General features: G+C 37.4%; 1 protein-coding gene across 1 annotated transcript; it reads left to right on the plus strand.

Annotated features, from left to right (window-relative positions):
- Positions 1 to 122,986: 122,986 nt before the first annotated feature.
- TLL1 (tolloid like 1) lies at positions 122,987 to 458,835 on the plus strand. Its single transcript, NM_001193114.3, has 21 exons — positions 122,987 to 123,155; positions 293,972 to 294,082; positions 298,500 to 298,580; positions 300,078 to 300,230; positions 300,747 to 300,864; positions 314,335 to 314,513; positions 321,467 to 321,572; positions 326,596 to 326,720; positions 337,957 to 338,072; positions 382,898 to 383,000; positions 386,746 to 386,862; positions 388,056 to 388,201; positions 399,467 to 399,662; positions 401,534 to 401,659; positions 403,622 to 403,782; positions 406,845 to 407,025; positions 414,704 to 414,829; positions 417,646 to 417,773; positions 442,882 to 443,095; positions 457,294 to 457,544; positions 458,701 to 458,835. The coding sequence occupies exons 1-21, from the start codon at positions 122,987 to 122,989 to the stop codon at positions 458,833 to 458,835; spliced, it is 3,042 nt and encodes a 1,013-aa protein (NP_001180043.1).
- The last annotated feature ends 80,330 nt before the right edge of the window (positions 458,836 to 539,165 follow it).

Below are 539,165 nucleotides of genomic sequence, written 5' to 3' on the forward strand. Positions count from 1 at the left end.
CATGTGCATTGAGTCGGTGATGCCATCCAACCATCTCATTCTCTGTCTTCCCTTTCTCCTCCTAGCCTCAATCTTTCCCAGCATCAGGGTCTTTTCAAATGAGTCAGCTCTTCTCATCAGGTGGCCAAAGTATTGCAGTTTCAGCTTTAACATCAGTCCTACCAATGACCACCCAGGACTGATCTCCTTTAGAATGAATTGGTTGGATCTCCTTGCAGTCCAAGTGACTCTCAAGAGTTTTCTCCAACACCACAGTTCAAAAGCATCAATTCTTTGGCACTCAGCTTCCTTTATAGTTCAACTCTCACATCGGTCCTATCACTTCATGGCAAATAGATGGGGAAACAGTGGAAACAGTGGCTGACTTTACTTTTTTAGGCTCCCAAATCACTGCAGGAGGTGATTGCAGCCATGAAATTAGAAGACGCTTACTCCTTGGAAGGAAAGTTATGAGCAACCTAGACAGCATGTTAAAAAGCAGAGACATTACTTTGTCAACAAAGGTCCATCTAGTCAAGGCTATGGTTTTTCCAGTAGTCATATATGGATGTGAGAGTTGGACTATAAAGAAAGTTAATTGCAGAATTGATGCTTTTGAACTGTAGTATTGGAGAAGACTCTTTAGAGTCCCTTGGACTGCAAGGAGATCCAACCAGTCCATCCTAAAGGAGATCAGTCCTGGGTGTTCATTGGAAACACTGATGTTGAAGCTGAAACTCCAATATTTTGGCCACCTGATGCAAAGAACTGACTCATTTGAAAAGACTCTGATGTTGGGAAAGATTGAAGGCAGGAGGAGAAGGGGACGACAGAGGGTGAGATGGTTGGATGGCATCACCGACTCAATGGACATGAGTTTGGGTAACCTCCGGGAGTTGATGATGTATAGGGAGCCCTGACGTGCTACATTCCACGGGGTCACAAAGAGTCAGACATGACTATGCGACTGAACTGAACTAAACTGAATGATGCTGAGCATTTAAAGTTTTATGTTTGTTTGTTGGTTGGTTTTTTGTACCTTTCCATTCTTCCTTTTCTTTACCTGCCCTGCAGGGACACTTGTTATGTGTCACCATACTGGCCTCCACAGTGGCTCATCAGTACAGTCATGTCTTAGCCTCTAAAGTCATTCCTTTTGCCTACAAAATTCCTTTAAAATTTGTTTTATTCATCTAGCTTTTCTTTGGGGAAGGTCTATATTTGCAGGAGGGAATAATATCTGATTTACTCAAAAGACTGGAAAATTCATCCTTTTCTTGAAGTGTCTTAACATCAGGAAGCATGATCCAAAGGAATGAATATCCAAGAGCTGAACCACAAGTGACTTGATTTCTGAATTGATAGGACAGTTTCTTTGTAGGGCATCCTTTCCTTCGGCCCTCAGATCATTATAAAGACCAAGCCTAGTCTAGATTTCCAAAAGTGTGATGGCACATCTTTGCTATATATTAGCTCAGTACTTTTGTGTGCTCAGAGAGACTAGAAGTCTTGTGTGTCTGTAAAGTCAGACTAGTGAACTTCTATTAACAACAAGTTTCATCTAGTTTAACTCATTGAGCAATATAAACATATTCAATATATTTCTCAATTCTAATTTTTACAGAATATACATAACATAAAAATTACCATTTTAACTACATTTAAGTGTACAATTCATTTGCATTAATTGCATTCACATTATTAAATGTACTTATTCTTTTCTCCCCTAGCTTCTGGAAGCTATCATTCTGCTTTCTATCTCTATGAACTTGAATTTGAGTATTCGAGGTATCTCAGATGGACTTCCCAGTTGGCTCAGTGGTAAAGAATCCACCTGCAATACAGCATACTTGGATTTGATTCCTGGATCAGGAAGATGCCCTGGAGGAGGGCATGGTAACCCACTTCAGTATTCTTGCCTGGAGAATCCCATGGACAGAGGAGCCTGGTGGGCTACAGTACATAGGGTTGCAAAGGATCAGACATAACTGAAGCAGCTGAATACAGATGCATGCAGGAGGTACCTTAGAGAAGTTGAATATTTGTCTTTTTGTGTCTGGCTTATTTCATTTGTGGAGAAGGCAATGGCACCCCACTCCAGTACTCTTGCCTGGAAAATCCCATGGATGGAGGAGCCTGGTAGGCTGCAGTCCATGGGGTCACTAAGAGTCAGACATGACTGAGCGACTTCACTTTGACTTTTCACTTTCATATATTGGAGAAGGAAATGGCAACCCACTCTAGTATTCTTGCCTAGAGAATCCCAGGGATGGGGGAGCCTGGTGGGCTGCCGTCTATGGGGTCACACAGAGTTGGAGTATTTCATTTGACTTAATGTCTTCTACGTTTATTCATTTCATGGCATGTATTAGAATTTCATTCCTTTTTAGGGTTGAATAACACTCCATCACATGTTTATGCCACATTTTGTTTATCCTTCTATAGACACTTTGTTCTCACCTTGTAGAAGTAGTGAGTAATCTGTCTGAGTATTGGTATAAAAATACCTGTTCAAGTTTCTGCTTTGTATCTTTTTTTTTTTTTTAATTATATACCCTAAAGAGGAATTATTGGCAATTCTTTGTTTACTTTCTTTTTTGAGGAATCACCATACTATTTTTAATAGTGACTGCATCATTTTGCATTTTCATCAGCAATATACAGGCTTCTAATTTATCCATATGTTCACCAACACTTCTTTTCTCTCTTTTTTTTTTAATTAAGGTATAATTTGTATACAAAAAAAAAAAAGCTGTATGTAATTAGTGTGCACTATTGTCTAAGTTTGGACTTAAGTATACACTTGTATTATTAGGCGAGTTGTGAATCATAAAATAGTTGGAAAGCCCTGGCTTATTCTAGTCATCTATTTAAAGGCCAAGCTAAAATATGTGTTAATGGGCAAGAAGAAGAAAAAGGATTTTAGTTCTGATAAAGCTTCAAAAAAGAACTTTGAGTTTGATCTTAAAGACTAAGTTGAGTCTCAGACACAGGGAGGCAGAAACTATCTTCCAGGAATTGTGAAAAAATAGGTTGGCAAACTTCTTAAATAGACCAATAGTAAATATTGTAAGCTTAACAAGCAATAATGTCACAACTTCTCAACTACAAATTGAATTGTCTGGATTTCCCAAAAGGAAACTAGAAAATGCACAAATGATGAGGTGTTAAACAAAATTCTTCTTTATTCCAAAGTTATAGCAATATTCTCCTGTACTACTTTGAATTTTTTCTTAGATTTATCTTTTTAATTTAGGCCTTGAATTCACCTGAGACTTATTTCTCTGTATAATGAAAAGAACAGAAACATCAAACATATATTTCCAACCAAAGTTGGAGGAAGCAAATTTTTAATGAAACCATAAGTCAATATAACATAATTTTTTTTAATTTAAATTATACCTAGAGCTAATTATTTGAAACCTTTCCCAGATGGCTCAGTATTAAAGAATCTACAGTGTTAAAGAATCTAAAGTGTTAATGCATCTGAGTGTCTGACATGTCTTAACAAATCTCTCTCTCTCTCTTTTTTTTTTGGTTTAAGAATTACTGAGGGAGATTTTTGAAATTTCATTATGATGGTTGTTTTACAAATTTTCCACTTATGTTAATTTATGCTTTAAATATTTGGTCCTATAGCATTTATTAAAAGGTCTAGAATAGCTTTATAACTATTAATTAAATATTTTAGATGGTTATATGTGTCTAGTAGTGTTTTTTGACTTGAAGTTCAGTTAATATTATATTAATGTAATTTCAAGAGTTTTTTTTTCAATATTTGCTTATTCCACAATTTTTAATGTTTAAACAGTAATTTAAAGCAAAACATAAAAGATAATAGGCAAACATATTCTTTAGGTTTTAATCTTATATATGTCCTTTTAAATTTTTTTCACAATTTTATTGAGGTATAACGGTCAAAAATATATGCATTTGAGATATATAACATAATTTATGTGTACATTGTGTAGTACATGTATGTTATGAAATTATTACCACAAACAAGTAAATGAGCACATCCAATATTTCATATAGTTACCATTGGGGGGAAAAAAAACAACATTTTTTTCTAATTTTTTGTCTTTGATTTTTCTTTCCCTGTTCAGTTTGAATAGTTCTTTCAATGAAAGAACTAATGTAATACATTATGCTTACTTAAATAATTGAATTTATTTCTACCATTTTTATTTTTCAAACGTTGTATTTGTCCTAGTTTTTATGTTTATTTTAATTTCTCCTTATTTACCCTCTTTTGGATTTTTCCCCCCATTGGTACTTTTTATTCCTATATTCCTCCTGATGAGGGTTAAAGAGGAAAGTGAAAAAGCTGGCTTAAAACTCAATATTCAAAATCTAAAATCATGGCATCTGGTCCCATCACTTCATGGCAAATAAAAGGGGGAAAAGTGGAAACAGTAGCAAATTTTGTTTTCTTGGGCTCCAAAATTAAAAATTAAAAATTACTGCAGATGATGACTGCAGCCATGTAATTAAAAGACACTTGTTCCTTGGAAGTAAAGTTATGACAAAACAAGACTGTGAATTAAAAGGCAGAGACATCATTTTGCCAACAAAAGTCTATATAGTCAAAGCCCTGGTTTCTCCAATAGTCACGCATGGATGTGAGAGTTAGACAATAAAGAAGACGGAGCATGAAGAATTGATGTTTCAAATTGTGCTGAAGAAGACTCTTGTGAGTCCCTTAGATTGCAAGGAGATCAAATAACAATCCTATAGGGAATCAACCCGAATATTCACTGGAAAGACTGATGAGGAGCTGAAGCTGAAGCTCCAATATTTTTGCCACCTGATGCAAAGAGCTGACTAATTGGAAAAGTCCCTGATGGTGGGAAAGATTGAAGGCAGGAGAAGGGGGCAGTAGAGATGAGATGGTTGGATAATGTCACTGACTCAATGGACACAAGTTTGAGAAAACTCTGGGAGATAATGGAAAACAGGGAAGCCTGGTGTGTTTCAGTCTATGGGATCAAAAAGAGTTGGACAAAACTTAGTGACTGAACAAGAACAACAAAGAAATTTGAAAGTTTAAGAGTTTATTTTTTATCTCTTTCAGCATTTATTATAAAATTTAGCATTCATTCTTTTTAAAAGTTTAATGTTACTAATTTATCATAATCTTAGATATTATAAGGAAATTTAGAAATTTGACTCTCATTATTCCCGTCTATCATGCATGTTAGTCTTATTTATATTTAATTTTATATTTAAGTCATTAAATTAAACATTATGTCATGTTTTTATAGAAATTTTCAACTTACAATTTACCCCCATATTTACCAAACTCTGATTACCATTCTTTTATGAATTTCAGGCTATCTCCTTGGGATTACATTTGCTTTCTTAGAGTCATTCTTAAAGCTTCCTCTTAATAAGGAAGGCATCCAATGTTCTGTTCGTTTGAAGCAGTTTTATTATGACTGAAAGGCAATTTCACTATTTGATCAACAATTGAACTACCTCTGTCCTTTGAGGAGATTAGTACATTATCTTCTGTTTTCAATAGTTGTTGATACAAATATCAGTCAATACATTATTATTTTGCAGCAAATTTACTATTTGTCTCTGGCACATCTTTAGATCTTTTCTTTGTCTTTGATATTTTGCAGTTCACCATGATATGCTTATGTAAGGATTTGTTTAACTTTGCTGTTTAACAGATTTCTGAGTGTGAATCTGTTGTCTTTCAACAATTTAGGAAACCCCTCCATCATTATATTTTCAAAATTGTGGCAGAGGGGCCAAGTCAAAATGGCAGAATAAAAGGACATGGAGTTTACCTCTTTTCAGAAGTACATCAAGAATATATCCACAAGGTGGGAGGGAGACTCAAGAGGTGGGGAATATATGCATACATATAGACGATTCACTGTGTTGTGCAGCAGAAACCAGCACAACATTGTAAAGCAATTATACTCCAATTAAAAAAGGAATAGAATAGAATCAAACCCCACATCTGCCAGAGATGCTCAGAGGACTCAGACAAAACCTTGTGGGCACCAGGATCCAAAGACTGACCCCAGGATCCAGACCCCACAAAGACTGAGCCAGACCTGCCTGTGAGTGTTTGAGTGTCTCCTGTGGAGGCACAGGTCAGCAATGGCCTGCCGTCGGGACATGGGCTCTTGCTGTAGCAGACCTGGGACATGACGCATGTGGCATAAGCTCTCTTGGGAGGAGGTTTCCTTTAGCCCCACCACAGAGCCACCAAACAGACAACCCACAAACTGTAGAACAGTTATACCAAATAAATTCTCACACTGTTAAGAAAGTTCTAGGACCCAAGCAGATTTCCTAACCTGAGGATGCGGGAAAGGGACTGAGAACCCCCAGGAATTTGCCTTTGGAGGCCATTGGGAATTGATTACAAAACTTCCACAAAACTGGGGAAACAGACTCTTGGAGGGCACAAAGAAAACCTTGTGCACACCAGGACCCAGGAGAAAGGAGCAGTGTTTTCACAAAAGACTGAACCAGATTTGCCTGTGAGAGTCCAGGAGTCTCTAGTGGACGCATGTGTCGACAGTGGACTGGTGCGATGTCAGGGACATCGAATACAACAGTTCTGGCAAAAATCCTTTTGAAGGAGGTTGCTATTACCACCATTATCCTTACCATAGTTTGGCCTCAGGCCAAACTAGAGAGAGGGAACACAGATCTGCCCATCAACAGAAATTGGATTAAAGATTTATGAGCATGCCAACCCCCTTCAGAACAAGACCCAGATTCCCCCATAGTCAGTCTCTTTCATCAGGAAGTTTCCACAGCCTCTTATCTTTATCCATCAGAGAGCAAATAGAATGAAATACACAATCATATAAAACTAACCAAACTGATCACATGGATCACAGCTTTTTCTAACTCAAAGAAACTATAAGCCATGCCATGTAGGGCCTCCCAAGACAGACTGGTCATGGTGGAAAGTTTTGACAAAACAAAATGTGGTCCACTGGAGAAGGGAATGGCAAACAACTTCAGTATTCTTGCCTTGAGAATGCCATGAACGGTATGAAAAGGCAAAAAGATATGACACTGAAAGATGAACTCCCCAGCTCAGTAGGTGCCCAATACACTACTGGAGAAGAGTGGAAGAATAATTCCAGAAAGAACTAAGAGATGGAGCCAAAGTGAAAACAACAGCCAGTTGTGGATATGATGGGATGAAAGTAAAGTCTGATAGTATAAAGAACATTATTGCATAGGAACCTGGAATGTTAGGCCCATGAATCAAGGTAAATTGGAAGTGGTCAAACAGGAGATAGCAAGAGTGAACATAGACATTTTAGGAATCATTGAAAAAAAAAAAAATGGACCAGAATGGGCAAATTTAATGTACATGACTATTATATCTACTACTGTGGGGAAGAATCCCTTAGGAAACATGGAGTAACCTTCATAGTCAACAAAACAGACCAAAATGCAGAAATTGGGTGCAATCTCCAAAATGACAGAATGATCTTTGTTTCCAAGGCAAACCATTCAATATCACAGTAATCCAAGTCTATGCTCCAACCTCTAATGCCACAGAAGCTGAAGTTGAATGGTTCTATGATGACCTACATGACCTCCTAGAACTAACACTAAAAAAAAAAAAAAAAAAAAAAGCCCTTTTCATCACAGGGATTGGAATTCAAAAGTAGGAAGTCAAGAGATACCTGGAGTAACAGGCAAGTTTGGCCTTGGAGTACAAAATGAAGCAGGGCAAAAGCTAACACAGTTTTGCCAAGAGAACTCATTGGTCATAGCAAACACCCTCTTCCAACAACACACAAGATGACTCTAAACATGGGCATCACCATCACCAGATGGTCAATATGGAAATCAGATTGATTATATTCTTTGCAACCAAAGATGAAGAAGCTCTTTACAGTGAACAAGAACAAGACAGGAACTGACTGTGGCTCAGATCATGAACTCCTTATTGCAAAATTCAATGAATTTCATTCATTGAAAAAAGTAAGAAAAACCACTAGAACATTCAAGTATGACCTAAATAAAATCCCTTAAATTATACTGTGGAAGTAACAAATAGATTTAAAGGGTTAGATCTGATAGAGTGCCTGAAGAATTATGGACAGAGATTTGTGACGTTATACAGGAAGCAGTGCCCAAGACCATCCCCAGGAAAAAGAAATGCAAAAAGACAAAATGGTTGTCTGAGCAGGCCTTACAAATAGCTGAGAAAAAAAGAGAAGTGAAAGTCAAAGAAGGAAAGTAAAGACATACCCATCTGAATACAGAGTTCCAAGCATACCAAGGAGAGATAAGAAAACCTTCCTCAGCGATCAGTCCAGAGAAATAGAAGGAAACAATAGAATGGGAAAGACTAGAGATCTCAGGAAATTAGAGATACTGAGGGTAAATTCATACAAAAATGGGCACAATAAAGGACAGAAGTGGTATGGACCTAACAGAAGCAGAAGATATTAAGAAGAGGTGGCAGGAATATACAGAAAAGAGCTTAATGATGCTGTAGCCATGATGATGTGATCACTAACCTAGAGCCAAACATCATGGAACGAGAAGTCAAATGGGCTTTAGGAAGGATCACTATGAACAAAGCTAGTGGAGGTGATGGAATTCCAGTCAAGCTATTTCAAATGCTAAAAGATGATGTCATAAAAGTGCTGCACTCAATATGCCAGTAAATTTGGAAATGGCCACAGGACTGGAAAAGTTCAGTTTTCATTCCAATCCCAAAGAAAGGCAATGCCAAAGAATGTTCAAACTTCCACACATTCACACTCATCTCACATGCTAGCAAAGAAATGCTCAAAATTCTCCAAACTAGAATTCAACAGTACATGAACTGAGAACATCCAGATGTTCAAGTTGGATTTAGAAAAGGTAGAGAAACCAGAGATCAAATTGCCAAATCCATTGGATTATAGAAAAAGCAAGGGAGTTCCAGAAAAACATCTACTTCTTATTTATTGACTATGCCAAAACCTTTAACTGTGTGGATCACAACAAACTGTGGAAAATTCTTTAAGAGATGAGAAAAAGTGGAAAATTCTTCAAGAGATAAGAATAGCAGACCCCATTAGAACTGATTCAAATGTATTCTTTTTAATGGCTGAGTAATACTCCATTGTGTATATGTACCATAGCTTTCTTATCCATTCATCTGCTGATGGACATCTAGGTTGCTTCCATGTCCTGGCTATTATAAACAGTGCTGCGATGAACATTGGTTCTAATGAGGTGGGTGAAACTGGAGCCTATTATACAGAGTGAAGTAAGCCAGAAAGAAAAACACCAATACAGTATACTAACACATATATATGGAATTTAGAAAGATGGTAACAATAACCCTGTATACGAGACAGCAAAAGAGACACTGATGTATAGAACAGTCTTATGGACTCTGTGGGAGAGGGAGAGGGTGGGAAGATTTGGGAGAATGGCATTGAAACATGTATAATATCATGTATGAAACGAGTCGCCAGTCCAGGTTCAATGCACGATACTGGATGCTTGGGGCTGGTGCACTGGGACGACCCAGAGGGATGGTATGGGGAGGGAGGAGGGTTCAGGATGGGGAGGACATGTATACCTATGGTTGATTCATTTCGATATTTGGCAAAATCAACACAATATTGTAAAGTTTAAAAAGAAAATAAAAAAGAAAAAAGAATAGCAGACCCCTTACCTGCCTTCTGAGAAATCTGTATCCAAGTCAAGAAGCAACAGTTAGAACCGGACATGGAGCAACACACTGGTTCTAAATTGGGGAAGTATATCAAGGCTGTGTATTGTCACCCTGCTTATTTAACTTATATGCAGAGTACCTTATGCAAAATACTACCCTGGATGAAGCACAAGCTGGAATCAAAACTGTCAGGAGAAATATCAATAAGTTCAGATATTCAGATGACACCATTCTTATGGCAGAGGGTGAAGAGGAACGAAAGAGCCTCTTTATGAAAGTGAAAGAGGAGAGTGAAAAAGCTAGCTTAAAACTCAGCATTCAATTTTGTTTTCCTCAGGTATATGCCTAGGAGTGAGATTATTGGGTTATATGATGGTTTTATTCCTTCTTTTTTAAGGAATCTCCATACGTCTTCCATAGTGGCTGTATCAATTTACATTTCCACCAATAGTGCAAGAGTGTTCCCTTTTCTCCACACTCTTTCCAGCATTTATTGTTTGTAGACTTTTTTGACGATGGCAATTCTGACAGGTGTGTGGGCTCCAAAATCACTGCAGATGGTGACCGCAGTCATGAAATTAAGAGAGGCTTTCTCCTTGGAAGATAAGCTATGACCATTCTAGACAGCATATTACAAAGCAGAGACATCACTTTGCCAACACAGGTCTATCTAGTCAAGGCTATGGTTTTTCCAGTAGTCATGCATGGATGTGAAAGTTGGACTATAAAGAAAGCTGAGTGCCAAAGAATTGATGGTTTTGAACTGTGGTGTTGGAGAAGACTCTTGAGAGTCCCTTGAGCTGCAAGAAGATCCAACAAGGCAATCCTACAGGAAATCATTCCTGAATATTAATTGGAAGGACTGATGTTGAAGCTGAAACTCCAATACTTTGGCCACCTGAAGAGAAGAACTGACTCATTAGAGAAGACCCTTACTGGGGAAAGATTGAAGGCAGGAGAAGAAGGGGATGACAAAGGATGAGATATTTGGATCACATTACTGACTTGGTGGACATTAGTTTGAGCAAATTCTGGGAGTTTGTGATGGACAGGTAAGCCTGGTATACTGCATCAGTTTGGTCACAAAGAGTCAGAGACGACTGATTGACTGACCTGAACTGAACTACAAAAAAAGAATATATCACAAATGGGACAGTTCTTACCGAGAACCTACTGAACACTAGCAGACGACTACAAATACTTAAAAGGGAAAGAAAAATCCCTACACCACTGGGCAGGATGAAAGAAATGAAGAAAAAGAGGAAACAGGGTGGGACCTATGCCTCTAGTGGGGAGATGTAACAGAGGAGAGGTCTCAGCACTAAGTGAAGCCCCCTCACAGGTGGACAGACCAGCTTGCACAGAAAGGGAGCTTAAGGCTTGGAGGGGAGTGCAACTGGTTTGTGAAATGCAAAAGGTGATGGTCCACACTTCAGCCCTGTATGCCCCAGCCTGAGATGTGTGTCTTTTGGTACTGAGTGGGGCTGGGTGCTGGAACATAGGGTTTGGAGAGCAGACCCAGAGAAACAACAGCTGATGGCTGCAAAGAGACTATCTGAAGGAATGGGAATGAGGAGCTTCACAAGTGGGAAAATTTGTGAAAGAACTCTGGACCACCATCAAAGCAGCACACCATTGTTAAGTGGTGCAGAAGGGGCAGGACCACCATTGCAGACTCATTCCCCATGTACTAGTGCCTGCCTCCATGGGCCTAAGAGTGATGCCCACCTGAATAGGCTCACCCATCCCTCCCACCCAGGCCTGCAACAGTCCCACCAATGCTGGTAGGCTTTCTTGCCAGTCCTGCCAAACTGCATCATGTTCATCACCACATCTGTCCCTGCCCACCAAGGTGGAAATATATCCTCTGGGGCAGCCTTGGAAGCAGATAAAGGTGGGAAAAATACACACAAAGATGGTGCTAAAACCACAGTGGGTGGCTGTGCAACTAAGGAAGAAAAGATAAAAGCTCTCCCCGTGACTGCAGGAACCTTGAATTCAAACCTCATTCTGCAGGCTTTGTAAACTCAATGCCTGTGGAAAGGCTGAAACAATGTGCTCCTGCAGCTGAGATGGGTCTACTTTAGCAGCTGTGGACTCTGTGGAAATCACACACAGGTAGTGGACCAAGTAAGAATCTGAGCTGCCTCCATAGGTACCACAGTAGGTGCAGTATATGATTACTGCAGTCCTAAGACTTGACTTTGTTGGATCTATGCTGGTAGCCTTGTGAAAACAGTGCTTGGGTGATACCAGGGCCTACTGCTGGCATACCCATTATTAAGGTGGTGGGTGCTGAGTGCATTTCCAAGAAAGGTGTAATTTGTGAGCCAGCATGATGGGTAAAAAGTGACACAGCAAATTACACTTACAGGTGAACAATTCCAGAAGTAGAAAAGGCCATGGCTTCTCTCCTAGTGGGAATGATCCAATCCTGCCTATCTCACAGCTCAGAAACAGATTCAGAAGTGTCTACTCCAAACAACTAGGGAGAAAACCCTGCCCCTGACAGGGCAATAAGAAGCACAGAGCAAAGGGGAGACCCTACTCAATATCCAGGCATGTGCATGTTATCACAATACCAATCAATTCCCTATCAAGAAGATAACAACCAGCATACATTGAGGAAAGAGGTGGCAGATATTCATGCTAAAAACATCCTTGCACAAAAAAAGCATTAAACATACAGAAATTACACTGGGACATTCCCACATAAAAATAGTCTTTCAAGACAGTCTGAGGGTCAGTCATTGGGAGGAAGAATCCTTAGAGCATTTGGCTTTAAAGTCCAGTGGGGCCTAAGTGCAGAGTCTCCACAAGGCATGGAGAAAAAGAGACTCCACTTTTGGAAGGTGCATAAAAGACATCACATGCTTTGGGACCCAGAACAAAGCTGACCTCCATAAAAACAACTTGGAGTTTGGGAGAGTCTTCTGGGGAGGCAGAGGTTAGCTGTAGCTCACTGTATGGGCAAGAGCACTGGTGACAAAGGACCCATAGAATATTGATCAGTGTGAGCTCTCCTGGAGGCTCCCTATTTCAGCACCTAGACCTGGCCTCACCCAAAAGTGTACAGTCACCAGAGTTGGAACATATAGGAAGAACAACCAGCAAGCTAGGAATATAGCCCCACTCTTCAGCAGACAAGCTACCTAAAGTTGTATTGTACTCACTGTTTCCTCAAAACACATCTTTTGATATTAGAAAGACAAGACCCACCTACACCTACCAGAGGGTAGGGACCCTCCCACAAGGAAGCCTGCAAGAACCCCAAGATCAACCACTCACACTAGGGCAGACATCGTGTAGGCAAAAGGACCTACAATCTTGCAGCCTGTGGAAAGAAGACCAAAAATACACAACGGTAGACAAGAGGAAATGATAGAGAAATATGTTATACATGAAGGAACAATATAAAAAAGTACAAGAACAACTAAATGAAGTGGAGATAGGCAATCTATCTGAAAAAGAATTCAGAGTAATGATAGTAAAGATGATCTAAAATCTCAGAAAATGAATAGAGGCAAAGATTGAGAAGATATAAGAAATGTTTAACAAGGAGCTAGAAGATTTAAAGAACAAACAGAGTTGAACAATGAAATAATTGAAATGAAAAATACACTAGAAACAAGCAGTAGTAGAAGAACTGAAGCAGAGGAGCAAATAACTGACCTGGAAGAAAGAGTGGTGAAAATCATTGCCACAGAACAGAATAAAGAAAAAAGAAACAAAAGAAATGAGGACAGTTTCAGAGCCATCTGGGGACAACATTAAATGCACAAACATTTGAATTATGAGGAGTCCAGAAAAAAAGAAGAAAAACAGGAAAAAAGAAAAAAAGAAAAAACCAAAAACATTTCTAACTTGAGAAATAAAACAGTCACTCAAGTACAGGAAGTGCAGAGAATTCCACAGAAGATTGAACACAAGGAGGAATATGCAGAGACTAATACAAATCAAACTAACAAAAACTAAATACAAAGAAAAAATATTAAAAACATTAAGGGAAAAAGCAACAAGAAATATATACAGGCAACTCATAAGGTTATCAATTGATTTTTCAGCAAAAACTCTGCAGGCCACGTGAGTGCATGATATATTTAAAGTGATGAAAAGGAAAAATCTACAATCAAGAATACACAGAAAGGCTCTAATAGAGATGCTAGGGAGATGTCAAAAGCTTTAAGACATATAAAAGCTAAGAGAATTCAGTATCAGGAAACCAGATTTACATGAAATGTTAAAGGAACTTGCATGGGAGAGAAAAAACCAGCAAGTGAAAACAATGTTGTACACATATAGACTACTTAGTTTGGTTTAGTTGCTCAGTAGTGTCTGACTCTTTGCAAGCCCATGGATTGCAGCACTCCAGGCTTCCCTGTCCATCACAAACTCCTGGAACTTGCTCAAACTCATGTCCATCAAGTCAGGGATGCCATCCAACCATCTCATTCTCTGTCGTCCCCTTCTATCCCTGCCTTCAATCTTACCCAGCATCAGGGTATTTTCCAATAAGTCAGTCCTTAGCATCAGATGGCCAAAGTATTGGAGCCTCAGCTTCAGCAGCCATCCTTCCCATGAATATTCAGGACTGATTTCCTTTAGGATTGCTGGTTGGATCTCCTTGCAGTCCAAGGGACTCTCAAGAGTCTTCTCCAACAACGCAGTTCAAAAACATCAATTCTTTGACCCTCAGTTTTCTTTATGCTCCAACTCTCTTTATGGTCCAACTGTATGCTCCAATTCCCATACATAACTATTGGAAAAACCATAGCTTTGACTAGATGGGCCTTTGTTGGCAAAGTGATGTCTCTGCTTTTTAATATGCTATCTAGGTTGATCATAGCTTTTCTTCCAAGGAGCATGCGTCTTTTCATTTCATGGCTGCAGTCATCATTTTCAGTTATTTTAGAGCCCCACAAAATAAAGTGTGTCACTGTTTCCATTGTTTCCCCATCTATTTGTCATGAAGTGATGGGACCAGATGCCATGATCTTAGTTTTTTGAATGTTGAGTTTTAAGGCAGCTTTTTCAGTCTCCTCTTTCTGTTGCATAAAGAGGCTCTTTAGTTTCTCCTTGCCTTCTGCCATAAGGGTGATGCCATCTGCATATCTGAGGTTACTGATAATTCTCCTGGCAATCTTGACTCCACCTTGTGCTTCATCCAGCCCAGCATTTCACATGACATATCCTGCATATAAATTAAATAAGCAGGGTGACAATATACAGCCTTGACATACTCCTTTCCCAATTTGGAACCAGTCTGTTGTTTCATGTCCAGTTCTAACTGTTGCTTCTTGACCTGTATACAGATTTCTCATGAGGCAGGTAAGGTGGTCTGGTATTCTCATCTCATGACAAATTTTCCACAATACATTGTCATCCACACAGTCAAAGGCTTTGGAGTAGTCAATAAAGCGGAAGTAGATGTTTTTCTGGAAGTCTCTTGCTTTTTTGATGATCCAGCAGATGTTGGCAATTTAATCTCTGGCTCCTCTGCCTTTTCTAAATCCAGCTTGAACATCTGGAAGGTCTTGGTTAATGTACTGTTGAAACCTCACTTGAAGAATTTTGAACATTGCTTTGCTAGCCTGTGAGATGAATGCAAATATGCAGTAGTTTGAACATTCTTTGATATTGCCAATCTTTGGGATTGGAATGAAAACTGACCTTTTCCAGTCCTGTGGCCACTGCTGAGTTTCCCAAATTTGTTGGCATATTGAGCGTAGTGGTTTCACAGCATCATCTTTTAGGATTTGAAATAGCTCAGCTGGAATTCCGTCACCTCTATTAGTTTTGTTTGTAGTGATGCTTTCTAAGGCCCACCTGACTTCGGACTCCAGGATGTCTGACTCTAGTTTAGTAATCACGTCATCATGGTTGTCTGGGTCATTAAGATCTTTCTTGTATAGTTCTGTATATTCTTGCCACGTCTTCTTAATATATTCTTCTTTTGTTGGTCCATACTGGTTTTGTCCTTTATTGTGCACATCTTTGCATTTAATGTTCCCTTGACATCTGTAATTTTCTTGAAGAGATCTCTAGTCTTTCCCATTCTGTTGTTTTCTTCAATTTCTTTGCATTTATCACTGAGGAAGGCTTTCTTATCTTTCCTTGGTAATCTTGGATCTCTGCTTTCAGATGGGTATATCTTTCCTTTTCCCTTTTGCCTTTCAATTCTCTTCTTTTCTTAGCTTTTTGTAAGCCCTCCTCAGACAACTATTTTGGCTTTTAGCATTTCTTTTTCTTAAGAATGTTCTTGATCACTACCTTTGTTCAATTTCTTGAACTTCCATCCATAGTTCTTAAGGCAATCTGTCTATTGGATCTAATCCCTTGGATCTATTTGTCACTTCCACTGTATAATCATAAGGGATTTAATTTAGGTCATACCTGAAAGGTCTATTGGTTTTCCCTACTTTCTTCAATTTAAGTCTGAATTTTGCCATGAGACGTTCATGATCTGAGCCACTGTCACTCCCAGTCTTGTTTTTGCTCACTGTATAGAGCTTCTTAATTTTTGGCTGCAAAGTATATAATCAGTCTGATTTCATTTGGTATTGACTATCTGGTGATGTCCATGTGTAGAATCTTCTCTTGTGTTGTTGGAATTGTTGTGCTATGACCAGTGTGATTCATTGGCAAAACTGTGTTAGCCTTTGCCCTGTTTCAAGGCCAAACTTGCCTGATACTCCAGCTATCTGTCGACATCTTACTTTTGTATTCCAATCCCCTATGATGAAAAGGACTTCTTTTCTTTGGTGTTAGTTCTAGGAGGTCATGTAAGTCATCATAAAACTGTTCAACTTCAGTTTCTTTGGCTTTAGAGGTTGCGTCATAGACTTGGATTATTGTGATACTGAGTGGTTTGCTTTGGAAACCAAGATCATTCTATCATTTTGGAGATTGCACCCAAGTATTGCATTTCAGACTCTTGTTGATATAGACTACTAGTGGGTATAGACCTCAAGTAGTTGATATAGACTACTATTTCATTGGAAATACAAACCAAAAAACTACAATATATACACACACACACAAACAGATAAAACAGCTCAAACACAACACCAAAGATAGTCATCAAATTACAAGAGAAGAAAAGTAGATTAAAAAAAAAAATTCAAAGGCAAATCCAAAACAATTTTTAAAAATGTCCATAGGAACATACATACCAATAATCACCTTAAATATAAATGGATTTAATGCTCAAACCAAAAGAAATAAACTGCTTGAATGAATATAAAAATAATACCCAAATATATGCTATCTACAAGAGACCCACTTCAGATCTAGGTACATGTACTGAACGTAACAGAATGGAAAAAGCTATTCTATGTGAATGGAATCTAAAATAAAGCTGGAGTAGCAATACTCAAACCAGAAAAAGAAAAATAAGAAAAAATAAAAGTTAAAATAAAGGCTTACAAGAGTGAAGGAAGAACACTACATAATGATGATGATCAATGGATCAATTCAAAACTGGAAATATAATGCACCCAACACAGGAATACTACATATATAACACAACTGCTAACAGCCATAAAAGAGGAAATCAACAGTAACACAGAAGTATTGGAGGTGTTAAACATCCCATGTACTCCAATAGACAGATCATACAGATAGAAAATCAATACAGAAACACAAGGCTTAAATGACACATGAGACCAGATAGACTTAATTGATATTCATAAAGCATTCCATCCAAAAGCAGCAGAATACACTTCTTCTCAAGTGCATACAGGATATCATCAAGGAGAGATAACTTCTTGGGTCATAAATCAAGCCTCAATACGTTTAAGAAAATTTAAATGATAACAAGCAAACTTTTCTTACTACAACATTATCAGATTAGAAATCAATTACTGGGGAAATCCTGTTTAAAAAAAAGAAAAAAACACAAACATATAGATGCTAAAGAATATGTTATTAAAAGACCAGGGATCACTGAAGAAATAAAAGAAGAAATTTTAAAAAGTTAAAAACATAGAGGAAAACAACAACAACAACAACAAAAAACAGTTCACAACCCATAAGATTCACTGAAAATAATTCTAAAAGGAAAGTTTATAGCAATATGAACTTAGAAAACAAACAGAAGAATCTCAAATTAAAAGACTATCCTTATAAATAAAACAATTAGAGAAAGAACAAACAAAACTCAAAGTTAGTAAAAAAGAAAAAATCAGAAAGATCAAAGCAGAAATAAATGAAACAGAGGCAAAGAAAATTATAGCAAAAGTTAATGAAACTAAAAGCTGGTACTTTGTGAGCATGAACAAAATTGATAAATCTTCAGCCAGACTCAGCAAGAAAAAAAAGAGGAACTGAGCTCAAATCAATGAAATTACAAACTAAAAGAGGAGAGGTTACAATGGACTCCACAGTAATACAAAGGATCATAAGATGCTACTAAGAAACTACACACCAATTAAAAGGAAAACCTAGAAGAAATGGAAAGATTGTTTGAAAAATACAAGCTTCCAAGACTAAACCAGGAAGAAATAGAAAATACTAACAGAGCAATCACAAGTAATGAAATCTAAACTCTGATTAAACATCTTTCAGCAAACAAAGTCCAGGACCAGATGGATTCACAGGTGAATTCCATCAAATATTTAGAGAACAGTTAAGAATAGTCTTTCTGAAACTTTCCAGAAAATTTCAGAGGAAGAAACACTTCAAAGTTCATTCTAAAAGGCCATCATCACACTGATAACAAAACCAGACAAAGATATTACAAAAAAAGAAAATTATAGATCAATATTGCTGATGCACACAGATGCAAAAATCCTTAACAAAATACTAGCAAACCAAAGATAACAACTCATTAAAAGAATCGCACACCATGATCAAGTGGGGTTCATCCCAGTAAATTCTTCCATATAAGCAAGTCAATCAACGTGATACATGATACTAACAAGTTGAAGAAGAAAAATAATATGATCATCTCAATAGATGCAGAAAAAGCTTTTAACAAAATTGAACACCAATTTATGATAATTCTCCATAAAATGGGTGTAGAGTGCAGCAACCTCAACATAACAAAGACTATATATGACAAACCAACAGCTAAGATCATTCTCAATGCTGTAAAACTGAAAATATTTCCTTTAAAATCAGGAACAAGACAATGATTTCCACTCTTACCACTTTTATTATTTTTATTTTATTTTATTTTTTAACTTTACAATATTGTATTGGTTTTGCCATACATCAAAATGAATCCGCCACAGGTATTCATGTGTTCCCCATCCTGAACCCTCCTCCCTCCCCTGTACCATCCCCCCGGGTCGTCCCGGTGCACCAGCCTCAAGCATCCAGTATCGTGCATCGAACCTGGACTGGCGACTCGTTTCATATATGATATTATACATGTTTCAATGCCATTCTCCCAAATCATCCCACCCTCTCCCTCTCCCATAGAGTCCAAAAGACTGTTCTATACATCAGTGTCTCTTTTGCTGTCTCGTATACAGGGTTATTGTTACCATCTTTCTAAATTCCATATATATGCATTAGTATACTGTATTGGTGTTTTTCTTTCTGGCTTGCTTTACTCTGTATAATAGGCTTCAGTTTTATCCACCTCATTATAACTTTTATTCAACATAGTTTTGGAAGTCCTATCCATGGCAATCAGAAAAGAAAAAGAAATCCAAATTTGAAAATAAGAAGTAAAACTCTCTGCTTGCAAATGGCAGTATACATTGAAAATTCTAAAGACTCTACCAGAAAACTATTCAATACTAGAGTTTATGAATTAATCTAGTAGTTTCAGGATACAAAATTAATACACAGAAATATCTTGCATTCCCATACACTAACAACAAAAGATCAGAAAGACAGATTAAGGAAACAATCACATTACAACCACATCAAAAATAATAAAATACCTAGGAATAAACCCCTACCTAAGGGGGAAATGCCTGCGCTTAGAAAACTTTAAGATGCTGATGAACAGAACCAAAGATGACACAAACAGATAGAGAGCTATATCATGTTCTTAGATTGGAAGACTCAATATTATCAAAACGACTATACTATGCAATGCAATCTACAGTTTCAATGAAATTCCTATCAAATTACCAGTGGAGTTGTTCAAAAAATTAGAAAAAATAAATCACAATTTGTATGGAAACACTAAAGACCACAAATAGCCAATGCAATCTTGAGAAAGAAAAACAGAGTTGGAGAAATCAATTTCCCTAACTTCAGACTACACTACAAAGCTACAGTAATCAGGACAGTATAGTACTGGCACAAAAAACAGAAATATAGATAAATAGAATAGGATAGAAGCCCAGAGATAAATCCACACAACTACTGTCACCTACTCTATGACAAAGGAGGCAAGAATATACCTTGGAATGAAATAAATGGATATAAAATAAATAAATATATCAATGGAAGAAATAAATAAGTGGTGCTTGGAAAACTGGACAGCTACATGTAAAAGAACCAAATTGGAACACTCCCAAACACTATACACAAAAATAAACTAAAAATAGATTAAAGACCTACATGTAAGGCCAGACACTATAAAACTCTTAGGGGAAAACATATGAAGAACATTTTCTGACATAAATCACAGCAAAATATTTTCTGACTCACCCCCTAGAGCAATGAAAATAAAAACAATAAGCAAATGAGAACTAATTAAACTTAAAGCTTTTGCACAGCAAAGGAAATCATAACAAAACAAAAAAAGAACCCACAGAATGAGAGAAAATATTTGCAAATGAAGCAACTAACAAGGAATTAATTTCCAAAATATACAAGCAGCTCATGCAACTCAAGAACAACAACCAATTAAAAACCCAATCAATAAATGAGCAGATTGTCTAAATAGATATTTCACTGACGAAACCATACAGATGGCTATAAAGCACATGAAAAGGTGTTCAGCACCACTAATTATTAGTGAAATACAAATCAAATCTACAGTGAGTTATCACCTCATGTGATTCAGAATGACCATCGCTAAAGGAGAGGACTTAGGTATACCTATGGCTGATTCATGTTGATATTTGGTAGAAACCAACACAATATTGCAGAGAAGGCAATGGCACCCCACTCCAGTACTCTTGCCTGGAAAATCCCATGGTGGAGGAGCCTGGTAGGCTGTAGTCCACGGGGTCACTAAGAGTCTGACATGACTGAGTGACTTCACTTTCACTTTTCACTTTTATGCATTAGAAAAGGAAATGGCAACCCACTCCAGTGTTCTTGCCTGGAGAATCCCAGGGACAGGGGAGCCTGGTGGGCTTCCTTCTATGGGGTCACACAGAGTCGGACACGACTGAAGCGACTTAACAGTAGCAGCAACACAATATTGTAAAGCAATTATCATTTAATTAAAATTAAATAAACAATTTTAAAAATCTACAAGCAATAAATATTGGATAGGGTGTGGAGAAAATGGAACCCTTCTATACTGTTGGTGGGAATGTAAATTAGTACAGACACTATGGAGGACAGTATGAATGTTCCTTTAAAAAAAAATACCAAAAATAGAATTAACATATATATGTCCCAGCAATCCTTTCTTGGGCATATATCTGAAGGAAAAGCATAATTCTAAAAGCTACATGCACCTCAGTGTTCACTGTGGCACTATTTACAATAGCCAGGACATGTAAGCAATCACGATGTCCATCAATAGAGGAATGGATAAAGGAATATCCATTCCAGTGATAGATAAATATCATTCAGCCATTAAAAAGAATGAAATAATTCCATATGCAGCAACATGGATGGATCTAAAGATTGCCATACTAAGTGAAGTCAGATAGAGAATGGAAGATGTCATATGATATTGCTTGTATGTGGAATATAAAAAAGAGGTACAAATGATATTGTTTATAAAACAGAAAGGTTACAGATCTAGAAAATAGTCTTATAATTAATATGGGGAAAAGGGAGAGAGAGGATAAACTGGGATATTGGGATTGACATATTCACACTATTATATATAAAATAGACAACTAATAAGGACTGACAGCCTACTCTATAACACAGTAGTGGATATATGTCTATGTATAACTAAATCAATTTTCTGTATATCTAAATTAGCACAACATTGTAAATCAACTATACTTCAATAAAAATTGAAACAACTCCCCCAAATCACTTTTCTCTTATTTTTTCTCTTCTCTTTTCACTTTGTGGCTTTTTAATCCACATTTCATATTTCATAATTCTTTGCCTCTCCATTTCACACAAGTTTTTTCTGAGAAGATTGTATTTATTTATACCAGGCATTTGAGGTCACTTTCAACTCAAGTCTGAGAAAATTCTCAAATTGAAGTTTTGAAGACTTGCTACTGATTTCTGGCCTCAAACGCAGGCAAAACTCAGTTTATAGCTTTTAACTATCAGAATACTTTTTTCTTTTTATTCAGACAACACAGGCATATATTCTTGCTGTATATTTCTGTTCTTAGCTTTATTTTGGGGTTTTCTTTATACTAAATGCATGAATTTTTACATTCCTCACTTTTGTTAAGTGTTTCTATTGGCCTTCCTGTCACCCAGGAAAGCCCGTAGATTTTGCTTTCTTAGCTTCTGACATATTCAACTGACTGAAAAAAGAATTGAAAATTTGGTGAATGCCCTCATGTTAGAAGCTACCTTCAGTATTAACTTACCTCTCTGGATTTCTGCTTTTATTGTGTTTTTGTCCTCTTAAATTTCTTTCTGTTAGCTCCACAATGAATTTAAAACATTTAAATGTAATTAATAGCAAGCCTAACCTAAACAAGAAAAAAAAGAAGAAAGAAAATAAAAGGGAAATACTAGAGGCAAATTTCCATTCCAAAGAAGAATTTACCCAGAGAAGGAAAATGAGAAAGTACTGAAGGAAAGAAAATGTGTTTGGTTACCATTACTATGACTTTACCTATGGCATCTCAGTTCTTGTGTTCTGTAATCTGTCCCACTTCACAGTCAAGGAATATTCTTCATAAGGGTGGCATTGATCTGCTTCTCCTAACATTCTTTTTTTCCACCGATACCACTTGGTTATCTGTCACTGCTTTCCTACTTGTACCTGGGACACATCTCTAGGGGCCATGACAAAGCCTGTATCCCTTCTACCACCCCACCATTCCCACCTACCTAGTCAGCCATGTACCACTGGATCTGCCAAGGTAGAGGAAGGATGGTGAGGGTAGGGGTGGAGATGGAGATGCTAATACAGGAGAAAACATTTCATGGAAGTTTTAAGCCTCTGTACTGTGTTTATAACTTTAATCTTCTCTTGCCTACCCTCACCCCATATACTTTCAGATGTGTAGCTCCAGGAATTACTCTCTTGCCTAGATTTCAATTTAAACCCATTTTACCAGATCTAATCCAGCTGGAAGAATACAGCCTGCTTAAAACAAACAAAGAAACAAAAAAATCTATCACAGTCTTTGTTTCTGTTTCCTATCATGTTTTATAACTTTGTAGTTGCAATTTATAATGAAATAAGAAAGGAATACAGTGACATCTGTACCAGTTTACATTACCTCTATACTTCTTTTCTATTTTCAGTTTTATTTATATAGATATGCACTGTTTAACAAATGGCTTCTCAGGTGGCACTAGTGGTAAAGAACCCACCTGCCAATGCAGGAGACATAAGAGAACTGGTTCAATCCCTGGACATCAGGGAGATTCCCTGGAGAAGGGAATGGCAACCCACTCCAGTATTCTTGCCTGGAAGATCTCACAGACAGAGGAGCTAGGTGGGCTACAGCCCATGGGGTTGCAAAGAGTTGGACACAACTGAAGTGACTTAGTATGTACCCTTTAACAAATATATGAACTATATTTATTCCTTTAAAAAAATTCTATGTGTTAATTTTAGGTGTTTTGCTGACAAGATTTGCAGAAACTCTAATTCTGCCTATTGTGAAAATCAAAGGTCTCTTCTAAGTTTTTCTCAAAGTAACAGTTTTGATCTCCCTAAAGAATTGCCTCCCCGAAATGTGGTTTTGATAAATGATTTATATTACAAGGAGCCTGCTGCTGCTGCTGCTAAGTTGCTTCAGTCATTTCCAACTCTGCGCGACCCCATAGACACCAGCCCACTAGGCTCCTCTTTCCCTAGGATTCTCCAGGCAAGAGTACTGGATTGGGTTGCCATTTCCTTCTGCAATGCATGAAAGTGAAAAGTGAAAGTGAAGTCACTGAGTCGTGTCTGACTCTTCACGACCCCATGGACTGCAGCCCACCAGGCTCCTTCATCCATGGGATTCTCCAGGCAAGATTACTGGAGTGAGGTGCCATTGCCTTCTCCATACAAGGAGCCTAGCAGTTGGCAAATAATAAAGATATCACTCCTGAAAACACTGATTCAAACAATTTAACTTGGCATTTTTTCTAATTACTTGGCAGTTGATCATGACTTAGAAAAGCCCATGATAGGTCCAGTTCTATGGAAGTCTTACTGTATATCTGAGTTTCCCATTAGAAACAAGAATGCCCTGAAACCAGCTGGGAGTTCTGAGGAGGCAGAACTGTATAATGACAAAAACAGTGGGCTAAGAAGCAAAGAAAGTTAAAAATCAGTTTACCTTTGTTTCTTCATTTGTATCACAGAGTTGTTATAGGGAGCAAACAAACAAACAAAAAAAATAGATTAACAGCACACTGGGCAGGGGAAAAGTGACACAGACATGCAAAATTTGTTAGAACTGTAAGTGGGATCCCTTTGTTGTAGGAAAATGTAGGGCATAAGGTGGTTGTGTGCCAGGTCTGCAGTGAGTTCCTGGGACAGGCTGCCAAATGTGGATCCTTGGCTTGGCACAGGAGAAAATTTAAGAGTGAGCTATAGTAAAGTGAAAGCAGGTTTACTAGAGAGATAAACATTAAAGAGACAGAATAAAAAGGTCAGTTGTGTCTGACTCTGTGACCCCATGGACTGTAGCCCACCAGGCTCCTCTGTCCATGGAATTCTCCAGGCAATAATAGTGGAGTGGGTTGCCATGCCCTTCTCCAGGGGTCTTCCTGACTTAGGGATGGAACCCAAGTCTCCCACATTGCAGGCAGATTCTTTACTGCTTGAGCTACCCAGGAAAATACAGATAGAATGAAGACTGTCTCAAAAGGTAAGAGTGCCCTGAGGTGTGAGGCTAATTAGTTTTTATGGGCTGCATAATTTTATAGGCTTACAAGTGGAAGAAATGGAGAAGTGGTTGAGATTTTCAGGAATTGGGACACAGCCCACTTTTTGTTTTTTTAGGGTCAGCCTTGGAACTGTCATGGGGCCTGTGGGTGTGTCACTTAGCAAGCTGCTGTATTACAATGAGCATATAATGAGGCTCAAGGTCAAATGGAAGTCAAATCTTTCATCATTTTGGGCCTGAAAGTGAAAGCTGCTCAATTGTGTCCGATTCTTTGTGACCCCATGGACCCATACAGTCCATGGAATTCTCCAGGCCAGAATACTGGAGCGGGTAGCCTATTCCTTCTCCAGTAATCTTCCCAACCCAGGGATCAAACCCAGTTCTCCCTCATTGCAGGCAGATTCTTTGCCAGCTGAGCCACAAGGGAAGCCCAAGAATACTGGAGTTGGTAGCCTATCCATTGTCCAGTGGATCTTCCTGACCCAGGAATCAAACCGGGGTCTCCTGCATTGCAGGCAGATTCTTTATCAACTGAGCTATGTAGTTTCTAACTGATATTTGTCATATCCTATTCATTAAGGTTGTGTCACTGGAAGAAACACAAACTGGAATCAAGATTGCTGGGAGAAATATCAATAACCTCAGATATGCAGATGACACCACCCTTATGGCAGAAAGTGAAGAGGAACTTAAAAGCCTCTTGATGAAAGTGAAAGTGGAGAGTGAAAAAGTTGGCTTAAAGCTCAACATTCAAAAAACGAAGATCGTGACATCTGGTCCCATCACTTCATGGGAAATATATGGGGAAACAGTGAAAACAGTGTCAGACTTTATTTTTCTGGGCTCCAAAATCACTACAGATGGTGACTACAGCCATGAAATTAAAAGATGCTTACTCCTTGGAAGGAAAGTTATGACCAACCTAGATAGCATATTCAAAAGCAGAGACATTACTTTGCCAACAAAGGTTCGTCTAGTCAAGGCTATGGTTTTTCCTGTGGTCATGTATGGATGTGAGAGTTGGACTGTGAAGAAGGCTGAGCACCGAAGAATTGATGCTTTTGAACTGTGGTGTTGGAGAAGACTCTTTAGAGTCCCTTGGACTGCAAAGAGTTCCAACCAGTCCATTCTGAAGGAGATCAGTCCTGGGTATTCTTTGGAAGGAATGATGCTAAAGCTGAAACTCCAGTCCTTTGGCCACCTCATGCAAAGAGTTGACTCATTGGAAAAGACTCTGATGCTGGGAGGGATTGGGGGCAGGAGGAGAAGGGGACGACAGAGGATGAGAAGGCTGGATGGCATCGCTGACTGGATGGACGTGAGTCTGAGTGAACTCTGGGAGTTGGTGATGGACAGGGAGGCCTGGCCTGCTGGGATTCATGGGGTCGCAAAGAGTCAGACACCACTGAGTGACTGATCTGATCTGACTCTTTTAATATTTGTGTCCTGTCCCTTTCTTTCCTGTCTCACCTTGAGACTATTCTTTTTCCAGCTTCATTGTCCTGAATTATGTAAGTCACTGTAGGAACCTGAAGAATTTGACTAGCACTAGAGTAACTGGGAACTTTGCTAGGGCAATAGTTCCCCTCAGCAGTCTCCAGTGCTTCCAGTCTCCCTTGTTTTTGTTTGTTGTTGTTGTTATTGTTGACTTTTCTGGTGAACTGGAAATGTTAGGCTGAATAAGTTTGAGTTAATTCCTAAAAATGGTAAAAACAAAGGAATGACTACTATTTATTCTTCAACAAATGAAATAGTGCCATTTAATGTCTTTTTCTCCATTCTTTTCCCATGATTGTCCAAGATGGCCCTCTAACAAGCACAATGTGACAAGAACATTTTCAGAGCACTTCCCAGAAGATACCCTTGTGTGACAATTGCCGCTTAATGATTCTAGATTAAAAAAAAAAAAGAAAAACTCTGATTTTCGAAAACATTCAACTAGCTAATAATCCTGTTTATATTCAGTTACTGTGTGTATAGATATAGAAAGAATAAGAAAAAACATGGACTGAAGAAGGGGATGCTTTCCTAATAGTGAGGAAATTGCCAATAATTCACAAAGGTAGAGCCACAAAAAGTTGAAGAGGTCCCTCTCCCAGCTGTGACAACAGTAGGTATTTGTTTTATATAGGACTTATGTTTTTATTGTTATCTGTTTTATGCTATCTGTTTAAGTCATTTTCAGAGAAGGCAATGGCACCCCACTCCAGTAGTCTTGCCTGAAAAATCCCATGGATGGAGGAGCCTGGAAGGCTGCAGTCCATGTGGTCGCTGAGGGTCGAACATGACTGAGCAACTTCACTTTCACTTTTCACTTTCATGCATTGGAGAAGGAAATGGCAACCCACTCCAGTGTTCTTGCCTGGAGAATCCCAGGAATGAGGAAGCCTGGTGGGCTGCCATCTATGGGGTCACACAGAGTCGGACACGACTGAAGTGACTTAGCAATAGCAATAAGTCACTTTAATCTGTGTTACTTCTTAAAGAAAATTATCTATTTTACACTCATTTCCTATTATGATGTCATCAATGTTTATATTTTTTATTATGTTAAAATTCCAGTGTAATTTTAATAGACCACTTTTGAAACTAGAATTTTTACTTGTGATATTCTGATATGATATATGAATCTTAAGGCAATGTTGAAAGTTTTGTGAAACCAGATTTTAAGAGTAGGGAAATTTAACTCTTATATGAATCAAACAGAAATAGCAACTTTTCATTGTGGTTACTGTTAAAGTATTAAATTATTAATTCAATTATGATTTAAACTGATAAAAGTAGCACAGTGGAATTTAACACCAAAAAAAGCCTTAAATATCATGTCTGGCAAAAAGTCACTTACTGTGAAACACAGAATTCTTTATTATATGATGGTATCTATAAAGAGTTGTTATTAATTTAGAAAGTTTCTGATTTGAGGAGGGTCAAATAGCCCTTTGAAGAACAGTGTGTAATATGTAGATTTGATTATTTTCATTACCAAAAAGTGAAGCTGAAAAATAATACAAATGTATTCTTTTTAATGGCTTAGTAACATTCCATTGTGTATATGTAAAAATTAATATAAATAAATTAAAAAAAAAAGAATACAAGAGAGATGTAGCTCTCCTATAATAATTATTTTCTCTGGATGGGATCTATAAATCATTTCTAATGCATCATGAATGAAACATGTGTTACAAGGGCCACTTGACTAGGATTTACCACAATACACAATCAGGCAGAGCTTCCCTGGTGGCTTAGAGGGTAAAGGATCTGCCTGTGATGCAGGAGACCAGTGTTCAATTCCTGGGTCGGGAAGATGCCCTGGAGAAGGAAATGGCAACCCATTCCAGTATTCTTGCCTGGAAAATCCCATGGACAGAGGAGCCTGGTAGGCTACAGTCCATGGAGCCGCAAAGAGTCAGACACGACTGAGCAACTTCACTTCACCTCACATTAAGGCAAGTACAAACACATTTCCTTTCTGGAAGTAGGAAGGTATTGCCTCAATTGCTTCTTTCAGAAACAGCTGATAGAAATTAGGTAGTCTCTTCATATGTTTTAAGAATAAATAAATCATAGGTAATGTTTTGTTATTCATACCATCTGTCTATTTCTGCCTATTCTCCACCTTCTTCTTCTTTGTATGTCAATTAATCTACTCGCCTGACTCTTATTGTGAATAATATTTCTCCAGCAAATATTCTGGCCAAGTACCACATTATTTGGCATCCTCTGACAAAGCATTTGAAAATGCTTTCAGAGCTATCAATTCTTTTGAGTTGAATTAATTAGAATTATTGTTTAAATGCTCACTTTCTTTTCTTTGATAGAGCAGTCACAACATATTGTTCACTAGACCATGAGTGAAAAATCATGTGATTTCTGGTACAATTATGATTTTTTCACATACTATGTTTAATGGAAACAGTGACAGACTTTATTTTCTTGGACTCCAAAATCACTGCAGATGGTGACTGCAGCCATGAAATTAAAAGATGCTTGCTCCTTGGAAGAAAATCTATGATCAACCTAGACAGTATATTAAAAAGCAGAGACATTACTTTGCAGACAACGGTCCATCTAGTCAAAGCTATGGTTTTTCCAGTAGTCACGTATGGATGTGAAAGTTGGACTATAGAGAAAGCTGAGTGCCAAAGAACTGATGATTTTGAATTGTGGTGTTGAAGACTCTTGAGAGTCCCTTGGACTGCAAGGAGATCCAACCAGTTCATCGTAAAGGAAATCAGTCCTAAATATTCTTTGGAAGGACTGATACTGCAGCTGAAACTCCAATAGTTTGGCCACCTGATTGGAAGAACTGACTCCTTCGAAAAGACCTTGATGCTGGAAAAGATTGAAGGCAGAAGGAGAAGGGGACACCAGAGGATGAGATGGTTGGATGGCATCACCAACTCGATGGACATGAGTTTGAGCAAGCTCTGGGAATTGGTGATGGACAGGGAAGCCTGGTGTGCTGCAGTCCATGGGGGTCACAAAGAGTCGGACACACTGAATGACTGAACTGAATCTGATGTTCAATGCTGTTTAAGGTTGGTGCAGCTTAATCAAGTGGTGCAGCTCCAAACACTTTCTTTTCTTTCTTACCTTATTATATCTTAAAACTTTCTTCCAAGCAAACTATGAATATGCTGAAAATTTGGCCAAGTTTTAATAACACCCAGTGATAATAAGGTAGTATGATCATTATTATTATAGTTCTTTTTTGTGTGTTTTGAAATCCCTTGCCTTTATAAGTAGATTCTATTACAAAGTTTACAATATGTATGAATATATATGAGTAGATATATGTGCTTGAGAAAGAAATGAAGAGAAATGCTAATAGCATTTAAATACTCACTCTTTGAATTAAATCAATACAAGACACCCTAATAAGTCTGAAATAAAAATGAGAAGAAAAATAATATATTATAATGTTTTAACAGAATCTCTATTTACTTGTTAAAAATGAGTATTTACTTACTAAAAATGAGTATCACCTATCTTTGTCCTTCTTCATTGGCTTTGCTTAGTTTACTTTGTCCAGGCAAAATTCATACATGCAACTTGAAGTAAATTGTTTGACAAAAAAATACCAGAAGAAAGAAACTTGAATTACTGATTAGATACTATTAGCCAAACCTAAATCTAACAATATAAGTGATTGTTTCTGTTGGTATTACTTGTTCCAGGTCAGTTTGTGAGGGCAGACAAAACAGAAATGAAATATTTATTGATAATAATAATAAAGTGTTTTATCTGAAAAGCAGAGGCAAATGGAAGACTAAAAAGAGCACTCTATTTCAAGTGACTGGATTATCAGACCAAGTTACACTGCTGTGCTGTCATCCGCAAGAAGATAAGGTCCCCATCGTCTGTTCCCTGGAGGTTCTGAGTTTAAATCTCAGTGGGAGACTATTGAAGGATATCAGGGGAAACAGAAAGGTAATTTGTAAATTGGTCCTTACTTATTCCAATGAAATAATGATTCTGCATATATTTGTTGTTGAGAAGGGATAGCATTTCACCCATACACTAATATTATAGTGACTACCATCAAATAAAAACTCAAAATCCTTTTCCACTTACCCTATATATTTCAATTTTAGCTTATAATGCTTGGGACATATGATACAAATAAAAAAGTTGTTAACAATATTACCTGTTGTTTGGTTTGTCTAATCATTAATGCTGTTGGATTTTAACATTGCTTAAATTGGAGTTGGCTGATGAACTTTAGAAGTATTTAAAAATTTCATCAAATATAATCCTGTATTTTTATCTAATTCTGGAAATACAGTAAATTAAAAGTTTACTTCAGGTTGAAGTTGCTATAGTATTGAGAAGAAACAAAACAAGCATACTTTTAGATGTATGCTTGCATGTTTGAAGGGCTTCCTTGGTGGCTCAGAGGTTAAAACGTCTGTCTCCAATGCAGGAGGCCCAGGTTCGATCCCTGAGTCAGGAAGATCCCCTGGAGAAGGAAATGGTAACCCACTCCAGTATTCTTGTCTGGAGAATCCCATGGACAGAGAAGCCTGGTAGGCTACAGTCCACAGGGTCGCAAAGAATCGGACACGAATGAGCAACTTCACTTTCTTTACTTTCTTTCTTTCTTTGCATTTTTGAAAACAACCCAGGAGATGTTGGCAATTGGTGCTAACTAAACTGGACCATAATACAGCTGAAGATAACCGGTTGACCAGTTGTTACAGGTACTCAAAAGAAGAAGGGTCATTCATATCTATAAATATATCAGGGTTTTTGTATCATGTCTACTTCAGTTTCCTGTAATTTCTCCTGATCTTCCAGACAGACAACAATTATAACTCAAAAAATCTTTAACATTGAAACCAAAACATTTATACAAAATATAACATTTTCTTTTCTTAAAACAGCTTATGTCCAAAGATACAAAAGCTACTTTTCCATTTCTTTCCTTTTCCTGCTCACATCCACCCACATGTTATTCTCTTTTCTCCATGTTACATGTAGTAAAGAAATTATGTCCAGAAAACAAAACAACAAAAAAAACACATTGGGTATTTTAAAGGAAGTATTTATTGTCTGTATAATCTAACACACAATTTCACCCCTTACTTAAGGACTGTAAAGGAAAAGTCTGATCTTTACTTTCTTCTGGATGCTACAGCCAAAACAGGCTTGATATCACTCTAGTATATGACACCTTGGTCAGAGACTTCCTTGCCCACTGCCTGCCTGAGGAAGTACAGACATTCAAAGACCTTCACAACTTGGCTTCTATTTCTTTTATTCTTTTTTTTCTTGATTTTTTTCATATACTTCCCTTCATCTAACCACCCACTATTATTGTACCAAATCACGCCTTTTCCTGGCTTTGTGTTTTTGTTCAAATTTGTCCTTCCAAGAACATTTTTGGAAACTTTCTATCGTTCTATTAATTGATTTTCTAACCATTTTTCAAAATCCCTGGGCCAAATGTCTCCTCATTCATGAAGACTTTCTAGATACAACCAGTAAGAAATAATTTCTCTCTTCTCAGCATTTTGTAACTATCTTTTAACAAACATCTTATTTTAATGATATTAATGAAAACTATACATAACTAATTACATTAAAGCAGAAGCTATGTCATTCATCTTAACAAACCATTTTCTCCAAATTATCTTGCATACTCTCTGAAAGTACTTAATAACTACTGAATTGAATTTGGTATATGCCAAAAAGATGTTGCTTAATGAAGATCTAAATTCTAAAGTTGTATAGAGTAGTCCTTGTTGTTTCTTATCCTGGTTTTTACTCAAGTATTCATCTAATAAGTGTGTATCTAGTGCCTGTCTGCCACTTTGTAAAGTGGTATGGATGTAAGAAGTAACAAAACAGAGAGGTGATTTATCTCTCATGAGTCACTCTCTGATTTTATGGTGTTTATGAGATTTTAACTTTCTTATTTCTAAAATGAAAGGTTTGTGTGTGTGTATGTGTGTGTGGGGGGGTGTTGTTTAGTCATTCAGTCATGTCTGACTCTTTGGGACCCTACAGACTGTAGGCCACCAGGCTCCTCTGTCTATGGGATTTTTTCTGGGCAAGAATACTGGAGTGGGTTGCCATTTTACTCCTCCAGAGACTCTTTCCAACAGGAATGGAACCCATGTCTCCTGTGTCTTCTGCACTGCGGGTGGATTCTTTACCACTGAGCCATTGGGAAGCCCCATATAATCTCATAACCTCCTTCCAAATTTAAAACTATGAAGATTTATAAGCAGAATATGCATGTAATTTTTAAATTTTTATTTTATATTGTTGTACAGTTGATTTACAATGTTGTGTTATTTCAGGTGTACAGCAAAGTGATTCAGTTATACAAATACCCACTCTTTTTTGGATTTTTTCCCAATTTAATTTATTACAATATATTGAGTAGAGTTCCCTGTGCTCTACATTAGGTTCTTATTGATTATATATTTTATATATAGTAGTATGTATATGTCAATCCCAAATGCCTAATTTATCCTCTACACCCCACACCTTTTGCCTCTGGTAACAATAAGTTTGTTTTCAAAGTCTGTGAGTCTGTGTCTGCTTTGTAAATAAATTGACTGGTATCATTGTTTTAGATTCCACATGTAAGTGATATCATATGATATTTGTCTTTCTCTAATTACTTCACTTAGTATGATAATCTCTAGGTCCATCCATATTGCTGCAAATGGCATTATTTTATTTTTTATGTATATGCACTATATATTTTATAAGATTAAATATCTACTTTAGAAACATGAACAAACATGCATTATATATTTATAAATAGAATCCATATTTTTTTCATAGATCCTATGTCATAAAAACATGATAGTCATATTATGAAATGTTGGATTTGGGGGAGGTAGAAAACTAATTATTTCTACTAATTGTTTCACTTGCTAATTAGATGTGATAATCAAAGAAGTTATCTGATAATTCCTCTAAATTTTTGAGATTTTAGATAAAAATATTGTCCTTCCTCATTTTAGGAATCAGGAATTAAGATGATGTTAGGAGACATGGATATTTGTAATTATATACATTTTTTTGCTGTTATTTGTAACCTTTCTGCATATCAAATTTATCCATACTAAATTCTCACCTTTTCTAATATGTATTTTACAAGTAGCCCTGGAAATATTTCCAATAGAAAATATGGCAATATTCTTTACATAAAGGGGTCTGGATGAATTAGTTCTTAAATCATGTATTTTAGTTACATATGCAACCAAGTCTTCAATCTGAGGAAATTATAAATTGTCTTCAGATGCCCTTTTACAGAAAATAGTGACTACCATGAACATGGTTAGAAACAGCTTTGCAGCAATGAGATGTTCTTTAACCAATTAAATCTGACTGCATAATATAATGACAGTTAATCCTTTTAAATCTTTTAAAGCACTAATGAAAAGTCAGTGTATTTCCAGCTATGTACTAATGCTGATTATCCCTGTTGTTCAAAACTTTTAGATGACTCCATTATGTAAAAATGAGTAAAATACTCTTTTGTGAGGTCTGTATTCTTTGGGCCAGGTAAGATGAAGAACTAAAGTCCAGAAATGTGATATCCTGAACATTTGATCCTCTACTAGGGGATGTCTTTGGGGAAAACTATGCTTACTTTTGATGGGATAATCTGGACACAGCACATTCTCAGTAAAAGGGATAAAGTGAGTAGAGTAGAAAAGTGGAAAGGGTAAAGTGGAGGAATAACTCAAAATCAAATAAGATCAAGATAATAATTACATTGTTTTCATTTAAACATAACTTTTATTCTATTATGAGAAACTATTAGACTCAGTGTAAGAGGTGAATCTATGTGTTTACAGATGTGAAACTGATGTCCAGGTTCATTATTCCATCATGATTTGGTGAAATCATATTCTCAAAGGAGAGTGATTTGTATATTTGTGAACAGGTGGCAGCTTCAGAGACCAATTATGTAAAGCAGCATGGAAATAGCCAGGGTGCCAATGCTGACAGAGAGAGAGGCTGGAGAGACAGGGAAGAGCAAATTTGCAGCATGTTAAAAAGGAATGGATTTCACATGATTGAGGGAGTTATTTCCCTGGATAATTAAAAACAAATAAGCAAACAAAAGCCCTTTCTTGTTAAAAAAAAAAAAATAATCCTTATTCCTTTTTGAAAGTGAGAGCAACTAACACTTTCATTTTCAAAAAGGAATAAAGATTAAAAATTTTTTTTAACTAGAAAGGGCTTTTGTTTGCTTATTTGTTTTTAACTATCCAGGGAAAACACTCCCTCGATCATATGAAATTCATCTGGATAAGTGGTATTGATTCTATTAGTGCATGTAGTAGGAACAAAACTTACCTCTATTATAACATATTTCAATGGTATTTTGCTTTAGAATATGCTGGATAGGCAGACTAAATGTTAGAATTTGAAAAATATTGAAAAATTTGACAAATATCGCAACCCCAGAGAGCTGGCTGCAGATACCATCCTTTTGAGTTAAAACATTGCCTACCAAATCTACTATAAACATGCAAATATATCTGTTCAGTACAGATCTGCTTATTGAATTAACTAGTTATCTCCTGGAAATGTAGAGAGAAGATCCTTAAAGAAATGGGGAAGGTTTGGTTAATTTTGAAAAAGGTTAAATGATCAGAAAAGTTGTTGGAAGATTGAAAGTTTCTAGAAACCAGAGATAGCATGAATGAATAGGACTTCTAGGGAGTAAAGCTGCCTCTAGGAGGAAATAGAAGCCAATTGTTTTTCAGAGTTACCAGTGACTGCGTCTGCTAACAATTTAAAAAATGTTTTTCTCCAATACTTCTTGGTAAAGACCTTCTGTACTAAAGCTTGCAAGTTTTGGTGGGGGATTAATTTATTTTATTGCTCAATGGCAATTCTCACAAGCCCAAGATGAGTTGAGGAAAACCCATTATTCCTTAAGCCTAGAAATGACTTAGATGATGGTAAGCATGTTAGGAATGTAAAGATTTTTAGATAATTGAGATTTAATCACATTTTTTGTTTTATGTATGGTGAAGTTTGTCTTCAAGAAATGAAAATATTATAATTAATCAAAAATGCTGTATTGGTGTGAGCATTAGGGAAACAATGAAATCTCTGCTTCAAAATAAGAATTTTCTTCAATATTTATTTGGAATTCAACTCTTTTGCTAAATATATTGATTTGGTAGAATAAGCATCACTAGATTTTGGCCAACCAGATACAAGTATGTGAGATATTTAAAATGTATTGGGAACCACTCTGACTGAGCTCATCTTGATTTTATAACTATATTATATGAATAATGAATATCTTAGGTTTGGGGAAAATTGAGCTTCTGAAGATTTTCTTGTGAAATATTTTAAAGTCCTCTCAGATGGCATGCTGTTTATTTTGTTGTTTGGGAATGTGACACAGCTAAGAATAGGAATAAACTTCCAGCAGCACCTATCTAAATACATAATTATTCCACCTGAGAGACCTTTTCAGTGTAATCAGCATTAGATGGTTGTTTTGGGTTTATAGATGATGTTGACTCTCTTTTTAATGTCTTATGTAAATTTAAACTTAGGCTAATAAGTAACTAATAAAAGTTCCATTACTGTATAGATGTTTACACATAATTTAGATTACAGCCTACAGCCAAGTATAATATATATCTTTCTGAATGAATCAAAATTTCTATCTATAGTTGGGTTTAACTTAGATAAATTTTTGTATCTTCCTTTGTTTTAGATGTGTTTGTTTTTCCATAGTATTCTGATTGGCTATTTCTACATAATGGGATGAATTCCCAAGATCTATTAGAGATATGGGTGAGTAAATCTACAGAATTGAGAATGTAGTGGGAATAAAAGTTTCTCAGTTTTTAGAAATATGTTGAGTCAAATATGAATGATTAAAATAGCCCCTTTAATCTGTCTGCAGCAAGATTTGGAAAGGTAAAGTAGCAGCAAACCTTGAGAATTTCAACACTTCTTACTTAAGTATTATTTATGACTATTATTATGTTGTGTATCTTTTAAGCTAGATTTAAGTAAAATTAGGTTATTCTTATTCCTCTGGCCACACCTAATCATGTTTCATGCTTCATTCCTTCCTCTAAGTCTTTCATTCTGGTTTTATCCCATCATTAATATTCTAAATAATTTGCCTTCATTTTTTCCCAAGTCTCTTCATCTTTTCATTAAGTGTAATTTTAAATAATTAATGCTAATCTCCAGTCTTCCAGTTTGTTATTATAATTTATATAATTCTATTCACAATAGAAAATGATTCTGAATGTGAAAAAACCTAGAAACAAATACATGTTAGAGATATTTTGTGTCTATAATACCAGAGCAAAAGACTTATGCTTCTATAGAATATTTTTAAAGTAAAATGATCACAAGTATTAAAATATTTTAAATATTTTAAGTTTCTATTAGCTGCTAACTTTTCTTTTGCAGATACTTTGTGTGTGTGGATGAGCATTGTATATAAAGGGAAAAGGAGAGGAAATCTTTTAGGTACAACTATCGTTCCTGTATCTGGCTGACCCATTGAACTGTTTTAGTGTCTCATGAAGTGTGTTCAAGGCCACTCGGTTTCTAATAGTTGGGGTCTGTGATGGGCATAACTGCTTAGATTTAACAATTTTTTTTTCCCAGTAAATACAGAGAATGGTAACAGGCATGCTAATAAATGAAACACTTGCTTAGCTTTTCATGCACATTCATGATTGAATGGAGAGTATTTCAAACATTTTTAATTATCTTCAAATAAATTTATACATACACATGACATTTTCCTAGAATTCCCTAAATGAGAAGGATTTCTTTCCTAATATCATGATTCCTTTTCTCTATAAGAGTTACATAATTGCATGGAAAGCCTGTGAGCATGTTTGTTACTTATTTCATATGAATGGAATATAAAAATATATATATAGGATTTTATATCAGGACAATTTCTACATTGGAAAACAACAAACTGAAGAATCTCAGTTATCAAACAACACAGAATCTAATCAAACATGAACTAAACATAGAGATGTCTACATATTCAGTAATTAAATCTACCTAGAAAGCACGTAGTGTTTAAAATAACATTCTAGATGACATCTAGGATCATTCAGTACACCATAACTTCATAAAGATATGGACTAAAGTTCACTTTCCTATTCAATCTCACATGTAAGCTGTCTTTCAAGTAGAAAGATTACCTGAATTTCATCATCAGCTCACTCCTAATTATCCATATCTGCAGATATGGCACGGCACTATTTCCAAAGTCCTATTTTCAGCAATTTATGTTCAGCCTATTCTTCAACTTCCATCTTTCCAGCAAAGTACTGTGGTTGTATTGTGGTTGTACACAAAGTATTGTGTAGTATTGTGGTTGCTGTTATTCAGTTGTGAAGTCATGTCTGACTCTTTGGCACCCCATGGACTGTAGCCCACCAGGCTCCTGTCTCCATTTGGTTTTTGAGGCAAAAATACTGCCCACTGGAGTGGGTTGCCATTTCCATCTCCAGGGGATTTTCCCAATCCAGGGATCAGACCTGTGTCTCCCTGTTTCCTGAATTAGCAGGCTGATTCTTTAGCACTGAACCACCAGGGAAGCCCAGTATAGTGTAATATATTGATACATATGTGTATGTGCGCCTATACACACATACCCCCCACACATGCACAATGTTCTAGGGTGCTTCTACTCAGTTTGTGTGTGTGTGTGTGTGTTTCTTGCCCTCTTTCTCAATAGACATCTAAAACTCTCCAGAAAACAAAATCTGATTAACAACTTACTATTTACTGTACACTGGAGAACCATCACATATGAAACCCACTTTCAGTTCCTTTAAATGAGAAAATTGCTTTACTCAGTCTGGAGAGGATGTACTGTAATGGCAGGCAGCCAGTTGATTCTGCCAGAGAATTCTATCTCTACAGTCATTGGAAATTTCTCACATAGTGGTACTAGTATCTCTAGTGAGGACAGTGATGACCTGGCCTTTAAAAAATGCTATCAATGATCAGTCAGATTTGGACTATATCAAGCTGTTTACAAATTGTTCTACTAATACATCTTCCATGAGTATAATTGGGAAGGAAGTTACGCAGGTTAATAGAAGTTTTCAGGATTTCCCTGTTCTCTTTGTTTGGCGTAAACCTCCATATTTATTTTTCTTTTGTTGCTCTGACACCTGCTTAGATTTCTTTTAAAGTTTATTTTTAAATTCTCAGTTTAAAAATATTAGATTGATAGATTTGCTTCTATTCACTTCTCTTTGTCAAATTACAATTATAGTTCACTGTATTTATGAAGTCTATTTCATTATCAACTTAGGATTTATCCTCATACAGTCTTCTGTAGTTTAAGATGATTTTATTTCTGATTTCCAAATTCTGCCACTTTTTTTGTCCCCAATATAGGCTTTTTCTTAAATTGCTCATGAAATAATCACTAACCCTTTAATATTATCACATTAATAGCAACAATTTATATTTCTGGAATATTTAATAGGTATAATGCTAAATGCTTTGAAGTTAGTTTATTAGATCTTATTAACAACACTTTCATGTGGGTAACATTTTGAAGATGAGAAAACTGAGGCATCAAGAACAAGTAATCCACTCCATATTTTCAGCTGCTCTCTAGTTCATCCATTCATTGATTAGATTAGTGTCAAAGTTTTCTTTTAAACAGTGATTCTTAACCTCTGCAGCCTTCAGCATTTCCTTTTCTTTTGCTGGCTCCCTTCTACATTTTTCTTGCACTGACTTTTCCTGATATGATTCTATATTTGGACTTGGTTCTTTCCCAATCATTTCATTTAAATTGTGAGGCCTTTTTCACCTCGTAATTCCCTAAGCATTATCTGAGAGTCAGGAGTAAATCGGAGAGTACACAAGGCCCTTGTTACAGGTTTGCTCTTAGATGAAAATATAACTGGGAGCTAGGAGATTAGTCATAATGAGTGTTTTTGTTAGTAGAGGGCAGGAACACATACTCCCTCAGTCATGTATATTAGCATTTTCACGATAATTGTCTGGAGTTCTTACTGGGATACATAACAAAAAATAATAACTTGATATTTGATTTATCTGCTTGGCAAACCAAAATTTTATTCCATTAAAAACGTTTGTTATATATGAGTCTTCTCTGTTTGACAAAGAATGGGAATGAGGTGAAGAGAGGGGAAATATATTCACTTTGCTAAATTTCTCTTTAAATCTGATGTGAAATTCCACTTGGCATACTTTCTAAAATTTGGCCTGAGTAGCACATAGAATGATACACAGTGTATACAGGAAACAACATTCAACAGAGTACCTTTGGCTACCACCCATGCTTACACAAAAGAGGAAGTGAGCCATTATCCCACTCTCTACTTGCTGAACTTTGGCTACCATTGCTTTTAGGACAATATTTATCTTCATCTCACTTCATTCAAACTACTGTATTGTTTTCAAGGCTCAGTATGAGGCAACAGGAAAAAAAATTCAAGCAAAACAAATTCTTACCTAACGTAGCCAGGCAGCTAATAAGTTAGAGAAAATAACTTTACAAAATTGGGTAGACTAAAAATTAGTGATATTTGGATATAAGTTAGTTTATAGTGTAGGAGTGGGTAAAATACCAAGATTTACTCTCTTGAGGGCCTTTAAAATTCTTGAAATCATAGAATTTATAAGTGGAAAGGACATTGGGGGCTGTTTAATTCATAGACAATTTACCAGTTTTTTTTTTTTTTTTTTGAAAGATATTTCTTTTTGAAGGATGTTTTTATTGAAGAATAATTGTTTTACAGAATTTTGTTGTTTTCTGTCAAACCTCAACATGAATCAGCCATAGGTATACATATATCCCCTCCCTTTTGTTCCAGTTTTACAGATATTCAAAATACAGATATACAAAAGTTCAAAATCAAAAGGAATAAACTCATTACTTGGTGTGAAATAGCTAATAAGAGACAATTTGAAGGCATCAGTTCTTTGGTGCTCCACTTTCTTTATGGTCCATCTCTCACAACCACACATGACAACTGGGAAAACCCATAGCCTTGAATATACTGACTTTTATTGACAGAATAATGTCTCTTCTTTTCAACTCACTCTCTAGGTTTGTCATAGCTTTCCTGCCTTGGTGGCTGAGACAGTAAAGACAATATATGATATTAGTATGCAAATAATAATATATTATTAGTATTTTATTATAATATTATTTCAAAACTTTCAAAATAATGAGCCTCTTGAAAAGGATGAAAGAGGAGAGTGAAAAAGCTGGCTTAAAACTCAACATTCAAAAATTTAAGATCATGGCATCTGGTTCCGTTATTTCATGGTTAACAGAGAGGGAAGAAGTAAAAACAGTGGCAGATTTTATTTTCTTGGGCTCCAAAATCACTGTGGCTAGTGACTGAAGCCACAAAATTAAACTGTGCTTGCTCCTTGAAAGAAAAGCTGTGACAAACCTAGACATCATATTAAAAAGTAGAGACATAAGTTTGACGACAAAGGTCCAAAGAGTCAAAGTTCTTGACAAAGGACTTTTTCCAGTAGTCCAACTTTTTCATAGTAGTACTTTTTCCAGTAATCCATACTCTTTCCAGTATGGACCAACTCCAGATGTGCGAGTTGGTCCATAAAAAAGCCTGAGCACCGAAGAATTGATGCTTTCAATTTGCGGTGCTGGAGAAGACTCTTGAGAGTCTCTTGGATAGCAAGGAGATCAAGCCAGTCAATCCTAAAGGAAGTCAATCCTGATTATTCATTGGAAGGACTGATGCTGAAGCTGAAGCTCCAATACTTTGGCCACCTGCTGCAAAGAGCTGACTCATTGGAAAAGACTCTGATGCTGGGAAAAATTGAAAGCAAAATAAGGGCCAACAGAGGATGAGATGGTTGGATGGTATCACTAACTCAATGGACATGAGTTTGAACAAACTTCGGGAGAGAGTGAAGAACGGGGGAAACCTGAAGTGCTGCAGGCCATGGGGCTGTAAAGAGTCAGGCACAACTTAGCAACTGAACATCACTATTACTTCATTGTAACTAAATGCTATAATTATTGTACCCCTTCAAACAAAGTACAGAGGGATTATTTCTGTTTGGAGAAATTAGGAAAGCTCTCACAGAGTGCTTTTAGCTCAGGATTCAAGAAGTGATGAGGTTTACTAGAATAGGAAAGATGGAAGCATGGCTTGAGTCAATAGTTTGTGTGCTTAGCACCTAGGACAATGTCTGGTTCATTGTAGGTGTTAAATGGGAAAAGGCAGGGCTGTAAAAAACTAACTCACTGGAGAGACTGAGAGAGGAAAAAGAGGGAAATGGGGGAGATAGAGAAATAGACATAGATGTGAAAGGGAGAGTAGAGAGATGAAGAAGTGGCGGTGGGAGGGAGAAGAAGAAAGAGGAGGAAAAGGTAGAGAGAAGGGGAAGGAGGAAGAAAGGGAGAGAGAAACAGAAAAGGAAATAAAAAGAAAACCCAGAACACTGTGACAGAAGGAAGAAAAAAGCTATTTAAATAATTGGTGACAGAGTAATTCTTAGTGAGAAAATCTCTTTGTTTGTTAGTATATTTGTGTATTATTTAACATGTTTTTGTTTAAAAAAAAATTTTTTTTGGAGTATAGTTTCTTTACAATGTTCTCTTAGTTTCTGCTGTACAGCAAAGTGAATCAGTTTTATGTAAACAAATATCCCCTCTTTTTGGTACTTCCTTCCTATTTAGATAACCACAGTAAAGTTCCCTGAGCTCTACAAAAGTTTCTCATTAGTTATCTATTTTATAAATAGTAGTATATATATGTCAATCCTAATTTCTCAATTCATCCCATGCTTCCTTTTCCCCCTTGGTGTTCATAAATCTATTCTCGCTGTCTGTATTTCTGCTTTGCAAATAGGTTCATCTGTACCATGTCTCTAGAATCTAAAAATAGGCATCAAAATACAATGTTTGTTATCTGACTTACTTCACTCTGTATGAAAGTCTGTCTAAGTCCATCTATATCTCTGCAAATCGCTCAGTTTCATTCTTTTTTATGGCTGACTAATATTTGATTGTATATATGTACCACATCATCATTATCCATTCCTCAGATGATGGATATTTAGGTTGCTTCCATGTCCTGGCTATTGTAAATAGTCCTGCAATGAACAATGAGTTGCATGTATATTTTGATATGGTTTCTTCCAGTTATATGCCCAGGAGTGGGATTGCTAGGTCATATAGTAATTCTATTTTTGTTTTGCAAGGAACTTCCATATTGTTTTCCACAGTGGCTACATCAATTTACTTTCCTACCAACAGCGTAAGAGAATTAAATTTTCTACATACCCTGTCCATAATTTATTGTTTATTGATTTTTGATGAAGGCTATTTTGACTGGTGTGAATTGATACCTCATTGTAGTTTTATCTGCATTTCTCTAGTAATTGGTGATGTTGACTATCTTTTCATGTGCTATTTGGCCATATACATGTCTTCTTTCAAGAAACATCTATTTAGGACTTCTGCCCAATTTGTGATTAGGTTTTTTTGTTTTTCTTTTTGTTTTGTTTTGATATTTAGTTGCAGAAGCGGTTTATATATTTTGGAAATCAATTTACCTTTTTTGTCCTTTCACTTGAAAATATTTCTTCCCATTCTAAATGTTGTCTTTTCATCTTGCTTATGGTTTCCTTTGCTGTGCAAAATCTTTTAGGTTTGTTTGAATCTAAATTGTTTATTTTTGTTTTTATTTTCATTACTATAGGTTAAAAAAAAAAGATCTTGCTGTGATTCATGTCAAAGGTGTTCTCTCTATGTTTCCCTCTAAGAGTTTTATAGTATCTAGCCTTATATTTACTTCTTTAATCCATTTTAAGTTTATTTTTGTGTAAAGTGTTAGAGAGTGTTTTAATTTCTTTTACATGTAGTTTTCTAATTGTCTCAGCATCATTCATTTAAGGATTATCTTTTATCCATTGTATATCCATGCCTCCTTTGTCATAGATTAGGTGACAGTTGGTGACTAGATTTGTCTCTGGACTTTGTAACCTGTTCCATTAATCTATATTTGTTTTTATGTGCAAGTACCATACTGACTTGATTACTGTTACTTTGTAGTGGAGTCAAAAATCATGGAACATGATTCCTCTGGCTCCACTTTTCTTTCTCAAGGTTGCTCTGGCTATTTGTGGTCTTTTGAGATTTCATAAAAGTTGTAAGATTTCTAATACTGTAAAGAATATCATTGGTAATTTTATAGGGATTGCACTGAATCTGTAGATTGCTTTGGGTAGTACAGTCATTGTTACAGTATTGATTCTTTCAATAAAGTTCAGTTCAGTCCTTCAGTCGTGGCCAACTCTTTGTGACCCCATGGACTGTCGCATCCAACACCAACTCCTGGAGCCTACTGAAAATCCTGTCCATCACAATGGTGATGCCATCCAACCATCTCATCCTCTGTCATCACCTCCTCCTGCCTTCAATATTTTCCAATATCAGGGTCTTTTCCAATGTGTCAGTGCTTAGCATCAACTGGCCAAGTATTGGAGTTTCAGCTGCAGCATCAGCCCTTCCAGGGAATATTCAGGACTGATTTCCTTTAGGATGGACTGGTTGCATCTCCTTGCCGTCCAAGAGACTTTCAAAAGTCTTCTTCAACACCACAGTTCAAAAGCATCAATTCTTCAGTGTTCAGCTTTCTTTATAGTCCAACTCTCACATCCATACATGAGTACTGGAAAAACCACAACTTTGACAAGTTGGAACTTTGTTGATAATGTCTTTGCTTTTAAATAGCTGTTTAGTTTGGTCATAGCTTTTCTTCCAAGGAGAAAGCATCTTTTAATTTCATGGCTGCAGTCACCATCATCATTTATTTTGGAGCCCCCAAATATAAAGTCTCTCACTATTTCCATTATTTCCCCATCTATTTGCCATGAAATGATGTGGCCAGATGCCATAATCTTAGTTTTCTGAATGTTGAGCTTTAAGTCAACTTTTTCACTCTTCTTTTTCACTTTTATCAAGATGCTCCTTAGTCTTCTTCACTTTATGCTGTAAGTGCAGTGTCATCTGCGTATTTGAAGTTATGGATATTTATCCTGGCAATCTTTATTCCACCTTGTGCTTCATACAATACAGCATTTCACAATATGTACTCTGCATATAAGTTAAATAAGCAGGGTGACAATATACAGCCATGACAAACTCCTGTCCTGAGATGGAACCAGTCTATTGTTTCATGTCCAGTTCTAACTGTTGCTTCTTGACCTGCCTACAGATTTCTTAGGAGGCAGGTCAGGAGTTCTGGTGTTCCTATCTCTTTATGAATTTTCCACAGTTTATTATCATCCACACAGTCAAAAGCTTTGATGTAGTCAATAAAGCAGAAGTAGATGTTTTTCTGGCACACTCTTGCTTTTTCAATGACCCAGCAGATGTTGGCAATTTGATCTCTGGTTCCTCTGCCTTTTCTAAATCCACCTTAAAAATCTGGAAGTACATGGTTCACATACTGTTGAAGCCTGACTTGGAAAATTTTGAGTATTACTTTGCTAGTGTGTGAGATGAGTGCAATTGTGTGATACTTTGAATATTCTTTTGCATTGCCTTTCTTTGGGATTGGGATGAAAGCAGAACTTTCTCAGCCCTGTGGCCACTGCTGAGTTTTCCAAATTTGCTGGCATATTGAGTGCAGCACTTTCACAGCATCATCTTTTAGGATTTGAAATAGCTCAACTGGAATTCCATCACCTCCATTAGCTTTGTTTGTAGTGATGCTTCCTAAGGCCTACTTGATTTCAAATTCCAGGGTTTCTGGCTCTAGGTAGGTTATCACACCATCATGGTTATCTGGGTCATGAAGGTCTTTTTTGTATAGTTCTTCTTTGTATTCTTGCCATCTCTTAATATTTTCTGCTTCTGTTAAGTCTATACATTTTCTGTCCTTTATTGTGATCATCTTTGCTTGAAATGTTCCCTTGGTATCTCTAATTTTCTTGAAGAGATCTCTAGTCTTTCTCATTCTATTGTTTTCCACTTTTTCCTTGCATCGATCGCTGAGAAAGGCTTTCTTATCTCTCTTTGCAATTCTTTGGAACTCTGCATTAAATGGGTATATCTCTCCTTTTCTGCTTTGACTTTAGTTTCTCTTATTTTCTCAGCAATTTTAAGGCCTCCTCAGCCAACACTTTTTCCTTTTTGCCTTTCTTTTTCTTTGTGATGGTCTTGATCACTTGATACAATGTCATGAACCTCCATCCATAGATCTTCAGGCACTCTATCAGATCTAATCCCCTGAATCTGTCACTTCCACTGTCTAGCCATAAGGGATTTGTTTTAGGTCATACCTGAATGGTCTAGTGGTTTTCCCTACTTTCTTCAATTTAAGTCTGAATTTGGTAATAAAGTGTTCATGATCTGAGCCACAGTCAGTTTCCAGTCTTGTTTTTGCTGACTGTGTTGAGCTTCTGCATCTTTGGCTGCAAAGAATACATTCAATCTGATATCAGTATTAACCATCTGGTGATGTCTATGTATACAGTTTTCTCTTGTGTTGTTGGAAGAGAGTGTTTGCTATGACCAGCATGTTCTCTTGGCAAAACTCTGTTATCCTTTGACCTGCTTTGTTTTGTACTCCAAGAGCAAATTTGCCTGTTACTCCAGGTGTTTCTTGATTTCCTACTTTTGCATTCTAGTCCCCTATAATGAAGAGGACATATTTTGGGGCTGTTAGTTCTAGAAGGTGTTTTAGGTCTTCACAGAACCCTTCAACTTCAGCTTCTTCAGCATTACTGGTTAGGGCCTAGATTTGGATTACTCTGATATTGAATGGATTGCCAATCCAAGAACATGGGTCTATCTCTCCATCCATTCTGTCTTGTTTTGATTTCTTTCATTTGTATCTTATTGTTTTCTTAGTACTGGTATTATCCCTCCTTAAGAAGTTTTATTCATAGGTATTTTATACTTTCTGTTGCAATGATCATTAGTGTATACAAGAGATTTTTGTGTATACATTTTAAATTCTGCACCTTTATCAAATTCATTCGTTAGGACCAGTAATTTTCTGCTGAAATCTTAATTCCAGCTGAGCTATTTAAAACTCTAAATGCATTAGTATACTATATTGGTGTTTTTCTTTCTGGCTTACTTTGCTCTGTATAGAACAGTCTTTTGGACTCTGTGGGGGGAGGGATGATTTGGGAGAATGACATTGAAACATGTATAATATCATATAAGGAATGAATCGCCAGTCTAGGTTCGATGCAGGATACAGGAAGCTTGGGGCTGGTGCACTGGGATGACCCAGAGAGATGGTATGGGGAGGGAGGTGGGAGAGGGGTTCAGGATTGGGAACACGTGTACACTTGTGGTGGATTCATGTTGATGTATGGCAAAACCAATATAATATTTAAAGTAATTAGCCTCTAATTAAAATAAATAAATTTTCAAAAAATAAAAGAAAATTCTAAATGATGATACTTTTATAGTGCTGCACTCAATATGCCAAACAAATTGGAAAGCCCAGGAGTGGCCAGAGGACTGGAAACAGTAGGCTTTTATTCCAATCCCAAAGAAAGGCAACACCAAAGAAAGATCAAACTACTGCACAATTGCACTCATTTCACATGTGAGCAAGATCATAATCAAAATCCTCCAAGATAGGCTTCAACAGTATGTGAACCAAGAACTACCAGATTTTCAAGCTGGATTTAGAAAAGGCAGAGGAACCAGAGATCAAATTGCCAACATTCACTGGATCATTGAAAAGGCAAAAGAATTCTGGGGAAAAAAAGTACAACATCTATTTCTGCTTCATTGACTATGCTAAAGCCTTTGACTGTGTGGATCACAACAAACTGGAAAATTCTTCAAGAGATTGGAATACTCGACCACGTGACCTGCCTCCTAAGAAATCTGTATGCAGATTAAGAAGCTATAATTAGAACCAAACATAGAACAACAGACTGATTTAAAATTGGGAAATGAGTGCATCAAGGCTGTATATTGTTGCCCTGTCTTATATAATTTATATGCAGAGTACATCATGTGAAATGTTGGGCTGGGTGAATGACAAGTTGGCATCAAGATTGCCAGGAGAAATATCAATAACTTCAGATATGTAGATAACACCACCTTTGTAGCAGTAAGCAAAGAGGATCTAAAGAGCCTCTTGATGAAAGTGAAAGGAGATTGAGAAAGTTAGCTTAAAACTCATCATTAAAAAAATGAGGATCATGGCATCTGGCCCCATCACTTCATGGCAAGTAGATGAGGAAACAATGGAAACAGTGACAGACTTTATTTTCTTGGGCTCCAAAATCAATGCTGATGGTGACTGCAGCCATGAAATTAAAAGATGCTTTTGGAAGAAAATTTATGACAAACCTAGATAGCATGTTAAAAAGCAGAGATATTACTCTGCCAACATAGTCCATATAGTCAAAGCTATGTTTTTTTCAGTAGTTATGTATGGATATGAGAGTTGGAACATAAAGAAGGCTAAGTGCCAAAGAATTTATTTTTTTGAACTGTGGTATTAGAACTTGAGAGTCCCTTGTACTGCAAGGAGATCCAACCATTCAATCCTAAAGGAAAGCAGTCTTGAATATTCATTGGAAGGACTGACGCTGAAGCTTCAATATTTTGACACCTGATGTAAAGAACTGACTCATTGGAAAAGACCCTGATGCTGGGAAAGGTTGAAAGCAGGGGGAGAAGTGGACGACAGAGGATGAGATGGTTGCAAGGCATCACTGACTTAATGGACTTAAGTTTGAGGAGTCTCCATGATGTTGAAGAACAGGGAAGTCTGTCATGCTCAGTCCATGAGGTGGTAAAAAGTCAGACATGAATGACTAAATGAACAATCACGTGTCATCTGCAAACAGTGACAGTTTTACTTCTTTTCCAATTTGGATTTCTTTTTTTATTTCTTTTCTTCTCTGACTGCCATAAGTAGGACTTACAAAACTTTGTTCAATAATACTGGTTAGAGTGAACATTATTGATGTTCCTGATCTTGGAAGAAATGCTTTCAGTGTTTCACCATTGAGAATGATATTTGTTGAGTATTTGTTTTATATGGTCTTTATTATGCTGGGGTAGGTTCCTCAGCAGAAGGAAATGGCAACCCACTCCAATGTTCTTGCCTGGAGAATCCCAGGGATGGGGGAGCCTGGTGGGCTGCCGTCTATGGGGTCGCACAGAGTCGGGCATGACTGAAGTGACTTAGCAGCAGCAGTAGCAGCAGGTTCCTCTATGCTCAGTTTTTTGAGAGTTTTTGTCATAAATAGGTGTTGAATTTTGTGAAATGCTTTTTCTGCTTCTGTTGAGGGGATCATGTGGTTTTTGTTCTTCAGTTAATGTGTATCATTGCAATTGTTTCCTTCATTTCTCTTTCATTTATTTCTCCTATGATCTTTTTGATTTTTTTTTCTTTCTGTAAACTCTGGGTTTGGGTTGTTCTTTTTTTCTCTAGTTGATTTAGATGTGAGGTTAGGTTGTTTATTTTAGATTTTGTGTATAGTGAAAAAAATCCTTGCACCCCTGGGATAAATCCCACTAGATCATGATCTACGGCCTTTTTAATGTGTTGTTGGATTAGGATCGCTTATAATTTGTTCAGGATTTTTGCATCTGTGTTCATTATTGATATAGACCAGAAATATTATTTTTTTGTGATATCTTTGGTTTTGGTTTCAGTGTGATGATGACCTCATAGAATGAGTTTGGGAGTGTTCCTTCTTCTGTAATATTTTGGAAGAGTTTGAGAAGGATTGGTGGTAGCTCTTTGCTAGATGCTTGACAGAATTTACCTGTCAAGCCATCTGGTCCTGGACTTTTGTTTGAAGATGTTGAATCAGAGTTTCAACTTCATTATGTGTTATTGGTTTGTTCATATTTTCTATTTCTTCTTAGTTTAGTCTTGTAGGGCTTCCCTGGTGGCTCAGTGGATTAGGTTATTCTTTATTAAGAAGTTGTCCATTTCTTCCAGGTTGTCTTTTTTATTGGAATGAGGTTGCTTTTACTAGTCTCTTATGATCCTCTGTATTTCTGTAGTGTCAGCCTTAAATTCTTTTTCATTTCTAATTTTATTAACTCCTCTTTTTTGTTTCTTGATGAGTTTGGCAAAAGGCTTATCAAGTTTATTTATCTTTTCAAAGAAATAGCTTTTAGTTTCTCTAATCATTGCAATTGTTTCCTTCATTTATCTTTCACTCATTTCTTCTATGATCTTTGTGATTTTTTTCCTTTCTGCAAACTTTGGGTTTTTGTTGTTCTTTTTACCTCTAGCTGCTTTAGATGTGAGGTTAGGTTGTTTATTTTAGATTTTCCTTGTTTCTTGAGTAGGACTGTATTGCTAGAAACGTCCCTCTTAGTACTGCTTTTCCTACATTCCCTAAGTTTTCTGTATATTTTTTTATTTTCCCTTTGATTTCTTCAGTGACTTTTTGGTTATTAAGTGACATATTGTTTAATTTCCACATGTTTGTGTTTTTTACAGTTTTTATTGTATTTGATTCTAATCTCTAACATTGTTGTCAGAAAAGGTGATTGATATTATTTCAATTTTCTTTAATTTATTAAACCTTGATTTGTGACCCAAGATGTGATTTATCCTTGAGAATGTTCAGTGTGCACTTGAGAAGAAAGTATATTCTGCTCCTTTGGGATGCAATATCCTATAAATATCAATAAGTCTTTCTGGTCAAAATTGTCATTTAAAGCTTGCTTCCTTCTTAATTTTCTTTCTGGATGATCTGTCCATTTGCATAGTGGGATGTTAATGTCTTCCATTTTTATTGTGTTACTGTTGATTTACCCTTTTATGGCTGTTAGGATTTGCTTTATGTATTGATGTGTTTCTATGGTGGTTCTATAACTATTTACAATTGTTATATCTTCTTGGATTATTCCCTTGATCATTAGATAGTATCCTTCTTTGCCTCTTATAAGAGTCTTTATTTTAAAGTCTATTTTGTCTGATATGAGGATTACTACTCCAGATTTCCTTTAATTTCCATTTGCATGTAATGTCTTTTCTCACCACCCTCTTTTTCAGTCTGTGTCTCTAGGTCTGAAGTGGATCTCTTGTAGACAAGATATACATGGGTTTTGATTTCATATCCATTCAGCCAGTTTGTTTCTTCTGATTGGAGCATTCAATCCACCTTCATTTAAGGTAGTTCCTGTTACCATTTTCTTCATTGTATTTTTAGATGTGTTTTGTAGGTCTTTTTTTTTTCCTCATGTTTTCTGCCTGGAGAAGTCCTCTAGCATTTGTTGTAAAACTAGTTTGATTGTATTGAATTCTCTGAGCTTTTGCTTGTCTGTACAGAATTTATTTTTTTGCCATTTTAAAAAGATGAATTTATATTCTTCTTTTACACATATATAAGAATAAATTTGAAATGGATCACATTTCTTTTTTTTTATCAGTCCCATTTTTATTTTCTTTCTTTATTTATTGTTATTGTTTTTACTTTACAATATTGTATTGGTTTTGCCATACATCAACATGCATCTGCCACTGGTGTACACATGTTCCCACATCTTGAACCCCCCTCCCACCTCCCTCCCCATACCGTCCCTCTGGGTCATCCCAGTGCACCAGCCCCAAGCTTCCTGTATCCTGCATCAAACCTGGAGTGTACAGCATTTAAATTCTCCATTGAATCTGAATTTGATACTTGCTGGGTAGACTAATCTTGTTTATAGGTTTTTCCCTTTCATCACTTTATTTTTTTTTTCTACTTTCATCACTTTAAATATATCCTAACACTTCCTGCTACCTTCAGGTTTTCTGCTGAAAAATCCATTTATAACCTTATGAGACCTCCCATGTTTGTTAGTTTTTGCTTTTTCTTTGCTGCTATTAATATTTTTATTTGCATTTAATTTTTCTTAGATTGATTAATATATGTCTCTGTACACAAGCTGAAATCAAGATTGCTGGGAGAAATATCAATAACCTCAGATATGCAGATGACACCACCCTTATGGCAGAAAGTGAGAAGGAACTCAAAAGCCTCTTGATGAAAGTGAAAGAGGAGAGTGAAAAAGTTGGCTTAAAGTTCAACATTCAGAAAATGAGGATCATGGCATTCAGTCCCATCACTTCATGGGAAATAGATGAGGAAACAGTGGAAACAGTGTCAGATTTTATTTTGGGGGGCTACAAAATCACTGCACATAGTGACCGCAACCATGAAATTAAAAGACACTTACTCCTTGGAAGGAAAGTTATGTCCACCCTAGATAGCATATTCAAAAGCAGAGACATTACTTTGCCAATAAAAGTCCGTCTAGTCAAGGCTATGGTTTTTCCTATGGTCATGTATGGATGTGAGAGTTGGACTGTGAAGAAGGCTGAGCACCGAAGAATTGATGCTTTTGAAGTGTGGTGTTGGAGAAGACTCTTGAGAGTCCCTTGGACTGCAAGGAGATCCAACCAGTCCATTCGGAAGGAGATCAGCCCTGGGATTTCTTTGGAAGGAATGATGCTAAAGCTGAAACTCCAGTACTTTGGCCACCTCATGCGAAGAGTTGACTCATTGGAAAAGACTCTGCTGCTGGGAGGGATTGGGGGCAGGAGGAGAAGGGGAGGACAGAGGATGAGATGGCTGGATGGCATCACTGACTCGATGGGCGTGAGTCTGAGTGAACTCCGGGAGTTGGTGATGGACAGGGAGGCCTGGCGTGCTGCGATTCATGGGGTCGCAAAGATTTGGACACGACTGGGCGACTGAACTGAACTGAACTGTGCATTTCTTCTTGGGTTTATCCTGTATGGGATTCTCTGTGCTCCCTGGACATGAGTGGTTGCATCATTTCCCATAGTAGGGAAGTTTGCAGCAGAATCTCTTGAAATATTTTCTCAGATTGTTTCCATTTTCTTTCTCTATTACTCCTATAGTACAAATGCTGCTGCATTTAATGTTGTCAAAGAGGTGCTTGAGCCTGTTCTCATTTCTTTTTATTCTTGTTTTCTTTATTCTGTTCTGTGGCAATTACTTTCACCATTCTATCTTTCAACTGACTTATTCTTCTTCCTCTGTTATTCTGCTATTGATTCCTTGCAATGTATTTCTCATTTCACTTATTATGCTTGCCCTCACTATTTGTTTTTTCTTTAGTACTTCTAGGTCCTTGTTAAACTTCTTTTCTTGATCTGTGTGCATTCATTCTAGTTCTGAAATATTGGATCATCTTTACTATCATTTCTCTGAATTTTTTTTTTCAGAAAGATTGTCTGTTTACTCCTCATTTATATGGTCTTTAGGTTTTTACCTTGTTCTTTAATCTATAACATATTTCTCTATCATCTCATTTTCATTGATAGTGGAAACTGTGTTTCTGTCTTGCTGGTTGCTTGGCCTGAGCCATACAGCACTGGATCTTGCAGGCAGTTGGGTGGAGTTAGGTCTTGGTGCCAAGATAACGACCAGTGGGGAAAGCTCACATTGATTAATATTACCTGGGGCCTGAAGTCCTTTGATTGCCCTGAAGCTTGGACCTGGCACTCCCACTACAGTGGCCTAGGCTCAACCCCCAGCCTGGGACCCAAGACCCATGAAGATGTGCACAGTGGAAAAACAAAACAAAAGGCAAAAAATAAACAAAGCCCATGACAAAAAATTAAAAACAAGCACACAAATGTAAAATAATAATATAAAAGGAAACAGATGAATAAAACCCAGGAGAAATAACAGATAAGCAAATAAAAAACAAACCAACAAGGAAAAAACAAAGAAAGCAAAAATAGAAGATACCCAAACAAACAGAAGACCCCAAAAACCAAAACCAATAAAAAACAAAGTACCTAAACATGAAACAAAAAATTAAACTTAAAAAAAAAAAGACTGAAAGAAACCCTAAGAGAACAAAGGACAAACACTGAAAAATAACAAAAAATAATAATAAATAAAAGAAGGAATAAACAAAACAAAATAAGTAGAAAGCAAAAATAATAAACTAACAATAACAACAAAAAAAGAATAGAATAGTAACAACTAATAAAAATAAAATAAAATTATAGAAATAAAAAATATATTTGAAAAGTGAAACAAAAAAAGCGAACAGCAGCAGCAAAAAATAAATAGAATAAATTAAAGATAAAAGTAAAAATAAAACAAAAATAATAATTCCCTGGTGCCTCTGCTATTAGTGTCCTTTCTCCATTATTGAGCTACAGCCATCTGCGGCCTCTTTAGGGGCATCTACATAGGTCTACATAAGACTAGACATCTCTTCAAGAAAATTAGAGATGGCAAGGGAACATTTCATGCAAAGATATGCTTAATAAAAGGCAGAAATTGTATGGACCTAACAGAAGCAGAAGATATTAAGAAGAAGTGGCAAGAATACATAGAAGAACTGTACAAAAAAGATCTTCATGACCCAGATAATCATGATGGTGTGATGACTTACCTTGAGCCAGACATACTGGAATGTGAAGTCAAGTGGGCCTTAGGAAGCATCACCACAAACAAAGCTAGTGGAGGTGATGGAATTCCAGTTGAGCTATTTCAAATCCTAAAAGATGATGCTGTGAAAGTGCTGCACTCAATATACCAGTAAATTTGGAAAACTCAGCAATAGCCACAGGCCTGGAAAAGGTTGGTTTTCATTCCAATCCCAAAGAAAGGCAGTGACAAGGAATGCTCAAACTATCACACAATTGCACTCATCTCACACACTAGTTAAGTAATGCTCAAAATTCTCCAACCCAGGCTTCAACAATATGTGGACCGTGAACTTCCAGATGTTCAAGCTGGATTTAGAAAAGGCAGAGGAGCCAGAGATCAAATTGCCAACATCTGCTGGATCATCAAAAAAGCAAGAGAGTTCCAGAAAAACATCTATTTCTGCTTTATTGACTATGCCAAAGACTTTGTCTGTATGGATCACAATAAACTGTGGAAAAATCTGAAAGCGATGGGAATGCCAGACTGCTGACCTGCCCACTGAGAAATCTGTATGCAGGTCAGGAAGCAACAGTTAAAACTGGACATAGAACAGACTGGTTACAAATAGGAAAAGGAGTACATCAAGGCTGTATATTGTCACCCTACTTACTTAACTTATATTTTGAGTACATTATGAGAAACACTGGGCTGAAGAAGCACAAGCTGGAATCAAGATTGCTGGGAGAAATACCAATAACCTCAGATATGCAGATGCCACTACCTTTATGGCATAAAGTGAAGAACTAAAGAGGCTCTTGATGAAAGTAAAAGAGGAGAGTGAAAAGTTGGCTTAAAGCTCAACATTCAGAAAAGTAAGAGCATGGCACCTGGTCCCATCACTTAATGGCAAATAGATGGGGAAACAGTGGAAACAGTAGCAGACTTTATTTTGGGGGGCTTCCAAATCACTGCAGATGGTGACTGCAGCCATGAAATTAAGACACTTAGTTCTTGGCAGGAAAGTTATGACCAACCTAGACAGCATATTAAAAGCAGAGACATTACTTTGTCAACTAAGGTCCATCTAGTAAAGGCTATTTTTTTTCCAGTAGTCATGTATGGATGTGGGAGTTGGATTATAAAGAAAGCTGAGCACTAAATAATTGATGCTTTTGAATTGTGGTGTTGGAGAAGACTTTTGAGAGTCCCTTGGACTGGAAGGAGATCCAACCAGTCCATCCTAAAGGAGATGAGTCCTGAGTGTTCATTGGAAGGACAGATGTTGAAGCTGAAACTTCAATACTTTGGCCACCCGATGTGAAGAACTGACTCATTTGAAAAGACCCTGATGCTGGAAAGATTGAAGGCAGGAGGAGAAGGGGATGACAGAGGATGAGACGGTTGGGTGGCATCACTGACTCAGTGGACATGAGTTGGATAAACTCTGGGAGTTAGTGATGGACAGAGAGGCCTGGTGGCTGCAATCCATGGGATTGCAAAGATTCAGACACGACTGAGCAACTGAACTGATCTGAACTGAACATAGGTCTTTTGATCTTCCATGTCAGCCCCACCTCTGCATGTGTTGCTTTTACCAACATGTGCTTTTGATGTTGACGCAGAGCTCACATGCTCATGTATACCAACTGGAGTGCAGGCTTCCATGGGTGTGTCCACAAGGGTGGGCACAATTGGAAGTGGCTTTGGAGGTGGGTTGCAGTCAGCTAGCTGGGACCTGTGCGAGCAGTGGAGGCATTAGGGTACAGTGCTTGGGTCTACAAGGACCCAAGGAGCCTTTTGGAGTGTTCAGGGCTCAGACCTGGGGCTGAAAGGTATAATGGATCATTTAAGCATGACATAGATTCTGGAAGAAGCTGGAATCACAATATATTAAAAGTAGTTGCAATTGATTTCATTTAAAAAGTGAAGAAACACAAAATGTATATAAAAAAAGACAAAACCTTGGAAGAATCTGATTTTTAATTTACACAATGTCAGCGGCTGAAATAGACATTTACAAAACAGTAGTTTTGCAGTGATATTTTAGTTCTGCTTATTAATCTAGCAAAATTACTTGATAAGTTAAAAACATTCTTATCCAATCAACCTTATTTAAATAACCATTTAGCCAAAAATATTGAAATCATCCATTTAAGTCAGATATTTAGCTTCCACCTAGCATTAGACTGTATAAAACTTTCTTCACATACTTAACACTTATTCTGTTGAGTCATAATTAGAGCATGTCACTTCATGGTGGCCTGTAAACAGCAAACATTTATGTCTATGGGCTTGTACAATATGACACAGTGGAGAAAATCTTTGAAATTCATCAGGTGGATTTTCATAGAAAAATTTTTAATTTAAAACAGTGTGACACAGTACAAACAACTTAACCTTTTCTATAATAAGCCTTAGATTATTTGACTATAAAATGGAGATTATAATCCTCATAGCTTTCTTTTTTGTGGATCAAATAATTAAGATATGGGAAACATGTATCACAATGCTGATATACATAGGATGTACTTAAGTATAAGTTTTCTTTACACTTGCCTGTCTAGTCTAATAATTGATACTCATTTTTATCCTACAGGAAATCAATCCTGAATATTCATTGATAGGACTGATGCTGAAGCTGTAGCTCCTATACTTTGGTCACCTGATGTGAAGAGCCAACTCATTAGAAAAGACCCTGATGCTGGGTAAGATTGAAGGCAAGAGGAGAAGGGAATGATAAAGGATGAGGTGGTTGGATGGCATCACTGACTCAATGGGCATGAGTTTGAACAAGCTCTGGAAGATGGTGAAGGACAAGGAAGCCCGGGGTGCTGCAGTCCATGGGGTCGCAAAGAGTCAGACACAACTGAGTGACTGAACAACAACATACCTTAGGGAGGAAAACATAATTCAGAAGACAGGAAATTGAGTTAACTAGTAAATTTGGGCTGGAGAAGTTTATCTCAATTTTTAAGGTAATTTAATTTTTTCTGCTAATAGAAAAAATTAGCTGCCTAATACCCAGCCTCCTGAGAAATTTGTATGCAGGTCAGGAAGCAACAGTTAGAACTGGACATGGAACCACAGACTGGTTCTAAATAGGAAAAGGAGTTCGTCAAGGCTGTATATTGTCACCCTGTTTATTTGACTTCTATGCAGAGTACATCATGAGAAACACTGGACTGGAAGAAACACAAGCTGGAATCAAGATTGCCGGGAGAAATATCAATAACCTCAGATATGCAGATGACACCACCCTTATGGCAGAAAGTGAAGAGGAACTCAAAAGCCTCTTGATGAAAGTGAAAGTGGAGAGTGAAAAAGTTGGCTTAAAGCTCAACATTCAGAAAACGAAGATCATGGCATCCGGTCACACCACTTCATGGGAAATAGGGAAACAGTGGAAACAGTGTCAGACTTTATTTTTCTGGGCTCCAAAATCACTGCAGATGGTGACTGCAACCATGAAATTAAAAGACGCTTACTCCTTGGAAGGAAAGTTATGACCAACCTAGACAGCATATTCAAAAGTAGAGACATTACTTTACCAACAAAGGTTCGTCTAGTCAAGGCTATGGTTTTTCCTGTATGGATGTGAGAGTTGGACTGTGAAGAAGGCTGAGCACTGAAGAATTGATGCTTTTGAATGGTGGTGTTGGAGAAGACTCTTGAAAATCCCTTGAACTGCAAGGGGATCCAACCAGTCCACTCTGAAGGAGATCAGCCCTGGGATTTCTTTGGAAGAAATGATGCTGAAGCTGAAACTCCAGTCCTTTGGCCACCTCATGTGAAGAGTTGACTCATTGGAAAAGACTCTGATGCTGGGAGGGATTGGGGGCAGGAGGAGAAGGGGACGCAGAGGATGAGATGGCTGGATGGCATCACTGACTCGATGGACGTGAGTCTGAGTGAACTCCGGGAGCTGGTGATGGACAGGGAGGCCTGGCGTGCTGCGATTCATGGGGTCGTAAAGAGTCGGACATTAATGAGCAACTCATCTGATCTGATCTGATCTGAATACCCAGCTAACTTTGTGCTGAATAAATACTTAGATTGTTTCTCCAGACAATTCTGAAATCAATGGACACTTTTTCAACTTTCTTTGTGAATAAGAAATCTTGTCCCTGAATAATGCATGTTGTCTTTGTAAGCATTAGAAGGAGAGCCCTCCTCGTAACATGATATCTGTGCCACTTACAGCATGTCTGCTATCATCCAGGACATTCTGTATCCTCCGTGTTCCCTTACCTGTATTGTCTGGATCACACAATACTAGTGACAGCTTACAGTTAATGGTGTCGGATTCGTGATCTCCAAAGGAGACAATTTCGCTTCAGGACCAAAGATGCAGCTTCAGTCACTCAGAGCTTTGTGCAGCAAAAGTTTTGTTACAGTGAAAAAGTGAGAGAAAGTGTCTGACATGCGCATCACAAGGGGGCAGAGAGTGCCCTGCTCACTAGTCTTATCAAGGCCTTATATACTTTTTCCATTGGTTACTAACAATAGAAATGTACCAGACCCACTCTCACAACATATATTTTAAGATAACAGAATTAGTCAGAAAGTCCTTAAGAAGGAGAAACATGTCCTTCAGCAGGACATATTGTTGTTATATAATCATTAGTACAGAGTTTAAGGAAAAACATTCATTTGAGCAAGATGCCTTGTTTTGTGTGTGTGTGTGTAATCATTAGCTCTGGGCTTAAAGAAAGTTAGTCTTAGAAGAAATAGATTGTTTCCATAACAACTCAGAGCTTAAGAAAAAAAAAAAAAGTCTTAAGTGACAAAGACAAAGGAATGTAGGAAAAACAAACAAACTCTGAATAAAACCATGCTTGATCCTGTACTGAAATTAATGAAGTTTGCTTTCCTACTAGGTTTCTATCAGTGCCCCAGGGGGAATCAGAGTCAAATTTCGAAGTCTGGTTGCTTACTGGGTAGCCTTGGTTGTTCATGAAGTTGCTCATACACACCCATGTACACACTGACTCACTCAGCTAACAGCATCAGAAAATGTGAGTTAAAAGTCATCCTTCTAGAACAGTTTCATTGCAAATGGAAATTTCTTCTTGTTGCTCTTCAAATCCTTCCCTTTAAATTATATTTAAACACAAAACTTGCTTAATTTCTCTTGAGCTTCCATGCCTGATCATAGGCGAGACTAACCACTCTCAGTATGTCTTCTCTCACTTATCCAGATGTTTTTGGTTTTTTTTTTTTTAAAGAATAATTTTGAACTGTAGGTTAATTTAAAATCTTCTTACAGTGAGGATAATACACAATATAGGGCTGTGGTAATGAGTGCAGGCTCTGGGATGGATAAGATGGGATAATGATTCAATCATTTATAGCTATATGACTAGACTATTAATCCTCCATTTTCATATCTAGAGAATGGAAAGATCTTAGTACCCACCTGTCATATAGATTAACTGTTATAGAGATTTCAGAGAAGGCAATGGCACCCCACTCCAGTACTCTTGCCTGGAGAATCCCATGGATGGAGGAGCCTAGTGGGCTGCAGTCCATGGGGTTGCCAAGAGTCGGACACGACTGAGCGACTCCACTTTCACTTTTCACTTTCATGCATTGGAGAAGGAAGTGGCAACCCACTCCAGTATTCTTGCGTGGAGAATCCCAGGGATGGGGGAGCCTTATGGGCTGCTGTCTATGGGGTGGCACAAAGTCCGACACGACTGAAGAGACTTAGCAGCAGCAGCAGGCTTGAATACATGGACCTTTGTCATCAAAGTGATGTCTTTGTTTTTTAACACAATGTCTAATTTGTCATAGCTTTCCTGCCAAGAAGCAGTCATCTTCTAATTTCATGAATGCAGTCAACATCCACAGTGATTTTAGAGCCTAAGAAGAGGAAATCTGTCAGTGCTTCCAACTTTTCCCCTTTACTGGCCATGAAGTGATGGGACTGGATTCCATGATCTTAGTTTTTTTAATATTTAATTTTAAGCTGGCTTTTTCACTCTTTTCCTTCACCCTCAACAAGAGGTTCAATTAGTTCCTCTTAATTTTCTGCCATTAGAGTGATATCCTCTGCTTATGTGAGGTTGTTGATAGTTCTGCAGGAAATCTTGATTCTGCCTGTAACTCATGCAGCCCAGCATTTCTCATGATGTGCTCTGCATATAAGTTAAATAAACAGGGTGACAATAAACAGCTTTGTCATACTCCATTCTCAACCCTGAACCAGTCAGTTGTTCCATACAAGGAACAATTTGCTTCTTGACCTACATACACGTTTCTCAGGAGACAGGTAAGTTGGTCCGGTAGTCCCATCTCTCAAAGAATTTTCCACAGTTTGTTGTGATACACACAATCAAGGACTTTAGTGTAGTCAATGAATCAGAAGTAGATGTTTTTCTGGAATTCTCATGCTTTTTCTGTCATCCAACGGATGTTGGCAATTTGATCTCTGGTTCCTCTGATTTTTCTAAATCCAGCTTGAACAACTGGAATTTCTTGGTTCACACATGATTGAATTCTAGCTTGGAGAATTTGGGGCATTACTTTGTTAGTTTGTGAGATGAGTGTAATTGTGTAGTAGTCTGTTCATTCTTTGGCATTGCCTTTCTTTGGGATTGGAATGAAAACTGACCTTTTCTGGCCCTATGGCCACTGCTGAGTTTTCCTAATTTGCTGGCATAGTGAGTGCAGCACTTTCACCATAAAATTCTATTTTAGTATACTATTCAACTTATTTGCAGCATAGTAGTTTAATGCAAAAGACATATGGAATATATTCACCAATAATTGCCTAATTGTCTAGAAAATTTAGGCTTAAAGCACTCACTTAGGGGAGAATTCTAAAAAGAGTCACCTCAACCCCCAAGTTCCTAGTATTTTGTTGTCATTGTTGAGTCCTCTCCAACTCTTTGCAAGCCCATGGACTTCAGTACAAAAGTTTCCTCTGTTCTGTACTATCTCCTTAAATTTGCTCAAATTCATGTCCATTTAGTTAGTGATACTATCTAGCCATGTCATCCTCTATCACCGCCTTCTAGTTTTGCCTTCAATCTGTCAACATCAGGGTCTTTTCCAATGAGTTGGCTCTTCACATCAAAGTATTTGAGTTTCAGCTTCAATGCTTCCAATGAATATTCAGAGTTGATTTCCCTTAGGATTGACTGGTTTGAACTTGCAATCCAAGGGACTCACTCTCAAGATTCCTCTCCAGCACCACAATTCAATTGTGTCAATTCTTTTAAATTCAGACTTTTTTACTGTCCAACTCTCACATCTGGACATGACTACTGGAAAAACCATAGTTTTGACTATACAGATTTTTGTCGACAAAGTGATGTCTCTGCTTTTTAAAACAGTCCCAGGTTTGTCATAGCTTTTCTTCCAAGGAGCAAGCATCTTTTAATTTCACTGTCTTCAGTGATTTGGGAGCTCAAGAAAATAAAATCTTCCACTGCTTCCACCTTCTATTTGTCATGAATCGATGGGACATTTAGTGATCTTAGTTGTTTTTTTTTTTTTTTTTCTTTAACGTTTTGCTTTAAGCCAGCTTTTTCACTCTTCTCTTTCACTGTCATCAAGAGGCTCTTTTGTTCCTCTTCATTCTCTGTCATTAGAGTGGTATCATCTACACATCTGAGGATATTGATATTTCTCCTGACAATTCTGATTCCATCTTGTGATTCATCTAGCCCATTTCACATGATGTGTGTGTGTGTGTGTGTGTGTGTGTGTGCTCTCAGTCATATCTGACTCTTTTGCAATCATGGACTGTAGCCTGCCAGGATCCTCTGTTGGAATTTTTCAGCAAGAATCTTGGATCTGGTTGTCATTTCCTACTTCAGAGTATAGTCTTAACCCAGGGATTGAACCTACATCCCCTGTGTCTCCTGCATTATCAAGTGAATTCTTTACCACTGTGCCACCTGGGAAACCCACTCTGCATAGAAGTTAAATAAGCAGGGTGACAATATATAGCCTTGCCATACTCCTTTCCCAATTTTGAACCAGTCAGTTGTTCCATTTCCAGGTCTAACTGTTGATTATTAACCTGGGTACAGGTTTCTCAGGTGATAGTCAAGGGGGTCTGGTACTCCCACCTCTTTACAATTTTTCCACAGTTTGTTGTGATCCATACAATCAAAGGCTTTAGCATAGTCAATGAAGCAGAAGTAGATGTTTTTCTGGAATTCCTTTGCTTTCTCCATGATCCAGCAAATTTTGGCAATTTGATCTCTCGTTCCTCTGCTTTTTTGTAAACTCAGCTTTTACATCTGGACATTCTCAGTTCAAATACTGTTGAAGTCTAGCTTTAAGGATTTTGAGCATAGCCTTGCTAGCATGCAGAATGAATGCAATCATATAGTAGGTGGAACTTTCTTTGGCATTATCCTTCTTTGGGATTAGAATGAAAACTGACTTTTTCCAATCCTGTAGTTACTGCTGAGTTTTCCAAATTTCCTGATATATTTAATGCAACATTTTAACAGAATCATCTTTTAGGATTTGAGATTGGTCAACTCAAATTCTGTCATCTCCACTAGTTTTGTTCATATTAGTCCCTGCTAAGGCCCACTTGACTTCACACTCCAGGATGTCTGTCTCTAGGTGAGTGACCACACCATCATCATTATCTGTCATTAAGACCTTCATTTTATACTTATTCTGTGTGTTCTTTCCACGTCTTCTTAATCTCTTCTGCTTCTCTAGGTCCTTCCCATAGTATTTACTTCTGAGCTAAGCAATGACTTGTTCTCAACAGCTCCAGATCATCAGAGGATGTCACTCTTTAAGAGGCCCAGAAAAAAGGTAAAAATGATGACATGCTTTCTATCTATGGCCTAGTGAGAGCCTGAGGCCCACTGTTGAAAGGTCTAGCACCCAGACTAGAAGAGGAAGCTTTACTTGTGTGAAGCTTCACTTGTGTGAAACTCAGTAACTCAAGATGAAGGCTGATTTTGCCTGATCTCTGGTGTGTCAAGACTCCCTACATCCAAAGGAGACCAAATGTGTATGTGTTTTTAAAATATTTTAAAAGAATAATAATGATATTAATTATATTATCAAGATAGTTTTAATATAGCTACTACTCAATAAAATTTTAGTGTCAGAATAATGTTATCTTAATTGTTTTTGTACTTTATTTAATCTGGATGTAGCCAGACCATATTTTGCTCTTTAATATTAATATTCATTTTTATGATTTGGATTAAAATTTAAAAACTTCATCAGATTTTAAGAATAATGAACATAGTGTAAGCCCAAAACTGGGCAACAATTTCAAAATAGGCTACACTAGCAAGATGCCAGGTCATTTTTCTGTTGCCGTAATTTCTGGGCCAAACAGTGAAGGTAATATCACAGACCATATTTTTGCTTGTTTATTTTATTTTCATTTACTTTTTATAAGTTTATTTATTTTTAATTGAAAGATAATTTATTTACACTATTGTGTTGGTTTCTGACATACATCATCATGAATCAGCCATAGGTATACATATGGCCCTTCCCTCTTGAACCTCCTTCCACCTCCCACCCCTCTAGGTTATCACAGAGCCCTGGTTTGAGTTCCCTGCATCATACAACAAATTGCCACTGGCTACCTATTTTACATATGGTAATGTATATGTTTCCACACTATTCTCCCCATTTGGCTCACTCCCTTCTCACCCCTAGTCCACAAGTCTGTTCTCTATGTCTGCATCTCCACTGTGGCCCTGCAAATAAGTTCATCAGTATCATCTTTCTAGATTCCATATATACCCATTCAGATGAGATCAGTCACTCAGTCGTGTCCAACTCTTTGCGACCCCATGAATCGCAGCACGCCAGGCCTCCCTGTCCATCACCAACTCCTACAGTTCACTCAGACTCACGTCCATCAAGTCAGTGATGCTATCCAGCCATCTCATCCTCTGTCGTCCCCTTCTCCTCCTGCCCCCAATCCCTCCCAGCATCAGAGTCTTTTCCAATGAGTCAACTCTTCGCGTGAGGTGGCCAAAGTACTGAGTTTCAGCTTTAGCATCATTCCTTCCAAAGAAATCCCAGGGCTGGTCTTCCGAATGGACTGGTTGGATCTCCTTGCAGTCCAAGGGACTCTCAAGAGTCTTCTCCAACACCACACTTCAAAAGCATCAATTCTTCGGTGCTCAGCCTTCTTCACAGTCCAACTCTCACATCCATACATGACCACAGGAAAAACCATAGCCTTGACTAGACGAAACTTAGTTGGCAAAGTAATCTCTCTATACGATATTTGTTTTTCTTTTTCTAACTTACTTCCCTCTGTATGATAGACTCTGGTTCATTCACCTCATTAGAACTGACTCAAATGCATTCTTTTTTATGGCTGTGTAATATTCCACTGCATATATGTACCATAGCTTCTTTATTCATTCATCTGTCAATGGATATTTAAGTTGCTTCCATCTCCTAGCTATTGTAAAGAGTGCTGCAATGAAGACTGCAGTATATGTGTCATTTTCAACTATTGTTTTATCAGAGTATATGCCCAGTAGTGGGATTGTTGGGTTATATGGTAGTTTTCTTCCTAGTTTGTTGAGGAATCTCCATGCTGTCTACCATGTTAGCTGTATCAATTTACATTCCCACTGACAAAGCAAGTGGGTTCTCTTATGTCTACACTTTCTCCAGCATTTATTGTTTGTAGATTTTTTTGATGCTGGCAATTCTGCCTGGTGTGAGGTGATATCTCATTGTAGTTTGATTTGCATTTCTCTAATAATGAGTGACCTTGAACATCTTTTTCATGTGTTTTTCAGCCATCTCGATGTCTTCTTTGGAGCAATATCTGTTAAGGTTTTCTACCCACTTTTTGACTGGATTCTTTGCTTATCTGATATTGAGTTGCATGAGTTGCTTGTATATTTGTAATTTAATCTTTTGTCAATTGTTTCATTTCCTATTACTTTCACCCATTCTTGGGGAGAATTGCCTGTTTATAGTTTTCATCACTGTGCAAAAGCTTTTAAGTTTAATTAGGTACCACTTATTTATTTTTGCTTCTATTTCCATCACTGTAAAAGGTTTGTCATAGAGGATCTTGCTGTGATTTATGTCTTAGAGGGTTCTTCCTATGTATTCCTCTAAAAGTTTTATAGTCTCTGATCTTACATTTTGGTCTATAATCCATTTTGAGTTTATGATTGTGTATGGTGTTAGGACGTGTTCTAATTTCATTCTTTTACATGTAGCTGTCTAATTTTCCCAGTATCACTTTTTGAAGAGGCTGTCTTTTCTCCACTGTATATTCTTAACTTTTTTGTCAAAAATAAGTGCACATAGATGTGTGAGTTTATCTCTGGGCTTTCTATCTTGTTCCATTGGTGTATATTTCTGTTTTGTGCCAGTACTATATTCTCTCTTGGTGACTGTAGCTTTGTAGTATATTCTAAAATCAGGAAGGCTGATTGCTCCAGCTCTATTCTTCTTTCTGAAGATTGTTTTGGCTATTCAGGGTCCTTTGTGTTGCCATAAAATTGTGAAATGCTTTCTTCTAGTTCTCTGAAAATTACCATTGGTAATTTGTTAGGGATTACACTGAATCTGTAGATTGCATTTGGTAGTACAGACATTTTCACAATATTGATTCTACCAACCCAGAAACATGGAATATGTATCCATCTGTTTATGTCATCTTTGATTTTTTTCATTAGTGTCTTACAGTTTTCTATATATAGCTCTTTTGTGTCCTTAGGTAGATTTATTCCTAGATATTTTATTCTTTTTGTTGCAATGGTAAATGGGATTGATTTCTTAATTTCTGTTATTGATTTTTCATTGCTAGTGTACAGGAAAGCAAGTGGTTTCTGTGTATTGATTGTCAATCCTGTACTTTACTAACTTTACTGATAAGCTCTAGTAATTTTCTGATAGAAAATTCTGGTACTGCATATATTGAAGTATCTTTAGGGTTTTCTATGTATAGTATCATGTCATTTGCAAATAGTGAGAGTTTTACTACTTCTTTACCAATTCCTTTTCTTTTTCTTTTTTTTTTTTCCTTCTCTGATTGCTATAGCTAAGACTTTAAAAATTATGTTGAATAATGGTGACAAGAGTGGGCACCCTTTTCTTGTTCCTGATATTCAGGGAAATGCTTACAGTTTTTCATCATTGAGAATAATGTTTGCTATTGGAAGTGGTCAAACAAGAGATGGCAAGAGTGAATGTCGATATTCTAGGAATCAGCAAATTAAAATGACTGGAATGTGTGAATTTAATTCAGATGACCATTATATCTACTACTGAGGGCAGGAATCCCTCAGAAGAAATGGAGTAGCCATCATGGTCCACAAAAGAGTCCAAAATGCAGTATTTGGATGCAATCTCAAAAATGACAGAATGATCTCTGTTCATTTCCAAGGCAAATCATTCAATATCACAGTAATCTAAGTCCATGCCCCAACCAGTAATGCTGAAGAAGCTGAAGTTGAACGGTTCTATGAAGACCTAGCAGACCTTTTAGAACTAACACCCAAAAAAGATGTTCTTTTCATTACAGGGGACTGGAATGCAAAAATAGGAAGTCAAGAAACACCTGGAGTAACAGGCAAATTTGGCCTTGGAGGACGGAATGAAGCAGGGCAAAGACTAACAGAGTTTTGTCAAGAAAATGCACTGGTCATAACAAACACCCTCTTCCAACAACACAAGAGAAGACTCTATACATGGACATCACCAGATGGTCAACATCGAAATCAGATTGATTATATTCTTTGCAGCCAAAGATGGAGAAGCTCTATACAGTCAGCAAAAACAAGACCAGGAGCTGACTGTGGCTCAGACCATGAACTCCTTATTGCCAAATTCAGACTGAAATTGAAGAAAGTAGGGAAAACTACTAGACCATTCAGGTAAGACCTAAATCAAATCCCTTATGATTATACAGTGGAAGTGAGAAATAGATTTAAGGGCCTAGATCTGATAGATAGAGTGCCTGATGAACTATGGACTGAGGTTCGTGACATTGTACAGGAGACAGGGATCAATGCCATCCCCATGGAAAAGAAATACAAAAAAGCAAAATTGGCTGTCTGAGGAGGCCTTACAAAAGGCTGTGAAAAGAAGAGAAGTGAAAAGCAAAGGAGAAAAGGAAAGATATAAACATCTGAATGCAGAGTTCCAAAGAATATCAAGAAGAGATAAGAAAGCCTTCTTCAGTGATCAATGCAAAGAAATAGAGGAAAACAACAGAATGGGAAAGACTAGAGATCTCTTCAAGGAAATCAGAGATACCAAAGGAACATTTCATGCAAAGATGGGCTCGATAAAGGACAGAAATGGTATGGACCTAACTAACAGAAGCAGAAGATATTAAGAAGAGATGGCAAGACTACACAGAAGAACTGTACAAAAAAAGATCTTCACGACCCAGATAATCACGATGGTGTGATCACTCACCTAGAGCCAGACATCCTGGAATGTGAAGTCAAGTGGGCCTTAGAAAGCATCAGTACGAACAAAGCTAGTGGAGGTGACAGCACTCCAGTTGAGCTATTCCAAGTCCTGAAAGATGATGTTGTGAAATTGCTGCACTCAATATGCCAGCAAATTTGGAAAACTCAGCAGTGGTCACAGGACTGGAAAAGGTCAGTTTTCATTCCAATCCCAAAGAAAGGCAATGCCAAAGAATGCTCAAAGTACTGCACAATTGCACTCATCTTACACGCTAGTAAAGTAATGCTCAAAATTCTCCAAGCCAGGCTTCAGCAATATGCGAACCATGAACTTCCAGATGTTCAAGCTGGTTTTAGAAAAGGAAGAGGAACCAGAGATCAAATTGCCAACATCTGCTGGATCATGGAAAAAGCAAGAGAGTTCCAGAAAAACATCTATTTCTGCTTTATTGACTATGCCAAAGCCTTTGACTGTGTGGATCACAATAAACTGTGGAAAATTCTGAAAGACATGGGAATACCAGACCACCTGACCTGTATGCAGGTCAGGCAGCAACAGTTAGAACTGGGCATGGAACCACAGACTGGTTCCAAATAGGAAAAGGAGTTTGTCAAGGCTGTATATTGTCACCCTGTTTATATGTTATATGCAGAGTACATCATGAGAAACGCTGGACTGGAAGAAACACAAGCTGGAATCAAGATTGCTGGGAGAAATATCAATAACCTCAGATATGCAGATGACACCACCCTTATGGCAGAAAGTCAAGAGGAACTCAAAAGCCTCTTGATGAAAGTGAAAGTGGAGAGTGAAAAAGTTGGCTTAAAGCACAATATTCAGAAAATGAAGATCATGGCATCCGGTGCCATCACTTCATGGGAAATAGATGGGGAAATAGTGGAATCAGTGTCAGACTTTATTTTTCTGGGCTCCAAAATCACTGCAGTTGGTGACTGCAGCCATGAAATTAAAAGACGCTTACTCCTTGGAAGGAAAGTTATGACCAACCTAGATAGCATATTCAAAAGCAGAGACATTACTTTGCCAACAAAGGTTCGTCTAGTCAAGGCTATGGTTTTCCCTGTGGTCATGTATGGATGTGAATGTTGGATTGTGAATAAGGCTGAGCACCGAAGAATTGATGCTTTTGAAGTGTGGTGTTGGAGAAGACTCTTGAGAGTCCCTTGGACTGCAAGGAGATCCAACCAATCCATTCTGAAGGAGATCAGCCCTGGGATTTCTTTGGAAGGAATGATGCTAAAGCTGAAACTCCAGTCCTTTGGCCACTTCATGCGAAGAGTTGACTCATTGGAAAAGACTCATGCTGGGAGGGATTGGGGGCAAGAGGAGAAGGGCACGACAAAGGATGAGATGGCTGGATGGCATGAAATGCCATCCAGCAACTATGGACATTGGACTGAGTCTGGACTGATGGATGTGAGTCTGAGTGAACTCCAGGAGTTGGTGATGGACAGGGAGGCCTGGCGGGCTGCGATTCATGGGGTGGAAAAGAGTCGGACACGACTGAGGGACTGATCTGATCTAATCTGATCTGATGGGTTTATTACGTATGGCCTTTATTATGTTAAAGTAGTTTCCTTCTATGCTCATTTTTTGAAGAGTTTTTATTTTAAATGGATGCTGAATTTTGTAAAAAGCTTTCTTTACAATATTGAGATTATTATATGACTTTCAGTCTTTCAATTTTTTAATATGGTGTATCACATTGATTGATTTGCATATATCGAAAAAGCCTTGCATTCCTGGGATAAAACCAATTTTATCATGGTGTAATGTGTTGTTGAATTCTGTTTGCTAGAATTTTGTTGAGGATTTTTGCATCTATCCTCATCAGTTATCTTGGTCAGTAACTTTCTTTTCTTGTGATGGCTTCATTTGGTTTTGGTATCGGGGTGATGGTGGCCTCATAATTAGAATTTGGGAGTATCTCTTCCGCTGCATTTTTTGGGGAAAAGTTTCAGAAGGATAGGCATTTTGTCTTCTCTAAATGTTTTATAGAATTTACCTGCAAAGCCATCTGGCCCTGGGATTTGTTTTTTTGCAAGATTTTTGATTGTGGTTTCTGTGCTTGTGATTGGCTTATTCATAGTTTTTATTTCTTCCTGGTTCAGTCTCAAAAGGTTGAACTTTTTAAAGAATCTGTCCATTTCTTCCAGATTTTTTCAATTTATTAGCATACAGTTGCTTGTAATAATCTCTTATGATCATTTTTATTTCTGCATTATTTACTTTAACCTCTCCTTCATTTCCAATTTTGTTGATTTGTTTCCTCTCTCATTTTTTCTTGATGTGTTTGGCTAATAGTTTGTCAATTTTCTCAAAGAACCAGCTTTTAGTTTTATAAATCTTTACTATTGTTTACTTCATTTTTTATTCATTTATTTCTGCTCTGATTTTTATTATTTTTTTTCTTCAGCTAACTTTGGGGTTTTTGTTTTTCTTTTTACATCTGTTTTATGTGTAAATTTAGGTTTGATGTTTTTCTTGTTTCCTGAGGTAAGATTGTATTGCTATAAATTTTCACCTTAGATATGCTTCTGCTGCATCTCACAGGTTTTGAGTCATTGTGTCTTCATTATCATTTGTTCTAGGAATTTTTTTGATTTCCCATTTGATTTATTCAGTAACCTGTTCATTATTTAGAAATGTGCTGTTTGATCTCCATGTGTTTATGGTTTTTACAGTTTTTTCCCACAACTCTCATAGCATTGTGGTCAAAAAAGATGCTTGATATGATTTCAATTTTCTTAAATTTGTTGAGGCTTGATTTGTGATCCAAGATGTTGTCTGTCCTAGAGAATGCCCCATATGCACTTGAGAAGAAAATGTATTCTGAATTTTGATGGAAAATCCTGAAGATATCAATTAGGTTAATTTGGTATAGTGTGTCATGTAAGGCTCTTGTTTCCTTATTATCTTTCTGTTTTAATGATCTGTTCATTGGTGTAAGTGGGTGTTAAAGTTCCACACTATTATTGTGGTACTGTCAATTTACCCTTTTATGTTGTGTTTGCCTTATGTATTGAGGTGTTCCTATGTTGGATGCATAATTATTTATTATCATTATGTCTTCTTGGATTGATCACTTGATCATCATGTAGCTTTCTTCCTTATCTCTTATAATATTCTTTATTTTAAGGTCTATTTTGTCTGATATAAGAATTACTACTCCAGCTTTATTTTGATTTTCATTTGCATGGAATATCTTTTCCCATCCTCTCACTTTAGGTCAGTGTGTGTTTTGAAATCTAAATTTGGTCTCCTACAGACAGGGCATATATGGGTCTTGTTTTTGTATACATTCAGCCAGTCTGTGTTTTTTGGTTAATTCATTTAAAGTAATTGTTAGCATATATGTTCTTATTTGTATTTTCTTATTTGTTTTGTGTTTGTTGTGTAGGTCTTTTCTTCTCTTGTGTTTCCTGCCTATCAAAGTCCCTTTAATATTTGTCACAAAAGTGGTTTGGTGGTGCTAAATTCTCTTAACTTTTGCTTGTCTGTAAAGCTTTTGATTTTTCCATCAATTTTGAATGAGATCCTTGTGTGGTAGAGTAATCTTGATTATAGATTTTTCCTTTCAATTCTTTAAATATATCCTGTCATTCCGTTTTGGCCTGTAGAGATTCTGTGAAAGATCAACTGTTACGGGGTTTCCCTTGTGTTACTTGTCGCTTTTCTGGTGCTCCTGTAATAGTTTTTTCTTTGTTTTTAACCTTTGTTAGCTTGATTACTATTGTCTAGGTGTGTTTCTCCTTGGGTTTATCCTTTATAGGACTCTCTGTGCTTCTTGGACTTGATTGACTGTTTCCTCTCCCATGTTAGGGAAGTTTTCAACAATAACCTCTTCAAAAATTTTCTTATTTTCTTCTTCTTCTGAGACCCCTACAATTTTTATATTGGTGTGTTTAATGTTGTCCCAGAAGTCTCTGAGACTATTCTCAATATTTTTCATTCTTTTTTGTTTATTCTGCTCTTCAGCAGTTATTTCCACTATTCTATCTTCCAGCTTAGTTATTTGTTCTTCTGCCTAAGTTATTCTGTAATTGATTCCTGCAGGAGATATAAGAGATAAAGATTCAGTCCCTGGGTTGGGAAGATCGCCTGGAGAAGGGCATGGCTACCCACTCCAGTATTCTTGCTTGGAGAATCCCATGGACAGAGGAGCCTGGTGGGCTATAGTCCATAGGGTCACAAAGAGTCAGACATGACTGAAGTGATTTACCAAAGCACACAGTATTTTTAATTTCAGTTATTTTGTTATTCATCTCTTGCTTATTTATTCTTTATTTCTCTTGGTCTTTGTTAAATGTATTAATTGATTCTTGTATTTTCTCCATTCTATTTTCAAGGTTTTGTATCATCTTTACTATTTGCCTATTCCTCTTCATTTATTTGGTTTTGTGAGTTTTTACCTTCTTTTTTCATTTGCACAATATTTCTCTCTCTCTCTCTCTTTTTTTCTAACTTACTGTTTTTGAAATCTCCTTTTCCCAGGCTTTAGGGTCATATCCCTTCTTCCTTTTGGTTTCTGCCCTCTGTGGGTGAGGTTGGTTCTGTGGCTTGTGTAGGCTTTGTGTTGGGAGGGGCTTGTGCCTGAATTCTGGTGGGAGGAAGAGTTTTTTTTCCCCCCTCTGATGGGCAGTGTTCCATGAAGTGGTATGTTTTGGGGTGTCAATGGGAAGCTTTTTTGCTGATGAATGAGTTTGTGTTTTTTCTTGCGTATTGTTTGGGCTTCCTTCGTGGCTCAGACAGTAAAAAATCTGTTTGCAATGTGGGAGACCTAGGTTTGATCCCTGAGTTGGGAAGATGCCCTGGAGTAGGACATGGCAACCCACTCGAATATTCTTGTCTGGAGAATCCCCATGGACAGAGGAGCCTGGCAGGCTACAGTCCATGGGGTTACAAAGAGTCAGACATAACTGAGTGACTAAGCACAGCACATTGTTTGGGTCAGGAATCCTCCTTAGTGTACTGCCAGCAATTGGGTGATGCTGGGTCTTGCATGTAAGTTGAGGACTTCATGGGAGTTCTCACTAATTAATATTCCCTGTGGTCAGGAATTCTCTGGGACTCTAGTGTCCTGGACTCAGCACTCCCACTCCAAAGGCTCAGGCCCAATCTCTGGCCAGGTATCTGAGATTCCACAACCTATTTATTTTGGCATTAAAGGGGATTAAAAAATAACAACAACAACATACAAAAGTATGAAACAGAATAAGTAACAAAAGGCAAACCCCAGACAAATGGTAAATACAAAATCAGACAAATAATAACAACAAAAAAGAGTATACACAAATATGCACACTAATGACCAAAATACCCCAAAGAAAACAAAGTACAAGACAGTGACCCAGAAAGCAAAGGAGGCCAAAAATGATACTGATCAATTAAAAACAAAGCTAACTAAAACACAAACAGTTAAAGAAAATCATCACAGAGTGCCAACAGGGGAATAAAGAAAAGAAAACAAAACAAACTAGCAAACATGTGAAATAAAGAAAGAAAAGGAAGCAAAGAAAAATAAAATAGAAAAGCAAAGTTACATAGAAGCATATTAAAAATTATATACGTTAAATGATAACTACAGTAGGATAAGAACAAAAAGAAAAACAAAACAAAAATCAGAAAATCAAATTAAAAGGAAAACCACACAGAACCACAAAAAGCCAATGTAGATGTATAAATATATAAAGGAAATAAAAACTATGATAAAAAAATTTCTCAAAAGCTTAGTTAATAGTAATAATAAAATCAACAACTGCAGTAACAAAAAATAAAAAATAAAAATCCAGAACCAACTACAGAACAAGTCAAAATATAAGAATAATAATAAATATTTTTCTCAGGTCTCAGCTGTCATCTTCCTTTCCCTAGCTGAGAGTCGCGGTCCACCTCTGATTCCCTAGGATGCCCTCAAATACTGGGTTGGTCTCTGGACTTTCTGTGAGGACAGGTCAGACTCTGATCTGGCCCTACTCCTGAATGTTCTTGCCTCCGATGCACACAGCTGCCTGAGCTAGTACCTTTTGTGGGAATTCTCATTGTCCTTTGATATATTTAATACACACAGAATCTTTCTAGATGTGTGAATTTAATCTGTAGCTTATAGAGCTGGTGGGAAGTTTTTTGATCCTCTTCCTTAGCCATATTGCCCCTGGGTTTCAATTGTGGTTTTATCCCCACCTCTTCATGTATGTCATCCACAGGAATTTGCTCCTGAGGCTGTCCTTTAGGACTTGGGTCTGCTCCAGCAAGGACCATGTACAGAGGTGGTACAGTTCCTTGGATCACAGGGACCCTGGTAGCATCGGATATGCAGGGGAATCGGTGGCCACTGGAGCAGGAGATATGATGCTCTTATGGATTTTTCCTAGCCTCTGGCAGTTCTGCCCCAGCGGGGATCATGCATGGAAGTGGCACAACTGCTTGGATTATGGGATTGGATTGGAGAGTCAGGTACATAGAGGAACCAGCTGTCATGGCCACAGGAGATATGATGCTATTAGGATTTTTTCTAGCCTCTGGCATTTCTGCTTTAGTGAGGATCATGTGTGGAGTTGGCACTGCTATTTGGATCACAGGCACCCTGGTGGCATCAAGTGTGAAGGGATGTTGGCAGCCTCAGGCACAAGAAAACTGGCACTGCTAGAGTCCTGCATTGCAAGTGGATTCTTTACCAGCTGAACTATCAGGGAATCTCAGTCTTTTTCTATCCTCTGGCAATTGACATTGAAAGGGCTTCCCTGACTGGTCCTTCTCACTTGCTCTGGGTAGCAGGCATTCAAAGGCACCTTCAGCTGGGGTCTTTATTGCTCCAGGCATCATGCACTTAAAGGGCCACTGTCTCTGGAGTCTCACTATTGATCTATTGCCTGTGCCACTGTGTGGTTAGAGAGGCTACATCAATGGCTCCACCCCCAACACATGACTCAATAGTGTCACCTTGCTTCCATGGCTGCCAAGCTTTTCTCCAAAGGTATTCCCCACTGCAGTCTCCTCCCTCACATCTCCATGTGCCATCTCCCCATAGTCAACAGCAGACCTCACCTTGGGATTGCTTTCTAATCCCTTTGCTCCAGCTCCCAGGCACTGCATGTTCCAGGGGACTTGTGTCCCTATGCAGAGTACATAGGCCTGTGGCAAGGATGGTCTGTGTGGCTCTCACTCAATTCAGACTCTCAAAGATCAGCTGCTGCATGCTCCAATAGCCTCAAATGTTTCCCCTCTGTCCAAATAATTGCCCCAATGTAGGGGTCTAGCCCTTGGTTCAGTAGCAGCTCCTGTCCTGCTCACTCTCCTCTTTTTCCCTTCCTTCCCTCATCCTACTGAATATCGTGTGGATCTATATATTTCTTTTCTGATGGTCAGACTCCTGCCCACTCTCAGCCAATGTTCTGTGAGATCTTCTGCATCTGAAGTTGTATTCCTGATGCATCCATGGAGATATGTATTCCACTTCCACCTACTCCTCTGCCATTTTGTCTGTCTGTTTCTTTTTTAATCTTCTCATTTTCATCTTTGAACTTAAGGAGGCTGGATCTCAACATTATTATTTTTTTTTCTGGTGTCATTTTTTAATTTTATTTTATTTTTTAACTTTACAATATTGTATTGGTTTTGCCATATATCAACATGAATCCACCACAGGTATACACGTGTTAAGCTGTGAAATCTAACAGGCTCATATCCTCATTTCATCTCTAATTTTCACTTATTCATGTGGTCTCTAGTGTTTGACATTTGCTCTAACTGGACAAAGAGTTGGTATTTTGCTTATAACACAGTTTTAATTACGAGGAATTTAATTTTATTATATTTCCAATTGAACTCTGGAAGCTGTGGGCCTCTAAATAATCCTTTTGGGTTGAATTAACTTCAATTCAGTTCAGTTCAGTAGCTCAGTCATGTCTGACTCTTTGCAACCCCATGAATCACAGCATGCCAGGCCCCCTGTCCATCACCAACTCCTGGAGTTCACTTAGACTCACGTCCATTGAGTCAGTGATGCCATCCAGCCATCATATCCTCTGTCATCCCCTTCTCCTCTTGCCCCCAATCCCTCCCAGCATGAGTCTTTTCCAATGAGTCGACTCTTCGCATGAGGTGGCCAAAGGACTGGAGTTTCAGCTTTAGCATCATTCCTTCCAAAGAAATCCCAGGGCTGATCTCCTTCAGAATGGACTGGTTGGATCTCCTTGCAGTCCAAGGGACTCTCAAGAGTCTTCTCCAACACCACACTTCAAAAGCATCAATTCTTCAGTGCTCAGCCTTCTTCACAGTCCAACTCTCACACCCATACATGACCACAGGGAAAACCATAGCCTTGACTAGACAGACCTTTGTTGGCAAAGTAATGTCTCTGCTTTTGAATATGCTATCTAGGTTGGTCATAACTTTCCTTTCAAGGAGTAAGCGTCTTTTAATTTCATGGCTGCAGTCACCATCTGTAGTGATTTTGGAGCCCCCCAAAATAAAGTCTGACCCTGTTTCCACTGTTTACCCATCTATTTCCCATGAAGTGATGGGACCGGATGCCATGATCTTCGTTTTCTGAATGTTGACCTTTAAACCAACTTTTTCACTCTCCATTTTCACTTTCATCAAGAGGCTTTTTAGTTCCTCTTCACTTTCTGCCATAAGGGTGGTGTCATCTGCATATCTGAGGTTATTGATATTTTTCCTGGCAATCTTGATTCTGGCTTGTGCTTCTTCCAGCCCAGCATTTCTCATGATGTACTCTGCATAGAAGTTAAATAAGCAGGGTGACAATATACAGCCTTGACGTACTCCTTTTCCTATTTGAAACCAATCTGTTGTCCATGTCCAGTTCTAACTGTTGCTTCCTGACCTGCACACAGATTTCTTAAGAGGCAGGTCAGGTGGTCTGGTACATCTCTTTCAGAATTTTCCACAGTTTATTGTGATCCACACAGTCAAAGGCTTTGGCATAGTCAATAAAGCAGAAATAGATGTTTTTCTGGAACTCTCTTGCTTTTTTGATGATCCAGCGGATGTTGGCAATTTGATCTCTGGTTCCTCTGCCTTTTCCAAAACCAGATTGAACATCAGGAAGTTCACGGTTCACATATTGCTGAAGCCTGGCTTGGAGAACTTTGAGCATTAGTTTACTAGCATGTGAGATGAGTGCAATTGTGCGGTAGTTTGAGCATTCTTTGGCATTCCAGTCAAATGAAATGTTTTAATTTTTGAATTTTCTTAACATAAAAAATTACTCTTTGATTTTTTTTTCTTAGCTAAGGATATATACCCAAGTATTGCTATATGTTACTTTAACAATTGAACTGGATTAATTTCCTCTGTCATAAGCTTTGTGTCTTCCCGTTTCAAAGGGATTTTTTTTTTCCTTTTAAATCATTTTTGCCTGTGAGCTGCCATGGTGGTTAAGTTAGCAAGAACCATTCCAGAGAGATGAATGTGGTTAAAAACTGCTTTTTCTTTCTCTCCCTTTCCCATATGCATATAACCACACACAGCCACAAACTAAACACACCCACCACACATCACACACACACAGAAAAACACTATTAATCTGTAATAATTCAAGGGAATTCTCAGTATAAAAGTATTTGTTTTGCCCATAGAAAAATGAATTTTTATTCATGATCTTTTGTGCCAGGACTACTGTAAGTGCTAAAATGTGCAATGCCTCTTTGCCAGAACTCAGCAAGTTAATAAGAGTATCAGAAATATTACCAGAAGTCATATAATATACAGGAGCAATAAAGATTTCATTTTTTCTCTCTTAAATTGAGAATAAGCCAGTTTATGATTGTGTAAGTGATATAAATTATTTTTAACCATCAACCTTGATTATATCAAAACTACATGTTAAATAATTCAAGATTGATTATAAGCTCAAGGAATTGGTTATGTAAAATTAAAATTTATTAATTTTTAAATATTCTTGACACAGAGGCTAATGAAGACAAAGTATTCTACCTCTGTACTGTCTGAAGGCTCTGGCCAAAGTTTGAAAGCTCTTTCAGCTCCAAACCTCCTTAGATGCTCTTTTATGACAAGAAAAAGGAGGAAGGAGGACAACTATGTTTTGTGTGATTAAAGAAGGTTAGAAATCATGGCATATAGATTTTTAGATAGAGTTACAACTTTTTAGAGAGAAAAGATAAGGATTCTTAGCAACATTGACCTTCCAAATATGAGAGTTGTTAAGGCAAAATTGAGGCCTTGTGGAGCAAATAACATGCTAACCCTCAAAACGGCTTCTTGTGACCATGAAAAATATGGAGCAATTGGACAGAGGACATGAGGGATTTAGTTTTAATTATAGCAGTAAATTCAGGTTCACATACCAAACTCTAAGCAGTTTCCCCAATATTTTATCATTTTTTGTATACTAGGAGGACAGTTTTACTGTAGTTATTTTGCTTGTATCATTGCTATAGTAAGCATAAAAAATTGTCACCTAAACTAAGATAGTTTTGGAAGTGACAGGAATACTATTAGTCTTTTGGAGCTACAGGCAAAAACTAGGACTGAGTGGGAGAAAGAAGGAAATGAGAATACATGGTCACCCTAGGAATATATTTGTGATGAAGAGATTTTAATTGTCAAAGAATATGCACTATGTGCACCTTTTAGAAACTTGATAGTAGCTTCTAATTATTTGTGACACAATCTAAAAAGAAAGTAATTCAACTTGTGAAATTTGGTCAGCAATGAGATTTATTAGCAGAAAGAAAAAGTGATAGAGTTTCACCTAAGTTTTAAACACAACACTTTAAAAGATGCATTCAAAACACTATAATATTATGGACTAGTAAATATCAGAAATAGAGCCCAATGAATGAGTTGCAAATATGATAATGTTGTTATAAGTTGTTCTTTCAATGGAATATTCCTAAAATATAGTTTTAGATTTAACTACCTGTAGAATAATAGGGAAATACAAATAAAAATACATGTATGGCTTATCAGACAGAAATTCCATTATGCTCTGTTTTATGAAAGGATGTTTATATTTAACATCTAGTCTACAGACTGGAGTAGTCACAACTAATAATACTGAGAAATTCATAGTATGACAATACACGTAGTACGAAGGATTAGACTATTTATTTCCCTCAATGGTGGTGGTGTTTAGACACTAAGTCATGTCCAACTCTTTAAAACTCCAGGAACTGCAGCACACTAGGCTTCCCTGTCCTTCACTATCTCCCAGAGTTTGCTCAAATTCATGTCCATTGAGTCAGTGATGTCTCATCTCTGACCATCTCTGGTGTCTCATATCTAACCATCTCATCCACTTCTGACCTCATCTCTCTTGCCCTCAATCTTTCCCAGTATCAGGGTCTTTTCCAATGAGTTGGCTCTTCGCATCAGGTGGCCAAAGTATTGGAAATTCAGCTTCAGCATTAGTCCTTCCAATGAATATTCAGAGTTGATTTCCTTTAGGATTGACTGGTTTGGTCTCCTTGCTGTCCAAGGGACTCTCAAGTGTTTTCTCTGGAACCACAATTCAAAAGCATCAATTCTTTGGCGCTCAGGCTTCTTGATGGTCCAACTCTCACATCTGTACATGACTACTGAAAAAATCATAGCTTTAACTATATGGACCTTTGTTGGCAAACTGGTGTCTCTAATTTTTAACACACTGTTTAGGTTTGTCATAGCTTTCTTCCAAGGAGCAAGCATCTTCTGATTCTGTGGTTGTAATCACGTCCACAGTGATTTTGCAGCCCAAGAAAATAAAATCTGTCACTGTTTCCACTTTTTACTCATCTATTTGCCATGAAATGATGGGATCAGATGCCATGATCTTTGTTTTTGGAATGTTGAGTTTTGTTTTGTTTTGGTTTTAAGTCTTTTTATTTTTTTAAATTTAAATTTATTTATTTTAATTAGAAGCTGATTACTTTACAATATTGTATTGGTTTTGCCATACATCAACATGAATCTGCCACGAGTGTATACGTGTTCCCAATCCTGAACCCCCTCCCTTTTTCACTCTCTCTTTTCACCTTCATCAAGAGGCTCTTTAGCTCCTCCTCTCTTTCTGCCACTAGAGTAGTATCATCTGCATAACTGAGGTTGTTGGTATTTCTCCCAGCAATCTTGATTCCAGCTTGTAATTCATCTAGCCAGGCTTTTCACACTATGTACTTTGTATATAAGTTAAATAAGCAGGTGACAATATACTGCCTAGATGTAGTCCTTTCTCAATTTGGAACCAGTCAGTTGTTCCATGTCCATTTCTAATTGTTGCTTCTTGGCCTGCATATAGGTTTCTCAGAAGACAGGTAGGGTGGTCTGGAATTTCCATCTCTTTAAGAATTTTCCAATGTTTCTTGTGATCCTAGGACTTCCCTGGTGTATCAGCTGGTGGAGAATCCACGTGCCAATGCAGGAGACACAAGAGACCACAGGTTTGAACCCTGGGTTGGGAAGATTCCCTAAAGAAGGAAAAGATAGCCTGCTCCAGTATCCTTGCCTAGAAAATCCTATGGACAGAGAAGCCTGGTCCATGGGGTCTCAAAGAGTTGGACATGACTGAGCATTTATGCACACACACACACACACACACACACACAGTCAAAGGCTTTAGCATAGTCAGTGAAACAGAAGTAGCTTTTTTCTTTTTTTTTCTAATTACCTTGCTTTTTCAATGATCCAGTAGATGTTGGCAATTTAATTTCTGGCTCCTCTGCCTTTTCTAAACACAGCTTGTACATCTGGAGGGTCTCAGTCATATTCTGCTAAAGCCTAGCCAAAAGGATTTTGAGCATAACCTTACTAGCATGAGAAATGAGTTCAATTATCCACTGTTTGAATATTCTTTGGCATTGTCTTTCTTTGGGATGGAGTGAAAACTGACCTTTTACCATCTTGTGGCCACTTCTGAGTTTCCCAAATCTGCTGACATATGGAGTACAGCCCTTTAATGGCATCATGTTTTAGGATTTGAAATAGCTCAGCTAGAATTCCATCACCTCCACTAGCTTTATTCCTAGTAATGCTTCTTAAGATCCACTTGACTTCACATTCCAGAATGTCTGGGTCTAGGTGAGTGATCACACAACTGTGGTTATCTGAGTCATTAAGATCTTTTTTTTTTTTTTTTTGTATAGTTCTTCCGTATATTCTTGCCAGCTCTTCTTAACCTCTTCTGCTTCTGTTAGGTCCCTGCTGTTTCTGTCCTTTATTATGCCCATCTTTATATCAAATATTCCCTTGGTATCTCCAATTTTCTTGCAGAGATCTCTAGTTTCCCCATGCTATTGTTTTCCTCTATTTCTTTGCATTGTTCACTTAAGAAGGCTTTCTTATCTCTCCTTGCTATTCTCTGAAACTCTCCATTCGGATGGGTGTATCTTTCCTTTTCTCCTTTGCCTTTCACTTCTTTTCTTTACTCAGTAAGACCTCCTCAGATAATCATTTTACCTTGTTTCATTTATTTTTCTTGGGGATGGTTTTGATTATTGCCTCCTGTACAATGTTGCAAACCTCTGTCCATAGTTCTTCAGGCACTCTGTCTACTAGATCTAATCCCTTGAATCTATTGGTCACTTCCACTGTATAATCATAAGGGATTTTATTTAGGCCATGCTTAAATGGTCCAGTAGTGTTCCCTACTTTGTTCAATTTAAGTCTGAATTTGGTAATAAGAAGTTCATGATCTAAGCTAAAGTCAGCTCTGGTCTTGTTTTTGCTGACTGTGTAGAGCCTCTCCATCTTCAGCTGCAAATATTAATCAACCTGATTTCGATATTGACCATATGGTGATGTCCATGTGTATACTTGTCTCTTGTGTTGTTGGAAGAGGGTGTCTGCCATGACCAGTGTGCTCTCTTAGCAAAACTCTGTTAGCTTTTGCCCTGTTTAATTTTGTACTCCAAGGTCAAACTTGCCTGTTACTCCAGGTATCTTTTGACTTCCTAGTTTTGCATTCCAATCCCCTATGATGAAAAGGAAATCTTTTTTTGGTATTAGTTCTAGAAGGTCATCATAAAATTGTTCAATTTTAACTTCTTCAGCATTAGTGGTGGGGGCGTAGGCTTGGATTACTGTCATATTGAATGGTTTGCCTTGGAAACAAACAGATCATTCTGCTGGTTTTGAGATTACATCCAAGTTATGCATTTCAAACTCTTTTGTTGACTCTAGTCCATTTCTTCTAAGGGATTCTTGCCCACAGTAGTAGATATAATGGTCACCTGAATTAAATTCTCCCATTCTCATACATTTTAGTTCACTGATTCCTAAAATGTTGATGTTCACTCTTGCCGTCTCCCGCTTAACCACGTCAACTTACCCTGATTCATGGACCTAACATTCCAAGTTTCTATGCAATATTGCTCTTTAAAGCATTGGACTTTATCTTGATTACCAGGCACATTCACAACTAAGCATTGTTTCTACTTTGTCCCAGGCTTTTTATTCTTTCTGGAGTTATTTCTCGCTTGTCTTCAGTGGCATACTGAACACCTACTGACCCTGGGGGTTCATCTTCCATTGACATATCTTTTCGCCCTTTCATACTGTTCATGAGGTTTTCAAGGCAAGAATATTGAAGTGGTTTGCCATTCTCTTATCCAGTGGACCACATTTTGTCAGAACTCTCCACCATGACTCATCTGTCTTGGGTGGCTCTCCACAGCATGGCTCATAGCTCCATTGAGTTACAGAAGGCTGTGATACATGTTATCATTTTGGTTATATTTCTGGGATTGGGGTTTTCATTTTGGAGATTGTGAGTCTTCTGCATTAGCCCATAGTAAAGTAGTGACAAAGTACACGGAGGATAAAAACCTGCCATTCCAGTCATTTTAAAGTGCACACCTCAGTGGCCCAAAGGGGACTCTGGCCCTCTAGCAACACTGCTTGGTTCCACAGGATGAGCCACCCTCAGCTCTCCTGCTATGGGGCACCCATCCTTTCCCTCAACTGACCACCTTAATTTTTTAAGCCTCCTTTTATGTGAAATTATGGTATTTGACTGAGCGACTTCACTTTCACTTTTCACTTTCATGCATTGGAGAAGGAAATGGCAACCCACTCCACTGTTCTTGCCTGGAGACCCCTGAGGATGGGAGAGCCTGGTGGGCTGCCATCTATGGGGTTGCATAGAGTCGGACACAACTGAAGTAATTTAGCAGCAGCAGCATGGTATTTGAATTAAATGTAAAATTTTCCAAAGTCAGCTTATTTTACCTAGGACAACTATATTTATATAATAAACAAATATATTTATTTTGAATTATAATTAAATAAGTTCATTTAAAAACTTGAACAAGCTGTGGCACAATCAGATTCTGTTTAGACATTACAAGTGCAAAATCAATCTGTAGGTTTCATGGACCAAAGAAAGAATGCTGAGATCACAATGAGGAATTTTGGCTTGGTGGGACTGGTCCTGAGTGACTGGGTGAATGATGAAACCTTCCTGAACCTCAGTTTTCTCATCTATAATAATGAAACAACTGGATTAGATTGCACATATATTCCTTTCCAGCTCCAGCATTTTGAACTTTTGTCCCATATACTCAAACCATCAAAACCAATTTTGCTATCATTTGGTTATTAATTTTACTAACTTTGTAAGTATGTATGTATGGGAATGATTTCCACTGAAATCCATAAAAAATTAACTTTATTTAAATGAATAATGACAGGAAAAAATTACTTTGGATGTTTAATCTCTAAGAGGTATACTTTTCTATTGGTTTCCCTCCAAATAGCTTCATGTTGGCAATAAGCTGCACATAGTGGTGCTCTCTAGGTAGTGTGTTTCAGATGGACTTTATTTCACTTTTACATGATAAAATAATCAACGTTGGTTCATAAGGATTTACTTTCTGGAGAGATTTGGAGGAAATTTCTGATATTTCTGATATTTTTCTAAAGCTACAAGTGAGATTCTATATGTTGTGTAGAATTTAAAGAGAAACTGGTTTTGATTCTTTTTAACAACTGAACTGTCCTATTTGAGATGTTCTAAAAAATGTCTGCCTAAAAAGGAGCTGAAAAATGATTATAAAATTATTTTGGTATCATTTACTGGAGACAAATGTATAACATTGTCTAACATTAACATGCCAGCATATATTAAAAAAAACTTGCAAAATTGCTGGTTACTAGAATATCATTTAAAGCAACTGATTTTAGAATCTAAAGAAAATAAAACAAATACACCATGACAGAAATAGACTTACAGAGAACACATTAGTGGTTACCAGAAGGGAGAGCAGTGGGGAGAGGGATTAAATACACAAACAGGATTAAGAGGTACAAATTACTATATATATAATAAATTAATTAAAAGGAATATATCGTACAGCACAGGGAATATAATCAATATTTTATAACTATGTATGGAATATTATTAATAAAATAATATTGAATCACTATGTTGTACACCTGACTAATATAATACTGTAAGTAACATATATTTCAATGAAAAATAAAAAGGTTATTATAAGATATTACTTTGCTGTACAAATGAAATGTTTTAAATTAATGTATAGTTAAATTTAAGAAAAATAAACCTGCAATAAATAAATAAAGCAAGCAATGAATGAATAGAAAGATTTGTCTTTTTCTTGCTTGAAATGACTTCCACACTGACTTCCACACCTGGCTATGTACTTTCTAAGATCCTGAGTTTTCTCTGGAATACATTACGGTTTACAATATGCAATCACTTACAATTATAAGTGCATGTAATCTCGGATTTGTGATCACAAACTTGAACATAATTCAAGTGATTTGGTCTCTTTTAAGTGTTACACTCTCCTTAGTAACATTAACAATGCAATAGAGAATGAGAACTGTGTAGACACTAAATAAGTCCCTACTGAGAGAGGCTATGTGTAGCAGGACTGCTTGTGGGTGCAAGTTCAGATATACAAAGCATTTATTAAACCAGATTCCATCACTTCAAGATGTTACTGAATTTTCAAAGCTTTGAATATAGTAAGCATTAACAAAGTATAGATAGATAGATAGAAGCATAGATAATGAGAACTGCCTCTAGAATAGATACCCTCTTGGTGTGAATGTGTACATCTCTCCTTTTAAAAATAATTGCTCTTGGATTGTCGACCTCATTAGAAATTACTCAAACACATTGCTTTTTATGGCTGAGTAATATTAATATTCCATTGTATTAATATATATGTATCACAGTTCTTTATCCATTCATCTGTTGATAGACATCTAGGTGGCTTCCATGTTCTAGCTATTGTAGACAGGTTCAATGAACATTGGGGTACGTGAGTCTATTATACAAAGTAAGTAAGTCAGAAAGAGAAAAACAGATATTGTATATTAATGCATTTGTATGGAATCTAGAAAGGTGGTCCTGATGAACCTATCTGCAGGACAGCAGTGGAGATGCAGACGTAGAGAACGGATTTGTGGACACAGTAGAGGAAGGAGAGGGAAGGACAAATTGAAAGAGTAATACTGAGACATGTGCAAACGAGGCAGCCAGTGAAAATTTGCTGCATGATACAGGGAACTCAAACTTGGTGCTCTGTGACAACCTAGACGGGTGGGATGGAGTGGGAGGTGAGTTGGAGGTTCAGGAGGGAGGGGACATATGTATACCTATGACTGATTCATGTGACATACGGCAGAAACTAACAAAATACTATAAAGCAATTTTCTTCCTATTTTTAAACGTAACAACAAAAATATTCAAAATAAATTAGAAAACGTTTCTGAGCTATATAAAAAAGTTTGTTTAAACACATTGAATTATTGCATTTCATGAAAGACTAATCAAGAGGTACATTTTTGAAAAAAAAACCTTGAATTACAAGAATAAAGAAAAATATTTTAAAAAATAAATAAAGTAAGTCCTCTTTAGACTGAATTCTAATAACCCAATCCAGTGAAAAAATCTTAACATAATTGGTCCACATTATTTCCTGCTATATAATTTTATATATATTTTCTTTAGTTGTGGCTATTTTTATACTACTAATGGAAAGGGCTTTGCTTGTTATAGCATCTTCTGCATCATATTCTAAGATCTTTTTTTTTTCTGGAAACTTAAGGAAAACGAAATGTACATAATGATGCAGTCATATCTGCCATTTGAATCACTCTGAAGAATGCTACATTAACTGTTCTCTCCACAATAAATAATGGAATAGTTATTTCTAATAAAATATTTCACAATAAATTATTGTGCTAATAAATTACTTATAAATTATTTATAAAGTATCATGATAATAAATTACTTATAAATAAATTATATATTTCACAGTAAATTATTTCTAAGTATTCCAAATACAATTAGGTTCTAAGAATATTACAGAATATATTTTCAAAGCATTTTTTTAAATTCAGAGAATGCCATTCAAAACTTTGAAAATACTCATTCTTGCCTAAAGCAGAAACATAAACATACTTTAAAAAAAAAAAAAAACTACCTGGAATTTAATCATTCAGTCACAATTCATTATGTTAAAAAATAAAGAATAGTTTGGGAGATGTTCTAAAGCCTTGGATTGACTCTTCTGAGTTTTTAGGTCTGAATTGAACATAAAAATTATATCCTGTGACATGATGAAAACACAGTTCTGTATGTGTAACTGTTATAAAGCAATGCTGACACCTACAGAGAATGTATGCAAATATCCAGGTTTAATTGCTGTGTACTTCATTGACTGGTATTAATACTTTGAATTCCAGTTATCCTGATATGCAAAAATGAAACATCTTAAGTTTGATTGTTGCCTTTAAAAAGGATATTTGATTTAAATTAAAAGGATATTTTATTGTCTGTTCAAGAAACCTAATTGTTTAAACATTATTATTTGAGTGTCAAATCGAAATGATTTGGTTATTTTAACAGTCAAGGGTGCAATTTATCTTACCTGCCTCATTGCTGTGGGTCCATCTGCTGATGTCAGCTGATGACCTGTGTGAAATATACTCACAGTGAAAAATAAATAAACATGTTTATTCTTTTTCCTCCTGCATTTTGTGTAGTATTTCTAGGCAGGAGGAGAGCTAGTTTCCTCTTTCTGGGAGAATTAAGACAGGATGTTTCCAAATCTATTGCTGGAGGCCAGGGAGAAGTATAAACTACCTTTATCCAATATTTTTTCTATCAGCCCTTCAATTCTGTGTTGTAGAACTAGTCCCCACAAATTAAAGCACATATGAAGTCAATCCAAAGAATACTTTTTTTTTATGTAAACAAAACTCACTACTTTCTTTAATGAGCATTAATGAAAGGAAGGCAAAATAACAAATTCTTTATTAAACAAATATTTGAAAGCCTACTTGTCTTGGGGAAAAAATCAGGCTCCTAGAGTGGGCTGGAGGAAGCACAAGTTGGAATCAAGATTGCCAGGAGAAATACCTCAGATATGCATATGACATCACCCTTACGGCAGAAAGTGAAGAAGAACGAAAGAGCCTCTTGATGAAAGTGAAAGAGGAAAGTGAAAAAGTTGGCTTAAAGTTCAACATTCAGAAAACTAAGATCATAGCATCTGGTCCTATCACTTCATGGCAAATAGATGGGGAAAAAGTGGAAACAGTGGCTGACTTCATTTTTCTGGGCTCCAAAATCACTGCAGATGGTGACTGCAGCTATGAAATTAAAAGACGCTTGCTCCTCAGAAGGAAAGTTATGAGCAACTGGACAGCATGTTAAAAAGCAGAGACATTACTTTGCCAACAAAGGTCCGTCTAGTCAAGGTTATTGTTTTTCCAGTGGTCATGTATGCATGTGAGAGTTGGACTATAAACAAAGCTGAGCACAGAAGAATTGATTCTTTTGAACTGTGGTGTTGGAGAAGACTCTTGAGAGTCCCTTGGACTGCAAGGAGATCCAACCACTCCATCCTAAAGGAGATAAGTCCTCTGTGTTCATTGGAGGGACTGATGTTGAAGCTGAAACTCCAATACTTTGGTCACCTGATGCAAAGAGCTAACTCATTTGAAAAGACCTTGATGCTGGGAAAGATTGGGTGCAGGAGGAGAAGGGGATGACAGAGGATGAGATGGTTGGATGGCATCACTGATACAATGGACAAGGGTTTGGGTGAACTCCAGGAGTTGGTGATGGCGAGGCCTGGTGTACGGCAGTTCATGGGGTTGCAGAGAGTCAGACACAATTGAGCTACTAAACTGAACTGAACTGAAGAGTGATGACTAATCAGAGTCCACTGATTCTCATTTAAAGCTCAACATCCAACTAGCTACTCTGATAGATAATGTCCTATTTATTTGCAATAAAAACAACAAAAAATGATTTTTTTTAATGAAAGTCCAGCAGCTTTATAAAGAAAATGTAGAAAACTTTATTGAGAGACAATAAAGTTGACTTAAATGAATGTGAGAAACATGTTCCTGAAAACTTAGATTAGTATAGAGATGTCAATTACCTCTTAATTAATTTGTAGATTTTATGTAATTATAAAAAAAATTTTGGTGGAGTTTTATTTGCTTAGATCTGTTAGAAATGGTGGAAATCAGGGTTTTCCAGAGAAGCCAAACTAATAGGAGACATATACATAAATCTCTGGGACCCACCCACATTGGGGAAGGCAAATTCCTTACTCAGTCTGTTGATTCAGATGTTTATCTTATTCAGAAATAATCTCACAAATACACCCAGACTATGGTCCAGTCCATAAGATTAGCCACTACAGAAGTTCGTGGGTAAAACTAGCAAAGAGAATTTTGCTAACAAAGACTCAGGACACTGTTAGCAAATAATTATATGCCTAAAGAAATGTGTATTCCATAATATAAATTATATAGCATAATAAATATCAGTCAGTTCAGTTGCTCAGTCATGTGCGATCTTTGCAACCCCATGAATCTCAGCACGCCAGGCCTCCCTGTCCATCACCAACTCCAGGAGTTACCCAACTCATGTCCATCGAGTCAGTGATGCCATCCAGTCATCTCATCCTCTGTTGTTCGCTTCTCCTCTGGCCCTCAATCCACCCCAGCATCAGGGTCTTTTCCAATGAGTCAACACTTCTCATGAGGTGGCCAAAGTATTGGAGTTTCAGCATCAGTCCTTCCAATGAACACCCAGGACTGATCTCCTTTAGGATGGACTGGGTGGATCTGCTTACAGTCGAAAGGACTCTCAAGAGTTGTCTCCAACGCCACAGTTCAAAAGCATCAATTCTTCAGTGTTCAGCTTTCTTCACAGTCCATCTCTCACATCCATACATGACCACTGGAAAAACCATAGCCTTGACTAGATGGACACTTGTTGCCAAAGTAATGTCTCTGCTTTTTAATATGCTGTCTAGGTTGGTCATAACTTTGCTTCCAAGGAGTAAGCATCTTTGAATTTTATGGCTACAATCACCATCTGCAGTGATTTTGGAGCCCCAAAAAATAAAGCCTGACACTGTTACCACTGTTTCCCCATCTATTTGCCATGAAGTGATGAGACCAGATGCCATGATATAGTTTTCTGAATGTTGAGCTTTAAGCCAACTTTTTCACTCTCCTCTTTCACTTTCATCAAGAGGCTTTTTAGTTCCTCCTCACTTTCTGCCATAAGGGTGGTTTCATCTGCATATCTGAGGTTATTGATATTTCTCCCGGCAATCTTAATTCCACCTTGTGGTTCTTCCAGGCCAGCGTTTCTCATGATGTACTCTGCATAGAAGTTAAATAAGCAGGATGACAATATACAGCCTTGATGTACTTTTTCCTATTTGGAACTAGTCTGTTGTTCCATGTCCAGTTTTAACTGTTGCTTCCTGACCTGCATATAGATTTCTCAAGAGGCAGGGCAGGTGGTCTGGTATTCCCATCTCTTTCAGAATTTTCCAGTTTATTGTGATCCACACAGTCAAAGGCTTTACCAAGGTCAATAAAGCATAAATAGATGTTTTTCTGGAACTCTCTTGCTGTTTTGATGATCCAGTGGATGTTGGCAATTTGATCTCTGGTTCCTCTGCCTTTTCTAAAACCAGCTTGAACATCTGGAAGTTCATGGTTCATGTATTGCTGAAGCCTGGCTTGGAGAATTTTGAGCATTACTTTACTAGCGTGTGAGATGAGTGCAATTGTGCAGTAGGTCAAGCATTCTTTGGCATTACCTTTCTTTGGGATTGGAATGAAAACTGACCATTTCCAGTCCTGTGGCCACTGCTGAGTTTCCAAATTTGCTGGCGTATTGAGTGCAGCACTTTCACAACATCATCTTTCAGGATTTGTAAGAGCTCAACTGGAATTCCCTCACCTCCACTAGCTTTGTTTGTAATGATGATTTCTAAGGCCCACTTGACTTCACATTCCAGGATGTCTGGCTCTAGGTGAGTGATCATACCATTGTGATTATCTGGGTGGTGAAGATCTTTTTTGTACAATTCTTCTGTGTATGCTTGCCACCTTTTCTTAATATCTTCTGCTTCTGTTAGGACCATACCATTTCTGTCCTTTATTGTGCCCATCTTTGCATGAAATATTCCCTTGGTATGTCTAATTTTCTTGAAGAGACTCCAGTCTTTCCCATTCTGTTGTTTTCCTCTGTTTCCTTGCACTGATCACAGAGGAAGGATTTCTTATCTCTCCTTGCTGTTCTTTGAAACTCTGCATTCAAATGCTTATATCTTTCCTTTTCTCCTTTGCTTTTTGCTTCTCTTCTTTTCACAGCTATTTGTAAGACCTCCTCAGACAGCCATTTTGCTCTTTTTCATTTCTTTTCCATGGGAATGGTTTTATCCCTGTCTCCTCTACAATGTCATGAACCTCAGACCATAGTTTATCAAGCACTCTGTCTATCAGATCTAGTCCTTTAAATCTATTTCTCACTTCTACTGTGTAATCATAAGGGATTTGACTTAGGGCATACCTGAATGGTCTAGTGGTTTTCCCTACTTTCTTCAACTTAAGTCTGATTTTTGCAATAAGGAGTTCATGATCTGAGCCACAGTCAGCTCCCGGTCTTGTTTTTGCATACTGTATAGAGCTTCTTTGGCTGCAAAGAATATAATCAATCTGATTTCGGAGTTGACCATCTGGTGATGTCCATATGTAGAGTCTTCTCTTGTGTTGTTGAAAGAGGATGTTTGCTAAGACCTGTGTGTTCTCTTGGCAAAACTATTAGCCTTTCCCTGCTTCATTCCGTATTCCAAGGCCAAATTTGCCTGTTACTCCAGGTGTTTCTTGATTTCCTACTTTTGCATTCCAGTCCCCTATAATGAAAAGGACATCTTTTTTGAGTGTTAGTTCTAAAAGGTCTTGTAAGTCTTCGTAGAACCATTCAACTCCAGCTTCTTCAGCATTACTGGTTTTGGCATAGGCTTGGATTACTGTCCTATTGAATGGTTTGCCTTGGAAACGAACAGAGATCATTCTGTCATTTTTGAGATTGCATCCAAGTACTGCATTTCAGACTCTTTTGTTGGCCATGATGGCTACTCCATTTCTTCTGAGGGATTCCTGCCCACAGTAGTCTATATAATGGTCATCTGAGTTAAATTCACCCATTCCAGTCCATTTTAGTTCACTGATTCCTAGAATGTCGACAATCATTCTTGCCATCTCCTGTTTCCCACTTCCAATTTACCTTGATTCATGGACCTGACATTCCATGTTCCTATGCAATATTGCTCTTTACAGCATTGGACCTTGCTGCTATCACCAGTCACATCCACAGCTGGGTACTGTTTTTGCTTTGGCTCCATCTCTTCATTCTTTCTGGAGTTATTTCTCCACTGATCTCCAGTAGCATATTTGACACTTACCTACCTGGGGAGTTTCTCTTTCAGTATCCTATCATTTTGCCTTTTCATACTCTTCATGGGGTTCTCAATGCAAGAATACTGAAGTGGTTTGCCATTCCCTTCTCCAATGGACCACATGAATTGAAAATAATAATTAGAATAATGTAGCACTATATAGGCAGACACTTAAAAAGAATAGAATCTATAGTTTGTGAGTAGATTCCCATATCACAAACTATTGTGAAAGGAAGAATCAGTCAGTAAAATGGTGTTAAAATTGATTTCCTAGTATATTAAACCAGGGAAAATACAGATAAAAATGCAGAACCTAAATTGCAGGTATCATCTTATCTTTATATATGAATGTGTGTGCCATATGCTCAGTTGCATCCTACTATTTGTGACCCCATGGACTATAGTTCAACAGGCTCCTCTTTCCATGGAATTTTTTAGGCAAGAATACCTGAGTGGGTTGCCATTTCCTTCTCCAAGGGATCTTCCTAAGCCAGTCTGTGGCTCCTGTGTATCCATGATTGCAAGAAGATCCTTTACCTCTGAGCTATCATTAGATATGAATGATAATATTATAAAACAAAATGAAATTAAAAAGTAAAGAGTGATTGAATTAAGCCCCCACCTAAAGTGGAAATTTCTATGTATCATATATGCCATATATATTAAAAAGAAAATATCAAAATTTAGCAAAAGGTTTACAGTGATTATAAAAAAAAAACAAAAACCTATAAGGAAAATACAAAATGGCCAATTGAAAACTAGGCAAGGATTATAAAAAGGTCATTTTCAAAAAAAATAATACAAATATTTAATAGATAAAAGAAAAATTGTTCAACATCACTAGTATATAATCAGATAAATTCTAGTTAATGTTATAGTTTTTTGGAAATTAAAGTTGTGAAAGATGAAAATAGATTATATTCAGTACTGAGTCAGTATTGAGTAGGTATATGAGAGTGTATATGTTAAAAATACACAGTCTCATATATTGCTGATAGACTATTAACATAGTAAATCCCTCTGAAAACATAATGGATGAGATTAATTATCATACTTTTTGACATTAATTTCACTATATGCTTTTATCTTATGGAATTATGCTAAGAAACATATTCTAAGAAAATTACAAAAGTAGCCTAAGATATTAATACATTAGTACATTTACTGAAGCAACACAAAATTGGGCATTGTCTAAATGTTCAACAATTGAGGAGAACACGTGTACAACCATGGTGGATGCATGTTGATGTATGGCAAAACCAATACAATATTGTAAAGTAAAAAAAATAATAATAATTAAAAAAGAGAAATCAGGAAGGTGATTTTGCTACTTCCATGAGATAGAATATTATGTAGCTATTAAGAAAATATTTTCAAAGAAATTTTAATATATAAGAAAGAAAATTCACCAAGATAAGAAATATGGCTATTGTGTGGGGTAAAGTCAGGATGGAAAGATCAATTTGAGTGAAGAAATTAACTTGGATGTGTTGAATTTCAACTGAATATGAAGTAGCCAGACAAAGAATGGCAATTGAATACATGAGACTCGAGCACAGAGGAGATGTTGCTGTTGTTGTTGTTGTTATTGTTGTTGTTGTTGAGTCACTCAGTCATGTCCAATTCTTTGCAACTCCATGGACTGAAGCATCCAGGTTTGCCTGTTCTTCACCATGTCCTGGAGTTTGCTCAAATTCATGTCCATTGAGTCGGTGATGCCATTCAATCATCTTGTCCTCTGTTGTCCCCATCTTCTCCTGACTTCAATTTTTCCCAACATCAAGGTCTTTTCCAATGAGTTGGCTTTTTGCATCAGATGGCCTAAGTGTTGGAGCTTCAGCTTCAGCATCAGTCCTTCCAGTGAATATTCAGGATTCATTTCCTTTAGGATTGACTGGTTTGATCTCCTTACAGTCCAAGGTACTCTCCAAAATTTTCTGCAACATCATGGTTTGAAACCATCTATTCTTCAGTTCTCAGCCTTCTTGATGGTCCAATTCTCACATCTGTACATGACTACTTGAAAAAAACCATAGCTTTGACTAGATGGACCTTTGTCAGCAAAGGAATGTCTCTGCTTTTTAATACTCTGTCTAGATTTGTCATATCTTTTTGCTTTTTCATACTGTTTATGGGGTTCCCAAGGTAAGAGTGCTGAAGTGGTTTGTAATTCCCTTCTCCACTGGACCACGTTTTGTCAGACTCCACGATGACCCATCAACCTTGGGTGGCCCTACATGGCATAATTCACAGTTTAATTGAGTTAGACAAGGCTGTGGTCCCTGTGATCAGTTTCATTTGTTTTCTGTGATTGTGGTTTTCATTTGGTCTGCCCTCTGAGGGATAAGGATAAGAAGCTTATGGAAGCTTCCTGATGGAAGAGACTGACTGTGGAGGAAACTGGATCTTGTTCTGATGGGTGAGGCCATACTGAGTAAATCTTTAATTCAATTTTCCGTTGATGGACAGGGCTGTGTTCCCTCTCCTTTGACCTGAGGCCAAACTATGGTGGAGGTAATGAAGATATTGGTGACCTCCTTCAAAAGGTCTCATGCAAGAGTACAGAAGAACTATACAAAAATGGTCTTCATAACTCAATAACCACAATGGTGTGATCACTCACCTAGAGCCAGAATCCTGGAATTGAAGTCAAGTGAGCCTTAGGAAGCATCATTACAAACAAAGCTAGTGGAAGTGATGGAATTTCAGTTGAGCTATTTTTCAAAACCTAAAAGATGATGCTGTGAAAGTGCTACACTCAATATGCCAGCAAATTTGGAAAGCTCAGCAGTGGCCACAGGACTGGAGAAAGTCCATTTTCATTCCAATCCCAAAAGAAAAGCAATGCCAAAGAATGTTCAAATTACTGCACAATTGCACTCATCTCACAGGCTAGCAAAGTAATGCTCAAAATTCTCAAGCCTGGCTTCAACAGTATGTGAATGGTGAACTTCCAGATGTTCAAGTTGGATTTAGAAAAGTCAGAATGAGAAATCAAATTGCCAACATACATGGACAACTGAAAGCACAAGAGAGTTTCAGAAAAACATCTATTTCTGCTTTATTGGCTATGCCAGAGCCTTTGACCGTGTGCATCACAACAGACTGTGGAAAATTCTTAAAGAGTTGAAAACACCAGACCACCTAACTTGCCTCTGGAGAAATGTATATGCTGGTCAAGAAGCAACAGTTAGAAATGAACATGAAAAAACAGACTGGTTCCAAATTGGGAAAAGAGTATATCAAGGCTGTGCATTGTCAACCTGCCTATTTATCTTATATGTTCAGTTCTGTTCAGTCGCTCAATCGTGTCTGACTCTTTGTGATCCCATGGATTGGAGCATGCAAGGGCCTCCCTGTCCATCACCAACTCCTGGAGTTTACTCAAACTCATGCCCATTGAGTAAGTGATGCCATCCAACCATCTCATCCTCTGTCATCCCCTTCTCCTCCTTCCTTCGATCTTTCCAGCATCAGGGTCTTTTCAAATCAGTCAGTTCTTCCCATCAGGTGGCCAAAGTATTGGAGTTTCAGCTTCAGCATCAGTCCTTCCAATGAACACCCAGGACTGATTTCCTTTAGGATGGACTGGTTGGATCTTCTTACTGTCCAAGAGACTCTCAAGAGTCTTCTCCAACACCACAGTTCAAAAGCATCAATTCTTCAGTGCTCAGCTTTCTTTATAGTCCAACTCTCACATGCATACATGACAATTGAAAAACTATAGCCTTGAATAGACAGACTTTTGTTGGCAAAGTAATGTCTCTTATTTTTAATACACTGTCTAGTTTGGTCATAAGTTTTATTCCAAGGAACAAGCATCATTTAATTTCATGGGTGCAGTCACCATCTGCAGTGATTTTGAGCCCAGAAAAATAAAGTCAACCACTATTTCCCCATGTATATACCATAAACTGATGGGACCAGGTGCAATGATCTTAGTTTTGTGAATGTTTAGTTTGTTTTTTTTTTTTCTTTTTTTAAATATAAATTTCTTTATTTTAATTTGAGGCTAAATACTTTACAATATTGCATTGGTTTTGCCATACATCAACATGAATCTACCATGGGTGTACACGTGTTCCCCATCCTGAACCCCCCTCCCACCTCCCTCCCCATACCATCCCTCTGGGTCATCCCAGTGTACCAGCCCCAAGTATCCTGTATCATGCATGGAACCTAGACTTGCAATTCATTTCATATATGATTTAAGCCTACTTTTTCACACTCCTCTTTCACTTTCATCAAGAGCCTCTTTAGTTCTTCTTTGTTTCCTGCCATAAGTGTAGTGTCATCTGCATTTCTGAGGTTATTGATATTTTGACTGGCAATCTTGATTCCACCTTGTGCTTCATACAGTCCAGTGTTTCTCATGATGTACTCTGTATATAAGTTAAATAATCAGTGTGACAATATACAGCCTTAACACACTCCTTTCCTGATTTGGAAACAGTCTTTTTTTTTTTTTTTTTCCCATGTCCAGTTCCAGCTGTTACTTCTTGACTTGTATACAGATTTCTCTGGAGGCAGGTCAGGTGGTCTGGTGTTCCCATATCTTTCAGAACTTTCTACAGTTTGTTGTGATGCACACAGTCAAAGACTTTGGCAGTCAATAAAGCAGAAGCAGATGATTTTCTGGAACTCTCTTGCTTTTTGAATGATCCAGCAGATGTTGGCAATTTGATCTCTGGTTCGTCTGCCTTTTCTAAATCCAGCTTGAACATCTGGCATTTCATGGTTCACATACTGTTGAAGCCTGGCTTGGAGAATTTTGAGCATTACCTTGCTAGCATGTGAGATGAGTGCAACTGTGTAGTAGTTTGAGCATTCTTTGGCATTACCTTTCTTTGGGATTGGAATGAAAATGCCACTTCCAGTCCTGTGGCCACTGTTGAGTTTTCCAAATTTGTTAGTATATTGAGTGTAGCACTTTCACAGCATCATCTTTTAGGATTTGAAATAGCTCAACTGGAATTCCATCACCTTCACTAGCTTTGCTCATAATGATGTTTCCTAAGGCCCACTTGACTTTTCATTCCCACATGTCTGGCTTTAGGTGAGTGATCACACCATCATGATTATCTGGGTCGTGAGGATCTTTTTTGTATAGTTCTTCTGTGTTTTCTTGCCACCTGTTCTTAATATTTTCTACTTCTGTTAGGTCCATACTATTTCTGTTTTTATTGTGTCCATCTTTGTATGAAAATTTCCCTTGGTATCTCTAATTTTCTTGAAGAGATCTCTAGTCTTTCCCATTCTATTATTTTCTTCTATTTCTTTGCATTGATATCTAAGGAAGGTTTCTTATCTCTCCTTGCTATTGTTTGGAACTCTGCATTCAAATGGGTATATCTTTCCTTCATGCCGGGCTAGATGAAGCAAAAGCTGGAATCAAGATTGCCGGGAGAAATATCAATAACCTCAGATACACAGATGACACCACACTTATGGCAGAAAGTGAAGAAAAACTAAAAAGCCTCTTGATGAAAGTGAAAGAAGAGTGTGAAAAAGTAGGCTTAAAACTCAACACTCAGAAAACTAAGATCATGGCATCTGGTCCCATCACTCATGGCAAATAGATGTGGAAACAATGAAAACAGTGAGAGACTTTATTTTTTCTGGGCTCCAAAATCACTGCACATGGTGACAGCAGCCTTGAAATTAAAACATGCTTGCTCCTTGGAAGAAAAGTTATGACCAACCTAGACAGCATATTAAAAAGCAGAGACATCACTTTGCCAACAATGGTCCATCTAGTCAAAACTATGGTTTTTCCAGTAGTCATGTATGGATGTGAGGGACTTTAAAGATAGGTGAACGCTGAAGAATTAATGGTTTTGAACTGTGGTATTGGAGAAGACTCTTGAGAATCCCTTGGATGCAAGGAGATCCGATCAGTCAATCCTAAAGGAAACCAGTCCTGAATACTCATTGGAGGGACTGATGCTGAAGCTGAAACTCCAATACTTTGGCCAGCTGATGGGAAGAACTGACTGATTTGAAAAGACCCTGATGCTGGGAAAGATTGAAGGCAGGAGGAGAAGGAGATGCCAGAGGATGAGATGGTTGGATGGCATCACTGACTCCATGGAGATGAGTTTGAGCAAGCTCTGGGAGTTGGTGATGGACAGGGAAGTCTCTGTGCTGCAGTCCATGGGGTCACAAAGAGTCAGACACGACTGAGCTACTAAACTGACTGACTCATTGCTGCCATTGCTTCCCCATCCCATGAAGTGATGGGACCAGATGCCATGATCTTAGTTTTTTGTATGTTAAATTTTAAGCCACGTTTTTCACTCTTTCACTTTCCTCAAGGGACTGTTTATTTCCTCTTCACTTTCTGCCGTTAGGTGGTGTCATCTTCATATCCGAGGTTATTGATATTTTTCCTGGAAATCTTGACTCCAGCTTATGCCTGTGCTTCATCCAGCCTGGCATTTCGCATGATGTACTCTGCATATGAGTTAAATAAGCAGGGTGATGATATCAGCCTTGATGTGCTCCTTTCCCAGTTTTGAGGCAGTTAGTTCCATGCTTGATTCTGTTGCTTCCCGACCTGCATAGTTTTTTCAGGAGACAAGTAAGGTGGTCTGGTATTCCCATCTCTTGAAGAATTTTCCAATTTGTTGTGATCCAGTTTGTTGTGATCCACAGTCAACGACTTTAGCAGTGAACGCATTAAAGGCATCAGCAATGAAACAAACGTTTTTCTCTGGAACTCTCTTGCTTCATCTATGATCCAATGAATATTGACAATTTGATATGTGGTTCCTCTGCCTTTTCTAAATCTAGCTTGTACATCTGGAAGTTCTCAGTTCATGTATTGTTGAAGCGTAGCTTGAAGGGTTTGAATATTACCTTGCTAGCATGTGAAATGAGTGCAATTATGTGGTAGTTTGAACATTCTTTGGCATTACCCTTCTTTGGGATTTGAATGAAAACCGACCTTTCCAGTCCTGTGACCACTGTGGAGTTTTCCAAATTTGCTGGTGTACTGAGTGTAGCACTTTCACAGCATCATATTTTGGGATTCGAAATAGCTCAGCTCGAATATCATCACCTCCATTAGCTAGTGATGCTTCCTAAGGCCCACGTGACTTTTCTCTCCAGGATGCCTGGTCTAGGTGAGTTATTACACCTCATGGTTATCCAGATCTTTAAGTCTTTTTTTGTTTGTTTTTGGTGTAGTTCTTCTCTGTATTCTTGCCACCTCTTCTTAATATCTTCTACTTCTGTTAGGTTCATACTGTTTCTGTCCTTTATTTTGCCCATCTTTGCATGAAATGTTCCCTTGGTATCTCTGATTTTCTTGAAGAGATCTCTAGTTTCCCCATTCTACTCTTTTCCTCTGTTTCTCTGCATTGATCCCTGAGGAAGGCTTTCTTATCTCTCCTTTCTATTCTTTGAAACCCTGCATTCACTACTGATATATTTTTCCTTTTCTCCTTTGCCTTTCACTTCTCTTCTTTTCTCAGCTATTTGTAAGGCCTACTCAGACAACCATTTTACCTTTTTGCATTTCTTTTTCTTGGGGATGATTTTGATCACCACCTCTTATACAATGTTACAAACCTCCATCCATAGTTCTTCAGGCAATCTATCAAATCTAATCCCTTGGTATAAACTGGGGAGTTAACACATCTTTCCCTGTTTCTAACATCTCTGGTCATTCTGGTAAAACTCTTTGTGTAGGGATTGACTCTCCTTTTCCTTACACTGTCTTTTTCTCCTGAGAAAATTTCATCTCCTTCACCAAGTTCTATGAATATTTCCTTCATATTAATACATTTACTTGATGGAGTAATTTATATTCCATTTAGTGGGCTAACATTTTCTCTCTCATGACTGACACAAACTGTGGCAATATATTCCTCCACATCTCTAACAAAAACATAAACTTTATTATGTCTCTCTGTTTCTCAAAATCTTGAATGTTTCCTCATTGCTTATAATGTTAACAATCTCCCATTAGCTTTAACAAACATTTACTGTATCATCACACAACCAACCCCAGGTAGTTTGTTTCCATGGGATGTAATCTCTGTCTCTCTTCTATAATCCCAGTCCTATTCATATGTAAAGAGTCACATAAAGTGTCTTATTCTATATTATATCTTTATTCAAAGTCCCAGGCAAAATGTTTACTCACACTGAACTTTCCATGGTTCCTGTTTTTACCTTTTAGATTACACATATCTTGTACTAGCCTATGTTTTTCTCTTTTGTTAAATGTTTTACTTCATCTATTAATTCTGTCAGTTTTAGCAAAATTGGGGACTTTTAAACATTCCTGTTTTACAATATCTGGGCTTAAAACAAAATACAACAACAATAATAAAACAAAATCAAGGGAGTGACATTTTAACTAATGCAAATAAAGAGATTAACACATCCTAATTAGTGTCATGTTACAAAAGAGAAAACCTGATCCTTTTCCAAGTCTATGGGGCTTTTGCAAAGCAGTTTTATTTTGGCCACACACAAAAAAACCTTAACACATTCCTAACACCAAAAAGACCATAAAGAAGGTTGAGCACTGAAGATTTGATACCTTCAAACTGTGGTACTGGAGAAAACTCCTGAGAGTCCCTTAGACAGCAAGGAGATAAAACTAGTCATCTTAAAGGAAGTCAATCCTGAACACTCATTGGAAGGACTGATGCAGAAGCTGATGCAAACAGCTGACTCATTGGAAAAGACCCTGATGCTGGAAAAGATTGAGGGCAGAAGGAGAAGAAGGCATCACAGGATGAGATGGCTGGATGGCATCTCCGGTGCAATGGCCGTGAACTTGGGCAAACCTGGGAGATGGTGAGGGACAGAGAGGCCTGGCTGTCCATGGGATTGCAAAGAGTAGGACAAGACTGGGCAACTGAACAACAAACAGCAAAAAAAAAAATGTGCAAGATCACTTTCTTGGATCACAATATTAAAAAATAAAAGGAAATAAAAATAAACTGGAAATTAAAGACATAAATTTTCTAATTAATTTTCAAGTGAAATTTAATGAAATTAGAATAAAGCTACATAGTATCTAAAAGCATTACAGTGAGAAAAATAAATTTTAAACTATGAGATATTGCCTAAGTTCTTCACTAAAAATACTTCATGTGAAAGATATAATGCCTTAACTTGCTGAATATACATTTCAACTTTCAATCAGGGTGGCTTTGAGAATGACAGGAACTGAGAAGCTAAAACCTACTTTTACATGACTTCCTCACAACTAGAATTTTGGATTTGAGATTGGTTCCTCCAAGAGCACACTCTTGTGAGTTTGTTTTCAAAAGAAATTTAATCTGAGACACATATACTTTGCTAACTCTTCTAGTAGGCACATCACAAAAAGTAAAAAGAAACAAATGAAGTTAATTTTTAGTAATGCATTTGACTTTATCCAATATATTCAAAATATTGTTTTTGCAACATATAATCAATATTTAAAAGCTACAATGTTTTACATTGTAAAAATGTGCAAGATCCCATTTTAGTCTTCCCATTTAGTTTTCGCATTTAGTCTTTGAAATCTTGTTTGTATTTTAAACTTAGAGCACATTTCCATGTGAATTAACTATGCGTCAAATATTTAGCAACAGAATTATCTAATAACTGCCATGTTGGATAGCAGAGCTCTAAATGGTGAAAATGGGGAGAAGAAGTTTCCTATTACAGTTTTTTTCTGGTAGACACTGTGGTAGAGAAGTTGGGTTTTCTGCATCAGAAATAGATGCAGTGGTGGTGACTTGCTGATTCCTAGATCAAAGTTAAGGAGTGCATTCATGAAGTCAACATTTCTAGCAATGACATCCATCCCAATTTTTCTCTTTCTGATTGTATCAAATATGAAACCTCCCCTACAGGCTGGTTCTATGGTTTTGTTGGGTCATTCCTGATGGATCAGAAACAAGCTTGCTTTTTCAAACTTCCAAGATCTCCCTAAGTGTGCAATTCCATCAAATTTATTTTTGCTTAAAACAGAATTTTGGACACACACACAATTTTGCTTAAAATAGAAAAATCAGCTTCAATATAATGAGTATGAAGTGTAAAAGAAATCAATAAGAAAAACATAAATTAACTAAAAAACTTTTTTAATTTAAATTTATTTATTTTAATTAGAGGGTGATTACTTTACAATATGTATTGGTTTTGCCATACATCAACATGAATCCACCACGGATGTACACGTGTTCTCAATCCTGAACCCCCCTCCCACCTCCCTCCCCATACCATCCCTCTGGGTCATCCCAGTGCACCAGCCCCAAGCTTCCTGTATCCTGCACCAAACCTGGACTGGTGATTCGTTTCTTATATGATATTATACAACCAAGGAAACCAGAATTGAAAGAGACACGTGTACCCCAATGTTCATCACAGCACTGTTTATAATAGCCAGGACATGGAAACAACCTAGATGTCCATCAGCAGATGAATGGATAAAAAAGCTTTGGTACATATACAGAATGGAATATTACTCAGCCATTAAAAAAAATACATTTGAATCAGTTCTAATGAGGTGGATGAAACTGGAGCCGATTATACAGAGTGAAGTAAGCCAGAAAGAAAAACACCAATACAGTATGCTGCTGCTGCTGCTAAGTCGCTTCAGTCGTGTCCAACTCTGTGAGACCCCATAGATGGCAGGCCACCAGGCTTCCCCGTCCCTGGGATTCTCCTGGCAAGAACACTGGAGTGAGTTGCCATTTCCTTCTCCAATGTATGAAAGTGGAAAGTGAAAGTGAAGTCGCTCAGCCGTGTCCAACTCCTAGCGACCCCATGGACTGCAGCCTACAGGCTCCTCTGTCCATAGGATTTTCTAGGCAAGAGTACCGGAGTGGGGTGCCATTGCCTTCTCCGCCAATACAGTATAATAATGCATATATATGGAATTTAGAAAGATGGTAACGATAACCCTGTATGCGAGACAGCAAAAGAGACACAGATGTATAGAACAGTCTTTTGGACTCTGTGGGAGAGGGAGGGGGAGGATGATTTGGGAGAATGGCATTAAAAAATATTTTTGATCAATCTAATAAATAAATAAAATCTAAACTGGAAAAGTATAAAATTGAAAATGAAAAGAACACTAACATGAAAACTATATAATAAAAATCTAGAAAATCATAATAAAACATTGTTTATATAGGTGTTTATAAATTTTAAAATCTTAAACAAATGAAATGGAGGTCATAATGTTCTAAGAATAATGAAATTGTCAAATTTGATTAAAGATACAGTAAAAATCTGAGTATCCATGAAAGAATCAAGTATCTCAGAAGATTGAATATCATCTTTCTAAAAAGGAACTACTAATGGAAAAGTCACTCTCATCTTTGTACCAATGCACCAGTTGGAAATTTTTTTTAAAAAATGAAAAAGACAGCTGAGTAGAATCTATATTTTTTAGTTTGTATGCTCCAAAGTTTAGAGCATGCAGCACTCAGAAATATTCTTAAATGCTAGTGGGGAAGGTCTGAACATATGATTTATCTTACAGCAGACTGAGTATTGATACAGAAAACACAGTCAAAGCTTATTGCAATGGATGACAGTTTCAGTTCAGTTGCTCGGTCATGTCCAACTCTTTGCTACCCCATGGACTGCAGCACCCCAGACTTTCCTTGTCCATCACCAACTCCCAGAGCTTGCTCAAACTCATGTCCATTGAGTCAGTAGTGCCATCCAACCATCTCATCCTCTGTCATCCCCTTCTCTTCCCACGTTCAATCTTTCCCAGCATCATGGTCTTTTCAAATGATTCAGTTCTTTCAGGTGGCCAAAGTATTGGAGCTTCATCATCAGTCCTTCCAGTGAATATTCAGGACTGATTTCCTTTAGAATTGACTGATTGAGTCTCCTCGAAGTCCAAGGGACTCTTTTTTTTTTTTTTTTTTAAGCTTTTTTATTTTTTTTTAAATTTTATTTTATTTTTAAACTTTACACAATTGTATTAGTTTTGCCAAATATCAAAATGAATCCACCACAGGTATACATGTGTTCCCCATCCTGAACCCTCCTCCCTCCTCCCTCCCCATACCATCCCTCTGGGTCATCCCAGTGCACTAGCCCCAAGCATCCAGTATCGTGCATCGAACCTGGACTGGCATCTCGTTTCAGACATGATATTTTACATGTTTCAATGCTATTCTCCCAAATCTTCCCACCCTCTCCCTCTCCCTCAGAGTCCATAAGACTGTTCTATACATCACTGTCTCTTTTGCTGTCTCGCACACAGGGTTATTGTTACCATCTTTCTAAATTCCATATATATGCGTTAGTATACTGTATTGGTGTTTTTCCTTCTGGCTTACTTCACTCTGTATAATAGGTTCCAGTTTCATCCACCTCATTAGAACTGATTCAAATGAATTCTTTTTAATGGCTGAGTAATACTCCATTGTGTATATGTACCACTGCTTTCTTATCCATTCATCTTCTGATGGACATCTAGGTTGCTTCCATGTCCTGGCTATTATAAACAGTGCTGCGATGAACACTGGGGTACACGTGTCTCTTTCCCTTCTGGTTTCCTCAGTGTGTATGCCCAGCAGTGGGATTGCTGGATCATAAGGCAGTTCTATGTCCAGTTTTTTAAGGAATCTCCACACTGTTCTCCATAGTGGCTGTACTAGTTTGCATTCCCACCAACAGTGTAAGAGGGTTCCCTTTTCTCCACACCCTCTCCAGCATTTATTACTTGTACACTTTTGGATCGCAGCCATTCTGACTGGTGTGAAATGGTACCTCATAATGGTCTTGATTTGCATTTCTCTGATAATGAGTGATGTTGAGCATCTTTTCATGTGTTTGTTAGCCATCTGTATGTCTTCTTTGGAGAAATATCTATTTAGTTCTTTGGCCCATTTTTTGATTGGGTCATTTATTTTTCTGGAGTTGAGCTGTAGGAGTTGCTTGTATATTTTTGAGATTAGTTGTTTGTCAGTTGCTTCATTTGCTATTATTTTCTCCCATTCTGAAGGCTGTCTTTTCACCTTGCTGATAGTTTCCTTTGATGTGCAGAAGCTTTTAAGGTTAATTAGGTCCCATTTGTTTATTTTTGCTTTTATTTCTAATATTCTGGGAGGTGGGTCATAGAGGATCCTGCTGTGATGTATGTCAGAGAGTGTTTTGCCTATGTTCTCCTCTAAGAGTTTTATAGTTTCTGGTCTTACGTTTAGATCTTTAATCCATTTTGAGTTTATTTTTGTGTATGGTGTTAGAAAGTGTTCTAGTTTCATTCTTTTACAAGTGGTTGACCAGATTTCCCAGCACCACTTGTTAAAGAGATTGTCTTTAATCCATTGTATATTCTTGCCTCCTTTGTCAAAGATAAGGTGTCCATATGTGCGTGGATTTATCTCTGGGCTTTCTATTTTGTTCCATTGATCTATATTTCTGTCTTTGTGCCAGTACCACACTGTCTTGATAACTGTGGCTTTGTAGTAGAGCCTGAAGTCAGGTAAGTTGATTCCTCCAGTTCCATTCTTCTTTCTCAGGATTGCTTTGGCTATTCGAGGTTTTTTGTATTTCCATACAAATTGTGAAATTATTTGTTCTAGCTCTGTGAAGAATACCCGTTGGTAGCTTGAGAGGGATTGCATTGAATCTATAAATTGCTTTGGGTAGTGTACTCATTTTCACTATATTGATTCTTCCAATCCATGAACATGGTATATTTCTCCATCTATTAGTGTCCTCTTTGATTTCTTTCACCAGTGTTTTATAGTTTTCTATATATAGGTCTTTAGTTTCTTTAGGTAGATATATTCCTAAGTATTTTATTCTTTCCATTGCAATGGTGAATGGAATTGTTTCCTTAATTTCTCTTTCTGTTTTCTCATTATTAGTGTATAGGAATGCAAGGGATTTCTGTGTGTTGATTTTATATCCTGCAAATTTACTATAGTCATTGATTAGTTCTAGTAATTTTCTGGTGGAGTCTTTAGGGTTTTCTATGTAGAGGATCATGTCATCTGCAAATACTGAGAGTTTTACTTCTTCTTTTCCAATTTGGATTCCTTTTATTTCTTTTTCTGCTCTGATTGCTGTGGCCAAAACTTCCAAAACTATGTTGACAATAATGGTGAAAGTGGGCACCCTTGTCTTGTTCCTGACTTTAGAGGAAATGCTTTCAATTTTTCACCATTGAGGATAATGTTTGCTGTGGGTTTGTCATATATAGCTTTTATTATGTTGAGGTATGTTCCTTCTATTCCTGCTTTCTGGAGAGTTTTTATCATAAATGGGTGTTGAATTTTGTCAAAGGCTTTCTCTGCATCTATTGAGATAATCATATGGTTTTTATTTTTCAATTTGTTAATGTGGTGTATTACATTGATTGATTTGCAGATATTGAAGAATCCTTGCATCCCTGGGATAAAGCCCACTTGGTCATGGTGTATGATCTTTTAAGAGTCTTCTCCAACAGCACAGTTCAAAACCATTAATTCTTCAGGGCTCAGCTTTCTTTATAGTCCAACTCTCACATTCATACATGACTATGGAAAAAACCATAACTTTGACTAGATGGACCTTTGTCAGCAAAGTAATGTCTCTGCTTTTAATATGCTGTCTAGTTTGGTCATAGCTTTTCTTCCAAGAAGCAAGCATCTTTTAATTTCATGGCTGCAGTCACCATCTGCAGTGATTTTGGAGCCCAGAAAAATAAAGTCTCATGCTGTTTCCATTGTTTTCCCATCTATTTGCCATGAAGTGATGGGACCAAATGCCATTATCTTAGTTTTCTGAATTTTTAGTTTTAAGCCTACTTTTTCACTCTTCTCTTTTGCTTTCATCAGGAGTCTCTTCAGTTCTTCTTCACTTTCTGCCATAAGTGTGGAGTCATCTGCATATCTGAGGTTACTGATATTTCTCCTGGCAATCTTGATTCCAGCGTGTGTGTCTTCTAACCTGGCATTTTGCATGATGTACTGCACATATAAGTTAAATAAACAGGGTGACAATATACATCCTTGACATACTCCTTTCCCAAGAAAGAAGCAAATCTTCCTCCAATTTAACTGCCATCATCAAAATGAGTGCACCTTTTAATTCAGCTAACCAACAAAGTAAATGATAAAAATATCACAAAGATAGATAGGCTATCTAGCATGTAGCTTATAAATTAAAAATTAATGTTTTACTCAACACTACCAGCAACAAATTCTAACATATATATTCTTTGAATATTCAATTAACTCATTACTAATTTATCTCTGAGTAATTTAGAGAGCTTCTGAGTGCCCCCACCTGTGGATGGTGTAAGATAATGGCCAAGAGAGTATAAGAAGAGTGATCCAAATGTTTTCAAGAAAGGTAAAAATGAAACTAAAACCAAAAATAAAGATTTATGCAGTGTATGGGGAAGGCACTGGACTAATTGAGCATGCCAAAAATTATTTGTGAAGTTTTATGCTGGAGATTTCTCGCTGGATGATGCCCCATGTTTGGGTAGACCAGTTGAAGCTGACAGTGATCAAATCAAGACATTAATTGAGAACAATGAATGTTATACCATGCAGAAGATAACTGACATACTCAAAATATCCAAAGTACTGAAACTAATTTGTACTATCTTAGTTATGTTAATTGCTTTGATGTTTGGGTTCCATATAAAGTAAAGGAAAAAAACCTTCTTGACCATATTTCCACATGCAATTCTCTACTTAAATGTAATGAAAACATTTGACTTTTAAAACAAGTTGTGACAGGTGATGAAAAGTGGATACTGTACAATAATGTGGAGTGTTTGAGATCATGGAGCAAGTGAAATGAACCGCTACCCACAACACCAAACTTCATAATTCCACCTTCCCCAAACTTTTAATCTTTTTGAGCAAAGAAGGCTCAGTTGTTTTTCATTCAAAGAAGGTGATGTGTATATGGTGGGATTGGAAGGGAGTCCTCTATTTATGAGCTCCTTATGAGAAATCAAATGATTAATTTCAACAAGTACTGCTCCCAGTTTAACCAACTGAAACCAGCACTTGACAAAAAGTGTCTGGAATTAGTCAGCAGAAAATGCATAATCTTACATCAGGATAATACAAGACAGCATGTTTCATTGATGACCAGGCAACCAGTTTGAGAGGGAAGTTGATTCATCTGCCATATTCACTAGACATGGAACGTTTGAATTCCTATTTATTTTGATCTTCATAAAATTCTCTTTTTTTTAGTTTATTTTTATTTTTTTAATATAAATTTATTTATTTTAATTGGAGGTTAATTACTTTACAATATTGTATTGGTTTTGCCATACATCAACATGAATCCACCACAGGTATCCACATGTTCCTCATCCTGAACCCCACTCCCTTGTCCCTCTCCATACCATCCCTCTGGGTCGTCCCAGTGCACCAGCCCCAAGCATCCAGTATCATGCATCAAACCTGGACTGGTGATTCGATTCATATATGATATTATACATGCTTCAATGCCATTCTCCCAAATCATCCCAACCTCTCCCTCTCCCACAGAGTCCAAAAGACTGTTCTTTACATCTGTGTCTCTTTTGCTGTCTCGCATACAGGGTTATTGTTACCATCTTTCTAAATTCCATATATAAGTGTTAGTATACTGTATTGGTATTTTTCTTTCTGGCTTACTTCACTGTATATAATAGGCTCCAGTTTCATCCACCTCATTAGAACTGATTCAAATGTATTCTTTTTAATGGCTGAATAATACTCCATTGTGTATATGTACCACAGCTTTCTTATCCATTCATCTGCTGGTGGACATCTAGGTTGCTTCCATGTCCTGACTATTATAAACAGTGCTGTGATGAACACTGGGGTACACGTGTCTCTTTCAATTCTGGTTTCCTCGGTGTGTATGCCCAGCAGTGGAATTGCTGGATCATAAGGCAGTTCTATGTCCAGTTTTTTAAGGAATCTCCACACTGTTCTCCATAGTGGCTGTACTAGTTTGCATTCCCACCAACAGTGTAACTAATCTCAAAAATATACAAGCAACTCCTGCAGCTCAATTCCAGAAAAAATAAACGACCCAATCAAAAAATGGGCCAAAGAAATAAATAGACATTTCTCCAAAGAAAGCATACAGATGGCTAACAAACACATGAAAAGATGCTCAACATCACTCATTATCAGAGAAATGCAAATCAAAACCACAGTGAGATACTATTTCATGCCAGTCAGAATGGCTGTGATCCAAAAGTCTGCAAGCAATAAAAGCTGGAAAGGGTGTGAAGAAAAGGGAATCCTCTTATAAAATCCTCTTAATGAAAAAAAAAAAATTCAATTCTGTGGAAGACTGTAAAAGGCACCTGGAACAGTGCCTTTTTTGCTCAAAAAGATTAAAAGTTTGGGGAAGATGGAATTATGAAGTTTTTTGAAAAACAAGGTAGAAAATGTTAGTGGAACAAAACAGTGAGTATGTTGCTCAATAAAGTTCTTTGTGAAAATGAAAATGGATATTTTATTTTTACTTGAAAACTGAAGGAATCATCTGGCCAACCCAATGGAAGAAATTGCCTTTATCCATATCCTTTTGTCTGTGTAGACATAGCTAAGCAATGCTGCTCCCAGTGGCTGACTTAAAAGAACCTCAGGTACTTTCTAAAGCACAGACACTCACAAACACTTCAAAGAATGTGAGCCAACTGAAAACTCAATCATCTGACTCAAAGCCTAAATCAGAAACTGAAAGAAATAATTCAGACTAAACCCAAATTAAATGAATAGAGCCAAGAGTCTCACTGGGTTTCCCTGGTGACTCAAATGGCAAAAAATCTGCTTGCAATGCAGGAAACCTGGGTTCGATGCCTAGGTTGGGAAGATTCCCTGGAGGAGGACACGGCAACTCACTCCATTATTCTTGTCTGAAGAATCCCCATGGACAGAGGATCCTGGCGGGCTACAGTCCACAGGGTCAGAAAGATTGGGACACAACTGAGCAGCTAAGCACAATAACAGCAAAGAATCTTACTGGCTACCTGATACTCATCATATCTCCAAGATAACAAGAACTTCAATTATTTTAAAAATGAAAAAGTTGTACATGACCTATGATCATTTTAATTGCTATGATTTGACAATCCATGACAACAAAACTTCATTAAAAGATTCTAAGAGCTGATGTCTTAAAAATTAAAATAAAGTTTCTGACTTTCACCTCATTCCATACATTTGTTTAGTTTAATTATCAATACATTGATTAATTAATTGAATTACATCCTCAAAATTACGTTTTCTAAGTTAGCAATCACAAAACTTGAAACTACCCCAGTATTACCAATTATGATGTGGGAAAATATCATGTAAGCCTCCTATTTTTTCTTATGATTTTTTTAATTTGTAAACCAATTTATAAGAATTTTAGGAAGCTAGATTCATAAGAATAGATCTAGAACTAGTTAGACTAACATAATTAAACAGCTATTTCCTAAAAGAAAAGAAGAGAAAAAATAATCATAGCAAACACACAATATGGCCAAATATAATCAATTTTGTGCTCGATTGATTAAATGAGAAAATATTTTATAGTCAATTATCCAATATTTTTGTATAATAACAGATGGTAACTAGATTTATCATGACAATCATTTTGAAATGTATAGAAATATCAAATCACTGTATTGTGTAACAGGAACTAACATAGTGTTACAGGTCAATTATACCACAATAACAAATAAACAAACAGATAGAAAAAGAGATCAGATTTGTGGTTACCACAGCCAGTTGTGGGGTAGGGTAAATTGGATAAGGTAATCTAAAGGCACAAACTTCTAGTTGTAAGATAAGTAAATACTAGGGATATAACTTACAACATGATTAATATAATTAACACTGCTTTATGTTGTATATTAAAGTTGCCAAGAGAGTAAATCCTAAGAGTTCTCATCACTAGGGAGAAATGTTCTTTTCTATTTCTTTAAGTTTATATCCGTGTGAGTGATCACTGTTCCCTAAACTTATTGTGGTCATCATTTCATGATATGTAAGTCAAATCAGTATGCTGCACATTTCAAACTTACACAGTGCTGCATGTCAATTATGACTCAATAAAGCTGGGAAGAAAATAAAAAGCTTTTTAAATGTTTTAAAAATAAAATACATCATTATTTTCTGGGTAGAGTTTATCCAATGGAATCTTCGGGACATAATGAGAATCATTCTTACACTCAAATCTCAGCAAACTTACATGTGAAAGAATAACTCTAAGTCTTAAGAGACTGTCCAAAAAAGTTTGGGTCCAAATAATATACTTATTTAGTCTACAGCATACAAATTTTATAAAATGGGTAAAACATAAATATATAAAATATATACCAATAAAATATTTATTTGATCACAGAAACTTGCTCTTTTTTTGAAAAAGGATTTTTGATGTAATTTACATTTCTTGAAACATTTTTAAATGTTAGAGCACTAAGGAGGTACAGAGCACTCTAGTTTTTCTAAATGAGGATGAATTTTATAATTTCCAAAACAACTATAGTCCCAAAACATTGAATAACATATAAATGTTAAGTGTAAAACCCATTTGAAATGTGTTTTGTTTATACCAAATACTCTGATGTAAACAATGCATTAATATATTCACTGTTATTAATAACAGAAAGATTAAAATATACAAAGTTATAACATATATGCAAAATATTTAAAAAAATAGAAGGTTATTACCCAATGTAAGATATAAAGAGATAATATTTTTATAAATAAGGCCAAGTAAGATAAACAGGATTTAGCACCAAAGAAAGCAGAGAGGTGCTTGATTTTTCCTCTTTCATTCTCCCTCATATTCTCTATTAAGGTCAAACACCCCCATGAACACTCTCCCTTCATTCCCTAAAGTGAAAGCAATCACTTTTTCTTTAATAATTATATTTATTTATCTTTAATTGATTGATGATTGATTTACAATGTTGGTTTAATTTCTGTTATACATAAACAAGAATTAACCATAGGTGTACATATGTCTGCTCCCTCTTGAAACTCCCTCCCACCTCTTACTCTTTCTCATTCCTCTGGGTTATTACAGAGCCTCAGTTTGAGTTCACTGAGTCATACAGAAAATTTCCATTGGCTAACTATTTTATATATGTTAGTGTATATGCTTCCATGCTACTGTCTCTATTCTCATCCTCTCCTTCCTATCCCCTGCCCTTGTCCATAAGTCTATTTTCTATGTCTGCATCTTCATTGCTTCCCTGTGAATAAGTTTATCAGTATCATCTTTCTAGATCCCATATATATGCATTAGTAAATGATATTTGTTTTTCTCTTTCTGACTTACTTCACTTTTTATATTAGGCTTTAGGTCATCCACCTCATTAGGACTGACTCAAATGTGTTCCTTTTTATGGTTGAGTAGATGGTGATTGCAGCCATGAAATTAAAAGATGCTTACTCTTTGGAAGGAAAGTTATGACCAACCTTGATAGCATATTCAAAAGCAGAGACATTACTTTGCCAACAAAGGTCCATCTAGTCAACAATATGGTTTTTCCAGTAGTCATGTATGGATGTGAGAGTTGGACTATAAAGAAGGCTGAGTGCCAAAGAATTGATGCTTTTGAACTGTGGTGTTGGAGAAGACTCTTGAGAGTCCCTTGGACTGCAAGGAGATCCAACCAGTCCATTCTAAAGGAGATCAGTCCTGAGTGTTCATTGGAAGGACTGATGTTGAAGCTGAAACTCCAATACTTTGGCCACCTGAAGGGATGAGCTGACTCATTGGAAAAGACCCTGACCCTGGGAAAAATTGAGAGCAGGAGGAGAAGGGGACGATAGAGGATAAGATGGTTAGATTGCATCACTGACTCGATGGACATGGGTTTGGGTGGACTCCTGGAGTTGGTGATGGACAGGGAAGCCTGGCGTGCTGCAGTTCATGGGGTTGCAAAGAGTCGGACATGACTGAGTGACTGAACTGAAACTGAACTAAGTATTCTATTGCATATATGTACCACAGCTTCTTTATCCATTCATCTGTTGATGGATATCTAGGTTGCTTCCATATCCAAGATATTATAAACAGTGCTGCAATGAACATCAGGGTACATGTGTCTTTTTCAGTTTTGGTTTCCTTGGGGTAAATGCCTAGAAGTGGTATTGCTGGGTCTTACGGTGGTTTTATTCTTAATTTTGTAAGGAACCTCCACACTGTCTTCCATAGTGACTGTATCAATTTACATTCCCACCAGCAGTGCAAGAGTGTTGCCTTTTCTCCACATCCTCTCCAGCACTAGTTATCTGTGGATTTTTGGATGCTGGTCATTCTGACTGGTGTGAGGTGGTACCTCATTGTAGTTTTGATTTGCATTTCTCTAATAATAAGTGATGTTGGGTATTTCTTCATGTGTTTGTTAGCCATCTGTATGTCTTCTTTGGAAAAATGCCTATTTAGTTATTTTGCCTGCTTGTGGATTGGATTGTTCGTTTTTCTGGTATTGAGTTGTATGAGCTGCTTATATGTTTTGGAAATTAATCCTTTGTCAATTGTTTCATTTGCTATTATTTTCTCCCATTCTGAAGGTTGTCTTTTTACCTTATTTATAGTTTCCTTTGCTGTGCAAAAGCAAAATGATCACTTTTAATGGAATATCTATAAGCTTTCATTTGTTTATTATGCAAGGTATTTATCATATTTGATCATTATTCCTGACATCCACTCTACTAGATGAGACATCCACTCATTCAGAGTGTGACCATATGTCACTCATCCTTCTATGCCTATGTTATCCCATTAATATATAATAATCTTAATCAACTAGACATCATTATAAAAGTTATAGATGTTACAACTAAATTTATCAGAATATCAAGGGCTGTGCTATGTGCTTTGAGAGTTAAGGCCATGATATTCTCATTCATGCCCTACGTATTTATTTATACATTTACATTTGGCATTGAAATACACTTAATTATTTAATATCTTAATTTCAGGAACTAACACTATGCTTTATAGAGTTAATTCAAAATATAGTAAAGTTGTATCATTCTAAACTTTGAATATATATTTTCTAAAAAAAGTTGTTGAAAACAAATAACTGTCCAGTTTTACTTGTAATATATAGAAAAGTCATTTTACTTTCTTTTTTTTGTTTGATACTTAACTTATGTTATCATTAAGCTTTTCACACTTTTCCTGTTGTTTGTATAAATTTTAATTTTCTTAGAGTAGTAATTGACTGCAATGAAACTTCTAAAAAAATTGAGGTCATTTTTCTAAAGATATATATATATATATATATATATGTATATATATTTAATATTTTCATCCTCTCAAGCTTGAATTTATGCTGTGATCTGAAAAAAAGAAAAAAACATTCTATTCTTACTGAGGTTCTTTTCTGTCTTTTTCCGTAGTTTCTATAGGGACTGCAATTGGACAAGGAAATTTATGTTGGCTAACAGCTTTTGGTTCTCACTAGAGGTTGCCAGATGTCAAATTAACTGACCAGCCAACAGGGATACAGTTGCTAAATGTAGTCTGCATAAGGCCTCCTCTTTGTACAATCTGGGTAATGCTTCGCACAGCATGCCAATTAGAACACCATACACTAAAACACATTAAGGCAATTAGTGCCTGACTCCTGTACTGTTTCTGTCTTTGAAACTAAGAATTTCAATGTTATGTGGCATTTGAACACTTGGCAGAAAAACAAGATCTGAAGGACTGGTATTACATTCTTCAGAGCAATACATCAATATAGTTAAGGCTATCTGATGACTTAGATTATTATTGTATTTTCTTTCTTTTATGAGGTGCCAGACACATTTAATTAAATCATAATCAATGTTATAAATTTGACTCTTACAAACTCAGTAATTCTTTAAGAGTTTTAGTCATGTTGCTAGGAAAGAATGTGATATCATCATGTCCTTTACTCAACACAGTTCCTCTTGTGATCTTAATTTTCAAATTTCATCATATAGAGTACTTTCAATATTCAAATTCTGATGCAGAGCTTATAGTTTTGATTTTTTGCCCATTGTATTAACTAGAACACTAATTTTTTTAAAAATGTTTAAAATATATACAAAAATATCTCACAATTGTGGTACAAAAATATAAATTATAAATCCTCAGGAGAACTTTTAAATGGAGAAATCATTCAAATAATGCACACAGAAATGAGTGACATGGTTGAAGGATTGATCTTCTGGAAAACACATCATGACAACTGGAGAAAAGCAGATTTCATGTTTGAAATTCAAAATTAGCAATTTAAAAAATTAAAAAGCTACAGAAAATCTTTCAGATCAAAAAAGTCATCACTTCAGCCTATAGTACTAACTTGACATGTGAAAGAAACAACTAATTATGCAATAAGATTAGTTCTTTTGAGCTAAATGAAAACTTATCATCACATTATGCACTTTAATGTTTATTATTTGGGGAAAGTATTTTTTAAAAGTAACTCAAATAACAGGTCAAAACAGTAAATGTAGATTTAGCTAGGGGCAAGTAAGTTTTGTGGGTAAGAAGAACACAATTTAGTAACTGGTTTGCTCTGACATTGTTTTTGTATAATAAAGATCATCAACTGAAAGAAAAATACAAAGAGCTATTGTTTTATGATCATTTTATTTATTCTTTGAGAGCATGTCCTGTGAACTGAGGCATTTATATACTGGGTTATTAGAATAAAATGGCTAATAAAAGATCTTACTACATATTGAATTAATTGCTCTTCTAATTGTTTTCTGGTTTTACTAATAATTAAGAGCAAACAGTTCAGGTTCTCTGCATGTGGCCTGATGATTTCAACAGAGAAAGTCATACGCTTTACACTGATTTTAAAGTCAAACACGTGGAAATTTCCATTTTTCATAGCAATTGTTTTCAGATATTAAGAAAATAAAGGAGAATAGCTCATTTTTACTGTTTTAAGACATGTTTAAATCTGTTGTTATTTTAAAATTATTAAAGCAGTGTAATTACTTATTTGTTTTTGAAATTATTAAAGCATTTTAATTACTTTTATTTTGATGTTGGAACCTATATGGATGAGGAGACTTTCCTTGTCCTTCTGAATAAAAGTGAAGAAGAGAAAATGGATAGCAATCCACTATATTTATTACTGCAGAGTACTTAAAAGGATTCAATACTAAGCACAGCCTTACAAATGAACTGTGACCTCAGTCACCAATGGTGTTTTTAGAGCACTCATAGTAATTTGGAAAGCACTAAGTATAACCTTCTATCAAATACACTCCAACTAAAGTAGAAGAAGGAGGAAATTATGCAGAAATGTCAGCACTTTTCCAGTAGCAAAAAATGAAAGCACCACACCCATTTTCATCTGAAATAGCTAGATAATTGAGGGTAAGGGGTGCTTTCAAAAAACCTTGTCTGAGTGATTAGCTTTCGATAACTCATCTCTCCTCAATACCCTGGGAAAGCAATGTGATTAATTCAGTGCTCTACTGACCTGAAGAAACTAGAGTCCATGGTGCAGACATTTGATATTTTTGGCCCAGCTGTGCTCTGCTCTATTGAAAAAAATTTTTTTTCTTTTTAGTTTTGGTTGTCAGACATAGTGTAAGTCTGAATAAAAACTTTTTCTGGAAAGTGAGGAAGAGATAAAACTTGAAGGACGTTGTCCCCTCTGAGTTGTAGCCACTTCAGCATGTTATGGTTGTAGAGTTGGTGTTGCTAGTTTCAAACAAACCATGATCACTTATTTTAAGGACCATCAGTAAATGTCGTTAAAGGGCTTCAAAGATGAAAAGCAATAAATATATAAATAAACACACCTCAGATGCTTCATATTGATTGGGGGTTGGTTTTACAGCGCAAAACTATTGCTTTAGTGGTTGGAAAAGTGATCCAAAGTGAGTTATCATGCTTGAAGCTGAAGGCCAAGATCATTAATTATTGCCACCTGAGCAGTGCAGCTTAAAAAATATATCTGGCCTGGCCTCAAAACCAGACCCAGAGCATGATGGAGAGTTTAGAAATATTCACAGGAAAAACCAGTGTTCAAGTGCAGCTGCAAGTTGTGAATAGAGTTAAGTTATAAAATAACTTGGTGATTTTACAATGCATCGTAAAAACTGATGTCAAACAAGTCTTGGTGTATACCAATCAACTACCCAGAAATGATTTTTCCAATTTTACTCAAAGATGTTTGCTTTGATAAATCTAGGCTGTCAGAAATTTTTTGTGAGAAGGTAATTTAATCAAGTTAGTTGTGGGATATTACTGCTATTTAGACATTTAGTTGCTTACAGATAGAGATGAAAGGAGAGATAAAGCCTAAAGCCCCTGAGTGCTGTTATGAATATATGCATTCTTCCTTTCCAGACTCCCTTTGGATTCTCTTTTTACCTCTGTAGGAATATCTTGTATTTCCCAACCATTTTGTAAATACTTATTGCAAGTTTCTTTTCAGGGTGTCTGATTTGACTGTGATCTCACAGATATTTGTTCTTTGTGGGTGGGGGAAGGTGAGGACCCAAGTGCCTATTCTGTTCTTGGAGCAGCCATGGATGTCCTGTCAAATACCATGCTCCATGCCTAAGTAATTATACAGGATGTGTCTGCACCACAAGATAATGACATCAGGTAATCACTTCATTTTAAAGGTGAGAAAAATCAAGCTAAGAATGTGTCCAAAGATATTTAACAAGTAGAGCAAGGATTTAATGACACTTTCTAATCCTAAATTTTGTTTTTATATTAAATGTATAGATTTTTAAAATTAATTTTCACATTTATTTCAGTGTTAAATATTTCCAGTGATGACCTATATCACTTGGATTGCTATATTAATTGGATAGACTCAAATCTCTTTCTCAGCTAAAAATTTATTTTGCACTAGTACATATGTACATGCACAACATATGCTTTATGGGATTCATGCCTAGAGACGATGTGGTCTCAATGAGAAACACTGACTTGGATGCAGGTAGAGTTGGCACTTTCGTCTAGGATATAGTCTGGGGAGTCATGAAGGAACGTTGTAAAGTGAGGTTTCACCAAAGGCCAAAAGAATAATGGGCTCTCCCAGGGGCTAGAGGCTCTTGGCTCTTGGCTTCTGTCACACATGCAGCTCTCCACTGCCCAGCACTAGTCCACTGGATCAGCAGAACTTCAGGCCCCCAAAGAACTGCCAGTTAAAGACTCACTGGAGGGTCAGAGGTTATGTGAAAGTCATTCAGTCGTGTCCAGCTCTTTAAGACTCCATGGACAATGGAATTCTCCAGCCCAGAATACTGGAGCGGGTAGCCTTTCCCTTCTCCAGGGGATCTTCCCAACCCAGGGATTGAACCCAGGTCTCCGGCATTGCAGGAGGATTCTTTACCAGCTGAGCCACAAGGGGTTATGAGGTGACAGTAATATATTCACTCAGACATTCTAACTATTATTCCCTATCTTCAAAGGAGCAGAGGATCAGAAAAAAGTTTGTAAGTGATTGATCCAGATAATATGCCTTACAGTTTCTTTCTCACAAGAGGCTGGTACTACTTCATTATTTTATTTTTAAGTTATTCTCAGTGAGTTGACAGTGTATAGTATGTTTTATGGAAAACTTCAATGTGTGGTTTCTAATCTTCATGAGAAAAGTAAGATGAAATGTACAAATTTTATTTGTACTTCAAATAATGCTCACAATATCAAGATACAAACATATTAGACCATATGCTATATGCTATATGCATATTAGACCATTAGCATATATGCTAAATCAAGGGGACAGAAAATGGCTAGATGAAAAACATTCAGTCACAGAAGTAAATATATTGACTGAGAGACTTATAAGCAACAGCAGCAACATCACCTAAATTTTTATTTCAATTTGATAGGTTTTATATTATTGGAATTTTTCAAATAAAACTGTCCTAGGTTATTTAATTTGTAACCAGGTTTGTGTGTGTGCTGAATTTCTTGTCTGACAGAGGAAATGATCTTCTTCCCCATAAATCACTAGGAAAGGGCTAACTAATAGTTATAACCACTCTTTATAATGTATTTACCCCTACTAGAAAGTACATTATATGTATAATCTTCCTTAATTCTTTAGTTCTAAGCTTTTGGGTATCTCATTCTTGTGTCAAAAATCAGGAAAGTGAAGCTAGAGAAGGAACTTGCCCAAGGCCAAACAGCTCCTCACTGGCAAAGTCAGACTTAGAACTTCTGTTAATGAAGCTTATGTTTTTAATCAGCTAGTCCACTGCTTCTCTCCAACATAACTGTCAATGGGTCACTTTGTCTTTACAAATAATATGTTTAGAAGAGCTAGAAATAGTTTGACTTTTCTACAACTTATGTACAATGACTATAGTAAACATATACCAGAAGTGCACTCTATAGTAGTTAGCACAGCACATACATAAACTAATAATCCTTATAACAACTTTGTGAAATATTATGAAATAATAAGATTATCCATTTTATCATGAGGAAACTGAAGGCACATGAGATTAAAAATATGGGTCCAAGGTTATCAAGCTGTTAAGAAGAAAACTGGAATTTAGATTGAGAGACTAATTCTAAGTGACACTCTTGTACCTCCCCAGCTGGGTGCTCAGGGGACACAGTGAAGATGCAGTACAGGCACAGATTTTACCAACTGAATATGCATGGTTGACAAACCGATCAGTCTCACGAGGTAGGAAGTGATATGACCCCTTCTTACTCCATTCCATTCCCTCTATTTCCTTTTGGCAAAGTGGATGCCTGAATAAAGAATACAATAATTTCTAGATCTCATTAGGTGACAATACATGGTTTCTGAACATACAAGTTAGTGGCTCTTCTTGAGATTTCTACAGCAAATAATGCCTAAATATGAGAACAAACCAAAAGTGCTGACAGCAAATATATGCCACTGCTGTGGCCAAACATAATCTTATTGCAATGTGTTACCAGAAATGAGAATGAGCCATAAGCAGGGCTTCCTCCGGGCGCCAGTGGTAAAGAACCCACGTGCCAGTGCAGGAGATGTACGGATGCTAGTTCGCTCCCTGGGTCAGGAAGATCCCCTGGAGGAGGGCATGGCAACGCACTCCAGTATTCTTTCCTGGAGAATCCCATGGACGGAGGACCCTGGCAGGCTACAGTCCATTGGGTCACAGAGTTGGACATGACTGAAGCCTCTTAACACACACACATGATAAGCAGGTAAGAGAAGGAATAAACTGCAGTTCAGGTGCAATTAATTTAGCTCCTATGTACCCCTATCCATAAACAGCATCCAGCTGGCAGACACAGGAACTGAATTAGATCAGCTAAGTTTCATGGGCTGCCTATATCATTCACTTAATTTCATAAAGCAGCTAACTTTTAAAATCTAAGCAGCATGTGTGTGTGCAGTTGCTGGCTCTTTGAGACCCTACAGACTGTGGCCCAACAGGCTCCTCTGTCCATGGAATTTTCCCAGCAACAATACAGGAGCAGGTTGCCATTTCATCCTCCAGGGTATCTTCCCCACCCAGGAATCGCACACTACATCTCCTGCATTGCAGGTGGATTCTTTACTGCTGAGCCACTGGGCAAGCCTATAAGACACGCATATGCCCCCACAAATTTGTTGGTAATTTTTTCTATTATACACACATGTGTAAATCTTAAAAATGTTTTATCATCCAACATGATTTCACATAGCATCAATTGCATTTGGGACTCTGAATTAAAAATTAGAGATGCTTTGAAGAATTGCTCAAGGCTGAGAGAGAGAACCTTAGAAGAAAGAAGGTAAAATAAGTCTTACATGTGCTGGAGAGGGTCCCATAAGAATGGGGTGAAAAGGAGAGTTAAAAGGTCTAGAGTAGCTAAAAGCCATAAAAAACAGTGTCTCCCAATTTCATGGAGCCAAAATATATGCACACTATTTAATTAGAAGGTTGACACAGTTCCCAGGGGTGAAACCAAGGGAGAGAGGGAGACACATTTTCTTCCATATATGTCTGAGTTATCTTTTTGACAAGGAACATGAAGGGAAATATTCATGTTACTTGGTTTCATAGCAAACAACAATCACAACTAGCTAATAATAAATTGACTTGATTAGAAAATAGACATTTCTAACGGAAGTTGTCTACAAGACAAGTTTAACTACTGTGATATCAAACAAAATAGACAAGCAGCATAGAGAATACCTCTTGCTGCTGCTGCTGCTGCTGCTGCTAAGTCGCTTCAGTCATGTCCAACTCTGTGCGACCCCACAGACGGCAGTCCACCAGGCTCCCCCATCCCTGGGATTCTCCAGGCAAGAATACTGGAGTGGGTTGCCATTTCCTTCTCCAATGCATGAAAGTGAAAAGTGAAAGTGAAGTTGCTCAGTCGTGTCCGACTCTCAGCGACCCCATGGACTGCAGCCTACCAGGCTCCTCCATCCATGGGATTTTCCAGGCAAGAGTACTGGAGTGGGGTGCCATTGCCTTCTCCCAGAGAACACCTCTTACTTCAGTTATTTTGGGTGGCTTCCTCCCTAGGATTGCTGGGGCCAATGGGATTCTGCTGCAAGTGGCAAGGGTGGTCAGAGGCACCTGCCAATTAGAAGCCAAGGTTTCTTTAGGATGTCTTACTAAAGGATCAATCTCCTCTTTTATCTTCCCAGGAGACTGGATTCATATAAGGCACAAATATATGGCTAGTGCTTCTGACAGAACACTCAACTCCTTTCTCACATTCATATTCTTTTTTTTTTTTTTATGTTTTCTTAGAAATTCTTACCAGTTTATATTTTTCAGGGGCAAGGCAAAATCTATTTTTGTTTACAATCATAGTAACTGTAGAAATAAAACTTAAAAGTAGGTATTTTATTACGAAAAACAGAATTAGATTTAATACATATTTAAAAATAAATCAGGGGTTTGAGGTCTAGGATATAGTGGTGTAAGTAAGAATTCTCTGCAAGTATTTTAGCTATAAAGAAACACTTCTATATTTTGATTTGAGCTTCTACTATGTCATTCATTGTAATTCCAGATTACAAATTTATAAAATTGTAAAACTGAGCAATGATATATTCTGTACAGAAAACATAATAGGCAGATGTCCCTATCTGATAATATTTTATTCAGGACAAATGAATGAAACAGTTATTACTGCAAAGTAAGTGATGTTTAGTCGAACTCCAGGTAGAAACTTTTACAAATTCACATATGATTAAATAGTCTAGGGAGATGTTTGTAAGTCATTTAGATTAACAAGGGACATTTTAAAGGTCTGGCAGTAGGGAGGAGGGAGTCAGCAGTTTAAGAGGATCCTCTAAAGGAAAGTTGTATTTCCTAGGCTTTCAAATAGGCTAAGCAAAATGCATTCTTCTTTAGCCTTGCACTAGAGGAATACCATTATTAATTATGCAAACATTTTTTGATGTAAAAGAATTTGAGAATGACTCAGCAAGAGATTTCAAAACCAAATACTTCTACTTGCTTATCGAACATGTTCTTTCCAGAACTGTTCTCTGTTCTATGACCTGGGGTGAGAAGATTGAGATCTACGGAGGAGAGGTTCCATCACTGTAGCAGCTTTTGAGAAAACCCCAGTTTTGCCAGGAACATGGACTCATTCAGTTCTACCCAATCTTCCCATCATTTTTACTCTAAGTTGAAAGTAACTGATAGCTTTTCTAAGTTTAGCCTCTAATTTTTCTTTAATAAGCATAAAACAGAGTCCAATCTCCTAACCAAAGACTGGGTCTACCTGTCAAAAGTGCGTGTGTGTGTGTGTGTGTGTGTGTGCACATGGGTGTGGTTTTCTTCACATTTTCCTCTAGAGGAGCGTGTATGTTGATGGTAACTCAGAAAAGGGGGGACATTTAAATCTTAAGATATAAAGGCAACAGAAGATTTTTTATAAATCCCTGAGAAAGTAATAATTCAAGATTTAGTTGGAGAAGGCAAGGCTCCCAATCATGAGTCCTTTGGAAATTTGGGGAAGAAGTCCTCTCACCTATTTTGGAAACTACTTGCAGATGTAGGGATTGCTCACAACAGGGGCTTTGCAGAGATTTCCTCTGATTTTTTTTTTCTCCCCAATTTCCCACAGCCTGTGTTTGTCCTATGTCTGCTAGGCTGACATGTGGTTTACCTCGCTAATCCTGCTGCCAGGTTTTACACACTCTCCTCCGAAGTAAAACTGAAGCCAGAGGATACTGAGCAACTCTGGGCATGGGCGCCAGAGCTGTCACAGAAAATTTGCTTCCCAAGTGTTCCTTCCAACTTCCCTTCCTGAGCCCGCGTGAGCCACAGCGCAGCCCTTGGCTAGGTCTTCGCGTTTCCTGCTGCTGCAATCTGTAACTGGATTTTGGATTTTTTTTTAACTGCAGTTCTGAGGATCTCAGTTCTTAGGAAAACTTTGCTGGTTGTGGGACTTTGAAAGCAGTCAGTTTCTTTACCTCGGTCGCGGAGGCCCATTTTTCCTCCCCTCGGGCTGTACCGAGGCAAAGGCGGCAAAGGGGAGACGCAAACTGCTTGTGTTGGGGAGGAAGTGGAGGTTTGAGCCAAGTTGTCAGCATCCCTGGCCCACCCCCGGTCTGGCGCTCTCGGCTGGCACGTACATCATCTATTAACTGCTGTTCGTGGACGCAGTGCATGATATATTCATTTTTATCTTTAGTAAATTACAAATGGAATTCTCGGCGCACTCGTGTCTGTCTGCTCCTACAGGGCTACCGAAAGGAGGCGGAGAGGAGGCTGTGGCCCGGATCCTGACCCTGATTGTATGAATAAGTAAGCAGGATGCAAGTGATTGGGTTAGATGCCGTGAAGATTTTTTTTTTTTTTTTTTTTCAAGTTAGGAAGAGGGTAAAGAGACAGCCTTGGGGGGAAAGACAAACAGTGCATCCCCAAATCCTCCCACTTTAGCTCTTCTCGCAGTCTTGCTTTGCTGCTTCTGCGGCTTTTAAGGTCTGGCGGCAAAGGAATGTCTGCTCCCCACCCGCGACCACGGTCCCCCACTTTCAGCTCAGACGCGCTGATGTGAAGACTGGTCTTGTCTTTCCAGAGCGGCATCGGGTCCGGGTGCGGGGTACACGCGGGATCTGAGCCCGAGAACCTGAGCCTGGGGCAGCCGAGCCGTTGAGTAGCTGAAAGGACGGCCGCCGGGAGGCAGCCTGGCCGCGCGCCCGCCCGGACCCGCTCCCTACCTGCCCCCGCCCGCCACCTCGCCCGCGCCGGGGGACAGGTCGCCCTGCCCTCTCTCCGCCCGGCGGCGCCCCATGTCCCCGGACACCTGAGCGCCGGGCCGCGCCGAGGAGCCTTCCGCGGGGACAGGAACCGGTGCCCTTCCTCGAGAGGAAGATGGGGCTGGAGAGGCTTTCCCCGGGGATGCTCGCGTGGCTGGCGGCCACCGGGGCTGTCCTCTGCGCGGAACTACGGGTCTGCGCTGGCCTCGACTATGACTACACTTTTGGTGGCTACGGAGAGGATGAAGCGGAGGCGCTGGACTACAAGGACCCGTGCAAAGCCGGTGAGTGCCCTCTCAGGGCAGGACGGCGGGGGCAAGGCTGGCGCTGGGAGGGCGCCGGGTCTCACCTGTCTCCTTCCTACCCCCTCCCCACCCCGAGGGGCCGCGCGGCCCCCGCAGCCGCAGGTCTGCACCGGCGGGACTGGGTGCGGAGCGTGGTCTCCAAGTTTGGAACCTCCGGTAGTTCCTCCGCCCCACCCCCGCCCCGGCGCGGCGTGACGAGCTGCGGACGCAGCCGCTAGGGCTCAGAGCCCGGCGCCTGCGGCCCTGCGCTCCGCGGGCGGCGCCGCCCTGGTGCCCGGGCGGGCGGGCTTAGAGTCGGGACACCTTCGCCCCCTCTCGGCCAGGGTCCTGTGGGCGTTCCAGGCACAGAAGGCATGGGATGCCCTCGAAAGCTCCCCAGCTGGATGGATTTAACCGCGCGTTTGCCCATTTCAGGAAACCTTAAAAAACACTTCCAAGTTGCCGTCCCATTCAAGCTTGTTTCTCTCTCCCTCAATCCCGGTCCTGCGGTGGGACCCGGACACTCCGCCCGGCCCTCCTCCTGCAGCCTAAAGTCTGAGACACATGCCCTGTTCCCGGGCCCTAATCTGCTGAGTTGAGGCCAAGGTGACCAGGGGTTGGTGGACCAACCATTCTCTTGCGAGGAAAGTGGTCACGAGGTTGCTGGGCCCGATTCAGTGAAAGTCTGTGAGCAGACAGCACGTTTTGCCCCATCTCAAGAGGAAGGGGGAGGCAAAATCCCCAAAGTAGATTCTATGCGGGTGGTCTGCATGTGACTCCACACCTCTTTTGACCTCTTTTGAGCCTGAAGTTAAGAAAGATGTACGCAAATGAAGGAAAATGCTGGAAATTCCCCTGTTAATTTGCATCTTTGATGACACATTGTCCTAACAAGGAGAGTATGTTAATGACAAGCAGTATATGGGTTCAGGTTATCAGATCTTTCTCAGTTCACTCTTACTTCACGTACTTCTTCAAAACTTGGAGTAGCTTAGCAGAAACATGTCAGTCTGGAATTTCGAGTTCTGATTTAATTCAATTTTGCTTATGTTTCCTCATCACCTTTAACCCTCAGCCTATCCCACCAGAAGTTTCCTGGGCCTTCCTTGATGGTTTAGAGGACCAAGACACCTTTCGGCTGTGGTGGATTGCTAGAGGCTGGGCTGCCAGAACTCAATACTATACATCTCCCTAAACCTACCTTTTATTGAGAAATTTGTTTTGAATAATGTTTGCGACTGGGTGAAAATTGAAAATTTTCTTGTTTTAGGTAAGGTAAAAGTGAAGTATATTATTTCTCAAACTTGTCTAGGAAAACATCTATTCGCTGATGCTCGGTTGTGTGAAAGATTCAGCCAATTTTGGTCTTATTTCAGGAAAATAAATATAGTTTTCTCTGAATGTTAAAGTAAAAGCTTATGCTTTTAAAAATCATTAACTTAAAATATGAATATGCTGCTGCTGCTGCTAAGTCACTTCAGTCATGTCCAACTCTGTGCGACCCTATGGACAGCAGCCCTCCAGATTCCTCTGTCCACAGGATTCTCCAGGCAAGAACGCTGGAGTGGATTGCCATTTCCTTCTCCGAAATATGAATATAAGACATGTCAAAAGTTAACTAATTCATTTTCAGAAGTTCCATTGTTTCAGACTTAACTTTAGAAATTGCTCAAAAGAGTCTGTGAACCTGTGTTCTTTTTGTCTAAAGAGTGTTTGAAGTTTTACAGTTTACTTGTACTAAGTATATTGAAACACATCTCAAGCATAAATGTACATTTTCCTCAGCACATAAACATTCAGGCAAGAAAAAAAAAAAAAAAACAACTTTAAGAGTATTTACTTTTATTTTTCCTTTGCTGTTGCTGTTCAGTTGCTAAGTCGTGTCCAACTCTTTGCAACCACTTGGACTGCAGCATGCCAGACTTCCCTGTTCTTCACTGTCTTCTGGAGTTTGCTCAAACTCATGTCTACTGAGTCGATAATGCCATCCAGTCATCTCATCCTCTGTTGCTCCTTCTCCTCCTGCCTTCAATCCTTCCCAGCATCAGGGTCTTTTCCAGTGAGTTGGGCTCTTTGCATCAGGTGGCCAAAATATTGGAGCGTCAGCTTCAACATCACTCCTTCCAATGAATATTCAGAGTTGAGACTGACTGTTTTGAGCTCCTTGGAGTCCAAGGAACTCAAGAGTCTTCTCCAACACCACAACTCGAAAGCATCAATTATTCTGCACTCAGCCTTCTCTATGGTCCAACTCTCATATTTGTACATGACTACTGGAAAAACCATAGCTTAGCCTCTATAGACCTTTTTCTGCAAAGTGAGGTCTCTGCTTTTTAATACGCTCTCCAGGTTTGTCATAGCTTTCCTTTCCAGGAGCAAGTATTTTTAATTTCATGGCTGCAGTCACTGTTTGCAGTGATTTTGGAGCCCAAGAAAATAAAATTTGTCACTGTTTCCACTTTTTCACCATCTATTAGCCATGGAGTAATGAGACCGGTTGCCATGATCTTAGTTCTTTGAGTATTGAGTTTTAGGCCAGCTTTTTCACTCTCTTCTTTCACCCTCAGCAAGATGCTCTTTAGTTCCTCTTCACTTTCTTCCGTTAGAGTGGCGTCATCTGCATATCTGAGGTTGTTGATTTTTCTCCTGGCAATCTTAATTTCAGTTTGTGAGTCATCCAGCCTGTCATTTTGCATGATGTACTCTGCATATAAGTTAAATAAGCAGGGTCACAATATACAGCCTTGACATATTCCTTTCCCAATTTGAACCAATCCATTGTTCCTTTACTAATGGTTTGTTTTTGAACAGAGCTATTGAAGATAAAACAAAAATAAAACTAAATTTGAATGGATTATTACTCTAACTTTATTTCTTCCCTATTTTTGTGTACAAGAGCTAAACCTATACATGTGTGCAGTAAAAGAGAAATAAGAATGGTCCAAGTGGAAGATTGAGAAGCACAGCCACAAACTGAGATACTTTCAAATGATTATCATTGCTTTTTTAACTTGGTGAAGTGAAAGGCTTTAATTTATTATCTTGGCTAAAGTGTAGCAAAATCTTAGTGCCACCTTTTGGTACTATATAAGAGAAATAAAAGTAATAACAGGGAAAATTCATAGTACATTGAAATCCCAGTCAAAGAAGGCCACTAAAATAAGAAAGATGAAGACAAATATGTGAAAGATAACCAAAAAGCAAGAGAGGATGCTCTCCAGATACCAGGGTACCTTTGATCTGCCCTTCCCCAAGAGGTGAGTGGAGGTTATGGCCCATTGAAAAATAAGTGCCCTTCTGTTTAGAAAGAAACAAGGGTCCTAAGTTTCCTGAAACTATGTGGTGGTTTGATGTCATAGTGATAGCATAGCTTTATAGTTTCAGAGCACTTGAGTACATTATTTCAGCTCAATACAACACTCCAAATGGTGGAATTTGTTAATGCCACCATTACCCAGATAGAAAAACAGATGCTCCATGAAGTCAAACAATTTGTTAAGATTACCCAGAACTTGATTTCAAGACTCCTGGCTGTAAAGTTCACTTGTTTTAAACAATTACACTCCATTCTTAATTGGCCTTTTGGAGAACTTCCTTGAAATGCGAAGAGTAGAACTTTGTCCAGGTTTATCTGAGTCTAGACTAATAGAAATGCATTTGCTTTATCTGACATTAATGAAATGACTAAGAACAGTTTCACTTTGCTAAATATAGTGAGAATATAAAGTCCTTGAGGACAGAGATCATAACTGATTTTTAATGTTTATCACAGGAATGGATTAACATTGTTAGATATCTGGAAAATTCTCAATACCTCCTCATATCTATAGACTATTAATATTGATCTTCATCCCTCATCTACATCTCATTCTAACAAGATCAAGTGGTATCTAAGAAGAAATACTCTTCACTATAACTTGTTAGAGTTGTGCCATTCTTAGTATATTTGTGAAGCGATATAACTTGTATACCTTTCAGAACTCTGATTTCAAGTTCATGAAACTATAGGACAGAAAGGAAGACTTTTGTTAATTTAACTTTGATTTAGAAATATATTTTTGATATAAGTAAAAGTAGATAGGGGCTTCCTTGGTGGCTCAGTGGTAAAGAATCTGCCTGCCAATGCAGGAAAAACTGGTTTAATCCCTGGATCTGGAAGATCCCAAGGAGAAGTAAATGGCAACATACTCCGGTATTCTTTTTTTTTTTTTTTAATATAAATTTATTTATTTTAATTGAAGGTTAATTATTTTACAATATTGTACTGGTTTTCTTGCCTGGGAAATCCCATAGATAGAGGAGGCTACAGTCCATGGGGTCCCAAAAGGGTTGGACTCGATGTAGGGACTACATAACAGAATTAGGTAAGTCAGTGTAGCACAACCTCAGATGTATTTGTATAGCCAAATCTGTTAGACCAGAAAATAGATAATTTACCTCTCTATATAAACAGACACAAAGATGCAGATAATTCAAAAGAATGTCTATCTTTCACATTAAGATGTCAGCACAACACATAGTTATCTATATTTGCAATCAGATTTATCTTACTTTCTCTAGTTCAGAAGGGTCCTGAGAGATGCTGGAAAGCTGATACTGCAGGAAGTCATTCCAGAACAGAGACTAAGGTGTCCTGTTTCATGGTTGTGCTGTACCAATAGGTGTTAATCTGAGTGTCTGTGAATATCTGTGAAGAGTCTGGGCAAATCTGGGGTGCAAATTAATCTCTCATATTTGTCCAGAGATTACCTGGAAAAGATTACGTGCAAAACCAACTCTGTATTCTCTCTCTACCCTCTTCCTTCCTTCCTTCCTCCCTCCCTCCCCTACCCCCTCCATCCTTTCCTCCCTTTTCTCTTTTTGTATTTAAGGAGATGTCAGGAAATCACAGACAATTGAAAATATAATATCTAAAGAGGGAGACTGAAGAAATTAGAATTTTGAATGATGAGTGGAGGCTGATAAGACTAATTAGCAAGGTTATCTTTATCCTCTTAAACAAATGTGAATACCCTGAAAACAAGACTTTCCTACCTTTAATCTTCTGAGTAAATGGTTTCTTTTTCTTGAAAAAATCCGAGCATGATTAAAGGTCAGTGACTTGCAAGGCTGAATTTGTCCTTAGAGTGGCTTGTTTATTAGAAATAGGCATTTGGCATTTGGCATTGTAAAGGGTTATTCTTTTTTGCTTTTCTTCATAACCAGTGTTCTAGTATACTAATTCTAAGGGAAATTTTCATAAATTTATCATCTCTCAGTAAGATCTTATCACTTTTTGGCTCTTAATATTATACTTTCCAGCTTCCTTGGCAGCCTCCTAAGTATGGCATTTTAGAATTTGATGTTCAACTCTATGCCTTAATATAATATTAAATATCCAAACATGTATTTATTGCTTGGCATCACTTTAGGTGGCCAAACTCTCATGTTAAAAATGCATTTTATAGAGCTGCTTCTCTTAAACAATCTCTTCTGTTTTAGTTTTCATTCCCCAGGTCTTGATTGTTTTTCTCCTCCTGCCTCTGCTGCCCACTCAGAAATGATCAAAATACAGTGTTTGCAAAAGGGATAGATAAGAATTCTATATAGTTGAATTCTATTCATCATTTGCCAGTAGTAGTTCTTTAGCTCTTGTCCTGAGGGCCACACTGATTTTTTTCTTTTTCTTTTTCTTTTGGCTCACCACTGGCAGTTACTGATAATAATTAGGAATAAGATAGATTGTTTTATTCTTAAATATGTCCTCTCAGACTAATACAGCTCTAAAGCTCCTTTTTGCTTGCATTTTACAGTCTCCTGAGATCTTCCCACTTTTTATCTCTGAAGAGGGTAGTGTGCTTTGCAAATTTAAAATTTAACTTGCATCCATTCTCTGAGGTAGTTTGTGTAATAATTCATGGAACCTTTATGGTTTCCATTCAAGTAGATGGTCTTTGAGGCTTCCTTTCTCTGTTTGGGCCTCCTTAGACCATAGTGGAATATTTAAAAGTGTGTAGGGTCCATAACTTTTACTCTTGCCCTCATAACGGCACATTTTTCTACAAATGTCTAATATATACCATGTATAATTTCTTCTACAAAAACCATATAACCCCCCATTGTATATGTATGAATACTATTTTGTATGTTTTAGCAACTTTCCCTGATTTAAAATTTAGACTAATTTGCCTGTAATTCCACCACCGTATTCTTTGTATACTTTAAGGAGATTAGTCACATTAATGATCCTTTAGGTCTCTCAATCAGTGAATGTACTGGACAGAGATTAATCCTTAAATGTTCCTAGAACTCAGGTAGATAGTATCAAATGCTAGTGATTTACTATCATTAATATATATTTTTTTCTTTTTAAACTATTACCTATTGTTTCTAATAGCATATCAGCACATATGCTTAAAATATTTAAAACTAGGACCTTCCCTAAGCTTTTCTAAGAATGCTTAGAAAAGATAGAAGGGAATAATCCATTTAAAATGCAACCTTGCACATCCTGCTGGGAACATCTGGGACCATGCTGGGACCATTCTGGGGACGTGGAAGAAGGGGGTTGTTCTCCCCCGAACTGTAGGGACACCCTCTCCTGCCACAGCATTTTGAGCCCATGAGATATGCCTGGGGTAGGCTGGGGCTCAGGTGCCTGGCAAGATTCCTAGGGATGTGACATTTCCTATACTAGGGAAATTTTGAGGATTCTTACACTTCTTTCATATTCCAAGATATGGAATTAATTAATTGTGGACTTATCATTCCTAAATTAAGGAGAAAGAGTCCTTTCCCCAACCCTGGATACAATAGAGTGATTTAGCAATGTGATTTCAGTGGTTTATTTCCTTTAGTTATCTATTAAAAAATGATATGAGAGGAACATTTTAAAAAAATACAGTGTCAAAGCTATGGAATGAATTGCATAAAATGTCTTCTTTCTCAGAAATCAGAAACAGGCCTCCTTGTTTATTTATTTAGTTCTTGTTATCATTAGCCCTGAAAATGGGATATTGACTACTAAATTTTGAGATATTATGAGCTGGCTAATGGAATACTTCTTTTGTCAGCTCCTTACAAAATGCATGCTAATCCAGTCAGGCTACATTTGTATTAAGAAGTATGGTAAATTAAGTGTTAATTGAGATTCAGAAAGTGAGCCACTGAGGTGTTTGTCTTAATCAGCTCTTCTCCTGAAATTTATATTTATAGTTTAACCTAAAATATTTGCCATTGACCATATTAAAACAAAACAAAACAAAATTTCTCAAATGGTAGTAGTTCTAAAAAGTTGAAACCATGATGATCAGAAGTGCTTCCAAATATAGTATTTTTTTCAAAACAAAATCTAATTTTATGTATTAATATGCTACTAAAGCATTCATCTTAATGTTTAAGAATGACATTTCAACAATTTCTAACACATTGCACCATTTTACAAATCAGGGAGTTATTAAGGAGGTGGAGACACAAACCTTATATTTACTATCATCACCTGGTGTTCTTCTGTGTTGACGAACTTCCTATGTTTAGTTTGTGTGATGGGTGGGGAAGAGGTAGAATAGTTTTTGTATTCCTTACATTTCTCACTTATGTTAAATTGTCAGCACTTGGATTGTGCGCCACAGCAGCAACTCGAGCGGACCCTGGCTTGGCAGCTGTTATGAGCAAGCTCAGAATTCTCTTTGACCATGAATGTATTTAAAATGTTTATTAAGCAGCATTAGAATTACCTTGACATCAGTTCACTGGACTGACTATTCTGAAAGGATGGAGCTCCATCCCTCTTCCCATGATCTATCTGACCTAAGTGCCTCTAGTTGAAGTTTATAGTTTGTGTTTTGCACTCAGGTTATTGTGTTACTAAGTATCTTTCATTGCATAAAAGTTAAACCTTTAAGATACCCCAGGGAAAAGCATCAAACATAATTAGAAAAGAGCTAGATTGTTCTTTTGCTAGATAATAAATTGCTGCTGCTGCTGTTGCTAAGTCACTTCAGTCGTGTCCAACTCTGTGCGACCCCATGGACTGCAGCCTACCAGGCTTCTCCGTCCATGGGATTCTCCAGGCAAGAACTCTGGAGTGGGTTGCCATTTCCTTCTCCAATGCATGAAAGTGGAAAGTGAAAGTGAAGTCGCTCAGTCGTGTCTGACTCTTAGCGACCCCATGGACTGCAGCCTATCAGACTCCTCCATCCATGGGATTTTCTGGGCAACAGTACTGGAGTGGGGTGCCATTGCCTTCTCCCAATAAATATTTGGACCCTATTATACCTCACATATCTAGGAATTGCCTTCATGACTCATGTCAAAGTAACACAGCTCATATTTTTACATTGTAAAATGTCTCTTCTCTTCACTATATCCCTATCAATTAACATGATTTTTAACCCTTTTGGACACATGAAGAAACTGAAACACAGAAGGATCCAGTGGCTGGGCTGTCATCCCAGTTGATAAGTAGTGAGAACTTGACCCTAGGTTTGATATTTGATGCCTTTCGTCTTAAGAATCACCTTCACTGGCTCTCCCATCAGCACAAAAGTATTAAGACTGACAATTGAAATGATAGTATTTGTGTCATGATTGTTCATCATAGTAGTTTTTTTTCAGTGAGAATACATCTTGCCTTCAACATTCTTGCATTTGATAAGCCACATGAGTGAGTGATGTCGCTCAGTCATGTCCAACTTTTTGCGACCCCATGGACTGTAGCCTACCACACTCCTCTGTCCAGGGGATTTTCCAGGCAAGAGTACTGGAGTGAGTTGCCATTTCCTTCTCCAGAGGATCTTCCCAACCCAGGGATTGAACCCCGTCTTCCTCATTGTAGGCAGACGCTTTACCGTCTGAGCCACCATGGAAGTCCATTAAACAACTATAAGCCACATACTGCTGCTGCTACTGCTGCTAAGTCACTTCAGTCGTGTCCGACTCTGCGACCCCATAGACGGCAGCCCACCAGACTTCCCCATCCCTGGGATTTTCCCAGGCAAGAACACTGGAGCGGGTTGCCATTTCCTTCTCCAATGCATGAAAGTGAAAAGTGAAAGTGAAGTTACTCAGTGTGTCCGACTCTTCGCAACCCCATGGACTGCAGCCTACCAGGCTCCTCCATCCATGGGATTTTCTAGGCAAAAGTACTGGAGTGGGGTGCCCTTCTATATTGTTAAAGTCAGGCCAATACTTTCAATCGTGTGGAGTATTGGGCAGATGCTACTCCCTTTCAAGAGAGTATTTTCTAAGTGTAGAGTCACAAATGAAATACCCCAACTGTGTAAAAGACAAATGAAAATGAATATGACTAATTCTAATAGAGATATATTTGAGTGCAAAGTATTGTAGGGGAAAAACTACTATATGTTGCCCCAGGTATATAAATTGTGATAGCAGGCTTTCCATGTTGTTTAAGGGAGGAGTTGGATTTGAGTAGAATTCAGTCGTTAATGTCTGGTTCTTGGCACAGGACCTGCATTTTGTGTGGTACCATTAAATTGTTTCACGATTTAGATTGTTTTCTGAGTATTCATTGAACTCTTGCTTATGACCCCATAAAGAATGTGAAGAACATCCTTTCAAATGCAGGTTGTTCAGGAAAGTGGTTTACAGTGTACATTATGTATGTAAATGATGTGTGAATGCTTTTGAGAAAACAAACATGCTGTGAGAAAGAACTTTATCTTTTCAATCCCAACTTGGCTAAAAGCCCTCAGGTCAAAAACCTGAAAGCTTTGAAGGCTCATAGGGTTAACTAAACTTGACTCCAGTCTGGTTTACTAAGAGTAGGAAGTCAGTCACATTTAAAATACATACTATGTGTAATATTGACTACATAATAATTCTTATAAGAAAATAGATTGCTGTTAGCAAATTATCATGTTTTCTAGGAAGAAGATTTTCTGCTTGTACCTTTTCTCTAACGAAGGAGTGAGAACAACACTGATAAAACTTGTTTTAAACCTAAGAATGAGGGGAAGTTCTCCTTTCATGTTTAGTTTTTAGTCCCAAGAGAAGAATGGAGTGTGGCCCACAGGCAGTCATCAAGGGAAGAATAATTAGGATTTGCCATCTGGAATGGGTAACAGAAGTAATGACCTAAAAATCAAGGGCCTCATGTTGCATTATGTTTCTATGGGTAAAAAGATTGTGAGCAGTTTACTAGGGATATAAGGGAACAAGAGTTAAATACAGAAAGAAGATACTGATTATAGACTAAATATCCAGTGTGTTGCAGGATTTAAATGTTTACAAAAAGAAAAGATTTCTAGAGTATGTGAGGGTGGAATGGAGCATCTTAAACAAAACCATATGCTTCATAAACAAGTACCCCTTAATACCCTTATTTCTGTGTTGAATGGTACCTGTAGCTTAGGGCATTATAATAACATGTGTTCTGTCACACAGTAATAGAATCAGATTTTGAATCTAGAATTCTGAATTCCATGTGTTGCCATGATGTTTCTTCCTTTTTCTTCTATCTCTTCTTCTATCTCTTCCTTTCTTCCTCCTCCTTCTTCTTTTGGTATGAGTACGTTTTTGCAACTTGGGGCTAAGCTTCAAAAATTATATTCTTTAAAAGATTTCAGGGCAGCCAGAATAGTGCATCTATTAAAAACTTAGACTTTGGAGTGACATGGACATGAATTCTGATATTGTACCCACCACATAGTAACTGTTTGTGGCTTTTGGCAAGTTATTTAACAGCTTTATGTTTCAGTTTTCTGATCTATAAAATGGGAATGACATTATGATTCTCATGGTTAGAATTAAATGAATGTGAAGTGAAAACCACTCTGGAACATAGTAAACTGTGTAATTTTTATTCATAGTAGCATAAATATGTAGGAGTAGAGAATTTTTTAAAAAATTGCAGCTGCTTACATGTAATAAAACAATCTTTATAAAAAACATTTGTGGGATAAAGTTCTTTTTTCTTGTCATATATGAAAAATGTATTCATATCTCAAGTCCTCTAAATGTAAAATTGAGAGGTTAATACCCCAGACAGACATTTTTCTTTGGTAAGGTATCAGAGATAAGCAATAGAAACATCCTTCATGCTTTGTTCTCCTGGCTATTTGCTCAGATGCTTAAAACACTTAATCTATTGATAATTTTAAATTCTTTTTGCCTAATGTGTGAAGAGAATCCTGACTAGTCCTTCAGTAATTTCTAGTTCAGGTTTCATTTGTCATGTGAATTAACTTAAAGAGCTTACATACTCACAACCCTATGTTTACACAGAGCTAAGTTTACAGATGATTCTAAGCTACAAATATTCATCAATTCACCAAAACTTTATTGAACAGTTACTGTGAATACATACTTATAGAAATATGAAAAATGATACAATGACTGACTGACCTAGTGTAGTCTTAATTTTATCATTTGTAAGTAAATGATAGTTAATGTATAGTTTTTTGTTTTGTTTTGTTTTTTAATTTTATTTTATTTTTAAACTTTACAATATTGTATTAGTTTTGCCAAATATCGAAATGAATCCACCACAGGTATACCTGTGTTCCCCATCCTGAACCCTCCTCCCTCCTCCCTCCCCATACCCTCCCTCTGCGTTGTCCCAGTGCACCAGCCCCAAGCATCCAGTATCGTGCATCAAACCTGGACTGGCGACTCGTTTCATACATGATATTATACATGTTTCAATGCCGTTCTGCCAAATCTCCTCACCCTCTCCCTCTCCCACAGAGTCCATAAGACTGTTCTATACATCAGTGTCTCTTTCGCTGTCTCGTACACAGGGTTATTGTTACCATCTTTCTAAATTCCATATATATGCGTTAGTATACTGTATTGGTGTTTTTCTTTCTGTCTTACTTCACTCTGTATAATAGGTTCCAGTTTCATCCATCTCATTAGAACTGATTCAAATGTATTCTTTTTAATGGCTGAGTAATACTCCATTGTGCATATGTACCACAGCTTTCTTATCCATTCCTCTGCTGATGGGCATCTAGGTTGCTTCCATGTCCTGGCTATTATAAACAGTGCTGTGATGAACATTGGGGTACACGTGTCTCTTTCCCTTCTGGTTTCCTCAGTTTTTATGTTTATTAATCATATGTTTGTATGTCAAAGTAATTTTAATTTACCATTTGAAAATGGATACTATTGTAAATTATGATAATCAGAATATATATTCTTGTAAATTTTTCCTGAAATTTTCTTTACTCATGATATATGAGGATAAAGCTTTGTGGAAAGCATAACAACTTTTAAGTAGTTTGTAGACTTTGTTATTTTCCAATGTGCTAGGATGAAATATAAGCTATTAGGTTGGTACAAAAGTAATTGGCTTTAGAGACACGGATTTGATCCCTAGGTCAGGAAAATCCGCTGGAGTACGGCACGGCAACCACTCCAGGTTTCTTGCCTGAAGAATCCTATGGACAGAGGAGCCTAGTGAGCTAGAGACCACAGGATCATGCAGAGTCGAGCACATCTGAAGCAATTTAGCACAACACACACAGCACAAAAATAATTGCGGTTTCAGAACATGAATTTTAAATCACTCTAAGTTCAAACAAACAAACAAAAAAGAGCCCTCTTGATGAAAGTGAAAGAGGAGAGTGAAAAGTTGGCTTAAAACTCTACATTCAAAAAACTAAGATCATGGCATCCAGTCCCATCACTTCATGGCAAATAGATGGGAAAACAATGGAAACAGTGAGAGACTATTTTGGGGGGGGGCTCCAAAATCACTACAGATGGTGACTGCAGCCATGAAATTAAAAGATGCTTGCTCCTTGGAAAAAAAGCTATGACCAACCTAGACAGCATATTAAAAAGCAGAGACATTACTTTGCTGACAAAGCTCCATCTAGTCAAAGCTATGGTTTTTCCATAGTCATGTATCGATGTGAGAGTTGGACACCAAAGAATTGATGCTTTTGAACTGTGGTGTTAGAGAAGATTCTTGAGAGTCCCTTGGACTGCAAGGAGATCCAATCAGTCAATTCTAAAGGAAATCAGTCCTGAATATTCATTCGAAGGACTGATGCCAAAGCTGAAACTCCAATATTTTGGTCACCTGATGTGAAGAACTGAATCACTGAAAAAGACCATGATGCTGGGAAAGATTGAAGGCAGGGAGAGAAGGGGACACCAGAGGATTAGATGGTTGGATGGCATCATTGACTTGATGGACATGGGTTTGAGCAAGTTCCAGGAGTTGGTAATGGACAGGGAAGCCTGGTGTGCTGCAGTCCATGGGGTCCCAAAGAATCAGACATGACTGAGCAGCTGAACTGAACTGATGCTCAAACACATCTTTATTAATTGAAATAGGAACAATTACAATCAACACATTTTTGCCAATGAAAAATGTGTTTGTTTATTCCTGTAGCATAAGAATCCATGCTTCAGGATTTGGCGAACTCTTGGAAGGCATGTTCTGCCTCCTGCTGGTTGTGGAAGCTTTTTACCTACAAAAAGTTGTCAAGATGCTTGACGAAGTGATATTCAGTTGGTGAGAGGTCAGGTGAATATGGTGGATGAGGCAAAACTTTGTAGCACAATTTGTTCAACTTTGGAAGCATTGGTTGTAAAACATCTGATCAGTTGTTATGGAGAAAAATTGGGCTTATTCTGTTGACCAGTGCCAGCTCCAGGCATTACAGTTTTTGGTGCATCTCATTGACTTGCTGTTCATACTTCTCAGATGTAATGGTCTCACCAGGATTCAGAAAGCTGTAGTGGATCAGGGGTCAGGGGCAGCAGACCACCAACCAGTAACCATGACCTTTTTTTTTTGGTGCAAGTTTGGTTTTAGGAAGTGCTTTGGAGCTTCTTTACCATTTAATCCACCAGGGAAGCAAAGAAAATTAAAAAAATAAAAAACATAGTCGCTTAGTCATGTCCAACTCTATGCAACCCTGTGGTCTGTAGTCTGCCAGGCTCCTCTGTCTGTGGAATTCTCCAGGCAAGAATACTGGAGTAGGTAGCCATTCCCTTCTCCAGGGATCTTCCTGACCCAGGGCTTCCTGACCGGAGTTCGATCCCTGGGTTGGGAAGATCCCCTGAAGAAAAGAATGGTCACCCACTCCAGTATTCTTGCCTGGAGAATTCCACAGACAGAGGAGCCTGGCTATCTACAGTCCATGGTGACAGAGTCAGACAAAACTGAGTGACTAGCACACTTTGGAGTTCCTTCTCGGTCCAACCCCTGAGATGGTCATCGCTGGTGGTCGTATAAAATCCACTTTTTGTCGCACATCACAATCAGATTGAGAAATGATTTGTTGTTATTGCATAAAGTAAGAGAATAGGACATTTCAAAATGACAGTTTTTTGATTTGTGATCAGCTCATGAGGCAAGCACTTATCGAGCTTCTTCACCTTTCCAAGTTGGTTCAAATGCCAAATGATCATAGAATGGTCAATGTTCAGTTCTTCTGCAACTTCTCAAGTAGTTGTAAGAAGATCAGCTTTGATGATGGCTCTCAGTTGGTCATTGTCAATTTTGAATGGCCAACTACTAAGCTCCTTATCTTCAAGGGTCTCATCTTCTTTGCAGAACTTCTTGAACCACCACTGCACTGTACGTTCATTAGCAGTTCCTGGGCCAAATGCGTTGTTGATGTTGTGAGTTGTCTTCATTGCTTTATGATACATTTGAATTTGAATTAAAAAATTGCTTGAATTTTCTTTTTGTCTAATATCATTTCTACAGTCTAATATAAATATAAAATAAACAGCAAATAATAAGTCATTAACAAAAAAACACAAAGTGAGAAATGCACATTAAAATGATGTATAACATAACCACGTTTATTTAAGACTATATCCTGCAATCAAATGGCAAAATTCAATAATGTAAAACCACAATTACTTTTACACCAACCTAATATTATTAGGAGACAATCATGCTTTCCATTTATTCTTTTCTCAAATATCTTGATTTAGGATTTTCAACTTTTTTTGGTCATATTTTCCCACATTAGCTACCAGAGTACATTTCTCTCCCCCACACTATAACCTTATTCTTAAATACATTGAAATGTATGTAGTTAACTTTGTTTACAAATTAGGAGAAGCAAAAACAAATGATAAAATAGATAAATACATAGTCTTTTTACTTACACTATTCTACTGTGATTTCAAAAAGCAAATGTAAGTTTTACTTTCCTTATTTAATTATATGTGGGTAGTGGTATGGCCTTTCCCTGGTGGTTCAGAGGGTAAATTGTCTGCCTGCAATGCAAGAGACCTGGGTTCGATCCCTGGGTCAGGAAGATCCCCTGGAGAAGGAAATGGCAACCCACTCCAGTACTCTTGCCTGGAAAATCCCATGGACAGAGAAGCCTGGTAGACTACAGTCCATGGGATTGCAAAGAGTCAGACACTACTGAGCGACTTCACTTCATTCCTAGTGGTATGGCAACTGGAAAACAAATGGACTGGTAGACAAGAAATGTAATTTCTATTACTGGCTTTGCTGTTGTATTTCTGTGTAAATTTGAAGACATCTCTTGATTTTCCTTGCCCTCAGTCTCTGAGACAGAAACTCCGAGCCTGTTCAAGTCCAAGAGCTTACAGAACCCTGGTGTCTTTGACATCAGAGCAAGAGCTCCTTTTTATTCCAGGAAGTCACAGAGGCAATGACCTACACTCTACATGGAGAGGAAGGGAAAAAATTTTGCACCTCTTCAGTGGTCAGTCTTGATAAAGCCTGAGGTTTCTCATGGTTCCAATCAAATCATGGCAGCCACCAGGTTGCAGCTGTGATGGCCTGTGCAGTTCACTGACTTTGACTTGACTTTGCCAAAATTAGTGTTGGAATCAATTTATTAATAATTTCCCCTCCCTCTTTTCCAATCTCAATCAATCAGTAAAAGTCTGCCAAAACAGTGACAAGTTATATGGGCATCACATACATACTTATCAGAGCATGTTAATCTCACATAAGCATCAGAATTGAGTGTTGTTCAGTCAGATTTTGTATGTTGGATGAGTGGAACAAGGTCACCGGATGGGAAAAGTCCAATTCTTTCAAGTTTGAGGTCAGTATTAATAATTGAAAGAACAAGAAATTTAGGCAAGGAAATGTCAGAAAAGTTTTTATGGCTTTAAGCATTTTACTGAATACATGACACATCAAAATATACATTCTATTAATCACATGTCTATCCTTGAAAACATTCTGCTTGGCATAAGAACATGATGATAATTATCTTTGCAAAATCAAACTTCATAAACTTCCAATTTACTGAATTGTCTAGTAAGGAACTATTCTCTTCATCATAAGTTAACTTATTTTATGCATAGTTCATTTATTTTTAACTGTGATGGGCCTTCATTGCTGTGGGGGCGACTCTGTAGTTGTGCATGGCTTCTCCTTGCGGTGGCTTCTGTTCTTACAGAGCATCGGCTCCAGTGCACATGGGCTTCAGCAGTTGTGGCTCACAGGCTGTTTCCTCATGACATGTGCAGTCTTCCCAGGCCAAGGATTGAATCCATATCCCCTGCAGTGGCAGGTGGATTCTTTACTACTGGACAATCAGAGAGGTCCCTGTTTATAGTCTCCCCTCCCTCCCCTCCCCCCCCGCCACTGCAATAACGGGTTTCAAATTCTCAACCAAGTCTTTACCAAAGGAAGTTTTCATTCTTGAACTTTCATAATAGTAAATAGTGAGATATGATAGAAATTAATAACATGAATCTAGATAATGATGTTTAAAGAGCACTGGATATTGTGTCAGGAGACCTAGACGTAAGTCTTAGCTCTTCTGTGTTTAAGTATGTTATCTCGGTCTACTTACTGAATATCTCTGAACTTAAATTCTCTCAATTACAACATGGGGGTAGTGATACTTAGTCCATAAAACATGATAGGATAAAACACACAAGGTCTTGGTAAGCTCTGATGCCCTACACAGATGTAAGTTAACACGAGTATTTTGCACCTGATATGTTCCAAGAAGATGCTTGGGGTACATACATAAGATGTTTTCCTGTACTCTAAGGGTTTCATTATCTTCCAGGAAAAAAGCAACATATGTTTCAGTTATCAATATGGAAGTGTGATAAAACAAAATACTGCAAACAAAATACTGTGTGGTATTCTGTTACTCTGTGGTAACACAGAGGATAGAATTATGTTTGGAATAGAGAAAGCTTGTAAGGGAAGGTGGCATTTGAGCTGAATCTTGAAGTGTCATAGTATTTTTCCTGGAGAATATGTAGTGCAAAACTTTAGAGTGAAATAACTAAGATAAAAACAAATTCTGAAGATTCATTGACTTTTATGAAAGTACAGGAAATTGTAAATAATCTACTGTGGGCAGATGACAAGGTATGTAAGGGTTTGGGCTTTGACAAGAAATGATTCTGTCAGGTGCAATGTTTAATGCCTAGCTGAGGCTGTGAATTTATTTGATCCTCTTGGCAGTGGGAAGGGGACTTACTGAAGTTTAAAACAGATCATTGGGTTGATAACAGCCATATTTTATAAAGAAAAGTGAGGATGTGAAAGATTGTCCGATATATTTGCTGTAGAAAGTAAGAAGCAAATAGGAGCAAGGAAACTTGTTAGAGGAAAGGTAGAGGCAGATGAATGCATAAGGAAGTTGTGGTACATATACACAATGGAATATTACTCAGCTATAAAAAGGAATGCATTTGAGTCAGTTCTCATGGGGTGGATGGATCTAGAGCCTATTATATAGAGTGAAGTAAGTAGAAAGAGAAAGACAAATATATTATATTAATGCATCTATATGGAATCTAGAAAGATACTACTGACAATCCTACATGCAGGGCAGCAAAGGAGACATAGACACAAAGAACAGATTTTTGGACACAGTGGAAGAAGGAGAGGGTGGGATGATTTGAGAGAATAACATTGAAACATATATATATATATATATACACACACACACATACATAAACATATATGTATGTATATGTAAAACAGATAACCAGTTGGAGTTTGATATGTGACACAGGGAACCCAAAGCTGGTAACGACCTGGAGGGATGGGGTGGGGAGGAAGGTGTAAGGGGGGTGCAGGAGGAAGGAGTCATATGTATGCCTATGGCCAATCCATATTGGTGTATGGCAGAGGCCATCACAATACTGTAAAGTAATTATCCTCCAATTTAAATTAAACAAAAGAGTAGAAGGATATGTGCTTGCATCTGCACAGTGTCAGCAGTTGTAAAAAAGAGGAGTTCTATTTAAAAGACGAGTCAGTAACTGGAGGGCCTTGGGGTGGAGGTCGGGAGATACAGCAGAAAAGGAAGAGTTCTAGATGATGTCTCCATGGCTGGCTACTGAGTGGTGTGAGAAACTGGTACAGATAAACCAAGGATGAAACAGGATGAAAAGTACATTTTGTTTTTTGTAAAGCAAAACAAGGTTGAATCTCTGAGTTGCACAAAATATTGGATGTTATGCAAGTCTTGGCATGGTTTTGTTCTTCAGGAGTACATTGGGCTTTTGTAATCTATATTAACTTTGAAGTCAACTCATCATGTCCCACTGTATAAATTTAAGTTAGAATTTCATTGAATCTATAGGTTACTTTATAGAGAATTATTTTATGATATTGAGTCTTCTAACCCATGAACATGGTATGGATCTGAATTTTGGGGCCTTCTTTAAAACTGTTTTAATATTTTTTTATCTCTAAAGATTTTTCTGCATGTTTTGACAGATTTACTTGTATATATTTTCTATTTCTGATCACATTTTGATGTACCATTTTATAAAATTTCTCTTTTAAGTCATTTGATGTTGTTGTGTAGAAATGTATTTGATCTTTGATGTAGTTACTTTATATTCAACGTCTTTTCCAATCTCTCATTAATTGTAATAATTTATTGTATATTTTTCACATAAGTAATTAAACCATCTGCAATAAAAATATAATTTTGTTTTTTCATGTATAATTCCTATGCTTTTACTTTTATCTTGTCTTATGTGCTGATATCTTCCAGTGGTTCATAGAAGTGATAACTGAGGACTGGCTTACCCTGTTCTCAGTTTTCAAGAGAATGTTTTCAATTATTTATCAATTATGCTACTGCTGCTACTGCTGCTAAGTCGCTTCAGTCATGTCCAACACTGTGCGACCCCATAGACGAAAGCCCACCAGGCTCCCCATCCCTGTGATTCTCCAGGCAAGAACACTGGATTGGGTTGCCATTTCCTTCTCCAATGCATGAAAGTAAAAAGTGAAAGTTAAGTCGCTCAGTCGTGTCCAACTCTTAGCGACCCCATGGACTGCAGCCCAGCAGGCTCCTCCGTCCATGGGATTTTCCAGGCAAGAGTACTGGAGTGAGTTGCCATTGCCTTCTCTGATCAATTATGCTACTTGGTGTCTATTTTACAGAATAGATGCTGTTTAATCAGATTAAGGAATTCTGCCTTTCCTGAGATGATATAATTATCTTTATTTCACCTTTTCAGTTCAGTTCAGTCACTCAGTCATGTCTGACTCTTTGCGACTCCATGAACCACAGCAAGCCAGGCCTCCCTGCCCATCACCAAATCCCGGAGTCCACCCAAACCTATGTCCATGAGGTCGGTCATGCCATCCAACCATCTCATCCTCTGTTGTCCCTTTCACCTCCTGCCCGCAATCTTTCCCAGAATCAGGGTCTTTTCAAATGAGTCAGCTCTTCGCATTAGGTGCCCAAAGTATTGGAGTTTCAGCTTCGGCATCAGTCCTTACAATGAATATTCAGGACTGATCTCCTTTAGGATGGACTGGTTGGATCTCCTTGCAGTCCAAGGGATTCTCAAGAATCTTTTCCAACACCACAGTTCAAAAGCATCAATTCTTCGGTGCTCAGCTTCCTTCACAGTCCAACTCTCACATCCATACATGACCACTGGAAAAACCATAGCCTCGACTAGACAGGGCTTTGTTGACAAAGTAATGTCTCTGCTTTTCAATATGCTGTCTAGGCTGGTCATAACTTTCCTCCCAAGGTGTAAGTGTCTTTTAATTTCATGGCTGTAATCACCATCTGCAGTGATTTTGGAGCCCAGAAAAATAACGTCAGTCACGGTTTCCACTGTTTCTCCATCTATTTGCCATGAAGTGATGGGACTGCATGCCATGATCTTAGTTTTCTTTTCTGAATGGTGAGTTTAAGCCAATTTTTTCACTCTCCTCTTTCACTTTCATCAAGAAGCTTTTTAGTTCCTCTTCACTTTCTGCCATAAGGGTGGTGTCATCTGCATATCTGAGGTTATTGATATTTCTCCCGGCAATCTGGATTCCAGCTTGTGCTTCCTCCAGCCCAGTGTTTCTCATGTTGTTCACTGCATATAAGTTAAGTAAGCAGGGTGATAATATACAGCCTTGACGTACTCCTTTTCCTATTTGGAACCAGTCTGTTGTTCCATGTCCAGTTCTAACTGTTGCTTCCTGACCTGCATACAGGTTTCTCAGGAGGCAGGTCAGGTGATCTAGTATCCCCATCTCTTTCAGAATTTTCCACAGTTTATTGTGATCCACACTGTCAAAGGTTTTGGTATAGTCAATAAAGCAGAAATAGATGTTTTTCTGGAACTCTTTTGCTTTTTCAGTGATCCAGAGGATGTTGGCAATTTGATCTCTGATCTTTTCTAAAACCAGCTTGAACATCTGGAAGTTTATGGTTCACGTATTGCTGAAGCCTGGCTTGGAGAATTTTGAGCGTTACTTTACTAGCATGTGAAATGAGTGCAATTGTACAGTAGTTTGAGCATTCTTTGGCATTGCCCTTCTTTGGGATTGGAATGAAAACTGACCTTTTCCAGTCCTGTGGCCACTGCTGAGTTTTCCACATTTGCTGGCATATTGAGTGCAGCACTTTCACAGCATCATCTTTCAGGATTTGAAATAGCTCAACTGGATTCCATCACCTCCACTAGCTTTGTTCATATTGATGCTTCCTAAGGCCCATTTGACTTCATATTCCAGGACATCTGGCTCTAGGTGAGTGATCACACCATCGTGATTATCTGGGACGTGAAGATCTTTTTTGCACAGCTATTCTGTGTATTCTTGCCACCTGTTCTTAATATCTTCTGCTTCTGTTAGGTCCCTACATTAGAATAACTGGTCTACTAATATTAACTGACTTTGTATTTTTGGGATGAACCCAATTTGAACACAATCTATTATTATTATTATATCCTTATATTCAGTTTATCGATAAGTAGTTTGAAATGTTTGTTTTTATGCTCAATAGTTAAGTTGGCTTCAAATTTTCTTCTTTTATTGTTCTTGTTTGTTTTTTTGCCTTATAAACACACTGGAATAATTTGTGGAAGATTGGCATTATTTGTTCCTTTAATGAATCAAAGATTTTTTCTTTGTTTCTGTTGAGTGTCTTGGAGTAGTAACAGTTTTGAACAAGTTTAAACTAAATTTTCTGCTTAAGTTTATTGGACCACCATGGTAATATAAATTTATAATTCAGAGATACTTTAGAGAAAATTTTTGCTTATGAGACTTCAGAGGATATTAACTTTTTTCCCCTCTACTTAGGTTCAAGCTTTCTGAAAATCAGTTTTTGTGAAATTACCTGTGGTGGTATGAATCCCAAATTTGGGAATCTCAGATTTTTGAGGAGTTATTCTACTTTCCAGTTTGCCTAAACTTTGGATTGGGTCTTCTGTTCTCTGAGCTCTGCTTGACAACAAATTTCAGTAGCCATGTCAACCAAGCTTGGCACATGCCCTAAATTGAAGACTGGTTTTATTTAGACTCCTGCTTATCTGTCTAGATTCCCGCCTTTGCTTGGCAGTGAAAATGCTTTACTCATGCTTTCACAAGTTTAGGGAGATTTTGAATCGCATTTTATCTAGAATGTTTAGTTATGTAGGAAGCTCAGTCCTACAGTACCTAGTTTGTCATTTTGGCAGAATGAGTAGTCTTTAAAATAGACTCTAAATGTTAAAAAGAACTATAAAGTGTTAAGTGTCATCAGGTCATTTCCTTCTAGATCTTAAAAATTATGATTAAATGACTTTATTTAAAACATTTATCATCATTTATTAAGTATAAACATAGGTCTTCTATTAGAATATAAGATATGCCTAATTTTGGTAGTTTTATATGAGCCACATTTGTTTTAGCTGACTTTTCAGGATAGCTATGCACAAGAACTCCAGAAGCTCCATGAATTTTGTGTGAAGACTTTATTGTAAATGGAAACATTTTTATACTCTTCACTTGAAAGGATTCAACTCAGATTTGATAGGGAGAAGAACATTCATGTGTAACTCAAACTAGCTGTTGTGATTTGTAAGGGAAAAATACACTGCTTGAATGAAGCAGAATACAAGTACCTGTACTGACTTGTTGCCTTTAGGCAAATTTGATTGCTCTAACCTTGTATAAAGAGCTAGGATTATGTTTTTCTTAAACTTTCCAAGAAGGTAGACTGGGAATATGTTTCTACATCTTTTGACATTTAATGCATGTGTTTTATTAATTTTGAAACAATAGAGAAGCAACCCACCATCATTCAATATCTTCAATTTTTTCATTGTTTTTCTTTTTTCCTTATTTATTATAATAAGAATAATTTATTTAACCTCTTCTCACATGACTATTCAAACTTGTAATAATGCCATTTTAACTTCAATTAACTTTTACATTTAGCCAAAAGTTTCTATATTACCTTTCAGTAACAGGACTTCAAAGGAAATCTTATTCTTTAAGTTATAGAAATATAACTCTAAATGTGCTTTTAGATGCTATAATCCTAAATTCCTAATATTTGAGGCACTATAAGGATATTTTGAAGTCCTAAACAATCCCAATTATTATACTCAATTTATTTTGGAGCTGCTGCTGCTGCTGCTAAGTCACTTCAGTCGTGTCCAACTCTGTGTGACCCCATAGACAGGAGCCCACCAGGCTTTCCCGTCCCTGGGATTCTCCAGACAAGAACACTGGAGTGGGTTGCCATTTCCTTCTCCAATGCATGAAAGTGAAAAGTGAAAGTGAAGTCGCTCAGTCGTGTCCAACTTAGCGATCCCATGGACTGCAACCTCCCAGGCTCCTCCATCCATGGAAGTTTCCAGGAAAGAGTACTGGAGTGGATCGCCAGTGCCTTCTCCTTATTTTTGGAGCAGATTATGTAAAGAGATGGAGTTAGTGGTGGTGACTTGTGTATATGAATAGAGGTGGATTAGAAAGGTCACTACCATACAGTGTGTCATTCACTGATTCATTATAGTTTCCTGAAAATATGCCCTAATGACTTCTTTGAATTAAGCATTGCTCTCTCTATGCCTCTTTTAAAACAAAAATACTCTTTGATGGGTAAATATTAAGTCATTGACGTGAAAATTATTAACGTGAGTGATCAGGCCTGTTTCATAAACGTACTAGGAACATAGAAAGTAAGAAGAAGGAGAAAGTAACTCTGAGGACAACCCTAGCCTATTTCATCAGTTAGCTTTGGCTAACTCCTAGTCTAGGACTCCAGTGACTCTCTTGCTGTTGAAATTTGCTTTCCTTAAATTGGTGTCTCTGCATTATGTTATGTTCAGTCCTTCTTAGTCAGCCTTGATCTGGGCTATGGTTGTAGAGACTTTTCTAAAAGAAAATTTTCCACCTCACTTTAGGAGATTACATCTTTAAAACAGTAGCCATTTCCTTCAATTTCATTCTTGCTAATAACTCCAAATTGTATTTGTCAGTTTGAATCATTAGTGAGTATGTATGCTCATACTAAGCTTTTGAATGGGACTATCACTTGAATAAACAGGGTGACAATATATATCCTTGTCATACTCCTTTCCCAATTTTGAACCAGTCAGTTGTTCCATATAAGGTTCTAACTGTTCCTTTCTTGACCCACATACAGGTTTCTCAGGAAACATGTAAGGTGATCTGATGGTTTTATCTCTTTAAGAACTTCCCACAGTTTGTTGTGATCCACATAGCCAAAGGCTTTTGTGCAATGAAGCAGAAGTAGATGTTTTTTGGAATTCCCTTCCTTTCCCTATGATCCAATGAATGTTTTCAATTTGATCTCTGGTTCCTCTGCCTTTTTAAAACCTAGCTTGTACATCTGGAAGTTCTTGGTTCATGTACTGCTGAAGCATAGCTAGAAGGATCTTGAGTATATTACTAGCATGCAAAATGAGTGCAACTGTCCTGTAGTTTGAGCATTCTTTGGCACTGCCCTTCTTAGGGATTGGAATGAAATCTGCCCATTTCCAGTCCTATGGGCACTGCTGAGTTATCAAATTTGTGGCATATTGAGTGCAGCACTTGAACAGCATCATCTTTGAAGATTTGAAATAGCTCAGCTGGAATTGTATCACCTCCAGTAGCTTTGTTCCTAGTAATGCTTCCTAAGGCCCAGTTGACTTCACACTCCAGGATGTCTGGCTCTAGGTGAGTGACCATACCATTGTGGTTATCTGGGTCATTAAGACCTTTTTTGTATAGTTCTTCTGTATATTCTTCTTATTGTTTCCCTGGTGGCTCAGACGGTAAAGCGTCTGTGCTTGCAATGCGGGAGACCCGGCTTCGATCCCTGGGTTGGGAAGATCCCTTGGAGAAGAAAATGGCAATGCACTCCAGTGCTCTTGCCTGGAAAAATCCCATGAGCAGGGGAGGCTGGTAGGTTACAGTCCATGGGGTCACAAAGAGTCAGACACAAGTGAGAGACTTCACTTTCCTTTCCTTTTCTGTATATTCTTGCCACCTCTTCTTAATCTCTTCTATTAGGTCCTTACAGTTTCTGTCCTTTATCATGCCCTTCTTTGCATGAAATGTTCCCTTGATATCTGTAACTTTCTTGAAGTGATCTCTAGTCTTTCCCATTCTATTGTTTTTCTCTACTTCCTTGCATTGTTCATTGAAGAAGGCCTTCTTATGTCCTTTCTATTCTCTGGAACTCTGCATTCAGTTGGGTATACCTTTCCCTTCTTCATTTGCTTTTTCCCTCTCTTCTTTCCTCAGTCATTTGTAAAGCCTCCTTAGACAACCATTTTGCCTTCTTGCATTTCTTTTTCTTGGGGATGGTTTTGGTCATCACCTCCTATACATTGTTATGAACCTCTCTCCATAGTTCTTCAGACACTCTATTAGATCTATTCTCTTTAATCTATTCATCATCTCCACTGTATAATCATAAGGAATTTGATTTAGGTCATACCTGAATGGTCTAGTGGTTTTCCCTACTTTCTTCAATTTAAGTCTGAATTTTACAATAAGGAGTTGATGATCTGAGCCACAGTCAGCTCCTAGTCTTGTTTTTGCTGACTATATAGAGCTTCTCCATCTTCAACTCCAAAGAATATATTCAATTTGATTATATATGTAGAAGTATCTCTTTATGTTGTTAGAAAATGGTGTTTACTATGAACACTGTGTTCTCTTGACAAAACTCTATTAGCCTTTGCCCTGCTTCATTTTGTACTCCAAGGCCAAACTTGTCTGTAACTCCAGGTATCTCTTGACTTCCTAATTTTTTATTCAAATCACCCACGATGAAGAGGACATCTTTTTTGTTTTTAGTTCTAGAAGGTCTTGTTGCTTTATTTAATGTATAAGTGGAGTATATCACAAGAAATGCTGGGATGAATGAATCACAAGCTGGAATCAAGTGTTGCTGGAAGAAATATCAACAACCTCAGATATGCAGATGATACCACTCTAATGGCAGAAAGTGAAGAGGAACTAAAGAACCTCTTGAGGAAAGTGAAAGAGGAGAGTGAAAAAGTTGGCTTTAAACTCAACATTCAGAAAACTAAGATCATGGCATCCGGTCCCATCACTTCATGGCAAATAGATGGGGAAACAGTGGAAACCATGGCTGACTTTATTTTTCTGGGCTCCAAAATCACTACAGATGGTGACTGCAGCCATGAAATTAAAAGACACTTACTCCTTGGGAGGAAAGTTATGACCAACCTAGACAGCATATTGAAAAGCAGAGACATTACTTTGCCAACAAAAGTCTGTCTAGTCAAGGCTATGGTTTTTCCAGTGGCCATGTATGGATGTGAGAGTTGGACTGTGAAGAAGGCTGAGCACCGAAGAATTGATGCTTTTGAACTGTGGTGTTGGAGAAGACTCTTGAGAATCCCTTGGACTGCAAGGAGATCCAACCAGTCCATCCTAAAGGAGATCACTCCTGAATACTCATTGTAAGGACTGATGCTGAAGCGAAATGCCAATACTTTGGCCACCTGATGTGAAGAGCTGACTCACTTGAAAAGTCCCTGATGCTGGAAAAGATTGAGGGCAGGAGGTGAAGGGGATGACAAAGGATGGGATGATTGGATGGCATCACCGACTCAATGGACTCCGGGATTTGGTGATGGACAGGGAGGCCTGGCGTGCTGCAGTTCATGGGGTCACAAAAAGTCGGACATGACTGAGCGACAGAACTGAAATGAAGTGGAAGCAGTGATAAATTTTATTTTCTTGTCTCCAAAATCACTTGGATAGTGACTGCAGCCATGAAATTAAAAGACACTTCCTTCTTTGAAGGAAAGCTATGGAAAATCTAGACAGTGTAATAAAAAGCAGAGACATCACTTTGCTGACACAAGTCTGTATAGTCAAAACTATGGTTTTCCAGTAGTCATGTATGGATATGAGAGTTGGGCCATGAAAAAAAAAAAAAAAAGGCTAAGCATCAAAGAATTGATGGTTTTGAATTGTGCTGAAGAAGACTCTTGAGAGTCCCTTGGTCTGCAAGATCAAACCAGTCAATCTTAAAGGAAATCAACACTGAATATTCATTGGAATGACTGATACTGAAGCTAAAGCTCCAATACTTTGGCTACCTGATGCAAAGAATCTACTTACTGGAAAATATCCTGATCTGGGAAAGATTGAAGGCAAAAGGAGAAGAGGGTGGCCGATGATGAGACTGTACGATATCATCAGCAACTTAATAGACATGAATTTGTGCAAACTCCAGGAGACAGTGAAGGTAGGAAGCCTGGTGTGTTGCAGTCCGTGGGGTCTCAAAGAGCTGGACATGACATATAACTGAACATACACAGACATCACTTCATAGCTTACATTACAGATTTCCATGAAATGATAATTTTTAAACTGTTTTTTAGTAAGGTTTTCTAAATGAGTCTTCACTACTTAATGAAAATTTGATCCAAATGATCATATTTCTTGATATGAGACTGAATAAAATCTTAATAAATTCAAGCTATGTGAACTTCTGATTCTAGCCAGAAGCAGAGTAACAGGAGCTAGATTATTATTGCACCTAAATCTATACAAAATATAAGGAATAATAGTTCCCAAGACATTGGGCATCAGGCAAGAAATGACATTGGCCTTTGGGAAATAGGAGACAATGGAGTGAGCCATATGACTGCTCCACTTTAATATTTATACAGTGGGGTTGGAGAATCCAGGCAGAGACCAGCAGTGTCCCTGTTGAAGAGAATGAGATGGGGGTCTAGAATACAACACAGGTAGATTTTATGGGACAAAGTACCAGAAAGAAGAAGCTGCTCAGAGAAAGAACTTTGGAAACCTGCAGCGAATTCCCAGCAGTGTCCAATACATATGCTCAGCAGACTAGTGATTACTGTATAAATTTAAGAAGACTTTCCTTTTGGGCAGTTCAGGAAATTAATTGGCAAGGTTGGGAAGATGGCTCAGTCGTGTCCAACTCTTTGAAAACTCATGGACTCTAATCCATGGAATTCTGTAGACCAGAATACTGGACTGGGTAGCCTTTCCCTTCTCCAGGAGATCTTCCCCAACCCAGGGATCCAAAGCAGGTCTTTCACATTGTGGAAGAGAAGGTAAAGGAGAAAAGGAAAGATATACCCATTTGAATGCAGAGTTCCAAAGAATAGCAAGGAGAGATAAGAAAGTCTTCCTCAGTTATCAGTGCAAAGAAAAAGAGGAAAACAATAAAATGAGAAAGGCTATAGATCTCTTCAAGAAAATTAGAGATACCAAGGGAATATTTCATGCAAAGATGGGCACAATAAAGGACAGAAATGGTATGGACCTAACACAAGCAGAAGATATTAAGAAGAGATGGTAAGAATACACAGAAGAACTATACAAAAAAGATCTTCATGACCCAGGTAGCCACAATGGTGTGATCACTCACGTAGAGCCAGACATCCTGGAATGCGAAGTCAAATGGGTCTTGGGAAGCATCACTATGAATAAAGCTAGTGGAGGTGATGGAATTCCAGTTGAGCTATTTCAAATCCTAAAAGATGATGCTGTGAAAGTGCAGCAGTCAGTAGGCCAGCAAATTTGGAAAACTCAGAAGTGACCACAGGACTGGAAAAGGTCAGTTTTCATTCCAATCCCAACGAAGGGCAATGCCAAAAAATGTTCAAACTACTGCACAATTGCACTCATCTCACACGCCAACAAAGTAATGCTCAAAATTCTCCAAGCCAGGCTTCAACAGTATGTGAACTGTGAACTTCCAGATGTTCAAGCTGGATTTAGAAAAGGCAGAGGAAGCAGAGATCAAATTGCAGACGTCCGTTGGATTATCAAAAAAAGCAAGAGTTCCAGAGAAGCATCTACTTCTGCTTTATTGATTATGCCAAAGCCTTTGACTGTGTAGATTACAACAAACTATGAACAATTCTTCAAGAGATGAGAATATCAGACCACCTTAACTGCCTCCTGAGAAATCTGTATGGAGATCAAGAAACAACAGTTAGAACCAGACATGGAACAACAGATTGGTTACAAATTGGAAAAGGAGTACATCAAGGCTGTATATTATCATTCATGTCATTCATGCTTATTTAACTTCTGTGCAGAGTACATCCTATGAAATGCCAGGCTGGATGAAGCACAAGGTGGAATCAAGATTGCCGGGAGAAATAGCAATAACCTTAGACATGCAGATGATACCACCTTTATGGCAGAAAATGAGGAGGAACTAAAGAGACTCTTGGCAAAACTAATACAATTTGTAAAGTTTAAAAATAAAATAAAATTTTAAAAAAATACAAAAAAAACAAAACAAAAAAACAACAACATTCAGAAAACTAAGATCATGGCATCAGTCCCATCACTTATGGCAAATAGATGGGGAAACAATGGAAACAGTGACACGCTTTATTTTGGGGGGCTCCAAAATCACTGCAGATGGTGACTGCAGCCACGAAATGAAAAGACACTTGCTCCTTGGAAGAAAAGTTATGACCAACTTAGATAGCATGTTGTAAAGCAGAGACATTACTTTGCTGACAAAGGTCCATCTAGTCAAAGCTAGTTTTTCCAGTAGTCATGTTTGGATCTGAGTGTTGGACTATAAAGAAAGCTGAGCACTGAAGAATTGATACTTTTGAACTATGGTATTGGAGAAGACTCTTGAGAGTCCTTTGGACTGCAAAGAGTTCAAACCAGTCCATCCTAAAGGAGATCAGTCCTGAATATTCATTGGAAGGACGGATATTGAAGCTGAAACTCCAATACTTTGGCCACCTAATGCAAAGAACTTATTCATTGGAAAAGATCCTGATGCTGGAAAAGATTGAAGGCAGGAGGAGAAGGGGATGGCAGAGGATGAGATGGTTGGATGGCATCACTAACTCTATGGATGAGAGTTTGAGCAATTCCGAGAGCTGGTGATGGACAGGGATGCCTTTGTGCTGCAATCCATACGGTCACAAAGAGTCGGACATGACTGAACTGAACTGAGTTCAGGAAATAAAACTAACCAAAAGAATAAGAGGGAAAAGGCCTTGAAACTCACACAAAGTTGGTAAGATTGTTTTGTTCTCACCCACCAGAATGGAAAAGCCTCATAATTTGCTGGGCATCAGGAATTTAGGAGAGTTTCCACAATATTCGGAATAGCTCAAGCCTAAACACTGCTCTAGTCTTACCTAACACAGCTTGAAAAAATATCAGAAAGGATCTAAGTAATTTAACTGCTTCCAAGAATAAAACTCAAGAGTATTTATAGGAATATAAAGATATCCAGCACCAACAATTTAACATTTAATCAGCATTGCCTCTGGCACCAAATCAGTGTTTCAGCGTTGAGAGGTAAAAAAGTTGGAAACGATGTAATACATACATTAGGAAAATGGCTGACTAGAATATGTTATATCCTTAGGAAAAAATAAAATGAAGATATTGGAAAGAATTAGTTAAGCATATATGTATTCCTCTAGAGAGATATTCATGATTTAATGAATGGAAAATAAAAGCAAGTTTCAGAGAAACTAGAAAGTAAAAGTGTTAATTGCTCAGTTTTGTCCGACTCTTTGTGACGCCATAGAATGTAGCCTGCCAGGCTCTTCTGTCCAATGAACTCTCCAGGCTAGAATCCCTCTTCCATGGATTCTTCCTAACCCAGGGATGGAACCTAGGTCTCCTGCATTGCAAACAAATTCTTTACTGTCTGAGCCACCAGACAAAATAAAAATGATGTATTTTGTCTATATATTGTTTACTTATGAAAAATTGAGAAAAATAGAAAAAGAAATGGAAGAATATATAGCAGATTGTTAATATATGTTGCCTGCGGAAATGTAATTTGAGTAGGTTGTACAGACGATAGGTTTTTTCTTTCATATAATTGAATGGTTTTATTTATAAAATAAGCATAATTTACCTTGTAGTTTCTCAAGTCTTAAAATATTTAATAGAAAAAATTAATGACAGATTATAGAGGGATATTAAATATTTTTATAATACAAAATGACAGTAGGAAAATATTAGTTTGACTATATGTTTTGAGTACAACTGTAAAAATGAGATATTCATGTGAATAAAGACTAGTAAGAACTTCAGAGGCTTTTTTAAAGAATGCTAAATTTATGTATACTTCACCTCTTTGTTATGTCTGAATGTTTGTGGGCAATAACAATAATAGTTATCTTATGTAAAGCATGTAAAATATAGATTGATGCAGACAAAGTGTAGATGAGAAAATATAAAAATGAAAGATATTAGCGTGGAGGGTTTTTTATTACTTTGCTTTTTCACTTTCCCCAAACTTTATGTAATATTGTACTGCCTTTATAAAAAAAAAAGTAAATAAAAATCCAACTTGGGTTGCAAAGGACTACAAAAATATAATTCATGATGGAAAGGAAAATCAATCAAAACTGCCTCAGAAATTATATAGATGATGAAACTAGTAGAAAAAATACAATGAAATAATTAGTATAATGTTACCTCCTATGTTCAATAAGCTAGAAAAAAATTTTAAGTGTATTATGTGGACATGAAGAATATAAAAAAGATACAAATCAAGCTTTTAGACATCACATATTTAATATATGAAATTTAAAGTATACTGAATGGTATTGCTAACGGATTATACATTGCAGGAGAAAGATTAGTTAACTTGAACACAGTTGAAGAAAATATGGAAAATGGAACACAAAGGAAAAAAAATTTAAAGTGCAATAAAGTGTCAGTGAGCTGTGGAACCACTTTAAGTGACTTAATGTGCAAATATGAAGTTGCTGAAGTAGAGGAGATAAATAAGGATGGGGTGAGGGAGAACAAAGCCTAGAAAACTATTGGAAGAAATACCAGCTGAAAAGTTCTAAATCTGACTAAAACAATAAATGTGTAAATGCAATAATTTCCATAAATCCCAAGTATAAGAAGTGTGATGAAAATTGTACTATGTCATACAATACTTCTTAAATCAAGTTGTAGAGAGAAAATATGAAAGAAGCTGGAGGAAAAAACACATGATAGAGGAACATACAAAAGAATCACAGTTGATCCTTGAACAACTTGAGGGTGGGGCACTGACCCCAAATAGTTGAACATCTGAGTATTCTATCTCTGCCTCAAAAACAAAGGAATTGTTTGACAAATAAATCACCCAAGGGAAGAAAGGTGAATCTTTGGATAGAATCAGGACTCAGATCCTAGTTTTTTGGGATTCCATATATTGAACAGAAACTTTCCCCCACACTTAGTTAAAGATCTATAAAATAAAAATACAAGTACAGTGTTTATTGAAAAAAAATCTATGCTTGAGTGGACCCTGACAGTTCAAACCTGTGCTGTCAAAGGGTCAACTGTATATATATATATATATATATATGAGGAACAAAGATAAGAATGATAGCAGACCTCTTATTTTAAGCTACATAAACTACTAGACAGTAGAAAAACATCTTCAAAATACTGAAAAGAAAGCAGTGTAATTAGTATTGAATTCTTTACCTAGTAAAAATATCTGTCAAGAAATGAAGGTGAAATGCTTTTTCAAACCTACAAAAGCTGAAAGAATTCATCCTTATCCAACTGACCATACAAGAAATGTTAAAAGAAGTCCTTCACATACAATGGAATGTTAGCCATAAAACGGAATGAAATCTTGCCATTTGTGACAAGGATGAACCTTGAAGGCATTATGCTAAGTGAAGTGTCAGACAATGACAGACAAATGATGTACGATTTCACTTATATGTGGAATCTAAAAAAACAAAACAATGAACAAACAGTAAGATAGAAGTATGGTTATAGATACAGAGAACAAACAGGTGATTGCCAGAGGGAAGTAGGTGTGAGGGGAGGAAACAAATAGGTTAGGGAAATTAAGAGGTACACACTTCCATTTACAAAATAAATGAGTCATGGATATGAAATGTACAGTGTGAGATCTATATTCAATGACTACATAATATCTTTGTATAGTGATAACTTGTAAGCAGACTTATTTAGTGATTAATTTGAAACATACAGCAATCACTGTGTTGTATACCAGGAATGAAAATAATATTATAGGTAAGTTATACCTTATACTTCAAAAACAAACAAATGTATAGTTAGTGAATTTGGGATGAATGTGTACATACTGCTGAATTTAGAATGGATAGCCAACAAAAACCTACTGTGTAGCATAAGGAACTCTGCTCTATGTTATGTTGCAGCCTGGATGGGAGTGGGATTGGGGAGAATTGATGCATATATACATATGGCTGACTCTTTGCTGTTCACCTGAAACTATCACAGCATTGTTAATCAGGTATACCCCAATACAAAATAAAATGTTACAAAACAATAACAACAACACAGCCAGAAAAAAAAAAAAAAAACCTTACAGAAAGAGAGCAGATTTGTGGTTATCAGAGGCAAAGTGTAGGGGGAAGGGTAATAGGATGAAGGCAGTCAAAGGTACATTTAATTCTATAAAATATTTAAGGAAAGAAAGTCCACAAATTTTACACAAAATTTTCAAAGGAATTGAAGAAAAATTATATGATCATTTCAATAGGTGAAAAAATAATCATGACAAAAACTTAGCAAATTTAAGTTTCCTAAAAACATCAAATTATATAAATATAATTTGATATATATTACCTACAAAAAATCTATGGCTTTCCAAGTGGCACAGTGGTGAAGAATCTGCCTGCCAATATAGGAGACACAAGAGACATGGGTTCCATCCCTAAGTCAGGAAGATCCCTGGAGTAGGAAGTGGCAACCTGCCCCAGTATCCTTGCCTAGAAAACTCCATGGACAGAGGAGTCTGGTGGTCTATAGTCTGTGGGGTTGCAAAGAGTCAGACATGACTGAGAGACTGAATACACACACACACACAACATTTATAGCAAATATCATACCCAATGGGGAAATGTTGAATGCTTCTCCTCTAGCATTGGGAATGAGTCAAGGATACCCACTATAATCACTTCTATTCAAATTGTACTGGAGGTCTTGGCTAGTATACCAGAGCAAGGGGAATAAATAAAAGACACAAGTTATTAAAAGGGAAGATATAAACATACAATGTCATTAGTAGCTAAGAAAATGTGAAATAAAACCACATTCACTAGAATGACTAAAAAGAAAAAAACAATCCTAGGACAATATGGAGCAACTGAAATTCTTATACAATGGGAACTGATTATCCACTCTCTGGTTAATTGTGATTAATTGATTTCACTTTGGAAAACCACTAGACCATTCAGGTATGACCTAAATAAAATCCCTTACAATTATATATCAGAACTAGAAATAGATTTAAGGGACTAGATCTGATAGAGTACCTGATGAATTATGGACAGAGGTTCGTGACATTGTACAGGACACAGGGATCAAGACCATCACCAAGAAAAAGAAATGCAAAAAGGCAAAATCGCTGTCTGAGGAGGCCTTACAAATAGCCATGAAAACAAGAGAAGTGAAAAGCAAAGGAGAAAAGGAAAGATATACCCATTTGAATGAAGGGCTCCAAAGAATAGCAAGGAGAGATAAGAAAGCCTTCTTCAGTGATCAATGCAAAGAAATAGAGGAAAACAACAGAATGGGAAAGACTAGCGATCTCTTCAAGAAAATTAGAGATACCAACGGAACTTTTCAGGCAAAGATGGGCTCAATAACGGACAGAAATTGTATGGACCTAATGGATGTGAGAGTTGGACTGTGAAGAAGGCTGAGCACCGAAGAATTGATGCTTTTGAACTGTGGTGTTGGAGAAGACTCTTGAGAGTCCCTTGGACTGCAAGGAGATCCAACCAGTCCATTCTGAAGGAGATCAGCCCTGGGATTTCTTTGGAAGGAATGATGCTAAAACTGAAACTCCAGTACTTTGGCCACCTCATGCGAAGAGTTGACTCATTGGAAAAGACTCTGATGCTGGGAGGGATTGGGGGCAGGAGGAGAAGGGGATGACAGAGGAAGAGATGGCTGGATGGCATCACTGACTCAATGGACGTGAGTCTGAGTGAACTCCGGGAGTTGGTGATGGACAGGGAGGCCTGGCCTGCTGCGATTCATGGGGTCGCAAAGAGTCAGACACGACTGAGCGATTGAACTGAACTGAACTGAACAGAAGCAGAAGATATTAAGAAGAGGTGGCAAGAATACACAGAATAACTGTACAAAAAAGATCTTCATGCCCCAGATAATCACGATGGTGTGATCACTCACCTAGAGCCAGACATCTTGGAATGTGAAGTCAAGTGTGCCTTAGGATGCATCACTACGAACAAAGCTAGTGGAGGTGATGGAATTCCAGTTGAGCTATTTCAAATCCTGAAAGATGATGCTGTGAAAGTGCTGCACTCAATGTGCTAGAAAATATGGAAAACTCAGCAGTGACCACAGAACTGGAAAAATTCAGTTTTCATTCCAATCCCAAAGAAGGGCAATGCCAATGAATGCTCAAACTACCGCAACAATTGCACTCATCTCACATGCTAGCAAAGTAATGCTCAAAATTCCCCAAGCCAAACTTCAGCAATATGTGAACCATAAACTTCTGGATGTTCAAGCTGGTTTTAGAAAAGGTAGAGGAACTAGAGATCAAATTGCCAACATCATTGGATCATTGAAAAAGCAAGAGAGTTCCAGAAAAACATCTATTTCTGCTTTATAGACTATGCCAAAGCCTTTGACTGTGTGGATCACAATAAACTGTGGGAAATTCTGAAAGAGATGGGAATACCAGACCACCTGACCTGCCTCCTGAGAAATCTGTGTGCAGGCCAGGAAGTCAACTGGTTCTAAACATGAAAAGGAGTACGTCAAGGCTGTATATTGTCACCCTGTTTATTTAACTTATACGCAGGGTACATCATGAGAAACACTGGGCTGGATGGAGCACAAGCTGGAATCAAGATTTCTGGGAGAATCAATAACCTCAAATATGCAGATGATGCCACACTTATGACAGAAAGTGAAGAAGCACTAAAGAGCCTCTTGATGAAAGTGAAAGGAGAGTGAAAAAGTTGACTTAAAGCTCAACATTCAGAAAAATAAGATCATGGCATCTTGTCCCATCACTTCATGGCAAATAGATGGGGAAACAGTGAAACAGTGGCTGAGTTTATTTTTGGGGGCTCCAAAATCACTACAGATGGTGACTGCAGCCATGAAATTAAGAGGCTTACTCCTTGGAAGGAAAGTTATGACCAACCTAGACAACATATTAAAAAGCAGAGACATTACTTTGCCAACAAAGTAATGTCTAGTCAAGGCTATGGTTTTTCCAGTAGTCATGTATGGATGTGAGAGTTGGAATATAAGGAAAGCTGAGTGCTGAAGAATTGATGTGTTTGAAGTGTGGTGTTGGGAAAGATTCTTGAGAATCCTTTGGACTCAAAGGAGATCCAACCAGTTCATCCTAAAGCAGGTCAGTCCTGGCTGTTCATTCGAACCACGATGTTGAAGCTGAAGCTCCAATACTTTGGCCACCTGAGGTGAAGAACTGACTCATTTGAAAAGACCCTGATGCTGGGAAAGATTGAAGGCAGGAGGACAAGGGGACACAGAGGATGAGATGGTTGGAGGCATCACCAACTCAATGGACATGAGTTTGAGCAAGCTCTGGGAGTTGGTGATGACCACGAAGGCCTGGTGTGCTGCAGTCCATAGAGTCACAAAGAGTGACTGAACTGAACTGAACTGGGACCTGCTTAACAATATCTTAAGGGTGACCCATAGACATATCCCATAACTCAGCAATACTACTCCTAGGTATATGTCCAACAGAAATGCTCATGTATATATACCAAAAGGTGTATACAATAAAGTTCATTTCATAAAAGCATGATTTGTGATACTTCAAACTAGAAACAAAACAAATGACATTATAAGAAGAATGATAAATTGTAATATATTCATACATTGATGAGAAGAAATGCCTTACAACCACATGCAAAAATATGGATGATTTCCACAAATAGTATACTTAAATAAACTAGACACAAAAGACCAAAAATGTTAGAAATTTCCAGTTATAAGTTATAAGTAGTACTAGGATGCAATGTACAATAAGTAAGTGTAATTGATATTGCTGTATATTATATGTGAAAATTGTTAACAGAAGAGAGCTATAAAAAGGTCTCGTCACAAGGAAAAATATATTTTTTCTATTTCTTTAATTTTCTATCTATATGAGATGATGGATATTCATATTGTGGTAAACATTTGATACATGTAAGTTGGATCATTTACCGCACACCTCAAACTTATACGGTGTTATGTGTCAATTGTACCTCAATAAAACTGGGTGAAAATAAAAGTCCCTCAAGTAGATAGCAAATGACAACAGAGAAGCTCTTAATCTATTCAAAAGAATAAAGAGGAGGGAGGAGGGTTCTGGATGGGGAACACATGTATACCTGTGGCGGATTCATTTTGATATTTGGCAAAACTAATACAATTATGTAAAGTTTAAAAATAAAATTAGAAAAAAAAAAAAAGAATAAAGAGCATGGAATGGTAACTACATAGGTAAACGAAGACTTTTTTTCATTATTTAAATCTTTCCTTCTGTCCTGTATTATATGTCTCATTTCACAAAGGCTTTGGTGTACTAAATTCTTCTATTTATTGTGACTTTTCATATTTCATTTAGTTCTTAGCTTCTGGGTCATATACACATTGCCATCTTCTCCCTGTTGTTTTCCTGTTCACTGACACATTCTGTGTGCACCGTCTCCCTCACTTTATTAAACACACACACACACACACACACACACACCTACTTTAATAGAGATGAAAGGAGGTTAACATTAGCATCAAATACAACTTGGAAGGAGTTATGGAATAATTATAAGTGATAAATATTAGATATGTTTAGGATTAGGAGTTGAAGAGAGTATCCAAATGTATTAAAACCAATATTATGCTTCCTAATCTGTTTTGTAAAAGCATCATCGGTTGCTTTTATGACTCATTCTTCAGTCATTCACCAATGAGATCCTGCAGGTGTCCAGTAAGGCAGGTACCCACGTTACATTCTAACAATAGAATGCTTATATTTTTAGAGTAATAATGCCACAGTCCATTCCTAAGATAGGAGAGGTTTTCTAAACAGTATGGTTTAGGAATCAGAAAACTCCTGACATATTTTGATAAATAAAAGGTTTAAGAAAAAAAATGTTTTATTAGAACATAAGCCATGCCTGTTCTTTTATGTCTTTTTTATGGCTGCTTTCAAACTACAACAGCAAAGTTGAGTAGCTGCAGCCACTAGAGTTGCAAGCCTTCCTACAATCTATATTATGTACTTTCTTTAAGAAGATGTTTCTTGACCCCTATAGTTAATTAAAATTAATAACAGCAAACACAACACATTGCGTTAGGTTATTTAATATACTAATAAAATATTAACTCCAATATACTTAAAAATCATATGAGATAGGCACTATTACAATACTTATTTAACTGACAAAACTGAGGCACAAAGCGGTTACATAATTTTCCTTAGTCACAAAGCTAACAAGTAGTAGGGCTAGGATTAGAACGAAGGTGGCTTGACTCCAAAGTCTGGGCTTTTAACAGTTTGTCTTATATTGCTGTTCCAATTGAAAAAATAAGGAAATATAGAATTTTTTCAAAATCCAGCATGCGGAATACATGGTGAATTTATCATGGACAGCCAGCCAATTTATTTTTTTAATGTATATATATATATATGTATATATATATATATATTTAATTTTATTTTTTAACTTTACAATATTGTATTGGTTTTGCCATATAGCAAAATGAATCCACCACAGGTATACATGTGTTCCCCATCCTGAACCCTCCTCTCTCCTCCCTCCCCATACCATCCCACTGGGTCGTCCCAGTGCACCAGCCCCAAGCATCCAGTATCGTGCATTGAACCTGGACTGGTGACTCGTTTCATACATGATATTATACATGTTTCAATGCCATTCTCCCAAATCATCCCACCCTCTCCCTCTCCCACAGAGTCCATAAGACTGTTCTATACACCAGTGTCTCTTTTGCTGTCTCGTATACAGGGTTATTATTACCTTCTTTCTAAATTCCATATATATGCGTTAGTATACTGTATTGGTGTTTTTCTTTCTGTCTTACTTCACTCTGTATAATAAGCTCCAGTTTCATCCACCTCATTAGAACTGATTCAAATGTATTCTTTTTAATGGCTGAGTAATACTCCATTGTGTATATGTACCACAGCTTTATTATCCATTCAACTGCTGATGGACATTTAGGTTGCTTCCATGTCCTGGCTATTATAAACAGTGCTGCGATGAACATTGGGGTACACGTGTCTCTTTCAATTCTGGTTTCCTCAGTGTGTTTGCCCAGCAGTGGGATTGCTGGATCATAAGGCAGTTCTATTTCTAGTTTTTAAGGAATCTCCACACTGTTTTCCATAGTGGCTTTACTAGTTTGCATTCCCTTTTCTCTACACCCTCTCCAGCATTTGTTGCTTGCAGACTTTTGGATCGCAGCCATTCTGACTGGCGTGAAATGGTACCTTATAGTGGTTTTGATTTGCATTTCTCTGATAATGAGTGATGTTGAGCATCTTTTCATGTGTTTGTTAGCCATCTGTATGTCTTCTTTGGAGAAATGTCTATTTAGTTCTTTGGCCCATTTTTTGATTGGGTCGTTTATTTTTCTGGAATTGAGCTGTAGGAGTTGCTTGTATTTTTTGTGATTAGTTGTTTGTCAGTTGCTTCATTTGCTATTATTTTCTCCCATTCTGAAGGCTGTCTTTTCACCTTGCTAATAGTTTCTTTTGTTGTGCAGAAGCTTTTAAGTTTAATTAGGTCCCATTTGTTTATTTTTGCTTTTATTTCCAATATTCTGGGAGGTGTGTCATAGAGGATCCTGCTGTGATGTATGTCGGAGAGTGTTTTGCCTATGTTCTCCTCTAGGAGTTTTATAGTTTCTGCTCTTACGCTTAGATCTTTAATCCATTTTGAATTTATTTTTGTGTATGGTGTTAGAAAGTGTTCTAGTTTCATTCTTTTACAAGTGGTTGACCAGTTTTCCCAGCACCACTTGTTAAAGAGATTGTCTTTAATCCATTGTATATTCTTGCCTCCTTTGTCAAAGATAAGATGTCCATATGTGCGTGGATTTATCTCTGGGCTTTCTATTTTGTTCCATTGATCTATATTTCTGTCTTTGTGCCAGTACCATACTGTCTTGATGACTGTGCCTTTGCAGTAGAGTCTGAAGTCAGGCAGGTTGATTCCTCCAGTTCCATTGTTGTTTCTCAAGATTGCTTTGGCTATTTGAGGTTTTTTGTATTTCCATACAAATTGTGAAATTATTTGTTCTAGCTCTGTGAAGAATACCCGTTGGTAGCTTGATAGGGATTGCATTGAATCTATAAATTGCTTTGGGTGGTATACTCATTTTCACTATATTGATTCTTCCAATCCATGAACATGGTATATTTCTCCATCTATTAGTGTCCTCTTTGATTTCTTTCACCAGTGTTTTATAGTTTTCTATATATAGGTCTTTAGTTTCTTTAGGTAGATATATTCCTAAGTATTTAATTCTTTCCGTTGCAATGGTGAATGGAATTGTTTCCTTAATTTCTCTTTCTGTTTTCTCATTATTAGTGTATAGGAATGGAAGGGATTTCTGTGTGTTGATTTTATATCCTGCAACTTCACTATAATCATTAATGAGTTCTAGTAATTTTCTGGTGGAGTCTTTAGGGTTTTCTGTGTAGAGGATCATGTCATCTGCAAATAGTGAAAGTTTTACTTCTTTTCCAATTTGGATTCCTTTTATTTCTTTTTCTGATCTGATTGCTTTGGCCAAAACCTCCAAAACTATGTTGAATAGTAATGGTGAAAGTGGGCACCGTTGTCTTGTGCCTGACTTTAGAGGAAATGCTTTCAATTTTTCACCATTGAGGATAATGTTTGCTGTGAGTTTGTCATATATAGCTTTTATTATGTTGAGGTATGTTCCTTCTATTTCTGCTTTCTGGAGAGTTTTTATCATAAATGGATGTTGAATTTTGTCAAAGGCTTTCTCTGCATCTATTGAGATAAACATATGGTTTTTATTTTTCTATTTGTTAATGTGGTGTATTATACTGATTGATTTCTGGTTATTGAAGAATCCTTGCATCCCTGGGATAAAGCCCACTTGGTCATGGTGTATGATCTTTTTAATGTGTTGTTGGATTCTGATTGCTAGAATTTTGTTAAGGATTTTTGCACCTATGTTCATCAGTGATATTGGCCTGTGGTTTTCTTTTTTCGTGGCATCTTTGTCAGGTTTTGGTATTAGGGTGATGGTGGCCTCATAGAATGAGTTTGGAAGTTTACCTTCCTCTGCAATTTTCTGGAAGAGTTTGAGTAGGATAGGTGTTAGCTCTTCTCTAAATTTTTGGTAGAATTCATCTGTGAAGCCGTCTGAACCTTGGCTTTTGTTTGCTGGAAGATTTCTGATTACAGTTTCAATTTCCGTGCTCATGATGGGTCTGTTAAGATTTTCTATTTCTTCCTGGTCCAGTTTTGGAAAGTTGTACTTTTCTAAGAATTTGTCCATTTCTTCCACGTTGTCCATTTTATTGGCATATAATTGCTGATAGTAGTCTCTTAGGATCCTTTGTATTTCTGTGTTGTCTGTTGTGATCTCTCCATTTTCATTTCTAATTTTATTGATTTGATTTTTCTCCCTTTGTTTCTTGATGAGTCTGGCTAATGGTTTGTCAATTTTATTTATCCTTTCAAAGAACCAGCTTTTGGCTTTGTTGATTTTTGCTATGGTCTCTTTTGTTTCTTTTGCATTTATTTCTGCCCTAATTTTTAAGATTTCTTTCCTTCTACTGACCGTGGGGTTCTTCCTTTTCTAGTTGCTTTGGTTGTAGAGTTAGGTTATTTATTTGACTTTTTTCTTGTTTCTTGAGGTATGCCTATATTGCTATGAACTTTCCCCTTAGGACTGCTTTTACAGTGTCCCACAGGTTTTGGCTTGTTGTGTTTTCATTTTCATTGATTTCTATGCAAATTTTGATTTCTTTTTTGATTCCTTCTGTGAATTGTTGGTTATTCAGCAGCGTGTTGTTTAGCCTCCATATGTTGGAATTTTTAATAGTTTTTCTCCTATAATTGAGATCTAATCTTACTGCATTATGGTCAGAAAAGATGCTTGGAATGATTTCAATTTTTTTGAATTTACCAAGGCTAGATTTATGGCCCAGGATGTGATCTATCCTGGAGAAGGTTCCATGTGTGCTTGATAAAAAGGTGAAATTCATTGTTTTGGGAGGAAATGTCCTATACATATCAATTAGGTCTAACTGGTCTATTGTATCGTTTAAAGTTTGTGTTTCCTTGTTAATTTTCTGTTTAGTTTATCTATCCATAGGTGTGAGTGGGGTATTAAAGTCTCCCACTATTATTGTGTTATTGTTAATTTCTCCTTTCATACTTGTTAGCATATGCCTTACATACTGCGGTGCTCCCGTGTTGGGTGTGTATATATTTATAATTGTTATATCTTCTTCTTGGATTGATCCTTTGATCATTATGTAGTGACCTTCTTTGTCTCTTTTCACAGCCTTTGTTTTAAAGTCTATTTTATCTGATATGAGTACTGCTACTCCTGCTTTCTTTTGTTCCCTATTTGCATGGAAAATCTTTTTCCAGCCCTTCACTTTCAGTCCTGTCACTGTGTCCCGTTTTGAGGTGGGTCTTTTGTAGACAACATATGTAGGGGTCTTGTTTTTGTATCCATTCAGCCAGTCTTTATCTTTTGGTTGGGGCATTCAACCCATTTACATTTAAGGTAATTATTGATAAATATGATCCCGTTGCCATTTGCTTTATTGTTTTGGGTTCAAATTTATACACGCTTTTTGTGTTTCCTGTCTGGAGAATATCCTTTAGTATTTGTTGGAGAGCTGGTTTGGTGGTGCTGAATTCTCTCAGCTTTTGCTTGTCTGTAAAGCTTTTGATTTCTCCTTCATATTTGAATGAGACCCTTGCTGGGTACAATAATCTGGGCTGTAGGTTATTTTCTTTCATCACTTTAAGTATGTCTTGCCATTCCCTCCTGGCTTGAAGAGTTTCTATTGAAAGATCATCTGTTATCCTTATGGGAATCCCCTTGTGTGTTGTTTCTTGTTTTTCCCTTGCTGCTTTTAATATTTGTTCTTTGTGTTTGATCTTTGTTAATTTGATTAATATGTGTCTTGGGTGTTTCGCCTTGGGTTTATCCTGTTTGGGACTCTCTGGGTTTCTTGGACTTGAGTGATTATTTCCTTCCCCATTTTAGGGAAGTTTTCAACTATTATCTCCTCAAGTATTTTCTCATGGTCTTTCTTTATGTCTTCTTCTTCTGGGACTCCTATAATTCGAATGTTGTAGCATTTAATATTGTCCTGGAGGCCTCTGAGATTGTCCTCATTTCTTTTAATTCGTTTTTCTTTTTTCCTCTTTGATTCATTTATCTCTACCATTCTATCTCCTAATTCACTAATGCTGTCTTCTGCCTTGTTATTCTACTATTTGTTGCCTCCAGAGTACAGCCAGACAATTTAAATCAAAAGTAGGAAATTAAATTATAAGAAAGAAAATAAGATTATATTTAATTAGTGTTGGATTAATTATTGCAGTTCAGGATTATCTATGGAAGAATAACTGTGAGAAGGCAGTTTTTAAAAATTGTAAGTTACTTTTCAAATTAGGCCTGTATCTCAGTATAATAATTTCATAGGACGGTAGACTCAGGTGCTCCTTGTCAGCTTCTTCATTTCTCTATTTTGTCGTTTTTTTTTTTTTTTTTTTTTTGATCAGTGTCATATCTATGGAACTGTTCCACCAAGGAATCAAAATAGTTTCCAAAATTTAATTTCCTAAGTTTGAGTTTTCTTTAAATCTGTTTTAGATCTTCTGCATCAGTAAGAATTTATTCCAGTAATTGTTTGCAACTAAAACATGTGAAACAAAATAGGCTGAAGAGATTCTGACAGCTTGTTTATTTTTCTTGAAACTATTTGAGTTTGGGTTCTTGACACAGTGGCCTCAAAAAAATTTAAAAATTATAAATATACAATTTAGTAACTGTTTCTCCTTATGGAGATTATGCCTGTGATCAGAGTTTAGAGTTACATTTTTATTAAAACACCATTATGCCACAGCTTAATCTATTTTTAATCTCAAGCCATAATGCCATTTCCATTAGAGGATCATAAAAGATATTTCTTTCAATATGGGAAGCATGAGTTTTGTTCATCATGAGTTGTTAAAGTGATTCTGTTTATTCTGTCAAATAGCCACATCAGCTACAAAAATGTATTAATTTCCTTTTACCTGTGGAATATGTGAGGCATTAAAAAGTATTTTGTAGAGAGCATCATGTCCTACAAAGAAACAATAGTCTGGCTGGGAATAGTAGAAAAAGTATGCATATGATTGTAATAAATTCAGAAGTAAGGTCAACTTCACATAAGGAACTATAAACTTGTGACAAGTTAGAATTAAATTATTGAAATACTTGTTCAGGACAAAAAATATATGTTGATATAAAATATAACAAATCTTTGAAACAAATAGTGCAATAGGACTTGAAAAGGAAGAATTTTTTTTTTTTTTTACTAGTTTGCCTTTGAACTAGAAAGAGGTTGTTGTTTTCATTCAGTCCGTCAATAGTGTCTGACTCTTTGTGATCCCACGAATGGAAGCTCACCAGTATTCCCTATCCTTGACTCTTTTCGACCCCATTAGTGGCAGCACGCTAGGTTTTCCTGTCCTTCACTATCTCCCAGAGTTTGCTCAAACTAGTGTCCATTGAGTCGGTGATGCCATCCAATCATCTCATCCTCTGTTGCCCCCTTCTTCTCCTTCCCCTCAATCTTTCCCAGCATCAGGGTCTTTTCCAATGAGTCAGCTCTTCTCATCAGGTGGCCAAAGTACTGGAGCTTCAACTTCAGCATCAGGTCTTCCAAACAATCTTCAGGATTGACTGGTTAGATCTCCTTGCTGGCCAAGGGACTCCAAAGAGTCTTCTCCAACATCACAGTTCAGAAGCATCAGTTCTTCAGTGTTCAGCCTTCTGTATGGTCCAACTCTCACATCCGTACATGACTACTGGAAAAACCATAAGTTTGACTAGATGGACCTTTGTTGGCAAAGTGATGTCTGTGCTTTTTAATACACTGTCTAGGTTTTTCATAGCTTTCCTTTCAAGGAACAAGGGTTATTAATTCATGGCTACAGTCACTGCCCACAGTGATTTTGGAGCCCCCCCAAAATAAAATCTGTTACTGTTTCTATTTTTTCCCCATCTATTTGCTTGAAGTGATTAGACCAGATGCCATGATCTTAGTTTTTTGAATGTTGAGTTTTAAGCCAGCTTTTTCAATCTCTTCTTTCACCTTCTTCAAGAGGTTCCTTAGTTCCTCTTCGCTTTATGCCATTAGGATAGTGTCATCTGCATATCTGAGGTTATTGATGTTTCTCCCAGCAATCTTGATTGTTCTTCATCCAGCCCGACATTTTGCATGATACTCTGCAAATAAGTTAAATCAGCAAGGTGACAATAAACAGCCTTGATGAACTCCTTTCCCAATTTTAACCCATTCCATCGTTCCATGTCTGATTTTAACTGTTGGTTCTTGACTTGCATACAGGTTTCTCAGGCAGCAGGTAAGGTGGGCTGGAAGAAGCACAAGCTAGAATCAAGATTGCCAGGAAAAATATCAATAACCTCAGATTCGCAGATGACACCACCCTTATGGCAGAAAGTTGAAGAGGAACTAAAAAGCCTCTTGATGAAAGTGAAAGAGGAGAGTGAAAAAGGTGGTTTAAAGCTCAACATTCAGAAAACTAAGATCATGGCATCTGGTCCCATCACTTCATGGCAAATAGATGGGGAAACAGTGTAAACAGTGTCAGACTTTATTTTTGGGGGCTCCAAAATCACTGCAGATGGTGACTGCAGCCATGAAATTAAAAGACGCTTACTCCTTGGGAGGAAAGTTATGACCAACCTAGCTAGCATATTCAAAAGCAGAGACATTACTTTGCCAACAAAGGTCTGTCTAGTCAAGGCTATGGTTTTTCCAGTGGTCATGTATGGATGTGAGAGTTGGACTGTGAAGGAAGCTGAGTGCCAAAAAATCGATGCTTTTGAACTGTGGTGTTGAAGACTCTTGAGAGTTCCTTGGACTGTAAGGAGATACAACTGTCCATCCTAAAGGAGATCAGTTCTGGGTGTTCATTGGAATGACTGATGCTGAAGCTGAAACTCCAATACTTTGGCCACCTCATGTGAAGAGTTGACTCATTGGAAAAGACTCTGATGCTGGGAGGGATTGGTGGCAGGAGGAGAAGGGGATGACAGAGGATGAGATGGCTGGATGGCATCACCGACTTGATGGACATGCATTTGGGTAAACTCCGGGAGTTGGTGATGCACAGGGAGTCCTGGCATGCTGCGATTCATGGGGTTGCAAAGAGTCGGACACGACTGAGCGACTGAACTGAACGAACTGAAGGTGGTCTAGTATTCACATCTCGTTAAGGATTTTCCACAGTTTGTTGTAATTCACACAGAATCAAAGACTTTCACATAGTCAATGAGGCAGAAGTAGATGTTTTTCTGGCAGTTTGATCTCTGGTTCCTCTGTCTTCTGCACATTTGAAAGTTCTCAGTTCACATATTGTTGAAGTCTAGCTTGAAGGATTTTGAGCATTACCTTGACAGCATGTGAATGAGTCACTTATGTGGTAGTTAGAACATTCTTTGGCACTGCATTTCTTTCTTTTTTTAAATTTTTATTATTATTATTATTTTACTTTACAATGTTGTATTGGTTTTGCCATACATCAACATGAATCCACCATGGGTGTACACGTGTTCCCCATCCTGAACCCTCCTCCCACCTCCCTCCCCATACCATCCCTCAAAAAATATACAAGCAACTCCTGCAGCTCAATTCCAGAAAAATAAACGACCCAATCAAAAAATGGGCCAAAGAACTAAATAGACATTTCTCCAAAGAAGACATACAGATGGCTAACAAACACATGAAAAGATGCTCAACATCACTCATTATCAGAGAAATGCAAATCAAAACCACAATGAGGTACCATTTCACACCAGTCACAATGGCTGCAATCCAAAAGTCTACAAGCAATAAATGCTGGAGAGGATGTGGAGAAAAGGGAACTCTCTTACACTGTTGGTGGGAATGCAAACTAGTACAGCCACTATGGAGAACAGTGTGGAGATTCCTAAAAAACTGGCACTGCATTTCTTTGGGATTTTAATGAAAACTGATCTTTTCCAGTCTTGTGGCCACTGCCCTGTTTTGCAAATTTACTGGCATATTGATTGCAGCACTTTAACTAGAATCATCTTTTAGGATTTGAAATAGCTCAACTGGAATTCCATTTCCTCCACTAACTTTGTTCATAGTAATGCTTCCTAAGGCCCATTTGACTTCGCAGACCAAGATGAAGCTTTTGCCCTGCTTCATTTTGTACTCCATGGACAAACTTACCTGTTACTCCAGGTATCTCTTGACTTCCTACTTTTGCATTTCAGTCCCTATGATAAAAAGGACATCTTTTTTGGTGGTAGTTCTTGCAGGTCTCATTGGTCTTCATAGAACTTTTCAAATTCATATTTTTTGGCACTAATTGTTGGGACATAGACTTGGATTACTGTGATGTTTAGTTGTTTGCCTTGAAAGGACTTAGAAGTAAAGAGGTGAGCCTGAGTTATAAGTAGATAGGAAGGATTCGATTTTAAGAATACTAAGTATTTCTATAGCAGTTAATGTTTTAAACACCATTGTATCTAATCTGATTTTATGGCAACCTAATAGAAAAAGTAAGGGCTTCTCTGTCAGCTCAGGGTAAAGTGTCTCCCTGCAGTGTGGGAGAGCAGTGTTCAATCCCTGGCTTGGGATGATCCCCTGGAGAAGGAAAAGGCAACCCACTCCAGTATTCTTGGCTGGAGAATTCCATGGACATAGGAGCCTTGTGGGCTACAGTCCATGGGGTGACAAAGAGTCGGACATGACTGAATGGCTAACACTCTCAACAGAAAAAATACTATTGCTATTTGTAATTTTTAAAGTAATTTTCAACTAAGAGGGATTCAATGGTTTGTGTGTACACAGCTGGTATGTGGCAGAGGTACTATCCACACCCTAAATCCTTTAACGCCTTCCAGCTCTGAATCCTCTAAGCTTTGTATTGTACCACCCCTTTAAGAGAAGAGTGGAAAGCACAGAGCTAGAGTCAACCTGCCTGGAATTCAGGGACAATTGGTTGGAAGATAGACTGGAAGGTAGCGAGGGTCTAGATTCTGAACCTCCTTAAATATTTGAGGACAGATTTGAGGTGGGAGCTGGGAAAGAGAAGATAAATGAAACATTGCAACAATCCAGGTCAGACATGATTGTGGCATAGACCAGGGTATTAGTAATGAAGTTGGAGGGAAGTGTTTAGATTCTGGGTACATTTTGAAGATAGAGCCAACTGGATATGTGGGATCTTGAGAAGAGAGAGTCAAAAGTGATTCCAAAGTTTGTTTAAAACTTGAGCAACCAGAAGAATACAATTATGGAGAACACTGAGAAATGAGTGGGTCAGTTGAATTTTATTTTATTTTTTTTTTCTGGATTTCTTTTTTTTTTTTTTTTTAACTTTACAATATTGTATTAGTTTTGCCAAATATCGAAATGAATCCGCCACAGGTATACATGTGTTCCCCATCCTGAACCCTCCTCCCTCCTCCCTCCCCATACCATCCCTCTGGGTCGTCCCAGTGCACCAGCCCCAAGCATCCAGTATCGTGCATCGAACCTGGACTGGCGACTCATTTCATACATGATATTATACATGTTTCAATGCCATTCTCCCAAATCTCCCCACCCTCTCCCTCTCCCACAAAGTCCACAAGACTGATCTATACATCAGTGTCTCTTTTGCTGTCTCGTATACAGGGTTATTGTTACCATCTTTCTAAATTCCATATATATGCGTTAGTATACTGTATTGGTGTTTTTCTTTCTGGCTTACTTCACTCTGTATAATAGGTTCCAGTTTCATCCACCTCATTAGAACTGATTCAAATGTATTCTTTTTAATGGCTGAGTAATACTCCATTGTGTATATGTACCATAGCTTTCTTATCCATTCCTCTGCTGATGGGCATCTAGGTTGCTTCCATGTCCTGGCTATTATAAACAGTGCTGCGATGAACATTGGGGTACACGTGTCTCTTTCCCTTCTGGTTTCCTCAGTGTGTATGCCCAGCAGTGAGATTGCTGGATCATAAGGCAGTTCTATTCCCAGTTTTTAAAGGAATCTCCACACTGTTCTCCATAGTGGCTGTACTAGTTTGCATTCCCACCAACAGTGTAAGAGGGTTCCCTTTTCTCCACACCCTCTCCAGCATTTATTGCTTGTAGACTTTTGGATCGCAGCCATTCTGACTGGCGTGAAATGGTACCTCATAGTGCTTTTGATTTGCATTTCTCTGATAATGAGTGATGTTGAGCATCTTTTCATGTGTTTGTTAGCCATCTGTATGTCTTCTTTGGAGAAATGTCTATTTAGTTCTTTGGCCCATTTTTTGATTGGGTCATTTATTTTTCTGGAATTGAGCTGTAGGAGTTGCTTGTATATTTTTGAGATTAGTTGTTTGTTGGTTGCTTCATTTGCTATTATTTTCTCCCATTCTGAAGGCTGTCTTTTCACCTTGCTAATAGTTTCCTTTGATGTGCAGAAGCTTTTAAATTTAATTAGGTCCCATTTGTTTATTTTTGCTGTTATTTCCAATATTCTGGGAGGTGGGTCATAGAGGATCCTGCTGTGATGTATGTTGGAGAGTGTTTTGCCTGTGTTCTCCTCTAGGAGTTTTATAGTTTCTGGTCTTACGCTTAGATCTTTAATCCATTTTGAATTTATTTTTGTGTATGGTGTTAGAAAGTGTTCTAGTTTCATTCTTTTACAAGTGGTTGGCCAGTTTTCCCAGCACCACTTGTTAAAGAGATTGTCTTTAATCCATTGTATATTCTTGCCTCCTTTGTCAAAATAAGGTGTCCATATGTGCGTGGATTTATCTCTGGGCTTTCTATTTTGTTTCATTGATCAATATTTCTGTCTTTGTGTCAGTACCATACTGTCTTGATAAGTGTGGCTTTGTAGTAGAGCCTGAAGTCAGGTAGGTTGATTCCTCCAGTTCCATTCTTCTTTCTCAAGATAGCTTTGGCTATTCGAGGTTTTTTGTATTTCCATACAAATTGTGAAATTATTTGTTCTAGCTTTGTGAAGAATACCGTTGGTAGCTTGATAGGGATTGCATTGAATCTATAAATTGCTTTGGGTAGTATACTCATTTTCACTATATTGATTCTTCCAATCCATGAACATGGTATATTTCTCCATCTATTAGTGTCCTCTTTGATTTCTTTCACCAGTGTTTTATAGTTTTCTATATATAGGTCTTTAGTTTCTTTAGGTAGATATATTCCTAAATATTTAATTCTTTCCGTTGCAATGGTGAATGGAATTGTTTCCTTAATTTCTCTTTCTGTTTTCTCATTATTAATGTATAGGAATGCAAGGGATTTCTGTATGTTGATTTTATATCCTGCAACTTTACTATAATCATTAATTAGTTCTAGTAATTTTCTGGTGGAGTCTTTAGGGTTTTCTATGTAGAGGATCATGTCATCTGCAAATAGTGAGAGTTTTACTTCTTCTTTTCCAATTTGGAAAAGAAGAGTAAAACTCTCAGTTGAATTTTAGACATGTGGAAGTGTGGAATAGAGAAGCCAATTAGATGTTGAAGTAATGGTGTCAAATAGGCAGTTGCAACAATTGAATCTGGAGTTTGTTGGAAAGTTGAGACTGGAGATACAAAGCCATCAGAATGTATATGGTGTTTATAGTGGTGAGACTGGGTGACATCACTAGGGGAATGATTGAGATAAGAGAAGAGATCTGAGAACTTAGTACTCAGGTGCTACAACATTCTGAATTTTTGGAGATAAGGAGAAATCAATTTGGAGTTTGAGACTAGTACAGTTGCTTTGGAATAACAATAGTAAAAGCAAAAACAAAGCTGCTGGTTTTGAGAAGAATCTGTGTAGGTATGTTTATCTGTAACTTAAGAGCAACTTGTAGAAAATTTTTTCTAGGTCATGCTATGGGCCTAATGATAATGTCAGACAATGAATGCTTCAAGAAAAGTCCATCCTGAAATGCTATATTGATTAAATATTTTTATTTGTTTTATGAAACAATGTTTATTTTGTTGTCACAATAAAAGAATAAGTAAGTAATAAGAATAATGATTCCCTATTATTCATTTTTATCATGAACAAACTATATCAGAGAAGATGAGTTACTTGTGGTTTTACAATTATTAATAGAACATTTTTTGATTATTAAAGTTAAGTCAGTTTTCAATACCTGTTATAGCTCCTACTGCCAAAGACCTTGCTAATATTCTAGAGTGGTATGTTTTATAAGAAGGAATCAATCAGAGACCAGAGCATAGTAGAGAAAAGTGATTGATGTTACAGAAAATAACTGAAGAACATTTAGAACAAGACGACATGATCTACAAGGACATGAAGAATCATGGTGTGGTGAGAAAGCACTAGGCTGAGAATCAGGAAATTTGGAGACCAGTCCTGAAAGCCTTGAAACCAATTTCTGAGGGTTCTGTATGTTGCTGAAGGCCTGACTTCCATGTAGGAAGTGATTTGTAGTCACATTAAAAAGGTCTGGGAGGACACACATATCTAGGAGTTACTTCTGGGGAGATGAGTGGGCTTGGAGGGGCCACAAACAGTACTGTCTGATTTGTTTACAATGAATATATATTACTTGTGTGCTAAGTCTCTTGTTGTGTTCGACTCTGTGCAATCCTATGGACTGTAGCCACCAGGCTCCTCTGTCCATGGGGATTCTCCAGACAAGAATACTGGAGTGGGTTGCCATGCCCTCCTCCAGGGGATCTTCCCAACCCAGGGACAGAACCCAGGTCTTCCACATTGCAGGTGGATTCTTTACCATCTAAGCCACCAGGGAGGCACCACCTTAAGTTCCATCAAAAAATAAAAATAAAAAAAACTGTAAGAGAAAATTTAGTTAAGCAATTTCTAGGCATCAGTAGAAAGATGTAGCTCACACCCATTTGACCTCTAAATTTCTCCTGTAAACTTAAGGAATTTGACTAAAATCTTGAAAATCAATTCCAACTCTGTCATCCTGGGATCCTATGGAAAGTCACAAATTTTAACATGTGAGGCCCTTTCCTCACTACTATATAAAAGGGAAACTTTGAATTAATATATTCATGAAATCAGGTAACCAAAGGCACTGGCTCACTGAGATGCTGAATTCGTAATATGGATCAGTACTAAGTAATTTAGTAAAATAACACATTATTTCACATAATCATAATGATCACTTGAAAAAGTTAGTTATTATCACCTATCATCTAATTTTACATATGAGGACATTGAGGCTCATCAAGACTGACGACATGCTCATGACCACAGAGCTAAGTGATGAAACACAAGCCTAAATCCTACAACTGAGATCTTAACTATGAAACTGTCTGATCTCAGTTTTTTAGAGGGTGTACACCTTTCATTAATGGGGAAGTAATGATTTATTTCATTTACAGAATGGGAAAACTAGTTAGCTTAATTTTTGTTGAGTGCCTCATTTCTGAAGTCCCTTTCTTTCAAGTTAATTTTTCAAGTTAACTCAGTTAACCACTTACATTTCCTTCATTTGCTTAACACTTCATAACTTTACTCTCATTCTTCAGTCATAAATTGTAATGCCCAAATTTTAATTGTGTTTCTGAAATACAAAGCCCTAAAATTTATGGGTCTGATTAATGTGACAGTATTTTTTCTGGAGAAAAATTAAGGTCAAAGATTTTCTTTAAAATAATATTGTCTCTGGATTTAGAACATGAGATAATAGATCTTATATTGGCAGCGCTGCTCCCTCTTTCAACAGCCTAGGGGCCCACACATCCCATTGACTGTCTTCTTGATCCTAAAACACTGTCCTGTTTGAGTCTGTGACTTAATTTCTCTCTTAACTGTCAGACATAGAGCCCTCCCAGATCTGACTCATTTCTCTGCTGCTTTCTAATTCTCATTCCAAAGCTTGATTTGGTTTGTCTACTCTTCTGGTTTCCTGCTCTGTTTTCTGTGATGTGTGTGAACAGTTCTCAAACCTACCTGAGCACCATAATCACCCAAAAAAGTTTTTAAATTATGGCTTCTGAAGTGTGTACCAGTAGTTTTGATAGACTTGAGTTCGGAGCTAGAAATTTATATTGAAAAGGGTTGCTTTCATGCATAGCCAAACCAGGAATTCCTCCCCATGTGATATCTTTACCTGAAGCAGGTGTCCATGCCAGTTTTCTCCTAGTTTTTCACTAGGTATGGGAACTTAAAGAATTAGCTATCATTCTGTCATGGCACCTTACTTAGAAACTTTATATTTGAGAATTATAATAAGAAGGCATTCTAATCTCCAGAAAAATGTTGTGTAAGCATTTTTCTGGAGATTAGAAAAATAATTATTTTTAGAATTATATTCCCTATAGAAGTGTTCATTTTACCAAAAAATAAAAACAAAACTATTTAGATTAAATTATTTTTTTCTTTTTTATTTCCTTTAATGAAATATAAAACACTTTATGCTTTGGAGTTTACAAGTAAAATTTTCTTTAAAAATCATCATCATACCATATAAACTGTGAGACTACAACGTGTTTATTTCAATGGATATTTTCCTTATTTGAATCAGTTCAGTTCAGTCGCTCAGTCATGTCCAACTCTTTAAAACCCCATGAATTGCAGCACCCCAGGACTCCCTGTCCATCACCAACTCCCGGAGTTCACACAAACTCATGTCCATCGAGTCGGTGATGCCATCCAGCCATCTCGTCTTGTCCCCTTCTCCTCCTGCCCCCAATCCCTCCCAGCATCAGAGTCATTTCCAATGAGTCAATACTTCGCATGAGGTGGCCAAAATATTGGAGTTTCAGCTTTAGCATCAGTCCTTCCAAAAAACACCCAGGATTGATCTCCTTTAGAATGAACTGGTTGGATCTCCTTGCAGTCCAAGTGACTCTCAAGAGTCTTCTCCAACACCACAGGTCAAAAGCATCAATTATTTGGTGCTCAGCTTTCTTCACAGTCCAACTCTCACATCCATGCATGAACACTGGAAAAACCATAGCCTGACTAGACAGACCTTTGTTGGCAAAGTAATGTCTCTGCTTTTGAATATGCTATCTAGGTTGGTCATAACTTTTCTCCAAGGAGTAAGTGTCTTTTAATTTCATGGCTGCAATCACAATCTACAGTGATTTTGGAGCCCCCAAAATTAAGTCAGCCACTGTTTCCACTGTTTCCCCATCTATTCGCCATGAAGTGATGGGACCAGATGCCATGATCTTCATTTTCTGAATGTTGAGCTTTAAATCAACTTTTTCACTCTCCTCTTTCACTTTCATCAAGAGGCTTTTTAGTTTCCTCACTTTCTGCCATAAGGGTGGTGTCATCTGCATATCTGAGGTTATTGATATTTCTCCCGGCAATTTTGATTCCAGCTTGTGCTTCTTCCAGCCCAGCTTTTCTCATGATGTATTCTGCATATACGTTAAATAAGCAGGGTGACAATATACAGTCTTGACGTACTCCTTTTCCTATTTGGAACAAGTCTGTTGTTCCATGTCCACTTCTAACTGTTGCTTCCTGACCTGCATACAGATTTCTCAAGAGGCAGGGCAGGTGGTCTGGTATTCCCATCTCTTTCAGAATTTTCCACAGTTTATTGTGATCCACACAGTCAAAGGTTTTGGCATAGTCAATAAAGCAGAAATAGATGTTTTTCTGGAATTCTTTTCCTTTTTCCATGATCCAGTGGATGTTGGCAAGACTGTAGGTGTTGCGAGAGGGCATCAGAGGGCAGACACAATGAAACCATAATCACAGAAAACTAGTCAATCTAATCACATGGACCACAGCCTTATCTAACTCAATGAAACTAAGCCATGCCTTGTGGGGCCACCCAAGATGGGTGGGTCATGGTGGAAAGGTCTGATAGAATGTAGTCCACTGGAAAGGGGAATGGCAAACCACTGCAGTATTTTTGCCTTGAGAACCCAATGAACAGTATGAAAAGGCAAAATGATAGGATACTGAAAGAGGAACTCCTCAAGTCGGTAGGTGCCCAATATGCTACTAGAGATCTGTGGAGAAATAACTCCGGAAAGAATGAAGGGATAGAGCCAAAGCAAAAACAATACCCAGCTGTGGATGTGACTGGTGATAGAAGCAAGGTCCAATGCTATAAAGAGCAATATTGCATAGGAACCTGGAATGTTAGGTCCATGAATCAAAGCAAATTGGAAGTGGTCAAACAGGAGATGGCAAGAGTGAACATCGACATTCTAGGAATCAGCGAACTAAAATGGACTAGAATGGGTGAATTTAACTCAGATGACCATTATATCTACTACTGTGGGTAGGAATCCCTCAGAAGAAATGGAGTAGCCATCATGATCAACAAAAGAGTCTGAAATGCAGTACTTGGATGCAGTCTCAAATACAACAGAATGATCTCTGTTCGTTTCCAAGGCAAAGCATTCAATATCACAGTAGTCCAAGCTTATGCCCCAACCAGTAACGCTGAAGAAGCTGAAGTTGAACGGTTCTATGAAGACCTACCAGACCTTTTAGAACTAATATCCCCAAAAGATGTCCTTTTCATTATAGGGGACTGGAATGGGAAAGTAGGAAGTCAAGAAACACCTGGGGTAACAGGCAAATTTGGCCTTGAAATACAGAATGAAGCAGGGCAATGTCTCATAGTTTTGCCAAGAGAACACACAGGTCCTAGCAAACACCTTCTTCCAACAACACAAGAGAAGACTCTCCACATGGACATCACCAGATGGTCAACTCTGAAATCAGATTGATTATATTCTTTGCAGTCAAAGATGGAGAAGCTCTATGCTGCTGCTGCAGCTGCTACGTCGCTTCAGCCGTGTCCGACTCTGTGCGACCCCATAGACGGCAGCCCACCAGGCTCCGCCATCCCTGGGATTCTCCAGGCAAGAACACTGGAGTGGATTGCCATTTCCTTCTCCAATGCATGAAAGGGAAAAGTGAAAGTGAAGTTGCTAAGTCATGTCCGACTTCCAGCGACCCATGGACTGCAGCCTACCAGGCTCCTCCGTCCATGGGATTTTCCAGGCAAGAGTACTGGAGTGGGGTGCCATTGCCTTCTCCAGGAGAAGCTCTATACAGTCTGCAAAAACAAGACCGGGAGCTGACTGTGGCTCAGATCATGAACACCTCATTGCCAAATTCAGACTTAAATTTAAGAAAGTAGGGAAAACCACTAGACCATTCAGGTATGACCTAAATCAAATCCCTTATGATTATACAGTGGAAGTGAGAAATAGATTTAAGGGGCTAGATCTTATAGATAGAGGTCCTGATGAACTTTGGATGGAGGTTCATGACATTGTACATTACACAGGGATCAAGACCATCCCCATTGAAAAGAAATGCAAAAAAAGCAAAATGGCTGTCTGGGGAGGCCTTACAAATAGCTGTGAAAATAAGAGAAGCAAAAAGTAAAGGAGAAAAGGAAAGATATAAGCATCTGAATGCAGAGTTCCAAAGAATAGCAAGAAGAGATAAGAAAGCCTTCCTCAGCAATCAATGCAAAGAAACAGAGGAAAACAACAGAATAGGAAAGACTAGAGATCTCTTCAAGAAAATTGGAGATACCAAGGGAACATTTCATGCAAAGATGGTCTCGATAAAGGACAGAAATGGTATGGACCTAACAGAAGCAGGAGATATTATGAAGACGTGGTAAGAATATATAGAAGAACTGTACAAAAAAGATCTTTCATGACCCAGATAATCACGATGGTGTAATCACTCACCTAGAGCCAGACATCCTGGAATGTGAAGTCAAGTGGGCCTTAGAAAGCATCACTATGAACAAAGCTAGTGGAGGTGATGGAATTTCAGTTGAGCTATTTCAAATCCTGAAAGATGATGCTGTGAAAGTGTTGCACTCGGTATGCCAGCAAATTTGGAAAACTCAGCAGTGGCCACTGGACTGGAAAAGGTCAGTTTACATTCCAATCCCAAAGAAAGACAACGCCAAAGCATCACTACGAACAAAGCTAGAGGAGGTGATGGAATTCCAGTTGAGCTATTTCAAATCCTGAAAGATGATGCTGTGAAAGTGTTGCACTCGATATGCCAGCAAATTTGGAAAACTCAGCAGTGGCTACTGGACTAGAAAAGGTCCATTTTCATTCCAGTCCCCAAAACAGGCAATCCCCCAAAATGCTCAAACTACCGCACAGTTGCACTCATCTCACATGCTAGTAAAGTAATGCTCAAAATTCTGCAAGCCAGTCTTCAGCAATATGTCAACCATGAACTTCTGGATGTTTAAGCTGGTTTTAGAAAAGGCAGAGGAACCAGAGATCAAATTGCCAACATCCCCTGGATCATGGAAAAAGGAAGAGAGTCCAGAAAAACATCTTATTTGAATAGCAATTCCAAATTACTGATGATTTAAATCCCTTATAATACAAGTCTTCTGTGATCAAAATAGTCAGTGGAATAAAGTTATTTATGTTCATTTACTTTAGTGAATATTTAATAAATGTCTACTAAATGCAAACAGTCTTATTAGTTACTAGAGAGAAACACAGTTTTTATCCTCATTTTGCCAACTATTGTCTATTTTTGTTGTATGATATGAAACTTTATGGAGCAGAGTCCCAGTGTTCTTGTTTGACACATCATGTTTCTTTTCTCTGAGACATCACAGGCAGATTACTTTTGAACTACAGTTTAATTACAAAGAACTGTTTAAAGCAAATAAAATGATATATAATTTATTCACCTGAGAAATTCAGGGCAAAGCCCTGCATGCATAAACATGGAAGTCTAGTTGAAACTATGTTAATACTGTCTTTCCAAAACAGAATTCCAAGTTATTGAGTCTTGTCTTCTGAATTTGACCCTTAATTTGCAGTTGTGCAAAACAATAGCTGTCTCACAGTACCACTTAAACTAAGGTGCTATGGAAAATACATTTAACTTTCTAACTTTTTACAGCATACACTAGGGACGTTCCAAAGCTATGAGAAGTTGATGTGTAAATCTTCATAATTCTCTCATTCTTTACCTTTTTAAGTTGCTTATAGAACTAGTGAGAGACAATGTTTAAACTCTTTACAGGAATTTTTATTTTTTTATATATTCATTACCTTCATTTGTTTTTTTTTTTCTTTTTCTAATTTTATTTTATTTTTAAACTTTACATAAATGTATTAGTTTTGCCAAATATCAAAATGAATCTGCCACAGGTATACATGTGTTCTCCATCCTGAACCCTCCTCCCTCCTCCCTCCCCATACCATCCCTCTGGGCCATCCCAGTGCACCAGCCCCAAGCATCCAGCATTACCTTCATTTGATAGTATTTTGTATATAGCTTTCATTTTTCACCATGTGCAAAATGTTCATAGGTTTGTTTTTCCATTGCTGCCTCTGGTAAAACAACATTCCCTGGAAAAAAATTTTGTATTGTTTCAGATTTGGAGGTGTCGTAAACTTTTTCATGTTTTTTCCTCAGATTTTCTTATCTAAATAAACACTTATAATTTTTCATTCCATGAAATGTAATTTGTACTGCTATTCAAACTCAGAGTACTCTGAGTTCAGCAGAATTTTATTAAAGGCTTGATGTTCAAGCCAGTTCAATGTTACCTGAGGAGAAATTCAGTGACCCTCAGTTGGAACAGAAGGATGCACCGGATGAGAGCACAGACAGTGCTGATGCCCTTGTGAGAACTGTGAAGGTCTTGAGATTCCTGCAGGCTAGTTGCAGGCTGAGGGGTTAGTGGGCCACAGTTTCACAGATGCTGGCAGAAGCTTTTGTTTCAGAGACAGATAATATCTAGTATAGCAAACAGTATGGACTTCATGTTTGTGGAAGGAGATATTTATGAACCCCAGATTCTGTGGGGATGTGGTGGAGCGGGTGGGTGAATGGTATTAACACAGAAAAGCTGAGCCACAACCAGGCACCCCGAGCTTAGGGACCTGAAATGGACTTCAGCCAAGCCCCTTCAAACTTTGCCGTAGAACGAGATGTTATACTGTTCAGAAAATGAATCAGCCCTCTACCCTATCTGCCTAGGCTGTCCTCTATAAAGCTTCTTTGAAATGATAGTCTAGAATGAAGGCATCAGTACATCAGATGTTCCCATAAAAGAACTTTGGAGAATTTTCTCTCAGCAGTCCTGAGCAATGATTACGCTTGTGATTTAAACTATTCCTATAAGAACTGTTTACCCATTCTACTAACTTGGGTTACCTGAGTTTACCTTGAGGTGTATCTTTTTATATCACCTGTATCATAGACAATATTGAAGGTTAACATTGTGGCTGGAGGATAATGCCTACAAGCACAGAGGGAAAAGTAGCTCATCCTAGACCAGCCCCTTTGATAAAAATGAACTCTGGGAAAGAAAAGTCTAGGAAACATGTAAAATGTTAACACCAGCCCACACTAGAACTGCCTATTAAAGAAGGTACTCTGAGAGACAAAAAGGAAATAAGAAAACATGTCAGAGAAATAAGGACCAGCTATTAAGACAGGACTATTGAAACAACCTCTTTCTGCAGTTGGAGTTAAAGTATGTAGATAGAATTGAGAGTTTAGGGAGACGCAGTGAAGTGATGAATTACAGGCTATCCTTTTTATTTTTTTTGGCCAGATACTTAATTGCCTGCAGGAAGATGGCTCTTTCAAAGTGAATTTTTGTGTTAACTAATCATATGATTGACGTTCTTAATGTTGCAGATTAATTAGTCTGCCCGTCTCAGATCAATGTTACCAACTAGAATTGAGACCCAGGGACTCTGGGAGACTTGCTTAAAGATACTCAAGAGGGTAACCTTCCTGGAGGCATGCCTTCCTGGAGGTCGATTGTTTATTCAACAGTAGCACATTATGTTCAGGTCAAAAATAAGTGAGACAGAGAGATGGAGACTGATCTCAGCCTGACTTCAATCCTCTATGTATAGAAAACTTCACTTCTCACGGTAAATAACTACTCAAATTAGTACTGTATTTGGGAACTTGCCAAAATGTATGAAGGTACATTTCAGTTTATGATTAGAGTTGGCCCTGGTTTGGAAAATATTAATTTTCTATTCAGAGTAATTTTTAAAACGTGATTGTCTGAGACACAAATGCAGGATTGTCTTAAGCACAATAAACAAACAATTAAATCCATTATAATTTACCAGTAAAACTTTCAAGCGTTGAGATATTTGGCGAAAGGCAGAGAATGTCAGAGCAGTTTAACTACTTTCGTGTGTAGTCAGAGGCATTGGCCATACTGAGCTGGAAGGAATCTTCCATCTGTTGGGATGATTTTCTTCCCTTTGAGGAGTCCTAAGCTCTTGGAACTCTGAGGCAGGACAGAGAGATCTATTGAGGGTGAAGATCTTCCTCTCTACTTATTTCTAATAGAGACACTCTACTTTTACCTGTTTCACATCTTGGCTCCTGTTATTTAGAAAACAAACTAAAACAACTCACACTAACTCTGTTCTCCTTTAAAAGATTCTTTGTATTATTTTCAATTTACTTCATCAGTGTTTTATGATTTTCAGAATGTAAGTCTTTTACCTTGTAGATTACATTTATTCCTAGGAATTTTACTGTTTTTGATACGATTTTAAATAGATTTTTATTTTTCCTTTTCTTTCTGACAGTTAATTATTAGTGTATAGAAAAGCAACAGATATCTGTATATTAATCTTATATTCTACAACCTTTCTGAATTCATGTACTCAAGATTTTTTTTTTTTTTTTTTTTGTGGGGGGAGAGACTTTAGGGTTTTATATATAAAGTATCATGTCATCTGCAAATAGTGACAGTTTTACTTCTTCCTTCACAATTGGGATTCCTTTTCCTTTTCTGATTATTGTGGCTAGGACTTCTATTATTATGTTAAATAGAAGTGCCCAGAGTGAGGCTCCTTGTCTTGTTCTTGATTTTAGAGGAAAGGAAAGATTTTCAGCTTCTTATCATTGAGCATGATGTCAGCTATGACTTTGTCATAAATGACCTTTATAATGTTGAGATACCAACTTTGCCTAGTTGTTTTTTTTTTAATCATGAATGGATGTTGAATTTTGCCAAATGATTTTTCTGTGTCTATTGAAATGATCATGTGATTTTTATCCTACATTTTGTTAATGTGGCATAGCACACTGATTGGTTTGTGAATATTGAGCCATCTTTGCAACCTTGAAATAAATTTCACTCCACCGTGGTATTTGATTCTTTATATGTATTGCTAGATTCAGTTTCTTAATATTTTGTTGAAAATTTTTGCATCAATGTTTATCAAAGATATTGGCCTGTGATTTTCCTTATTGTAGTGCCTTTGTCTGTTTTTGGTATGAGGGTAATGATGGCCCCGTACAATGAATTTGGGAGTGTTTCATCTTCAATATTTTTGGGACAGTTTGAGAATATTTCATAACTTGATAGCAGTTGGATGCATGCACTTGGGTGTTTTATCACATTTGAATTTTATGTAAAGTACTATAAGCAGTTATTAATCTCAATCAGAGCATGCTGAAGTATTTACGAGGAAATATACTGATGTCTGTGATTTACTTAGAAATACATCAAAAATAAGGTAGATTGATGGGTTGATATAGGATGGATATACAATGAAGAAAATATAGTTGCATGTTAATGGTAGAATATAGATGGAAGATATATTTGAATTTTACTGTACATGTAGAAAACTCCCCAATATAGTTTGACTCTCTCATATTTTAAATGAGGGAAGTGAGGCTTAGGGAAAAGGAAATTGAATCATTGACAGAGCAGCAATTAGAACCAAAAAGTCCTCAAAAACTGCTTCTGCAGCTTGTCTTTACAATCAAATTTGAGCATTTACCCCAAGATTTCTTTATTTAAATGTCAGAAAAAAATCATGAGTGTTATAAAAGATGGAAAAAGGACATTTCTATGGGATTACTGAGACTCCTAACATGGAGAAAATATCCCTTCTCTCTCCTTTTTTATTTTTCATTCAGGTAGCATTAAAGTAATTTTTGTGCTTCTTTTAGCCTAGTACATTAGAATCAATTGTGAATTTATATATTCTATGGTATTTATGGGCCGGTTTTCCATTCTATTTTATATTCACATACAAATGAATGCAGATGGCATTTCTTGATCAATGTATTCCTTTAAAGGTATAGAAGTGAAAGCAAATTTCTTTTTTTATTTTATTTTATTTTATTTAACTTTACAATATTGTATTCATTTTGCCATACATCAAAATGAATCTGCCACAGGTATACATGTGTTCCCCATCCTGAACCCTCCTCCCTCCTCCCTCCCCACACCATCCCTCTGGGTCGTCCCAGTGCACCAGCCCCAAGCATCCAGTATCGTGCATCTAACCTGGACTGGCGACTCGTTTCATATATGATATTATACATATTTCAATGCAATTCTCCCAAATCATCCCACCCTCTCCCTCTCCCACAGTCCAAAAGACTGTTCTATACATCAGTGTTTCTTGCTGTCTCGTATACAGGGTTATTGTTACCATCTTTCTAAATTCCATATATATGCATTAGTATACTGTATTGGTGTTTTTCTTTCTGGCTTACTTCACTCTGTATAATAGGCTCCAGTTTCATCCACCTCATTAGAACCGATTCAAATTTCTTTAGAAAAGCTTCATGAACATTGCATAGATTCTCCTAATGTCCCTTTTGGAGAAAAAAAATTGCTTTGCCTCTGGTGGTTGACTGATACAAATCATAATGATGGACTTGCTTAAAAATGACTTCTCCTTTACTCATACTTTACTAGAACATTTAGAGGTAAGAATCTCTGAAGTCAACACTAGCTTAATTTTCATTGTGACATTTTAAAATGTGAAATGGTAGGAAAGTTAGTCAAAATTTCTGACTTTTTTCCCTCAGGTATAAAATAGGGATAATAATTATACCCTACAGATTATGCTATTTAATCAAATCTATTATTACAACTTTTATTGGTAGTAATCCTAGAATTTTCTGGTAAATAACTTATTCTTAACATTTTATGTTTTTATTTTGTTTTATTTTACTTTTTATTTATAGCTGACATTCACTTTCATAAGAGATTGTTCTTCTGAGTGTTTACAGTATTTAAATCTTGTCATGTCAATAAAACTTGCACTCTGTAATTCTTATAGCTCTTTACACAGAAACATGAGTCACCTATAAAGCACATTAAGATTGGGTTTACTTATTCCCTAACTCTATTCTCCTATAAAAGATTTTTTTTGTTTGTTTCTTAGATTTTAGTGTTAATTACTGCTTTCTATTTTTCCACTTAAAATTTCAAAATGTAGGAATTATAAATTTATACAACTCAAAATGTAAAGAATATAAAATTTTAAAAGAGAAATTAAAATTTCAATCATTAGTGTAACTTTTAAAAATTGCAGTGTAAAGGTGCTACTTTTTTCATTTTAAGTGGATAAAAATGTTCTTAATTGTAGTAAGCACCATTTCAGACTAATGAAAATGTTGGCTAGAATATATAAATAAATTTTATTCTAAAATGTAAAGTATTCATCCCAGCATACATATAAGATAATAGTATATCACTTGAAGGAGAAACAAATGTCATAGTTATATTTACTTCAGTTCACCAGTTGTATAATGCTTTCTTTGTGTATCATTTCAAATTCTTTTTTTAACACATGATATTTCATAGTTTTCAAGGTGACAAAATCAGTTTATGGTATAAAGTCATAAAATTTGGAGCAATGGGAGGAAGCTTTGAGATCTTCTGAAATTCTAAATTAGTGTTTTTTAATCTTTATTTTTCAGGGAGTTTTACAAAATTACTAATGTCAGACTCCAGATGCATTAAATTAGAATCTCTGTGTATTTGGCATGAATAGTCGTAGTTTTCAAAAGCTCCCCTGGTGATTCAACCAAGATGTCAGTGTCAGAATCATCCATCTGTTTTTGTGTTTTGGCTTTTGGCAACATTTAGAAAGGAAACAGAAGTGCTCTAGATCTTGGTGAAGTCATAGAGTTATTGGCCTTCAGAATTGAAAAAGAATCTTGGTCTCCTCTTAAACAAGCTCTTTTCCCACTCCCCCACATTACTTCCCTTTGGTTACTCCAGGTTGTTTTTCTTAATGAGTTTGTGTGGTCCCCAAACCCTTGGCAGAGGCCTATCATGTGTAGTTGGGCCTTGCCTTGGTAGATGAGTCTCACAGGTATTATGCATTTGTATTTTCTGCAGCACTGGGGAGTGAGTGAAGGTATTAGCTTAGCCTCTATATACCTGAACTGAGTTGGTCAAGCTGCTCCATAAATAGAAATATCTGTGGCTAGGAAAAAGTGCAGTGCACTTTAAGTTGGTTACTCTAAATTTTATGAACTACATGTTTATTATACTATGTTTGATTTTATTCAGTAATAATGTACTTTATGTGTAATAGACTAGTTTTAATTATGGGACATATAATAAGTTTAAAGATGGTACAATAAAAATAAATGTTTAAAATAATTGTACATATTATATATTAATTCTTATGATTGTCTTCTTATTTATAGACAATAATTCATGTACTATCCACAGTTAATTGGCTTTCTATGTATTTCAAAATTTTTTGAAATATGGAGTTACAATATAGTCATGCCATTAAAGCTACTTTCCAAATGAATCACAATGTAGAAAATCTGTTTATAAACCTTTTATGATATATTCTTTGGAAAAATATAGTTTATTCTAGGTTTTCATCACTATTTTTTGCTGTGGTGGAATGGTACAGTCTTAAGTGACATGTGACCCAACATGGATGCAGGGATAGTGCCTATGAAGGCCTTGTTTAAAACACTCTGGGATACTATTGTGCTTCTTTACTTCCAGACTGACCATTCCTCTAAGCAGTGTTGGGGCAATGCCTCAGCTGCTCGACCCCTTGAAGAATTCCAAGAATCATTTGGAATTCTCATGATGGGAGGTCAGAGTCAGTGACTTCCTAACAGAGACAGCTAAATCACTTCAGTGATTTCGGTCTGTATGAAGTCAGCCATATAAAAGATTATTTCCAGTGGGTGGTGTTTGTCATCATCATACCTCAAAATCTTGCCTTTGACCTGAAATAAAACTTTAGAAGTGTTTCTCAAGTATTAATTCTTATGTCTTTTTGCTGAAAGCATTATACAAAGATATAATGTGTTTAATTGTTTGTTTGTTTTTTTCCTTGGATCATCCATTGATATTTTTCATTTCATGAAAACACTACTTTAAGGAAACTGGACTTACTTTGAAAATGTCCATCATTGGTAGTTTAGAGAAACTTAGAAAGTAAAATTTTTTGTGGACTTTAAAGCTGATAATAAATGTACTCATAAATACATAAGTGCTTATTTTGTTTAGTCATGAAGCTGTGTCCAACTCTGTGACCCCATGGACTGCAGGATGCTAGGCTACCCTATCCTTCACTATTGCCTAGAGTTTGGTTAAACCCATGTCCACTGAGTCAGTGATGCTATCTAAACTTCTCATCCTCTGGTGCCACCTTCTCTGCTTGCCCTCAGTCTTTCCCAGCATCAAGGTCTTTTCCAGTGAGTCGTCTCTTCACATCACATGGCCAAAGTATTGGAAATTCAGTTTCATATCTGTCCTTCCAGTGAATATTCAGGATTGGTTTCCTTTAGGATTGACTGGTTTGATCTCCTTGCTGTCCAAGGAACTCTCCAGCACAATTGAAAGCATCAGTTCTTCAGTGTTCAGCCTTCTGTATTGTCCAACTGTCACATCCATACATGACTACTGGAAAAGCCATTACTTTCACTATACGGAACTTTGGTGCCAAAGTGATGTCTCTTCTTTTTAATATGATGTCTAAGTTTGTCACAGTTTTCTTCCAAGGAGCAAGCATATTTTACTATTGTAGCTGCAGTCACCGTCCATGGTGGTTTTTGGAGCCCAAGTATATAAAGTCTGTCACTGTTTCCACTTTTTTCCCCATCTATTAGCCATGGAATGATGGGACTGGATGCTGTGAGCTTCATTTTTTGAATGTTGAGTTCTAAGCCCACTTTTTCACTCTCCTCTTTCACCTTCATTAAGAGGCTCTTTAGTTTCTCTTTGCTTTCTGCCATTGCTGCTGCTGCTAAGTTGCTTCAGTCATGTCTGACTGTGTGCGACCCCATAGATGGCAGCCCACCAGGCTCCCCGGTCCCTGGGATTCTCCAGGCAAGAACACTGGAGTGGGTTGCCATTTCCTTCTCCAATGCATGAAAGTGAAAAGTGAAAATGAAGTCGCTCAGTCATGTCCGACTCTTCATGACCCATGGACTGCAGCCTACCAGGCTCCTCTGTCCATGGGATTTTCCAGGCAAGAGTACTGGAATGGGGTGCCATCGCCTTCTCCTTTCTGCCACTAGGGTGGTGTTATCTGCATATCTGAGGTTATTGATATTGATATTTCTACTGTCAATCTTGATTCCAGCTTGTGGGTCATCCAGCCCAGGTTTCACATGATGTACTCTGCATACAAGTTGAATAAGCTGAATTAAAATATATGGACTTGATGTACTCCTTTCCCAATTTTGAACCGGTCTGTTGTTGTATGTCTGCTTCTAACTATTGCTTCTTGTCCTGCATACAGGTTACAGGTTCCTCAGAAGACAAGTAAAGTGGTCCGGTATTTCCATTTTTTTAAGAATTTTCCACATAGTCAACGAAACAGAAGTAGATTTTTTTTTTTAATTCCATTGCTGTTTCTATGATCAGACAGATGTTGGTAATTTGATCATTGTCAATTTGTTCCTCTGTCTTTTCTAAATCCAGCTTTTACATTTGGAAGTTCTTGGTTCACTTAATGTTGAAGCCTAGCTTGAAAGATTTTGAGCATTTCCTTGCTAACATGTTAAATGAATGCACTTTGGCGGTGAACATTCTTTGGCATTGTCCTGCGTGGGATAGGAATGAAAAGTGACCTTTACCAGTCGTGTGGCCACTGCTGACTTTTCCAAATTTGCTGGCATATTTGGTGCAGCAATTTAACAACATCATCTTTTAGGATTTGAAATAGCTCAGCTAGAATTCCATCACTTCCACTAGCTTTGTTTGTAGTAATACTTCCTAAGACTCACTTAAATTTGCACTCCAGGTTGTCTGGATCTAGGTGAGGGACTGCATCATTGATTATCTGGGTCACTAAGGCCTTTTTTATATAGTTCTTCTGTGTATTCTTGTCACCTTTTCTAATCTCTTCTATTTTAATGGTCAAACCTGGAAAATTTCTGTCTTTGAGAAAAGTTTTAATTTTCTTGTAATTTGAACATTATTGTTGAGCATTGTTGTTCAGGAGAGACATTTAAGTGATGTTATTTGATGGACATGGGTTTGGGTAGACTCCAGGAGTTGGTGATGGACAGGGAGGCCTGGCGTGCTGCAGTTCATGGAGTCGCAAAGAGTCGGACACGACTGAGAGACAGAACTCAACTGAACTTCGTGAAATATCAACCATGTAGGAATTCCCAAAGATATCTGAGTAAAGTGTATCAGAAAACACTTGATGTGTACAAATGGGTAATATGAATAGTAAAAATACTCTTCATTTTTGATAAATTACAGGAGACCTGGATTGGATTTTACATTTAGGACAAAATAAAGAAGTTGTATTATGATGCTTTTTTGTTTTATTATTCAGTCACTCAGCCATGTCAGAATCTATGTGACCCCATGGACTGCATGGAGTACACCAGGCTTCCCGGACCTTCACCATCTCCCAGAGCTTACACAAACTCATCCATTAAGTCAGCAATCTCATCCAACCATAGCATCCTCTGTCATCTCTTCTCCTCCTGCCTTCAATCTTGCCCAGCATCAGAGTCTTTTCTAATGAATTGAGTCTTTGCATTAGTTGGCCAAAATATTGGAGCTTCAGCTTCAGCATCAGTCCTTCTAATGAATATTCAGGACTGATTTCCTTTAGAATTGATAGGCTTGATCTCCTTGCAGTCCAAGGCACTCCCAAGAGTTTTCTTCAACACCACAGTTCAAAAATATCAATTCTTCAGCATTAAGCCTTCTTTATGGTCCAAGTCTCACATCCATACATGACTACTGGAAAAACCATCGCTTTGACTAGATGGATCAATGTCAGCAAAGCAGTGTCTTTGCTTTTTGTGTGTGTGTGTGTGTGTGTGTGTGTGTGTGTCTTTGCTTTTTAATACACTATCTAGGTTTGCCACAGCTTTTCTTCCAAGGAGCAAGCATCTTTTAATTCATTGCTGCAGTCATCATCTGCAGTGATTTTAGAGCCCAGGAAAATAAAGTCTCCCACTGTTTCCATTGTTTCCCCATCTATTTGCAATGAAGTGATGGGACCAGATGCCATGACCTTAGATTTTAAAGTGTTGAGTTTTAAGCCAACTTTTTCACTCTCCTCTTTCACTTTTAGCAACAGCCTTTCTAGTTCTTCAAATTTTCTGTGATTAGGGTGGTGTCATTTGTGTATCTGAGGTTACTGATATTTCTCCTGGCAATCTTGATTCCAGCTTGTGCCTAGCATTTTGCATGATGTATTCTTTATAGAAATTAAATAAGCAGAGTGACAATATACAGCCTTGACATTCTCCTTTCCCAGTTGGAAACAGTCTGTTGTCCTATGTCTGGTTCTAACTGTTGCTTCCTGATCTGCATACAGTTTTCTCAAGAGGTAGGTAAGATGGACTGGTATTCCCATCACTTTAAGAATTTTCCACAGTTTGTTGTGATCCACACAGTCAAAGGCTTTGGTGTAGTCAATAAAGCAAAAGTAGATGCTTTTCTGGAACTCTCTTGCTTGTTCTATGATCCATCAGATGTTGGCAATTTGATCTCTGCTTTCTCTGTCTTTTCTAAATCCAGATTGAACATCTGGAAGTTCATGATTCATGTACTGTTGAAGCCTGACTTTTTGAATTTTGAATATTACTTTGCTAGCATGTAAGATGCAATTGTGTGGTAGTTTGAACATTCTTTGGCATTGCATTTCTTTGGGATTGGAATGAAAACTGACCTTTTCCAGTCCTGTGGCCACTGCTGAGTTTTCCAAATTTGCTGGCATATTGAGTGCAGCACTTTCAAGGCATTATCTTCTAGGATTTGATAGCTCGACTGGAATTCCATCACCTCCACTAGGTTTGTTCATAGTAATGCTTCCTAAGGCCCACTTGACTTCGGACACAAGGATGTCTGGCTCTAGGTGAGTAATCACACCATTGTCGTTATCTGTGTCATTATGATCATTTTGTATAGCTCTTCTGTGTATTCTGGCCACTTCTCCTTATCTTCTGCTTCTGTTGGTCCATACCATTTCTGTCCTTTATTGAGCCCAGCTTTGCATGAAATGTTCCCTTGGTAGCTCTAATTTTCTTGAAGAGATCTCTAGTCTTTCCCATTCTATTGTTTTCCTCTTTCTTTGTGTTGATCACCGAGGAAGGCTTTTTTTATCTCTCCTTACTATTTTTTTTTTGAACTCTGCATTCAAATCGGTATATCTTTCCATTTCTCCTTTGCCTTTAGCTTCTCTTCTTTCCTCAGGTATTTGTAAGACTTCCTCAGACAATCATTTTGCCTTTTTCATTTGTTTTTCTTTGGGACAGTCTTGATCACTATCTCCTGTATGATGGTAGGAACCTCTGTCCATAGTTCTTCAGGCACTCTATTAGATCTAATCCCTATAATCTATTTCTCATTTCCACTGTATAATCGTAAGGGATTTGATTTAGGTCATACCTGAATTGCCTAGTGGTTTTCTCTTCTTTCTTCAGTTTAAGTCTGAATTTTGCAGTAAGGATTTCATGATCTGAACCACAGTCAGCTCCTTGTCTTGTTTTGGCTGACTGTATGGAGCTTCTCCATCATCGGCTGCAAAGAATATAATCAATCTGGTTTTGATATTGACCATCTGGTGATGTTCATGTGTAGAATCTTTTCTTGTGTTGTTGGAAGAGGATGTTTGCTATAACCAGTGTGTTTTCTTGGCAAAGTTTTGTTAGCCTTTGCCCTCCTTCATTTTGTATTCCAAGGCCCAATTTGCCTGTTACTCCAGGTATCTCTTGACTTCCTACTTTTCATTCCAGTCTCCTATAATGTAAAGGACATATTTTTGGTTTTAGTTCTAGAAGGTCTTATAGGTGTTCATAGAACTGTTCAACTTCAGATTCTTCAGCATTATTGGTTGGGTCATAAACTTGGATTACTCTGATATTGAATGGTTTGCCCTGGGAACAAAGAGAGATCATTCTGTCATTTTGAGATTGCACCCAAGTACTGCATTTTGGACTCTTTTGTTTACTATGAGGGCTACTCAATTTCTTCTAAGGGATTCTTGCCCACAGTAGTAGATATGGTGGTCATCTGAATTAAGTTAGCCCAGTCCAGTCCATTTTAGATTACTATTTCCTAAATCATTGATGTTCTGTCTTGACATCTCCTGTTTGACCACTTCAAATTTACCTTGGTTCATGGACCTAACATTCCAAGTTCCTATGCCATATTGTTGTTTACAGCGTTGGACTTTACTTCCATCACCAGTCACATCCACCACTGCACATTGATTTTGCTTTGGCTCCATCTCTTCATTCTTTCTGGAGTTATTTCTTCTCTCTTCTCCAATAGAATATTGGGCACCTACTGACCTGGAGAGTCCATCTTTCAGTGTCATATGCTTTTGCCTTTTCATACTGTTCATGGGGCTCTCCAGGCAAGAATACTGAAGTGGTTTTCCATTGCTTCTCTAATGGACCACGTTCTGTCAGAACTCTCCACCATGACCAGTCCACCTTGGGTGGCCCTACATGGCATGGCTCATAGTTTCATTGTGTTAGACAAGGCTCTGGTTCATGTGATCAGTTTGATTAGTTTTCTGTGATTGTGGTTTTTCATTCTGTCTACCCTCTGATGGATAAGTGCATACTCACCCCTCAAACTGAGTGAGGAACCCTTGCAGGCAAGCAGGCAGGAGGTGGCAGGCATGCATGCGCCCAGCCAGACACTACGTGGGTACCCCCTCATTATATAGAAGAGACAACAAAGTTCTATGGTAAGTAAAGGTTCAAATTGTTTTCTAGTTTTCTGTCTGAATGCTTACATCTAAGTCTGATAAACACATTCGAACTGATATCAAAAATTAATGTTATATGTATTGCTACTTTCCTTCATTGAATCCAATCTATAACATATTAAAATAGTGAGAACTGGAAAGGCATGGTACGTAAATCAAAAAGACCCAGGTGTATCTTAAGTTTCCCATAATCAGGTTAATAGAATCATTTAAGTTCTGTGAGCATCAGATCTGATTCCCTGCCCTACCGACCCTCCTAGCTTATTGTAAGGAACAAATGAGATTAAATATGTAAAAGTACTTTGTTAACTGTAAAAGACTGTAGAAAATCTGTTACTCTTTGGGCAAGATTTAGAGCAAAATATTTAAAATAATTTGGGTATTTTATCTAGCAACTTTAGAGAAGGTTGTCTTCCTTATACAACTTTTATTTAAAAAGCAGTAGAAGAGACTTCCCTGGTGGTCTATTGGTTAAGACTCTGCATTTCCAGTTCAGGAGGTGCAAGTTCCATCTCTGGTTTGGGAACTAAGATCTCCTATGCCATGCGATATGCCTAAGAAATAAAACTATGAAAAAAGTAGTAAATCACACAGTAATTAATATATAGTGGGCTGAAATACATAGAATAACAACATCAAAATATTTACAAAAAGCAGCTTTAGCTGCCATGGCATATCCTAGAATCAGACTGCCTTTGTCAGCCCTCCATTCTCTCTCTCCCCTGTTTTAACTGCTCCACTTCCATCTCTTTATTTCTCCACTGTTTTCTCTCCTAATTTCCAAAGTTGGTACTTTCCTCCTTGTCTCTTGATCTCAAGTTTTATACTCTGTGGACCCTCTTTGTCAGTATGACGTGGTGTAGACATCCTGGTAGGTTTTGTAGAAAGCCTTTGAGCACCTTTCCTTTGGTGTTCTGTTGATGACAGAGGACAAGATGGTTGGATGGCATCATTGACTCAATGGACACGAGTTTGAGCAAACTCTGGGAGATCAGAAGGACAGGGAAGCCTGGCGTGCTGCCACCCATGGGGTCACAAAGAGTCGGACACGGACTGAGCAACTGAACAACAGCAACCACAAGTAATACAAGATGGAGTTCTCAGCTCTGAACCATAGAAAAGACAGAAGTCTTTGGTTCCTATGAGTAACAAAACCAGTCAGCCTTGCATCAACTGAGACAGTTCTGTGCTTTGAAACTCTTTAGTTGTATCTGTCACTACCATTTACAGCTAAAGAAAAATTTACTGAATCACACCAGGTTTAGAATGAACACTCAGAGAAGCACAGAACCAGAAAGGTAATGCATAAAAAATAAAGTAAGCCGAATATGGGGAAAATTACAGAGAAACCTGAATTGTATAAACAGGATAGCAGTCAAAGGTGAATTTTTCAGTTGGTGATGAGTTCTGAAGACTCTTGGATTAGAGAAAGACAGAGAGCTTATCAATTATACCAGGGTTGCTGTGGTTTGTCAGGGCTGATTTCAGGAAAGCTGACTGGAGATCTGAAAGCTGGGGACAGTGCACACCAAGAACACTGAAAGGGAGAAAAAAGCTGTATTGCTTTTCATCCTGTTCATGATGATCTTGCTGTTCACACTGTCCTCTTGGCTGAACCCAGGGTAGGCAAGGCACAAGCTAAGAGGCCTGAAGAAGCGCAACGAGCCATAGGAACTGCAGGAAGATCTATTTTCTTCTGGCTGGCACGGTAGCTGTAGCAGCAGACATAATACAACATAAATGCACATAACCTCTCTCCTGGCTGACACACCAGCCATAGCAGTATTCGTGCTGTATTCTCTCCTCACATGACTAATCCCACAGACACAGCCATGATGTAGGAGCTCATATATATGTGTACCTCACACAACCCATGACCAAGTGAGTACCTCACGATGCACATGTGCACTGCTATAAAGATCTCAGCTGTTACATAGTCATTATTTACAAAATGTGGGGCAAGAGAGCCTGAACACGCCATCTTGGCCAATTTGCTCTCTCCTCACACTCCACCCCTTCAGGGTCTCTCACCTCACATTTTATGCTCAGTCCATCTTCTGAGATATTCCCTTGGCAAGTAACACTGACCCTTGGATTTACATCTTGCAACAGCAGTAGCTACAACAACAAACTGTTCCAAACAGTTTCATTCCCAATACACAGCAAAACTCAGTGCCAGGTATCATGTGGAACTCATCTTGCAGTCCTTGCCCTCACAGAGCTAGAAGAGCCACCCACGGCATGTGGAGTGCCTTTGTCTTCCATGGCCAAGTCCAGTCCATCATCTGTCCTTGTGAGATTGCAGGAAAGCCTCCACAGGGGCAACTCCACTCCTGCGGAATTTTATTAAGGACCCTCAAAACCCCTCACAATCTCTGGGCCCACCCCTTCAGGAAGGAGACTTTGTGGCATTCACAGTTCATCGACATGTTTACACTTTTCTAAATCTGAGGACACAGCCTTTACAGTACACTGTCTCCATCATAGGGCAGGCTTTACAGTACACTGTTCTACTAGATCTACATCATAGGACACCTCACAAGTCACCCCACATTTGCATCTGTGTCACCTGGATGGGGCCTTTACCAGCTCAGGCCCCCTTTTGGATCTTCACACTTCCAAAATAGCATCTCACATGCTGTCCCTCTACTTCTCTCCGTAAAGACTTGCAAAACCTCCACAGGCACTGGGTCCACCCCTGTGTCCCAAAGTCACAAAAGCCAAGCTGCCAACGGTTCTCCATTTGTTTGCCCAAACTGCTTACAAAGTTGACCAACTCTGCCTGAGTATGTGGTCAATACGTTTTGATCTCACATTGGGGGCCCCTTGAGGATGTCCCCCCCCCAGGCCACAAACTGTTGATGCTTCACTTTCTGCTGCACAATGGATCTCACTGCCAAGCAGGAACCCACAGTCTCATAACGTTCATCATTTCCATCACTCACTGCTTTGCTGTCAGAGATGCTGGGTTCATCAGGGTCACAGAGCTCTTGTTCTAATGCCAATATACATTGTTCTAGTTCTTCCAAGTGTCTCTGCCCATTGAACACTGTGCTGCATCACAGAGAGCACTATCCATATTCACCTTCAAGACAGTCAGGGCCCCATGGTGCCAGGGGCAGTCCATGCCTCCTCATTTGGCAAATGGTAACTCATGGCCTGTAATGCCCTTTCATGCTATCCAATGACCTGTCCACTACCTCCCAGTTTCCCATCAGAGCCCACACTAAGATCATCGTGGCCACGTTGTACCACATGCTATATGTTGGCCACTGGCTTCCTCCATCCAGTAGAACCTCAGGCTCCTCCACCCGCTGGGTATCCTGCTGACTACACCAGTTGTATCACTCTTCATCCTGTTCACAGCACCAGTTGTCTGGCTGTTCACACTGTCTGCACTGCTCACTGAATCCAGGATAGGCAAGGCACAAGCTAAGAGGCTGGAAACAGAGGAGAGGAGCCATAGGAACTGCAGACACATTTATTCTCTTCTGGCTGGCACAGCAGCTGTAACAGCAGACATAAGCATAACAGAACGTAACTCCACACCACCTCTGTCCTGGGTGAGCAGCAGCCATAACAGTATTCTCTCCTGGCTGACACTGCAGCCAAGGCAGTATTCATGCTATATTCCCTCTCATGGCTGACTCAATGAGTATAGCCATGACACAGCAATAATGCCACCGCTTTCTTAGGTGGAACTCTTATATACGTGTACCTCACATAGTCCTTGACCAAGTGAGTACCTTCTGGCATGCTTGCTATAAACAATCTCAGCTGTTACATTATTTACAATTACAAAACATGGGGCGAGAGAGCCTGAACACAACATTTTAGCCGGTTTGCTCTCTCCCCACAAAAGCCAAAAATGAATGGGTAGCAGGAGGTAAGGAACTCATTTATCTTGGCATTTATATTTTAAACATTATAAATTTAAGAAGAGTATCTGTTTTAAAACTATTTAAACTTATTACCATCAAATATTCTTGTGATTCTTTGTTATTGGCTGTTTCTGAAGCCTGCAACTGAAAGGATAGTTTAAAAAGCTCAATATTTGCATGAACATTGTTTACCATTCTGTAATTACCTTGAAGCAGAAAATCAGATTGCTTTTTCTCCCTTGTTCTCTTTTCTTCATTTCCTATAGTCATCCTTTTCTTTCCCTGTCTTGATCTTCCTCTTTCTTCCATTGTTTCTGCTTCAGTTCTCCCACCCCAAGATTTTAGAATAATTTCTTTTTTACAAGATTTACATATCTGTCTTATTTTTGGCTGTGCTGGGTCTTTGTTGCTGCACACAGGCTTTCTTTAGTTGTGGCGAGTGGGGTCTGCTCTCGAGTTGCACGGGCTTCGCATTATGATGCTCCTCTTGTTGTGAAGTACAGGCTCTAGGGTGTGCAGGCTTCTGTATTTGCAGGATGCAGGCTCAGTAGTTGTAGCCTGAGGGCTCTAGAGTGCTGGCTCAGTAGTCATGGTGCATAGACCAGTTGCTCCATGGCATATGGGTTCTTCCTGGACTGGGGGTTGAACTCATGTCTCTTGCATTGCATTGCATTGCAAGGGGAATTCTTAACCACCAGACTACCAGGGAAGCCCCTAGAATGATTTCTTTAGATTTGTAAGTCATCATTGGACAATGGGCCATCTCACAAGTATTTTTCTCAAACCTAATCAACCATGGTGGTGGTGGCTTAGTTGCTAAGTCGTGTCCAACTCTTGCAACCCCGTGGACTGTAGCTCACCAGGCTTCTCTGCCCATGGAATTTCCCAGGCAAGAATACTGGAGTGCATTGCCATTTCTTTTTCAGATGATCTTCCTGACCCAGGGATGAAACCTGCATCTCCTACATTGCAGGTAGATTCTTTACTGCTAAAGTCATCAGGGGCACTATAAACTCAAAGGAGATTACTGTGTCACAGTGAATTTTTCAATGTTTCCTGTTGCATAAAGAAATTAATGTTGACAAAGACAAAACAGTTTAGGAAGCAGAGCATTACTTCACTAATCTGGGCTATTTGTTAGTATTGTCTTATGATTTTCAGAATTTATATCTATGTAAAAACTGGAAATTGTGGAATGTGATCTTTAGACAGAGGCTGCTCTTCTCTAAGGGTAGCCAGCACAGGATTTGAGGACTGACCTCTGCTTAACTGACATTCAATTGACATTCCTTCTTTTGCCTGATTTTCTTCATTTGAAAAATTCTCTAGCTACTGTAGTGTACCTCTGTCTCTCAGGTAGGAATATCATCAGCTAACTTGTCTTGAATAAATTACGAAGAAGGGTATCTTCTGAGCAGAATAATTACACAAAGAGACCTTTGCTTTCAAGTGTGACTACCCATGGTGCCATGACAGAGTCAGGAACTGGAAGCCAGACCCCAAGAACCCCCAGCCAGATCGCTGAACTGACTGACTCTGTTATTGCACTAACTTTGCAATATTGGAACCTTATGGCTTATACCATTGAGCAGCTACAGTTTTGAACTCTTATTAAATCGTATAAGGCTTTATTGCATTAGATGAATGGAGAATACTAGGTTCATGCTATTTTTTTTTAAATCAATTCCAGATTCTTTATCAAAATAAAAAGTCATAGCTCTGACCATTGACTATTCATGTTTGACATTACAGTTTTGAAATGTAAATTTGATGTTATATTACTCTTTTAGAATGGTGGCTCAGATGATAAAGAATCTGCCTGCAATCCAGGCGACCTGGGTTCTATCTCTGGGTTGGCAAGATCCCTTGGAAGAGGGAATGGGTACCCACTCCTGTATTTTTGCATGGAGAACCCCATGGACAGAGGAGCTTGGGGGTCTACAGTCCATAGAGTCACAAAGAATCAGACATGACTAAGCAACTAAGCACACACACCTTTAAAAGTTAAAAAAATAAAAAAACAAGTATTCAAAAATCTCAATTGTAAACTTTTGCTACTATGAAGGAAGCCATGGTTTTTTGGTAAGTAGATATTAAAATCAAATGAAGGATATTTGCTTACTCTTTCACAAATTTTTACACTCCTTTTATTCCTTAGACTGTGTTTTATAGAAATAGTGAATATGTGTTTCTTAGCCGAGCAAGGACCTTTAAGCAAGTTTAAAGTAAAACTAAAATTAAAATGATGAAGATTATCTCTAGCATGTGTTAACTGTGTTTAATTCCCTTTAAAACTGGAAACTAGCTAGCTTTTTTTTTTTTCTTTGCTGTAGCTATTGCATTGGTAGTCTTAGACTAAGTGACAACATCATCGTTTTTAATAAAATGAACTAATAAAATGTAAGAGGATTAAGCATTTTAGATTCTGGCTTCTATGTTTAATATAAAAGTATTGGTTTGAAGCCAATACATACTAATTTATTGGCACTTTGCTTAAAGTAATGTAGAAGATTACCTCCTCTGAGATTGTTCAACTGGGGCAATCATTCTCAGTCAAAGAGCAATTTTGTTCCCAGGGGAATTTGACAATGTCTGGAAATATTTTTGGTTGTCACAGTTTGAGAGGTGGGTTGCTATAGGCATCGAAGGAATAGAAGGCAGAGTTGCTGCTAACTATTGTACCATGCATAGGACAGCCCTCAACAAAGGAATAACAAGTCCAAAGTTTCAACAGTGTCAAGGTTGAGAAAAATGAATCTAGGAGTGTTTATACTTTGTCTCTCTCCTTATTGATTTCCTTTTTCCTTTTCCTTATTTCTTTTTCCATTCCTTTTACTTAAATAGGTATTTGTAGCTTGGTGGAGAATGGTAAGTGTCTGTCTGTGTTGTACTAAATGTAATCTTCTAATAATTATTTCCTAAGTTGTGGCTTGTACAGAGTGAAAAGGGGGTCAGGAGATCTGTACTTGGTTGTGTGAACTTGGACATGTCACCTACATTCTTTCATTTCTTTAACAGTTAGAACTGAATGAGATCTAAGGTTTCTTCTAGCCCAACAAAGTCCAAATAGTTTGACTAAATCATTTATTCAACCTCACATAAGCACCGCCTTGTGTCAAATGGAGCCCTAAGTGCTGTGAATGAACCGATACAGAAGAGCAGAAGATATAGTTTCTGGAGAAGGGAAGCAGACACGTTTTAAAAATTTTGGGTGTGTTGTTTCTGGTTCTTCTGCATCACAATTCACAACTTTAACAATGAAACAAAAGATCAGGCACAAATTAAGGCAAGTATAGTGGGAGAGAGGAGACCCTTCTCCCTCCATCAAGTTACTTTGTTGTTGTTTTTTTTCTTCTGAATTGCATTTTATTTTTTTTAAATTTTATTTTATTATTAAACTTTACAATATTGTATTAGTTTTGCCAAATATCGAAATGAATCCGCCACAGGTATACCTGTGTTCCCCATCCTGAACCCTCCTCCCTCCTCCCTCCCCATACCCTCCCTCTGCATTGTCCCATTGCACCAGCCCCAAGCATCCAGATCGTGCATCGAACCTGGACTGGCGACTCATTTCATACATGATATTATACATGTTTCAATGCCATTCTCCCAAATCTCCCCACCCTCTCCCTCCCTCTCCCACAGAGTCCATAAGACTGATCTATACATCAGTGTCTCTTTTGCTGTCTTGTACACAGCGTTATTGTTACCATCTTTCTAAATTCCATATATATGCGTTAGTATACTGTATTGGTGTTTTTCTTTCTGGCTTACTTCACTCTGTATAATAGGTTCCAGTTTCATCCATCTCACTCGAACTGACTCAAATGTTTTCTTTTTAATGGCTGAGTAATACTCCATTGTGTATATGTACCACAGCTTTCTTATCCATTCCTCTGCTGATGGGCATCTAGGTTGCTTCCATGTCCTGGCTATTATAAACAGTGCTGCGATGAACATTGGGGTACACGTGTCTCTTTCCCTTCTGGTTTCCTCAGTGTGTATGCCCAGAAGTGGGATTGCTGGATCATAAGGCAATTCTATTTCCAGTTGGAAGAATCAATATAGTGAAAATGAGTATACTACCCAAAGCAATTTATAGATTCAATGCAATCCCTATCAAGTTACCAACGGTATTCTTCACAGAGCTAGAACAAATAATTTCACAATTTGTATGGAAATACAAAAAGCTTCGAATAGCCAAAGCTATCTTGAGAAAAAAGAATGTAACTGGAGGAATCAACCTACCTGACTTCAGGCTCTATTACAAAGCCACACTTATCAAGACAGTATGGTACTGGCACAAAGACAGAAATATTGATCAATGGAACAAAATAGAAAGCCCAGAGATAAATCCACGCACATATGGACACCTTATCTTTGACAAAGGAGACAAGAATATACAATGGATTAAAGACAATCTCTTTAACAAGTGGTGCTGGGAAAACTCATCAAGTTACTTTGGAAATAATTTAGAATTTTAATAACTCCTTTGGGGCAATGGACTTGGGTAATGAAAACAGCTGATTTAATTCATAAATGCAGGCAAGCCAAATGCCCTGTCAGCCCATTCAACTCTCCTAAAACAGAGAATATGATGACAGAAATAGTGCCAAGGTTTCTGCCACACATGGACCATAATCAGCACTAGTTTTTGGTGTGATAACAAAACACTGATCAGCAGTGCTGAGCCAGTGGTTCTCAGCTTGGTCTAAGCCACCACACATTCAATTTTCTTTTGCAGCTGTGAAAATCAGTGTCTTCCCTTATAGTATGTCATAAAAGAAAATGAGAGTATTCTGAGAGAAATTGATCTTTTATTGGCTATAAGAAAGTAGACAATTTTTGCATGAGTTTTCACTCAGCAAATATGACTTTTCTTGGGAGAAAGGAGCTTGAGTTGAATAACTCATTTTGCTACTTTACTTTGTAAATATTCAGATATAAAAAGAAGTTATGTAATAGATATAGCAGTGACTGGAGAGTTCAGGGAAACTGTCTTCTCTTTCCAGTCAAGTAGCTGACATTCTGTTACACTTAACTTCTTGATATCTAAACTTCTCCTAGAAATAAATGTTATAATACATGATGTTCATAGCTCAGGAGTATTTTAGAAGAAACGTCTATAGAGTATTTGATAAGAACAAGATTCTACTTTACAAATAAGTATTTTTTCACACTTGATATCAGTTAGTTACCAATTTGATTAAATTTTAAGTAGTATGACATTTGGCAACCTCTTTTTTTGTTCCTTATGAGAATGTAAATTCATGATTAGCTGCTCATTATGAATGTTACAACTTCACTTAAACTAATAAATATCCCAGAAAAGAGTTGACTTGGATAAAGTTGAATCAGCAAGGATCTCATTCAAATATGAAGGAGAAATCAAAAGCTTTACAGACAAGCAGAAGCTGAGAGAATTCAGCACCACCAAACCAGCTCTCCAACAAATACTAAAGGATATTCTCTAGACACAAAAAGGGTGTATAAATTCGAACCCAAAACAATAAAGTAAATGGCAACAGGATCATACTTATCAATAATTACCTTAAACGTAAATGGGTTGAATGCCCCAACCAAAAGACAAAGACTGGCTGAATGGATACAAAAACAAGACCCCTACATATGTTGTCTACAAGAGACCCACCTCAAAACAGGGGACACATACAGACTGAAAGTGAAGGGCTGGAAAAAGATTTTCCATGCAAATAGAGACCAAAAGAAAGCAGGAGTAGCAATACTCATATCAGATAAAATAGACTTTAAAACAAAGTCTGTGAAAAGAGACAAAGAAGGTCACTATATAAGGATCAAAGGATCAATCCAAGAAGAAGATATAACAACTATAAATATATATGCACCCAACATGGGAGCACCACAATATGTAAGACAAATGCTAACAAGAATGAAAGGAGAAATCAACAATGACACAATAATAGTGGGAGACTTTAATACCCCACTCACACCTATGGATAGATCAACTAAACAGAAAATTAACAAGGAAACACAAACTTTAAATGATACAATAGACCAGTTAGACCAAATTGATATCTATAGGACATTTCATCCCAAAACAATGAATTTCACCTTTTTATCAAGCGCACATGGAACCTTCTCCAGGATAGATCACATCCTGGGCCATAAATCTAGCTTTGGTAAATTCAAAAAAATTGAAATCATTTCAAGCAACTTTTCTGACCACAATGCAGTAAGATTAGATCTCAAATACAGAAGAAAAACTATTAAAAATTCCAACATATGGAAGCTGAACAACACGCTGCTGAATAACCAACAAATCACAGAAGAAATCAAAAAAGAAATCAAAATTTGCATAGAAATGAATGAAAATGAAAACACAACAACCCAAAACCTATGGGACACTGTAAAAGCAGTGCTAAGGGGAAAGTTCATAGCAATACAGGCATACCTCAAGAAAAAGAAAAAAGTCAAATAAGTAACCTAACTTTACACCTAAAGCAACTAGAAAAGGAAGAAATGAATCAGTAACTTCACTAACTGGGCCACTAAATTAGATCAATACTTCTAAATCTGTATTGATCTAAGTGAGAAGGTGCAAAAGGCAAGGCCTGGGTACATTCTACCAGAATCAATGCAGTTCAGCTGTAAATCAGGCTGATTAAAGAAGGAGGAGGTATGCAGAAGAGGGTCAACATGTCCTCCATTGATATGTACAGACCAGGACCAGTAGTGGTAATAGCAGAGGGATTATACTGAAGAAGTAGGCAAACCATCCTGTGTGTCTTCTGAGATTTCAAACATTTTGAGTTCCTAAAGATTATTATGATGCCATATATGCATCTTTTATATGGATTTTATTAGATTTTTAAAATAATAAATTATAAATACTTAATAATAGATAATATAAACTTCTGAAACAAACACCACAAAAGATGTCCATTTCATCACATAGGACTGGAATGCAAAAGTAGAAATTCAAGAGATACATGGAGTAACAGGGAAGTTTGGCCTTGGAGTACAAAATGAAGACACTCAAACTCACGTCCATCAAGTCGGTGATGCCATCCAGCCATCTCATCCTCTGTCGTCCCCTTCTCCTCCTCCCTCGAATCCCTCCCAGCATCAGGGTCTTTTACAATGAGTCAACACTTCGCATAAAGTGGCCAAAGTACTGGAGTTTCAGCTTTAGCATCATTCCTTCCAAAGAACACCCAGGACTGATCTCCTTTATTTTATTTTATTTATTCATTTCTTTATTTATTTATTTTTTACTTTACAATATTGTATTGGTTTTGCCATACATCAACATGCATCCACCACGAGTATACATGTGTTCCCCATCCTGAACCCCCCTCCCACCTCCCTCCCCATATCATCCCTCTGGGTCATCCCAGTGCACCAGCCCCAAGCTTCCTGTATCCTCCATCGAACCTGGACTGGCAATTCATTTCTTATATGATATTATACATGTGTTTTTTAGAATGGACTGGTTGGATCTCCCTGCAGTCCAAGGGACTCTCAAGAGTCTTCTCCATAGTTCAAAAGCATCAATTATTTGGCGCTCAGCTTTCTTCACAGTCCAACTCTCACATCCATACATGACCACTGGAAAAACCATAGCCTTGACTAGATGGACCTTTGTTGGCAAAGTAATGTCTGTGCTTTTGAATATGCTATATAAGTTAGTCATAATTTCCTTCCAAGGAGTAAGTGTCCTTTAATTTCATGGCTGCAATCACCATCTGCAGTGATTTTGGAGCCCCCCAAAATGAAGTCTGACACTGTTTCCACTGTTTCCCCATCTATTCCCTGTGAAGTGATGGGACCAGATGCCATAATCTTAGTTTTCTGGATGTTGAGCTTTAAGCCAACTTTTTAACTCTCCTCTTTCACTTTCATCAAGAGGCTTTTTAGTTCCTCTTCACTTTCTGCCATAAGAGTGATAACATCTGCATATCTGAGGTTATTGATATTTCTCCCGGCAATCTTGATTCCAGCTTATGCTTCTTCCAGCCCAGCATTTCTCATGATGTACTCTGCATATAAGTTAAATAAGCAGGTTGACAATATACAGCCTTGATGTCCTCCTTTTCCTACATGGAACCAGTCTGCTGTTCCATGTCCAGTTCTAACTGTGGCTTCCTGACCTGCATATAGATTTCTCAAGAGGCAGATCAGGTGGTCTGGTATTCCCATATCTTTCAGAATTTTCCACAGTTTATTGTGATCCACACAGTCAGAGGCTTTGGCATAGTCAATAAAGCAGAAATAGATGTTTTTCTGGAACTCTCTTGCTTTCTTGATGATCCAGCAGATGTTGGCAATTTGATCTCTGGTTCCTCTGCCTTTTCTAAAACCAGCTTGAACATCTGGAAGTTCACGGTTCACATATTGCTGAAGCCTGGCTTGGAGAATTTTGAGCATTACTTTACTAGCGTGTGAGATGAGTGCAATTGTGTGGTAGTTTGAACATTCTTTGGCATTGCCTTTCTTTGGGATTGGAATGAAAACTGACCTTTTCCAGTCCTGTGGCCACTGCTGAGTTTTCCAAATTTGCTGGCATATTGAGTGCAGCACTTTCTCAGCATCATCTTTCAGGATTTGAAATAGCTCAACTGGAATTCCATCACCTCCACTAGCTTTGTTCATAGTGATGCTGTCTAAGGCCCACTTGACTTCACATTCCAGGATGTCTGGCTCTAGGTGAGTGGTCACATCATCGTGATTATCTTTGTCATGAAGATCTTTTTTTTTACAGTTCTTCTGTGTATTCTTGCCACCTCTTCTTAATATCTCCTGCTTCTGTTAGGCCCATACCATTTCTATCCTTTATTGAGCCCATTTTTGCATGAAATATTCCCTTGATATTTATAATTTTCTTGAAGAGATCTCTAGTCTTTGCCGTTCTGTTGTTTTCCTCTATTTCTTTGCATTGAAATCTGAGAAAGGTTCTCTTGCTCAGTTGTGTCCAATTCTTTGTGACCACAAGGACTGCAGCACACCAGGCTTTCCTGCCCATCACCAAGTCACGAACCTCTGGCCATAGTTCCTCATCTACTCTGTCTATCAGATCTAATCCCTTGAATCTATTTGTCACTTCCACTGTATAATCATAAGGGATTTGATTCAGGTCAAACCTGAGTGGTCTAGTGGTTTTCCCTACTTTCTTCAATTTAAGTCTGAATTTGGCAATAAGGAGTTCATGATCTGAGTCACAGTCAGCTCCTGCTCTTGTTTTTGCTGACTGTATAGAGCTTCTCCATCTTTGGCTGCAAAGAATATCATCAATCTGATTTTGGTGTTGACCATCTGGTGATGTCCATATGTAGAGTTGTCTCTTGTGTAGTTGGAAGAGGGTGTTTGCTATGACCAGTGCATTCTCTTGGCAAAACTCTGTTAGCCTTTGTCCTGCTTCATTTTGTACGCCAATGCCAAACTTTCCTGTACTCCAGGTATCTCTTGACTTCCTACTTTTGCCTTCCAGTCCCCTATAATGAAAAGGACATCTACACATGGACATCATCAAATGGCCAATACCAAAATCAGATTGATCACATTCCTTGCAGCCAAAGATGGAGAAACTCTATACGGTCAGCAAAAACAAGGCCAGGAGCTTGCTGTGGCTCAGATCATGAACTGCTTACTGCAAAATTCAGACTTAAACTGAAGAAAGTAGGGGAAACCACTAGACCATTCAAGTATGACCTAAATAAAATTCCTTACAAATATACAGTGGGAGTGACAAAAAGATTAAAGGAATTAGATCATCTGAGAGTGCCTGAAGAACTATATACAGAGGTTTGTGACATTGTAACAGGAGCCATTGATAAAGACCATCCTCAATAAAAAAAAAAAAAAAAAAAATGCAGAAAGGCAAAATGGTTGTCTGAGGAAGCCTTACAAATACCTGAGGAAAAAAGACAAGCAAAAGGCAAAGGAGAAAAGGAAAGATATATCCATCTGAATGCAAAGTTCCAAAGAATAGCAAGGAGAGATAAGAAAGTCTTCCTCAGTGATCAATGCAAAGAAACAGAGGTAAACAATAGAATGGGAAAGTCTAGAGATCTCTTCAAGAAAATTGGATACACTGAGGGAACATTTCAGACAAAGATGGGCACAATAAAGGACAGAAATGGTATGGACCTAACAGAAGCAGAAGATAATAAAAAGAGGTGGCAGGAATGCAGAGAAGAACTATACAAAAAGGATTTTAATGATCCAGATAACCATGATGGTGTGATCGCTCACCTAGAGTCAGACATCCTGGAATGTGAAGTCAAGTGGGCCTTAGGAAACATCACTACAAACAAAACTAGTGGAGGTAATGGAAATCCAATTGAACTATTTCAAATCCTAGACGATGATGCTGTTAAAGTGCTGCACCGAATATGCCAGCAAATTTGAAAAACTCAGCAGTGGCCACAGGACTGGAAAAGGTCAGTTTTCATTGTAATCCCAAAGAAAGGCAATGCCAAAGAATGTTCAAACTACCACACATTGCTCTCATCTTACACGCTAGTGAACTAATGCTCAAAATTCTCTAAGCCAGGCTTCATTCAAGCTGAATTTAGAAAAGGCAGAGGAACCAGAGATCACATTGCCAACATCTGTTGGATCGTCGAAAAAGCAAGAGAGTTCCAGAAAAAAACATTTACTTCTGCTTTATTGACTACGCGATAGACTTTGACTGTGTGGCTCACAACAAACTGTGGAAAATTCTTCAAGAGGTGGGAATGCCAGACTACCTTACCTGCCTCCTGAGAAATCTGTATGCAGGTCAAGGAACAACAGTTAGAATTGGACATGGAAGAACAGACTGTTTCCAACTTGGGAAAGGACTACATCTAGGCTGTATACTGTTACCCTGCTTATTTAACTTATATGCAGAGTACATCATGCAAAATTGAAGGACGCAGGAAGCACAGGCTGGAGTCAAGATTGCTGGGAGACATATCAATAACCTCAGATATGCAGATGACACCATCCTAATGGCAGAAAGCTAAAAGGAACTGAAAAGCCTCTTGATGAAAGTGAAAGAGGAGAGTGAAAATGCTGGCTTAAAACTCAACATTCAAAAAACCAAATCATGGCATCCAGTCTCATCAATTCATGGCAAATACAAGAAGAAATAATGGAAACAGTGCCAGACTTTATTTTCTTTGGCTCCAAAAATCATTGCAGATGGTGACTGCAGCCTTGAAATCCAAAGACATTTGCTCCTTGGAAGAAAAGCTATGACAAAGCTAGACAAACTTAGCATATTTAAAAGCAGAGACATTACTTTGCTGATGAAGTTCTGTCTAGTCAAAGCTATGGTTTTCCCAGTAGTCATGTATGGATTTGACAAGTGGACCGTAAAGAAAGCTGAGTGCCAAAGAATTGATGCTTTTGAGCTGTGGTGTTGGAGAACTTTTGAGAGTCCTTTGGACTGCAAGGAGATCAAACCAGTCAATCCTAAAAGAAATCAGTCTTGAATATTCTTTGGAAGAACTGATGCTGAAGCTGAAGCTCCAATACTTTGGCCAACTAATTCATTTGAAAAGACCCTGATGCTGAGCAAGATTGAAGGCTTGAGGAGAAGAGGATCAACACAGGATGAGGTGGTTGGATAACATCACTGACTCACTGGACATTAGTTTGAGCAAGCTCCAAGAGTTGGTGATGGACAGGGAAGCCTGGCATGCTGCAGACATGGGGTCTCAAAGAGTTGGACATAACTGAGTGACTGAACTGAACTGAACTGAACTAAATCATCTGCTGCGTGCTTAAGAGATAGTCACACACATTCATTTATATGTAAGCTATTACAGTGAAGATCAAATATTGGGTTGGCCATAAATTTGGTTCCAGTTTTTCAATAATATCTTATAGAAAAAAACCACTAGAACTGTTTGGCCAACCCAATCTTTGCAACAGAGAATTTAGGGCCCATAAAGACTAAAGTAAAATATTTATGATCTATCTCTTTATAGAAAATGTATGCTGACCCTTGTTTTCAAGAAATTTTTTTGTAAACAAAAACTATAGATAAATTCTCCTAGGGTCCTATTCACCTAAAAAAATGAAGTGCTTTTCTTTTGAATAAGTGGCAACCCCAAAACATTTTTTCATGTAATTTGCCTAGAATACTTGAAAAAATTGTTTTAAAATGCAAATATTGAAATGATATATAATGGAAATTTGTTTCTTATGGTCTATAAGCATCCAAATGTTGACTTAAAAAATGCACAAAGAAGAGTTGTGAATCAACTTTAATTTGAGGCAATATGGACTGTAGCCTGAGAGATGGCATTTCAGATATTTCTGAGAAACTGCTCTGAAGAGGCAAGGTGTAAGGTCAGTATACATGTGGTTTTGTTGAAGTGGGAGTACATACAGTCCAACACATATTTTTGCAGAAGGTTTCTGTTAGTTTGGTGAAGTTTTTGCTGTCACAAAGAGCAATAATCACCATGAAGGATTTTCACTTCAGTTCAGTTCTGTCACTCCTCTGAATCTTTATGATGCCGTGGACTACAGCACTCCAGGCTTCCCTGTCCATCACCAACTACCAGAGTATGATCAAACTTTTCCATCGAGTCAGTGATACCATCCAACCATCTCATCCTCTGTCGTCCTCTTCTTGCCTTCAATCTTTCCCAACATCAGGGTCTTTTCCATTGAGTCAGTTCTTCTGTGGTGGCCAAAGTATTGGAGTTTCAGCTTCAGCATCAGTCCTTCCAATGAATAGTCAGGATGGACTTCCTTTCGGGTTGCCTGGAACTCTCAAGAGTGTTCTCCAACACCACAAGTAATGATAACCCTGTATACGAGACAGCAAAAGAGACACTGATGTATAGAACAGTCTTATGGACTCTGTGGGAGAGGAAGAGGGTGGGAAGATTTGGGAGAATGGCATTGAAACATGTATACTATCATGTATGAAATGAGTCACCAGTCCAGGTTTGATGCACGATACTGGATGCTTGGGGCTGGTGCACTGGGATGACCCAGAGGGATGGTATGGGGAGGGAGGAGGGTTCAGGATGGGGAACACATGAATACCTGTGGCGGATTCATTTTGATATTTGGCAAAACCAATACAATATTGTAAAGTTTAAAAATAAAACAAAACAAAACAAAAAAACCCAACTTTCTTCGGTACTCATCTCATGACCACTGGAAAAACCATAGAGTTCACTCGACGAACCTTTGTTTGCAAAGTAATGTCTCTGCTTTTTAATATGCTGTCTAGGTTTGTCATAGCTTTTCTGGAGCAAGTGTCTTTTAATTTCATGGCTGCAGTCACCATCTACAGTGATTTTGGAGCCCAAGAAAATAAAGTCTGTCACTGTTTCCATTGTTTCCCCATCTATTTGCCATGAAATGATGGGACTGGATGCCATGATCTTGGTTTTTTGAATGTTGAATTTTAAGCCAACATTTTCACTCTCCTCTTCCACTTTCATCAAGAGGTTCTTTTGTTCCTCTGTGCTTTCTCCCACATGGGTGGTATCATCTGTGAATCAGAGGTTTTTGATATTTCTCCTGGCAATCTGGATTTACAGCTTGTGCTTCATCCAACCCAGCATTTTGCCTGACTTACTCTGCATCTAAATTAAATAATTAGTGTGATAATATACAGCCTTTACTTACACCTTTGCTAATTTGGAACCAGTCCATTTGTCCATGTTCAGTTCTAACGGTTGCTTCTTGACCAGCATACAGATTTTTCAGGAGGCAGGTAAGGTGGTCTGGTATTCCCATCTCTTGAAGAATTTTCCACAGTTTGTTGTGAGCGACACAGTCAAAGTCTATTGAGTAGTCAATAAAGCAGAAGTAAATGTTTTTTCTGGAACTCTCTTGCTTTTTCGATGATCCAACAGATGTTAGCAATGTGATCTCTGGTTCCTCTGCCTTTTCTAAATCCAGCTTGAACATCTGAAAGTTCTTAGTTCACATACTGTTGAAGCCTGGCTTAGAGAATTTTGAGCATTACTTCACTAGCTTGTAAGATGAGAGCAATTGTGTGGTAGTTTGAACATTCTTTGGCATTGCCTTTCTTTGGGATTGGAATGTAAACTGACCTTTTCCAGCCCTGTGACCACTGCTGAGTTTTCCAAATTTGCTGGCATATTGAGTGCAGCACTTTCACAGCATCATCTTCTAGGATTTGAAATAGCTCAACTGGAATTCCATCACCTCCACTAGCTTTCTTCATAGTGACGCTTCCTAAGGCCCACATGACTTTAGACTCCAGGATGTCTGGCTCTAGGTGAGTGATCACACTATCATGATTATCTGGGTCATTAAAATCATTTTTGTACAGTTCTTCTGTGTATTCTTGCCACCTCTTCTTAATATCTTCTGCTTCTGTTAGGTCCATACCGTGTCTATCTTTCATTGTGCCCATCTTTGCATGAAATGTTCCTTTGGTATCTTGAGTTTTCTTGAAGAGATCTCTAGAATTTCCCAGTCTATTGTTTTCCCATTTCTTTGCATTGATCACTGAGGAAGGCTTTCTTTTTTGTGTGGGGGTGGGGTGGGGTGGGGTGGGGTATGTATGTAGTTCTACCTGTTTTTATTTCATTTTCTTTTATATTTTATTTTATTTTATTTGCTATTCTTTGGAACTCTGCATTCAGATGGATATCTTTCCTTTTTCCTTTGTCTTTTGCTTGTATTTTTGTCTCACTTATTTGTAAAGCTTCCTCAAACAACCATTTTGCTTTATTGCCATTCTTCTTATTGGGCATGATCTTGATCACATCCTCCCATACAATATTATGAATATTGTCCATAGTTCTTCAGGCACTCTTTCTGTCAGATCTAATCACTTGAATATGTTTGTCACTCCACAGTATAATCAGAAGGAATTTTATTTAGGTCATACTTGAATGGTCTAGTGGTTTCCTGCATTCTTCAATTTAAGTCTGAATTTGGCAATAAGAAGTGCATGATCAGAGCCAAAGTCAGCTCCAGTACTTGTTTTCTCTATGTAGAGCTTCTCCATCTTTGGCTGCAAAGAATATAATCAATCTGATTTTCGTGTTGACCATCTGGTGATGTCCATGTATGGAGTCATCTCGTGCTGTTGGAAGAGGGTGTTTGCTATAACCAGTGTTTTTTCTTGTCAACACTCTGTTAGCCTTTGCCCTTCCTCATTTTGTTCTCCAAGGCCAAAGTTGCCTGTTACTCCAGGTATCTCTTGACTTTCTACTTTTACATTCCAGTTCCCTATGATGAAAAGAACATCTTTTTTGGTGTTAATTCTAGAAGGTTTTGTTAGTTTTCACAGAACCGTTCAACTTAAGTTTCTTCTACATTAGAGGTTGGGGCATCGACTTAATTACTGTGGTGTTGAATGGTTTGACTTGGAAACGAACAGAGATCATTCTGTCATTTTTGAGCTTGGATCCAAGTACTGCATTTCAGACTCTTTTGTTGACTATGAGCACTACATTTCTTCTATGGGAATCTTGCCCCAGTAGTAGATGTGATGGTCATCTGAGTTAAATTCACCCATTCTGATCCTTTTTAGTTCTCTGATTCCTAAAATGTCAATGTTCACTCTTGCCATCTCCTGTTTGACTAATTCCAACTTACTTTGGTTAATCTTCCTAATATTTCAGGTTCCTATGCAATATTGTTCTTGCAGCATCTAACTTTGCCTCCATCACTAGTCACATCCACAACTGGGTATTGATTTTGCTTTGTCTCAGCCTCTTTTTTTTTTTTTTTTTTTTTACCTGAGCTATTTCTTTGCTCTTCTCCAGTAGCATATTTTGCATCTACCCACCTGGGGAGTTCATCTTTCAGTGTCATATCTTTTTGCCTTTTCATACTGTTAACAGGGTTCTCAAGTAAGTATACAAAAGTGGTTTGCCATTCCATCTCCAGGTAACTACATACTGTCAGAATTCTCCCATGTGACCCATCCATCTTGTGTGGCTCTCACTTTCATTGAGTTAGACATTTTGATCAGTTTGATTAGTCTTAACCAATGGATCACCAGGGAAGTCCCATGTGAAAGGTTTTTAGTGTTTTCTGGATATGAAGAGATATGTGAGATTTGAGATTATAATATTTTATTGATAGACCACTTAATGTGTTGTTACTGGACTATGTGTCATCAACAGTAATGAAAGGGCCAAGGACCCCCTGTATTACTTCATCTGTTATGTCCAAGAGAAATTCCTTCTTGTTGTATCTTCCCATATCTATAGTTATACCATTACAATCATTGATCTCATATAAAACTATATAATTTTATGGCGGCACTGTCACATTTGGTAATGCAAGAAACAGCAATCTTATAAAAGAGGCAAAGTACAAATAACATGGCTAGCAGTATTATTAAAGTCATAAGTAAGAATTAAGCTAAGAACTTACATTAGGTGCAGTCCAATATATCCTCAGGTCATCTGGCTTAGTGTATCCTGTACCAATTTTTATCTTTCAGAAAAATTAAATATTGGTACATAAGGCTTGATACAAAATTACATATTGGTACAAAATTACATATTGGCACATAAAGCTCACAGTCCAATTTCCTAGTGTTACTAGGCTGGTTATTCTTAGTCCAATTTAATTATTCCCAAGATAAAGGACGAGGGGTGGGGGCTTTAATGACAACAACCTGGTATTAACTACATAAATTATTCCATAATTATGGGAGGTTTTATTCTAAGGCTGAATTTTTCCTTGTTTCTCTGACTGAGCTTGAGTAACTTTGAAAGAAAATTCTTAATTATGGCCAAGGACAGAGCAGGTATTGTTAATTGGCCAGGTGAGAGGATCCCAGCTAGTAATATCAGGAGTAGCCTGAACAGGACTCAACTTTCTTTATTCTAAAATAAATCTCCTAAGAGCCATCCAATTAAAGCCTTGGAGTATAAAACTCCACCAAGCCAATCTAGAAGTAATGCTGCTACTGCTACTGCTAAGTCACTTCAGTCGTGTCTGACTCTGTGCGACCCCATAGACAGCAGCCCACGAGGCTCCCCCGTCCCTGGGATTCTCCAGGCAAGAACACTGGAGTGGGTTGCCATTTCCTTCTCCAATGCATGAAAGTGAAAAGTGAAAGTGAAGTCGCTCACTCGTGCCCGACTCTTAGCGACCCCATGGACTGCAGCCCACCAGGCTCCTCCATCCATGGGATTTTCCAGGCAAGAGTACTGGAGTGGGGTGCCATTGCCTAGATATAGGTAATTGGCCACAAGCTCAACAATTGGATTGATTTTTAAAGCTAGCATTGGATCTTGTAGGTGATAGAATACATTTGACTCATATGCAGAGGTCCAAGAAGTTAAGAAAACATCATGACTGATCATAAGAATCAGATCCAACATCTTGGGTAAGCTGTCTACTTCCGAGATCATCTTCTTTTTCTCTTGGCGTAAGTATAGTTTCCTCTGTTTGGGTGTCATTTTAAAGTGAATTTGCGGTCAGCAGTCCTCTCTACAGACTAGTCTGGTGCAGGGCCCCTTTTTAAGTGGGAAATATGAACTGACTCTTGAATTCAAGAGTCAATTCCCTTTAGTTTTGCTGCACGTGAACTAGTTAAGAATACCTAGTGAGAGCCTTTCTATCAGGGTTGTGTGCTGTGTGTGTTGAGTTGCTTCAGTCATGTGTGACTCTTTGGAACCCTATGGATTATAGCCCACCAGGCTCCTCTGTCCATGGGATTCTCCTAGCAAGAATACTGGACTGGGTTGCCATTCCCTTCTCCAGGAGAGCTTCCCTATACAGGGATCAAACCTGAATCACTTAGGTCTCTCGCATTGGCAGGTGGGCTCTTTACCACTAGTGCAACCTGGGAAGCCCCACCACCTTTCCAGTATACATAATCCCCTGGTTGTAGGTCATGGGGCATCTGATTTTCATCCAAAGATATATTTTGAGATAAGCTTCAGAAACAAATGAGTGTCTTTCTAATAATTCAATTAAACCTTACATTAATTCAGACCCAGGAAATGGGTCTTTGTAAATACAAACCCCCTTTAGCAAAACTGCCATCGATTCATGTCAATGTATGGCAAAATCCACAATATTGTAAAATAACTAGCCTCCAATTAAAGTAAATAAATAAAAGAAAAAAAAAAAACACAGTGGCCAGAATAAAGTCATATCCTGATGGCTTAAAAAAATTAAAAAGTATTCATTAAAGACAATCTTTCTCTCTCTAAAATTACCCTCATTTTTACACAATATAATCAAATTAAGGTTAATTTGCTGCAAAATAAGTTCTGGTCTCAATAAACTTGGCCTGTTGATTTTATATAACTGTAAATGATCCTATAGACTTTTTTCTCTGCTTTGTTGAAATTTTTATAATGAGTCTCAGACTGAACTTTTAAAAGACCTCTGAGGGCTAGGAAAGTCATGCCAAGAGCTTATTACAGATTTTGCCTAACAGATCTAAGTGAATCCCTCCCTTTTTAATGTCCCCCAAATTCCTTGGGCTTTCTGTATCTGTTAGTGAGGTAGCCATCCATGTTCACCACCAGCTCACTCAGTCTTATGTAACCAATCCGTTTTGCTAACATTTTTATGAAGCCATCAGGTTTCCCACTAGAATTCTTTAATTTTTTGCCCAGTTTACTGTTATGGTCTGATCTGAAAGTCAGAAACTTGTATTTATTGAAAAGCCCTTTCTATAAATCTTCCTGAAGTAGAAGCATCTTAACAAAAGCATCAGAATAAAACCATAACTGTTTATGACAAAAGACTTAAGACACATTTAAAATATGATTACAATGCAATTGACAAATAAACTTGGTTAATTTTGTGACATTCAACTCTTTAAGATAACAACTAGAATTATGAAAAATATTTTGACCAGGACATAGAGTTTTGGGGCTTCCCAGGTGGTACTAGTGATAAAGAGTCTGCCTGTCAATGCAGGAGAGGTAAGAACTGTGGGTTTGATCCCTGGGTCAGGAGGAGGAAATGGCAACCCACTCCAGTATTCTTGCCTGGAAAATCCCATGGACAGAGGAGCCTGGAGGGCTATAGTCCATTAGCACATACACACACCAGATTTTTAGCAAGTTTATATAATTTCTAGAATATCTATATCAGTAGCATTTCAACAACAACCTACAGTATAATCTAAGATTTATTAATCATTTGGCAATACTTTCTATGTAATTTAATATATGAAATAAACGTTGTTTTATTTTTTTTCCTAATTTTATTTTATTTTTAAACTTTACATAATTGTATTAGTTTTGCCAAATATCAAAATGAATCTGCCACAGGTATACATGTGTTCCCCATCCCGAACCCTCCTCCCTCCTCCCTCCCCATACCTTCCCTCTGGGCCGTCCCAGTGCACCAGCCCCAAGCATCCAGCATCGTGCATCGAACCTGGACTGGCAACTCGTTTCCTACATGATATTTTACATGTTTCAATGCCACTCTCCCAAATCTTCCCACCCTCTCCCTCTCCCACAGAGTCCATAAGACTGTTCTATACATCAGTGTCTCTTTTGCTGTCTCGTACACCGGGTTATTGTTACCATCTTTCTAAATTCCATATATATGCGTTAGTATACTGTATTGATGTTTTTCCTTCTGGCTTACTTCACTCTGTATAATAGGCTCCAGTTTCATCCACCTCATTAGAACTGATTCAAATGTATTCTTTTTAATGGCTGAGTAATACTCCATTGTGTATATGTACCACTGCTTTCTTATCCATTCCTCTGCTGATGGGCATCTAGGTTGCTTCCATGTCCTGGCTATTATAAACAGTGCTGCGATGAACATTGGGGTACACGTGTCTCTTTCCCTTACGGTTTCCTCAGTGTGTATGCCCAGCAGTGGGATTGCTGGATCATAAGGCAGTTCTATTTCCAGTTTTTTAAGGAATCTCCACACTGTTCTCCATAGTGGCTGTACTAGTTTGCATTCCCACCAACAGTATAAGAGGGTTCCCTTTTCTCCACACCCTCTCCAGCATTTATTATTTGTAGACTTTTGGATCGCAGCCATTCTGACTGGTGTGAAATGGTACCTCATAGTGGTTTTGATTTGCATTTCTCTGATAATGAGTGATGTTGAGCATCATTTCATGTGTTTGTTAGCCATCTGTATGTCTTCTTTGGAGAAATGTCTATTTAGTTCTTTGGCCCATTTTTTGATTGGGTCGTTTATTTTTCTGGAATTGAGCTGTAGGAGTTGCTTGTATATTTTTGAGATTAGTTGTTTGTCAGTTGCTTCATTTGCTATTATTTTCTCCCATTCTGAAGGCTGTCTTTTCACCTTGCTAATAGTTTCCTTTGATGTGCAGAAGCTTTTAAGGTTAATTAGGTCCCATTTGTTTATTTTTGCTTTTATTTCCAATATTCTGGGAGGTGGGTCATAGAGGATCCTGCTGTGATGTATGTCGGAGACTGTTTTGCCTATGTTTTCCTCTAGGAGTTTTATAGTTTCTGGTCTTATGTTTAGATCTTTAATCCATTTTGAGTTTATTTTTATGTATGCTTTTAGAAAGTGGTCTAGTTTCATTCTTTTACAAGTGGTTGACCAGATTTCCCAGCACCACTTGTTAAAGAGATTGTCTTTAATCCATTGTATATTCTTGCCTCCTTTGTCAAAGATAAGGTGTCCATATGTGCCTGGATTTATCTCTGGGCTTTCTATTTTATTCCATTGATCAATATTTCTGTCTTTGTGCCAGTACCATACTGTCTTGATAACTGTGGCTTTGTAGTAGAGCCTGAAGTCAGGTAGGTTGATTCCTCCAGTTCCATTCTTCTTTCTCAAGATCGCTTTGGCTATTCGAGGTTTTTTGTATTTCCATACAAATTGTGAAATTATTTGTTCTAGCTCTGTGAAGAATACTGTTGGTAGTTTGATAGGGATTGCGTTGAATCTATAAATTGCTTTGGGTAGTATACTCATTTTCACTATATTGATTCTTCCAATCCATGAACATGGTATATTTCTCCATCTATTAGTGTCCTCTTTGATTTCTTTCACCAGTGTTTTATAGTTTTCTATATATAGGTCTTTAGTTTCTTTAGGTAGATATATTCCTAAGTATTTTATTCTTTCCGTTGCAATGGTGAATGGAATTGTTTCCTTAATTTCTCTTTTTGTTTTCTCATTATTAGTGTATAGGAATGCAAGGGATTTCTGTGTGTTGATTTTATATCCTGCAACTTTACTATAATCATTGATTATTTCTAGTAATTTTCTGGTGGAGTCTTTAGGGTTTTCTATGTAGAGGATCATGTCATCTGCAAATAGTGAGAGTTTTACTTCTTCTTTTCCAATTTGGATTCCTTTTATTTCTTTTTCTGCTCTGATTGCTTTGGCCAAAACTTCCAAAACTATGTTGAATAGTAATGGTGAAAGTGGGCACCCTTGTCTTGTTCCTGACTTTAGAGGAAATGCTTTCAATTTTTCACCATTGAGGATAATGTTTGCTGTGGGTTTGTCATATATAGCTTTTATTATGTTGAGGTATGTTCCTTCTATTCCTGCTTTCTGGAGAGTTTTTATCATAAATGGATGTTGAATTTTGTCAAAGGCTTTCTCTGCATCTATTGAGATAATCATATGGTTTTTATTTTTCAATTTGTTAATGTGGTGTATTACATTGATTGATTTGCGGATATTGAAGAATCCTTGCATCCTTGGGATAAAGCCCACTTGATCATGGTGTATGATCTTTTTAATGTGTTGTTGGATTCTGATTGCTAGAATTTTGTTAAGGATTTTTGCATCTATGTTCATCAGTGATATTGGCCTGTAGTATTCTTTTTTTGTGGTATCTTTGTCAGGTTTTGGTATTAGGGTGATGGTGGCCTCATAGAATGAGTTTGGAAGTTTACCTTCCTCTACAATTTTCTGGAAGAGTTTGAGCAGGATAGGTGTTAGCTCTTCTCTAAATTTTTGGTAGAATTCAGCTGTGTAGCCGTCTGGACCGGGGCTTTGGTTTGCTGGAAGATTTTTTATTACAGTTTCAATTTCTGTGCTTGTGATGGGTCTGTTAAGATTTTCTATTTCTTCCTGGTCCAGTTTTGGAAAGTTGTACTTTTCTAAGAATTTGTCCATTTCTTCCACGTTGTCCATTTTATTGGCATATAATTGTTGATAGTAGTCTCTTATGATCCTTTGTATTTCTGTGTTGTCTGTTGTGATCTCTCCATTTTCGTTTCTAATTTTATTGATTTGATTTTTCTCCCTTTGTTTCTTGATGAGTCTGGCTAATGGTTTGTCAATTTTATTTATCCTTTCAAAGAACCAGCTTTTGGTTTTGTTGATTTTTGCTATGGTCTCTTTTGTTTCTTTTGCATTTATTTCTGCTCTAATTTTTAAGATTTCTTTCCTTCTACTAACCCTGGGGTTCTTCATTTCTTCCTTTTCTAGTTGCTTTAGGTGTAGAGTTAGGTTATTTATTTGACTTTTTTCTTGTTTCTTGAGGTGTGCCTGTATTGCTAGGAACTTTCCCCTTAGGACTGCTTTTACCGTGTCCCACAGGTTTTGGGTTGTTGTGTTTTCATTTTCATTCGTTTCTATGCAAATTTTGATTTCTTTTTTGATTTCTTCTGTGATTTGTTGGTTATTCAGCAGTGTGTTGTTCAGCCTCCATATGTTGGAATTTTTAATAGTTTTTCTCCTGTAATTGAGATCTAATCTTACTGCATTGTGGTCAGAAAAAATGCTTGGAGTGATTTCTATTTTTTTTGAATTTACCAAGGCTAGCTTTATGGCCCAGGATGTGATCTATCCTGGAGAAGGTTCCATGTGCGCTTGATAAAAAGGTGAAATTCATTGTTTTGGGATGAAATGTCCTATAGATATCAATTAAGTCTAACTGGTCTATTGTATCATTTAAAGTTTGTGTTTCCTTGTTAATTTTCTGTTTAGTTGATCTATCCATAGGTGTAAGTGGGGTATTAAAGTCTCCCACTATTATTGTGTTATTGTTAATTTCTCCTTTCATACTTGTTAGCACTTGTCTTATGTACTGTGGTGCTCCCGTGTTGGGTGCATATATATTTATAATTGTTATATCTTCTTCTTGGATTGATCCTTTGATCATTATGTAGTGACCTTCTTTGTCTCTTTTCACAGCCTTTGTTTTAAAGTCTATTTTATCTGATATGAGTATTGCTACTCCTGCTTTCTTTTGGTCCCTATTTGCATGGAAAATCTTTTTCCAGCCCTTCACTTTCAGTCTGTCTGTGTCCCCTGTTTTGAGGTGGGTCTCTTGTAGACAACATATGTAGGGGTCTTGTTTTTGTATCCATTCAGCCAGTCTTTGTCTTTTGGTTGGGGCATTCAACCCATTTACGTTTAAGGTAATTACTGATAAGTATGATCCCGTTGCCATTTACTTTATTGTTTTGGGTTCAAGTTTATACACCGTTTTTGTGTTTCCTGTCTAGAGAATATCCTTTAGTATTTGTTGGAGAGCTGGTTTGGTGGTGCAGAATTCTCTCAGCTTTTGCTCGTCTGAAAAGCTTTTGATTTCTCCTTCATACTTGAATGAGATCCTTGCTGGGTACAATAATCTGGGCTGTAGGTTATTTTCTTTCATCATTTTAAGTATGTCTTGCCATTCCCTCCTGGCTTGAAGAGTTTCTATTGAAAGATCAGCTGTTATCCTTATGAGGATTCCCTTGTGTGTTATTTGTTGTTTTTCCCTTGCTGCTTTTAATATTTTTTCTTTGTGTTTGATCTTTGTTAATTTGATTAATATGTGTCTTGGGGTGTTTCTCCTTGGGTTTAACCTGTTTGGGACTCTCTGGGTTTCTTGTACTTGGGTGATTATTTCCTTCCCCATTTTAGGGAAGTTTTCCACTATTATCTCCTCAAGTATTTTCTCATGGTCTTTCTTTTTGTCTTCTTCTTCTGGAACCCCTATGATTCGAATGTTGTAGCATTTAATATTGTCCTGGAGGTCTCTGAGATTGTCCTCATTTCTTTTAATTCGTTTTTCTTTTATCCTCTCTGATTCATTTATTTCTACCATTCTATCTTCTAATTCACTAATCCTATCTTCTGCCTCTGTTATTCTACTATTTGTTGCCTCCAGAGTGTTTTTAATTTCATTTATTGCATTATTCATTATATATTGACTCTGTTTTATTTCTTCTAGGTCCTTGTTAAACCTTTCTTGCATCTTCTCAATCCTTGTCTCCAGGCTATTTATCTGTGATTCCATTTTAGTTTCAAGATTTTGGATCAATTTCACTGTCATTATTCAGAATTCTTTATCAGGTAGATTCCCTATCTCTTCCTCTTTTGTTTGGTTTGGTGGGCATTTATCCTGTTCCTTTATCTGCTGGGTATTCCTCTGTCTCTTCATCTTGTTTAAATTGCTGAGTTTGGGGTGTCCTTTCTGTATTCTGGCAGTTTGTGGAGTTCTCTTTATTGTGGCATTTCCTCACTGTGTGTGGGTTTGTACAGGTGGCTTGTCAAGGTTTCCTGGTTAGGGAAGCTTGTGTCGGTGTTTTGGTGGGTGGAGCTGTATTTCTTCTCTCTGGAGTGCAATGAAATGTCCAGTAATGAGTTATGAGATGTCTATAGTTTTGGGGTGACTTTGGGCAGCCTGTATCTTGAAGCTCAGGGCTGTGTTCCTTTGTTGCTGGAGAATTTGCTTGGTATGTCTTGCCCTGGAACTTATTGGCCCTTGTGTGGTGCTTGGTTTCAGTGTTGGTATGGAGGCATTTGATGAGCTCCTGTCAATTAATGTTCCTTGGAGTCAGGAGTTCCCTGGAGTCAGGGTTTGGACTTAAGTCTCCTGCTTCCGGTTATCGGTCTTATTTTTACAGTAGTTTCAAAAGTTCTCCTTCTATACAGCACCATTGATAAAACATCTACATTAAAGATGAAAAGTTTCTCTACGGTGAGGGTCACTCAGAGAGGTTCACAGGGTTACATGGAGAAGAGAAGAGGGAGGAGGGAGTTAGAGGTGACCCAAATGAGATGAGGTGAATCAATAGTGGAGAGAGTGGGCTAGCCAGTAGTCACTTCCTTATGTGCACTCCACAACTGGACCACTCAGAGATGTTCTCGGGGTTATACAGAGAAGAGAAGAAGGAGGAAGGTAACAGAGGTGGTCAGAAGGACAAAAGGGGGGAATGAAAAGGAGGGAGACAGATCCAGCCAGTAATCAGTTCCCTAAGTGTTCTCCACCGTCTGGAACACACAGAAATTCACAGAGTTGGGTAGGGTAGAGAGGGGTTAGGGAGGAGACACAGGCGACCTGGGGGAGAAAAAGGAGAGTCCAAAGGGAGAGAGAGCAGTCAAGCCAGTAATCTCGCTCCCTAGTGAAAAATGGGTCCTGAAGATTGGGTCCTTAAAGGTACAAAATTGGTAACAAATACATAAAAGCAAAAATTAAAAATCTAGAGTAGAGTTTGGAATTTCAAAAATACAATGTTAAAGAAAAGAAGAAGGAAAAGAACGAGAGAAAAAACGAACAAACAAAAACAAACAAGGTCACGAAAATTATAAAGAAAGTACAGGTACAAAATTGATAACTAATACCAGAAAGCAAAAATTAAAAATCTAGAGTAGAGTTTGGAATTTCAAAAATACGATGTTAAAAAAAAGAAGAAGGAAAAGAACGAGAGAAAAAACGAACAAACAAAAACAAACAAGGTCGCGAAAATTATGAAGAAAGTACAGGTACAAAATTGATAACTAATACCAGAAAGCAAAAATTAAAAATCTAGAGTAGAGTTTGGAATTTCAAAAATACAATGTTAAAAAAAAAAAAGAAGAAGAAGAAGAAAATAGAGAAAACAAACAAACAAATACAAACAATGTCACAAAAATTATAAAGAAAATACAGGTACAAAATTGATATCAAATACCAAAAAGCATAAATTAAAAATCTAGAGTAAAGTTTGGAATTTCAGATATACAATGTTATATAAAAGAAGAAGAGAAAGAAACAGAGAAGAAGAAGAAAAAAAAAAGTCACAGAAATTATATAAAAAAAACTATAGGTACAAAATTGATAACATATACCAAAAAGCGAAAATTAAAAATCTAGAGTAGAGTTTGGAATTTCAACAATGCAATGTTAAAGAAAAGAAGAAAAAAAAAAAAAAAAAAAAAAAAAGGTCAAAAAATTAAAATATATATATATGAAGTTTGCTGAAGAAGAAAAAAAATAGGGTCTTTTTTTTTTTTTTTGCAAAGTAATAGGTTATAAAAGTGAAAATTAAAGGGACAATAGAGGACTTAAAAAATTTTTTTAATTAAAAAAAAAAGAGAATGATCGTAAAAATAATAAAAATATATCTAGGACTTTTTTTTTTTTTTGTGGGTGTTGTGGGTTCAGTTCATTTTTGTCTAGTTCCTTGGTCAGATTTATATTTCTCAAGATCTATAGGCCCCTTCCTATGTAGTCCGTAGTAACCACAGGGTTTTGATCTATTGCCTGTAGCTTCCAAGGCGTTTCCCTCTGTTATAACTTCTTCTGTTTGCTGGTCTCTTCAGTATCTGGTTTCCGCCCTGACACAAAGGGCACGGTGGAGGACACTTTTTTTTTTTTTTTTTTAGGCTTACTTGTTCAGTAGCGCTGTGGGGAGGGACGGAGGGATGCTGCAAACAAATAACACTGGCGTGGGCTCACAGTACCTCAGCCACCCTGGGTCTGCCCCCGCTCACGGCGCATGTAGCCTCCCTGTCCACACTGCTCGGACTCTAGGTTGTTCGGCCCGGAACAATCCGAGGCCGGCCCTGGGCTGCATGTACCTCCCAGGTCCAAGCCGCTCAGGTTCAGGCACTCGAGTAGTCCTCAAAGGCGCAGACTCAGTTGGGCCTGCGTTTTGTGCTCTTCCCAGGTCCCAGCAGCTCAGGTCATGAGGAGTTTGGCGAGCGCCAATGCTGCGACTTATCGCCTCCCCGCCACTCGGTTATCTGGGTGTAAAACCGGCGCACCTTCTCAGGCAGATGTTGACCGTCCAGACCCCCAAGAAGTTTTAGTTAGCAAAGAAGCCTGCTTACAGTTTTATAGATAATGTCTCTCTGGGGCTGCAATTGCCCCCTTCCGGCTCTGGCTGCCTGTCACCGGAGGGGGAAGGTCTGCAGCCGGCTATCTCTGTTCAGTCCTTTGTTCCGTGCACGGGCCTGGCGGTCTTAGGTTAGGGCTGGCTTTTTGCATGGTAGATATCCCACAGTCTGGTTTGCTAGCCCAAATTATTTCGCTCAGATAGCGCTCAGGGTATTCAGGCCAGATTCTTACTCTCAGCGATGCAGCCCACGCCGCGCCTCCCTGCCCAGCCCCTGCTTGCTAATGGCGGATGCAGGCGTCTGCGCTGCTTCTCCGCTGGGGGAGTTACCGTAGGGCTCGCAATCTGCGAGTTTTAATTGTTTATTTATTTTTACTCCCTGTTATGTTGCCTTCTGTGCTTCCAAAGCTCGGCACAGATTCGGCAGTGAGAAGGTTTCCTGGTGTTTGGAAACGTCTCTCTTTTTAAGATTCCCTTCCCGGGACGGAACTCCGTCCCTCCCTCTTTTGTCTCTTTTTATTTGTCTTTAATATTTTTTCCTACCTCCTTTCGAAGAGTTGGGTTGTGTTTCTGGGTGCCTGATGTCCTCTGCCGGAATTCAGAAGTTGTTTTGTGGAATTTGCTCGACGTTTAAATGCTCTTTTGATGAATTTGTGGGGGAGACAGTGTTCTCCCCATCCTACTCCTCCGCCATCTTGGCTCCTCCCCACGTTATTGTTTTAATATCTCTCTGTGAGATGTTTCAGGGGCCCTGTGAAGCAACCTAAAGTTATCTAGAAGTCAAAGGATTCAACTAAGTTTTGATTCAGGAAATTTTGTCAATAATATTAAAAGAGTCAGAATGAAGTAAGCCAGAAAGAAAAACACTAATACAGTATACTAACACATATATATGGAATTGAGAAAGATGGTAACAATAACCCTGTATGCAAGACAGCAAAAGAGACACAGATGTATAGAACAGTCTTTTGGACTCTGTGGGAGAGGGAAGAGGGTGGGATGATTTGGGAGAATGGCATTGAAACATGTATAATATTATATAAGAAATGAATCGCCAGTCCAGGTTAGATGCAGGATACAGGATGCTTGGGGCTGGTGCACTGGGATGACCCAGAGGGATGGTATGGGGAGGGAGGTAGGAGCGGTGTTCAGGACGGGGAACACATGTACAGCCATGGTGGATTCATGTTGATGTATGGCAAAACCAATACAATACTGTAAAGTAATTAGCCTCCAATTAAAAGAAATAAATTTATATTTAAAAAATAAATAAAATAAAATCTAATTCAAAAAAAAAGAGTCTAGACAGTCAGATAGGATCATAGGTCACTGTGAAACATCAGTAATTCACTTAGCCAAAGAAATATTAAAAGATTTCAAAGGCAAATGCAGAACAGATCACTTAAAAAAGGTAAAGAACTTAAAATCTGTTGTCAAAAGCAGTTCAACATCTTAATAAAAATTGTTCTCTTAACAGAGAAAAGCCAAATTCAGTTTTTACCAGCTTATGTTTAAAATTCATTTACTCAATTAAATTTATTTTAAACTTTCTCAGTCCTGACCATGCACAAAACTTTCTTCTTTGGGTCCACTTTCCACAAACCTTTTGCCACTTTCTGTACCATCACTTTATTTTTTTCCATTTAGAAACTGCCAACTGTAACACAGACCCATTTCCTCTCTCTTAGGAAAATGTAACTCTATTCCTCATGTCTTCTGAACTGAAATCACATCCTACTTTCCTGAAATAACCATGAACTGTCCTTTATATCAGCACTCTATAGATTGGTAAACATGAATCCAAATATTTATTTTTTGAAAAATGTACTTTTGTATAGAAAATATTTCAGTGTGGCACCAAACCTATTTACTAATAGTTCTAAACCTTTTGTTTCCTCTGTAAAAGAAAGTCATTGTTCAGTAATTAATGTTTTGGTATCTTATTTTATTTGGAAATCACCTATTCATTAAACTTCCATCTCTTAATTTAGCACAACTCTAGAAATTCAAGTTACCAGAATCTGAAAAAACTATTTTAGACAGACATTCCTAAAGAATAATTATTCTTAATAGAGTTTATCTAAAAGCTATTGTCTCATTTATATTTTCTTTTCTTAAAAACTTCTTCACATTGTTACTTTCCTTGTGGACAAATTTACAATGTATATAACAAGATTTTATTTAACTTATATTAAACCTAGATGCAATAAAAGTATTATACTTAATGTTGATGACTACAAAAACATGTCCATATTAATTAGATCAACAAACTTAAACATTAATACCAGGTATTAATTTAATATCAAATATTTCTCAGTTCATATGAACCTGAAATTCATCTAGCTTAATTTTTATCACATTTAAATTGTTTGACTTGTAAGGGCTTACTTTTCTTTAGGCCAGTTAGATTAGAGCTTCAGTTCAGTTCAGTTCAGTCATTCAATTGTGTCCGACTCTTTGCGACCCCATGAATAGCAGCACGCCAGGCCTCCCTGTCCATCACCAGCTTCCGGAGTCCACCCAAACCCATGTCCATCGAGTCGGTGATGCCATCCAACCATCTAATCCTCTGTTGTCCCCTTCTCCTCCTGCCCTCAATCTTTCCCAGCATCAGGGTCTTTTCTAATGAGTCAGCTCTTCGCATCAGGTGACCAAAGTATTGGAGTTTCAGCTTCAACATCAGTCTTTACAATGGACTGGTTGGATCTCCTTGCAGTCCAAGAGACTCTCAAGAGTCTTCTCCAACACCACAGTTCAAAACGTCAATTCTTCTGTGGTCAGCTTTCTTCACAGTCGAACTCTTACATCCATACATGACCACTGGAAAAACCATAGCCTTGACTGGATGGACCTTTGTTGGCAAAGTAATGTCTCTGCTTTTGAATATGCTGTCTAGGTTGGTCATAACTTTCCTTCCAAGGAGTAAGCGTCTTTTAGTTTCATGGCTGCAATCACGATCTACAGTGATTTTGGAGCCCCCAAAAATAAAGTCAGCCACGGTTTCCACTGTTTCCCCATCTATTTGCCATGAGGTGATGGGACCAGATGCCATGATCTTCGTTTTCTGAATGTTGAGCTTTAAGCCAACATTTTCCCTCTCCTCTTTCATTTTCATCAAGAGGCTCTTTAGTTCTTCTTCACTTTCTGCCATAAAGGTGGTGTCATCTGCATATCTGAGGTTATTGATATTTCTCCTGGCAATCTTGATTCCAGTTTGTGCTTCATCCAGCCCAGCATTAATCATGATGTACTATGCATATAAGTTAAATAAGCAGGGTGACATTATACAGCCATGACATACTCCTTTTCCTATTTGGAACCAGTCTGTTGTTCCATGTCCAGTTCTAATTGTTGCTTCTTGACCTGCATACAGGTTTGTGAAGAGGCAGGTCAAGTGGTCTGGTATTCCCATCTCTTTCAGAATTTTCCACAGTTTATTGTGATCCACACAGTCAAAGGTTTTGGCATAGTCAATAAAACAGAAATAGATGTTTTTCTGGAACTCTCTTGATTTTAGTTTCAAGCAATTAATTGTTGGTTTCCTCCAAAGAAGCTTCTATATCATTTCCTCTGGATATCAATCAAAGGAAGCATTCCGTTCAGTCTGTTTGATCTTATGGCTGAAATTTTCTAATGGTGGGCACAAAAATATCAATTTTGGAATATCAGAAGAACCCCATTTTGGTCATTTTAGGTTGAGATCTCCTTTAGTATGATTTTCCTAGTAAGTAGGTACTTGCAAGTATGAGTTTTGTGCTTGCACATAGCCCTGGCTGGAGTGTTAATTACTGGCTGACTTTCTGATGCCCTTTGACTGTGTGTTTGAGAGGCTCTGTTTTCCATTTTAAAGTTGACTTTGTCAGGGATAAAGTTCACTAATGAAATTGTGCGGTGGACCAGTGTGCTACTTGTGAGCTTAAATCCTCTAGGCATCACTCCACAGTCATTTCAGCCTCTTACATGTCTGAGTTTCTGTCTTTGGTAGTCTAAGACCACCACAGGTGCTGAGACTGCTGAATGACCAATTCTTATTCATGACTCTGGGACAAGAGTTTCAATTAAGGAGTGGGATTTCTAAATGAGAACCCCGCACAATTTGAAAACTGTTTTCACCACTCCCATAAATTTCCCAGTTGTCTGAGAAAGCCATAATTGGCCAGGAGGACTCTTGTCCCTTTCTTTGGAACAAAGTTCATATATAATGTCTTCACTTTTTATCCCAGATTCTATTAAGACAGCTGAACTGAGGAAAAACATCAAATCAGCCTCTTGCCTAACCACTCATCACAGGCCTCTCAGTCTCCTACAACTGAAAAAGACCTAGTATCTTTCAACCAGATCTCCCCTAGTATCTTTGAGTTGGATGATTTCCCCAGTATCTTGCAACTAAGTCACTCACCCAAGTATCTTTCAATGGAGTGGGTATTCCCTGGTATCTTTCAACTGAGTTCCACACAGTATCTTTCAACTAGGAGGGGACAGGTGCATGCTTATGCATACATGCTAAGCTGCTTTAGTTGTGTCCAACTCTTTGCAACCCCATAGACTGTAGCCTGCAAGGCTCCTCTCCCCATAGGACTCTCCAGGAAAGAATCCTGGTGTGGGTTGCCATGCCTTCCTCTCAGGTACCTGTTGCTGCTGCTGCTTAGTCGCTGCAGTTGTGTTTGACTCTGCAACACGGCTCCCCTGTCTATGGGATTCTCTAGCTAAGAATACTAAAGTGGGTTGCCATGCCCTCCTCCAGGAGAGCTTCCCAACTCAGGGATTGAACCTGGGTCTTCTGCATTGCAGGAAGATTCTTTACCACTGGGCCACCAGGAAAGGACCCTCAAGTACCTGGTATATACTGCCAAATAAAACTCAGCATTATCAAATATGGGAGATCCCAAAACCAAGAGAGACCAAATTTGCCTGGACTTTCCTGGGATGTGGATAGGTAGAAGGATCCTCTGCTGGTACCAAGGATCCTGTTCCTTGTAGAGCTCAGGCAAAGGAGAGAAGTCTGCTCTGGGTCCCTTCTTTGTGGTCACCATAAAATTTTTTACTTAAAAAGTGTGCAATGTGAGAGTTTTGAGTCAGATTTTATTTGGGGCAAAATGAAGACTATAGCTGGGGAGACATTATTTCAGACAGCCCTGAGAAACTGCTCCAAAGGGGCAGGGAAGAAGGTCAGATTTATGTGATTTTGGTGAAGGGGGAATGCATACCATCAAGCACTTATTTTTTGCAGTTTACTGCTAGTCATGAGGAGCAGATGTTACCATTAAGGATGATAACGCTTTTCTAGATATGAGGAGATACAAAAATTGGAGCTCATAAAATTAGCTCCTGAAAATATTTAACTGTCTGAAGGCCTGTTCTGCCAGTTCTCCTACTGCCCTAAGCACAGATTGCCTCATTTCTGCTCTCTGTCCTAAAATCCTTTCCAGGGTGTTGAAAATCAGGAGCTGCAGCAGCACATGATTTAACCTTTGTAGAGGTAGATGGCAAGTGCCAATTTGTAGTTGGCACCAGAAAAAAACATATGTGATCTCTAGTAACCTGTTACCTCAAGTAGAGTTATATTAAGAAATTGAATAAATAATAATAACAAATATTTATAATGTGTTTATTCTGTGTTAGATACTGTTATAAGTAATTTTAAATTTCTTTCTTCAGTAACCCTTTGAAATAGGATAATTATTATCCTTATTGTATAGATGACATTGTTTAGGCATGAATACAATTGAATAATTTAACTTATAAGAAAGACAACAAATAAAATATCATTTATAATATATTTCATGAGTTTATTGTTACAAAGAATAGTTAAATTTCTGTGAGACTCTAAAGCCAAGGCACTGACAATATTCCATGAGAAAAATATTAAGAATGTTGGAGAATAGTTTTAATAACATGGGCAAATTGAATAGTAATTTGGTAGTTTGGTTCTGAGCTTAATTTTTTTTTAAACTTCTAAATTTACTGTTTTATACAGTTAAGTTTCTGTTGGGTTTATTTTTCTATTCCTTCAAAGTTAACACATTCAAATGAGTGCATGTTGGAGTCTGCTTCATATGACTGGCTTCATACTCTGGAGGGGAGAGTTCTCCATGCATCAGTTCATTCTGAGATACTACATTACTCAAAGAGGAAGTGACTTGAGGCAAAGACAGGTTCTTAGCTTGTGGCTCGATAAATGATAAGCAAAGGGTATGATTTCCTGTGTATCTTTTAGTAGTAAATCAGAAGCTATCCTAAATTGATCATTAAGCATGTCAGAGGAGTGACTGTTAAGAATTTGAACACAAGTGGAAACACCAAAAGGTACTTAACTTGCACGAAAGTCAGACAAGGATTATATACCGTAGAATAGGTAGTGAGATGTTTTAACTCCAGTATTTCATCCCACTTATCTCTATGAACCCTGGAACTTGTCTGGAGAAGCACAAAAAAATATAGTGAAAAGACAAAGACAATTGAGATGAGAAAATCCCCTATTTGAGAACATGTGCCATATCTCTTTTTCTTGAATCCTTTGCACAGTTGTTGCAGCTGTTTAGCATGTTGCCATACGCTTTTAACTCTGAAAATGTTATTTAAGTTGTTCCTTCTGCCACCATCTCTTCTAGATTGTTTATTTATACTGGGAGATTCTCATTTGAAATATTTTTGTGGGTAGAAAATTAATGTTCCTAACAAAGTTATTTTTTATCCCTTATTCCTATCTTTATAAAGTTCTATCTTGATAGCTGTTTACCTCTAGATAAATGGCAGATTCATGTCAGAGATAATTTACAAACCTTTCGAATTAGGGATACTCTTCCATGTATGCAATATCCACATATTAACTGAGGAGATGGAGTTCAGCCGCTGAGTTCAACATGAAGACCATGTAGCTGGATATTCTGACATTCATGATTCAGATTCCTTCCTGTTCTTTAGAGTTTATTTATAATATGTTGTTACTGCACAGATTTAGAATTATTTGTCAGGAAAACATTAATTTTATTTTAATACATTAATAATACTTCTATAATTAAATGTATTTATGTACTTTGTATGTCAACTATAATTATATATTTTTTATATAATCATTAAATTATTAATATATTCACCATATATTTTAAGACATTAATATCAGGAGTGTATTCCTTATTCTTTTGACTCTGTTAATGAAGCTATTTTCTTTACATTGATTTGAAAATTTAAATTTCCTCTGAGATGATGTTGGCTACACTGTGGAATGAATTATGACTTGAGCTGTTTTGTGTATGGAAAAGATCTGTGAACCTACAGTGTAAATGTTAGTCAGATACACTATTGCTCTTATCAGCTGTACAGCATAATACATAATCTGGGTATGGGTACCACTTCTGATTAGAATGTTAAAGCAGGTTAATTACAAAAACTTCTTCAAAAAAATTCTTGTATAAAATGTCATAAGTTTTTACTGTACTATAAATGCCCCTCAAATCCCCAAGACAAACCAAAAAAAAAAAAAGATAAAACCAGAGCATTTTTCTTTTTTCTGTCCTATTTTTCAAGGTTTGTTCCATGCAAATGGAAAACAAGCACACACACTTGTGCTTACAAATCAGAAACAAAAAATCTTGCATCCAGCTTTAGAGAAATGACCCAGAGAGGTGAAGGCAGTGAGAAACGCACTTGAAAAGAAAAAGCAACAGGCACAGGAATAAATTCCCCAGCTCTGGCACCATGTGCCTCTTTAGTCTTCAGTAGAGCTCATTCCAACTATTCCAGGTCACCTCTAGCCAGTCTCCTTGTGGTCTCATTCTTATTAGGGGCCTCCAGGCATCTGTTACATTTTAATGTGTTTGTCACCATGGCCACAAGATCTCATGATAAAAAGATGTAATAATAAAAATAGTTTAATAAAAAGCTGTGATATTTCTTATTGGTTCAAAGTATGTGGAAGCTAGAGTTATTAATATTAATTAAATTATAACCAAAATTCTGTGTTTTGTTATGGAACAGTCAGTATCTGGAACCTTGTTATTTTGTTAAAGTAAATATTGGAATTATAAAAGGAATTTCTATAATCAAAAGATAGTATTTCTTTAGTATCTTTAAAAGCTTCAATATCAGTAGTTATTCCCATTGTGCAAATAAGGAAACTGAAAATCAGAAAGGATAAGTCACAAAACTAAAAAGTAATGGGTTTGGATTGAAATTTAGGTCTGTCTGAAGTTGGAACCCATGTCTTGTCAAGTCATTAGGGTTCAGTACATAGATCATGTTAGCAATACTTCTGTGAAAAAAAAAAATAAGTCTTATGACAACCAAGTGTTTAGTGCTTAGTTATCAGCAGAATACTCTGAGCAAGTTATGCTGAAAGAGTCAGTATTACCTGTCTGACATCAGTCTCTTTTGCTGTAACTGTACATAAAGTTAATCTACAATGGTACTAACTTAATGCACATGCTCTATTAATAAAGTTTAATCATTTTAGAACTTAGATTATAAATAAAACTCAGATGTAGTAAACCAGAGAAAATAAACATATAGGTTAGTGAATTGTAAGCTGAATAACTTTGTAAGCACTATCCACATCAAAAAACAAGACATTTCCACTGGCCTCAGAAGCTATCCCTGTGCCTAACACCTGTCATAGGCCTGTCTCATTCCTCATATTTAATCACCACCTTGATTTTTATAAAAATGACTTTTCCTTATCGTTATATCAGCTAAGAGTGCATTCCTTGACTTTAGTCAGGCCCATTTAAATATGTGATATATCTTTTAAGTCTCTTTTAGTCTACAGGTTCCCACTCAGTTTCTTTCTTTTCCTTATCATCTACTTGAGGAAGAATTTACACCCTTTAACTGGTACAGCTCATAATAAGACTGTGATTTTGTTGGTTTGGAGGTGCATGGTGCATTCAACCTGGTCCTCTGTCTTTGATATTTCTCTATTGGCAGTTGAATCTAGATGTGTAATCAGACTGAAGTTAGATGGTATGTTCTTTCATCAGCGTGCACATCGTGTCTGGTTTTAACTTTTTCAAAATATTAGCAGCTGTCGATACTTAATGCTTATAATGATTATCAATTCCTTGAGAATTACAAAATGATATTCTTTTTTTATTTATATAATTTTATAAAAAATCCTTCCACTATTCTATTTTTTGTTTACCCAGAGGGAGGAATTAGTTCGTACAGGAAAGGCAAGATAAATGTTTGATTCCTTCCCTTTATTTACATAATTTTAAAGGCAACAATTTCATTCCCTGTCATCCATCGTCTAAATACAAACAAGTAGTGCTTATAAAGACCATTATGAACTAATTCAAACATAGTTGATATGTTTTAGTCCACTGTGATTATATAAAATTAGAAATCTGTCTTACTTTATTTATAGTGGTTTTGACTGTGATTTTTGGTGCAGTTTTTTTAATGGTTGCTCTGGGTACTATTGTTAAGTTGTGTCTAACGCTTTTACAACCCCATGGACTGTAGCCCACCTACCACCTTGTCCATAGGATTTCGCAGGCAAGAATACTGGATTGGGTTCCCATTTCCTTCTCCAAGGGATCTTCCTGAGCCAGGGATTGAACCAGTATCTCTTGCATTGCAGGCAGATTCTTTACCTCTGAGCCACCAGGAAAGCCCACGTGGCTCGCTCTGGGTATTACAATATACATATGTGACATCATCAAGTGGTATCAGCATTTTACTTCTTAAAAAGAAACGTGAAGACCTCTCCATTTAGGTCTCTTTCCCTCCCACAAATTTAAGTATTTAAATTTGAATATCATTGTCTTAAATAATGCATGATATCACTTATATTTGGGATCTAAAAAGCTGAGTCAGACACAGCTTGGCAAATCAACAGCAACAACAAAGCTGAACTCATAAAAATACACAGGAGAATGCTGATCACCTGGCCTGATGGGTGGGGGGGATACAGGGAACATCGGTCCACTAGTACAAACTTCCAGCTTTAAGATGAATAAGTTCTCAGGATTTAATGTACAACGTGCTGATTAAAGTCAATCAAACACTTGAAAGATACTGAGAAAGTAACTCTTAAATGTTCTCACCACAAAAAAGAAATAGTAATTACATGACATGATAGAGGTGTTGGCTAAAGCTATGGTGGCCATCATTTTGCAGTATATGAGGGTTCCAAATCAACATGTTGTATACCTTAAATTTACACAATATCAAATGTTAATTTTATCTCAATAAATCTGGGAAAATAAATATCACTGTTTTGAGTAACAGATAATATTGTAATTTTCATTTAATCATCAAATATGATTTATAAAACTCATGAGAAAGAGATTTTACTGTGTATACCCTCAAGTTCTGCTCCTTCTCTTGTTCTTCCTACCTTCCTCATGCTCCAAGACCCTTGCATCTATCATTTATCATTTTTTCTTGGTCTATTCACTGGAAAAACTAAGAAATATCATATGGTTTTAAAGATTAAATACTTGATGATTTCATTAAGATATTGCCAATTGAAATGTTGAATCTTGGGATTTTCACTTCTCTCCTTATTTCATTTTGGTTCTTAAGGACACAGAGGCTGTTAGAGTATTCCATGATTAACTATCCCTCATGTCACATACAACATTTTCAGAATAACAATACTAAGACTACTGTTGTCAATTCTGATTACTGAAAATAATCAGTCAAAATGTCTATGCCTATGATACACCTATGAACCTCATTTGTTTTGTCAGATCTTATAGCCATAACATGTATTTTCTTCCTTCTAAGCTTCATCAGTTTTCTTTGTTCTACAATGAAAATGCTCCATACAAGTTCTTCTGTTGATAGTTCTCTAGTCATTTTGATTGTCTGAAATTTGTTCTCTGATAGATTCCTGAGAAGGGCTCACAGAAACCACCTTTTGTGAGTTCTTTTCCTATTGATAACAGTTTACGCTAAAAGTCAGTTTTGTTAGGAAGAATCTGTGGCTCACATTCTCATTTTCTTTGAACATCTTAATCATATTCTTCATTTATTTCTGGAATAAAGCACTACTCTCAAATATAATTTTTCTTTCCTTGCATGTCATATACTCCTTTTATCTCAGTGTCAACAGGATTATTTTCTTTCAAGTCCAGGATTTTACTAGACTATCCATTGATATTGTAGTTATGGGTTGATGCTCTAAGGTACATTATGTGCTTTCTTAATGTATAATTAAAAACATTTTTATCTAAGGATTTTTTATTATAATTTTAGTTATTTGTTTTGTTCCCTTCAGGGACTAAATACAAAATAATAGAGTGGTTATAATTTCCTTTAATTATGTCGATAGTACTGCCTCACTACTTTTTAGCATCTAATAGTATGTACAAATTCAGAAGCCATTGTGATTCTTGTTTTACTGTGTGTTTCTCCTTTTACTGACTCTTTTTCTGACTTTTTCCTGACTCTTTTCATCCCCAGTATTCTGAAATTTCTCAAGCACTTGCCTTAGTGTTAGTTTTTATTCTTTCACTAAGTGAGGCACTAGGTTAAACATTTTTTTCTTTTTTTTTTATGTTGAACGTCTAGTTCTTCAGATTTTCCACATAAAAGCATCAGTTCAGGAAATTTGTCTTCTTTAATTTCAGTTTTTTAGTTGAACTTTAGTAGTTTCAGGTGTACTACTTAGTGAATTGACTATATTTTTCAGTTAAGCAACAAACATTTATTGATTAATAATTTAATGGTGAATAAGACAATGTTGCTGCCCTCATACAACAAAGAATTCTGAATGACATGGATACAGCAATCAGCACCATTGCAAAGTTTGAGACCCAAGTGCTTCTTTACTCTTCAGTTCAGTTCAGTTCAGTGGCCCAGTCATGTCCGACTCTTTGCGACCCTGTGAACCACAGCACGCCAGGCCTCCCTGTCCATCACCATCTCCCAGAGTTCACTCAAACTCATGTCCATCGAGTCGGTAATGCCATCCAGCCATCTCATCCTCTGTTGTCCCCTTCTCCTCCTGCCCCAAATCCCTCCCAGCATCAGTGTCTTTTCCAGTGAGTCAACTCTTCGCATGAGGTGGCCAAAGTATTCTAGTTTCAGCTTTAGCATCATTCCTTCCAAAGAAATCCCAGGGCTGATCTCCTTTAGAATGGACTGAAAGTCTCCTTGCAGTCCAAGGGACTCTCAAGAGTCTTCTCCAACACCACAGCTCAAGAACATCAATTCTTCGGTGCTCAGCTTTCTTCACAGTCCAACTTTCACATCCATACATGACCACAGGAAAAACCATAGCCTTGACTAGACGGACCTTTGTTGGCAAAGTAATATCTTTGCTTTTTAATATGCTATCTGCTGCTGCTTCTAAGTTGCTTCAGTCATGTCCGACTCTGTGCGACCCCATACAAGGCAGCCCACCAGGCTCCCCCGTCCCTGGGATTCTCCAAGCAAGAACACCGGAGTGGGTTGCCATTTCCTTCTCCAATGCATGAAAAAAGTGAAAGTGAAGTCACTCAGTCGTATCCAACTCTTAGCGACCCCATGGACTGCAACCTACCAGGCTCCTCCGTCCATGGATTTTCCAGGCAAGAGTACTGGAGTAGGGTGCCATTGCCTTCTCCAAATATGCTATCTAGGTTGGTCAAAATTTTCCTTCCAAGGAGTAAGCTTCTTTTAATTTCATGGATGCAAATTACCATTTGCAGTGATTTGGGAGCCCAAAAAAACAAAGTCTGACATTGTTTCCACTGTTTCCCCATCTAATTCCCATGAAGTGATGGGACCAGATGCCATGATCTTCGTTTTCTGAATGTTGAGCTTTAAGCCAACATTTCCCTCTCCTCTTTCACTTTCATCAAGAGGCTTTTTAGTTCCTCTTCACTTTCTGCCATAAGGGTGGTGTCATCTGCATATCTGAGGTTATTGATATTTCTCCTGGCAATCTTGATTCCAGCTTGTGCTTCCTCCAGCCCAGCGTTTCTCATGATATACTCTGAATAGAATTTAAATAAGCAGGGTGACAATATACAGCCATGACGTACTCCTTTTCCTACATGGGACCAGTCTGTTGTCCATGTCCAGTTCTAACTGTTGCTTCCTAACCTGCATTTAGGTTTCTCAAGAGGCAGGTCAGGTGGTCTGGTATTTCCATCTCTTTCAGAATTTTCCACAGTTTATTGTGATCCACACAGTCAAAGGTTTTGGCATAGTCAATCAAGCAGAAATAGATGTTTTTCTGGACCTCTCTTGCTTTTTCCATGATCCAGCGGTTGTTGGCAATTTGATCTCTGGTTCCTCTGCCTTTTCTAAAACCAGCTTTACTCAGTCTACTATTTTCTCCATTACCGTATTCTTATTTTTGCTCTTATTGAAAAATCTGAACTTCTTACTGAGACTTTTTTTTAACTGTATTTAGTTGTTGTAACGTTGTTATAGTTGTTGTTCATTCACTCAGTCATGTCCAACTCTTTGAGATCCCACGCCTGTATCATCCCGGCCTCCCTGTCCGTCACCATCTCCCAGAATTCTCCCAAGTTCATCTCCACTGAATCAGTGATGCCATCTAACCATCTCATCCTCTACTGCCCTCTTATCCTCTTCCCCTTCAATCTTTCCCAGCATCAAGGTCTTTTACAATGAGTAGGAAGGCAATGGCACCCCACTCCAGTACTCTTGCCTGGAAAATCCCATGGGCGGAGGAGCCTGGTAGGCTGCAGTCCATGGGGTCACTAAGAGTTGGACACAACTGAGCGACTGCACTTTCACTTTTTCTCTTTCATGCATTGGAGAAGGAAATGGCAACCCACTCCAGTGTTCTTGCCTGGAGAATCCCAGGAGCAGGAGAGCCTGGTGGGCTGATGTCTATGGGGTCACACAGAGTCAGACATGACTGAAGTGACTTAGCAGCAGCAGTAGCAGGCTCTTCACATCCGGTGGGCCAAAGTTTTGGAGCTTCAACATCAGTCCTTCCAATGAATATTCAAGATTGATTTCCTTTAGGATTGCCTGGTTTGATTTCCTTGCTGTCCGAGGGACTCTGAAGAGTGTTCTCCAGCACCACAGTACAAAAGCTTGAATTCTTCCATGTTCAGCCTTCTTTATGGTCCAACTATCACACCCATACTAGGCAGACCTTTGTTGGCAAAGTGATGTCTTTGCTTTTCAATACACTGTCTAGGTTTGCCACAGCCTTCCTTCCCAGAACAAGAGTCTACAATTTCATGGCTATAGTCACCATCTCAAGTGATTTTGGAAACCAAGAAGAAAAAACCTGTCATTGCTTCTACTTTTTCTCTTCAATTTGACATGAAGTAATGAGGTCAGATACCATGATCTTAGTTTTTTGAATGTTTTGAAGCTGGTTTTAAGCCAGCTTTTTCACTCTCCTCCATTACCCTCATCAAGAGGCTCTTTAGTTCCTCTTCACTTTCTGCCATTACAGAGATATCATCTTCTTATCTGAGGTTGTTGCTCTTTCTCCCAGCAATCTTGATTCCAGCTTGTGAGTCATCAAGCCAGGCATTATGCATATATTCTGCATATAAGTTAAATAAACAGGGTGACAATATACAGCATTGTTTGAAACAGTCATTCCATGGAAGGTTGTAACTGTTATTTCTTGACATGTGTACAGGTTTCTCAGGCGACAAGTAAGAAGGTCTGGTATCCCCATCTGTTTCAGAATTTTCCACTGTTTGTTGTGATCAATACAGTCAATGCCTTTCAATGAAACAGAAGTAGATGTTTTTCTGGAATTCCCTTGCTCTATGTTCCATCGAGTGTGGACAATTTGATTTCTGGTTTTGCTTTTCTCAACCCAGCTTGTACACCTGGAAGTTCTCAATTCATATACTGCTCAAGCCTTGCTTGAAGGATTTTGAGTAAAACGTTACTAGGATGGGAAGTGAGGGCAATTGTCAGGTAGTTTCAACATTCTTTAGCACTACCCTTCTTCCTGGAACTGAGATGAAAATTGACCTTTTCAGTCCTGTGGCTACTACTGGACTTTCCAAATTTGCTGACATATGGAGTGTAGCACTTTAATGTCATTATCTTTCAGTATTTTAAATTTTTCACCTGGAATTCCACCACTTCCACTAGATTTTTGGTAGTAATGCTTCCTAAGACCCACTTGACTTCACACTCCAGGATGTCTGGCTCTGGGTGAGTGACCACACCATCATGGTTATCCAGGTCATCAAGACTTTTTTTGTGCAGTTCTTCTATGTATTCTTTCCACCTCCTCTTAATCTCTTTTGTCTCTGTTAAGTCTTTACCATTTTTGTCCATTTATCATGCCCATTCTTGCATGAAATGTTTCTTTGATATCTCTGATTTTCTTGAAGAGATCTCTATTCTTTCCTGTTCTATTGTTTCTCCATTCATTGGCATTGTTTGTTGAAGAATGCCTTCTTTTCTCTCCTTGCTATTCTCTGGAACTCTGCTTTCAGTTGGGTATATCTTTCCCTTTCTCCTTTCTTTTCACTTCTCTTCTTTCCTCAGCTATTTGTAAGGCGTCCTCAGACCACTACTTTTCCTTCTTGCATTTCTTCTTCTTTGGGATGGTTTTGGTAACTGACTCCTGTACAATATTATGAACCTCAATCCATAGTTCCTCAGGTACTCTGTCTACCTGGCAAGATTTAATTTCCTTTTATATGGCTGAGTAATATTCCATTGTAGATTTTTACCACAGCTTCTTTATCCACTCATTTATCAATGGGCACTTAGGTTACTTCTATATCTCATCTATTGTGAATAAACAACACTGTGGTGAACATAGGTATACATATATCTTCTAAAATTAGTGTTTTCATTTTCTTCAGGTAACAATCCAGAAGTGAAATTGCTGGATCATATTGCAGTTCTATTTTTAATTGTTTGAGAAACTTCCATAATTTATACATAGTGGCTGCACCAATTTACAATCCTGCCGACAGTGCATGAGGGTTCCCTTTTCTCCACATTCTCACTAACACTTGTTATTTCTTGTGTATTTGATGATAGCCACTTTGACAGGTGTGAGGTGATATCTCATTGTGGTTTTGATTTGCATTTCCCTGATGATTAGTGTCTTCTATTATTTCTTTAATTTTTCTCTCCTCCCTTTCTTAATTATTTTATTTTATAATTATTAGTTGAGTGCTTGGCTTCCTGCATTTCTAATTATTTTCCTTTTGTTTTTCAAGTTTTCACCTGCTATATTCTGACTCTGTGTTCTCACAGAATTCATATTAATATATTGAAATCCTAATCCCCAATGTGATGATATTTAGAGGTAGGGCATGTGAGAGGTGATTATGTCATGAAGGTACAGCCCTCATGAAGGAGATTAGTGCCCTTATAAAATAGAACCCAGAGAACTCCCTTGCATCTTCTGCTGTGTGATGACACAGCAAAAAGATTACTGCCTGCAAACCACAAAACAGGCTCTCATCAGCCAGCACCTTGATTTTGGACTTCCCAGCCTCTAAAACCATGAAAAATAAATGTCTGTCAATTATAAACCACTTATAAATGACTGTCACTTATAAACAACAGTCATTTATAAACCACTCAGAGTGTAATAATCTGTTTTAGCAGCCCAAAAGAAGTAAGGCAACATCTCTTGCCTTTTTAATAATTTAATTAATTAATTAATTTAATTAATTAAATTAAATAATAATTTAATAAATTCATAATTTACATACAATAAAAGTCGCCCTTTTCAAGTTTAAGTTTCATGTGTAGACAAATGCATGCAGTCATTCAGTTGCCACCATGATATCCCAACTTCCCCTGTGTTCCTTTGTCATTGATTCCCTTTCCCTGTTCTAATCTCCTGGCAACCACTTCTCTGTTTTCTATTCTTGGAGTTTCCCCTTAAAATCTCTGTCTTTTTGTTCTATTTTCTTGTGAATTTCCTGAACTTATAGTTTTTCTAACTTCCCTTCTAATAAGAATTTTAAGTTAAGGTATACTTTAAAGTTTTCTTATCATCTTGTTCTTATTTTATGGCTGCAATGTCATTTTCTCTCTCTGTGGATATTAAGGTTTCTTGAAAGACTTTTCTTCATTTCCTCAGAGTCTCCTTTTCCTATTGATTTTGTTCTTTTTTTTTTCCCCAAGTTGGATATATTCCTCAGATGTCTGATGGTTCTTAACTATCCAATCATATTAAGTGTGAAGTACTGAAAAGCTGATGGGATTTCCCTGGTGGTCCAGTCGTTAAGACTCTATCCTTCCAATGTAGGGGCTAGCAGTTCAATTCCTGGCTGGGGAACTAAGATCCCCTATATCAGGAAGATCCCCTGGAGGAGGGCATGGCAACCCACTCCAATATCTTGCCTAGAATCCCCTAGACAGAGGAGCCTGGCAGGTTACAGTCCATAGGGTCATGCAGAATCAGACATGATTGAAGTAACTTAGCACATATGCACTTAAAAGCTGATAGAAAGCTCTGTGTGTTTGGGTGGGTCTTGCAGGGTTTGAGGGGGCTTTACTGCAGAGTGAGTGTATTCACTCTTAACTCCAAAATTATTTGTAAATGTTTTATTTGGTGTGTTTTTCTATCTCCAAAGAATGAACCTGTCATGTCCTTTCTTACTATACTGATCTTATAAATTAGGGGCAGGAAAAGACATGAAAATATCATTTAATCATTTTGCTTTGAATGCCATATCTCATCTGGGGTTTATTCTTTGCTTGGTGTTCCAAAATCTGGCATACAGTTGGCTTAGTTTTTCCAGAATCTATAAAATATTTTTTTCTGGATAGCCTGACAGATCTGGATGGGGTAGGATTTGGGTATCCAACTGTGCTTTTACCAGATTTTCAAATGACTCACCTGTGTTCAGCCCCTGTGTCATCTCGGACTCCTTGGACCTCTCCATACTTGCACCTTTCTAGGGTTCTAGAGGGTGAATTGGCTTGCTTCCTCATCATTATTTTTTGTGTGTTTTTTTTTTCTTCCATTTTGCTAAGTCACTTATACATCCTCTATCTACTTACTATTTAGGTTTAAGATAATTCTTAATTTCATTTAAGATCATGTTTCAACTTTGCTTTCTTGTTCTATTTATTATTTATGAGATGTTTTTCAGAATAGAGAAGTATGGAGATGTCTTTAAAAATCCATCTTGAAATAAGAAGTCTACAGTATATCCTTAAGTATAGCTATGGACTTCTCACAAACTGCAGTGTTTTATAGCATTTGATACAACTAATATATTACTCATTTTATATTGAAGTATGGTTGATTTACAACTGTTGTATTAGTTTCAGGTGTACAACACACTGATTCAGTATTTTTTAGATTATACTCCATTATAGGTTATGTGAATTTCATGGTTTTCATTACTTGATTCTCTTGTATCTTCCTTGCTTTGTATATTCTTATGATGCCACTCATCCATAATATTTATAATTATCACTCTTTTGTCTTTACATCAGTGATCACTTGGGTGATCATATCCAGATTTAACCAGACTGCAATTCTGTATATCCTCCTTCTTACTGAGTATTTTTACTTCTCTGTTATATCCATCTAAGTGAAAGTCAAGTAATAAAATTAAAGATATCTTTCTAACCAAACGAGCTTCTCTTCTGTTTCCTACTCCAGTACACAATAGTTTTGCTATGTAATCAGGCTTGACATTTTAGAAGTACCTTTAAATATAGCCTGCATTTATAATTGGAAATTAAATCAATTCATTTGATTTGCTTTAGTTTTATGTAATTGCATTCAACATTTTATTTCCATTGCTGCTGCTTGAATCCAATTTGAGCTATTTTTTCTTTTATTCTGAGATATACATTATCCATTTGCATAACTAAAGAAATCTGCTCAGTGTAAATTTCATCAAACTGATGTAAGGAAGTTGAAATTCCTAAAAACTGCACAAAATAGCTCTCTTTTTATATACACACACATACACAAGGCATAAAAATATCCAAAGAAATTGGTAATTTTATCATGAACAAATTTGTATGGAGAGGAGAAATTTACTTCTTGCTTTGTTTAAAAAAATAAGATTTTTCAATTATATGCACATGTGCAGAGTAGATATTGTTCCAAGCAAAATACTATGAGATTTTTTTTTGCTGTCTTGAACATTCCTGTTATTTTAAGAAAGACATGAAAGAGGATATGACTTTTATTATATATCATCTGTTTTATTAAAGAGCAGAATGCACATGGAAACCTTTGTTATAGAATTTCCCAACTGAGTAGAGTGTTGGACTGCACCAGAGTTGCTTGCATTGTGTAAGCATTCACCATGTATTGGGTTATTTCTTCTTGGTGATCTATATCCTGCTGCTTAGCTGGAAATGTAATACATTTGCTCAACTCTATCTCTTAGAATTGCTTACTGCATTATATATATATAGAATAACTCAAAATTTAGCATGATTTTGTTGTATCAGAGATTTCATGATCACTTTATATCATTTAGATCTGAAAATAAGATATATTTTCTATATCTTCAGAGCTTTGTAATTGAGTCCAGGTTATATAAAAATTTTAAATGAATGCCTTCTCAGTACATAAGTTTCAAAGACGTGATTTGATTTTCTGTAACTTTTGTTCTACTGTCTTTACTTCTGAACATTGACTTTACTGAATTACTTTACTAGTTTATAGAAGAGAGGGCTTGAGGAGAGACGATTCCTCTTAAGGCCTGCAGAACAAATTAAGCCTGTTCTAATGATGAGGTAAGAATTAAATCTTAGGAGAAAAGTACAGATAAATTGAAGAAAAGAAATTGTTTAAAAATATAAAAAGAATGTATACTGTGTGTGTATGAATGAAACAAAGTGCAAACCATTTTAGCATAGCTGATAATTTATGAGGTGGGAAATAGAGGATACAATGTTTAATGAATGATGAGGCTAAGACATATTTTTAATAATTCATTGTTGATGAAATACATCAGTTAATATAACTTAGCATTATACCTTAATGAAGATTGAGAATTTTATGGCCCAATTCAGTTCAGTTCAGTTCAGTCACTCAGTCGGGTCCGACTCTTTCTGACCCCATGAATTGCTGCACACCAGGCCTCCCTGTCCATTACCAACTCCCGGAGTCCACCCAAACCCATGTCCATTGTGTCGGTGATGCCATCCCATCCTCTGTTGTCCCCTTTTCCTCCTCTCCTCAATCTTTCCCAGCATCAGGGTCTTTTCAAATGAGTCAGCTCTCCGCATCAGGTGGCCAAAGTATTGGAGTTTCAGCTTCAACTCAGTCCCTCCAATGGCCCAATACCAACATGAAAATGTATTTAAGTTTGAAGTACATTTATTTGAAAAAAGGACCTAAAATTTAGTTGAAAATAGAAAATAATTGTCCAAAGTACTTCCACATATAAGGAGTAAATGCTGTTACCCATAGCAAATTTTTATTAGCTTTTTTCTTTCTTTCCTTTCTTCCTATCATTATTTCTTCCTTCCTTTCTCTCTCTCTCATTTATTTTATATTTTTGAAAAATTTTTCTATATCATAAAACACAGTTCTTATTCAGGTTCTCGTTCCTATTGTTTTTCTCTTTCCTTGTCACCTTGACTTTCTTTAAGTAAATTCTGGGATTTTAAATATTTGGGAGCTCGTAATTTAAAAATGAGAAAAAACAGCATGTTTAAATTGTGTTGACTTCAGTTAGGGTTAGAATCAATAGCTTTAGCATTCCTCCAATTTGAATTTAGGTGTTAGCTAGGATACTTACTGGGCTTCCCAGGTGGTTCTAGTCATAAAGAACCCACCTGCCAATGCAGGAGTAGTGAGATACATGGGTTTGGTCCCTGGGTGTGGGGAAGAGACCCTGGAGGAGGCGTAGCAACCCACTCCAGTATTCTTGCCTGGAGGATCCCATGGACAGAGGAGCCTGGTGGGCTCTAGTACATAGGATCTCACAAAGTCAGACATGACTCAAGGGACTAAGCGCACACACACACAAGATACTTACTAGCTATATGATCTAGACCCAGCTAATTTTCTTCTGTTAGCTAATAATAGCAAAAATTTGAATATGTACTGGGTTCTGGTCATTCTTTTACATTTTGATTATTAACCCATTTAATTCTCACAAAAATTGAAGGTATCATGGAGGAGATGGGAGCATGGAGAACAACTAAGTAGATTTTCCAAGAAAATATAATTCATAGTTTCTTTATCAGGGACTTCTGCTGATTTTTTTTTACCAGTTACATTTTTGGCCATTTCTCTACCCAAGCCTGCACTTCCAACACCATTGGCATTTGCAATTGCCATTGCACATATGTTTGACTTTGTAATGCACTTATCTCCAAGATTCTTCCCACCTCTCTGCCCATTTCTCTTTCTGAATAACTCTTCATCCTCCTCCAAGACTCAGTTTCAGCATTCACTTCACTTCCAGAAGAAAATCTTCCTTCTCTGACTACCTATGTGTTAGTCACTCTGTTTTGTCTGACTCTTTGTGATGTCAAGCTCCTGTGTCCGTGGAATTCTCCAGGCAAGAATACTAGAGTGGGAAGCTATTTACTTCTCTAGGGCATCTTCCCAACCCAGGGATTGAACCTGGGTGGTGTTGGAGAAGACTCTTGACAGTCCCTTGGCCTGCAAGGACATCAAACCAGTCAATCCTAAAGGAAATCAGTCCTGAATATTCATTGGAAGCTCAAACTCCAATACTTTGGCCACCTGATGCGAAGAACTGACTCATTGGAAAAGACACTGAGGCTGGGAAAGATAAAAGGCAGGAGGAGAAGGGGACCACAGAGGATGAGATGGTTAGATGGCTTCACCAACACGATGGACATGGGTTTAAGCAAGCTCTGGGAGTTGGTGATGGACAGGGAAGCCTGGCATGCAGCAGTCAATTGGGTCACAAAGAGTCAGACATGACTGAGCAACTGAACTGACTGACTCCTGCATTGCAGGCAAATTCTTAACCCTCTGAGCTACCAGGGAAGCCCTCTGTTTACCTATGGCTGTGTGTAAAAAGTGATACTGGGCTCCCAAGGAACTCTTTGTTTTATCTTTTCACTTTGCTTTACACTTACTGCTATATTTGTCTACCACCATAATCAGGCTGAGGCAAAAATTACATCCTATTACTATTAATATTACTGAGTCTGAGTATTTTTCAGTATCAAAGAGCAATTGAGAGAAGAATATAATCTTTTAAATTATAAGTTGATATAATTGAATGTTACTTCTTTAGGCTTTTGCTTCTTCAGTGGTACAAATGGCTTCAGTACTATATCCACCCTCATAGGATAATTATGAGAATTGAGATAGCATATGATAAGTGCATCAGTTAAGTTCAGTTCAGTCACTCAGTCATGTCCAACTCTTTGCAACCCCATGAATTGTAGCATGCCAGGCCTCCCTGTCCATCACCAACTCCCGGAGTTCACCCAAACTCATGTCCATCGAGTCGGTGATGCCATCCAGCCATCTCATCCTCTGTCATCTCCTCTCTTCCTGTTCCCAATCCCTCCCAGCATCAGAGTCTTTTCCAATGAGTCAACTCTTCACATGAGGTGGCCAAATTGTTGGAGTTTCAGCTTTAGCATCAGTCCTTCCAATGAACACCCAGGACTGATCCCTTTAGAATGGACTGGTTGGATCTCCTTGCAGTCCAAGGGACTCTCAAGAGTCTTCTCCAACACCACAGTTCAAAAGCATCAATTCTTCAGCTGTCAACTTTCTTCACAGTCCAACATTCACATCCATACATGACCACTGGAAAAACCATAGCCTTGACTAGACAAACCTTTGTTGGCAAAGTAATGTCTCTGCTTTTGAATATCCTATCTAGGTTGGTCATAACTTTCCTTCCAAGGAGTAAGTGTCTTTTAATTTCATGCATGCCATGAAAAGCTTATTGCCAGTAAAATGTGTTTTGGATAAAAGACTAAGGATGTGGTTCTACAAAAGATCAAATTTTCAGGTACATAGAAGAGTCTTTGAAAAAATTAAGGGTCTAATTAAGAGATCCCCTCATTTAAACCAGGGGCTTCTATGAATCTTAAGAATGTCATTCCTCAGTAGTCTCAGCAGAAACCAAAGCTAGAGGAGGCATTATCTAGAAGAGATCTATAAAGGGAAGTCTTGTCAGTAGAGTAAAACCCTGTAAAATTCACAGAAAGCCCACATGGGTTTTGAGAATTTTATATGGTAAAAACCCTGCCAGTTTGGACAAAGAAGGACAGAGAGTATGAAAATATGTAAGGCTCGCTACTTGATCCCCCAAATTCTAACGGTAGATAAAAGTAGATAAATGGTAGATAAAATGGTATCTAATGGTAGATTTAAAAAATTCTAATGGTAGATAAAACTACTCAATTGCAAATTGGTGTTACCTTTCAAAGAAAACAGAGGTGTACCAAGTCCAAAGGTTGGGGTTGAGATCTAAGAGGCAGAATCAAGATCCAAACAGAATTTTCCCAACTCTTGAAATCTAATGTACTTTTCCTATCTACATATCAAAACTGCTTGAAACTGTGGTTAGCTTTGACCTCCCATCTTCCTCCTCTTGGAGCTTCCACATTCGTAACTGACACCATGTGTCTGTCTCACTTGTGTATACTGGTGGTAAATAGCATTTGTCTTTAATTTCACAGGTTCACAGACAGAGAGAGATTATTCCCATGAGTTCTATTTAATGGATTACTCACCTGCACTTGTTTACATGAGAGATTTTTGGACTTTTGAGCAGATGAGATTTATATGAGATTTTTAAGCTTTGAGTTGATGTTATAATGGAATGAAACCATTGGTAACTTTGGGGAAAGTTTGAGTGTCTTTTGCCTTTGGGAAAGGACTTGAAACTTTTAGGGCCTGAAAGCAAACTGTGGCAGATATAAGATGTTTTCCCATGATTCTACTCTCATGGTTATTCAATCAAGTTAATCTAACTACTGCTATGAAGGGGTATTGCAGTTGTAATTAAGCTGTAACCAGCTGATCTTAAGATTGAGAGTTATCCTGTTTTATTATCCATTTTCCTGTTTTATCATACTGTTTTATCTAGATTGGCTCAGTATAATCACATGAGCCCTTAAAAGCACAAGAGAAAGGTAAAAAAGTGAGAGATTCCACAAAAATAGAAGCCAGAGAGATTTAAAGTGAGAAGTTCTGACTTTGAAGGGCAACGTGATGAGGGATGCAAGTAACATTAAGGAGCTGAGAGACTCCCAGTCAAAAACAATAGTCAGCCAAGAAATTGGAACCTCATCTCTATTGCTGCAAGGAAGTGAATTCTTCCAACCCCTGAAAGAGGTTGGAAGCTCATTCTTTCCCAAAGCGTTATTCAGTTTCAACCTGGTGAAGCTCTAAGCAGAGGAACCATTTGAACCACAATGTACCTGGACTGGTGGCCTATGGAAACTCTGGTATAATTAATGAGAGTTATTTTAAACCTCTCTATTTATTCTAATTTGCTACAGCAGTAGTAGAAAACCAATACAACAAAGCATAAGAAATGAATAGAAAAGTAACACTAAAATGGCAGACATAAATCCAACCAAATCAATTATTTTAAAACTAAACAGTCTAACCATAGCATTAAAAGACAGAGATTATGAGATTAGATGTAAAAACAAGGCCCAACTATATGCTATCTACCAGGAAACTCACTTGAAACATGATGAAATTATTGGGTTAAAAATAAAAGGATATAAAAAGATATATCATACAATCACAAATAAAAACAAAAGCTAGAGTGGCTAGAGAATATCAGTCAATGAGGGCTTCAGAACAAGGAAATGTATCAGGAACAAAGAGGAATATTATGTAATGATAAAGGGTCAACCCACTAAGGCATAAAAATTTATGTAGATCTTTTACCATAAAGCTTCAGAACATGTGAAGAAAAAACTAAAGGAATGGAAAGAGAGGTATCTACAATTATATTTAGAGACTTCAACATTGCTTTCTCACTAGTTGATGTAATAAAAAGAAAGTGAGCAAATATTAATATATACAGAAAACTTGAACAACATAATAAATCAACCTGACCTGACATTTGTGGAAAATTCTATTAATATGTAACAGCAGAGGAATATACATTATTTTACAGTGTAGATGGAATATTTACAAAGGTAGACCATATTGTGGGTCACAAATAAGCCCTATTAAATTGAAAAATGAAATTATTAAAGCTGTTTTTTACTATAATGAAATTAAAGTAGAAACAGATAACAGACTAATAGGTGGAAAATTTCTAAATATTTGGAAATACTAAACAATGTAAGTAACAGACCAATAACTAGCCTTCAGGTATCAAAGCTGGTGCTGCTAAGTCACGTCAGTCATATCCAACTCGGTGCGACCCCATAGACGGCAGCCCACCAGGCTCTGCTGTCCCTGGGATTCTCCAGGCAAGAACACTGGAGTGGGTTGCCATTTCCTTCTCCAATGCATGAAAGTGAGAAGTGAAACTGAAGTCGCTCAGTCGTATCCGACTCTTCGCGACCCCATGGACTGTAGCCCACCAGGCTCCTCCGTCCATGGGATTTTCCAGGCAAGACTACTAGAGTGGGGTGCCATTGCCTTCTCCCAGGTATCAAAGGAACAATATCAAAACAAATTAGAAATTTATGAACTGAAATAATGTGTTTACATTGTATCAAAATATCTATGATGCTGCTAAAGCAGTTTTTAGGGGGAAATTTCAGAACAATAACTTGAACTTCTATTTTCCAGAATTTAGAAAAGGAGGAGAAAAAACGTAAAGCAAGCAAAAGGAAAGAAATCATAAATACCAGGGCACAAGTCTGTTAAATTGGAAAGAGACAGACATTAGAGAAACAGCAAAGAAACAAAAGCTGATTCTTTGAAAAAAAATAATATTGATAAACTACTGTATAAGTCAGGGAACTCTGTGGTGACCTAAATGGGAAGGAGATCCAAAAAAGAGGGAATATATGTGTATGTATAGCTGATTCACTTTGCTATACAGTGGAAACTAACAACATTGTAAAGCATCTAGATTCTAAGAAAAATTAATGTAAAAAATTTTAAAACATAAACTTATAGCCAGTTTGACCAAGTAAAAAGAGAACACACAAGTTACAAACATTAGGAATGAAAGAGGGGATATAACTACTCATTCTAGAATTATTGAAATTGACAGCCACAAAAAATGTATGCACATAAATTTGACAGCTTAGATGAAATGGACTGATTCATTGAAAGATGCAGACAATTAAATATCATCCAAGAAGAAGTGGTAACCCAAGAAGCCTATGTCTATTATAGAAATCAAATTCCAGTTATGATCCTTCCAGGAGAGAAAATTTCAGCTACAGGAGGGCTAGAATTTAGGACAAGATAGTGGGACCAACAGAACAATGTGCAAATCAAGCTATGGTACAGTAACCAAACAGATTTACTGCACCAAGGGGAAATCCCAGACCTAGCCTGATAGCAGGAATGAGCCACTAACATAAGGACTGCCTTGGACACAAGTGGCTCATAGCTTCAGTAGCTACCTACATTCAAAAGGGTCTAGGTGGTCTTTGAAGGAGAGAAATCTCAAAAGGAATGTGTCACATTAAAAAATGAAGGACTAATTATGTTCACTACCCTAGTGATACTGTGGATATGCAAAGAATTTTGACTTAATTCTGTTCTGGTGGTACTGGTAGCAAAGATAGTTTTTCTTTTAGCATTGGGTACTTCTGTAAGCTCCCTATTCAGCCATTGAGTTGTGCACTGAAGTAAAGTTTCCTTAGTTGACAAATACAAACACTTTGCAATACTCCAGAAAGTGGTTTAATTACATTGTTAGTCATTGGTTCATTTCCATCAAGTCGGTTTAGTTTCAGGGGCTCACGAATTTTCATTCTTTTTAGGCAGTGTGGTTGATCTTAAAGAGTGTAATGTTAGAACACTGCTAATCTATTTTGTAATATTTTGTGTAGCAGTTTGCTTATTTTATACTTTTTTTAAAATAAATCTAAACATCTACTCCATTGTATTTTATGAACTGGTGGAAATAAAAGGTTGACTTTTTACAGGTACAAATAGTACCTATTATAAAATATTTCTCACATTGTTCAAAATGGAGAATTTCTTGCTCATTAAATTATTCCAAAAAACTCTACGATTTTGGCCAAGTCAAGGAAAATTGAAATGATGCTCTTCTAATTATGAAACATAACAAAAGATTATACTAAATTTCTATAATGTTTCCTTGTTAGTTTGTTCATATGGTTGTTATTGTTGTTGTTGTTAAGTCACTCAGTTGTGCCCAACTCTTTGTGACCCCATGGACTGCAGCATGCCAGGCTTCCCTGTCCATCACTATCTCCCAGAGTTTGCTCAAACTCATGTCTGTTGCGTCGGTGATACCACCAGTCATTTCATCCTCTGTCTCCCGCTTCTCCTCCTGCCCTCAGTCTTTCTCAACTGTTCACAACAGGTGGCCAAAGTATTGGAGCTTCAGCTTCAATATCAGTCCTTCCAATGAATATTCAGGGTTGATTTCCTTTAGGATTGAGTGGTTTGATCTCCTTGATATCCAAGGGACTCTCAAGAGTCTTCTCCAGCACCACAGTTTGAAAGCATCAGTGTTTCAGTACTCAGCCCTCTCTATGGTCCTACTCTCACATCTGTACATGACTGCTCTAAAAACCATAGCTTTGGCTAGACAGATCTTTGTCAACAGATAGTGTCTCTGCTTTTTAATATGCTGTCTAAGTTTGTCATAGCTTTTCTTCCAAGGAGCAAGCATCTTAATTTCATGGTTACAATCATCATCCACAGTGCTTTTGAGGTCCAAGAAAGTAGTCTGTCACTGTTTCCATTTTTTCCACATCTATTTGCCATGAAGCAATGGGCCCAGATGCCATCATCTTAGTTTTATGAAAGCTGAGTTTTAAGCCAGCTTTTTCACTCTCCTTTTTCATTTTCATCAAGAGGCTCCTTGGTTCCTCTTTGATTTTTGCTACAAGGGTGGTATCATCTGCATATCTGAGGTTATTGATATTTCTCCCAGCAATCTTGATTCAAGCTTGTGCTTTATCGAGCCTGGCATTTCCCATGATGTACTCTGCATATAACTTAAATATGCAGGGTGACAACATACAGCCTTGATGTACTCCTTTCCCAATTTTGAACCAGTCATCATTCCATGTCTAGTTCTAACTGGTGCTTCTTCATCTGCATACAGATTTCTCAGGAGGCAAGTAAGGTGGTCTGGCATTCCCTTCTCTTTAAGGATTTCTATAGTTTGTCATGATCCACACAGTCAAAGGCTTTACCATAGTCAATGAAGGAGAAGTAGATGTTTTTCTGGAATTCCCTTGTTTATTCTATGACCAAACAGCATTTGGCAATTTGATCTCTGGTTCCTCTGCTTTTCCTAAATCCAGGTTTTACATCTGGAAGTTCTCAGTTCATGTACTGTTGAAGCCTAGCTTGAAGCATTTTGAGCATTACCTTTTTAGCATATGAAATGAGTACAATTGTGCAGTAGTTTGAACATTCTTTGCCACTGCCTTTCTTTGGGATTGGAATGAAAACTGACTTTTTCCAGTCCTGTACCTTAAGAGGATTCATACTGTACCTTATTAAAATTATGAAATCTTGTGAATCAGATATAACATAATATTTTTCTACAATCTTGAGAAAACATTTGAGACCTTTGAATGATTCTTTATTCTGGTTTTGAAGAAAACTTCTTTCAGGGTGAATTATGAATTGTGCATTTCCTTGAATATTTTAAACAGATATTTGAATAATGATAAAGTGAAGTGGGGAGATCACTTGAGCAAGGAATTAAAAGCATGAGTTAGATTTTGCTCCTTATTTTGTGACCTGGGACCCTTTACTTAATTGCTGCTTTTTCATCTTGTAGATTTCTTATAAAGATTGATGAGAATAAGTGGATTTACTTGTACTTGAAAACATGGTAAATAAAGGATTATAGAATAATCTTAGGATAATAATAATAGGATTATAGTATATTATATATATAATATATATATATTATATATATATATAATAGGATTATAGAATGTACAGGATGTTGAGTTCCTTCTAAGAACATACAGAATTACTGTTTTCATGGTTCTAATATATTAATAATCAGTGAAAGGCACAATAGAGTCAGCTGTCTGCCAAAATACCTATGTTAATTTCCCAATTCATATGAGTGGGGACAAAAAAGATCAATATTTTCAAAGACAAATAGGTCCAATAGTTTAAAGGAAATGGGTCTTTTTTGTCTTCAAAATTATACTGGAAAAATCCTAGGCTAAAGAGCAAGAATGAGCTCAAAATGAGAAAGGAAATATGAAAGGTTATGTAGATTTTATTGCTTAATTTCCAGCTTATGTATAAAATTGTAATCCTGGTACATTCTCTTTTTCTGCCAATCTTCCAAACAGACTTTGACATGTCTAAAGATTTCAAGTCAAAATGAAGGTCAAAAGTAGACGTTAAAACAGTTGCTGGCTTGTCAAGGCATAGTTGTACAAGTATTCAGTTTGACATCATGACTACCAGTGTCATGCTGAAACAATGAGTACTTCTACATTTTGACAATAACCATGGCTTTGAGTAATAAAGACAAACCCAAGTGAGTGTGTTTGGTACTTGTCCTTTGTTTTTTTTTTTTTTTTTTTTTATTGTCATTGCTTAAGTTCTCACTCAACCTGCAGTTTTCATGAACCGTGAGGAGCTGCCAGATGGGCAACCGGTGCTTCTCTAGTACCTGCCTCCCCCAAGCTTCCCTTCTCCATCTGGAGTCTGATTAACTGTGCCAGTGCTGCAGCCCCAGGAGCTAACTTCTACCTGCCTTTCCACTGCTGTGTTCTCTCTATGCAGCGTCTATTTATATATCACCTCATGCTGCAGCACCCAGCTGGTTTTGTTGTTGCTGCTTTCCATTTGCAGAGACATTAACTGCAATGGTGTTTATTTGCCATTAAAAACACTTTTGAGATAGATTATCCATTCCTTCTTTGTCATATTTTTTGTACAAATGAAGAGAGTGAATTTCACCCAGTTTATTCAAGGGCACAATGCCTTTAGCTTTATTTAACCATAGAGTATATTTTCCTTTAAATCTCTTTTTAATAACTTAATTAGAGAGAAGGTGGTTTTGAATTGGAATGAAAATCTTTATGAGGTTCTAGGTCTAAGAAAGGCTATTGTGGCAGAATCACTTATAATAATTATAATATTTCCTTGAATTTTCACTTTCCTTGAGCTGATTTTTGTAATTAAACACATATGCTCACCTACTTTATCTATTTTAAACTGATGGTTAGAATTCTTAATTATAATTCTTAATTCTATCTTGAAGTTTTTACTTTTAAACTCAAAATTTATTTTTATTGTATCTCACTTTGGATCATTATTACTTTAACCCTTCAAATGATTGCTAGCTTCTTTCCAATATTCATTAATTAGATTTGCATAATTGCAAAGGGCCATACAATATTACCCCAAAACAGTGGGAGGTGCCAAGTGTATGGGGAGAGAAGGATTTTAAGGATGTCTGAGTAAGATTGATTATCTATTGACTTGTCTGAAATACTCAGAATACCTAAATACTTGAGACAAGTGAAAGAGATAAATCATTTAGAGGGAGCATGTGGATTCTTCAAAAGGAAGGTATTTTAAAAATTTGGAAAATATTAGTGGACTTATAAAAAATAAATGGAAAAATATTTGACCACAAAGTTAGTAATAGTACTGAGGGGAAAAAATAGATACTTAGCCAAGCAGAGTATTGCAATATGATAACAAAAGAAAGACAGAATTCTGAGACCATAAGTTTTTAGGATTTAGTATTGCAAAGATGTTTAAATAAGCACATATTTGGGTTAATTTCTTTTCATGATGGTCTTATCACTATTTTGTATTCATCATATATCATATTTTCTTTCTTTGGATAAATCTCCTTGAAGCTCAGAGAGGGAGGGCTGCATTTTGATTCTGTAGTTGTAAGGTTTTTATAGTGAGGATTGAAGAATATTAAGCAAAAGATAATTCAGAAGAAGAGAAAAATACGTAATATTACTGGAAGACTGGAAGGATTGCAATTGTCTACAATTTTTCATAAACTGTGTGGAGCAAGGATGAAAACTCAATAGATAAGAGTCTCTATCTTCATCTGGTAGAAGAGGATGAGTCTCCATGGTGATAACTCTGAGGTTTGTGAGTTCACAGCTGCTGTGAAATCAGCATGAAAATGGATTAAGTGAAAAAGTAAGGTTGGGAGAAATGGAAGGAGATACCAGTGCAGTAGAACCTATCCTTAATTAATCAAATAACATGTGTTATGTAATATCTTTGCTATAATTGTGTTATCATTAACACTTAATGAGAAACTTCTATATGCCAGAATTTCAAGGTTTTAAGCTAAATATGGTGGAGTCCCATTAAGATTTTATAACCTACTAGGGGAGACATATCTTGGCATATATATTTAAATGAATTAGGTGCTATAAAAGAAAGATAGCAGAAACATAACTGTAGTTGAATCTTTGGGCTTTGGAATCAGGCTGTCTGGGTTTGAACCTTTATGATGATTTGCTGGCTGGATTTCTCCAAGGCTTAGTTTCTTCACCAGTTGTTTTAAGATCTGAGGAAAATTGGACTACTTGATAAGTGTGTGCTTAGTCACTCAGTCTTGTTTGACTCTTTGAGACCCCATGGACTGTAGCCCATCAGGTTCCTCTGTCAGGGATTCTCCAGGCAAGAATATTGAAGTGGGTTGCCATGCCCTCCTCCAAGGGATAGTCCCAAACCGGGGATCAAACCCACGTCCCTCGCATTGTAGGTGAATTCTTTACTGTCTGAGACACCAGAGAAGCCCACCTGATAAGTTATAGTATATCAAAATTGCAATATGCTATCTTTAGTGCTTGTTATACAAAATCAGTTAGTTAAAGAATAATTATGAATAAAATGCTATGGAGCATCAAAAAACTCTGTATGTCTGAGAATGTCTGTGAGTTTGTGTTGTTTGGCAAGTTGCTCCTGGGAGCTCTGGCTGTAAAGTTGTCACACAGATATAAACTCTGGTTCTCACCTTTATGCTGCTATGCTGATGATTCATTACACCTCTCTTATCTTTAGTCTCTCATATGTTGCAATTCCTGCCTCAAAGGCTTGTGGTGTGGGTATTTAAGAGGTGCTCTGAAAGTTTAATCAAATATAAATAAATCCGTCCATCTCAATTATTATTGCATAATTTGTGGCATTTTTAATTTGTGAAACTGTCTTAATTGATATTACTTAGTTGTTATGTTCAGATCAAAAGGTGTCTAAAATTATATTTTACTCTTTCCTTTACTTTATTACTGTGTTAAATTAAAATAATGAAAATCATAATACAAATGTATCATGTTGGTATACAGCCTCACAAAAGGCTTAAAATGTTTCTTTGTAGAAGTGTTTGGATAATTTTCATCAGATTATATTTACTTTAAGACATTTTTCATATTAAAGCCAATTACAAAAGATTTTATTGACACCTATTTATTCTAAAGTCAGATTTAGATCTTTTTTCAATCCTAGAGAGCAGACCTTTGAATCTAGTAGTAGATGAGGACTCCAACATGTAAGACAACTCTGACACAAAACTCTTTGTTAGTTGAACACTTTATTTTATGAAATTTTTACCAGAGCCTTCTTAATTTAATAGGCTTACTTATCAGCTTACTGAACCACATTATATTGAATCTGAGAACTCAAAGAGTACAGAGCAAAGCTTTTGGAAATAAGAATACCAATAGCTGGGGAGGACTCAACGACCTTAATGTCAGCATGAAGTTATATTTTTACAGTTCCCAATAACCCATAAGCACAATGCCTACCATGAGTCACTGAAAAGATTGTCAGCTCTTCATAAAAGATAGGTATATATGTATTATATTTTATTATATGGCCATTTAAGAATTTGATGTGGAATGTCCACTTGCTGAGAATATTAAGATGCATTACAACATTTAGAGGGGCAGAATGAAAGCCATGGATTCAAAATTAGGAAGTACAAGGCTGAGAGGAGAAGGAGTGATAGAAAACAGTGTGAATGAAGACAAAGAGGCAGAACAAAGTCTGAAGTCATGAATCAATGGGGAGGCTGAACAGCCTGGAGCAAAGGATGGAACCAGACTCTGAGGAGTGGGGGCGCTCAACTTGAGTGCTTATAAGACCTAAATGTGCTAGTTTAGTGCACATTTAGGGTCCTATCTTCAGATAATATATTCCAGTTTTTTGTTTGTTTGTTTTTTAATTTTGACTCCTCACTAATTCTAATGTGCACAATCCGAAGCTCACACTGAGAAATGGTACCAGGAAAGATGGAGCCATCCACTGAAGGTTTTGCACAAGAAAGCAATGTTGAAAATGTTCTAGAAAGATTAATCTGGTAAAGTGGTATGCCAGAAGCCAATATGAAGGTGTCTAATTAGTTCAGCCTGAAGATGATGAGACTAACCAGATGGCATGCTGGTTAGTCTAACCAGCATTTCTAACCTGAAACTTTAGAAAAGACAGAAAAGTCACTAGGGGGTTTATAGAGGGTGAGGTCAACAGAATGTGGTGATCCATATTCAATACAGGGTAGACAAGACAGAGAGGCAATTAACAAAGCAATGCTCTATCACTAGGAAGGAAAACTATTTTAAAAGCAATTGTTGGGTTTATCCTCTATACAACTATAATTAACCCGGCTTCAATTTGTTTGTAAGTTAATATAACATAGCAATAATATGCCTGAGTTTGAATTCTACTCTGTAGTCATTTGTTTACTTCACTTAATTGAATTTCAGTTGTCTTATCTGTAAAAGAGTACTAACTTCACAGAGTTGTTATTAGAAGTATTTAGGTGCCTGCATAGGGAGATGGCAACCCACTCCAGTATTTCTGGCTGAAAAACCCCATGGACAGAGGAGCCTGGCGGGGTATAGTCCATTGGGTCGCAAAGAGTCAGACATGACTGAGCACATAGCATTTTTGCATCCCTTCTCTAATTTGTGAACATCAGGGAAGAGCTATCTATGAGTACTTTACTTGTTTTTGGTCTCACTCAAAACTCTGCAGAACAAGAATTTTATTTGTACACATCATGTTTTCTTTCACAACACAGGACTTGTAAACAAGAAATGTGTATCTAAATTTCTGAGTTTTGGGGGCTGTTTTTGAAGAAATATTACATTAATAGCCATCATATAGTATGCCTAAAAGACTCATATGATTCTAATAGTAAACAAACTACTTCTAGGCCAAAGGATTTCAAAGCAGACTTTTTTTTTTGTGCCCATTTTCAATTCTGAATTCTTACTGCCAGTTGCTCTGTCAGTTCTTTGCCTGGGAAGATAGAGAAGTAAGTAAATTGTGAAACATTGCCCTGTCACTGCTGTTTAGGGAAGAGATTATCAGTCTCAGGCTCAGCTCTTACTCTTTTGGGATATATGTTAGAAGACCATTATTTCTCAAAATAGTTGTATTAAATACATGATTATTAAAATAAACATGGAGATGTTGGCCTTCTCTCAGAGAAAATAGAAACCAGTTTAGACACATTAATAGCCTTAAAAAGAGAAATGAGTTTTTGTAGATATTTCTAGCCTCCAATTAAAATAAATAAATTTACATTAAAAAAGAAAAAGATTCAATCTGTAATATTTTCTACCAAAATATTATTTTTTTCAACCCTTGAGATCAGAATTGTTTTAGTAGTTCATCTTTTAAATTAAAAGTCAGAACTTTTCCTTCCATATGAGTGTAGCAATAGTTAGAATTAGCCACATCAGGAGCTGTGACACCTCGGGTCAAAGAAATATCAGCTGTTGTTTTAGAAAGCTACTTTCCAGAAGAAAGAATATAAATGTATATATGTTGATCTTTGAAGCACCTGGAAATGTTTTGAACTTGGCAAAATTAAATTTCACATTAAGATGTTTTATGTTTAGCAAAACAAAACATTTTTGAGAATTGCTTTCTTTTTAAGAGTTTATAACCGGACATTTTAGGCATTATTTTAGTTTCTAATTTATTTCTAATATTTTATGAGAAATTTCTGTTAACCGTGGGGCCTTCTTATTTGAACCTGGACATTTTATCTTGTTAATGTCAAATTATATTCTAGACTGAGTTCAATTTAAAATTTTAATCTGTGCCTTGATGGTTGGCCAGATGGCTTCAGTCATTCCCAGTATGTTTGTATCTAATTATATTGAAATGCTTAGTTAGTCTAACCTATCACTGCATATGTAGTTTTACCTTTATTAATATGTTCAGCAGACATTCATTTCGAAAGGGTTCAGGACCCTAAGCCATTAAGCACCAAGATTATCTATAACTTTATTTACTAGAGTTGGGGTATATAACATGCAAATAGTCTTATGTACACACATTTTTTTAAAAATGTGTATATATGCTGTGTGGTTTCAAATGGGCTGCAAATTCTAGCTCTAAACAAAATTCTGAGAAAAATATATAGAAAATATCCTCAAATGAACACAACTTATGATAGCAGAGAGTACTCTAAATTGATAGTTTTTTATCATTATTTTAGAGATGACCTAACAGAATTTACTCAGGGTCTGCTTTTCTCTTCCTTTCATGAACATGTGGCATTCTTGCTGCTGTGAAAATAAATGATAGACACAGATTCAGAATTATTAATCACTGTACTTACAAGGACTTTTTCATATTAAAAGGTTGAAAGCACTAACATCCTTTAAAGGATTTTGTTTGCTTGTGAAAAGTTTTTATTCCTAGAGTTTTACTCTATGTAATGTTGTGTACAATTTTGGGTTTCATAGAAGACAGTTTTTCCATGGACCAGGGTGGGGGTGTGTATTTTGGGATAATTCAAACACATTTATTGTGAACTTTATTTCTATTAGTATTGCATTGTGATATTTAGTGAAAGAGTTATACAATTCACCATAATTCATAATCAGTGGGAGCCCTGAGCTTGTTTTCCTGCAACTAGACGGTCCCATCTGGGGGTGATGAAAAGCAGTGACACCTGAAGTGTACTGCTTATGTCCAGTCCACTCCATTATTTCATTTTGGTTGCTGTCACTGCAGAAAGCTGTGTTTCTCAAAGACAGGATGTCAGAAATGGAAGGAGGCTTTTTGTGCTTTTGTGACAATCTCAGGATATTTCTCATTGATTTTAACCAAAAGTATGGAGGTTTGAAGTTGTCTCATACTTTTAAAGCTACCATCATTTGCAATCTCAAGCATTTGATTCTCTTCTAGCATAGACAAAGTTGATTCACCTGGCTCATTCACAAATGAGTTGCAGATCCATTCCTTCCCAGTTTGGGGGTCTTTTGTGGTTGGGAAGTAATGCTCAAACTCTTTAGAAAAAATGAGAAAGCTGATCATACACCAGCTGGGAGCAAGAAGGCCCTGGCTCAGTCTCTTTCAAAATCTCTGCTAATGTTTCAAACATGTCAAAAATCCCAGGGTTCACTCATCATCCCCATAATTCCAGTTTGGCTTTGAAGGCAACCACTTTATCTGTTGACTGGAACACAGTTGTCATTTCCCATGAAGTGACAGATTGGGTTTGTTGAGAAGGTTGAATATTTTTGTGACCCATTCTGTGTCACTGAAATGTGCTGCCAGTGGTGACTTTTTCTAAAAGAAATCTCTGGAGAGTCTCTTGTAATTCAAAAACTCTGGCCAGGTGTCTAGCTTTAGAAAGACATCTCACTTCTCTGTAAAAGAGAAGACATGTATGCTCTGCGTCCATTTCCTCACAGAGGAGCAATAACAAATATGAGTTAAGGGCATGTACTTTAATGTGGTTGATAGTTTTAATCACATCCTGCAAAATAGTCGTAAGTTCAGGCGACATTTTTCAGCTAGCCAGCATTTCTCCATGGATGACACAGTACATAGACTCACATTCAGAAGTGACCTCTTCGACCCAAGTAGTAAAACCAGAAAACCACTGAGTCATGACAGCCACTCTGTCCATCCATATACTGACATAAAATGATCAATTCACTTTTCCTGATATGTAATCATTCAAAGACTTGAATAGTTCTGCAGCTGTCGTGTTGGTTGGCAACAAAACTGCACATAATACATCCTCATGCACATCCTCTCAAAAATGTATTGCACACAAACAAGTATTGTTGCCTTGTTGTCAACCTCAGTAGACCTGTCAGCCTGGATTTTCATACCATGGTGACTCATTAATCTTAACAATTGTGCCTCAATATCCTCTGCTATTTCATCAATTTATCTAGTTATAGTGCTACCTGAAAGAGGAACATGTGCCACCTCTTGAACTGCAGCCTCTCCTAAAAGTTCATGACAAAGGTCCTTAGCAGCAGGCAGGATCAACTCCTCACCAATAGCAAAGGGCTTCTTAGCTTTAGCAATGTGGTTAGCCACTAAGCATGGTGTGCTGTCAGTGCAGACACATTTGATGAAGGGATGACCTTCAATAATTTCTTCTGTTTTTTGCCTTCATGTTTTTTCTTTTAAAAACTCCAAAGGCTTATCTTTTAATGCAGGGTGTGTGGTCTTCATGTGGTGGAGCAGTTTTGAAGGTTTCATGGCTTTGCTGGATATCTAGTCACCACGTATTATAACAAAGCAGGCTTGGAGAATGTGAATCATATGTTGTAATGAACCTGTAATTTAACTAGGACTCTTGATATTTTCTTTTGTTGGTAGTCTTACAGGCTTCTGTTCTCTCGTCATTGAGTCTTTTCTCTTTTTCAAAGAAGCTCTCCAGCAACATTTTCTTTTTACTCATTTTGGCTTGTGTTAGCTTGTGAGCTTACCAAACTGTGACTGAAACAAGTGAGCAATGCAGGAAAGAGGCATAGATGGAAATGGTAAATAACATAATGAGTGGGCTGCATGCAGACTAAAAGCACTGGATTCTGTCTTAAAGCCTGCCACCAGATGCAGCTTGATTGTCACTTGCCACTCACTGACAGGGTTTTGATATGAATCTGCAGTTGATTTATTATTGTTTCTGCTGTCAAACCTCTCTGCTAATGCTAATGTGCATTTGTAGTTGCTCCCCAGTGCTAGCGTCACCATCTCAGCATCTCCTCAGATCACCAGGCATTAGATTCTCATAAGGAATTCACAACTTATATCCCTTTCATTTGCTGTTCACAGTAGGGTTCATGCTCCTGTGAGAATCTAATGCTGCCACTGATCTGACAGGAGGTGAAACTCAGGCAGTAATGGGAGTGATGGGGAGTGGCTGTAAATACAGAGAATATCTCACTGGCTGGCCTGCAACTCACCTTCTGCTGTGTGGCCCAGTTCCCAACAGTCCACAGACCAACACTAGTGTGTGGTCCAGGGTTGGAAACCCCTGATATAGGATATAACTTTGTTGCTACACTCCATGGGGTTGCAAAGAGTTGGATACAACTGAGCAGGCATGCGTGCAACATTCCACAGTGTGTGTGTGTGTGTGTGTGTGTGTGTGTGTGTGTGACATCTTCTTAAGCCAGAGACCTGTTGTTGGACTCTTAGGTAGCTTCCATGTCTTAGCTATTGTAAACAATGCTGCTATGGACATGGGAGTGCAAGTATCTTTTTGAATTAGTGTTTTTATATTTTTAGATATATACCTAGGAGTAGGATTACTGGACCATATGGTGGCTCTCTGTTTTTAGTTTCTTGAAGAACCTCCATACTGTCTTCCATAATGGCTGCACTAGTTTACATTCCCATCAACAGAGTCCAGCATTTGTTATTTGTAGACGTTTTGATGATAGCCATTTTGATAAGTTGTCTAGGGAGGCTTTACAAATAGCTGAGAAAATAAGAAAAGTGAAAGACAAAGGACAAATGGAAAGATATACCCAACTAAATGCCAAGGTCCAGAGAATAACAAGGAGAGATAAGAAAGCCTTAAGTGAACAAAGAAAAGAAATAGAGGAAAACAATACAATGGGAAAGATTAAAGATCTATTAAAGAAAAGTAGATATACCAAGCAAAAACTTTATGCAAAGATAAGCACAATAAAGAAGAGAAAAGGCAAGGACCTAAAAGAAGCAGAAGAGCTTAAGAACAGGTGGCAAGAACACACAGAAGAACTGTACAAAAAAAGTCTTAATGACTTGGATAACCACAATGGTATGGTCACTCACCTAGAGCCAGACCTCTTGGAGTCTGTGGACCTAAGGAAGCATTACTATGCAGCTGGTGGAGATGATATAATCCCAGCTGAGCTATTTCAAATCCTAAAAATGATCCTGTTGGAGTGCTGCACTCAGTATACCAGCAAATATGGAAAGCTCAGCAATGGCCACAGGACTGGAAAAAGCCAGTTTTCATTCCAATCCCAAAGGAGGATAATACCAAAGAATGTTCAAACCACTGTACAGCTGTGCTCCTTTCACTTACTAGCAAAGTAATGCTCAAAACCTTTCAAGCTAAGCTTCAACAGTACATAACCTGAGAATTTCCAGATGTACAAGCTGGATTTAGAAAAGGCAAAGGAACCAGAGATCAAATCGCCAACATCCTGGGTAGCTCAAATGGTAAAGAATTGGTCTGAAATGTGGGAGACCTGGGCTCATCCCTGGGTTGGGAAGAAGCCCTGGAGAAGGGGATGGGAACCCGCTCCAGTATTCTTGCCTAGGGAATTCCACGGATTATAGCCCGCCAGGCTCCTCTGTCCATGGGGCCACAAAGAATCTGACATGACTGCGTGACTAACACTTTCACTTTCTTTCACTGGATCATAGAAAAAGCAAAGGAATTCCAGAAAAACATCTGTTTCATTGACTATGCTAAAGCCTTTGACTGTGTGGATCACAACAAACTGTGGAAAATTCTGAAAGAGATGGGAATACCAGACCACCTTATCTGCCTCCTGAAAAACCTCTATGCAGGTCAAGAAGCAATGGTTTGAACTGGACGTGGAACAACAAATGAGTTCATACAGGGAAAGGAGTATGTCAAGGCTATATATTGTCACTCTCCTTGTTTAATTTCTATGCAGCATATACCATGGGAAATGCCAGGCTGGATGAATCATAAGCTAGAATCAAGATTGCCAGAAGAATGTTTGGCAGAAATCAACACAATACTGTAAAGCAATTGTCATTCAATTAAAAATAAAAATATTTAATTATAAAAAACAAAAGATATCCAGGGGAAATATGATCAGCCTCAGATATCCAGATGACACCACCCTAATCACAGTAAGCAAAGAGGAACTAAAGCACCTCTTGATGAAGGTGAAAAAGGAGAGAGAAAAAGCTGGCTTAAAACTCAACATTCAAAAAACTTAGAACATGGCATTCAGTCCCATCACTGCATGGATGATATGTAGAAATAATGGAAATAATGGTAGATTTTATTTTCTTGGGCTCCAAATCACTGTGGACAGTGACTTCAGCCACAAAATTAAAAGATGCTTGCTCCTTGGAAGAAAGTTCAGTTCAGTTCAGTTGCTCAGTCATGTCTGACTCTTTGCTACTCCATGAACCACAGCAGGCCAGGCCTCCCTGTCCATCACAAACTCCCGGAGTTTACCCAAACTCATGTCCATTAAGTCGGTGATGCCATCCAACCATCTCATCCTCTGTCATCCCTTTATCTTCCTGCCCTCAATCTTTCCCAGAATCAGGGTCTTTTAAAATGAGTCAACTCTTCTCATCATGGAGCCAAAGTATTGGTGTTTCAGCTTCAACATCAGTCCTTCCAATAAACACCCAGGATTGATCACCTTTAGGATGGACTGCTTGGATCTCCTTGCAGTCCAAGGGACTCTCAAGAGTCTTCTCCAACACCACAGTTCAAAAGCATCAATTCTTCAGCACTCAGCTTTCTTTATAGTCCAACTCTCACATCCATACATGACCACTGGAAAAATCATAGCCTTGACTAGACTTACCTTTGTTGACAGGGTAATGTCTCTGCTTTTTTTTTTTTTTTTTTAACTGGGAAAGCATTGTTATTTTATTCAGAGTAACATGTTTGCAATAGCAAAAATCCGAAATCATGCAAGTGATCAATCGGGGTAGTTAGCTACTTAGATTCAGCTGTATCCACACAGTGGGCTCCTAAGAAGTTGGAAATTAATGAACCTGTACAGGCAGATGTCCAGAATATATGGTTAATTTAACAAAGGAAGGGTGAGAATGATGTGCACATGTTGCTACCTTTTGAGGAAACAAGAAGTTTACATGTCTTTGTACATTTGCATCAAGAAATCCTGGAAGACTACACTATACTCTTATTGTTGGGTTTTGCACATGCCAATCTTCTGTTTGGATGAATTTTTCCTGCTTCGCTTGCAGATCACTCCTATTCATGTCTCTGCTTTTTAATATGCTATCTAGATTGGTCATAACTTTCCTTCCAAGGAGTAAGCATCTTTTAATTTCATGGCTGCAGTCACCATCTGCAGTGATTTCGGAGCCCCCCAAAAATAAAGTCAGCCACTATTTTCACTGTTTCCCCATCTATTTGCCATGAAGTAACAGGACTGGATGCCATGATCTTAGTTTTCTGAATGTTGAGCTTTAAGCCAACTTTTTCCCTCTCCTCTTTCACTTTCATCAAGAGGCTCTTTAGTTCTTCTTTACTTTCTGCCATAAGGGTGGTGTCATCTGCATATCTGAGGTTATTGATATTTCTCCCGGCAATCTTGATTCCAGCTTGTGCTTCTTCCAGCCCAGCATTTCTCATGATGTACTCTGAATATAAGTTAAATAAGCAAGGTGACAATACACAGATTTGACGTACTCCTTTTCCTATTTGGAATGAGTCTGTTGTTCCATGTCCAGTTCTAATTGTTGCTTCCTGACCTGCATACACATTTCTCAAGAGGCAGGTCAGGTGGTCTGTTATTCCCATCTCTTTCACAATTTTCCACAGTTTATTGGGATCCACACAGTCAAAGGCTTTGGCATAGTCAATAAAGCAGAAATAGATGTTTTTCTGGAACTCTCTTTTTCGATGATCCAGTGGATGTTGGCAATTTTGATCTCTGGTTCCTTTGCCTTTTCTAAAACCAGCTTGAACTTCTGGAAGTTCATGGTTCATGTATTGCTGAAGCCTGGCTTGGAGAATTTTGAGCATTACTTTACTAGCGTGTGAGATGAGTGCAATTGTGTGGTAGTTTGAGCATTCTTTGGCATTGCCTTTCTTTGGGATTGGAATGAAAACTGACCTTTTCCAGTCCTGTGGCCACTGCTGAGTTTTCCAAATTTGCTGGCATATTGAGTATAGCACTTTCACAGCATCATCTTTTAGGATTTGAAATAGTTCAACTGGAATTCTGTCACCTAGACTAGCTTTGTTCATAGTGATGCTTCCTAAGGCCCACTTGACTTCACATTCCAGGATGTCTGTCTCTAGGTGAGTGATCAAACCATCATGATTATCCTTGTCTTAAAGATCTTTTTTGTACAGTTCTGTGTATTCTTGCCACCTCTTCTTAATATTTTCTGCCTCTGTTAGGTCCATACCATTTCTGTCCCTTATCGAGCCCATCTCTGCATGAAATGTTCCTTGGCATCTCTAATTTTCTTGAAGAGATCTGTAGTATTTCCCTTTCTCTTGTTTTCCTCTATTTCTTTGCACTGATCACTGAGGAAGCCTTTCTTATCTCTCCTTGCTATTCTTTGGAACTCTGCATTCAAATAGTTATATCTTTCCTTTTCTCCTTTGCTTTTCACTTCCCTTCTTTCACAGCTATTTGTAAGCCCTCCTCAGAGAGCCAATTTGCTTTTTTGCATTTATTTTTCTTGGGAATGATCTTGATCCCTGTCTCCTGTACAACATCACAAACCTCAGTCCATAGTTCATCAGGCACTCTGTCTGTCAGATCTAGGCCCTTAAATCTATTTCTCACTTCCACTGTATAATCATAAGGGATTTGATTTAGGTCATATCTGAATGGTCTAGTGGTTTTCCCCACTTTCTTCAATTTAAGTCTAAATTTGGCAATAAGGAGTTCATGATCTGAGCCACAGTCAACTCCTGGTCTTGTTTTTGCTGACTGTATAGAGCTACTCCATCTTTGACTTTCAGTGTCCTAACTTTTTGCCTTTTCATACTGTTCATGGGGTTCTCAAGGCAAGAACACTGAAATGGTTTGCCATTCCCTTCTCCAGTGGACCACATTCTGTCAGATCTCTCCACCGTGACCCATCTGTCTTGGGTGGCCCCGCATGTTCTGGCTTAGTTTCATTAAGTTAGATGAGGCTGTGGTCCTCGTGATCTGATTGGCTAGTTGTCTGTGCCTTGGAAGAAAAGCTATGACAAACTTAGACAGCATATTATAAAGCAGAGTTGCCAACAAAGGCCCATAGAGACAAAGCTACAGTTTTTCCAGTAATCATGTATAGGTACGACTACAACCTTGCCAAGAATTATGATAATTGCTTCCATCTGGCTTATAGTAATTGTTATATTAATTTAGTTTTATCCTATGACTATTTTGGGGGATTCTATTATATCCATTATTATCAGAAACCCCAGCCTGTCAATACCATCTTCTGCCTTCTGTCTTGGATTTCAGCGCATTATCATTTCTTACTGATGTTGGCCCTTTCACCACTATGTTCCTTATAGCTTTGGTAAATAATGTGTCTTCAGGGTCCTTACAGTCATCTGTAAGGACCCTTACAGGGTCCAGTACAGTCATCTGATGGGTTTTATGGCTGAACATAGTATGCCCATTCATGCATACTTATTTCTCTGAGCCTTTTAATCCCTCTGGCACTACAATTCTGCCATTTCTGTTTTACTTAATGTAGGTCAGTGCTAATAGCATTTTCGAAAGATAAAATACACCCCTCAAGATCTGCCCTCATCTCCCTTTCCGGCTACTAAACTAATAATAACTGTGGTTAAATCACAAAATAACACATAATAATACCATAATATCACAAAATAATATCATCTTCTGGTATCCTTTCAAAGGTATTAAAACCTATATCCCCAGAGAGCACTTCCAAATGCATAAACTCCCATATATGATTTCATGTTCCATCCTTAGATACGAGTATTTCTGTACTCTTAGCTCCTCCAGTTACAAGTCAGCTATGTTCTGGAGATCCTTTTGGATATAGTATCTTGCCTTTCATTTTAGGTCCAACTCATCCTGGTTATTTTGTGATTTAACCACAGTTATTATTAGTTTAGTAGCCAGAAAGGGAGGTGAGGGCAGATCTTGAGGGGTGTATTTTATCTTTCAAAGTAGAGACACTGTATCATCTTTAAATATGGGGAGAACACGAATACTTCTTAGAATCAATAGCTTACTTCTTCAGACTCAAATGTTTCAGACAGGCTCAAGATTTTTAGGTGCATCAACTTCTAATTCTTCATTTTGTGCCAGGGTACCATTTTTTTGCCCAAGAAGAACCTGACTTTGTTATAGCTGACTTGTTGAGAATAGGAGGATAGCCCTTCCTTACAGCTTTATAACTCTTGGTACTTGGTCCTGGACCTCATCTTTAATTTTCTGTGCCCTCAGCCTATGAGACAAGAGCATATTTATATGCTACTAAGAAAACTTTCTGGCTATCACCATCACTTGCAATTACTAATTAATTGTTCTCAGTCTTCTGTTAAATGTTAACAAACATCAGGGGTGTTTAGCGTTAAAAACCTAATTTGTTGTCCTTAGAATTACTATTTCCCCTATACTGCATAAAACATGATACACTGCACTAGCATTCCCTCATCACTGCAGGAGAAAGGTCTAACAATTAACTATTATTTTATACTAGGTACTTGTGTTCTACCTACAATCCATTTCGAAGCTCTCATTGTCAGCCAAAATTTTCCACGGCCAGACCTCATCATAGCGTCTCCTTATGTGTACCAGTATTGGTACTAGTGTCACAGGTTGAGTTGCTCAGGAAGCAGACTTGGTGATGGACATTAACATGTAGGGGTTTATCAGGGATAATCCCAGTGGGGTGTATCACCTGTGGAAAGAAAGGGAAGAAAGATAGATGGGTAAAGGAAGGTATTGGACTATAATGTAGTCCAGTGGAAGTCCCAGACAAATCTAGGAAGACTCATCAGAGATGTCCCAAGTTGGGCCAGAGTGGGGCTACACCATTATGTACTCTGCTCTATCAGTTATCTGATGCTGGCTACCGACACAAAGTGAGTTTGGCTATGGATGGGGCAAGTCTTCAGTCAACAGGACAGGTAGCTGAAGTATTTAAGTCAAAAACCTTTCCAGGGTTGGGAAATGAACTCTTCAAACAGGAGGTCGGATCCCAGCAGCTCAACAAAGCATCCTCTAAGCAACACCATAGGCATAGCAGCATTATTTACAATAGCCAAGATATGGGGAACAAAACCTAAGTGTTTATCAGCAGATGATTGGATAAAGAAGATATTACATATGTGTGTATGTCTGTGTGTGTGTGACACACACACAGGAAAATAAAAAGAATAAAATTCTGCCATTTGCAACAATACGGATGGACCTGGAGACCATTATGCTTAATGAATGTCAGACAGAAAAAGATGAATACTGTATATTTTCAATTATGTGTGGAATCTAAAATGCGAACAAATGAACAAAATGGAAACAGGCTGACAGATACAGAACAAACTACTGGAGAGAGATGGGAGGAGGAACTAAACAGATGAAATGATCAAGAAGTACAGTCTACTACTTACAAAATACATAAGTCACTGGGATGTGATATAAGCACAGAATACAGTTAATATTTTATAGTAATTTTGGGTGTAATTTATGAAAATTTCAAATTACTATGTTGTATACCTGAAAGTAACATGTCAATATATTATTTAAAAAACATGGAAAAGACTCTAGAAGTGGTACCCAACTCCCATCCCACTCCATATTTATAGGGGCCATGGAGCCAGGCAACATCTAGGCTACTGTTGAGATATATATATATATATATATATATATATATATATATATATCTTAAATGTATTATTTATGCTCAGTCACAGGTAGAAATCATTTCTGCCAACTATTTAAGGAATAAATAATCCCACTTTTATACAAGTTGTCTGAGTAACTTGAAAAGAAATGGTGTCTGCCAACTCACTTTATGAGGTTACTACTACTTTGATTTTTAAAGCTAAACAACAAAAATAAGAGAAAAATATTACAGGCCAAATTATTTTATAAATCAAAATGCTAAATTTCAAAATAGGAACATAAGAGGATGCTTTGACATAATAAAATATCTACCATAATCCTTTAGCTAAAAGTGTGTGTATGTGTGTTAAACGGGAGAAGGCAATGGCACCCCACTCCAGTACTCTGGCCTGGAAAATCCTACCGACGGAGGAGCCTGGTAGGCTGCAGTCCATGGGGTCGCTAAAAGTTGAACACGACTGAACGACTTCACTTTCACTTTTCACTTTCCTGCATTGGAGAAGGAAATGACAACCCACTCCATTGTTCTTGCCTGGAGAATCCCAGGGACAGGGGAGCCTGGTGGGCTACCGTCTATGGGGTCACACAGAGTCAGACACAACTGACGTGACTTAGCAGCAGTGTGTTAAACAGCTTCAGTTGTGTCTGCCTCTTTGCGGCCCTATGGACCACAGCCCACCAGGCTCCTCTGTCCATGGGATTCTTCATGCATGAATAACCAGAATGCGTTGCCATGTTCTCCTCCAGGGGATCTTCTCAACCCAGGGATCCAGCCGCACCTCTTATATCTCCTGCATTGACAGGGAGGTTCTCTACCACTAGCACCGCCTAGGAGTGAGTGAGTGATAGTCGTTCAGTGGTGTCTGACTCTTGGCAACACCATGGACTGTAGTGCACCAGGCTCCTCTGTCCATGGAATTCTCCAGGCAAGAGCACTGGAGTGGGTTGCCATTTCCAAGTCTTCTCTTTAGAAATTCTTAAGATGGCGGAGGAGTAGAAGGAAGTAGAGTTCATCTCTCCTCACAAACACATCCACAATATATCTACAAATGGGACAATTCTCACAGAGCATCTGCTGAATACTAGCAGGGAACCTCAGACATCTAAAAGGACAAGAAAGATCCTTTTTAGGGGTTTTAATTGGGTAGGATAAAAGAAAGAAGGAAAAAGGAAGAGGATAGGAAGCAAGATGGGGCCTGTAACATTGGTGAGGAGCTGAAGGAGATGAGAGGTTCCTACTTTGGGGCTGCAAAGAGTTGGATATGACTTAGCTATTGAGCAACAACAAATAAGTGATATTTCATAAGCATATCTGGTGAAATCCCCTCACTATTAGGGTGATCAGCTGGGACAGAAGAGGAGGTTCGGGGGCTTGGAGGAGAGTGGAGCAACCAGTCTGTAGTAGATGCAACAAAGTGAGATCTACAGAGATGATCCATGCCACAGTCATGCATGCCCCAGCCTGAGAAGGGTGTCCGATGATTTGCACAGGGGCTGGATGCTAGAATATGGGGTGTGGAGAGCAGACCCACAGAGGGGACTGCTGTTGGCTGTGAGGGGACAGGAGTGAGGGCCTCTGCAATGGGAAATGCTCATGGAGGAAACCCAGACCATCATAGAAGCAAAGTGCCATCGTTGCATGTCATCTCTCCTCACATACCAGACCCTGCTTCCACAGCCCTAGAGAGGAACTCTCACTTGGAGCAGTCCTTGCATGTCCATGCAGTCTCACTTGCATGTCCTTGTAGTCGCCTCCTCTGCCAGCCACCTCCCATCTGGGTGACTTGATCTCTTTGATCTCAGCCTCGGCTCCTCCCTGCCTGACAGGCGTGCTCATTCTAATCACTATACGGTAGTGTGTGTGTCAGTCCCAATCTCCCAAGTTCTTCCTCTCCCCTTTTCCCTCTGGTAATCATAAGTTTGAGTTCTACATATGTACCTCTATTTCTGTCAAATTTATTTGTATACTAATTTTTAAAGTCATGGCATTTGGTCCCATCACTTTATGAAAAATAGATGGGGAAACAATGGAAACAGTGAGAGATTTTAATTTTGGGGCTCCAAAATGACTGCAGATGGTGGCTACAACCATGAAATTAAAAGACGCTTGCTCGTTGGAAGAAAAGCTGTTACAAATCTAGACAGCATATTCAAACATAGAGACATCACTTTTCTGACAAGTCTGTATTGTCACTGTATATGATTTTTCCAGTAGTCATGTACAGATGTGAGAGTTGGACCATAAAGGTTGAGCATCAAAGAATTGATGCTTTCAAATTGTGATGCTGCAGAAGACTCTTTGCAAGGAGACCAAACCAATCAATCCTAAAGGAAATCAACCATGAACAGCTGTTGGAAGGACTGATGCTGAAGCTGAAGCTCCAATACTTTGGCCACCTGATGCAAATAACTGACTCATTGGAAAAGACCCTGATACTGGGAAAGATTGAGTGCAGGAGGAGAAGAGGGTGGCAGAGGATGAGATGGTTAGATAATATCACCAATTCAGTGGACATAAATTTGAGCAAATTCCAGGAGATAGTGGAGGACAGAGGAGCCTAGTGTGAGCCTAGTGTGCTATAGTCCATGGAGTTACAAAGAGTTTCTGGAGAGTTTGTACCATAAATGGGTGTTAAATGATGCCAAAAGCTTTTTCTGCATCTATTGCAATGATTATATGGTTCTATTCTTCAATTGGTTAATGTGGTGTATCACATGAATTAATTTGTCTATATTGAAGAATACAGTATATATTGCCTATATTAAAATCCCATTTTGATACAGTGTTGCATTTGGTTTGTTAGTATTTTATTCAGGATTTTTGTATCTACATTCATGAGTGATATTGGTCTTTAATTTTCTTTTTTTGTAATTTCTTAGTCTGGTTTTGATAACAAGATGATGATGGTATCATAGAATGAGTTTGGGGAATGTTCCTTCCTGTGAAATTTTTGGAAGAGTTTCAGAAGTATAGGTTTTAACTGTTCTCTAAATGTTTGATAGAAATTGCTATGAAGCCATTTGGTCCTGGCCTTTTGTTTGTTGAAAGTTTTTAAATCACATTTCAATTTCAGTACTTGTGATTGGTCTGTTTATACTTTCTGTTTCTTCCTGGTTCAGTCTTGGAAGGTTTTATCTTTCTAAGAATTTGTCCATATCTTCCAAGTTGTCCATTTTATTGGCATACAGTTGCTTGTAATAGACTTATACTATCCTTAGTTTTTCTTTGGTGTCCATTGTAACTTCTACTTTTTTATTTCTAATTTTATTGATTTGAGTCCTCTCCTTTTTTTTCTTAATGAGTATGGCTAAACCTATATGCAGGTCAGGAAGCAACAGTTAGAACTGGACATGGAACAACAGACTTGTTCCAAATAGGAAAAGGAATACGTCAAGGCTGTATATTGTCACCCTGCTTATTTAACTTATATGAAGAGTACATCATGAAAAATGCTGGGCTGGAAGAAGCACAAGCTGGAATCAAGATTGCCGGGAGAAATATCAGTAACCTCAGATATGCAGATGACACCACCCTTATGACAGAAAGTGAAGAGGAACTAAAACGTCTCTTGATAAAAGTGAAAGAGGAGAGGGAAAAATTTGGCTTACAGCTCAACATTCAGAAAACGATCATGGCATCTGGTCCCATCACTTCGTGGGAAATAGATGGGGAAACAGTGGAAACAGTGTCAGACTTTATTTTTCTGGGCTCCAAAATCACTGCAGATGGTGACTGCAGCCATGAAATTAAAAGATGCTTACTCCTTGGAAGAAAAGTTATGACCAACCTAGACAGCATATTAAAAAGCAGAGACATTACTTTGCCAACAAAGGTCAGTGTAGTCATGGCGATGGTTTTTCCAGTGATCATGTATGGATGTGAGAGTTGGACTGTGAAGAAAGCTGAGCGCCGAAGAATTGATGCTTTTGAACTGTGGTATTGGGTTGCCATTTCCTTCTCCAGGGGATCTTCCTGACTCATCAGTCAAACCTGCATCTTGTGCACTGGCAGTCAGATTCTTTAGCATGGAGCCACCTAAGATGCCCATTAGTATGTATGTATGAGCTAAATCATTCAATCATGTCTGAGTCTTTGCAACTCCATGGACTGTAACCTGCCAGACTCCTCTGTCCACGGGATTCTCCATGCTAGACTACTAGAGTGGGTTGCCATGCCCTTCCCCAGGGGATCTTTCAACCCAAGGATCAAACCCAAGTCTCTTATGTTTCCTGCTTTGACAGGTGGGTTCTTTAACAGCAGTGCCACCTGGAAGCCCATGTATATGTATATATGTATGTGGATGTATATGTATATGAGGCTGTTTTAAATTGCTGATCTCTTAATTTCGAATGCAACTTCTGTTTCCCGCATTTGTATCCTCCTCACTGTTGCTGGTGTTGATATCATTTGTGTATGGATGATTTCCGGCATTTACTGTATCTTTGCCTTTATTAATGGGCTTTTCCATTTGTGATTTTCTTGTTTCTAGTTGTAGGATGTGATCTCTTTTTTTCTCCCTACCTTGAAAAGTTCCTTTAGTATTTGTTGTAAAGCTGGTTTGATGATAGTGAATTCTGTTAGCTTTTGCTTGTATACAAAACTTTTGTTGTCCTTATCAAATCTGAATGAAAGCCTTGCTGGTTAGAGTATTCTTGCTGGTTAGAGTATTCTTTTCTTCCATCACTTTAAGTATGTCATGTCAGAGTTTCTGCTGAAAAATCAGCTCATAACCTCATGGGGATTCCCTTGTATGTTATTTGTTGCTTTTCTCGTTGCTTTTACTTTTCCTATTGCTTCATTGTATTTAATTTTTACTCTTGATGAAGGTGAAAGAGAAGAGTGAAAAAATTGGCCTAAAACTCAACATTCAAAAAACTAAGACCATGGCATCTGGTCCCATCATGGCAAATAGATGGGGAAACAATGGAAACAGTGAAAGATTTTACTTTCTTTGGCTCCAAAATCACTGCAGATGGTGACTGCAGCCATGAAATTAATAGATGGAAGAAAAGCTATGACAAACCTAGCATATTAAAAAGCAGAGACATCACTTTGCCAACAAAGGTCCGTCCAGTCAAAGTTATGGTTTTTCCAGTAGTCATGAATGGATGTGATATACATAAAGAAGGCTGAGCACTGAAGAATTGATGCTTTAAAACTGTGGTGTTGGAGAAGACTCTTTAGAGTCCCTTGGGCTGCAAGGAAATCAAACCAGTTAATCCTAAAGGAAATCAATCCCAAATATTCATTGGAAGAACTGATGCTGAAACTGAAGCTCCTATACTTTGGCCACCTGATGAAAAGAGCCGACTCATTGGAAATGACCCTGTTACTGGGAAAGACTGAGGGCAAGAGCAGAGGGAGATGACAGAGGACTAGATGGCTGGATGACACATGCCACTGACTCAATGGACATGAGTTTGAGCAAGCTCCAGGAGGTTGTGAAGGACAGGGAAGTCTGGTGTGCTACAGTCCATGGGGTCACCTAGAGTCAGACATGACTGAGTGACTGAACAACAAGAATATTTTTTCTGCAGGTTGCAGGATAGTTGTTCCTCTTTATTCTGTTGTTTGCCTCCAGGGAGTGAGGTTGGTCCAGCGGCTTTTGCCATTGTCCCCTTGGTAGTGGGTTTACCGCTGTTGTGGTGACCAGAAACTGCTTTGAATATTGACCAGGGTCTCCCCCTTTGCTCTGTGCTTGTCACTTCCCCACGAGCAACAGGATCTGCTTCCTACTTGTTTGAGTATTATTATTGTTGTTCAGTCACTAAGTCATGTCCAGCTCTTTGGGACCCTAAGAGCTGCAGCATGCCAGGCTGCTCTGTCCTTCACTATTTCCTGGAATTTGCTCAAATTCATGCTCATTGAGTTGGTGATGCCATCCGACCATCTCATCCTTTGTCATCCCCTTCTCCTCTTGCCCTCAATCTTTCCCAGTATCAGAGTCTTTTCCAATGAGTCACCTCTTCATGGATCTTCACACAAGGTGCCCAAAGTATTAGAGCTTCAGCTTCAGGTTAGGTCCTTTCAATGAACATTCAGAGTTGATTTCCTTAAGATTGACTGGTTTGATCTCCTTGTAGTCCAAGGGACTCTCAAGAGCCTTCTCCAGCACCACAGTTCCAAAGCATCAGTTCATCAAAGCTCAGTCTTCTTTATGGTCCTACTCTCACATCCATACATGACTACTGGAAAAACCATAGCTTTGACTAGACGGACCTTTGTCAGCAAAATGGTGTTGCTGCTTTTTAATATGCTGTCTAGGTTTGTCGTTGCTTTTCTTCCAAGGAACAAGTGTCTTTTAATATCACGGCTGCAGTCACCATCTGTGAGTATAGGTCCCTCCATTTTTTTCTTAACTGTATTTCGGATGTGTAGTGTGAGCTAGGCAGGATTGGAACGCTCCCAGTGGGAGAGAACTCACTGAGTATTCCTCAACTGGAGTTCTTCACCTGTAAACATGCTCTGTTGTGTCCCCTTTAGCCTATGGTGTGGGCTCACAAAGTACACAGTCCTTCACTACTGGCACTGGTCTCGGCCCCAGTGTAACTGTGGGTGTGCTGTCTGTTGGCCCGGTGACTCTCAGGTGTCGTTTTCACCGGGCCACTAGCTCATACGCACTGACTTCAGGTCTCAGGACTGCAGTAGTCATGCACCTGGACCTGCTGTGGGAGCTATAGCCAGCTCAGAGTTTGGCCTGGCTCAGCCTCTGTGAATATGTACCCACAGGCCCACAGCTGCTAAAGCAGACCCATCCCAGCTGCAGGAGCATTTGCTGTTCTTTTGCTATTTTGCAGGTGATGAATTTAGGAAGCCATCTGCAGAGTCGTAACTCTGCAGCTCACACACCTTCTAGGAGAGATTTCAGCTCTTCTTCCCTAGTTACATAACCCCTAGGGCATAGCTATGGTTTCAGCCCCACCTCTGCATGTGTTCCTCCCAGTGGAGTCTGCTCTAGAGTTGCCGAGCATCCTGTCCCATCAGGCAGGAGGGAGACAAGGTGAAGAACAGGGCAAGCAGGCCACCCAGGTGAGAGGGTCCTGGAGTAGCAATCGGAACATTTGAACTTCTTAGGCAGTGCTGAGGGAGTGCTGAGGTACCCAAGTAGGGAGGGGAAGGAGGCAAGAGCAAGGACTCATGACCTGGCTCCAGTGGGAGCCCTCCTTAGTGCCTGCGGAGACAAGGGCCAGAGCACTAAGAGAGGCTGTGACGGCAGCCCCACCCTTTGCATGTCACGTTGCCTCTGGACTTTGCCTCTGCAGTGGTCCATGCTTCCCTCCTAGAATCCCCTGCTACAGAGCTCCTCAGTCCTGTCACCTCATGCTGTCTTTTCGCTGCCAATATCAGTCTGCTTCCTGGGCTGGCTCTCCAAGCTGCAGATCCCAGCACCCAGACCCTGTGTGCACCCGCAGATGCCCATCTCAGGCTGGGGCGCACGGGGCGGTAGCACGGACCGTCTGTGCATATCTCACTCTGTCAGCCCCAGGCCCAGGTGCTGTGCTCTTTCCCAAGCCCCTGAAACACCCCTTCTGTCTCAGATGATCTCCTTACTGGTGAAGGGACTTCAGATGTAAAAATCCTCTCTTACTTCAGCTTCCTTCCAGAAGTCGAGACTTCATCCTGCCTCCTCTGCTCTTCCTTTTCCCTTCTGTCTTTCATCCTGCCTGGTTATATGGGAATCATTCATTTTCCTTTATGTGTTTGAAGTCCTCTGCTAGTATTCAGCAGGTACTCTGTGAGAATCTTTCTGTTTTTGAGGTATTCTTGATGTATCTGTGGGGAGAAATGAACTCCATGTTCTCCTGCCCCTCTACTATTTTGGAAAGTCTGTATTGATTTTTTCTCTATTTTATTTAGTCTCTATTTTATTTATATCTCCTGTGATCTTTTATTTCCTTCTTTTTACTCACTGTAGGTTTTGTTTGTTCTTTTTCTAATGATTTTAAGTGGCAGATTAGATTATTTATCTGAGATTTTTCTTGTTTTTTGAAGAAGGCCTGTATTGCTATGAACTTCTCTGAAATAACTGCCTTTGTTTATTCCATGGATTTTGTATGGTTGTCTGTTCTTTGTTATTTGTCTCAAGGTATTTTTAAATTTCCTCTTTGATTTTGTCATTGACCCATTATTGTTTTTAGAGCAACATGTTATTTAGTCTCCATGTAATCATGTATGTGCTTATTTTATGTTGATGAAATAAATTATGAACATTACAAAAAAGAAAAATCTCATTGAAATAAATATATGGCAAATATAGTATATTGTCTACTTTTAAAGCTAAAAGGAAGATTAAAGGCAAAGTTAGTGAAATCACTTATATCCACAATAAGCAGTTTAGGGATACACAAACAGAATGATGTAAAATATGATGTCAAAGAAATATATCATGTGGGGATAGTAAAAATGCAGATTTATTTATGAACTTCCTTTGCGTTTTTCAGACAGTTGTTTGTTTTATAAGATTGTAATGACTTTATGAAAGTTAATTAATGTTTTTCAACTGAATTCTTTTTCTCAAAATTAAATATATAATTTCTGCTCATGTTACACAATTGTAGTTTATTTAAATTCTAAGTTATTCTCTTAATAAAAAGAGAAATTGAAGGATTTAATGGCCAGTTTCCCAGTTTATATCTATTAGCTAAGACTTATGCCATTTCCAAATATTTAAATTGAAATAATTTAGCTATTTATTTAAGTTATTTAACATTTAGATTTAAATAATTATTTCTTTTGGCCTTGATAAAGATTTTATTTATCTAATATGCATGTATTTTGTTTTACATTTCATCATCTATTTCCTTCTAATTTTTTATCCAAAATAAGACTTGAAACATTACAGACAGATTATTCAGTAATAACAAAGTTACCATTAGATATTAAGCAGAGTCTGGGGTGGTTTTTTCCTTCCAACATGCAAGCTATAATTAACTCCTTTTTTCCCCCAGTAGTTTTATACTACTTCTTGTGTAGATCACTTCCATTTGTGAATAAAGCATACCATCTCCTATGACAATTCAGCCCATCCTTGTTTCTCTATATCTGAAAAGAAAAACCTTGCCCATTTCTTTGTTTGCTATAAGAGACTGTGATGTGGTTCACATGCGGGTGAACGACATCAGCATCACCTCAAATTGAAATTTTTAGACAGACACTGCTTCTCACTTAGAACCTTTTATTTCTAAAATATTACCTAAAGTTAATGCCAATAACTCCCAAATGAGGTAAAGAGAGATAGTATAAAATGATGGACAATAAGAAATGGTAAGCTTTTTTAAAAAATGTAACTTTTATTGGCAGGCTAGTAATATGAATCTATATCCTAGAATATTCTAAGGCTCAACTGGAATAGTGTTTATGAGGGTGCTTTATTAACATTAAGCACCGTACATTTAATATAAATATAAGTTGATGATACATTATGGAAACTTTATAATGTTAGAAATAATATTGACTAGAGAAATAGAGGAAAACAACAGAATGGGAAAGACTAGAGATCTCTTCAAAAAACTTAGAGATACCGAAGGAACATTTCATGCAAAGATGGGCTTGATAAAGGACAGAAATGGTATGGACCTAACAGAAGCAGAAGAACTTAATACGAGGTGGCAAGAATACACAGAAGAACTGTACAAAAAAGATCTTCATGACCAAGAAAATCACAGTAGTATGATCACTCACCTAGAGCCAGACATCGTGGAATGTGAAGTCAAGTGGGCCTTAGAAAGCGTCACTATGAACAAAGCTAGTGGAGATGATGGAATTCCAGTTGAGCTATTTCAAATCCTGAAAGATGATGCTGTGAAAGTGCTGCACTCAATATGCTAGCAAATTTGGAAAACTCAGCAGTGGCCACAGGACTGGAAAAGGTCAGTTTTCATTCCAATCCCAAAGAAAGGCAATGCCAAAGAATGCTCAATCTACCCAGAATTGACTCATCTCACATGCTAGTAAAGTAATGCTCAAAATTCTCCAAGCCAGGCTTCAGCAATATGTGAACCGTGAACTTCCAGATGTTCAAGCTGGTTTTAGAAAAAGCAGAGGAACCAGAGATCAAATTGCCAACATCCGCTGGATCATCTAAAAAAGCAAGAGAGTTCCAGAAAAGCATCTATTTCTGTTTTATTGACTATACCAAAGCCTTTGACTGTGTGGATCCCAATAAACTGTGGAAAATTGTGAAAGAGATGGGAATACCAGACCACCTGATCTGCCTCTTGAGAAACGTGTATGCAGGTCAGGAAGCAACAGTTAGAACTGGACATGGAACAACAGACTGGTTCCAAATAGGAAAAGGAATACATCAAGGCTGTATATTGTCACCCTGCTTATTTAACTTATATGCAGGGTACATCATGAGAAACGCTGAGCTGGAAGAAGCACAAGATGGAATCAAGATTGCTGGGAGAAATATCAGTAACCTCAGATATGTAGATGACACCACCCTTATGGCAGAAAGTGAAGAGGAACTAAAATGTCTCTTGATGAAAGTGAAAGAGGAGAGGGAAAAATTTGGCTTAAAGCTCAACATTCAGAAAACGAAGATCATGGCATCTGGTCCCATCACTTCACAGGAAATAGGTAGCGAAACAGTGGAAACAGTGTCAGACTTTATTTTTGGGGGCTCCAAAATCACTGCAGATGGTGACTGCAGCCATGAAATTAAAAGACGCTTACTTCTTGGAAGGAAAGTTATGACCAACCTAGATAGCATATTCAAAAGCAGAGACATTACTTTGCCAACAAAGGTCCATCTAGTCAAGGTTATGGTTTTTCCAGTGGTCATGTGTGGATGTGAGAGTTGGACTGTGAAGAAAGCTGAGCACTGAAGAATTGATGCTTTTGAACTGTGGTGTTGAGAAGACTCTTGAGAGTCCCTTGGACTGCAAGGAGATCCAACCAGTCCATTCTAAAGGAGATCAGTCCTGGGTGTTTTTTGGAAGGAATGATGCTAAAGCTGAAACTCCAGTACTTTGGCCACAGCGTGTGAAGAGTTGACTCATTGAAAAAGACTCTGATTCTGGGAGGGATTGGGGGCTGAAGGAAAAGAGGACAACAGAGGATGAGATGGCTTGATGGCATCACCGACTCGATGGACGTGAGTTTGAGTGAACTCCAGGAGATGGTGATGGACAGGGAGGTCTGCCATGCTGTGATTCATGGGGTCGCTAAGAGTCGGACATGACTGAGTGACTGAACTGAACTGAACTGAACTGAGGGATATTTCACAGAGAGTTCAAGCTTTTGCTTGTTTTGGTGTGAATAAAGTTCTCCTTAATTATTCTTTCAATTGTTGAAGGTCTCTGAGATTATGAAGAGAAGAAATAGAAATCAGTATGTGGAGTCAAGTATTTAGGATGTCAATGAGCTTTTAAATTTTGTAAAGGTTTTTCACTGAGCCCATGTTGACTTGAGGGCTGTGCGATGACATAAATTAAGCAAAGAAAAAAGACTCCAACCTTTAACTTGTGCCCTGGAGGATATCTTTTACAAAGATGAATAATAACTGGAAAGGTTGCAATGCAACATTTTTCTCTCTTAACCTATTATAATGGTGAAAGTGAAAATTGAAAGTGAAAGTTGTGTCTGACTCTGAGAATTCTCCAGGCCAGAATACTGGAGTGGGTAGTCTTTCCCTTCTCCAGGGAATCTTCCCAACCCAGGGATTGAACCCAGGTCTCCTGCATTGCAGGCCAATTCTTTACCAGCTGAGCCACAAGGGAAGTCTACCACTAACAAAATTGGGAAAAGTGAGAAAAAAAAAACATTCTATTTTTGTGAAAAAGTGACCAGCCAGTGAATAAAACATAGTTAGAACATAGAAAATAGCATTTTCATGAATGGTCTTACTAGCAGGAAGGCATCAAAATTTATTCAAAGAACTAAGGTCAACATTTGGAAAATAAACAAAATTAACTTAAAAATTTAAATGAACTTAAAAAGAAGCATCAGAGTGACTCCTAGACTACCACAAATGTAGACAATTATAAGCCTAAGGTAAGAAAACACAGATTTTAGCCCTATTGTTATAAGATGGAGGACTTGGAAAATAGAAATCAACCAAATCTTGGTAATGGTTGATTATAAATATAATCATTATATGTACAGTATGATAATGATGGTTTTTAAAAAAAATATGAGCTATAATAATCCATTTTTAAAGCTCATGACAGAAGACATTAGGCCATACAATAGTTTCAACATTTTTTTTTACATTTCTTGATCAAAGTACTCTTCTGTCAGTGTTTTTTCTTTTGAGTCAAAAACTTCAGAATGAGTATTTGTGGTGTGGGTGACATTTAAAAAATTTCCTGAGAAACCCTATCCCTGGGCATTGTGGGCTATAAACAAAGATCGACATAGTATTTTGATGGATCTTTTGCTGTGGGAAAAATTTTGCTTTCTGACTTAAAAAAGAAGATATATTTATTTTCAAGTTTAGCACTAATCATATCCATATTGTAAAATTGCATGTAAACAATTTTTAAAATAGTTTTAAAAAGAAAAATATATTAAAAAGATTAGTTGCTGTTTCTTTTCTGTATTCAGATTATATTGATTAATCTAGATTCATTCTGAAAATCATTAATATCTTGAAAAGTGACATTATTAACAAATTTCTCCATATTCTGGAGGAATATTCTTTGCATGGTATGTGCGTGTGTGTGTGTTTATATATATATGTATATATATATATACAGATATATATATATGTATATATACACTTATTTGTTTTACATTTCAGATTTTGTGCTTAGATTTTATTTGATTTTGTGCTTAGATTGTAGTTTGTTTCCTGATTCAAGAAACAATCAAACTTTGTGTTTAACTGTAGCAGCAGTTTTGTGTTCTTTAAAGTAATATCTAAATTAGGAGTATGTTTGGACAACTTTTTTTTGTTTAAATAATGACCCAAACAGTTAGATTTTTATATTGCACCACACCCTCTCCCTCCAAAAAATCTGTTTTTGGTCCATTGAGGTATCTTGTTTTAAGGTGGCAAATTAGAGTTATGTTATACAAAAGCACCTTTAAATCCAGTTTATCAGAGAAGGACGAGTAAACCATTTTATATGACTCAGCATTTGTACTTCATTACATCACCCTTTTTGTAGATTGGATGACTTTTTTCAGCTTATGTGATAGTATATGATATAATTTAAAATGCAGATTTGGGAAATAACCCTTATATTTTAAATAAAGTAATGTATATGATTTTTTTAAAAATAAATAGTCACTAAAGTAATTGGACTATAAATACTTTCTTATTATTAGAAATTTAAGAAAGAAATGTACCATGTGAAAATTTTTCTTTTTCTTATTTTTTGAAGATAATTTCTAAGTCTACATAAAAGTATATCTTTATATTTATATTGTATCAAGAGCTTTTTAAAATATTAAATAATTGCTTCCCAAATTGGAACTTAAATTTCATGTTTGTCATTTTGGGGAACATTTTTATTCTGTGTATATGAAATGCCACCAGAAAGTTATTTTCTTTTTTGAGTAATGTAACATTGTCTCCAAAATGTATACGTTGGAGCTTTTGCCAAGTCTTACTTTTCCTTGGGAATATGCTTAATGGTTGTCAATCATGTAAAAATAGTTGACTTTAAGCCTTCACTGTTGCCCTTGTCTGAGGAAATTTTCACTAGGCTTTTATTTTAGCCTAGAGCAGCCAGAGCAGTTTTGTCAAGCAGTTTTGTTTTGCCAGTTTTCACATGATATCATTCTTCCTCCCTAAATCCAATATCAATAACAACATAAAGTTTAAACTGATAAAACATAATAAGCAATCCTCTTGGCTATTGTTGAATCTTTAAACAATCTCTCCAAATCCTATATGTCTCAAGATAACTGATCTGTTAGTTCAGTCATGTATTTCCTGAACATGCAAGTGTGGTGTTTTGAAAAAAAAAGGATACATTTCCCATAACTACATTTAATAATATATACTACTGGAATAAAAAAGAAAGACAGCTGCCTTTTTTTTTTTTTTTCTTTCTTTAAAGTATAAAATAGTAATTCACTCTGGATTGAAAGGATTTGAAATATTCTTTGGAATGATTGAAATCTAGTATTTTGGGTCATAAGGCAAATTTGTGAGTTCTACCACATTCCTAGCCTCATTTTTGTTATATAAAACTATACCCCAATTCACTTACTTATTCACATCTTTTGTGCCTCAAAACATATACTGAGAACCTACTTTATGTCAGGTTGGCAATGAGTATTAAGCAACAATGCTTCCTGTGGTATTTTCAAAATTAAATGGAAGAATCTGACAATTGAAAGCATGTTATGAAATCTTGTGTGTTGGCAAGACAAGCAGGACATGGAAGCAGATGAAACACCTAATGGGGTTAGGTAAGGAGAGGGGATTTCTAGAACTTTCTGTAAGTAATGTCTGAGGATACTCTATCATCTTGTCTACTACAGTGCACTCCCAAGTAGTAATCAGCTGTCAAGAAAATATATTAATTTTCCTTAGGCTGTTCAGTGCACTTGGGAGTATTTTCTCCCAAGTGCATGGAAAGGCTTTGCTTTTGTCTAAAGTACTGGCTCTTAAACAACAGCAACAAGTGGTTCTTTACCTTGTGTGATCCCTTTTGACAATCTGCTGTGGACCTCTTCTCCGAAAAACATGTGGTGACTGTGTTTATAAACTCTTACATCTTTTTTTTTTTTTTTTTTTGCATACAGCTTTTAGGAAATCACAGACTTAAAGTCTCCTTAAAGCTGGTCCCTGGACCTCAGCTTCAGAATTGAAGGACTGTAGCTCGCTGCAGAATCAGAAAGTTCATGAAAGAGACATCACTTAAAATTAGAGTATAGGGAATCACAACATTGGATTGTTTATTCTCACTATATATTCCTTTATAAAATGTATTTACTCTGTGTACTGCAGTAAAAGCTCTCTCTCTCTTTTTTTTTTTTTTTGGTCTCTGATTTAAAAAATGTTTGTAGTACAATGAATGCAAATAGCCTTCAGGGGAAAAACAAAATCTGTGGTTTTCCATGTAATGTCAAAATTGTACTTTTTGACATTTTATTTTGGCCTATTCGTTAGCTACAACCCAATTTTTTGTAAGAATCTGAGCAGAATTCCAGATAATAAATATTCTAATTGTACTATTTCCCTAATATCATAATCTATAATAAGTTTTTTTGTATTAATTTCTGTATCTGATATCACTGAACACAAATCACTGTATTAAATGGGCTAATGATTGATGATTTATAATTTAAAAATATTTCTCTTCAATTTTTGTGTTTTTTTATGTAAAATAAATAGAAAATATCATAGAAAGAAAAACAAAAGGCTCCAACATATACCTGATAATTACAAATATCTTGGAATCTATATAAAAATATATGTTTGATTACAATGCAAATTGTAATGTTATTGTCATTAATATAAATTTTCATCATTTATTTCACTATGCCAATGCATAAGTAAATGTTTAACATGAAATAAGACACGGGCTTCCCAGGTGGTGCTAGTGGTAACTGAACCCACCTGTGAGAGCAGGAAACATAAAAGATGTGTGGGTTTGATCCCTGAGTTTGGAAGATTCTCCTGGAAGAGGGCATGGCAACCCATTCTAGTATTCTTGCCTTCAGAATCCCATGGACAGAGGAGCCTGGCAGGTTACAGTCCATAGGGTTGCAAAGAGTCAGATCTGACTGAATTGACTTAGCACTCACGCTTGCACAAGACATAGACTGAAGTGGAAGGTGAATTAAGGAAATGTTCAAATGGGTGCCAAAAAAGGAAGAAATTGTGCATTTTAAACTATGTGATACGTTGAAAATTCTAAGATGTCCATTTTTGTTGCTGTTGATAACATCAAGATATGAAGATATATACAGTTATAAGGTCTATAGTATATCAAGGCTACACAGAAGTGAATAGGCTTAGTCACTCACTATTGATTGTTCTCAAAGAAATATTTGTTTGCTGCTGAATCAGTTCACTGCATATTCATAACTGCAAAGCTACGGAAGATATTAGTTCAGGAAAAAAAGCAATCAATAAAAGATGGGCTTATGTATTCCAGAGCAGTTTCGTCTCTTTGTGAAAATCATCTGGTCTTACGCCACTTCCTCCACCGTGGCCGGGGTTCAGTCGTTCAGTCCTGTCTGACCCTTTGCGACCCTGTGGACTGTAACCCATCAGTCTCCTTTGTCCGTTGCATTCTCCTGGGAAGAATACTGAAGTGGGTAGCCTTTTCCTTCTCCAGGGGACCTTCCCGACCCAGGAATCAAACCTGGGTCTCCTGCATTGCAGGCAGATTCTTTACTGACTGAGTTTTTTCTTCTCTGAGGTGTTATATCAACTTGGACTGCTGATCTTTGTTTTATATAATCCATCAAGACATGAATCCTATTGCATGTGAAAAGTCATTACAAGAAAATAAAAATCTAAAACATTTAAGTTTTATTATTACTCATATAATATAAATGTGCTACAGACAAAATGCATTTTACTTGGTTGAATGTTTACCAGTTTATTCAGAGGAACAAAATTTATACTTGCAGGAAAAAGTAAATGTAATAGATGAAAAGAAGGTGATAATTATTTGTGATAATGGGAGCTTGTTAAAAATATAGATATAAGAAGAAATGGAGTAGCCCTCATAGTCAACAAAAGAGTCTGAAATGCAGTACTTGGATGCAATCTCAAAAATGACAGAATGACAGAATCTGTGTTCATTTCCAAGGTAAACCATTCAATGTTTACACATCACAGTAATCCAAGCCTATGCCCCAGTCTATGCTGAAGAAGCTGAAGTTGAATGGTTCTATAAGACCTTCTAGAACTAACACCCAAAAAAGATGTCCTTCTCATTATAGGGGGCTGGAATATAAAAGTAGGAAATCAAGAGATACCTGGAGTAACAGGCAAATATGGCCTTGAAGTACAAAATGAAGCAGGGCAAAGGCCAACAGAGTTTTGCTGAAAGAATGCACTGGTCATAGCAAACACCCTCTTCCAACAACACGAGAGAAGATGCTACACATGGACATCACCAGATCGTCAATACCAAATCAGATTGATTATATTCTTTGCAGCCAAAATGGAGAAGCTCTATACAGTCAGCAAAAACAAGACCAGGAGCAGACTGTGGCTCAGATCATGCACTTCTTATTGCCAAATTCAGACTTAAATTGAAGAAGTTGGGAAAATCACTAGACCATTCAGGTATGACCTAAATCAAATCCCTTATGATTACACAGTGGAACTGGCAAATAGATTCAAGGGATTAGATATGATAGACAGATTGCCTGAATAACTATGGACATTGTACATTGTTCGTAACATTGTACAGGAGGCAGTGATCAAGATCATCCCCAAGAAAAACAAATGCAAAAAGGCAAAATGATTGTTTGAGGAAGCCTTACAAATAGCTGAGAAAAGAAGAGAAATGGAAGGCAAAGGAGAAAAGGAAAGATATACCCATTTGAATGTAGAGTTCAAAAGAATAGCAACGAGAGATAAGAAAGCCTTCTTCAATGATCAATGCAAAGAAATAGAGGAAAACACTAGAATGGGAAAGATTAGAGATCTCTTCAAGAAAATCAGAGACACAAAGGGAACATTTCATGCAAAGATAAGCACAATAAATGACAGAAATGGTATGGACCTAACAGAAGCAAAAAATATTAAGAAGAGGTAGCAAGTATATACAGAAGAACTGTACAAAAATGGTCTTCATGACCCAGATAACCACGATGGTGTGATCACTCACCTAGACACCCTGAAATGTGAAGTCAAGTGGGCCTTAGGAAGCATCACTATGAATAAAACTTGTGGAGGTGATGGAATTCCAGTTCATCTATTTCAAATCCTGAAAGATGATGCTGTGAAAGTGCCACACTCAATATGCCAGCAAATTTGAAAAACTCAGCAGTGGCCACAGGACAGGAAAAGGTCAGTTTTCATTCCAATCCCAAAGAAAAACAATGCCAAAGAATGTTCAAACTACTGCACAATTGCACTCATCTCACACGCTAGCAAAGTAATGCTCAAAATTTTCCAAGCCAGAGCTTCAAAAGTATGTCAATCTGGAACTTTCAAGTGTTCAAGCTGGATTTAGAAAAGGCAGAGGAACCAGAGATCAAGTTGCCAACATCTGTTGGATCATAGAAAAAGCAAGAGAGTTCCAGAAAAACATCTACTTCAGCTTTATTGATTACACCAAAGCCTTTGACTGTGTATATCACAACAAACTGTGGAAAATTCTTCAAGAGATGGGAATATCAGACCACTTTACCTGCCTCCTGAGAAATCTGTATGCAGGTTAAGAAGTAACAGATAGAACTGGATGTGGAATAACAGACTGGTTCCAAATATGGAAAAGAATATGTCAAGGCCATTGTCACCCTGCTTATTTAACTTCTGTCCAGAGTACATCATGCGAAATGCCAGACTGGATGAAGCACAAGCTGGAATCAAAATTGCTGGGAAAAATATCAATACCCTCAGATACACAGATGACACCTCCCTTATGACAGAAAGTGAAGAGGAACTAAAGAGCCTCTTGATATAAATTGAGAAAATTTATTGAGAAATTTTTGGCTTAAAACTCAGCATTCAAAAAACTAAGATGCCCCAAGCTTCCTGGATCCTGCATCAAACCTCTAATTAAAATAAATAAATTTAAATTTAAAAAAATTTTTTTAATAAATTTTAAAAACAAAACAAAACAAAAAACAAAACACTAAGATGATGACATCCGGTCCTGTCACTTCATGGCAAATAGATGGGGAAACAATGACAGACTTTATTTTCTTCTGCTCTAAAATCACTACAGATGGTGACTGCAGCCATGAAATTAAAAGGACACTTGGTCCTTAGAATAAAAGCTATGACCAACCTAGACAGCATCTTAAAAAGCAGAGACATTACTTTGCAGACAAATGTCCATCTAGTCAAAGCTATAGTTTTCCCAGTAGTCACATATGGATGTGAGAGTTGGACTGAAAAGAAAGCTGAGTGCTAAGGAATTGATGCTTTTGAACTGTGGTGTTGGAGAAGACTCTAGAGAGTCCCTTGGACTGCAAGGAGATCAAGCCAGGCAATCCTAAAGGAAATCAGTCCTGAATATTCTTTGGAAGGACATGCTGAAGCTGAATCTCCAATAGTTTGGCCACCTGATGTGAAGAACTGACTCATTGGAAAAGACCCTGATGCTGGGAATGATTGAAGGCAGGAGGAGAAGGGGACAACAGAGGATGAGAAGGCTGGATGGCATCACTGACTTATGTACATGAGTTTGAGCAAGCTCCAGGAGTTTTGATGGACAGGGAAGCCTGGCGTGCTCTAGTCCTTCGGGTCACGAGAGTCGGACACAACTGAGCAACTGAACTGAACTGAACTGAAGATCACTCCACAGAGGTACTAAATCAGACCCTGCATTTTAACCAGATTTTCTGTGATTCCTGGGCAAAACAAAATGTTAGAGAAGCACTTTTTTAGTGTCTCTAGTTGTCTGCTAGCACTTGGAAAGAAATAGGCAGACTGAGAGCGCCATTCAGTGTCCCCAACTATGTGCCTAGTAAATACACATGATGAAGATTTAAATAACTAGCAAGCTTTTATTTACTTAGAATAGCAAAAAATCTCGAAACTAAAAGTGCAAATTTTATTTTTTTAAAAGAACAAGTCTTTTATATAACTCCAAAATATTTTATGTAGGTAAGCCATCTCTTTGTTAGGATGTCTGGCTTTAGGGATGATGATGAAGACTCAGACATTCATGCTTCATGTGTATGAATCTGTATTCAATTTCAGGCATCAAGACCAACTTCTTAGCGCTATTAAGTCTTCTACAGACTGCTTTGTCTCTTTGATGTTAAAAGACAGTAAGCATCCCTTTGGGCTTCCCATTTGGCACTAGTAGTAAAGAACCCACTTTCTAATGCCTGGGAAGTAAGAGATAGTGGTTCGATCCCTGGGTGGGGGAAGAGGCCCTGGATGAGGGCATGACAACCGACGCCAGTATTCTTACCTGGAGAATCCCATGGACAGAGGAACCTGGCAGGCTACAATCCATAGGGTCATAAAGACTCGGACATGACTGAAGCAAATTAGCACGCACACAGGCAAGCATCCCTTTCCTTCTGCAAACTGCCATTTCATTGACAGTAGGGCCATGATGAAAGAAGACAGAGTTTGATGAGAGAATTATTTTTTAAATTAATTAATTAATTTTAATTGAAGAACTATTACTTTACAATATTGTGATGGTTTCTGCCATACATTAACATGAATCACACGTATACCGGTAGCTGATTCATGTTGATGACAGAATTCTAATTCTAATAAAGGTTTTTTTCAAATATGGAACTGATTACCCACCTTGAACTAATTTCTATTTTCTTTCTTTCTAGATTTGCAAATAAAGAAACCCCTTATCTCATGTCAGATTTGTATAAGTGAACTAAACTAAGTACAGAATTTTATATCATAAACCTTTGATCAAAGGTGGAAGCAATATATAGCTTTCAGGACTGAAGTTTAATTTTATGAATTAACTAATTTTATTAAATAGCTTTTATAGCTAAAATTCATATATATTTAGGTTTGAATTTAATAAAAGTGATTTGAAATGGATTTTGTCATTTTCTAAATTATTAATTTTTAAAATTAAAATATGGTTGATTTGCAATATTGTGTTAAATTCAGGTGTAAATCATGGTGAATCAGATATATATATATTTTCACATTCATTTCCCTTATAGGTTATTACAAAATATTGATTAGGACTCCTTCTATAATTTTTAATGTAATTTCCTTCTTTCCTTTTTGGTGTTGTAGAAGAAAAATCTGAAGAAAAAATTTTAAATATCCCAGAATTTCCAAGGCATTTGTCAATTCTTTACTATTTCATGATTAATTTATCCTCTCATAAATTTGCTACATTTCCTAAAGTTATTATATTTTGATATCTGATAGTACAAAGGAATTGATTAATCTACTTTGGGGCTCAAATAAACAAGGAGGCTGCTTTTCGTTATGCAAATGTATATTTCTGACCTTAAAAAATAATAATTTGCTTACTAGTTGTAAATTCATTCACAATGGTTTATAGAGCTTTCCTTTATTAAGCAGCCTAAACTTCTGAGTATAAAAGGGTATTTCTGGGATTAGGGTAAAGTTTTTGAAGCTCCTGAAAATACAAACAAATGTCTTATTTTTTATTAATGATTAAAGGCCAGCACCTAGCCATTACCTAATAAATGTTGAGTTAATCTATATATTTTATAGATACATAAGCAATACCATCTTCAGAGAAGGTACTTTACCACTTTATCAAAAGGTATTGAATGAGTTGCTATTTAGCAGTATATTCTTTGTGCTGTGAAAGTGCTGCACTCAATATGCCAGCGAATTTGGAAAACTCAGCAGTGGCCACAGGACTGGAAAAGGTCAGTTTTCATTCCAATCCCAAAGAAAGGCAATGCCAAAGAATGCTCAAACTACTGCACAATTGCACTCTTCTCACATGCTAGTAAAGTAATGCTCAAAATTCTCCAAGCCAGGCTTCAGCAATATGTGAATCGTGAACTTCCTGATGTTCAAGCCGGGTTTAGAAAAGGCAGAGGAACCAGAGATCAAATTGCCAACATCCGCTGGATCATCGAAAAAGCAAGAGAGTTCCAGAAAAACATCTATTTCTGCTTTATTGACTAGGCCAAAGCCTTTGACTGTGTGGATCACAATAAACTGTGGAAAATTCTGAAAGAGATGGGAATACCAGACCACCTGATCTGCCTCTTGAGAAACGTGTATGCAGGTCAGGAAGCAACAGTTAGAACTGGACATGGAACAACAGACTGGTTCCAAATAGGAAAAGGAATACATCCAGGCTGTATATTGTCACCCTGCTTATTTAACTTATATGCAGAGTACATCATGAGAAATGCTGGACTGGAAGAAGCACAAGCTGGAATCAAGATTGCCGGGAGAAATATCAATAACCTCAGATATGCAGATGACACCACCCTTATGGCAGAAAGTGAAGAGGAACTAAAAAGCCTCTTGATGAAAGTGAAAGAGGAGAGGGAAAAAGTTGGCTTAAAGCTCAACATTCAGAAAACAAAGATCATGGCATCCGGTCCCATCACTTCATGGGAAATAAATGGGGAAACAGTGGAAACAGTGTCAGACTTTATTTTTCTGGGCTCCAAAATCACTGCAGATGGTGACTGCAGCCATGAAATTAAAAGATGCTTACTCCTTGGAAGGAAAGTTATGACCAACCTAGATAGCATATTCAAAAGCAGAGGCGTTACTTTGCCAACAAAGGTTCGTCTAGTTAAGGCTATGGTTTTTCCTGTGATCATGTATGGATGTGAGAGTTGGACTGTGAAGAAAGCTGAGCTTCGAAGAATTGATGCTTTTAAAGTGTGGTGTTGGAGAAGACTCTTGAGAGTCCCTTGGACTGCAAGGAGATCCAACCAGTCCATTCTGAAGGAGATCAGCCCTGGGATTTCTTTGGAAGGAATGATGCAAAAGCTGAAACTCCAGTACTTTGGCCACCTCATGTGAAGAGTTGACTCATTGGAAATGACTCTGATGCTGGGAGGGATTGGGGGCAAGAGAAGAAGGGGATGACAGGATGAGATGGCTTCATGGCATCATTGACTTGATGGACGTGAATCTCAGTAAACTCTGGGAGTTGGTGATGGACAGGGAGGCTTGGCGTGCTGCAATTCATGGGGTTGCAAAGAGTCGGACACGACTGAGCGACTGATCTGATCTGATCTGATTCTTTTGACTCAATTGCACCTCACTTTATAAAATTATAAAGTAGCACATGGTTTAATTGCTACTACATCTTCTTCCACCCGTCAGTGAAGAATTGCTTATCTCAGGCATCTGCTGTAAATGCCAGCATTCTTTTCCACTTGTTTGCAAATTAGCCATGGTCGCTGAATTCTCTTCCCTTAAGGTCAATTCAGTTCATTCACTTAGTTATGTCTGACTCTTTGTGACCCTATGAACTACAGCACTCCATGCTTCCCTGTCCATCACCAACACCCTTAAGAATCGGCCCCCCCCAGCCCCAATAAACCTTAGATCATTTCACTCGAAAAATGACTTTCTCCCTTTCGTCTAAAACATCAAAGTGAGAAAAGCGGACCCATCCTTTCACATGTGGCTCACATTACACCCAAACAGGCCCAGTACGTTCAGGTACACTTATTTTCTGAAATATCTCTATAGTTATAAGGACCAAATTTCCATATTTTTAGCAGTATTTTTTTCTTATTAGCTTTGTTCGCATTGCTTTTTGCTCTTAAATAATTTGTATTTTAATTGAAATTTTCTTTTTTAGCTGTGTTTTGGGGTGACATTGCCTTAGATGATGAAGATTTAAATATCTTTCAAATTGATAGGACAATTGACCTTACACAGAACCCCTTTGGAAAATTTGGACACATCACAGGTATGTTTGATTATTTGATTTGGTTTGCATTTATTTAGAAGAAAATATACTCTTGAAATGCTAAAATACAATTTGGATCATTTTTAATGTTCTGGTGATCAAATTTGATTTCCTTGATACAGATTAGTCTATTTATAAATTTAAGTTTTATTCATAAATTCATAATTTTAACTTTATTATGTAATGTATTTAAGAAAGATGTGTAGTGTTCACCATCTACAAGGCCTGGCTTAAGCACTTTGCAGGTGTTAACTCTTTGAATACTCATAATGACCACATAATGAGTAGCTGCTGATGTTATTGTGATTTACGAGGAGGAGATTTATAAGGTTATGTACTTTTCTTGGGGCTTCCCCTGTGGTTCAGTGGTAAAGACTCTGCCTGCAGTACAGGAGATGGAGGTTCAATCCCTGGGTCAAGAAGATCCCCTGAAGGAAGGCATAGCAACCCATTCCAGTATTCTTGACTGGAGAATCCCAAGGACAGAGGAGCCTGGTGGCCTACAGCCCATAGGGTCGCAAAGGGTCAAACGTGATGGAAGTGACTGAGCATGCATGCACAGTTTCTTATTGTCACACAGCAGGAAATGACTGAGTCAGGACCAAAATTCACTTCTGAGAAAGGTTAAATTTCATACTCTCAAACATTATGCTCAATTGCCTCCCATTTGAATACTGAGATGCAGAAGGTAAAGTATTCTTGACTGATTATACACAAATATATTTAGAAAAAATTGTATATCTATTTTTATAACTTTTATGAAAACCTGGAAGACAGTTTCAATTTTAGCTGTTTGCACATGTTTGAATTATGCCTATATGTGACTTGTAATATTTCAAAGATATTTGGGTTTTCATATTAAAATAATTTAATTAAAATTTGAAAATTATTTTATATTATCTTGATACAATTTTTATTCTGTATTTTACTTTGGAGAAAAATTGAAAGGTTAAAAATGTAAAATTTCTTTTTGTGGTTATAGCTAAAGCATTTATTCAGTCATGCTTTTTGATTTCATTGATCTCTCCTCCTGCTAATGCTATTTTTATTTCCTTCTTGTATTCCATGGAAAATATATAGTCCCTTTGTGGTATCTAGAAGACAAATATATTTCAGTCTTAAGACTCTTTACTGTGAATTAACAAATCTTTTTTCCCAATTTTCTTTCCCACAACTTTTTATTATGACAGTTCAGTTCAGTTCATTTGTTCAGTCGTGTCCGACTCTTTGCGACCCCATGAATTGCATCACACCAGGCCTCCCTGTCCATCACCAACTCCCAGAGATTATTTTGACAAGCTTCAAAAATATAGTAAAGTTGATGGGATGATGCAGGCAACACCCATCACCTCAAAGATTCAGCAGTTGTTCACTTTACCATATTCTGTGTATGTGTGTGTGTGTGTATGCATGCATATGTATAAAATATTTTGAAGTTAATTGCAGACAACATAGGGTTTCTCAGGTAGAACCAGTGGTAAAGAATCCATTTGCCAATGCAGGAGCCCCAGGTGATGCAGGTTCGATCCCTGAATCAGGAAGATCTCCTGGAGTAGGAAATGGCAAGTGTTCTTGCCTGGAAAATTCCATAGATGGAGGAACCTGGCGGAGTACAGTCCATAGGACTGCACAGAATAGGACACGACTAACTGACCACATATGCACACATGCACACAAAATAGCTTTTCAATGTTAAGTAGGTTAGCATGCCCTTTTAAGAATAAAGACATTATTGTACATAATCAAAATGCAAATATTACATATGAGAAATTTATGTAAGGTAATAAAACTTAAGGAATTTATTTAAATGAATATGGTACTTAAAAATAATAACCTTTAGTCTTTGTTATATATAGTGAGTCTTTTCTAAAACATACACCAAATATATGAGGAAACTGCTTTGCAGTGTAGTCACAGATAGTACATTCCTATAGGATATGTTTATTGACACACTGCAGACACTATCTCACACTTAACACTGTCGCTGTCCCCTGCAACAGTGGATTTCAAAAAAGACAGCAATGAGACAACTCAGCAGAATCTTAAATTTATCACATTACATTCTCAGGTTTGATTAAACATTTTGTTAGATTTATGCTTTATTAAAGTGATTTCTTTAGCCCATTGTCCTCTCTTTGCACTAGAGGTGTTAATTTTCTGTGATTTAGAAAATTAATACTATTGGGTTGGCCAGAAAGTTTGTTCATGTTTTGCAGGGGTTTCAGGTTTTTCAATTTTATATATTGGTCAACCCAGCATATAATTTTGTCATTTCATTTATAGTTAAGATCTGAAATGCTAATATTTGAAAGTAAATTATTATTTACAGAAAAGCATAAAACAGGGAGCCCGGGCCTGGGGGGCGGTGGGGCAGCACATGGAGCCCCCGCCCCCAGGAGAATTAAAAAAAAAAAAAGAAAAGCATAAAACAGAATCATACTGTCATAAAGACATATTCTAAATATGTATGTGAAAAGTACATGCTTCAAAGTAATTTGCACTATTCAGCTGAATTTCTGACATCATAAAAGAATTCTATAGTTTTTTCTTACTGTCTTTTCCCTTTCTTGTTAGTTTGTGCTGCATTGACTATATTTCTTATTTGCTTATTTGAAAATATATTGTCTTTTTCATAAATATTTGTTTTATATATATCCACTTTAGAATTTTTAAAATATGAGAAATAAATACATATTATGAATTTTCTTATTCAATGAACTATCTATGCATAATTTTATTTATATTGCTATAAAAATTTTCAAACTTGCTAAAATATTAAAATATTATTGACTTTGATAGTCTTGAAATGTTTTTTCTAGTCTATAATATTCTTATGCTTATAATTTACCTTAATATTAACTAAGACATTTATTTTTTCCTCATAATTAGCCTCCTTCTATATCTATAGCTATGTGTTTCAGGCCTATCTAATATACCATATAATTGTTATGCAATGGTCATTTCAAATACATTTTTATCATCCTTTAAAAATATTTGCCATAACTGCTTAGGAATGAATACATTTAAGTACTACTTCATCTTTCTAAAATAGTCAATGAAAAATATTTCAAAAATTTTTCTCAAGGAGCATAGCAAGAATGTGACCATGTAATTCAAATAATTAAGCAGACTGTTACTCAATAAACAAGCATTTTAACTTATCTGCCTTATACGGACTTAATTGATATTTCCTAAAAGATGCTTATATGTTAACAATATTTATTACTTTTTATTAGCTTCAATCTAGGTAATTACATTTTAGAATTAATTTCAAAGGGAAAGGAGATACTGAAAGGAAATAGTTCAAAATGCAAGAACATATTGTTGTTTGCATGAATTTCTGGTACTTTTCATTGGCTTTGTCCACAGGCTCATGAACCTCTTGTTCTGATATCTTTAGTGATCATATTAGTTGTTTGCTCAGTAATAACTCTTTGTATTTGTCTATCAGAATTCAAGGAGAAGGCAAACTAGGTGATAAAATTAAGAAAGCATTTTGTTAAAGACCTGGAATGAGGATCAGAAGACTTGGATTTTCATCAAATGTTCTGCTTTATGATTATGACTTTGTTCTTAAAGCTGCAAGAAAATATATTTTTTTATCCCCAAACCCCTCCTCTACATTGTGAGCTATAAAATTCTTTATATCTTTTTTTATAAAGATTATAAATTGCACCAACATAATAGAATGTATTTTGCAGCTGGGCATCCTTACAGATTCTCACCTTGTGACTTTTTTAAAAGCTATGTTATTGGTTTTTATAAATTATAGAAACTAATTTTCAAAATTTATTTGAATGCATTATATTCATTACATATGCTATTAGAAATGTCTCAAACTTGCTCCAAGCTTTGGAGCAAAATTTACACTATATACTTGCTTTTTTCTTTTTCCAGTTTCATTGAGAAAAAAATGACATACCGCATGCTCTTTTAGTGTTTTTATTTCATTTGCTGATTTGCCATCTGAAAGTATTTAGTTTGCATTGGGAAAATAGCTGGAATGCAATCAACATGGCAGAACAATTTGGTTCTCTTCCTATATAATACTATGGGTTGTAAAGTTCACAGTGAAAAAAAATGTTTTAAATTGTCAATAGATGACTCAATTGCTACGATGTCCAAATAAAGTCATTTAGATTGCTCTCTGATTTTCTCCTACCTCTTTAGTTTTAGTTGCAAATTTTTTAATTGACGGATAATTGCTTTACAGTATTTCATTGGTTCCTACTGAACATATTGCAGAATTTTTACCCTCTTCCAAGATTAATGGATATTATTACTTTAATGCAATTACATAAGACCACATAAAAAGAGATGTCCAAGGAGAAATCAATGTAACATGTTACTATTGCTTATTTACAAGAACTTTAATTTACAGTGAATTTAACTTAACTATTTTCCTTTACTCTTTAAGGTGGATTTGGAGACCATGGTATGTCAAAGAAACGAGGGGCCCTCTACCAACTTATAGACAGAATAAGAAGAATTGGCTCTGGTATATCAATGTTTAAAGTTGCAGACTCTTGAGTTGCTGTACAGTGAATATTATACTCATAGCAGTTCAGTTAGCCATTAAGATTCGAAGTATGGAAAGATATATGCTAAGGGAGAGTCCTTTATTCATTTTTATTTAGTTGATATGTGATGGAAGATTTTGGAACTTAGTTGGGGACATTTATTTTAACTTATTTTCAGCTCCTCCTTAATAAGAAATGCATTAGGTGTTTATTTTACTGTTGATATTTATTTCCAAAAAATTGGTATCACAGTAAGGTGATTTTATCAAGCATGGAGCTACATCAGTTTTCGTCAAAAGAAAAAATATGAATGCTTATTTTGAAACAAAATCCACTTAAATTGGCAAACTGATAAATTAGATTAAAAAACAATTAAAAATACTTTTAACTCTTCCAAAACTATGTATAGGAAAAGATTCAGGGAACCTGCTTTCTGGATTAATGATTAGTTAATATTTAAAATATTAAATATTTTAATATTGAATTTATTAATCACTATTTGTGGATTTTAGAGTTTCTTTTTAAAGTCCCCTGTTCAAAGTTCATATCCTAACTTTCCTTCAGTTGATTGATACTCATTAATTATGCCAAGAATTAATTTTTCCAAGTGAAGATGCTTTGCTCTAGGATATTAAAAAATTAGATATGTTAGGGACACAAATATCAGGGGCATACATTCAATGTTCATTGTGTTTGAAGTGTATGGAAGCTGTAAGCCATTTGTATCAACAATGATATATCAATAAGAAAAGTAAATACGAAAGTGTAGGAAAAATAACACCATAACAAAAAATTGTGAAAGGCTACCGAGAAAAGTTCGTGACTGCAGACCTGAAAGCTGCTCCACAGCAGACTGCGTTTTATGTGGGCCTGCTCACCTTGTGTGCTGGTCTCTAAATCATACTGTTGTCTGGATATGAATCCCTAGGAAATTGAAATAGATGTAGCCCATTGTCCCAGAATCTGAGACCATATCTGTATTATCCTTATTTCATTTACTATCTCTATTGTGTAATATTCAGTTTTTATCTGTACTATAGAATATCAATTCTGATTTAAAGGATTAGAGGTTTCGCAGGACTAAGAAAGGTTTTGAACAAAGTAAGACTTTTTAAAAATGTCTTTTTAATTCTATTGGTGACTTTCTTAGTTTTCTAGTAAAGTAGAATACATAAAAGAATTTTTCTGCACCTTACAGAGTCTACTTGGCTTCTATCCACTGTAAGCTGTTGTATGGAAAGTCATCAAAATTGCTTATAGAGAGAGCATTAGGAAATAGTATTTTTTAAACTACTTAAATATTTTAACACTTTACTCAAGTATATAATATAAATGAAGTTTTTCTTTAATACATTTTGATTTCAGGCATATTTATATAAATATGTAAATAAGACATTTTAACTTGTCCTTTAAGAGGTAAATGATTCTCTGACCAAGGACTTCTGTTTCACAGAATGTTTTAAATGTCACTGCAGGCTTGGAGCAAAACAACACAGTTAAGGAAAAATTACCACTAAAATTCTCAGGGCAAAGTGAGAAAAATAGAGTTCCCAGGGCTGCTACATCAAGGACTGAAAGAGTGTGGCCTGGAGGTGTTATTCCTTACGTCATAGGAGGCAACTTCACTGGTAAGATATTCCCAGAGGGTCTATTTTGATAATGAAATAACGATTATTACATAGATTAGGTATATATTTTTATAGAATACTAATACATAAAATGTAGTATTAACTCAAATATGAGAAAGATTCCATTCACCTCAGTTGTCAGCATATCTTGAAATTTAAAAACATAGATATAGTCTTTAATTCTAAGAATCTAAAGAACTATTCTGGTTTTTAAAAGGAGTTTCAAATGTGCCCATTAAATCTAGAAGCTCTTTTCAGTTGACAAGAACAATACATATCTTTGTTCATGGAGCCTTGTACACACATACTTGTCGAGACAGTAAGCTCATGCCTACTGATTCTGAAGACGGTGTCCACTCTCAACAATGGCTCACTGTGGTGCCTGGAGCTAGTATTTTTTGGTTTGATTATAGTGGTGGCATCTAATCTGTGCAGCCAGACTCGGGACAGAAGAGCCACATGCAGACTTCTCTTTGGAACAGGCACTGTTTTATTAATGTCATGCCATTTTTCCAGGCAGCCAGCGAGCCATGTTCAAGCAGGCCATGAGGCACTGGGAAAAACACACATGTGTGACTTTCATTGAAAGAGGGGATGAAGAGAGTTACATTGTATTCACGTATAGGCCTTGTGGGTAAGTAGAACCAGGGAATGAGTTAAATAAACATAGGAGGGAAAAAATCCATAGGTAAGATTCACTTTTTAAATATTTGCTTAGTCTTTTGCCCATAAAAACGTATGAATAAATGAATACTATGTTTTAAAGAAATGTATTCTTTGACCACAGACCTCTGTGCATCCTCCACCATGGCAGCTGCCCTTCCTTCTGTTCCAAATACATGATAGCATTGCCCACTAACCTGAGTTAGAAACCTCAGTTTTGTTTTCAGTGATTTTCAGTTTTCAACACATTGTTTCTGTTGATATCCACTGTATCTTTTTGTTTCCACTTTTATTCCGTGTCAGTCCTCTTGTCTATTCATGCCTTTGTCTTCTCACACCTGGTCTATTTCAACTGCTCTCCTGTCTTATCAATTCACTGCCATTAGAATTAACTTCAAAAAATACCAGTTAGAGCAAAATGCTCCACTTTTTGAGATTCCTCAGTGTTTTAAACAACCTACAGTGGTGTTTCATAGATTTGCTTCTTATAGGGTGATAACAATACTCTTCACATCTGTCCTGTAAGTTGTGAAAATGCTGTGTTAAATTTCAGTGAGTATTCCTACAAGTAGGGTGCTATACCTTGCTAATATTCAGCCAATTTAAAGGAATATAGAATACAGTGTCCCTTAAACTTATTTTAAAATGGGAACAGCCATCTCATCCTTCTAATAGTGAAGAATGTGATCAGTATCCCAGAGCACATTTTGGGAAATGCCAGCCTGAGAATAAAATCTAGATTCTTGGATATAACATTCACCACAAATTGCATTTACTGTTTCTTCTGCCACCACATCTCTTCACAAATCCCATAATCTAGCCAAGTTACAGTAATAGCAGTCCTCCAAGCAATTCTGTATAGTGTAAGAAAGACTTTTCATTGTGAAAAGTGAAAGTGATGTCACTCAGTCGAGTCCGACTCTCTGCGACCCCATGGACTATAGCCCACCAGGCTCCTCCATCCATGGGATTTCCCAGGCAAGAATACTGGAGTGAGTTGCCATTTCCTTCTTCAGGGGATCTTCCTGACCCAGGGATTTAACCTGGGTTTCCTGCATTGCAGCCAGATGCTTTTACTGTCTGAGCCACCAGGGAAACCCTTTCCCCCTGTATTTCCAGTTAATTGGAACTTATATTTAAATATTTGAGTATTTAAATTGTTTCCATTTTTGTTTGTTTGCTGAAATTAGTTGATAGGGCACACTGTCTACTTTATACCACATCACATCAAGAGGCACATGTTCCTGCACCTACCACTTTAGTGATGCGAAGATTTATCAGTGGATTCAAGTGGTGACAGCCACATCCCTCAATTTTAAGTCCCCATCACTGGAAAATAGTCATTTTTTCATGTTGTTGTTTTCTTTTATTCTTTCTACATTTAGCTGAAATTCTTCTATAAAGAGGAATTATCTCTAATCAGCTATAGCTATTTGATACCTTCTATTATTGTTCATATGGGGAATTTAAATAAAATGCTTAAATCCTTTGGAGGAAATAATTCTTGCCCTAATGACATATATTCTTGAGTTGGGAAAAATATATATTTCACTAGGTACTGGGGGCACTACATCATCTGGCTTTGTCCCATCATATTTTCTTAGAACATTTAAATTAACTTAAAAAGTAGTGAGTTTTAATTTTGGTCCTATTAATTGACATTAAGGGAAAAGATACATTTTTATTTTTCTATTTACTTTGGATTATGCCTTAATGTTTTACCTACGAATTATTTACAGTGTTTTCTTCTAACTTACTTTATTTATTCTTGATAAGTTTTGATTATGTTTGAAGTCTCTTCTAATTCTTTATATATAATGGTTTAGTCGCTAAGTCGTGTCGGATTCTTGCAACCCCATGGATTGTAGTCTGCCAGGCTCCTCTGTCCATGGGGATTCTCCAGGCAAGAATACAGGAGTGGGTGGCCATTTTCTTCTCCAGTGGATCCTCCCAACCCGGGGATTGATCCCTGGTCTCCTGCATTGCAGACAGATTCTTTACTGACTGAGCTACAAGGGAATAAAGGTCTAAGTCTAGACTATCCTTCCTTCCTTCTGGTTATCTAATAGGAGTGGATATAGCTCAGGTTGCTGCTGCTGCTGCTAAGTCGCTTCAGTCGTCTCCGACTCTGTGCGACCCCATAGATGGCAGCCCACCAGGCTCCCCCGTCCCTGGGATTTTCCCAGGCAAGAACACTAGAGTGGGTTGCCATTTCCTTCTCCAATGCATGAAAGTGAAAAGTGAAAGTGAAGTCGCTCAGTCGTGTCCGACTCTTAGCGACCCCATGGACTGCAGCCCGCCAGGCTCCTCCGTCCCTGGGATTTTCCAGGCAAGAGTACTGGAGTGGGGTGCCATTGCCTTCTCCGATAGCTCAGGTTACATATTTCTAAATATACAACATATTCAGATCAGTACATCTTTTCTTTACCCACCCTTTAATTTTGTAAAATAAATACATTCAAAGTGCCACTTAATTATTTTATTGATCAATTTCTGTTTGTAACAAATTCATATATATATATATATATATATATATATATATACTCATTTCATTTTATTAATTTGGCTCTTTTCAAAGTTTTCCATTTCACTTGTTTTACCCTGCTAAGCTATTTTATTTCATATATTTCATTCTCACCCATTTTTGAGCTCTCCACAGTGATACTTTGCTGTACAACAGCTATCATAAGTCCAGTTCCACTGTTGGCTCAAATGTCTGCCTTCATCAATGATGAGGGCTGGGAGCTTATCTGTGTTCCTCATGACACCCAGCACACTGCTTTAGAGGTGGCTATCAGGCGAGTGTCAGCAATTCACATGTCAGCTGAAGTTCATTGTGTATAATCCTAAAATAAAACAATGTAAGAATTTAAAGGGGTTTTGAAAAACATGTATTCAATAATTTAGGGATTTGAAAACTGAGGTTGACTTTCCCCAGGATACTTAAATCTGTAGTTACATTCCTGAAATTAGACCCTTGAGTTTACTTGTTACTGTTATAATAGTAACATTGCACTTTGGTGGTTAGTTTTGGTGCTAATTTTCCAGATCAAAGTTTGCCCCATATTATTTTTTTCAATGATAGGATGGATGATACTTTTTATTGCAGTTAATCGGGGCCTACTAATCATTCTAATCATTTTGTGATTTCTAAATTTTATTTCAAATTGCCATTATTGGCCAAAATTTCATGAAATAGTGATATTTTGCCATGATGCTGCTGCATTTATAGCTCATAAAAGTTAATTTAAATTATCAGAGTTTGACAGTTAATATTGCACAATATAGTGAAAAACATCTAAAATAAGATATATTTTGAGTCAAACACTTAATGCTCTACTGGACTCAGTAATGGGTTTTTTTTTCCTTATAAGAGATGTGACATATAATATATCACATTTAACAATACCTAGTATTGTTGAATATGAAGAACCTGTAAGGTGGTGCCATTGATATGAAAGGCAACATTTGTCTGCTCTGTTTCTAGCTTTAATTTGGAAGGTAAATGCATCTTATTACTTCTTATTATCATCACTTTGACTGAGTTTACCTATTAAGTCAGACAACTTGTAACTCTTGCAAATTTTAAAAATAAAACCTGAAATAATCTCCATACTGGAGTGGGTTGCCATTTCCTCCTCTAGGGGATCTTCCCAACCAGGGAAGTTAGGAGTTGAGGAGTTATTAAATTATCTGTCTGTGCTTGCACTCATTCATGTCTGACTCTGCAACACTTTGGACTGTAGCCCACTAGGCTCCTCTGTCCATGGGATTTTTGAGGCAAGAATACTGGAATGGGTTGCCATTTCCTCCTCCAGGGTATCATCCTGACCCAGGGCTTGAACCCACATCTCCTGTGTCTTCTGCATTGCACGCATATTCTTTACCCACTGAGCCATCAAGGAAGCCCATTATTAAATATGGAATTGACTATATAATTTAGAGCATAAAGTTCCCTTAGTATTCTGCTACAGTCAATTTTTATTCAATAAATATTTATTGGGTGTCTAATTCCATATCAAGCTATTAAGTGTGGAAATAAAATTTTTAAAAGAAAAATGTAGAAATCATAACTTTTTGCTATTTAACTCTAGTGTATTTCCTATTTTTAAGTTGAATTATAACTATACATTATGTTCTGCATATCTGTATATACATATATATATTCATATGCATGTTTCTAGATATATGATATCTTTGCTTCATCTACAGTGGTCATAGGCTTTAATCTCTATATTGGCAAAAGGTTTAACCTGAGCAATAAATATTTTTCAGTGAATATCTATTACCTTCTTTGGTGTTTATCTATTTTACAATATTACTAATTATTATCAGAAAAAAGTGAGACCATTTTAAAACAGAAGTTATTTGATTTTATTCTTTGTAAGTCAGAGATTTATGTAACTGAATTTTTATCTTTAATTATTATATGCTAATTTTTAATGATTTCCGAATGACCCAGAGGGATGGTATGGGGAGGGAGGTGGGAGGGGGGCTCAGGATGGGGAACACGTGTACACCCATGGCAGATGCATGTTGATGTATGGCAAAACCAATACAATATTGTAAAGTAAAAAAAATAAATAAATAAAATCATCATAATAATAATTTGTTAAAAAACAAAAAACAATCAGACTTAGAATTAACTTATTTTCTTATTTTCTAGATTTTATGTGTTTTAATTGCATTTCTCTTTGGTAATTTTGTTTATTCAGATTATGACAGTAGTCACTTACCCATCCTTTTCTATTGAATTCTCATTTCATGTCACTTATCCTAACTTTGGGGCCTATAATATCGAGTGTAAGGTGTTTTCTTGGGTTTCCCAGGTGGCTTAGAGGTAAAGAATCTGTCTACCAATGAAGGAGCCGCAGAAAACAAGGGTTTGATCCCTGGTTGGGAAGATCCCTTAAAGGAGGAAAATGCAACCCACACCAATATTCTTTCCAGGATAATTCCATAGACAGAGGAGCTAGTCAGGCTACAGTCTGGGGTCTCAGAGAGTTGGACACGACTGGAGCAACTTACCAGACACTTAAGGGGTTCTCTATGCTAGGAAGTTATAGTTAGGCAGAGGAAGTGTGCTAGCCATGATTCTTGTTCTCAAACAATGAAGACTGGCTAACTTAAACAGAAAACAATAGGAGCAAATTTATTATTATTTATATAAGGAAATTATTTTTTAAAAGTTTTGCAAGGAATTTATAGAATTAGACTAATAGAAAAAGTGAAGAGACAAACTGAAGGAGGAATCTCAGCAAGAGCATGTTGAATTATTCACCTTGAGCATTTCCATGACTTCTAAGGATGCTTGCTCCTAACTACTAGAGTCTAAGCTCTGTCGTGCACTCTGGGGCTCTGTTCTTTCAATAAATATTTATTTATTATTTTTTTGACTTTTTATTTTTTCCAGTTGTATTGAGATATGTTAATCATTGACATATAACATATTGTTTTAAGTGTATAACATGCGTTTAGATTTGTGTATATTGTGAAATGATCATCACAATATTTAATTAACATCCACCACTATATATAGCTTACACATTTTGTTGTTGTTATTGTTGTGATGAGAACTTTTAAGATCCACTCTCTTAGCAACTTTTAAATATACAATATGGTATTTTTTTTTAATTTTCTTTTTCTTTTTTTTAATTTTATTTTATTTTAAAACTTTACATAATTGTATTATTTTTGCCAAATATCAAAATGAATCCGCCACAGGTATACATGTGTTCCCCATCCTGAACCCTCCTCCCTCCTCCCTCCCCATACCATCCCTCTGGGTCGTCTCAGTGCACTAGCCCCAAGCATCCAGTATCGTGCATCGAACCTGGACTGGCAACTCGTTTCTTACATGATATTTTACATGTTTCAATGTCATTCTCCCAAATCTTCCCACCCTCTCCCTCTCCCACAGAGTCCATAAGACTGTTCTATACATCAGTGTCTCTTTTGCTGTCGTCACCTTTAGTCACCACGCTGCGTATTACCTCCTCAGGAATAACTGAAGTATGTACCTCTGACCACATTTTACCCATTTCACCCACCCTCAGCTCTTGCCTCTGGCAACCAACAACTGTTCTCTGTATCTATTGAGCTCTATTATGTGCCAGGCTGTATTCTAGGAGCTGGCATTTTGGCAGTGACCAAAACAGTGAACAAAATAGGTTTTCTGCCCACAAAAAGCTTACATTTTTTGTACACAGGCAAAAAAACCTATGAACATAAATGGAATATGAAATATATTAACAGACAATAAATTCTAGGACCAAAAGAAAAGTAGTGAAAGTGGGATGGAAAGGTATTTGTATAGAATTTGAAAAAGTGAAACAAGCCATGTGGATATCTGAGAAACAGAGTTCCTGACAAAAGAAAAAGACTGTAAAAAGACTATGAAGTAAGAGTAAATCTGCATGCTCAGGACACAGCAAGGAAGCTTCATGGCTCAAGTGGAGTGACAGGAATGCTAACATGAGATGAGATATAGAGAATAAGAAAACTCTTGAGAGTCCCTTGGACAGCAAGGAGATCAAACCAGTCAATCCTAAAGGAAATCAATCCAGAATATTCATTGGAGGGACTGATGAGGCAGCTGAAGCTCCAATATTTTGTCCACCTGATGGGAAGAACTGACTCATTAGAAAAGACCCTGATGCTGGGAAAGATTGAAGACAGGAGGAGAAGGAGATGACTGAGGATGAGATTGTTGGATGGCATCACCAACTCAACTGACATGAGTTTGAGCAAGCTCCGGGAGATGGTGAAGGACAGGGAAGCCTGGTATGCTTCATTCCATGGGGTTGCAAAGAGTAGGATACTTCTGAGTAACTAAACAACAACATATATAGTAAGATATTTATGTGTGAAGATTTTGTATTATCTTATAGGCTTTATATATATATATACATATATATATATGAATATATATATAAGTACTTTAGATTTCCCTCTGAGCAAAACAGAGAGCCTATATCAGTCAGCTTAGGCAATTTATGATGTGATAAAACTGAAAACTGAAAGTGTTAGAGGCTCAGTTGTATCCAACTCTTTGTGACACCATGGACTGCAGCTCACCAGGCTCCTCTGTCCCTGGAATTCTCCAGGCAAAAATACTGGAGTGTGTTGCCATTCCCTTCTCCAGGGGATCTTCCTGAGTCAAGGATTGAGCCTGAGTCTCCTGCATTGACAGGCGGATTCTGAACTTTCTGAGCCACCAGGTAAGCCCTTATGATGAGTTAACAGCTCCCAAATCTCGGTGACTAGAGCAAAAAACACTTACTCTTTACTCTTATTGTATGTCTGCCATTGTTTGCCTGTAGCTCACTTAAGAGGGTTTAATACAGTATCCAGTCTGATGGAGAAGCCTTTTTTTGGAACATTGCAATCATAGCAGAAAGAATAGAAGCAATTTAATCAACCATATTTGCTCTTAAAAATTATCTCTAGAGATAGACACAAAAACACAGTTTGTGCTCATGTGACATTGTCCAGAGTAAGTCACATGACTAAGCCCAGTCAGCAGGGTAGAGATGTATAATTATCTCCTAGAGAGGGGTAATAATCAATAATTTTTAAATGTTGACACAATTTATAATACACTCATTGGATAATATTCAGCACAGAAGTAATCTGACTGGACATTTAAAAATTGTATCTATGCCAAGAAGAGACTGCTGTGAGGAAGGCATAAAGCTTATAGAGAACTTCCTTTGTACTTACTGACTTTGCTCCACTAGTCTGAGGTCAAAGTAGAGAATAGTGGGTTTTGAGTTACCTTCTTACTCTCTATAGCTTAGTGGGTTTTTCTAAAGGTGGTGAAAGTTTTCTGAGAGGGTAAGTAGATCTTATAATGGCTAAGCTTTAAAAGGAAGACTGAAATTTGAAATAAAAAAATCAAAAGCTATGTACAAGAAAACAGCATCAAATCTGGATGACATTAGAAAGAAAGTAAGACAAGTTAAAGCCATGTTTTTATAAACCTGTAGTGTCGTACATAATTGTATATGCATATATTTAGCTATTTAGTCATTTGAGAATCTAGATTTCTTCTGTTCCTAAACCAATGCATTTCCCATTCTTCATAGGACCATTGTAAAAGCCAGTGTGAAATGTATTTTTGCTTTCTATTATGAAACCTCATTTTATTTATTAGAAATTTTATGGGTAAAGTTATGCTAATAAAAGATGTTTCAGATTAAAAGAATTGACCATTTTAGATTTAAAAAATCAACTTCATTGCTTGTCTATCTGTCTCCTGGATTTTGAATTGCAAAGTATTTTCTTCTCTGACTTTAACCAGCAAGAATGACTCAATGTAGGTAATTTAGTTGCTGTATGATCCTCAGATATTTCAGTTTCATTATCATTGTTTTATGGTACCAAATGTTTCAGTTTAAATCTTCCTAAAATTTGCAAATTTTGATACATCTAATATTTTACTATATCAGTACGTAATAATAACTATGTATATATGCTTAGTCACTCAGTCATGTCCAACTCTTTGCAACCCCATTGACTGTTGCCTACCAAGTAACTCTCTGTTCATGAGATTCTCCAGGCAGGAATACTAAGATGGATTGCCATTCCCTTCTTCAGCTGATGTTCCTGACCCAGGGATCAAACCCTGGTCTCCTGCATTGCAGGCAGATTCCTTACCATCTGAGCTGCCTATGTAGGTATAAATTAAAATGTGCTACTAAAAAATCTAACTGGGAGCAAAAATACAATTCCTTGATTTTTTCCCTACCACTTACCTCACTTTTCTTTCTATTATCGATTTAGTATATATAATTAGCTGTTATAATAGATCCATAAATAATAAGTTGAAATACTACTTCTAACTGGCAAGGAAAAAAGGAAAAAACATACCCAACTAAATGCAGAGTGCCAGAGAATAGCAAGGAGAGATAGGAAGGTCTTCTTAAATGAACAATGCAAAGAAATAGAGACAAATAATAGAATGGGACAGACTAGAGATCTCTTTAAGAAAATTGGAGATGTTAAAAGAATACACAGAAGAACTATACAAAAAAGATCTTCACGACCAAGATAATCACGATGGTGTGATCACTCACCTAGAGCCAGACATCTTGGAATGTGAAGTCAAGTGGGCCTTGGGAACCATCACTATGAACAAAGCTAGTGGAGGTGATGGAATTTCAATTGAGCTATTTCAAATCCTGAAAGATGATGCTGTGAAAGTGCTGCACTCAATATGCCAGCAAATTTGGAAAACTCAGCAGTGGCCACAGGACTGGAAAAAGTCAGTTTTCATTCCAATCCCAAAGAAAGGCAAAGCCAAAGAATGCTCAAACTACTGCACAATTGCCCTCATCTCACGTGCTAGTAAAGTAATGCTCAAAATTCTCCAAGCCAGGCTTCAGTAATACATGAACCGTGAACTTCCAGATGTTCAAGCTGGTTTTAGAAAAGGCAGAGGAACCAGAGATCAAATTGCCAACATCTGCTTGATCATCAAAAAAGCAAGAGTTCCAGAAAAACATCTATTTCTGCTTTATTGACTATGCCAAAGTCTTTGACTGTGTGGACCATAATAAACTGTGGAAAATTCTGAAGGAGATGGGAATACCAGACCACCTGACCTGCCTCCTGAGAAATCTGTATGCAGGTCAGGAAGCAACAGTTAGAGCTGGACATGGAACAACAGACTGGTTCCAAATAGGAAAAGGAGTACATCAAGGCTGTATATTGTCTCCCTGTTTATTTAACTTATATGCAGAGTACAGATTGCCGGGAGAAATATCAATAACCTCAGATATGCAGATAACACCACCCTTATGGAAGAAAGTGAAGAAGAGCTAAAGAGCCTCTTGATGAAAGTGAAAGTGGAGAGTGAAAAAGTTGGCTTAAAGCTCAACATTCAGAAAATTAAGATCGTGGCATCCGGTCCCATCACTTCATGGCAAACAGATGGGGAAACAGTGGTTGACTTTATTTTTCTGGGCTCCAAAATCACTGCAGATGGTGATTTGCACCCATGAAATTAAAAGACGCTTACTCCTTGAAAGGAAAGTTATGACCAACCTAGACAGCATATTGAAAAGCAGAGACATTACTTTGCCATCAAAAGTCCGTCTCTTCAAGGATATGGTTTTTCCAGTGGTCATGTATGGATGTGAGAGTTGGACTATAAAGAAAGCTGAGCGCCGAAGAATTGATGTTTTTGAACTGTGGTGTTGGAGAAGACTTGAGAGTCCCTTGGACTGCAACAGTCCATCCTAAAGGAAATCAGTCCTGGGTGTTCATTGAAAGGACTGATGTTGAAGCTGAAACTCCAATACTTTGGCCCCCTGATGCGGAGAGCTGACTCATTGGAAAAGACCTTGATGCCGGGAAAGATTGAGGGCAGGAGCAGAAGGGGATGACAGAAGATAAGATGGTTGGATGGCATCACCGACTTGATGGACATGGGTTTGGGTGGACTCTGGGAGTTGGTGTTGGACAGGGAGGCCTGGCGTGCTGCAGTTCATGGGGTCATAAAAAGTCAGACATGACTGAGCCAACTGAACTGAACTGAAAAGAATATTCCATGCAGGGATGGGCACAATGAAATAGAGAAATGTTAAGGACCTAAGAGAAGCAGAAGAGATTAAGAAGAGATGACAAGAATACATAGAACTATACAAGAAATTTCTTAATGACCTGGATAACCACGATGATATGGTTATTCCCATAGAGTTAGATTTGTGGAATGTGAATTCAAGTAGGCCTTAGGAAGCATTACAGGTAGTGCAAGTGACAGAATTCTAGCTGAACTCTTTAAAGTCCTAAAAATGATGCTGTTAAGATGATTCTGTTAAAGTGCTGCACTCAGTATGTCAGCAAATATGGAAAGCTCCACAGTGGTCACTGGACCTGAAAAGGACAATTTTCGTTCCAATGTCAAAGAAGGGAAGTGCCAAAGAATGTTCCAACTACCATACAATTAGACTCATTTTACATGCTAGCAAGGTTACCCTCAAAATCCTTCAAGCTAGGCTTCAGCAGTATGTGAACCAATAACTTCCAGATCTACAAGCCGGGTTTTCAAAGGGACAGAGGAAACAGAGATCAAATTGCCAACATTCATTGGATCCTGAAGAAAGCAAGGGAGTTCCAGAAAAACATCTATTTCTGCTTCATTGGCTATGTTAAAGCCTTTGATCATGGGGATCACAACAAACTACAGAAAATTTTTAAAGAGATGAGGTAAGACCAGACCATCTTACCTGTCTCCTGAGAAACCTGTATGCAGGTAAGATGCAACACTTAGAATTGGACTGAACAACTGGCCCACTCAAAATTGGTAAAGAAGTACAGCAAGTCTGTATATTGTCTCCCTGCTTATTTAACTTATTTTCAGAATACATCATGTGAAATGCCAGGGTGTATGAATCACAAGCTGGAATCAAGATTGCTGGGAGAAATATCAACAACCTCAGATATGCAGATGATATCACTCTAATGGCAGAAAGTTTTGAGGAACTAAAGAGCCTCTTGATGAGGGTGAAAAAGGAAAGTGGAAAAGCTGGCTTGAAACTCAACTTGAAAAAACTAAGATCATGGCAAATAGAAGGGGAAAAACTGGATGCAGTGACAGATTTTATTTTCTGTGGCTCCCAAATCACTATGGATGGTGACCGCAGCCATGAAATCAGAAGACATTTGCTCCTTGGACGGAAAGCTATGGCAAACCTAGATAGTATAATAAAAAGTAGAGACTTCACTTTGCCAACAAAGGTCTGTAGAGTCAAAACTAAGGTTTTTCTATGAACAAATGTGATAGTTGGGCCAAAAAGAATGCTGAGTGCCAAAAACTGAATTGTGGTGCTGGAGAAAACTCTTGAGAGTCCATTGGACTGCAAGGAGATCAAACAAGTCAATCCTAAAGAAAACCAACCCTGAATATTCATTGGAAAGACTGATGCTGAAGTTGAAGCTCTAATACTTTGGCCAGTGATGCGAAAAACTGAAGCATTGAAAAAGACCTAACGCTGGAAAAGAATGAAGGCAAAAGAAGAAGGTGCTTCAGAGGATAAGATGTTTAGATAACATCAATGAGCATGAATTTGAGCAAACTCCAGGAGATAGTGGAGGACAGAGGAGATTGGTGTGCTACAGTCCATGGGATCGCAAAGAACTGGACATGACTTAGTGACTGAACAGCAACTAAGGAATAAGGTAAGACATTTAATCATTTAAAGCCTACAGAAATAATAGGAATGACACCACTCAAAAAGACTACGAAATGTTCTTTCTCTGAAAAGTGAACTTAATGACGTGCATTTTATAATATTTTGGCAAATTAATTTTGAACAATTTCCTCTTTTAACTTAAAAAATTAGAAAAAGGTTTTGGTGTCTGGCACATCATAATCCCCATCTATTCAAGACCAATTATTTACGTCCTGTATGGCTCTCCAGAAGGGTGGCTCTTAGATAAGCTATTTTAATGTAAACCCTAATTGTTGAAGTTTTAAGTGTAATTTTATTGATAGCTCTAGTTGTAGTTACTGTATTATTGTACATTTAAAACTTATTTTGGAGTCAATGTGCTTATGTGTCCAAGCTTGCATGTGTGTACACACTCTTTCATGCACACTGACACGTTTCATGTATGCACACACACAAAATGAAATTTCTACGTTTTGGGTAGAAAAGTATCATTGAATATGTATAAATATCAGTAAATTGAGGAAAGTTTTCAGGAGGATACTCTGGATAGTTCACACTCTGACAGTCCAAGATATTCTTTCAGAAGGTGAAATGGACTAATCACACCTGACCATTTGGCAGTTATTGATTTTTCTTCACCAGTCAACCATTAACCCTAGATAATTTGCCTCTTGAAATTAACTTTCCTGTATTGACTTCTTTTAAAAGTTTTCCTTTTTAAAAAATTCTCCAGTAAGGAGGAGAAATAATTCATTTTTTAATTAACCAACATCTTTCACAAATTTAATTGTTTTTCTCAAAGTAGAAAAATAAAGTTTGTTTTTATGCTTAATAGTGAAATAATGTATTATTGCTAGATAACCAACCTAAGTGATTTACATGGGTTGTGGGGACCGAAAATTATATTAGAAATAAATGTGAATTGAAGTCTTGAGTTTAACTATATGCATAATAGCCATTAATCACCATAAGTATTTTATTATCTTATTATCTTCTAAATACTCCTAAAAATGATTTAAGGCACATATCCAACATCTTCTAATATATAAATTAATACAAATGCACTGCAATTGATTATTTAGAGACTGGCATATAAATTTACCAGGGTTACTAGAAATTGGCTATGTTCATTAATGAAAAACTGTTCTACCTCTGACTGTGCTGCACTTTATATTTCACCAGAAATTTTAACAAATTTTCACCCTATTATAATTAACTTGTCATCAGCCTGTTTACCACCATTCACATTTTCTACTTTATTCCAGATGCTGCTCCTATGTAGGTCGGCGTGGAAATGGGCCTCAGGCGATCTCTATTGGCAAGAACTGTGATAAATTTGGAATCGTCGTTCATGAACTGGGCCATGTGATAGGCTTTTGGCATGAGCACACGCGGCCAGACAGAGATAACCATGTGACTATCATACGGGAAAACATCCAGCCAGGTGAGGGGCTGTACAGGGAGTCAGATTTGAGGTTGACTAAACATCTTTTAATAGAACTGTACTGTTTACATTTTAATTTCTTACAAAATATGAATGGTTTTGTTGATATTGTGGCTCAACATTTTCCTTGATTAAAAAATACCTATTATGGTGCTGATTTGTTCCTGGAAATCAAATGATCTTATGCTATTTTTAGATTTGCTTTTTTTTTTTTTTTTAAGATTTATCTGTTTTATATCTTCGGTTCTTTCAAAAAAATGGTGAACCATAAATTAATATTGTTAAATTTTCAAAAAGCATTTTCTAGCCTTAGTTCTATAATTTATGTTGTTGGGATTTAAAAAGGGTCCAGGGTTTGTCACAAAATGTGCTGCTACCATAAAAATCTATATTATATCACAGATAGTTCCATGAGAAAATTCCAGTAAAGTGAGACATTTCCAGGATAGCCCAAATATTTTCTTGAGATTTTCTCTCAATCTTGACTACCCTAAAGACAAATTCTTAAGAATGTTTCAAGTGTCAGTAGTTCAGTAGTTAATATGTATTTAAATTTAATTTCCTCTGACAGTTAATGTGCAATAATAACCTCATTTATAGTTTTGCATTTGTTTTACCTTTCATAAATTCATAAAGATAAGCACATTTCAATTGCCAAAAGAAAACCCCTATTGTTTAGAATTGTTTTATAAGATTGTGTGTATTTCAAGCATTGTTGTTTAGTCGCTAAGTCGTTTCTGACTGTTTTTGCAACCCCATGAATTATAGCTCGCCAGGCTCCTCTGTCCTTGGGATTTCTCAGGCAAGAATATTGGAGTGAGTTGTCATTTCCTCTCCAGGGTATCTTCCTAACCCAGTGATCAAACCTGCATCTCCTGCATTGCAGGCCATGTGTTATTTCCTTATTCATAGCCAGTTTTAAGTTATTAATACAAACATTGAATTCCTAAGAATTTCCTGTGATTAACAGCATTGACCTATTTAGTCGCTCACAACATATTTGTACCAATTATTTATTGAGGCACTATTAGATATTGGAGATACTTCATAAAAATTACAGAGCTTAGTGTAGCTATGCCTATATATATATATAAACATTGTAAACAAGTGAGAAAATGAGAATAGTCATATGTTGAGAATACTGTCAGTCCAAGCAAGGTGTGACAAAATGTGCTTTAGCAAGCCGGAAGATGTCACAAAAGAACTGAAATTTAGAAGTAAAGGGTTTCTAAGTTCAGAAAAGACTGATGGAATATCTAACTGGGGAAAAAAAAAAAAAAAGGATCATGATCAAAGCTACAATTACAGATAATTAGATTATTTTCATCTGCTCATAGGGCTGCATAGTAAGTTACAAGTGGGAGATTAGTTGGTAATTACCAAAGGGGATTAGATCATAAGGATTTTCTATAAGAAGCCAGGAAATTTATCCTGGCTTTTATCCTAGAGATTTTATCCTCTAGCTACTGGAGAATAAACAAAGGATTGAAAGCAGAACAAGTTCAGATGTAAAAGAGAAAAAGATTTCTTTCAGCTTGTAGGTATTATTAACTGAGAATGGGGTTATGGGAGTAGGGAGAATGAACCTATTAGAAGCTTAAATAAGTAGTCTATAAGAGGTGACTGAGTCCTCAGTTAGGGTGGTGTAGACCAAGAAGATGAGGAAATAACATTTCAAAAATATTTTAAGAGAAGCACTATATGAAGGATGTGAAGGAAGATCTTCAAAGTTTTATTTTAGGCAACAGGGTGAGTGGCGGCACCATTAAATGAAGTAAGCTAAGAAATATGGATAAAACAAAAAGCAAAATACTTTTAAGAGGGAAAAGACAATAATTTCATTTAGCATATGTTTGAATTTGAGAAGCCTTCAGATGAATGAAGTAGAGATATTTAGCAGACACAAGAAAGGTGAATCTAGACTTTAGGACATATCTAGAAAGGAATTTGATACAGGATTTGACTGTTTAGGAAAATGTTGGAGAAAGAAGGAAATAAGATTTCAGGTAGAATATGGTGAATAGCACCATTTAAGTTACAGTTGGAGAAAATCTCTCAAAAGATTAAGTTTGGTCTAAGGGGTAGGAGAAAATTTTATGAGTGTAATGTTACAGGGAAGAGATCATTTCAAGAATAAAGAAGTATTCTGTAGTGTTGAAAGAGAAGTAAATAAAATCTGTACTCTCAGTATGGAAGACTAACTCCTGAGCAGCTATCAAGGTTCATCTAATACTTTTTTATCACTGGGAGACAAAGAGGAAATAGTATTTCTGATGATTACTCCAACTACCAATTAAATGAGAAAAAGTTTTCTGTTAACTACAGTTATTAAGTTTCCTCTATTATGTTGACAAAGTAACTTATAAAGGAAGTAACTTCCAAGAATGTTTCTTGCTCTTAAAATTAGGACTCTGGTTCAACATAAATTTACATACCTACAACAAGCAAGAAATGTATAAAAAAGCATGTAAATATATAATACTTAACATAGTGCTAAACTAATTATGGCTTTTCTTTTTTGTTGTTGTTGAGTCACTATTCAGGTCAACAGAAAAGAGTAATTTATTTAGTGAGATGTTCTGAGTATTTGGAACTCTGTGCACATTTTGTCACCCATTTTTGGATTCAGCAATATTCTCAACATGTGACTATTCTCACTTTTCTCATTCACTTGCAATAATTTGTATGTATGAACTGTTGGCCCTCTATATTTGTAGGGTTTTGCATCCATAGATTCAACCAACCTTTGAATCAAAATTTATTCATTGTACTAAACCATTTTATATAAAGGACTTAAGCATCCACAAATTTTGGTATCCAAGAGGTTCCTAGAACCAATCTAATGCAGATACTGAAGGCTGATTGTAATTCTAATATGAAAGAATTCATGTTGGAGAATAACTTTCAACAGATCTGTGACTTACTCAGAAACTTAAGATCAAGTGTTATTCTAGGGCAATGTCTGGTAAGTGTCAACTTTAGCTTTGCATTCATATGCAAAATTAGTGAGTATGTACGATAGGAGCCAGTTTTGTACAAGGATTGGATTACTTTTAGATTAGTTTTAAGCCATTTTAGAAGAGGCCTTCAAGAATGAGGCTTTTCATTTTTTTAAAAAAAATTGTTTAGGATGAGTTCTCTGGTGCTTTGTATCTCTGATTTTCTTTTCCCTTCTTTCCTAAAATAAGTCTAATTTTCTTTACGGAGTCCATATATGGCTGTGTTCTTTTTGACCACTATGTCACATACGTGGTAAATGCTCAATTATATGCTTCAGAAGGTATTACTAAAGTTGCTTCATGTTCCACTTTCAGAAATTTTTATGAAACATTTTGCTTTACTTAAGGAGTATATTCACATATTGTGCTTAGAAGTTGAAATATCCAGTAGATTATAGGTTAATATTAATAAAATCAGCTCCATAGCTTTATAAACATCACACTTAGAATTGGATATACTAAAATATACTTACTATTTTTTAATGAAGGGTAGAGTTATAACACTTGCTTCTATCAGAGGTTAAAGACAATGTGAAGTATTTCCTGAGAAGAGTAATAATGGCCACAGAGATTTGTAGAACATGTATCTTATTATTTGGTCTGTTAGTTCACTGAAAACTATTTAATGTGTGAATTCATTGTAAAGGTGAACTAAAACACTTTTAGAGAAGGAAATGGCAACCAACTCCAGTATTCTTGCCTGGAGAATCCCGTGCACAGAAGAGCCTGGCAGACCATGGTCCACAGGGTCAGAGAGAATTGGACATGACTGAAGTGACTAAGCACAAAACACTTTACTCTGGGCTACAGGTTCTACAACTTAAGGCTGATTGTTTCATCTTTAATGCTTAAGTGATTTGGGGGGGGGGCTCCAAAATCACTGCAGATGGTGACTGCAGCCATGAAATTAAAAGACACTTACTCCTTGGAAGAAAAGCTGTGACCAACCTAGACAGCACATTAAAAAGCAGAGACATTACTTTGCCGACAAAGGTCCGTCTGGTCAAAGCCATGTTTTTTCCAATAGTCATGAATGGATGTGAGAGTTGGACTATAAAGAAAGCTGAGCACAGAATAACTGATGCTTTTGAACTGTGGTGTTGGAGAAAACTCTTGAGAGTCCTTTGGACTGCAAGGAGATCGAACTAATCTATCCTAAAGGAAATCAGTCCTGAATATTCACTGGAAAGACTGATGCTAAAGCTGAAACTCCAATACTTTGGCCACCTGATGCAAAAAACTGACTCATTGAAAAGACCCTGATGTTGGGAAAGATTGAAGGTGGGAGGAGAAGGGGATGACAGAGGATGGGATGGTTGGATGGCATCCCCGACTCGATGGACATGAGTTTGAGTAAGCTCCAGGAGTTGGTGATGGACAGGGAAGCCTGGAGTGCTGCAGTCCATGGGGTCGCAAAGAGTTGGACAGGACTGAGCGACTGAACTGAGTATGTCAGTCTTCTTATCACCCGTACCAAAGATATTATGCTCTGTACATCACTCACTCTCTTTATTAGCTTTTGGGAAACTTTTTAATGTGATATTTTCAGATTTAGTAATAATATAACAATTGGAATAAAATTTAAATAGTTGCATAAACATTGTAATAGTTCTGTTCTGGACTCCAACCTTGAATTTGGAATCTTAATACCTCAACTTTACATTTAGATGTTTCAGAATGAGCCATAAAAACAGCCTTCTTTGGCTGCTGAAATTGTGAAAAATGGATCAGTGAAACCTAAACTCTATCTGAGGAAACATTTCTTGAACCACTAATGTAGATCTACACATTTAACACTATGTTCTTTTCAGATTTCAAGAAATAATATTACAATACAGATACAAAGAGGCAATTGAGAAATCTATTAATGTGAAGATGTCCATAAGTTAAAATGGCAGTCATGAAAAGTAAAAAAAGAAAAATTAAATCCGGAAGCATATTCTTCTAAAAAGCCTTCTGATTAGAGCTTCCTTTTCATCAAAGAGAATCTTGTTTCAGTTTTGAGTGAAACATTCTGTTGTTATTTCATCTTTAGTGACAAATTCACATAGCAAACATTTGAAATGTGTGTATATACAACATATAATATTTCCCATTGTTTCATAGAAATAATTTAATACAAATAGGAAGATTTATTTATCTAAGCCAATAGAGTCATAAGAGAGAGTGGGAAACTCATTTGGTAAAAAGCATAGCTTTTATAATCACAATATTGAAAAAAAATAGTCATTTTTTTTAAAAAACAATATTAAGAGAAAGTGAAAGACTATACAAAGAAAAATCCAAAGTATGCTTTTGGTAATCTACCTTTTTGCCAAAATTAACTTATTCAGTTCAGTTCAGTTGCTCAGTCATGTCCAACTCTTTGCGATCCCATGGACTGCAGCATGCCAGGCTTCCAAGTCCATCACCAACTCCTGGAGCTTGCTCAAACTCATGTCCATTGAGGCGGTGATGCCATCCAACCATACCATCTTCTGTCATCCCCTTCTCCTCCTGCCTTCAATCTTTCCCAGCATCAGGGTCTTTTCCAATGAGTCAGTTCTTCACATCAGGTGGCCAAAGTATTGAAGTTTCAGTTTCAGCATTAGTCTTTCCAATGAATAATCAGGACTGATTTCCTTTAGGATTGCCTGGCTTGACCTCCTTGCAGTCCAAGGGACTCTCAAGAGTCTTCTCCAACACCACAGTTCAAAAGCATCAATTCTTTGGCACTCAGCTTTCTTTATAGTCCAACTCTCACATCCATACATGACTACTGAAAAAAACCATAGCTTTGACTAGATGAACCTTTGTTGGCCAAGTAATGTCTCTGCGTTTTAATGTGCTGTCTAGGTTGGTCATAGCTTTTCTTCCAAGGAGTAAGTGTCTTTTAATTTCATCGCTGCAATCACTATATGCAGTGATTTTGGAGCCCAGAAAAAATAGTCTCTCACTGTTTCCCCATCTATTTGCCATAAAGTGATGTCACCAGTTGCCATGATCTTAGTTTTTGGAATGTTGAGTTTTAAGCCAACTTTTTCACTCTTCTCTTCACTTTCTTTAAGAAGCTCTTTAGTTCTTCTTCGCTTTCTGCCATAAGGGTGGTGTCATCTGCATATCTGAGGTTATTGATATTTTTTCCTGGCAGTCTTGATTCCAGCTAGTGCTTATCTAGCCTGGCATTTCCCATGATGTACTCTGCATATAAGTTATAGAAGCAGGGTGGCAATTTACACCTTGAGTTACTCCTTTCCCAATTTGGAACCAGTCTGTTGTTCCACGTCTGGTTCTAACTGGTGCTTCTTGACCTGCATACAGATTTCTCAGGAAGCAAGTAAGGTGGTCTGGTATTCCCATCTCTGGAAGAATTTTCCACAGTCTGTTGTGATCCACATAATCAAAGGCTTTGGCATAGTCAAAACGTGGTCCACTAGAGAAAGGAATGGCAACCCACTTCAGTATTCTTGCCTCAAGAACTGCATGAACAGTGTGAAAATTAACTTCTTAATGAAATTCACTAATATTCTTTTAGGCTGATATTCAAGTGTACATTGTGGCGCTGCTGCTGCTGCTGCTAAGTCACTTAAGTCGTGTCCGACTCTGTGCGACCCCATAGACGGCAGCCCACCAGGCTCCCCTGTCCCTGGCAAGAACACTGGAGTGGGTTGCCATTTCCTTCTCCAATGCATGAAAGTGAAAAGTGAAAGTGAAGTCGCTCAGTCTTGTCCAACTTTTAGCGACCCCATGGACTGCAGCCTATCAGGCTCCTCTGTCCATGGGATTTTCCAGACAAGAGTACTGGAGTGGGGATGTCCTCTTTTGCGTGTACTTGGTGTTTGTTTGTAAATGCAGCGTCATGAAGCTCAGTGATTAGCTTTCGGTAGAGAGGAGTTAGAGGACTGGGAGGGTTCTTCTGTTCTCTTTTCTGTCTGTTAAGAGGTTTCTGAAACATTTCCTGTGCCTGATTCCTAGGTCAAGAGTACAATTTTCTGAAGATGGAGCCTGCGGAAGTGAACTCACTCGGAGAAAGCTATGATTTTGACAGCATCATGCATTATGCTAGGAACACCTTCTCAAGGTTGGAGTCTCAGGTTATACCTCTTGACTTTTAATTCCTTTCCTCTGTGTGGCTCCTTACAAAGTAGGCTTAGCATAGAACTAGAACAACTTTTAAATATTGCTGCTGTAGAGTACAAAAAATACTTGCTTGGTATTTATAGCCAATACCAGGCATTTGAGATTTTAAAAACACATTTCTTATCAAAATATATTCAAAGTAAAAATTTTAATGGTATAAATTATTTAATATTACTAATCATACAAAAGTTCAATTGAAATGATTACCAAACCAATCAGCATGTTAAATTGGCAAGCACTGTTAATAGAAATTAGGCATTGCAAATACAGAGCTCAGTTGTTGAATTGGAATGTTATATTCTTTTTGTGATTTGTGTTTTTATTGTATATTTTCTGTTGCTCAAGTACTAATTATACTTGAAAATAGCTATAGTAAAATAATTCTCAGAAAACATTTTAGAAAGATATTTTGCTTCATATAATTTAGAATTCTGCCATTTCCTAATCTTAGAATTATTTTGTTAGTGACTGAATGCTAATTTTAAGAGTGTAATAAATTTGAGTTTTGATCTATTTCACTCTAAAGAAGTTATCATCAAGGCAATAGTTTCCAGGTAAGTAATATGAAGCTGTTTAAGTCATCTCTTTTTTTTCCCATTTTATACCCATTTTACACTCATATGTCCATTCCACTCATTCTTTTTTTATCATGATGTGCATTTCACAACTCATTAATGTTTATGTTTAAAGGCAATGTTTCAATCTGAAACACACATTTTCCCTTATTCTGTACTCCTTTTGTGTCTTTAAATGGTTGCTTTTCCATAAACCACAAGGTTCATGCAGTTTATCACCCCCTACACCTACCTTGGTGTTGCATGACAACTAGCCTTGACATATCAGTTTTCTTATTGTTTCAAAATTTGGGTAGTCACTTTTCCTAAATAAACTTATATTCCTATAGTGAAAGAAACTGTATGTATCTGTGAGAAGAACTGATCCAATTCACATTTTTTTCCTGATTTTAAAGATGATTATTAACTCATACATACAGTGAAATAAAAATTACAGGAGAGGAAATATTTGGCACAGTTCTCAGGCACCACCTTCAAAGTATTTGAAAGTTTTTTTTATTATAATAAAGAAATCTCAATATCAATGGCAACCCACTCCAATATTCTTGCCTGGAGAATCCCATGGAAAAAGGAGCCTGGTGGGCTACAGTCCATGGGGTCACAAAGAGTCGGATACAACTGAGTGACTAACACACACACACACAATATCAAATGTACCATATTATCTATTTTTAAATGTACAATTTGATAGTATTAAGTTCATTCACATTGTTATGAAACAGATCTCCAGAAACTTTTCATCTTGCAAAGCTGAAACCCTATATCCATTCATTAAACTCTCCACTCTCCGCACCCCTACCCCAACCTTTGATAACCACTTGTCTACTTTCTGTTTCTATGAATTTGGCTAGTTTAGGTACCAAGTAAAATTGCACAATATTTATCATTCTGTGACTGTTGTTTTTTCCCCACCTAGCATAAAATCCTTAAGGTTCATCTATGTTGTAGCATGCAGCAAAATTTCCTTCCATTTTAAGGCTGAATAATATTCCATTGGATATATATTGACACTTTGTTTATTCATTCATTTGTTCATGGATATCCGAGTTGCTTTCACCTCTTGGCTACTGTGAATAGTGCTACCATGAACATGTGTATGTGAATATCTCTTCAAGAGCCTGTTTTCCTTTCTTTTGGATATATACAGAGAAGTGAGATTGCTGGAATGTATGGTAGTTCTATGATTGTTTTTTGAAGAACCTCAATTTTTTCATAGATGCTGCACTATTTTGCAATCTATCAACAGTGTATAAGGGTTCCAGTTTCTCCATATCCTCACCAACATGTTTTCTTTTCTATTTTTTCAAGTTTTGATAGTAGCCACCCTAATGGGTATGAGATAATATCTCATTATGGTTTTGATTTGCATGATTAGTCATGTTGAGAATATTTTTCTATGCTTGACAATTTGTATATCATCTTTGAAAAAATATATATTCAAATCTTCTGCCTATTTTTTCATCAGATTACTTCATTTTTCTGTTGTTGAGTTGTAGGATTTCTTTGTGTATTCTGGTCTCTTATCAGATATATATATATATATATATATATATATATATATAGTTGGATGGCATCACTGACTCAATGGACATGAGTTTGAGTAAACTCCAGGAATTGGTGATGGACAGGGAAGCCTGGCGTGCTGCAGTCCATGTCATTGCAAAGAGTCAGACACAACTGAGCGACTGAAATATATATATATATATATATATATATGTTGGAAATATTTTATCTCCTTTTCACTCTTTTTATTGTTTGCTTTGCTATGCACAAGCCTCTTAATTAAAAATGCAATCCCACTTACCTATTTTTGCTTTTGTTTCCTATGCTTTGGGTATCATATCCAAGAAATCATTGCTATATTCACATTGCAACAAAAAGAATAAAATATCTAGGAATAAACCTACCTAAAGAGACAAAAGACCTATATGCAGAAAACAATAAGACACTAATGAAAGAAATCAAAGGTGACACAAGCAGGTGGAGAGATATACCATGTTTTTGGATTGGAAGAATCAATATTGTGAAAATGACTATACTATCCAAAGCAATCTACAGATTCAATGCAATCCTTATCAAACTACCTTTAGTATATTACACAGAACTAGACCAAAAAATTTCACAATTTGTATGGAAACACAAAAGACCCCACATAGCCAGATCATTCTTGAGAAAGAAAAATGGAATCAACCTTCCCAACTTCAGAATATACTACAAAGCTGTAGTCACCAAGATAATATGGTACTGGCACAAAAACAGAAATATAGAACAATGGAAAAGGTAGAAAGCCCAGAGACAAACCCACACAGCCATAGGCACTTTATCTTTGACAAAGGAGGCAAGAATATATGATGTATAAAAGATAGTCTCTTCAATACGTGATGCTGGGAAAACTGGACAGATACATGTAAAAGAATGAAATTAGAACATTTCCTAACAAAAATAAACTCCAAATGGATTAAATATCTAAATATAAAACCAAAGTCTATAAAACTCTTAGAGGAAAACATAGGCCGAACACACTTTAACATAAATCACAGCAAGATCCTCTCTGACCCACCTCCTAGAGTAATGGAAGTAAAAACAAAAATAAACAAATGAGACCTAATTAAGCTAAATGTTTTTCCACAGTGAAGGTAACTGTAAATAAGGTGAAATGAAAATCCTCAATTGGAGAAAATAATAGCAAATGAAACAACTGACAAATGATTAGTCTCTAAAATATGCAACCTATTCATGCAGCTCAAAACCAGAAAAACAAACAAACCAATCAAAAAGTGAACATTTCTCCAAAGAAGACATGCAGATGGCTAATGAACACATGAAAAGATGATGCTCAATATCCCTCATTATTAGAGAAATGCAAATCAGAACTAAATGAAGTACCATCTCACACTGGTCAGAATAACCATCATTAAAAAAATCTACAAACAATAAATGTTAGAGAGGGTGTGGAGAAAAGGGAACTCTCTTGCACTGTTGGTGGGAATGTAAATTGATGCAGCCACTACGGAGAACCGCTCGGAGATTCCTTAAAAAAAACTAGGAATAAGTCTACCATATGACCTAACAATCTCACTACTGGGCATATACTGAGGAAAAAATATTTGAAAAAGACACATGAATCCCAGTGGTCATCTCATCACTATTTACAATAGGTAGGATATGGCTGCAACCTAGATGTCCATCTACAGATGAATGGATAAAGAAGTTGTGGTACAGTGGAATATTACTCACCTATAAAACTAGTGCATTTGAGTCAGATCTAATGAGATGGAGCCTCACTATAGAGCATATTATAATAATAGAGCTTATTATACAAAGTGAAGTAATGAAGTAAGTTAGAAAGACAAATATATATTAAAGCATATATATGTAATCTAGAAAGGATGATACTGATGAACCTATTTGCAGCACAGCAAGGGAGATGCAGACATAAAGAACAGATTGTAGAAACTGAGGGAGGAGAGGGTGGCAAATTGAGAAAATAGCTTTGAAATATATATATTACCATATTTAAAATAATGGGAATTTGCTTTATGACACACACAACTCAAATCTAATTCTCTGTGACAACCTAGAGGTGTAGGATGGGGTGGGAAGTGGGAGGGAGATTCAAAAATAGGTATGGCTAATTCATGTTGGTATATGGCAGAAACCAACACAGTATCATAAAGTAAGTATTCTCCAATTAAAAATAAATTTAAAAAATGAATTTTAGATTTTGAAAAAAATATATACTTTTTCTAGGGAAAATTTGAATGCCACCACTAACTTTATACTCACCATATGCATTTTTTAAATTATTTTATTTTAATGGGAAGCTAATTACTTTACAATATTGTGGTGGTTTTTGCCATACATTGACATGAATCAGCCATGGTGTACATGTGTCCCCCATCCTGAACCTCCCTCCCACCTCCCTCCCCATCCCATCCCTCAGGGTCATGCCAGTGTACCAGCTTATACAGAGTGAAGTAAGACAGAAAGAAAAACACCAATACAGTATGTTAATGCATATACATGGAATTTAGAAAGGTGGTAATGACAACCCTACATGCAAGACATCAAAAAAGACAGAGGTGTAAAGAACAGACTTTGGGCTCTATGGGAGAAGGTAGGGAGGGATAATTTGAAAGAATAGCACTGAAACATGTATATTACCATATGTGAAATAGATCGCCAATCCAAGTTCATCATATACATTTAGCACACAATTTTTTTCTACTTTGATTAAAGTATTTTAAAAGACGGACACACAGTTTAAATCTAAACACTGATATATTTCTCCTTTGATTGGTTTGAGTTTGAAAAATATATATATTTGTAAGGCATATGTGTCTTAATTTGATGACTTATGTGTGACTTGTTTCTGATTTTTTTTTTCAGGGGGATGTTTCTGGATACCATTCTCCCCTCACGTGATGATAATGGCATTCGTCCAGCAATTGGTCAGCGAACCCGCTTAAGCAAAGGAGATATTGCACAGGCAAGAAAGCTGTATAGATGTCCAGGTACTGCACCACCCAAACTCAGAAGCATAATTGAGTCTGATAGTGCGTTTCCAGATGAATGAGCCACAATTAACTCAGCTGTTTACTTGTCTCTTTTCATGCTCGCGAGTAACTGAGATGCTCAGTTCAAAGTTACTAATCATAAAATGAAATAGAAGATAACTCTGGAATACCCATTGGTATAATTAAAAACAAATTGCTAGAAATCAAATTTCAAAAGCAGGGATAGTAAGCTTTATTTCTTTTAATTTAATGAATAAAGAAAATATAGTTGTTATTAAATAGTTGCATGATTTCATAGTCAAATTATGAGTTTCCTTGCCAACATAACAAAATATCCTTTATTTCAACTTCAGAATTCTATCCTGAATGATCTTTTATAGCAAGTACTAGTACTTTGGCCACCTCATGCGAAGAGCTGACTCATTGGAAAAGACTCTGATGCTGGGAGGGATTGGGAGCAGGAGGAGAAGGGGACAACGGAGGATGAGATGGCTGGATGGCATCAGTGACTCGATGGACATGAGTCTGAGTGAACTCTGGGAGTTTGTGATGGACAGGGAGGCCTGGCGTGCTGTGATTCATGGGGTCGCAAAGAGTCTGACACGACTAAGCGACTGAACTGATCATTAACAGTATATAAATTTAAATTTCATTAGGTGGAATTTATAACTTCGTTGCAAAAAACAAAGTTCTAATCATGTTACTAGTGAACTACTAGTTTGTTTTTACGTTTGTTTGCTAGTTTGTTAATATGTTTCCTATTAGATACGTTTGTGAAAAAAGATTAAAGACAGGTCTTAATGTTCCAAGGGATCACTAATGCCTTACTGGTCTAAGAAAGAAAAGATAAAGCAATTATACTCCAATGGGGAAAAAAAAAAAAAAAGATTCTGCTTTCAAATTGGAATTTCTTCATATCCTAGTACCTCCTGTATGTGCAACATGCTTTGAAATAGCCTATATCAAAGATACATGCTTAATTTTGCTTAACACAGCATTTTCATTTTTTTTGTTGTTGTTATTTATGGGAAACTAATACCTGTGAAATTCAGTTTTTGTTCCAGATACTAATATCATAAATAGTAAAATAGTTCTAAAAGTTTTAGTTGTCTGCTTTTCCAATAATTTATACAGGCATTCAGGATAAGATGGGTAAATTAATCATTGAAGTTTAAATAGATTCTCATGTTTAAATTTTATTTATATATATTTAATTATTGGGAAGTTATATTAATTAAGTTTACTGTGGTACCAGTCTAGGAAACTTTCTGATTGGGTAGCTGATTCATTCACAAAATGTAATATTTGCTCATTGACATATAGAAATGTCCACGTGGGGCAGAAAATGGTCTCATCTTCCCTTTATCCCAGTAGTCAGCAGTCTGCTGGTGAAAGAGATACTCACTGGGATGTGTGAGTGGTGGTGTGTCTTTATAAATAAGTCATTTGTTCTCTTGGTCTCTCTTTTTTTGGGGGCCTTTTTTCCCTTGTGACTCCCATTTTCTAAATATATTCTCCAATTATTTGATCTAATTTTTTTTTTTATTTCTAAACTCCTGATACTGAGCTCTTCTAATATAGTTTCTGATCTTTATTTGCATTTACTCTTAAGATAGTTTTTCTATAGTCCCATAACCTTTTGCCTTATATTTCATACCTATACAACTGTCAACCCTAATATTCTCTTAGTAAATCTTCATCAATTAAATGTAAAGTAACATAATGAAATTAAGAAAAAATAAATATCTAAAAATAAAGAGACTTTTGAAGATTAGAATCATGTTATGTAAAAGTGTATGTGTAGTCACTCATAGATGTAGTCACAATAGAGGTTTACAAATTTAAAAGTGGTGTTAAACATACAGTGTATATACAGAATATCTACATCTATTGGATGTACATCTGTGTAGAGGTTGTAGGGATGGAAGACCAGTTTCATTGTGCAGGGAATTTAAATACTGGCAATTTTTTAAACACTTGAACATTAAATTTATTTTTTAAATTAATATGAGGTTCTTTTTAGTTACAGAAAATCTGTAATTCCTGATGTAATTCTCTGAAATTTCAAAGAGAATATCACTTATATGTGTTTATATATAATTCTTGGCTCAAATATGTTGCCAACATGCAAAAAAAAATAGTCACTTTCTTATTTATTCATACAGACCCATTTGTTCATAAAACATTTCTTAGTTCAGTTGACAGTACTACACACAGATCGTTCCAAGCCAAAACTGTGGAGGGCATTCTCTCTTCACCCCTTTTTCTGCCACACTTCCTACAACTAATCAGTCCTGCTGCCTTCTTGGTATCTATCTCACATTCTTTTTTTTTTTTTTTTAATTTTATTTTATTTTTAAACTTTACATAATTGTATTAGTTTTGCCAAATATCAAAATGAATCCGCCACAGGCATACATGTGTTCCCCATTCTGAACCCTCCTCCCTCCTCCCTCCCCATACCATCCCTCTGGGTCGTCCCAGTGCACCAGCCCCAAGCATCCAGTATCGCGCATCGAACCTGGACTGGCAACTCGTTTCTTACATGATATTCTACATGTTTCAATGTCACTCTCCCAAATCTCCCACCCTCTCCCTCTCCCACAGAGTCCATAAGACTGTTCTATACATCAGTGTCTCTTTTGCTGTCTCGTACACCAGGTTATTGTTACCATCTTTCTAAATTCCATATATATGCGTTAGTATACTGTATTTATGTTTTTCCTTCTGGCTTACTTCACTCTGTATAATAGGCTCTAGTTTCATCCCCCTCATTAGAACTGATTCAAATGTATTCTTTTTAATGGATTAAAGATCTAAACATAAGACCAGAAACTATAAAACTCCTAGAGGAGAACATAGGCAAAACACTCTCTGACATACATCACGGCAGGATCCTCTATGACCCACCTCCCAGAATATTGGAAATAAAAGCAAAAATAAACAAATGGGACCTAATTAACCTTAAAAGCTTCTGCACATCAAAGGAAACTATTAGCAAGGTGAAAAGACAGCCTTCAGAATGGGAGAAAATAATAGCAAATGAAGCAACTGACAAACAACTAATCTCAAAAATATACAAGCAACTCCTACAGCTCAACTCCAGAAAAATAAATGACCCAATCAAAAAATGGGCCAAAGAACTAAATAGACATTTCTCCAAAGAAGATATACAGATGGCTAACAAACACATGAAAAGATGCTCAACATCACTCATTATCAGAGAAATGCAAATCAAAACCACTATGAGGTACCATTTCACACCAGTCAGAATGGCTGCGATCCAAAAGTCTACAAATCATAAATGCTGGAGAGGGTGTGGAGAAAAGGGAACCCTCTTACACTGTTGGTGGGAATGCAAACTAGTACAGCCACTATGGAGAACAGTGTGGAGATTCCTTAAAAAACTGGAAATAGAACTGCCTTATGATCCAGCAATCCCACTGCTGGGCATACACACTGAGGAAACCAGAAGGGAAAGAGACACGTGTACCCCAATGTTCATCGCAGCACTGTTTATAATAGCCAGGACATGGAAGCAACCTAGATGTCCATCAGCAGATGAATGGATAAGAAAGCTATGGTACATATCTCACATTCTTGAAGTGAATCCCCTATCCTAGGGATCCTCACCTTTTGTCTGGATTACTACAGTGCTTCCTAATTAACCTCTTCCCTCTATTCTTACATCTCTTTAGTTCTCTGGCCATACTGCTGTTCAAGTGGCACTTCAATACGCAGATCCTACTTTGCTTCTCTCAGCATAAAGACTGGTTTTCTTTCCCCTGTCTCTTCCCAGCCTCTTTGCTAGGTGTTTTACTTACAGCCTAGTTTCTCCCTTCTACTTCATCCAGCACCTGACACTACAGTGTGCTTACCTCCTGCTTCTTCTTCAATCCAGAAAACTCCTACTGACTCCTGGCCAAGTCCTAATTAATATTCAGGGTTTAGCTTCTATGTAACCTCCTACTTAAAAACTAACTGATCTCCCAGGATTCCCATGGTAGTAAATGCCCTATTTGCTCTGGCCTTCATGTCTAATTCCTAAAACCATCAATTCACTTGTCATTTCCCAATTAGAGTGTAATCTTTAGGACTGGAAGTAGACTTTTCCCTCAGGGTATTTTGTAGTTGTTTAGTCACTATGTGTCCAGATCTTTGCAACCCAATGGACTGCAGTAACCAGGCTTCCCCATCTTTCACTATCTCCTGGAGTTTGCTCAAACTCATGTCCATTGAGTCAGTGATGCTATCCAACCATCTCATTCCCTGTTGCCCCCTTCTCCTCCCGTCCTCAATCTTTCCAGCATGAGTCTTTTCCAATGAGATAGCTGTTCACATTAGGTGACCAAAATAATGGAGCTTCAGCTTCTGCGTCAGTCCTTCTAATGAATATTCAGGATTGATTTCCTTTAGGATGGACTGGTTTGATCTCTTTGCAGTCCAAGGGACTCTCAAGAGTCTTCTTTAGCACCATCATTCAAAAACATCAATTCTTCAACTCTCGGCCTTCTTTCTGGCCGAACTCTCACATTTGTACAATACTACTGAAAAAACCATATCTTTGACTGTACGGACCTTTGTCAGCAAAATGATATCTCTGGTTTTTAATATGCTGTCTAGGTTTGTCATAGCTTTCCTTCCAAGGAGCAAGAATCTTTTAATTTCATGGCAGCAATCACTGTTAGCAGTGATTTTGGAACCCGATAAAATAAAATATGTCACTGCTTTCCCATTTTCCCCTTCTATTTGCCATGAAGTGATAGGACCAGATGCCATGAAAGTGAAAGTGAAAGTCACTCAGTCATGTCTGACTCTTTGTGACCCCAAGTACAGTCCATGGAACTCTCCAGGCCAGAATACTGGAGTGGATACCCTTTTCCTTCTCCAGGGTTTTTTCCCAACCCAGGGATCGAACCCAGGTCTCCTGCATTGCTGGAGGATTCTTTACCAGCTGAGCCACAAGGGAAGCCCAAGAATTCTGGGGTGGGTAGCCTATCCCTTCTCCAGTGGATCTTCCTGACCCAGGAATTGAGTCGGGTCAGTATACTGCATTGCAGGCGGACTCTTTACCAGCTGAGCTATCAGGAGAGCCCCAGGGGCATCCCAAAGTTGCCATGATCTTGGTTTTTTTAATGTTATGTTTCAAGCCAGCTTTTTCACTCTCTTCTTTCACCCTAATCAAGAGGCTTTTTAGTTCCTCTTCACTTTTTGCCAAAATCCCATGGACAGAGGAGCCTGGTGGGCCGCAGTCCATGGGGTCGCAAAGAGCTGGACACAACTGAGCAACTTCCCTTTCACTTTTCACTTTCATGCATTGGAGAAGGAAATGGCAACCCACTCCAGTGTTCTTGCCTGGAGAATCCCAAGGTCGGGGGAGCCTGGTGGGCTGCCGTCTATGGGGTCACACAGAGTCAAACACGACTGAAGCGACTTAGCAGCAGTAGCAGCAGCAGCATCTACATATCAATTAAATATTAATTAAGTGCTCAGTAAGTAGTTGCTGTATGAATGAAATAGTTGCTTTAATATGTGAAAGGTACTACACCAGATATTATGGCTAGGTAGAAGGAAGCACAGATTATGCACACAAATAGCCAATCATCTGTACAATTCTCCAGACAATGTTACTTGTCAAGGAAGTAAATCTCATCAGTAAAAGGATGCTAAAGCAGTTCTGAGAGGGGTACCTGAACTGAGCTGCACCATGGAATGAGGAAGACTTCTTGGAACTGGTATCGGACTTGGCTAGGGAGTTACTGTTGAAATATATTTTAAAATATTTCAGTAATTAATTTCACCATTATGGCTCAGATGACAGTATTTCATTTTAACATTTCTTACCTTAAAATCACTTTAAATCTATATTTTATTTATTACATTTAGAAGTTTGAGAGAGCAATGGATGTATGAAGTTAATTAGGTAGTGCTAAGTTGTTTAGATATAGTTTTATTTCTTTCCCTACTCTATAGTTTATCAAGATTTTGAGGGAAGAGATTTGTCTACTACAAGTTATTGTACTTTTTTGAGTTAGTAACATTATAAAGATATTCTTTTAGAATATGGAAAAGTTATTCTCAATCCTGATATCTGGTGGATATTATAGACATTTGCTACAAAAAATATCTGTAGATGGGAATACAAACAACTATAAATTTAATCATGTTATTATAACATATGAATTTGTAATAATTTCTCAGCCACACCCAATCCAAGAAGCATTTATATAATTCAAAAACAATTTTCTATCTTGGAAGGTAAAGCACACATGAGAACCATCTGTTGCACAAGTGAGATGGATCATACAATATTTAGGTTTACTTTTTATTATTAATAATTTTAAATTTTGATGAAACACATATAACATATGTCCTATTAACAAAATTTTATTGTACAGTACAGTGCTGTCAATTATGTACACATTGTTAAACAGCAGATCTCTTTAGAAATCTCATGTGATATTTGTCTTTTTGTGTATGCCTAGCCTATTTCACTAGAATTAGGTCCTCAAGGTTCATCCCTGTTGTAGCACATGACAGATTTCTTTCTGTTTTAAGGTCGAATAATATTCCATTGTATGCATACACCATGTTTTATTTATTCATTCATCTAATGATAAGGCAGTTTGTTTCTATGGCTACTCTCAGTAATATTTTAAATGAATATGTGAGTATACATATTTCTTCAACACTTTATTTTCAATTCTTTTGCATCAATTACCAGAAGTAAAGTTGCTGTATAATTTGGTAGTTCTATTTATTATTTCTGAGGAAACTCCACATTGTTTTCCACAGTGGCCGCACCATTTTACATTCCTAACAGTAGTGTAAAGTGGTTTCTCTACATCCTCACCAACACTCGCTATTTCTGTTTTTTTTTTTTTAATAATGGCCAACCAGCCATTGTGAGGTGATAGCTCATTGTGGTTTTGATTTTCACTTCTCTGATTATTAGTGACACTGAGCACTTTTTTCATGTATCTATTGGCCATTTGTGTGTGTTCTGTGGAGAAATGTCTATTCAAGTCCTCTGCCCATTTTAAAATTTGGTTACTTGGGGTTTGTTTTGTTGTTTGTTTGGTAAGTTCCTTCTGTGTTTTGGATACTAACCCCTTATCAGATGCATGATTTGCAAATGTTCCATTCCAAAGATTTCTTTTCATGTTATCAATTCTTCCCTTTGCTACATAGTTGTTTAGCTTGCTGTTGTCCCCTTGTCTATTTTCACTCTTATTATCTGTGCTTTTGGTTTCATATCTAAGCAATCATTGCCAAGACCTCTGTTATGATGTTTTTCACCTATGTTTTTCTTCTGGGAATTTTACAATTTGGGGTCTTACTTTTAGATCTTTCATCCACTTTGAGTTGATTTTTGTGGATAGTGGAAAAAGGGGTTTGATTTTATTCTCTTGTATGTATGTATCTAGTTTCCCTAACACCATTTATAGAAGAGATTATCTTTTCACCATTGAGGATCTTGGCACCTTTATCAAAGATCCCATTTTACTGTTTAGGTGTGGGTTTATTTTTGGCTCTTTATTCTGTCCCATTGGTCTATATGCCTCTCTTATGCCAGTATCATACTTTTTTAAAAATTTTTTTTTTCTTTACAATATTGTATTAGTTCGACTCGTAGTATGTTTTGAGGTTAAAAACAATGAAGCTTCGATTCGTAGTATGTTTTGAGGTTAAGAACAATGAAGCTTCCAGCTCTGTGTTTTTGTTTTTGTTTTTCCCTCAACATTGTTTTGGCTATTTAGGATTTGTGATTCTACATGAATTTTAAGACTTTTTCTCCCATTTCTACAAAAATATGCCACTGGGAATTTGATAGGGATTGCATTGAATTTTAGAAATTTATCCATGCTTTGACTAGGATGGATAATATTTTAACAATATTAAGTTTTCCAATCCATGAACACATCTTTGTGTCCTCTTAAATTTCTTTTGTCAATGTTTTGTAGTCTTCAATGTTCATGTCTTTTGCCTCAAGTTTATTTTGCCTCTTTCATTCCTAAATATTTTATTACTGAGGGGGGTTTCTTATAAAAAGAGTTATTTTCTTAATTTCATTTTCATATTGTTTATTGATAGTTAATGGATATGCAACTGAATTTTGTGTATTGATTTTATATTCTACAATTTTGTATAATTGTTTTTATTACTTCTAACAGTTTGGTTTTTTTTTTTTTGTCTGTGGAATCTTTATGGTTTTGTACATATAAGATCATGTCATCTGCCTACAGAGATGAAAATTCAATTTGTATATTGTTTTTAGAATGATTTTTATTGGGAGACTGATGATAATTTTTCTTTGTATCTTTATGTTTTTTTTTTCTCTTACATAAGACTGGGTTTTTTTATAGCTCAAAGATACATTATAAAAATTAAGCCCACAGTTTCCCTACCTGTGTCAGAGGTATCTAAGTGTTAAATAGAGGACTTTGGGCATCACAATACTTGACCCCTACAAAACAACTTTATGAAGTACATATTAATGAGATAGCCACTTTAAAGAACAGAAAATTGAGGTTGAAGGTTTTGAGACTTGCTTGTATGACATAACAAGGGATTATGCCATGAGTCAAACTTCTCAATTCTCATCCATATACTAAATAAATCACTGTGTAGATGAAGAGACTATGTATTTAACTTAGTAGTGCCATCTTTGCCTTGCTAATTTTCCTTTAGTTGTTTTAGTTATAAAATTATTTTTTATACCTGAACATGAATGAACAAATGCCCAGGAAAATTTATGAGAATCTTCTGAAATAGGGATCAGGTAGCCTGGGATAGCCACATGTACTGAGGGAAATGCATAAATGATTACAACTTGGCAATTGTTGTCCACACTTCTTGCATTATAAGTAAGTGTTATATAATACATTTGTTAGATTTTTGAACTATATTCATTTTTTTTTTGCATTTCAGAGAGCTTTCTGTTTTATCATTTTATCAGTATAATAATGTTTGTTTACAAGTGTGAGTTAATTGTTTTAATTCCACTTGAGGAAATCCAGTACCAACATTCTATGAGGCTTAGAATTACAGAATTTATTTTTAAATTGCTGTAGATTGTAGCTTTTTTCATTGAAACACACTAAATCCCCCAATGGCTATTTAGCACCTAAACTGATCATAATTAGAAGCACATTGGTTGCATTAATAAATCTTAACAAATTTTCATTTTTCTAAAGGTTTTTATAATGTCACATTTATCAAGTATCCTTAGATGATTCATGAAAAGTGCTGATTACATATTTTTACCTTGAGCATTTTTCTTTTATTCTCAAGTTGCTTTTATCTACCTGTTAATCAGAATAAATATTGCTTGCTCTTATTTTAAATTTATTTTGTTGTACAAACACTATTTGTTGTTGTTCTTCAGCCTCTCAGTCATGTCCGACTCTTTGTGACCACATGAACTGCAGCATACCAGGCTTCCCTTGTCCTAAACCATCTCCCGGAGTTTGCTCAAACTCATGTCCATTGAGTCTGTGAGGCCATCCAACCATCTCATCCTCTGTTATCCTTTTCCTTCTGCCTTCAATCTTTCCCAGCATCAGGCTCTTTTCCAATGAGTCAGTTCTTTGTATCAGGTGGCCAAACTATTGGCGCTTCAGCTTCAGCATCAGTCCTTCCAATGAGTATTCAGGGTGATTTCCTTTAGGATTGACTAGTTGGATCACCTTTCTGTCCAAGGGACTCTTATGTGTCTTCTCCCTCATGACAGTTCAAAGGCATCAGTTCTTAAGTGCTCAGCCTTTTTTATTGTTCCAGCTCTCACATCCATACATGACTATGGGAAACACCAGAGCTTTGACTATGCGGACCTTTGTAGTTTATGTCTCTGTTTTTTAAAAAACTGTCTAGGTTTGTCACTGCTTTTCTTCCAGGAGCAAGTGTCTTAATTTCATGGCTGCATAAATATTTATATCATATCAAACTCTTTTTACATCTCTATTTTATGTCTTCCAAGCCATTATTTTTGTTTCTTCATTTAAATCAGGATATGCAGAACCATTTATAATGTATTGTTTTGATGAGACAAGAGTTCACCTGCTGGCTCTATAATATGGTAATATATCAGGTTCTATTTCAGTCTTCTTCAGAAGGAAGGAGTTATTCTTTCAAACTGTTGAATGAAAGTTATAAACAGCTTTATATAAATATTTATATAAACTAACTGGTGTATAGGAATTGTTCATGAATTAAGGATACTTAAATCAGCTTAGATTCATTTGACTCAGATCATGTCTTGCAAAAGCAACAAGACAGTCCATTGTAGAATGCTTCTGACTACAAACCTTAGCTGAACCAGTGAGCTAATTATCCTCTGACCTTGCCTTTGTTGAATTGGCCTATAGATATTAGTCATATTGATCTTGAGGCCGTACAGCTGACTGTTTGCTACATCAGATGACTGATAATTACTACCAAGAAGTTAGATAAGGGTTGTTGGTTGGTTGTTTAGTCACGAAGTCGTGTCCAACTCTTGTGACCCCATGGACTGTAGCCTGCCAGGCTCCTCTCCATGGGATTCTCCAGTAGATAAGGGTAGTAAAAGGAAAATAAAATTGCTTTACCAGTCATTTCTACTTATAATAGGGAGAAAACAGAGAATAGATAAATATCTATATCTCATTGGAAAATTTGTCTTCCATAATGTTTTATATTTCAATTTATTCCAGTTTATTTTGAAAAAAATATTTCATTGTGTGTCATTTTGGCACCACTTTTACGGCATATTTATTCATTATTATTTAAATTTTATTTTTCCCAACTTTGATACAGTATTCATTATTAAAATTAACTTCACTGTACACCAAATATAATAATAAAATGTTTTATGAGGTCCCAGAATCACATCAAATAGGTACCCACTGGCTTGAATCTGAGTATGGGTGATGTATAAGTTGGCTATTTGCTCCTTGGGAATGAATGAGAAATGTCTCCATAAGGAAGAATTTTGTGTTTCATCAGGTTATTTATCTCATAATCTTGTTATACGGTTAGCTATAGCAATCCCTTTAAGTATACTGAAATTCTAGTAAGAAAGACATTTTAAAAATTACTTATAAAGGAAAAGTGTTATACAAATATATATCCTTCTCTAACACCAAAAGGCTCAAGATTCATTAGTGATGCAAATGTCTCTTATAAAAAATAATGAATAATTTTATCTTTTTCATTAAAAAAAATCAAACATATGTTGTTTTTTTCTTTCTTTCAGCATGTGGAGAAACCCTACAAGAATCCAATGGCAATCTTTCCTCCCCAGGATTTCCAAATGGCTATCCATCTTATACACACTGCATCTGGAGAGTCTCTGTGACCCCAGGAGAGAAGGTAGTTTATCCCATCAACTGTTCTCTTTTAGTCTCAGATGCAAAGGTTCATCTTCTTTCAAATATATTTTACTTTGTTTTCTATTCTTATTTGATTAATTGAATAGCTCAGAAAATTTATGATGGGTATTATTCAAGCTCCAGGAGTTTTTTGAAAGATATAATTTTGAAAAAAATAGTAAATGATCTAAAAGGGTTGACATAATACAAATTATATTCTCAGACACAATGGAATTAAGTTAAAAATCAGTATCGAAAGATAACTAGAAAAATCCCACACATATTAAAATTGAAAAATATATATCAACTATCCCATTCATTCACAAAGAAATTATGATAAAAATTAGAAATTATTTTCAATTATAACAAAAGTACTGAGAATTGCAAGTCTGTAAGATACATCCAACGGAGAAGGCCCTGGCACCCCACTCTAGTACTCTTGCCTGGAAACTCCCATGGTTGGAGGAGCCTGGAAGGCTGCAGTCCATGGGGTCGCTGAGAGTTGGACACGACTGAGCGACTTCACTTTCACTTTTCACTTTCATGCATTGGAGAAGGAAAGAGCAACCCACTCCAGTGTTCTTGCCTGGAGAATCCCAGGGATGGTGGAGCCTAGTTGTCTGCTGTCTATGGGGTCGCACAGAGTCGGACACGACTGAAGTGACTTAGCATCAAGATATATCTAAAGTGTATTTAGAAGGAAATTCACAAACTTATATACTCATATTAGGAAATAAAAAATACTCCAAACTAAAGAGATAGACATCCATATAAAGACACTAGAAAAAGGAGCAATAAAATAAACGGAATAGTACATAAAGGAAGAAATAAAAAATAAATTTAAAAGCATGAAACTATATGTACAAAGTATGGACAAAGTTGGTACTTTGAAACAATTTAGAAAAAAGATTTAGAAAACAATTAGATTTAGAAAACAATTTAGAGAAATGGATGAAAAAGATCAAGAAAAAAAGATTAACAGAGAAAGTACAATTATCCAGTAATTAGCATAAAATGATTGTTATAACCATAGATGCTTTAGACACCAAAAGAACATTTTGAACATTATGCCAATAACTTTGAAAATGTAAATGAAATGGGAAAATCACTACAAAATATTACTTAGTAAGCTCTTATTCAAGAAGACATTAAAATTTTGAATATTTCTATAACCACTAGAGAAATCAAATTACTGTTTATTTGAATTATTAGTCAAAAAGTTCTTGACAATGAAAACCCAGGCTACATGGCTTCATGAATAAGTTCTACCCAACATCCCAGTAAGAAATAAATATAGTCTTGCATAAAGTCTTCCAGAGAATCAAATAAAAAATACACTCTACTCTTTATATGCTTAGGGCTTCTTAGGTGGCTCAGTGGTAAAGAATCCACCTGTAATGAAGAAGATGTGGGTTTGATTCTTGGGTAAGGAAGATCCCTTGGAGAAGGAAATAGCAACCCACTCCAATATTCTTGCCTGGAAAATCCCATGGGCAGAGGAGCCTGGAGGGCTACAATTCATGGGTTTATGAAAGTCGGGCATGACTTAGTCACTAAACACTGAAAGGTTGTTGCTGAACAATGCAAAGATGCCGGGATTCTTGGCTTCCAGATGAGAAGAATTCAATCTGGGGCCAGAGAGGATGCTTGATCTCTCAGAGCTTTTGTGTAATAAAGTTTTATTAAAGTATAAAGGAGATAGAGAAAGCTTCTGACATAGGCATCAGAAGGGGGCAGAAAGAGTACCCCCTGGCTAGTGTTAGCCATGGAGTTATATACTCTCTAATTAGTTATTACAGTGAATCAAAAGAATGTCTGGAGGTTGTAAAGACCTCGCTAGACCTACCCCCATAATTTACATTTTAAGATAATAGGATTAGCCAGAAGGTTTTTTCCAGAGACTGTCTTCAAGCAGGATACATTATTGTTATATAATCCTAAGGAATGTAGAGGAAAAAAAGTTTGTCCTTTCTTCCTCCTTGAGAATTCCAGACCCCTCTCTCCTTGGGGACCCCTAGACTTCTTATCAACCTCTCTAGGAAATGACTCTCTCATTCCCCTCTTTTCCTTTAGGAGAATTATGTTGCTAAGGGAAAGGGGCGTCATTTCCATTCCATAACTACTTCCTGCTATTTAGGGGTGTGGTCCCTAAATTGTTGAGGCAATATATTCTCCTAACCCTCATATTAAGGGTCTCTGATCCAGGGGCCCTAAGTAATATTTGGAAGAGGCTGTGGCACTCTTAGGAGGTTGGACAACCATTTGTAACTTAAAAGCCTTCATGCGACTAGAAACAAATCCAATTACACAGTTATAGATGCAAGGCAAAATAGTCCTTAAAACAAGTTAAAATCAAATTAAAAGTCATATTATGTCCAGAGTTACATCAGTCCATCTTAGGATTGTTAGATGTCATCAGTTTAAGAAGAGGCATCACATGCGATTGTTGTTAAAAGTATTTGCAGACTTGGAGAAAGTCTTTCCTTGAAGTGGAGATGTCCACCACGGGAAGCCTTCCACTGATGAAAAGGGGAGTGCTCCACACACCCAGCAGTTAGACTGATTGTGAAATGCTGCGTAGGACTGAGTCCAGGACAGGAAGGCATTGTCTTGAGGCTCAAACGGCAGACTCGGGATTTTTGGAGTCAGCATACATAGGCTCACATAGATTATCAGGCCCATTTAAAAAGTGCAAAGTCAAAGCATAGAAAGTAAAGACATAAAATGAAGTCACGTAGCTCTGGTCAGGGTGCCACCTCTTAACTCGAGTGTGATGTACCCACGAATCAATTCCTCACACTTTGACAGCTGTAGGAGAAGAAAGAATAACCTGGTAAGGGCCTTCCCAGAGGGGCTCAAGGGATGGGCCCCCAAACCCCAATGTTTTTATGAGGACCTCAATTCCTGGCTCAAATAGAGGCTTGCTTGATTCAAGAGGCTGGATCAGGAGCCATCTACCAGAGTTCTGTTAATGCCTGTTGAAAAGCTGAGAGCTGAGTTACATAATTAGTTAATTCCAAGGCTTTGGGGTCTATAACAATGTCTGTGCATAAGAAAGGCCTTCCATAAATACATTCAAAGGGGGACAATCCCTCCTTTTTGGGGGCAGTTCGAGCCCTCATTAAAGCTATGGGTAGGACTTTAATCCAATTGTCCTGCGTTTCTTGAGTTAATTTGCACATATGTCTTTTGATAATGTCATTAGGTTTTTCAACCTTTCCTGAGGATTGGGGTCTCCAGGAACAGTGTAAGTGATATTCTATTCCTAGAGCCTTAGACACCCCCTGATTTATAGCAGCTTTAAAGGCGGAGCCATTGTCACTCTGAAGCCTCTGTGGCAGCCCAAACCTGGGGATAATTTCATGGATTAAAACCTTTATAACCTCCTTAGCCTGCTCACTACTACAGGGAAAAGCCTCAATCCATCCAGTAAAAGTATCCACCCAAACTTGTAAGCAAGAATATCCATTAGCTTTTGGCATATGAGTAAAATCAATTTCCCAGTCCTCTCCAGGATACTTTCCATTTCATTGTAACCCAGATTTTGCTAGCTTTTCAGTCCTTAGGTTATTTTTCTGACAAACCTCACACCTTTTGATAATATTCTTTAGAGTTTTCATTACATTTTTACCTTCAAACAAACGAGAAGCCATCTGGTAAGTACTCTGTCCACCCTAATGAAAACTCTGGTGTAAACCCTTAAGAATTTTCTATTGAGCACTTTCAGGAATTATTAATTGTCCATCCTCAGATGTAACCATCCTTTATCAGTAATCTTTGCTCCTCTTTTCTCGTATCTTCCTAATTCTTCCTCAATATATTGTGGTTTTTCCTGTTCCACAGGACCTGTTCAGATCAAAGGCGTCTGTAGTGAAGGGCTTTCCTAAAGTGCTGCTTTTCTGGCTTGACAGTCAGCCAACTGATTACCATTGGCTACTTTACTCCCATCCCTGCTGTGCCCTTTGCAATGCATAACAGCTACTTCTTTAGGACAACATATAGCAGTTAAAAGTCTCTTGATCTCTCTGAAATGTTTAATAGGTTCTCCTGTCGCTGTTATAAACTGTCTCTCTTTCCATATTGCAGCATGAGCATGTAAAGTCAAACAAGCATACTTAGAATCAGTGTAGATATTTACCCGCTGCCCTTTGCTTAACTCTATAGCTCAAGTCAGAGCCACAAGCTGTGCTGAGTACTGGTTCCCTGGGGGAGAGATTTTGCTTCTAAAACCTGTTCAGCAGTAACCATGGCGTAACCTGTTTTACGCTTTCCATCCCGAACAAAAGAACTGCCATCTGTAAATATTTCCATGTCAGGATTGTCTAATGGGGTATCCATTAGATCTTCTTGAACTGCATAGTTTAAAGTTAGAAATTGGGAACAATCGTGATCAGGTGTTTCATTTTCCTTCTCAGAAAGGAAAGTGGCAGGATTTAAATTTCCACAAACTTTAAGCTTAGTTACTGGTCTTTCTAACAACAATGACTGATATTTAAGAAGCCTACTGTCTGTCATCCAAATATTAAACTTAGAATTTAAGATTCCACTCACATCATGAGAAGTCAGTACAGTAAGGTTTCATCCATTAATTATTTTTAAAGCTTCAGGTGCTAATAAAGCTGCTGCCCCAATTACTCTTAGGCACTGGAGCCACCCACGTGAAGTTACATCTAATTCTCTGCTTAGATAAGCAATAGGTTGCTGGTGAGGCCCTCAGGGTTGTGTCAAAACTCCCAAGGCCATACCTTTTCTTTCAGTGACAAACAAATTAAATTCTGACCCTGTGGGCAAGCTCAGAGCAGGAGCTTGCAGGAGAGCAGTCTGAAGAACCTTAAAAGCTTTTTGAGTATCTAGAGACCAAATCAGTTTGTCTGTTTGGGCCTGCTGAGTTTCAGCTATAAGTTTATATAAAGGCTGGGCAAGTTCCCCATAACCTGGAATCACAGTAGCCTGTGAGTCTCAAAAATCCTCTCAATTGTCTTAAAGTCATAGATAGGGAATGATTTCAGTTCAGTTCAGTTCAGTTCAGTCGCTCAGTCATGTCCGACTCTGTGCGACCCCATGAATGGCAGCACGCCAGGCCTCCCTGTCCATCACCAACACCCGGAGTTCACTCAGACTCATGTCCATTGAGTCAGTGATGCCATCCAGCCACCTCATCCTCTGTTGTCCCCTTCTCCTTCTGCCCCCAATCCCTCCCAGCATCAGAGTCTTTTCCAATGAGTCAACTCTTCGCATGAGGTGGCCAAAGTATTGGAGTTTCAGCTTCAGCATCATTCCTTCCAAAGAAATCCCAGGGCTGATCTCCTTCAGAATGAACTGGTTGGATCTCCTTGCAGTCTAAGGGACTCTCAAGAGTCTTCTCCAACACCACACTTTAAAAGCATCAATTCTTCGGCGCTCAGCCTTCTTCACAGTCCAACTCTCACATCCATACATGACCACAGGAAAAACCATAGCCTTGACTAGATGGACCTTTGTTGGCAAAGTAATGTCTCTGCTTTTGAATATGCTATCTAGGTTGGACATAACTTTCCTTCCAAGGAGTAAGCGTCTTTTAATTCCGTGGCTGCAGTCACCATCTGCAGTGATTTTGGAGCCCAAAAAAATAAAGTCTGACACTGTTTCCACTGTTTCCCCATCTATTTTCCATGAAGTGATGGGACCGGATGCCATGATCTTAGTTTTCTGAATGTTGAGCTTTAAGCCAACTTTTTCACTCTCCTCTTTCACTTTCATCAAGAGGCTTTTTAGTTCCTCTTCACTTTCTGCCATAAGGGTGGTGTCATCTGCATATCTGAGGTTATTGATATTTCTCCCAGCAATCTTGATTCCAGCTTGTGCTTCTTCCAGCCCAGCATTTCTCATGATGTACTCTGCATATAAGTTAAATAAGCAGGGTGACAATATACAGCCTTGACATACTCCTTTTCCTATTCGGAACCAGTCTGTTTTTCCATGGCCCTAGTCCCTTCTGATATGATTAGGCCAGATATGTAGCAGATTGTTGACAAAGCTGAGCCTTTTTTCTTGATGCCTTGTAACCGCAGCCTGCCAGAAAGTTTAAGAAGTCTTCTGAGGCTCATGAACAAGCTTCCTCTGTCTCAGCACTGAGCAAAATATCATATTGTAACACGACTGCTTCAGAGCTATTAAAGTTTTGTAGATCCCATGACAAACTTTATCCAAATAAGTGAGGACTGTCACGAAATTCCTGGGGCAAAACTGTCCAGGTTACCTGAGAACCTAGCTGCGTAGGGTCCTCAAAGGCAAATAGAAATTGACTTTCCTCCCAGAAGGCACTGAATAGAAGTTATCTTTTAAATCAATTACTGAGAAATATTTGGCCCATTCAGGAATTTCAGACAATAGAGTGTAAGGATTAGGCACCATGGGGTGTAAAAGAACTACAGCTTCATTTATTATTCATAAATCTTGAGCTAGTCTCCATTTACCATTTGATTTCTTTGTACCCAAAATAGGAATGTTGCAGGGACTGTTACAGGGAATTAATAGTCCCTGCTCCTTTAAATTCTCAATGATGGGTTTTAACCCTTCCTTCACTTCAGGTTTCAGTGGATACTGCTTCTTATGTGGAAATAAGTGTGGGTCTTTGAGCTTGACAACTACAGGAATAACATTTTGTGCTCAACCCACAGATTTTCCATCAGCCCATACTCTAGGATTTACATTTTGTTCAATTAAAGGGAGAGAAAGGGAAGGCTCCTTATTCATGAAAACAGAGGAATGGACCTTGCTCAGTATGCTAAGTCGCTTCAGTCGTGTCCGACTCTGTGCGACCCCATGGACTGCAACCTACCAGGATCCTCCATCCATGGGATTTTCCAGGCAAGAGTACTGGAGTGGGTTGCCATTGCCTTCTCTTTTGCTCAGTATATCCCTTTCCAAAAGGGGTGAGGGAGACTCTGGCATGATCAGAAACTTGTGTGAAAATAGCAGAGTCTCAGTTACAGCTTAAAGAACAACTGAAGTAATACCCTTTGGCTCATCCAGACAGTCCCATTATGGAAGTGGATCGGGAAGAAGGTGGGTCAGGGGCTTCAGTAAGCACGGAGTAAGTTGCCCCAGTATCTAAAAGGAAATTGACTGATTGCCCCCCCCCCACACACACACACACACAGTTATTAATACCTGGGGTTCCTCAGGTGTAATTAGGATGGGAGCTTGTTTGGGGACCCCAGGGCATCTTCAGTCCTGATTGTCTTGAGAGTCCGACCCCTGAAACCTACGCCTGTGAGGGCAGTCTCTCTTCCAGTGTGGTCCTTGCAGACCAGACATGGAGCCGGGGGCGGCTTAGATGCCTGAGGGCAATCCCGGTTAAGGTGCCCATCTTTTCCCCAGTAATAGCAAGCCCATCCCTTTTCCCCTGGGTCCCTCTGGGCATTTTTCTCAGGCTGTTTAAGAATAGTTCTCATATCCATTGCGAGGGCTTCTGCCTGTTCCTTTGTCTTTTTCTGCCTTTCTTTTCCTCATATTCCCTACCATAATAGACTGTCTGAGCCAGTTGTAACGGACTATCCAAAGACTGATTTCGTCCTATTTTAATAGCGTATGGCGGATATCTGGAGCCGACTAAGTGAGAAATCTATCTTTTAAGATCACTTTTCCCTCTTCACTTTCAGGATCAATCTCAGTGAATCTGTGAAGGGCTTCTCTCAGTCTATCTAGGAATTTACCAGGAGCTTCCTTCTCCTCCTATTCTATGTCTGCCAATTTGCCATAGTTTAAAGGCTTAGCATGCGCCTGCCTCAGTCCTTCAAGAATACATCTGACAAAATGACTCTGATCCCATCTTCCTTTAGCTGTGTTGTAGTCCCAATCTGGTTCTGTAGTTGGGACCACCTGACTCCCAGTGGGGAGGGTGGCTATCTCGTCCTCCCTCTTCCCTACTGATTCATTACCAAACTGTTCATCTCCATAAGCAAGCACTTTCCCCAAAACTCAAGTCTTTGAGTTGGGAGTCAGTGTTTGTCCCAAGATATACATCACATCCTTCCAAGTAAGGTCATAAAGCAGAGTAACACCTTTAAAAGCTCTAATATATTTTTCTGGGTCCTCTAAATAGTCTCCCAGATCCCCCTTGATTCTTTGTATTTCTTGATAAGAAAAAGGCTTATTAACTCTCATAGACTGATTATTTTTCCTGGTGAGTGCTTCATGAAGAAGTAAAAGCTTGTGTGGCTATTCCTCAGTCTCTCTGGCTGTTCTGTGCATATTATCCTAGGAGAAACCTGCTTTTCTTTAACTCTTTGTCTCCTGTCCTCCATCTCATCTAGCAAAGTTGGAGGACAGGAGGGAGCTGAAGGAGTCATACCCAAATCTATACCCTTAGGACTTAAGTCTGGCATATTTTGTAGAGAGAAAAAGGGCAACACATAGGCTACTTCTACCCATTTCCCCTTGTTTTCTACAGAACCGATCTAATTGTAAAACAGTATTATACTTAAGAGACCCTCCAACTGGCCACCACTTGCCATCCTCCAGTGGGTACCGTGTCCATGCAGTATCACATAGGGAGACCAGGTATGTCTTCTTTAAGCCCTGTGGATCAAATCTATCCCAGTTTTTCAGGATACAGTTCAAAAGAGTGAGGCTGGAATTGTTAGCTCCCATCTGTAAGAGAGAAAAAAAGCGACCAGCACCCTCTTTCTACTGGAGGCATCCCTCCCTGCTCTAGATGGGGGTGTAAACAGACTTTACACCAAAGTTTTTCTTTCCCGGTTAGACTTAGTCTGTCCCTTACCCATGCAGGTGACATACTCGTCCCTCCCAGTTCTACCACCAAGACGGGGTCAGAATGCACCAGGGGTAGACCTGATGGCATCTCTGACGTCCAGCTCCTCACCATTAAAACCTTGCTTGCCTCTGATGCCACCCGGGGTGCAATCAGAGCATCCTTCCAGAATGCCTCCCAGGCTAAACCGCTGGGGGAAACATTCGTCACCTGAGTGCCTGTGCATGACCCTGAGTATATTCCTGACCACAATAAGACCGGTTGGAACATAAAATTGAGATGTTCCTTCCAAGTGTCACCACACCAGTATGCGAGCCTCCTAAGCATCACCACACCAGTATAAGAGTCTCCTCTGGTCCACTAAGAGCCAGCGTTACCAAAGGAAAAAAAAAAAAAAAAAAAAAACCTCCACTGTAGTTCCAATCTGAGTAAACTTTAGCCTCAGAGATGCTCTTGGAGATAGAGCTCCATCTAGCTTCCAACCTTTCCATGCTTAACAAGGCTAGGTGCTTCCTGACTACCAATCCAAGTTTGTGACCTAAGTAGCAGTACACAGTAACAGCATAGATCACAAGTCTATGATCTGACAGGTTAGGTTCATACTTCTAAATTCCAAGGAGTTATGAAATCGTCAAAGAGACTGAAAAGTTTGACCGAGAAAGGAAAATTCAATCCACACACTTTGCCCATTTCTGGGCAGTCCCTGAAAGAGACGTTGGGTGCCTCTTGGCATTGGCAGGTCAGTATGAACCCCCGACAGGCTTTTGCCATAAGCCGTGTGAGGTTGCCACAGAACCGCAGAGCAGGGCTCCTCACTTGCTTCGTGCAGGGCATTTCATTCATTCATGCAAGCACACCGCAGACTTAGTAAAGTACAGCAGAAAACGTGTTCACTAGGAGAACAAAGAATTTGAGCTCCAAACATCCTTACCTTGTCCTGAAGAATTACAGATGAGCCCCCAAGATGAAAGGTTGTTGCTGAACGATGCAAAGGCGCCAGGATTCTTGGCCTCCGGAGGAGAAGAATTCAATCCGCAGCCAGAGAAGAGGCTTGAGTGCTCAGAGCTTTTGTGTAATAAAGTTTTATTAAAGTATAAAGGAGATAGAGAAAGCTTCTGACATAAGCATCAGGAGGCGGCAGAAAGAGTACCCACTTGCTAGTGTTAGCCATGGAGTTATATACTCTCTAATTAGTTATTACAGTGAATCAAAAGAATGTCTGGAGGTTGTAAAGACTTCGCTAGACCTACCCCCATAATTTACATTTTAAGATAATAGGATTAGCCAGAAGGCTTTTTCCAGAGACTGTCCTCAAGCAGGATACATTATTGTTATATAATCCTAAGGAATGTAGAAGAAAAAAAGTTTGTCCTTTCTTCCTCCTTGAGAATTCCAGACCCCTCTCTCCTTGGGGACCCTTAAACTTCTTATCAACCTCCCTAGGAAATGACTCTCCCAACACCAACAACAATTTATATAGTTAGCAAAACCTGATAGCCATTCTGATGACAAAAACAGTGTAAGAAAGGAAAATTTTAACCCAGACTCACATTTGAATATGTATATAAAATCCTCCCCACATTACCAAAACAAGTGCAAATATCTATGCATGTATATGTATATATGTATCTATCTATAAATATATAAGTACCATATAAAATATATTAGTATTATTATATATTTCAAAAGCAAATATATGCATGGATATGTATATATATGTATTATATATAATATATATATGTTTGTGTTTATATGTATATGTACATACATACAAGCACAGTTAAATGAATATCTCAGTTAAATCAAGAAAAAGATCTATTAATGATTTAACAGCAACAACAAACCCTGAGCAAATTAGGAAAATAAAAATATTTCATTAATTTTATGAAGAAAATCAACAAAAGCTAATCCAAGTACCATTATCATTGGGCTTTCCTGGTGGTTCAGATGGTAAAGAATCTGCCTGCAATGCAGGAGACCTGGGTTTGATCCCTGGATTCGGAAGATCCCATGGAGAAGGAAAGGGCTACTCACCCCAGTATTCTTGCCTAGAGAATTCCATGGACAGAGGAGTCTGGCAGACTACAGTCCTTGGATAACAAAAAGTTGGACAGGGCTGATTGACTTTCACTTTCACTTTCACCATTATTATTGGTGACATTCTGAAAATATTTCTTTTGAAATAGGTAAAAAATCAAGTGTGTCCACCAGTTTCCCCACCCTTTTAAAAAAAGTTTTGGTAGAAGTAGTAGCACATTAAGGCAAGAAAATGAAATTACACATATAATGATTAAAAAGGAAGATGTAAACTTCCCTTTATCAGATTGTTTGTTACAGAATTTTAAATTATTGAGAAGTGAAATAAATAAATGTTAATTTCTAGATTCTTTCTTAAACATCTTTCCAGACCAAGATTGTAATGATTCCTTTCTATAAGTTGTTAAATTATTTTTGTCCTTTGTTTTTCACTAGTTCATCTGGAATGACTCAAATGCATTTTAGTTTTGGTGAAAATGAAAATGCAGTTACAGAAAAATTCGTATCCCTGATAATTGAGTGGTGTTATGAGTATGATGGGTATGGAGTTGTGCAGGATATTACTCTCATTCTCTGTGTTATACAATATGCCTATTTGTTTATTAAACTTTATACATAGTAGTTTTTATATTTTAATCCCATACCATAATTTTGTTCATTCTCCCTTCTCTCTCCCCTTTGATAACAACAAGTTTGTTCTTACAATGAAAATTAAATGAAACTTTTGTGTAGCATAAATAGATTTTACACATAAAAAGTTACAAAAGACATGTAATACATGAATGCATATGTTATTCTTTATATAGTTATTTTTAATTTAAGAATTATGAGTCTATGTTGTAACATAAGTTATAGATGTTGATCAATTTCTACTTATAGTCTTTGAATAAGCCCTGGAAAATATATTGTGAAAATCATTCAGTTCAGTTTAGTTCAGTTCACAACTAATGTTGTGTTAGTTTTAGGTATATAGCAAAGTGAATCTGTTATATATATATATATAAAACACTCTGTATATACACTCTGTATATATATATATATATATACAGTATATACACTGTATATACTCTGTATATACACTCTGTATATATACACTCTGTGTGTGTGTATATATATATATATATATATGTACACTCTGTATATACACTCTGTATATATATATATACTGTGTGTATATATATATATATACACACACACTGTATATACACTGTATATATATATACTGTATATACACTCTGTGTGTGTGTGTGTGTGTGTGTGTGTGTATATATATATATATATATATCTCCACAGAGTTATTATATAACTCCACAGAGTTATCTCCACCACTCTATTTTAGGTTTTTTCCCTAATAGGCCATTACAGAGTATTGAGTTTCCTGTGCAGTACAGTAGGTCCATACTAGTTATTTATTTATACATAGAAGTATGTGTGCTGCTGCTGCTAAATCACTTCAGTATGTCAATCCTAATATTCCAATTTATCCCTCCTCCCTTGCCTCTCAGACTCACTTCAGTCACTCACTCATGCCCAGCTCTTTGTGACCCAATGGACTGCAGCACGCCAGGCTTTCCTATCCATCACAAACTCCCAGAGCCTGCTCAAACTCATGTCCATTGAGTCAGTGATGCCATCCAACCATCTCATCCTCTGTCATCCCCTCTCCTCCTGCCTTAAATCTTTCCCAGCATCGGGGTCTTTTCCAATGAGTTAATTCTTCGCATCAGGTGGCCAAAGTATTGGAGCTTCAGCATCAGTCCTTTTGATTTCAGTGTCTTTTGATTTCATGGCTGCTGTCATCACTGCCCGCAGTGATTTTGGAGCTCAGACAAATAAAATCTATCACTGTTTTCCCCTTCTATTTGCGTGGAAGTGATGGCACTGGATGCCATGATCCAACGTTTTTGAATGTTGAATTTTAAGCCAACCTTTTCACTTTCCTCTTTCATTCTCATCAAGAGGATCTTTAATTCCTCTTCCTTTCTGCCATTATAGTGGTATTATTTGTATATCTGAAGTTGTTGATATTTCTCCCAGCAATCTTGATTGCAGCTTGTGATTCATCCAGTGTGGTATTATACATGATGTACTCTGCATATTTTATTGGGCTTCAAAATCACTGGTCATGGTGACTGCAACCATGAAATTAAAAGACACTTGCTGCTTGGACGAAAGGCTATGACAAACCTAGATAGCATATTAAAAAACAAAGACATCAATTTGCTGACAAAGGTCCATATAGTGAAAGCTATGGTTTTTCCAGTAGTCATGAATGGATGTGAGAATTGGACCAAAGAAACAAAGAAAAGAAGGCTGAAGGCTGAAGAATTGATACTTTCAAATTGTGGTGCTGGAGAAGACTCTTGAGAGTTCCTTGGATTTCGTGTAGATCAAACTGGTCAATCCTAAAAGAAATCAACCCTAAATGTTCATTGAAAGGACTGTTGTTGAAGCTGAAGTTCTAATACTTTGGCTACCTGATGGGAAAAACTCCCTCATTGGAAAAGACCCTTATGCTAGGAAAGATTGAAAGTAAAAGGAGAGGAGGGTGGCATACGGTGAAATGGTTAGATAGCATCACTGACTCAATGAATATGAACTTGGCCTACATACAAGTTTCTCAGCAGACCAGTAAGGTGGCCTGGTATTCCCCATCCCTTTAAAATTTCCCACAGTTTGTTGTGATCCACTCAATCATAGGCTTTAGAGTAGTCAATGAAGTAGAAGTAGATGTTTTTCTGGAATTCCCTTGCTTTCTCTATGATCCAGAGAGTGTTGACAATTTGATCTGTTTCCTCTGCCTTTTCTAAACCCAAATTATACATCTGGAAGTTCTCAGTTCAGGTACTGCTGAAGCCTAGTTTGAAAGATTTTGACCTTAACCTTGCTAGCATGTGCAATGAGCACAGTTGTACAGTAGTGAACATTCTTTGGCATTTCCCTTCTTTGAGACTGAAATGAAAAGTGACCTTTTCCAGTCCTGTGGCCACTGAGTTTTCCAAATTTGCTGACATATTGAGTGCAACACTTTAACTGAATTAACCATCTTTTAGGATTTGAAATATCTCAGCTGGGATTCCATCACCTCTGTTAGCTTTGTTTGTAGTCAGTCAGTCAGTCAGTTCAGTCACTCAGTCGTGTCCGACTCTTTGCGACCCCATGAATCGCAGCACGCCAGGCCTCCCTGTCCATCACCAACTCCCAGAATTCACTCAGACTCACGTCCATCGAGTCAGTGATGCCATCCAGCCATCTCATCCTCTGTCGTCCCCTTCTCCTCCTGCCCCCAATCCCTCCCTGCATCAGAGTGTTTTCCAGTGAGTCAACTCTTCGCATCAGGTGCCCAAAGTACTGGAGTTTCAGCTTTAACATCCTTCCTAAATCCCACTTGAATTCATACACCAGGATAGTTGGCTCTGGGTGAATGACTGCAGCATCATGGTTATTGGGTCAGTAAGACTCTTTTGGTATAGTTCTTCTGTATATTCTTGCCACTTCTTCTTAATCTCTTCTACTTCAGTTCAGTCCCTACTGCTTCTGTCCATCCTTGCATGAAATATTCCCTTGATATCTCCAATTTTCTTGAAGAGATTTCTAGTCATTCCCATTCTATTGTTTTCCTCTATTTCTTTTCATTGTTCATTTAAGAAGGCTTTCTTATCTCTCCTTGCTATTCTCTTAAACTCTGCATTCAACTGGGTATATCTTTCCCTTTCTCCCTTGCCTTTCACTTTTCTTTCCTCAGTTATGTGTAAAGCCTCCTCATATCACTTTTCGTTCTTGCATTTCTTCTTCTTTGGGATGGTTTTGATCACCAACTCCTTTACAATGTTATGAACCTCCACCTATAGTTCTTCAGGCACTCTGTCTACCAGATCTAATCCTTTAAATCTATTCATCACCTCCACTTTATAATCATAAGGGGTTTGATTTAGGTCATACCTGAATGGCCTAACAGTTTTCCCTACTTTTTTCAATTTAAGCCTGAATTTTGTAATAAGGACCTCATGATCTGAGACATAGTCAGCTCCAAGTCTTGTTTTTGCTGACTCTATAGAGCTTCTCCATCTTTGGTTGCAAACAATATAATCAATCTGATTTCAGTATTGACCATCTGATGATGTCCATGTGTAGAGTTGTCTCTTGTCTTGTTGGAAAAGTGTGTCTGCTGTGAACAGTGTGTTCTCTTGACAAAACTCTGTTAGCCTCTGTGTTACTTTATTTTGTACTTCAAGGCCAAACTTACCTATTATTCCAGGTATCTCTTGACTTCCTACTTTTGCATTCTAGTCCCCTATGATGAAAAGGACATCTTTTGTTGGTGTTTGCTCTAGAAGGTCTTGTAGGTCTTCATAGAACTGGTCAATGTTAGTTTCTTTGACGTTAATGATCGGGGCCTAGTCTTGGATTACTGTCATGTTGAATGGTTTGCCTTGGAAATGAACCAAGATCATTCTGTCATTTTTGAGATTGCACCAAGTACTGAACCAAGTATTGCACCAAAACTTTTGTTGACTATGAGGGCTTCTCCATTTCTTCTAGGGGATTCTTGTCCACAGTAGTAGAAATAATGATCATCTGATTTAAATTTAAATAAATTATATTCAGATTAGATTGCACATATAAGCCACATTACATAATATTTGTCTGTCTCTGTCTGACTTACTTCACTCAGTATGACAATCTCTAGATCCATCCATGTTTCCACAATATATATATTTTATTAAAACAAAGCATTATAGAATATGGAAAGCTTTGGAATGAGATTAATCAAATTAAATCAGTTAGTACAAGCAAGATAATATCTGGAAAAAGTTTCTCGTATCTAATTGCAGTACCCATAACATCAGCATTCAAAGTTTATTTACTTTTCTTATATGCAGGATTACTAATAAAATGGTATTTTCCAAAATGTTGAAAAATAGGAAAAAATAAACTATCAGTTTTCTACTATGTTTTTTAATATTGTTTACAATGATAAGCAAATTTATTGTTACAAATGGTGAATGAAACATACTCATCTTTCTTTCTTATATTTTTATTTTCTTTCATTTAACATTTATGCTCATTCTGGTTTTCTTTACGTCTTTGCTTTTTACTTATGTATTGAGTTATTGTTAGCTTACAATTTTATATTAGTTTCAGGTGTACAGCGTACAGTATTTTTGCAGATCACACTGCCTTAAAATCATTAAACTATAACGGCTACCGTTCTCTGTCCTGTACAGTGTACCGTTTCTGCTTCCTTTTATACATGATAGATTTTACCTTTATATCCCACACCCCTAATTTGTCTTTCCTTCTTTCCCTCTCTCCTTTGGTAAGCACAAGTTTATGTTCCTCATCTGTGAGTATGCTTCTGTTTTTGTGTACACATTAATTTGTATTATTTTTTAGATTCCGTGAAGAAGTGATTTCATACAATATTTGTCTTTCTCTCTGACTTTGCTTCACTAAGCATAGCATTCTCTATGTCCAACCATGTTGCTACGAGTGGAAGAATTTCATTCTTTTTATGGCTGAGTAATATTCATATATATGGCACATCTTCTATATCCATCCATCTGTTGATTAGCACTTGGCTTGCTGCTGTATCTTGGCTATTATAATTAGTGCTGTTACGAACATTGAGGTGCATGTGTCCTTTCAAATTAGTGTTTTCATTTTTTCCAGATATATACCCAGGGATGGAATTGTTGGACCATATGATAGTTCTATTTTTAGTTTTTTGAGGAAACTCCCTAGTGTTTAATAGAATGGCTGCACCAATTTACATTCCCACCCACAGTGTAGGTTGCTTTCCTGCTGGCTCAATCCCCTTGCGGTGCAGGAGATGCAGTTTCTATCCCTGGGTGGGGGAAAATCCCCTGGAGGAGGGCATGGCAACACACTCTAGTCTTCTTGCCTGTAGAATCCCATGAACAGAGGAGCCTGGAGGGCTATGGTCCCTTGTCACAGACAGTCTGTCATGACTGTAGCGACTGAGCATGCGTGCACGCACATAACAGTGTAAGAAGATTCTCTATTCTCACATCCTCTCCAACATTTGCTATTTATAGACTTTCTGACTATAGCCGTTTTCACTGGTGTGAGGTGATATCTCAATTTTGATTTTCATTTCTCAATTAGTGATATTGAGCATCCTTTCATGTGCTTGTGTGCCATCTATGTTTCTTTTTTGCAAAAATATGTCAAAAGATTCTGTCCATTTTTGGATTGTATTGCCTTTTTGTATTGATCTGTTTATATATTTTGAATATTAACCCCTTGCTGGCAGTACGACTTGCAAACATTTATTCAGTACGTTGACTGCTTTCTTAATTATTTCCTTTCCTGTGGCAAAGCTTTTAAGTTTAATTAGGTCTCATCTGTTTACTTTTGTTTTATTTCCTTTGCCTTAGGAAACAGACAAAAAAATAATGCTATTATATATGTCAAAGAGTGCTTGGCCCATGTTTTCCTCTAGGAATTTTATGATTTCAGGCCTCTCATTTAGATTTTTAATACATTTTGAACTTCTTTTTGTATATGGTGTGAGGAAGTGTTCTAAATTCATTCTTTTAAATGTAGCTGTCTTGTTTTCTTAGCACCATTTATTGAAAAGGCTGTTTTTTCTCCATTGCATATTCACACTTCCTTTGAATTTGACAAGTTGACCTTTATGAGACGAATTGACCTTTATGTGGGTTTATTTCTGGGCTCTCCATTCTGTTGCATTGTTCTATATATCTGTTGTGCCAATGCAACAGATACTAGTTTTGATTACTGTAGCTTTGTGTCTAGTCTGGGATTGTGAAATATTTAACTTTGTTGTTTTTCTCAAGATTGCTTTGGTAATTCAGGGTCTTTTGTGGTTCGATATAATTACGGGATTATTTGTTCTACTTCTCTGGGAACACGTCATGGATGTTTGATAGAGACTGCATTAAATCTAGAGATTAATGGATCACTTTTACTTCTTTGGTTGTAAGCTTAATGTTTTAATTTCAAGCACCTTTTCTTTTATGATACAAATATTTAAGGATATAAATTTTTCTTTTATGAGCTACTTTGTCTGAATTTCATCAGCTTGACATATAGTATTTTTAGTTTTCAATTTTAATAATCTGCTTCATCTTTTAACATTTTTTCTAAACTCACATATTTTTAGTAACATATTTTTTATTCACAAACATAAGTTGTTTCCCAGTCTTCCTTTTCTTATCAATTTCTCTTTAGTCACTTTTTGAAGAAAGACTGTAGTCTGTATGAAGTCAGTGTTTGAAATATATTGAGGCTGACAGTATAAAATTGGAATTGACCAATAATAATTAAAACACAAAAAATCTTTGCTTGAAAATGTGTTTTGTGCAATGGTTCAGTACGATCTTTTCTACAGTCACATTAATCTTTTTATTCTATTTTTATATTCTCTATAGTATTGCTTTTGACTGCTTCAACTATCAAATAGTAGAAAGATACGTTTTAACATATTAAAATATTATTTGCCACTTTTACTAGATTTATTAATTGGTCTTTACGGATTTAATGGGAAGCTTGGGTGGCACAGTGGTAAACTATCCACCTGTAATGCAGGATGTCTGCAATGCAGACATGGACTCAATCCCCGGGTCAGGAAGATACCCTGGAGAAGGAAAGAGAAGCCCATTCCTGTATTCTTGATGGAAAATCCCATGAACAGAGGAGATGGGTTACAGTCATTGGGACCACAAATGTGTCAAATACAATTTAGAATTTTCCTCTCCACGGATTACAGTCTTGTCATGGTGAAGGGGCTTATGTAACTCAGTGAAGCTATTGGCCATTCCGTGTGGGGCCACCTGAAATGGATGGATAATAATGAAGGCTCTGACAAAGCATTGTCCACTAGAGAAGGAAATGGCAGCCCACTTTAGTAGTATTGCCTGGAGAACCTCATGGACAGTATGAAATGGCAAAAAGATATGACTCCACAAGATGAGCCCCCCAGGTCAGAAGGTATCCAGTATGCTACTGGGGAAGAGCAGAAGGCCATTAAAAATAGCTCCAATAAGAATGAAGCAGCTGGACCAAACGCAAATAGCATTCAGGTGTGGATGTGTCTGGTGGTGAAAGTGAAGTCAAGTGCTGTAAAAAACAATATTGCATAGGAACCTGGAATGTTAGGTCTTTGAATCAAGATAAATTAGACATGGTCAAGAAGGAGAGGCACTATCCTCTTAGGAATCAGTGAGCTTAAATTGATGGGAATTTGGCGAATTTAATTCAGATGACCGTTATATCTACTACTTTGGGCAAGAATCCATTAGAAGAAATGGAAGAACCCTCATGGTCAACAAAAGAGTCCAAAATGCAGTTCTTGGATGCAACCTTAAAAACAACAGTGTAATCTCCATTTGTTTAGACATTACCAGATGGTAAACATTGAAATCAGATTGATTATGTTCTTTGTAGCCAAAGATGGAGAAACTCTATACAGAGAGTGAAAATAAGACCTGGAGCTGACCACTGTTCAGATGATAAGCTCCTTATTGCAAAGGATCAGTCATTCAGTTGTGTCCAACTCTTTGTGGCCCCATGGACCATAGCCCACCAGGCTCCTCTGTCCCTGGGATTTTCCAAGCAAGAATACTGGAGTGGGTTTGCCATTCTCTTCTCCAGGGGATCTTCCTGACCCAGGGATTGAACCTGAGTCACCTCCATTGCAGGTGGATTCTTTACCATCTGAGAAAGTAGGGAAAGCCACTAGACCATTTAGGTATCCTAATCAAATCCCTTATATTATACAGCACAAGGTGATGAATAGTTTCAAGAGATTAGATCTGGAAGAGAGTGTCTGAAGAACTAAGGACAGAGATTGGTAACATTGTACAGGAGGCAGTGACCTAAACCACCAAAAGAAAAATGAATGAGGGCAAAATGGTCTGAGAAGGCTTTGCATTTGTAAATAGCTGAGAAAGGAAGAGAAGAAAAGGCAAGGGAGAAAAGGTAAGATACCCTAAACTGAATGCAGGGTTCCAGAAAATAGCAAGGAAAGATAAGAAGGCCTTCTTAAAAGAACAATGCATAGAAATAGAAGAAAACAATGGAATGGAAAACACTAAGATCTCTTCAAGACAATTGGAGATATCAAGGGACTATTTCATGCAAAGATGGGCATGATAACAGAAATAGTGAGGACATGACAGGGACAGAAGAGCTCTATAAGAAATGTCTTAATGACTCGGTAACCACATAATGTGGTCACTCACCTTAGGGAGCATTAGTACAGAGCTAGTTGGGATGACAGAGTTCTAGCTGAACTATTTTTAGTCCTAAAAGACGATGCTGTTTAAATTCTGCGTTCAATATGTCAGCAAATTTGGAAAACTCAGCAGTATCCACAGACTGGAAAAGGTCAGTTTTCATTCCAATCCCAAAGAAGCCCAGTGCCAAAGAATGTTCAGACTACCATGCTATTGCCTGTATTTCACATGCTAGCCAGATTATGCTCAAAATCCTTCAAGCTAGGTTTCAATAGTATGTGACCTGATAACTTCCAGATGTACAAGCTGGATATAGAAAAGGCAGAGGAACCAGAGATCAACTTGCCAACATACATTGGTTCATAGGAAAAGTAAAGGAATTGCAGAAAAATATCTATTTCTGCTTCATTGACTACTCTAAAGCCTTTGACTATGGGGATCATAACAAACTGTGGAAAATTCATAAAGAGATGGAAATACCAGACCACCTTACCTGCCTCCTGAGAAACCTATATCCAGGACAAGAAGCAATATTAAAGCCATACACAGAACAACAGACTGGTTCCAAATTGGGAAAGGAATACAACAAGGGTGTATATATTGTCACCCTGCTTATTTAACTTCTATGCAGAGTTGTTGTTCAGTTGTTCAGTCGTGTCAGACTCTGTGACCCCATGGACTGCAGCACATCAGGCTTCCCTGTCCTTCACCATCTCCTGGAGCTTGCTCAAACTCATGTCCATTGAGTTGGTGATGCCTTTCAACCATTTTGTCATCTGTTGTCCTCTTCTCCTGCTTTCAGTCTTTCTTAGAATTATGGTCTTTTCTAATGAGTCAACTCTTCACATCAGGTACATCGTATGAAATGCTGGGCTTGATGAATCAAGATTGCTGGCAGAAATATCAGCAACCTCAGGTACACAGATGATACTACTCTAGTGGCAGAAAGTGAAGAGGAACTAAAGATCCTCTTGATGAGAGTGAAAGAGGAGAGTGAAAAAGCTGACTTGAAAGTCAGCATTCAAAAAAACTCAGATGATGGCATCTGTTCCCATTACTTCCTAGCTAATGGAAAGGGTGGAAACAGAGATCAGTTTTATTTTCTGTGGCTCCAAAATCACTGTGGATGTTGATGGCAGCCATGAAATTAAAAGATGCTTGTTCTTTGGAAGGAAAGCTATGACAAAACTAGACAACATATTAAAAAGCTAAGACTTCACTTTGCCAACAAAGTCCGTGTAGTCAAAGCTCTGGTTTTTCCAGTAGTCATGTACACATGTGACATTTGGACCATAAAGCAGACTGAGCACCAAAGAAGATGCTTTCAAACTGTGGTGCTGGAGAAGACTCTTGAGAGACCCTTGGACTGAAGGAGATCAAACCAGTCAATCCTAAGGGAAATCAACCCTGAATATTGCTTGGAAGGGCTTATGCTGAATTGAAGCTCCAATACTTTAGCCATCTGACGGGAAGAGACAACTCACTGGAAAAAAATCTTGATGCTGGGAAAGATTGAAGGCAAAAGGAGAAGAGGGTGGCAGAGGATGAGATAGTTAGACAGCATCACTGACTCAATAGCCACGGATTTGAGCAAACTCTGGGAGATAGTGAAGGACAGAGAAGCTTGTGGTGTTGTAATTCATGGAGTTACAAAGAGTCAGACATGACTTAGTGACTGAACAACAAGAAGGCTTCAGCAGAATGTGAACTAAGAACTTCCAGATGTACAAGCTGGATTTTGAAGAGGCAGAGGAACCAATTATCAAATTACCAATACTTTTTGGATGATGGAGAAGACAAGGGAGTTCAAAAAAAACATCAACTTCTGCTTCATTGATGATGCTAAAGCCTTTAACTAAATGGGTTGCAAGAAACTTTGAAAAATTCTTAAAGAGATAGGAGTATCAGACCCCCTTACTTGTCTCCTGAGAAACCTGTATGAGGGTCAAGAAACTGCAACAGTTAGACCTGGATGTGGAACGATGGACTGTTTCAAAAGTGGGAAAGGAGTACAATATACAAGGCTGTATATTGTTGCTCCTTGTTTAACTTCTGTGCAGAACACATCATGCAAAGTGCTGGACTAGATTACTCACAGACTGGGATCAAGGTTACTGGCAGAAATATCAGCAACCTCAGATAGTCAGATGTTACACTAATGGCAGAAAGTGAAGAGGAACCGAAGATCATCTTGATGAAGGTAAAAGAGGAGAGTGAGAAAGTTGTATTGAAAATCAACATTTAAAAAACTAAGATCTTGGCATCTATTCCCATCCCTTCATGACAAATAGAAGGGGAAAAAGTGGAAATGGTGACAGATTTTACTTTCTTATTCTCCATAATCACTGTGAATGGTGCCTGCAGCCATGAAATTAAAACACATTTTAATTTGTTTTGGAAGGAATGCTATCAGAAACCTAGACAGCATATCAAAAATCAGAGACATTACTTTGCCACAGATGTTGGTAGAGTCAAAACTATGGTTTTTCCAATAGTCGTGTATGGATGTGATAGTTGGTCCTTAAAGAAGGCTTAGCACCAAAGAATTGATGCTTTTGAATTGTGGTGTCAGAGAAGACTCTTGAGAGTCCTTTGAACTGGAGTAGATCAAACCAATCACTCCTAAAGGAAATCAACCTTGAATATTCATTGAAGGACTGATGCTGAAGTTGAAGCCCCAATGCTTTGGCCACCTGATGCAAAGAGGTGACTCCTTGAAAAAGACCTGATGCTGGGAAAGATTGAAGGCAAAAGGAGAAGGGAGCAGCAGAGTATAACCAACTCAATGGACATGAAGTTTAGCGAATCTGAGATAGAGTAGGACAGAGGAGACTGGCATTCAAAAAGTTGGATATGACTTAGTGACTGAGGAACAACAGTTCTAAAATATTTTACACTATATTATATACTGTATACTTAAAGTTTAGAATATTGGTTTTCTGATAAAATGTATCATTATATAAGGAAACTATCATTAATCATGTTTTAGTTAAAGCTCTGGTTTTTATGATATTAATAAATCTTCTTTCCTTTGATTAATGTTTCACCTGGTATATCTTTATCTTACTTTACACATTTAGTCTTTCAAGATATATTTCTCAGGTATGTCACTTTTAGACAGAAAATAGTTTGATTTTATTTTTTTATTTGAATCTAAGAGAGCAAGTTTTGTTTTTAAATAGAGTGCTTATTGTAGTTATATCTATTATGGTTATTGATGTATTATGGCTTCCTTTTTTCATTCTCTGTGTCCCAGCTGTTTTGTTTTTTGTTTGTTTGTTTGTTTGTTTTTCTGTTTTGCCTTCTTATGTATTGAATTATGGTTTAAATTCCCTCATTATATTTTTCTTTTCTGTACTGGTTTGGAAGTTTTACATGTGTATTCTGTTATTTAGTATCTTTTCCTACTAGCCTACTCTTTTAATGGAGTCATATATAATTAGTATCTTTATCCTTCTCCCAAGCCATTAAATGATTCTAAAAATAAGATTATGATTCACATTGTTACATCCTATTGTTTTGTTTTGTTTTCAAGCTTCTTTTCTTCTTGAAATAAATGAAATGGTTTTTTTTTTTTTTCTGTGATTAACATTTAACTATATGCAGATATTTGCCTAACATTTTTTGTGATAAAAAAAACATACAATGTGAATTGCTGCCTTAATCATTTTTAAACATACAATTAAGCCGTGGTAATTACATACACCCTTTGTGAAACATATCTCCAGAACTTTTTCATCTTGCAAAACTGAAACATCTTTAACAATTTTCTTTCCCTCAGATAGGATAAGCACGATTTACTTTCTGTTTCTTATGAATCTGACTACTTTATATACCTTATATAAGTAAGTCACACCATGTTTATTCTTTTGTAGAGGGCTTATTTTACTTTGCATAATGGCCTCAAATCTTATTCATGTTGTAGTGATACTTACCACAGTTCCTGGCTTTCCTCCATAAGTAGAAATCTACTAGAGGCCAGATAAGTAATTCAGGCAAGGCTTTATGGGCCCCTGTTACAGCAGAGGTAAGCAAGAACAAACAACAGCTTCCTTTGCTTGCTCATTCCCCAAGGGGATGTAAGCTTGTTACTTATATGGAGTGAAAGTAGGAGTGTGTCCAGGGGTCAGACCTGAGGGGTGGCTTAAGTGGTTTGCCCCCCCGCTTCTGGTGGTGTTGAGTGCAGGGGTCATATGCAGTACCCTGCTTTTGCTCTAGGCTCTTCAGAAGTGGCAGTTGGGCTTTTTGGTCTCTTTTTATGCTTTGCCCAGAAATTGCCCTAATTGAACTTTTATGCAGTTATTTTGAGCCCTATATTGGTTCTTTGTATTTTGTTGCTCAAGGAGAAATGTGTCCAGGTACAAGCATTTCAGTACTACAGCAAAGTGTCCAGGTTCCAGCCTCTCTCCGTAGCATGCATATTAAGTTCTCAGGGATTGATGGATCATTTGACAGTTCTATTTTTAATTTTTTGAGGAACTTTCATATTGTTTTTCATAGTGGCTGCGCTATTTTAGAATCTCTCCAACAGTGCACTTGGGGTCCAGTTTCTCCAAATCTTTACCAACAGGTATTATTTTCATATCTTTTGACAGTCACCACCCTAATGGATGTGAGTCACCATCCTTATGGTTTTGATTTTCATTTCTCTGATGATTGAAAGCTTTATCTTTGTTTATTCAACACTTGTACATCATCTTTGGAGAAATGCCTCTTCAAGTCTTTTGCCTATTTTTTAAACTGGATTATTTAAATTTTCTTGTTGTGATGTATGAGTACTTCATATATTCTTTATATGTATTTACCCCACATATATGACCTGCAAATATTATGTCGTTTTCTGTAGTTGCCTTTTGACAATGTTGATTTTTTTCCTTTGCTTCACAAAAGCTTTTTAGTTAATGTAGTACTGATTATCTATTTTTTGCTTGTTTCCTATTCTTTTGGAGTCATAACCAAAAAAATCATTGTCAAATCCAATTTAATGAAGATTTTCCCCTGTGTTTCCTTCTAGGAGGTTTAGTATTATGACTTTTATGTATAGGTCTTTAATCCATTGTCGAGCTAACTTTTGTGTATGGCTTAAGATGGTAGCCTTAGTTCATTCTCTTACACGTATGTGTGTGTGTGTGTTAAGTCGCTTCAGTTGTGTCCAACTCTTTGTGATCCTATGTAGCCTGCCAGGCTTCTCTGTCCCTAGGATTTTCCAGGCAAGAATACTAGAGTGGGTTGCCATTTCCTTCTCCACTCTTACATATAAAGATCTATTTTTCCCAACAACATTTATTGAAGATTTACCAAATATTTTTATCCAGTATTCCTTCTCGCATCTCAGACTTCCATCAAATCTCATTTTGTCTAATCTATAGTTTATATTTTAGATTCAATTTTTCAGTTTAGCTTGTTTTAGTGATATTTTTCCTGTTTGAAATGTGAATTTTAAAGAATTATAGTTGATTTACAGTATTATGTGTTTCAGAAGTACAACAGTGATTCAATATTTTTATATAATATAGTGTTAGTCCCTCAGTTGAACCTGACTCTTTGCGACCCCATGGACTGTGGCCTGCCAGGCTCTTCTAGAGGTCCACAGGAATCTCCAGGCAAGAATACTGGAGTGGATTGTCATTCACTTCTACAATTTTTATATATATATTATATTCCATTTTAGAAATTCTACTTGAATTCATGATAATATAATTTCATTAGATATAATTAGCTATATATTCAACTTAGAAATCAAAATTTGCAGGAATACTTTTTATTTTTTAATTGGAATACAATTGCTTTACAATGTTGTGTTAGTTTCTGCTGTATAACATGAATCAGCCATATGTATGTGTATATATATATATGTATATACACACCCCCTCAATCTTGAGTCTCCCTCCCACCTCCACCCTCTGTTCTAGGTGGCCACAGAGAACCGAGCTGAGTCCCCTGCACTGTACAGTAGCTTCCTGCTGGCTATCTATTTTACACACAGCAGTGTGTATATGTCAGTGCTGCTCACAGTCCCTCATGCCTTCGCCTTCCCCCACTGCATCCACAAGTCCGTTCTCTATGTCCGCACTTCTATTCCTGCCCTGCAAATAGTATTTCTTAGGGTAGAATCCTGGAAATTCAAGTTATCAAAACTGATTTAATGAGTGCAAAAATTCAATAAGTTAATAACAATATAAAAATAAGCTAACAACTTGTTTAGAGTGATGCTAATCACTGATGAAATTTTTTCAAATTGTAAAATTTCAGATACTTCTAATATAATAAAATTTATTTGTAGAAACAGTGTGTAACCTTTTCATTGGTTTGACAAAGCTAGTCAAATTTTTTTTATATAAATTTATTTTATTTTAGTTGAAGGTTAAATACTTTACAATATTGTATTGGTTTTGCCATACATTAACATGAATCCGCCACAGGTATACACGTGTTCCCCACCCTGAACCCCCTCCCTCCTCCATCCCCATACCATCCCTCTGGGTCGTCCCAGTGCACCAGCCTCAAGCAACCAGTATCATGCATCAAATTTGGACTTGTGATTCGTTTCATATATGATATTATACATGTTTTTGATAGGTGCACTCATATATCACGTATGAAAAAATTATGAAATGCTTCACATACAAATACAAACACATTATTGCTATATATAATATATATAGCATATGTATGCTATATATATTATATATGATTATATATATTTATTATATATATATCATCAGGTCAATCTCTATAGTTTATAAAATTGCAAATGTTTTTATTTAGTAATTTCAGAGTAATTCATTTTTATAAAATCAGTTAGCTCATCAAATAGTAATATTAAAGGGCTTTACAGGTGGCACTAGTGGTAAAGAACCTGCCTGCCAGCACAGGAGAAACAAGACATGGCTTCAGTCCCTGGGTTGGGAAGATCCCCTGAAGGATGGCACAGCAACCCACTCCAGTATTCTTACCTAGAGAATCCATGGACAGAGGAGCCTGGCTACAGTCCAAAGAGTCGCAAAGAGTTGGGCATGATTGAAGCGACTTAGGACACAATAATTTCAAAATGGAAAAGAAAAGTTTTTCCATAATGCTGGTAACACTAGAATTTAATATATATTTAACAATGAAAAGATGGTTTAGGACTAGAATGTTTTGTTTTTAATACAATAAATAGACTTAATCTTTATTAAGTGCTTTTAGGTGCTATGCCAAATCTCTAAACTATTCATACCTCAGTGAGCTTAGTATGACAGTAATCTCCATTTTCAGAGAAGACAATGTCAACCCACTCCAGTACTCTTGCCTGGAAAATCCCATGGATGGAGGAGCCTGGTAGGCTGCAGTCCATGGGGTCGCTAAGAGTCGGGCATGACTGAGCAACTTTACTTTCACTTTTCACTTTCATGCATTGGAGAAGCAAATGGCAACCCATTCCAGTATTTTTGCCTGGAGAATCCCAGGGACAGAGGAGCCTAGTGGGCTGTGGTCTATGGAGTCGCACAGAGTCAGACACGACTGAAGTGACTTAGCAGCAGCAATCTCCATTTTACATATAAAGAAAATTAAGCCTAAGAAAAGATTGAATAATCTGCCTAATATTATATAGACTGCATTTGGCAGAGCTAATCATTACATGTTTTTACTTATAAAGAATACCAGTTTTCCTATTTCAAAAATTAAGGAGAATGAACTAGAAAACAGGTATAGAGGTGAACAAATAAAAACAGATATATTAAAATGTAATAGATTTTAGAAAGCAGAAAACTTTACTGTGGGACTAACACACAACTATATACTGTATAGTAGGATGTATTACAATTGTCAGTTTTTCCAAAACTAATGTAGAATTTTAAGGTAATTCCAAATAACTCTCCAATAGAATTTTGTTTCATACCCAGACCAAATTTTTCTAGAGTTTATTTACAAAATAAAAGGTATGGAATAACCAAGGCAAGTTGGAAAATAATTGATGAAAGGAAGTAAATTACACTATAAGATCGTAGAAAATTGTTTCATATTTCAAATTCTGTGGTAATGTCAAAATAAGCTTCTGGAATTAACCTAAAAAGCTCAGAATTATGCCTCTGGGATTAGATTTGTAATTTACACATTTAAAGAGATGATTTCTGAAAGAAATTGGGGAAATAATTTTTCAATAAATTTTGCTGTTGTTATTTAGTTGCTCAGTAATGTCCAACTCTTTGAGACCCCATGGACTGCAGCATAGCAGGCTTCTCTGATCTTCACTATCTCCTAGAGTTTGCTCAGACTCAAGTCTATTTAGTTGATGATGCCATCCAACCATTTCATCCTCTGTGGCATCCTTCTCCCTCTGCCTTCATCCTTTCCCAGCATAGGGTCTTTGCCAATGAGTCAGTTCTTCACATCAGGTGGCCAGAGTATTGGAGCTTCAGCTTCAGCTACAGTCCTTCCAATGAATATTCAGGACTGATCTCCTTTAGGTTTTATCTCCTTGTTGTCCAAGGGCCTCTCAAGAGTCTTCTCCGCACCACAGATTGAAAGCATCTTCTTCAGCTGTCAGCCTTCTTTATGGTCCAACTTTCAAGTCCATATATGACTACTGGACTATACATGCGTTTGTCAGCAAAACGATATCTCTAATTTTTAATATGCTGTCTAGGTTTCTCATAGCTTTACTTCCAAGGAGCAAATGTCTTTTAATTTCATGGCTGCAAACACCATCTGCAGTGATTTTGGAGCCCGAGAAAATAAAGTCTGTCACTGTTTCTACTGTTTCCCCATCTATTTGCCATGAAGTGATGGGACTGGATAACATGATCTTATTTTTTCTAATGCTTTTTAAAGTCTGATTTTTCACTCTCCTCTTTTGCCTTCTTCAAGAAGCTCTTTAGTTCCTCTTTATTTTCTTCCATAAGGGTGGTGGCATCTGCATATCTGAGGTTATTGATATTTCTCCTGGCAATCTTGATTCCAGCTTGAGGTTCATCCAGCCTGGCATTTTGCATGATGTACTCTGCATAAATGTTAAAAGGCAGGATGACAATATACAGCTTTGATGTACTCCTTTCCCAATTTGGAACCAGTCCGTTGTTCCATGTCTGGTTCTGCTGCTTCTTGACCTGCATGCTGGTTTCTCAGGAGGCAGTTAAGGTGGCCCATCTCTTTAAGGATTTTCCACAGTTTGTTGTGATCTCCACAATCAAAGGCTTTAGTGTAGTCAATGAAGCAGAAGTAGATGTTTTTCTGGAATTCCCTTGCTTTTTTCATCATCCAACAGATATTGGCAATTTGATCTCTCGTTCCTCTGCCTTTTCTAAATCCAGCTTGCACATCTATCTGGACGTTCTCACTTCACATACTTTTAAGCCTATCTTCAAGGATTTTGAGCATAACCTTCCTAGCATGTGAAATAAGTGCAGTTGTGTGGTAATTTGAACATTCTTTGGCATTGTCCTTCTTTGGGATTGAAATTTCCATAAATAATTTTAATATGGAATAAAATAATTTTAATATTTTTGAAAAAACAAACATTTTATACTGTATATTTTTTTTCTCAAGAAAGCATAAGTGATTTGTTTTTTATTTTGAAAAAGATGTCTTGAGTACATAATTGAAAATAAGAAAGTGTAAAATATTTTGAGCTACTTACATCAACTAAATTTTTTACAAAACTGAAAACATACATATTAAAATCAAAATGAAGAATATTATAAAACAAATGGATGAGAGAACATTAATCCTACACATATGTAAAGAGCTATTATAAATTAAGATTTATACTATATTAGACAATGACTAAGAATGTAGAATATTTATTGTATCAGGGTAAATAGATATTTAATCAATGTATTAAACTGTTTACTGTCATTCTTTATCAAAGCAATGCTAATTGAGCCAAAAATGATATGCTGTATTTCATTTATCAAATTTTCAAAGAAGAGATAAAATTACAATATCAAATGATTGTAAGAGTACCCAACTCCTAGAACTAAACATTTAAATAACCTTTCTGTAGAACTTTAGTAACCTGTATCACATTTTGCAAAACATGCCTACACTTTATCCTAGAAATTTATCCTATAGCAATTATCTGGTTATGTGCAGGTATAGCTACTTACAACAATGAAAGATTGAAAACAAAATAAAATTTGAAAGCAAAAGAGAGCAGTGATTGAGTTTCTAAGGACTAAATGTTCTATTTTACAAAAAAATACATATTGGCCAATGTAAAAGTGAAACATTTATTTGATAATTTCTTTATCAAGTTATTTTATGAGGAAGGAATAATACATGGTATAAATTAGAAGACTGTCACTAAATTTATCTCTCTGAATATGAACAAGAGTTATTATTTTAAAATATTGTGACACCCTTATTACAAACATTATTTTTTTTAATTGACTTCATTTCCTTGTATTAAAGGGTTATGTTTTCAAATTATTGGTAAATTTAATAACAGGTTAAAAATTATGGGCATGAAAAGATCTAATTTAAAAATTTTTTAATTTATTTATTTTTTAAATGAAGAATAATCACTTTACAGAATTTTGTTGGTTTCTGCCAACATCAACATGAATCAATCATAGATATGCATATGTCCCTTCCCTCTTGAATCCCCCTCCCATCACCCTTCCCATCCCAACCCTCTAGGTTGTTACAGAGCCTCAGTTTGAGTTCCCTGAGTCATACAGCAAATTCCTTTTGGCTATTCCTTTTGGCATTTTGCTTATGGTAATGTAAATTTCCATGTTACTGTCCCCACGCATCCCAGCCTCTCCTTTCTCCCCCTACCACGTCCATAAATCTATTCTCTATGTCTGTGTCTCCTTTGCTGCCCTGCAAATAACTTCATAGTACCATCTTTCTAGATTCTGTATATATGCATTAGTATATGATACTTGTTTTTCTTTCTTACTTACTTCACTCTGTATAATAGCCTCTAGGTTCATCCACCTCATTAGAACTGACCTAAATGCATTCCTTTTTTTGGCTGAGTAATATTCCATTGCATATATGTACTACAGCTTCTTTATCCATTCATCTGTCAGTGGACATCTAGATTGTTTCCATGCCCTAGCTATTGTGAATAGTACTGCAATGAACATTGGGATACATGCATCTTTTTTCAATTTTGGTTTCCTTGGGGTATATGCCTATTAGTGGGATTTCTGGATCATATAGTGGTTTTAGTCCTAGGTTTTTAAGAAATCACCATACTGTCTTCCATAGTAGCTGTATCAATTTACATTTCCACCAACAGTGCAGGAGGATTTACTTTTCTGCATACCCTCTCCAGCATTTAATGTTTGTAGATTTTTTGATGATGGCCATTCTGACAGGTGTGAGGCAATATCTGATTTTAGTTTTGATTTGATTAATAATGAGCAATGTTGAGCATCTTTTCATGTGTTTGTTAGCCATCTGTATATCTTCTTTGAAGAAATGTCTGTTTAGGTCTTTTTCACACTTTTTGATTGTGTTATTTGTTTCTCAGGTAGTGACTTGTATGGGCTACTTGTGTATTTTTGAAATTAATCTTTTGTCAGTTGTTTCATTTGCTATTATTTTCTCCCAATCTGAGGGTTGTTTTTTCTTTTCTTTTTTTTTTTTAATTTATTTTTTTAATAATTTTATTTTATTTTTAAACTTTACATAATTGTATTAGTTTTGCCAAATATCAAAATGAATCCATCACAGGTATACATGTGCTCCCTATCCTGAACCCTCCTCCCTCCTCCCTCCCCATACCATCCCTCTGGGTCGTCCCCGTGCACTAGCCCCAAGCATCCAGTATCGTGCATTGAACCTGGACTGGTTTCTCGTTTCATACATGATACTTTACATGTTTCAATGCCATTCTCCCAAATCTTCCCACCCTCTCCCTCTCCCACAGAGTCCATAAGATTGTTCCATACATCAGTGTCTCTTTTGCTGTCTCGTACACAGGGTTATTGTTATCATCTTTCTAAATTCCATATATATGCGTTAGTATACTGTATTGGTGTTTTTCCTTCTGGCTTACTTCACTCTGTATAATAGGCTCCAGTTTCATCCACCTCATTAGAACTGATTCAAATGAATCTTTTTAATGGCTGAGTAATACTCCATTGTGTATATGTACCACAGCTTTCTTATCCATTCATCTGCTGATGGACATCTAGGTTGCTTCCATGTCCTGGCTATTATAAACAGTGCTGCGATGAACATTGGGGTACACGTGTCTCTTTCCCTTCTGGTTTCCTCAGTGTTTTTCTACTTTTTTTTTTTTAAGTTTCCTTTGCTGTGCAAAAGCTTTTAAGTTTGCTTAGGTTTCATTTGTTTATTTTTGTTCTTATTTCAGTTACTCTAGGAGGTGAGTCAGAGAGGATCTTGCTGTGATTTATGTCATAGAGTCTTCTGCCTATATTTTCCTCTGAGTTTTATACTTTCTGATCTTTTAAATCTTTAGCCCATTTTGAGTTTATCTTTGTGAATGGTGTTAGAAAATGCTCTAATTTCATTCTTTTACAGGTTGCTATCCAGTTTTTCCAGCACCACTATTGCAGAGGCTATCTTTGCCCCATTGTATATTTTTGCTACCTTTTTCAAAAATAAGGTACCTACGCTGCTGCTGCTGCTAAGTCGCCTCAGTCGTATCCGACTCTGTGCGACCCCAAAGACGGCAGCCCACCAGGTTCCCCTGTCCCTGGGATTCTCCAGGCAAGAACACTGGAGTGGGTTGCCATTTCCTTCTCCAATGCATGAAAGTGAAAAGTGAAAGTGAAGTTGCTCAGGCGTGTCCGACTCTTCATGACCCCAGGGACTGCAGTCTACCATGCTCCTCCTGTAGGTGTGTGGGTTTATCTCTGGGCTTTCTATCTTGTTCATTGGTCTATATTTCTGGAATTTTTTTTTGCCAGTACCATACTGTCTTGAAACCATAATCACAGAAAACTAGTCAATCTAATCACACTAGGATCACAGCCTTGTCTAACTCAATGAAACTAAGCCATGCCCTGTGGGGCCACCCAAAATGGGCAGGCATGGTGGAGAGGTCTGACGGAATGTGGTCCACTGGAGAAGGGAATGGCAAACCACTACAGTATTCTTGCCTTGAGAACACCATGAACAGTATTAAAAGGCCAAATGATAGGATACTGAAAGAGGAACTCCCCAGGTCGGTAGGTGCCCAATATGCTACTGGAGATCAGTGGAGAAATAACTCCCGAAAGAATGAAGGGAAGGAGCCAAAGCAAAAACAGTACCCATTTGTGGATGTGACTGGTGATAGAAGCAAGATCTGATGCTGTAAAGACCAATATTGCATACGAACCTTGAATGTTAGGTCCATGAATCAAGGCAAATTGGAAGTGGTCAAACAGGAGATGGCAAGAGTGAAGGTCGACATTCTAGGAATCAGTGAGCTAAATGGACTGGAATGGATGAATTTAACTCAGATGACCATTTTATCTACTACTGTGGGCAGGAATCCCATAGAAGAAATGGAGTAGCCAACATGGTCAACAAAAAAGTCCGAAAGCAGTTCTTGGATGCAATCTCAAAAACGACAGAATGATCTCTATTCATTTCCAAGGCAAACCATTCAATATCACCGTAGTCCAAGTCTATGCCCCAACCAGTAACGCTGAAGAAGCTGAATGGTTCTATGAAGATCTACAAGACCTTTTAGAACTAACACCCAAAAAAGATGTCCTTTTAATTATAGGGTACTGGAATGAAAAAGTTGGAAGTCAAGAAACACCTGGAGTACCAGGCAAATTTGGCCTTTGAGTATGGAATGAAACAGGGCAAAGGCTAATAGAATTTTGCCAAGAGAACGCACTGCTCATAGCAAACACCCTCTTCCAACAAGACAGAAGAAGACTCTACATATGGACACCACCAGATGATCAACACCGAAATCAGATTGATTATATTCTTTGTAGCCAAAGATGGATAAGCTCTATACAGTCAGCAAAAACAAGACTGGGAGCTGACTGTGGCTCAAATCATGAACTCCTTATTGCCAAATTCAGACTGAAATTGAAGTAGGGAAAACCACTAGACCATTCAGGTATGACCTAAATCAAATCCCTTATGATTATACAGTGGAAGTGAGAAATATATTTAAGGGACTAGATCTGATAGATAGAGTGCCTGATGAAGTATGGACAGAGGTTTGTGACATTGTACAGGGGACCAGGATCAAGACCATCCCCATGGAAAAGAAATTCAAAAAAGCAAAATGGCTGTCTGGGGAGGCCTTACAAATAGCTGTGAAAAGAAGAGAAGTGAAAAGCAAAAGAGAAAAGGAAAGGTATAAGCATGTGAGTGCAGAGTTCCAAAGAATAGCAAGAGGAGATAAGAAAGCCTTCCTGAGCGATCAATACAAAGAAATAGAGGAAAACAACAGAATGGGAAAGACTAGAGATCTCTTCAAGAAAATTAGAGATACCAAGGGAACATTTCATGCAAAGATGGGCTTGATAAAGGACAGAAGCAGATGTTAAGAAGAGGTGGCAGGAATACACAGAAGAACTGTACAAAAAAGATCTTCACGACCAAGATAATCACAACGGTGTGTTCATGCATGTAGAACCAGACATCCTGGAATGTGAAGTCAAGTGAGCCTTAGAAAGCATCACTATGAACAAAGCTAGTGATGGAATTCCAGATGAGCTTTCAAATCCTGAAAGATGATGCTGTGAAAGTGCTGCACGCAATATGCCAGCAAATTTGGAAAACTCAGCAGTGGCCACAGGACCCGACAAGGTCAGTTTTCATTACAATCCCAAAGAAAGGCAATGCCAAAGAATGCTCAAACTACCACACAATTGCACTCATCTCACATGCTAGTAAAGTAATGCTCAAAATTCTCCAAGTCAGGCTTCAGCAATATGTGAACTGTGAAATTCCAGAGGTTCAAGCTGGTTTTAGAAAAGGCAGAGGAACCAGAGATCAAATTGCCAACATCCGCTGGATCATCAAAAAAGGAAGAGTTCCAAAAAAACATCTATTTCTGCTTTATTGACTATGCCAAAGACTTTAACTATGTGGATCACAGTAAACTGTGGAAAAGTCTTCAAGAGATGGGAATACCAGACCACCTGACCTGCCTCTTGAGAAACCTATATGCAGGTCAGGAAGCAACAGTTAGAAGTGAACATGGAACAACAGACTGGCTCCAAATAGGAAAAGGAGTACATCAAGGCTGTATATTGTCACCCTGCTTATTTACATTATATGCAGAGTACATCATGAGAAATGCTGGGCTGGAAGAAGCACAAGCTGGAATCAAGATTGCTGGGAGAAATATCAATCACCTCAGATATGCAGATGACACCACTCTTTTGGCAGAAAGTGAAGCGGAACTAAAAAGTCTCTTGATGAAAGTGAAAGTGGAGAGTGAAAAAGTTGGCTTAAAGCTCAACATTCAGAAAACGAAGATCATGGCACCTGGTCCCCATCTATTTCATGGGAAATAGATGGGGAAACAGTGGAAACAGTGTCAGACTTTATTTTTCTGGGCTCCAAAATCCCTGCAGATGGTGACTGCAGCCATGAAATTAAAAGATGCTTACTCTTTGGAAGGAAAGTTATGACCAACCTAATAGCATATTGAAAAGCGAACATTACTTTGCCAACAAAGGTCCGTCTAGTCAAGGCTATGGTTTTTCCAGTAGTCATGTGTGGATGTGAGAGTTGGACTGTGAAGAAAGCTAAGCTCCGAAAATTGATGCTTTTCAACTCTGGTGTTGGAGAAGACTCTTGAGAGTCCCTTGGACTGCAAGGAGATCCAACCAGTCCATTCTGAAGGAGATCAGCCCTGGGTGTTCTTTGGAAGGAATGATGCTGAAACTCCAATACTTTGGCCACCTCATGTGAAGAGTTGACTCATTGGAAAAGACTCTGATGCTGGGAGGGATTGTGGGCAGGAGGAAAGGGGATGACAGAGGATGAGATGGCTGGACGGCATCACTGACTTGATGGATGTGAGTTTGAGTGAACTCCAGGAGTTGGTGATGGACAGGGAGGCCTGTCGTGCTGCAATTCATGGGGTTGCAAAGAGCTGGACACGACTGAACGACTAAACTGAATTGAACTGTTACTGTCTTGATGACTGTAGCTTTGTTGTATTGTCTGAAGTCAAGAAAGTTGATTCCTCCAGCTAAATTCTTCTTTCTCAAGATTGCTTTGACTATTCAGGGTCTTTTGCATTTCTATATGAATTGTGAAATTATTTGTTCTAGTTCCGTGAAAAATGCCACTGATAATTTGATAGGGATTGCTTTGAATCTGTAGGTTGCATTTGGTAGCATTTTCACAGTACTGATACTTCCAACCCATGAATATGGAATATCTCTCCATCTGTTTGTGTCATCTTTAATTTAGTTCATCAGTGTCTTATAGTTTTCAGTATACAGTTTAAAAATATGTTATTTTTAATTATATATATTAGAGACAAAATTATAGATGAGTATATACTGACACAATGCTTATTTCTCCCTGTTGGTTTTATAGATAGGTTTTTATTTCTTCTTCCTTTCATTTCTGCAATAAATATATATTATTATATGCAGGGGAAATATTTTTATATAAGAATTTTGTTACACAAAAATGTGAATAATGTACTTAATGCCACAGAACTGTATACTTAAATGAGTTAAAATGTTAAGTTTTATGTTTATTTTCCATAGTAAAAACTAATAAGATTGTTGATGTACATATATGTCTTGCTAGGACTGAGCCTCCTGAGATAAGATGTGCATGTGTGTATACTCAGTCATGTCTGACTCTTTTATGACCCCATGGACTATAGCCTACCAGGCTCCTCTGTCCATGGAATTTCCCAGGCAAGAATACTGGAGTGGGTTGCCATTTCCTACTCCAGGGAATCTTTCTGACCCAGGGACCTAACCACATCTCCTGTATTGGCAGGCAGATTCTTTACTACTAATGCCACCTGGATAGCCCCTGAGAAGTTCCTATCCAATCCCAGGCTGTCCTTGATGCTGTACAGGAAATACTAGAGGTAGCCCAGAATGTGCCTCTGGGAACATAGTTATATTGAGCTGACAGAAGCACACAGCATCGATTCTTTCATCCCTTAGAACCAATTGACATTTCAACAAGGGCATATTGCTTTTGTCTTAACTAGAGTTAATTTTTTTTTCTTTCCCTGTATAGCCTATTTAAAAACTATCATTTGACTTCTCATTTTGCAGAACTCTCTCTTTACAGAATCTAATGATTTACACATATATGGTCAATTTACAATATAAAATTTATATTGCCAAAGGCTAATGCTTAAATTTAGCAATTATTAGGTATAGAAAAAATCTTTGATCTTATTAAAATAAATGCATCTTCTGGCTTGTGAAAGAAATCTTTGCCATCAAGAATCTTATAAACATAGAGCAAGAAAAAGGCCTAGTAACTTAATAGGCAAACTAAAATCTAACCAAGGAAAGCAAGACTCAACTTGTCATGGATTTGCAGGGATAAAACTTGTTGGGAGATCCAGACACAACTGAAGAGAGGATATTATTTAATTCAGAGTTTGAGAGATTTGAAGAGTTTCCAGAAATAGGAAAGTGGGAAGCAGAATCCCAAGTAGAATTAAGTATACCTTGAATAAAGGAATACTCAAATCAGGGTACTTTGGCAGGACCCAATAGCAAGAGTCAGGGGTGAGTGGAATGAAGATTCTGAGATAGTGAAAGTGAGGTAGCAAAAGTAGATTATGACCTAGAATCTTTGAGCCCAGGCTTAAAAATTTGTAAGGCTGGATGCAAACACCAACACCAGTACCATGATGGGAACTCAACTTTACCTGGATTAAAATGGTAATAGAGTACAGGATAAATTGCAAAAGAGCACAGCTGAAAAACAAAACATATCTTATGAAGCTATTGATTAACTCACAGAAGCATGGAGAGCACTGACAGTGATAAAGAAGTAGGAGAATATTTTCAAATGCATTGCAGAGTATCTATAGAAATTGGCAACTGATTAGGTACAGGGGTGGAGTGGGGATTAAGGAAAGGCAAGTATAATAAATGTTCTGATGAACAGCTGGTGATGACAAATCATAATGTCAAAATGTATATATATTATCATATACATTTAAGCAAAAAATTATTTTCATAGCCTAATCCAGTTCCTGGTTTTCACCTGTCATATAATGAATCCCTGATGGAATTAGCATCTGCCTGAGTTATACAACTAGTTTGTTGTAAAACAGGGGCTTAAACCAAGGCCTCAAATTCTCATATCTATTCTTCTTTAGATTTTAGATTAAGAATCCCTTACTTTAACACGTAGAGTTTCCTGCAAAACTTTAAAATTAATGTTTTTATGTCTTCCAGCATAATTGAATTAGGTAAATTAGATTAATGTTTTTATTTATTTCCTAACTGTTTCCTAATACTTTTATTTATTTAGTAAGTGTTTGGTTAAACTCCAGGAGTTGGTGATGGACAGGGAGGCCTGGTGTGCTAACAGTCCATGGGGACTGCAGAGAGTTGGACACAACTGAGCGATTGAACCAACTGAACTGAACTGTTTAGGAGTTACATTGTGAGAGATGTTCAAATATGTGCCATGAAAATAATAATCTGTGAGAATCTTAACAACGTATTTAGATTACCTTAGTGTTTTTCTACACATTATTTAATTAAATTTTTCTGATTTAATTCTGCTGAGATCAGTCTTATATGATGATCTCCATTTTATAACAAGAATTCATTCAAACTCAGAAAGCTTAAGTAAACTAGCAAAATGAGAACCTAGAATTTGAACCTCAGCTTTATGAATCCCAGTTGCAAACAACTTCTAGTATAAAAATAAATGTAAATTTTCCCTTTAGTATGATATAGTTCAGCTCTGAACAAAACCTTAATTATTAATTATTTCAGAATTTGGTTAATCTTTTAGAGAGTACATACAGTAAAAAAATGATATTTTTGCTTTGTCAGCTATACAGTTTGTTGAAATACTTAATTCTACTATTATATAAAAGCAGTCATAAACAATGTGTACAACAAAATTTTTTTTACAAAAACTGGCTGCAAGCTGGATTTGGCCCATGGGTATAGTTTACTGCTTTTGCCCCTAGTCTCATATCTGAGTAGAAAACAGTTATCTCCCCTAGAGAGTTTATTAGACTTGTCCAAGCTGTTTTTGGATGGAGCCCAGAAATCAATTTTATTTTACTGCTTTGATTCTAATGTTTCTTTATAAAGAACTATTTAATAATAGTCTAATTGACAAGATTTCTATAGTGCTGAAAATGGGGAGCATCCTCAGCACTATAAAGTATAAATCTTTTTTTGATTGGTCTTTTTATGCTGCTTATGGAATTTGTTTAGGTAGTCAATAATATCTTAATTGTGCTGACAACAGTTCACTGATTATATCTTTCTCTAGAGACTTCCAGACATCTGGTCCCTTGACTGTTGATCTGCCTTTCTTCAAGACAGTTCACTCTCTAGGATTGTAAAACAAAGTCTTAATAAGCAAACTCCACAGCAGTTGAATCCATTTAACTTTGTAGAATACCAACTAAGACTCCAAATAGATCACAGGAAATCTTAGAATTGTCCCCTGTATTTCCCTCAATCCCACGTTCCAAGGGAACTATGATTAATTATAAATTATAAATGGTAACTAGATACATATAAAACATATATGTAATTGTGCTAGGTAGTTTTTATTTCATCATTGTTTGAAAAAAGATGCAACATATTTATATAAAATAGCACAATTTAAAACACTCAAATATTTTTCAAGTGTTTTTGATTTGTAATTCAAGTATAGCTTCTGCTAGTAACCATAGTCAAAGGCCAGTGTTTTACTTCTGCATCAGAACCCTAAGATTTGACTTTAGAAAACTTGTCATTATTACATTTTCTGCTTCTAAAGGACTCTGTGTTTTACATTTAAGTAGGCCAGTTTTGTTCCTTCACAGTACTTGGAGTTTAAAATAGAAGACTAAAAACAAGATAGGAAACTGTTCTGTTTAGAGTTAGCCCCACTTCCAACCGTGTGTGTGTGTGTGTGTGTGTGTGTGTGTGTGTTGCAGGCTTCAAAAATTAACTATCGTAAGCAATCCAACCACATTGTTTCAATTTTGAGTAAATTCTGATCATACACATCTCTCCAATTTAGCTGAATTTTTCCTCACCAAGGAGGAAGTTGAAACTCTTTGCATGCCATTATAAAACTCTCCTTTATATCCCAGAGGGAAGCCACAAAAGAACCTTGAGATCTACCATTTGTATCTGTATTCTAGTTTTCCATCTCTACTATAATGAATAAGTTCTCATCAATTATAGTTGAAACCTGCTCGTTGTTATAGGGAGAATACAAATGGAGAATGAAACTTCGTATCAGAAAGTGGTATTATTCCACATTTGTAGCAAACTTAAATACAAAGTTAAGGGGGGAAACCATGAATTATTTTCCAGTTAAATCCTAAGAATAACCTAATGTTGAATTAGTATTCAGAGTTGGGAGAGCAAACATATTTCAGGAAAATAGTTTAGAAAATATGCATTTTAGTAATCAAGTATTGAGAATTATTGAAAAAGAGAGTGAAAAAAAGTCTTTTGTCCTTTGATATTTAGGAAATTCTTAATAACATCAGAGAAAAAAACAAAGGAAAAAGAAAAACTATAACTAAAATAAAAATAAATAAATGAAAAGTTTTATTAAAACACACCAAATTATGCCATGCCTACTCTATTATATTTAAACAACATCATGTCTCTATTTTCACACCCTTGATAGATTTCGCTACTTGGAATCAAGAAAGTACATGTTCAAAAAAACTGATAAATGTTGAATTTAATGGTAAAATGTTAATACCACTGTAAGGTGCAATCGATTTTCATTATAGTTAGACAAATTCTTACTTTCTACCACTGTGAAATGATTATTTATTTGGCAATTAAAACCAACTGTGACATACAATTTCATCAATAATCATTGGGGTGCTAAGATATAAAATCTCTCTCTCTTTAGTTGCTAATTCATCTCCGACTCTTGCAACTCCATGGACTGTAGCCTGCTAGGCTCCTCTGTCCATGAGATTTTCCAGGCAACAATACTGTAGTGGGTTATGTTTCCTTCTCCAAAGATATAAAATACCATAAAAATATTTATGTTCATGTTGTTTCTTCATTCTCAGTTCAGTTCAGTTGCGCAGTCATGTCCGACTCTTTGTGACCCCATGGATTGCAGCACAAAAGGCTTTCCTGTCCATCACCAACTCCAAGAGCTTGCTCAAAATCATGTCCATCGAGTCGGTGATGCCATCCAACCTTCTAATCCTCTGTTGTCCCCTTCACCTCCTGCCTTCAATCTTTCCAAGCATCAGTTCAGTCAGTTCAGTTCAGTCAGCAGCACCCACGCCTCCCTGTCTATCACCAACTCCCGGAGCTTGCTCAAACTCATGTCCATCAAGTTGGTGATGCCATCCAATCTTATCCTCTATTGTCACCTCCCCCTACTGCCTTCAGTCTTTCCCAGCATTAAAGTCTTTTCCAAAGAGACAGTTCTTCGCATCAGGTGGCCAAACTGGGAATTTCAGCTTCAGCATCAGTCTTTCAAATGAATATTCAGGATTGGTTTCCTTTAGGATTGACTGGTATGATCTCCTTGCAGTCCAAGGGACTTTCAAGAGTCTTATCTAACACCACAGTTCAAAAGCATCAATTATTTGGCACTCAGCTTTATTTATAGTCCAACTATCACCATAGCTTTGACTAGACAGACCTTTGTCAGCAAAATGTCTCAGCTTTTTAATATGCTGTCTAGGTTAGTCATAGATCCAAGGGCTTTTCACTTCATGGCTGCAGTCACCATCTGCAGTGATTTTGGAGCCCCAGAAAATAACGTATGTCACTGTTTCCATTGTTTCCTCTTCTATTTGCCATGAAGTGATAGGACTAGATGCCATGATTTTAGTTTTCTGAATGTTGAGTTTTCAATCTACTTTCTCTCTCTCATCTTTCACTTTCATCAAGAGGCTCTTTAGTGCTTCTTCTTTTTCTGCCATAAGGGTGGTGTCATCTGCATATCTGAGGTTATTGATATTTCTCCTGGCAATCTTGATTCTAGGTTGTGATTCATCCAGCCCAGCATTTCACATGATGTACTCTGCATAGAAGTTAAATAAACAGGGTGACAATTTACAGCCTTGACATACCCCTTCCCAATTTGGAACCAGTCTGTTGTTTCATGTCCAGTTCTAATTGTTGCTTCTTAACCTGAATACACATTTCTCAGGAGGTAGGTAAGGTGGTCTGGCATTCCCATCACTTTAAGAATTCTCCACAATTTGTTGTGATCCACACAGTCAAAGGCTTTGGTGTAGTCGATAAAGCAGAAGTAGATGTTTTTCTGGAACTCTCTTGCTTTTTCAATGATCCAGCAGATGTTAGCAATTTGATTTCTGGTTCCTCTGCCTTTTCTAAATCCATCTTGAACATCTGGAAGTTCATGGTTCACATACTGTTGAAGCCTGGCTTGGAAAATATTGAGCATTACTTGGCTAGCATGTGATATGTGTGAAATTGTGTGGTAGTTTGAACATTTTTGGCATTGCCTTTCTTTGGGATTGAAATGAAAACTGACCTTTTCCAGTCCTGTGACCACTGCTGGGTTTTCCAAATTTACTGGCATATTGAGTGCAGCACTTTCACAGCATCATCTTTTAGGATTTGAAAGCTCAACTGGAATTCCATCACCTCCACTAGCTTTGTTAGTAGTGATGTTTCATGAGGCCCACTTGACTTTGCATTTTAGGATGTCTGGCTCTAGGTGAGTGATCACACCATCATGATTATCTGGGTCATGAAGATCTTTTTTGTACAGTTCTTCTGGGTATTCTTGCCACCTTTTCTTAATATCTTCTGCTTTAGGTCCATACCTTTTCTGTCCTTTGTTGTGCCCATCTTGTAAAGAAACATTTCTTTGGTATCTCTAATTATCTTGAAGAAATCTCTAGTCTTTCCCATTCTATTGTTTTCCTCCATTTCTTTCAATTGATCAGTGAGGAAGGCTTTCTTATTTCTCCTTGCTCTTCTTTGGAATTCTGCATTCAAATGGGTATATCTTTCCTTTTCTCCTTTGCCTTTAGCTTCTTTTTTCTCAGCTGTTTATAAGGCCTCCTCATGTAAGTAGTAAGGTTTTCCCTACTTTCTTCAATTTAATTACAAGACCAGGAGATGACTCTGGCTCAGATTATGAACTCCTTATTGCAAAATTCAGACTTAAATTGAAGAAAGTATGGGAAACCACTACACCATTCAAGTATGACCTTAATCAAATCCCAGGATCAGGGTCTTTTTTAATGAGTGAGTCCTTCCAATGAATATTCAGGACTGACTGGTTTGATCTCCTTGCAGTCCAAGGGACTCCCAAGAGTCTTCTCCAACACCACAGTTCAAAAGCATCATTTCTTTGGCTCTCAGCTTTCTTTATGGTCCAACTCTCACATTCATAATGACTACTAGAAAAACCATAGCTTTCACTAGACGGACCTTTGACAGCTAGTTAATGTCTGTTTTTTTAATATGCTGTCAGGGTTTGTCATACCTTTTCTTCCAAGGAGCAAATGTCTTTCAATTTCATGGCTGCAATCACCATCTGCAGTGATTTTGGATGCCAAGAAAATAAAGTCTCTCACTGTTTCCATCTTCATTATAGGAAGAAGTAAATTAGTTGAGGATTGCTTGAAACAGTTTGTACTTGCCTTTCTGTTAAATAGTGTGCCAAGAAAGAAGTATATGCTTTCTGACACAAAAATTGTAGTACTTTTGCAAATAGGAATTCAAGACTCATTATTTTTTTCATATGCTTAAGAGTCTTCCTATATTCAGATTTTGTATTGTCACAAAAACATTCTGGTTATGCAGTTACAAACTATATTTTTATATTAGAAGTATTTCAAACATTCATAATTTTTTACTTTTAGCCAAAGTCCATTTTGATTTCTAGCGTAAAAAATGCATTCACTATACACCCTAAGCATCTTAGATATTATTAGCAGAATAGAGTTAGAATGAGTTTTTCAATGTAAAAAGTATTGTTCAAGTGAATTTTACCTCATCAGATATATACATTTCTTATGTCATTTTCCCTCTACTTTTTGGTGTAATCAACTGAAAAAATGTTAATTATCTGAAAAGTAAAGTCTTTTTATAAAGCAGTAAGAAAACTGTCTTTCCTTAAGTTATCCTTGAATTATCTTGAAAAGTAGCATTTCAAAGCAAAGTACAAAATAAAAGGTCATGTACAAGATCTTCTAACTTAAAAGGTCTTTGAATATATGTTCTTGAATTTAGAGAAGCATAGTGACATCTGTCTTTGATTATAGTTATATGGAGAAATTTTAATTCTAAAGCTGTATTTAAAACATTTCAAGTACACAATGGTATTATATTCCTGGAATATGGCTCATGGTGGTTATTTTAACATAATTATAGATGTCTGAAATAAATTATTAAAACACAGTCATAACAAAATCATAGTTGTCATGTTTATCTAAGAAAATTCAGAATAAAATGTTTAAATAAAGATTTCTCATCTCACAATTGTTCAGTTAACTTTATAGAAGTTTGGTTTAATTGCTGAAATGTATAGTTCATTTATTGGCATTGGGCTTCTAAATTGTTAGACATTAAGTTGGGAAAATGGATTTTTTTTTAGGTTTTATTAAATAAAAAATATTGGATACTAATATAGGAAGAAAAAAAAGAATTTGCTATTAGTCTGTTTGCACAGTAGATCTGGGTTCCTAGCCATATGAAATTATAATCCTTTTTAATTTGTGTATTCTTTTTTTCCATTTTGCAGATTGTTTTAAATTTTACTACAATGGACCTATACAAAAGTAGTTTGTGCTGGTATGATTATATTGAAGTAAGAGATGGGTACTGGAGGAAGTCACCTCTCCTTGGTAAGAGATTTTTTTTTCTTATTTTCCTTTTTATGTGTCTATATATATAGTCTGTCTTATCCAGAGACAGTTCTTTCAAGAGTCATCTTAGGGTTTAAGGTACATGAGACCAATATTTTAATTTTTATTATACTTTTTTCAATCATAGCAAAAATACTTACAGATAGACAACAGATTAATTTAAACCAGCTTCAACTATGAGATGGTGCTTGGATCTGAACATGATGATTTAGAATAGCTTATAGTGGATACTCATCACATATTCTATATTTTTAATTTTAAAATCAGAGTTTTAATGGGTAAACCAGATAAATTGTGTGTTTGTGTGTATATGTGTATATGTTTTGTTTTTCTTTCTGTGCTAAGGCAGTAGAGCATGAGGTGTTAGGTACACATTCAACTGCTGGCTTTCTGCACCAAAAATGTTGGTTCTTACTGTAGACATCACAGTTTTGCCTCTCAGGTTTTTGTGGCTTAGAAGGTGTGTATGTAGTTTGTGTCATAAATTGTAGCTCAAATTTGGTGCACATCAAAGTATCCTACCAACCTTTAACCACAGACCACACATTAACTTACATGAGGCACTTTCTGTTGCCCTCTGTTTCAGCTAAAGGTGAGAGCTGCTGTGAGCATGTGAGTATCTACTCTATTGATTTTTTTTTTTTGAAATTGTAACTTTCTCTTCTATTTTTAGAAGTAGCTTTGCTCAGTTGTTTTTGAGTGCCTACAGATCTTTTCTTCTTAACATCTAAAACCTGCTGAATTAACATATTTGTATTAAAAGTGATAGCAGCCTTAGTAAATCCAATACATCTGTAGAAATGCTTAAAAATAAGGAAACATAAAGATTTGAACTAATTCGATGACAGGTTGAGGAAAACCTTGTCTTGAACATTTAGCTTCTTAGCCTTGTAGTAGTTGTTGTTCTTTAGTTAAAAAGTCCTCTCTGACTCTGTGATCCCACTGCCAGGCTCCTCTGTCCATGGGATTTCCAGGGCAAGAATACTGGAGCGGGTTGCCATTTCCTTCTGCAAGAGACCGTCCCCATCCAGGGATCGAACTCGTGTCACCTGCACGGGCAACAGTGGATTATTTACCACACGGCCACCTGGGAAACCCCAGTTTCTTAGCCTAGATGAAGCTGTTTATAATATATTGATATGTACGTGTGATCCTAATAAAACATTTCATTAAATTCATATTTAAAAATCAAATCTAAAGCTGAAATACCGAGAACACTTTTTTACAGCAACATCAGCATTACATACTGCAGGGTATAATAGCCTAATACACTAGTTCAGTCTGACCACAGTGTTCATATGGAAAGCTTTCCGCACTATTTCCTCTGACACCTCACTCCTCAGAGTGTAGCCACCACACTGGCAGACCAGAGTACTTGGGTGTTAGAAATGTAGAAATGCAGGTTCCACTCCACACCTTCTGAAACAGACTGCATTTTAACAGCTGCTGCTGCTAAGTCACTTCAGTTGTATCCGACTCTGTGTGACCCCATAGACGGCAGCCCACCAGGCTCCTTCGTCCCTGGGATTCTCCAGGCAAGAACACTGGAGTGGGTTGCCATTTCCTTCTCCAATGCATGAAAGTGAAAAGTGAAAGTGAAGTCGCTCAGTCGTGTCTGACCCTCAGCGACCCCATGGACTGCAGCCTACCAGGCTCCTCTGTCCATGGGATTTTCCGGGCAGAGGTACTGGAGTGGGGTGCCATTGCCTTCTTTGGCATTTTAACAGACACCCTGGCAATTCATATGAATTACAGTTTTTTCTTTTAGTCAGGTTTCTGTCTTCCAGTTTCCTTTTATTCAGAATTGAAATAAAATTGAAGTACAGTTGATTTGCAGTATTGTATTAGTTTCAGGTGTATAGCAAAGTGATTCATATGTATATATATACACACACACTAAGTTGCTTGACTGACTCTTTGTGACCCCATGGACTGCAGCCCACCAGGCTCCTCTGTCCATTGGTTTCTCCAGTGGCAAGAATACTGGAGTGAGTTGCCATTTCCTCCTCCAGCGGATCTTCCCAACCCAGGGATCAAACCCGCATCTCCTCCAATTCCTGTATTGGAGGCAGACTCTTTACCACTGAGCCACCAGGGAAGCCCATATACATATATGTATGCTAACTCATTCAGTTGTGTTCAACTCTTTGAGCCCCCATGGACTGTAGCTTGTCAGGCTCCTCTGTCACTGGCATTTTCTGGAGCAGATTGCCATTTCCTATTCCAGGGGATCTTCCCAACCAAGGGTTCGAACCTGCATCTCTTACATCTCCTGCATTGGTAGGCAGATTCTTTACCACTAGCACCAGCTGCGAAGCCCATATCTGGCTATCTATCTGTCTACACACACATATATTATTTTTACAGATTATGTTCCATTATGGGTTGTTGCAAAATATTGAATATAGTTCCCTGTGCTATACAGTAAATCTTTGTTGTTTATCTATTTTATGTTATAATAGTGTGTATCTGTTAGCCTCATGGGCTTCCCCAGTGGCTCAGTGGAAAAGAATCTGCCTTCAATGCAGGAGACACAGTTTCGATCCCTGGATGGGACAGATACTCTGGAGGAGGGCATGGCAACCCACTCCAGTATTCTCGCCTGGAGAATTTCCATGGTCAGAGGAGCCTGGCCAGGCTACAGTCCATAAGGTCACAAGGAGTCGGACACAACTGAAGCAATTTAGCATGCATCCACATCTGTTAATCTCATACTCCTAATTTATCCTTCTCCCCCTCCCTTTCCTACACATTGCAGTATAAGAGACATTACTCTCTTTTACATGGCCCTAAGTTTTTAATACATGCCCCTAATACCATTTAGGAAGACATTTTTTTTTCTTTTTTGCCTGCTAGCTGTTAGTATAAATGTGTTTTGACTTTTTTCATATACTAAAACTATATATGAAATCATTAACAAGGATACACAAAAATGAATGACAATATATTATTATTTGTAGAATTATTTCATGTGTATTATCATATTTACCTTTTTACCATTAATATGAAACCTTTGAGCACAATAGCAAACATACAGTAAGCAATGAATATTTGTAGAGGGTTGAGGGAGGGAAGAAGGAATGACAGATATTATTATATTCATTCAGTATTATACTTGCCTTTGGGTACACAATCAGAAAAATATCAGAACTCATACTCAAGTCTTCTAATACTGTTTGCCATTCTGCGTACTACACTACGTGTTATAGCTTTATAGATGGGATGGAATGTATGTAGTAATTAAGATCCTTAGGCAGCCTGGAGGTTTCTGTGACAAATGGCCACTGAACTTGGCTAAACAAAGAACTACACTTGAGCTGTCACTTCCCAACTAATGACCAGACTGACAGTTAAAGTATTTTTTCAGGATCACTTGAGGTCTTTTCTCTTCTCTGTGGAATAATATTCCCTACCCTCATGTATCATGTACAAATAGATGTTCTGAGCTACCTGTTTCCTAATTCCACAGATAGTGGTAGTGGTATCAATCATTTAATCTAAGGGCGATACGTTCCGATATTCTATAAATAAATAAGAAGAAATAGTTTTACTTATACACCTTTATTAAGTAAATATTAAGGATTCATAGCTATGGCTCTAGTTACTAGGCATGGTGATAGGAACCAAATCTGGTTTTATGTATGTAATTTGTAGGTAGTATGAAAACCAGTTAGAAAATAAAGTCATACTTAGAAGTCTGTCTTTATTCTTTTATTTCTTTTAGGTAGATTCTGTGGAGACAAATTGCCTGAAGTTCTTACCTCTACCGAAAGCAGAATGTGGATTGAGTTTCGCAGCAGCAGCAATTGGGTGGGAAAGGGCTTTGCAGCAATCTATGAAGGCAAGTAACTTTGTGCTTAGAGATGGCTTTTCCTTAGACCTCTTAACAGAAATGTACTTTCAATTTCATTTGAATAGTATTGTAATTTTATTTTAATTATGAAACTTTCTAAACTGCATCATGATGTCCATGGGATGATTTTAATAAAACTACTCATTAAGTTTAAATGCAAAAATAACCTGTTTTCTGGTACCAGTAATGTGGTAATATATAAATGTTCTCATCAGGGATGTGTGGGGAAAAAATAACTCATTAGAGATGTGTGGAAAACAACAATAACATCAAATGGCACAGGATTCTTAAACTTTGATTGTTTTTTCATAATAATATAAAATATTATGAAGAAATTTCCACTTCTCTTTGTACTGAGTTTGTGTGTATTTTATGCCTATACTGCAGAAATGTCCTGTTAAAGGAAACTGCATAGAAAATAATTGTGCACAGTTCTGGAGATTGCTTTGTCTAAACGAGAGAGTCAGAACTCAAGAAGAATTTACCAGATGCTTTGTTCTATAAGGTCTCTAAAAGAGTAAACCGGCATTGTGCTTCTTCTTGTCAGACCATGGGTAGAGATGACCCTTTTTGCTCCTGCCTCTGACAGCACAGAAATTTAGGCAGTTTACAAGAGAGACAGTCTGTGCTTCTCTTAGACTTTTAAGAGAACAGGAGCATTTGTTTCAGAGATTAGCTGTGTGGTCATGAAGGGTTTGGCTTGGGTGGAGCCACAGATGTTGCGCAAGAGGCCTGCTCACAGCAGGGGCCCAGGGAGTGCTGTGGGGCTTCTCTCCTGATGAGCTCTTCCACTGACTGAGGTCAAAAAACCTAAAGAAGCCATTCAGGGAATCACAGAGCAAACTCACATAGAATAAATTTTGAAATCTCAAAAAGTTTTTAAAGTCTAACAGAGAGGCTTGTTTTTGTAAAGGTGTGAATTAACAGTGGTTAAAAAATCTTATTTTCCTTTGCTGACTGTTATCTAATATTTATAGCTAAGTGGCTAGTTTTGTTTTGTTTTGTTTTTAATCAATGAAATACTTGGTTGATAAAAGTATTGGTGACCAGCCAACCTTGATTTTCATAACCTGGTCTTTATATGTTCAGCTATAGGCACTGAACTAAAATGCTATCTTAGAAGAAAATGGAAATGAAATGGCATGTCTAGGTTTATTTATTTATTTTTTTGCTTTTCTCAGCTATCTGTGGAGGTGAGATACATAAAAATGAAGGACAGATTCAGTCTCCTAATTATCCTGATGACTACAGGCCAATGAAGGAATGTGTGTGGAAAATAGCAGTGTCAGAAGACTGCTACGTCGGCCTGATCTTTCAGGCCTTTGAGGTAAAGTCCTTCAGGCAGCCTTTGTGGGGCACATCCTCCATAAATGACAGTGCATTTAAGGAAGCAAGAACTATGGAATCGGTGAAGAAGAGAAAGATTGCCTATAAAATGCAACATCAAGAGCAAGAGAGCTTTTTTTTTTTCCTTTGTTCCTCTCATTGCAGACATTTTCAAGAAGATTAAAGTGAGCTTACATTATCTGTGCTTTTGAATTAAAATGTTTGAAGTACTGACAATACTTTCTTTTGAAAAATGGCCAGGCTTGTTTCACAAGAATGCTTGAAGAGTCCATTAAAAAAAAAAAAACAAAAAAAAACTCTTATTTCTCCTCTAAACTAGGAAGGAGGCTAAAGGTAGCTCATCTTTTTTTGTTGTCTTTAGGGGGAAAATCCATTTTACACCTTTTTTATTATTATGCAGAAAATTGATTATATCAAAAACAGGGATTTAAATATTCTTAGGAGATTTTTACTGCATCAAAAATATTTATTGAGGAAGAAACCAGCACCAAAATTGCATTATTAGATGAGGACAGAATAAACCAAAGGCCAATCAGAATCCTGGAGCAAAATCCGCATCCAAACTACTATGCTAGCTAATGAGTCATTTTTGTGTGATGGGGAGAACTGAGTAAGAGGTGAGAAGCCAAGAGACATGAGAATTTGTTCGGAACTCCTGAGTATGCTTAAATTATAGAATCAGGCTAGAAATTGAGAGCCCAAAGCAGAGTAGGTAGGAGTGATGAGGTGTTGGCAGTAGGTCCAGGAAGAGATCAAGATGCCATTATCGGAGATTATTTCTTACTGATTAGAGGTACTACTGGAGAAGGCAATGGCACCCCACTCCAGTACTCTTGCCTGGAAAATCCCATGGATGGAGGAGCCTGGTAGGCTGCAGTCCATGGGGTCACTGAAAGTCAGATAGGACTGAGCAACTTCACTTTCACTTTTCACTTTCATGAATTGGAGAAGGAAATGGCAACACACTCCAGTGTTCTTGCCTGGAGAATCCCAGGGATGGGGGAGCCTGGTGGGCTGCCGTCTATGGGGTCACACAGAGTCGGACACAACTGAAGCGACTTAGCTGCAGCAAAGGTACTACTTACTGTCCGAGTGATCAGAAGTCTCCCGAGAACCCCACTTACTGTCAAGATGTACTTGCCACTGAATTGGTGATGTGAGGTGTCTCAGTCCCCAAAGCAGGAACCCCAGGGGAATATAGGAGTCACTTGAAAGCCCAGAAATGTTGTTCCCTCACCTGTAATCTCTGTAATATATTTTTTGGTTCTTCTCTACCCCTTTGCTTGTACCTTTAATTTTCATTTCTTTTTAATCATGAAAAAAATTCTCTTTTCTCCTATGATCAAGATGTTTATGCCCCTGACCACTTTGCATTTTTGGAAGCCTTGGTTCTGAGATTATTTGATTCACATTTAAATTTTAAATTTTTATTGGATTGAAGACATTATTGAAATAGCCATTTTATTGTAAAGAGTACTAAAATTTTTTAGGATTCACCCACGTTTTAGACCAAAACAACTGGTTCGCTGAAAAATTATCTAATGACCACATTACATGTATTTTGAGCTATTGAAAACATTGAGAAGAACTGTCTTCCAACAATACTCCAGTGTTTTATAAAATTCTATTACAGAAGTGATGTTAGCAAATGCATTCATTTGAGGCATCTAAAACTGAGATGCAGAAATTGCTGGCTTAGCTGGTTTGCAGTTTTTTGGTTTTGTTTCTTTTTTTGTTTCGATATACCAATATAGTAAGAGTTGCATTCTTCAAGAATAGGATAATGTAAGGACAAATAGGAAATATTTATACCTCAGGCACTTAGAACCATGCTTGACACATGGTAGTCATTTAATATACACTTCTTGATTAAGTGGATGAATAAGTTGTTACTACGCTTTGAAACTGAAGTAAGGTCATGTCATATAATAGTTCAATTGATAGTATATTTTATTTATTATCTCCAGTTCCCTGTCCTTTCTTCATTTTGCTTTATTTCCTTATGTTTTTCCTCCTTTATTTATACACTGGACATATTTGATTGTCTAGTAGGTCTCTTATCTTTGACTAACACTAACACCGTCTTTGATTGTTTAGTCTTACTCACACTAACCCAATCATCTTCCTATTTCAGTATTTAATGTTTCTGCATGTCACTCTTTTGCTATTGTCATTTAGTCACCAAGTCATGTTTAACTCTTTTGCAACCCCATGGACTCCTCTGTCCCTGGGACTTCCTAGACAAGAATACTGGAGTGGATTGCCGTTTCCTTCTCCAGGGGATCTTTCTCACCCAGGGATTGACCCCACATTTCCTTGATTGCAGGTAGATACTTTACCACTGAGCCACTGAGGACTCCCCATGTCACTATTTCCTCAAGGAATATTTCTAATTCCACTCTTTCTCTTAAACCCCAAGGCCAGTTCATCAACATATTCCATTTGCTTTGTATTCAAGATATCCTATACATATGATCACTTTACATTTACTTTCTTGCCACCACTGCTCTGATCACAGCCGCTTGCTTCGTAACTTGGTGAGTTCTTCACATCTCTACTTTTGCCTTACATATCCTGACACCCACACAACAGCCAGGATGATGCTCTCACACCATGAGTTATATCAAGCACTACTCTGCTTAAAGTTTCATCAAACACTACTGTCCATATGCCTCATGGAGAAAATCTTTGTGTTAGATTTTAAGGCACGTGTTATAGCACTGCTGGTCCTGAGTTCAGGGTTAATGAATTGGAATATCTGCGAAGGTAACTTTAAACAGAAACACACATAAAGCAAGGCTAAATGTTGATTTGTTTACAAAAATTTTGTGACCAGAACCTCTCAAGAACATAACCCTGTATTTCCCCAGGAGCTACAAATCAATATTCGCTAACTCGGTGTTTTTAGTGAATTAGTTGAACTCAACTATGGTGAATACTGAGAATTGGCTGTATATGTTTTTAATTTGGTCTAATGGTCATTAGATGGTTTGTATCAGTTAGTCAGTTATCTGTTTAAATCAATTTATTTTGTTTACATATTATATTTTCAATATACCGTTTATACATTTTATATTGAAAATGTATAATTTAAAAATGGTCTTTACTGTTTCTCAGTGTTTCATGTCTTTTTCTGACAAAACCATTTTTATTTACTGATATCAGTCTTTGATGTTTTTCAAACACTTTCTATTTTTATAACTTTTTAATTCCCTGTGTTACTCTCTCCCCTTTCAGATAAAAGGGCCCTTAAGATAAGCTAGTTCTACTGAAATCTACTATAAAGAACTTTCTCGCTGTTTATTATTTATGCCTTTCTGTGAATCTATGTCATGAATATTCACCTTTACTAATGCTACTTAGATTTTAATTGTAATACAAAAGAAATCTGAACAAGTGCTTTTGTTAATGAATTTCAGGTATGTTTGAGCAGGAAAGGACGCTATATGGGTGGTAATAAGAGTCCTAATATATCTATAATCATACCTTTTGGGACAATTTTCTTCTCTAGTAGTTACTAATACATTGATCCTAAGACCAGTACTGAAATGAATTTGTACATGAATGTAAATAGTGTCTAAAATCATTTTGAAGAACATGTCTTCTTTTCAACAGTAGTGTTGGTAAAGCAGGCTTGGTACTACTGTTTCACTTGAGCACTTTCAATATGCAGAAATACATAAGAGAAAAAGTTGGGGAGGCTATAAATACAACTTCAAAGAAATGTCACTAAAGCAGAAAGTGAATGAAACAAATCCAGAGCTTACTTATGTTTAATTAAAATCCCTACATACATTTATTTATGTGGGATGACACTTGAGGCACTTGTCAGTTTTTCTATACATTCTGATTTGGTTATACCTTGCTTCTGAAAACCATAGTGTGGAATAGTTTTCCTCATCTTTACTAGCAACTTTCTAAACCACATACAAAAGTTTTTTGTTTTTTGTTTTTTGTGGCACAGTTGACCTTGAACAACACAAGTCTGAACTACAGTTATCGACTTATATGCAATTTGTGTTTGATTAGAGATCACAATATATAAAGTCAAAAAACTAGGGTATAAATGGCTAATATCTCCAAACTGCTTCAGCCTCTTTCCCTTCAATGTGTCATTTATTAGTTCCTTTATTTTTGAGGCAGAGATTGCCGTTCCAGTTTTTCAACTGCACTAGGCTGACACCCCTAACTCCTACACTGTGCAAGGGTTAACTGTATTTTATAAATTACTCAGTTAAAAGTAATCCTTTAATTCTTTAAATATTTTATATTAGTTTAAATTAAGTAGGTTCATCTTTGTGAGTGAACTAGGAAGCCAAGACAAGGAGATCTTAATTAGTTAACATTTTTATGCTTGCCCTGCACTATTTCTTTGGATATTTGGCTAATAATACATTAATGTATTGGTGAAAGTGAAAGTCTTTTAGTCATGTCTGACTCTTTGCAACCCTATGGCCTAGGCAGTCCCTGGCATTCTCCAGGCCAGAATACTGGAGTAGATACTAGCCTTCCCTAACCATTGTTTTGGTTAATAACTATAAAAGAGAATTAAGTACCTCTCCATAATTTTATTGAATACTTTAGGCTATCAGTCTATTCTGAAAGATTAGATTAAATAAACCTGCCCAAGGTCACACAAATCTCAATTAGTAGCACTGAGATTAACAGTGCAATTCCATGGCCTGCCACTCACGCACCCATTTTGTCTTGCTAGCAAAATGAAGCATATATATTCTCTCATAGCATTAAATTCTTTCCCTTCATAGCTATTGTCATTTGTACATTTGTATTATTTAATCAATAAATGCCAATCAGTCAGGGACATGTCTGTTTGTTTATCACTGTTTATATACTATCAAGTGTATATTTATTATCTGGCCATTATAGATTTTCAATGACTCTTTACTAAATTTATGAGTGAGTTAAAAAATACTGTGTCATGAAGAAAAAAACTCAAATGGCAGCATTGAAAAACCTGAATCATATGAAATTAAACCTAACCACACCTTATGGTTTTGATTTCCACATATTTAATCATGTTTGTTTTTTCTCCACTCTAGTGTCAAAATTGTCTACTTAAAATATGCACAGTGTGAGAGTTGTGAGTTAGTTTTATTGGGGGCAAAATTAGGACTGCAGACTCTGAGAGAGACTGCTCCAAAGAGGCAAGGGGGAAAGGTCAGCATAGATGTTATTTTGGTGAAGGGAGAATGCATGCAATCAAGCACACAATTTTCCAAAAGGTTTCTACTAGTCTCATGAAGCTTTTGCTAGTCAGGAGCAATAGTCATCACCATGAAGGATTTTAGTGCTTTTCTAGATATGGGGAGATACCAGAATTGGGCTTGTAAAATCAGTTCCTGAAAACATCTATTTGAAGACCTGTCTTTGCTAGTTCTCCACCATCCTACCCCCACCTCAAGTACAGAGTAACTTGTTTCTACTCTCCACCCTGAACTCCTTTCAGAGAGTATTGAAAATAAGAAGCTGCAGAAGCATATGATTTAATCCTTGTAGAGGTAGATGGCAAGTGCCAATAGCAAGTGACAATTTTTAGTTGGCAATATTCATTAAGTACTAATAGTAATAATAAGGGATTCTCTGATGGTTCAGGTGGTAAAGAATCTGCCTGCAATGCAGGGGACCCAGGTTCAATCCTTCAGTGTTGGTCAGGAAGATATCCTGGAGATGTACTAATAAAAATAATATTAACTAATAAAATATTAAACATGACAGTACATTTTAAAATAACCATCCTATTAAACATTTTTCCTTTTTATTTAAAATTCCTTTTGTTATAGCTTTATCACGACTTTATTTTTCACATTATTAAAATTAATTTATTTTTAATAACACATGCTAATCTTGATTGTTTTTGTTAGTCATACTTTTCTTTAACATCTTCCCCTAAAGCAACATTAATGACTTAAAATTGTTCCAAGTGTATAGAATTTTGAGTTATACTAACTATAAAAGTTTAATCATTTATGTAGTTATAGTATTAATTATATTTTGAAATTATGTCCTACCACTCACTGAAGACTTATCACGGTAAAATAGATATAACATATGTACGCACAGTAGTGTTAAGTACATTCACATTGTGTAAGCAACCTCTAGAACTCTGTTCATGCTGCAAAACTGCAGCTGTTTACCCAGCAAGCAACAATTCCCCATCCATGCTCCCCCCAGACCAGGGCAATCACTGTTGCTTTATGTCTCTGTGAATTTGACTACTCTAGGTACCTCGTGTAAGTGAAATCATACAGTATTTGAATTTCGTGTGACTTTTAAAATTTCACTAACTGTAATATCCTCAAGGTTCATCTATGCCATAGCACATGAAAGGATTTCCTTCCTTTTTAAGGCTAATATCCCATTGTATGTATAGTCCACAGTTTGCTTTTCCATTCATCCTCTGATGGATGTTTGGACTGTGTTCACCCCTTGGCTATTATGGATAATGCTGCTATTAACACGGATGCACAAATATCTCTCCAAGACCCTGCTTTCAGTTTTCCAAATGTATACCTGAAAGTGGAATTGATGAATCATATGGTAATTTTATTTTAAATTTTTCAAGCAGTATGGGAAAGCTTTCACTAAAACTATTCCCTAGGAAATTTGGACATGTCAGAGGTTTTTACAAATAACTAGATATTGCAGTAGATGTTTTTGGAATGTCAAATTTATTTGGAAATTTGATTATAAAATGAAAGCACAATGTGTGAATGGCCCTGAAGCCCGGGCCTGATATCTTGCTCCAGGGTTAGCATTCCTTCAGTCTTAGTGCTCCCTGCATCACTGACCACAGAGCTCTGTACTGGCTGGCAGTGTTTGAATGAGAGGCTGGCTACTTTAAGTTATATTTAATTGATTTCAGATCTTGCTAAATAAAAGGACTTAGCTTTTCAATGCTTCTTCTCTAACATACCAGTCAAGATATGGACCCTCCACTTAATAATGAAATGTAATATCCATCTCTTGTGCCTAAGCTTTGTACTTGTTTTTCCTTCTTTGTGTATTGGATCTACTTCCAGTACCATTTATATGTCAGTTTCCTAAAAAAAAATATTCAGAGCTTAATATCACTTTTATTGTTTTTTATATATATACATATTAGGTCTGTTTACTTTAAGATAAACTTGCCACCCTCCTATACGGTTTGTGCTCTGATTACCTTAAAGTCTGTAATAGGTCCGTATCATCATCACATTTGCTACATGTGTAATTGTACGTAACATTGCATTCAGGTTCCAGATCTGTGAACTATGTCCATGCTTCAAAGCAAGAAGAAACTTTTTCTTTTTTTGTCTTTATGAATTATTGACTTTTCTGTTCTTTTCCCCATTATCCCTAATGTAACGTAACATCAAGGAATTTATCCACTTTTTAGCTTTGAACATATCTATCTATTCTGTATACTGGAGAAGGAAATGGCAACCCGCTCCAGTATTCTTGCCTGGAGAACCCCATGGACAAAGGAGCCTGGAGGGCTGCAGTACACAGGGTCACAAGAGTCAGGACACAATTTAGTGACTAAACTACCACCATCATTCTCTAAAACTGTCACACAAATAACATAAATGAAATAAATCAAACTCTCATTTGTGCTCACCATCATTACTGCTATGCAGATACAGCTAAAGAGATATTAATTGTAATTAACACCAATAGAGCAGATTTATTGTGCTGATATTGCATTAGGATTTATGTAATTAACCTAGAAAAATATGTAAACAGGAATCATGGAGGTCACAGGTGAGCTATCTGGGTCAACAACTGTGGCATCGGCTATGTGAGACTATAGTTTTTATTTCTATTGTTTAACCCAAGATACCAAGTGCATGATACTTGATATGTAAGTAACATGTAATTCATAAATAAGTACTGGTAGAATCAATCTTAAAATTGATCATTTTTATACATTTTACCCATGAGATATTTACACTTTGTGTATCATATAAAAATGGACTTTTCTGGTGGCTCAGATGGTAAAGAGTCTGCCTGCAATGTAGGAGACCAGGGTTGGGAAGATCCCCTGGAGAAGTGGCAACCCACTCCAGTACTCTTGCCTGGAAAATTCCATGGATGGAGGAGCCTGGTAGGCTAAAATCCATGGGATTGCAAAGAGACAGGACTGAGCAACTTCACTTCACATCATATAAAATATTTAAAATTTTTGCTAAGTATAACTAGTGAATATGCTGTAAATTTAAAGAGAACTTTTGTGTAACTGTTAAAGGAACAAAGTGAGTGTTATATACAGGGAAATATGCATTATCCTGTTTCTTTGTAATCATTGATGAAGTGTAATTTGTTTTCAATATTGTCTATCTCATTTTCTTCATACTGTATTTAAAAGCCCAAAGCCTTTTAATTAGCCTTTTTTTTTTTTTTTTTTTTACTTCTGGTATGACTTCTAATATGAAACAATGTGATTTTTTTCTATTAATTGACCTTCTCTGGCAGGCAGCTTCTTTCCTCACTGTGTGTTCTCACTCCCTTTCCTCTTCTGATATAACCTTTTCCTCCACTTCCAACATGATTCATGAGTTGCAAGCAGTTCATTCTGTGTTGCTCAAGCAGGTAAAGATAGGCTGGCTTGCTGAGACTTTGGTTATTTTCCCTACAGTTTTGTTACTGCTCAGTTTCACTTATTCTTCTATCAAGCTGTATACCTTGAAAGTTTCAGATATTATTTTATATGTCCCCTTAGCCAAAGAATAGCCTTTGGCCATCTGGAAATGTCCTCATATTTATAGAGAATTCTGATTTTGAAGAGAGTGTGTTAAAGACTGAGAGAAGATATGTTCTACCTGGTCAGATAGCCTTGTCACCCCTGGTGACGAATTCACTCCTCGTGCAACTCCTAGCTCTCCCTCACCTTCCTATTTAATAGCTACTGTCGCAGAAGTATGCTTTAAAAGTGAGACATTTTTAACGTTAAATACTTTCCAATTCTTTCCCATAATTCCACATACAAAGAGAGTACATTTTTATGGAAAAATCCGGAATTATGAATCCTAGTGAACTCCTACTGATAGTATAATTTAAAATCACAACTTTCACTCACCCCACCCCCAATTTTCATGCTTCCTGTCTTCTTTCACTTTGTGTTTTTCTATAGAATATATTACTTTCTAATATTTTATGATTATGATTTACCTTGTTTATTGTTCCTTTGCTCTCTACATGCCAGGATAATTTCCAGGACTGCAAGTCTCTATTACTTTGACAAATGATGCATGCTGAGCAGTGAGAAGTATACTAAGCACACTATGCATACTGAGTGAGAAGAGTGCCCAGCGTAGAACCAGGCAGTGAACATTCAATGAAGAAATGAATGACCCTGATTTGTGATTGGGAAAAGGACAGCAGCAAATGCAGTACTTAGTTCTAACCAAATCTGCTTCAAAATATATTCTGTTTGTCTTCATGCTGCCTAATGTGAAGACTATCATTGCTAATGTACTGACAAATCAGGAAATGACTTCTTCAACCAACTCTGCCACCAGTTTCATGCATACAGATTGTAGTTCATGGAATGAACATGTTCCCTGACATTTGTTTTGTGATAGGAGAATTCCATAAATTAGTGAAATGTATGTTGAATGATGGTTGAAAAGATGTGATACTTTTCATGGTTTATTAACTGTAGATGACTATGCTTTCCAGCTTCAAATACTTAATAAGTAGTTGACTCTACTAAGATTTTAGGGTCAGTCATTTTTTGGGGGGGGGATTTATATATATATATATATGTATTTATTTTAATTAGAGGCTAATCACTTTACAATATTGTATTGGTTTTGCCATACATCAACATGAATCCACCATGGGTGTACACATGTTCCCAATCCTGAACCCCCCTCCCACCTCCCTTCCCATACCATCCCTCTGGGTCATCCCAGTGCACTAGCCCCAAGCATCCTGTATCCTGCATTAAACCTGGACTGGCAATTCATTTGTTATATGATATTATACATGTTTCAATGCCATTCTCCCAAATCATCCCCCCCCTCTCCCACAGAGTCCAAAAGACTATTCTATACATCTGTGTCTTTTTTGCTGTCTCACATACAGGGTTATCATTACCATCTTTCTAAATTCCATATATATGCATTAGTATACTGTATTGGTGTTTTTCTTTCTGGCTTACTTCACTCTGTATAAAATATAGAAGCAAGAATTTATTTAAAAATTGTCTTATAATTTATAAAACAATTTGCAGATTTTTTTAGTATTTTAGGGCTAAAACAAATGTCACTCCTTTATAAAGGCCAATGCTGCTGCTGCTGGAGGTGCTGCTGTTTAGTCACTAATTTGTGTCTGACTCTTTGTGACCCCATGGTCTGTAGTCCACGAGGCTCCTCTGTCCATGGTTGTCCCGGGCGAGAATACTGGAGTGGGTTGCCATTTCCTTCTCCTGGGGATCCTCCCTACCTATTAACTGAACCTGCATCTCCTGCTTTGGCAGGCGGATTCTTTAATACTGAGCCACCTGGGGAGCCCCTTACAGGCCAATAGTCTGAGCTAATATTTGCATTTAGTTGTTTAGGAAAGAGATTAACCTCATCCAGGATGCACAGTTTGCAAGGAAAGATTCGGGGTAAAAGGGCTCATTTAGCAAGCCCTGTGACTCTGAGAGGGCAGCTAGTGCTAGTTCCATAGTGGAGTCATCTCACTCACAGCTATGCTAACTGTGGATAAAGGATTCATAGACTAAGAAGAATTGTAGTCTCATATTATCAGATTTTCCTTCAGAAAGATATGTATAACCTGAAACTATGCAACATATTGATAAAATAATGGTTTTGTTGATCAGCTATGAGCAATTATTATAATTATTGGCTATGTTTCAGAACAAATTATGCATTGCTTATAGGATATCTAGCCCAGATTTCTAATGATAATTTTAAAACTGGAATTTTAAAAATTCTGTTTTCCAAAGAATTACTACTTGTGTTTTTATTCCATTTTAAAAGGCAGTAGCTTCTATGATCCTAATGCATGTGGATGCACTTTTTCATAGATATTTTCTCTGTCTTTACCAGATTAATACACCGTTTATTCATGGACAGTATGATATTACCATGCACAATTCATCAGAAATGCTCTCTTTTGTGTAAATAATTTGTTATATGGCCATGTTAGTACCATGGCACTGAGAATACATAATGCTCTTCTTATAGAAATTGTTTTGTCTGTTAATGAGATAGATCACATATTTTTATTATTACAGATTGAAAGACATGACAATTGTGCCTATGACTACCTAGAAGTTCGAGATGGAACCAATGAAAGTAGTCCTTTGATAGGACGTTTTTGCGGTTATGATAAACCTGAAGATATCAGATCTACCTCCAATACCTTGTGGATGAAGTTTGTTTCTGATGGAACCGTGAACAAGGCAGGGTTTGCTGCCAATTTTTTTAAAGGTAACTTAGAATCATTTAAAATGTAAGCTTCACTTTGTCAACAATAAATATAGTATTATGTAGTAAATGTATTTAGCTTTGAGGCAGGGAAGAAATAGAGTAATGTAATACTGAAGGGTGAAGTATGCAGTCTTCATAAATATATCAATATTTTTATGGTTTTTGATGGAAAAGTTTACTGGTTAAAAAAATAAAGAAAACTAGAATCTGGAGATTTGTAGCACAGGACAGGAAATCCATTAGGATTTTCTATCGTCTGTTTTTTAGGAAACAGTCAAAATAGCAAAATCCAGAAAGGGATATTCAGATAAGAGGAAATATTTGCAATATAATCAACAAAAAGTTTATAACCAGAAGGGGATTACTAACATATATTTCATCAATTTATTTCCAGGTGACAGCACTTTTATGCCATCCCTTAGCGAGTAGCATTCTACCACATTACAAATACTGTATGGCCTCCTTAGTAGGATATTCTGATCCCTTAAAATGTCTTTTTGACAAAGAATTATTACTAATTATCTTTAATTTTGAATTGTATAATCACATTTTATTTTATTTTCATGTCCTTTGCATGATGTATATCTGTAGGATAAAAAGAAAGCTGTTTCAGTGTAAATAATAGTATCAGATTTGCTTCTTGAAAATTCAAAGACATTTAGGTTAACTGTGTTATTGTAGAATAAAATTCTTTTAATAGAGAAAATAAATTTCCTCTGTGATACCTTTTAAAGAATAAGTGATGAATTCAGTTGTGTATGTCAAAGTGTGAAGAATATCTAGACATTTTTCTTATTTGAAGAGCAAATTGATTTCCCCTGGGTATTATTCACCATTTGAATTGAAAGGCAGAGAACCTTGGCACTTAGGGTATATGTATCCAAAGTATTAATTAAAATATTCATTTACATACTTTAAATCTTCCCCACATGTTATATTTTATAGTAGAAGAAACATACTATAAGAGTCTCTCATGTGATGTTTGTATTTGGTTATCAAAATGCTTAGTGTTGGATGATACACAGTTTCTCCAGAGAATATTTTTTACTGTTTTCTTAATTCAGAGTAGGTTATTCCTAAAGAGTGAGATTATGAAGTACCTTGTCACATGTGTTTTTTTAGAATAATATATATGTTTCACATGTCTATTTTGTATATTTTTTATGTTACCACATACAATTTAAATAATTAATGTTTATAAAATATGGAATTATGTATTTTCTGAATCAACATTGCTATATAAAAAATACTGAATGTTTTAATTTAAAGAGGTCTAGAAATTTTCTTAGTTTTTTTTCCTTTTTAATTGTTTGCCACCATAATTTATTTATTAATAATGCTATTTCCTAAAAGCATTTTTCAGGCTACCTAGCAAACTATACTATGAAACGAACAGATGAATTCATGTTCTTTCAGTAAGTTTTCTATTTAATTCTGAAAAATCTCTACATCGTAGTAATCTCCTTTAACTTTAAATTCAGAAAAAATCACATGCTGTGTCTGAGATAAGGTGATCATCAGTTGGCTCAGTCCTTCTGATTCTCACACAATTTTTAGGTTGCAGTGACATGGATTCTTATATGTCATCCATCAAAGGCTTGCAAGTGTTTCCTGTTATTTTGTTGAAGAAATCAATTGTTTCAGTTTCATTCAAAACTATTAAAGTTTAAAAATAAAATAAAATTTAAAAAAATAAAAATAAAAAAAATAAAAAATTACTTCATCTCCCTAGGAAAAATAAATAAATAAATAAACCACAATGAGAGATTTTCTTATAAAAAAAAACTATTAAACGTCACATTTTCAAAAAATTTTGCACATTAGTATATAAAAACAAAATAGCTGGTCTCTAATTGTTGCCACTTTTATAGAGGAAGATGAGTGTGCCAAGCCTGACCGTGGCGGCTGTGAGCAGCACTGTCTGAACACGCTGGGCAGCTACCAGTGCGCCTGTGAGCCTGGCTATGAACTGGGACCCGACAGAAGGACCTGCGAAGGTGGGGCTGGATTTGCACATGGTGTTCCCTGCCTGAAACCCTACCCATGCCTTTCTCTCATGCAATCTCATTCTCTTTCTCTCTTTCTGCCTCCCTCTTAAGCAAGAATAAAATAGACACAGTTACAAAGAAAATATAGTATCTTTAAAACAGAGGATATTGCATACAAGATAAAAAGAAAGTTATGTGGCTATTTCTATGTGACTCCTAACATAAATATTTTTACACTTTAGAAATATGCCAAATATGGTAAACCTGAAAGTACAGGTAGCTTTAAAAATATATGTATAAATATGATAATCTTTTTTTTTTTCTAGGTTAGGTCCACATCTTTATTTTTTTTTTTTTAAACTTTACAAAATTGTATTAGTTTTGCCAAATATCAAAATGAATCCGCCACAGGTATACATGTGTTCCCCATCCTGAACCCTTCTCCCTCCTCCCTCCCCATACCACCCCTCTGGGTCATCCCAGTGCACTAGCCCCAAGCATCCAGTATCATATTAGTTGACTTGCATACACAGATACACATATATATGCATACATACACAAAGGCAAGTAAAGAGACCAATTACTTTAGCTAACTCTTGACTCCTTAGGAATTAATTAGGAACTGTGTATAATACATTCCTTTCACTGATGGTGGTGGTTTAGTCGCTGTGTTGTGTCTGAGTCTTGCGATCCCATGGACTGTAGCCGCCAGGCTCCTCTGTCCACGGGATTCTCCAAGCGAGAACACTGGAGTGGGTTGCCATTTCCTTCTCCAGAGGATCTTCCCAACCCAGGAATCGAAACTGGGTCTCCTGCATTGCAGGCAGATTCTTCACCGACGGACCTATGAAGGAAGTCCTTCCTTTCACTTAACTTGCTTTTAAATACTCTAATTTTCCTAATCTCACTATCAATAAGAATTAGAGGTAACATAAATAGCTGTTGTTGTTGTTCAATTGCTCAGTCATGTCGGACTCCTTGCAACCCCATGGACTGCAACACACCAGGCTTCCCTGTCCTTCACTATCTCCTGGAGTTTGCTCAAACTCATGTCCATTGAGTCAGTGATGCCATCCAACCACCTCATCTTCTGTCACCCTCTTCTCCTCTTGCCTTCAGTTTTTCACATCATCAGGGGCTTTTCCAATGAGTCAGCTCTTCGCATCAGATGGCCAAAATTCAGGGTTGATTTCCTTTATAATTGACTGGCTTGATCTCCTTGTAGTACCTCTTTTAAATAGATCACCCAAAAGGGAAAGAAAACCAGTTTAAATGGAGTTTTGGGAGTAACAAATATGCTCTATTTACTATAGTTTACCTTGCCTTCTAGCTCAACTAATTCTTCCTAAGAGTTTCTTGTCTTGGAAAAAAAAAATGAAAGAGTTTGGAGAAATAAGCAATTGATTTTGGTCTTACTACAATAGGCTGTATTGTTCTTTATACATATTTTTATGAATTCTTACAGCAATCATATGGTATAGATATTATATCTGAGAATATCCAGAGGGATGGTACGGGGAGGGAGGAGGGAGGGGGGTTCAGGATGGGGAACACATGTATACCTGTGGTGAATTCATGTTGATGTATGGCAAAACCAATACAATATTGTAAAGTAATTAACCTCCAATTAAAATAAATAAACTTATATTTAAAAAAAAAAAAAGATAAGAAAACTGACACCCAGTTTTTTTTATATTGCTCAGACAACTTTAAAAGGACCTAAAATGTTGTAGTTCAGCCATCACTTTCTTGTAGTTCAGCAATCACTTTCTTGGCTCCAAACCTGCAAAATAACACTTACAAATGGGATTAGATGATTCAAATTGTTGTACTAAAGACTACAATTTTCTAGATTTTGAAAAATTCAGAAGATGGTTGAAATTTAATGCTGAGATATTTAATTATTAGTGGAAAGGTGCTAAGAAGCAGAGAGATTTATTAGGAGAAACTTTCCTTTTTCTTTCTTTCCAGCGGCTTGTGGCGGACTTCTTACGAAGCTGAATGGCACCATAACCACTCCAGGATGGCCCAAGGAGTACCCTCCCAACAAACACTGTATATGGCAAGTGGTTGCACCAACACAGTACAGAATTTCTGTGAAGTTTGAGTTTTTTGAATTGGAAGGCAATGAAGTAAGTGAATAATAAATATGTTTTTATAAACGGTTTTAGGAATCCCCAATGGTGATCTGGAAAGCTAAAAAAGAAAGGCAAAAGGAAAGAAAGAAGGAATGGAAGGAGGGAGGGAGGGAAGCAGGGAGGTAGGAAAGAGAGAGAGAAGAAGACAAGAAACAAGTATGATAGTATAGATACTCTAGTCTTCCTTTGCTCTGTTTCTCATTTCTGCAACTGCTTATAATTCCTGTTGGCACTGGATGATTTAGACTGTCTCTAGGAGATTGAAAATGACTCCCCAGCATTTTCCTCATTTTCTGAAGTACTATTAAAACATTAGGGTCATGTCACATAGACTTTTCTAGAAAAACAAACCAAAATTCACTTGTTGAATCGTAGCAAAAATTCCTTTTTGGAAGAACCTGGTATATTTCACTAGTGGAAATGGGTATATTTTCATTATATAACTAGTTTTGCATTATGAATATGCTTATGATTCACAAAGATTAATTTTTAACCTCAATAAAAGATGAATCTGGTTGACACTATCTTTCCTTTCTTTACCTTTATAGTTTACCATAGTAAAAGTCCAGTTTTCTGTTAGGTGATCACTTTTAAACAAGTGAAATCATTTATTTGAAAATTCCTATGTGCTAGTACACAAGCACCAAATTCAAACAGAATGTCAACCCTAGAAATGACAACTTTTAGAACTGTGTCTTGTATGACTGGTCAATATTGTTTTAAGTCCGGAGAAAATGTAACAAAAGTTTTTTTTTGTTTGTTTGAGCTTTTGTACTTTGCTTCCTTTTCTCTTTCTAACTTTCACATCTTGTATCCCAGAAACTTTTTTTCTTTGTTTATTTTAAAATGAAAAAGTGAAAGTGAAAGTTGCTCAGTTGTGCCCACTCTTTGCCACTGCATGAACTATACAGTCCATGGAATTCTCCATGTCGAAATACTGGAGTGGATAGCTGTTTCCTTTCTCCAGGGGATATTTGTAATCCAGGGATCAAACTCAGGTCTCCCACATCACAGGCAGATTCTTTACCAGTTGAGCCACCAGGGAAGCCCAAGAATACTGGAGTGGATAGCCTATCCCTTCTCCAGGGGATCTTCCCAACCCAGGAATTGAACCAGGATCTCCTGAATTGCAGCTGAGCTACCAGGGAAGCCCAATTTATAATGAATTAAGATTCAAAAGTACGATAAATTCACTCATAAAATGTATTTTGTCTTTGATGTATATTTGTTGAATGATTGCAAATAAGTGGAGAACAGAAATATAATGTATCTGTGGCGGTTTAGTCGTTCAGTTGTGTCCGACTCTTTGTGACTCCATGGACTATAGGCCACAAGGCTCCTCTGTCCTTGGGATTTCCCAGGCAAGAATTCTGAAATGCATTGTCATTTCCTTCTCCAGGGGATCCTCCCTACCCAGGGATTGAACCTGGGTCTCCCACATTGCAGGCAGACTCCTTACCAACTGAGCCACCAGGGAAGCCCAATGTATCTGTACTCCTGGGTAATATTATTGGTAATAATTGTGAGTTTTATGCTATAATTTTGTATTGTATATGTATCTTTGCTTCTTTACTCCTCCCACTTTTCCTACTTTTTTAATCATTTTTAAAAATTTTTATTTGTAGTAGTGAAGGCATTTGTGTGCATTTTTAGTCTCTTATTAATGGCTTTGAGGTGGGACTTCCCAAGAGGCTCAGCGGTAAAGACTCCACCCGACAATGAAGGAGAAACCTGTCTGATCCCTGAGTTAGAAGATTCCCTGAAGAAGGAAATGGCAACCCACTCCAGTACTCTTGCCTGAGAAATCTCATGGACAGAGGGGCTTGGAGTGGCTATAGTCCATGGTGTCGCAAAAAGAGTTGGACATGACTTCACAACTAAACAAACAATAGCTGGCTTTGAGGTGAAAAGAAGTGCAGACTTTTGTGTTTCCCTTAAGGAAATTAAAGTCTGAAATGCAATGAACTGATGTTTCAGAGAATTGTACAGTTTTAGACCTCTAGGGACCTTTTGAGGTCTTCTTCACAACATGTATAAGTTTTATGATGGAAAAACTACTGCAATTTATTTTTCTCACATACTTTATCCACATGAAACATCATTTTTATTTAATAATTATCTGAAATTTAGAGAAATATTAAAATTAAAAAAAGTATTTTTACAGTAATCTTAGAAAAGCTTTCACATGAGCAGCACTGTTTTGAAAATGGGACTCTTCCTACCAGTTCTGTAATGTCATGTGAGCTTAGTATTGAGTGGCTTCTACTTTCTGAGTTTCCCTAAAGCTGTTAGTTATGGCAGAAATGGCGTTTTGATTCACTAGTTGGTAAAAGTTCCAAAGGATAGAAGTTTATGTTTAGAAGGAAGATAGGTAGATGGTTTTAAAATAAATGGTGCATTGTGGTTGAAGACATTTTTCTCATGGTAGCAGTCTTTATTCATGGAAGGAGGCTTTACAGACTCTAACATATCCTGGAAATCTCAAATTTATGATGAGGTTACTGTCTGGAATGTTGTTAAAAAATTCTGTGCATTTTCATAGTTTAAACTTATTGGCTATTTAAAATAAAGGCATGAGCAAAATCTTGACTTATAGAATACTGGGTTATGTTATCACTTCATTGTTTCATTCATTATATTGATATCCACAAGGAAAACCAATAGGAAACAGCTTTAACCTCAGTAACATTATTCTACTTTTGTGTCAGAGCCCTCTCTAAATAAAAGTTGCAGTGGTAGCAAAATAGATAGAAAATTTATTTCACTTTTCCTAGCAACATTTTGCTTATTCATTACCTAATTAATATCACAAAAAACCAGTAATTTAGGTTGACATATTACAAGGCACACATAATGTGGAGAGTTCAAATCATACGCATTGTTAAACAAATACTCGTCACCCATCTCAGCTTTCCTGAAGTCTGTATATTTGGACCTATTAATCCAGTTTGACCCACAGGAGTGAAAAGGGAAAAACATAATACATTTTTAAAAAACAGCTGTCAATTATCTGATGCTTTCAGATTTGGTGATTACAGTAACCTGTTTATTTCTAGGTATGCAAGTATGATTATGTGGAGATTTGGAGTGGTCTCTCTTCTGAGTCTAAATTGCATGGCAAATATTGTGGTGCTGAAGTGCCTGAAGTGATCACATCCCATTTCAACAATATGAGAATAGAATTCAAATCTGACAATACTGTATCCAAGAAGGGCTTCAAAGCACATTTCTTCTCAGGTATCAGTATTCTCATGTTGCATGTGTATTACAGACTTTCAAGGTGGATTGGCTTAAATTGTATGCTATCCATTCTTCATAGTTTTCTATAAATGAGCTTGGAGGTACACTGAACCCATGAACATTTATCCTAGTTTAATAATTTTTTACTTAAAGTTAGGATATTAATAATAATGGCCCTATGAAATGCAATTGTCAAATACTTAGATCTTCAGTTCATTCCAGTTGCTCAGTCATGTCCCACTCTTTGCGACCCCATGAACCATAGCACGCCATGCCTCCCCATCCATCACCAACTCCCAGAGTCCACCCAAGCCCATGTACATTGAGTCGGTGATGCCATCCAACCATCTCATCCTCTGTCATCCCCTTCTCCTCCTGCCCTCAATCTTTCCCAGCATCAGGGTCTTTTCCAATGAGTCAGCTCTTTGCATCAGGTGGCCAAAGTATTGGAGTTTCATCTTCAACATCAGTCCCTCCAATGAACACCCAGGACTGATCGCCTTTAGGATGGACTGGTTGGATCTCCTTCCAGGCTAAGGGACTCTCAAGAGTCTTATCCAACACCACAGTTCAAAAGCATTAATTTTTCAGTGCTCAGCTTTCTTTATAGTCCAACTCTCACATCCATACATGACCACTGGAAAAACTATAGCCTTGACTAGACGGACCTTTGTTGATAAAGTAATGTCTCTGCTTTTTAATATGCTGTCTAGGTTGCCCATAACTTTCCTTCCAAGGAGTAAGCATCTTTTAATTTCATGGCTGCAGTCACCATCTGCAGTGATTTTGGAGCCAAGAAAAATAAAGTCAGCCACTGTTTCCCCATCTATTTGCCATGAAATGATGGGACCAGATGCCATGATCTTAGTTTTCTGAATGTTGAGCTTTAAGCCAACTTTTTCACTCTCTTCTTTCACTTTCATGAAGAGGCTCTTTAGTTCTTCTTCACTTTCTGCCATAAGGGTGGTGTCATCTGCATATCTGAGGTTATTGATATTTCTCCCAGCAATCTTGATTCCAGCTTGTGCTTCCTCCAGCCCAGGATTTCTCATGATGTACTCTGCATACAAGTTAAATAAGCAGGGTGACAATAAGCCTTGACATACTCCTTTTCCTATTTGGAACCAGTCTGTTGTTCCATGTCCAGTTCTAACTGTTGCTTCCTGACCTGCATACTGGTTTCTCAAGAGGCAGGTCAGGTGGTCTGGTATTCCCATCTCTTTCAGAATTTTCCACTGTTTATTGTGATCCACATAGTCAAAGGCTATGGCGTAGTCAATAAAGCAGAAATATGTTTTTCTGGAATTCTCTTCCTTTTTCCATGATCCAGTGAATGTTGGCAATTTGATCTTTGGTTCCTCTTCCTTTTCTAAAACCAGCTTGAACATCAGGAAGTTCACGGTTAACGTATTGCTGAAGCCTGGCTTGAAGAATTTTGAGCATTACTTTACTAGCATGTGAGATGAGTGCAATTGTGCGGTAGTTTGAGCATTCTTTGGGATTGGAATGAAAACTGACCTTTTCCAGTCCTGTGGCCACTGCTGAGTTTTCCAAGTTTGCTGACTTAGATTTTGTATACATTCTAATCAGATATATCAAAGCCTAGTAAAAACAACACAAAATTATTTTGGCAATATTTTCATACAGAGACTTTGGAAGTGGATAAGGTTAATGATCTGGAGGAGGAAATGGCAACCTACTCCAGTATTCTTGCCTGGAAAATCCCATGGACAGAGGAACCTGGTGGGTTACAGTACATGGGGTCTCAAAGAGTTGGACATGACTGACTTACACTGAACCAATTCACATTAAAAATTCCCTCTTAAAGAGGTGAAATTTGATTAAAAGCCCCTACATTTTAAGAAAATAAGTAAACATCAGTGAAATTCCCTAAATTTCCCAATTTCAAAATTATTCCTCTTAAAAACATTATTCTGAAACTTGTGAAACTTTAAATCCATCTATTGATTAGTTTATAAGTATTAATACAAATTAATACTATTAGTATGTGTTTTTTATTGAGTTAAATTTTCTAATTTTTATTTTTATAGTTAGTTTGTAACATTTTATAGACAATTGAATAAATATTTGCTGCATTGTGTATGTTAATCCAGAAATTTTTTATGGAGACATAATCTTAAGTAGTTCTATTTATAACCAGTTCTCTAAAAAGTTCAGAAGTGGTTATGATTTATGAAAACATAATGAGAAGTGTTTAGCTATTTTTCCACATAACTTTCCCCAGAAATTTATCAAGAAATTCAATTTAAAAAGAAACAGTATTTATTATAAGTGAATTCATATTATATAGAAAGGAAAACTATTTAAAATATGTTCTAGCTTTATTGCAACTAAGTGATGCATCAAGAGAGAAAAAACACAAGGATATATACTTAGATTTTTAATGAATAAAATGAAATTAAACTATAGCATTATTTTTAAAATACAATTATTAATATCTAATGAAATAATCATATTGAGATTTTACTAATGTTTACACATAACTTTGATTTTCAATAAGCACTTTAAGAAATGGAATTAGAAGAATGACTCTAAGAGTTTATTAGCAAAATAATACAGATTTCTGTCACTTTCATGTTCAGCAAAGTAAGAAATCATTGCATAAATTCTTAATGTCTTAAAATAGTCATGCTATAGTTTGAAAATCTAGAAGTTATTGTTTTATACAGCAAAATATCCATAAGCTCCTCTACAAAAATTAGTGTTATTTACTTCTGATATTAAGGGTGTGTTATAAAGCTATATAATGAAATAGTACAAGTAAATAAGGAAATTATGACTATAAAACTAAGGTTATTTGAAAATGATATTGAATTACATATCTATTAAATTTTTATGTATTTTGGAATATAATAGACAAAATGTCTAATAATATAGACATTTTCTAGAAGATAGCTGATTCAACAATATATTATCATTGGTTCAACAATATATTACCATTATTTTCCATGAATGAATGAGGTTTGTTTCTAAATAACAATAATTACTTTATATGAAGTAAAGCCTAACTTAATTTTATATGATATTGTATTTGAATACAATTATGCAAATCTGCATAGGTGTACTTGATATAGTTTACTTACTTTAAGGGATTAAGCAAAATTAACTGTATTCTAAGAACAAAATTATTTTTCATTAAATAGGTTAAACTTAAAGGAAATGTTAGTAGGATTTTGTGCATGTAAAAATTACATTTGGGAAGCTTGAGTTTTACTTTAATCACAGTGTTTGTTATTTGGAAATAATATAACAAATAACTTCAGGCAATGAGAGCTGCACATAGACCTTCCACCTTCTTTAGGCAACCCTGTAGTGGTAAAAAGATGCAATGATGGCTTAAAGGATAAGCTCATTAAAGCCCGGATTTCTTGACTCTGAGTTCCTTTATGTCTGTTACAAATATGAGAAGTCAGATAAAATGATTTGTGTGATTTTTCTTCCTCTATATTCAAGTGATTTCAACTGCCCTGATTCTCATCTTATCCACCTTTCAGTGTTTATAGATATTTCTCTACACTGTTTCTCCTACACAACTTTTTTTTTGTTTTCTCATGGGAAGATCATAGATATTTTTAGAATAAATTCAACCTGATATTATCCTAACAAAACTTTAAATATTAGTGTGATTAATTTCAAGTAGTAACACAATTAAAGCTCTTCTATGATTCTGAATCTAGTTCCAAGTTTCATGATTAATGATATTTAAATACTTGCATATTTTAGAAAGAGGAAATTGTCTGAATTGTTGCTCTCAATAGAGCTTATCAGAGCTCATTTGAAGGTGATTATTTTTTCAACAGTTTTGTGTTGAAAACTGTGTGTCTTGTATGCATGCACACACGCATGAGAGGTATTGTGTATGTGTGTATGCGTGAGTGTGGACAATATTTGTTTTATATCTGAGCATTTATTGTAAGTGTATCTGCTCATATATTGTTCTGGTCTGGTGTGTGGACCCTTTACTTCTTTTTCCTACAGACATGGAAGTGTTCTGCAAAGAGAAAGTTTTTATTTTTGAATCTTGCAAGAACTTGATATAGGTTGCCACTTCAGTTCCATCCAGTATGTATTATTCATAGACTGATGGTCTCTGATAGTCTCAGAGATACTCTGCAGGCCTCTGATGGGGAAATGCCACCTCCTTTTTCCCTAATAATGGACGTTTCCTTTATCTAACATGAAGGAATGGAAATCAGATATGTCCATTCCAAAGAAGGAGGCTAATTTCCACCTAAAAATTAAATGTTTTCGATTTCTACTCAATAAAACATTTATTTCTCTTTAATAAAAACAGTTCTTAAAATCCCATGCTGACAGTATGAAAATGCTAGAAAATTTCAAATGAATCATTGACAGAATTATCAATTATTGAACTCATTCCGCAGACAGTCTGAGAAATTTTTAAAACTCCATATCCTCCTTCCTTCTCTCTTCCTTGGGATTTTCATTGTTCAAAATATTTGTAGTTTGTGTCCTAAGAAGATTAAAAGGAAAGAAAATGAAAACAGAATTATATTTGCTAATGTTTTTCCCTCAAATTTGATGATTTTTATAAAAAATTCAGAATATGTTTGTGTAACTCATCTTTAATGACATTAAGTTAAATAAATAGCTTTCTTTGTGTGATGTAGGAAGTCTGGATAACTTCAAGTATTCCAATGTTTACTGAAATTTTCTCTTTTCATATTGACTATTTGGCATGTGTGGGCAGTTTTGTACACTGCTTTGTTGGGCATGATGACTTTTATATGCTGCTTTTTTGCCCAGGTTTGAATTTTAGCTTAGTTTAGATTAGCTTACACATATATTCTAGCAATATATTTGGTAACTTTAATTTCATGTGACATTGATTATATTAAGCAATGTTTGATGTAGGGAAGAAGGAAACATTAATTAATTGGGACACTGAAAAATAATAGGATACTTAGACAGTATGATATATAAAATATTCTCCCTCTTGTTCCTCATTTTCTTATTCCTCCTCTAAAAATTATTTTTAAATTATTATTATTTTTCCAGCACAACAGAAATATGAAAATCTGGCTACAAAAACTATTATTCCAATATGAATTATTTCACTTTCAACTTTATTTCCCTGTACTTACCATTACTACAAATCAGATTATGTTCTATCAAATCTAAAGAAAATAACTCTCCTTAGAAATATCATGTAGCAACATGATATTTATACTACAAGGAACTTTAAATGTTAGAAATATTCTATGTTTTGGAATTATTTTCATTGTAAAATGACTATGGGTTGAAAAATTTAGCATATTAACCCGTGTTCTTTTTTAACATTTTTTGTCTCTCATGCATGGCGTCTAACAGATCCAAATGAAGGGATGACTCAGGTGGTCCCTGCTCTGATAGGTTTCTCACTGAGTAACCTGTTTACCAGCCAATTGCAAATGTAAACTAATTTCTTAAATGTAAAATACAATTGTTAGATATCCAACTAACTCTCAAAAATCTGGTTGACCTAGAATACAGCCATAGTTCACTATATCAGATTTTAAGATTACCAAACAATCATTGGATAAATATTTTATAAGAAATATGTATCTATTTCAGAGTAATTCTAGCACCAGAAAATTTTTAATTGGCTCTTCCCATTTACAGTGATGCAGTGTATTTGACATCAACTCATAAAGAAGTATTTTTCCAAACCATCTTAGGTAAACAGCCCCTGGACAGGCATATTAAAATAAGAAACATAAATCATCTCCTGATTGTCTGAACTAGGAAATACGGGTAGTGACAGCATGCGAGCAGGGAGTCTAGTTCTCCACTCATCCTTTCCACATGGGCCATTTATAAACATCATCTGTAGTTTTCACAGTTAAGGTAAAAGTACTTCCAAATTATGGACTTCTTGAAAATTAATCTTGCAAGGCTACTTTCTATTAATTTCTGATTTCTTATACACTTTATTTAATATTTGATGCTCTTTTAGAGATAAATTTTATTTTATTTTTTTTTCTTATTTGCTTAGCTTCAATATTAAGTATTAAAAGTGTTATGGAAGTCTTAAGGACAAGTAAAGAACACTTAAACTGCAGCTATATTGATCCTGATATGTTATTAAAAATTTCAAGACTGTCTATATGTATATTCTATATTGCCAATGCATGAATATATCCCAGAAGCATGCATGTGGTATATCATGTTATCAGTCACCAAAATGGGAAAAAATAAATGTATTCACAAATATTAGTATCAGATTCTTGGATAAAATGGCTTTCCTACACCCATATCCATAGGGGGAATACTGATTTGATTAAGACAAGCAAAAAAAAAAATAAAATAAAATAAAACAAGCAAAAATAGTATTTGCTATTTGTGTGCCACCATGAGCTCACAAACTCTCCCTAGAAAAAATCAATTGATGGTGTAACTTTTGAATTCAGCCTAATCTCTGATGTGACTGTCATGTGGCTTTTTGTTCGCTGTACTATGGGAGTGGGGAAGGTCTGAGTGAAGAATTATCATATCTATGTGTCAGGAGCAGAGGCCAGTTTTGACTTTAATGGACAAGCCATTCATGGAATGACTGCTAAGCAATGTAATGTGGTGGCTGATGCCTCTCACTGAATTGACTGCCTGCTAATAGAGTTGGGATTTTTTCCCTGTAGTGAATTTGTTGGTTATTTCATAGAGCTCATATTTCGTATCCTAACCTTTACTTCACGGAGAAGGCAACGGCACCCCACTCCAGTGCTCTTGCCTGGAGAATCCCATGGACGGAGGAGCCTGGTAGGCTGCAGTCCATGGGGTCACTAAGAGTCGGGCACGACTGAGGACTTCACTTTCACTTTTCACTTTCATGCATTGGAGAAGGAAATGGCAACCCACTCCAGTGTTCTTGCCTGGAGAATCCCAGGGACCGGGGAGCCTAGTGGGCTGCTGTCTCTGGGGTCGCACAGAGTTGGACACAACTGAAGCGACTTAGCAGCAACCTTTACTTCTAGCACACTAAAAGCTCTTTTATGGAATTACTTATTAATTAACTGGTTTGCTTGAGTAGATTAATTTAAAACATATTAATTGTTTTTCCTTCAGGATAATCTAATGATGCCTTTTTCTGTCTTGGAATCTTATAAAATATCCAGATTTATTAATGCTAAGCATAACTGCAAAGTTAATGGAAAAAATCAGCTACAGTAGTTATAACAAGTGATTTTTAAAAATGAATGCACACAAATCTTGGAACCTTGTTTAGCCTCTGTCTACATGCCATAGTGAAGGATTTCACTCCATTTATATGCCCTTATTTGCATTTAATCAAATTATTCACAATTTTTAATTGATTTTAAAAGTTGACAATAAATTTTTAGGATTATTTGGAAAAAGATTCGTTTATTTCCTCTGCCCTACTCAAAACTTCTCCAATAGAGGAATGAAAGAGGACTACATGTTGTCATCCTTGTGTAAGTGATCTCGGAAATTCAATTCATGGCACAAGGCTCCAAGCTAAACAAGGACTAGGTAGAATTAAGTCACTATAATTTTTTTGTTTGGCTTTATTTTGGGAACAGGGAAAGCTGTGACTTAGCTTACCCTTTGCCAATATTAACTACAACTAAATGACTCTCCTTTGATATCCTTCATTTTTAAAGTTACTTATTAATCTATGTGGTTATCTCTTTGCTAGACAAAGATGAGTGTTCTAAGGATAATGGCGGGTGTCAACATGAGTGTGTCAACACAATGGGAAGCTACCTGTGTCAGTGCCGAAATGGATTTGTGCTACACGAAAATAAGCATGATTGCAAGGAAGGTATGAAAGAAAGGTCATTTTTTCTGATGATATCTAGAACTTCATGCAGTTTGGGTAAAGCACTGCTTCCAGGTACAGTTAATCATATCAGTGAGTAGAAATTGTTAACTGTTCAAATGTCAAAAATAAAAATACACCCAGTGTTCAAAGATCCAAATCACACTATTGGAAACTTTGTATTACCTCAAGGTTCTGCACATCATGCATAGGTGGCATTAGAATAACTGTATAACAGATGCAAGAGCTGCCATGATGCCGTCTGGCAGCCAGGAAAGCACTGCATTATCCACCAGTCTTCATATAACAGGCCTCATACCCGTCTCCATATTTAAACCGCTGCTAAATGCTTTGCATTTGGTTTAATTTCCCTCCCCAACATATCTTATATATGTGATGCATGAATGCTGTCACTTAAATACCAGGCATCTCAAACTCAAATGCCTACCATAAAAAAGACATTTGAAAGTACTGTGCCATTTAGAGTTTGAAGTCATGGTTTCCCACCCCACTCCCCAACACACACACACACACACACACACACACACACACACACACAGCATCTTAGTAGCGCAGTATTAGCCTATCAGCTTTTGGTCCTACGTTCTCACTATATTCCAAGGTTTTATAAAGACATTTATCTTCATCTCCTCAGCCAGTGTGAGCTACATGGGGAAAAGATATAGTTACTCAGATCTTATTTCTTTCTTCCTTTATTTCTTCCTTGTTTCTATTTTGTTTAAAAAGAAAATAAAGCTTTCTATTTAACTTGGATTTATTACTAAGACAAGTGTATAACTAGTCATTAGTACAGGTAGAGTGGTAGGTGCCTGACTAGAATCACAATTACATAGTAATTCTTTGTATGCACATTTGAATCCTACAGAATACCCTGAATTGACCCTCATTCCATTAGTTTCATTCAAATATGGTCACATCATATTTTTCCCCTCTATTTCACTAAATTAATGACGTTGCACAGAATTATATGCAAGATTTTTTTTTCTCTTTTTACTTTCATGTATAAACCAATGAGATTCTGATATGTGAAACTTGGTATTCTAGTAAATCAATAGGCTGGGGAATAGGCCCAGTTATTTTGAGATATGGAAGATGATTTAGAAAAAAAAAAGTGTTTACAGAGTGTGCATGTAGTGACTCACAGGTAGCAAATAAATTTAGATATCCAAAGTTTCTCTTTATAATAAATATTTTCAAGAAAGGACTTTCTAGAAAACTTCTTTTATATAGATGTATTTCCAGGCACCCCTAATGACACTCCTCTTTTCTGTCAGTAAAGGGGCTGGATTTTGTTTCACTACTGCTATGATACTCTGTACCTTATACACTTCAGCAGCAAGCCTCTTGGCTTTGTCTTATAGGCTATTTGCCGGATCTGGAAGATTCCACATTTCATATGAGCAAGGCAAGGACAGGGATAATGGAACTTAGAAAACCCTTATCAAGACAGCACTCAGACTTTTAAGTTTTGCTGTATGAACCTATGCTGTTTAAAACGAGCTAAACTTCAATCTTTTTTTTTTTTTTTTTGCATTTCTTGGTTACAAATGCAATTCCCTGTGGAAAGCTGGCACAGTTAAAGCAAGGGTTTAGAAAGAAGGCAGGCACCAACAGCACAGTAGTGTCAGTCATTTTACCCTTATTGTGCAGCACTACTATTTAACAAGTGTTTTGTTCATATAGTAAAGTGTTTCCCCTGAGATTTCTTAGAAATTTTCAGAGAATTAATTATATTTTAGAATGGGTGACATAATATACAACAAATAATTTCCAGTCTACACAGGATACACAGCATAATGCTTCATAAATTATATAGTTAGAACACAGTTTGAGGACACAGTATTACATGTTTTGAAGTTTGATATTAGAAATATTGTGTCTTCCCCAGTGGCTCAGCAGTAAAGAATCCGCCCGCAATGCCAGAGCTGCAGGAGATGCAGTTTCAATCTCTGAGTCAGGAAGCTGCCCTGGAAAAGGAAATGGCAACCTACTCTAGCATTCTTGCCTGAAGAATCCCATGGACAGAGGAGCCTTGGCAGGCTATAATCCATAGGGCCACAAGAGTCATACAAAGCTGAAGCAACAGTGCACGCATGCATTAGCAATATTGGATGCCCTCCCCCAAGATGAAGTTATTTAAACTGTGTAATATCTAAAAGAAATTTCATATTAATTGAATGACATGTTTTCTAAATTAGTTCTGAAGCTAGTAGCTGTTTTCCCCTCAGGGCTTCATTTTACTTTGATGAAATTACAAAGAATTTACTTTAGCAGCTAAAATTATGATTTAGATATTCAAGCATATACTTTAACAAAGGGAGAGAAAAAATATAAAGATATGATTCATAAAGTGGCTTAGTGATCCTAGTTAACTATAAATGATGTTTATGTTAATAGGAAAAATAATTGAAAATGACATAGTCCATTGATTTTTGTTGTGACATTGCATTAAATGTTTTGTACATACCAAGAGTTGATACCTTTGATTATCAATAACATTACTCTGTTAAATTTTGAGCTTATAAATCCAGCAGTTAAAAATAATTCATTTTCTCATTGCATTTATCTAATTCATTATAAATACTTAATTTCATGTGAACTCAAAAACAGTCACTGTCTAATTACGATTATGTGCGGCAAAATGTTTGCCAAAGCAGATGAATATGGTAAGTGGTAGAGTGATGATTAGTTATTCAGGAAAATTTTTCAGCAAGATAGTGTGCAAGTAAGCTGCCTCCTGGATGGCCCAATCCTGGGCTAGATTTACACACTAATTGATACTATCGTTATTGGCACAGCTGAGTGTGAACAGAAGATTCACAGTCCAAGTGGCTTCATCACTAGTCCCAACTGGCCAGACAAGTACCCAAGCAGAAAAGAATGCACATGGGAAATCAGTGCCACTCCTGGTCATCGGGTCAAATTAGTAAGTGAGCACGTTATTCTCTTTTTCTGTTAAGCTGCTTGCTAATGTCTTGCACATGCACAGCTAGTATGTGGAAATAAAATAATAAAATGAATGTTTATTTAATTGAATTGAATTATTAGACAGATGGAAAAGACTTTCTTATGTTTTCCTACTAACGTTGATTAAATTCCTGATTCCCTAATCAAAGTGATAGTAATGGTAGCTGTGTAGTTCTCATACAGTCTTCTTATCCTGGATGGGAAGTTTTAAAAGGCATTGCCAAAGTTACTGCAAAACAATAAGTTTTACTTCCTAATATGTTATTGAAAATAATGTTTTGAAATGGAGATGTAAACAAAAAAAAAATTCAAGAAGAAAACTATAAGTATTCACTTCAACTTACCATAGTAAATTCTATAGCGTCAATTCTATGTCTACATGCAAAGCATATGTGCTTTTTAATAGAAAACTAATTTTGTCTTGTGATTTCCGGAGTGTTATTTTTGCATAATGTAGCTGTCCTGTTTAGATGAGTACTGATATCATTAGACTTCTTCCAAATTCAAAAATGAATATAATGTTCATCCTCTCTCTTGTATTCTTTGAGTCTTGCTTTCTGTCCTGGTCATCTGATAGTACATCTTATATTTCGTAATAGACTACAGAATACTTGAAGAGTACAATTTAAAGAAACAGAATCATAGAATATAGAAATTTTGACAATTTTCTGCACTATGCTATTGTCAAAAGCAGGAAAGAATGCCAAGTAGCAAGGCTTAGGACAGTCTAACAAGAACCATAATAAAGACAAAGAAATTGTGTTAGGAATGAGGCTACAAGTCCATAGTAGCTTATTGGGCCAATCCAGCCATAAAGTTAATTTTAAAGTTCTGTTTGAATCCTTTTCTTCAGTGAGGATTGTTTTTTTTGTTTTTTTTCCAGTAAAGGTATCTTATTCACATGCAGTCTAAGAATAATAATATTAGAGACTGTCATTGAGACATTCATATTCCTACTATGGAATTCTTTCCAATCACCATACTTGTAAAACCTCAATAAATGACTTCCTAGACAGAGACATGAATTAATTTCAACCATTCTTTGGAATGATCCTAGGTGCTAAAATAACAGCACTGTAGGAACTTGATTGCTTTCCAGTCCTGTTCAAAGCCCTGGTTGAGAGGAACACTCTCTGATGCCTATGGACTGAGATACAGAAGCTGCATTCATCAGTGCAGTAGCTAAGGGAGTTGGGAAAATGGATTTTCCTGAAGATTTTTGTGTGTGTATATGTAGATCCAAGTTTTGATTCATATCATATTTATTTTCCCTGAAGAATTTCTTTTTGTATTTTATATAGAGTATGTCTATAAATTTTCATTTTTTGAAGATATTTTCTTTGGGTATAAAGTTCTAAGATGGCATGTTAAATATGTATGCTCAGTCACTCAGTCATACCCGACTCCCTGTGACCCCATGGACCACAGCCCGCCAGGCTCCTCTGTCCATGGGGTTTCTCAGGCAGGAATGCTGCAGTGGGTGGGCATCTCTTCCTCCCATGGATCTTCCCTGGCCATGCTTCACCACTAGCGCCACCTGCATGTTAGATTCCTGACTCTTTTATTTACCATTTGTGATGGGTTTTAATGTCTGTGGTAAATCTTTATTTTATTTCTATGGTTTTTTTCTCTAATTTTTTCACAATTTTTTTTATCAGCACTTTGAATATAATGTATCTAGGAGTGTTGTCTGTCTGTGTAGTAATTTGCCCTTCTGAGAAGTCTAAATTTCTTGCATCAGCATTGTGATATCTGTCATGAATTTTTGAAAACTCTTGCCCATTATTTCACAATTCTCCTGCATTATTATCTCTTCTTCTGCAACTCATGTACACATATGTGATATTGTTTCATATTATCCCATAACTCTTGAATTCTGTTATTTTTTGCCACCCTTTTCGAGTTTGGGTAATTTCTAGAGACCAATCTTAAATTTCAGTGATTGTTATTCAACTGTCTTCAGTCTATTGATGAGTTTGTCAAAGGTGAACTTTATCTATCTTTTTTTATTTCTAGCATTTCCATTTGATTCATTAGTAGAATTGCAATGTGTGTTGGTCTGCTTAGGTTGCCATAACAAAATACCACAAACTGAATGTCTAAAACAACAAAAAGTATTTTCTCACAGATCTGGAGGCTAGGCCTTCGATATCAAAGTGCTGTGAGGATTGGTGTCTGCTGGGGCCTCTGTTCTTCACTTGTAGATGGTTGCTTCATCACCCTCACATAGCATTTCCTCTGTGTGTGTGTGTGTGTGTGTGTGTGGAGAGAGAAAAAGAGAGACAGAGAAAGAAAGTGGGCACTTGTGTCTGTTCATCTTCTTATAAGAACATTAGCTCTGTGGGATTAGGCCTCACCCTTATGACCTCATTGGGATTAGGGCTTCAGTGTACAAACTTGGCAAGGAGGCACAATTCAATTTATAATACTCTCTCTCCTGAAATTTCTCATTTGATAGATTAAACATAGCAGTCATCTTTGAGTCTGTTCTGATGATTATATTCTCTCTTAACACTGTGTTTTTTTCCTTGGCTTTTTGTGTGCCATGTAATTTTTGATTAATCATCAGATAATATGTGTTTAGGGGGCTTCCCTGATGGTTCAGCAGGTAAGAATCAACCTGCAAAGCAGGAGACACAGGAGACGTGGTTTCCCTTCCTGGGTTGGAAAGATCCCATGAGGAGGGAAATGGCAACCCACTCCAGTATTCTTGTCTGGAAATCCCATGGACAGAGAAGCCTGGCAGGCTACTGTCCACGGGGTCACAAAGAGTCAGACATGACTGAGCGACCAAGTATGTATTATATATTTAACAGTAGAGACTTTACATCTGGAAATGGACACAGCTCAGGCTGTGTTAGGCTGTTAGTGAATATGTATACATGGGAAGGGATATTGCTGAGTGAATATAGTCAGTAATCAGCTGAGTTTGGATTGTCTTTATCCTATGATTGCCTTCAGTGGACCATTGGCTTTTAATTCCTTTGTTTTAGCTTGGAGGCTGAAATTTCAGATGCATTTTCTCAATATTTCATCTTTAGCTTTAGCTTCCTCATTCATGTCTACCACAACTGTATACCTCTTCAGACTTTTTTCAGTCAACCAGTGAAAGACTGCAGTTTCATGCTTCTTGGTACTTGGTACTCTGGTGGTGAGAGAAGGGGGTTCTCCACCTCAGACAGGATCTGTTTTTAGGTGTTAGAAATATCCTTTCCCAGTGATCTTGCCTCTTCTCTTCCTGACAGCCAAATGGCATCTCATATCTCTGGCTGATCTTCCATGGGAGAGTCTTTTTCTTTGTTTTTTACCTCTCCCATGTGTTAGAAGGTCTCTGGTATTATTGGAGTAGGCTCCTGGGTCCAAGACTTCCCCAGTTTTATTTGTTCATTTGTTTTTCACCTTGCTACAGGGAGTCTACATGTTTGCCCTGGTGGTGACAGGTTTCTACTCCTCCCCCAGAAGCTTATTTCATTTTCCACAGAAGGGTTGCAATAGAACTTCATGCTTTTCTCCCAGAAGTGACCACTTTCCCATCCAAGCCTACAATAGGAAGGAAGGTACTTGTCTATCTCCTGCTCTTCCCACATCTTTCTCATGAGCAGGAGATTGAGGTCCATGGGGAAGAGCCTGCACGTGTGTAAAAACTCCTGTGTCTATAGATCTTAGGATGCTGTATCCGACTCCACACCTGACCTTGACAGTACATCACAATTGTAGCTAAATGCATCTAACTTAATTATATGGCACCCTAACTGTCTTCTGTCACTGGTGAGCGGATGTATGTGTCTCATCTTTGCTTGACAGGGCCTGTGAGTGAGTGCATTGCTAGTGACTTTGGCTCTTTGATATGTTCAGCAAAGTTGTGATTTTGTTTACATAGGTTTTTTTGTAAGGTTGTTGTTCAGTTGTTCAGTCATGACTGTTTGTAACCCGATGGACTGCAGCACACCAGGCTACCCTGTCCTTCACTGTCTCTAAGAGCTTGTTCAAACCCATGTCCATTGAGTTAGTGATGCCATACAACCATCTCATCCTCTGTCATCCCCTTCTCCTCTTCAATCTTTCCCCAAATCAGGGTCTTTTCTAATGAGTTGGCTCTTTGCACAGGTAGGGTAGAATAATACTAGTCCCAGCATTCTATGATATATCCAAGAAGAAATGGAACTTCTAATATACATCAACTTGAAAATATGTCAATAACTTTATTTGTACATAATTATATACCTGTCAGCTTATTGAGCATCCCTTTCAACTCTAGGACAGTCTGCTTCTTCACAAATAACAGGCAAATATTCCACATGAAGATCAGGAAACAGTCTGGTCAACAATGATTACACCTGCTAGTATCCTAAGAAGATAATTTTTAGAAGGAAAATAAGAGCTTTAATGCAACTGCTTATCTCTTTTTAAGTATTTGACTTTGTGATTTTGTAGAAGTAGTTGCAGTCTAAGCCAGATTTTGTCAACATTAACATGCATCAGAGTTACCTGAAAGATTTGCTAAAACACATTTTTGCCATTCTGAGATTTCTGAGTCAGAGCATAATATTGATTCTACTCTCTTACATCATTAATCATGTTCATATAAAATCTGGCCCACAGTATCACTTCAACAATCAGTATCAGCAGAAAGTATGTAACAGATTTGCTACCAACAAGTGTTATTTTAATGCTATACCTTCTGCTACTGCTGCTAAGTCGCTTCAATTGTGTCCGACTCTGTGCGACCCCATAGATGGTAGCCCATCAGGCCCCCTGTCCCTGGGGTTCTCCAGGCAAGAACACTGGAGTGGGTTGCCATTTCCTTCTCCAATGCAGGAAAGTGAAAAGTGAAAGTGAAGTCATTCAGTCGTGCCCGACTCTTAGCGACCCCATGGACTGCAGTCTACCAGGCTCCTCCGTCCATGGGATTTTCCAGGCAAGAGCACTGGAGTGGGGTGCCATCGCCTTCTCCAGTCTCTTTATAGACCAGGCAAAACACAACAACGACAAAGAGAGCTGTGGTAGCCCCATGTGTGCCACGGAGCTTTCTTTACAACTCACAGTTATTCCTCTTATGTTAGGCTGCATGGAAAAATAAGAAATCATTTATATGTATTTTATTATATAAAAGCAAAGAAAAGGAAGTTTTCCCTGAAAACAATTCCATCAGATCAGATCAGATCAGATCAGTCGCTCAGTCGTGTCCGACTCTGTGCGACCCCATGAATCGCAGCACGCCAGGCCTCCCTGTCCATCACCAACTCCCGGAGTTCACTCAGATTCACGTCCATCGAGTCAGTGATACAATCCAGCCATCTCATCCTCTGTCTTCCCCTTCTCCTCTTGCCCCCAATCCCTCGCAGCATCAGAGTCTTTTCCAGTGAGTCAACTCTTCGCATGAGGTGGCCAAAGTACTGGAGTTTCAGCTTTAGCATCATTCCTTCCAAAGAAATCCCAGGGCTGATCTCCTTTAGAATGTATAGAACAGTCTTTTGGACTCTGTGGGAGAGGGAGAGGATGGGATGATTTGGGAGAATGGCATTGAAATACGTATAATATCATATATGGAACGAGTTGCCAGTCCAGGTTCGATGCACAATACTGGATGCTTGGGGCTGGTGCACTGGGATGACCCAGAGGGATGGTATGGGGAGGGAGGAGGGAGGAGGGTTCAGGATGGGGAACACATGTATACCTGTGGTGGATTCATTTTGATATTTGGCAAAACCAATACAATATTGTAAAGTTTAAAAATAGAATAAAGTTTTTAAAAAAAAGAAAGGAAAAAAAAGAAAAGAAAATGGACTGGTTGGATCTCCTTGCAGTCCAAGGGACTCTCAAGAGTCTTCTCCAACACCACAGTTCAAAAGCATCAATTCTTTGGCGCTCAGCCTTCTTCACAGTCCAACTCTCACATCCATACATGACCACAGGAAAAACCATAGCCTTGACTAGACGAACCTTTGTTGGCAAAGTAATGTCTCTGCTTTTGAATATGCTATCTAGGTTGATCATAACTTTCCTTCCAAGGAGTAAGTGTCTTTTAATTTCATGGCTGAAATAATTTTGAGAGGTTTAGTCTTCTTTCTTGGAGAAGGAAATGGCAACCCACTCCAGTGTTCTTGCCTGGGAAATCCCATGGACATATTCATTAAATTTTGTCTTTATGGGGAGGGAGGAGGGAGGGGGGGTTCAGGATGGGGAACATTTGTACACCTGTGGCAGATTCGTGTTGATGTATGGCAAAACCAATACAATACTGTAAAGAATTAACCTCCAATTAAAATAAATAAATTTATATTAAAAATAATAATAATGATTTTTCTGTTATAAAGCAGAATATGAAAATTAAGTAGAATTGTGTGTATGAGTGATTATATCAGTTCTAGAGGATTTCTTGTATTCTTGCACATACTTTCTCTTATAAGACCCTGGAATATTATCTTCATATAAATGCAGTAAACTAGATAACTGGGATCCAAAGAGCCTAGGAGTGTCATTTAAAAAAATTCTAAAATAGTCCCTCTCTCATATGAAATTCTACAAATAAAAATATGAATATTCTTAGGTTTTCCATTCCTTGAAAGTGCTCTCCAAATAGTAAAATTTAGCTTGACCAGGCACATTCGTACCTCCTAAAAATGTATCTGGTCTAAGACTGTGTGTATTGTTCCCAATAGTTTTGTAGTGGTATCTTGTATTTTACCTGAAGTTGATGTCATAAATGACACATCAATAAGGAAGCAGTCCCAGGCATTTTAGATAACTTGGAAAGTTTATAAAGATGGTTCAGTTCAATTCAGTCACTCAGTCATGTCCGACTCTTTGTGACGCCATGAACCGCAGCACGCCAGGCCTCCCTGTCCATCACCAACTCCTGAAGTCCACCCAAACCCATGTCCATTGACTCCATCCAACCATCTCATCCTCTGTCGTCCCCTTCACCTCCTGCCCTCAATCTTTCCCAGCATCAGGATCTTTTCCAATTAGTCAGCTCTACACATCAGGTGGCCAAAGTATTGGAGTTTCAGCTTCAACACAGTCCTTCCAATGAACACCCAGGACTGATCGCCTTTGGGATGGACTGGTTGGATCTCCTTGCATGCCAAGGGACTCTCAAGAGTCTTCTGCAAAACCACAGTTCAAAAGCATCGATTCTTCAGCACTCAGCTTTCTTTATAGTCCAACTCTCACTTACATACATGACCACTGGAAAAACCGTAGTCTTGACTAGACGGACCTTTGTTGACAAAGTAATGCTTCTGCTTTTGAATATGCTGTCTAGGTTGGTCATAACTTTCCTTCCAAGGAGTAAGCATCTTTTAATTTCATGGCTGCAATTACTATCTGCAGTGATTTCGGAGACCAGAAAAATAAAGTCAGCCACTGTTTCCACAGTTCCCCCATCTATTTGCCATGATGTGATGGGCCCAGATGCCATGATCTTAGTTTTCTTAATGTTGAGCTTTAAAGCAATTTTTTCACTCTCCTCTTTCATTTTCATCAAGAGGCTTTTTAGTTCTTCACTTTCTGCCATAAGGGTGATGTCATCTGCATACTTGAGGTTATTGATATTTCTCCCGGCAATCTGGATTCCAGCTTGTGCTTCTTCAAGCCCAGCATTTCTCATGATGTACTCTGCATATAAGTTAAATAAGCAGGGTGACAATATACAGCCTTGAAGTACTCCTTTTCCTATTTGGAACCAGTCTGTTGTTCCATGTCCAGTTCTAACTGTTGCTTCCTGACCTGCATACAGGTTTCTCAAGAGGCAGGTCAGGTGGTCTGGCATTCCCATCTCTTTCAGAATTTTCCACAGTTTATTGTGATCCACACAGTCAAAGGTTTTGACATAGTCAATAAAGCAGAAATAGATGTTTTTTTGGAACTCTCTTACTCTTTTGATGATCCAGCGGATGTTGGCAATTTGATCTCTGGTTCCTCTGCCTTTTCTAAAACCAGCTTGAACATCTGGAAGTTCAAGGTTCACGTACTGCTGAAGCTTGGCTTGGAGAATGTTAAGCATTACTTTACTAGCGTGTGAGATGAGTGCAATTGTGCAGCACTTTGAGCATTCTTCGGCATTTGCCTTTCTTTGGGGTTGGAATGAACCCCAAAGGGGTTCACAGGACCTTTTCCAGTCCTGTGGCCACTGCCGAGTTTTCCAAATTTGCTGGCATATTGAGTGCAGCACTTTCACAGCATCATCTTTCAGCATTTGAAATAGCTCAACTGGAATTCCATCACTTCTGCTGGCTTTGTTCATAGTGATGCTTTCTAAGGCCCACTTGACTGCACATTCCAGGAGGTCTGGCTCTAGGTGAGTGATCACACCATCATGATTTTCTGGGTCGTGAAGATCTTTTTGGTACAGTTCGTCTGTGTATTCTTGCCACCTCTTCTTAATATCTTCTGCTTCATTTAGGTCCCTACCACTTTTTCCTTTATTGAGCCCATCTTTGCATGAAATATTCCCTTGGTACCTCTAAGTTTCTTGAAGAGATCTCTAGTCTTTCCCATTCTGTTGTTTTCCTCTATTTATTTTTTTAATTTTTTTTTAAATTCTATTTTATTTTTTAACTTTACAATATTGTATTGGTTTTGCCATATATCAACATGAATCCACCACAGGTATACACGTGTTACCCATCCTGAACCCTCTATTTCTTTGTATTGATGGCTGAGCAGGCTTTCTTATCTCTCCTTGCTCTTCTTTGGAACTCTGCATTCAAATGGGTATGTCTTTCCTTTCCTCCTTTGCTTTTCAGTTCAGTTCAGTTCAGTCGCTCAGTCGTGTCCAACTCTTTGTGACCCCATGAATCGCAGCACTCCAGGCTTCCCTGTCCATCACCAACTCCTGGAGTTCACTCAGACTCATGTCCATCGAGTCAGTGATACAATCCAGCCATCTCATCCTCTGTCGTCCCCTTCTCCTCCTGCCCCCAATCCCTCCCAGCATCAGAGTCTTTTCCAATGAGTCAACACTTCGCATGAGGTGGCCAAAGTACTGGAGTTTCAGCTTTAGCATCATTCCTTCCAAAGAAATCCCAGAGCTGATCTCCTTCAGAAAGGACTGGTTGGATCTCCTTGCAGTCCAAGGGACTCTCTCAAGGGTCTTCTCCAACACCACAGTTCAAAAGCATCAATTCTTTGGCGCTCAGCCTTCTTCACAGTCCAACTCTCACATCCATACATGACCACAGGAAAAACCATAGCCTTGACTAGACAAACTTTTGTTGGCAAAGTAATGTCTCTGCTTTTGAATATGCTATCTAGGTTGGTCATAACTTTCCTTCCAAGGAGAAAGCGTCTTTTAATTTCATGGCTGCAGTCCCCATCTGCAGTGACTTTGGAGCCCAGAAAAATAAAGTCTGACACTGTTTCCACTGTTTCCCCATCTATTTCCCATGAAGTGGTGGGACCGAATGCCATGATCTTCGTTTTCTGAATGTTGAGCTTTAAGCCAACTTTTTCACTCTCCACTTTCACTTTCTTCGAAAGGCTTTTTAGTTCCTCTTCACTTTCTGCCATAAGGGTGGTGTCATCTGCATATCTGAGGTTATTGATATTTCTCCTGGCAATCTTGATTCCAGCTTGTGCTTCTTCCAGCCCAGCATTTCTCATGATGTATTCTGCATATAAGTTAAATAAGCAGGGTGATAATATACAGCCTTAAAGTACTCCTTTTCCTATTTGGAACCAGTCTGTTGTTCCATGTCCAGTTTTAACTGTTGCTTCCTGACCTGCATACAGATTTCTCAAGAGGCAGGTCAGGTGGTCTGGTATTCCCATCTTTCAGAATTTTCCACAGTTTATTGTGATCCACACAGTCAAAGGCTTTGGCATAGTCAATAAAGCAGAAATAGATGTTTTTCTGGAACTCTTTTGCTTTTTCCATGATCCAGTGGATGTTGGCAATTTGATCTCTGGTTCCTCTGCCTTTTCTAAAACCAGCTTGAACATCAGGAAGTTCACGGTTCACATATTGCTGAAGCCTGGCTTGGAGAATTTTGAGCATTACTTTACTAGCATGTGAGATGAGTGCAATTGTGTGGTAGTTTGAGCATTCTTTGGCATTGCCTTTCTTTGGGATTGGAATGAAAACTGACCTTTTCCACTCCTGTGGCCACTGCTGAGTTTTCCAAATTTACTGGCATATTGAGTGCAGCGCTTTCACAGCATCATCATTCAGCATTTGAAATGGCTCAACTGGAATTCCATCACCTCACTAGCTTTGTTTGTCCACTTGTTTGTCACTAGCTTTGTAAGGTCCACTTGACTTCACATTCCAGGATGTCTGGCTCTAGATGAGTGATCACACCATTGTGATTATCTGGGTTGTGAAGACCTTTTTTGTACAGGTCTTCTGTGTATTCTCTTCTTAATATCTTCTGCTTCTGTTAGGTCCATACCATTTCTGTCCTTTATCGAGCTCATCTTTGCATGAAACGTCCCCTTGGTATCTCTAATTTTCTTGAAGAGATCTCTAGTCTTTCCCATTCTGTTGTTTTCCTCTATTTCTTTGCATTGATCGCTGAGGAAGGCTTTCTTATCTCTTCTTGCTATTCTTTGGAACTCTGCATTCGGATGCCTATATCTTTCCTTCTCTCCCTTGCTTTTTGCTTCTTTTTTTCACAACTATTTGTAAGGCCTCCTCAGACAGCCATTTTGCTTTTTTGCATTTCTTTTCCATGGGGATGGTCTTGATCCCTGTCTCCTGTACAGTGTCACGAACCTCATTCCATAGTTCATCAGGCACTCTATCTATCAGATCTAGGCCCTTAAATCTATTTCTCACTTCCACTGTATAATCATAAGGGATTTGATTTAGGTCATACCTTTGCTTTTAGCTTCCCTCATTTTCACAGCTATTTGTAAGGCCTCCTCAGACAGCCTAATTACCTTCAAGCACAGCCATTCTGTCTCTACAAAAAAATCTTATTCTTCCTTATAACATCTTACATCAGAGAAGAAAGAGATCCATAATTGCTATGTACACTTATGTAATAATTTAAATATAAAATAATGTTTCTTATTATGATTAGGAACATTTAGTAGAATAAAATCCTAACAAATTTACAGTGATTAAATAAATTATTAAGCAAATGTATACATCAGGGAAATACGGAGGGATTAGAAACATATAGTTTGGTTGCCAAAGACTTGTGTCTAGATCCTAGCACTTCTACTTATGAGTTGTGTTATCTTGGAAGATATTTACCATTTTAAAACCTTAATTTCTTCATCTGAAAATTGAAGCTGCTGCTTACTCAGATTTTGTGTATATAGACAGGAACTTGTACACAAAGTATTTGGCATAGTACTTTATTAAGTGCCAATAAACAATGATGTATGATACAATAATATGACAATAATTTAATTTTTAAATTTTTATTAAAAATTCAACCATATTCAAGTGTGTGTGTACCCTTATCAGTTTGAAATTCAGTACTTAGAGATCCACTAATTGTTTAGTCACATATTGTTTAGTCTCCATGTGTTTGTGTTTTTTTGTAGTTTTTTTCTTTGTAGTTGATTTCTAGTCTCAAAGTATTGCGGTCTGAAAAGATGCTTGATGTGATTTCAATTTTCTTAAATTTACTAAGACCTGTTTTGTAGCCAGCATGTGACCTATCCTGGGGAATATTCCATGTGCACTTAAAAATGCTTTCAGATGGATCTGGTCTAATGGGCCATTTAAGGGCAATGTTTCCAGACTGATTTTTCATCTGGATCATCTGTCCATTGATGTAAGTAAGGTGTTACTATTATTGTGTTACTGACAAATTTTTTCTTTTTTTTTTTTTTTCATTTTTTTAAAAATTTTATTTTATTTTTAAATTTTACATAATTGTATTAGTTTTACCAAATATCAAAATGAATCTGCCACAGGTATACATGTGTTCCCCATCCTGAACCCTCCTCCCTCCTCCCTCCCCATACCATCCCTCTGGGTCGTCCCAGTGCACTAGCCCCAAGCATCCAGTATCGTGCATCGAACCTGGACTGGCAACTCGTTTCTTACATGATATTTTACATGTTTCAATGTCATTCTCCCAAATCTTCCCACCCTCTCCCTCTCCCTCAGAGTCCATAAGACTGTTCTATACATCAGTGTCTCTTTTGCTGTCTCGTACACAGGGTTATTGTTACCATCTTTCTAAATTCCATATATATGCGTTAGTATACTGTATTTATGTTTTTCCTTCTGGCTTACTTCACTCTGTATAATAGGCTCCAGTTTCATCCACCTCATTAGAACTGATTCAAATGTATTCTTTTTAATGGCTGAGTAATACTCCATTGTGTATATGTACCAAAGCTTTCTTATCCATTCATCTGCTGATGGACATCTAGGTTGCTTCCATGTCCTGGCTATTATAAACAGTGCTGCAATGAACACTGGGGTACACATGTCTCTTTCCCTTCTGGTTTCCTTGGTGTGTATGCCCAGCAGTGGGATTGCTAGATCATAAGGCAGTTCTATTTCCAGTATTTTAAGGAATCTCCACACTGTTCTCCATAGTGGCTGTACTAGTTTGCATTCCCACCAACAGTGTAAGAGGGTTCCGTTTTCTCCACACCCTCTCCAGCATTTATTATTTGTAGACTTTTGGATTGCAGCCATTCTGACTGGTGTGAAATGGTACCTCATAGTGGTTTTGATTTGCATTTCTCTGATAATGAGTGATGTTGAGCATCTTTTCATGTGTTTGTTATCTGTATGTCTTCTTTGGAGAAATGTCTATTTAGTTCTTTGGCCCATTTTTTGATTGGGTCGTTTATTTTTCTGGAGTTGAGCTGTAGGAGTTGCTTGTATATTTTTGAGATTAGTTGTTTGTCCGTTGCTTCATTTGCTATTATTTTCTCCCATTCTGAAGGCTGTCTTTTCACCTTGCTAATAGTTTCCTTTGATGTGCAGAAGCTTTTAAGGTTAATTAGGTCCCATTTGTTTATTTTTGCTTTTATTTCCAATATTCTGGGAGGTGGGTCATAGAGGATCCTGCTGTGATGTATGTCAGGGAGTGCTTTGCCTATGTTCTCCTCTAGGAGTTTTATAGTTTCTGGTCTTATGTTTAGATCTTTAATCCATTTTGAGTTTATTTTTGTGTATGGTGTTAGAAAGTGGTCCAGTTTCATTCTTTTACAAGTGGTTGACCAGATTTCCCAGTACCACTTGTTAAAGAGATTGTCTTTAATCCATTGTATATTCTTGCCTCCTTTGTCAAAGATAAGGTGTCCATATGTGTGTGGATTTATCTCTGGGCTTTCTATTTTATTCCATTGATCAATATTTCTGTCTTTGTGCCAGTACCATACTGTCTTGATAACTGTGGCTTTGTAGTAGAGCCTGAAGTCAGGTAGGTTGATTCCTCCAGTTCCATTCTTCTTTCTCAAGATCGCTTTGGCTATTCGAGGTTTTTTGTATTTCCATACAAATTGTGAAATTATTTGTAGCTTATTTGTGAAATTGTGAAATTCCATACAATTTGTGAAATTATTTGTAGCTGTTGGTAGCTTGATAGGGATTGCATTGAATTTATAAATTGCTTTGGGTAGTATACTCATTTTTACTATATTGATTCTTCCAATCCATGAACATGGTATATTTCTCCATCTATTAGTGTCCTCTTTGATTTCTTTCACCAGTGTTTTATAGTTTTCTATATATAGGTCTTTAGTTTCTTTAGGTAGATATATTCCTAAGTATTTTATTCTTTCTGTTGCAATGGTGAATGGAATTGTTTCCTTAATTTCTCTTTCTGTTTTCTCATTATTAGTGTATAGGAATGCAAGGGATTTCTGTGTGTTGATTTTATATCCTGCAACTTTACTATAGTCATTGATTATTTCTAGTAATTTTCTGGTGGAATCTTTAGGGTTTTCTATGTAGAGGATCATGTCATCTGCAAATAGTGAGAGTTTTACTTCTTCTTTTCCAATTTGGATTCCTTTTATTTCTTTTTCTGCTCTGATTGCTGTGGCCAAAACTTCCAAAACTATGTTGAATAGTAATGGTGAAAGTGGGCACCCTTGTCTTGTGCCTGACTTTAGAGGAAATGCTTTCAATTTTTCACCATTGAGGATAATGTTAGCTGTGGGTTTGTCATATATAGCTTTTATTATGTTGAGGTATGTTCCTTCTATTCCTGCTTTCTGGAGAGTTTTTATCATAAATCGATGTTGAATTTTGTCAAAGGCTTTCTCTGCATCTATTGAGATAATCATATGGTTTTTATTTTTCAATTTGTTAATGTGGTGTATTACATTGATTGATTTGTGGATATTGAAGAATCCTTGCATCCCTGGGATAAAGCCCACTTGATCATGGTGTATGATCTTTTTAATGTGTTGTTGGATTCTGATTGCTAGAATTTTGTTAAGGATTTTTGCATCTATGTTCATCAGTGATATTGGCCTGTAGTTTTCTTTTTTTGTGGCATCTTTGTCAGGTTTTGGTATTAGGGTGATGGTGGCCTCATAGAATGAGTTTGGAAGTTTACCTTCCTCTGCAATTTTTTGGAAGAGTTTGAGCAGGATAGGTGTTAGCTCTTCTCTAAATTTTTGGTAGAATTCAGCTGTGAAGCCGTCTGGACGGGGGCTTTTGTTTGCTGGAAGATTTTTGATTACAGTTTCAATTTCCGTGCTTGTGATGGGTCTGTTAAGATTTTCTATTTCTTCCTGGTCCAGTTTTGGAAAGTTGTACTTTTCTAAGAATTTGTCCATTTCTTCCACGTTGTCCATTTTATTGGCATATAATTGTTGATAGTAGTCTCTTATGATCCTTTGTATTTCTGTGTTGTCTGTTGTGATCTCTCCATTTTCATTTCTAATTTTATTGATTTGATTTTTCTCCCTTTGTTTCTTGATGAGTCTGGCTAATGGTTTGTCAATTTTATTTATCCTTTCAAAGAACCAGCTTTTGGTTTTGTTGATTTTTGCTATGGTCTCTTTTGTTTCTTTTGCATTTATTTCTGCTCTAATTTTTAAGATTTCTTTCCTTCTACTAACCCTGGGGTTCTTCATTTCTTCCTTTTCTAGTTGCTTTAGGTGTAGAGTTAGGTTATTTATTTGACTTTTTTCTTGTTTCTTGAGGTGTGCCTGTATTGCTATGAACTTTCCCCTTAGGACTGCTTTTACGGTGTCCCACAGGTTTTGGGTTGTTGTGTTTTCATTTTCATTCGTTTCTATGCAAATTTTGATTTCTTCTGTGGTTTGTTGGTTATTCAGCAGCGTGTTGTTCAGCCTCCATATTTTGGAATTTTTAATCGTTTTTCTCCTGTAATTGAGATCTAATCTTACTGCATTGTGGTCAGAAAAAATGCTTGGAATGATTTCTATTTTTTTTGAATTTACCAAAGCTAGCTTTATGGCCCAGGATGTGATCTATCCTGGAGAAGGTTCCATGTGCGCTTGAGAAAAAGGTGAAATTCATTGTTTTGGGATGAAATGTCCTATAGATATCAATTAGGTCTAACTGGTCTATTGTATCATTTAAAGTTTGTGTTTCCTTGTTAATTTTCTGTTTAGTTGATCTATCTATAGGTGTGAGTGGGGTATTAAAGTCTCCACTATTATTGTGTTATTGTTAATTTCTCCTTTCATACTTGTTAGCATTTGTCTTACGTACTGTGGTGCTCCCATGTTGGGTGCATATATATTTATAATTGTTATATCTTCTTCTTGGATTGATCCTTTGATCATTATGTAGTGACCTTCTTTGTCTCTTTTCACAGCCTTTGTTTTAAAGTCTATTTTATCTGATATGAGTATTGCTACTCCTGCTTTCTTTTGGTCCCTATTTGCATGGAAAATCTTTTTCCAGCCCTTCACTTTCAGTCTGTATGTGTCCCCTGTTTTGAGGTGGGTCTCTTGTAGACAACATATGTAGGGGTCTTGTTTTTGTATCCATTCAGCCAGTCTTTGTCTTTTGGTTGGGGCATTCAACCCATTTACGTTTAAGGTAATTACTGATAAGTATGATCCCGTTGCCATTTACTTTATTGTTTTGGGTTCGAGTTTATACACTGTTTTTGTGTTTCCTGTCTAGAGAATATCCTTTAGTATTTGTTGGAGAGCTGGTTTGGTGGTGCAAAATTCTCTCAGCTTTTGCTTGTCTGAAAAGCTTTTGATTTCTCCTTCATACTTGAATGAGATCCTTGCTGGGTACAATAATCTGGGCTGTAGGTTATTTTCTTTCATCATTTTAAGTATGTCTTGCCATTCCCTCCTGGCTTGAAGAGTTTCTATTGAAAGATCAGCTGTTATCCTTATGGGAATTCCCTTATGTATTATTTGTTGTTTTTCCCTTGCTGCTTTTAATATTTGTTCTTTGTGTTTGATCTTTGTTAATTTGATTAATATGTGTCTTGGGGTGTTTCGCCTTGGGTTTATCCTGTTTGGGACTCTCTGGGTTTCTTGGACTTGGGTGATTATTTCCTTCCCCATTTTAGGGAAGTTTTCCACTATTATCTCCTCAAGTATTTTCTCATGGTCTTTCTTTTTGTCTTCTTCTTCTGGAACCCCTATGATTCGAATGTTGTAGCGTTTAATATTGTCCTGGAGGTCTCTGAGATTGCCCTCATTTCTTTTAATTCGTTTTTCTTTTATCCTCTCTGATTCATTTATTTCTACCATTCTATCTTCTAATCAAATTTTTTCATTTTGTAATTTTATTGTTTCTAGTTATGGCCTTGTCTTTTTTTTTTTTTTAACTTTACAATATTGTTTTGGTTTTGCCATATATCAACATGAATCCGCCAATGGCATTGGCCTTGTCTTTTTCACCTAGACTGTTTCCTTTAACACTTTTTGTAAAACTGGTTTGGTGGTGCTGAATTCTTTTAATTTTGCTTTTCTGTAAAGCTTTCAATTTATCTATTAAGTTGGAAAAAAACTTTTCTGGGTAGAGTATTCTTGGCTATAGATTTTTCTTCTCTTTCATCACTTTAAATAAATCATGCCACTCCCTTCTGGCCTGTAGAGTTTCTGCTGAAAAATCAGCTGATAGTCTTATGAGAGTTCTCTTCTGTGTTTGTTGTCATTCAGTTGATAAGTCATGTTCAATTCTTTGCAAGTCCATGGACTGTAGCAAGCAGGCTCTTCTGTCCTCCACTATCTCCCAGAGTTTGCTCAAATTCATGTCTGTTGAGTTGGTGATGCTATCTAACCATCTCATCCTCTGCTGTCCTCTTATCCTTTTGCCTTCAGTCTTTCCCAGCATCAAGGTCTTTTCCATCGAGTCAGCTCTTTGCATCAGGTGGCCAAAGTATGGAGCTTCAACTTCAGCATCAGTCCTTCCAATGAATATTCAGGACTGATTTCCTTTAGGATGGACTCATTGGATCTCCTTGCAGTCCAAGGAACTCTCAAGAGTTTTCTCCAGCACCACAATTCAAAAGCATCAATTTTTCAGCACTCAGCCTTCTTTATGGTCCAACTCTCACATCTATACATGACTACTGGAAAAACCATAGTTTGACTATACAGACCTTTGTCAGCAAAGTAATGTCTCTTTTTTTTAATATGCTGTTTAGGTTTGTCATAGCTTTCCTTCCAAGGAGCAAGTATCTTTTAATTTCATGGCCTGTGTATGTTATTTGTTGCCTTTCCATGCTGCTTTTTATATTTTCTGTTTTTCTTTTTGTCATTTTAATTACAGTGTGTTTTGGTGCATTCCTCTTTGGGTTAATCCTATATGTGACTTTCCATACTTCCTGGACTCTCTGGACTATTTCCTTTTCCATGTTAGGAAAGTTTTCAGCTATTATATCTTCAAATATATTATCAGCCCCTTTCTCTTTGTCTTCTCCTTCTGAGATGGTAATGCTAATATTAGTGCATTTGATGTTGTCCCAGAGGTTTCTTCAACTGTACTCATTGCTTTTCATTCTTTTTTTTTTTCCTCTGTTCATTACCAGTGATTTCTACTACTCTTTCTTCCAGCTTTCTGTTCTGCTTCTCTATTGTTTAGTCTACACTTGATTCTTTCTAGTGGGTTTTCATTTCAGCTATATTTTTCATCTCTGTCTGACTGTCATTTATTATTTTCTAACTTATTAAAAACTTCTAACTTTTTTTGTGCATCGTTCTCCTCCCAAATTCTTTGATCATCTTTACAATCTGTACCTTGAACCTTTTCTCAGGTAGATTGCTTAGCTCCACTTCATTTAGTTCTTCTGGGATTTTTATCTTGTTCCTTCATCTGGAATATGTTCATCTGTTGCTTCATTTTGTCTAAGTTGCTGTCTTTATTTTTATGTATCTAATAGTTTGGTTATGTTTCCTGATCTTGGAGAAGTGACCATTTGCAGGAGGTGTCCTATGTGTCCCAGCAGTGCACTCCCTTCTCATCACCCAAACTGTATGCTCTGGGGTATCTCCCTATTAGGACTGTATAAGTCTTCTAGTTGTGGCAGGCTGAATATGCGGGTGGCCTGTTAGGCTTGGTTGACCCCGGGTCTGGTTGATTGCTTGGGCCTGCCTTGTATGGAGGCTGCTGGCTGTTCCACACAGGGGCCTGGTCATGAGGTGGCCAGCTGCAGAATCCAGGGTGTCCCAAGGCTAGTGCTGGCTGACTGATGGAAAGAGTTAGAGTCCATAAGACTTTGGGGCTGAGGCCCACCCACCGGTGGGTGAAACCTGGTCCTGGTGTTAGTGCAGGATTACTGGCAGGCAGAGTCAGACCCTGGACTCTGGTTCCAGGGTCCAGGAATCCCAGAGTTGATATCAGGTCACTGGTAGGAGGAGAAAGGGCAGTTCCTGAAACAGGTGGATACAGGCTCTTGGGATGTCCCAGAGTTTGCACTGGCCTGCTAGTGGGCTGGGGTCCAGCTGATCCCAGAGCAGGGTTTGACCTACTGTGACAGATTAGGACCACAGGTTATAGGATTGTGAGTTTCTGGCATCTATGCTCTCTGATAGGTAGAGCTGGGCCCTGGCCCTCTGCTGGGCAGGGCTGTGTGCAGAGGTGGCTGTGGGTTCAGGAAGTCTTTAAGTACCCTGTGTGCTGATGGGTGGAGCCAGTCAACATGTTAATGGACATAGTTGTGTCCCAGTAAAAGTTTAATTATAAAAAATCAGGCTTCAACTCAGAGTTCTTCTGTGGGACTTAGTTTGCTGACCTGAGTTAAGAAATTCACATATAAAAAAGTTTGAAATGAAATTATAAGTTTTTGTCCTCATTTCCCCTGAAAATCACAGAGGGTGAAAGAATTTGGCTTTACTTTCTATGGTAGGCAGAATGATGTTCCCCATCCTCCAAAGATCACCATCTCCTAATTCTCAGAACCTTTGCATACATTATCTTAAATGCCAAAAGGCACTGTGGTTAAATCAAGGGTCTTCAAGTGAAAAGATTATCCTAGAATATCTAGATGGGCTTGAAGTAATCTTAAGGGTCCTTACAAGAGGGAGTCAAGTGTTATACTGTTGGATCTGAACATGGAGGAAGCAAACATGAGCCAAGAAATGAGGGAAGCCTTTAGATGCTGAGGAAAATCAAAGGAAACAGATTCACACCAAGGACCCCTAGAAGCAGCACAGTGCTTCCTCACCCACTTTAGACTACTGACTTCCACAGTTCTAGAACAATAAAAGTGTATTGCATTGAGCCCCTAAGTGTGCCACAATTTCTTGGAGCAAATTTGCTGGAGGAAACGAATATATTTGCCTTGTTTTTGGAGTTTGTATTTGTGTGTGTGTGTTAATCATTAAATGCTAACTGCATCATAATAGTTTTAAAGTTAAAATAAATACATTTATATTAAAAAAATGTAAAAGAAACCTTGGCTGAAAGATACTTGGAAAAAGTCTCCCTATTAAAAAAGGGATAAAGTTCTGAATGAATAAAGGGATAGTGTTCTATCATTCCTGGCTTTACCATGTCTTTGTTCTGAAAGTCTCTCTGTACTGATCATTAAATTTTTGGTACTTTTCATATTCCAAATTACTCTACATTTAAAAAAATTTTTTAAACAGCTGAAAAAAGATCTAGGCATAGGATCACATAGCAATAGGCTAATATACCATTTTAATTTTATGTATTGTATCCTAGCTTTGCTAAGTTATATAGTTGTAGTTTACAGCTTCATATGTGGGATATTTGGAAAACAAAACACTCGCAGTGATATATCATTCTCCACCATAAATCTGTTATAAGTGTATTTGATCACTGTTGTCAGAAGACCGGAGTTTTAATTCAGTTGTGCCATTGTTTTCCAGTGGCCTCTAATCCTTCCAATATCTTGAGGAAAACCAAATGATAGGTCTCATCAAAGGCAGGAAAATGCAAAGGATGGATAGAACCAGGGAGGTCTGAATCTCATCTCACAGCTGCTCACATTGTATCAGTCTCTTTAATTCTCTAAGTTTGTAGTCACCCTGGCTAAATTTTATTTCCACATTAAGCACTATTATTTTATTATCCTGTCCTCTCTGAGTGTATGTAGAGACTTTGAATGGCCTTATCTTTTAGCTAGTGCTTTTATTTTCAGTAAATATACCTCTGGTGGTAGTTTAGTCTCTAGGTTGTGTCCAACTCTTGCTACCCCATGGACTGTAGCCCGCCAGGCTCCTCTGTCCAAGAGATTTTTCAGACAAGAATACTTTTTCAGGCAAAAGTACCTGTTTGTTGTCGTTGTTGTTCAATCACTCATTTATTCCAACTCTTTGTGACCCCATGGACTGCAGCACGCCAGGCCTCCCTGTCCATCACTAACTCCTAGAGTTTACCCAAACTCATGTCCATTGAGTTGGTGATGGCATCCAACCATCTCATCCTCAGTCATCCCCTTCTCCTCCTGCCTTCAATCTTTCCCAGCATCAGGGTCTTTTCTAATGAGTTAGCTTTGTATCAGGTGGCTAAAGTATGGGAGCTTCAGCATCAGTCCTTCTAATGAATATTCAGGATTGATTTCCTTTAGGATTGCCTGGTTTGTTCTCCTTGCAGTCCAAGGGACTCTCAAGAGTCTTCTCCAACACAATTCAAAAGCACCAGTTCTCCCATGCTTAGCCTTCTTTATGGTCCAACTCTCACATTTATACAGGACTATTGGAAAAAACCATAGTTTTGATTATATGGACATTTGTTGGCAAAATAATGTGCATGTGAAAGGGCTGTATATGGAAGCTTGGCTGGAAGCTAGGAAGGTAGATTAGGCTTGCTTGAATGTTCCAAAAAAGCACAGTTATTCTTTCCAGAGCTTAAAATGAAAGGTTAATTTTGTTTCTTTTGAATGATTCTCTTTAAATGATTTAGAATTTCTTACTAGAATGTACTGTCATTCACTCATTTTGATCTCTCTAAAACATGGATCATTAACCTTAAAACCATAGAAGTATAATAATGGAGTGAATAAGGTTTAAATGTTTGAATACCAAACTGTCTTGTAAAGTCTGAGTGCAGATGCTTAAGAAAAGTATTTAAAATTCCCCCAAAATGAGGGCAGTGTTTCAGCAGCAATCAGAGTTCCTTATAGCTCCACACATCAAATTTTCTATCCTGTCTTCATTGTAAATTTGAAGACTTTGGGGGAATTTTTTTTTTTTGAGAATCTTCGGGAGATTTTTTGAGAGACTTCGGGAGGCACACTTCCATGGGATTGATTCCTGGTGACTGGAAATGTTCACATTCTGCATCATTTAGACATAGAGATCCATGCCTCAGAATGTGTGATAGAATAAAACAATAAATTCTGTATCTTACTTTACCTTTGGGAACTCTAAAGTCAGTTTTTAAAGATTTTCCATTTTTCCTTGGACTCTTATAATACCATTCTATGGCCTAGAAATATTTCATATTAAGGTAAAGTCACTATATATGGCATGTACAGGTGGCTCAGAGGTTAAAGCATCTGCCTGCAATGCGGGAGACCTGGGTTCAATCCCTGGGTCAGGAAGATACCCTGGAGAAGAAAATGGCAACCCACTCCAGTATTCTTGCCTGGAGAATCCCATGGACAGAGAAGCCTGGTGGGCTACAGTCCACAGGGTTGCAAAGAGTCAGACACGACTGAGCGACTTACTTTCACTTTCACTTTTTCACTATATATGGAGATGTCTCTACATGTATGTCTCTAACATATTACAGGGCAGATTTATGAGATCTCAGCATGTGAATTAGTCACATTTTGCTTGTGTGTGGTAGAGCATTTGGGTTAAGCTGGCTTCTACAAAAGGACCACCCAATCTTTGCAACTGACCTTACAAGCTGCTATTAATTCCAAGGGGAAAATTAATCAATACTTTAATGAATGAGAGTTATTTGCATTACTGAAAATGTATCAGCTACACAAACTGCTTGATGTGACTCTTACAAAATCATTGTCTGATTCTGTTAGTAATTTGATAAAAACCTGGAGTCCGTTGGTTCCAGATCAAGTGTCAGCGTAGTCCCTAGCCCACTAGCTCAATGCCACCTTCTGTGGTATTGCTCTGTTCTGTAAAACAGATGTTATGATTTACTCCAGACATCCTGCATTTCATTAGAGATTGAAGTAGCCCATTAGTTATCTCATTCACTTCATGTTCAATGGACCAATCAATGGATTAAACTCGTGTGATCTGTAGATTCTGATCCTATTGTTAACTTTTACTTATAGGATAAGCTTTAGAATGTCATTACTTCCATCATTCTTAAAGTTTTCTCTTCTACACAGTGGGTTTCTCTGCTCTTTATATTTATAGATGAATGCTTCTAAAGTCCATTCCAAAGAGACAATTATTCAACATGCAACAGTTTTCAGATGTTATTTCTCTTTATACAATATTTTTCTTAGTATTTAGAAGTTTGGTTTCATATTTAGCTAAAAAAATAAATAAACAACCCTCTGGATGAAGTTAAGCTGATTTTCTCTTATTGTTTTATTAAGAGTTACAAACTGATATTGAGACTATTTATATATACACAAAGATAATAGAAACTGACTGACTACCCTCTTATGAGAGGCAGAAAACCAAAAGTTTTGGTTTGCCATATCCTTGGTGTTTCCACTCATTGGATTGACCATAAACATGGTTTAGGTAGTTAGATAGATGATTGAACAGATTTATCCAGACATCCAGCCAACAGTCCATTCAGGGTTTTCTATTTTCCAAGCACTGTGTTTCTACTCTGTTTCATTCTCTGCAACTAGATTACAGAGATTAATATGTGACAAATCCTTCAGTGGTGCACACTTTGAATGTTGTGCTTCAAATTAAATAAATGGCTAAAGTCTTCTTGTTCACTATATTTTTCTGCATTGTTTGTTTCCAGTGAGATTCTCTATGCTGTATTTAATCCTTTGTGTACTATCTGGTGTTATTGGATGAATGAAATGATTATTCCTTTTACTCATAATAATTATAACAAATAGAGATTCACTAACACTTATTGGTTATAACTTTTTAATTTATATTTTTAAGTAGGGCACAGTGGGATGAGACATAAAAGATCAGCTGTCTTCCTTTTCTTTTGTCTCTTCACTCTTTTCTCCTACTCCCTAATTATATAAATTGCTTCCTTCATTTCTTACCTTACTCTTCTAAAGATAGAAGTGAGATCAAGTGGTAGTGTGGAACAGAATAGATAAACGTGGTCATCACTGAGGGAGACCCAAGTTTAAGTCACTTTTTTCTTTGAAAAATATAAAATTGTGTTTTCAATCGAGAATTATGATCCCTTCACAATATTGCATTTTAAAATATTCATATAAAACATTTATGTGCAAAATTTTATGCTGTAGGGATTGTAGCAAAATTAATACATTTTCAAGCTTATTTCATATTTTCTCCAAATTATTTTTTAGGTTTCCTCTTTGCACTTAGGTAGGACTAATGGTTTATTTCTTGAACACATGAAGAGGAAATGAAAAAGCTTTAATTGGCAGTCACAAATAACCTAGAATTCCTAGAATTATTAATAGTTTGGACAATTATTATTTTCAGCCCATCTCAATTAAACTCTTTGTTGCTGAATTTAATATTAAATATTTAATAAACTTTTAAGAATTTGTAACATTTACACATAAAAAAGCATACTAAAATTTGTAACACTCCAAATATTAAAATAAGTGTAATAAGTCTCTGAAAAGTTAATTAAAAATAATCTATCTTGAAGACATATTGTTATTTTCTAATAATATGGGTTGTAAAATCTAAATAAATATATGATGAAAAACCCCTTTATGTATTCTATTAAGGTTTACTGTATTTAATTTTTGTGAAAATACTTACTTTTAAAATTATGAGATTTTCTTTTTATTTTAAATGCTCAATGGTATGATGATGTTCAACAGTTTATGATCATCAACACCAGAAGGAATACATTTTAAATATAACTTAAAAAAAATAAAAAATAAAATAAAATAAAATAAAATTTTCTAATACATTAAGAATAAATTCAGAATAAAATATCATTTTGCTATTATGATCTGTCTAATTTCTGGAGTAGACTTAATTGCAATAGTAGAATTAGTTGCAATAGTCAAATAGAATTTCACGTGATATTATTGCATTGTTTTCCTCATTATGTCTTCCTAGACTTTATATTCTACTGATTTCACACCCCTTTTCAGTAATGTGCTAGATGGATTAAATCATTTGCAAACCCTGAACATACTTTTTCAATTAATTAATTAATTTTAATTGGAAGATAATTACTTTTCAATACCTTGTTGGTTTTTGCCATACATCAACACGAATTGGTCACAGGTATATATGTGTCCCCCCGATCCTGAGGCCCCTTCCCACCTCCCTCCCTACCCTATCCCTCTAGGTTGTCCCAGAGCACCAGCTTTGGGTGCCCTGCTTCATGCACGAAAGTTACACTGGTCATCTATTTTACATATGGTAATATGCATGTTTCAATGCTATTCTCTCAAATCATCCCACCCTCGCCATTTCCCACTTAGTTCAAAAGTCTGTTCTTTACATCTGTGTCTCCTTTGCTGTCCTGCATGTAGGATTATCAGTACTGTCTTTTTAAATTCCTTGTATATGCATTAATATACAATATTTGTCTTTCTCTTTCTGCTGCGAAGAAAAGAACCCATTTTGAGTGATATGTGGCTTTATAAATTTTCTTTTTTTTTCTTTCTTAATAGGCCTTTACTGAATTTGAGATTGAGCAGCATCAAGAATGTGCTTATGATCACTTGGAAGTATTTGATGGAGAAACAGAAAAATCACCAGTTCTTGGACGACTGTGTGGGAACAAGATACCAGAGCCCCTTGTGGCTACTGGAAATAACATGTTTGTTCGGTTTGTCTCTGATGCATCTGTTCAAAGAAAAGGTTTTCAAGCCGCACATTCTACAGGTGAGTAAATTAGGTGATGCTTCTCTTTTCTGAGTAAGTACCAAGTTTCTCTTCTAGTGAAGGCAGGGTATTTCTAACAGGATTAAAAGAAATCCCACTGAAACATTGTATGAAATATTTGAGAACCATGTAGCAACCTACCTAAACATCTTTGTAGTTGTTGTTTAGTCACTAAGTTGTGCCCTACTCTTTGTGACCCCATGGTCTCCTCTGTCCATGGGATTTTCCAGGCAAGAATACTGGAGTGGGTTGCCATTTTCTTCTCCAGGGGATATTCTCACCCCAGGGATGGAACCCGCATCTCCTGCCTTGGAAGGCAGCTTCTTTACTGCTGAGCCAAAAGGGAAGTCCTATCTTTGTAGCTCAATATTCAGAAAACTAAGATCATGGCATCTGGTCCCATTACTTCATGGCAAATAGATGGGGAAACAATGGAAACAGTGACAGACTTTATCTTCTTGGGCTCCAAAATCACTGCAGATGGTGACTGCAGCCATGAAATGAAAAGATGCTTGCACCTTGGAAGAAGAGCTATGACCAACCTATATAGCATATTAAAAAGCAGAGACGTTATTTTGCCAACAAAGGTCCATCTAGTCAAAGCTATGGTTTTTCTAGTAGTCATGTATGGTTGTGAGAGTTGGATTGTAAAGAAAGCTGAGCACTGAAGAATTGATGCTTTTGAACTGTGGTGCTGGAGAAGACTCTTGAGAGTCCCCTGGACTCCAAGGAGATCAAACCAGTCAATCCTAAAGGAAATCAGTTCTGAATATTTATTGGAAGGACTGATGCTGAAGCAGACGCTCCAATACTGTGGCCACCTTACGGGAAGAACTGATTCAATGGAAAAGACCCTGATGCTAGGAAAGATTGAAGGCAGGAGGAGAAGGGGACGACAGAGGATGAGAAGGTTGGACTGAATCACTGACTCAATGGACATGAGTTTGAGCAAGCTCCAGGAGTTGGTGAAGGACAGGGAAGCCTGGAGTGCTGCAGTCCGTGATATTGCAAAGAGTCGTACACAACTGAGCTACTGAACTGAAACTGAAACTGGATCTTTGTAGCTGTTGCACTAATTAAAAGAAACACAGTAATTTGATCTGATTCATAATCAAAAACTGAGCTGTCAGGGAAGCCCCAAAGATCAAGAAAACTCTCTCTTAATATTTATAAGGTGTATTCCATGTTAATTTTGGCAATTTGATTTATGTGTTTAATAGATAGAATCTGTAGCTTGAAATTGAAAATTTTTGTTTTTGCTAAAATCCTACATGATTAGCTAACTTTCATATTAATATTTTTATCAATGTGGTATGATCAAGAAGAACTACCTTAAATATTTATATGGTATATTCTATGCTAACTTTAGAAATTCAATTTATATGTTATATTTAACAGATAGAAATCTATAGCTAGAAATTCAAAAATTTTGTTATTGCTAAAATCCTGAGTGACTAAAAGTTTTTGCTTTACCTATTAGCTAACTTTCACATTAATATATTTTTGTGATTCAAATTTTGAATTCAACTCTCTGTTTACAGAGCCTACCTTTCCCCCTTTTATTTGGTATGCAATACATCTTTTTCCTAACCCTAATCTCTAATTTGACCCTTACAGGTTAGAACTATAATGGAAGTTTTTAAGAAATAAAATATAATTTAGACAAATATGAAAAATTTTAGGCAAAAATGTAAAATAACTTTTAATTTGGAGCAAATTTAACAATATATTACATAAAGTGCAGTGAGTGTCCTTTAAAATCCTTCAGTTGAAATATACACTCACTGAAGTCGCTCAGCTTATAGCGACACCTGGTGCCAGGCTCAGTGCGTTCACTGCTGAGACCCCAGGAGAGATCTGCGGCTTCTGTCGTGTCCAGCGCTTTGCCACAGCACTCCACTCCAGTACTCTTGCCTGGAAAATCCCATGGATGGAGGAGCCTGGTGGGCTACAGTCCATGGGGTCGCTAAGAGTCAGACATGACTGAGCAACTTCACTTTCACTTTTCACTTTCATGCATTGGAGAAGGAAATGGCAACCCACTCCAGTGTTCTTGCCTGGAGGATCCCAGGGACGGTGGAACCTGGTGGGTTGCCGTCTATGGGGTCGCACAGAGTCGGACACGACTGAAGCGACTTAGCAGCAGCAGCACCGTAGCCAGGGGATTCTCCAGGCAAGAATACTGAAGTGGGTTTCCGTGCCCTCCTCCACGGGATCTTCTCGACCCAGGGATTGAACCCCAGTCTCTGACATCTACTGCTTTGGCAGGCAGGTTCTTTACCAGGAGCGCTACCTCTTGGTGTAAAAAAAAACAGTCTACAAATTAATCCATAAAAAAAATTTCGTGCAGTAATGTTTGTCATGCTCTCTTGATTATTGTTTTCTTTCACTTTTATTCTATTTTAGAAATAATAACTTTATTCTATTGTTCAATTTTATTTTCCACTCTAGTATATTCTGCTATGAGCAGATTTATATTGAAGTCTATTTGTGAGAAAGTGGATTTTATCTGATTCGTGCTAGTAATGACTGGACTCAAAAATAATACAATGTCATTATTTCTCATCATTAATATAAATATTCTGGTTTGAGAAAAATCTTTCATGGATTAAAAATATTCCATATTAATGAACTTTTTATGCCTTTGACATTTACTCTTTACTTTCCTGATAACTTATCACATGTTGAAGGAATAGAAAAATTGAAATCTCATTACTTGATCAATATTTTTCTGACATCATAGTGTTAATGGCATAATTTTTAAAATAATCCTGGCTGTCACAGTTTCTAAGAATGGAATGTAAAAATATGCTTCAAAACTCTTGAAACAGCTGATATAGTACCTTCAGTTTACTCACCTATAAATTCCTCTTCAGTTCAGTTTAGTCGCTCAGTCGTGTCCAACTCTTTGCGACCCCATGAATTGCATCACGCCAGGCCTCCCTGTCCATCACCAACTCCCGGGGTTCACCAAAACTCTTGTCCATCGAGTCAGTGATGCCATCCAGCCATCTCATCCTCTGTCGTCCCCTTCTCCTCCTGCCCCCAATCCCTCCCAGCATCAGAGTCTTTTCCAATGAGTCAACTCTTCGCATGGGGTGGCCAAAGTATTGGAGTTTCAGCTTTAGCATCAGTCACTTACTTTTATAGTTTCTCTTTTTATCTTTGCCTTTACCTTAAACTTCAAGTTTTCTTGCAACTATAAAACTCCATGACTCCTTAATTTACATGGCTTCTGCTATAGATGCTATTTCTGTGTATGTATTACCATTAAGAATTCATTGGTAGGCTCTAATTACATCATCACAGAGATCATATATTGAAATCCAATGGTATATGTAGCATGCACTTGATATTTCAGGCACATACATACACTTAACAACTACATACATTGAGCTCTCAAAAGAGCTATATGATGTAGGAATTATCTTTATCTTCAGATAAAGAAATTTAAAATCTGAGACATTAATGTGCAACAATTTCTAAAATTCAAACCTGGGATTTCATCCTAATTCTGATTGTGTCCAAAGCTCATGTACTTTCTACTATGGTATATTTTCTCTAAACATACCCATTTTGGACTAGGAAGAAAACCAATACAAAACTGGATAACTGTTAATTGAAACAATATATAGAGATTGAATGCTTCCTTATACAAGTCCTCTGTCCAAAGTAACTAACAGACTAGTTTCATTTTACTTCACTGTTCATTCCATATCCATTCAAATACCCATGTAAGCAGCCTCACTATTATTTTGTAGGCAAAACATGCCTTGGATATTGTTTGATTCAGTCCTGTCATCTCAGAAATGAGGCTTCTGAGGCTAAAACTTAATGACTACCAAAGTAGCACAAAAAAATAACAGCTGGAACTAGAATCCTCTCCCAACTTCTACTTACTTGTGCTCTTGTCAAAATTTTTGGCATTATCTGTTTCTTTCTCTTCTTCATGTGTAAATTGTTACTCTCACTTAACTAGTTATCTTTGAATTTTTGGGGTAGATTTATTTTTTACTGGTACTCTCAAGCAGCTATACATACTGAAATATTATGTACTGCTTATTATTTATTTCTTTGAAAGCTTTCTCTTTAACAAGTTTATTTATTCCACAGTCTTTCATCAGATATTTATTTGGTACTTTAAATAGACACTGTAGAGTATTAATAATTCATAGCAAAACAAATGGGAATTTTATGGGAACTTATGAGAAAATAATAAGAGACCCCGGTTCGATTCCTGGGTTGGGAAGATCCACCAGAGAAGGAATAGGCTTTGCACTCCAGTATTTTGGGGCTTCCCTTGTGGCTCAGCTGGTAAAGAATCTGCCTGCAATGTAGGAGACCTGGGTTTGATCCCTGGGTTGGGAAGATCTCCTGGAGAAGGGAAAGACTACCCACTCCAGTATTCTGGCCTGGAGAATTCCATGGACCATGTAGTCCAGGGTTGAAAGAGTCAGACACGACTGAGCGACTTTCACTTCACTTCATGAGAAAATAGGGGCTTCCCTGGTGGATCAGCATAAAGAATCTGCCTGCCAATGCAGGAGATGCAAGTTTGATCCCTGGGTCAGAAATATACCCTGGAGAAGGAAATGGCAACCCACTCCAGTATTCTTGCCTGGAGAATCCCATGGACAGAGGAACCTGGTGTACTATAGTCCATGGGGTGGGAAAGAGTTGGACACAATTTAGCAACTAAACAACATGAATAATGACAATGAAAAAATAGAAGCAATATCTACCTTTTGACAGCTATAGACTGAGAAGTTAAATTTAAGATTTGCGGTGGGTTTTTGTTAAGACAGTGAAGTCTAATACTGCTGCTGCTGCTAAGTCGCTTCAGACGTGTCCGACTCTGTGCGACCCCAGAGACGGCAACCCACCAGGCTCCCCCGTCCCTGGAATTCTCCAGGCAAGAACACTGGAGTGGGTTGCCATTTCCTTCTCCAATGCATGAAAGTGAAAAGTGAAAGTGAAGTGCTCAGTCATGTCCGACTCCTAGCGACCCCACAGACTGCAGCCCACCAGGCTCCTCCATGCATGGGATTTTCCAGGCAAGAAGAGTACTGGAGTGGGGTGAAGTCCAATACTACATTTGTCAAATTTGCTAAATGTATAAGGCATTTATTCATTATTTACTGCTTTCTAGAATGCATGTAATTATTATTAATGGGCCCTGAAGTATACATTTTAATTTGCTTGAACAAATTTATATTTCTATATACAATTTTAATTATATCCACAAGGAAAGTTTCTAACACTATGAATTTTGAAATTAGGTGAATATAAATATTAATGTTGCTTTATGGTTTTCCTTTTTTTTTCTTTTTACAAGTAATACATTCCAAATCCGTGGGAAATGGACTTTATTGAAAAAGGTGCCATTTTCCTCTGAAGGTGGGTTCAAATTCTAAGTCCAAATTTATTTTAATCAGGTAAAAGAAATGGTATTATTAAATAAACTATTGAAGAAAAAAATTTTTTAATTAAAAAAAGTATCCTGTGTATTCTCTCAGAAGATAAGGCTATATATAGTACAGGAAAAGAGGAAAAGTGTGGAAGAAAATATTTTAAAACACTGCATGTCTGGCAGGACATTTTTCTGCAGCGTAAAGCATCATCATAATTGTCAATGACATTTAAAAATCAAATAATATACTATTCAGCACCTTTGAAATTATGTTGATAAAACTAAATTAAATTATAGTTCTATGCCTACTAAAAGCATTTATTGGTCAGATTACAGGCCCTCATAGGAACTTTACCAGGAAATAAACAAATGTCTTTCCAAATTAAAATGATGGTCACCTTTTCTGAAACAATTCAAGTCAGTCTTAATTGTAGTTTAAGTCATTTGAGTATTGTCATTTTCTAGACGTTTTCAGTAAAATCAAATAATGAAGCCTCACATTTCAGATTCACAAGGGCTTTGTTAAGTCTCTTTTCCCCATTTTGTTCAAATACTTCATTTCCTTCTTGACTTCTGTTCTGAACTAGGTCCCTCAGAGAATTGTTTCCTCTGGATCCTGGTTTGTTTTGCCACCTTGTTTCTCCAAAGTAGGCATACAGAAGCCAGCACCTCTCCCACAGTTCACCTCTTCCTGCACTGTGGAATAAAAGTAATGCAAGTACTGACAATTGTAAACAAAGCAAATCACTCAATTATATCAAACTTTGAGAATAAAGCAAATTTATTAAGTATTTGTAAATGGAATTACATTGATTTATACATTTATATAATGAGTTCAGAAATATTGTCACAAAATATTTTACTGGCCTTCAAAAAGATAATTCTTCCTTTCTGAAAACAGATTAATGGTGCTTTAAATTGTTTTTTAATTTTTCTGGTTTTTCTTTTCATACCTGAGTGGATCCCTAGAAGTACAGATGATGCCATTTAGATGTTCTCGCTGGAAAATAATAAAATGATGGTAGTGTATTCTTAGGTGGCTTTTCCTGCGTGCCAGGTATCTTTCAATAATTTCATATATATTTCAATAATTTCACATGTATTAGCCTACAGCTCCAGAGAAGGCAATGGCACCCCACTCCAGTACTCTTGCCTGGAAAATTCCATGGATGGAGGAGCCTGGAAGGCCGCAGTCCATGGGGTCGCTGAGGGTCAGACACGACTGAGCGACTTCACTTTCACTTTTCACTTTCCTGCATTGGAGAAGGAAATGGCAACCCACTCCAGTGTTCTTGCCTGGAGAATCCCAGGGACGGGGGAGCCTGGTGGGCTGCCATCTAGGGGGTCACACAGAGTCGGACACGACTGAAGTAACTTAGCAGTAGCAGCAGCAGCCTATAGCTCTTCATCTAGATCCTATCACTTGAGTACTGTGTATGATCCCTACTTTAGAAATGAACTGGGGGACAAAATCCCACAGCTGATGACTAGTAGAATTCAGATTTGTATCCAGGCCATTTGGCTGTAGAGTTCTGTCACAGGGAGAGGACAATAATTCTTGGAGTTAGGGATAAGAGACCCACCATGGTGGAAAAGGAAGGATGCTTAGTTTCCAGTCTGTGGGACTTAAGAGATAGTTTCCAAGACTGATAAGATTTCCAGCTTTCCAGAGAGGGTGGTTATAAGCACACATGGGACCTATATCAATAGATTGTGCAAGACACTCGTCCTACAAACTGGAAGACAAAGGGATATTTATTTATTTATTTTTATTTAAATTTAATTATTTTTAATTGGAGTATAATTACTTTACAATGTTGTGTTGGTTTCTGCCATATATCAATATGAATCAGCCATAGGTATGTATACTAAGTCCCCTCCCTCTCGAACTTCCCCCCATCTCCCACCCCATCCTACCCTCTAGGTTGTCACAGTGTACCAGTTTAGGACTCTCTGCATCATACAGCAAAGTTCCACTGGCTATCTAATTTTATATATAGTAATGTATATATTTCAATGTTTCTCTCAATTCGTCCCAAACTCCCCTTCCTCCACTGTGTCCACCAGTCAGTTTTCTATGTCTGCATCTCCATTGCTGCCCTGCAGACAGTTTCATCAGTACTATCTTTCTAGATTCTATATATATGCGTTAGCATACAATATTTGTTTTTCTCTTTATGACTTCACTCTCTATAGTAAGCCCTAGGTTCATCCGCATTATTAGAACTGAGTCAAATGTGTTCCTTATTATGGCTAAGTAATATTTCATTGTGTATTAATAGTACCACAGCTTCTTTATCCATTCATCTGCCAGTGGACATCTAGGTTGTTCCATGTCCTAGCTATTGTAAATAGTGCTGCAATGAACAGTAGGGTACATGTGTCTTTTTCAATTATGGTTTCCTCTGAGTATATATGCCCAGTAGTGGGATTGTTGGATCATGTGGTGGTTTGATTCCTAGTTTGTTAAAGAAATTTCTACACTATTCTCCATAGTGATTATAGATCAGTTTGCATTCCCACCAGCAGTGCAAGAAGGTTCCCTTTTCTGCACACCTTCTCCAGCATTTATTGTTTATAGATATTTTCATGATTGTCATTCTGACCAGTGTGAGATGATACCTCATGGCAATTTTGATTTGTATTTCTCTAATAATGAGCCATGTTGAGCATCTTTTCATGTGTTTTTAGCCATCTGTATGTCTTCTTTGGAGAAATATCTGTTTAGGTCTTCTGCTCACTTTTGACTGGGTTGTTTGTTTTTCTGGTATTGAGCTGAATGAGCTGCTTATAAATTTTGGAGATTAATTCCCTGTCAGTTGTTTTGTTTGCTGTTTTTTCTCCCATTCTGAGGGTGGTCTTTTCGCCTTGTTTATAGATTCCTTCACTGTGCAAAAGCTTTTAAGGTTAATTGAATTTCATTTATTTATTTTTGTTTTTGCTTCCATTACTGTAGGATATGGTCATAGAGGATCTTGCTGTGATTTATGTCAAAGAGTATTCTGCCTATATTTTCCTCTAAGAGTTTTATAATTTCTGGTCTTACATTTAGGTCTTTAACCCATTTTGAATTTATTTTTGTGTATGGTGTTAGGAAGTGTTCTAATTTCATTCTTTTATACATAGTTGTTATCATTTAACATGATGCGGAAGGCATTCTCATGACTGAAACACTAGTTGGAATTTTTTTGCATCTATAGTCACACCAAGGTCTCTGAATGTGCAGTTGTATGTAGCAATGCCCAGAGTTTTGGCTGAGCCTACTTGTATTCAGACACATCTGAATAGGGTTCCATCTTGGGGATTCAGAAATATTTTGTTAGTTAAAATCACCAAGCCACAATGTGGGTAAACCATATACCAATCTGAAAAAATCTAAGTAAGAGTTTTAGCTATCCTAATTCACCCTCACATGGTGCTGCCAAGGACTGTCTGGTCACAGAAGACCACACCAGGGTTAAAATTGTGTTTCAATAACCATTGGTTTATCTGTCCAAATCTTTCCACATTGTATTTTTGTTCCTGTTCTCTCCCGACTCATCCCACTTTTCTGGGGACTTCCCTGGTTTCATAATGAAATTTCTGCTTCCCAGTAACCTCTCAGTCATTGCAAATAAGGGCAGAATGAAACTCTAATTTCTCATGGCACTTTTCATATCATTTCCTTTTTCTCCCTAGGCCCAGTCATGCTTATATGTTGGTTGGAGGAGACTGTAGGCATCCTCTACTTTTATCTACTCTCTGTTGTTGTTCAGTCACTAAGTCATGTCTGACTCTGTGAACCCATGGGCTGCAGCATGCTAGGCTCTTCTGTTCTCCACCATCTCCTGGAGTTTGCTCAAACTGATGTTCACTGAGTGAGTGATGTTATCTAACTATCTCATCCTCTGCCACCCTCGTCTTTTTTTGCCTGCATTCTTTTCCAGCATCATGGTCTTTTCCAATGAGTCAGCTTTTCACATCATGTGGCCAAAGTACTGTAGCTTCAGCTTCAGCATCATCACTTCCAATGAATATATGGGCTGATTTCAATTAGATAGATTGGTTTGATCTCCTTGCTGTCCAAGGGACACTCAAGAGTCTTCTCCAACACCACAGTTTGAAAACATCAATCCTTTGGCCTTCTTTATGGTTCAATTCTCACATCTGTACATGACTACTGGAAAACCATAGGTTTGACTATAAGGACCTTTGTTGGCAAAGTAATGTCTCTGCTTTTTAATATGCTGTCTAGCTTGGCCATAGCTTTTCTTCCAAGGAGCAAGTGTCTTTTCATTTCATGGCTGCAGTCACCATCTGCAGTTATTTTGGAGTCCAAGAAAATAAAATCTGTCACTGTTTCCATTTTTTCCCCCATCTATTTGCCATGAAGTGATGGGACCACATGCCATGATCTTAGTTTTTTGAATGTTGATTTTCAAGCCAGCTTTTCACTTTCCTCTTTCACTCTCATTAAGAGATTCTTTAGTACCCTTTCAGTTCAGTTCAGTCATTCAGTTGTGTCCAACTCTTTGCGACCTCATGGACTGCAGCAGGCCAGGGTTCCCTAGCCATCACAAACTCCCGGAGTTTACTCAAACCCATTTCCATCGAGTCAGTGATGCCATCCAACCATCTCATCCTCCATCGTCCCCTTTTCCTCCCACCTTCAAACTTTCCCAGCATCAGGGTTTTTTCCAATGAGTCAGTTCTTCACATCAGGTGGCCAAATATTGGAGTTTCAGCTTCAGCATAAGTCCTTCCAATGAATAATCAGGACTGATTTTCTTTAGGATAGACTGGCTGGATCTCCTTGCTGTACAAGGGACTCTCAAGAGTCTTCTCCAACACCACAGTTCAAAAGCATCAATTCTTCAGTGCTCAATTTTCTTTATATTCCAACTCTCCCATCCATACAGGACTACTGGAAAAACCATAGCTTTGACTAGATGGACCTTTGTCAGCAAAGTAATGTCTCTGCTTTTTAATACGCTATCTACTTTGGTCATAGCTTTTCTTCCAAGGTGCAAGCATCTTTTCATTTCATGGCTGCAGTCACCATCTGCAGTGATTTTGGAGCTCGAAAAAATAAAGTCTCTGTTTCCATTGTTTCCCCATCTATTTGCCATGAATTAATGGGACCAGATGCCATGATCTTAGTTTTCTGAATGTTGAGTTTTAAGCCAACTTTTTCCACTCTCCTCTTTCACTTTCATCAAGAGGCTCTTTAGTTCTCCTTTGCTTTCTGCCGTAAGAGTTGTTTCATCTGCATAGCTGAAATTGTTGCTGTTTCTGCCAGAAGTCTTGATACCAGCTTGTGACTCATCCAGCCCAGGATTTCACATGATGTACTCTGCCTATAAATTAAATAAGCAGGGTGATAATATACAGCCTTGACGTATTCCTTTCCTAATTTTGAACCAGTCTATTGTTCCATGTCTGATTCCAACTGTTGCTTCTTGATCTGCATACAGGTTTCTCAGGAGACAGGTAAGGTGGTCTGTTACTCCCATTTCTTTAAGAATTTACCACAGTTTGTTGTGATCCACACATCCAAAGGCTTTAGTGTAGTCAATTAAGCAGAAGTAGATGTTTTTCTGGAACTCCCTTGCTTTCTCCATGATCCAAAGAAGGTTGACAATTTGATCTCTGGTTCCTCTATGTGTTTTCTAAACCCACTTGTACATCTGAAAAGTCTCAGTTCATGTACTCCTGAAACCTAACTTAAGAATTTTGAGCATAACCTTGCTAGCATATGACATGAGCACAAGTTTACAGTAGTTTGAACATTCATTTCCTCTCTAGTCATTGTAAAATTTGGGGGCCCAGGCTACAAAGAGTAATTTTTGAAAACTTTTATTCTCTAAAATACATTAACTGTAAATTTTATGCAGGTATATATTATATTTGTTATATTTACCTCTAATGACAGAAGTAATAACTGGTAAATCATATGTTTATTAATATCTCTCTGAAAAAGCTATGAAAGAGCATTTTTTGTTTGTTAAACACAAAAAATATGATTCATAATGTTCTAGAACTACAAGATAAACTACAATTTATGAGGGGTGTATGTTATTCCAAATCAAGTTAGATAAGTAATTCAACCTAAGTAAAGTAATACTGGTCTGTATATTCTATGTAAAGAATTCTATACGGCACATATACACATACAGGATTTTTATATTGTTCATTTTTTCAGTTATTTCTTATTACTTTGGCTTCTGGGTTCTTAAAATATTAAGATTTAACTTGAACACTGACCTTCTTGTCCTTGAAAACAGTTATTTAAGAGTGAAAACAGTATAATGTATAACAATAACAAATATTCATTGAGAGCTACTATAAGTTGTTTTTCAGTCACTCAATCGTGTCTGACTCTGTGACCCCATGGACTGCAGCACACCAGGCTTCCTTGTCTTTCACTATCTCCCAGAGTTTGCCCTAACTCACATCCATTGAAAGATACACCCATGTATGTGAATGCAGAGTTCCAAAGAATAACAAGGACAGATAAGAAAGCCTTCTTAAGTGAACAATGCAAAGAAATAGAGGAAAATAATAGAATGGGAATGACTAGAGACTACTTGAAGAAAATTAGAGATCCCAAGGGAACATTTCATGCAAAGATAGGCTCAATAAAGAACAGAAACAATATGATCCCAACAGAAGCAGAAGATATTAAGAAGAGGTGGCAAGAATACACAGAAGAACTATAGAAAAAAGGTCTTCATGACCTGGACAGCCATTATGGCGTGATCACTCACCTAGAGCCAGAAATCCTAGAGTGTAAAGTTAAGTGGCCTTTAGGAAGCATTACTACAAACAAAACTAGTGGAGGTGATGGAATTCCATCTAGGCTATTTCAAATCCTAAAAGATGATGCTGTAAAAGTGCTGCACTCAGTATGTCAGCAAATTTGGGAAACTCAGCAATGGGCTCAGGACAAGAAAAGGTCAGTTTTCATTTCAATCCCAAAGAAGGGCCATGCCAAAGAAATGTTCAAACTACCTCACAATTGCACTCACTTTACATGCTAGCAAAGTAACACTCAAAATCCTCCAAGCTAGGCTTTAACAGTACGTGAACCAAGAAATTCCAGATGTATAAACTGGATTTAGAAAAGGCAGAGGAACAGAGGTCAAATTGCTGACATCCATTGGATCATAGAAAAAGAAAGGGAATTCCAGAAAAACATCTGCTTCATTGATTATGATAAAGTCTTTGCATGAATCACAACAAACTGTGGAAAGTTCTTAAAGAGATGGGAATATCAGACCACCTTACCTTCCTCCTGAAAAACCTGTATGCAGGTTGAGAAGCAGCAGTTGGAACCAGACATGGAACAACAGTTTGGTTCAAATTTGGAAATCAGTCAAAACTGTATATTGTCACCCTGCTTATTTAACTTATATGCAGAGTACATCATGCAAAATGCCAGACTGGATGAAGCACAAGCTGGAATCAAGATTGCCAGGAGAAATATCAATAACCTCAGATATGCAGATGACACCACCCTTATGGCAGAAAGCAAAGGGGAACTAAAAAGCTTCTTGATGAAGGTAAAAGAGGAGAGTGAAAAAGCTGGCTTGAAAATCCAGCATTCATAAAACTAAGATCATGGCATCCAATTCCATCATTTCATGCACATAGATGGGGAAAAAAATGGAAAGTGACAGGTTTTATTTTCTTGGACTCTAAGATAACTGCAAATGGTGACAGCAGGGATGAAATTAAAAGATGCTTGCTCCTTGGAAGAAAAGCTATGACCAACCTAGACAGTGTATTAATAAACAGACATCACTTTGCTAACAAAGTTTTGTGTAGTCAAAGTTATGGTTTTTCCAGTAGTCATGTACAGATGTCAGAGTTGGACCATAAAGAAGTCTGAGCAGTGAGAAATTAATGTTTTTGAATTGTGGTGCTAGAGAAGACTCTTGAGAGTCCCTTGGCAGCAAGGAGATCAAACCAGTAAATCCTGAAGGAAGTCAACCCTGAATATTCATTGGAACTACTGATGCTAAAACTGAAGCTCCAATACTTTGGCCATCTGATGGGAAGACCCGACTCATTGGAAAAGACCCTGATGCTGGGAAAGACTGAAGGTAGGAGGAGAGAGGGGTGACAGTGGATGAGATGATTGGATGGCATCATTGATTTGATGGGTGTGAGTTTAAGCAAACTCCAGAAGGTAGTGAAGGACAGGGAAGACTGGCATGTTGCAATCCATGGGTTTGCAAAGTCAGACATGACGAGAGAATGAACAACAAGAAATGTCCATTGAGTTGGTGATGCCATCCAACCATCTCATCCTCTGCTGCCCACTTTTTCTCCTGCCTTCAGTCTTGTCCAACATCAGAGTCTTTTCCAATGAGACGGCTCTTCACATTACGTGGCCAAAGCACTGGAGTTTCAACTTCAGCATTCAGGGTTGATTTCCTTTAGGACTGACTGGTTACTATATGGCAGGTACTGTTTTAAGCGATTTTCATGTGCTAATTAAATCCTTAAAGCCTGCTAAGATTGGTACTATTGTTGTCATCTGCACTTTACCTTATGTATCAGAGAAGCGATGTCACTTATCCAAAGTCACTGAACTAGTAAGTGTGAAGCTGAAATACCAAACCCAGCCTACCAAACCTAGGGCCTATCAGTATCCACTACATCATTGGAATCTTCAAATATGGGAAGCATAACTGACCATGGTAATGAATACAGAAGTTAGAGAGTGGTTATACTACACTAAAAGAGAAATTGGAGTTGTTAAAGCTCATTGAGCTCACTTATCTCATTTTTATTCCTTGGGCAGAGTGTGGTGGCAGACTGAAAGTGGAATCAAAACCCAGAGATCTGTACTCACATGCTCAGTTTGGTGATAACAACTACCCAGGACAAGTTGATTGTGAATGGCTCTTAGTGTCAGAACGGGGCTCTCGACTCGAATTATCCTTCCAGATTTTTGAAGTGGAAGAAGAAGCTGACTGTGGCTATGACTACGTTGAGCTCTTTGATGGTCTTGATTCAACAGCAGTGGGGCTTGGTCGATTCTGTGGATCAGGGGTAAATACAGTACCAACAGGGTACCATAGACATGATAAAAATACCTATAAATTGGTGAATCAATATATGTAAGATGTGTAAGTCAGCAATGCTTTTACAAAAAAATGTGACATTATATTATTAATGGCTTGATAAGTTACAACATGTCTCTTCCCTTCTCTATTGCTAGTGAATTGCTCAATAACATCGAACAAGACAGATGAATTCAGTAACTATAATTCTTGTTACTGTCCACATTCTAACTTTTTTAATTCATGCTTTTAATTTTGCACAAAATATTTAATTATCTAAAAGCAATATACCTTAACACACACCATGACAGTTTTGCAAACTTTTAAATTAAAGCATAGAAGAAAAAGAATATGCACAATTCAAATTGAGATCCCCCCTCAACATATATCTGATAGGTGGCAGGATCTGCCACCAGCGTGGAGGTTTAGCCTATTGAATGTTGCTCCACTGCAGTGTGCACAGGACACAGTACCAAAAATAGGTTAGAGGGCATCAACATGATAAATAAGAAAAAGGAAAGCTTAAGGTTTTCTCAATGCTTTCCCCCAGGATTCAGCACATTAATATCAAATGTTCTTCTGAATACATATTTTGTTCTAAAGCTTTAGTTCAATTTTTCAAATGTCTACCAATAACTGTTACTTAAATAATACTGAATTTGAATAATATTGAACTCCTGTCCAAATTACTACTGAAATGAAACGAAAGTGCTTCTCAGTACTTAGATTACTAAAACAAGAAGGAATGGACAATTTGGATTCAGGAAGTGGCTCTGCCTTAGAGCAGCTTCTGAAATAATTTTAATGTCTCTTTTTTCTCTCTGAGCTTCACTTTAATTATTTGTAAATCAAAGGGACTTGGTTTAAAATTTGGGGGGAAAACACCAAGTTCCAGAACTTGGAAGCAGAATTAATTATGTTCAAAGCTCAGCTATATCACTGATCAACTTTGTGATCTTGAGCACATCATCTGTTCTCTGAAACTCAAGCTTTCTCACCTGTAAAATAAAGTCACTCATTTACTTTTCAAGGTTGTTAGGAGGATTCAATTTTATACCAAATTTCCAAATATGAATGACATTGAAGAAAAAATAATTCATTTTATTGTTTTTTGTTTGTGTGTCTTTGTTTGTCTTTGTCTTCAGCCACCAGAAGAAATCTATTCAATTGGTGATACAGTTTTAATTCATTTTCACACTGATGACACAATCAGCAAGAAAGGATTTCATATAAGATACAAAAGCATCAGATATCCAGATTCCACACATACCAAAAAATAACCAAAACCTCCATCAGAACATAAAGGAATGTGTGTAATGCAGAGAAGATGTACTTCTTTTTTAAATGAAGATTTTAGCACAAACGTTTCATATGAGTTTGAGCAAAAGAAAACTGCAAGACCAGAATTATCTCTGCACTACAAGAGAAGTTTCCAGCTAATCCTGATGAGCATTACCAGGATATTTGAACTCCATTCTTGACAGTATAAATAGAAATAAAGTTGGTGAAAGAGCATCATGATTCAAAGAAGACTTCACAATTTGTTCACAGCACAACACAGATGCTTCACACTTCAAATAGTTCCTTTCAGGGTCTGTGACCCTGCAGAATGTTCTTTTTGACAATTTCTCAATATATGGGAGAAATAAAATGATCTTACAGGTTATAAACTGGAAAACTCTCTCCTTGAATCTTAGGATAATTGCTTTGACTGTGCATCTTAAAGACAATGTAAACCAGATCCATATAAGTTTTTGTGAAGTGGAAGTCTTTTAAGGGTGGTTTATACTTTAAATATGGGTATGACCAGTGTTTGGAAACTGGAATATTTCAGCTTCATTATTTTCACTTGCAGGCTAAATTTACCTCTTTGAAACATAAACGATCTTGAAACCATTTCATTTTCCTGACCTTTGACAAGTTTGAAATGTCAGTATTGTCTATCATTTAGTTAATTCTAGACATAATTTTATTTAAGTGCTGGAAAATGCCCAGTTTATCGGTAAACTTAATTCTTTCAGTGAGAAATGCTGCCTTTTCACACCAAATTTAAGAGACCTCATGATGTCTTATGAACTTGGTGAGATAATTCCCAACAGGTGTGAACCGGATCATTTTAAAGTGACTGCCTAGATGGCTCATGCTCAAGTTCTACTGCTGCTATTCTCCCTTTTGTTGTTGATCTGTTGTAGCTGTTAATGTTGATGTTGTCAAGGTTAATTTCTTTTTTTAATGAAATGAAGTGGGTAAGCCTTGTTAGAACTGAAATTTTTCTTTTTCTTCCTAGAATTCAGGTTTTTAAAATGTATGTTGAAAAAAAAAAAAAAAGACATGTTTCTGAAAGACTTTCTATGGTGCTATTCCATAAACATTTTTTTTAAACAAAGTTTTTGACCTTTGAGCCAACCACCTGTAGACTACAAATGTCTCTGTCTGGCTGGTAGCACTTGAAGACTAAAGACTTGCTAAATGTATCAAAAGTATGTCATTGCAAGGGTAGCTCTTGTCCTGTGGAACAACTGCTTATAATGCCTTAGAATTATTGTGAATGATTGAGCAGATCCTCCTAAGAGACACACCTTTTTTGAAAAGTTGAGTATAGTAGTATATGTTAGTTAGCATCTCTATGAGGAAAATTAATTTCTGTGACTGAGATCTTTACCTATAAATATGGTGACCTACTTTTATTGTAGAAAATTAATTTTCTGCTTTGAAGCCAGGATTTTTTAAAATATTAATGTATGTATATGTGAGATTGTCTGAATGAGTGAAGCTACAAGAAGGTGAAAAGTAGTGGGTGGCTGATAAGTTTAAATTTACATGCCAAGTTCTGCTAGAATCCTGTTTGAAGTAGCAACTTTAATAAGCTGTTTCATGGACAAATAATTGGAATTTCTCATTATTATCAATCCCATTTTAAAAAAGGCTCCTTCCTTCAGAGAAACTCTATTTTGATATTTTTTTATGTTGATATAGATTGCTGTATGAAGTAGCTTTGGTTCTGTTGTCTGTCCATGAACATTCAATATTTAATAAAATTAAAAATCTTTCTTCATTTTACAAAATTAAACTATACACATAGATTTAGCTTGTTTTTTTTCCATTGTTGCCTTGAAAATCTTTTCTTGTGTATGAACTGTATTATGTAAATACATTTTTAAAAACAATCTTTTGATCTCATGGAACATTACTTTGGAAATGTATAAATATTGCCTGCAATATAAGGAGCTTTTTAGTGGAGCTGATTTATTCCAGTAACTTCTTCTATATTTTTTTCACCAATCTCCAGTGAGCCAAAGTATTAGGAATAGGAAAGAGAGGAGAAAAGAAGAAACATTTAAACCTGGTATACTATGCTGTGCCCAGCCCAGTAGTAAGCACATACACGAGCTCTTTTAACTTCATGCCACCCTTTGAGAACTGTGGTGATGGTCTCATTTTATGGTTTAGGAACTGAGGCTCAAAGAAAGAATATAATGTTCCCAGGGTTACAGTGTAAAGTTAGATGTTAAAACTCAAATTGTCTGATAAAGAAAGAATATAATGTTCCCAGGGTTACAGTGTAAAGTTAGATGTTAAAACTCAAATTGTCTGATATAAAACTCTGTGCTTATTCTAAAAATGTAGTAGAATCAATCTTGACATATATATATATATAGTAGATATATTTTTATACTGAAACTTTCCACATAAAGTCAGTTTTAGAGGTGAATTACAGTAGAACTTTCAGAATAAACTTGGTTACTTTCAGTAATAGCATGACAATTAAAATATCAACTGTAGATATCTTTAAGAACCACAGTTAATGCTAGAAATTTAAGAAACAAAAAAAGCTACTATATAGTTTGGAGTTAGTAACTATGGGCGTTTTGTTAAAATAAGTACATTAAATTATTTTACCTGATATGATAGGGAAAATGTAGTGTTTTTAAGAAATACTGTGAATATTCTTCTGGTTGATATCTTATAAGGCCTCAATGAGCTTCCCTCACACAACTGGGAAGTAAAGTATTTAGAAGGCACATTCAAAGAGGTTGTCATAACTTAGGTCTTCAATGGGAACATTAATTTTTTAAATTGTACCTTATGTATGATATCTGCTCACTGCATATTATTTTTATATTAATTCAACTTTGGCTTAGGTGTATTGTTAAATTCAAACACAAACAGCTTCATTGTTATTGTGGTAATAATGGTTAGTTACTGTTCTAGGCATTTTATTAGCTTTTGTAAATTTATTTTCAACCTTTGCATCAACTTCTACATTAGTCTTTGTTGTATTAATACTGTCTATTTGCTGAAGTTCTAACTCCTATACAATCCTCACTGACTCTACATATAAAAAAACTGCTCCCACTTAATATGATTTTATTAAATTATTTTTAAAAGTCAATTTTGAATATTACTCTAGTTATTTAGAAGATCATGACTTAACATAACTGCACAAACAATATTTTTAAAGAAATATATGAGAAACAGCAGCTCTATTTCCAAAATCCCTAGATGTCCTCTGCTTGTACTGACTGAATTTTTGCTACCTTGGATTAGTTTCAGTATACCACAATATCAGATTCAAATTCTGTTCAATTATGTTTTAAATATGTTAGTCTTTCATTTGATTATTATTTTTTCTATTTTTGATAATAAGCCTCAAATAATGAAATTTTATTCTCATATGTAGAAAATATCTGAAAGCATTTATTATTCTTCACAAGGGTAAATTTTTTAAAAAGAAGCATTGAATTGTCAGTTTGTTTAAAATGGTAAACTACAGCCATGTGCAAATTAGAAAGAACTTTCAATTAAAACAATTATCAAAATGTTTGGAAATTTTATTTAACTATACTTTTATTTAGCAAGAATATTTTGGATACAGGAAAACATATAATGCCATTTATTAAATCTACCATGGGAGGAAGAAAACAGGAAAAATAAATTACCATGTAAAGATCTGTAACTTGAACTGCAGTGATGCTTTTTGTTTGATAAGAAAAAATAGGTAGCATGAGCTTATCATAGAGAAAGAAAAGGTGTTTTATGAATGCATTTTTACATCGGTGCATAGTGAATGGTTATAAATATTTTCTTCTTAGTCTTTTATTTTTATTGTTATAAAATTGACAAATTTTGTCATTAGCTTAGGAAATGAAAAGCCTGGCTGCTATACATGGTAAAATATTATTAGTCTCCAAACTTTGTTTTGACATGTACTTTTTAAATTGTCCAGCTTTGAACCTACGTTCTTTTCACTCCCTGCAAGTGTACTCAAACTGAATTCAGGCTTACCATATATTCTAGTCAATACCATGACATCTACCTGGTGCAGAGGTCAATACATGGTGATTCCAAACACTGTTTAAGACCCTGACCCTGTCTCATATATATAATCCCCCTCTTATCCAATATTTTGAATAAAAAGTCAATGCAATAAATCTCAACTTCTAACTTTGGAAGACGTGTAGGTAGAAATATACTTTGGTTAAAGGCTATGAAAACAGAAGCAAGCACTAAATATGCATCATGAGATATGTAGCTAGAAGGAAATGGCAGCTGGGTCTTCTCTTGCTTTTACTGGAGTGGCAGGAGGGATCTACTTAAAGGAGTGCCATTAAAATTATTTAAACATGAGAACACCTGAAAAGGACAAATAGAGTGAAAGGATTATAGATAATGAGGCTTCAATAAGTCAATCTATCCTAAAACAATATTTAGTGGACATTACTTAGAGGGGTATAATTAAAAATTAAATTACAGAAAGATTTCTCAAAGGAATATAACAAATTTGTTAAAATCACTTTTATACCACTCCATGCCTATTAGTTGTGCTTGAATTTCATGGGAATAAAGAGTCTCCTAATATTTTTTTGTGATTTGTATACCAAAAGACATAGATATTTATTTCAGTTCAATACAGTCGTTCGGTAATGTCTGACACTTTATGATCCCATGGACTGCAACAGGCCAGGCTTCCCTGGCCATTACCAACTCCAGAGCTTACTCAAAACTCATGTATATCCAGTCAGTAATGCCATCCAATCAACTCATCCTCTGTCGTCCCCCTCTCCTCCTGCCTTCACTTTTTCCCAGCATCAGGGTCTTTACCAATCAGTCAGTTCTTCGCATCAGGTGGCCAAAGTATTGGAGTTTCAGCTTCAGCATCAGTCCTTCCAATGAATATTCAGGACTGATTAACTTTAGGATGGACTGGTTGGATCTCCTTGCAGTCCGAGGACTTTCAAGAATCCTCTCCAACACCACAGTTCAAAAGCATCAATTATTCAGTGCTCAGATTTCATTGTAGTCCAACTCTCACATCCATACATGACTACTGAAAAAACCATAGCTTTGACTAGATGGACCTTTGCTGGAAAAATAATGTCTCTGCTTTTTATTTTATTTTATTTTTAACTTTACAATATTGTATAGGTTTTGCCATATATCAACATGAATCGACCACAGGTATGCACGTGTTCCCCATCCTGAACCCTCCTCCCTCCTCCCTCCCCGTACCATCCCTCTGGGCTGTCCCAGTGCACCAGCCCCAAGCATCCAGTATCGTGCATCGAACCTGAGCTGGCGACTTGTTTCATATATATTATACATGTTTCAATGCCATTCTCCCAAATCATAGCCGAAAATGTCTCTGCTTTTTAATGTGCAAAGTTGGTCATAACTTTTCTTCCAAGAAGCAAGCATCTCTTAATTTCATGGCTGGAATCAACATCTGCATTGATTTTGGAGACCAAGAAAATAAAGTCTGTCACTGTTTCCATTGTTTCCCCATCTGTTTGCCATGAAATGATGGGAACAGATGCCATCATCTTAGTTTTCTGAGTGTTGAGTTTTATGGCAACTTTTTCACTCTCCACTTTCACTTTCATCAAGAGGTTCTTCCTCTTACACTGTTAGTGGGAATGCAAACGAGTACAGCCACTATGGAGAACAGTGTGGAGATTCCTTAAAAAACTGGAAATAGAACTGCCTTATGATCTAGCAATCCCACTGCTGGGCATACACACTGAGGAAACCAGAACTGAAAGAGACACGTGTACCCCAATGTTCATCGCAGCACTGTTTATAATAGCCAGGACATGGAAGCAACCTAGATGTCCATCAGCAGATGAATGGATAAGAAAGCTGTGGTACATATACACAATGGAGTATTACTCAGCCATTAAAAAGAATACATTTGAATCAGTTCTATGAGGTGGATGAAACTGGAGCCTATTATACAGAGTGAAGTAAGCCAGAAGGAAAAACACCAATACAGTATACTAATGCATATATATGGAATTTAGAAAGATGGTAACAATAACCCTGTATACGAGACAGCAAAAGAGACACTGATGTATAGAACAGTCTTTTGGAGTCTGTGGGAGAGGGAGAGGGAGAGGGTGGGATGATTTGGGAGAATGGCATTGAGACATGTATAATATAAAAAAAAAAGAGGTTCTTTAGCGCTTCTTCACTTTCTGCCATAAGAGTGGTGTCATCTGCATATCTGAGGTCGTTGATATTTCACCCAGCAATCTTGATTCTGGCTTGTGCTTCATCCAGTCCAACATTTCTCATGATGTATTCTGCATATAAGTTAAATAAGCAGAGTGACAATATACAGTCTTGATATACTCCTTTCCCGATTTGGGACCAGTCTATTATATCCTGCCCAGTTCTAATTGTTGCTTCTTAACCTGAATACAGATTTATCAGGAGGCAGGTAAGGTGGTCTGGTATTCCCATCTCTTGAAGAATTTTCTGCAGTTTGTTGTGATCCACATAGTCAAAGGCTTTGCCATAATCAGTAAAGAAGAAGTAGGTGTTTTTCTGGAACTCTCTTGCTTTATTTATGATCCAGTAGATGTTGGCAGTTTGATCTCTGGTTCCTCTGCCTTGTCTAAATTCAGCTTGAACATCTGGAAGTTCACATATTATTGAAACCTGTCTTGAAGAATTTTGAGCATTGCTTGCTAGCATGTGAGATGAGTGAAATTGTGCAGTGGTAAAACATTCTTTGGCATTGCCTTTCTTTGGGATTGGAATGAAACTTGACCCATTCCAGTCCTGTGGCCACTGCTGAGTTTTCCAAACTTGCTGGCATATTGAGTGCAGAACTTTAACAGCATTATCTTTTAGGATTTGAAATAGCTTAACTGGAATTCCATCACTTTCACTAGCTTTGTTTGTAGTGATGCTTGATAAGACATCTTAACTTTGGATTCCAGGATGTCCGGCTCTAGGTAAGTGATCACACCATCATGGTTATCTGGGTCATGAAGATGTTTTTTGTATAGTTCTTCTGTGTATTCTTGCCACCTCTTCTTAATATCTTCTGCTTCTCTTAGTTCCATACCATGTCTGTCCTTTATAGTGCCCATCTTTGCATGAAATGTTCCCTTGATATCTCTAATTTTCTTGAAGAGATCTTTACTCTTTCCCATTCTATTGTTTTCTTCTGTTTCTTTGCATTGATCATTGAGGAAGGCTTTCTTTTTTTAATATAAATTTATTTATTTTAATTGGAGGTTAATTACTTTACAATACTGTATTGGGAGAATGGCATTGAAACATGTATTATATCATATATGAAACGAGGAAGGCCTTCTTATCTCTCCTGCTATTCTTTGGAACTCTGCACTCAAATGGTTATATCTTTCCTTTTCTCCTTTGCCTTTCACTTCTCTTCTTTTCTCAGCTATTTGTAAAGCCTCCTCAGACAACCATTTTGCCTTTTTGCATTTCTTTTTCTTTGGGATGATCTTGATCACTGCCTCCTGTACAATGTCATGAACCTCTGTCCATAGCTCTTCAGGCACTCTATCAGATCTAATCCCTTGAATCTATTTGTCACTTCTACTGTATAATTGTAAGGAATTTTATTTAGGTCATACCAGAATGGTCTAGTGGTTTTTCCTACTTTCTTCAATTTCAGTCTGAATTTGTCAATAAGGATTTCATGATCTGAGCCACAGTCAGCTCCTGGTCTTGTTTTTACTGACTGTATAGAGCTTCTCCATCTTCAGCTGCAAAGAATATAATCAATCTGATTTCGGTGTTGAGCATCTGGTGATGTCCACGTGTAGAGTCTTCTCTTGTGTTGTTGGAAGAGGGTATTTGCTATGGATTCTCTTGGCAAAACTCTGTTAGCCTTTGACCTGCTTAGTTTTGTACTCCAAGGCCAAATTTGCCTGTTACTCCAGGTGTTTCTTGAGTTCCTACTTTTGCATTCCAGTCCCCTATAATGAAAAGGACATCTTTTTTGGGTGTTAGTTCTAGAATGCCTTATAGGTCTTCATAGACCCATTCAACTTCAGCTTCTTCAGTATTACTTCTTGGGGCATAGATTTGGATTACTGTGATATTGAACGGTTTGCCTTGGATATTAACACAGATCATTCTGTCATTTTTGAGATTGCATCAAAGTATTCCAGTTTGGACTCTTTTCTTGATTATGATGGCTACTCCATTTCTTCTAAGGGGTTCTTACACACAGTAGTAGATACATCTAAATTAAATTCACCCATTCCAGTCCATTTTAGTTTGCCAATTCCTAAAATGTCGATGTTCACTCTTGACATCTGCTGTTTGACCACTTCCAATTTGCCTTGATTCATAGACATTTATTTATTAAACAAATATTTGTTTAGCACCTATAATACTAGCACAATGTCAAATATTAAGACTTTAATGAGATTTTAAAAGGAATAACTCACCATCTTTTTTTTTCTTGCAAGTTAAATTCTAGTTGCAGAGATAAATATTAATATTAATTAAAGGTAAATAACAGAAAGGCATAATTGCAATATAAAATATCCATGTGCAGAATTCCCTGGCAGTCCAGTGATTAGGACTTCACACTTTCACTGCAGGGGCATGGGTTTGATTCCTTGTTGGAGAGCTTACATCCCACATGCCCCTGTGGTACAGCCAAAAAACCAAAAATACATGTGCATTTTACCGTTTTGAGAACATTTTTCCAAACAGCATGGTTTGGATTTTGAGATAAGTATTAACATAAGTATCCTTTTCTTTTCCTTATTTTTTTCCACTATCTTTTTACTTACATTTAGAGCAAAACTCTAAGACTCACATCAAATCACCCTGCCTGGCGGGTCCTATGCAGAAACATGGGCCCCCAGATTATCTGTTTATGAAAATCAATGGAGTTTATGTTCAGGAGAGCCAGATGGCTGTAGGAAATAGAGCTCCAATCATAAAGGGCACACACAAAATCTCACATGGTATGAGACCCAGTGCAGAAGCAGAAGTTTGAAAGAAGCCTTGGTTAAACCAATTTCCTGATCTTGGAAAGTTTCCCACAGGGTTAGGAGGCAAATGGAACTCTCCTGGGAACCTGAAAACTGAAACAGATGTGTGAGCTCATTCTAATGGTAAAACATTGACACTGAAAGCACAATTTGGGAATCCTCCTTTGCTTTTATTAAGGTCATGAACCCAGCCCTACTCACCAAGCTTCACCCTACCACCAGATCACACAGATTATCACATCAAACTATCATAGTAAGTATCAAACTAATATATTAAAATAATCATATATGTAACCATATATCGGACTACAGGGCTTCCCAGTTGGGCTAGTGGTAAAGAACCCACTGGCCAGTGCAGGAGACATAAGAAATGTGGGTTCAACCCCTGGATCAGGAGGATTGCCTGGAGGAGGATATGCAATCACTCCAGTGTTATTACTCATGGATTCCAGAGGAGCCTAGCTACAGTCCATAGGGTCACAAAAAGTTGGATTCGGCTGAAGTGACTTAGCACAGCTCACAGCACATATAGGGTTATATATGACCTTATGGTGACCACATCCAAATTATAATGGATAACACATACACATGAATAAAAGAAGAAAGAATCCAAAGGCAATGCTAAGTACAGATAGTCATCAAATCACAAGGGAATAGAGCAGAAAGGAATAAAAACTAAAAAAAGAAAAACAAGCCTGAAAACAATTAGCAAGATGACACTAAGTACATAACTACAAATAATTACTTTAAATGTAAATAGACTAAATGCTCCAATCAAAAAATCACAGAGTGACTTAATGAATTTTTAAAAAATATCCACATATATGCTGCCTACAAGAGACTCACTTTGGATTGACTGAAAATGAAGAGATGAAAACAGGTATTCCATGTAAATGGAACTGAAAGTAAACTTGGTGGCAATATCTATATTAGACAAAATAGACTTTAAAACAAAGACTAGTATCTCACAGAGCACCAGCTGAGAGATGGCAAGAGTCCCTGACCACTGGAAAGGAATATATAAACTCAAGCAAAACTAAGTAGGATGAAGGAAGGAAGAGAAAAAGAGTAGGAAAATGTATGGACTGGATCTGCCTCTGGGGAATGGAGGAACTGAAGCGGGGGTAAGATTCCCCACATCAGAGCAATAGTTTGGGACAGACGGGAGGCATTTGAAAGGACTAGGAAGTGAAGCAGCTGATCTGTGATGGTCTGAATAGAGTGAGAACCACATAGACAATCTGTATTGCAGCCCTACGTACTGCAGACAGGGATGCAGGTCCCCCAGTACACACAGTGGCTGGAAGCTGGGGCATAGGGACTGGAGAGAAAACCCAGGACAAGGATGGCTTTTGACTGCAGGAAGATGGCCCAACAGGATGTGAGGGAGGAGATTACTGCAGGGAATGCCCTTGGAGGAAATTGGACAGCCATGGAGGCAAGGCAATACTGCTGAGTCAGGCACAGGGTGGAGCCATCACTGTAGCCTCTCTCTCTCTCCACACATTGGCACTGGCAGCTGATAAATAGAGAAAGACCCCAGAGAGGGTGGCCCTTTGAGTGCCTGCTGTGATGAACAATAGAGAAGGACCCCAGCCAGGATGGTCCCTTTGAGTGCCTGCCGCACCAAGCAACAAAGAAGGACCAGCCAGGGAAGCCTTTTGAACACTGCTGCCAGAAGCTAGAAAAAGGCTCATATAGCATCTTATCTCCTGTGTCTGTGGTCACTGGCTCCCCTGTGTACCTGGCAACACTAGGTTCCCTGTGATCCAAGCAGTTGCACCACCTTCATGCTCATTCCTCACTAGGGCAGAATGGACAGAGGCTAGGGAAAACTCTAATGGAACCATATCCCCTCTGCCTATGGCTGTCAGCTTCCCTGCACACCTGGCTCTGCTGCTGCTGCTGCTAAGTCACTTCAGTCATGTCTGACTCTGTGCGACCCCATAGATGGCAGCCCACTGGACTCCCCTGTGCCTGGGATTCTCCAGGCAAGAACACTGGAGTGGGTTGCCATTTCCTTCTCCAATGCAGGAAAGTGAAAAGTGAAAGTGAAGTCGCTCAGTCGTGTCCGACTCTTCGCGACTCCATGGACTGCAGCCTACCAGGTTCCTCTGTCCATGGGATTTTCCAGACAAGAGTACCGGAGTGGGGTGCCATGGCCTTCTCCACCTGGCTCTGCTAATGACCTGTTAATCCAAGCATCTGTGCTGCCTCCACACCTGCTCCTCAATGGGGCAGTCTCAAGTCCTCTGGGGAGACTCAGGAGTAAATTCCTGTGGATGACCCACATGCAGAGGTGTAAATAAAACACAATTGAATTATAGGACAGAGTGGTTAAAGAATAGGATCTAAAACTCTTCCACCATCTGTATAAACTGCAGATTAAATCCACATGACCAACTAGGTAGACTCTGTGTCCATGAAATGCATAAAAGGACAGAATATTCACACAAAAGTAAAATCCCTAGCTCTGGCAACCGTGGATACCGGAGGCAAGTACATACAGGACTAGGGCTAGATGAGAGTCTGAGCTGTCCCCACAGCAGGTCCAGAGAACAGTCCAGTATTAGAGGGCCTCTTAGAGAGGCAGAGATTGAACTATGACTTTATATACATTTTTCTCCTTTTTTTAAAAAATCTTTTTTAAAACTGTCTTTTCTTTTTTATGTTGTTCTCATGTTCTTCACTATTTCTTTAATTTTATTTTATAACCTACTTTTTCAATTTTTAGAACATCTTCTTTTTAAATTAACTCGTTTTATTATTTTCCCTATTTTTACAGTACTATTTAATTATATAGCATTCTCCCCATGTTTTTGATTTTGTATTTTTGCTGATCTTGTTTTTAGTATTCATTTTACTATGGGTTCATTTATTGTTTTGATCTCTTATTTTTTGACTCCTGTTTTCACTGTTATTTTTGTCTTTTTTCTCTCTTCCTCTCTCTTTGTAAGTGTATGGGATTATTTGGGTGTTCTTGGCTACTGACTGTTGCTTTCATCTTTAGTCTTGGGGTTTTATCTTCTGTGCTGGGAGACCTGTGAAATCCTGGTGCTACAGTACAGAGTCAGGCCTGAACCCTTGAGGTGGGAGACACAAGTACAAGACTTTGGACCACCAGAGAACTCGTGATCATGTGGAACATCAATTGACAAGAGCTCACTGAAAGGTCTCCAACTCAACAGTAGGACCAAGCCCCACCCAAAGTCCAGAAAGCTCCAGTGCTGGAATCCTCATGCCAAACTTTTAGCAAAACAGAAACACAGCCCTGCCTTTAGCAAAAAGTAATAAAAAGTAATAAAAAGTTTTTATTACTACTCAAAGTAATAAAAAGTCCATAGACACCCTAAAACACACTACTGAACATTGCACTACCCATCAGATCTCAAACACAAATCTTCCCAAACAGAAAAACTTCACAAAGCACTGGTCCAACCCCACCCATGGAGGGGGGCAGACTCCACAATTAAGAGGGACTACAAACCTTCAGCCTGCAGAAAAGAGACCCCAAACACAGTAAATTAAACAAAATGAAAAGACAAAGAAACATGCAACAGATGAATACAGCAGATGAAGAAACATGGTGTAAACCCATAAGAACAAACAAATGAAGAGAAAATAAGCAGTCCACATGAAAAAGAATTCAGAATTAATTATAGTAATAGTGAAGCAAAACTTAGGAAATAAAATGGACCAACAGATAAAGAAACTGAAAGCACAGATCTAGAAGACTCAAGACATGTTTGAAAAAACCTAGAAGAATTAAATAATAGACAATCAGCAATGAACAGCACAATAACTGAGATTACAAAGACACTAAAGGGAACCAACAGCAGACTATCTGAGACAGAGGAATGGATAAGTGATCTGGAAGATAGACTGATTGAAATGATTGAAGCAGAGCAGAATAAAGAAAAAAGAATAAAAAGAAATGAGGACAGTCCCAGAGGCTTCTGGGACAATACTGAGCATACCATCTTGAGAAATATAGGGATCCCAGAAGAAGAAGAAAAAAGAAAGAGTTTGAGAAAATATTTGAGATTATAGTCAAAAACTTCTCTAAAGTGGGAAAGGAAATAGTCACCCAAGTCAAGGAAGCCCAGAGAGTCCCATACAAGATAAACCCAAGGAGAAACATGCCAAGACACATATTAATTAAACTAATGAAAATTAAACACAAAGAACAAATATTAAAAGCAGAAAGGCAAAAGCAACAAATAACATACAAGGGGATCTCCATAAGGCAAACAGCTGTCCTTTCAATAGAAATTCTGCAGGCCAGAAAGGAGGGGTAGGGTATAATTAAAGTGATGAAAGGAAAAAAAAAAACAAAAACAAAAACAAATTTCAACCAAGACTATTCTGTCCGCCAAGGATTTCATTCAGATTTTAAGACTCAATATGGACTCAGATTTGTCCATAAGTCAAAAGATTTATGAACAAGCAAAAATTAAGAGAATTTAGCATCACCAAACTGTTTCACAACAAATACTAAAGGAATTTCTCTAGACAGGAAACAAAAGAGAAAGAAAAGGCCTACAAAAACAAACCCAAAACAATAAGTAAATGGTAATAGGATCATACATACCAATAATTACCTTCAACATGAATGGAATAAATGCTGCCACCAAAAGACACAGATTGGCTGAATGGATACAAATGCAAAACCTATATATGCTGTCTATAAGACACTCACCTCAGACTTTGGGACACATACAGACTGAAAGTGAGGGGCTTGAAAAAGATATTCTGAGGAATCAGAAATCAAAAGAAAGTGGGAGTAGCAATACTCAGATAAAATAGACTTTAAAATAAATAGCATTACAAGGGACAAGGAAGGACACTACATAATGATCAAGAATCAATCCAAGAAGAAGATATAACAATTATAATACATATGCACACAGCATAGGAGCACCTCAATACATAAGGCAAAAGTGAAAATTGATAGTAACCCAATAATAGTGGGGGACTTTCATTCTTCAATCATGCCAAAAGACAGATAATCCAGACAGAAAATTACTAAGGAAGCACAAACTTTAAATGATACATTGGACCATTTGGACATAGTTGATATCTACCGGGCATTCCATGAAAAAGAGCAGATTTCAATTTTTCTCATGTGCACATGGAATACTCTCTGAGACAGATCGCATACTGGCTCACAAATCAAGTCTTGAAACATTTTTTTTTTAATTGAAATCATTTCCAGCATCCTTTCTGACCACAATGCTATGAGATGCTAACTTGGGCTTCTCTAGTGGTTCAGCTGGTGAAGAATCCGCTTGCAATGCAAGAGACCAGGGTTTGATCCCTGGGTTGGGAAGATCTCCTAGAAGAGGGAAAGGCTACCCACTGTAGTATTCTGGCCTTGGGAATTCCATGGACCATAGTCCATGGGGTAACAAAGAGCCGGACACGACTGAGTGAATTTCATTTTCACAGGGGGAAAAAAAACTACAAAAAACACTAACACATGGAAGCTATAAACAATACATTTCTGAATAAACAATAGATCACTGAAGAAGGAAAAAAAAAGAAATCAAAATATACCTAGAAACAAATGACAATGAAAACACAACAATTAAAAACTTATGGGATCAATAAAAGCAATGCCAGGAAGTAAGTTTATAGCAATACAAGTCTATTGCAAAAAAACAAGAGAAACATCAAATAAAAAACAGAACCTTACACCTTAAACAACTAGAAAAATAGGACAAAAAATACCACAAAGTTAGTAGAAGGAAAGAAATCATAAATACAAGAGCAGAAATAAATGGAAAAAAAAAATTAAAGAGACAATCGGTTCAGTTCAGTACAGTCGCTCAGTCGTGTCCAACTCTTTGCGACCCCATGAATTGCAGCACGCCAGGCCTTCCTGTCCATCACCAACTCCTGATGTTCACTCAAACTCACATCCATCGAGTCCGTGATGCCATCCAGTCATCTCATCCTCTGTCGTCCCCTTCTCTGCCTGCCCCCAATTCCTCCAAGCATCAGAGTCTTTTCCAGTGAGTCAACTCTTCGCATGAGGTGGCCAGAGTACTGGAGTTTCAGCTTTAGCATCATTCCTTCCGAAGAACACCCAGGACCGATCTTCTTTAGAATGGACTGGTTGGATCTCCTTGCAGTCCAAGGGACTCTCAAGAGTCTTCTCCAACACCACAGTTCAAAAGCATCAATTCTTCGGTGCTCAGCTTTCTTCACAGTCCAACTCTCACATCCATACATGACTACTGGAAAAACCATAGCCTTGACTAGACGAACCCTTTGTTGGCAAAGTAGTGTCTCTGCTTTTGAATATGTTATCTAGGTTGGTCATAACTTTCCTTCCAAGGAGTAAGCATCTTTTAATTTCACGGCTGCAATCACCATCTGCAGTGATTTTGGAGACCCCCAAAATAAAGTCTGACACTGTTTCCACTGTTTCCCCATCTATTTGCCATGAAGTGATGGGACCAGATACCATGATCTTAGTTTTCTGAATGTTGAGCTTTAAGCCAACTTTTTTACGCTCCTCTTTCACTTTCATCAAGAGGCTTTTTAGTTCCTCTTCACTTTCTGACATAAGGGTGGTGTCATCGTCATATCTGAGGTTATTGATATTTCTCCCAGCAATCTTGATTCCAGCTTGTGCTTCTTCTAGCTCAGCGTTTCTCATGATGTACTCTGCATATAAGTTAAATAAGCAGGGTGACAATATACAGCCTTGATGTACTCCTTTTCCTATTTGGAACCAGTCTGTTGCAGTAGCAAATATCAATAAAACTAAGCTGGTGCTTTGAGAAGATAAACCATTGAGAAAGCACTAGCCAGATTCATTAAAAAAAAAAAGAAAGAAAGAAAAAGAAAATTTGGGGAGAAGATCCTAATCAATAAAATTAGAAATGAAAAAGGAGAAGTTACAACAGATAATACAGAAATACAAATGATCATAAGAAAGTACTATCAGCAACTATCCTGGAGAAGGAAATGACAACCCACTCCAGTATTCTTGCCTGGAAAATTCCATGGACAGAGGAATCTCATGAGCTACAGTCCATGGGATTGCAAAGAGTCAGCCATGACTGAGCACATCAGCACAGCATCAGCAATTATATGAAAATAAAATGGACAACCTGGAAGAAATTGACAAATTCTTAGAAAAGTATAACTTTCCAAAACAGAACGATGAAGAAATAGAAAATACGAACAGACCAATCATAAGCACAGAAACCAAAATTTTATAACAACCAAAACCCCCATGGACAGATGGTTACACAGGCAAATTCTAACAAAAGTTTAGAGAAAAATTAACATCTATCCTGCTCAAACTCTTCCAAAAACTGCAAAGGAAGAAAAACTCCCAAACTCCTTCTACCAAACCACCATCACCCTGATACAAAAACTAGACAAAAATGCCAGAAAAGAAAAGAAATGGCAGATCAATATCACTGATGAACATAGATCCAAAAATCCTCAACAAAATTCTAGCAAACAGAATCCAACATTAAAAGAATCATACATCATGATCAAGTAGACTGTATCACAGGGATGCAGAGATTCTTCAACATATGCAGATCAATCAATGTGATACACCATATCAAAAATTGAGAGATAAAAACCATATGATCATCCCAGTAGACACAGAGAATTCCATGTCCGATTTTAACTGTTGCCTTCTTGACCTGCATACAGGTTTTGCAGGAGGCAGGTAAGATGGTTTGGTATTCCCATCTCTTTAAGAATTTCCCACAATTAGTTGTGATCCACACAGTCAAAGGCTTTAGTGAAACAAAATAGATATTTCTCTGGAATTCTCTTGCTTTTTCTATGATCCAACGGATGTTGGCAATTTGATCTCTTGTTCCTCTGCCTTTACTAAATTCAGCCTGATATCTGGACGTTCTCAGTTCACATACTACTAAAGCCTAGTTTAGTGCATTTTGAGCTTTGTTACTTTGTTAGCATGTGAGATGAGTGCACATGTGCAATAGTTTGAACATTCTTTGACACTGCTTTCCTTTGGGATTGGAATGAAAACTGACCTTTTCCAGTCTTGTAGCCATTGCTGAATTTTCCAAATTTGCTGGCATATTGAGTGCAGCACTTTAACAGCATCATCTTTTAGGATTTGAAATAGCTTAGCTGGAGTTCCATCACCTCCACCAGCTTTGTTCATAGTGATTCTTCTTAAGGCCTACTTGACTTCACATTCCAAGATGCCTTCCTCTAGGTGAGTGATCACACTATCATTGTTAACTGGGTCATTAAATTTTTTTTCCATAATTTTTCTGTGTATTCTTGCCACCTTTTCTTAATATATTCTGCTTCGGTTAGGTCCATACAGTTTCTGCCCTTTGTTGTGCCATTCTTTGCATGATATGTTCCCTTGGTATCTTCAATTTTCTTGAACAGATCTCTACTCATTCCCATTCTATTGTTTTCCTCTATTTCTTTGCATTGATCACTTAGGAAGACTTTCTAATCTCTCCTTGCTATTCACTGGAACTCTGCATTCAGATGTGTATATCTTTTCTTTTTTTCTTTGTCTTTCACTTTTCTTCTTTTCTCGGTTATTTGTAAGGCCTAATACCATACACAAATATAAACTCAAGTGGATTGAAGACCCAAATGTAAGACCATAAATTATAAAACTCTTAGAGGAAAACACAGAATACTTTTTGCCATAAACCACAGCAAGATACTCTATGACCCATTGCCTAGAATAATGGAAATAAAAACAAAAATAAACAAATGGGATGTAATTAAACTTTCTTTGTGTGTGTGTAATAAAGTTTTATTAAAGTATAAAGGAGATAGAGAAAGCTTCTGACATAGGCATCAGAAGGGGGCAGAAAGAATATCCGCTTACTAGTGTTAACAATGAAGTTATATAATCCAAAGAATATCTGGAGGTTGTAAAGACCTCATCAGACCTACTCCCATAATTTACATTTTAAGATAACACTGTCCTCAGGCAAGATACATCCTTGTAAAGACCAGGTCTACTCCCATAATTTACATTTTAAGATAACAGAAGGTTGAATCCAAAGACTGTCCTTAGGCAGGATACATTATTGTTATATAATCCTAAGTAATGTGGAGAAAGAAAAAAGTTTGTCCTTTCTTCCTCCTTGAGAATTCCAGACCCCTCTCTCCTTGGGGACCCCTAAACTCCCTATCAACCTGCCTAGGAACTGACTCTCTCATTCCCCCCTTTTCTTTTAGGAGAATTATGTTGCCTAGGGAAAAGGGGCATTGTTCTCATTCCATAACTACTTCCGAGCTGACAAGGGACATTGTCCCCTAAATTGGTGAGGCAACATATTCTCCTAATCCTCATATTGAGGATATCTGATCCAGGGCCCCAAATAGTAGCTGGAGGAAGCTACAGCAGTAGCAGGAGTTTGAGCAACCATTTGTAACTTAAAAGCTTTCATGTGGCTAGAAACAAATCCAGTTATACAGTTACAGATGCAGGGAGCAAACAGCAAGAACAAAACAATAAGAATTATTGTAATTAAGTTGTTGGCTAACTTTTGGGGATGGCCCTGTTTGTTCCCAGCATATAGAGGCAGTAGATATTAAACGTCCTTTTTCAGGAGTTAGCCATGTAACCTCATCCCATATTTGATAAACGTCAGGTAAAAAACCATTAGATCTAGACCTATTTACCTTATATGTAGCAAAATAGTCATTGAACTGAGACAATGTATAATCAAAATTAAAAGTCACATTATGTCCATAGTTAGAGTACAAAGTGTTGCACCAGTCCATTTTAGGGTTGGTAGATGTCATCAGATGAAGAAGAGGCATCACATGTGATTGTTGTCAAAGGTATTCACAGACTTGGAGAAAGTCTTTTCCTTGAAGTGGGGATGTCCACCATGGGAAGCCTTCCACTGATGAAGAGGGGAGTGCTCCACAGACCCAGCAGTTAGACCAATTGTGGAATGCAGCATAGGAGTGAGCCCAGGACAGGAAGACATTGTCTTGAGGATCCAACGGCAGACTCAGGATATTTGGAGTCAGCAGAAGTAAGCTCACATAGGTTATCAGGCCCATCCGCTGCCCTTTGCTTAACTCTAGAGCTCGGGTCAGAGCCACAGGCTCCGCTAACTGAGCACTGGTTCCTTGGGGGAGAGATTTTGCTTCCAAAACCTGTTCAGCAGTCACCACGGCGTAACCTGCTTTATGCTTTCCATCCTGAACAAAAGAACTGCCATCTGTAAATATTTCCATTCAGGATTGTCTAGTGGGGTATCCTTTAGATCCTCCTGAGCTGCATAGTTTAAAGTTAGGAATTGAGAACAATCGTGATCAGGTGTTTCATTTTCCTTCTCAGGAAGGAAAGTGGCAGGATTTAGATTTCCACAAACTTTAAGCTTAGTTACTGGCCCTTCTAACAACAATGACTGATACTTAAGAAGCCTACTGTCTGTCATCCAAATAATAACCTTAGAATTTAAGATTCCACTCACATCATGAGAAGTCAGTACAGTAAGGTTTCGTCCATTAATTTTTTTTAAAGCTTCAGGTGCTAATAAAGCTGCTGCCCCAATTACTCTTAGGCAGTGGGGCCACCCACGTGAAACTACATCTAATTCTCTGCTTAGATAAACAATAGGTTGCTGGTGAGGCCCTCAGGGTTGTGTCAAAACTCCCAATGCCACACCTTTTCTTTCAGTGACAAACAAATTAAATTCTGACCCAGTGGGCAAGCTCAGAGCTGGAGCTTGCAGGAGAGCAGTCTGAAGAACCTTAAAAGCCTTTTGAGTTTCTGGAGACCAAACCAGTTTGTTTGGGCCTGCTGAGTTTCAGCTATAAGTTTATATAAAGGCCAGGCAAGTTCCCTGTAAAGCGGAATCCAAATGTGACAGTAACCTGTGATTCCCAAAAATCTTCTCAATTGTCTTAAAGTCCTAGGTAGGGGATGATTTAGTATAGGTTTAATTCTCTCAGGGCCTATGGCCCTAGTCCCTTCTGATATGATTAGGCCCAGATATGTAACCGATTGTTGACAAAGGTGAGCCTTTTCTCTTGATGCCTTGTAACCACAGTCTGCCAGAAAGTTTAAGAAATCTTCTGAGGCTCATGAACAAGCTTCCTCTGTCTCAGCACAGAGCAAAATATCATCTACATATTGTAACACCACTGCTTCAGAGCTATTAAAGTTTTGTAGATCCCGTGACAAACTTTGTCCGAATAAGTGAGGACTGTCACAAAATCCCTGGGGTAAAACTGTCCAGGTTAACTGAGAAGCTGGCTGCGTAGGGTCTTCAAAGGCAAATAGAAATTGACTTTCTTCTGCCAAAGGCACTGAATAGAAGGCATCCTTTAAATCAATTACTGAGAAATATTTGGCCCATTCAGGAATTTCAGACAATAGAGTATAAGGATTAGGCACCACGGGGTGTAAAGGAACTACAGCCTCATTTATTATTTGTAAATCTTGAACTAGTCTCCATTTACCATTCGATTTCTTTATACCCAAAATAGGAGTGTTGCAAGGACTGTTACAGGGAATTAATAGTCCCTGCTCCTTTAAATTTTCGATGATGGGTTTTAACCCTTCCTTAACTTCAGGTTTCAGTGGATACTGCTTCTTATGTGGAAATACGTGTGGGTCTTTGAGCTTAACAACTACAGGAATAGCATTTTGTGCTCGACCCACAGATTTCCCATCAGCCCATACTCTAGGATTTACATTTTGTTCAACCAAAGGGAGAGAAAGGAAGGGCTCCATATTCATGAAAACAGAGGCATGGACCTTGCTCAGTATATCCCTTCCCAAAAGGGGTGAGGGAGATTCTGGCACGATCAGAAACTTGTGTGAAAACAGCACAGAATCCTAGTTGCAAGATAAAGAATAACTGAAATAATACCTTTTGGCTCATCCAGACAGTCCCATTACTGAAGCGGATCGGGAAGAAAGTGGGCCAGGGGCTTCAGTAAGCACAGAATAAGTTGCCCCAGTATCTAAAAGGAAATCGACGGATTGGCCCCCCTCAATTATTAATACCCGGGGTTCCTCAGGTGTAATTAGGATGGGAGCTTGTGTGGGGACCCCTGGGCACCTTCAGTCCTGATTGTCTTGAGAGTCCGACCCCGGAGACCTACACCTCTGGGGGCAGTCTCTCTTCCAGTGTGGTCCTTTGCAGACTGGACATGGAGCCGGGGGCGGCTTAGATGCCTGAGGGCAATCCCGCTTGAGGTGCCCCTCCTTTCCACAGTAATAGCAAGCCCATCCCTTTTCACCTGGGCCCCTCTGGGCATTTTTCTCAGGCTGTTTAAGAACGTTTTTCATAGCCGTGGCGAAGGCTTCCACCTTTTCCTTTGTCTTTTTTTGCTTTTCTTTCTTTTCCTCATATTCCCTACCATAATAGACTGTCTGAGCCAGTTGTAACAGGGTATCTAAAGACTGATTTGGTCCATATGCCTGTTTTAATAGCTTACGGTGGATATCTGGAGCTGACTGAGTGAGAAATCTATCCTTTAAAATCACTTTTCCCTCTTCACTTTCGGGATCAATCTCAGTGAATCTGCGAAGGGCTTCTCTCAGTGTATCTAGGAATTTACCAGGAGCTTCCTTTTCCTCCTGTTCTATGTCTGCCAATTTGACATAGTTTAAAGGCCTGCCTAAGTCCTTCAAGAATACATCTACAAAATGACTCTGATCCCATCTTCCTTTAGCTGTGTTGTAGTCCCAGTCAGTGGGGAGGGCCGCTATCTCATTCTCCCTCTTCCCTACTGATTCATTACCAAGCCATTCATCTCCATAAGCAACCGCTTTTCCCAAAACTCGAGTCTTTGACTCAGGAGTCAGCGTTTGTCCCAAGATATACATCATATCCTTCCAAGTGGTCTCCCAGATCCTCCTTGATTCTTTGTATTTCTTGATAAGAGAAAGGCTTATTAACTCTCACAGACTGATTATTTCTCCCGATGGGTGTTTCATAAAGAGGCAACAGCTTGTGTGGCTGTTCCTCAGTCTCTCTGGCTGCTCTGCACATATGATCCCAGGGACAGATTGGAGAAACCTGTTTTTCCTCTTCTCTTTGTCTCCTGTCCTCCATCTCATCTCTTACTTCGATGGTCTGAGTTTCTACTGAAACCAGAGTAGTTCTGAGGTCGTACTGAGACAGGCGTTGTTTGGATCTCCGTGTGGGCAGTTTGAATCCCAGTTTGGAGTCCAGGTACAGGGGCAAAGTAAGAGGACAGGAGGGAGCTGAAGGTTTCACACCCAAATCTATACCCTTAGGACATAGGTCTGGCATATTTCACAGAGAGAAAAAGGGCAACACATGCTACTTCTACCCATTTCCCTTGTTCCTTACAGAACCGGTCTAATTGTAGAACAGTATTATACTTAAGAGACCCTCCAACTGGCCACCGTTCACCAGTATCCTCCAATGGATAACATGGCCGTGCAGTATCACATAGGAAGACCAGGTGTGTCTTCTTTAAGCCCTGGGGATCAAATCTATCCCAGTTTTTCAGGATACAGTTCAAAGGAGTGAGGCTGGAATTGTTAGATCCCATCTTGTCCTGAAGGATCCCGGACGAGCCCCCAAGATGAAAGGTTGTTGTTGAATCACGCGAAGACACCGGGATTCTTGGCCCCCGGAGGAGAAGAATTCAATCCGGGGCCAGAGACGAGGCTTGATCGCTCAGAGCCTTTGTGTAATAAAGTTTTATTAAAGTATAAAGGAGATAGAGAAAGCTTCTGACATAGGCATCAGAAGGGGGCAGAAAGAATACCTCTGTAATAAAACTTAAAAACTTTTGCACTGTGAAGGAAACTATAAACAAGATGAGAAGACAACCCTCAGAATGAGAGAAAATAATAGCAAACAAAACAAAAGACAGAGGATTAATCTCCAAAATTTACAAGTAGCTCATGTAGCTCAGTACCAGAAAAACAAACAACCCAGTAAAAGTGGGCAGAAGTCATAGACATTTCTCCAAAGAAGATAATACAGATGGCTAAAAAACACTTGAAAAGATGCTCAGCATCACTCATTATAGAGAAATGCAAATCAAACTACAAAGAGTCACATACCAGTCACAATGGCCATCATTAAGAAATATGTAAACAATAACTGATAGAGAGGGTGTTGAGCAAATGGAACTCTCTTGCACTGCTGGTGGGAATGCAAATTGATACAGCCACTATGGAAGACAGCATGAAGATTCCTTTAAAAACTAGGACTAAAATTACCACAAGACCAAGCAACCACACTATTGCATATACCCTGAGGAAAACATAACTGAAAAAGACACATGTACCTTAATGTTCCCGTCAGCATTATTTACAATAGCTTGGATATGGAAGCAACCTAGATGTCTATCAACAGATGAATGGATGAAGCAGCTGTGGTATATATACAAAATAGTGTATTACTCAGCCATAAATAGGATTGCATTTGAGTCTATTCTTACAAGGTGGATGAACCTAGAGCCTACTATACAGAGTAAAGTTAGTCATACAAGGAAAAACAAATATTGTATGTTAATGCATATATATGGAATCTAGAAAGATGGTACTGATGAACCTATCTGCAGGACAGCAATGGAGATGCAGACATAGAGAACAGACTCACGAATCAGGGGTGAAGAGCGTGGGACAAATTGAGAGAGTAGCACTGTAATATATACATTACTGTATGAAAATCTGATAGCCAGTGGAAATTTGCTGTGTGATTCAGGGAGCTCAAATCCAGCGCTTTGTGTCAAGCTCAAAGGGTGGGAGCTGGCAGGGAGGTTCAAGAAGAATCGGGCGCATATGTATACCTAAGGCTAATTTATGTTGGTGTATCGTGACACAATATTGTAAAATAATTACCCTCCAATAAAAAATAAATAAAAACTAAAGACTATAACAAAAGACAAAGAAAGGTATCCCCTAAAAATCAGGGTTCAATTTAACCAGAAGACATAGCAACTGTAAATGTATATACACCAAACATCAGATCAGATCAGTCGCTCAGTTGTGTCCGACTCTTTGTGACCCCATTAATCGCAGCACGCCAGGCCTCCCTGTCCATCACGAACTCCTGGAGTTGACTGAGACTCACGGCCATCGAGTCAGTGATGCCACCCAGCCATCTCATCCTCTGTCGTCCCCTTCTCCTCCTGCCCCCAATCCCTCCCAGCATCAGAGTCTTTTCCAATGAGTCAACTCTTTGCATGAGGTGGCCAAAGGACTGGAGTTTCATCTTTAGCATCATTCCTTCCAAAGAAATCCCAGGGCTGATCTCCTTCAGAATGGACTGGTTGGATCTCCTTGCAGTCCAAGGCACTCTCAAGAGTCTTCTCCAACACCACAGTTCAAAAGCATCAATTCTTTGGCGCTCAGCCTTCTTCACAGTCCAACTCTCACATCCATACATGACCACAGGAAAAACCATAGCCTGGACTAGATGGACCTTTGTTGGCAAAGTACCCAACATAGGAACACCTAAATAAGTAATACAAATATTAACAGATATACAGAGCAAAATTGGCAGTAGCAATAATAGGAAATTTTAAAAGTTCACTTACATTAATGAACAGATAATTAGACAGAAAATAAAGAAATATTGATCTTAAAATGACACGTTAGATCAGATAGAATTAATAAATATACAAAGAACAACTTTACTAAAATCAGAATATACATTCTTTTGAAGTTCACATGGAACATTATCTAGAATAAATCATAGGCTAGCCCACAAAATACATCTCAATAATTTGAAGTAGATTGAAATCTTAACAAAATTCTTTCCCAAATACAATACTTGACTAGAAATAAACTACTAGAGAAAAGCTGAAAGAAAAAAGGTGAAACACTGAAGGCTAAACAATATGCTACTAAATAACCAATAGATCAATAGAGAAATCAAAAGGGAAATAAAATTACACAGCAATGGATACAAATGGCAACATTAGAAACCAAAGTCTATATCTCAAATATGCACAATCTAATCTTCCCCAAAAGGAACTAGAAAGAGAGCAAACAAAATGCAAAATTGGTAGAGGAAATAAATCATAAAAATCACAGAAGAAATAAATGAAATGGAGATGAAAAATAGTAAAGATCAATGAAAATAAAAGCTGGTTTTCTGAAAAGTTAAAAAAAAAAAAAAAAAAGATAAACCTTTAGCCAGACCCATCAAGGAAGAAAGAGAGAGGGACCAAATAAAATCAGAAAATTAAAAAAAAAATTAAAGATATTAAGTTACAACCAACACAAACACAAATTATCATAAGAGCAATACAATTATATGCCAAAAAAAAACAGACAAGCTAGAAGAAATTGATAAATTACTAGAAACTTATCATCCATCAAGACTGAATCAGGAAAAACTAGAAAATATGATTAGAACAATTATAAGTAATGAAATTGAACCAGTAATTTAAAAATCTCCCAATAAACAGAAGTCCAGGATTATACACCTTTATAGATGAATTTGAACATTATTTACAGGAGAGGTAACATATCCTTTTCAAACTAGTCCAAAATATCTAACAGTAAAGATTTTTACTAAACTAATTCTACAAGACCAACACTGAACTGGTATCAAAACCAGACAAAAACATAAGAAAAGAAAAGTATGAGTCCATATCCTTGAAGTACATAGATGCAAAAATCCTGAACAAATATCAACGTCCAAACTGAATAAGGTATTAATACAGATTGGACACTATAATTAAGTGGGATTCCTACCAGGACTGCAAGAATGGTTCAATATCCACAGACCAGGCAATGTGGTACACCACATTAACAAAATGAAGAATGAAAACTGTATGATCTACTCAAAAGATGTAGAAAAGGCTTTAGAAAAACTCAATATCTATTAATAATAAAAACTCTCCCAAATGAGGGCATAGAGAGAACACGTGTGTGCATGCATACTAAGTCACTTCAGTCGTGTGCAACTCTTTATGACCCTATAGGCTGTAGCCTGCCAGTCTCCTCTGTCCCTGGGATTCTCCAGGCTAGACTACTGGACTGGGTTGCCATGATCTCCAGGGGATCTTCCCAACCCAGGGATCAAGCCTGTGTTTCTTATTACTCCTGCATTGGCAGGTGGGTTCTTTACCACTGGCGCCATCTGGTAAGCCCAGAGAGAACATACCTCAATATAATAAGGGCCATATGTGACAAAACCACAGCTTAATTCCTATTCAATCGTGGGACTCTGAAAGCGTTTTCTCTAATATCAGAAACAAGACAAGGATGCCCGCTCTAAATAGTTTAGTTCAGTATAGTATTGAAAGTCCTAGCCACAGCAATGAGACACAAAAAGAAAGAAAGTAAAGCAATCCAAATGTAAAAGAAAGAAGTTAAACCATCACTTTTTAGAAATGGCATTTTATATATATATATATATATATATAATCTTAAAGTGGCTTCAATAAAAAGTATTAAAACTCATGAATTCAGTGAAGTTGTAGGTTACAAAATTAACATATAGAAATCTATATATACTGACAACAAACTATCAAAAGAGAAATTAAGAAAATAATGTTATTTACATTAGCATGAAAAAGAATAAAATACCTAGGAATGACTAATCAAGAAGATAAATGACTTGTACTTGGAAAACTGTGCCAAACTGAAAAATTGAAGATGACCTAAACAAGTTGAGGTATATATTGTGCTCACTGATTGAAATAATTAATATTGTTAAAATGATCATGCTCCCCATGACAACATATAGATTTGATATAATCCCTAAGACAATGTCAAAGACTGTTTTCACAGAACTCGGACAAAGAATTCTAAAAATGCACTCCCCATTCCTATTCAAACTTAACCTTCAGCAAACCTGAAACTACTTTGTTCTAAACAAATTCAATATAATACAATTCAACTCAATACAAATATATATACAAATATATAGACATAGTTATAAAAATCTATGAATTGTATTTGTCTATTTGTACTGAATTGCACTGAATGCAATGCAGGGGTGGGGAGCTCAAAATGAAGAGAGAAGACTAAGAATTGAAACAGTATATGGAGGTAGAGAACTATGACTAGAAAAAAAATATCTTCATAATAAAAGGTGGCAATCAATACAATTTTTGAGACCAAGTCTTATTAAATTAATAAATGAACTCTCTATTAAGGTTTCACAGAGAGGTAGCCATGCATAAGTATATTATAAAATAAAATATAGTTTGGATAAAAGCCACAATTGATATATTACCTGTTTTTTACAAGTCCTGGGAGCAGCAGCAAGCTGGCATATGTCCTTGTGAAGGATGTCACCATTACCACCATTATCCCTACCAATAAGGAACACAGCCCCACCCATCAGCAGAAAATTGGATTAAAGATTTACTGAGCATGGCCCTGCCCACCAGAGCAACTTCCCCGACAGCTAGCCCCTCCATTCCTCTCATCAGGAGGTTTCCACAAGCCTCTTATCCTCATCCATCAGAGGGCAGACAAAATGAAAACCACAATCACAAAAAACTAACCAAACTGATCACACGGATCACAGTCTTGTTTAACTCAATGAAACCATGAGCCATGCCATGTAGGGCCACCCAAGATGGATGGGCCATGGTGGAGAGTTCTGACAAAATATGGTCCAACGGACAAGGGAATGGCAAACCACTTCAGCATTCTTCCTTGAAGTGAAGTCGCTCAGTTGTGTCCAACTCTCTGCAACCCCATGGACTGTAGCCTACCAGGCTCCTCCATCCATGGGATTTTCCAGGCAAGAATACTGGAATGAGTTGCCATTTCCTTCTCCAGGAGATCTTCCTGACCCAGGGATTGAAGCCAGGTTTCCCACATTGTAGGCAGACGCTTTACCATCTGAGACACCAGGGAAGTCTTTCCTTGAGAACCCCATGAATAATGTGAAAAGGCAAAAGGATGTGACACTGTAAGATGAACTCCCCAGGTCAGTAGGTGCCCGATGTGCTACTGGAGAAGAGTGAAGCAATAGCTCTGGAAGGAATGAAGAGGCTGACCCAAAGTGGAAACAATGCCCAGTAGTGGATGTTTCTGGTGGTGAAAGTAAAGTCCAGTGCTGTAAAGAACAATATTGCATAAGAACCTAGAATGTTAGGTCCATGAATCAAGGCAAACTGGAAGTGGTCAAACAGGAGATGGCAAGAGTGAACATTGACATTTTAGGAATCAGTGAACTAAAATGAACTGGAATGAGTGAATTTAATTTAAATGACCATTATCTCTGCTACTGTGGGCTAGAATTCCTTAGAAGAAAAGGAATAGCCATCATAGTCAACAAAAGTGCACAAAATGCAATACTTGGGTGCAATTTCAAAAATGACAGAATGATCTCTGTTCCTTTACAAGGCAAACCATTCAATATCTCAGTAATCCAAGCCTATGCCCCAACCTCTAATGCTGAAGAAGCTGAAGTTGAATGGTTCTATGAGGACTTACAAGACCTTCTAGAACTAACATCAACAAAAGATGTCCTTTACATTATAGGAAACAGGAATGCAAAAGTGGGAAGTCAAGAGATACCTGCAGTAACAGACAAGTTTGGCCTTGGAGAACAAAATGCAACAGGACAAAGATAAAAGTATTTTGCCAAGAGAACCCACTGGTCATAGCAAACACTCTCTACCAACAAAAAAAGAGAAGATTCTAAACATGGACATCACCTGATAGTTAATACTGAAATCAGATTGATTATATGCTTTGCAGCCAAAGATGGAGAAGCTCTATACAGTCAGCAAAAACAAGACTGGGAGCTGACTGTGGCTCAGATCATGAACTCCTTATTGCCAAATTCAGACTGAAATTGAAGAAAGTAGGGAAAACCATTAGACCATTCATGTATGACCTATATCAAATCCCTTGTGATTATACAATGGAAGTAACAAATAGATTCAAGGGATTAGATCTGACAGAGAGAATGTCTTTTTTTTTTTTTTTAATTTAAATTTATTTATTTTAGTTGGAGGCTAATTACTTTACAATATTGTATTGGTTTTGCCATACATCAACATGAATCCACCACGGATGTACACGTGTTCCACATCCTGAACCCCCCCTCCCACCTCCGTCCCCATACCTTCCCTCTGGGTCATCCCAGTGCAATAGCCCCAAGCATCCTGTATCCTGCATCAAACCTGGACTGGCAATTCATTTCTTATATAATATTATACATGTTTCAATGCCATTCTCCCAAATCATCCCACCCACTCCCTCTCCCAGAGTCCAGAAGACTGTTTTATACATCTGTGTCTCTTTTGCTGTCTTGCACACAGGGTTATAGTTACCATCTTTCTAAATTCCATATATATGCATTAGTATACTGTATTGGTGTTTTTCTTTCTGGCTTACTTCACTCTGTATAATAGCCTCCAGTTTCATCCATCTCATTAGAACTGATTCAAATGCATTCTTTTTAATGGCTCCATTGTGTATATGTACCATAGCTTTCTTATCCATTCATCTGCTGATGGACATCTAGGTTGCTTCCATGTCCTGGCTATTATAAACAGTGGTGTGATGAGCATTGGGGTACATGTGTCTCTTTCAATTCTGGTTTCCTCAGTGTGTATGCCCAGCAGTGGGATTGCTGGGTCATAAGGCAGTTCTATTTCCAGTTTTTTAAGGAATCTCCACACTGTTCTCCATAGTGGCTGTACTAGTTTGCATTCCCACCAACAGTGTAGGAGGGTTCCCTTTTCTCCACACCCTCTCCAGCATTTATTGCTTGTAGACTTTTCGATTGCAGCCATTCTGACTGGCGTGAAATGGTATCTCATTGTGGTTTTGATTTGCATTTGAGAAAGTGTCTTAAGAATGGAAGTATGTAACATTTTATGGGAGGTGGAGATCAAAACCATCCCCAAGAAAAAGAAATTCAAAGGCAAAATGGTTGTGTGAGGCGGTCTTACATATAGCTGAGAAAGGAGGAGAAGGGAAAGGCAAAGGAGAAAAAGAAAGGTATATTCTTCTGAATGTGAAGTTCCAAAGAATAGCAAGGAGAGATGAGAAAGCCTCCCTAAGTGAAAACTGCAAAGAAATAGAGAAAAGCATAGAATGTGAAGGATTAGAGATCTATACAAGGAAATTAGAGATACCAAGGGAATATTTCATGCAAAGATGGGTACAATAAAGGGCAGAAACAGTATGGACCTAACAAAAGCAGAAGACATTAAGAAGAGGTGGCAAGAATACACTGAAGAACTATACAAAAAAAGATCTTAATGACCCAAGTAAACACAATAGTGGGATCACTCACCTAGAGCCAGACACCTGAAATGTGAAATCAAGTGTGCTTCAGGAATCATTACAAAACAAAGCTAGTGGAGGTGATGGAATTCCAACTGAGCTGTTTCAAATCCTCAAATGTGATGCTGTGAACGTGCTGCACTCAATATGCCAGCAAATTTGGAAAACTCAGCAGTGGCCACAGGATAGGAAAATGTGAGTTTTCATTCCAATCCCAAAGCAGGATAATGCCAAAGAATGTTCAAACTAATTCACAATTGTACTTACTTCACATGCTAGCAAAGTAAAGCTCAAAATCATCCAAGCTAGGCTTCAACTGTATGTGAACCAAGAATGTCCAGATATACAAGCTGGATTTAGAAAAGGCAGAGGAATTAGGGATCAAATTGCTAATATCCATTGCTCATAGAAAAAACAAGAGACTTCCAGAAAACTGTCTACCCTGTTTCATGACTACACTAAAGCCTTTGACTCTGTGGATCACCACAAACTGTGGAAAATTCTTAAAGAGATGGGAATACCATATAATGTCACGTACCTCTTAAGAAACCTGTTTGCAGGTCAAGAAGCAACAGTTAGAACCAGACATGGAACAATGGACTGGTTCCAAATTGGGACAGGAGTGTGTTAAGGCTGTATATTGTCACCCTGCTTATTTAACAGAGTACATCATGCAAAATGCCAGGGTGGATGAAGCACAAGCTGGAATCAAAATTGCCAGGAGAAGTATCAATAACCCCAGGTATGCAGATGATACCACCCTAATGGCAGAAAGTGAAGAAGCCTTTTGAGCCAATGAGCCTCTTGATGAAGGTGATAGAAGAGAGTGAAAAAGCTGGCTTAAAACTCAACATTCAAAAAATGAAATTCATGGCATCTTGTCCCATCACTTCATGGCAAATAGATGGGGAAAAAATGGAAACAGTGACAAACTTTATTTGCTTGGGCTCCAAAATCACCACAGATGGTTGATCGCAGCCACAAAATTAAAAGACGTTTGTTCCTTGGAAGGAAAGCTATGACCAACCTAGACAACACATTAAAAAAGAGAGACTTGACTTTGCCAACAAGGAATTTTCTAGTCAAAGCTATGGTTTTTCCAGTAGTCATGTATGGATGTGAGAGTTGGACCATAAAGGAGGCTGAGGATCAAAGAATTCATACATTTCAACTGTGTTGTTGGAAAAGACTCTTGGGGTTTCCTTGGAACATAAGGAAATCAAGCCAGTGAATCCTAGAGGAAATGAACCCTGATTATTTATTGGAAAGACTGATGCCAAAGCTGAAGATCCAATACTTTGACAACCTGATGTGAAGAGCCAACTCACTGGAAAAGACTCTGATGCTGGGAAAGATGGAAGGCAGAAGGAGAAGGGGATGACAGAGGATAAAATAGTTGGATGGCATCACTAACTCAATGGACATGAGTTTGAGCAAGTTCTGGGAGATGGTGAAGGACAGGGAAGCCTGACGTGCTGCAGTCCATGGTGTCACAAAGAGTCGGACATGACTGAGCAATTGTACAACAACAGCAATAAGTATACAGTCAAGCATGAGTCTGGGTTTAGTGCAGGAAGGGAAAACTGTGTTGGAGATTTTAAACAGAAAAAGAAGTAATTGTGTAATTATGAGAAATGCAAGTATGGGCTCCTATCTGGGCTGCCAGTACTCTCTCTGAATATCACAAAACTGACTTCCCAAGGGAACTGCTGTCTGTTCTGCAATACAGAGGGTAGGAACCCACCTGTTGAACTTTTGAGTGTAAGAGAACTTGGCCTTTGCTGGTGCAGTATCAACAGCCACTAGTACAACTTGGGACCCCTCCGAAACTGGAGACTAGACTGCAGAGACTCATCAAACAGCCATCATCAAGTTGCTAAGTTCAAAACAGTAGCAGAAAGATAGCTTCCACCTAATTTCTCTTTAAAGTTCACTCAACTGTTTCTAAATAGCAAAGTAATTACCTTCAAAACCCAAGTATGTATGGATCCTTAGTATATATAGCTTTAAACTTTATAGCCCTGGTCATTTAGTAATTTATGAAAAATATGGGAATAGATTATGAACATCTACTAACACATCTAGTCTATTTGCAGCTGTTATCTGTATTAGTTTTCTATTGCTGTCTAACAAGGTAACATAAAATGAGATGGCTTAAACAACAAATATTTGTTATTTCATAGTTGATCAGAAATCAGCTGAGGTTATCTGGGTGCCTGTGCCTCAAAGTCTCTCACAAGACTTCAATCAAGGTGTCAACTGGGCCTGTGGCTTCATCTGAAAGCTTGATGGGCAAGAAGCCACTTTCATGTGGCTGTTGGCAGGATTCAGTTACTCACTGGGGTTGGCCAGGCTTCTCCCTCTCTCAGCTTTAGCTGCAAGTATCTGGATAACATGTGGGCTGACTTCTTTTAGAGCGAGAAAGAGTGTAAAGAACACAATGAAGACATAAACTATAGACTTTTTTAAATCTAATCCCATTAGTGAAATTCCATCACTTTTGCTATATTTCATTATTAAAAGTTATTCACTAGGTCCAGCTTATGGAGGAAGGGATCACACAGGCCTAAATAATTGGAAGAAAACTTAGATCCTCTTTACCACAACATCTTATGTCCTTGATTCATGGGATTGCATTCTTTACCTATTTTTCATGTCATATTTTATTTTTGTTGTAAAGAGCAAATATTAAATTACCTTCTTATTTTTAATTTGCTGTTTTTATCATGGTAAACATTATTCAAAAACACTAATGGTATAAATAGTATGTTTCCAAAAATGACTCATTTATGACAAGCTTTTCGATTCTGAGTCATTTTGCATTAAGAAATGCAGGGAAGAGGAACAAGATGGCAGAGTAGGAGGATGTGGAGCTCACCTCTCTCTACAAATACATCAAAAATACATCTCTATGTCAAACAATTCTCACAGAAAACCAACTGAAAACTGGCGAAAGATCTTTTACATAACCAAAGCTGCAGGAAAATCTCCACATAACCAAGTACAAGAACAACAAAGGAGGCATCACGATGGATCCAGCACCCCTAGGAGGAATCTGTGAAGGAGAGAATATGCACAGGAGCAGGCCCTGGGCTGGGGGAGCCCCCTCACCTTGTGGGAGGTCTGATGGGGCAGATAGAAGAACTGGATGGGCCTGGACTCTGCTCACAGGGAGTGTGTAAGCCGGCTTCTTAGAAAATAGGATAGAGAGAGGCCAGCCCTGACAGCTGGCACCTCACCACAATTTACCAGTGCAAAATGCTTGTTGGGTAGGGCTGCTGGTACACACAGCGGCCAGGTGCTGAATCTCAGGAAATAACTCAGGCTAGCTGCATGGAGACACTCAGAAGACTCAGAGTGTTGTATGGGCTGAATCTTAGAGCCATTGTCGGCACGTACATCATGTGTATAGGTTCATTATCAGAGTCAGTTGTCAGCATGTGCATGACAGGGCATAAATCTGACATTGGAGCTCATAGTTATACTCACAGGGCAGGTTGATAAAGATCACAGTAGAATTTTGGGGGACACATATTAGGTGGAACCACAGAAATGCAAATCTTGGGTTGACAGCCCCTAAGGAGAAATACACAGTGATTCTCTTCCTAGTGGAAGTGCTCCATTCTGCCCATCCTTCACTGAAGCTTGGAGCTGAATCTGGGCAATCAGGTCCTGGAGAGGCCAGGAACAGAGGAAGCCCTGGTCCCAAGTGGCAGCACAACCACCTCAATTTCTGCAGCTACAAAGCCCCATCCCTGGCACTAGCATAGAACTAAAACTGGGATGAACGTAACAAAGACAAAGACATAAATTGGGCTATTTCTGGGCAAAACTGCAAACTCCTGCATGATAATATATAGGTTTGCTGTGACTGCACAGGTTTTACATACTTCAGCAAGCCTCAAGGGCAATGAAGCTTTATCAACATGACTCAAGGCTCCTACTGAAAAACTGGAGAACAGGCCCCACCTCAAACAAAGCTGTGACAACCAAAGAATAAAGAGGAAGTCCTGCTCACTCAACATCCAGTGCAGGTTCTGGACAGAATACCAATCACACTGTCTACCAAGGGGATAATGGCCAGCACACTCTGAGGAAAAACATGGCTGGCATTCATACCAAAAAGAGCCCTCTCACCAAAAACACTGGACTCATACAGTGAACACAGGGACAATCTCACATCAAAACATCCCTTCAGGACCACAATAGATAGCTGTTTCTCTTTCTCCTAAATTCATAGAGAGAGAAAGTAAAGTAAAAGGAAATGGAGAGGAAATACTCTCAATTAGGAGAACAAGAGAAAAATTCCCTGAAAGAACTAATAATGAAACAGACTTCCAGTTTACTAGGAGATAATAAAAATGCTAAAGGGATTAATAAAAATTCTTAGTACAAGTATGTATAGCTGTAACATGTAACTAAAAACTATAGAGGAATCATTTAGAGTTAATTCAATTGCCACGATAAAAATCAACCAAACAGTAGTGAATAACTGACTAAATAATGCAGGACAAAGAAATGATCTGGAAATTAGAATAATGGAAATCACCAATCAGAACAACAGGAAGAAAGACAGATTTTTTAAAGGTGAAAGCAACATACAAGATCTGTGGGATGGTATAAATGGTATAATAATAAACCTATGCATAATAGGGGTGAAAGAAGAAGAGAGAGAGTTCAGTTCTGTTCAGTTGCTCAGTCGGGTCTGACTCTACGACCCCATGGACTGCAGCATGCCAGGCTGCCCTGTACATCACCAACTCCCAGAACTTGCTCAAACTCATATCCATTGAGTCAGTCTGTGATACCATCCAACCATCTCATCCTCTGTCATCCTCTTCTCCTCCTGCCTTCAATCTTTCCCAGCATCAGGGTCTTTTCCAATGAGTCAGTTCTTTGCATCAGGTGGTCAAAGTAATGGAGGTTAGCTTCAGCATCAGTCCTTCCAATGAATTTTCAGGACTGATTTCCTATAGGATGGACTTGTTTGATCTCCTTGCAGTCCAAGGGACTCTCAAGAGTCTTTTCCAACAACACAGTTCAAAAACATAAATTCTTCAGTGCTCAGCTTTGTTTATATTCCAACTCTCTCAACTGGAAAAACCATAGCTTTGACTAGATGGATCTATGTTGGCAAAGTAATGTCTCTGCTTTTTAATATGCTGTCTAGGCTGATCATAACTTTTCTTCCAAGGAGCAAGTGTCTTAATTTCATGGCTGCAGTCACCGTCTGCAGTGATTCTGGAGCCCAAGAAAAGAAAGTCTCACACTATTTCCCTTGTTTCCCCCTCTATTTGCCACAAAGTGATGGGACCAGATGCCATGATTTTAGTTTTTTGAATGTTGAGCTTTTAAAAAAAATAAATTAATTTATTTTAACTGAAGGCTAATTACTTTACAATATTGTGGTGGTTTTTGCCATCCATTCACATTAATCAGCCATGGGTGTACATGTTTCCACATCCTGAACCCCCCCTCCCACCTCCTTCCCCATCCCATCCCTCAGGGTCATCCCAGTGCACCAGCCCTGAGCACCCTGTCTTGTGCATCAAACCTGGACTGGTTATCTATTTCACATATGATAATGTACATGTTTCAATGCTATTATCTCAAATCATCCCACCGTCGCCATTTCCCACTGAGTTCAAAAGTCTGTTCTTTACATCTGGGTCTCCTTTGCTGTCCTGCATGTAGGACTGCCAGTACTGTCTTTTTAAATTCCTTGTATATGCATTAATATACGGTATTGGTGTTTTTCTTTCTGACTTACTTCACTCTGTATAATAGGCTCCAGTTTCATCCATCTCATTAGAACTGATTCAAATACATTCTTTTTAATAGCTGAGTAATATCCCATTGTGTATATGTACCACAACTTTCTTATCCATTCGTCTGCTGATGGACATCTAGGTTGCTTCCATGTCCTGGCTATTGTAAACAATGCTGCAGTGAACATTGGGATACATGTGTCTCTTTCAATTCTGTTTTCCTCACTGTGTATGTCCATCAGTAAGATTGCTGGGCCATATGGCAGTTCTATTTCCAGTTTTTTAAGGAATCTCCACACTGTTCTCCATAGTGGCTGTACTAGTTTGCAGTCCCACTGACAGTGTAAGAGGGTTCCTTTTTCTCTGCACTCTCTCCAGCATTTATTGTTTGTAGACTTTTTGATAGCAGCCATTCTGCCTGGCATGAGATGGTAGCTCATTGTGGTTTTGATTTGCATTTCTCTATTAACGAGTGATGTTGAGCATTTTTTCATGTGTTTACTGGACATCTGTATGTCTTCTTTGGAGAAATGTCTGTTTAGTTCTTTGGCCCATTTTTTGATTGGGTTGTTTATTTTTCTGGAATTGAGCTGCAGGAGCTGTTTGCATATTCTTGAGATTAACTCTTTGTCAGTTGCTTCATTTGCTATTATTTTCTCCCATTCTGAAGGTTGTCTTTTCACCTTGCTTGTAGTTTCCTTTGTTGTGCAAAAGCTTTTAAGTTTAATTAGGTCCCATTTGTTTATTTTTGCTTTTATTTCTGTTACTCTGGGAGGTGGGTCGTAGAGGATCCTGCTGTAATTTATGTCAAAGAGTGTATTGCCTATGTTTTCCTTTAGGAGTTTTATAGTTTCTGGTCTTACACTTAGATCTTAAATCCATTTTGAGTTTATCTTTGTGTATGGTGTTAGAAAGTGTTCTAGTTTCATTCTTTTATAAGTGGTTGACGAGTTTTCCCAGAACCACTTGTTAAAGAGATTGTCTTTTCTCCACTGTATATTCTTGCCTCCTTTGTCAAAGATAACATGTCCATAGGTGCACGAATTTATCTCTGGGCTTTCTATTTTGTTCCATTGATCTGTATTTCTGTCTTTGTGCCAGTACCATACTGTCTTGATGACTGTAGCTTTGTAGTATAGTCTGAAGTCAGGCAGGTTGATTCCTCCAGTTCCATTGTTCTTTCTCAAGATTGCTTTGGCTATTCGAGGATTTTGTATTTCCATTCAAAGTAAAGCCAACTCTTTCACTCTCCTCTTTCACTTTCACCAAGAGGCTCTTTAGATCTTTGCTTACTGCGATAAGGGTGGTGTCATCTGTGTATCTGAGATTATTGATATTGATGTCAATAGATGGGGGGGGGGATTAAAAACACACATGAAGAAATCATGACTGAAAACTCAAACCTAAGAAAGGAAACATATATTCAGTATAGGAAGCACAGAGGCTTCCAAACAAGATGAACCAAACACACCCACAGCAGGATATAATTAGAATAGCAAATGTTAAAGAACAAATTCTAAAGGCTGCAAGAGAAAAAAAAAAAAAAAGCTACAGTGGAACCCCCATAAGGCTATCAGTTGATTTCTCTGCAGAAAGTGTGAAGTCTAGAAAGAAGCAGAATATATATGAAGTTCTAGAGAAACAAAACCTGCAATCTAGTATGTTCTACTCAGTAAAATTATTTATTTACAATAGAGAGAGAGAGAAAGAATTTCTCAGACAAGCAAAAAATTTAAATATTGAAAGATATTCTCTAAATTAAAAAAAAAAAAACAAGGATCTATAGGCAAGAGAAAAACACAATAGGAAAGGCAAGCATATAAAAGGATTGAGTAAATAAGCTAAGCATATAGATGAACTTAAATAAGCCAAGTATATAGATAAACTTGAATAAGCCAAGAATATAGATGAATAAACACAAAAATTTGTAAAAAGTGATTATAACTACAATTAACAGTTAAAAAGATATACATGAAGATGTACAATAGGATATCAAAACACAGAATATGAGGGAGGAGGGAAATGTAGATCTTTTAGAACGTATTTGAACTTATGTGGCTATCAACCCAATGCAAATAGATATAGTTATGACTAAACATACTTGAAACTCAGGGTAATCATAAATCAAAGACATGCAATAGGTACATGAAAACAAAAATAAAGGAATTCAAGCATAATACAAAAGAAAACCATCAAACTACAAAAGTAAAATCAACAAAAAAGATGAAATGAACAAATACTACATAGTCAAATGGAAAACAGGAAACATGTACATATCTATCATTAATTACTTTAAATGTCAGTGGAGTAAGTGTGTCAACCAAAAGACACAGACTTGCAGATTGGGTAGAAAAACAAGAACTTACAGTATTTTGTCTGCAAAATAAAACTTTATGGTGAAAGATGCTCACATATTGAAAGTGAGAGGAGATTAAAGCATATTTAATGTAAATAGAAATAATAAAACAATGGTAGCAATACTTTTATCAGGCAAAAGAGACAATAAAGGCTGTAAAGAAAGATGAAGAAGGACCCTGTGCTGTACTCTACTTACTAGCTCAGTCTTGTCCGACTTTTATGGCCCCATGGACTGTAGCCCACCAGGATCCTCTGTCCATGGGGATTCTCCAGGCAAGAATACTGGAGTGTGTTGCCATGCCCTCCTCCAGGGGATCTTCACAACACAGGGATTCAAGCCAGGTCTCCTGCATTGCAAGCAGATTCTTTACTGACTGAGCCACCAGGGAAGCCCAAAGAAGGCCCCTATATAGTGATTAAAGAATGAATACAAGAAAACACTACAACTCATTGATGTTCATGCAGCCAATTAGGAGCACCTAAGGAGGAAAAGGAAATACACAATCATCTGAATGCAGAGTTCCAAAGAATAACAAGGAGAGATAAGAAAGCCTTCCTAAGTGAACACTGCAAAGAAATAGAGGAAAACAATAGAATGGGAAAGACTAGAGAAGTCTTCAACAAAATTAGACAAACCAAGGGAGCATTTTATGTAAAGATGGGCACAATAAAGGACAGAAATGGTATGAACTAACAGAAGCAGAAGATATTAATAAGAGGTGGCAAGATTATACAAATGAACTATCCAAAAAAGATCTTAATGACTCAGATAACCACAATGGTGTGATCTGTCACCTACAGCCAGTCATCTTGGAGTGTGAAATCAAGTGGGCTTTAGGAAGCATCACTACAAACAGAGCTAGTGGAGGTGATGGAATTCCAGCTGGGCTATTTCAAATCCTAAATGATGATGCTGATAAAGTGCTGCAATCAATATGCCAGCAAATTTGGAAAACTCAGTAGTGGCCACAGGATAGGAAAAGGTAAGTTTTCATTTCAGTCCCAAGAAGAACAATGCCAAATAATGTTCAAACTACTTCACAATTGCACTCACTTCGCATGATAGCAAAGTAATGCTCAAAATCCTCCAAGCTAGGCTTCAACAGTATGTGAACCATGAACTTCCAGATGTACAAGCTGGATTTAGAAAAGGCAGAGGAACCAGAGATCAAATTGCTGACATCCTTTGGATCATAGAAAAAGCAAGAGAATTCCAGAAAAACATCTACTTCTGCTTCATTGACTACACTAAAGCCTTTGACTGTGTGGATCACACCTAACTGTGGAAAAATTCTTAAAGAGATGGGAATACCAGACCACCTTATGTTCCTCCTGTGAAACATGGGTGCAGGTCAAGAAGTCACAGTTAAAACCAGACATGGAAGAATGATCTGGTTCAAAATTGGGAAAGGAGTATGTCAAGACTGTATATTGTCACCCTGTTTGTTTAACTTATATGCAGGCTACACCATGCATCATGCACAATGAAATGCCAGGCTGGATGAATCACAAGCAGGAATCAAGACTGCTAAGAGAAATATCAATAACCTCAGTTATGCAGATGACACCACCCTATCAGCAGAAAGCAAAGAGGAACTAAAGAGCTTCTTGATGAAAGTGAAAGAGGAGAGTGAACAAGCTGGCTTAAAACTCAACATTCAAAAAAAGAAGATCATGGCATCCAGTCCCATCACTTCATGGCAAAACAGTGGGGAAACAGTGAAAACTGTGACAAATTTTATTTGGTTGGGCTTCAAAATCACTGCAGATGGTGACTGCAGCCATGAAATTAAAAGACATTTGCTCCTTGGAAGTAAAGCTATGATAAGCTTACTCCTTGGAAGGAAAGTTATGACCAACCTAGACAGCATATTAAAAAGCAGAGGCATTACTTTGGCAACAAAGGTCCATCTAGTCAAGGCTATGGTTTTTCCAGTGGTCATGTATGGATGTGAGAGTTGGACTATAAAGAAGGCTGAATGCCAAAGAACTGATGCTTTTGAACTGTGGTGCTGGAGAAGACTCTTGAGAGTCCCTTGGACTGCAAGGAGATCCAAACAGTCCATCCTAAAGGAGATCAGTCCTGGGTGTTCATTGGAAGGACTGATGTTGAGGTTAAAACTCCAATACTTTAGCCACCTGATGCGAAGGGCTGACTCATTTGAAAAGACCCTGATGCTGGAAAAGATTGAGGGCAGGAAGAGAAGGGGACAACAGAGGATGAGATGGTTGGATGGCATCACCAACTCAATGGACATGGGTTTGGGTGGACTCTGGGAGTTGGTGATGGACAGGGAGGCATGGCGTGTTGCGATTCATGGGGTCGCAAAGAATCAGACACGACTGAGCGACTGAACTGAATTGAAACCTAGACAGCATATTAAAAAGCAGAGACATCACTTTGCCAACAAAAGTCCATATAGTCAACACTATGGTTTTTCCAGGAGTCATGCATGGATGTGAGAGTTGGACCCCAAAAAATGCTGAGAACCAAAGAATTGATGCTTTCTAATTATGGTGCTGGAGAATATTTTTGAGAGTCCCTTGGACTGCAAGGAGATAAAACCAATCAATCCTAAAGGAAATCAGTCCTGAATATTCATTGGAAGAACTGATGCTGAAGCTGAAACTCCAATACTTTGGCCACCTAATGCGAAGAACTGAGTCATTGTAAAAGATCCTGATGCTGGGAGGGATTGGGGGTAGGAGGAGAAGGGAACAACAGAGCACAAGATAGTTGGATGGCATCACCAGCTCAATGGACATGAGTTTGAGCAAGTTCCAGGAGATGGTAAAGGAAAGGGAAGCCTGGTGTAGTACAATCCATGGAGTTACAAAGAATCAGACACAAATGAGCAACTGAACAACAACAAAATAGATAAGCTCTAACATACATAAAGGGAGAAATTAACAGCAAAATGTTAATTATATGGGATTTTAACACTCCTGTTATGTGAATGGACAGATGTTCCAGACAGAAAATCAATAAAACAATAGAAGTCTTAAATGACCTAAAAGACCTATCAAACTTAAAAGATATCCTCAGAACATTCCATTCAAAAGCAGCAGAATACATATTCCAAGTGCACTTGAAATGTTCAGTAGGATAGATCATATACTAGGGTTATAATCTGAAATATAATAGATCACATACTAGCATTACAGTCTGAAATAATCTAACTGAATCATACTTGAAACTGACAAATATTGTAAGTAAACTACACTTCAGTCAAAAAAATGAGCCACTTAGTTTGAAGTGTACATGAACTAATGGGTGTAATACTGAACTCAGTGAAGTGATTCTTTAAATGCTCAAATGATATTCTTTAGTTAGTCCATTCACTCATTATCACCTACTTCTATCACCTTTGTTTCCTCATTTTAACAATGAGCTACTATTGAGAAGCTAGTTTAAGCGGTGGCTGGAAAGGATAACGGACCAACAGGTTCAGATATAGAGAACAAGTCAGTGATTTAGGGAGATGGGACAGGGGAGGGGCAAGATAGAGATAGGGAATTATGAAGTATGAATTTTTGTGTATAAAATAAATAAGCTGCAAGGATATATCATACAGCTCAGGGAAAATCACCAATATTTAATAAAATCTATACATGGAGTATAATCCTTAAAAATTGTGAATTACTATGTTTTACACTTGAAGCATATATAATATTGTAAATTAAATATAGCTCAACAAAAATGATTTTTAAAATATGATAAAAATAAATATATATGCATATCACCATTAAATATTAAATATTTATATTGAGGAGAAATCATGTTAACATATGATCCAATGTATTTAGTTGAATTTCTCTTAGTGTTCTCTTTCTTTGTGTGTTTATACATGTATGTGTACATGTAAATCAAGAGTACTTTGCAAACATCATAATGCTTTATTCCTATATACTACTTTTATCTCCATTAACAAAAGCATTCTCCTATAATTATAACAAATTATATCATTCAGAATATTTAATATTGATACAGTGTTCTTACTTTATACAGTCAATGTTCAAATTTTGAACTATCAGGTCTAAACTGAAGTCAAAATGCGATGGTCTCTGTTTTCATGAATGATATAATTTCTCCTCTAGTTGTATCAACCCTTAAACAGAGGTATAATATTTAGAAATCCTTCTACTTTTCATTTCATGTCCAGTTCAGTACAAAACCTTGTCAGTATTATCTCCTAAATCTCCCTATTTCTCTTCCTTTCTATTGCTACCAACCTAGTGCAAGTGCTTTCCATGTCTTCTCATTTCTTTTGTCATAGCTCAATATATGCCAATCACTTAAGCTCTTTACATATATTAACTTATTTAGCCCTTCTTATTCTATGAAACCAGTACTATGATTATTCTGATTTAATTTAGAGGTAATTTTATTTAACCACACAACCAGAAAGTGGAAGAGCTGGAATTTGAACCAAGTCTATCAGTTTCCTGAGCATGCCTTTGCATGCAACACTGTAGAATCTGATCTACAGAAACAAATATTCTATTTTTCTTGAGTCCTAAGAAAAATGGTTTGTGAATGTTTTAATTAAAATTATCATTATCTTTAATTCAACCCTTGAAAAAAAGTAAAAGTAAAATGGAAAGTAATTCTTTTTCATAATGAAATTCTTTCAACTATGAATCTAAGCAAGATGATGAATATAACATTGAAATCTTAGCCCACTAAATCTCTTTCTACAGGGAATTAAGATAATATGGTCAGCATCATTTCCCTAATAAACCCTAGCTTTTCGTTCAACACAGAAAAGGAATTTGGAGAAACTTGAGGAATAAAGATTCAGTATGCTCTCAGACTATGTCTGTCCTATATCAGCTATCTCAAGTAAACCTTCAGCAAGTGTTGCCCTACAGTCCATTCACAGTGGAATCCTTTGACAAGTGCCTGAAATGCAGCTCTCATCCCTTGTTGATTACAGATGAATCCGTGTCATTTAAATCATAAACGCACAGGTGGCAGTGTTGACTCTGTTTTAAAAACTGAGGAAACAGTATTACCTTCCAAAGTGCATCTCACACTGACATGGAGAGACTCCATGACAATTTGCAGGCTTCTGCAATGGAAGTCTTTATTTTCAAGTGACTTTATTTTCCTAGACTCTGTTGTTATTACGGTATATGGATGAATTCAAAATCAAGATCTCTGTAATTGAATTAACACCATATCCAGAGTTAAAAGCTTTGAAATCCATCACATTTCTTGGAGGAAATATTATTTCTCCAGAATAACAGGAATTTAGAAAAAAAAATTCAAACTCTCTCCATGGTATCATGTCTCCATTCATTACTGGGTAATATTGATTCAATTGACCCTGATATCTAACATCTTTGAGAGCTTCTAGTTGGAAGAATATTTTTTCACAACTGTTTCAAATATTAGCTGTTGCTTTTATCTCACTGCCAACAACTACTGAATCATGAAGGAGCTCTCAGAAGCTTTTCTATTGTCAGTTGTGACAACTCCTAGTAGCCAGTTTACATTAGGTTTATCTTTCTGGTAGCTCCTATTCTTTAACAGTGTCTAGGCTACTAAAGCACTGCTTAGTGTACTATCGTTGTATAGTTTACAGGACATGGTAAAAAAAAAAAAAGTCTGAGTCAGCTTCCCAGTGAAATTCATATAATATCCTATATAAAACTAAAGGGACATCCTGATTTCATCTCTTTAAGAGTGCCTCTAAGTACACTGACTTTACAATTCAGTCTCATCTTCATTGGACTTACTTATATAGATAAAGTTACGAATCTAAGTTTATCTTTAACTCTTATTTTTTTAGCTTAGGATTTCATGTTTCATGGCTCAGGGTCTCAACCAGGCTGCTGCTGCTGCTGCTGCTGCTAAGTCGCTTCAGTTGTGTCTGACTCTGTGAGACCCCATAGACAGCAAGCCCACCAGGCTCCTCCATCCCTCAGATTCTCCAGGCAAGAATTCTGGAGTGGGTTGCCATTTCCTTCTCCAATGCATGCAAGCATGCTGAGTCACTTCAGTCCATCTCTGTGTCACCCCATGGACAGCAGCACGCCAGGCTTCCCTATCACCAGCTCCCAGAGCCTGCTCAAACTCATGTCCATCCAGTCAGTGATGCCATTCAACCATCTCATCCTCTGTCATCCCCTTCTCCTCCTGCCTTCAATCTTTCCCAGCATCAGGGTCTTTTCCAATGAGTCATTTCTTTGCATCAGGTGGCCAAAGTATTGGACTTTCAGCTTCAGCATCAGTATTTCCAATAAATATTCAGGACTGATTTCCTTTAGGATTGCCTGGTTTGATCTCCTTGTAGTCCAAGGCATTCTCAACAAGAGTCTTCTCCAACACCACTGTTCAAAAGCATCAATTCTTCAGCACTCAGCTTTCTTTATAGTCCCAATCTCACATCCATACATGACTACTGGAAAAACCATAGCTTTGACTAGACGGACCTTTATTGGGAAAGTAATGTCTCTGCTTTTGATTATGCTGTCTATCTTGGTCATAGCTTTATTTCCGAGGAGCAAGTGTGTTTTAATTTCATGGCTGCAGTCACCATCTGCAGTGATTTTGGAGCCCAAGAAAATAAAATCTGTCACTGTTTCCATTGTTTCCCTATCTATTTGCCATGAAGTGATGGGACTGGATGCCATGATCTTTGTTTTTGGAATGTTGAGTTTTAAACCGATTTTTTCACTCTCCTCTTTCATTTTCATCAAGAGGCTCTTTAGTTCCTCTTCACATTCTGCCATAAGGGTGGTATCATCTGCATATCTGAGGTTATTGATATTTCTTCTGGCAATCTTGATTCCAGCTTGTGCTTCATCCAGCCCAACATTTCTCATTACGTACTCCACATATAAGTTAAATAAGCAGGGTGACAATATACAGCCTTGAAGTATTCCTTCCCCAATTTGGAACCATTCTATTGTTCCATGTCCAGTTCTAACTGTTGCTTCCTGACCTGCATACAGATTTCTCAAAGGCAAGTCAGGTGGTCTGGTATTCCCATCTCTTTAAGAATTTTCCACTGTTTGTTGTGACCCACACAGTCAAAGGCTTTCATGTAGTCAATAAAGCAGAAGTAGATCAACAAAGAAAGCTTTTTTGTTGATCCAACAGATGTTGGCAATTTGATCTCTAGTTCCTCTGCCTTTTCTAAATCATGCTTGAACATTTGGAAGTCCACAGTTCATGTGCTGTTGAAGCTTAGCTTGGAGAATTTTGAGCATTACCTTGCTAGCGTGTGAGATGAGTGCAAGTGTGCGGTAGTTTGAACATTCTTTGAACATTCCCAAAGAATGTTTGGGACTGGAATGAAAACTGACCTTTTCCAGTCCTGTGGCCACTGCTGAGTTTTCCAAATTTGCTGGCATATTGAGTGCAGCACTTTAACAGCATCATCTTTTAGGATTTGAAATAACTAGAATCAAAAAAGATGTCTACCCAAAAGTATGCCTTTTTGATCATATGGGATTGAAATGCAAAAGTAGGACATAGATATCTGGAGTAACAGGAAACTTGGGTTTGGAGTACAAAATGAAGAAGGGCAAAAGTTAACAGAATTTTCAAGAGAAGACTCTGGTCATAGCAAACACCCACTTCCAACAACACAAGAGAAGGCTCTACACATGGATATCACCAGATGGTCAATACCGAAATCAGGTTGATTATATTGTTTGTAGTTGAAGATGGAGAAGCTCTATACAGTCAGCAAGAACAAGACCAGTAGCTGACTGTGGCTCGGATCAAAACTCCTTATTGCAATATTCAGACTTAAGTTGAAGAAACTAGGGAAATCCATAGACTATTCAGGTATGACCTAAGTCAAATCCCTTATGATTATACAGCAGAAGTGTCAAATAGATTCAAGGGATTAGATTTGATAAACAGAGTGCCTGAAGAACTATGGACAGAGAGTCATGACATTGACAGGAAGCAGTGATCAAGACCATCTCCAAGAAAAACAAATTCAAAAAGGCAAAATGTTTGTCTAAGGAGGCTTTACAGATAGCTGAGAAAAGAAGAGAAGCAAAAAGCAAAGGAGAAAAAGATATACCCATCTGAATGCAGAATTCCAAAGAATAGCAAGGAGAGATAAGAAAGGATGCTTAGGGCTGGTGCACTGGGATGACTCGGAGGGATGGTATGGGGAGGGAGGTGGGAGTGGGGGTTCAGGATGGGGAACACACATACACCCGTGGCGGATTCATGTTGATGTGTGGCAGAACCAATACAATATTGTAAAGTAAAAAAAAATTAAAAAAAGAAAAAATCCTTCCTCAGTGATCAGTGCAAAGAAATAGAGGAAAACAATAGAATGGGAAAGACTAGAGATCTCTTCGAGAAAATTAGAGATACCAAGGAAATATTTGATGCAAAGATGGGCACAGTAAAGGACAGAAATTGTATGGACCTAATAGAAGAAGATATTAAGAAGAGGTGGCAAGAATACACAGAATAACTATACAAAAAAGATCTTAATGACTCAGATAACCAGGATGGTGTGGTCACTCACCTAGAGGCAGACCTCTTGGAGTGTGAAGTCAAGTGGGCCTTAGGAAGCATCACTATGAACAAAGCTAGTGGAGCTGATTAAATTCTCTCCTCCTGGCTCTCAACAACTTTCTCTGGCAGCTGAGAAACTTACAGTCAAAGACCTCTACCATGCAGCTGTCCCTATAGGGAAACCCACTCATTTTACTTAAAAACTTGCTCAACTGGGGATGTAAATGAGAACTGGCTATTCTGCAGTGTGAGCCTTATATGCAACCTGAAAAAACAAAGACATGTAATATGGGACTAAAACAACTTTGGAGCAAAACCTTGATGAATTACAGTCTCAAAAAATACATTGACCCACCACAAAATCATCACTAGCAATTTTTATTTCAACAAACTAAACTCAAATTGGAAAATAAAGCTTTCAGAACAAAAGAAAAAAGGAATGACAGACTATCAGCCTCCAACTAATAACCCAGCCAGTTTTATGTATGTACAAAACTTAAAATACTGATTTAATTGGGAATTAAAAGAAATCTCACCCTAAAAATGAGGGGATTCTTTTATTACACAGGTAGTTAAGTCTCAAAAGCTGGCTTGATAAAAATATCTTTTCAGAATTCTGACATTAAGTAAAGCATTTTTGGGGGGAACTTGCTTTTGTCTTCCTATGCCTTTGAGATGTATGGTCTACATGTTCATTTTAAGGTATTCTGAGAGTGTGTGTGTGTTTTAAAAACTTGATCTCTACCATGCTATTTTTGAGAGTAAACTCCCTGGATCTTATTTAGGTGTCATCCCCTCCCATTCTCTTATGGGGAATCCCCTTGCATCTTATTGATTTGATTCATTATTAATATATTTCATTAATGGCCAAATGATGTATCTTGTAAACTGAAGCACAATCTGGAATCAATATTGCCAGGGGAAATATCAATAACCTCAGATATGCAGATGACACCACCCTTATGGCAGAAAGTGAAGAAGAACACTGTCATCGAGAGGCTGTCTTGATAACAGTGAAAGAAGAGAGTGAAAAAATTGGCTTAAAGCTCAACATTCAGAAAATTAAGATCATGGCATCTGGTCCCATCACTTCATGGCAAATAGATGGAGAAACAGTGGAAACAGTAGCAGACTTTATTTTCAGGGGGCTCCAAAATCATTGCAGATGGTGACTGCAGCCATGAAATTAAAAGATGCTTACTCCTTGGAAGAGAAGTCATGACCTAGACAGGGTATTAAAAAGTAGAGACATTACTTTGCCAACAATGGTCCATCTAGTCAAGGCTATGGTTTTTCCAGTAGTCATGTATAGATGTGAGAGTCGGACTATAAAGAAAGCTGAGCACCAAAGAATTTATGCTTTTGAACTGTGGTGTTGGAGAAGACTCTTGAGAGTACTTTGGGCTGCAAGGAGATCAAACCAGTCAATCGTAAAGGAGATCAGTCCTGAATATTCATTGGAAGGACTGATGTTGAAGCTGAAACTCCAATACCTTGGCCACCTGATGCAAAGGGCTGACTCATTGGAAAAGACCCTGATGCTGGGAAAGACTGAAGGCAGGAGGAGAAGGGGATGACAGAGGATAAGATGGTTGGATGGCATAACTGATTCAATGGACATGAGTTTGAGTAAACTCCAGGAGTTGGTGATGGACAGAGAGGCCTGGCATGCTGCTGTCCATGGGATCATGAAGAATCAGACACGACTGAGGGACTGAACTGAAATTGAAGAAATAAATAAATTGGACAATTTCTTGAGTATTATTATTACAAATAGCTGTTTTATTGGTACCTATAAAAAACAAAAATTAAATTAAATGTGGAAAAAAGAAATACACCTAATGGTCAATCTGAGTCAGACATGACTTAGCAACCTGAACAACAACAACAAAAATCTAAGAACTTCCTTAGTTTAAATCAAAGAAAAACATGTTTGGGAAGCCTTATTTGTGGCCTCTGCTTCTCTCAGAAAAACATTAGAATAACTAATATTAATAGGGAAAAAACCTGTGAGAAAAGTCTAGATACTTTTTACAACAAGGTAGAAAATTTAAAAGGAACTTATCTCAAATTAATAAAGAAATCTTTAGATGGTTATACAAAATGAAATAAATAAAATAGACATTTAGGTAATTAAAACACAAGGTTTTGATATTATACTACCTAAGGTTAAATTGGCCACAAGGGACCCCATGATGGTCTTCATTATTAAAGTCAAAAATAGTCCACTCCATTTATTCCACTTTAAAAAAATATATGTATTTAAAGAACTAAAAATACTTATATTGTGATATCTGGTCAAAACTGGGGGGCAACACTTCAGCCAAAATTTCTGAATCCCTTGGCTCGAATCCCCTCTGGGGATCCCAGAGCCTTTTATGTAAAAATAGGTAAAATGGAAAGGGAATAAAAAGAAAGAAAAGCTTCTAGAACCCCTCCTGTAAGATCAAAGTTTATTGATTCTAATAAAGCTGAGGGTAAATGTTGAAAGAATTGAGATGAAAGTGTAAAAAATGATATTTCAGTTGGGCTTTATAAAAGATATCTCTTTTGATAACAAAGAGTTAACCTTGACTTTTCCACGCTAGATCTGTTTCTTTGGCCACTTTTGTTATTATAATCATACATGATGGTTTGCCTCAGAGAATCCTGCCCCTCTCCCTGCTGTTAAGCTGAAATGCCTTTATTCAGAACCCTGTCCACCTGTAGATGGCAAGAAGGAAGAAATAAACACATTCCCTTGCCATTCTAGGAGTTGGTTGCAAGATTAAATGGAGTTTTTACTTTGTTTCCTAACCTCCCCCATCTCTGATCCATAAAAGAAACTGGCATCCAGACCACAAGATGGTTATTTTGAGGCATTAGTCTGCTGTCTTCTCAGTCAGCAGCTTTCTGAATAAGTCATATTCCTTGCCTTGACACCTTCTCCCTAGGAATTATTGTCCTCCCATGTGGCAAGCAGAGAGAGCTTGGACCCAGTAACAATTTAATTATATTGCCGGGTAGGCCTGTTTCACTAAGGAATGCTTCCCCTCATGGTATTATTAGACAAGGCATATGAATCTGCCCTTCAGGAAATATTAGTTGAACCTAATAAAAGAAACGAATTGGGTTACTAATAGTAAAACATTAGTCATCTGAGCAAGCAACTTTAATGTATTCCAACTGTTCTTCATAAACTAGTAAGTTTATATTGAAATACCTGATTCATAACTAGGTTTTTTTATATTTATTTGACTGTGACAGGTCTTACCTGAGGCATGAGAGATCTTTAGATATGCCATGAAGGATCATTAGTAGCAGCATGAAAACTCTCAGTTGTGGCATGTGGGATCTAGCTCCCTTGACCAGGGATCAAACCTAAGCCCCCTGCATTGGGAGCTCAGAGTCTTAGCCACTGGAAAACCAATGAAGTCACTTATGTTTTTCTTTTTTTTTAAGAGAAGCCATGAGATCTCTAGTTTTGCCTGTGTACACATTAAATATGTTTGTGTGTGTGTGTGTGTGTGTGTGTGAGATATCTCTATGTAAAGTACTAATCTAAATTGAATTTATAAACAATTCAATTTATTTATTATTTTTAATTGGAGGATAATTGCTTTATAATGTTGTGGTGTTTTCTGCCATACAAAAATGCAAATCAGACATAAGTATATATATATCCCCTCCTTCTTGAGCCTGCCTCCCACCCACCACCATGCCACCTGTCTAGGTTCTCGCAGAGTACCAAACTGAGCTGTTATATAGCAGCTTCTATTACATATGGTAGTATATATATATATATGTCATTGCTCTTTCAACTTGTTCCACCCTTTACTTCCTCCATTGTGTCCACAAGTCCATTTCCTACATCTGTAATCTCTATCCCTGTCCTGCAAACAGGATCATCAATACCATTTTTCTAGAGTCCATATATATGTGTTAATATACAATATTTGTTTTTGTCTTTCTGACATATTTTAATTTGTATAACAGGTTCTAGGTTCATCCATCTAAATTTAATTGGCAGATTCATTCTTCTATACAGTTGAGTAATATTCTATTATATATGTATACCACAACTTCTTTATACATTTATCTGTCAGTAGACATCTAGGTTCCTTCTATGTCTTGGCTATTGTAAACAGAACTGCTATGGACACTGGAGTACATGTGTCTTTTGGATTATGGTTTTCTCAGGGTATGTGCACAGTAGTGGGATTGCTGATTCATGTTGTAGTTTTATTCATGGTTTCTTAAGGAGTCTCCTTGCTGTTCTCTACAGTGGCTATATCAGTTCACATTCCCACCAACAGTGTACCAGGGTTCCCCTTTCTCCACATCCTCTCCAGCATTTATTATTTGTAGTGTTTCTTTGATGATGGTTATTCTGACTGGTTTGAGGTGATACTTCCCTGTAGTTTTAGTATGCATTTCACTAGTAATTAGTGATGTGAAGCATCTTTCATGTGTTTATTGGCCATCTGTATGTCTTCTTTTTAGAAATGTCTGTTTAGGTTTTCTGCCCATTTTTTATTGGGCTATTTGTTTTCCTGATTTTGAGTTGTATGAGTGGCTTATATATTATGGAGATTAATCCTTTGTCAGTTGCTTTGTTTGCAATTATCTCCCATTCTGAGAGTTGTCTTTTAATCTTGTCTACTGTTTATTTTGCTCTACAAAAGCTTTCAAGTTTAATTAGGTATCATTTGTTTCCTTCTATTTTTATTTCCATTACTCTACGAGGTGGGTCAAAAAGAATCTTGCTGCAATTTATGTCAAGGCGTTTTTTCTCTATGTTTTTCTCTAAGATTTTATAGTTTCTGGTCTTACATTTAACTCTTTAATCCGCTTTGAGCTCATTTTTATGTATGGTGTTGGGAAGTGCCCTAATTTTATTTTTTTACATGTATCTGTCCCGTTTCTGTGTAAAGAGGCTGTCTTTTTCCATTCTTGCCTCTTTTGTCAAAACCCATAGGTGCTTGGGTTTATTTGTGAGGCTTTCTATCTTGTTCCATTGGCCTATATTTTTGCTTTTGTGCCAATAACATACTGTCTCAATGACTGTAGCTTTGTAGTATAGTCTGAAATCAGGAAGCTTGATTCCTCCAATCCATTTTTCCTTCTCAAGATTGCATTGGGCTTTTGGGGTCTTTGCATTTCCATAAAAATTGTGAAATTATTTGTTCTAGTTCTGCTAAAAATATATTTGTAATTTGATATGAATTGCACTGAATCTGTTGATTGTTTTGGGTATTATAGTCTTTATCACAATACTGATTCTCCCAATTCAAGAATATGGTATATCTGTTCATCTGTTTGTGTTATGTTTGATTTCTTTCATCAATGTATTATAGTTTTCTGCATACAGATCTTTCATCTCTTTAGGTAACCTTATTCCTAGGTATTTTATTCTTTTTCTGCAATGGTGAATTAGATTGCTTCCTTAATTTTTGTTTTTGATTTTTTATGTTAGTGTATAAGAATCCAAGAGATTTCTGTGTATTAATTTTGTATCCTACAAATTTACTAAAGTCATTGATAAGCTTTAGTAATTTTCTAGTGACATCTTTATGATGTATAGTTTATGTCATCTGCAAACAGTGAGTGTTTTAATTCTTTTCAATCTGGATTCCTTTCATTTATTTTTCTTCTCTGATTGCCATGGCTAGTGCTTACAAATTATATTGAATAATAGTGATAAGAGTGGGTGCCTTCATCTTCTTCCTGATCTTAGACAAGAATACTTTCAGTTTCTCACCACTAAGAATTTTCTCTGGAAAGGTTTTTTGTTTGTTTGTTTTTTAATCCTAAATGGGTGTTGAAGATTTTTGAAAACTGTTTCTATGTCTATCTAGATTATCATATGGGTTTTTTTTATCTTTCAAATTGTTAATGTCATGTATCACATTAATTGATTTGTGTATATTGAAGGATCCTTGCATCCCTGGGATAAATCCCACTTATAATGGTGATCCTTTCAATTTGCTGTTTTATTCTGTTTGCTAGTATTTAGTTGAGGATTTTTGCATTTATGATCATTAGTGATATTGGCCTGGGATTTTCTTTTTTTGTGATATCTTTGTCTGGTTTTGGTGTCAGGGTAATGGTGGCCTCAGAAAAACATTCCCTCAGTGGGAATGTTCTGCCCTCTGTAATTTTTTGAACAGTATGAGCAGACATGTGTGAGCTCTTCTCTAATCATTTGATAGAATTCACTTGTGAAAGAATGTGGCCCTGGGATTTTGTTTCTTGGAAGAATTTTGATGACAGTTTTTATTTCAAGGCTTGTGATTGGCCTGCTCATATTTTGTATTTCTTCCTAGTTCAGACTCAGATAGATACTTTTCTAAGAATTTGTCCATTTATTCCAAGTTGTCCATTTTATTGTCATACTATCTCATATACTCATATTAGTATAATTGTTCATAGTAGTCTATTATGATCCTATGTATTTCTATGTTGTCTATTGTAACTTCTCCCTTTTCATTATTTTATTAATATTATTATATTTTTTCATGATGAATGTGGTTAATGGTTTGTCAGGTTGTTTTTTTTTTCCCTTATCTTCTCAAGTTCAGTTCAGTCACGCAGTCCTGTCTGACTCTTTGCGACCCCATGGACCACAGCATGCCAGGCCTCCCTGTCCATCACAGACTTCCAGAGTTTACCCAAACTCATGTCCATTGAGTAGGTGATGCCACCCAACCATTTCATCCTCTGTCGTCCCCTTCTCCTCCTGCCTTCAATCGTTCCCAACATCTGGGTCTTTTCAAATGAGTCAGCTCTTCGCATCAGGTGGCCAAAGTATAGAAACTTTAGGTTCAGTATCAGTCCTTCTAATGAACACTCAGGACTGATCTCCCTTAGGATGGACTGGTTGGATCTCCTTGCAGGAGACAAGGGTTCAATCCCTGGTCTAGGGATATCCCACATGCTGCAGAAAAACTAAGTCCATGCTCCACAACTATTGAGCCTGTACTCTACAGAAAAGAAGCTGCAACTACTGAAGCCTGTACACTCTAAAGTCCATGCTTCACAACAGTAAAAGTCACTGCAATGAGGAGGCTGCACACTGCAATGAAGACTAGCCACCACTCACCACTGCAACTGGAGTAAAGTCTATGAAGCAATGAAGACCCAGAACAGCCAAGAATAAAATAAATAAATAAAATGATTTTTAAAATTAAAGTCCATTTTATCTGAGTATCGCTATTCCAGCTTTCTTTTGATTTCCATTTGCATGGAATATCTCCTTGCATCCCCTCACTTTCAGTCTGAATGTGTCCCTAGGTCTGAGGTCGGTCTCTTGTAGACAGTAAATATATAGGTCTTATTTTTGTATCCAGTCAGACAGTATGTGTCTTTTGGTTGGAGCATTTAATTAATTTACATTTAAAGTAATTACTGATATGTATGATTCTATTTTCAGTATTGTGGATGAAGCAAAAGCTGGAATCAAGATTGCCAGGAGAAATATCAATAACCTCAGATATGCAGATGATACCACCCTTATGGCAGAAAGTGAAGAGAAACTAAACAGCTTCTTGATGAATGTGAAAGAGGAGAGTAAAAAATCTGGCTTAAAACTCAACATTCAAAGAACAATATTCATGGCATCCAGTCCCATCACTTCATGGCAGAGACATTACTTAGCTGACAAAGGTCCATATAGTCGAAGTAATGGTTTTTCCAGTAGTCATGTTATGGATGTGAAAGTTGGACCATAAAGAACTCTAAACACCAAAGAAATGATGCTTTTGACTTGTGGCATTGAAGAAGACTCTTAAGAGTCCCTTGTATTGTAAGGGGATCAAACCAATCAATCCTAAAGGAGAGGTCAACCCTGAATATTCATTGGATGGACTAATGTTGAAGCTCCAATATTTTGGCCACCTGATGCAAAGAGACAGCTCATTAGAAAAGGCCCTGATATGGGAAAGATTGAAGGCAGGAGGAGAAGGGGATGACAGAGGACAAGATGGTTGGATGGTATGAGTTTGAGCAATTTCTGGGAGATGGTGATGGACAAGGAAGCTTGTCATGCTGCAGTCCATGGACTCGCAAAGAGTCTGACATGACTGGGTGACTGAACAACAACAATTGACATTTATTGTTTTGGGTTTGTTTTTGTAGGTCTTTTCTTTACCTTGTGTTTCCTGCCTAGAGAAGTTCCTTCAGCAGTTTTTTGTAAAGTTGGTTTGGTCGTGCTAAATTCTCTTAAATCTAGCCTTATCTGCAAAGCTTTTGACTTCTCCATCGGACGTGAATCAGATCCTTGCTGGATAGTTATCTTGGTTGTAGATTTCTTCATTTCATCACTTTAAGTATATCCTGACACTCCTCATGCATAACTGCAGAGCTTCTGATTAAAGATCAGCTATTAACCTCATAAAGATTCCCTTATAGATTTTTTTTGTTGCTTTTCCCTTGATGTTGCTAGTATTTTTTCTCTGTGTTCAATTTTTGTTAGTTTGATTAATATGTGTTTTGTTGTGTTTCTCCTGGGTTTAATCTGTGTGGTTCTGGACTTGGGTGACTACTTCCTTTCCCATGTTAGTGACGTTTCTTCACTATAATCTCTTCAACTATTTTCTTACGTGTTTTTTTTTTTTTTTTCTCTTCTTCTGTAATCTCTATAATTTGAATGTTCATGTGCTTAATGTTAACTAAGACATCTCTGAGGGTTCCCCTGGTAGCTCAGCTGGTAAAGAATATGCCTAACATGCAGGAGACCCTGGTTTGATTCTTGGGTTAGGAAGATCCCTTGGAGAAGGGATAGGCTACCCACTCCAGTATTCTTGGGGTTCCCTGATGGCTTAGCTGGTAAAGAATCTGCCTGCAGTGCAGGAGACCTGGGTTTGATCCCTGGGTTGGGAATATCCCCTGAAGAAGGGAACAGCATTCTGGAGAATTCCATGGACTGTATAGTTCATGGGGTTGGAAAGAGTCAGACATGACTGAGTGATTTTCATGTCACTTCAGAGGTCTCTTAAACTGTCTTCACATCTTTTTATTCTTTTTTCTTTATTCTGCTCTGCTTCAGTTATTTCCACCATTCTCTTCCAGCTCACTCATCTGTTTCTCTGCCTCAGTTATTCTGCTATTGATTCCTTCTAGTGTATTTTTATTTTAGTTATTGTACTGTTATTCATTGATTGTTTGTTCTTTAGTTCTTCTATGTCTTTGTAGCTTCTTGATCTGTGCCTTCATTCTATTTATCTGTGCCTCCTTTCTATTTCCAAGATTTTGTATCACATTTACTATCATTACTCTGAATTCTTTTTCAGATAGACTATTTCTTCTTTATTTGTTTGGTTTTAAGGGTTTTTACCTTTCTCATTCACATGCTGAATATTTCTCTGTCTTCTAATTTTGTTTAACTTACTGTACTTGGTGTCCCCTTTCTGCAGACTGCAGGCTCATTGTTTCTATCTTACTTGTGATGTCTTCACACAGAGTGTGGGGTAGGACCAGTGCCTTGTGTAGGTTTCCTGATTAGAGGTACTGGTGCATAGAGGTTCTTGTGCATAGAGCTAGATCTTCTCCCTCTGATGGGTAGTGCTGTACCTTGTGATGTGTTTTGGGGTTTCTGTGAGCTTAGTATATCTTTAAGTAGCCTATATGCTAATGGGTAGGGTTGTGATCCTGTTTTGTTTGGTTTTTGTTTTGAGGCCTCCAGCACTGGGGCTTGCTGGCCTTTGAGTGAAGCCAGGTCTTAGTGCTGAGATCAAGGCCTTTTGGAGAGGTCTCACTAATTAATATTCCATGTAGTTGGGGGTTCTCCAGTGGTAACTTCTGGTTGGAGAACCAATATTCTGCCAGCCATAAGGCACAGAAGAGAATAGGAAAAAAAGAAAACAGACAAAACCCGAAACAAATGGTAAAAGCAAAACTAAACAGAAAAAAAAACACAAAGAAACTGACTCCATCAGACTCACAAGAAGGAAAGAAGCCAAAAAAAAAAGAGAGAGAGAGAGAGAAAACCAAAAAGAGAGCAATCAAATCAATGAAAAATCCCATAAATGGAAACAAACACTAAAAACTAAACTAGAAAAACACAAAATCAAGAGAAATTCAAATACAGAAAGCAAACTAAAAGAGGCAAAGAAAACATAAAGCAAACATAATGATATGATTAAAAGGAAAAATAATAGAGATGAAAACAAAAGGGAAAACTACAAAGTAACAAAGAAGTAAAGTATAAAATAGGAGAATACAGAATACAGTTTAAAATAAAATAAAAACAGGCAAAACAAAGGAAAAGGCAAAAGCATGGAAAAATAAAAAATAACAAAAAAGTTCAGTAAAAATAGAAAAAAAATACATTGGGAATTAAAAGCATTTAAATGTAAATAAAAATAAAAGAATATAAAAAAGGAACAGCAATAGAAATAGAACAGAGCAAAAAAGAAAAGAAAAAATAAATGAGCAAGTAGTAGTAAAAATATTATTTTTCTGTGGCCTCAACTGTCAGTATCCTGACCCCCACAGTCAGGGTATCTCCAGCCAATCTCCTTACCCAGGAAGTCCTTCAATATGTATAGGAAGGTCCCTGAAACTCCAATGGACGCTGTAGGTCTAGCTCAGCAGACTCTGATTTGGCCTTACTTCAGCTTGTACGTGCTTCAAAAATCCATAGTTTCTCCCAAAGTCCACAGCTTCAAATGTGGGAACACTTGTTGTCTATTCATATATTCCACAGATGCAGGGTTACCGAGCCAACAGTGGCAATTCATTCCACTCTCCACCAGCTGCACAAGAGAATCTTCTTTAGTTATATAGCCTCTGGAACTCAGCTTTGGTTCTAGCCCCACCTCTGTTTGTATGTGACCCTCCAGTGTCTGTTACCTGCTCAGACAAGAGGGGGCAAAGGCAGAGCTGATTAGGGTTCACTTGCTCACTCATGCCAGAAAGAGGGAGGAATAGGGCAGCTGCAAATGGGTTGTATGGGGAGTGCCTGAAGTGGCAGAGGTTAGCACAAATTTACTACAGACTGAAGCAGGACAAGTGTTCTCCCAGGAAACTGACCCAGGATTGCAAGACCCTCAGCAGCGCCAGGCTGCACAAGTTTCCAGGAAGGTGCGAGCAGTGACCTACTGCCACTCAAAGTTTGGTAGAAGTGGGAGCAGCTGTCCCACCCATGTCTGAGATTAGATACAGCAGCCACTGCTCACATTACCTCTGGAGCTCAGACAGATGTGCCCTGACTTGTGTGAATGCAGAGTTAGATGCTCCTTGTCTGTCCCAGCCTTTCTTTGCATACCCAAGAGTGGGTATGATCTACTGCCCACATACAATGATCTATTGCCTCTCTGGCAAGCCCAGGCTTTGTCCTGGACTCCCTTAGCTGTGTTGTGCTAGCTTCCTCAGGCTGTCCTCACAGAGCCAACTCCCATCCTCTCTCTGGGTAACCACCAAAGCCTCAGGCTCAGCAACCAGTCCTCATCCTCTGTGGCAGGCATGCAGACAAGCATCTCGAACTTAGGGGTACTAGTTGGCACAGATCTGTGTGTAGATTTCTCTCCATTTTGCTCTTCACACACCTCTTATTGTGCTCTCCTCTGAGGCTCCAAAGGTCCCCCCGTCTCCACAGTGAGGGGTTTCCTAATGTGTGGAAACTTTCCCTCCTTCACAGCTCCCTCCTGAGATGAAGGTCCCATCCCAATTCCAATTCCTTTCTCTCTCTCTATTTTTTTTTTTTTTAGTATTATTTCCTTTTCCCTATCCCATTATGTGGAAAGCAGAATGCCTTTTTGGAAATCTTTTTTGGAACACTAACATTTTCTGCCAGCATTCAATAGATGTTCTATAAGAGTTGTTCCTTGTGTGTAGATAGAGTTTTGATAGATTTGTGAGTAAGAAGTTGATCTCCACATCTTACCCCTCTGCTATCTTGAAGGTCTCTCCAAGAGCTCAATTTAAAAGTAAGCTCTTACAAATTAAATATAAAAGACATTGGCCAAAATGACTTTCAGTTTTATGTGAACTGAAAAATATTCAATATTAAGTTGCTTTCTGACATTAACATTTAAGTTTGATCTAATTAACAAAGACATGTCTTTAGAGTCATCAGCATTATGTGTCATACTTCTATCATACCTAGGTTTAATAGAAGTCAAATATGACCTTATTGTATCCAGTACAAATTTGTCAGCAAGGAAATAATTTGACATGATGAAATTTTAAATTAAATGTAAATGAGATAAGAGCTTTTGGGTAAATGCTTTAAAACTGATTATCTTAGAGGTGTCTTCTAATACTTATATCTCCAGATATTTGGTAACTTAAAATTCTAGAGTTGTGATAATTTGAGTGATAGAAATTTATTGAATAGCTGGATCATCCCCATTAAAACAAGATACTGAGACATTACTGAAACATGAATTACTAAACCTTTATTAAATATTAAAGGTATTTAATAAATATGTTTGGTGTCACTCTGAGATGTTCTCTACAAGAAAACAAATGTTTTTTTAGAAATTATCACAGGTATTTATGTTCATTGACCTACAGAATGCTAATTAAAAGGCAGTTCATCATTGCTTACTTCTTTGTTTTCATTAGAAATTAAGGTTTTTAAGAGTTGAGAATTCTAATTTCAACATGTTATTAAAGCCAATAGAAATAGTAAAGAACTATTTATGTATATAGTAGGAAATTAGATTGCATGTTTTCAGTAAAGATATGAGGAATAAATTACATTTTATTGAGAAAAAAGAAAGTATGTCTTAGAGCTGGTTATTTTTGGAATGAAAAATAAGGAATTAAAATTATTATGGATACAGAAAATGACAAAAGGTTGTGGAAAGGAACCTTGAGAAGAAAACAAGTTTTAAGTGTGGTTAATATTAAGCAAATTTTGACTTAAGTTAATTAAGTAAGTAAATTTTATTGTTAAAAGTAAGCTAGTACAGACTGGAATTTGATTTCTTTACTAAGAAAATGAATTTTTTTAGAGTGCTTCTTTTTGATAACAGATTGTGTGAGTTTCTGTGATCTGTATTTTTAAAATGTTTTGTGATTTTGGTTAAATGAAAAAGTATTGTTTCACAGTGACCTGTTTTTAAAAACCTTTTTGATATTTTAAACAAAATTCCCCATTATCAAAATCTAAAGTTCTTTTAGCCTCCAGCTGACTCTGGGGTACTTCAAAGGAATCCTGAGATATCTCAGAGAAGAATATTAATCTAATTATGTTTATCTGGTATGTTAAATTACTTGAGAAAAATTTTCACATGATTGGACATGAACCTCAGGTTATAGTGTATGGATAAATTTCATTAATAGAGATATCCCAAAATTTACATGAAATTCTTAACATCTGATATACCCTGAAATAATGTTATCAGTCATAATTCTAGTTATTATCTAAAATGTTATATGTTATGGAAATATCCAAGTCTCTTGCCAATTGCATTATATGTAAAATTTTAATCATATTATTTATTTTGTCCTTTAAAGACAATCATTATTTTACATTGATGCATTTACAAAATAAAGATCTTCAAGAAAACATACAAAAAGTACTTTGTAAAACAAATATCTAAGTTTCTGAAAGTCTTTAGATAAAACCACTGTAGTTGGGAATAAATAACAAAAGTCTAATGGAAAACCCGATGACTTCATCCAGATCAACAGGAATAATACATGGGACTGAATGAACTGATGAAACTTTATGATTTTTTGATAAATATACTAGCTTTAATCTTTTCTTTCCAGAGAAAACCTTTCCTCTTATGTTATGGAATACAACAAGTTGATAAAGTATACCTTTGTAAACAAAGATGAAACATTTTTCTTTTTCGCTATATTTGATCCTGAATTTGGTTTCTCCAACTCTCCTGTGGAATTGATGGTTTATTGCACCTTGATTACAGCTTGTTATACTTATCATTGTTTTTATTTTCCTTTGTTTCCAAATTATTTATGCTTGGGTCTCCCTGCTGCCCTATGACTTTGTCAATGTTACTAATTGTATTACTTATATGCTGCCTATTTATGAGATTATTGTCTGTTATAGTATCCAATGAGCAACAGAGCCTTCAGCAAAATCGATGGCTAAGCATCTCGAGGAAATAGATCACATTTATTATGCTTATAGAACAATCATAATAGTGTGATTCTAGGTATGGGGAGCAATAACAAGGGAAATATTTCTTGGATAATAATAAAATATGTAAACACGTATTACTAGTGATACAAAGGATACAGAGAATCTTTAATTATCAACAGTGCCTAATCCAGAAATTAGCACCTGGAGTGGCACAGCAACAAGAACATTGGCCAGAACTTGGATGAGTCTCCCAGCACCATGGAACAAAAATTAGTCATGAAATGTCTCCCAAATATTGATCAAATTTTGGTCAAAGAGGAGGGATTGAGAAATAAAATATTGTCTTCCATGTCAATAACTAAAGGATGTCACAGTTATCAATAACTGTAACCTTTCCTATTCCCTCCCTCAACTGTGAGCCCTGAGGGAACTCGGTAAGGAAGAATACCAGTCATCTAGCTGCAGCCAGACTGCAGCCATCCCCAGGGGTACACCCTGAGGAAATTCAGAATGAGAAAGCACAGGAGGCTGACCCCAGATACCTGAGATATATACCCAAAGAAAAATTTCAGCAAGCCTCAACTCTCACATCTTCCCATACATAGAAAAGCTCTAAATTCCTTAACTTGAGCTATCTGGTTTTCTTTAATTAAATATTTATTTAAAGATTTATCTTTTGAATTTCAGATACCTGCTCTTATTGCAAAACTCCTATATACCCTGGCTATGCCCCTTGCCTCCTCAGAGAATTTTTTCAGGGTTATTTGAAATGTTATCTCTGGGACTTGAAGTCTGCCTCCCAGGTTTGAATATCTGCTGAGTAAAACATAACTCTCAACTTTTAGATTGTGTTTTTTTTCCAGTCAACACCTCATTGGGCTACAGCTCCTCCAACTTTACATGTTGAACACAGCAGTTAGCTCCTCCACAGTCAATTTTTCCTGTCTAAAATGTACTGGACTCTGAGAGCACACCAAGAAATGTGGGACTCCCTCTATAGTCATGGAATGCTTGTGTTCTCTCATGAGTGGTAAAATAAATGTTATACTTAAGAGACTAATCTTTTACTCCATTTGAATCGTCATTAAGTCACATTTCTTAGGACAGTTTTGGTAACTATTATAGACTAATCTTAAAAGTGAACTAACTGCATGTATATTACTCTCCATACAAATATTTCATTGTAATTTGAAAATATATGCAGTTTATCAATATAGACTTTTAGTTGGCAATAGCAATACTTTTTCTACAGTTAAAAGCCCAGTAGTCATAAGTGTAAGTCAAAGAAATTTTGTCTGAGTATGGATTATCTTTTTTTTTTATTTTATTTTATTTTTAAACTTTACATAATTGTATTAGTTTTGCCAAATATCAAGATGAATCCGCCACAGGTATACATGTGTTCCCCATCCTGAACCCTCCCTCCTCCCTCCCCATACCATCCCTCCGGGTCGTCCCAGTGCACTAGCCCCAAGCATCCAGTATCATGCATCGAACCTGGATTGGCAACTCGTTTCTTACATGATATTTTACATGTTTCGATGCCATTCTCCCAAATCTTTCCACCCTCTCACTCTCCCACAGAGTCCATAAGACTATTCTATACATCAGTGTCCCATTTGCTGTCTTGTACACCGGGTTATTGTTACCATCTTTCTAAATTCCATGTATATGCGTTAGTATACTGTATTGGTGTTTTTCCTTCTGGCTTACTTCACTCTGTATAATAGGCTCCAGTTTCATCCACCTCATTAGAACTGATTCAAATGTATTCTTTGTAATGGCTGAGTAATACTCCATTGTGTACATGTACCATAGCTTTCTTATCCATTCATCTGCTGATGGACATCTAGGTTGCTTCCATGTCCTGGCTATTATAAACAGTGCTGCGATGAACATTGGGGTACACGTGTCTCTTTCCCTTCTGGTTTCCTCAGTGTGTATGCCCAGAAGTGGGATTGCTGGATCATAAGGCAGTTCTATTTCCAGTTTTTTAAGGAATCTCCACACTGTTCTCCATAGTGGCTGTACTAGTTTGCATTCCCACCAACAGTGTAAGAGGGTTCCCTTTTCTCCACACCCTCTCCAGCATTTATTATTTGTAGACTTTTTGATCGCAGCCATTCTGACTGGTGTGAAATGGTACCTCATAGTGGTTTTGATTTGCATTAAAAAAAGATAGCATCTTTTGATATGCAGGTAAATATGGTTAGAAAAATTTTATCACTTAATATTTATATTTTAATATAAAAATTATGACATTTGAAAAAAATAAGGTTGATAAATTACATAGAGGCTGTTTCTTTTCACTCCAAGAATGCTGCAGTAAGTGTTTTCTAATGAAGAAGAAATCCAGTTAGACAACTTAGGGGAACTTCCACATCTCTCATCTCTCACTCACCAGTTAGTGCTCCTGTGGACTTACAAATTTTTCACAACCTAAAAGTTGAGAGTTATGTTTTATTCAGTAAAAGGAATATTAGAATTATTTTCCAAAACTCTTCAGAATAGAACTAGGATCAAGGTACACAAAGTGAAGAAATCTATTTGAATTAATATGAAGAATAAAATTGTGATAATTAAAGCTGCCCAACAAGGAACTATGCACTGCTGCTGCTGCTTCTAAGTCGCTTCAGTCATGTCTGACTCTATGAGACCCCATAGACGGCAGCCCACTGGGCTCCCCCGTCCCTGGGATTCTCCAGGCAAGAACACCGGAGTGGGTTGCCATTTCTTTGTCCAATGCAAGAAAGTGAAAAGTGAAAGTGAAATTGCTCAGCCGTATCTGACTCTTAGAGACCTCATGGACTGCAGCCTACCAGGCTCCTCCATCCATGGGATTTTCCAGGCAAGAGTACTGGAGTGGATTGCCATTGCCTTCTCCAGAATTATGCACTGTGTACTGATATATTTAGTCCATGTATATTGGAAGTATTCAAGCAGGTGTTTTCCCATAAGACTGTCAAATAGATTCATGTAAGGATTCATGTTGTAATTTCTATGGTGTTCTTGGATTCCAACTGTCTTGTCACAAGTGTGGCATAGTGTCAACTATATAGTGGACTTCTAACTGAGATATAAAGTTCCTGAATTGCTTTGTTCAAAGAAATAGTCTAAAACTCACTTAAATATAAACTCAACCTGATTTTTGTAAGGCAGGTGCAAAGTCACCTCTCATTACACTACTGTCTCACTTCATCTAAAACAGTGAATAAGCATTTTTCAAAAATGTGAGCCTAAGCTTTCCAAAAATTTGGATTTTGCAATAAAAGCCCTCTCAAAATAGTCTGTACTATATATAAATTTACAGACAACACTAATTTTCACCCCACAACCAACCCCAGAGAGAACACACCAAAATTTAAAAACATAATAATAAAATTATTATTATTGTTATTAATTATTATTAATAAAATAAAAACAAAATAATAAAAACAGAAGCAAAACAGATTCACTGGCAGCTAACAGAGGAAATCTGTCTTGTCTAATAGGTACAGTATTGCCTTTTTAAAGGAAATATTTGGGGAGCTTTAATTGAAGTAGGAAAAAAGATATAAATTTCAGAAAAAGAAGACTGTCAGATTTTTTACAGGCAGATTCGTTATTCTTTCTCCATAATAGGACAAGAAATCAGTGGCTACGGGTTGCATGAACACGCTGTTATAAAACAGAAAGTTGAAATCTGGATCCAGGCCAAGGAATAAAAGCATCATCTTATATATTTACTCAGAGAATGAAAAAAGTTCATCTAAAGGTTAAGAAGCTGGCACAATACGAGGTTTCATCAATGTTTACTCTAAGTTTGGCTATAGTACATGTATATAAAATGCCTAAAATTAAATCCATAATTGGCCAAATGCAGTATGTTTGAAGTTACATAAAATATTTAGCCATGTTTTAGCATTTGTCATTGTCTGTTTTAAAAATAAAGAGCTTTGATTTATGCTATTATTAGTTCTTGTGGCAAAATGAGTTTCCTTAAGAGAACTGTACTAAATAGAATCTTCCTAATGCTAGGAATAATAGTTACAGAATTAAGAAAATTTGAAAAATTTTGTTTTTACCCAGAGTAAAATATTTTCCAGTTATATTTTAATAATTCCTTCTTCCTTTAGCCCTTAATATTCCTTTAAAAGGCTGAAGAAAATATTTTATATTTATGCCTTTATTTGCTGTTTTTTTTTTTTTTAAATTCTGTGGCCATACATTCAATTTTATTTAAAGGAGACAAAAAATAGTGTTACATAGAATAAAATAAGAAGAAAATTTTAACAAAGCAAAGGGCATATTAAAAGGGTGCAATAAGGATGTCTAATGAATAAATTTCAATTAAAAATCTTATATATTTGCATCACAATTTTTATTGCAGCACTATTTACAATAACCGAGATATGGAAGCAACCTAAATGTCCATCAACAGAGGAATGGATAAAGAAGATGTTGTACATATATACACAATGGAATATTACTCAGCCATTAAAAAAGAATGAACTAATGCAATTTGTAGCAACATGGATGGGCCTAGAGAACGTCATACTGAGTGAAGTAAGTCAGACAGAGAAGGAGAAATATCATATGACATTCTTATATGTGGACTCTAAAAAGAAATGATACAAATGAGCTTCCTTAAAAAACAGAAAGAGACTACGAACAGAGAAAATAATCTTATGATTGCTGAGAGGAAAGAATAGTTAGGGAGTCTGGGATATTTGTTATATTTCTATTATATTGGAAATGAGTAACCAACAAATACCTACTGCATAGCACATGGAACTCTGCTCAAAAATGCTATGTGGCAGCCTGGATGGGAGGAAAGTTTGAGGGAGAAAGGATACTTATATATGCATGGCCAAGTCACTGAAATTATCACATTTTAATCATCTATACCCCAATACAAAATATAATAATCATTACAATTTAAAAAATCTTATAATGTATTACATTGGAATGTATGTTGTAAATCTCCTGAAAAAGATTTTGGGAATAAGTACCAAGACAATTAATGTACATATGGTTTAGTTACTGTTTCAGTTCAGTTCAGTTCCGTCACTCATTCATGTCCCACTCTTTGCAGCCCCATGGACTGAAGCATGCCAGGCTTCCCTGTCCATCACCAATTCCCAGAGCTTGCTCAAACTCACATCCATCCAGTCGGTGATGCTGTCTAACCATCTCATCCTCTATCATCCCCTTCTCCTCCTGCCTTCAATCTTTCCCAGCATCAGGGTCTTTTCCAATGAGTCGGTTCCTCACATCAGGTGGCCAAAGTATTGGAGTTTCAGCTTCAGCATCAGTCCTTCCAATGAGTATTCAGGACTGATTTCCTTTAGGATTGCCTGGTTTGATCTCCTTGCAGTCCAAGGGACTCTCAAGGATCTTCCCCAACATCACAGTTCAAAAGCATCAGTTTTTTTGGTGCTCAGCTTTCTTTATACTGCAACTCTCGCTTCCATACATGACTTCTGGAAAACCACAGCTTTGACTAGATGAACACTTAATCGGCAAAGTAATGTCTCCAATTTTTAATATGCTGTCTAGGTTGGAATAGCTTTCCTCCCAAGGAGCAAGCACCTTTTAATTTCATGGCTGCAGTCACCATCTGAAGTGATTTTGGAGCCCCCAAAAATAAAGTCTGTCACTGTTACCATTGTTTCCCCATCTATTCACCATTAAGTGATGGGACTGGATGCCATGATCTTAGATTTCTGAATGTCGAGTTTTAAGCCAAATTTTTGCTCTCCTTTTTCACTTCCATCTAGAGCCTCTTTAGTTCTTCTTTGTTTTCTGCCATAAAGGTGGTGTCATCTGCGTATCTGTGGTTATTGATATTTCTCCTGGCAATCTTGAGTCCAGTTTGTGCTTCATCCAATCTGGTATTCCGCATGATATACTCTGCATAAGATAAACAAGTAGAGTGTCAATATGTAATCTTGACGTACTCTTTTCCCCATTTGGAACAAGTCCATTGTTCCATGTCCGGTTTTAACTGTTGCTTCTTGACCTGCATACAGATTTCTCAGGAGACAGGTAAGGTTGTCTGGTATTCCCATCTCTTGAAGAATTTCTGCAGTTTGCTGTGACCTACACAGTCAAAGTGTTTGGCATAGTCAATAAACCAGAAATAGATGTTTTTTTCTGGAACTCTCTTGCTTTTTCTATGATCCAATCGATGTTGGCAATTTGATCTCTGGTTCCTCTGCCTTTCCTAAATCCAGCTTGAACATCTGGAAGTTCATAGTTCACGTACTGTTGAAGCCTGATTTGGAGAATGTTGAGCATTATTTTGCTAGCATATGAGATGAGTGCAACTGTGGGGTAGTCTGAGCATTCTTTCACATTGCTTTTCTTTGGGATTCAAATGTAAACTGACTTTTTCCAGTCCTGTGGCCACTGCTGAGTTTTCCAAATTTGCTGGCATATTGAATGCAGCACTTTCACAGCATCATCTTTTAGGATTTGAAATAGCTCAGCTAGAATTCCATCAACTCCACCAGCTTTGTTAGTAGTGTTGCTTCCTAAGCCCACTTGACATCACATTCCAGAATGTCTGGCTCTAGGTGAGTGATCACACCATCATGATTATCTGGGTCATGAAGATCTTTTTTGTATAGTTATTCTGTGTATTTTTTCCACCTCTTCTTGTAGGTCCATACCATTTCTGTCCTTTATTGTGCCCATCTTTGCACTAAATGTTCCCTTGGTCCCTCTAATTGAAGAGATCTCTAGTCTTTCCCATTCTATTGTTTTCCTCTATTTCTTTGCATTGATCACTGAGGAAGGCTTTCTTATCTCTTCTTGCTCTTCTTTGGAACTCTGCATTCATATGGGTATACTTTTCCTTTTCTCCTTTTCCTTTCACTTCTCTTCTTTTCTCAGCTATTTGTAAGGCCTCCTCAGACAAACATTTTGCCTTTTTGCATTTGTTTTTCTTGGGTGGGTCTTGATCACTGCCTCCTGTACAATGTCATGAACTTCCGTCCCTAGTTCTTCAGGCATTCTGTCTATCAGATCTAGTCTCTTGAATCTATTTGTCACTGACACTCTATAATCCATTTCTATAATCATAGAATAATGCACAATTCAGCTTTTTATTAACATGAAATGACAGTCAAATAAAGAGACCAGGTAATAGAAGAACACATACAATATAAACATTTTTATGTACATAGAAAAAATAGTATAGAAAAGAGTACTAACTATTAACAATGATTATGGCTGAGTTTGTAGGAGTAGGGAATGGACTGGCTGATGAACATCTTACATGAAGTCTTTTAAAAATATTTATTAAAAACTGTTTTCTTATCATATTAATCACATTTCTTTAACTGAAGTGGACTGGAATGGGTGGATTTAACTCAGATGACCATTATATCTACTACTGCAGGCAGGAATCCCTCAGAAGAAATGGAGTAGCCATCATAGTCAACTAAAGAGTCCGAAATGCAGTACTTGGATGCAATCTCAAAAACCACAGAATGATCTCTGTTCGTTTCCAAGGCAAACCATCCAATATCACAGTAATCCAAGCCTATGCCCCAACCAGTAACGCTGAAGAAGCTGAAGTTGAATGGTTCTATGAAGACCTACAAGACCTTTTAGAACTAACACCCAAAAAAGATGTCCTTTTCATTATAGGGGACTGGAATGCAAAAGTAGGAAGTCAAGAAACACCTGGAGTAACAGGCAAATTTGGCCTTGGAATACAGAATGAAGCAGGGCAAAGACTGATAGAGTTTTGCCAAGAAAATGCACTGGTCATAACAAACACCCTCTTCCAACAACACAAGAGAAGACTCTATACATGGACATCACCAGATGGTCAACACTAAAATCATATTGATTATATTCTTTGCAGCCAAAGATGGAGAAGCTCTATACAGTCAACAAAAACAAGACCAGGAGCTGACTGGGGCTCAGACCATGAACTCCTTATTGCCAAATTCAGACTAAAATTAAAGAAAGTAGGGAAAACCACTAGACCATTCAGGTATGATGTAAATCAAATCCCTTATGATAATACAGTGGAAGTGAGAAATAGATTTAAGGGACTAGATCTGATAGATAGAATGCCTGATGAACTATGGAATGAGGTTTGTGACATTGTACAGGAGACAGGGATCAAGACCATTCCCATAGAAAAGAAATGCAAAAAAGCAAAATGGCTTCAGGGGAGGCCTTACAAATAGCTGTGAAAAGAAGAGAAGTGAAAAGCAAAGGAGAAAAGGAAAGATATAAACATCTGAATGCAGAGTTCCAAAGAATAGAAAGAAGAGATAAGAAAGCCTTCTTCAGCGATCAGTGCAAAGAAATAGAGGAAAACAACAGAATGGGAAAGACTAGAGATCTCTTCAAGAAAATCAGAGATACCAAGGGAACATTTCATGCAAAGATGAGCTCGATAAAGGACAGAAATGGTATGGACCTAACAGAAGCAGAAGATATTAAGAGGAGGTGGCAAGAATACACAGAAGAACTGTACAAAAAATATCTTCACAGCCCAGATAATCACAATGGTGTGATCACTGACCTAGAGCCAGACATCCTGGAATGTGACGTCAAGTGGGCCTTAGAAAGCATCACTACGAACAAAGCTAGTGGAGGTGATGGAATTACAGTTGAGCTGTTTCAAATCCTGAAAGATGATGCTGTGAAAGTGCTGCACTCAATATGCAAGCAAATTTGGAAAACTCAGCAGTGGCCACAGGACTGGAAAAGGTCAGTTTTCATTCCAATCCCAAAGAAAGCCAATGCCAAAGAATGCTCAAACTACCACACAATTGCACTCATCTCACATGCTAGTAAAGTAATGCTCAAAATTCTCCAAGCCAGGCTTCAGCAATATGTGAACCGTGAACTTCCATGTTTAAGCTGGTTTTAGAAAAGGCAGAGGAAGCAGAGATTAAATTGCCAACATCCGCTGGATCATAGAAAAAGCAAGAGAGTTCCAGAAAAACATCTATTTTTGCTTTATTGACTATGCCAAAGCCTTTGTCTATGTGGATCACAATAAACTGTGGAAAATTCTGAAAGAGATGGGAATACCAAACCACCTGATCTGCCTCTTGAGAAATTTGTATGCAGGTCAGGAAGCAACAGTTAGAACTGGACATGGAACAACAGACTGGTTCCAAATAGGAAAAGGAGTTCGTCAAGGCTGTATATTGTCACTCTGTTTATTTAACTTCTATGCAGAGTACATCATGAGAAATGCTGGACTGGAGGAAACACAAGCTGGAATCAAGATTGCCAAGAGAAATACCAATAACCTCATATATGGAGAAGATACCACCCTTATGGCAGAAAGTGAAGAGGAACTAAAAAGCCTCTTGATGAAAGTGAAAGTGGAGAGTGAAAAAGTTGGCTTAAAGCTCAACATTCAGAAAACGAACATCATGGCATCTGGTCCCACCACTTCATGGGAAATAGATGGGGAAACAGGGGAAACAGTGTCAGACTTTATTTTTCTGGGCTCCAAAATCACTACAGATGCTGACTGCAGCCATGAAATTAAAAGACGCTTACTCCTTGGAAGGAAAGTTATGATCAACCTAGATAGCATATTCAAAAGCAGAGACATTACTTTGCCAACAAAGGTTTGTCTAGTCAAGGCTATGGTTTTTCCTGTGGTCATGTATGGATGTGAGAGTTGGACTGTGAAGAAGGCTGAATGACAAAGAATTGATGCTTTTGAACTGTGGTGTTGGAGAAGACTCTTGAGAGTGCCTGGGATTGCAAGGAGATCCAACCAGTCCATTCTGAAGGAGATCAGCCCTGGGATTTCTTTGGAAGGAATGATGCTAAAGCTAGAATTCCAATACTTTGGCCTCCTCATGAGAAGAGTGGACTCATTGGAAAAAACTCTGATGCTGGAAGGGATTCAGGGCAAGAGGAGAAGGGGACGACAGAGGATGAGATGGCTGGATGGCATCACTGACTCGATGGACGTGAGTCTCAGTCAACTCCAGGAGTTGGTGATGGACAGGGAGGCCTGGCACGCTGCGATTCATGGGGTCGCAAAGAGTCAGACACGACTGAGCGACTGATCTGATCTGATACAGAAAAAGTTGATCATTAAATCTTTATAAATTATTTTAAAATAGTTTGCATGCCTGCTAAATCGCTTTAGTTCTGTCTGAATCTGTGTGACCCCATGGAGCATCGCCCGCCAGGTTCCTCTCTCCATGGGATTCTCCAGGCAAAAGTACTGGTGTGGGTTGCCAATCCCTAGCCAGGGGATCTTCCCAACCCAGGGATTGAACCCGTGTCTCTTATGTCTTCTGCTTTGGCAGGCAGGTTCTTTACCACTAGCACCACCTGGGAAGCCCAGTGTAATTTTTAACACTCAAAGCAAACTACAATATCCCCAAAATATTAGTGATTATGTTCCTTCTATATTCTGTTTAAATTCTTTGCTGCCATCTTCTGGAATTTGGTTACTAATGCATCCATAGGATTTCTTTCCCCTTCAGGGAGAAAAAAAAAAAAAACTTTCCTAAGAGAAAAAGAAGGAATAATTGCAGTACAATGCTAAACCGAATTAGCTTCTGTGCCTGGTGTTGAAGATTTTGTTTTGTTTTCATCACTTATCACCAGGCTCTGGCCTGTCTTTCCTTGAAAATTCTGAAAGGGATGATCTGTTATAAGGAGACTTCCCACTCTGTGATGGCTTTTTCCCCAGAAATTCATAAAGTTCTTATGTAAAACCATGTAAATCAGTGATGTTTCTTCTCTATCCTCAAATCAGATTTGTGCTAAAAAGACAAAGCAGGAAGGCACCAAGTAATTTCAAAAAGACAAACAAAAGGGGGAGCTACACGTGGAAGAAAGAGCAGAAATACATTATGCCCCACCTGCCACTAGAGTAGGAAAGAGAGAACATTAGGTCAACTCCTGAGGAATAATATGAGTTTTTATGTACGAAGTTTTATTAGTAGTGAAAATTTATGAAAACTGTAATTATATAATGAAGTCTGTGTAGCAAATCAGTCTTGTCTGGGACATTTCACAGACAAAAATAGTTTTCAAACCTACCTGTGTCTCGAGATGTTCTCATACCTTATATACCATATATGCCATATATACATACATACACACATACCATACCATAAGAAAGAATCCTTGCCCCACTAACTTCTGGAAACAATACCTGTGTCTCTCCATCCCACTTTTTCTCACCTCCCATTAACTGCTAGATGTAATGTAATTATGCTTCGCCTTCTTTCTCACCCATTTGAAGGCAGGTAAGTGTTTAATCTGGGGGGAGGGGAGAATAAATAACCCGATTTGTAACACTGTGGTACTTGAATACTCCACCATGACTGATTTCAAGCCACTAGCTTGATGCTGCTGGATGCAGGGTTGGAACAGGATGTGCACAACGGATTCCTGCAGGTACCAGCACCTCTAACACATCTCTGACTTTTCTACTGTAACTGTCCTCACCTGGGTACTATGCAAATCCCAGGGGCCTCCTAAGGGACAAAATCAAACTCTCAATTGCTGCCTCTGTGTGACGATTCCGAAGCATTGGGCACTCCCTTACTTGTGGACGTTCTCCTCTGGTTTTCCCTCAATGTCTCTGGCAGTCACTTCCCTTCTTGGGCTTCCCATAGCCCCTGCTCACACCCAGGCTGAAGTTCCCTACTGCCTTCCATTTCCACTCCTTATTTTCCCAGCCTCTCACCCACTGCCATATATTTCAGGCTCCTCAAACACAGCAAGTCCAAACCTAACATCATATTGTCTCCTTTTACCCTGTTACTTCCCGAGCACACATTTTTCACTAAATTTCTAGTCATATTATTTAAAATACTTTAAAATCTATCCATTCCTTTCTAGCTTCACTGCAATTCCATGGCCATGTCACAGCTCTCCTGAGCTTCGTGGGTGACACTGTAACTGAGCAAAACCCTCTGACAGCCCATGTCCCACCCTACATCCTCTGCATAGGGCCCAGACAGTGCCCGTGACATAAGATGCTCCATTTTGCACCATTTTAAGAAGACTCAAGGAGATGGGAACAAACTGACCCTGGAGCTGAAGATAAACTGTACCTAAAATAATCAAGAAGATGCTGATCAGACCACTGCATTACCAATTCCAAGAGGACTGTCAGAGCTGACTGCTGTTCTGCATGTAGTGCCCTCCTTCCACCTACACACTATTGAAACACCCCTTGAAAAGCTCTTGCTCCCTGGTTGGCAGCTGGGAGTTGGCTTTTGGATATGCATCCACCTTCTCCCCAGATTGCTGACTTCCTGCACAATGCAAGCTTTCCTTTCCAACTTGCCAGTATTGGCTTTCAAGGGGCAAGCAGCCAAACCTAAGTTCAATAACAATATCTTTCTTTTAGTTTCTTTCCAGTTTCTTTAACCTTCAAGTCATCTTTCAAATATTTTCTAGTTTTTTTTTCCAGCAAAATATTAATTTCAATTAGTTTAAGGCATCGTACTAACTCCCTAGTCAGTGTCCTAGGGAGCCATGTACCAGACTAACACTAGCTTTTAGCTCCTGGATAGACCATGATTGGCCCTGCTTCCTTGTAATGTGGAGCAGAAAAAGAAATAAGACATATTAACATAGAAATAGATAAATATTGCCCAGTTTTTCCCATTCTGAGTAGCAGGAAGTTGACTGAAAATATCATGAATATGAAAATTTGGCACAATTCTTGTATTAATTTCCTATTGCTCTCATAGCAAATTACTACAAACAGTGACTTACAACACACATTTATTCTTTTCTACTTATGAGGGCAGAAATCTAAAATGAGAAAAAGGGTTAAATCCTTTGAAGAATTTAGTGGAGAATCTGTCTCCTAGTCTTTTCCAGCTTCTAAGAGGCTGCCCACATTTTCTGATGGCTGGCCCCAAATCACTCCAATCTCCACTTCCATTGTCATTACATCCTCTCTCTGACTCTTACTTTGCCTGATTCTCTTTATAAAGACCCTTGTAATTATGTTGAGCCCACCCAGATAATCCAGGATAATCTCTTCACATTAAAATTTTTAACTAAAGCATTCTGCAGAGTCCCTTTTGACATGCTCTGGTGATTAGGACATTGATTTTGGAGGGACATTCCTCCCCGCCAACAAGAACATTGTTAAGAGCACTGGCTCTAGGTTATCCTGCCTAAATCCAAATCCTTCTCCTATCAATTATTAGCCATAATATCTTGGGGAAAAATGGTTTTCGTGTCTTCCATTTTCATCTATAAAATGTAGATATAAAAAGCACCAATTTCACCGAGCTTTATAAGGAATAAATGAAGTGATACAAGTAAAGTATAGGACAGTTAGTAACATACAGGTAGTAAAAGTGATATTCACTCAGATCATTTATCTTTGTCTAGAACAATATCTGTAGGGGGTATTTAATTAAGGACATTATCCTAATAACAAAATTAATATGTTCAGAATGACAAGTTCTGAGCTGGAACGATAAGGAATCATATTTCTCTTGCTGCATAATACCTCATGTATTTCTACATAACAGCTCAAAAGAATATATACTGGAATATTTGACTAACAATGGCCAGTTTTCCATGACTCATAAGAAACTGATAAACACTTTATCTAATGTAGCTGGTCATGGTTGTCTTTCCCAAGATTCTAATATTTCCCTTCTATATAAGCCTCTTGTTTCTATAAGCCTTCTATAAGCCACAAGTATTGATTGGCAAATGCACTTGAATCTGGGTGCTTTTTCCTATTCTCTGCCAACATGGGCATTCAGTGTTTAATGTAAGTATAATCTTTATCAATTGACACCCATATGGAATTGCTTTTGTAGTACACCTCTCAAAATGTTAGATGGGTGCTTTGTGTTTTCAACCAGCAATGAGTGCAAGGATCTTTGAGTACAAGATCCTTTGTCTCTAACTCATGCTGCCAGTCACAGAATATAATAATTTGCCTACTCAGGTGAAGCAAGGATCTTTTGTAGAAGAATCACTTCTCAGTTGCTTCTTGATCTGGAAATGGGCCTTCTGACTCCCTTCCTTGCTCAGCAAACAACACAGTGTGAGCCTCCATATTCATAGACCATTTCCTCTGCTTAAAATAGACTACTGATCCTTCCTTATCTCCTAAACTCATTAATCAACTCAAATTCACTTTCTCTGAATAATTTTTTAGGACCTCCAGGATGAATTTTTCTCTCTTGAGAGTTTCTTACTATGTACTCTGATACAGAAATTCTCACAATGTATAGTCATTATTTGTTTACCCAGTCTCCTAGCTCTCTCTATTGTATATGATCCCCAAACAGGAACTTAGTCTGCTTTACCTTGGAACTCACCAAATTTGACACAGAATGTTATAGGTATACTTATTTACTTATTGAATGAACAAAGGCAAAGTTCAGAAATGGAAAGAGTACTGAACTCTAAAGAAGTTTGCTGTGATCAAATGCATATTAGAAAAATAAAATATAGAGAAAATGTTAAATAAGCTACTGAAATTTTGCATGTTGGAGTGTTTCATTTTGAGTATCTATAAGCTCTTTTAGGAGTGTTTCAAAAATTATTTTTCAACTTAAAATGCTTTTTGTTTATTCTTGATTTCATTCATTCAAAAGTTATTTATTGCAAACTGTACATTAAACAACATCATACTATCAGTTCATTGGCTAAAAAGTTCATTTGGGTTCTTTTTGGCCAACCCAATATTAATTCAGGTTTATATAATGCTGTTATTAACATATTATTATACTGGTTACCTGAAAGTATTAATAAAGTACATAATATTCTGCTGCTTAAGATAATAGTGAAAGCCACTGTGCATTAGGGCTTATGAAGAACTTAGCTAGTTCAGGTTAACTGTCTTGTTTATTGTAGCTATGTATGGCATAGACTTGATATCCTGCATTAATTATTTTGAATTAAGTTGAAAATATAAATCTAGTGGGTTTGTAAAAAAGATACTCTCTTTCCTTAAAGGCTCTCTAATTTTTTTGAATTTTATTTTTTAAACCAAATCTAAGTACAAACTATATTAACCAAATAGATGAAAAAAATGAGTGTTTTTGAATGAATATAAATATTTCAACATAAGCAAATTAGTATTTCATATATAAGGAAAATGTGGACATGGTCCTCTCATTGTGGATATAGGTACTATGATGAAATCATATTTGTTGGTTAATAACTTATATGGGTCAGGAAGTTAACAGTAAGTGGTAAATGAAACTCTCTGATGCATACATTCACTTAAAAATTTTTGAAAACATCAGAAGATTGGTTCAAGGTCGTGTACTAGGACATTGCGCATCTCCTCCTGCAAGAGCACCAAAATCACAACTAGTTGTTGAATGACCATCAACAGGAGGATGCTGGAACCCACCAAAAAAAGATACTCCACATCTAAAGACAAAGGAAAAGCCACAGTGAGATAGTAGGAGGGGTGTAATCATGCTAAAATCAAATCCCATACTCGCTGAGTGGGTGACCCACAAGCTGGAGAACAGTAATGCCAAGAAGTTCTCCCACTAGTGTGAAGGTACTGAGCCCCATGTCAGCTTCTCAGCATGGAGGTCCAGCAAAGAGACTAGGAATCTCCAGGGAATCTGACTTTGAAGGTTAGTGGGATTTGATTACAGGATTTCCACAGGACTAGGGGAAACAGAAACTCCATTTTTAGAAGGCACAAACAAAATGTTGTGTGCACCAAGACCCAGGGGAAAGGGGCAGTGACTCCACAGGGGACTGAATCAGACCTACCTGCTTGTGTGGCAGGGTCCCCTATGGAGGTATGGGTCAGCAGTGGCCTGTTACATGGATGGGGGCACAGGTGGTAGCAGTCTAGGGAGGTACCCCTTGGTGTGAGTCTTCTTGGAGGTCACCATTATCCCTACCATACAGCCTATAGACTCCAAGCCTGCACAGGCCAAGCAACTCACAGTAGACAACTGGATTAAAATTTTACTGTGTGTGGCCTGCCCACATGAGAAAGAGCCAGTTTTCCCCACCAACAGTCCCTCTTATCAGTAAACTTGCACAAGCCTCAGTCTCATCCACTGGAGGGTGGACAAGAGAAGCCAGAAGTACAACTCCATAGTCTCCAGAACAAAAACCACAATCACAGATGTTAATCAAAATGAAAAAGCAGAGTTATAGCCTAAAGGAACAAAATAAAACCCCAGAAAAAAGCAACTAAATGCAATAGAGATAGGCAAATCTCCAGATATAAATCAGTATAATGATAGTGAAGATGATCCAAGATCTTGGAAAAAGAATGGAGAAAATGTAAGAAATGTTTACCAAAGACCTAGAAGAACTAAAGAACAAATAAATAGAGAGGAACAATACACTAGAAGGGATCAACAGCAAAATAACTGAGGCAAAGGAATGGATAAGTGACCTGGTAGAAAACATGGTGAAAATCACTGCTGCAAAACAATAGAAAAAAGAATGAAAAGAAATGAAGACAGCCTAAGAGACCTCTAGGACACCATTAAATGCACAAACATTCTCATTATAAGGGTCTCAGAAGGAGAAGAGAGAGAGAAAGGATCCAAGAAAATATTTAAAGAGATAATAGCTGAAAATGTCCATCACATAAAGTAAAGAAACAGTTTACCAAATCCAGGAAGCACAGAAAGTCCCAGGTAGGCTAAATTCAAGGAAGAGCACACATAGTAAACAAACTGACAAAAACTAAAAACAAAGATAAAATATTAAAAGCAACAAGGAAAAAATGACAACATACAAGACAACTCCTATAAGGTTATCAGCTGATTTCTCAACAGAAACTCTACAATCCAGAAGGGAAGTGAAGTAAAAGTCACTCAGTCATGTCCAACTCTTTGTGATCCAATGGACTACATGGTCCATGGAATTCTCCAAGCCAGAATACTGGAGTGGGTATCCTTTCCCTTCTCCAGGGGATTTTCCCAACCCAGGGATTGAACCCAGATCAACTGTATTACAGGCAGATTCTTTACCAGCTGAGTCATCAGGGAAGCCCAGTGAAAGTCATTCAGTTGTGTCTGACTTTGTGACCCCATGGACTATAAAGTCCATGGAATTCTCCAGGCCAGAATACTGGAATGGGTAGTTGTTCCCTTCTCTAGGGGATCTTCCCAACCCAAGGATCAAACCCAGGTCTCCTGCATTGCAGGTAGACTCTTTACCAGCTGAGCCACCAGGGAAGCCCAAAGAATGGAATGGCACTAAAGTGATGAGAAAGAATAACCTACAATCAAGAATACTCTATTTAGCAAGACTATCATTCAGATTTGATGGAGAAATCAAAAGCTTTACAGACAAGCAAAAGTTAAGAGAATTCATCACCACCAAAATGGTTTTACATCCAATGCTAAATAAACTTCTCTAGGCAGGAAATACAAGAGAAGGAAACGACCTACAAAACAAACCAATTAAGAAAACGGTAATAGGATCATGCACATCAATAATTACCTTAAATGTAAACGGATTAAGTGCACAAATCAAAAGACATAGACTGGCTGGGCGGATACAAAAACAAGACCCAAATATACATTGTTTACAAGAGATCCATCTCAGACCTAGGAACACTTACAGACTGAAAGTAAGAATATGGAAGAAGGTATTACATGTCAATGGAAATCAAAAGAAAGCTGGAGTAGAAATACCCATATCAGACAAAATAGACTTAAAAATAAAAACTATTATAAGAGACAAAGTCAGTTCAGTCACTCAAATCTCAAGTAGACAACCTAATCTTACATTAAAAATAGCTAGAAAAGAAGGAAAAACAAGACCTAAAGTTAGTAGAAGGAAAGAATTCAGAAAGAGCAGAAATAAATGAAATAGATACAAAGAAAACAACTGAAAAGATCAAAGAAATTAAAAGTTGGATCTCTGAAAAGATAAACAAAATTGATAAACCTTTAGCCAGACTCATCAATAGAAGAAAGAGAAAGGACTGAAATCAATAAAATTAGAAATGAAAAAGAAGTTACAACTGACTCCACAGAAATACAAAGGATCATGAGACTACTATGAGCAAGTGTATGTCAATAAACAGCATAGAAGAAATGGATAATTCTTAGAAAGGTACAATCTCCAAAGGCTGAACCAGGGAGAAATAGAAAATATGAACAGATGAAACACAAGCACTGAAATTGAAACTGGGTTTAACAACAAGCAAAAGTCCCAGACCTGATGGCTTCACAGGTAAATTTTACCAACTACTTGGAGAAGACCTTTCCTTTTGGAAACGTTCCAAAAAATTTCAGAGGAATGAAAACTTTCAAACTCATTAAATGAAGCCACCATCACTCAGATGCTAAAACCAGACAAAGATACCACAAAAACAAAAAAGAAGAAGAAGAAGAAAATTACTGGCCAATATCACTGAGGAACATAGATGCAAAAATTCTCAACAAAATACTAGCAATCCAAATTCAATACATTAAAAAGATCATATACCATGATCAAGTGGGACTCATCTCAGGGATTCAAGAATTTTTCAATATCCACAAATCAAATAATGTGATACACCACATCAAGAAATTGAAGAATAAAAACCATATGATCATCTCAATATAAGCAGAAAAAGCTTTTTAACAAAATCCAGCACCCTTTTATGATTAAAACGCTCCAGAAACTGGGCATATAAGGAAGATACTTCAATATAATAAAGCCCTATATAACAAAAGTAAAGCTAACATAATACTCAATGGTGAAATGCTGAAAGTATTTGCTCTAAGATCAGGAACAAGCCATAGATGTCCACTCTCACAACTTTTATTCAGCATAATTTTAGAAGTCCTAGTTATAGTAATCAGAGAAGAAAAGAAATAAATGGAATCCAAATTGGAAAAGAATTTAAACTGTCACTATTTGCAGATGACATGATACTGTACACATAAGATCCTAAAGATGCAATGAGAAAACTACTAGCACTCATCAATTTATTTGGTAAAGTTGCAGGTTAAAAAATTAATACACAGACATCTGCTGCATTTCTATACACTAACAATGAATGATCAGGAAGAAAAATTTAAGAGAATTTAAGTAAATTCCATTTACTGTCACATCAAAAAGAATAAAATACCTAGGAATAATCTTACTTAAGGAGGCAAAAGACCTGTACTCTGAAAAATATAAGATGCTGATGAAAGAAATTGAGGAAGACATAAAGAGATGAAAAGATATATCACTTTGTGGATTGGAAGAATCAATATTGTCAAAATGACTACTACACTACTCAAAGCAATCTACAGATTCAATGCAATCCCTATCAAATTACCAATGGTATTTTTCACAGAAGAACAACAACAAAAAAAATCTTAAAATGTGTATAGAGACACAAAATATCCTGACTAGCCAAAGCAAACTTTAGGGTGGGAAAAAAAAAAAAAAACTAGCTGGGGGAATTAGGCTTCCTAACCTCAGACTATATTGCAATGCTATAGTCATTTAAATGGTATGATACTGGTACAAAAATAAAGATATAGAACAAGATAGAAACCCCAGAAATAAACCTACGGACCTATGGTCAAT

This window comes from Bos taurus, chromosome 17 (genome assembly GCF_002263795.3).
Source record: "Bos taurus isolate L1 Dominette 01449 registration number 42190680 breed Hereford chromosome 17, ARS-UCD2.0, whole genome shotgun sequence".
NCBI classification, from domain to species: Eukaryota; Metazoa; Chordata; class Mammalia; order Artiodactyla; family Bovidae; genus Bos; species Bos taurus.

What these genes read in the sequence shown, in the direction of transcription:
- TLL1 (NM_001193114.3), top strand. Translation starts at nt 122,987, where the DNA reads ATGGGGCTGGAGAGGCTTTCCCCGGGGATGCTCGCGTGGCTGGCGGCC. An exon ending in ACGGGAAAACATCCAGCCAG is followed by an intron (nt 314,514 to 321,466) that starts GTGAGGGGCTGT and finishes CCTGATTCCTAG; the next exon opens with GTCAAGAGTACAATTTTCTG. An exon ending in TGCTGCCAATTTTTTTAAAG is followed by an intron (nt 399,663 to 401,533) that starts GTAACTTAGAAT and finishes CCACTTTTATAG; the next exon opens with AGGAAGATGAGTGTGCCAAG.